General features: G+C 41.3%; 4 protein-coding genes across 12 annotated transcripts; 3 read left to right on the top strand and 1 right to left on the bottom strand.

Annotated features, from left to right (window-relative positions):
* The first annotated feature begins 4,870 nt into the window (after window positions 1-4,870).
* MED7 (mediator complex subunit 7) lies at window positions 4,871-6,996 on the top strand. Its single transcript, XM_051631601.1, has 2 exons — window positions 4,871-4,909; window positions 5,550-6,996. Exon 2 carries the CDS (start codon window positions 5,568-5,570, stop codon window positions 6,258-6,260), a length of 693 nt encoding a protein of 230 aa, XP_051487561.1. The 5' UTR covers window positions 4,871-4,909; window positions 5,550-5,567; the 3' UTR covers window positions 6,261-6,996.
* Window positions 6,997-8,342: 1,346 nt separating this feature from the next.
* On the top strand, window positions 8,343-18,136 carry HAVCR2 (hepatitis A virus cellular receptor 2). 2 transcript variants are annotated; one of them, XM_051631599.1, is made up of 8 exons: window positions 8,345-8,510; window positions 10,483-10,827; window positions 11,431-11,481; window positions 13,353-13,432; window positions 13,688-13,744; window positions 14,498-14,612; window positions 15,232-15,271; window positions 15,663-18,136. In XM_051631599.1, the coding sequence occupies exons 1-8, from the start codon at window positions 8,462-8,464 to the stop codon at window positions 15,754-15,756; spliced, it is 831 nt and encodes a 276-aa protein (XP_051487559.1). In that variant the 5' UTR covers window positions 8,345-8,461; the 3' UTR covers window positions 15,757-18,136. The 2 variants fall into 2 exon arrangements, with proteins under 2 accessions (XP_051487560.1, XP_051487559.1); XM_051631600.1 differs by lacking the exon at window positions 11,431-11,481 and having other exon boundaries at window positions 8,343-8,510.
* Window positions 18,137-19,960: 1,824 nt separating this feature from the next.
* Window positions 19,961-31,719, top strand: LOC127390269 (T-cell immunoglobulin and mucin domain-containing protein 4-like). Of its 5 annotated transcripts, none has more exons than XM_051631593.1 (10): window positions 19,962-20,109; window positions 23,338-23,682; window positions 24,752-25,105; window positions 25,623-25,712; window positions 27,188-27,247; window positions 28,739-28,794; window positions 29,428-29,509; window positions 30,003-30,033; window positions 30,693-30,800; window positions 31,072-31,719. In XM_051631593.1, exons 1-10 carry the CDS (start codon window positions 20,061-20,063, stop codon window positions 31,142-31,144), a joined length of 1,248 nt encoding a protein of 415 aa, XP_051487553.1. In that variant the 5' UTR covers window positions 19,962-20,060; the 3' UTR covers window positions 31,145-31,719. The 5 variants fall into 5 exon arrangements, with proteins under 5 accessions (XP_051487557.1, XP_051487553.1, XP_051487556.1 ...); XM_051631594.1 differs by having other exon boundaries at window positions 19,963-20,109; window positions 24,752-25,114; window positions 30,705-30,800; XM_051631597.1 differs by lacking the exon at window positions 30,693-30,800 and having other exon boundaries at window positions 19,961-20,109.
* Window positions 31,720-75,297: 43,578 nt separating this feature from the next.
* SGCD (sarcoglycan delta) lies at window positions 75,298-396,757 on the bottom strand. 4 transcript variants are annotated; one of them, XM_051631256.1, is made up of 9 exons: window positions 396,671-396,757; window positions 270,267-270,452; window positions 197,868-198,053; window positions 144,836-144,937; window positions 125,320-125,407; window positions 122,936-123,055; window positions 107,979-108,051; window positions 80,488-80,611; window positions 75,298-78,834 (listed from the first exon to the last, which is right to left on the bottom strand). In XM_051631256.1, exons 3-9 carry the CDS (start codon window positions 198,051-198,053, stop codon window positions 78,661-78,663), a joined length of 867 nt encoding a protein of 288 aa, XP_051487216.1. In that variant the 5' UTR covers window positions 270,267-270,452; window positions 396,671-396,757; the 3' UTR covers window positions 75,298-78,660. The 4 variants fall into 4 exon arrangements, with proteins under 4 accessions (XP_051487216.1, XP_051487215.1, XP_051487214.1 ...); XM_051631255.1 differs by lacking the exon at window positions 396,671-396,757 and adding an exon at window positions 396,027-396,055; XM_051631254.1 differs by lacking the exon at window positions 396,671-396,757 and adding an exon at window positions 390,004-390,148.
* Between the last annotated feature and the right edge of the window lie 133,149 nt (window positions 396,758-529,906).

The following is a 529,906-nucleotide window of genomic DNA, read 5'->3' as shown; positions in this document are numbered from 1 at the left end:
CTGCAGACTGTGGAAATCTCCCCACCCGCACATCCTGCTCTGATACCCATGCTTATGTCCTGAAGGTGGCAGAGAAATTTATAAAGTTAAATATAGCTAGTTTTTTGTTTTTGTAAAAAAACAGACCGGAAGGCTGCAACTGGAGCTTCACTCTCATAAAACGACCTGTGTACTAATATCATGTGTACTGTTTGAGCTAGGTTTGCTGCCTGGGTGCCAGCTCTTGCTTTTCACCAGCTGCTCAATATGATGATTATTGTTCAACTTCCAAGCTTCCAGAATTCAACCCATTTTGCTACTTGGCTTTTTTAGAGTGTGAGAAACTCTATTTAGGTTACTCAGCTGTCTTGCTTCTTTGACAGTTCATTATTGCCCCAATAAACATGTCTCCAGTAGACCCAAAGAACAAGACAGAAAGCTGCAGAAAAAGGGAAGAATTAGCCTGGTCTTCCTGAGCCAGATGCATCCAGCTTTCCTCTGGGTCTTACAACTGCACCTTTGAATCTGCTCACACTGCTCCCAGTGACCAAGGGAGCTGTTCTTGTAGAACCACAGCAAGATTCTCCTGTGAACTGTTTGGGAGCCCTGGGAAAGTAGATGCTTTGTTCTGAGCATCTGCTAGGGGGATGTAGTGAATTATCTATGATCTGAATGCCTGAAGTGAATCACTCTCAGGCTCACTGATGCTGGCAGTAACATAGAGGACATGTTTTATACTGGTGAACTTGCACAGGGTTAGGACAGGCTTTGCTGCGATGAAGGTACAAATAATCCTTGGCTCAGCTGTTCTCTGTAAGGCAAAAAGGCAGAAAGGAAAACCCAGTTTCATCAGCTCACACCCAAACCGGGAATTTGTTCCAGCTCCTTTTATTAGTGGCTGCCTATCAGGATTCCTGTCCGTTACTATTTCCTTCTGAGGACAAAGGCATGAATTACACTGCCGGAAAACAGCAGAGCTGCAAATCCTGCAGTTTATCCTGGCAACATGACATGTTTGCAGCTACCCAGGTTCTGATGGCTGGGAAGGGATTACTTCATGCCATGCAGACATGTTTTTTGAGACATGTTCATTTACAAGCTAGAATTAGGCAGTCACCAAAGGCACGTGACCAAGCAGAGACCCAGCATTACTGTCTGCCTTAACACTCAGGGGTGCTGCTTCCAGAAGTAACATTAAGACTAAGAGCATAGGGAAGACTGTGGGCTGATTCTATCAAAATGTGCCTTTTTGAGCCATGTCAATTTATTAACCAGCAGCGAGATATCTGTTTGCTTGCTAAATAACCATGCGGGCTCTGTGCTGGCATTTGAAGCTGTTTGAATCTGGTAATAGGCTGTATAGCAAGAAACACTTGTGTCATGTGCATTGAAGATTGGCATGCCCCAATTTTTACATGGTGGGAACATTAAACTTCTTTCCTGCATTACTGAATGCACCAATAGGCTGTAGCTGATATTTTAGTCTGAGGAGTCAGGAAGAAAAGGCAGCACAGCACCACACTGCAATTTCATTAATTCCCAAAGCCACAGCAGGAGACAGGGAGATGGGAATTAACCACAGCAGATGGAGACATAAAGCTTGCTTAAGTCCCCTTCACCCCCAACAGGCTTCCTTTTTCTTCCCCTCCTCCCTGGTATACCCTGCAACAAAGCCTATAACTATCACCAAAAAAGGAAATTCCTGAGCTTGTTGCTTAAGTAGGCTGTAAGATGTAACACTCAACCTAAACCTGACATTTGGCCTTATTGAAACTCATACAATTGGCCTCAGCCCAAGCCTGGGCTGATCCTGATCCTGATCAAGCCTGTCAGATCCCTCTGCAGAGCCTCTCTGCCCTCAAGCAGATCGACACTTCCACCCAGCTTAGTTTTATCTGCAAACTTACTGAGGGTGCCCTCTATCCCTTGATCCAAATCATCAATAAAGGTGTTAAACAGGAGCAGCCCCAGCACTGAGCCCTGGGGAACACCACTTGGGACTGGCCCCAAACTGGATTTAACTCCATGGAACACAACTCTTGACATGGCCATCTAACCCATTTTTTATCCAGCAAAGTGTGTGCACATCCAAGCCATGAGCAGCCAGCTTCTCTAGAATGCTGTGGGAAACCTTGTCTAAGGCCTTGCTAAAGTCAAGGTAGACATCATCCACAGGCTTCCCCTTGTCCAATAAGCAGGTCTCCCTGAAGAAGATTTCAGAGAAGAGCAGAAATATATCAGTAAGCAAATTGTGCTATGCATATCACTTAAAATCATTCTTAATTTCTCATTTGGAACCACTGCAAAGAGAAATATTAGCAGCTTCCCAAAGGCTGGAAAGGGTCACCTGTGGGTCTTCTGAGAATCAGCCACACTACCAAGAATGAGACTGAAACTCTTTTTTCTTCTTTCATTAGTTGACGTTATATCCCCTCTGTCTTGGCCACTACATACAGACCAGGAAAATGGCTCAAGAAGATCACAGATAGCATGGTAAAAAAAAGTCCTTGCTCTCACCCTGTTGTCTACTTTTTGAAGTCACAGCATTTTACATCCTTCCTGCACAGTTTGAGTGCAAGGCAGGAGAGAATCAAGCTCAGCTCTTGTTAAAAGAATGTGAAATTAAAGTCTGGAAAGTCCAATAAAACCAAAGTGTTAGTACCTCCTACCAGACAGGTTTTCTTGTGCATCTCTGGGGGCAGTCCTTTTATTCCTGTTTATAGAGTGATTTGGGTTGGAAGGGACCTCAAAGATCATCTAGGTCCAACCCCTCTGCCATGGGCAGGGACATCTTCCACTAGACCAGGCTGCTCAAAGCCCCACCCAACACTCCTTGAACACTTCCAGGGAGGGGGCATCCACAGCTTCTCTGGGCAACTTGTGCCACTGTCTCACCATCCTCACAGGAAATAATTTCTTCCTAATATCTAAGTTAAATCTACCTTCAGCTTAAATCTACCTTCAGCTTAAAACTGTTACCCCCCAACCTATCACTATATGCCCTTATAAAAAGTTGTTATAAAATTTTAAAAATTAAGTTTTAAAAGTCCTTTTAAGTCCTTGGACAGTCTAGATTGATGGGCCAAGATCACTTGCATGAACTTCAACAAAGCCAAGTGCCAAGTCCTGCACTTGGGCCACGACAACCTCCTGCAATGCTACAGGCTTGGGGAAGAGAGGCTGGAAAGCTGGCCAGCAGAAAGGGACCTGGGGGTTTGGATGGACAGGCAGCTGAATATGAGCCAGCAGTGTGCCCAGGTGGCCAAGAAGGCCAATGGCATCCTGGCCTGTATTAGAAATAGTGTGGCAAGCAGGACCAGGGAGGTGATTGTCCCTCTGTACTTGGCATTGAGGTGCTGGAGTGTGTCCAAAGAAGGGCAACAAAGCTGCTGAAGGGCCTTGAGAACAAGTCATATGAGGAGTGGCTGAGGGAACAGGGGTTGTTTAGTCTGAAGAAAAGGAGGCTGAGGGGAGACCTCATTGCCCTCTGCAACTACCTGAAAGGATGTTGTGAAGAGGCAGGTGCTGGACTCGTCTCACAAGTAACTGGTGATAAAACAAGAGGGAATGATCTCACGCTGTGCCAGGGGAGGTTTAGACTAGACCTTAAGAAGAACTTTTTCACTGAAAGGGTTGTCAGACACTGGAACAGGCTGCCCAGGGAGGTGGTTGTGTCACCATCCCTGGATGTGTTTAAAAGTTGTCTTGGGACACTTGGGAACATGCTTGGTTTGGAATATTTAAATATATATTCAGAGATTCAGTAAAATGTGAGCTGTACATTTTTTCAGGTTTTCTAGTCAAACAAACCTGACTATTCTGGACTTCCTTTGCATCGCTTTAGGAATAATTAACAAGATCCAAAGTCATTATTATTCAGTGAAAACTTTTTTTTTGGTGAACAGATCGATCTTGAGAAGTGACTGTATAAATGTCACTGCACGTGCACACAGCGGGTCCCTGTCAGACAAAGGCCATTGCTGCCACCTGCTGAGGAAGAGAGAAAACGGGACAAAAATGGCCAAGTGTCAAAAAATGTGTTCCTGTTGGCCATTTCAGGGAGAAACCCCTTCATTGGTGATGCCAGGAAACCCAGCTCCCCAGTATCCTCAAGGGGAAAAACTGAAATCCACGTTTTTTTTCTTCAACTGCTCCTAGAAGAAAACGCAAAGAAAGACAACGGAGCTCAGTGCTTCGTACAGTTTTCATGTGGTCAGGTTGAGTGTATTCGGCTGCGGGGACGATGCAAACACTTCCCAGGGCAACGCTTTCCCCTCACGCCCGGGGTAACGCCCGGCACCGTCACACTCCTCCCGCTCGCTGTGTAACTCGGTGGGAAACGTGTTAAGCGTCGCGTGGGCAGGTTCCATTCTAACCAGGTTCCTTCCAAGCAGCCTGTGTTTCCCGGCAGCACGGACACACCGGCTCCCAACGCTGCTTCACGGCAGCGGCGGCTCCGGCGGGGTCCCCAGGCCTGTAAACACGCCCGGCGGGTCCCTGCTGCTCACAGGCCCGCGGCCCTGGCCCCCGAGGAGCCGCTTCGGGGGAGGGAGCCCCGCAGCCCTGCGGGAGCCACAGCAGCGCTCGGGACGTGCCGCCCTCGCCCCGCCGGGGCTGCGCGGGGCTGCCGGGGCCGGGGCCAGAGCCAGGCCCGGGCCCGGGGCCGGGACAGGCCCGGGATCAGCGCCAGGCCCGGGGCCGGGACAGGCCCGGGGCCGCCCCTCCCCGGGCCCCCCCGCACCAACGCCCCGCCCCGCCGCGTTTGGCACCGCCCCCCCAGCGAGCCCCAGCGCTGAGTGGAGAGAGATTCTGACCGGCGTTCGGAAGGACCAATCAGAGCGTGCCTGCCGGGGCGGCGAGCCAATGAAAAGGAAGGGAAGCGGGCCGCTGGCCGGAAGCGGGGCAGCGGCGGCGGGAGCTGGGTCGGCAGGTGAGGATGGGGGCGGCCGTGGGCGCCGAGCGGGGCTGTTCCCCGCGCCGGGGCGCGGTTGGTGGTCCCTGGGGTCTTGCCATAGCGCGTCCCGGTCCCTCTCTCTTCAGCGGAGGCCTGGCGGTCCCCGCGGCGGGGCTTGGGCCTTCCCAGAGCTTGACCCGACCCAGCCCAGTCCGGCCCGGCCTGGTTGGGTCCGGCCCGGGGCACGTCGCCAGCGGCTGTGGGCCCGGGGTTTGGGCTGCATCCTGCCCGGCGGGTGCTGCTTGGCCGCCGCCGGGCTGCGCTGTTTCCCCTGTGGCTGCGCGTGTTCTTGCCTTGCCAGGCCCTTGCTGGGCACGGGGCCTCGCCCGCTTCTGTGCCTGCTGTCCCGACAGGCTGGCCTGTCGTGGTTCGAAGAGCGGACACTTAATGTGATTCCAGTTCAACTCATCTGCTAAAAGCATACCTGAGTAAAAAAAAAAACCAAACAAAACTTAGCATGGATTTGTTTGGGAGTTTCCTGTATTCTGCACATTGAGGTGATTTTCTTCTGGCTGGTTTTCTCAGGGCCAGCTCTCTTAGATTGCCCTTGCTTCTACTGATATGATGAGGTTGTCACACAAATAGATTCATGTATATTTCTTGGGACATTCCCTAGGTGTTTTTGTCTGGCAAAATGGGTGAGCCTCAACAAGTGAGTGCCCTTCCTCCGCCTCCAATGCAATATATAAAAGAATATACAGATGAAAACGTCCGTAAAGGCCTGGCTCCAAAGCCACCTCCACCTGTGAAAGACAGTTACATGATGTTTGGTAATCAGTTTCAATGTGATGATCTGATTATTCGACCCCTGGAGAGCCAGGGGATTGAGCGGTTACATCCTATGCAGTTTGATCACAAGAAGGAATTAAGAAAACTTAATATGTCTATCCTGGTCAACTTCTTGGACCTTTTGGATATCTTGATCAGGAGTCCAGGCAGTATAAAGCGAGAGGAGAAACTGGAAGACTTGAAACTGCTTTTTGTCCATGTCCATCATCTTATCAACGAGTATCGCCCTCACCAGGCGCGGGAGACTCTGAGGGTCATGATGGAGGTGCAGAAACGGCAGCGGCTGGAAACGGCAGAGCGGTTCCAGAAGCACTTGGAGCGAGTTGTAGAGATGATTCAGAACTGCCTGGCATCCTTGCCTGATGATCTGCCTCATTCAGAGGGAGGATTGAGAGTGAAAGTGGAAGCAATGGATACTGATGATGGCAGCAGCTGCATTGGGCAGAGCGAAAAGCAGAGAGAGCGTTCTGGTGGCAAGAGAGATCAAGTTTTGGACAAAGATGCAGCCATGTGTAGCATTATTGATGAAATGACATGAAAAAAACCACTTCTTACTAGCTGGCCGTAGTGAGAGACAGAATGAACTTTGAGGAAATACATTGTATTTTGTTTTGTTGTTATACACATAGACAAAGCATTTGTTGTACAGCTGTTGGGGGTTGTGAGTGACTGGGCAGATGAAAATGTTTACTGTTTGTCAGTTGTGTGTTTATTGGTGAAACAAAAAGATACTTTTTTGTTAAATGTATCACCTTAGATGGTAGCCATGGATTAAATGTAGCTGTTCTGTTTTCATTTGTCACTTTGCCTTTTTTTTTTTTTATTTTGTATGCTTTTTAAAAAAATGCTTTACAGTGTGGAAGCAAGTAAAGGATTTGTCTGACAGGAATTGCAGTTGACACTTCCTCCATTTCAGATAAGTTGTTTACAATTTCATTGGGTCCTTTCACAAATGTGTAATTCATTATTAACAATAAAATTAGTGTCAAGTCTGTAAAATCCATTCCTTCTAGTTTTGTAATAATATAACTGTACTAAAAAGAACCTAAACATTCCTTTATTACAGATGTAATGTGGTATAATTTGTCTTGGAGACAACACTGTCAGGAATGTCAACAATTAAATGAATTTAAATGGGTTTTAATTTTCTTGGGTGTAAGTCATAATCAGTCTTAAGCCTTATAAAAGCAGCATTTTTTAAATATTGTACACATAGATGCGTAAACTAACTTACATGTCCTGCATAGTTAATAAATGTGCATGAAGAGCATGAATTTGCAGTGCAGATGCTTCATGTTTGCCTTTTAGGTGGGCTTTGTGCCCAGCTGAACCATTTTCTCAGGAAGTGGAGTCTCACTGGATCATTAGCCTTTATGCTAGTTGAGTACTTCTAAGTTTAAGAGATCCTGCGACTCTTCCATCAAGTGGAAGACAGTATCAGCCATGTTTAAAAGAACACTTGAGTTGGATCAATCCCCCATAGCACGAGGGAAGAGAATGATTTGATAGTGAAAAAGTGGCTTCTTTACCCTGCCCCTCCTGTTAGTGCAATCCTACATCCATCTTTTTGCCATGTAACACCACTGTACTTATGTATTCTGAGAAGTATGTAGAGCAGCTGGAAGCCAAGAACATTTTAGGGGTGAGGGAACTCATACGTGTTTTCCCTTGTGGTTTAACAAGCTCTGTGTCTGTTTCATTTGATAATTCTGGTGTTCTCGGAAGTGCTACTTAAATAGACGGGCAAAAGCATTTAGCTCTTGGGTAGTGGGAGTTGAGCTCAGTGCAGAAAAAGAATAAATGAACTGAAGAAAAGAACATTTTTTGGCCCTACATCAAACACACTTAATCGCAGCTGCAGTTCTAGTACAAAAAATAGAAAAAGACAAGATGTCCTCAAGAAAAGTCAGGTAATCCAGGAACAGGGAGAGTGGCCAGGGATCACCATTTCTCAGAAGATGTATTTCAGCTTGTCTGTGAGCCTCAAGCCTGGGACAGTGTGTTTTCCACACTGCTTCTAAAGTGACCTGTATTTGTATTGCTTTATAAAGCCTGGATGTTGGCAGAATTTTTGCGTCAGAGGCTGCAACTCTATTAGGCTACAACTATGTAGCAGTGGGCAGCTTTCCAATACTACCAACTTATAACCCACAAAGAAAATAGCATTTACCTAAAGATGCTCCGAGTTGCTTTCGAGTATTAGAACCAGAAACTTACGATGAAATGCTTAAGTGATTATTCTAGGAATCTGTTATTTTTCCAAGTTGTCTCTGTTCACTACATTCCATTACATATCCTGTGTAATCTCTTATCAAAATTCTGTCTACTTTGGCAAAAAAAGGTGTGGGAAGCAGCATGGGGCTAGGGATTGTGGATTGCTGTGACAGCTCAGTGGTGCTGACAACAGTTCAATCTGTTGTAATCAAGCAAATCTGGAAAAAATGAGAAGTTAATTTCTGAAGATCTGCCAAGTATTTTATCAAAGTATTTGATTGTTAGTCAAACCACAGCCAGCAAGAGTTGGACTGTGTGCTACCAGCAACCCTTGGCTGTGCTGTTAGAGAGGAGCAGACTAACTGCAGGAAGAGCAGTCTGGGTTAGACCAGGGGGTGTTTCTTGTCTGTTTCTGAAGATGACGTAGTGAGGAGTAAAACCAGAAGTTTGTGAAGAAGAAAAGTTTTGTTGAATGTGGGTGTCCTGGAGGCTGAACGGCAGTGTTGCTCCCCATCTTCAGCAGCAATGTTGTCTTCCCTCTGCCTGAGCTGGATTCTTCTGCTCCTGTTTGCAGGTAACTAAGTGGGCCTAAAGGAATAGGTGCAGGTAGATGGAGATACCGCATCAATGTTTCCAAGAGTTGTGAAGAGAGACACTTTTATATTACGGGAAGAGTGTCACATGGCACAGAAATTGCACTTTCGTGTTATGAGTAGAACTTTATGACAGTGACTCAATAATTGTCTTGCAGCCTTATCCCTCTTTTAAAACAAAATCACATTCAGGGGATGATGGTTTTAAAGCTGCTGCCTCTGGGGCTGTCAGCTCGTTTAATTAGTGAGTGATCTTTTGCATTTTTTAGATAATAATCTGAGATGAGCAGAGAACTTTAAATCATTTTAGAAAAGATGTAAGAAGAGGATGTTTCACTTGAACAGGTCTTGTGAAGGTGGAAGATTGCAAAGGCAAGGGAAAGGTCAGCTGTAGCTTCTGGTGTTCTTTTGCCAATATGAAATTTTATTGGGACAAATGGGTAATTTTTCCTTTTATGTGCTGAGAAAGTAATCCTAGGAAAATATTGCTAAAGGCAATAACACTGGAAAGAACAGGTTACAGAGTGTACCATTATGGGCAGATAGACATTAACAATTTGGTGGTAGGATTTATTCAGCAGAAAGGTGGTATTTCAGATACAGTTTCTTGTATTTCTTCATAAAGCCTTTTATGATGAGATTCATTTTGAGCTTGCTTTTATATATATATATATAAAACTTCTAATATTCTATGGTGGCAAAATCTGCCTGCAGACTTACTTTGAGCTGTAATGACTTAGGTTAGGAAAATGAATGAGCTGAGCCAGGCAAACCAGCTTTTTCCCAAGAGGCAGCTGCCATCCAGGCAGGCAGTGCTCGGGATCCACTGGTGCGTGTTGGCAGACCCGCCTTAGGGAGCTCCCTTCCTAATTATAGACTGGGCTAAACTTTTAATAGAGATAATTTGTTACCTGTATTTGTTGCAGAGGATTCTATCCCTGAAATATTTACACAGGCAGATTAAAATACTTACACAAGTGCTCCCACGTTACTGAATTCAGTAAGAAATGTGTGGTGGGCACTATATGGCAGACAGTTTTCTTTGAAGTACAAACAGAATGTGCACCTCACGAGTCCCACTGTGTAACCTATTAGAAGGAAGTGGTTATGAATGGGTCCAGCTGGATTACCAGAGCACAAATTATTTTGGCTGGCACTTAACACAGCTTTTATTAAAACCTTCCTACAGGGAATATTCACCCAAATGGTCTAAAATGGCAAAAGAAACCATCTCGCTGTGATGAATGGGCTACTGACTGCTAGGTCGCAGTGTTTTGACTTGAGTAATGTGACACAGCCTTCTGGAAATGTGAAAAATTACCTTTAATAGGAACCAAACAAGTTAGAAACTGTATAAGACATTGCATAAGAATGAGGGAAGAAAATAAAGCAGTCGGAACGAGGGTATAAAATTTCCCAGAAAAGCTCTGAAAAATCTCTTCTGGTAGGGATGGGCAAAATCTGTCACTAGGCAATATAAATGTATGGAGTAGTGACCCTTCTGATGAAACCTTTTTAGTGGCTTTTCATTGGAAGGGAGGAAGAGTTTCCCACAATGGTTTTAATGAAAACCAATGTCTTGCTGTTGCCTCGTGTGTGAATCTGATTAAATCTGAGCTAAGGAAAAAAATAGAGTTAGCAGAGACTATGTGGCTAAAGAGAAGCCACGGAGTTGTGCAGATCTAATCTCTGTTCTCTTTTCACCTCTTTGCCTACCTGCACAGGCTGTAGAAATTGTATTTCTTCTTTTTCTTTCTAGAGACATATTCTGAATAAATCACTGGCCTGATCATTATCCCTCACTGTGTCAGTCCCGCTGGGATTCCCATCTATTCATGGAAAACCCAATCCATGTGGTTGTGAGATGGGAGTTATTGGGCCATGCAAGATGCATGAGAAGCTTCCACTTGTGTACACTGTGTTCAGCAACTATGTTTGGCTTCTTGTCCACAGGCCCCACAATATCAGAATCACTTGTGAAGGGAAAGGTTGGTCAGAATATCACCGTGCCCTGCTCTTACAGTGTGAAGGGGAAACAGGACCTCACATCAATGTGCTGGGGTCGTGGCAGCTGCCCTTCTTCAAAATGTGATCGGACCATTATCTGGACAGATGGTTGGAAGGTGACTCACCAGTACAACAGCAGGTATATGTTGAAAGGGAACCTGGAGAGGGGCAATGTGTCCCTCACAATCGTGAATGCTGAGGAAGGAGACAGCGGGATATATTGCTGCCGTGTGGAGATCCCGGGGCTGTTCAATGATCTGATGACAAATCACAAGGTTGTGATAGAGAAAGGTGAGTGCAGAGTTGCTCTTCTCTGTCAGTACTATTGTGGTAAATCTGCTGTTGAGGCTGGATTTCAAAGCTTGTGGTGGAAATGATTTCTATTATCATCCATAGGATTGATCTTTAGGACTTTGAGGATCAGCTGTTAATGCTATTTAAATCAGTCTGTATTTGGCACTGCTGCAACCCCAGGGCATGATGCTTTGCACTGAGGTGCATAGCACTACTGAGCTTTGCTAGAAAGACTATTTGTGGAATGTAAGAGAAAGGGCAACATAGGGTACTTAATTCATCCAAAGCATTGAACTTGCAGCTTTTTTGTAGAAAGCAGTGCTTCTTTTTCCTGCTTGGTTCTAGAGTAAAGCCTAGAGACATACAATTAGTATAGACTTTTTTTTTTTTTTAAATCAACTTCCTTTATCTTTTTTTGATTTTTGTTTTTTCTCATGTTTGTAAAAGCATAATAATACATGGAACAAGTGGCTGACCAATGTACTTTTGTAGCTGGTGCTAGCAAATTTTTATAGAAACACTTTCGATTTTTTCACTACATAAATGCACACTAAGGTTAATTATAACATGTGTTGGTTTTGTTTTATTTTTTAACATCAGCTAGAATCTCTACTGCAAGTCCTCACACTTACACCTCTGAACAGACCTCAGGTAACTCTTATCCAAGTATTAATCTCAATAATATATTTATGCTATACTGCAAGTGGGAATCTTAAGAAGGAAACAAAATGATAGATGGTGGAAATGTCTTGGCTAAAATTTACTAAACATGACCTTAGAACCAGAGATCAGAACTTGGGTTTAAATTCTGCCTGACATTATATAGAGAGTCCAACAGAAGGAACAGGTATATGTGGGAAGGTTTGCTTCCAGGCAGTATACTTACATAGATGTTTGATTGGTCCTGCAAGCATTGTTTTCTTGTGGCTGTTGTCCTGGTATGTTGTTTTCTTTGTGGTATAAAATCTCTCCTTATCTTCTGGAAGTGCATCCTTTGAGGAGCAAAACAAATTTTTAGGTGTTGGGTGTGCCCACTGTATAATAAATGTATTTGTTGCTCTATAACATAGAACAGTTCTATTGGGCTAGCTCAAAGGACATCTAGTTCAGGATCCTATCTCAGTAGCAGTCAACAGCAGATGACTAAGGAGGACGGTAGAAACAGGGCAGTAATTCTGTGTTTCAGCAGCAAAGGGTTCTTCTACCCTGGTATACTGTGTCTCAGAAGCTGCCCATGTCCTCTGTAGCGTATGCAAATATAATAGAGGGCAACCCCTCTTTGTAGTGGAAGAGACAGTGAATGGCTCTTCCTCCCTCTTGCTCTGTTCCACTCAAGAGTGTATAGACTTCTATCATCTACACACACAGCTGCATCTTTTTCAGTCTGAAAAAGACAACTTTTATTTCCAGTACCCAAGAGAGAGCTCATAGTGCAACAATAGCTTATTTTCTGGATTTCGAAAGAAAAATCAGGGATGTCATTTGTATTTCTCCCTCCATCTCAAGAGTTTCAAGCTAAGCAACTCTAAAATGTTATAACAGTTTTATTTCCTTTTTCAGAAGAAGAAGTGAAAACTTTCTCAGAGTGTCTCTGTTCTAGTTGCAAGTAATGTAGCTTCCAATCTTAGAACTCATGGGTTTTTTTAACCCTATGACATCTTCCTTAGCTGCTGGTGGAACAATTTTGTACGTTTTCAAAACACAAGCTCCTATGTGTAAATTTGCACAGAGGGAGACTGGAAAAGGCAGGTGCCTCTGATGTTGGAATACTCCAGAATCTCCAGTGGAATTGAACAATGAGGCAGATGATCCTGTCCTCTTCAAAATAAAACTTCTGGGATAAGGGTAGCAATTTAAAACACCAAAGGAAACAGCTCGGCTTGTCATAATGTGAACAGGAGATTTGTTTTCAGGAAGGTTATAGATCATATGGCAAGACGTGGAAGAACTGAGACTAATATGGAAGACAGAAGTTTGTAGCTCTGAATTTTAAATATTGCAAACAGCTTTACTCTGGAAAATTACCTCAAAATATGCTGCACGTTCTTATGCAAATTTATCACAATTTGGTCAGTCTGTTTATTGTATAGTTGTCAAGGCCTTTAGAAGTAGCACTTGCTTTCTCTAACTTTGCACCATTTGCTCATTCAAGGCCCTGAGCTAAACTTAATCAGTTTTCATCAGATAACCTAAGTTTGCTTTAGGCATCCACTGCCTCTTAGCTCCAAAAAGAGATGCCTACCTTGGGAAGTCCTTCCTTCTAGGCCCTGTGTTGAGATAACAGCAAGAGCTAAGTGTTTCCTGGAAGGAATTCAAAGATCTGAAAGGGGCAGCAGAGGGTCCAGTATTCACAGCTTTGTGCTGCCCTCTGAAGATGCCAACCTCTTTATGATACTCAGAGACAAGACTCCTGACAGTGTGATACTTAAGTTCAGTATTCCCAAGTCAGCAGTGCAAATACCTCTCTGTCAAGGCAGAGTGCTTCTCTGTGCAAGTGATGTGTCTGTCTTGCCTTTGCTCAGCTCCTGGGAGCACCAGCAAATCATCTTTTACCATCGCAAGAACATGGCCATCGGTTTCTGCCTCAGAAGTTCCTCAGACTGTAAGCATCTCTGTTGTGCTATGACATATTTAGACAAACTGGGTAGACATTAGAGGTTATTGGGTCATCCCTACAGTTCACTTGTACTGTTTTAGCTTGGTTGCAAAAGCAGGGGGTTTGTTGGTTATCTGCTTTTAGCACTTGTGAAAGAATGCTTGTGTGCTCATTATGAAAGGGGAAAAAACTGCTTTGCGTGCATAAAGTGCTTCCTGCTAATGCAGGAAGAGCTTTAGCAACATCTATATTGCCTTTCAGGCCTCTGGTCCCTGCTCAAGCACCTCAAGCTGCTGGGATGTAACCTCAAACCTGCAGGTATGGCAGGGTGTGGGGAAGAGTGGAAATGGGAGCAGCTGACAGCACAGCAGTGCCCCTGCATGCCCCATGCAGCAGGGCTCAAACAGCAGTGCTCTGCCTGTCCTGCTGAGTCCTCCAGCACACACTGCAGGGTGACAGGCAGTGGCATCATGCAAATTTCATGAGAAACAGAAGACAGCCAAGTGAGCCTTTGGGAGGAGCTGCTGTGACATACTGCAAGGCAGTATGTGCTATGGGCACTCATAGTGGTGCATGTGCAGGTTGAAAGTCAAGTGACACACTCCAGGATCTTCCCAGGCCTGAGTTCCTCATGAGAGATTAGATATCTAGCAGCTGGCTTCAGAAAGTTTTGCTTGAATAAAAAACAATGCAAAGAGAAGGCATATTTACTTAGAGGTATAAAGCCTTGAATAACTACTGAATAAACTGACAAATGATGTGTGTGACACCTGGAGATATTTTAATTATAATAATATTTGGCAAATATTTTGTTTATTTTTTAAACCTGAACAAATAGATTTTTAAATTTCTTCAGGTTCTTCCACTATCTCAAGAGTTAAGTGTTTAACTGCATGATTCACACAACTGCTGCAGGGATGCTGCCTGAAACTAGTCTTGTATCTCAAACTATACACTTGCTTTCAAGTGTACTTTTACTGCAGGGTTGCAAAACACACAAATGGCCTTTGGGTACTGTGTGGGCTTTTTGCTTTTACTGTCACTAATGCTCATCTGTTTTGTGTTTGGCAGAACACGTCTGTATCACTTACCAGTCAGCAATATTCAGAAAATGGGCTGTACATTGGGATTGGTTTGTGTGTGGTACTTCTAGCCATCCTTATTTTGATTCTGTTGCTCAGTAGAAGTAAGTATTTTTCACAGGTGGTTATTCAAGGATGGGTCAGGTACATCTGATCACAGCTGTGGCAGATGCCACATGTCTTCTGCTTCAGAGAAGTGAGCTAAGGATGGCGTGACTCTGTGCCCTCCTCTGTGGTTGCTGGCTCAGCTCTTCCCCTTAGTCCCTGGGGCACAGAATGACAAGGTGCAGGTACCAGCTTGGTCTTGCCATTTTATTTCTCAGACTCCTTAGCAGGCAGTCAACCCCAGGGTCTGCTGAAGATATGAGTGATACAAGCCCACTTCCCCTGCCCCACTCATTTCTTCCTACTCATTCCTCAGTTGCCATATTGTCCCAGTCCTTCCCAGTGGGAGGTTTCTTATAACTATATCTAATATTTTTCTACATGCCAGACCTTCCCTATAGAGGCTCTTGCTCAGACCAAGCCATATATATTGGATCTCATGGAAATAATGGGGATTTCCTACACTGAAAACATCTGCTTAAAGTTCCCTTATTTAGTTTCTTACACTGATTTTTTTAATTTGTATTTTTAACCTGCCACTTTACTTGCTTGTGATGGTTTAAAGAAAATTGGTTTCTTTCTATTTTTAATTTTTTTTTCATTCTGGATGTTCCTTAGAATATCTATACAACATGAAGAAGACAGGTAACTTTGCCAAGTAAGTATTCTGTTTCTGCTTTAGCTAATTGGACAAACTAGGTTGCAGAAAGAAAATGTTGTGTGTTTAATCCCTCCATTGCATACTTTGGCTTTCTTTTATAAATTTTAATAGGAAACACTGCAAAAATAAATCAATACATGCTGCTACTTATCATTAGTTAGTAAGCAAAAATGGGTCTAGCTGTCAGCTCATTGCATTAAGGAGCATTCAAACTTCAAGTGTGGGTTGTCTCATAAGTGGAAAAATGATTAATTATCCGTCATGTTTAAATAAGTGGTTTTGCATATTTTACATTTTTTCAGTGAGCTGCTTGATTTAGCTGTCTGCTCCTCTGTGTTTCTGTTGTCTGGTTTTTATTCAACAGCATGGTTTTTACTCTTTTGCACAGCTTCGTTGCGTTTTGGAGGCCAACAGGTGCAGGGAACCGTAGTGCCCTGGAAAATGAGATCCATGCAGAGGAAAACGTTTATATTGTACACTAAGGACTATATGCATGCTTGCCTTCGTCATCGCTGGGACATTAAATAGTTTGCAAAATGTTGGCTGCTCCCCCTGCTCAGCAGCTAAACGTGACTGGACTACTGAAGCATTATTCACTTTATACTAACAAATAAAAGATACACTTCTAATTAAAACTTTATCGGCCCATTCCAGAAATGGAAACCTTACTGGCTTGAATGAAAACTTCCAGAGCCCACTTATCAAACCCTAAGGAAAGCTATCATTATATTTATTATCTGCTTCAAATTCTCTATTACTTTTTTTTTTTTAAAAAAAGAGGAAGTGCCAGAATGTCTACTCAATCACAAGAGGAAAACCACACATTTTTAAAAAAAGTTGTCTTCACTGGGTATTGTATCTGTCAGATACAAAAGAGTTTGTGCCATCAGAGGGTAGAAGCAATCTCGTGGCTGCTGTGACAAAGATGACACATGGAAAAAATTTGGTGTTATTGGTATTTCAATACCCATTTAGTTGCATTTTCACTAACGTCAGGTATAACCCAAGCCTGGTAACAGCTCAGTAAGGCAATGTACTAATTCCTGTCCACCCACAGTTAAATCTGGAGGAGTTATTGATGCTCACCCCCTCATGGAATGTCCTTGGACCCTACAGGATCAGTACTTTCCTGTACAGAATAGTCACAGCTTGTTTTCCGGGAACTATGACTAAGTGTGTTTTCCTCTGCAAAATACGTAGCTTTTTCTGTGGCTTTCCTCTCAGGCCTGTCTATACCCTAGGAAGTCCTCAGGGTGAAAAGACTCACTTCCAGGTCTCTAAAACAACGGCACAAAAATAGCTATTTTGCAAAGTTAATTCAATTCTTACTTAGCTCATGGAGAAGTCAAGGGCATTACACAAATAGTGGCTGAATGTTAGCCCTACCTTTGCACCCTTTGAGATACACAACGACTCTGTTCTATGCTGGATTTCTTTGATGGCTTTTAGCTCATAAATGGGGTGTCTCTGCAGCCTAGTGCCTTTCCCCTGTTGCTCCTCAGCTGGACATGGCTCACTCCTTTTATTCTCTGAAGCACTGAACTTTGGTTTTACTTAAAATAAATAAATTAAGGCAGCCTCATGAGGATGAATCAACACTATTCATTGTTGAGAAATAGGCCTGACACACCCAAATCAGCTTTGAGTGGAAGATTAAATTTCCCTAATCTTTTTAAGAACATATTTTTAAACAGAGGCAGAGGAGTTCCTGAAAGAGCAGAAGAGCAGTATGAGCAGGAGGAAGACAAACCCTTGCCAAATATTTATCAGTACAAATTTTGCCCTGAAGCTCATCCCAAGCAGAAATGTGGAATACCTGAAGCAGACATTGCTGCCACAGGGAATACTTGCAGATTTACTGCAAACTTTCTGTCATTGAGTTCATAATTTTCAAGGGAGTCACGTGAAGAACAAAGCTGTATTATCCAATGAGGCACAGAGGAGCAAGAATAAAATCAGCAGCTATTTATGTTAACAGCTGAGACACTTGGGGCCATGCTCTGGTTGTTCTTTAAGGGGAGCGGGGTTCAGTAGAGCAGTTAGCCATTCCTCCCCCAGCTGGTGGAGATGGGAGGGCTTGAGCTGGCTGGGAGGGGAGCAATTTCCCCCAGGAGTCCTGGAGAGCCTGGCCAAGGTGAGATGCTGCAGGTGGACATGCTTGCAAAGACTCCTGATGGAGGGAAAACTTCCTCATCCTGTTGCAGAAGGAAGAAATGGAAATGAAGTTGGTCTAGGTGACCCTGGTGTGGTTTTTATTTTCACTTCTGCTTTATTCTGGGGCTGGCTGTTCCAGCAGGCTTAAAAGGTTGGAAACATGGAGGTGAATTTGCCATTGACTGAAAAGCTCAAGGTGGGAGCACAGACACTAGATGATTACTGATCCCTGGGCCGGGAGAAGTGATGGAGGAACCCAGCTCTGCCATTATGTGTCTTCATGTCACATGTTGCTTTGTGTAAGAAAGTACCAGAACTAGAAAGGACCTCCTGGTGTTGGAGTATATTTTTGTATTTAACTATGAGTAACAATTACTAAAGTAAAGTTGCTGACCTCTCTAGCCCAGGACTGGAGCTGAAGAAAGTCTGATCTGGTCTCTGAACTAGAGCTCAGAAAACATCTTCAGGAATTTCTGCTTTCTGCAACTTCTAACAAATCAAGCTCTAGTAGGATCAGAGATAGACAAGTGTGAGGTTTCCAAAATCATCTGATTCCAACTACTAATGCTCTTAAAGAGTTTGAGGACCATACTTAAGATTGCTAATCATGCAAACTGCTTGCCCATACCTATTTGTTTTTAGTATTACAGACTAATTCAAACTAATTCTTATATCAGTGAGTTTTCCACAGAAAATAAAGTTCAAGAATATCTGGTAACCAAAATCTTGATTAAAGTTTCCTTTCTGCTGTGCAGTTACTTGGTAAACAAGACTCTACAGAGGTTGTGCAGATCAAGAACTTTGCCTTGGATATGCAGCATAATGCATACAAATGCATGCAGGCAGAAGTTCCCAGTGCTATTTTCATTACTTCCACTAATTGCAGTGGATCTTGGAACAGACATCTCAAAATGAGCCCCAGAGTTGTGCAGGTGGCACTTGGAGCCTGTTCACCCATTAAGAGATTATCCAGCTGCACCCAAACTGGCAGCACATTGAGCGTGAGAAGGCTAATGAGCTGCAAGCTGATTCTGTTGAGAGAGCTCTGCCTTTTCTGCCTGCAAGAAGCCACTAGATAGCAGCACAGCAGCAGAAAGCAAAGCATGGATTTTTGTCTCTTCCCAGCACACTTGGATTTTGGGTGGCCTTTCTGAATGAATTCTGCTGCAGTTAGCCCAGTCTTGTTAAGGAAACAAAACTGACATGATGCTGCTGTTCACTGTCTTCCTTCCCCAGTCACCTGTGACATACCGACCTATTCCATTTTGACAAGCTTCTTGGGAATTGCTGGCCAAATAATAGGCCCAAATTTGTGCCTCAGGTGGGATTCAGATGCTCCCTGCCCTGACATCAATTGGACGTTGGCTTGCAGCCACTGCTTGATGGTGAGTGGTGGGAGATGAAAGAGAAACTGGGATCATTGGAAGGAAAAAGTCTCCAGGATATTGGACACATCAGGTTTCATTAGTTCTGCTCACAGAACAGCTCAGGCTGTGTGTACTTGGCATTATATGAACTGTACCTGGCAGAATAAAGCAATTTTTACTGATTGCTCATTAACCTGCCTTGTCTTGTTGACAATAGGACACTTCTGCACCCTTGTCTTCCCCCACTGATGGCTGTGTATGCTGCATGGAAGCATGTGATCAACATTGTGGCATCACTTTCATTCAGAATAAACTCAGAATAGTTCTCTGAGCTTCAAGCTGCTTGAATCTGCTGCTAAGCTGGCTACAGCAGCACCAGTTGGCTACATGCTGGTGAAAGAAACCAGACACCTTGGCTTTGCTGGAGCCTAGACCATTGGGGGTCTACTTGGTGCCACTGTGGTGGTGTGATGGATGAGGATGCTAATGAGAGGAAGCCTCCCACTTCAATGTCCTACCAGTCCAACAGGTCTGCAAGCATAAGAGCCCTTCTCTGTTGCTGTGTTGGGGAGGATATCAAATGGCTCATCCCTCTCAGCCTTTCTGTGCTACCCAAGATCTTGTAGACCTGTTGTTCATGGTGCCACTTAGGTTACCTCTTTTCCAGTCTGACACTGATTGGCTTGGAGCATTGACCACCCCTCTAGGAAGCCTATTGCAGTGTTTGACCACCCTCTTGGTAAATAATTGTTTACTAATGTCCAGTCCAAACCTTTTCTGGTGCAGCTTTGAACCATTCCCATGTCTCCTGGATGCCTAGGAGAAGAGCTCAGCACCTCCCTCTCCACCTCCCCTCCTCAGGAAGCTGCAGAGAGCCATGAGGTAGCCCCTTAGCCTCCTTTTCTCCAAGCTAGACAAACCTGAAGTCTTCAGCTGCTCCTTTTTGGATATGCCTTCCAGCCATTTAACCAGCTTTGTTGGCTTCCTCCAGATGCATTCAAGGACCTTAACATTTTTCCTCAATTGTGGGGCCCAGAACTGCACACAGTAATCAAAGTGAGGCCGCACAGCAATGCTGAGTACTGCAGGAGAATCACCTCTTTTGACCAGCCTCTGCCCGGAAGCGTTGGAGAGAAGCAGTTGCCGTACTTAAAATCTGGAAATGGAGAAACGAGACCAGTGGGGCTCACTCAGCATCTCTGGGAAGTATAAGATCTAGTTTTTCTCTCTGTCTGCTCTCTGCCCTGGAGTCTCCAGCAGCTAAAATGTCCCATTTTGTGCTGTTTCACTGGATTATGATGCAGATCTTTATAGGTGAGTCTTCACCTGCTGTTTGTGTGCTTGCTCAGAAAACAAAAGATCTGTAAACTTAAGAACAGAGACACTTGTTTTGTGAAAACAAAACAGGAAAGGGGGCACAGAACTTCAAAAGTTTTCTCAACATACTGAGTTATTACTGATTGAGAACTTTTTTTTTTTTTTTTTTTTAAGAATATTTGTAGCTTCCTCTGTGTATAGGCTTGGTTAGTTTCCCCATCCCCCCAAATTATCTGATTTATTTACTATTGTTAGATGTGTTCTGCTGGCTTTGCTTCTTCATCTGTCTCTCTACCTCGCTGCACTGCTGACACAGCCCAATCTTGGGAATTGAAATATTGGCAGAGTAATGGATGTATCTACATGATAAAGGATTTTCTGAAGCTCTGAGGGCTGCCTGCTGCTATGAACTGAGTATGGGAAAGCACACCTGGAGATTCTGCTCCTTTTAATCCCAAGTGTTCGGTTCACCCATTTAAAATCTGAACCCTAAAAATGACAGAAGTCAAAGAGTAGTTTGGGAGGCTGGGTCTTGCAAGGGTGGTTGGTATCGGTTGCATTTCTGCGTGGTTATTTAGGCATCAGCAATGCAGTTTCCAAATTGCCTGAGGTGGCTCAGGAATGTGAGTTCACCCACTGCCAGTGGGGCATGAGCTCCTAATGGGAGTTGTGCTTTTAAATCATTTAGGCATTTCAGGAAATTCTGTCTCAGATGGCTAAATACTTACTGGCTAAACTCTGCCAGGCTGAAACGTTATGTATAACATCTACAGCAACTGTGATGTTCTTAAATTGATCTGAAAAGTAGTGGAAAAGTTTGGTCAGTTGCAGGATACACTGAGGAGCAAGAGGTGATCCCTGTCCCATCCAGGCAAGGCAGCACAACCTCCTCCATGTCTGCTGCACAAGTGGAGCTCTGCTGGCTCTTTGCTGTATCCCAGGAAATGTCATAATATTTTTTGTCTTTTGTCAGTCTCAGCAGAAGAAACAGGAGGGCTTGTTCCTTGCCGTGTCTTCAGCCTAAAAATAAATTGGATGTACTTTCCCCCTTTGGTTTTACTTTCAAAAAGTTCTGCATATGCAGAGCTACAGAAGAATGAGAATGACTTTTTGTTAACTTCTCTCTAACTCAGCTCAGTGCTGGGGATGGGTAGTATTGTGAGACAGGAAACCAGCAGAGTGGAGTGTTAAATGCTTTTTCTCTGTGTATCAGTCAGTTTCTCTGCAATTTCATCAGTACAGAAACTTTGAGAAGCTTTGGAAAAAAACCTAAAATAATATGCTTGATGAGGAAAAGATGCCAAGTATCTTCTACAAAGACGGAAAGTTATTCCAGAAATACACCAAAAAAAAAAGTATTTTTCAACCAGTCGTCTTGTCTGGAGAATTTTATGTTATTGTCACAATATAATGGTCTCAGGAACCTCTTAATTTCAAAGACATGTTAATTCAGTTCTATTTACTATTTTTTTGGGAAAACGTGTCTGTGGAAGAGGCTGCAACTGAGAAGGAAATTATTTGGTCCTTGCAGAGGTTCATATTGTTGAATCAAGGCTGCTGTGGCATTGAAGCTTTCCATACCAACCTGCAGTGCAGGCAGATGTTAAGAACGTTAGCTCCACATAAATTAAAAGAGGATATGAATCTGCAAAACTTGTAAGTTTCTAGTATGAACAGTGGTGGGAAATAGCACTGGAGACACTCTGGTGCCTGGTGTCTTCCCTGTTCTTTTTTTATCTACCTGTCTATTTATTTATTTAATAACCTCAGGGCTCTGCTTCTTTCAAAGAACAGAGCAGGCAACTTTTCATTTGTTAATGGGTTGCTTAATGATGTGACTTTTGTGCTGTACAGGGCTGGGATGAAATAACAGAAGATAAGGCCATTTTTCTTCAAGCAGCCGTGACCTTAACTCCAGGAATAGTTCGAGCTAGTGCTGGTTTTACACATATCTTTGCTGGGGTGACTTGAAAATGTGTGCTAACCTGCTCGATGACTAACCTGCTGCTTCCCTAGGAATACTTTCAAGGTCAACTCTTTTGTTCTGTTGCCACAAAAGAGGCTGTTTACTCTGACTGCTTTGCTGTAACAAGGCAAATGAACCTACCCGTTCCAAGGACTAAAACAAGCAGCCATCTTGCAACGCCTTATCCTGTATTCAGGAATTAATTTTTTGGCACACCCTACTTTCATTTCACTGCAAAAGCTTCTGCCCTTCACACCAGATTGCCTGTGGTTTTGTCTGCCTCTCCTCTTCTAGCGTTTGGAGATGTGGAAACCTGAACAAGTTGGCTTATCTTGCCAATGGGATAAGCAATAAGGAAGCTGAAATGTCATCCCAATAACAAGCTGTGAGGCAGCCTGCCACAGACTAAAACCTCACCTGGGGAATAGTCCATTAAAGACAAAACAAGAGAGACATGGACACAGTTGGAAGCATCTGTTTGCTCTCTGGGAGTTGTGCCAAAAAGAAAAGGCATTCAAACAGCTGGCAAAATAGAAATTTTTGGCAAACCAGGGCCAAAGCTGGTGATAATAGCAGCAACTTCTGGAAGTCCTCTTTGAGGTAGGCAAGCTGGCCCTGAGACATCAGATCTGCAGGATGATCCTCTTGCTTCAGCAAGCTACCAGATCTGGATGCTTTCAAGGTCCCTCTGTTCCTGCTTCACCATATGTGAATGATAACACAGAGGAAAAAGAAAACAAGATAAAAGGGCGCTTTTCAGCATTTCCCAGTGACAGGACCCTGCTATGGAGACTGTCAGTGAAAGGCAACTATGACCACAGTTCCCTTTTTGAAGGAGATGACTGTGGGCTGAGAAAACCAGATGTGTTTTGCACCAGGTTTCTGAACAACTTTCAAACAGGCTCTTAGGAGATGAGATGGGAGCAGAGTCCCCAAATTCCGTTTGCAGGGGTCTAGGCTGCTCTCGGGCTCCTAGCAGCAGAGTTCAGCTTCGCTCACCACACATTTGACGTGAGTGATGTGCTTCATGAGCGGCTGGCTGGGGCTGGAGCAGCAGCAAGCCAACGCCTGCAAGCTCCCGGCTGTCACCCCTCCTGCCCTGGGCCGTGAGCTGCCACAGGCTGCTGGAGAAGGCTCAGGGGATCGGGGAATGTGGCCTGCCTGCAGTCAGGAGTGTTTGTTTCTTGCCACGTTGAGTTGCACAGGTGGAGTTGTGCATCAGAGATTGCCAACACTCATCTTTTCTTCTTCCTTGACAGCCCACACCACATCTGAAACTGTTGTTAGAGGAGTGATGGGGCAGCCTGTTCAGCTGCCTTGCTTCTACCAGATGGCTCAGTATAAGGACATCCCTGATATGTGCTGGGGCAGAGGCCCGTGCCCAAATTCAAAGTGCAATGGCAAAATTTTGCACACCACTGGCAGTAGGGTGACGTTCAGAATATCTCAGAGATACAGTCTCCAGGGCTATATTTCCTACGGAGATGTGTCCCTCACCATTGGGGCAGTGACAGCAGAAGATGAAGGTACATACTGCTGCCGTATTGAGATCCCGGGCTGGTTCAATGACATCAAACAGAACATGCGACTGGAGGTGGTCAGAGGTGAGTTTTGGGGCCCTTGTGATTCATCCAGCAGGGAGAAACCTCTTGCTGGGTATGAGTTAAAAATTGGAGTTTACTTGTTTTCCCATATTATGTAGTTTTCAAGGGAGGTCTGCAACCAGCTGCTGATTGGAACTGCATTCAGTGAGCAGTTTTGATGAGAAAATAGTAACCTTTATCCCCTTTTTTTTTTTTCCTTTCAAATTAAATATTTAATTTTTCACCGTGTAGATATATTTACATTTTTAAAAGATTATGGAATTAAAAAAGGAATTTATAATTGGAAAAGCTCTTGGAATTAAAATAAGTTTTTCATTTGGGGTTCACTCCAGCACCAAAAAGGCTTTTGTTTGGATCATGTCATCAGGACACCCATATATTTATAGATTTTGTCTTTGAGTCTGAAAGGACGTTTCCCCCTTCATATTATTTTGTTGAGCTGCAGGGTAGGATGTCTTACAAAGCCAAGAAGAGGCTGAAAAGTACTGCAAGACACAGAGAAAAAGGTGGTATCCACCTTCCACGCTGCAGAAAGATATTTTTTTTCTGACATTCACAGGGATACTACACAGGACTCTTGTGTCTGCTGTGATTTAACAGGAGAGTGGGGGAAAAATGCTGCAATCCCTGAATTTGAGATCAATGGAGTTCATAAAAAAGCACCAGTTGAAAATATTAGAAAGAAGCTTGTAGTTGAAAATTGAGCTAGTTTGTTTATTTTTATGAGGACATTGAAAATCAAAATCACAAATTTTGCAAGTTTTTAGGTTCTACCACACAAAGTTCTGGCCCTTCCATTTCTGTAAGAGTTCACCCTTTACCACAGGAGGTGTCTGAGACTTACCAAAAACAAACAAAAAAAAAGCAAATCTGTAAATCTGGGAATTACTTTGGCTGGGGCATATTTTCTCCTAATTAAACAACCATTTTAAATAGCAGTTATCCCACCTTCATTCTCAGTATTTTAGCAGCTACATCATTTTAATTCATTTCTGGGTTGGCTTTTCTCAGGGTTGGTTGTGGATCTTCTGATCTGGCTTTCTCTTGGTTGTGTTTTTTTTCCACACAGCCCCTCCAGTGATGACAACCACCACGAGAAAAGTTCCTGTTTCCCCCAAACGTTTTAGAAAAACAACTTTTGCTCCTGAACCAACCTCTGATCATCAAGCAACAACAGACACTGCTGTCTTCCTGACAACCACTGTGCCCCCAGAAACAACTGCAACTACTGCCTCTCCAGCAGAAATTACACTGGAGACCATTGCTCCCACAACATTTGCTGTGACAACAAATGAAGCTTTTCCAGAAACTATGATGACACCCAGTGCCCTCCCAGATTTTTCAACTGAGTTTCAAGCAGCTGACATGAGCACTGAAGATGACTATGTGTTCTACTCAGATGAGTCTGTCCCTCTTCCTGGAGGTACAAAGGGTAACCAGCACCAATCCTTTCTTTTTTTCTGTGCAGCAGAGAGATCTGTGTTACCCTGGCTCTGGTCTCATAATCTCCAGATGCTTATATTGGTAGCTGGGAAGTTTTCTCCGAGATGCCTATGGGTGTGTCTCTGTAGGTTTAAGGAAGCAGAAGTAAAATGTTGTGGATGGTGTCAAACCTGGGTGAATGGTCAAGAAAGCAGAGGGGTGGGCTTGCATTCAGAGGAGCTTTAACAGGCTTGATAAATAATGTAACAGAAGCACCATGAATTACAGCAGAAATAAAAGCAAAATCCTTCACCTGGATTGAAGCAGGAGAGATTCACTCAACTTTGCTTTATTTATTTATTTGGGAAAGAAATTAAAATGGTCTGCTGAGAAGGTTAATTTAGAGCACACTCTGCTTGAGCAATGAAATAAGTGAGAATTTGAAACATGGTTAAAACTGAGTACTTCCATTGTCATCCCATCCAACTTTATAAGTGTTACTTTTTACTTTCTTTCAGTGACTCCCCGATTCCCAAGTACACTTCCAACTGCAGAGGGAACTGGAAGTGCTGATACTACTCTCCTGATGGAAGACCTGCCAGCTGCAGGTGAGTAGGATAATGTGATAATGTTGCAAGGTCAGAAGTTGCATGTTCAGAGAAATGAAGAAGTTGTCATAAATGAAAGTCTTGACTGTTCTTAGAGCATACCAAACACATACTGATAGCTGCTCATTGCATCTGGAAGTAAGAGGTATCTGGGGTCAACACAAAAATTATTTGAAGTCAAGATATAACAGCTGCTGAGAAAAACATACTTTTAAGTCTTCAAAGGAAGTAGATTATTGAGTCACTCACTACTGTTGGGTATCTCAGGTCTAAGAGAAGTTAAGAACTGGTCTTTGTCACCATCCGGGCTGAATTCTCAGCTATCAGATCTGTCATTACTGTGAGTTCATTGAGCTTTCCATTTTAAATCCTCCTTGACTGTTGGGAGCTTTGACCCTCACCGGGTATATTCAGGCAGATGTGGCTGCAGACTCAGCTCTCCAGTGCTCACTATATGTCCTTCGTCATGATGGAAAGCAGCAGGCAATTACCACAACTATCAGTCATTCCTTCAAGAGAAAAGGAACTGGTACACAAAATCCCATTTGCATTTTCTGTCAGTCAAGTATAAAAGCAGAGTGGCTCAAGTTATTCAGGTGTGATAGTCTGCCCGCTAGCTGCCCTCAGATGAGGCCTTAAGAAAGGAAAGCTAAAATTCAAGGATGACATGTCATATTTGGCTGTTAAGAGAGTCCTTTTGGTTTCAACTAGTACCAAGAATCTCTTCATTCTTAAAAACACAATATTTACATTTTTGCAGGTCTTCTTTTGCTAGACCTAGAGAAACACAGTAGAAATAGAGCTGAGGAAACTGTTCCTTAGTTCCTTAGTGCCCCTGGGGGGGGCTCACAGAAGAGACTGAACTGGTCTCTTGAGCATTTGTGAGGGTTTCTCACCCTTGTCTCACTTTTCATCTTTCTGATGTAGCTCTGGATAGTGCCTGGATTCTGCCAGTGTGAATAGGACGCTTTGCAAAGGGCCTTACCTCCTGGAAGCAACTTAAGTTGTGATTGTGGGCTAGAAAGAGCCACCACAAAAGCAGTAACAGAAACAGCACCGAGCTGGTGTAAGTCATGTACGCTCCCACTCATGCAAAAACTTGAGTCATGCTGCTTCCAAGAGCCAAACTGTCATCATATGTGAAAATGCTGCAGTTTAACTGAGCACTGCCTAGTAATGAGCCATAAGCCAAGTTAAGTTCTTGATCAGTCTCCTTTTACTCCGTGAAATAATGCACTAAATTGACTGACTTCAGCCTTATTATGAAGGAAGCCTAAAAAATAAGGGAAGGTTAATGTGTTGCTGATCTCTGTACTGATATTAGCACAGTGGCTGGAGAAGCAGCCTGTGGTTGAGACAGTGCTCTATCTCCAAGCACAAGTCTTGCCAGATAAGCTGAGTTAGCTGGGGTGGTTGGTTCCTGCTGACCAGACTCTGATTTAGTTTCTCTTCTGTCTTTACCTGTTTTTCCCCAGCAACAACCCTGCCAGAGCCAACCATGCTTCAGACCCCAAGGAGAATCCCTGCTCCTTCAGGTATGGAAAATAAGCAGCAATTGTTACTCCCATCAACCAGGCTGCAGGATGCTGCCAGAAAGTTTAATTTTGACTTGTGGGGTGTGTCAGAGTGAAGAATGCACTTCTTGTATATCTGGAGGTAGTTCTGCTGAACTACAGTTCCCTTCTCTTCTGGAGAGGGAAAGAGGGGTGTCATAAAACAGGCATATGGCAAAATGCCGTGTTCACGTATCCTTGGGTTTTTCAGCACTCACAAGGGTTTTATTACCTGTATTTGTTTAGCTGTCATCCTTATTAGCCATAATTTCTTTTCTACTCCAGTGCAAATCTCTAGCTACAATTCCACACGTGTGAGCTACCTGTGCCCTGTCCATGTCTTTGATAAAATGCAGGTATATTATTTGGTATATGGAGATAAATCATCTTGGCTCTCACAGGGACCTTCTCAGAACTGGGAGGTCTGTTCCTCATGTGACAATCTGGGTACCTCGTGCATACAAAGTTTCCTTTGGCTGTGGTCTTGTGTGCTGCAAGTGTGTTGCATGTACACACCTTGACTACTGACTAATCTGGTCCCTGGTACATCTTGCTGTGGTGGGGTCACACCACTGAAAGCACTACTCATCAGTCTTTCAGTACAGTAGGGTGTGATCTAAGGCACAGGAGCTTTCCTGTCATATGATGTTAGACGAGGTTTTGATTCCCCAAGCTGAGTGACTCCTTGGTTTTTAACATGCTGCTAAACACTGGGTGCTTCTTGGGACAGATCAAGGGCTCCAAATACTTAAATACTTCAGTATTTCGTAGCCTGAGGTCATTATGAACTAAGAACCAAGCTTAGACTAACTTTTTGTGACTTTAAATTCACTAGCAAAAGTAAGAGAGTAGGATCATAGGAGCATTCATTTATTTCATCCCTATTTCCAAAGCTTAGAAAGCTAGAAGCAAAATATTCCTAATATCTCTAGACAGAAAAAAAAAAAGAAAAAAAAAAAAAGAAGGAAAATCATCATCTTCATAGAACTTTCTTAAATCTGTGGTAAGGTATCTGAATGCAGGGGAGTTCCTTGTGGTTTTCAGTACTAGTGCAGCTTTCAAAAATTGCAATCAACCTAAGTGACTACAGTTAAACTGAGGCAGTTCCTCTGCTTAGATTTGTACCTTATTTACTACCTCTGCTCTCTACAACATCTTGTCATGCTTACAGAAGTGAAAACTCCTTCATAGCAAACAAGTTTCTGCTGTCTTGCTTTATGGGCTATTACTGGGAAGCCTCCTTTTCCCTTGTTGAAGTCTGACATTTCCCAATGACTGACTGACGTGCCACTTGTTGTGGAAATAGATTATTCCACTTTGGTTGCAAGGTGCTTTATTTCTCCTACTCAGGGACAGATTTTTCCCTCCTCATTCCCTGAAGTTCCATTGCTCCTTGACTACAGAGTGACAACCACAGTAGCCCTCACTCCTGGTGACTGTGCCACTAAAAATTTAAATGTCTTGTATTTTCAGGGATTTCAACAAGTTCAGATGGCAAGGCCAAGAACCATGATGATAATGGAGACAAGGTAAAACTTTCTCTAAGTTTCAAGAGTGTTTAACTAGAAGCCAGAAGGACAGCAGGACATGCTAGTGATTTTCAGTGTATTCTTGCTAAAGGGACAGTATTTGCAAACAGTAGCTTGAACTTCTGTTTAGAAGCTCAGGAACTATCTATTAATCTTTCCAGTGGATAGAGCAAAAGCATGTGGCCATCCCATCTAGCTTGGACATTTCAGAAAAACCTCATCCCCCTGATGCCTCTGTAAGAGGCAGAGGTAACATCCTTGGAGTGTGACCAGGCAAAAGGCAGCTTAAGAGTTGCTACACTTCCCGGTCTCTAATTGAGAGAAGGATGAGGATGACTAAGCTCCTACTTTAGACACCTTATTAAGAAATTGATGTTAAGTGGGATGAATCTAGGCTCAAATGCTTCAGAAGATTTATTAAATACTTAGCAGGTAATCCATGTTGTTTATCAAGATCAGACTGATGTGTCTTCTCCATAATTTGTACAGACAAGCTCAGAAGAGCATTGCAAACTCCAGCCCAGCACTGATATTTCAGAGCTCTTAGCCAGTAGGGCAACCCACTGCTGCAAGAATAAGTCTGAAGTAAACATCCTTCTAAAGCCTTCTCTGTTTTTATCTTCTCCCTTCCAGTTTCCCAGCTATGCCACTCTCATTGCCTGTCCCACAGTGGTGTCCATTCTTTTCATATTGATGCTCGTGTTGTTTTGGAAACGTAAGTGTCCCTAAGCACATAATGGATTAATGTTTCTAATGCTGGGCTAGTGCAGGTGTCCTCCTGTGTCTCTGGCTGATCTTCTGCTAAACCTGCCATGGCTCCAGTGACAGAGCTCTGTTCATTTTATGGGGGTTGCTGTCCTTACCCCAGGACTGTGTCACCACGATGAGACCAGGGAGCATGAATTGGTGAGGATGCAGCAGGAGGAAGCCTGTGCAAAGAACCTGTTCAGTCACTTGTTGCAGGTTGGGCTCATCTTGTTGGCTCTTGCTTTATAGTACAGTCATCCCACAGACTCCTGGAATTGCTCGTAAGAGGCATTAGTGTATCTTAAATCAGAATAAGAATAAATCAGAATAAGATCCTTTCTTTCCTGCTTAACCCACAGGATTTCTGTGACTTGCTACCTTTGCTGCTAAACTCATTTGACTGATTCATTAGTTATGTGTTTCCTTTTGCCATTGTGACATGAATATTATTTTGCTTCTAGGTAAACACACAAATAAGTTTATAATAAAAAGGTAGGTAATGCATTTCGTAATTTCCTATTATAAGTTCCAAAGTAATTTTTCTTAGAAGCAGGAAGGTACTGGCCACTGATTGTGGGTGTAGTATTGGCTTGTGGCACTGACTACCAAAGTTTTATTATATGAAAGGTTCAAATCCATCCCAGAAAAGCGGTGGTTCCTGGATCCTGCTTCTGTGTAGCAACAAACACATAGCCAAAGCACTGGAGAACTTCAGCAACTGCTACTATTATGTAGTGACCCCAGCTTAAGGAAATACCAAATCTGCTTTATTCTTTGATCAACTACCAGGGAAAGACCCTGGTAGGGTTATTTGAAGGAAATGAAGAGAGAAATGGTTATGATGATCAACCAGCAAAATTATTTATGGACATTCCTCCATGGAGTGGCAATCCATGCCAATACACAAAGAATGTGCCATGAAAGGCACACTGCAGCAGTGTGACAAACCAAGCTTTCCACTACTAGATAAGCCTTGCAGCTCTCACTGGGGCCACTGGACTCTCTCACACACTTCCTATGTCACACTGAAGTTTCTGAGGGGATCATCGAGGTGATAATTTTGAGGCAGATGTGAAACATGAAAGCATGATGAGTCACCCTGTGCAGGTGTAACTGCTAAGTTCATGTCTTCTGGTTTATCTTGAAAAAAGAATTTTCTCTAGGCAAACCACAAGCAGTCCAGTGGAATGTCATCCCTTACCAAAGACCAATGATTTTTCAATGGTAGATGCTCCCCCACAGCACACCCCATCTACGAGGTAAGAACTGGGGCCAGGAAGGGACTCTTTTGAACCCTATGGTGATTGCCCTCCAGCTGTCATTATGATGAACAGCCTTTTCTATCCACTAGAATAATGCAAGCAAGGTAAACTCTTCTCCAGTGTAAAAAGCAGGCATTGCACCACTGAAGTAGGCAGCTTCTTGTCTCTGTTTCAACGGGGATTTGCAGACATAACAAATAAGAAAGGATGCTCTGAAGCAGCAATGTGCTTTTGCCCCATCCATAATGATCTGTGCTTCTCACTACAGCCATGGAGCAGCAGAAGACCTTGAAAAAGTTTTCAGCGGTGCTGAAGGAGAAAACACCATGTTTTCCCTGTGAAGAGCTCCTGCACCTTCTGTAGATGCCATGGAAAATAAAAAGGGCTTGTTCCATTCTGTATGGAGAGATGCTTATGAACCCTCAAAATGTCAGTTGGAGAAAACCAAAGACCAAAGCTTCAACTGTAAAAAATTTAAATCTTTGTGGAGATTTTGCCATGTTACCTTTAAAACTCCTTGCATAAAGAAGTGTCTTTGAGAAGGCACTTTCTGCAGTATTCATAGGTGTTTCTGGCATCTGCCCACTTGCTAGTACCATATTACAGGTTTTAAGTTGTTTTTCTTCATTTTTATTAATTCTTTTCCTTGAATACAACTTATACTGTGAGGAACAGGAGAGAGAAGAATTAACATGAATTTCTGCCTAACTTCACGTTGCCAAAAAAAATAATATAAAAAAATCACCAAATGCAGTACTTATTGCTTTTATATAATCAAGAGAAAAATTAAGCTACAAGAATGCTTTGAGTATAAATCAAAAATGCCAATTACATAAGAGACCAATGCTGCCTGTGATTCAGCATGGTTTGAATAACCCTTGGAGACTATGTTAATAAACTTTGCAATTCACAGCTAGCAATTGTATTTTTTTATGCCACATCCTGAGGCATTTGAACAGGAGTTAGTTATTCCCCAGGTGTTGAAATGACTGATGTGCTATCTCAGCTCTCCAAAGAAGTACTGCAGTGTTTCCAGAGGTGGGAAAATGCCCAGAACAACCTGCAGGGATATTTTTTCTAACCTGCCCCCCAGAATCCCCCCACCCCTCATTTGTAAATCCGTATCTCCCCATCAATGTGCATAGAGGATCCCCAGGCATTTGTTAGGAGCTGTCTTTTGATCATCATGACAACAACGTGCACCATGCAGCCCCAGGGTGCTTCATTTAGGGCCCCACCACCCAGTGACAGGGTACCATAGTGCTGTCTGCCTGGGTTTTGTATGGATGAGACTGGGGTGCCCAGTCCCGCCAGTGCTGCCCTTTTATCTTTCAGAGAAGTTGCAGGCAAGAAGCACAGAGCAGAGTCACATCTTGGAAACTTGGCCATCCCTTCAGGTGCCCTTGGGTGGGTGAAGCCGCCTCAGTGTTTCTAAGCAGCACAGGCAAAAATCCTGTGACCTCCATGAACACGCATTGGTAACAAAAAAAAGAGTGAAGAAGAAGAGATGAAGGGGAACATTCACCTTCTGCTCCTCTTAGTGGGACAGAAGAGCTGTTGGGGAGAACATTGCTGCTGCTGGGGAAGAATTTGTGTCTCTGAAGCAGCGAGCTGCCCACTTCCATTCTCAGGGCCACTGGCAGGACCTGCCATCCCTGTTCCCAGGACTTTGGCATGGCTGGCAAGTTTAGCTGCCCCTGTGTTGTGCTTAGAGCTGTCGCTGAGGATGGGGATGGTTTAGGCTCTGTGGGCTACATGGGCACGTGTGTGGTTAGCACAGGGGTTCAGGCCTGCTCCACAGTGTGGACCTTGGCTTGGCCTGTAGCGCCTGAGCCGGAGGCAGGGCTGCCAGCAGCACCCAGCATTCCAGGGATGTCCAAAATCCTCCCTGTTATCCTCAAGCCCTACAAATGCTGCCATAATGGTTGCTTTGCAGCACTAGCTTTGTCTTCTACTCAGCCAGGAAAACCGGAGCCTTCAGGTGGCTGTGGGGCAGGTCGGCACGCAGGGCAGAGCAAGGCCCATCACTTCACCACGCTGATCGTGCTCTTCCTGGGGGGGGTTTTGCTTGTGTTTCAGCTGGGTTGAGATTTAGGATTTAAAAACCAGGCTGAGCTGGTAACCAGCCTGGGGGTGTTAGTGAAGTGGGACTGGCCACAGAGGCTGGAGGGTCATCTGTTGGATACACTGCAGAGCTTTTGTGTATCTCAGGAGTTCTTCACCAGCTCTGCTGCAGTGACTATGGGAGCAGCAGGGCAGAAGGTTCAAATCCATGACACCATTTGTTATCTCCATGGCCTGGAGCTCACCAGTCCCCGCTACGGCAACTCCAGGCAATGACAACTTGAAGTAAAAGCCCATTGTGGGAAGAGCATTTGATCATAAGCAAACATTGGGTGGCAGCTCTGGGCTTCCCCGCTAGTCATGCTCAGGACTGTGGTGAGAATTTTTCACTCTACAGCATCTTCTCACAGGCTGTGAGTTAGGTGGAGGCAGAGGAGGTTCCTCCTTTGGGGTCCTTCTCAGTTTTTCCCCGGTTGAGCACCCTGCTGTGCACTCTGGTCTGGTGAAGAAAGCCACCAAAGAGAGGATGTGGGCTGCAGGCTCCCAGGTTGGCTTTGCTCAGCTGAGACCTATGTCTGTCCCATGCTGGTTAATGCGGCTGCCACCACCCCAGCACAGCCTGAGTGCTGAGCACAGGGGCCTTGCAACCAGCACTGCTTCAGGCATGAATTCCCCTCAAAGCTGGAAGGAACAAAAGGGAAAAAAAAACAACCAACAACAACAACAATAAAAGAAGCAACCACCACCACCAACAGAAAAGCTCCCAAAAAGCCCCCCAGTTTTGATGTACACCTTTAAAAGAAAAAAAAAAGGCAAAAAAAAGGACTTTTTTTTTTTTTTGTAGGGATGGGCCCATCCTTTTGCTCTTAATTAATTAGCTCTGTACTAATGACTTATTTAAAGCAGGGCTGACTCTTGCTGGGGAAGGTTCTAGCACTTTAGCTGGGATACTGGTGAGATGTGAAGGCCCTGCTTTGGAGAGATGCACAGAGTAGAAGAAATAGAAGCCAACAAAGTGAGTTTGATCTGATTGACCATGTGGAAACACAGCCCTGGAATGCTGTAGGGAAGCTGTAAGTGTAACATGTCACTGAGCATTTTTATTTGTCTTTTTATCCACCCCAATTATGGAGGCTGAGGTTTGGGTTTAGAGTGGCAACTGGAAGAAAAAAATCTGGGAGAGTTATACTTAAATGAAAATACATATAAGTAATTTCTGAGGAATTGACCCTGGCTTCCAGTATGTTCAGTGAAAGGTTAAAGGAAGCCTTTTAAAATGTAGGTGAAGGGAAAAATAAATGCTGTTTTCCAAAAGCAACAGAAGCCCCAGAACACACTTTCTGGGTCTAGTGAAGAAAATCTGTATGAAAGCAGCGAGTTTTTAGAAATGAAAGACTGTCAGAGAGTAGATCATTGGGATCTGGAAATGTTTGTCTTTAAAGACTATTTTTAAGACCTTGAAGGGCAAAGAAGAAGTGCACTTGAGTAAACATAAAGCACTGCAGCCAAGAAAACCCTCTTAAGCAGCTTAAAGCAATCCAGAGGGCACAAGGTGCAAAGCCCTGCAGGGGCCTGTGCTCCAGCCTGGGCGAGCTTTGGCACAGGGCAGCCTGGCCCTGGCAGTGCTGAGAGCCTTGGGCTCCTGTGTTGTGGGGAGCAGGTTTCCTCAAGAGTTGCTGTGCTGCAACTTGTTGCTGCCTGTTGAGCTCATTGAAGCAGGTCTCCCTGCAAAGTCTCCCCCGTGCAGCTTCACCCTGGCCTCCCATCCCTCCCAACCAACAAAGGTCTTTCCTTGAAAACTGCCGTGCACCTCCCAAAACTCCAGCTTCCCCCAGACCTTGCTTCCTGCCACCTCACACAAGCACTGAGAGCTGAAGTCACCCATGTTTAAGGTCTCTCCCCAGAGCCCTGAGCTGCTGAAATTATTTCAGTGTCTATGGGCTTACACTGGGAGCCTCTGGCTAAAGAGAAATGGGTTTTAATTTATTCAGAGTCCGTGTCGAGCCTAAATGATGTTATATCTGGGGAGTCCGGCTCTGCTCCATGGAACAAAGTGGTTAATTAATGAAGGAATTAGCTCTTGGTCTGAGTAATAATTTCCACTGGATCCCAGTACTTTGTGGACAATTGTCTGTATCAAAATGACCGATTAAATTGGGTAAAGGAGGTCTGACGTGAAGAGATAATGACTGAACTACCCACTTAGTATGGAGGAGGGGCAGAAAAGCAATTAAATAAGGGGATCTGAATATGTTGGGACATGGGATTGGCTAAAATGAAAACAGGAGAAAATACTGGAAAAAAAAACAGGCAAGCACTGAGTTAGGAATACAAATCCTTTAAAGAGAAACCAGAGGAATGAATTAACTATCATTTTGAGATTAATATGAGACCTTTCTTAATTGACTTTATTGGAGTTGACAGCTCTGATGGTCCCTTTCTATCTCAGCAGCACATTTCATTATGTCTCCAGGTTTGTTTCTCAGCCTTAATGTGCTTTTCTAGGCATTTTTTAAAGTTAGTATAAATAAATCTCCAGGTTCCAAAGGTAGACTCTAATTGGAGCTTAAGAAAGAGCAAGTGGAGGGAAGAACATGGCTGAGTACATAGGAAATTAGAAATAAGAATAAATAGCATCATGGGACTTGGGGAGAGAACAGAGATAACCACACAGTGTGAGATGAATGCATGAAAAAATGGAAAATTTTAGCCTGCTAGAAAGAGGAAATGGGGCATGTTGCTGCAGACACAACAGCAGATGGCAAAATTGAGCTACAGAGACAGGGCAGAGAAACAGCTGGAGAGATGAAAAGAGGCTGTGAAGGTGATGCAGATTTGCTGCCACCAAGCAGAGTAACTGCAGTCTCCTCCAGTCGCTATTTCTACTTATGTTAGTGAACCCTGAATCCTTGAAGGTAACCCCTTTTGGTGCCTAGATGTACATCTAATGAAAATTCATGGCTTCAAAGTTGCTCTCCAGCACCAAAGCTGGTGTCATTCTTTACTGAGCTATCCAGTAGCTAACACACACCACACAATCATCTGCATATTTGATGCAGGGCAGAGAACTGAGAAATCTATAGCTTTTAATCCAGTGATGAATCATTTATGGGATTTTGGATTATTCACTTTGCACTGAATTAAGTTGTCTCACAAAGTGAGACCCCCCTGGCACTGTGTGCGTCACAGACCAGGCTGCACAGTGATGTATGTTGCTGGGATGAATTATTTATTGGACCTTTTAGATCACTTGCCCAGCAGTGAACTAAGCCTGTTAATTTTAAATCTGTTCATATCCATTCCTAAGTACACAAAAAAGGATTTTATGTACATGAAATTAATCTCCTCTTCTTCCTCCCTTTCCTTCCAGTGCACTAGTGAATTATCCATGGAGTCTGGGTTGGGTTAGTTTTGGATGCAAACTTTCCCTTAGGGGATGCAGTGGCAGTGTCATGGTGTGAGGACACTTCTGTGTCTTGTTTTGGACTTGTTTGTCCAAGCCAATTTTGGACCTGGTGTGCAGAAGGTTTGTGTGACCCCTTCAGTTCTCAGTTGTGTCCAACTTTAAAAACTGTGGAACTGAAATTGTTGTGTTTTCTTAGCTTGTAATGCACATGGTATAGTCCTCTTGAGCCCCAGGGAGCTCTGGAGACAACTTATCAGTGGACCTTAGTATGAGGAGCTGGGGAACTCCTGTTGACTGTAATGATCAAACACTGATTCTTCTTCTTTTATTTCTGCCTGCAAACCTCAGCCCACGCCAAGTCAGAGCTTTTCCAGGGCTTTCCTGTGAGCTGTGCTTCAAGGACAAGGGGAAATCAAGCTCTCCGTGGAGTGGTGAGTCAATGCTGCTTTTGAATTCTGCTTGGTGTTTTATGTCCTTGGTCCATTATCTAATGGTGAATATGATGAGGTAATTATGGAAATACACAAATTGCAACCTCATGAATACCAAAGAAATTCATGATAATCCATGCTAAAAGAATGCATAAAAATGCAAATAATTTATAAATGGGGAGCAGTAGATCTTGTTAATATTAATAACTTAGAGCATTTAGTTACATCAAGTCTGGGTGAATTCTAACCCAAGCCCTCTGAAGAGCAGTTTTTAAGCCTCTGTCCTGTGAACTGTGTACCATGAGGTCAAGGGGAGCTCTAACTTGGATCCACTTGGTGTGTAGTTGCCTTTGGCTCCCTCCATACTCGAGGGAGGAGGATAGGACTGGTCCAGAAGGTGATCCAGCCCACCCAAGGGAAGGTGGGGGATACTCCTTTGTGGGAGAACTTCAGAACTGAGTTGGGCATTGCTCAGTGTGTGTGAGACCCTGGGCCCATTTCACAGGGACTCACAGTATGAGGCTTTGTTTCTGCTTGTGGCTTTGACCATACAATAGGTCAAATAGCATTGCTGGGGAAATATCCTGTGTCTATGAAGCCTCATTGCCTTGTTAGCTGGGGTGTGTGGCTGTGTCTGAAGTTAATTAGAGTGGATTGTCTGAGTTGGGATTAGGTCTCCATCTTCTTCTCTTGAACATGATACCTGTGTCATTCTAGTGTTTAAAAAGTTGTGGTTTTTTGTTTGTTTTTTTTTGCCAGTTGCGTCATTAATAGTTATGGGTATGGAGTAGATTACCAAGTGAAGTGCATCATGTTGTTTCTGCAAAAAGCTGGCTTATCAGCTATGGGCAAAGATGTCATCTCCATGTTGAGTTATGATGGTCTTCTCAGTCTAGCAGTGCATCTGACAAGCTTGTTCCAGACTGGGGCTCCAGAGACAATGGTCATGCTCTAGACACCATTGATCTGAGCATCTGTACAGGTTCTGTGGTGTCTGTGTCACAACACAGGGGAGATAGTAGAGAACTGGAGCCTGCAGAGGACTTGGAACTTGCAGAAAAAAATTAAATGAGTAAGTCATAAAACTGGAATGAAGAGGCCATTGACTGTGAGTTGCAATGAGCAAACTGATCCCTTCTTCTATCTCTAGGTTGCTTAGTTTACAGACTGGGGAATGTGTTCATCCTTCCTGAGTGGTTTACTAGTCCCATCACTGCATCTTAAGCATAGGAATGGGGAACACAAAGGCCACAGCTGAGTGAGCTGGGTAGGCGGACAGGTGATGATTAAGTGTGTCTGCTTTCCCCAGGAGCCTGCTCTGCTGGGGTTGATTCCTTCACTCAGACTTCATGGGGAACTAAACCCCTCCAGTGCTGAAGAGAAATGGAGCTGGTTTATCAAGCTTGTTGAGAGATGACCAGCATGGTTTACAAAGCCCAGGGAGGTCCAGTGACAGCACTGTCACCGGAATGGTTTAAATGAATATTAATACTGGAAGCAAGATGCTGGGAAGGTACAGGGCCTCCTTTTCTTCAGCATAAACACTGCTTGGCTGGTTCTTCTAGAGGTTAATGACAGGGCTGGGATTTTTCTTCAGATTTCTTTCTGGAGTTTGTCATACCACATCTTGTTTGGTTTTGTGGGAACTGCTCTCAGCAGTGTCCTGGGGACAAAAGGGAGAATAAATTCCATCTGTGTTCATATTTTTTCCTTTTTTCTGTTGTTGTTGTGATACCTCTCGCCAGGTGTGGGGGCTTTTGTTAGGAGTCTGCTGGTTTGAGATTCCTCCTAGATATCCACTCACTGAAGCTTTCTCAAGCTGTTAACAGACTCTTTGTTTGTTTCCTTTCCCTTAAACTTTGCCAGGCTTGTCAGTGTGACTGGGTGTTTGGGAGAGTTCTTATTTATCAGCTTGCTCTTCCCTCTTTAGTTCATTCATTTCTTGTGTATAGCTGAGTTCTTCTACAAAAGAAATTAATTTTATAACACAAAGATACTGGATGGCACTTTCAGACATGATGCCTGCAGCTTCATAAAACCTGATGATGGAAAGGAATATTCCAAGAGAAAACAAGAAAAGGTCTTGATTTATTGCTTATAAACAGCTCCCTGGATCTTATTATCTTTGCTGTGTAGAAGAGTGAAGATATAGATTGAGCTTTATAATTCGCATTGAAATTCATTGTATCACATGTCTCCTATAAAGCCAAAATTTTGAATGATGCAGCAAACCTTATTAAACAGGTACTCATTAAACTACACCACCTTATAAATTCTTCCTGAGTTTTGTTGACAGGACACATCAAACACAAACCATTAAGTGCTTTTCGTTTTCCTGGTAGGGTGCAATCATAATGCATTACATGACAAAATAATGTGTTTACATGACAGATTTAATGCTTGATCTGCTGCATGAAATGCTTCTGAGCACCAGAAGATAAGAGAAAAATGTAACATTATACTTCCAAGTGTCTATTAATTCTTAACTAATAATAAATTACAGTGGGATGCTGATAGAAATGGATGAGAGAGACACATGCACATGGGAGGAATTCATGAGGATCAGTGACATGGCAATGAATACTAAATGCAGATATCATAACTAGAGCTAAAAGGAAGTGTTTCTGTGTTGGCAAAAGAGCTCCTAGAGCCTGTGGACTTGCTGCTGCTCTATGGAGGTGTGTTTCTCCTTTTGTGTCCTAACAAGCTGCACTGGCTGCAGTGGAGGTTACGTTAGATTTGCTTTCACCTGTCCTTCCCTCCCAAAATGGTGCCAGGAAGGAGTCTTGTCTTAAGACCCCAGCTCGCCTTTTTCTGGGAATTGGCCAGGCACGTGGCTGGCATTGAAATGGGACACCAACTCTGGGGACATGAGGGTGCCCTGCACTGCCCTGCAGAACTTCCTACCAGTCCTTTGTGTTATGTTGGTGCTGAAAAGGTTTCCCACTTGACCCTTTTAAACCTTGTGAGCAGCAAGGTGTGCTACAGTGAGTTGTCTTTATCAGTTGTCAGCCTGTGACTATCCTGAAAACTGAGGGAGTGTCATGGGATGGCTCTGTGGGACAAGGAGCAGCTCTGGGGACCTTGCAGCTTCATAGCATGGATGTTGTGCAGGGATGACGGCTTCATTGAGGAACCAGGGCACTCACCAGTCCCCACGGAGTTGGGACAGACAACCGAAAGTCAACACATACTTACAAGGCTTTGCTTGCAAACTGTCTCCCACCAGCAAAACAAAGTAACCAAGTTTCTATTTTTCCGGCAATTTTTTTTAAAAAATCTTTTTCCATTCCTCAGCTCCTCTAGCTGGGAACTAGTCCATCCCTGCACTTCCTGTGCTGATCCATGCCACCTATGCATAGTGTTGGGCACGTGGCTTCCCACCCTTGTGCTGTATGTCCCAGCACTGCAGCTCATGCATCTCCAAGCCAAACCCCAAGGGAAGGTTTGCTGCCACATGAATGAGCTGTTTTCTTTGAGCAATGATTTCATGCTTTGGTTTGGGTGCTGATTTCTACATGTCTTCAAAATAGAGCACAGACAGATTTAGTCTCAAGGCATTCTGTGCCAAATTTCATTTTTATTTTCGAGAACTACTAAGGAAACTTATTTTACTCCTGTTGCTTGTTTTAATAAAAAATGGTTGCTATTTTTTAAATTTCCCTATGGGTAATTGTTCTTCCAAAGGTCTCATTTCTCCATAGTGCTACTAGTCCACCACCAACCTTTTCCCTCCATGAAACTCACCCATAACCCACAACTTAGTTAACTTCCAGCCCCAGCAGATAACTGTCAGGGCCTTGAATTTGGAATTTCAAGAGTGATACTTCACAAATTTAGAGTATGAGGGCAGCTGTGTCTATTAATCTTTAAAAAGAACCCAAATCTCTGTTTCTTATTGCAAGTGGGAGCTAAGAAGGAATTGGTATGTGGGAAAACAATGCTGTAATAATGACATACAATCAAAGGGAGGGTAATAAACCTGCTACTTCTCGGTATTTACTGGGGGAGTTTGCTGGAAAGCAGGAGCTGAGGCTTGTTTTAACTACAGACAGCTTTCTCCTTTCAGTTTTTATGGCTTTCTCAATCACTTTGCTCATCTGCTGCTGGAGGCTTTTATTTGCTGATAAGGGCTGTTAACCAGTTGGAAAGTGAGACCAATGAACTTCTGTGAAATGCAGCGAGCAGTGCTTGGCAGGGTAGAGCCATGGTGACTGAGGAGTGAGGGAGATGGGAGGGCTTCTGCCCCTCCTGTCAGGAGGGAAAATGTCCTTAGGAGAAGGCAAATTACAGTAAAGCATATATATATATAAAAATATATATATATGCTTTATATATATATATATATATAAATATATATATATATATAAACTGTTTTACTGCAGTTTGCCCCTTGCAGAGGGGAGTTAAATATCTATATGTATTAGTATGTAGATGTATTTATACACATACCTGTATGTGTCCCTGCTCCCCAGCATCTGCTGGTGCTGATGAGACAATGAGTTCCTCTTGCTTTTTCCGCTCCCTTTTTTTTCAGAGAAATTTCTAGAGTCTTATTTAACTTGGAGATGAATAAGAAATGTTGATTTGTAGGGAGGGAGATGCTCAGACTGTCTTGCCCCAGTGTGGTGAGCAGGAGAGGAAATGACTGGTTAAACTTGAAGAAGTCTTTGAGTTACATTAAAAGCAACTTCCAGAGTGACTTTGTAGTACCTTTCTTTACCTGGAAGCAAGCAATAATAGATATGGGGGAAATACCTGATTTTAACATTGCCATTTTCCTTTGAGCACTCTTCATGCTCATACCTCTGCAAGGATGCAGGAAATAGGGCTAAGGCTGCAGCATTTTCTCTTCTAGCAAAGGAGTTTCTAGGAGCGGAGCATCAAATATGTGCAGGCTTCCTTGTGTGTCTGTGAGTGCTTTGAAAAATCCCAGGCTTTGCTGAGAATTCAGATTTTCTTGTTTATAAGCTGTGTCTGGCAGTGTGATCTTATTTCATGACATTTTGCCCCCAAGACAGTATTTCCAACCTCTAGAGCTCTGCATATGATGCTGCTGCAAAATTCAAGAAGAGGCAACTGTTTGAGTTCTTAAAGGGATATTCAGCAAGGAAAGCTGGAGTGTAGGACATGGGTCTTTATGATTCATGGTGAACTTTTTTGATTTGGGACTGGAAGCTTATTCTAGATAGGATGTATTTATCCATCTATTTATTTATTTATTTATTTATTTATTTATTTATTTTATTTTATTTTTTTCAGAGGCAATAGAGATACTAGGTATGTTTTCTTTTGCTTCCTGGGCCATGGTTTGTTCTTATTTGTCCCTTTCTGAGATAATTAAAATTAATCTGGAGTGTCATGTCTGGAAGGGCATGTATTCTGTATATGTATGTATATATAAAACCTATGTAGTTTTTAAAGTTAAAACAAAAAAAACCAAACCCAAACAAAGAGACTTTTCTCAATACCCAGACCTATCTTTTAGGTCCCTCTTGCAAATTGCTAACATAATCCAGTCAATTTGAGTGCATTTTTGTTTCTCCTGTTTTATAATTTTTAAAGGTTTCTAGTTTGCTTTAGCTCATTTCATGCCCCCAGAGTCGTGGATTCTCTTTAAACCCTTCTTTCTCACTAAGTGTTTGGAGGTCACAATTACTGGAGTACAGCAACATCTAGTTTTTAAAAGAAATCCTGGAAAAGCAGGCATCCTTTTCACATCTCACCATCATTTGGTCATCACTTGAAAAATGAGGAGCAACAGATTTTACAAAAGCATTTCAGTTCCCCATCCCTCTTCCAGAATCTTTTTGCCCTGAAAAAAATTGGAAAAATTCTGTAGTATATTCTTGTAAAGTCTTGCTTCTCTCAGAATGCACATGACCACCTTCTGCTTTTAGTCTCGAGGGATTTCCACCTACCCACAAAGAAATATAGTCAAAACTGATGACTGTCTGGAAGAAGTCCACTGTAATGTGACAGATTCTTCTCTCCGGAGCAGAGCAGCAGTGCTGGTAGCCTGGGAGAAATACTGCAGACTGCAATAACCAGTTCACTCAGTTTCCCTTTTCCTCTCTAGAAACAGTTTTTTCAAAGCCTTCTGCAGTCAGGGAGCTTGAGAGAATAGTTTTAAAAGGCCTAGGAAAGGATTTACTCTTTGCATGAGTTGACAGACTGCACTCTTCAGTGCAGAGCAGTTACCTGAACACCAGGGAAGGAAAGGCTGTTAAAAGGCAAGTATCATGTGAATCTTGGCACAAGGCAGTAAAGCCCAGCTTCTCAGCTAGTTTCTTCTCTGTTTCCTCCTTGAAAGAGGCGCAAGTTCAAGGGATGGAGATCTGAGAGATTCTGGATGTTCATAAAGCAGTTTGGTGATGATGGAACATCTCCTGCTGGAGACGAGGGCGAATTCAAGGTGCTCACTGTGAAAGCCTCATAGGGCTTCAAACAAGGGCTTGCTGGAATAACCTGTTTCCTCTATTCTATAAACTTACCTGTATGAGCTTCTCAAACTGCGATTGCATCTGGTGTCTCTCCTCTAGCAGTCTGGATTTTGGGTCCAGTATAGTGTGACATGGTCACAGTGGAGCAGGTTGGTCCCCTGACCCTGTGCCTCTGCTGCCCCACAGGCAGCAGTTGTTGCCTTCACACCTGACAGGGCTTCCCAGCTGCATCCCACTTCGGAAGTTCTCTTAACTGTGTAATAGTGGCACTGAATGTGAACCTCATTTTTGGAAAAGCTGGTATGAATCCTTTTAGAAAGAGTACAGCCAGCGACTCTGCCTGTATGCATGGGTTCCCTTTTCTAACCTCTGCAGGAAGGATTTGAGATCTCCTCGGCTGATTTTGCATTTTCTGATGGAGATGCATTAAAAATTGATTACTTTTTTTTTTAGCAGGCTCCACTACTTTCCTGCTGGGACTATTTAGGGAGAACTAGATTTAAACATCTTCTGTTTACTCATAAATTGTATTGACCTGGTAAAATCTATGCCATTTTCAGCAAATGTTCCATTTGGAACTAAGAAATAAATCTGACTTCAGAAAGCTTTTCTAAAAGACCCTCATCTGATGCACTAGTAGAGCTCAAAGCAAGCTGGAAAATGTGGGTTAATAAAATCCACACTTTAAACAGACTCTGCTGCTTTCCCCCAGCTGCACCATCCTCAAACCCCTCCAAGACCCAGAAATGAGGCACACAGCTTGGCCATCACCCCCGAGGGGGCTCAGCCTGTGACTTGCTCTCAGGGTGATGCTGTGCCTCGATATGAAGTTTCCTATAAAATGTAATTGCTGCTTTCTTCTAAGTCATAACCAGAGGAAGGAACAGTGCTGAGGACAAAATCTCTTCTTGATAAAGTAACCTGTGGGTTACAATGTGTGCTCATGCACTGGAAATCAAGAATTCACTTCCACCCTTCCCCTGAGTGAGTCTAAACCCACTTCTCCCAAGGGAGTTGCCAGGCCAGTGGCTTCTCTGGAGTAGGGGTACCTTCCTCTATCACCTGGAGCTAAGACACTGAAAAAATCAAAACAACAAAACAAAACAACCCCTGGATCCCACTGGTGGCAAAGAGAGAGGAAATATTGTCAGAAAGGACCAGCATCCAGTGAAAGGGAGACCTGGGCTCTGTCTGGGCTCTGGACCCTACCCCACCATTGCCTTGCAATTTCCATTGAACACCCATTCAAGCAAGTATATAAGCTTTTGGACCAGGAACAAAGTCCTTTTCCCTCACTGTGAATATCTTACCAAACAGCTTTTACCCATGTAGATCCTGTGCTCTTTTTGCCTGTTAAGAAGCTTGCACGTGAATCATCCCTCCGGATGGTTCAGCTTTGGCTACATCTTTTCCAAGGCAGCTACTGACCCCTGTGCAATGCCCCTCTTCCAGGGCCTTCACTCCAGGATCTGGATCCACTCCAGTAGCCAAGCACCTTTACTCAATCCCAGAAGCTACCATGCCAAAATTTCTGCTGCAGAAGGTACTTTCATCCAGCCCCAAGTTACATACATGCAGGAATAAGTGAGCTCCTTGATGAAATGATTAAAGATTTATAGTTCTTAGAGCACATAGCTGTCTTTTGGGGAAAATCCTGGATCAGAAATCTATCTCTGTCCTGACTAATCCACTTATTATTCTCTCTCATTACTTTGTGTTGATTAATTTCTATTTCATGTTGCAGCATTGGGTCACCAGTGTATGTCTGATATTGCAATACATTATTTAGCTGCCTCATGACTCTCTTTGATATTTGGTGGCATCTGTCAACATGGTTTAGTCCTCTGTTTCTGTTTAATAATACCTTTATTTCTTGATGGTACCTTTATTTCTTTCCTAATACCAGCATCTTATTGGTCCATTAGCTGGTCACGTTCTGCCTGAATCCAAAGTTCATTCTTTTGCCTCCTCTTCTTTTCCAGTGATGCATTTAATTCTGCTTTGGAGATGCTGATCAAGGCTGCAGGAACTCCACCAGGATTAGTCCAAGACCTCTTCTTGTTTCATTTCTGGTTTGATTACATCCAAATCACAGCCATAGTTTCTTACTGTGCTTTTCTTCACCTAGCATCAAGATTTCTTCTCTACAAAAACACTAATTTCCAGTACTGACTGGCTTTGACTTTTTAAATAAACAAAGTTGACCTTTAAAATGCCCCATAGCCTCTTACTTTTCTAAACATTAAATAGTTTTGTGCTTCTCTTTTTCAGACAGTTCCGTTCTTTAATACGCTTTTTTAAAAAGCCATCGGCACCAGGGTTGAACCAACATCCTGGTTTGTCTCGCCAGGGGCACAGCCAGGAGAAAACCTCACCTCCTTTCTGCTTGCTCCTCTGTGGTTGAGCTGGATACGTCCCCAGACTTTCATTCAAGTACTTCCTGTGATAGAAAAATCTATCAGGTGCTGATGGAAGATGTTCTGATGGTTATTTACTGTCTTGGGTTTTTAAACAATAATAATTGGAAGATGATTGCCCATACTTAGCTTGGATTGATCTAGTTTCAGCTTTCAGCCATTGGGTCTTATTCTGCTGCTGTCTGCTAGATTAAAGAGCTCTTTCTTAATAGAAAAGCATGTGGATACTGTAGTGATCTCTTAACCTTCTCTTGGTGACATAAAATAAAGGGAAGCTCTTTGTTCTCTTACTGCAATGCCAGCTTTCCTGACAAGGGTCAGGGCAGGCCAGCAGGGTTGAGGTCAGAGAAAATATTTATGTTCTTGACCCACTTTCTGGAGACCCAAAATAGATGAACTGTGAGAAGGGATTAGACACAAATGCATTTCCTCTCTCCCCTCATGATTCAAATTAACAGAGAACTAATGGATAAAAGTACTCAGCTGCTGTTTCTTCTATCTACTTCATGAAAGGCAGGTAAACTACATTAAATGTTACTTTCTTATGTGCAAACTGAGATTCCATACAAATATAGTTAATTAAAGATTGAGGTGAACCAGTCATGTGAATATATGTAAGAGGGATTTGAATATGGGTGCTCTAAACCCACTTTTGAACAGCTTAGTGTTGCAGTTTGTATTTAGCTTAATAAAGGCATTTACTATTAATGAGATTATAAATGTGCTGGAAAACAGGACTAAGTGACTAAATTTGGAAGATCTTGAGGTGTAGCACTTGGTAAGGGTGGAAATGTGAAGGAGGTGGGTTACTGGGAGCATCTGATAGGAAGGGATGCACTGGGACCCAGCAGAGAGACAGGTAGGCACTCGAAGAGGAGTCTCATAGTCCTTTTCTAGGCCTCTTTGGCTTCCTGAACTTCCCTTTTTTTCCTCTCTCTTCCTGATGTTCCTAAATGTGTTGTTTGAGACTCCTGATTGTGCTATTGCTCTGTAGGTCTGCAAACGAATAAAAATGAACAGTCCCTGCCCAGCAATTTTTCCAACCTATGTGCATTTGCTTGTCCAAAACAACAGGTAATATCTAGGTTAATAAGAAGTTTGTCACAGAAACAGAGTCCTGTTGAGTAAAAATAGGGTAATTTAACCCTTAAATCATAGGAGATTTGGGAGATAAGTGAATTTTACTAGTATAGCTGGGTGAATTTCATGGTTTTAGTGACCTCCAAGCAAGGACAAAAAATACTGCATGCTGTCTAAAGCCACTTTCTGCAAAAACAAGATATAGTTTCTGGACACACTCAGAAGGGACTTACGTTTGCAAATTTTTCATTTGTTATAAAACATTGATGGGATGAATTCAGTGTCTCCATTCCCCTCTGGAACTGACCTTCTGGAGTGGGCTGCTGAAGCATTTAATATTTAGATTGCTGTGAAAACTACCTGCAGCAAGAACTGCACCAAGAAAATGGGAACTCATTATTAGGGTTTTGCTGCAGCATCACTTCATTGCCCTTTCAATTCAGGTTGAGGAACATGAGGTGAGGAAACCTCTTCAGATCTCACTGCAGTTGCAGAAGTAGTGATTCAGTGCAATTGCTGGAACAGCGAAGGTAGGTTTACCTCTGCTTTTCCTTTTTTTCTTTGCTGAAAGGATGAGGTCTTGCCTTTCTGGGCATAAATCACTTCTAGTTATGGGAAGTTAGGAGGAAACCTCTCTGGAACCAGCGACTGACTACTGAGGAGGTTTTGTACCTTTCTTTGGAACATCTGGCTGTTGCCACACCCTTGCCTGACAGCTGAGAGGATAAGAAGGCTGCTTTGGCTCATACAAATCAGAAGACATTGATGCAACAATATCCTCTAGTACATTAGAGGAGAGTACTCACAGGGAGTGGAGAAAAATCCACTGAGTAATCACAGGAGTGTCTTGTTTGTGCCATAAGCACTAAACCATACGGGCAAAAATGGGCTTGAAACTCTCTTCCTTGGAGAGTTTAGTCTTAGTCTCACGTGTCCCAGAGGTGGCACTACCAGCACACTGGTGATGCCACGCGGGTTGGGTCAGAGGAAAGCTGAGCTGTGGGCCATGCAAGTATTTAGACTTTGTCACAGGCAGGACAGAGGAGAAAATAAGATAATAGTTGTTTTTATTTCAGACTTGGAGGCACCGTCTCCGCCAGGGAAGAATAAAAAAAAAGAACTGGAGAAGGGAAAGGCAGTGGCTCTTGGTTTGTATCGTGCAGACCAGGAGCAGGGGTAACACGGGAATGCTAGGAATGATGACGAGGGAGAAAAGGAGAGACAGAGCAGCTCCTCTAAAGTTTTTGGCCATTAGGTGACACTCTTCTGCTACGTTTCCGACAGCCAACTATGCAGCTGGACAACACTAGGCAAAATCTTTTGTTTTGGGGAAGCCAACTATAGCTGTTTCTTCAGTCTTCAAATTTAATTCACATGGGAACTTTACAAGAAATTTTACTATCAAGAACTTTCCACTTCATCCAATTCCTGGTTGATTTGATTCTCCACTTTAAAATGATTGAAAATTCAAGAACTAGCTCCCTTGCATTCAGAATAATAACCACCAATATATTTTGGTTGGTTTAAATCTCTTTGGATAGATACTGTTAGATAATTCAGTCATCAGCTCCAGGCTGTAGCTGTTTGTGCAGAGGGTGGCATTTCAGCACTGTGGAAGGAAAAATACAAGAATAACAAGAAGAAAGAGAGGGAAGTCAGGGTGCTATTTTGCTGGTATTTCTGGCTCTGCCAGTGATCTGTCTGATGACTTTGGTCAAAACAAAGACTCTGAAAGCAGCATAGAATAACCCCAAAATCAAAGAGAGGACTTTGCCACTTTCTGCCATCAAAGTCTGCATAAGCAGGTCTGTTCCACCTACTTTTCCACTGTCTTCTGCTACTATAAAAAAAGATAAATGCATGCTTGGGCATCCCTCAAAAGAGCAGCATTGACTTCTCAGATGACATCCACATTGTAATGACTCAGTTGAGAATGATGGCTTACATGGAAAAAGCAGTAACATTCTTTTCCAGGAGCATTTGAGAGATTTATAGCAAACTCACATCTTAGTTCAAGGGAAGTAACTAGATTAGTACTAATTAAAGATGATATTTTAGATTTTAAAAACCAGTCACTTGCAGATTGCAAATATAAAGCTCCCTGGTTTTGGCTCCTCACTAACATTTTGTTTGTTGCTGCTGCAGTCAGCAAATGGAAAGCTCCAGTTTTCTGCAGTGTACCTTGCTGGGAGGAAAATTGTCAACATAAAAAGTGAAGGAGACTGGTGGGGAAGGCATTATAAATTCCTTTTTAATCTTTTTCATATCCATGTATAAGGGACACAGAGCCTGCAGTGGCCTCTCCCCAGGTGACAGAGTGCATCTGCTCAAGGTCACTTATTTATGCCTCTATTTGTTTGCTCTGGAGACCTCCTATCTTCTTGAATAATTCATGAGCACTCTTGGGCCCTGGAACCCTCTTTAATGAGTTCAGCAAGCAGCCAGGGCTCCGTGCTGCAACCAGCTCCAGACTGCTGAAGTGCAGAGCAGGGGCACCGTGTGCCAGCCCAGGGCTCCAAGTGTGTACCTCAACAATGTTGGTCTTCCAGCAATTCACACTCAGTGAGGACAAGTGGGGGAACAGGAACAGGAGGCTGCCAGACCCATCCCAGTGTTTCTTCCTCTTCATCCCTTCAAAACTATTAAGCTTTATACAAGGTGAGGGATTTAATTTCTGCTGGGAGGGCACTGTGGTGCATCTGTTCCTTTTTGGCTTGTTTTCCCTGTCTAGGGCCTAGATCCTGTCCATTTTGCAGGTTTAACTAAGTCTTCGATGCTGGAGTAAATTTGGAAGCCAAGGTCATCAAACTGGGCTTGGAGGAACCAGGGCAGATGGTTATATTCTATCTCTACAGGATTGGGAATACATCTGCTTGCTTATCTGCTGAGAGTTTCCCACTCGTGGTGCTGTTCATAAACACAAGAGCACTCCAGTCATATGCTTTCTTTTATGCCAGATTTCTGGCTGCCCAGCAGAGGGAATTGGGTGTCTCACAGGCTCCCATCACAGTACCTGTGTGTACAACTCAAGAGCAAGAAATACAAAAAGATCCACGAATGCACCTGCTGCAGTAGCCACCAGCCTTCATCCTCCTCCTGCCAAGCACCTCCTCCCTGGAGGAGCCAGTGTGGAACAAGCTTCACAGGCCTGCTCCAGCCTAGCTGGGATTCATAATCTTACAAGTTTTCAGAGAAAAATCAGCTTTGCACATATACTCCACTAATCTGCAGTGACTTTGGGGTTGGTTTTTCATTCCATTGGCACACCTGTATTTATGGGTTTTTTTGCAATGCTGTCTTCCTTTCTGCATCTCTGTGAAGCAGGCAAGGCAATTTTCTGTTTGAATTGCTTCTGGGGAAGGCACATTTAAATCCATACACATCCTTGAAAGGCATGTTAAAGACTTAGAGTCATCTTAGGGACTTAGCTAGTATGCCTTGAGTCCTCCAGTAGTTAAAAAAGTGCCATAATCTGGATGGGTTCTTCTGATCCTTTCAGGAAATTAAAGAAAAAAGATCAAATTTCATTTGCAGAAGTTTTTTGATTGGCTATTATGGAAAGCTTTCTGCCTACATATTCATTGGAACAAGGTGAAGGAGGCTTTTGACAGCAGGTTATGCCATCTCCCATCAAATGCTGGTGTATTAGATCCTGCAATAAAAGAAAAAGTTATTTCATGCCCTCTTGGATTCTCTGACCTGATCTCCAGATAAGGGTAAACAAGCATTGCATTATTGACCTCAGTGAGTTTGTAAAGGCTTTTGTCTGTTTGGCTCTTCTATGCACTTGAACTAAACTGATGGTTAAGACAAGATTTGTGTCCTCCCTTGCATAGTGATTCTGTCTTGCAGTAAGATGGTTTTGCCCCCCTTGTTAGTAGCATGTGATTGTGAAAACTGGGAAATTATATGTTTTTAGAATATTTGTTCCTATTGCAAAACGAGCTTTGAGGAGCAAGATCCGAGTCCCACAAAGCTGTATTTTTTATTATTTTCTTGGTTGGTCAGTTGAAACATTTGATCTTTTCCATAATGCAAAACAAATGCTGGAAAGAAGAGCCATAACACACTGCTGGGAAAGTGGTTGAAATGCTCTGTCTTGACATTTTCAGAAGAGAAGACAGATGTTACCAAGATGTTTATGGCATGGCCTGTGTTTTTCTTTAATGAAAAAATCATTAGCAAGCAAATGGCCACAGAAGGTCTGAACTTTAATGAAATGGGATTTCTCTGGTAGAATATGTTTTACAGAAACTTACTGTTGCTTTTTTTGTCTGTTGTCAAACCCTTTATGTTTATGTGCCCTTTATCCTGCCTGTGTGATTTGATCAGAGCGTCTTCCTCCTAGAGGACATTGCTCTGTCTACCACTCTGGGCTGTGTCCCCAGGGCTTGTCAGAGCTGCCCAGGCTTTCCCAAATAATGCAACAGGATTTGTGCATTTGTGCCTGTAAAGAAATTTAGCTGTGTCTTTAGAGAACAGCTGGCTGTAGCCTCAGCCCTAGTGGAAAACTGTCCCTGAGGACCAGAGCAGGAGGTGTGTGATCAGATGCTGGGGCTGGGGTGAACCCCATGGACCATTTCACAATGGCTGCTTGTGGAAATCTTGTGTAATGGCACGTGTGGATTCTTTCTGGGGTATGTTGGGCAGCTCAGAAGTGCTCTGCACTGTTATACTTAAGGAAAAAAAAAAAAAAAGAGAGAGGGAGAAAGCTATATTTGTGAGTATGTAAAATCTGGTCAAGCTGGTGCCTTTTCTCAGTGTGGCTGTGTTGTGCTTGTTCTGTGCTACCTAGGACTGCAGAGTATAATGGTGATTGTCCATTAATTGTCTTCTGATTGATTGAAAATATAACTAAAGGTGTTACTGTTAAGTCTATTTTCACTAAATTAGAATGATTAACATTAGCAAATTGATATTAGACAATGATTCAAGGCAGTAGCAGCTCCAAGTGCAATCACTGCTTATTATTCTGAAAGCCCTGGGCAGAAGTTACAGTCCTACAAGACACTACAAGCCAGTATGGGAGGAGCAGTGTTGAGTCTTAATCTTAGCCCTTCTCTGGTTGGGCAACAAGAAAACCTTGATGGAAAAAAGCTGCCTGAGACCTAAGGGGACAATGTGAAAAGATGATGTGATCAGTGAAGGTCCCCAGCGAGCAGGGTGCTGGCAAAGAAAAGTGTTGGTCTCTTCTCCCAAGTGACAAATGACAGAAAAAGAGAAAACAGCCTCAAGTTAGGGAAGCTAGGAAGGTTTAGAGGAAAATGTCCTCACTGAGAGGGTTGTCAGGCACTGGAACAGGCTGCCCAGGGAAGTAGTTGAGTCACCACCCCTGGAGGTATTTAAAAGATGTGTAGATGCGGTGCTGAGGGACATGGTTTAGTGATGGACTCATCAGTGCTGGGTCTTTTCCAACCAAAACAATACCTGATTTTATAAAGTTTGCTCATTGTCTTCCTCACTCTCAGTCCACTGAGAAATAGCTCAGAAGTGATGGTCTTAGCGCTATGACTGAGAGACCCCGTCGCTCCCCCGCGGGAAGGGATGAAGGGGATGCTCCAGCGGCAGGGACTGAAGCCGCTGGGACACAGTTCCCATGTGGAATGCCGGGACGGAGCTGCCTGCCCTGGGCTGCCTGTCCGAGCGCCGGGGGCACCGGCAAAGCCTCTGCGGGCTGGGCTGGCACGGTCCGGAAGGGGCACGCACGGGGAGGCTGGAGCTCGCTTGGAGTTTGCTGCAACATCAGAGCCCGCTTCACGCAGCCGGTGCTCCGGGAGCACAGCCACGCAGGGATGGCCCCATTTTTAAAGCACAGAGCTTGCTTTCTTTGCACGGGGTGGATTCCTGTATACGGACCAAATAGCAATTCCTACTTGATACTCAACCTGCAGCCCCAGCTCCCTGAGGCTGGAGGAGACCGACAGTCTTTCTGCTGCAGGTGGCACTACTGCTCCTTTCAACCGTCCCGAATCTGAAGTGATGAGTTATTCGCTATGGTCCAAAGGGCAGCAGAAAAGCCTGACCAAATTTAACTAAACCAGAAGGGCACAAAAAGGATTTTGAACAAAAAGTGAGTGACTTGCTTGCCCAGCCCATCCCTTCTCAATTACTGAGAGCAAATAACTTGCATGTAATGGCTATGGGGGGAGAGGCATGGAGAGGAATCAGAAAAGTCTTTTTGGCAAAACCAGTGAGCTTCAGGCAGAGAAAAGCAGATGAACTAATTCCACAGTGTTTGCACAAACACAGTGTGTGTTCAGCTGGCTTGGGACTTCCCAGCTGTCCTTGCAGGTGACACTGAGCAGCAGCAGCCTGGCACCTGGGGCTCTGCTGGGGACCCTTCAGATTTCATGTTCATCCTTTGTACCCTGGCTTGGAGAAGCATCTCTCCACAGTGCCAGTCCACCAGAGTATTGCCAGGAGGTTACTCCTAACTTCCCTAAGGACATAATGAGAATTAGCCCTCTGAGCACCAAGATGATGCTTCCTCTCCTCTAGCCTGATCTGTTGGGGACACGACACAGAAGATCCCTAGTACCCATCACATGGGTGATGTCTGCAGGATAGTCAAGGTCAGATTTCCCTGGCAGAATATGGGCAGCCAGCTTTCTTCCATTTCTTAAAATCCAGATGTAGCTTTGTCTTTTCTCATGAACTGTGTTGGGGTTGGTGGAGGAAATCAGTAGTAGTTAGTGCAGCAAATGCAATTATCAGATACTGCTCAGGTAGAAGGAGATGGTGGGGCCCCTTCCCACCATCCCAAGTAAGACAGAAAGGGAAAACAGTGTTTGGGCTGGTTCCACCTGCCCCAAACTATCCATCAAATCATAGAAGGTTTAAAAAAATACAACAAAACTTCAAGACATACACACACAGGGCTGAAGAAGCAAAGATATTCAGGGGTTTTATCCAAGGGAAGGTGAAGATGTGACCCAGTCCCAGCCTGTAAGTAACAACAGCAGGCAGAATATGGTTTTTAATTGAAGCTAAAGAGTGTAGGTAAATTTTAAAGGCTGTCAACAGAAGTCACATAAATCAAAATGGAAAATAATACATGTGAAGTGCCATTTAGTGGCAACCCAGAGCAGGTAACAGGAGGATACAAGCAAGAAATATTCCTTGCCTGTGTGCAGCACCATGTGCACTAGTCTAAAAATCCCATAAAATCTTCCTGGCAGTTTAGCTTGATTCCATGCAGTACAAGAAGAGTAAACAAAGAGGAAAAATACATGGATTGAGTTGATGGAAATTTACTTTCGACTGATTGAAACTGAGGTGACATAAAGCAGATGGAATTTTTTCTCACCACTGCTAGCTTAAGGAAACAAAGTCTTTCATGATGATCCAATTTTTAAAATTAATTTTCATATAAAGAACACAAAATATTGTGGCTGTGAAAGAGCTGAATATGAAGCAGAAATAAACCAGGATAACTGACAGCTTTAATACATTTTCAATTTATTTGTGAATATAGACACAATTCCTCCTTTCTTAAACCAAACACTTAGCTCACAGGGTATAACATGGGAAGCATAAAATCAAAGCAATGATGTGCAGCACTTGAGCTAAAAGAGTGATAGAGTGGTGGCAGAGGGCAGGTACTGCCTGTTGGCTTGATGGGATCATCCTCACCCTCCTTCCATGACCATCTCTAGCAGGCATTAGACTTGCTCAGGACCAGATAGCCACAAATCTTTGGTCTTCTTGTGCAGTATCTAACGCTTCATCAGCAACTCATATTCTGCTAGAATCAGAGAAATCATCAAGGTTAAGGAGTTGATTGTAATGGCCAGATGTGACAGAAGGCAATCCAGAGGCAGAGCTGGTGTGCCCAGACCAAAGCTGTTTCCTAACAGCTCCCAGGTGACCCATAGAGGCTACTTTGTGATTGAATTAAATTGCACCAGGTTCAAGTCAGATTCTGTGTGATTTCTAGTGCCATAGAGCCACTCTTCCACCTTCCCCAACCACCCCGTGATGACTGCACTTCACCCAACATTTTTGGCTCACTTAAAAAAAAAGAAGAAAAAAAAAAAAAAAGGAATTAAAGGAAAGGAACAGAATAAGGGACAGAAGAGATTAAAATTTTCTGCACCCACAGCAGTAATGTGTCTGATGCCCAGGGTGCCCAATGCTGCCTTTTTAATTATTGGCATAATCAGGTCATGCAGCTAATCAGCACCCTGGTGTGGGAGCTCGTGCTCACACGGAGCCTCCCCTCTGCCAAGGCTTTGTTTGGAATTTGTTTAGCTGCACAAAACAGTGAAACCTCATTAGGAATAAGACTGGCTCTCCATAAAGGATAAGTTCTGACAAGTGGATCTTTTATCTTCTGAGCTACTGTGAGGGCATCTTGATTTAATTTAATATAAGAAGCAACAAAAGCCTCTCAGACAGCTCTGCCCTCCCCATCCCCAAATGGCTACTCATAAGGATGCCAGTGTCCTGCCCTGTGTCTTTCAGCAGAAAATGTACAAATATTTAGCACGTAACACCAGGACCTACTGCAGCTGTTCTTCACTCCTCCAGAATGACTGTCCTAATGCAGCAAAGGAACCACATGCTCTGCCAGGGCTGCTTCCCTGCTGGAGTGGCTGTAGCACACTGGGAGAATAAGTTTATGTGTAAAGAAAAAACATCTCCAAAGAAAAGGGACTAGGGGTTTTCCATGGCTTTTGAGGAATATCCCAACCTGGACCCTCTCGTGGCTTTCCAGCAAAGCCTTAATCTAGATCTTTCCTAGGAATTTCCCACAGCTTTCCAGGAACCCAAGAACTTTCTAGGAAATCCCCAGGGTTTTCTAAGAATATAACAGCTGCTTTCCAGGAATCCTTGTGTTAGAAGGTTTGGGGCAATTTCACTGGTTTTCCAGGAATTCCTCATTCTGGAATCTTCTTAGGAATTGATGAGGTGCTTTCCAGAAATTCCTTATACTAGTCTCTGTCTGGAAAGTTCTTGGTCTTTTTAGCCAATTTCCTGCTACTTTGTAAGATTTTTTTTCCAGCTGTTTTCCAGATTTTTTTTCGGTGACTTTGTAGGCAGTTTTCCCACAGCCTTTCAACATGTGTTTTGTAGGAAAATTGGCATTGCTTTTTGTGATTTCTCCCCATGCGTTCTAGGAATTGCTCTTTGCTAGGAATTTTCCTGGTTTTATGAATGTGTACTGCTTTCTAGGAATTCACTCAGTGCTTTTCGACTTTGTTGTCTTTTAGAAAATTAAATTAATTAATTGAATTGGAAAATTAGTCTGTTTAGAAGTTTGACTTTTAATTTCTTGAAACTTTCCCACCACTTTCTAAGAATTTACATGGTACTTTTCAGGTCTTCAGACTTAGATTTCTAGGAGTTTACACCAAACCCTCTAAAAATTTCCCCACTGCTGTCTAGGAGTTTTCTGCTGTGTTCAAGGACTTGCTCAGTTGCTCTCTAGAAATCTGGGTTGTGTTTTGGAGGAATTGCCCCTGTGTTCTAGGAATCTTCCTGTTACTTCCTAGGCATTTTCCTACTACTTTCAAGAATTTCATCCACTGCTTTCTAGGCATTTCCCACTACTTTATAGGCATTTGGTCTGCTGCCTCAATTCATTTTTGAGGTGAAAACTCTGTAAGCCACTTGCTGCTTTGCTAGCGTTTCCTGGCTGTGTTTGTAGTGCTCAGATTAACAGCACATACCATCTGTGACCAGGTAAAACAGACCTGTGAGACAGGGAAATGGTGTGGAGAGAAAAATCTGGCATGACCTACACCACCCATGATTATTCCTTGATTCTGCTATTGCAGTTTCTGCCTGTGTTATGTCAAAGCCAAGATTTGAGGAGAAGTGTCTGTAAAAGTCTTTTTTTTTTTTTCTTTTCTTTTTTTTTTCCTTTCCAACAGAGTAACTCTTAAAGGAGTTTTACAATTAGACTTGCTAATGTTCAAGTGTGGTAAGAGCCAGGCACGATGCAGCCTTTCTGTTTGGCACAGCACTGATGCACTGTTAGGAAAAGGAACTGATTCACATCACTAAACTAGAACTAATGCCACAGGCACTATGAATGTGAACATCCATGTAATTATGCAAAATATTTGTACTTTTATCTACATGAGGTAGAGTACAAGTGTACAAGACAGAGGCTGTCAGAAAAACACCCACAACTTACCCAATAGAAAAGTTTCTTATCTCCTTCCAGAAAAAAAAAAAGGAAAAAAAGAAAAAAGAGAGAAAGGTGTAGTGACAGATTCCTTCTAAGTCTGCTTTCTGCAGACATAAAATAAAGCAGGATTCAGGGTCTGGGGTCTCCTGCTTGCTGATGAGAAGTGGTGGCTCTTTGTTGCAGTGTGACCTATGCAGCCCAGGGAAATCAGAAGCTCACTGCTTTGCCTCATGAGATAAGATGTGTAGGCAGCCACAGCATCTGCATAAGGACATGGAAAAATAAAGTAAAAATGATGCAGATAAATGATATAAGGAGAAGGCAGGCACAGCTAACAGTTCCTTTCCTCATACCGCTTGCTAAAGAGGAATTTTGGGGTTTGGATTTTTTTTTAAAGTCTTTCCAGGTAGTTATTATCCTTTCCTGCAGTGCCAGAGGGGGACTCACCCATCTGAAGTTGCTTTCAAGACCTCAAAGTAAAGCAAGGCACACGTAGCACTGTGGTGGCCATTGACTGACCTTTTCTGCTTGCCAGCTTGAACTTCTTGTCCCAGTGTTAGGGACTCAATGCAGGACAAGGCAGGTGAGAGTCTGAGGAGAGACACCAGCATGTTTCACCCTGACAGACACTCTCAGGCTGACCTAATTGAAAGGATATGCATGGTTAGAAGTGATACTGTACCTGTTCCACTTGTGTTCACATAGCTGTGGTGACAACTGAAATCTCTGCAGGTAATGCCATTGGATTCATGCTTCCCTGTAGTTGGGGAAAAAAGTTAATAGTTTAAACTCTAAATCATCCCACATATGCCTAACTGCCAGAGGAATAACCCAAAACATATTATTTTACTTTCAGCTGTTCAAAGGTTTAATCTGAATTGAATTACATTTGGGGAGAGGAGGTGTTGGTGGGGGGTGTTACTATAGAACACTAAAGCTTCTGCACTTGCCAATGTGAAGGTGACTTCTCAAAGGAGAGACTTTCCTAAGATGGGTTTCAAGGTCAGCTGCACTTTTTTTAACCAAAAAGAAGTATTTTGTCAGTCATGAAATCTGTTCGAAATCCCAGAGAACAGCTGTGAAAGAAGCAGTTTGTAAGTGATCACAAAACAGCAGTTTCTTCAGACTGGCTGTATATTTACAGCTCTCCTCCTCAGGAGTTTTCTTATTTCAATTAGGAGTCAGGATGCATAAGGAAAATGCTTTCTCTGTCTCCTCTGTGGATTTGAGTCAGCACGGGAGAAGCAGGGACAGTCAGCTGAGCAGTGGCTAATGTTCAGGGGAGGGATTTGATTTGTATTGACTCTCATAAGTAGCTTGAGCTCCAGTACGTGCCTCAGATGGGAGACTGCCAAAATTCTGTGTCAACATCGCAGCGGCAACAATACAAAGGAAAGGAGAAGAGCTGAGCACAGAGAGCAAGCTCTGGAAACAATCCTTCACAGTGTGACTTTCTGTGTTGTTAGACAAAGAGGGAGCAACTAATTGGAGTGTTGTTTTCCTAACAGAAGCTCACATTTTGCTCTCAGTTACGTGTCAGCAACTACACTAGAGTAATTGGAATAACACCTCCAGCAGCAGCACTTCAGATACCATGGTGATGAGTGCTAATGGAGAGGCTGGTTAGATAAAGCAGGATGAGCTGACAGATTGTTCAGTTAAATGTATTTCACAAGTCAGAAAGATTTTCACCTGTGGCTTTCTTTTGAACCAAACACTAAAACAGTTGGCTTTAGAAGTCTTCTTCTTAGAGAAGTGTTCATTTGCAGGTATTTTACATTTGGGGCACTAAATCTTCAGAGATCCACCTTCCGTTTTCTTTGAAGTCAACAGGAATCTTGCAGTTATAAATTGTGATCCTGGTTATGAAATCTTATTTGTTACTTAGAAGTGTAGACAATATACATTTCTACCTCATCTGCTATATGATTAGAAAGAAAGTTCTATGTCATGCTTTTAAAGATGTGCAGGTCGTGAGTTTCCAGAGTGGACTAATGACACTTGGATGTTAGTCCTGAGATGAAGTTGATTTTTAAAATTCCCTTTTATATTTTACCCAGCTAACACTCAATTAAGATTAACAAAACTGCTCTTGACTATGACTTTTACTTTCTGTTTTCACAACATCTGGAACCAGCTGTTAGGGAGTTTAAATGATTAAACTTGTGAGAATTCCATGATGGGCCAAAGTTGATGTGAATTTTATTCTCTGAACTGTGTCTCTGGTAAATTACTGTGTCTGGGAGGCAACAGGGCTTACATGGCCAGAGAAGGAATCAAACTGGTTTATATGCAGTAAAGACAGTCACTGTCTAGATAATCCCCGGAGAGCAGGATTTAGTATTCCCAAACAGTCTGTGGGAGTCTCTCTAGGCAGTTTAAAGGCAGCTGATTTGCACCTCAGACCTCATCTCACAAGATGCTTGTGAGAACATTTGCTTTCAGTTGCTTGTAAGTGCTAATTGAGTTGTTGAGCCATAAGAATACCACTTGCACTGAAATACAACATTCTGTCTTCAACCACTTTTGTTTAGGAAGCTCCAGAGGAAACAATGAAATGCTTTGTTTTCATATGGCTGGATAGTTTATCAAAGCTTCATTCAGTGCAGAAGTACTGGTGTTCATCCAGAAAATGGAAGCATCGACCTATACATAAAAGCAACATGAATGAATTTTTAGAAATCAAAGTTCAGCTTTAATAGAGAGATTATCCTTTTCTTTTTAGCAGTGTGTGGAAGATAAAGTCACTGCTTGATGGGTTGTAGCTGACAACTAGAATTCTATGTTCTGACAGCATTTCTGCTTAAAGTAGAAGGTCAACTTCCATGGTATCAGGAATAATTCCTTTTATAATTGTTCTGGGTAAATATAGATTTCTTTTCTAAGTTTCAGCCAGACTTCAGTATAAAAGCCTGTAGATCAGACATGGTGAGAAGCAGCTTCTGTCTTCATAGGTGTCTCAAAGCTCATTCAATGCAAGACTTCAATAAAAGGTAACTGCTACAGGTGTCTTCTAGTGATGTCACATGGGCTCTGTTTCATCTGTTCTCTTCCTCAACTTCTGCTTTTCCCAGATTTTGTCTCAGCCTTTTAAGCAAATAGCTTCTGCATTAGGTAGTGCTCAGGTATGCTGCAAATAGTAGAGTTCTGTGTCAACCCCTGCAAAAGGGCTGTAAGTAAATGTGCATTTCTCTTGACAGGACAGATACTGGAGTAAAACTAGGAGAGGATCTGTATTCGAGTTATCTAAAGCCTCTTAGTGCTAATTATTTCACTATGTGTTAGAGAAAAGTCTCCCAATAAATGTTTTATCCCAGAATAGAGCTGCAGAGATATTAAATGGCTGGAGGTCCCCAGCTCTCTTGTTTCTTGAGAAGAAATTGTTATTTCTGGGATGATACTATTGTTGAAGGCTCCTTGCTTGCTCACATCTCCTCAACACATAGGCACAGGAAGTGCTCCATTTGGGAGAAAAAGAAGAGGAATGAGAGCCAGAGATGGAGGCCCTTTAGGTTTGATACTGTGCCAACTTTGTGTTAGTCCCATATGTGTTTTGTCTCTGTTTAACTTTGACTCAGTTTAGTAAGGAAGTGAAGGAACTCTCTTTCCAGGACACCATTCCATACATTTTATCTTCCTGTGCATGAAAGAAGATGGACTAGTCATGCAAAAAAATACCTACGCTCATTACAGGGGTGATATTTGCTTGTCTTCTAACCTTGTTGTCCAGTTTTGACACTGTCCTCACATCTGGCATGCAGCAGCAGATGTCCAGGGCAGTAGAAACTTGGCTTCAGTGATGGATAATAAACAGTAATCAGAGCATTTCTTCCAAAGACTCAAAACTTCATTATCTACAAAGATAAAGGGTCTGCAGGGCTGGATCTCCCAGCACTGCCTGTAGCTTCTGCTGGTACAGGATTCAGCCATCATCTAATGTGTTTACAAAACACATTATTTAAGGCAATGAATACCACAAGGTGAGAGAGAACTTGTGTGAGGATGCAGTGTCCTGGTAGCAGCTTTAGCCAGACTCCAAGCCTGGGATTTGACTGAGGGCTGGAATTCTTTGCACGAGTAACTATTCCTGGTTCCCAGGAGTCTTGCTGCCTTCTGGGGGGACAGCAGATGCAAGCACATCAGTTTAGGCTGCATGCAGTTGGCTTTAAATGGAGCATATGCATAAGGGATGTTTCAGGCTGCTTTAGACTTTCACTTTGCACCTAATCAGCCCTCTCCTTTTGAGGGAAATAATAGCAGAGAGGTGTCAGGATATCAGAAGCTTTCTGTGCCAGCTCCCCCGCCCAGCCGAGCCAGAATCAGCTTCCCTCTCAGGCAGACTGGGACATAATCCATCCCATTTTCCACAATGACTGTAATCCTAGCACTGTTTATTCAAGCACAGCCATGCTACGATTAGAGCCAAGGGCTTTAAACATCCAAATGATGCCCCTGGCAGAGCTTGTGGTCCAAAGAACAAACTGCCAGCACCACCTCTAGGATTTCTGCAGCCTTTCCCCAAACAGTAACTGAAGTGCCTTAGTATGGGCTGGAACCTGAGTGGTAGAAAGGGCTTTTCCAGTCTCACCTCTGACTTCCATATGGTCCCCCCTAAGTCATTCAGCACGTCTTGTTTTTGGGCTTTTAAATGGCTGAACAACCCTTGCTCTTCTTCTGAAGCTTTTAAACTCCAGGCAGAACAATCTCCTATCTGAACACTGGGTGAAGGCCCAGACACCAGCTCCAGAGTCAGAAGAGAAAAAGCTTTAACTCCTCAGGAAATTCCTCTCTGTGCAACATGTGAAAAACCAACCCAAACCTCTTCAAATCTGTCTCCTGCTGATGAACAGAAACCTCTCCTCCTCATGCAGGGATGGCTGTGTCCACCCCCAGGAGGGAGCTACTTTGCACCCTGCCAGTGGCTGCTCTGGGAGCACATGCCTCTCCTCAGGTAGGTAAATATTCCCCCTGAAATTAGGCCTTGTCTTGGCATTCCTGGATCAGGAAACAGGATTTCATCACTAACTCTTTCACCTATCTTTTCACATGTGCATTCCTCCTTGAAGGGATTTTTGCTAAGGTTGACACCTTCCTAAAAAGCTTCAGCTGAAACAATATTCCCCAGAAAACAGCAGGTTAAAGCCAGTTGTGAGCAGTCTAATGTAGACAGGCCTTTTTACTGTCCCTAAAAACTTCTCTTGCCTGTTAGGTGACCTGTTATATTAAGGACTCTTAGTTCCCTGTTCTGGCTCTGAGTGCTGGTTGATCCCAGGGAGGAGCAGGGATGCTAGTGGGCTGCTGCTACCTGGTGCAGGGTGATGCTGGGGGATGGACACCCCCCCACTTCATAGCCTGGTTTGTGCTGAGCAAGAAGTTTGGCTGCTGTTGCTTTGGTGGAGGACAACATCATCTCCTGTGCCTTGTTTCCAGGTTTCTGTGCATTTAACACAAGCATGAGACTCGGAATCCTGTGTTCAACTTCATCCACTTTTTAAAAAAAATTATTTTAATTTTTTTTTCCCCAGATAAAACTGTTTTTACATCTTTTCCACTGCAAAAAAACTATGCCAGGGGACTCCACTTGGCTTCTGGGGCTGAGGGAAGCCAGAGTAAGTACCAATAGAGCAATGCACCATTTGATTTCTTGTGGATGTGACAAATTCCAATGGTGAGAAGTTTTGAGAGGCATAGAAAAATCTAAGGTGGGAAATCACAGCCTAATGATTCTGCAGCTCAGCAAGGATCATTTAGAATTGGCCATTTATCCAATTGCAACTAACTGAGTATTTTACAAGAACATTATATTTGACAATCTCAGCACAGGGCTGAGTTCCAGAGATGGTTCCAGTCTCACTCCATTGCAATACCTGGAGGAGTGTGTTTTCTAGGTCTGACTAAAGAGCAATTGCTTCTAGATTTGCCAGAGTGTTTCTGGATTTGCAGCCCAGGTGTTGTCATCATGGCTTTTAACCATTTTGTTCAGGTGCAGATGCCCATGTACCTTGGGCTCCTGCACAGCACCACAAGGCTGGCTGGTAGTTGGCTAATGGGTGTTTGGGTGATGAGGACTCAGTGACTGATAATTCTCTGTGTCTCTGGGATGGCAGAAGGTGAATTTAACATTTCTGGTCTCTCTTTGAGTCCTCCTAAAGCAAGAGTCAGGCATGTGCAGTGACGCTTGGTCTTTCCATTCTGTCACCAGTAAAATAACACTGTCCCCAAGTCCTAACTGCTCTCATGAATTAGGGGAGCAATTGCAGTCAGGTCAGATGGGATAGTTTTCTGGAGTCCATGTAACTTTACAATTGCCTAGCAGTTGTTTTCTGGTGCCCATGACACCAAAACCATTACAGCATAAGATCAGCCTTGCATCTGATGAAGGAACCCAGCTTCTCAGTGGTTCCAAGCATCCTGCATTTACTCCTGTGGCACCCAGATATCTGCTGCAGCCCCAAGCGCTCTACGTGGATCACAGCTTTCAGCCTGCTGCAGGATGGGCTGCTCTGGGCAATGTGCTCCTCACCTCATTCATTTTTATGTGGTGAGATGTAAAAATAAAAAGGTTGGTCCTTCTTTACTATTCTACTGGGGTCACTTTATATAGGCCATGCAATGTTAATAGAACTTAGCAGCTTAGAAATGTTGTGGGGTTTTTATTGTTTTGTTTGTTTGTTTTAATTGCAAAGATTTCATTGTCATGCATTGAATTAATTGTTTACCCTGAATTGCCTGCCATCTCCATTCCTGCACCTTCTAAGGCTTATCGTATAGTCCTCCTTGCAGTTGTTATACAAAGCAGGTATGAAAATATTCCGAGGCCAGTACCCCTTAGGGTTTTGGGTTTTTTGATGGGTTTTTGTTTAGATTTTGTTGGTTTGTTGTTTGGTTTTTTTGTGTGTTTGTTTTTGTTTCTGGGTGTTGGTTTTTTTTTTTAATTATTATTATTTTTAGCCTCCTGTTTTTGCCCTGATGGCTGCTTTAGGTTTGTATTTCTCAGGAACTGAGTGGCCCACACCAGCTGTCCTGAGCCAAATCAGCATACAGTTCAGATAAAGCTGGATCCAAACGCTGTCATTCATGTCATGCCAAACTTTGACCCTTTCTTTTTAAGCTGTCTGTTCCATCTCTTAAAAATGGGAGTGACATTCTATATGCAGACAGAGCACCTGCTGGTTTCAGCAGGAACTGCTTGAACTTGCTCTGGGGTTGCAGAGCTTTCAATATTTCTACTGTCAGCTTTGCTGTCACCCATCATCATCTTGAAGAATGAAAGAGCAAAGCAGCTGCTATGTCTTAAAACGGCATGGAGGGAGGGTTAGAGTGTCTTGTCTCTACTGGGCTCCTTACCAGTGGGCATCCAGAGAGAGCTTAAAATCATATCAGATTTTGCTTTCTTCCTCCTTTTATAATTACCCTAAAGACTTATGTATCAGAGTTGTTTGTTTGGGTTTTGGTTTGTTTGGGTTTTTTTTTTGTGAAACAAATGCCATGGAAAGTTAAACCTGTGTACGCTTTGCAGAGTCACAGGGCAGCCTTGGCTGATGGGGAGAGAGCTCTTGAATTAGTAACAAATGACATCTCCAAACCCCAGACAGATACTTGTTAGCTGTTACAAAGGTTGAGGGTAAAATATGACAAGATCCATCAGTCACTGTGGTAAGCTGGTGTCAGTGTCTACCCACCTTCCTCATCCCTGGGACACGTGGGCCCCATCAGCCTCTCTGTGCTCTTACCTCTTTGTGGTATGCGTTGTATGCACCATGTCCTTGTCCTGCAAAAAAACCCCAGGTCTCTCCTTGGCACACTGTGCTTATCAGTCTTGTTCTGCCCAAGCAGTTGATTTGATAGACACCAAGCACAGGTGGAAGAAAGTTCAGGTCCAGAAGGCAATGGAGACAGCAGAAAGGAAGGAAAAGAGTGCCAGGGGCCACCACAGGAGCTGCAGTTAGCCCAGTCTGGGCCAAACTGCCCACTCTGCTTTTGGCTTCCCCTAAGATTCTCCTGCCTGTATTCTCCTGCTGGCTCTGGCATCACCCCTGCCCCAGGAGCTCCTGTATGCAGTTTTCAACTCTGCCAGGAATCCAGCCAGGTTTATGCCTGTGATCCATGTTTGTGCTAGGGAAACCAGGAGTGCAAGCAACTGGGCTCAGCACTGTGACTTGGCTGCAGCCACACACTCAAACCAGGGATCCTAGCTGAGGAGGAGAGAAAAGACCCACAAAAGCATTAATTTAATGTCATGCTAAACGCCAAAGCTGGTGTAGAGCCCTCAGTGCCAAGCCCATTGCAGCGCTGGGCAGGGACAGCCCCTTTTTATAGTTTGGCTATAAAGAATTAATTTAAAAGCAGGATGTGGCCTTTATATCTCCTGATTTCTTTGTTCCCATCATTAGCCTTTAAGCAGCAGCTTGTTTTAGGTGAGCATAAAAACAGAGACAGGGGCAAGAGGTGCAAGATAGGGGGTGACTCATCCTGCCAGAGTGGTTCCAGCCACAGCTGGTGTTTGTCGACCAAAAAGTGCTCCTGCCCGTGTCACCTGGCACAGGATCAGTGTGCAAGGGAGGAGGTCACAGGGTATGTCAGGATATTAGTGCATTAGGCTGGTGTTTGCTGGGAACTGTGGTTTTGTCTTAAAGTGTTCTTTGTGTGCAACTCATCATATATACTGCTAAACACCTTCCTGCCATGGGAGCCTCACACTCGTGTCTCCTGCCTCCACCCTGGCTGCGCTGCCAGTTTGTTTCCTTTGACTGCTAAACTGTTCATTGCAAATTAATTCATAAATAATGCATTGGATGTTGCATTCTGTGCTTAAAAGTTCATCGTGTAGGTGGGGGGTTGCGGGCTTTTTTGGAAGTGACAGTGTTTTCTCTCCTTTCTTTTTTCTTTGTTAATTGTGTGTGTGTGCCTGTGCCTGGAGCTCCCACAACAGTCACAGCCTGATAGTTCCACTACAGGTGTCTTAATGTCTTTATAGCAGAAGATAATTTCAAATTTGTTTATTATGATTCAAGATGCTTGTGTTGCAAAAACTCTCTTTTGAGACTGGGGTTTATTGAAATACCCAAATGCTTTTGGGAGTTGCACGATGCTCTTATTGTGTCCTACTTGTAGGCTGTGGTGTTGTTTAAGATATTTCTCTTTCCTAGTCTGTCAGGTAGTGGCATGGGAATAGGGCTGTTGAAGAAGGTGAGGTGGGACCAGGAACCCCAGGGGGTATCCAGACCCAGCAGGAGCCTGAGCTGCCACAAACTGCAGCAGCGTGCAGCAGTGGGTGGAGCAGAAAACCAAGCCAAAAGAGGTTATTTCAGAGACTTAAAAAAAGATGTTTTGTGCTTCTTCCCCTCCCTACATGCCTCCACTGAATGGAGCAAAGCAGATGGGCACAAACATTCCTCAGCAAGGAGGCTGTGGGTTTGTGCTGCCAGCATTGCTGTGCTGCTTATGGGACTGAAAGCAAAGCCCACAAGTAGGGTAAAAAAAAATGTCCCTGTGGGTGTGAAAGGGAAAATACCACAGCTGATGATACACAAGCTTAGTTGTGTGATGGCCTGAAGCAGATTTTAACCCCGATTTTAAAAAGTGCAGATCATATCAGTAATGTATATTACAATAGCCTGATAGTGTGAATCAAATATTTAAAGATTACATACACTCTGCTTTTTATTCTGAAATTACTGCAGAAGAGTCAAGTTCTAGCTGCTGGCCAGATTCCTTGCTTTTTCTCTATTAAATGAGGCCATATAATTTTCCTCTGGGATACATTTGGCACTGGAGCTATTTAGGTCTGAACCTTCATCACTAAATTCAGGAGGATTTTTCTCTTAAGGAGAGAAGAATCAAGGTCACAGCACCAGAGAAAAACTGTTAAAACAGATACTTCTCATCAGTGATTTCTGGACACTTCATAAAAATGAAAATAATCACCCTGATTTAACAACTGAACTTCAGCAGCAGCAACTTGTCTGCACTAGACTTGGAGGAAAAGTACAAAAACCCATCTGCACACAAGATTTTAAAAGTTGAAGTTTTATAATTTTACAGAGTATGAAATAGACTCATTTAATTGTGAAGCGAGGCGGTGGAGTTGCTCTTTATGTGAGAGAGCAACTAGATTGTATTGAGCTCTGTCCAGGGGCTGATGAGGAGCAAGTGGAAAGTCTGTGGATATGAATTAAGGGGCAGGCTGGCATGGGTGATACAGTTGTGGGGGGTCTATTACAGACCTCCTGATCAGGACGAGGGAGTTGATGAGGCTTTCTACAGGCAGCTGAAAGCAGCCTCGCAACTACAGGCCTTAGTTCTCATGGGGGATTTTAACTGCCCAGATATTTGCTGGAAGGCCTCCACAGGCAGCTGTTCATAGTCCAGGAGGTTCCTCCAATGCCTTGATGATAACTTCTTGATACAAATGGTGGACAAACCAACTAGGAGATGAACGCTGCTGGATCTTGTGCTCACCAACAAGGAGGGTCTGGTTGAAGGGGTGACAGTCAATGGCTGCCTTGGCTTCAGTGATCATGAGATGGTGGAGTTCAGGATCCTGTGTGGGAGGAACTGAATGTCTAGCAGGACCAGAACCCTGCACTTCTGCAGGGCCAACTTTGGTCTCTTCAATCAATTATTAAGAGAAGTCCCATGGGACAGGGCACTAGGTGGTAAAGGGGCTCAAGATAGTTGGTCAACATCCAAGGACCACTTCTTGCAAGCTCAGGATCAGAGCATTCCAGTGGGAAGGAAATCAAGTAAGGGAGCCAGGAGACCCGCATGGTTAAACAAAAGGAACTGCTGGGCAAACTTGAGTGGAAAAAGAGAATTAATGGATTATGGAAGGAGGGGTTGGCCAGTTGGGCCAGTAATCGTACCAGTACATGTTGGGGGCTGACCTGCTGGAGAGCAGTGTAGGAGAAAGGGACCTGGCGGTCCTCATGGACAGGAGGATGATCATGAGCCAGCAATGTGCCTTTGTAGCCAAGAAGGCCAATGGCATCTTGGGGTGGATTAGAAAGGGTGTGGTTAGTAGGTCAAGGGAGGTTCTCCTCCCCCTCTCTTCTGACTTGGTGAGGCCACATCTGGAATATTGTGCCCAGTTCTTGGCCCCTCAGTTCAAGAAGGACAGGGAACTGCTTGAAAGAGTCCAGCACAGAGCCACAAAGATGATTAAGGGAGTGGAACATCTCCCTGATGAGGAAAGGCTGAGGGAGCTGGGTCTCTTTAGCTTGGAGAAAAGGAGACTGAGGGGTGATCTCATCAGTGTTTACAAATATGTTAAGTGTGAGTATCAGGAGGACAGAGCCAGGCTTTTTTCAGTGATGTCTAGTGACAGGACAAGGGGCAATGGGTACAAACTGGAGCATAGGAGGTTCCACGTAAACATCAGAAAAAACTTCTTTACTGTGAGAGTGACAGAGCCCTGGGACAGGCTGCCCAGAGAGGTTGTGGAGTCTCCTTGGCTGGAGACATTCAAAACCCACCTGCACACATTCCTGTGTGATGTGCTCTGGGTGATCCTGCTCTGGCAGGGGGGCTGGACTGGATGATCTTTCGAGGTCCCTTCCAACCCCTAAGATACTGTGATTCTGTGAATCTCAATTATTCTTTTCTGATTTTTTTTTTTTATTTTTTTTTTAATTGGGTCATCTTTTCTCTTTGCTATTTAGGAAAAAAAAAGAAAGAAACAAAGAATTACCTTTAGGAGTTGAAAGGAAAGAAAGCAAAAATTGGGAAGCATTTCTTAAAAAAAGACAAGATACTGGGGAAGAAATTACATGTTGGTAATTTTCCCCAGGAGTCAGTTTTGAAAGACAAATCCTGTTTTCAAGCACAGCTTCCAAGGCTTGAGTAACATGGTGTTGCTACTGAGTACAACACTTTGCACTTTTAGCATGGGGACCCAACAAATATGCTGCTGTTAAGGCTGAACTTCATAACTACTCATTGTTTAAATCACAACACATTTACAGGCAGCAGATGAGGAATTTGCTGGGACTGGGGAAGGACCCGACCATTGCCTGCCCTGGCACTGCCAGGTGCTGCCCCTGCAGCCACCTAGAGCTGCATCTCCTGCAGGTCCTGTAAAGTTCCTGCCAATATGCTGCTTAATGGGGGTTAATTCATGAATTATTTCATTGTCCGTTTGTTAGAAATTCCAAACTGATGCCAAGAACTGCAGCTGAAGTTCAGCTGAAAGATGTCTTTTTTTTTTTTTTTTTTTTTTTTTTTTAACAAATGTTCAAACAGTCCAAAACCCAGCAAGCAAGAGAGGCTGTGTGTGCCCACCCAACAGTGCTGAGTGGAATTATTTGAAGCCTGGTAAACAGTAGCCCCTGCAAACTGGTGAACAAGTCTCTCTACAGCCTGGGCTTTGGCAGTGTCTCAGCTGCAGGGACTGGGCTTGCATTCTTTGGGCACTTGGAAGGGACACACATCTTTTCAGCTGGATTGAATTCTTGTAATTCGTTCAGATAATGAGCCTCAATCACTGTCCTCATTTACTGACAAAATCCAGGGCGAACAAATTCATATTTAAAACCCAGCTCCTGAAAAATGCTCTCACAAGTGATTGCCTGGCATGTGCAGAGTCACCCAGGAACATCTGATTAGTTAGCCAATTAAAATAAAACTGATGGATTGTTAAAGCAACCAGAGGTTTCCAAGAGGCTTTCTGTGAGTTGGTCCAGGCTGCTGGTTTGGTTTGTCTTTTATTTTTTTTCTAATTATACTTTTTTTTTTTTTTTTTTTTTTTCAGGCAGACTTGTGCTCATGCTCCCCATGCTGTGCACAGGCAGGAGCTCGTTACTGGACACGTGCATCTGCCTCTGGCCCCCCCTGGAAAACCTTGAGTTCCTGTTGGCTTGGAGCACAAGCAATACCAGATGACCTCTACTGAGAGAAGCAGTGATCCTCTTGGAGGGCTGTGTGATGCTCAGGTAGGACCTCAATGGCTGCAACACTTCTTGCCTGTGGGACTCTAAAGCTAGGACAAGGGTTCAACAAAACTGTAAGCAAGGTGGTAACTCAACTTCCACCACAGAAACGATTTTTTTGGGGAGTTCCTTTTAGCAGGTTTTATTCCAGTAGCCATTTGCAGAGATTCTCATTTCATCCTCTACAGCATTTTTGGCATGAATATGTCCAGGGACTTGATGCTGTGAAATGGATCCCTAGTGTGATCCAGTTTAGCATATCCTACAGACATACAGATACATCCTACAGACATATCCTATCTCTATCCTACAGACACAAAAGTCTGTGCTCAATCAACCAAAGAAAAAAACACTCAACATCCCTTTCCTTCTTAACAATCATTATTTTATTAATATATTTTACAAGATTGCAATTGAAATCATTTAAATACAAATTTTTTTTTATACAGAAAGTGTAATAAAGTTAAAATAGTTCCTTGTGTAATTCATAGCATTATTGCAATGCTTACAAAAATTTGCATAGAGTGTGCAAGGATTGATGTTATTTGATACAAAAAAGCTTTCTATTTTCCCACACAACCACACACATACATAAATTAAAAAGAAAAAAGCCAAACAAATCTAAATTTCTTAATGAGAACTGTGATAAGACTTTAAATTAATTTTGCCCTGTTTACACAATCAAGGTCATTGGTGGTTATCAGAGCAGAGGTCAGACAAGGTATTTTACCATCACAGATGAAAACTGCTCTAACATATGGGTCATGCCTTTTATGCTACTGCTGTAGATGAACAGGGTTTTGCTTTGACTCACACTGAATGTTGTTTTGCTGTTGGGTTTACCTACAAGGAGTATTTGTTGTGTTAATATCTGCAACTCTAATGACATTCTTGCACAAGTAAACTAATTAAAATATGGGGTGAGAAATAACATCTGAACCACATCCAGCAAGTCCCTTTCCTGCTCCCAAACTACTGCTGCATAGAGCAGATCCAGACTGAAATCTGGGTGACAGCTCAGGAAAAACTCTGATCTAGGGAGAAATCCAGATGTGAATGCTGTCAACTGAGCTCTTCTTCAATAAACAGAGCATAGAATTCCTCAGATCTGCCCTTTATGAGCATGGTGGCATGCCCTCTGCTGAGAAAGGGCAGGATCTGTTCATGTTGACTTCTGTGCTCACTCTGATAACTCACAGAAGGGGAGAAGAAGGAATTCCTGCAGCAGCACCTGCTCTGTGAAAGCCCTTCTGCAAATAGAGCAGCCCTGCCCGAACACCAGTGCGACCAGCAGAGCCCTGGTGCCTGCCCAGTGACACCAGCAGAGCCCTGGTGCTGTCTCAGAGAGTCCTCCCTCTCCCTTCATTACCCACCAAATCAGCAGCTGAACTCCAGCATGGTTTGTGGTGATGACAAGGAGCCAAGCTGGATGAACATGCCCCATTTTCAGGCAGTGGTTTGAGCTCTTTATCTGCTCCTACATGGCAGGGAAAGCCCAGAGGCAGGAAGGGTCTGGTGTGCTGTGCAGCCCCCAGGAACATCTGGCTGGAGTTTAGACAGGGCAGCCAAACTCTTCCTTTTGATTTCAAAAAATGTGCTAATTTTTTAGGGCCAGATCCTCAGGTGGTGTAGGCTAATGGTGAGTTAAATGCAGCCAAGTCCTGATTTACACCAGGTACAGTCAAACCCCGGTGCCATGACTGATCCTGCTGCACTGCCCCAGCCCAGTCCCCCAAGGCAGGCATCGTGCCTTGCTGCTGGCTCCAGTGCAGAGGACCTGGCAATGAGATGGAGATAAACAAGGGCAAAGATTCCCACCAGCCTCCCCCAACCCACAGGCTTCCCAAGGAGGGGCAGTGCCCCAGGGCACCATCCCCTGGGATGCTGTGCAGGTGTTACCAGGACAAAGCAGCGGTGGCTTTAAGGGCTGCTCAGCTGCACTTGCTGGAGTTAGTGCCAATGCCTTCAAGGTGGCCCAAGGCTTGGTAGAACAGCAACCAGCACCTACCAGCATTATTTATGCCTCTTAGGCTGCAGATACATCACTATAAAATCATTAATGCTGCCAAAGGGTTTCTTCATCTGCTACATCAATAATAGAACTGATTCTGAGTGCTCAAACCCAGAGGAGGACACAGATGAAGACAAAATTATCAAATTGTCTTAGCAGAGGTGCTGACTCCCTGCTCTACAGACAGCTACCCTAGAGAAATCTAGCCGTACTGCTGGGAGTGGTGGTCTTTATAGCTAAGTATGTGTGGGAGAAACTCTTAACAGCAACATTATTTCATCTATATTCCAGCATTTGATAAAAATAGCACCACCCACAAATAATTCTTCTTTTGCTCTCCAGTGTGAGCCTGCCTCAAGATGTTTCAAGGACTGTCATGAGGAAATTAAAAAAAAACAACACAACAAACCACAAAGAAAGAAACTGCATTGCTTTAAAATGTGATAAAGCATTTAGCAGTAGCAGGCTTTGGAACGCTTTATCTGCTATCAGCAGTTAAGCCTTTTGAATGAGGCAAAAATGTGAGAGTACAATGCAATCTAAAATTCCTGCTACGTGCAAAGATGTACATGACCTGTGCTTTGCAATGGGCCTATTCCTGTAATGTCAACTATGTTAGAAATGGTGAGACTTTCCATTTGGGCAGGACCTGATGAAGGACTCCAAAAGTCCTTTTTAATCTTTGAAGAAAAGAGTCCTTAACCAAGGCTGCCTGTTTTTATCTGAAGCATTTGCTAGCAGGGCACAAGGTAAATGTAACACTTTTGCACACATTTCTCTTTCTGATATTTTCTCTTGCTGGCAGAAAGAATAAACCAGACATAACCTTCCTAGTTTTCAATACTGGTTAGAAACTAACAACTCAATCCACAGAGATGAGTTGCCTCAAAGAACAGGCAGCCTGTCCATACTGACTGGTGGCAGAAAAGCCCAGCCACAGCGTGGCTGCAAGCTGCAACAAGGTGAGACATTTCCTGGGAGTGCCAGCAGTCCTAACCTTCCCATGGGAATTCCACTTGTAGCAAAATAATTTTTAAGTGACTCACACCAATAGTTTAAAGTGACCTGGATGAGAAATTTCCATGGTGATAAATTATTATATTTTCTCCTTCAGTTTGGATAAAAATCCTGCAGCTTTAAATATCCATTTTTTCCTGTATAAAGAGAGGGTGTCACTTTTCACAAGGGCACAATACAATTCAAATGGCAGGACAAGAGAGTTTGAAATGATAAAGCCTCAGGGCAGTATGTGCATAACCATGGGCTTCTCAACCACAGCAGACTTAAAAGCTTCCTAAATACAAGCTATTCACTATAATTTCCATTCAAGCCCCCAGCCACTATGGTTACTGTGGATGGAAACAACACCCTAGCAATCTTGAACAGCCCAAGCTGTAAGTGGTTGCAGTGACAGTAATTCCACTGTGCTCCATGAAAGACCAAGCATAATTGGTATTGTATTTAGTAAAATGGATGTTATTAATCTAAAGTATAATAATGTAAACAGAGAAGTTTCCTGCATTACTGTGATTAGGGTGATGTCTCTTGCCATTTCTTCCCTCTCCCTCCTACCTGCCTTGCTTAATTCACTTCACTCTTGCTTGAATAATCTCATCAGCACCACGTCAGTGTTTAACCCATAAACTCACAGCCATAAACTCGGCTACATCAGCTGTGAAAACACTGCAATTGCAGCACAGAATTTTCCCAAAAGTCCCCAATTTCACCTTCATACCACTGCTAGATGTAAATTTTGGTTCTGGGGAGGGGTATGTGAGACTGAGAAGTGAGGCGCGGGGATTCATGTGCTGCTGGTCACCTGCACTCAGCCCCGTGTGTGGCAGGACTCTGGGCTACCCAAATATTACACAGCAATTTCAGAACTGAGGAAAAAGGTTAAAGTGGGGAAAAAGGCAATGTTGCCAGGATTGTGTTTCTCAAGCAGCAATGGCAATAAAAAAAGGCTGGTATTTTCACATTGAAAAAGCACCAATCCAGTGCTTGGCAAGGCTTTGCAGGAACGTGCCCTGCACTTGCTGGGGTGAATTCTGGATGATGATATTTCAAAATTTAAAATGTCAGCCTTAAAAAAAAAAAAAAACAAACAAAAAAAACTGAAAAAGAGCAAAACCTCTAATTTTTTTTTTTTAAACAAAATCATTGTGGCACAGTTGATCTTCTTCACTGAGCAGTTACTGGAGTTCTGTGGCTGCTAATGCTTGAGTGCAGGTAAGTGAACAGCCAGCAGCATTTACTCAGTTTATTTATACTTTCAGCCCAAGATGATGTCTTTCAGTGTTCTGAGTTATTTCTTCACATTTCAAATTTCAGGTAACCTTGCCCTCTGCTGACATTTAAAGATTTTTCACATTATTTCCTTTTCTCCCCATTAACTAAGCTAGAGTTTTCCTGCCACTTTACTCTCTCAAATGCATCTTTGTAATTTACCTGTATTTTTCCTGCCCCATTCAAAAAGCACCATTGAAGTTAATGCATTTCAGGCATAAGGGCAACTAGAGAAGGGATAAATTTATGTAAGTCTTTGGTCTTTGTCTTGCTGTCTTTTGCTGTATGAAAATTAAAGCCATAACAACAATAAAAAGAAAATTGGCTTTTGTTGGAAACAAGTGTATGTAAGTTTAGATATACGTATTTGTATGTGTGCATCTTACAACAACAAAAGCTAATTTTCTTTAGAACATCTGTATTTGCACACTAGGTATGATGTGAACTAATCTGATGTCTTCTCAAGTTCCTCAGGAATCTCTCTTTAAGCTTGGAGAAATTTCTAGGGACTTTATTTTTTTTTTAGACATCATTTTGCTGTACTGTATATTGCAGATGGTACTTCTAGGTTTATGCCTTAAACCTTTTTGTTTCTGCATATATGTGATATTTCTGATTACAGGAAAAAAAAAACCCAACAACAAACCCTTTCAAAATATAGCTGTTTGACAGCACATGACTGAGAGAACCAAATATAAATAATTCTTGTGTATGCTTAGTTTTTTAAAGAGTTTCTACTGAGAAGAGGCCTTATAAGTATTTAAGTAGTTATTATCTTCCCCTTTTGATGACTTCCTTTAGTATTAACATTTCTTTGTACTCTTAAGCTACCCATTTTGCTGACTACAGGGTAATATGCTTCAAAAAGTTTAAGTAAACAAACAAACCACAAAGAAACATGGAGAATGGATACAGTTGTATAATCAGTATTAAGATCTCTGCTTTTGCTAATGCCAAAGTATTTTTTTCCTTTAGAAAAACCATTCTAATTCACCTGTGCCAGCAGAAGGGCCATCCACTGTGGCTAAGGTACAGGGGTGAGCACTGCCAGTCAGCTTCTGGATTGAAGTGTTACTTTTAAAGCAAATTCAACAAGGTCTCAAAGCCCTATAAAGAGTTACAGTACATAAACACATTTATCTTTAACTGTAGTATTCATGGTTGCCTTAGGTATACTGACATTAGCTTCCCAGTCCCTTCATCAGTATTTCAGGTGCTGTTGCTGCTCCTGCTGCAACACAGACCTGCACACAGTGCCCAGCCAGAGTTTGGTCTCCCCAAGGGCTGGCAGTGTCAGGCCCTCAGTGGCCTGAATTGTCACCTGTCCAGCTCCTGGCTCAGCTCAGTCCACAAAGTCATCAGTATCTCTTCCACTGAGCTCAGTGGAAATAAATGCACAAATTAATTGAACTGAACTGCAGGCCCGATTCACAAAGCAACACACAAAGCCTTGCTTGGTTTTTGGCATTTTATCAATGGCAGGTAGAGCATAGGGATGAAACTCCAGCCAGGGATGCTCTAATTTAAATAGACTGAGGGAAAACCAACCCCTACAGGTACAGCAACTGTGAGGGACTTCTGGGCAAGGCAGAAGGAAAAGGGACTCCCATGCATTTGCGTTGTCCAGCAGGTGAGTCCGTCACTCCACAGCAGCCCCACAATAAACTCATAAACATGAGATACCTGGATGGGTTTGCATGCTTCTTTTTCAGCAAAATGTCTGTTTTCTCCTCCACCATCTCAGATATACAGTCCTGGCTGTTCTGGTTTGCCATTCACTGCACAGTGGGGGACTCATCCTGTGGCCAACACAAGTGCAGGCAGCATCATCATCATCTAAACTGCTGTCTTCAAACTCAGCTGTGACTCAAATGATTTACAAGTCTCTACACAGGTTCAGTCCTTCTAGCAACAATACCTTGTCTTTCAATGCAGCAAATAACTTTATGCTTTTTAAGATGGAAACATGATTGCAAAATACATTGAAGCAACTAGAATTCCTTTATGTAGACACAATTGATGTACCCTTGTCACCTTGGAGAAGCATCTGCTTGGGATGAGGACTGAGCCATCGGCCTCTCGGGAGTGGAGCTTGGCAAAGAGGACTCAGCACATCCTTGTTCGGTCAGCCCCTGCATCCAGCCCTGCCTTTCTCACCAGCATTAACACTCTGGATGACAGGTAAGTTCATGTGACTCATTTTCTGCACAGGGTAGTCTTCCTGTAGCATGTGTCTTCACAACTGCTCCCAGGGGATTTGTTTATGAATTGGGCCCTGCTTGCTGTAAGGTTTGTATTCAATGGTATTCAATGAAACAGGGAAGAAAACTCTACAATAAATGTAGGACTATGAATGGGACTTCATTTGTGGTCCCAGAGGTAACGTACACAGTATTTTGCTATATTTAACATGGTTAAAATAAAAGTCTGTATCACTCTAGGTGTCCCTACAGTCTTAATACATTTCATTAAGACCTGTTTTAAGTTGCACAACCAGTTCCCAAGACACCCTCCTGTCCCTCCCCCCAAATAAACGGGTTTTAATAACAAGATAAATATGATGTGCTTCTCCTTGCTGAGTGCATTGACTTAAGGCATAGGCACAATTCCCCTCTTTGAACAGAGATGGTATAGTCCTGTGTCCCAATACAATTGTTACCCTGGGTGACCCTTTGCATTCAAATATTGACTCAAGACATAATAATTACAGGAATCATTCATTAATAGATAGTTTGAATTCATTAATTAATCAGAAAATATTACTGGAATAAATGTAGATCATTCAATCCTCTTTCAGGAATAAATTTCATGGGAGTCCTGCCTTATTAGGCAGCAAGACATCTAATCTAAACTGCATAGATATCTTTCTTTGAATCCAGTCAATTTTGGATTAAGCCAGAATTGTCTATTGAAAAAAAAAAGCCCTGGTACACTCCAGACCACAAGAAAATACATAGAAATCTGTAGAAAAGGAATGAGCTAAATTATTTCTGAGTATTTCTGTCAGCTACATTTTCTCTTGAAGATTGCTTGAAGAATACCAGCTTTGCTTAGATATCACTAGGGCTGGGCACAGATCTATCATATTTGCACATGAGGTTAATATTTGCAAAAGCATCTCAGTGGCTTAGAAACCTTGCTGTCCTCATGAGATTTACTGTGACTTGGACATTTCTGCAGTAATCAGGACTGATTACTGCAAAAGTATCTAAAAATCAAGGATTTTTACATGCATGTGGATGCTATTATGGGTCAGAATTCAATTATCTAGGCTCCTCTTATTATTTTTCAAAACCTGAACTGTGGAAGCAATGTTACCAGATCAGATTTTACATTTTATCCTGCCCGTGACTCCTGGACTTAAATAAAGGAAAATGTACCCATGAAGAGATTCAACCACTGAGTTTTTGTAGTTTAAATTCTAGAGAAATTAGCAACCAAAGCCCTTTCTTTCCAGTAATCTGACTTTGTCACAATCTTTATAAATCCTTTAAAAAAAGTCTGTTTCATTGTCAGCATCTCTGATGTTTGCAGCTTCCACCAAATCTGAGTGACCTGAGACTGTATATCCTGAAAAGAAAGATGACAAAAATTCTGGCATAGCATCTACATTACACACCTAATTTGTATGCATGTCTCTGTTTCTGTGGGTAGAATAGGTAATTTTCTGTGTCTACAGGTAGTGACTACCTACCTATGGGTAGTATAGGCCAAATCTTCAATCTTCACACTTTGATACAAAATCTTTTAAAAATTAAAGGTGTTAAAGGTGAGTGTGTAGAGTGATCCAGGATGCTTGTTAACTAAGGAGGTTTAGGATTTTCTTCCTTAGTCCAGCTTTCACAATTTGCTTCCTTTCCAGAGCTAAATGCAACACCAGTTTTTGTTAGCACAGAGATGAATTTAGGTTAAGGTTAGAGCTGATGTGTCACATCTCAATAGCACAAGGCATCCTTGGCCAAGCACAGGCAAGTCTCAAAGCCCTGCAGACAAAGAAGTGATTATTCCAGCAAGAAGATCTGGACTTTTCTACTGTCCAAGAGCAACCCATGGCTTCCAACAGGTAGCCATGCTTCAGGTGAAAAGGTTCAGATGAAAATTAAAGAGAAACCTTGTAACCTTGGGTATCCTGGATCACTCAGGTGATGAGTACAGAACATCTGGCTATTTTGTTGTGTTTTGTTTATTTTTTCAAGTCACTGATTTAATGGTGCAAAAATAATCAGAGGTGCTTCTCTCCTCTTTGTGTGTTGGTGGGTCTACATCAGTTCCAGGGTCTCGACCAGCCAACAAGCCCATTGCTCTGAGATCATGATCAAAACCAAGCAGTGATCATTAGACTGTATTAATGTGGAAGGGGCCAGGGGAGCATCAAATCCAATTCAGCAGATTGTACCAGTAAATTTTGGTGTGGGAAAGAGAAATGCTACACAAATGTAACAGGGTCACCCTGGGATTCCTTGTACTGAAACATCATTTTACACAGAGGATATATATATATTATATATATATTTTTATATATATATTCACACACACGCGCGCGCACACAAAAAAAGTCTTTGATAGGCTTTCTGTGTTCTAGTAAAAATAGTTGGCAGCTGCAATCTGAGAGACCAGAACTGGCTTGTGCTGCCTGATGCCCCACTGCAAATTGTCTCTCAAAGGCAGACGCTTGTATTTATCTGGCAGGTGGAGCTGGTGCCTGCCTGAGACAGAAACAACCTCCCATTGGGACACACACAGAGCTCGTAGATTTTTTGCCTGGACCCTGCAGAAGAGGAAGATCCTTGAGGCAAGTTAGGTAGTTTGATTTTTGCAGAATTCAACATTATCTGAAGTCAGAGCAGGGGAGAGAGAGAGAAAAAAAGAGAGAGAATTAGTGAAGAGTTGTTATTTTTTATCTTGTTGTTAAAGTAGCTTCCTTTGGACAACTGGGCTGCTACAAAAACTGAGTAGGCACGTGCATTAACATGGGAAAGTCTGACACAAATCAGGGTAAGGAGATGATCTGCTTTAACCTGGAGCCACCAGTTTGTTTCTGCTGACCTACCCACTGTGGTTCCTTGGCTCATAGCTTCCTGCTTCTCCTCCTGTTTGGGTTAGCCCAGCCCAAGGTACCCACTGCCAGGCAGGGAGTGGGAACAGTTCACACCCACCTGACGACTTTGCTCCTTCACTGGGACTTCTGGTGCTCTGATCCCATTGCCAGTTAAGCTTTCAGGCTCACAGCACTGACTTTTATCTATGTTTTATGTATACGTGTAACGCTTTTATGTAATAACTTAAATGCCATAACAGACCTGAATTTCTCCTTATAAAATAGAACATAAAAATGAACATGCGGCAGCTCTTAGACACAAGGCAGCTACAGGGGAGTGCTCTAACAGCACTGAGAAAAGCACAGCAAGATAACCTGCATGCCAAAATATACAGGGTGACTGACAATATTTGTTCTTATCTTGCAATTACAGTAAGAGTCTCCAGTTTAAGTATCCAACCATCTAATATCCTCAAAGAGAGAATATGTGCATTTAAAATAAACTTAGCATTAAAAACGTTAGGGCAACTGCTTGCAGTCATGAAATGCTTTGGATTTCAATTATAGTATATAAGGTAGGGTGGTTTTTTTATAGCTGTGAAGTTTTTTTGTTAACATTTGTGGGCCGTGCTTGGAATGTCTTAAAAGGAAAATGTTTAGAAATAATAGGAATTGCAATAAAAATCCCATTCTATGTATTACATCTGACACTAAGATAGGAAAACATTGGCCTATGTACGAGCCCTATTGCTGGGAGGCTGGCATTCAGTGGGAAGTTCCTCCTGCCAAGGCTCTTGGTGGGCTCCCCAGCAGGAGCTCCTCAGCCACATCCTCTAGTGTCTACCACAATTATCATAGGAGGAGGGGATAAGAGTCATGTGCCCATTTATTTTTGAGACACCAGAAGAGGCTTAACTCAACACCTATTCTACTTTTGTTCTGTGTTACCAGTTTTAGTTATTCTTGCCTCCCCTTTGGAAGTTTCCCCAGTGCAACAACCTCTGTCTCCTAACATTGCCTTGCTTCCCAAAATATAAACATCAGCTACAAAAGCATTTCCAGCATACCAGTGAATTAAGCTCTTCTTATAGAAAAATGTATAATAAAAGATTTAATTACATTGGCCAAGTAAATCTTGTTTTAAACTCACAAAGAAACAGAATTTAGGAGCACCGTGTATTTTACAGCCACATAAATCTGCTTGAACAACAGATGCTATTATCCAACCACTTTAAAAATAATGAATCAGCCTTTGCCACAGAGCAAGTCTCATTTGCATACGATACCTTCAATCATTGCTAGCAGAAACTCAGCTAGGAGAGTGAGCTGCACCACTTTCACACCAGTGTTTCAAATGCAATGGCTCAGTGACTCAGAAGGCTACAGATCTGAAGGAGGTTTGTGGCTTGGTTTGTTTCTGCTGTAGGGCTTGATGTCCTTCGCTTACCTCTCCATCTTTGGATTCCAGCCTGAGCTCTGTCCTGCACGTGGCTTTCAAGCTGCCGGCCTCGGCGTTGATCTCGATGCCTTTTGGAGCCTCCATCACCAGTGCACGTGTAGGTGACTCCAGCCTGAAACAGAAAGGCAGTTACAGAGCACAGTGGCTTGAGTGTCCATGCTCAATCTCAGGCTGTCTTCTTGCACAGCCTGACTGCCCCTTGCATATGGCACCTTAGGAAATACTGACCTTCAGATCCGTACCTGGTTTAGTCAGTGGAAAGAATTCATGCAGAGTGTGGCAAAACAAATCACAGATCCAGTCTGCTGACAATTCCTATCAACTTTGCTATGCTGGGTGCAATGAAGCTCCCCAATGATCAGCTTGTTCATCTGCAAGGTCAGACTTTTAACTAATCAGTGCTAAAAGGAGATATTAGCAAAGCAGCATAACTACACAGAGAGTGCAGGCGCTTTTCTTCCTCAAACCACTGTTTAAGCAGGAACAAATTAGTTCTCTTGACTGCCTCTAATGTGAGGTTTGGAAGGATTTAAAGACATAAGGAAATTGATGAAGACCCCAAAATTCCTGGGCTCCAGTACTACCGCTCACAGTCATGTCCCCCCTCTGCAGTGCTTTGACCCCTCCTAACTGTGGATACACCACAGAGGTGTCTGAGAACCTTGTTACAGCCCTGTCTAACGCAGCCAGACCTTTCAGTTCAGGCAACTGGGGTTAATGCTCCAAGATGTAGAAGCACAAGGTTCAGCCCTCCTTGCTGATTACCCATTCATAGGTCTTTTATTATACTTGTCTCTTCTCTTCTTTATAATACAGTCTCTTGTTACTTCCTATATTGAAAATGATGATAATAAAAACCAATTCTCACTCTTCGGGAATATCCTCTTAGTTGATTTTATCACCATTTATTTATTGCACCATCACAAAATCTAGGCAATGATCTCCCCAGGTGAAGCAGGCAGGCAGACTGGAACAGAAGCTCCTGCTTTGAGTGCTCTGGGCAGGCACTGAGGAAGTTGAAGCACAGGGCAGCAGACAGCCATGCTTGGGCAGCTTTTGAGATTTGCTTGTCTTACTGCAGAGGCTCTTCAGCTGTTTCTCTACTCTTCATGTATAATAATTTGTGCAAGTAACTGTATTCTTAAACGGACTCCTGCTGGTATTGAGACAACATGGGAGGGTGAGGGAATTCAGCTGTATTTATTGCAGGCAACAGTTCAATAAGCAAAGGCACATTTCCCTGAATCTGGCACTTCTCAAGCTAAGGATTTCCCTCTTGTTAGTGTCTTCATATTGCTGCTTTTTGAACACCTTTCCCTCAAGACCCCAAACTCATCCATAATTTCCTGGCTGACTCAGCTAAACCTAAATTTCAGGGAAGAGCTGAGGCATGGGCAGCCCAAGGAATGAGCATGGACTCATGGTTAGCAGCCTCCGAACAATCTCTCTGAGCTGCTTTTTGTTTGCTCTCTGCAGGGAAGCTACATCTTACATAAACCTTCTTCTGATCCCTCCACTGGAAACACAGGCTGGTTCCTGTATGAGAAACCTAAGGTGAAGACTGCTGTGACTCACTTATTTTTTTTTCCTGATTGAATTGCAGATTGCATGGAGGAGAAAAAGCTTGCAAAGAATGATTGACATTAAACGGTGCTACCTGGGCTATGATTCCCTCTGACCTTCCAATTGCAGTAGCTGCCTTTCCAATATCTCTTAGAATTTCTTTATGGTAAAAACAGTCAGAGTGCACAGTCACAGGGCTTTGGCACACGCACTCTGGTAGCTTTCATTATGGTGCCTTAACACGCTGCCTGCCCCACACCTTCCCTGGAGATTTCTGCCCAGGGACACAGTATATTCTCATGCTTGGTGGTGCAGCTCACAAGCTGGTGTCTACCCTGAAAAATAAAGGATGGTTTACTTGCACTAAACGCCCAGGAGCTGAGATGCACTGGCTGGGATGCAGGCACACATTCCCTCCTGCTGCTTCTGCTCCAGAGGCTGGGTCCTCCAGAGGAGAAGCAGGCAGCTGAGGCCAGTAACATCTGAAGTCACTGCAGTTTAATTCACCAGAGGATGTGTCCAAACCCCAAGGCAGCTGAGCTACTCTGAGGATAAAATAATTCTGAGGAGCCATGGCCAGGTAACTCTTCAGCTCTCTGACATCTAAGTGACTCCAATTTCTTTGATGTCTTGGCTGTCTCAATGTATTTGTTCATCTGTTAATCTTGTAGCTCTTCTGACCACTGAGAAATAAATATTGTAAATCCAAGAGTGTTCAGACACCACAGTGCAAATGCACTCATGTGCAGCAGCAGGTCTCAATTCCTGGTCTGCATAGGAGCAGCTTCCCAGTCTCACAGTACTGCTATACTGGAGAGTGCAGAGGGCTGGAAAATTGGTCAATGTCTTCCCATGGTGGAGGGAGACCCCAGATAAGACCTTCTTGCCTATTTCCTGTTCACACAAGTTCCCTTAACATCAAAGCAAGTTAAATTCATGCTTTGAACAAGCTACCAAGTACCTGGGAGAAAACATTATCCCAAAGTATTATTCTCTTTCATATCTAAAAAAAAGAGTGAGTTGCTCTCCAACCTCCACCCATTGCAAACCTACAGGCAGAATAACAACGTCTCACAAACACTGATGAAAACCCATGCAATTTTAGACACATCCTAATCCCTCCAGAACTTCTCACATCATGGAGGCACAAATGACCCTCTCAAGCACCCCCCAACAGTCCATGATGTCATGCAGGACAAGTACACAATGCTGGGGTGCTGCTCCATAACCCACCCAGCAGCACCAAAGTCAGCTGAGCTGACCCCCTCTCTGTCACCCTAAATCACTAGCTCAGACAGCTGCAATCTTGCCAACATGCTGAATTAACCAAAACTCAGCCCTTTAATGTTAAAAATATAATTTTGAAGCCCAGGGGCATTAGAACCTTTAAACTATGGAAATGAGCGCAAATACTATAACAGCAAAGTGCAGCTCTTCCAGTGCTGAGAAATTTGGGCTTGCAGCCCACGTGGTTTTGTACTTGTGCCGTGGGTTTAGAGTCTGACTCTTCTCTCTCTTACATATGGGACTTTTGTCCCAATTTATGCTACTGCAAAGGAGGACAGAAAAGACTTAATAAAATTTTCCTTTGCATTTGAGGGGCATATGATTGTAAGGGATTTAAACTGATTACTTTCTGATATCCTGAATGAATCCCTGAAACACCTGTCTTTAAACCAGGAACTGAAAAATCTATGCAAAGCCTGAGAAAGCAGTTGAGGAGTTTATGCTCCAGGGGGTTTGAGTAATGTTTACTGAATACTTTGATTTGAACCAAGTGTTTAAGAGACACTCAGATTTTAAACCTAATTCTGTCTTCCAGAGCAGAACCAATTTGGAGACTAATAATAAAAGAAAATGATTTAGTGATGAATAGATAATTTGTTGAAAAGCAACATTTGTTTTCCAGTGTGATACTCTGGAGCTTTCAGTAGGATTCACATCTCCTGGTTAGGTGTAAGCCTGTACTTACAGCAGTAGGCTGGAAAGGTGGCTGCATGAATATAGATTGTTTCATTATTTGCTCCTGCTCTTGAATTTTCCATCCCAGCAATTGGCACATAAGCCCTTGTTATTGACCATGGGTGCTGCTTATTTTTGCTCTGGTATTTCCAAGACCAGATGCTGATCTTTCTTACAGAGCTGTTCAAGGGAGTAAATCCACTGCTAGCCACAGAGTTACAGCACGCTGAATTCAGGACAAGAGAAGCTTCTGCCTACCACTGCCATAAAGTTCCTCCTGTCCCACCTATGGTCTCACAATGTGGAAATGTTTTCTCCAGATCACAAGGTGTCATGTAAGCCCCAAATTTAAAAAGAAATGGCACAACTAACAGGATTTTCAGAACTATCAAAGTACTCAGGGGTTCCACTTATTACAACGGGTGTTGAGCACTTCTGAAAATCCCATTGAGCACCTAAATGCCATAACAAATCTGACCCTTAATCTCAGTTCTTAGTTCTGCAACAGAGGTAATAGCACTTCCCAACTCCACGGGGAGGATGAAAAGATAAATATATCAGTGGTTGTGAAGCGGTTACATACTGTAATAACTGAGGCCAGGTAAGTACCATAGCCAAAGATAGATGGCTGGCAGATGGTAACTGATCTTTCCAAAGCTGCAATATTAGGCTCTTACCTTCATCAAATATACTATTAGTCTTGTCCCTCCCACTGCACACACTCAGCCTGCATATCAATGTGCAGGATGATGTACGCAGGGGACGCCTTTCTCCAGCTCACCAAGCTTAATGGACAGTGCTAAATCTGCCTCTTAAGCCCTTTCCCTCAAACCTATCACTGAAGCATCTCACATTTTAAAGAGAGGTGATGGCATGTGTGCATCTCACAATGAACCCCTCTCCCGCTATTGCTGGAAATTCTGAGCTTAAGGGAATCAACAAGGGAGCCGAATTTTCAGTGCCATCCCTGCTCTGCTGTGAAAACTTCAGCAATAACTTAAAGGAGCTCAGCATATGAGTTTGTATTGTGGTTCCAGTGAAAGCCATTCTCTTGGAAAGATCATTACTTACCCAGATTTCTAGTTTTCATTTCCCTCACCATAAAGAGTCACATTAATCACTCCAGCAGCATGGATTATATTTCCTTCTTGTCCCTGTCCTCTCCTCACCCCCTCCTGGATAAGGCATCATTTTCTTTACTATTGTGAACAGCATTTTGAATTGGGGAGAAGAGAGGATTTTTCACATATGAAGCAGTACCACCAGCAGCTGCTCACTTGCTCCCACTAAAATGGACATTATTTCCTTTAAAAAAAAAATAAAATGATTTGGGGGAGAAATATTCACTTGGGCCCAGCATTGATGCAAACAGGACTTGCAATTTATGGCTGGTATCAAAGGCTGCAGCACAGCAGAGGGATGATCCTCCACATGTGAAAGGAGATAACATCAGCTAGGGACCTATTGCTGCCACTTTAATTTTTTTTTTTTTTTTTTTTTTTTTTTTCCCCTCCAAGGAATGGCCTCAAGCTTCAGAATTTCTTGTCCCCAACAAGGGATTTTTCTGCATGGGGCAACAAGCTTTGCTGGCAGTATGGAAATGGAAAGAAAAGTTTACTCACAGGATGTGAGGAGCATATGATGCAGCAGTGTGGTAACATGAGCTAATTTAATTTTGCTTAGAAACCTCTGGACTGAGAATAGAGCATGTATTACTGCAGCTGTAGCCCATTATTTGTAATGACTCTAATTATTTCTTATGGTATCCATCTGACCAGCTATAACATTTCACATTGAGCATAAAATTAGCCAATGTTACCACTGTGCCTGCTTACATCTCCTACAATTGGTAAATTATGCCAGCAAGTAAACGTAGAGCTCCATCAATTTGCTGGTAATGAACCAGTATCTCAGGTTGAAATTTGTTTTCAATTTTAGCTCCTTTGTTTCAATGAAATCAATGGGATCATCCACTTGCAGCGACACCTCCAACTCCATTATTAGTGTGTTATCTTACGTATATCTGCTCACAGAAGAAAACACAATACTTTTTTCTCTATTAACTGGAAGTTAATTAGCTTTTACTAAATTGCACAGAAAGCATCCTTAGTTTCTATATCTACAATGATTTTAAACTTTTTCTTAATGGCATCACCTTTGCTTGTAGTGGAACAGAAAAGGTTTGGAAGGAGGAATAAGGGGTTGGGTTTGAACCCACCTGGTGAAAACCTCAACTGATTGTAAGTTCCAGCAAAGTTCTGTCACCTCCCAAAGAGCAAAAGGCTCTGCCCTGAGCTCTACCCTTGGTGACTACATTTCCTTCCTACTGGAAGGCACTGCCATTTCATGAGAGGAAAACAAGCTAAAAAAATGGCAACAACAGGAAACCTAATACAAAACAGGAAAGAGAAAAGAAGGAAGCTGGCCTTGGTACATGACAGTGAGAAGCTGAAATCCAAAAGGAAAATGGACAATGTCTTTTTCCAAGATACCACAATTTTGACAAAATGTGATGTACATCACAGTACAAAAGCAGCAAGTACTCCAAAAGCTTAGAGAATAGATCATCACTAATAACAAAATATGTATCCCTATTATTTATTGCCTAGCATTGACACAAACCTTGTTTTCAATTACCTTTTAATGAAGCACACCAATTACTGGGGACATCTGATTACAGTCTCAATCAACTGAAATAAATTTTGTTTATGGAAGGTTTCCAGGGTATCTTCTTTAGAAGCATTAATTACAGAAGTAAACAAGGATATATTATCATCATGTCATCCAATTGTAAATCCTGCCTGTTGCTGTAAATACTGTTTAGTTTGAGAGCATGTATCACCATACAGCTTCAAGTGTTTATGCTGCAAATCTAGTGACAATTCCAGTGCAGCCACACTCTGAAACAGATTTTTATGACTGGTAGTCCAAAGCCTCATGTAATTCCTAACATGATCTAGCAGACAATGAATGAAAATTCTTTCAGCTATCATCCACAAACCATGGTTAATTCCTAAGGTAAATCCAGTTAAATCTGTCAGAGACCTCACAGGAGCAGAGGCTGAATGATGCTTTATTGGAAATTACAGTTTTCTAATTGAGCCAAAGACAAATCTTGTTCAAAATGCAAGGGGCACAACAATTCTGCTTCTCTGTATTTGGGCAACACTGATGCTAAAGAAATTTTTGTACAAAGCTGAGTCAAGAGAAAGAAGAATTAAGAAAACAGTAAGAATTATCCTTGCCCTTAACATTGTTCGTAAGCTTTAGTATCTCCTTGGGTAGGGAACCTAGTGAACAAGCTGGATGAATAGTCCTGCTTGGACTCTACAAGTGCTGCAGAGACTACAGCCGCAGGAGGAGGGCTAATGAGCAACAGGAACAGTGTGAAACCATCATGAAGCAGGTCAAAGCCAGTGCTAGGAAGATGCTCAGCTAATATTCAAGGAAGATTTGAGTGGGTCCAGACAAACAAGGAACAGAGGAATCTGTCAGCACGGTACTGGCTTGCAGCACTGAGCAGGCAACAAACAGCTTCCATTTTTCTCTGAAAAAAATGCCATCCTTCAGCAGGAGGAAAAGTCTAAGCATGTAGTTCCTTCTGCCATAGTGGGAATCCCCTGTTGTAGTCTTCCAGTACACTCTGCATTACCTGAAGCTTATTCAGAGCACTAAAAAGCAGAGAGACTAGAAAAACATGGACGAATCAAAATACAATAGTACATTCTCTGTGATCACCTACGATGCTACAGCCTGGGAATTGCTGAAGGAGATGTAATTATGCAAAGTTATCCTAAATGTTTCCAGGGCTTTAGGTGTTGTTTTGTTTTTACTTTCTAAGTAATTTCTGAGGTGGTTTACAAGAAGCCAAATATAGTATTTAGAAGACAAAACCAGAGATCAAACAGAAGTACCAAATTAATCTAGGGAGAAAAATGTACTGTGTATTACTATTGAGATCTAGTTTCATTATAAACTGGAGAAGTGGTGAAGCATAGAGATTGTAAAATAAAAAAGTATGAGATTAATGTTTAACAAAGTAGAGGTATGCCTCTGAAATTTAAAATAATCTGAATAATTAAAAAATTCTGTTGCTTATAAATCAGGGAAAGAAATTATCATAGAAATTGGGAGATAGTAAAAAACAATGTGTGATAAATACAGATATGGCCTAAGAAGATGATGTGTTTAAGTGGCCAGGGAAGGGATTTGGGGATGCAAAATGAATTATTCCTATTCTGAGTGTAGAGATGACTGCAACATCACTTTCCTCACCTGGTGAGTTATAAGCAGATTGGTCTTGCTCCCAGTCCCTACTGTGCCTGAGAGACCCAAGCAGAGAACTATCTGCAGGATCAACTCCATCCCACCGTCCTCAGTCTTTGAGCCTTAATTGATAAGCTGGAACATCCAGAGTCACTGGTGTGCACATGGTGGGAAACATCCACCTAGCAGGCCTAAGCTGTGGCCAGAAGAAGCTGCTGAGTGGCCAAGGGACACATCCTGAGCAGGCAGGGCCACTATGCACCACTTGCCAGAGCTAATGGAGAGCACGGATGGGATTAATATTTTTGTTAAAAAAACCCTCACCACCAAACATCTCCAGTCACAAGTCACATAGTCTGGGTCACAACAGGTCAGTTAATGGTCTGGAAATTCCTCTGTGGCTGCATGTGCTAACCAGAGGGCTGGGAAGTGCAGCAAGGCACTTGCAGCAGCAAGGAGCCTGTACTCCTGCTGACTACAGCTTCTCTGCAGCCCCAGTGTGGCAAAGTAACAGACTTGGTAGTTAGATATGCCCCATTTACTACCTAAATCACCTTTTTTTTTTTTTTTTTGCTTCTGTGATATACCTTGTTATGGAACTTATTGCAATAAAATAAAACAAATTGAAACAAAAGAAAATCCTCTGCCTGTTGGGTGCATCAATGAGCACACTCATTTCTCACATGGAGAAAAATAATTATTCTTTATGTCACCATAATTGCCTAAACCACAAATGCATTTTTCAGAAACAAAGGTTGGGCTGGTGCAAGTTTCTAATTACAGGTTGAAAGCTTCTAATTAAAAGGCATAAATTGGAAGAAACCCCTTCAACCAGAATTAAAGAAGAGACTGCAAAGATTGGGTATTATCTTAACATACTGTCACCAAGCCAGACAGGAGAAAAGGAAATAGAAATGAAGTGTTGCAGCTCTTGATCAGGGTCACTGACACCACTTGCTGCCTAATGTCTAACAAAGTTCTGCCATCAGGAACATGGAGATGAACACACTGCAAGGTAGGTCTATGGGGCCACTGAATTTCAGAGTAACACTGAGCCATTGCAGGGGGAACAGCTCTAGTGTAGTCTGCAGGGAACAGCTGAGGCTTAAATGAGCTTTTCCTTGAAGTTTATACTGGCTTCTGGGTGTTGACAGGAGGACAAAAGCCACCTGAGTTGGCCTAAAATTATAAAACCTCATGGAAAGATGGTACTTCATTCTGCTAAAACTTGCTTGATTAACCAATAAAATATTTGTCAATATAGACATTATACAGCACTCTACTTTGGGGTGACTTTCATGTGTGGTCAGTGGTTGACCACCGGGGCAATTTGGGCCAACCCACCACTACTTTCACAGTTTGCTCATCTGCTCTGCTTTGGATGAATGTGGCACAATGCAATTTTCTTTAAAAATCTTATTCTTCTCTTTTTCAGGGTGCTAAATAACCCTCCTGAGCCAACCAGCATGTCATCACTGACAGAGAAATCACTTTCTCTTGATAACCCAACGTACTCAAAAGAGAGGATTAAGGGTGGGGGTGCAGTGCTATGCAAATGTTGCAGTCATCACCATTGGTACTTTGCATGCAGTCTTCTACATCAGAACTGCTTCATAAAGAGAAGAAATGTTGATCTAGATTTCCATTTTTGAATTCTTTTTGAAGTCTTTCCGTCATGGGATTTTTGCCTGCAGCTTGGTCAGACATAAAGGAAAAGGGTCAGGTAGATTAAAATCTCATGTGGATAGTGCACGGGTCCAGCCTACAGGGCTTTCTGCAGGGCAATGATTTACTTTTCCTCTTCTCCAATGATTTCTTCTATTCTTTCTAAAAAGATTTGGCTTAACAGAAAATGACTTAAAATGAGAAATACAGAGATAAGAAAACTCAACATTATTTGAAATGGTAGAATAAAAAACCTGCTGGGAAAAAAAGTTGTGTCTGTATGCATTATGCCCTCGGTGGTGACATCCTCTGCAAACATGTACACACTTGTCTAAGTGGATTTGAAGAATTTATTTAGCCTGAAAATTTGGTGACAACCTGCTAGCTATTTCTGAAAAGCCATTTATAGACTTTCAGACACTCATACTCCTCCTGTGGCATATCCATACAATGCACAGTCAATTTATAATGATTCCACCAAATTAAATCTTTATTAACAAACTTATTGACTCTGGCTTTGACTTTTTGTCCCCTCTTTTAATTAACTGCAGTAATGAGACAGGCAACATCCAATATAACAACTGACCAAACATTTTGTTTAAAACCTGCAGTTTTCAAGCAGCTTCACAAAAAATATAGGCTGAGTTGCTATTTGCTAAATGTCACTTTTCACACTCTGTTGAACCTTTTCTGAAGCTTGTCAAGCTCAAATCTGTAGTCATTTTCCCCCCCTCTGATCAGACCTATATAGAGCATATAACAGCTTTTCAGTTACTTTTCATTTCCATGCAGAAGATGTACCATTTGCTGTCCCCAGTATACTTCACAAAATGGTAAAGATGCATAATTTGTAAATCTAAAGGGATGCATATGCCAAAGTTGTGGCCTCTTTCACAGTCACAATTTACACCAGCAATACAGTTGTACATCTGCATGTTTAAGGTCACAGAAATTACCCAAACTCCTCAAATCCAACCTATAATTATGCAGCAATACTGCACCATCCTATTTTCAAATGTGCTGGGCTCCTGCTCAGAGTTAGGGAGGTGTTTCACTCTCCAGACCATTTGCTCACAGCCTTGCTCCCTTATTAGAGGCCCATTTCCTGTTTCCAGCCGCAATTCCCTGCCCTGCTGCCTGGCAGACACAAAGCAGCCTCCCTAACTCACAAGTGCACATACACCTCCTTCTACAAAGCAACTATGACCATGCACAGAGAGGCAGGACTTGTCTCCAGGGAGAACAAATACCTTTACAGGGTCAAAAGCACTGGTAACCACTAACTTATACCTAATTTCCCCACACTTATTTACTACTTGCTAAAGCTGGGATAGCAAAGAGGGATGACAAAAGATGCTACCTAAGTCAGGATACTACTACTGAAGAGCATAATAACCACTGTCTAGTCTGATTTTTGGCATAAACCAGCCTGGAAGTCAGCTCATTCCTGTATTAAACCTAGCTGAACTGAAACCTGCCTTTTCGGAAGACAGACAAGCTTTAATAAGTACCCACTGATGGAAGGTTCCTCTACATCCCCCTTTATAGCACTGCTCTGTAGCCTATTCTGACAATATGGAAAATTCTCCTGTCTACAACTTCCAACATGCAAAAGACAACGCAAGTTAGCGAAAAATGAACACATCTTCTCTGGAGGAATGCCAAGACAAAGCCAAGGGACAGGCAAGACCACTGAGGACAGACCAGTTGTCATTTTGGCAGCAAGGAGTTTGGCAGGGCAAAGGGAGGGATGAGGGGTATTTGAAGAAGTTAGTCTCAAAGCTCTTTGATAGTCTAGAACCAAAAGTCTTAAAGCTATTTGAGATTTCCAACTAATTTATTTATTTCAAATACATAAAGGAAATAGGTTGGGAAATGGTGCAGAGAGGAAAATAAAGGGATTGTGTAGGTAGGTGGAGGTAGGAATGGAGCAGAGACAGAAAGAGACTGGGAAACAAAAAAAAAAACAACTGGCTGAAACACTGAGTGCAGAGATGTCTCCAAAAGGACTATTTTAATCCTGGGAATAGGATATTTTGCAAATTCTTAGCATCATTGTATCTTCACATAAAAATGAAACTGTTTTCTGTTTATCTTTTGCATATAATCTCTCCTGAGTAAAACATACATTTTAAAGTAAGGTTTGGTAGTCTTTAAAGAGAGATACACTGGATGATATTTTTCTTAACTAAGAGACTGAGCCTAGTGGTGACAGTCCTGCTGCAGCTGGAACTGGTGGGAACTGGGAACTAAGCAGCACTGCTACTCACAGGTGCTTGTCTCAAGAAGCTGTGACCCTTCTCTTGGCTCTGCCTCTTTGACATGTGCCACTGTGCTATCACTGGCATCCATGCTGTAGGTTGTTTACCTTGTTTAAGGTATAGAAATCTGTTCTCCAGCTCCTTGGGTCAATCACAGTAAAATAAGAAAAAGTACAGCATTCCTTGACTTCCATGAGATTCTTCCATCTTTCCCTGGACAAGTCTGCATTTTGACTGTAATAACCTCTCTTATATGACTTCTCAGCAGATAACAAAGAGCCAATTACAGCTGCTGATGGAAGAGGTCAAGTGGAGATGAAATGAAATGGACTAAAAAAAAAAAAAAAAAAAAAGAACTGAAAAGCCTCCATGCTACTCAGTGGCATCACCACTTCCTAGAACAGGTTTTAGATGGGAATTTAATTTCATTTTACTCTATTTTATTTTGATTTTTAAAAGAGAGGTAGGCAGCTAGGAGGACTGGCTTTGTGGTTGAAGCACTGGAATTCAATTTCTAGCCCTGTGATGAGCTGCCTTTACAGCAGCAGTGGGGATGGCTTGGCACAGCCCAGGAGGAAGAATTCTCAGCACAGCAATGTGATACAGGCAGCTCTTTCCTGCCAATTTCTCCTAGTACCCAAACCAACCCATCTGAAAACTCTCATAGCAGACTGTTACCTCCACTGCAGAGCATGGCCCTGTGCCATTAACTCCGCAAGGAACCTTCCAGTCCCAACCAGCACCACTAACCACTTGCTAACATTACCCAGCATCAATGCTGGGATGAAACACTGGAATGAGTCAACTTAACAGATCACTTATTTTGACACTGAATATCAAGCTTGTCATATAGAGCTCAGAGAAATCCTCATATCTATATCACAGATAGACAGTAGACAATTTCCTTCAGAGCAGTTTCCTCAGTGGGGAGGAGATGCTTGAAGCGGTGTGGGTTCTGTCCCTCCTTTCCAAGACATGTAAATAATATTCTCAAAATTAAATGTTTCCTTTCATTTTTCACAATCAGACTTCAAGGTTTCCCAGATACCAAACCACAGCTTTTCAAGCTGGATCCAAACATTGACTAAGACTTGGCTGCAACTTGGAAAGGTAAAGAACCAACAACCCCAAACTCATGGCAGCATGTTTCGTGTACATCATGGTATATCAACGTGCCAGGGAAGTGTTTAATACTACAAGTCCAAAGCTCCAAACTGGAAACTTTGGTGCAAGGATGATCTCTTTCACTGTCTACACAGCATTATGCACAGTAAGATCTCATTTCATCTACAGCACTTAGGAACTAATCCTATGTAAGAAAATATTTGTCAACCGTGCCCTGGTTAATCAAACTCAATTAGCTGTGAATTGAAAGGAAAAATACTTAAAACAACAAGCCCATTAGAAAAGCCTGGAGATTTGTAAACTCTTTTACATGCTTGCTGGCCTGTTTTTAAAATTCTGGTGTTGCAACTTCCTGTGTCCATTGCATGTGAAGGAGGTAACTGCATCTTATCTTCATGCAGCATCTGCTGCTGAATCTTCTGGTCTAAACGATTTTCATTCTTACATAGAACACCACATTAACACCCGAGGGAAGGAACCTATTTCATCCCCAGACTCAATAAAACACAGACAATTGGATCATGAGTCCCATCACACAGAACTCGTAATAGAACCTGACTCTGGCATAAACAGGAGGGGAGAGAGAGACAGCTGCCTCTTACAAAACTTGGAAATTGCAAAAGAATTACTTTTCTGTCCCTCAGACATTATTAAGTTCACTGCAGTTCTTCCCTACATCTTACTCCAATGATTCCCACAGTCTTCTTTTTTTCCTGAGTACTGCTATAGAGCAAGTCACCAGGTATAAGCAACATTTGCTGTTATCCTAGAAATGAACATTAACAATTTTTAGTTTATAGGTGATGACAGTAATGGAGTACCCAGGGCAAAACCACTGAAACCACACAACCCCCCCAAACCAGTATAAACACACTCTGCCACTTCAAAAGAGTTCAAACAACTCCATCCCAGCAGCATTCATGATGGATGAGGTGTGACCTACCTTCCTGCAGCCTGCCAAGAGCCAGGCTCCTCCAGTGGGAATGCCTGCCTGGCAGGAATGCCTGCCCGGGCTGCTGGGCATGGCTGGGTCTGGCAGGGGGCAGCTCTGGCAGAGGGGGTGTGGAGTTCAACCCAGGGGAATTTTTATCCAGTGATGCTGACTGCACTCCTAGTATGTTTCTACAGATGACAGTGCACAGAGTATCTTTATCTTCTCTAAAGCATATCTTTCATAAAGCAGTCACATCCTGACAGTCACGCTGCTTTAACTTTACTGCTCTAGTTAGAAGTATAATGTGGGGAGAGCTTAAAGAGATCTAACTGGACAGGTCTGTGCTAATTGTTCCCACTAGACCTGTGCTCTGTGACCTTGGACATCTACGGAGCCACAAATATGAGCTTTGATTGCTGTTCCCATAGTGACTGGCAGGAAGAACACACTGGAGGGAGGACTAGAACAGCTTCATGTAGGCAAGTAGCAACTGGAAATGAATAAATTCAGAAGCTCTGGGGACACTAATGTCACTGCAGACCAGCCAACCTGGAATATAAACATTGCTGGGCACTGTGAAAATGATTTTTCTTTTTGCTTTCTACTGAGAGAGTGAACTAGGCTACACCATAGGCACTGGGCTTGGCAAATGAGACCGTGAACTCTTCTGAGGCAAATTTATCAGTCCTTTTTGCTGCTGGACTTGTCAAAGCTACTAGTGGGGCCTGTGTGCTGTACACACTCCCTGTTGAGGAAAAGGAACACCAGCCCTTGAGCCCAGTTAGACCCACAGAGCAGGCACAGCTGATGCACCAAGAATGTTTCTACATGGAGCAACACACAATGTGGGAGGCTAAATTAATCTCATGCAAAGCTGCCAGATACCTGGGCCATCCCTCTTCCAACGCCAAAACTAGCTGTATTATTTCTGTAGTGCTCTGCATTGTGCACCAAGGGCTGCCACAGGTTTTGGTGTGGAAATGGGAGACCCTTGGCATCCCATTCCAAAAAGGTAAGGATCTGGTGGATGCACCTGGGGAGAGGAATGCAGGTTGTCCTGTGACTGTGACTCCCAGCTCTCACTGTGCTCTGTGCACAGAATTCAAATAGGTCTAAACTCTCCTCTTTCAATAAAAGAAATGGAAAGGTCTCAGGAAAAAAAGTACAGACACATGCTGGTGGCCTGAGCATGTATAAAAGCAGTTCAGGAAGATTTCTATTACCAGAATGCACAGCAGGACAAGCTGAGCTGTGCTAAAGGTAGAGCTGCCAGAGAGTTTCTGAGTGACTTGCTCAGTAGCTTGGCATGGTGTGCTCATCCACACACAGCTCCATTAACTCCCTGGCAATCAGAGCCTTACACATCACAGAAGAATGGAATTTACACATGGTCAAATCTAGCATCTCCCACAGATCACTCCAAGTTACAACCCTCAAAACCACAACAGCATCGCCATCTCCATGAGTATAGGAAAGTCTGGAATAGAAAATAGTTGTTCAACCATCCAGGATAAGTCAGTAATCATCCTGATGGAAAGTAACACTGAACCTGTCTATACACTTTGCACACTATCCAACTCACATATATTTAACTCTTCAGACTTTGGTGTTGTGGTACCTTTAATGCCAAAATAAAACAGATAAGCCCATAAAAGAACAAGGCATCACTTCTCCCTGATGACATACAGCACCTTCAGGTATACATATAGCTCTGTTAAAAACCCGTGGTAACACTGATATGTTTTGAAGTCAAGATTACAAGGCCTTTTAACAGAAGTTTAGTGGCATGCCACTGGACTACTTTCATGCAATAACTGATCATCCCAGTCTCTTCTCTATGCCTCTAACCTTTCACTGAAAAGTAGATCCCATCATTCTTCAAGTAGTTGAGTCAGATCTGTAAAGTCTGAGCATTCTTACAGTGACCACAGGCACTTACAACATCAGCTATTTTTCATCTAAGTTTGGTTATTTTTTATTTTTTTTTTAATCAAGTAGAAAGTGCCAGAATTATCCAACATTCTTCTTTAAAATGACCAGCTTGTGGCCCCCTGATCTGGGGCCATCCCCTGAGTATGGACCACCATACTCTGAAAAATCAAGCATTATAAAAAATTAATCTCTCAGGTGCTCCAATGTCTTAAGTTACTTTTGGAAGTATTGCCTAACAATAATTATTGCTCTGCTTCGCTGTTAATCTCTCCTGCAGCAAGTGCACTTCTTGAACTGTAGCAAATGATGCTTTTAAGAAGAATTTTGCATTTTTGTGACTGCAGCAAACCATATGGAGAGTGGCTGATGGGTCCTGATGGATAACACATATACTAGCAGCTTCCCAGAATACTTATCTCTGACAAGATGGAAGCTCTGCAGAAGTAGCCTAGATAGCTCCATAAATCAATGCCACACTGTTAATTCCTGACATCTACTAAAAATTAAGGGATGGTCAATTTTAAGGCTTGGTCCTACAAAAGTCTGCAATTGTTCTCTCAGGAGAGCCATAATCTCTACTTGGGGAGCAAGAGAACTATTATCTGTAAGTATTCAGTGGCTCTGACAAGATTTCAGCCTAGTTTTTGAAGGTTAATTTGGCTATTAATCATTTTAAGTAAAAGAGGAGCCAAAAATGTGGCTTTTGTTTATATAAAAGTGGGGGTTTTTTGTTTGTTTGTTTTTGTTTATTTCGATTTTGTTTTGGTTTGGGTTTTATTGTTTGTTTGTTTTTTTTTCCCCCCCCTGGAAAATTCAAATAAAAAAAAGCATTTCATTTGTTTTAGAACTGTTCAGTTCTACTAGCAAGTTAGCCAGTGCTGTAACCTACTGTAGTCTGCAGTAAGAAGGCCAGACACTAAGGAATTTGTACGTGCTCTGCTTCACTTAGAGAACTGGCATTCAGAGATGATTATGAAACCACCACTCGCTTTGCTATTGCACAGACATTTGACATACTGTGTGAGCCAGAGAAACCCCTTCTATACGTGTCTGAGCACCTTTGCCTGCAGAACTGTCATCGCATTGACACCAGTTCCCCTTTCAAGTCCCATCAGTTCACAAGGTATGATGCAACATCATGGCAAATGTGCATGTACATTTTAGAGGTTATGGCATAAAATATGCAGGCACCTTGAAATATATTTCAGACTGTGAGAGCAGGCAGAATGACTGAATATATGTCAGAGGTTTATGACGAACTCTAAAGTGTCTTCATTTAAGAGGCAGCATCCTTTTTATAGGCATCCTTTATTGCTTGATTTATTCTTTCTATCTGTAGCTAACCTCTAGACTCATAGATTTAGACTCCTGGTGTGATATTGCCTGAATGCCATGCCCCTCAAAGCTCTGCAAAATGTTCTGACAAAGTCATTGCTTGGTCCTGTCTCCCTTTCAGAACAATGCCAATGGATGGAGAGTTGAAATTCTCACTGCTCAACTGAGAACCCATAAAATCAACATATTTAGTGGGTGGTTTAGAAAATTTGTCACACGCTAAGCAGGAAAGAGCAGGAAAGGACTAGGAGAGACTTAGAGTTCCACTTTCTACTCTCTTTAGCTGTATTGCCCCTGATGTTTTCAGTACAAATTATACAGAAGCAATCAAGGGGCATAAAGTGCTGTGTAAGGCCATCATTACCTTGTGACTTCATGGAAACTTGTTTTTGAATCAAGGGAAAGCATTGCCTATAGGATTTAGCCTATTAATGCAAACACCAGAATGGCATTGTTAATCCCACATTACCAAAGTGTCTGTACTTCAAAAAGTATTAGTGGATTAAACCATACAGTATGATCTACACCTGAAGATCTGGATTTGGTGAGGAGCAGAAATGCATTGCCCAAATCTCCTGGCACCGTACGGTTAGGACTGGCTTTTTCCACTGTGCTCTCAGCACAATTCCTTCTGCCCCAAGGGAACAAGAATTGATTACCTGGTACTGAGAGGGTTGGAGGCGTTAGCTAGAAATGAACAGCAATTACAAAGGCCTTAATTTTTGTACCCTAAAAGGCTCTGTCAGAAATGTCATTTGTAGTTAATTAGAAGCGTGTAAACCAGATAAAAGCCTGTTAAAGTCAGGTAGTTTTTAACCTAGGACATTCTGGGCTTCAAGGGCTGGCTGATAACTCAGGACGTTTTCACAGTTTTTTCTGTGCTTTCCAGGGGATCCTTCTGGCAGCATTTGAGTTTCCAAAATAAAATTCTTCAGGTTTATAAAAGACCTTCCATCTTTAGACAGAGCACCTCCGCTGATTTTTGTGAAATATCCTGTTTTTCTAAAGAGACTTTTACTGCAATTTGAATTTATTTCAAGCCATTTCACATGCACACATTTTCAATCATACCTTGTGGGTCATAAGAGAGAAAATTTAATTTCAGAAACCTTAGGAAGCAATAATACTCTTTAACCTCTGGCATTGCATGAGAAGATACTGAATATTTTCTATCAAAATGAACAGTTCTAATAACGTGCCATTAATATCCATTTATATTTATTACTCTTACATTAAAGTGAAGACACCAAATCCCTAATAAAAAAAAATTAAATTGACATATTACTTCTTTCTCTGTCTTTAAAAATGTTAATACTTAAGAAAGCGGACAGGACATGACATTTTTATCACTGCCACACAGTTCAGTACTAGCAGCATAAACCCTTTGTGTCTTGCTTTTTGCCCTTATTATATCAAATATAAGCAGATTTTCAGTGAGTTCACTGACAGGGAACATCTTACAGTAGCACATCCCCTCATTATCCAGCCCTCTCAGCTGTTCTCAAACTCACCAGGAGGCCATTTCCCCTCCACTTTACAACCTCTTTTGTGATCCTTGATGGCCTAAGTTTGGGGCTTTTTCGGTTTACTTTCTTGCTGTGTCAATTTATAACATATTCTCAGCCAGCTTCCCACAACCATCCTTAATGACATGAAACCAGGCATAGAGGGAGAGAAGGTGTTTTTGTATTGTGAAAAGCAAGATGTAACTCATGAACTGAGGTCAAACTCAAGAAGAGAAATAGAGAATTGCAGCTGAGCTTCAGCTGGTGAAGCAACTACCAGGAGGGTCCCAAGAGCCCTACACCCATTCCTGTTAGCCTAACTCAGGAAGCTCCTCTCATTCTGCAGCTATTGCCCACAAGATTTGCTTTTCCTCTCTGGAGGACCAAGCTGTATTTCTGTGCATAGCCCCAAAGCCACAAGACACCATGTGAAACACATGCTTATAAGTTTGGCTCCTATCCATGGACAAAATGTCCTTCTGCAGTTGAAGTCAAACACAGCATTATTTTACTTGCCAGCAAAGCCAAACATACGTATTTATAGCAGCCGTCTCTGCTGGTGGATGAAATGGCAGCTGCCACTTTACCTTTCAAACCAGCAATGCTCCACCTTTCATACACCTTCACTTGTCTGACCTCAAAAAAAGCTGTTTTTTTTCAGTGAGTCACTCCAATGCCAACTCAGCTGGCAGTCAGAGCAGGGGAGTGCCAGCTTCAGAATGTCAGCAGAATCTGGAAATAAGTTGGTGAAGTCCACAGGTTTTCAACTTAACTAAGATGGAGAAGAGAAAGAGGAACCAACCTGCCACTTTGGCCTGTGCTGCTGGCACATGTAGCTTCTGCATTTCTGGACATGAGCATGCACAAGGTGCAAGATGGGTCACTGACCATCCCCAGTCCTGAGCTAACTCAACTCGTTGCTGAGCCCAGACAGCACAGGACAGCACAGAGCTAATGCTCAAACACTAAGAACACATTATTATCATTCTAGATGAGGCAGAGAGCAGGGGAACAACTACAGGTTGCAGAGGGGTCCCCAAAGAGGGACACGAGTTTGACTGCCAAGTCACATTTAGAAAGCGGCTCTCAGTAGTCACATTCTGCCTCCACATAGAGAGGCAGAGCTGATTCCAAACACCATTCCAGAGCCAGAAGTGACATTCCTTCAGTATAAACTCAGCAACAATATTTGGTTGGAAATTATGACTATTCAAAACAGCCAGAGGTGCCACAATAACCCACAGGATATATCCATGCCGCAAAATACACACAAGTAGGGCAGCAGCAGTCACTGCACATTGAAAAGATAAAATCAATACAAATCAGGAGGAAACAACATATCTACTCCTGTTTCGCCTAGAGAAAACAACTGTATTCCACATGAGACTGGTGGAAACACAGTGGAAACATTCTGTAAGTTCAGGATAAAGATTCTGTAGGCACAGTGAATATTTATGTTCTCTTAATAAGTGTACAAAATACTGCTTTCAAAAGAAAGGATCCCATTATAGTAATGGGCACTTAAATAGGGTTATGCAACAGCTATTGATTACTGACTACAGTCTGAAGTACAATTAGTGCATTTGTAGAAGTGTCCTACTTAATCACAGCAGACTTGTACAGCCCAAAGTTCTTCACTCACACTAAGTATTATTGCCTCGATACAGTCAAACCCTCTGGCATCAGCAGCCAGCAGCAGGAAACAAAACCCCAAGGAACTCCTCACTTGGGCAGGAAAGTGTCTCACCTGTCCTTCCCTATTTTGTACCAGGTTAATGGGAGTCTGTGTTAAACACTGGTGCGTTAACTGCTGCCGCTCAGCAGGCGAGACCCCAGCTGTGGTTCCTGTGCCAGGCTCTGCAGGGCAGGGGCAGCCCCAGAGGGCTCTCAGCTCACCTGTAAAGTCTCAGTGGGGGAGACAGTCCTTCCTTAAAAGCAGAGCTGGGTAAGGCAAAGATTTTTATTTTACCTGCTTTGCTTTTCACTTCAGGTTTTAGAAATGTGAGATACACAGCTGGAGAAGAGTGTAAAAGGATTGAGAGACGTATTAAAGAAAACGACATATTTTTCTACCCAAAAGCAAACAGGGTGCTCAGTGGATTACATTCCTCTCCTTTCTTTAAGATAAGAACAGTGTTCAAAGGAAATTCTCCTTCACTTCTGAGCTATTCAGTCATTTTGAACACGATTACATCCTGAATACACAGTATTTGCAAAAGATTGGGATCTCAGTGATAGGTGCTTTCCTTGCCATCTTGTATTTACTTCTGTATTTCATGCTCAATGTCCTTGGTACAATTAGCTCTATCTCAAGCCCAAATGTTATCTTAAAACAATAGTTTCTGAGCGTCTTGCATTACAAATCCCACATCCCAGTCGAGCACAGCAACTGAGTCTGCAGCATCTCCCAACTAACTTCTGTAACAGCAGCACCAGCCAGACTCTGCTGCAAGACTAACGTGTTGTTTAACTTGCATTCAAACAAACACTGCCTGTCCCCTCTCTGGGTACTTGTCTCATGGTTGCTTTTAGGACACTCAGGGCTGCAGTTAGTTAATAACCTGCAGATGCTATTACAATTGGCATCCCAAAAATGGACCTCAGAGCGTGCAGAGCAGGTATTCATCCCAGGGCACAAGCAGTAAGGTATGTCATTCTGGACCGTGGTAGCTCTTCTTAATCATTATCAAAAGTAAATGAAAAGCAATAGTTCCTATAAATAGCTGCATTCTAGAGGCTAAAGGGTATTTCCATTATTTTCTGTAAGACATTCCAGAAAATACCACCTTAGGGAGCAGACTAACCTACTAGACAGATACATCATGATAGATGTGTCACCACATCCTTTTAATCAGCGCATAGTCAATATTCTGTATTATATGAATAACTAATTAGTTTCACAACTTATTTCCACAGATGTCATTGCAAAATGTATCTGAGGAATGTCATCTACACTTAAGAGAAGGACAAGCATTGTAATTATGTATTAAGCCATTTCACCAGTGTGAGTCTGCCATGGAGTGTGAAATGGCTATAATTCACATTTTTAAGACCTTGCATTTATTAGCATCTATTTTCTACTCAAGGTTAGCAGGTTGCTGCACGGAGAGTTAAAAAAAAAGAAGAAAAAACCCTCACATTTTCGTTATTCAAATGGATACGTATGCATGTCTGACTGTAGAGATTGGTCACACTGACAGGGTTTTCACTCAAGTCCCAGAGGATTTCTGGCTCTTACACCTTTGTGAATGGCACTTGAAGGTTAGATGAATGCTCTGATTATGGAGCAAGTGACATTCTGCTGTTGAAAGCTAATGACAATCCTGGATTCAACGCACCTGGGCAGGATACAGATCTTGTATACAAGGAAGATATTCAATCTGAGATAATAGTCAGGATTGATGATTAATATCTCCCAGGAAAGGGCTTTGTTTGCATTAGAAAACCCCTGCAGAATAAATGCCGAGAGAGAATAATAAACCAGGCTGTTGTATTTTATTCAGGGCCCAGGGAAAGTTAAACTTGGCTCTGTCTGGAATCATTACTCCAGTGCTGATTATGCTGCATAATTATATGCAGAAGAAGAGTCTTGTGCATCCTCCCACCAACCACCAAATAACAGGGATATTTCCTCTGCTCTCTAACCCATAAGCTATGGCATTCAGCAGTGATTTTATTTAGGAATCTGCCCCCTTACCTCACTATTCCCGCTCCTCTGGTCTCAACTGGAAGTGCCCATAGCTCTGATGCAATATGCAAACTCTAGCACCCACAAATTCCTGCAGCACAAGGGACATGAGTGTGTCTGGAAAGATCCACGGACCCCACCACAGGCTGCTCGACCTCCAATTCCTATGGCTTTGTCTATTTTCCCTAGCTTAAGCCTATCTAGTTTTTTACTTCAGCAATATAGTGTGTTCAAAACACCTTCATGCCAAGCTGCCCTTCCTGCCAAGTCTGCTTTCACCATCCATTAGCCCTCTTTTAAGAGGATCTGCCTGTCTATGGACAGAACCTATTAGCAGCTCTGTGAACAGGGCAGGGCCATGATTTATCCAGCCTGGATAAATCAGCAAAGCTCTGCCAACACCTCTGCCATTTCCCAGGCATGTGTCTCCTGAGCATTCGATCATATCTAGGCTTCACCTGCTAAAAACAGGGGAAAAAAGGACACCAAGAGTAGAATCCCCCCTTTCTGGTACTGGGCATGAAAGAGGTGAAGGCCATTAAGAGAAGATTTGCTGGGGTAAGGAAAGGGAACATTCAACCCCCCTCTTCTCTACTTTGCAATAGAAAAATTTTAACAAAATCGAATGCCTCAGCAGTCAACTGCCTCCTTAACCCCAAGCCTTGTATCCAAGAGATCTTAATCCACTGCCCACAAGAAGCCTGGAAAATACTGCCTTTGATCTGGGAGGGCTGTGGCTTGTCTTCTATAACATATAAACAGGCAGCAGCTTTGAAGGGATGTCAAAGGGAGTAAAAGCTAAAGCAAAGTGTCCATGGCTATGAAATCAGCATGAGTTCTGCTCTGAGAAAGTCTCATCCAACAAGAAGCATTCCAGGAAGTCTTAGGTGTCACAGGAAAATGGTTAGCTCAGATGTGGTTTCCTAGATTAGAAAATGGAGAGTGGTGAGAACCTCTGCCATTCCAAAGAAACTCATTGGAGTCCACTTAAGTTAGCTTGAGGTGTAGAAACCAGGAACCTGTTCTCTCATTTTAGTTGTCTGCTAATAGATATGTGTTGCCTTTAGTGGAGACAATCATACAAATCCAGCCCATCCATGTCATATGAAAACAGGTATATTTGTTAGAATGTGGAAAGTAAAGATCAGGTCAAGGCAAAAGTGTATTGTCTTTTAAGCTGGTAGGACTGCCAACATTATTAGGATTGCGCTAGAAGGACAGAGAAAAGAATTGCATCCTTTCTGGTAAATCAATCAGAAAATAACATCAGCTAGATGCAAGGCTACACTGGTTATTTTTCCCTTGCTGACACCTCACAGGAATCCCCAAGTGTTTGTTGTAAACTAAACAGTGTTTCAGTATCACACACTAGTCTTTATAAACACTTTCCATTTCTCACCAATTACTTCCTTTTTCATCCCTCTATTTTTTTTTTCCTCTTAATCTTTATTAATGTAATGGGCTTTAGACAGAAAAGTTATTTGTGTTTGTACTTATTGAAAACATCTCTGCTGCCTTGCGAAACACAGCTGAGAGAAACCTTAATTTGGGAAGAATTATTGTTTTGGAAAATGAGTATTGTTACATTAGCTGAGCACTGCATTTAAATTGCTTTTTGTTACAATAGGTCTCGCTTGGACTATTTGGGTAGTTCAGTGCTATACATGGTAAGGTAGAATTGCACTAATAAAACCAAGCTGCAAGTACATTTCATTTGCCATTTGGTACTTTCAGTGCTTCATAATTAACTTTGGTCAAAAATTACCCCTTGAATCCCAAGGGATTAATTCTCCCTTAACTATATTTGTGCATTACAGGAAAAACAGTCATCCCTTGTTTTCCTGGCCTTGGATGAGCAGTTTACTGTGTTTTTAACCTACAATAACTGTGGATGAATTCCAGGTATGTACTCGCCCCTCATGGAGTGAATTTCATGCCGTCTGATTTCTTTTTATTTAACTCTGGGACCAGAAATGCCCTAAACCAGGTGCCCTGCCCAGCATGAACTGGACATTGGGGATGTACTCAGGCTGGTTCAGAGGCCAGGGATGGGGATGGATGCTGTAACACAGCACCCATCTGGCATACACCTTTCCCAGCTTCCAGCACTTAGTTTCACAACATCCTCCTATTTTTTCTTATACTGGATCACTGACTTTTTAATCCCTTCCCCTCCAATTATTTCCCTTCTTCCCTACACATCAGCTAGTCTAGCCTTTATCCCTCACCTGGGGAGAACCTCCTGAGAAGACTCAGCAGCAAAGTCCTGAGCTGGTTTGAACAAGCACCAAACCAATTGCCACCTGAATTTTCTCCACCTAAACCATTGCAGACAAAAGTGTTTCAAAGAGGGCACTCAGAAAAGATGGCCACACCTTGTCTGCTCTCCAAGATGGTGACCACCTTGTAGAGTAGCTGGTTACTGATAAATGAATTAGGCTGGATGAACTGAACACCCTTTGTCAGCTAAATGGGGACAGCAAGTCTGTTGAGAACTTGAAGCGTGTAACTCTTCAAGACACACGGGTGTGACTGGAAGCCTTTGGGAGATGGGAGGAAAGGAGGAAAGAAACAGATGACTGGCATGATGGTGTACGGCCTATCTTGCAGGGGAAATCAGTCAGCTGTTAAAGAGAGGAGGAAGAGGAAGAAGATATACAGATGGTCTGACTCCCAGTGGTGACAGGAGCAGTTGGTCTTCTCTCTTTCTGATAGTGACAGTGGCTGTCACCTTATTTTGAAATCTCCTAACAAAACAGTGGGAGTCAGGATGGGGCTGAAAAGAGCAAACGGATAAATCACATAACTGATCCTAACCATTTGGTCTAGGAGGAGTGATGGAGGTTGGTGGCATCTGGTGACAGCCTGCAATAACTGAATGTGCACTTTCCTACCCTGAGAACTCCAGACTAAGGAGAAAAGAAAGTTTGCACTATTTATTACAGAAAAGGGTCTTTTAGAGCTCAGGCAGCTCGTGAGTGGATGTTTACAATGCTGCTTTCCTAGCAATGTTTGACAGCTTGGGACCCATACTCTGCCATCTCATTCAGTCCCATTTCACAGCAGCATCTTTTTAAATAGGCCAAAAGGACACCTCATGCACACACACTGCTATCAAAATAGGAAGGTGCCAAAAAATGTCTCCCCAGAGTCAGATTATTTCCTTAATGAACTCTGTGCTGTACCCAAAAGGCACTATTTTACCTAAGAACCAGTCAGTGCTCCAACATGTAGTGAAGGAGATGGATGGTTCTTGGTTTGGGGAGAAACAGCATTTGTTCTTGGGAAACCTTGCTTTATCAATACTGTGCTATCATTGGCTCTTTTCTTCTCTTTGTGGTGGAAAAAACATTTATTTTTGCCAAGATAAAATTTTCAGATGTACACACAATGTTTTAGGACCCTGTGGGGCTTTCTTTTTCAAAGTAAATCCTATTCAATGATTTTGCCTTAAAAAAAGCAACAACTCACAAAATTTTTACAGGATTTTTTTCACCCAGTCCACTAATTAAAAAAAAAAAAGTCAGTTATCTAACAGCTCTCCATATGAAAGAATGAAGTAACAACATGAATTTAAAGCAGATCAAATATACTGAATCAACCCCTTGCATAGATACTGCCATTAATTCATTTCAATTTCATTTAGTGTAATTGCCTTTGGAACAGAAGCATGCTTAATCAGATTAAGGCCATTTTAATTCACATTTGTCCCCTCTGATACGACACTCTACACTTCTTTGGATTAAATTCACCTCCCATGTTTAGAAAGGACTAAGTAACCACAAGCTTGGATCTAAATCTTGCATCTGTTTGCATTACTGAAAACAGGACCTGGTTTTGCAAGTTACTTAGATGCTACTGGATATTTTAACCATGATCTTGCTGCCTTTTTTTTTCCCCCTTCCTGAAAATGTCAGCAAACGTGGGCTGTACCAAGAAGCCTTTGTCATCTGATCCTTACCTACAAACCCCATCACTCACTGATGGTTTTGTTTGCTTGCTCTGCCCAGAGAAATGGAGGGTTTGTGTGCTCTGCACCACCACACCTTGCCCTCCTTGGGCTCTTTCCACCACAGCAGACCCTAGAGCTGCCCTGGTAGCTGCACGTCAGGCTGAGCAAAGACCCATTTGTTCTTTTTTTAAAGGAACTACACCAAGATTAGGACAACCACAAGGCAGGGTTAAAGCCACTGAATGGATAAAAACAACAATCTTCCATAACGAACTCAATCACACCATTTGTTGTCTGACATAGGATCCCCAGAGTGTGATATGGGAACAATTAGAGGGTTTCCAAACAAAGTGAAAAAGACCCAAGGAATCTTCATCTTCCATGGTGATCTAGGTGGGCCATAACTATCCCTGGTAGCAGAGCAGAGAGAGCAAATGAGGGAGAGGTCCTCTCCCACCTCAGTGCCTGCACAGTAAATCTGCAGAACTCACGCACAACTTCAGCTGTCTGAAGATTCTGACATTCCCAGCAGTTTCCAGGAAAGGAGAGTTTGCAACTCAAGATCTAAGGACAAGATGTCCTTCTGGGGATTTTTTCACCTTTTTTCTCTCTCTCTCTTTCTAAGGAAGGACAATCAGAGCACTGATGGCAAGCCCCCTCAGCCCTATTAGGTTATATGAGGCCTAATTTATTAGGCCACTCTTTTCAGAGACTAGTCATCCAAACTAAACTGTAGTGTCACACTTGTTTTGTTGGGTTTTTTTTCAAGTAAATATAATTCCCAGCCTTAGCTTGAGGGCAAAGCAGATTCTCAGGAGATGTGCTGTTTATTCCTTCTGAATATATTGCTGTCAGCAAGCAGCATCTCTGCAAGTGTCAGCAGTCACATGCATGCACAGCTAGACTCTGTGTAGGTCAGGGAGGATTTACATTTCTGCAGGACAGATAATGCTGGAGACCATTCCCCTTTTGCCTGCTGCTATCCCAGCACAGATTCCAGTACCTCCCTGCACAACCAGGAAAAGATATTTTTTTTTTTTTCTTTCTTTTCAAATGATGAGTCCAGGGAACACAGAGTATGTTGCAGAGGAGAAATGATGCTCTCATGCCTTTAGCTTTGTCATATTACATGTAAACAAGGTAGGTCCCTTCTCTCCCATGGCATCCTACACTGATGCCTTCCAAAGTGAATTCCCAAGCTCTAATGCAAAAGCAGAAATGATGCCCAGCAGTATGTACAACCCCAACAAGCTGCCACTGAGTTACCATTAAACCATATTCCAAAGTTTACCTTAGTTCCTTGAAGGGGTCTGCCCTGACATTGGGAGTTTCTATAGATTTAGGGAACACTGTGCCTTCTGCTCCTGAAATCACAAAACAAAACAGAAGACAAATTGTAAACATTATAAGCTGTTATCAGGGGAGTGATTGTCACATCATATCTAGGTGTGATTTAACCCATTGCTTGGCCCCGTTTCTCTCTTTTACACATCCCTTCTAGTCCCCAGGAGAAGCCAGACCTTGATCATCTGAAAATGGTTGCCTTGATTACAACTGGGCTTTGCCTGCACGTGGCGCTTCTGGCTGTAAAAGCAGCTGCTTTCACCCCGACTGTGAGAAGTGTTTGCCAACCCAACTGGCAGCTTGGAACAGATCCTCCCCTGGTAACCAGGCATCAAATCCAGCTGTGTCCCTCATTAGTGAACCTGGATGCATGTCATGGCATTATTTCTTTTGCTGGGATCTGAGTGATACTCAAAGGAGAACACCAAATTGTGGCTTGCTCACTGCAAATGTCTCTTGGATCAAGCTGGGGAATGATCAAATGTCTCTTGGATCTCCTGCCTGGGGAAAAGGAGGGAGGTGTTCACCTGGTGAAATGCACAAGCAGGCAGCAGACTCTGCTCTAGTCCCAGCCTGGCTACCAGCTGGGTGACCCCCAAATCATAGAATTATTTTGGTTGGAAAAGACCTTTAAGATCACCAAGTCCAACTGTTAGGATATTTGACTTGTGCGCATTTTCCTCTTTTCTCAGAGACTATGGCAAAGGCAGCACTATCCCAGTTTACTGACTGTTCTTAGATTACGAGCTGTGAACTGCTAGGCAATATGAACAGCTTTCGTATGTTTCAGGCCAGCTAATTCTCTTCTGTGGCCACCTGCACAGCCCAGGTTTGGCCATTTCACCCGGCCATCCCTGTATCCGGTCCGTATTTTGTGACCAAGCCATGGTGTCTCTCTCTAGAAATATGTGCTCTCCTTATATAACTGTTTTAAGCCAAAGGCAGCCCCTGCCATCCTCCGGTAAGCCTTTCCACTAATTGTTCTAATTTTAGAATGTGCATCTAATCTGAATTAGTCTCACTTCAGCTTGCAGCCACTAAGTCTTCTTGTGTCCTCGTGCTCCAGCCAATTGGACCTGCACGAGCAGATTCTCCGCCTCCTGTAGATACTGTTGGTGATCCAACCACCCGAACCTTCTCTGATTCTCTGCAAAGTTATGCTTTTCTGATTCATTCACTGTGAAGCAGATTTTCCTGCTCTTTCATTGCTCTTTTCAGAACCTGTTTTATTTTTAAAATACTCTGTGAAACACGGGAGTCCCCAAGAGCTGTCACTGATGCTCTGTGCTGCAGAATGTCACGTTCTTGCTCCCACTGAAACTTCCAATTAAAACACAGCTCGGAATGGTACTAATTGCTTCACACACAGCAGTGGACTAGAAATTAATATTTATGTTCTCTAATATATAGCTGCCTACCCAGTGAGCAAGTATGACCTCAATTCCTAAATTTAGGCTTGTGGTCTTGTGTTCAGATGCACTGTAAACAATTAGTCACTCATTATTGGTAGTTATCACAGCCATTTCAGTTTCAGTATGCAAACAGCACCAGTGGCATTTCTGTATTTCCTTATTTTTTTCTTTGATATAGATATTGGTGCAAACTACAGGTCCTGATGAGACTTTTAATATAAACTCTTGGAGATCTCTCTTAACACATGGTATTCTAGTTGCTACCTATGTCTGGAAGTCACCACTGATAGAATAAAAAAGATGTTCTGACATGATACAAAACACATGAATACAACATTCTTCTGTAACTTCTGCTGAAGTGAGAAACAAATGTGGCTTCAGTGAGACTACACTTTCTTTGCACTGAAGTAAATTAACTAAGCTGTCCCACTGTGTCAAAGAAAAAAAAAACAAACAGAATGAAAATAAGCACTCTAACATTTGTTAGAATAAAAACCAAAAACAACAACTAATTTTTAAACTAGAGAAAAAACAAAATAATCTCAAAGATGTTAAAAGCAGGCTAAAGTTTGAAGCTTTATCCTTGGGAATTGAAATTGATCCTATGGCACAATACAGACATTTAGCTCTTAACTTCACTATAAGCCTTCATCGTTAGGAGCTGTCAAAAGTGGCTGTAACTTGCCAGCCATGAAGGTTATTATCACCAGATCTGTCCTCTCGACAGTTTCCAAATGATTTAAGTCTCTGTTTATCCACACAATTGCCTTGGCTATTAGCTTTGCAATGAAACTTAACAGAACCAGCCTGCACATATCTGCTTAATATACCAGTGATTTTTGAGGGGAGGAAGATGAGGAAGAGCAGCTGGAGGGGTGCACATTGGTATGCTTGTACCCTTTGCACCCACATTGCTCAAATGGTGACTTTTTACAGACTTTAAGTCAGCTGCTTAAGTTATGCAAAGCCCAAAATACTGATCTGCATGTAACGAGGAATGCCTTCAGAATATGGAGAAACTTTAGCATATTTCTAATGGCTTAGGGTTTTCCAGGTTTTCATTATTGAATTTGAATGCAGGAAGCAACTTTGGAAGCAAAGCCAGTGAAGACTCCAATGCAGTCATTTCATCAAGGCTGAAAACAAAAAAACCTGCTATTCCTTCCCTCCATCTCCTTGTTCTCCTTTCCCTACTCACAGTTCTTAAACCCTTTCCTCCTGTCTTCATTCTCAGCTCCATGGAAGAGCCCTTCTGCACTGAGAACTGGAATGAGAGTTCCAAATCCTTTTGCTTCTCTCCTTCGATACAAATTAGAAGCAAACACCAGCTGCCTTGATAAGGTTTCCTCCCTTGACAATATAATTTCTTATTATTCTAGTTTAAGAACATAAGATCTCCCAAAGGGCCACCTGTCCCTGTCACAGAGTAGGACATCAACCATGAAGGAATGCCTAGGGACCAGGACTGAGACATCCCTTCCTTGACTCTGGCTGTCAGAAGCTGAGGGACTCTTTGAGCTGGCTGTGTCATCCAGTCACTGGAGACACTGATAAGCTTTCCTCACCTCACCTAATTATCAATTAAGTGTCCCCATTTCTGTAGCATGGAACTCACAGATGAATTTTTCTTTAGGTTTCAACCTGCTGCCTGGTGATTTCACTGGATACTTGTTCTGCCTTGGACTGTGAAAAACATCCTCTTTTTTCTGTGCTACTGGAAATTTTTTAGACCTCAAACGTGCCCACTCCCACCAGCCCTCTCTCTGCTACACTGAAGAGTTTCAGTCTCTGTCTGAGGGACTGGCAGATCCCTCAGTGCCTCCCAAGGGAAACAATTGCCTTGGACAGATTCAACTATACAGCACACTTGTGTCAAAGTCTGGCTCTTGGCCACCATGGAAGCCCCCATCCAGGCTGTGAGAGCATCACTGTTGGATGGTGTTGAAAGCGAAGGCACTAGGCTGGAGAAAGTGACCTCATTTTATGGTTTTACTAATGGCTTTGGCAAAAATAGAAGGAAAGTTTGAGGGAAATGTGCTGTTGACACTGAATCGGGCTATTCTGCTCTGCAGAGGAGAACTGGGATGTCACAGAGAAATAAATTTACCCGGAGAAAATTCGACTTCAGGGAGCAGAAGAAGAGAGCGGGGGTGGAATTTAAAAATATGAAGTCCAAGGTCATGTGCTTAGAAAGTAGTACAAATGTCTCCTTCATACTGGATGCTTCCAGGATGGGAATATCTCTGGATAAAGGCTGAATACTACTCATGATTCCTGGCAGTGGGACAGGGCCAAAGGGAAGGCAAACATGACACTAAACTGAAAGGCAAGAGGCAGGTCTAACAGGAAAAAAAACCCCACACATTCTTTTAAGAATCATCAGTGAATCCCTGAACTATTACGTAGCTCCCAGCTCCTCCCCAGTGAGGAAAGCATACAGAGAGTAAATACTGTCATGCCTGCTCAAACAGAAAAAGTCTATCCTACTAAGAAAGACTGCAAGGACTTGGCTTTTTAGCTTAGTATCAGGATGACTCAGGAACAATACAAATGCTGTGTATAAATAGATTAGGAGGATAAATAACACAAAGGAAAAAGAACTATTGGCTCTAGGCCAACTTTGGCATAAGAGCAAGTGGCAATAAACTAGTCCCAAATATATTCATGAAGAAAAGGTAAATGTTTTCTAGCCAAAACAGGAGCAAAAATGGGGGCATCTTTTCAGTTAGATGGGACAGACTATCTATCAGATTTGACAAATTCATGATTCTAAGATGTGGTGTCTCAAAATCAGGGGACAAGATTTGCAGGATCAAATAGTGCCTTCTACTCTTGCTTGCATTCCCTTTATCTTATTTTCAGTGCCCTCTACCTAAGGAATGACAGATTGTTGCAAATGGTACAAATGCACAACTCCAACAGTTCAAAAATTAGGAGCTACAATATCGCTTCTCAATCAGAGCTACTATACCCCTGTTCTCCCTTTACTAAGTACAAAGCAAATGTAAATCAACTTTATTATGGTAAAACACAGCTTCTGCTTCCTGAATGACCTGTTATTAAAATATCTGCTATCTACCATGAAAAACACATAACACAAAATTTCTATTTCATTGCAAAATACTGAAAATATTTTTTTTCACCTTATGAGACGCTGGTGCTGCTAAAAGTAACTTACCTGCAAACAAAGACAGTTAGCAGTAAACAAACATATAATTTGTATTTAAACATACTATACTGTACGTCCCTAGGCAAGAATTTATTCTTTCTCACAGTATTATATCACAGCAATTTCTATTAAAAGCCATACCTACTGATTCCCTCTTCTGACACTGTGTAATTTACCACCGATAAATGTTCATAAACAGTTGGACTGAAAAATCCATAAAGCCATTTCAGCTTTATTTTAAGTTCCATTTAATGTCCCTCAAAAATTATTTCAATGTGTTTCCATTAGCTGGTTCTCTGCCCAATAACTTAATTCCACACAATCAGTCAGGAACTTACAAAGCATATGACAGGATCTACCTAAAGTGTTTTGAATCACCATAAGGATTCACTCAAAGAGTGTTTGGGGATTTTTCTCCCCCTTCTGGTGCAAAAAGTTGTGGGGGCACAAATATCAAAGAGCCCCATACATGCTCACTTCATGCAAGAACAAAAATCACATGTCCTATGGCATGGGAATATTTAGGGTTTAATTTCAGGGTTTGGTCATTATTTTCATTCTTTCTTTCTCTTCTTTCATTTGAGACTCAGAAGAAAGACTGCACAAGAACAGGGCTGCCAAATAAGAGTTTGCATTTTGTCTGGCACTAGTTTCTTAGAAGCCTACTGCCACATCCAGGAGACAAGCCTGACTGCAGTTTGGACCACTGCAAGTGAGTTGCTGAAGCAACTGCCACCTTCTCAACCTCTTCTCACCTCCCATTTCCCTTTCCTCACCCATCAGAGAAGCCTCCAGTGCCACTGGTCTCTTGCACCCTCTGAACAGCTCTAGCTCTTGCACAGGAAGGCTCTGTCCTTCCTTGCTGCAAAGCACATGCCTGGCACAGCCCTCTTGCCTCACTGCTTCCAACATGGAAGCAACAAAAAAGAGCTAGTGGGTTGGGCTTTTGCCAATCATCTTGCTTTATGACTTGAATCCAAGACAAAGCAAAACCAAGGTGCCTTTTTATCCCCATTTTGCATTGAAACAAAGCAGAAGCATCATGTTTTGTGTGTGCACGTTGTTTTGCTGGAGATGTCTTTTGAAGCACTAATTCTCTTCATCCAAATGTGGTGATCAATCTCATGAGCTTTGTGAGGAAAGAAAAGGAGATTACTAACACCCCACCAAGGCAACGGCTCTGGTGTGAGCTCAACACTGGTTCAATGCCAGCAACTCCATAGGGGAGAGAAGAGGTTCAAGCATCCCAAGAAAGGAGCAAATCTCAGCTGGAACGTGCATCCTCTTGACCAGCAACAAATCCAACCAGAACAAAGTGGGCATCAACAGTTCAGCTTTCCAAGCTACCTCTTGCTTTTCCTGTGTGCTGAAAAAGTACCTGAGCTGTATGACACTGTCCTGTCACCTTCCCTGATCCAAAGTCAAAGGCCATCCCTGCTTCCCCTGCCCAGAACCAGGCTCCAGCCATCATGGCAAGATACCAACCACATACTGCTCCCTCTGCACAAAACCTGCTCTAAGCTTCTACTGGTATCAGCTGGAAGGGAGAGAAGAGGAGCTCAAAAGCAACGAGAGGTATTTTTAGAGTAATGATTGATGCTCCTGAAGTCAAAGGTAGGTGGCATTCAGCTGAATAGCACTTGGGGGTGAACAAAACAACCAAAAAGAGAAATCAGGTTTCCACTCAGGTACAGATGCACCTGGTTAGCTATTCCTCCCTTACCTTTTTCTTTTCTTTCTAGACAACACATTTCTTTCCCACTCCCTGTATTCCTTTAGTAATAATTCCAGACACACAGCACACCTTTAGCATTGTATATCAGTGCTTTATAATGAAATTGGCATCTCAGAGCCCTGTCACAGACTTGGTGATTAAGTTGGCTTAAGTGTATTTTCTCTTTAGCACTCTGCCTTAATGCAGCACTGTGCAAATGAGGGGAGAAGGGGAAGGATTTGCTATTTCTTCTATCTAAAGTCAAGACACAATGTGTAGCAGGCTGGTGATCTCCATAAACTACCTCTACTCCTGCTATTATTGATCGGGACACATTCAGCAATTTGTTCATGAAAACAGCTGTCTGACGAGGTTCTCTCCTCTGTAGGTCTCATCAGGGTATTACGTGACAGTCTCAGAAAGGTGTCTGTGCAAATAGATGTCCAGGAAGTAAATCCAATACAATATAGGTAGAAATGATTTGTGTGCGTTCCTTTTAATTCCTAGCTTTAAAAGCCTTATTCATCCTTAATTTATGTTTTTAAATGGATGAACATAGTAATTGCTGTTACTCCCCTTGAATCCCATCAAATCTGAAATCAATAAGAGCTCCATTTCAGGGCCCAACAATAATAGCCTGGCTAGGTTAAGTCAGTGCACTGAACAAAAGCCATAAAGCTTCATTCATGTTTCTTTCTAGGATACCACAAAAATAGTTCACTGCAAAGGTCTGTCTGTCTGCCTTCGTTGTCAAAGTCTTAAGGAGTTTTTAGTTTAAGGGCAATCTATCTAATGATATAATGGGCCACATGACCAAAGGTGTTTATATTAATAATGTAATATAATTTATTTAGAAGCTTTTAGATATTTGTCTTAGCACTGTATGCACACAGGGAGTGAATCAACCCTTAGGCTGTGGTTGAGCTAGATTAGCCAGGAGCTCCTTGTGCCTCCAGCCCCTCCAGCTCTGTAGGGTGGAGAAGCAGTCATGTGACTCACAATCCCAAGAAATAAATGGAACCAGGTTTTAAACTTATTGCAAACAGTAAGATGAGCTGCAAGCCCTGAGATGAGTGTGTGGATCATTAGTGATGTGTGTCTGTAGACACACACTGATCTTCAGCTGCCTAGCTCCAGCAGTTGAATGTCTGAGAAACATAAAGGGAATAACAGGAAAGAACAGAAGGGCTTGCATCCAAACTGTGAAAAGACATACAAAGAAAGGTTGCTGCGACTTATGCTGACCTCTAGATATTTCCTTCTTGACTAATTTTGGGATCCTTCAAAACTTTTTCTGCAGTTCAAGAATAGCAATGTCATCACTGAATTCCTTTCAATCTCTTCTTGGCATTCCTGTGCAAAGTTGCAAAGAAACTCAGGAGAGCCCCTGAAGTAGGAATACACAGCGGAAATTTATCAAGGAGAATATTATGTGAGCTTCAGACAGATCAGGTTGTGAGGGCTGTGGAAGACACTTAGGAAATAAAATATAAATCTGCCACACTTTTAAACTTGATTTCAGTGTTTGGCAAGTGTACAGTATGTTTCTTTCATAATCCTTGTGACATTTAGTCAATATTAATCTGATGGTGGATGATTCTTCCTTCTCCTTAAACAGGATTAAGGTAATGCAATCTGAACACACATTTCAGCCTGGACTAGAAGCCTATACACTTTACATAAATGCTGTCCTTTTTGTCCAAAATGTACTTTGAAGCAAAAGCAAACATGAGGAAAACTTCCAGTATATCTCCCTCCCAACACACATTGTTTCCTCCAACAAAAGATAAATTTACAATCTGGGTGAGTGGATTTTGAAAAAGGAGGACAACGTTATTTGAATTAGTCATTAAAAGGAACGGACAACAGCATCTACACCTATTGCCCTCAAGGCAGCAAAGGAATCAGAAGTGTTCATTCAAGTATTGTATATTTGCTCAAGATCTGGTCATTGTAATTTTTTCCCTTATACAATGGGAAAAAAAAAACAAAGCAACAAAACTATTTGGAAGAAAGCATTCAGAAATCCCCCCACAGCCTCTGGGGAAAAAAAAACAACAAACAACAACCATCCAATTAAACCAAATCATATTTTTATATGTAGTTTTAAAATTTTTTTGTCAGTTGATAAAAATCTTTTGCCATGCCTGAATGCTACCAGCAGTGGAGGCTGTTTCCAGCCTTGCTAGTGCCACTGCTAAAACCTGGTATCTTCATTTGTCAATGTATTTCCTTCCTTTCCTAACTTCATTCTCTGTCCCTTTTCCACAGGACCAATGACTACACGACACCTTGGCAATGGCTCTGGGTCTGCATTAGTATTACTGCTGAATTACCTATAAGCAATGCATAGCGAACATGTGTAGCTACTTCCTAAAGAAGTTCATACATCTCCAGCAAAAGGTCAAGTGCTTGTCCAAGCCTTGTGAGTAGCACAGTCGTGGCACGCTCTTTTCGCTTGCTGAGAGCACAGAAGGGAGCTCTGGAGCAACCCAGGTGCCTTTGAAGCAGCCTGAGCAAGCAGGAGCTCATTAGCAAGTGGATGAACTGGGAAAGGCCTCTGACCCCAGGCTGAGGGCACAGCACTTGCTTTCAGAAGAACAGCAAGATACCCCAGCAAGGTACCACGGCTGCACTGTGGTGGCACCGAGACATCTTTGAGTCAAAGGTAACTCCCCCTCTGCTGCCTTTGTCAAGGAAAAGGATCAAAGAAGGAAAATGTTTCCTTTTGCTAAGAAATCAGTCATGTAGCATCATTTCTCCTTTGAAAAAGCTACTTACAGACCTGTAGTAAAGACATGTTTTTCAGGAAAATGTACGAAAAGCACAACACAAAGATTCAAGCTTGGCATTTATCCTCAGGCACGAGGTCACAGCAGACTCACTGGTGAGGCCAGAAAGCTCTTTTTCCTCTCTGGATCCAGCCTGATTTCAACACTTGGCTACCAAAGTTGTTCCCTCTGCCACAAACAAATCAGCAAAATGCCACTTTGAAATCATAATGGTTGCTGTAAAGGGCAACCTTGCATGTCCTGACCCAAAAATAATCACTTATGAAGGGTACATGCAGCAAAAATGGGAGGTAATTCCTAGAAGTTTCTAACTTACACCACCCTCTGAAATGACTAGTACCAGTCAAATAGCTTTGTGGATTATTTTAATGAAATATAACTACCCTTGCACTGATTAAAGTTACTCTGCTGTAAATACTGCAGCAAACATAAGGTAGAAAGGACAAGCCAAGAAGATACTAAGCTTGTAAGCTTGAGGGAACGTGAGCCGAGTCCCTTAACCAGGCTGGCTTTGCAGCCACAGTTCTGCAGGGCTCCTCCCAGAACAAGCTTCTACGAGCTCCCTGAAAATGCTTGTAGATGTGAAGCTTTAGAGACAGCTGGGCCAGCTTACACAGACATATTAGTTCACCACATTTGTTTTAAATCGTGTTCTCCTCTTGTCCAAAGTGAAGGACACTGTGACTGCTTTTTCAACCCTTCCATGAGTACCAAACCCAGGACTTCATATCCTGTAAATACAGAGCAGGTTACTCCCTCTGCCCCAGCAAGAGAAGACCCCAACTCAAACCCTCCCACTTGAAAAAGCTTTCTATGAGTCAATCAAGCTGTGATCTCACTGACTGTAAGCTTGAGCTATGCTGCTTTTATCATTGGTGGTTTTCCACTAAAACCTCTGAAGTCCTTAATAAACAGCTCATAAATAAAATGCTGGAAATCTGCCTTGGAATTAATTACTTCAAAGTTGTTAATAAATTTGCAGGAACATTTCAGCAGCTGACTCCTCATTTCAGGTGCATTTCCAGGCACCTGAAGAGAAACTGGAAAGCTCCCAGACTAACAGTCCTGAAAGTTTAACCTGTGGTCAGCATTTGTGTGCTCCACATGCTTCATCACCCAGAGGGAACATGTGGAAAAACTTCTACAAGATAGAAACAGAGCTCCTAGATAATTATTTGAAGGGAGGGGCTGCAAGGGGTGGGCGAGAACAAAGGTACATTTTAGCCATCACTGTGCTGGGGAGATCTGCAGTGCATGGGGGTGGGTCATATCTCCTGCAGAGAAGTTCCAGAAGTCTTTATACTGGAAGATGAAAGGAATCCTACTCCACTCTAAATACAGCTATTTTAGTTAGGGTTTGCTACAGGGAAAGGTTTTAGTCACTTTTTTGTCATGGGACTACATTAAAAGAAAAGCTTATGCTTTGGTAGTATAAATGTCTAAGTGAGGGCCACATTTTTCAGAGACTGAGAGTGGGAGCAATCTGGGAGCAATCCCTGTATTCTTCCATTACAGAAAAGGGACTTTGTGGTTTTATGAGTAATGCTATCATTGCAAAGCAAAATGGTAATCTTAAGAGTGGTTAAAAAGCGTGGTTGATTTGCAACTGGACAGCATCCAGCCCATGCCACCCTACCTCCCACACAAACCTTCCTCCACCACTCAAAAGCAGGGACTGCAAAAGCCCGTGAGCTGCAGGAACGTGTCTTTGGTGGTTTTATCCCAGCTCAATGCAATATATGTGGATTCCCATCAATATCTAGACTTAAAAAAAATTAAAAATTGGTTAAATCCATCATAAATATTAAACACCAGAGTATACTGGCAAGTTTCTCTGAAAACAAACTTTGAAAAATAATCTCCAAAAAAGACGTCAAGGCCCTCTGGAGAAGTGACACTGGCATGTCATCAGACGTTGTCTTCTAAGGCTAAATTAAGCATCTGACCAGATTTAAATTTCTGTAAGAACGCATGCTAATTGAAATTGCTTTAGATTTAATTAAAAATGCTTTTCTATAAAGATAATAATGTAACTCTATCAATTAGTATCAAGTGGCATCTAGAGGGCATATTTAAAAACTAATCTGGAGAATAAATAGAGCTAATTAACAGTCAGAATAATGCTTTATGACTGTCTTTTGTTTATAAATGCTATAATAGTCACTTTGCTATTAAATGAAATTGGTAATTAATATATATCAAAGTTATTTTTTAATGCTCTTTTAACTAAAGAGTATTTCTTACACACCATTTTTCAGACGATCCAAACATAATCCATTCCTGGAGGGAGGGAGGAGGGGGAAAGAAGACCTGCTGTAAGATGGAGTCCATACGCATTCAATCAGGACCTGCTCATTCATCTCCTGTCACACAGACCAAATGTGCTTATGAGCCCGTGAGGGACACGTAGCCAGGGTTGCCAAAGTGCTCTGCCAACCACGACCATGGCCAGCACAGGGAAGGTTCACACTTCACCCCAGGAGCAGCACTAGGGAGCCATTCAGCAGGCAGAGATGTGGTAGATTTTACCTTCAAAAACTAAGCCTTGCAAAAGCCAAGTCACAGTTCTGAGGAATGAGGACGACTCTGAGGTTTACTCTAGTACCTTTCAAAAGACCATGAGATGCTCAAATACTACATGAGTGAAGCTTGTAAAAGAAAGCTGTGCTAACAGTGAGGATGTGCTGCCATCTGACCCCACCGCAAGAGTGGAGAAGATGGCTGGGCAATTGCAGGCACTGACAGATGAGCTTGGAAGAAAAAGGTCAGACCAGATTTGGCATGAGGCTCAGTTTCTACATGACTTTTTGTAAGCAAACATGAGCTCCTTCTGAGACATCTGGGCCAATGCAGCTGCTGAGCTCCTGGATGGCTCTGAGTGAGGCAGAGGGAACTCATGCTTGTGTCTGGAAAAGGTTGTGTAGATGCTACCAGAGCTGACCATGGCCAAAGGCTCAGAGGGCTGCCCTTGTCCTCAAACAGAAGTTCCTGTTATCCTCCAATCTCTCCTGTGACAACAGGTCTGACTGGATTCACTAAAGCAAATAAAATCACTGAAGTACTCTAAATTACATCATGCATTAAAAGCAGAAGGGACCAAATCTTTCTGTGTCCTTTTATGGTTAAAAATCAGAAATAACCCCCCAAAATACAACTGAGAAGCATTTTCATTTTGTAATCTGCACAACCCATACTGTGCAATTTTTGAAGCACCATCACACACAGCACGTCTTTCTTGTATTATTTTAGCCACAATTCTGTGTATTCACCCTTTTTTAATGCCTTGCTAATGTTGAAAAACCCTTTTGCTACCAGAGCAGCGTTCATTTTAAAAAAGGAAAGCACCTCTTTTCTCATGACAAGGCTTCAGCATTACTTTATAGAACAAACTTTCAGAATCAGCTTTGAAGAGTGTACAAAAAAAAAAAAAAAAAGTAATTATCATTAGCAAGATTAAAAGCAAGCCACAAACCCAAGAACTGCTGCTCTAACCTCTGCGAGACGACTTTCATGCCAGACTGCAGACATACATGTCCTTCTATAATGAGTTTGTCTTCAGCAACAACAAGAACAAGTTGAGATTATTTAGGCAGCGTAGACAGGTGTCAGCAGACACCTGCCCACAGTACCTGAGATCCCAAACACCAGAAAAATGATCAAAGGAATTTGTCTGTGTACTACAACTTGGACTAGCCTCAAGTGCAGACAAAAACACTGGAAGAAATATGAACATATGGTATAACACTTCCCAGCATGGCAAACAGCCACGACAACCACTTTTGGAGATAAAATTAGATTGGGGAAGCAAAGCTGGAGAAAAACAAAGCCAAGCATGAACTCTGAAAGCATTTCAGCTCAAGGTCATTTAAATACTCGCCATATAACATCACCAGCAGTATCATTCTACCTTGTTGTTGTTGTTTTGTTGTTTTGGTTTTTTTTCCTGATAGATCTGAACAAGCCAATCAAACCCCAAGAAACACTTAATTGCAGATAAAAATGAAAGTGCACCACAGCAGTTAGCAGTATTTTTTATGTTACTTATTCTGGAGACTAAAACAAGGCAGAAACCCAAAATAACTATCAAAGCTAACTGCTGATTTCTCCAAACTACAAAGTTACAAAAAGCAATGTTTTTGTAAGTATGTAATCTGAAAAAAAGTATTTGCAACTTGTGAAGTTTTAAGGTTGTTTTTTTTTTTTTTTTTAAGAACCAGTGACAGAAATCTCTCATTTTAAGGTCTTCAAGAAAACATTTAAAAACTGTTGCTGCCTGACTTCACCTACCCTGCACAAAAAAACCTGTACAATTAATTACCTCTAAAGGGAGATTTAAGGTAGAACATGGACTGTGACAAATGCTCCCCAGCTCTGTAACACTGCAAGAATTTTGAATGGTCCTTTTCGAAGCTTTAAGCTAAAAAAGATACTGTTAGTTTTGTGAAGTTCAATATTTATCCCACAGATCTCACCTAACTTTGTAGAGCTGGTGACTGAACTATTTGAGTATGCACCAACAGTGACTTGCACAGAGCTACACTCGGCCTTTCTACAAACAGGAAACACCTAGAATAGCACAACATCAGGTAATGAAAGATGTAAATGGTTGGATACAAAGACCAAATCATGATGGTTAGACTAAAAGGGTCTAATTTTAAGCTCCTTTAGATTATATGTAATAAACTAATTAAACACTATATATTATGTAGTAAATAGTAAGAAATAAAAATACATCATTCTAAGCTCCTTCATTGATCTCTGTGTTTAGGAGCTTGCTAGAGAAGTAAGGAACAGTTGGAGCAAACAGATGCATCCAAATGAAGCCACTAAAAAGAGGTATCAGCGCATCCCCGGACAGCAGTGGCACTTATGTGACTCATGGCTAGAAATATCGAGCTACCCGTCTGCTCCTACAAGAAGACATTTACGAGCAAGCCTAGCAAAACTGCAGAGCAAGAGAACCCAAGTTGCTACGAGGTAACTTCATATAACTATCAAATACATTTCAAAATTTTACTATTACTATAAATGTTTCTTAACAATTAAAAAAACCCACAACAAAACAAACAACAAACAACCCCCAAGCCCCAAGTGTATCCCCCATTTTTGTTAGGACCTATTGATGTAAAGCCTAGCAAGCAGGACAGCTGAGGGGGCAGATCCTGCACAGGCAAAAGAAGAGCTCAAGCTGCCCCTCTGTCTCGAAAGGCAGACAGGAATGAGGTGGCATTGGTGGGGTTGGCTTCTCAACCCACCCACAGCATAGCTGAAGATGGCTTAGAGATGCACAACGTGCTCTCTCATGTGGCTAAGGAAAGATAATTAATGTAACAGGAATTAATATGCAGTCCTAACTCAAGCTGAGTTTTTCACTGCAGGTCTCCTCGGTATTCATTTCAGAATGAAGGAGGAGCTGGTGAAAGGGGTGCAATCAAAACCATGAAGCCTGAGGTTTCCCTACACACAGTGTCTATGGCACAGAAGCATCCTTACAACGATCCCTCACTGTCCTTCACCCAAAACTTACAAGATACAGTTGTTCAGCTTCCAAAGCAGGTTTTAAATCTACTTCATTCAGCTAGACAAGCACTTCCAGGGAAGTTTTTATGGAGGGGAAATAACGTATTGTGCAAGTTAAGAAACTCCTCAGATAGAAACTCCTGGCCATTATCTGCTTAGGGAAGATTCAATGCAATAAAGGCACTGACTTTATCTCCAAAAGAAGCTTTCTGCAAACATGAAGGAAAGTCAGGCAAAACTATTCCAAAATGTGAAGTCGCAAATATTAAAATAGTGATGTAGTGAATAATCTTTTACCTAAAACTCTCAATCTCTCTGCTCCAACCACCACTTCGTTGTCATCTGCTGAAAACAGCAATTTTCCAGAGAGGGTTTTCACCTCAAATTTTTGGCTGTGTGCTTCCACTGCTTGGGGACCTAGAGGAAAGTAGAGATTTAGCACAACCTTTTAGTGAAAAGTATAATAAAATAACACAGTAGTTTCATACATTTAATAAATCCATCTGCTGAGATTATCCTGATAGCCCTGCTGATCCAACCTGCATCTGCCACATCAAACACGAAGGTCTGTGCTTTTCAGAGGGTACCTTTCATTAGAAAAGGGCACTGTTTTCTACCCAAATAACAACCCTCAACTATTACTTATGTTTTTGTTAATACTTATGTATGTCATAAAATCACCATTAAGCTTGGCATAGGTGGGAAATATTTATAAGACAGACCTGCATGTGAAATAGCAATGAATACACCCAGCCATGCTTTGAGGGTGTTGCTGCTAAGAGGCACCAAGAGCCAAGAGTTTCTGAGTAGATTTTGCTTGGACTGCTGGTGTGTGTAACAGATTCCTAGCTTTCTGCCTATTAAATATACCTGGATTAAAATAATATCAGTATCATGCACAGTCCAATTTAAAAAAAAAAAAAAAAAAAAAGTAAGAAAAAACCAACACCACCATCAGAGCAAATGTTTTCTTTTAGACCATTTCAACCCTGCACAGGCCAAGACAGTGGCAGGGTCTTCTACATTTCAAAAAGTTTTTAGATGAGTAAAACTTTCCTTTGTAGCTCTTATTTTAACTTTACTGCTTCTCCTCCAGGCTGCTGTGCATGGCAGTGCTGGAAAGCCTCTGACAATGAATTTTTTTGTGTGTGGAGCCTGATAAACATCAGCTGCCTGAATAGCAATTCTGTGCAAGTCTGTAGCTCAACATCTACAAGGAGCAGACCCCTTGGTTAACAACGTAGACTAAACTTCGGACAAATCACCATCTGACAGCTCTGCACAACTGAGTCCAAGCCACATCTACCCTGGAATATGCTACTACATGAGGCAGGTGATCAGGCTTTGCATTGATCCTGGCTATCTTCATGACTAGTCTAATTTCCCCAAAGACAAGAGAAATAAAACCAGAATATTCTTCTAGGCAGTTTCTAACTCCATTTATATGCACGTTTTTCTGCTCAGGTCATGTGTATTGGCAGAGGGTGCACAAAGAATCACACACATGGTTCACAAAACTAAAGTGAGGCTATGCTGAGATCTCTGGAAACACTTAAAAATCTTCAGCCATTCTGATAAAATGCAATACTTTTGAGCTTTAAGTCTATTTCTATCTTGATAATTATCTGCCTCCCTGCTCATCAGTGCAGCATGGACTATGAGGGATCATCTCTTCACTCTCCTCTGAAACCCAAGTTGGTTCTGCTGAACACAGAAACAACCTCAATAACCTGAACATTGTGGCAGGAGAAGTCACTGACTGTCTCCCCAAGCTCTTGTGAAATGGAGGTGCTTTGGTGAAAATATACAGAGAACCAACAAACAAATCATGTTTATTCTGAATATGAGAATCAGAGAGCATGGGCTTGAATTTATTTACTTCCTCCAGGCAACTTTCATGTGTGCTGCTTAAACCATTGCTGACTGAAGCTGCGTATTTAATTATTTAATATTGTGACTAGAGGCCAATGATGTTATATAAGAAAACTAAACAATCCAGTCTCATGTAGAAACAACATTTTTTTGGATTACTGGCTCTGCCACACAGCAATACTTTCCTTGGTCCCTAGATAACTCTCAATAAACAAAAATATATCCTATATCATATTTATATATTCTATATTACCATATATAATGCATTAAGTTCTTTCAACCCAAATTACACATGCATTCATTCAAAGGCTGCTGTGCACTAGGGATTTATGAAAAATCCCATTTTCCCATCACACAAACTCTTGCTTGGGAGCATGAGAGAATTCTTCATCAGCAGAAGGGCACAGAGAGCTCTAAACTGTAAAGCGTCCCAGTCCAGCATTCCTAAGATCTCAGTCAGGTTAGAAGTGTCTCAGGAAAATCCTGTGCCTGTTACCACAGAAATGTTGTCCTGTGTATGCCCTTCTTGACCCTGAAGTTGTACAACTAACCTTTCTGTCTCTGGATTGGCTTTCAAATGAAAACGATGATCTGTTTCATTACCAGAAAGCACCAGCCTGCTGCCACTCCAGCACGGCTTTCTTGTCTCCAGATTTGTTTCTACAAAGTGGAGTGAAGTTTTCATTTGTACTTTGTAAGACACCTGGGCTCCCCTCCTGCATGCTGTCCAAAGCCAGCAAAGCATTCCACAACACACTCGCTTTCATCCCTCCTTAAAACCTTTCCACACAGCCTTCCCCCCTCCTTACCTGTTACAAGGCGAGTGAGGACTTTAGTCTTCTCATTGAGGATGTTCACTGTCACATTTCTGGCAGACTGGAAGTACAGTGGGTTGCCCTGGAATGAGAACCAGCAGAGCAAGCACATGAGATGGGGGTGGCAGCCCAAGATCAACCAGCTCCGGACACCTGGAGCTTTACCTAATGACTCTGGGCTGCTGTTCATGGCTCCAGGGTTGGCATGTGGCTGAGGTGCAGGTTACCCTGCATTCATTTTTATCATCCAGGATAAAACCAGACTTCACAGCTCTGATCCAGACAGTGTCCTGGAAACTAGCCTTGCTTTAGGGATAGGTAGCTTTATTGCCCATACAAGCCACTCAATCTGTTATTTTAAAATGGGCAGGTGATCTGGGACCTGACCTAAACTTCCTGAAGGTGATGGTGCTTTGGAGGTGGCTGAATGCAGCAGTGCACTTCAGAGCCAAATCTGCAATATTACACACAGCTTCAGATGACTCCAATGAGTGACTGTGTCTGCCTACATGTGTGTGAGCTGTGCCTGAGGGCTGTGAGCAAGAAAACCTCACAAACATGTATAAAGTGCCTTTGATCTCAAAGCACTTATGAACCATCCAGCACATGCCACCATCACATTCCAGTTTGGGATGCCAGCCTGGGACCAGACCCACCCCATCAGGTCTGGATACACAAGACAAAATCTCCCCCACTCGACTGCACAGATTTCTGCCCATTTTTCATTTTTATGCTTTAAATGTACCTCTGAGAGAAGAGCTTGAGCAGCTGCTAACACAAAGGAGCCACACAGCAACCTGGCAGCATTCATCTCAGGTATTTCTCCCGCAGAGTGAAGCCAAAGAAAACCCACAGAGAAAACCATCTGGCTCCTTCTGTGTGCAAAAGCATCCAAGACAGCCAGGAACCTGTGTTTTCTACAGGCAGCCCCACTCCACACAGTTGGTTCTGCAGGGGCTATTAGCCACTTACAGCACTAGCACAGGGTGACCCCAACTTAAATCAGCCAAAAATCTTAGGTGAGACGTGGAAATTCACTGCCAGTATCTCTTCATACTGTCTAAAACAGGCAGCTAATTAAATTGATCAACTGACTAAGCCATAGGATTGGTAGAGGAGAAAAAATACCAAGAAAAAAACAAACAGGAAGGAGTTGAAAATTTTATTTCCATGTGATACTCCCTACCAAACTAGTTTTCCAGTCTTTAGAAGTATTTCCATTAGGAATGAATAATCAGGGTGGGGACAGAGGATTGTGTAGGTCAGGCATGTTCTCCTTGCCTCCTGAATGTATAAGGAACATAACTAATACTCGCATAGATGCCATTTTTCTGGATCATGGCAGAAGGACTATGTTGTCTGCATGTAAAACATAACAGAAGCACAGGAATGTACTCATGGGAGTCCTGTGATGGACTGGAGCTTGGGGGAACACTTCTACTGACGGGTAAATGATTCCCAGCAGTGTTTGCAGAAAACAAACCACAAAAACGAAAACAAAACCAATCCCACACGTGACCAAATATTCACAATAATTATATTTGTTGCCTTAACAATGCACACATGGGAGCAGCCCTTCAGCAAAATCAGGGGAAATGGGATTTATTTGATCAGTTCTAACTAGACTGATACGGATACATTCACACATTTACAATTAAATAAAAATAATATAAAGAAAGATTTTCACTTAATCATTTTCAGACCTTGGACAAGTCTCAGAAGCCCGTGGTTTCTTCTGTCTCCTCGTACACTATGTGAGGACAAATCATCCTTATACATCTCTGTGATGTGTTTGACAGGTTAAGTAATACAATATATGAAACTGAAATATGATTAATATACTAGCAGTAAGGAGTAGGGGTAATGACTAGTAATGATTTTGCTCTTTTTTATTAATTTTTGTGACCTTCTAGAACCTAGAAATTAATGTTGATCACTATTTTATTGCTAGTAGCACAGAAGAAAAGCTGGCTTCACTTGAATACCCACTTGCTCTCGTATTAATTCTCCACAGCCCTGATCAGGAACTTAATTTGAACATCCCCAGCAACGGCAGTTTACTGCTACATTTTTAATTTCACAGTTACAGATGAAAGGTTTTTTTAAAGGCAGATAGCTACAATCTGCATAATCTATAGTTACAGGTGAGGTTGTAACCACCATAAACACGCTGTATGAAGCACAGAAAGGTCACATTTTTGACTTGCACTATTCAACTTTTGTTTCTGCAGTTATGCAAGTAGCTAGAGTGTTTGGAAAAGGCCAGGAAACCTTCTAGTCCAAACTCAGGTAGGTAAAAACATTCAGTCCCCATGGCTTTGAAACTCTGTTACTGATCTGCATAACAGGAGATTGCACTACAGAAGTACTACAAGATAAGCCAAGTGCTTAATATAAAAAGAGTCAGAGAAGAAGTTGTTCTGAAGCAGTTTGACAAGACAAACTAAGAGCTGGTATCCATATACAAAAGACTTAAAATACATAATCAGACCTTAAAACTCTTATCCCAGCACAGTCATTTCATTCACTGATTCAGAGGTCAGATTCAGGTAGCCTTCAAAAAACTAAATTTCCCTAATGGAAGGGTTATGTTTTTATTGGTCTGCAGGGAAGGAACATATCAAGCACTTAATGCCATGCCTGCTCTCATTTTCATAATTCTTCTTCCATTAAGAAATGGAAAAGATGTGAAAAAATTACTCCCTTTTGCTGAAAATTCTGCACATTTTCTGCCCATCATCTTCTGTTTACAAAGAACACTGACAACTTCTACACACTGAAGATTTAAAAAAATGTTTCTTCTATTGCAGGCTTGGTGATGGTGCCAGCTTCCTTCAATCACACACACACAAAATAATTATATAAAGTATCAAAAAGTCTTAAACCATGTCATCATGAGACAAAATGAGGTATTCTGAGGCACATGAGGAAGTAGAAATTTAAATTTATACCGCATCATCAGCACAATAAAAGTAATAATGTAGGGAAGTAACATTCTCACAAACTGTCCTAACACTTGATAGACCTAGAGTTAGAATATCAGCATGCAATAAGTAAGCACGTCTGACTAATTGTAAGAGTATAAGTATGAGACATCACATTTCTGAAATATAATAGGCAACAATCCTGTTCTGAATCTTTCCAGACAGATAATATTAAAGAAATAAATGTATTTTACTCTTGGGATTGATACACAGGAAACAGAAGTGAATGGAAAACAGGATTAAATATTCTTGTGGCTTCAAAAAAGTAGGCAAAACAATCCTTTTCTCTTTGTCTACCTGTTTCTCTCCAAAAGGTTCAACCCACTTCTTCAGAAAAGCAGATTTGAGATAAAATACATCTGATATCACCAATCACACAATAACCCAACATATCTCACTGCCTGCATTCTATCTTACGTACTGAGAAAGCTCTTTCTCTGGGATTTTTTATTCTCCCTCTCATCACAAATATGACAAGGTTTCCCAGCCCCCCTCTTTGCAAGAGCAGATGCTGCTCCCAGCCCTCATGCTGCCACTGACTTGCTCTTTAAGCCCAGACTTGGCTGTTACAACTTCAGCCTCCTTACAACGACCCTCTGTTAACCTTGTTGCTGTGCTGTGGCAGCAGAGTCACAGCTCTCATCTGTCTTAGCCCTCCCATTGCACTGCACTAAACTACAGCCCTTGATTTAACTTCCAATGAAACTTTGCAAATTACATCAGAGGGCACCTCCTTTCTGACACTATTTTTGGTTATTGTGTCTTTCCAGTCGTTCCTCTGATCATCAGTGGAAGCAGGATGTATTTTCCCCTCTCTTGCTTGTTTTCCTGTTTGCTCCTGACTTACGTTCAGCAGTGCACACTGCCCCAGACACAGCATTTCCTGCAAGCTCATTTTTGCTGTTGTCAGGCATGTCCCAAGACCTACTGAGACAGCTGAGTTTATAACCCTTACTCTGTCATTTTTGGTTGGTTGACAAAGAAGTGCTTCAGTTAGTCTCCCTGACCCAGTTTTCCATGTTCCCATATGACTTGCTCATCCTTCAACGGGACGCACCAGTAATACTCTCACTGCACAACACTAAATGGAGGGTTTTCTAGCCATGAAGATCTCCAGAACACGCTGTGAGGACACAGTCCCTGAGCACACACTTCATTGCCCCAATCCTGCCTTCAGAACAGAAAATCCTTTGGAGAGCTGTCCCCATAAAACAGATCTGGGAGGAAACAATTGGGTCAAAAAAAAACTTCAGAATTGTTAACATCTGCTGGAGACATCAAGCAACTGGCACCACTGTGAATAGCAGCAAACCTCACTAGAACATTGTGCAGACATCATGCATCTCCTGAAAAACAAACAGACAAAACACTGGATAAGATCTATCTTTGCTTGTAAAGAAGATAAACTCTGGGATAACTAATGAACCCCATCCCTAAGATCCAGCTTGGAACAGCAGCCTGGCATTCATCTACATCAACAGAAAATCTAGACTCCAGGCCAGACTTGAAAGCCAACCATTACTGTTTCTGTTTCAAAAGAAAAAACAATAGCTCTTCCTCCTGTTCCTGATCTAGCTCCTCACAGCAAAAACAGGATTTTGCCCAGAAGCCTTCTGGCACCAAAAGTTAAATCATGTAGCTAAATCCCTAGGTGCTAGATTGAAAACATCCCTTAATATGATTTAAATTTACTTTTTGTCATTTAATCACTGAGTCTCTCTTGATCTTGACTTTGTCCTTCAAACAGCTGAATATGATGTTCATGTAACTAAATCCCTTTTTTAGTAAAACTTCTGGTTTGACAGTGTAAGCTTTTCACAGCAGAATGAAAGCAAATCGTGAATGGAATTGGTAAGAAACAGATTAAACCAAATGCTACAAAACGCTCCAGCATGTGCTATATTTGTGTCTAAAGATGACTGCTTTCAGGAAGGAGGCAACAGATCCAGTGCAGAGATAACAAAATGTAGTCTGCATCCTCTTCATCCTGTAAACAAACTCTTTTCACAAGTGTAATGTGCCCAGGTTGTGTAACCTGGATAAGCAAAAGAGCTGATGCATCCCTGACCTGCAACTGGCACTCAAAGGCATAAATGCAACATCATGAGCTGAACTGATGCACTGTGTTCCAACTTCTGACATTTTATTGAGTATTCAAATGCTTAAATGAAACAAAAAAAAATTAAAAAATCAAGTCCCTTCTTCTATGCAAACAAGGTACAGTCACCTTTGCAGAAAGATACCATGTAGCTCAGAAATACTGTGGTCCCACCCGCTGGCACTGGGTATTCTAATAACACAGATAGTCCACATATTGGAGTTTTATGTCCAATACCACAAACCTCTCTTTTTTTATGGCATTTCTTGAAGTTCATTTTAATAACAATAGAAACAAAAGATAAATTTCCCACTGCTGCATTGAAGCAATTATATCTTTGACTTTTTGAAGTGCAAAGAAGGCAGGTCTGTGATGTGATATCTAAATGACTGGGTTCTGCTTTTGGATGGCTACCCAAGCGGGTTTGTATCCTTCAAAGTGATTTATTTATGGCAAACTAGGGGTTCCCTCTCTTTAGAAGGAAACCTGTCATAACCTCATGAGCACAGTGCTTTGACAGAGCGGCTCCTTCTTCAAGATGCCTAACCAGCTGCTTTGCAGCTGAGATTCTTCTGACAATTAAATTATACCATCTCTGCTGACATTAAAAACAACACAGAAAAACCTCCAAGACACCACATCTGCCTCAATTTCTCCTTTTTTTTTTTTTTTACTTCTTTGACTTATGAGGAAACCCAGAGATGGCACAGTGAAACTGACAGACATACAAATAAAAATAAAATGCAACCATGCATGTTGGAGCTCTACTCAGTATCCACAGAGGTGGGAAATCTGGATCTGTAATGTCTGAAGGCTGCTGCACATTCACAAAACTTTCTGTACTGGCAAACTGAAGTGAGCATTACTGGCAGTGCAAAAACTCCGATGCGTTAAGCGTGCTCAGCTCCAGCAGTCCTCTGGCAAGACAGCCTCAGACAACAACTGAAATGAAGAGAACAGCACAACTTGTAAAATGACCAAATAATTCTGGAAATGCTTCACTGCACTTAGAGTTCACCCAAGGTGTTATACCAGAGTCGATCAGCTGTGCTCTGATGATTAACTTTGCATCACCGGGGAACGGCTCTTCCTTGTACCAGCTAAGCAGGACTTGGGAAACTAATGCTCTTAAACAGGAGAGCAGAGAGCCTGGGTTCTCAGCACATTGACCACCAGTGAAAATCAACCAAGTATTCATTAACCATTTCCATTTACTTGAATTCTTCTGCAGAAACACCAAACTGCAGTTGTTGCAGCTCACAACGCTCTGGTTCTTGTCTACAGGAGGTGGTGTAGCAGCAGGACTAGGGATATGGGCAAGCTCATTTGTTGCCTCGGGCTACCCTAATTATGGTCAGACTCCAGCAGTGACAGATCTCCTGCTGAAGCAAACACACTGGAGATAGGCACAGGGCCATAGGACAGAGGGAGAGAAAAGGAGCAAGCTCTGCTGAGGGTTAAAATATTCTAAATCATCCAACTATATAGTTACTCCACTGCTCTTCACTTCTAGTCCAGACAAGTGTGCAGACCTCTAGTCATGTTTTTTTTCATTTTTATGGCCTTTCTGTTATGCTTACTGCCTCCCTTAAACATCTTTTAAAACTGCTAGCAAATCATACCTCACCATCTGCATTTGAAGACAGTATTAAAATTATACAGAACTAGTTATTTTTGAGTTACTTTCTCTTACTATCAGTGTTACTTGGACCAGAAATAATTAGGATCTCACTCAGTTAAGCAGGTGAATATATATTAAAGAGTATATATGGTTAATGCTAAGAAAGGCACAGTGATATTTTTAAAAGTCTGATTCAGCAGAGGCACTTGGGTTCTGTAATGCTCACAGCACCTTTTAGGTGTTTTGTTACTGCATTGATTAATTACAAGTTATACATCCAGGTATTTTTCTCCAAGAAGGCTAATAACATGGCTATCCCCAAATATTGCTCTGAAATTATAAATTTCTTTTGCTGCATGTCATGGATTGCTTGCTTCTTGTATTAGATGATAAATGGCCACACCAACCTACATATGCATGTACAGCACAAAACACAGGCAAGATCCTAGCAGAGGCCCCTGGTGTTACTGAAATTCAGCTGCTGCTAATAAGAAGAAAGGAAAACATTTCCATCTGTCTGGATTGGGAAAAAGAATTCATGAGTCTCTGATTCATTTGCATCCATATGCTGATATGTAGACAATACTTATGGACACACAGACATTGGCAAGGTAGCCAGCAACAGAAATCAAATCAATCACAGATCACAGCATGTGATTTGCCTAATTATGAGTAACACCTCACATTTTTTATCTACGCAAAAAGCACTTTGTGAAGGAGCAGATGGAATTGCTATGGGAAGGCACCGTCCTCGACAGTTGCAGATGCAGAGCATTTACACAGCACACTGAAAAAATGACACAACACAAGCTGCTTCCTGGGAAAAAAGATTCAAATTGAACAAGTGTCACCAAACAAAACACACGTATTTATTGATGTTCTGAACTTATCTGATCCAGCCTCTCTCCTCAAATCAAATGCATACGTGCATGCCAGGGTGTGATGCTATCTAGACACCATTAAAGTCTCTTAGATAGAAGTGTCACGTGAGCTGCCTAGCACAGAAAAGCAGAGATGCAGACCAACTTGAGTCTAGTTCCAACCCGCAAACAATTTAAATCCACACAAGCAGAATCAATAGGAAGAAGCCCTGCAGAGAAAGCAATTACACTGCAAAAGCAACTATATTACAGCACGGTTACAGCTGGGAGGCAGGACGCAGAAGGCCATCCTAACTTCTGTGATTACCCAGTGGAGCTCTGGCCTGTGAAATGACAAGGTTCAGCCTCGACATGTTCCGGCAATCACAGTGTTTCTGTTTCTGGGCTTCCATTACAATTATAAAGCTCTTCTTTACAAGACCTGTCCTTCAGGTTTGCTGTGCTCCATAGACAATGCAGGTCTGTGCATCAGGGAAGAGGTTTGAAGGGCTCCGTGAGCTCTCCTTTTCAATAGCTTCATGGAAGTGATAATCTCATTTCCTGGATATGCAATGATTAATTCATTGGAGACTGTGCACTTGCCATGCGGGAAAGTGGGAAGGACAGAAAAGAGTGGCTGGGCTCACAACTATACCTCTGATACCAAAGTAATTTGCTCTGCTTTAATTATACAGGGTTATGGGAGTCACAGAAACATTTGCACAGACGGTTTTTGAATTGCTTTTATCTAATCACTTTGTTTCTTCTGCTAAAATGATCAATACTTGGCTTTAAGAAGGATGCTCTATTGGTCTACATGACTAGACAGAGGCTTCCCCACAGGAATAAACACAGGGGCCAGACTCTGACCTGCAGTGCCATAACAGTCCATGTGTGAGTCAGTGTCAGACAGGAAGAGTCTCTGAGAGGGAGACCTGCAAACCTCCATCTGTCTTGGAGAGGCAGGACGTATAACACCCAAGGCAGTGGTACACTTGAAAAGGTAAAATGACAGATGCAGCTAAGCATGTAACATGAATTTGGACTGATCTGGAGGAAAGATGCTCAATCCTGCTGGATGTTGCTACACACCACACATGTACCTAGAGACAGCACAACAGCAAATATCTGACCAGTGGGACGATTGCATGAGTGGGAATTAGGTGTCCTGTGTTGGGATCTGACTGCATCTTCCAGCTGCCATTCAGTAGACACTTCTGTGCATCTGCTTCAGAGTGAAGAGAAGAGAGGAATGCAGGGTATTGACACAGTACAGGGCTGATGAGCAAAAATACATCCCTGACTAACACCACCAGGGAGCTGGGGAGTGGTATTTCAAGAGATGTCAGGCTGGCAGAAAGAGCAGCAGATGCTTTTTCCATGCCTGAAAGAAGACAGGAATGTTGTTTGGGGAAATGGTGAGTAATGACAAAAGCAGCCAAAGATATTAGGAAATATGAAGGTAAAAGAGAGCACAGGGAGGCATATAACAGTCAAGGACCCCAAATCACTGGGCTCAGCCTCTCTAGTTATCTCCACTTTTAATCACAAGGCATTTGCCTCCTATGTTTTTATTCCTGAAGTTCTTTCAAAACTCTGGAGGAATAAAACTGATCAATGAGGACACCCAATCAGAGGCTATTACCAGGTAAGAGGGCAGGAATGGTCCTGCCTGCATGTTCCTGTTTCTTCTAATTCAGCTAAGCTACACTTCCCAAAATGCTGTATAATAGATAGTTGCATACAAAACAAGAAGGCTGCTGCTCTCCCAGCTGTGTACCAACATCAGTGTTCACCAGTTATAAATAATAGTTGAGACCTTAAGGAAACATATATAGCACAAGTCAGTTTGCAGTAGGTGATGGGTACCTTCAAGAGGGAAGCAGCAATACAGGTAAAATATTTTGTCTTGAAGCAACAGTGAACATGCACTAAAAGGTGCTTCTCAGCCTAGCAGCACTGATCACACATGTACCATTGTCCTCTCTGGCCTTTACTTCATTTAAACAGTGAAGGATGTGCTGCAAAAAAAAAAAATGGACACACATGCTCTGAACACTCAAACAGGAAGCATCAGAGGAAACGTGTTTAGGTTCATCCCATCAATACACTGCCTTCAAACCATGGCTCTCTGGGAACCAAGTCACTAAATCAGCTCAGGCTGATCACTTGCTCTTCACCTTTTGCAGCAATTATTGTGCATTTTATTATGGGTTATTTGGCAATTCACAATGTGGCTTCACCTATATGTACAACACAACATTCAATCTGCTTACAGAGAAATATCAGCTGCTCTAAGGTGATGAACAGCTATGCCCACTTTGTGAGCCCACTTTGTATGCAAAATATAACTAAAAAAATTATGAATTTATGAAAAAGAACCAGCTTACAGTCTTCCAGATCAACCTAATCAAAAGAAAGAAAACAGCTTTTGGCTAAAGAACTGAAATCCCTGCTGAGAGAGATGCTTCTTCTGTCAGATAAATGACCTCTCTTCTCCCCTCAATCAACCCACTTGTCTGTAATTTTATTTATTTCTCTGATTTTAAATATTGATGTCTTACAAAGCTTCTCATTGGAAAGAACACATCTTACTCTTCAACTGTGCTGCCTTGGGCTGCAGTCTTGTCAGATCACATCCAAGAGGATGGCTCAGCTTGCATTAGTAGTTGGAAAGGAAGACTTTCCAAGCACTGTGAAGAGTGATATGAATGATTCAGTGAACAGCACATTTCTCCCAGATCAGTAGCCACCCATTCATCGTACCACAGGCAATCTTTTGCATCTGCCACCAGTTTCTTAGCAGAGAAGCAGAACTCAGATGTTAACCACTTTTATTCATTAAATGCCCCATGACAAATCCATCCCTTGTCTAAATCAAGACAGAGACAATGGAGCGATATAATGTTTTGCTCAAGGAGAAGAGGAACTAGAAGCAGAGTATCAAGCTGTAGCTGGAAAGAAAGACAAAGGGAAAAGCTGAACTCATAAAAGCAATTTTCATTGCATAGATTTAGACTACAAATTAAGAATCCAAAAAAGTATCCTGCACTGACTAAGATAGTGTGCAAATCCTGGCAAACATTTACTCACCACTTTCATAAACAGGTAGTGATTTGCAAATGAAATTTTAGCACCACTACATTTGAAATAAACTTTTTAAAAAATTTCCCTCATAGACCCTAAAGAAGGACTTTCCAAAGGAAGATCTGTTTGTAGAAGGGTTGTTGTTTCTGAGGAAAGCTGGATGACAGCAGCACTGTAGAGTTGACGCTATCTGGGGCACCTCAGCAGTGAGAAGACAAAAGCCACAGATGCTTCTGCTCCATCTCTGCTCAGGGAAAATTGAAGGTTTGAAAGTGAGGAATCTCCTGCTCTTCCATAAAAGGATGGTAAGCAAGGATCATGCCCTGATGGCTGAAAAAGAAAGCAATACTGTGAGCTAAACCACTTTGAATCAAGAGGAAATCAATGGACATGTGACATTTTATGCTGAAATCCTGCAGTAAAAAAAATGAAAAAAGAAACACATAAAAAAAGAGCATCATGAAAACTGCTTTCCTTTACCTCCTTAAGAAAGAAGTTTTTTTTACCTTATCAGTGTTTATTTGAAAATATCTGCCAGCTCTGTCTTCCTACCCCTTAAGACTTGGGGCATGGCTTCTACAATAAGCATGCACATGGACACAGGACACCTCACACCAATCCTCAGCTGATGGAGGAGCAGATGAGCAAGCTGCTTTGCTCACTCTCATCCCATCTTCTGTCCCACTCTCTGTCTACCTATTGACAATGTAAAAACTTTTGGAGAAAAGGGCTGTGTCTGTCCCTGTGTTTGTAGAGAGGCCAGCAGGGTGGCTGCTGCTGGTGGCTTTGCTCCACCACAGACATGCAGTATAGGTAGAAATGTCACTGCTTGATCCAGCCAAGAACACCATGTACGCCCGACTTTATGCATGGGGAGAGCCTTGCTGGTTCAATTAAATTACTTATGCCTGTAAATCACGCACATTATTAAATATCTGGTTGGACTGAAGCCTAAAGGAATGATTCACTGACAGGTCAGAAAGCCAATCTCTGACTAGATTTATAGCCATTTATATCACACGCATAGAGCAGTGTCCCGCACTCCAACACTGTGCCACTAATACTCGTGTGGGACTGTCCCTTCCTGAAAGACACTGACATCCATGAGAGTAGATAGCCAGGTATGGCCTCAGACAAACAGAGATAAAAAACAGAGATATTTGAGCCAGGAAAATGTTAACAACCAAAGAAATCTTACTTTTTCTTTCAAAGGAATCAAGTAAATTTTCTCAAGAGCCTCAACCAATTTGTCGTGAAAGAACGACAGAGAAACTCTTATGCTATTGGCACAGCAACTCGTAAATGAAACCTGGAAGGTCTGGCTTTCCTTTCCTGTTGCAAATCAAAGCACACACAAACCAAACTCTCTGTAAAACCAGTTGTGTGTGCCTGCACTTCCTAATGACAGCACAGCTTGTCTTGTCAAGTAAAGCTTGCCTTACAAAATACCGAACTTTGCTGCCACAACAGTTTTGATCAGCAGAAGAGTTGGAGCCGGAGAAGTTTTTGCTGTCCTGTGGTAAAACAGCACAAAGCTCTGCTCTTGAGGCTTCTTGGAAGTATCAGAAAAACATTCTTTTTTCTAATATAATTGCATCCTGGTTTTTGTCTTTTAGTGTTTCCTTTGTCTATTTGCCTCTATCTTCTCTCTATCCATGCTGCTGAAAGTTTTACTCCTTTTTCATTTTTAGTATTAAGTGGTGGTTTTTATATTTCAGCCTTTCTAAAATGGACAGAATCCTGATTGTCAGCAGCAATGTCTAGACACAGTAAATCCTTAAACCCAAGTCCTTTGTCCTTGAGAAAGAGAAATGCAGCAGTACACAACTGCACATGCTTTTCTCTGAGCAGTTTCTGGTGCTTTGTAAGGCTTAATTCTTTCTGAGACTACAGCTTGTTAAGACGAAATGTAGATCAAGTCTCGGACTGAGAATTCAAGGCTATTCTACAAACGTGTTCAGTCTCAGGGGTTGGTTCAGGTCAGCTGTAGTCAACTGCCAGCAGAGTTTCTCCTTTAACGGTAATACCTGTCCAGCAATACAAGTCAGCAACAGAAATCCAATACTCAGTGGGTGTGACAGCTGTGTCCTGAGTCCCCCAGTAAACCCCCTGTGCCTTTTAAAAGTTTGTTAGTGTAAAATTAAACATAGAAAATGAAGGACAATGTACATTTTCAGAAGGTTTGCAAACCTACAGCAATACTGAGAGGGTGTAATAAGTGGCTAATGAGGAAAAAAGCTTCAAAAGCAGCCTCCCAGTTAACTCACAGAGGTAGCATGCAAATTTGAGATGCCAGACTGAAGCTGGAATAAAAGACACTGAAAGCATGGTGCATGGCCAAGGAAGGCAAGAAAAATTCATTTAGTTCAGCCATTTTTCTTTCAACTTCAGAATAATTAATTCCATGTCTTTCCTTTTCCCTTTTGGGGCAATTAACTAAATCAAATGTTTATTCTAGTCTTTTAGGTTTTAATGCCTACATTCCTATCTCAAGGCTTGTGACCCAGCTGAAAAGACCATGTTAGCTGATTTGCTACATTTTTGTGCAAATACAGCCCCATCTGACAACTCAGTCCCACTGCCCTCTTCTTCACAGCTGACCTGCAAGCAATTTCTGGGATCACGGCAAAAAAGCAATGCAAAAGCTTAGAGACCACAGAGCACCCAGCCTTAACGTAGCAGCTCACTTTGAGCTGTGATGCACATCCCTTGTTTTTATGACCACAGAGCCCAGCTGCAAACACGTAAACAAGAGAAGGGACTGGGATCAGAATAGCAAAACAAACACATGATCTGAACACAACCCTCCTCACACAACCAGCACAAGCAGAGCAAATTCACCTGTCAGAGGGAAAAAGTCAAACACATTGGGAGATTGTTTGGGAAATTCTCCATCTCCTTCATGTTTGGCTTCAGAGTTAACTTGTCTGCATCAACTTCATGGCCCAAACTCTCTACCTAGAAGACAAAAACCACTGACCATAAAGTGCTCATTCTGCTCATGGGTTCAGATACTTTTGCAATGACCATGCCAGGTTTGCTGGACACACAACCTCTACTGATGTTAGGATAAGAACACCGTGTTCCTGGAGTAAGTTCAGAGGTGTGCCCATGATGAAAACATAGACAAAAGCCGAGGTGGGTAGCCCACTTAGCACAGCTGATTGACTCTTAATAGGTGTTGATTACACTGCTCATATTGCATGAAATTAAAAAGCTTACAAATGTTATGAGCCATTACCCTTCCATTTAAGAAAGCTTATGACAAGTTAGCAACATTTAATGAAATCCTTTTCAAAATGCCATAGGCAGCCTCCACAGGATTTTCCTTTGAAATGCAACTTGTGGAGATATTTCAAAAATGTTGTTTACTTCAGAGCTTCCTCTCTTGCTCTTCTTTGGGATACTTAGATTTTGCAGCTGCCAGGATACTCCAGTTCCCTGCTTTGCTCTCAGTGTGTGGCATATAAACCAGCTTGTTAGACAAACAACAGGGAATGGACAAAGCAATTTGATTCTGGTGTTACTGGAAGTACCTCTTTAGCCAGCGTACAAAACTTCCTTCAAAATTCAAAGCTGAGAGACTTCTGGCCAATTTTACTGTGAAGGTAAAGGGAAATGTTTTCATAGGTGCTGTAAAATTGGCTTAAACTTCCACCTTTTCAGCACACTGAAAATCTCACAGAGACTCTAACTGCCCCCAAAGCGCTGGAGCAACTAGGGTTCAGTCTGAAGTAGGCTTTCTGGATTTTACTGCTAAAGAATGACATTTATTAAGAGGAGAGCATATAAATTTTGTAAAGCCCACTGGACACTCACAGCCAACTGCTGTATGTGGCCTCAGATGGGCTTTGGATGGCAACAGCAACAACCTCTGTGCGTCAGGTGATGGTGCTTCTGCCAAAATTACTCCTTTTGCAACTTGCTTGGCTGCTTCTGTTTATTGTTTGCCCTGCTGACTGCCAGCTTTCCTCTCGGTTAATAGCTGTTGGGCAAGCAAGTCTCAAACTGACCAAACTGGGAGAGACATTTACAGCAAAAGCAGAGTGGCACAGAAACTAATGACAAGGTATCTGGAGTGGTGCCACAGCAAATGCTTAACAAACCCTAGAGGGAGAACACGAGGTAGCCAGACATGGCTGCAAGAAGCTTTCTTTTGTTGGCTCTGTCGTCACTAGGAAACTTGTTCTTTCTTTAAATTATTAGGGCTTTTAAACAGTATTGTAATATCTGCTGCTAAAAATCAACCAAGAAGCAGTAAGCTCTGAAGATGCAGTTAGAGGAAGCATCATGCTTCAGAAGCTGACCTCGGAGAGTATGAGGTTTTTTTATCTGAAGCCACAGCAGCATCTGAGCTGCTCCAGAGGCAGGAGATCAATGCCCTCATGAACTGCCAGGTGCTCCTACAGGCTCATTCACGTCCTAATTACGAAAAAGATTCTTCTCTTCTTAGAAGTGAACTGATCACTAAGGGAACAGCTAAATGCTGGGAGGAGTAATGGCCAAAGAGGCAGTGGGAGAGCGCAGGGACTGTAAAGCAACAGCTACATGGTGAGACAAACTTCATTTCCACCCTGTGATGGTTTCAGTGAGCATGCTGAAATCCTTAAGCACTTTGCTAGACCAAATAATCAGGAACTAATTAAATATCCTTTTATTGCTCTGTAAACTCTGACAAAGGAAGTAAAGGAATTATTCTCTCTTTCCCCCCAAAATAGCAGCCTTCTTTCATGTTACCTATCTGAGCCTTTACTGAAAGTAAGATTTCTAGTGCACAGTTTGAATATCATACAAAGTTGCAATTATCTTGCCTTTCCTCAGTGGTGAATGTTGCCTTTTAATCCAAATGAGTGTGTTGCATTGTGTATAAATATATTTATACGGCTATGAGGCGGGTTTGCCCCACTGCAGGCAAATGTCATTGCTTAATCCAAATACATGGTTTATTGTTTTCCAGTGCATATTTTTAGCTTTGAGGCAGGTAAACCTACAGAGCAAATAATACAAGAGAATGTCTTTTACAGAACTGCCTCTGTGCTTTAAAAATTATAGCACTCTTCTTCCACATCTGAACATAGTGAGTCAAGTATATTGGCAAAATAATTATTTATCACCCTTAAAAGCTTCCTTTAACATTTCTAGCATTCAAACACTGGCTGGGGAAAATGTAAAGTACAGACAAGCATATTTTATGCACTTGGTAGTCTAGGTTTTATGCTGATGAGAACTTACTAAACACCAGTAAAGGGAATAGCAGTTATCAGCCCTAATTCACAACTGTGAATTTTTTAGGCCAAACAGGTGCCCTTGCAGAATTACAGCCAAGTGTTAATGACAGGCTCAATCTTTCTTCCACTGTAGTCACTAGTTATTTCATACTGCTTCAAACGAGACCGGGTTTACTTCAACACTCTGAGCAAGCACGCTGCTCTCAGTGAGACACTCACTGCTACAGGGAGCAGGATAGGGACCTCTAGCATCACCCAAAGAAAGGAAAACAACAACAAAAAAAAGACACTGTACTTTGCCTCAGACTTTTCTATTTGATGGGTTCTTCTTTTATATAATTTTTTCATTTGTTTAAAAACAATGGGAAGCAGACCTTCACTAAGAGATCTCTTTTTTTTTTTTTTTAAAAAAGACATTTAAAAGTCCTCAGAATCTGTTCAGTAAAATTTATCATCACTTATACTTGTAGAACAACAGAATAGCTTGGGAACCCCCTTGGTAGCAGAGGACTGACAAGAAGGGTTCTTGCCCATGTCCAGATTTGTGTTCCCAGACTCCTCCATCAGTAGGAGAGTCCACAAGGGCTGAACAGGTAGGACCCTGGCCAAGACCTTTATACTGCAAAAAAATTCTTTGTCAGACAGATCCATACTCTTGTCTTTAAAAGGATTCAGGGTAAGAAAATTTCAGCCCAGGCATAAACATTTGCAAACTGAGGTTTATTTTTTCTATCTATGCACTTGAACACTGAAAGGGCAAAGCCATTCTAAGTCTATCAAGGCAATGTCTTTCTCTGCTTCCTAAAACTGAGATTATAATCTCGTTGGTTGTCACCCAGCTCCTGAGAAAAGTAATTTACTCAATGTTCCTGTATAAGCACAGCACAGGATTTTATTTCTGTTGTTATTGGAATGGATAAAGCACATAGTCTGTTCTTTGTCTTGCCCCTGTAAGTTACTTACAGACCTGGATGTGGCAAGCTTCAAAACTCACCAACTGCAGTACGAAAGCTAAATCTGTGCTTACTTTAGGTTTCAAGCAATCTTGTTAGCAGCTCTTCTCAACAAAAGCAGGAAAAAACCCAGTTTTGCATTTCTATTCAAATTAAGGCAATGAAGACTGAAGACCACAAAACTGTTGCCGTTCCTTTCCAGCACATAAAATTAACAATTTGTGCTGCTGCATGCAACTTTCAGTCAAAGTTTGTCTGATTTATAAGCAGACAGATGGTTCACACGATAGTCCACAATAAATTACAACAGTTAGAAAGACAGCTACATTTTGAGAGTGACAGTGCAGCTGAGCTACAGATGGGTTTATAGATGACCCTTCCAATTGTTAATAATCTCTGTAATCTATGTGCAAGTAAAGAAATGCAAAGATTCCTAATGCACCTTCCTGACTAAGTACAAATCACTTTTATTTACACAGCCAATACTTCATGGTCCAGTTAACTTCTTAATTAAAGGCAGCAAGATGCTCATGTTCCATGCAAGCAGCATGGAAAATACTGTTTAGTGTGCAATATGTTCAGCTGGGAGTTTAAGATGCTCTGATCACTCCTGGAAAAGGGAATGCATCTATCTCATTTCTTTAAAACAAGCCTACAAGGGTGCAAGCATTGCTACCACCAGTCACTACTCATTAACCTCCAGATAAACTTTAGGCTCATGCAGTAACAAGGTTATGTGTATTTGCGAGCTCTGATGCTTGGAAATAGGCTCCTAATCTAGGAGTATTACTAAACCAGGACTAGGATGGGGAAACAAACTAGGAACAGAGATCCTCATGGTATGAAGAGAGATGGATTTGGGAGGTCACTCTCGAATGGGTGTGGGACAAGGAGCTTTGAGGGTGTTGTTCCTGAGACTGAAGGCATGCTGAATTTTTAATAACATTTCAAAATATTCCACAACTATCATCCTCTGATTGACTGCAATTCTCTCATTTTCTTGCAAGAGGCCAGATTCACCCATAGCACAGGCAAGCAGAAGTTGATTGCAACCTATAGGACTGTCTCTGTTGCCCCCAGCCCAACAGAAATTCCAGCATCACTGTGAGCAGCCTGAAAGCTAGAACAGGCTAGTCCAGTTTAAATGCATTGAGATATCAGAGAAACTACACACACAGTTTATGTAAATATATAGTTAATACAGTTTCCAAGACTCATCTACTGAAGCCAGCAGGGATGCTCCAACTCACTAGGCTTCAGGTCAGACCTGGCTTGCAACTAGATTCTTCTCTAACTGCAAAAAAAAACATCCTGGAGGAGAGGTAATGCAAGGAACACACACAAAGGCCTTACTTTATATTTCTTGTTCCTTGCATTCATTACACTGTCAAGGGTGTGGAAACTAGTTTCATAACCTCAAGAAGGTGACACCTTTTGTCCCCACTGCCATATTAAAGTGTAGATCAATATAATAATATGTAAACAGTAAACTCCCCACTAGCAAGAAGTGGTTCTCAGTTCTCTTAGCAATCAAGTATTATTCCCAGCATTCTAACTAGAGAAGAAGAAACGTAAGTAGCAATTTGTCAGTCTATTTATCAAACCAAGTGCTGCACCTTTTCCACACATTTTATATTACAAAGTGTATGACATATAAGGTTCTGCAGTTCTTTTTTAATTCAGGGATGAAAACATTCATAGATAAGAATGTTTTCTCATTAACTTTTCTTCCTAAATGATTATGCCTGTTTAAATCAATTCCTAGCCATTTTACAGAGGTTACAACCTTCAATATTTAAATCGGACATTGTATTGAATGTTGTGTTGATTATGCTACCAGTTCCACTTTCTATGAGATCACTGAAATACTGAGATAAAGGGATGTTAACTTTATTTAATTAGCTATTTGCCATTGTTATCACAATGGAAGGTTGGTATCAAATTAACACTTTGGATCAGGAAACAAGATAGATGACATCTTCTGAGAAAGAGTCTGGAAAGTCACTATAATAATTTCAGTTATTTCAAAGCTGCTCAGGACAAACAGGGTTGATTTAGAAAGAGCCAAAGTCACTGACAGTCAATGAAGAGCTGCTATAAACATGCTATTTCAATCACACTTGCCTTCTTTCTCATTTTCAGTTTTAAACATCCTTGCCACTTTTGTCAAGTAGTCTCTTGTAGGAGCATTGAATTTTAACTGCACATAATTTTAAAAGACAATATGAAATAGGATGGAGCACATAATAAGGGTTTATTGTGCCAGTAACAACGGACCAGGCTTCGGTGCCAAGGCATCACCTCTCTGCTCTCTGCAGAAAAGAAGTAACTAGTTAAATATGAGCTGGATTTCACAACTGCCTGCCACTCCTCTACCTCACAAACATTAGGTCTCAAAGTCGAGGGCTTCTCATGATTTATCTCAAGAGGAGACAAAAAGACAATGTGCAATCTCAGAGGTCCTGGAAGCTTTTAAATACAAACTGAACCCTTGTGTATCAACCTTGCAGCTGCCAGAGGATACAGTACCCAGATGAGGTACCCAAAGGACACCCACTGTCTCATTCCTCAAATTCCATTTGTACAGAGTGGCCAAAGTAATTTGACCACACCCCCCTGCCACTTCATAGTTTCTGACAGAGCAACAGAAACATGCTTATTCCTTTCCCAACAACTTACTGGTCTTGACCGGATTTCTTTGGCGTAGAGAGGTTTCAAGAATTCTGAATCTCCTTCAAGCTTTAGACCCTTTTCTGTGATTCTCAGGTTTCCCATTCCATCCTAGAACACAGACAAAAAGAAACAACCCCATTAGTTACAATTACTAAATTCACCAGGCTGCCAATAACTGATTTTTTTATTTTTTTTTCCCCATAGAGAACATGTAAAGCATGGGGAGGCACCAGAGAATGCAATTACTTGTGTTAGCCTTTTAGCTCTGCTTCTGTGAAAAAAAATTCTATTCAGTGCACTCTGCAAGGCCCTTCTGTAAACCATTTACACAGATGAAAAATGATCATTTGAGCTAGTCATCTCTACTCAAAGAGATACAGCAACGCTCTGTGTTAACAGGAAACTATTCACTGTAATATTCATTGGCTGCTTGTATATTAATATGCCTTCTCATTCATAGCAAATCCATATAAAGACTATGTGATTAATTCTACTGAACTCCATACAGAGAAGATGTGATTAATTCCACTGAACCGGCAAAAGAAGGTTTGACTATGTAGGAGTATTTCAGTAAAATCTGGTGGGGAACTTGACCCCAGTTATTTGGGGAACTGCAAAACATGGACTCTTTGGTGGGGTTTCTTTAGTGCTATTGGCCCTTACAGCAAAAAGATGTGGAAACCTATCAATTAGTTTCAAGTCTCAGAGTCTTTCCTGTGTTTCTGATATTGTTAAGATGCTACACAACTTTACTGGAATATACATTTATGCAAATGTTTTCTCGGTGAGAAGCAACTACAGCACAGGAACATCTTTCCAACAGCCTGCCCTCCTGCTTCTGGCTACCTCCTGACTTTTCTCTCCCACAAAGATCAATTCAGGATTGGTGCCTTCACCCTGCTCCTTGCACAGCCCCAGCACATCCCAGCAATCTGAACCTACATTTCCAAATGTCTGGGTCTCCTGAGTCATTCATTCCCCTGCGCTTCAACTAACCATTCCAAAGTCCATTGGCCAGGCATGAAGTGATTAATGTAACATGCATTTCTGTTCTCTCCTCACTTGCATTTCTTAGCTGTAGCCATCAGACCTCTCCCTCTCCCCAGCCCTGCACCAGGCTTCCCCAGATCCCACTGCTCCCTGTGCTTCCACAGCAAAAAACTTTGACACATGATGTGAGGTGTTGGCTGCAGACCTCCAGCAGATGACTGTAAATAGTCCATTTTCTTTAGAAATTGTTTAGTCATGTGCGGTCAAGATGTAATGAAACATCTGACAAGCCATAATAGCAAACAAAATAGATGTCAAATTTTTATACAAGTTTTTCTTACAGTTTTTATCCACTTAGACAGGTATAGGGACACACTGGCACAGAGCAGAATTGGACCAAACTACATTTCACCTTTAACTTGTGAAAGTCATAACTTTTACTAAGATGAGGGATTTAGGCTTGATTAAGTTATAAAAGCTTAGAAAAGTGTGTGTGTAAGAAATACTGTGTGGGGAGAGAACTGCAAAAGAAATGTATAATCAAAACCATGTCAAATGCGAGGTATTATTTCTATGATTCAGGATGAGTGTCAAAGTCTATAAGGATTGAGGTAAACTGGGGTTTTTTCCTGAGAAAAAGATAGTCTGAAGAATACCTTCTAGCATAAATTTGACTGACATCACCAGGATTTGAAACTGGCACTAGCAAAAGCTGGTTCTCCATATATATAAATTGAGATTGGGAAAAGACCAAGACTTGGGTAGTCAAGAACAGGCATGACAATCCTCAAACATACCCCTCAAGGAATCTTCCCACCAAATTTCTTTTCCCCATTTCTCCAGGTTACAGAAGCAAGAGGGTGATACTATATGATGCCTCAGACCTCCAAGATAAGGCATTAATTGCAAAACCTACAATAGGTGGAGCTCGTATGCAATGCTCACATTGCATTTCTGTCTACTTTCTCTTCCTCCAATTGCCTGTGCACCTCCTGCACCACAAGAGGAGTCACTGTCCTTAAAGATGTCCAGCAAACCAAATCAGATCTGAAAGAACTCATGCCAAATAGCATGGATTTGGAGGGATAAAAATAAAAAACGTAGCACGGCTCAGCAATGACACCACTCACTTGCCAGAGGTTCTCCTCTTCCAAGAAGTATCACTCCCAGAACTGCCAAGTGAAGATTGTTCTTGCCAGAGCATGGTGTCTTATGAACAAATGCAGGCTTAGGAGTGCTGGGCAATAAAATAACTGCTGTCATCTTGTTTTGAAATGAAAGCTGTAAGTAAGCTTTAAATAGAGACATATACTGAAAACGCTACTGATGAAGGGAAGGGAATGAGAGATGGGTCATAAACTGCTACTTGCTCCACTCCTTGTCCCAGGTGTAAAATACTGGCTTATGAATTCTGGGTTGGTGGTGGCACAAAAGGGGTTCATTTATCTCAAGCAAAAGAGTGAAGGAAAATGAATGAAATATGATTACGCTCCAAAGAGCTCAGATTAAATTCTGATACTGGTTTGCTTTGCAATTTGAGAGAGAAGGAGTTATCACAGCTATCTGCAGACCCTCCCACATTTTGTGCTGCTAAAAAAAACCTTTACAAATTTTTTTCTTTTTTTTCTCAAAATAGATATTTCAGTAAAGTTACAAGCTCCGAGGGCTTTCACATTGCAGGTTCTTCTTTGGTTTCATTAAGAAAAACTGCAGGTTATGCAAGCTGGTACCTGCAGACACAGCTGCAAGAATGACCCCTTCTGTGGTTATACCAACCTGACCACTACTGGGGTTCACTCCTGAGCTGAAGTGGGATGATACTTCAACAGTAACATTGACCAATGGATAAAGGGACTTGTTAAGTCAACACTGAAGCTATGGCAAGCCAGCAATTTCAATTTCACAACTATATTCCATCCTGAGTAGCAATACAGATCCAGCATTTCACTCTGCTCTTCTCGTGTGTTTCTTTTCCTTTCTCTCCTTCACTCTCTGCCTCACAAGTGGTCCCCACAGGATTTTTATATATGAAAAACACACATATGGGATGCTTAGCTCACAGCTAGCAGGACCTATACATCCCAAAACAGGTAGCAGGCCTATGGCACAATGTACTACAACCAAAACATCAAGAACACATTTGATTTATAGCATACAAGCAGGCGTATTCTCTTACAAAACCAGTGGGCTGCAGAAAAAGAGGCACGTCCCCATGCTGTTCTTCTCAACCTTTGATCCTTCTCAACCTCTGGTCCCCACTCATCTTTCTCTCCTCCTGCAGCTGCCAAACCTAATAAAAGCTGCACCCACCAGCCACTATCTCTTGACTTTCCTAGTGCTTGGGATCAGGATGCAGTCCTCAGCACTGGCTCTTACCATGACTATCTCTCTGCTGCTCATGTTTCTCATGATTAAAGATGACAGCTCTTCTAGTGACAGGCTGGGTCAGCAGGTCAAAAAACAAGCAAAGGTTGTAATCCAAGTTTAAAGCTAACAAGTATCACAGCCTCTTATAGTACAATCATTATTAAATCATGTCCATTTATTATTTCACATTAGAAAAAAATAAGAATCTTGCAGAATTATATAGAGATCCCAAAACACAGATACATTAGAGAGCAATCGTTGGATGAAAGACTAACATCTTGTTTTGGGTAAAGCATCTTTATCCTCATTTAAATATGGTTTAGTAATAAACAAATGCCATACCCTACTATAGCAAATTCATAGAGAGTTCCTAAGAAATTTCATGGACTGTGAGCTACAAAATGTAGCAAAATGCTGGCCAGAGTGACAAAGACCATGCAATTTTATTAAATGCTGTGTCTATGAATGTTATAACCCCCTATCTGCCTCTCTATTGCTTGTAAATATGGGTGAAAAAAATAACTATTGATTATTGATCCAATCCTTTTTTCTCCCCTTTTAATTAGTAGACTCCTGAGCACAGAGTGAACGTTTTAAATGTGCAGGCACAAGTGAGCTTTCTGGGAGGTTCCAGGAGGCAAGCCCCAAACAGGAGGCACAGGTCAGGAACCTTCCATTACCACCTGCTTTAAATTATTCAGCTTTTTGGTAGGGCATGGTAAAAACTTTCACATAAATTTTATCACCTAGGCCACCTCTCTTTTTATGCAATGCCTTGTAATGTGCAGGCATAAAACTTTATGTGCTGTTGCTGACTGCTCTGTGTTGAAAGGGAAGAGCAACGGGAAAATCCTGAATAACATAAATTTCATTTTGCTGGTGCTGAATGAAAAAGGATGTTTTTTCCCTTTTAATTAGTTTGAGAAGCAACTCAGTTTAACAACCAATTAGATGATGATGGTGTGTTAGAGGAAGAGCCCAGCATTGCTGTTATGTGACCACCAAGGCACCTCTCTTTCTTGTGGTTAGCACCCTTTTCAATTTCATTTATTTTTTTTATTTTTTATTTTTTTTTAAATTGCTTATCTGGTAGCAGGGATATTCATCTAATAGAATAAGAAAAAACAGCCAGCCTAACCAGAGACATGTAATTGCTGTGGTAAATATCTGACAGTGGTATTGGCCAGACCAATCTGGATAGCTCATACCCAGGGACAGGGGTACTTTTCAGTGGTGGCTGCCAGCCCTGGGCAGCTTTATCAGATCAGGCTGGGCTCCTGCCACAGCTTAACCTAGCTGATAACCAAGACAGTGGTAACACATATTTACTGTGGCCATTCATGCCAGGATGCTTTGTTCTTTACAAACAATAAATTCAGCCTCATGCTCCTCTGTGCCTCCTGAAGGTATATTTGCTGTTTATTGAGGTTTTTCTAAGGATTTTAGGGTCACCAGTGATGGGGAACATGGAGAGCTCCAGCTGTCCTCTGGCCACCATCAGCAGTTGTGTGTGTTTCCCCATGCTTCTTCCTGCACCTCCCAATCCCTTTTCAGTTTTCAGGAGAAAAAATGTTGGAAAGGTTTGGCTCTGCGTGGCGGGTAAGCCTTTATTTTTTTTTTTTTACTAGGAATAAACTGAAGTTATGTTTGGCAATGTCCTGTGGGAGAGAATTATCTTTGGAGACTGCTCATGTCAGATGGCTGAAACACCTGATTATTGTTGCTTGTATTATTGATTGCTGTGCTCTGCATTGCTTCCAGACTTCTGCATGTTATTGCACAGCTCAATACATTCAAAGTTAGGGAAAAAAAATAGCAAATGCTATTCTTCTATCTCTGACTTGACATTAAATGTTTCCACATTCCACAGCTTTAAAGGAAAGCCTGTACAGATACACACTGTTGTCAGTTCTTCCCAGCCTCAAACACCTACTTGCTCTAATAGGATCTGCCCTCCCTCCTTCTAATTTTCATCAGTTATTTAATAATCTCAATAAAGATCCCAGTATCCAGCTGTGGATCAACAGCAGTATTTTCCTATGGAAGCTAGGAGAGCCTAAACACCCACCAGCAGTACCAGTCTATAAAGCTAAAGCTGGTTACACAGCACGGTTCACAACAACATACACTCCGAGGTAAGGAACAACATGTGACAGCTTCTGCCTCTGGTGCAAGACCCTGTTTTGAGACCTCACCTGCAGAGTCAGGTTTGCTGGGACAGTAGAGAATACCAAGCCAGCCTATCGTTACACAGCACATATGATCATATCCCTGTGCATATGGACACATGCTTATGCTTTGAATCCCACTGCAAGGTCTCGTGCCCACAATTGGCATCCATCTCCCTCTTCTTCTGCCTGCTTGTTGACCTCAGGCATCCCTGTCAGGTCTCTTACTGGTTGTGTTTTCATTTGAAGGTGATGGGCACATTGTGGGATAGCTGCACTGAGACATCAGGGGGTGAAAGAAAGTGAAACCAAGCACTTGCATCACTGAGAGACAGCATTCTGCCCTCTCCAGGGCGGGAGGGAGACACAGATGAAGAACAGCTAAAATCTTTGCAGCAAATTGCTGCACTAAAGCAACATTACAAATTACAACACTACCAAGCAGCTAACTTGCAGAGGTTCCCTCCAGATGCTTGTGACAGTCTGTGGGAATACACCTCTATATAATCTCTGACACAGCAGTCATCAGTCACAGAGGGACATGGAGTTGAATGAGCAAAGAACAGCTGTGGGAGTCACCCACTGGAAAATGACCTTTAGAAGATGCTGTTACAGTTGTAGACACTTCTACTTCCTCCCACAGGTGTGAAGTCACTTGTGATAGCTACAGGAAAGTCAGGTGGCTGCTAACTTACCAAGGAATTATGTACAAATGGAGGAACCTGTCTGCAGACCATTATGGTTAATGTAGAATTCAGCCTAAACCAAGCCTATGCAAAGTTCAGAGCCTTCCTTTCCCACAAGGAACTCCTGTTTTTTAGAGTTCCTCTACGTTCCTTCAGAAAGAGAGGTAAATAAGAAGAAGAGGGGATACAACAAGGAGAGCACAAAACCCAAGGGGATATCTCTCAGTTACACCAATAAGCTGCAATGCAGAAAATTGTTACTTCATTCCCACCAGACTCACAGGTCACGGTGCTGTTCAGGATGTCTCACATGTGCATTTTCCACCAGCACCTTTCCCCTCCATCAGTTCCTTCCACGCTGACGGAGTGCTCACTGGAGCCAACACCATTTATTCTGGTGCTACTCAGAGAGCCCCACACAGCTGTCATCAAGAGCAAAATAATCATGCATTGACTTCAGTGAAAGTCAGGAGACAGGTCCTAAGATGCAGGAAGAACAGGATCAAATGTGGTTTTCCAGTTACTGTTTCAACTAAGTTACAACTGACCAAAGCAATGAAATCCCACCCCTTGAAGCAGTACCAAACTAGTGCTGGAACGATTTCTAAACAAATCGTTCAGCCAGAGCTTGAAGAAAGCTCAGCTCAGCATTTTCTGCCTCTTTGCTGGAACTGCTTTGAGTAGGAGGTACTTCTTGCAAAGCAAACTGCTAGTGAGTTTACTCAAGGCACGATCACACGTGGCTCAACAAACCCAGGCCTTCTATGAAATAAGCCACCCCATTTGATAGCACATATTTGCAGGGAAAAAGATTAGCAGACCTTCTGGGGAAACGATTATGAACCCCAAGTTGTTACTACAACACAATCATTTCATGCAAAATTCCTCTCTAGAGGAATAATTTCCCTTTCCATTGGTACAGCAGGAGGGAGGAGATAAAAATTTCCCTTTCACGCCTCCCAGCTCCCTGTTACAGAGCATGTTGGCACTGAAGCATTACAAAATGTGCCACGTTCTTTTGAGCATTTTTCTGCTTTTTTGCTCCAACACAAATAGGTTCCACATCTTATCATCAACATGTATTCCAAATGTGTCCCTTGAATTCTCCATCTTTTTTATTCTAGCTCATTGCCATAATGATGCTCACTGGAAGGGAAAAGTCCTATCCTGCAGAAATTTGTGGTCCCTCAGAAGTAGAAAATAAAAGATTCTTATACTCGTAGGAACAAGAACTCTTCTAATACAACAATCTATTAATAAAATCAGCACATAAATTCACTGTCCATTTTAAGAAGTTGCAGAAATAAGTTTTATAAATTATGGCCTAATAGTCCTGAATTATGACACTCTGTCAATCACTGAATGAAGGACAGAGTTAGCACTTTTTAAAAAAAACTATAAAGATCTTGGCCACACCATCCTCCTCTGAGTCACACCAAGGTGGAATTGGACTCACTCATCTTTAAATTGTTTGAAGTTTTCAGGGAGAAGAATTTTGTTCTGGACTTACACTCTGATGTAAGACTTTTCTGACTAATCCAGTATTTAGCAGTTCCCCCCGACCAGCAATGAAGCTGGCAGATTAAGACCTGACAGTGTGAAAAGGAAAGTACTGGGTCTCGTGTAGCATTTCTGAAGGTGAGCTCTCGAAAATGGAGCCAATTATTGGGTCATTTTTGCCTGATGTGAACATGCCAAAACAACTCAAAGGCGCTAGTTAGAGCATAATACCAGATCTGTTCAAAGAAATAAGTCTTCTGCAAACACACTCTGGCTTCAAACCCCTGTTCAAGATCCACACCAACGCTCAAGATACCAAAAAAATAAGCACAGGTGGAGGGAGACCGAGCAGGGGCTGCGGCCACTCTCACAGGTCCTGGCCACAGAGTATATTTGAGGATTCCATCTCAGCAGGCTGATTTACAGGCCACAGGAATCCTCACAGGAGATACCTGTTGCACTGACCTCCAAAACCACCACACCTACATTATATACTGGCTGCTATGGCAACATCAGCCTCTGAAGGTAGGATAATCACGATGCAAACCCGTATTTTCAGTTGCTTCATTTACTCTCCTCTACTATTATCTCCTCTGTTTCCAAAAGCCAGGAGAGAATAGGGTGGACGGGGAGGAATATATTCAATGTACCTCAATTAATCATTTCTGAGCCTGGGTTCAGTTAATATTAGTCATTTAACCGATGAGCCTGCATTTGGAAGATAATAACCCCATGCTACCTCTGCAGTCAGAGGAGAGAAAATGGCAACAGAGTCCACCTAGCATCAAAATCACTCCCTGGAAGTGTTTCTTCCAAGCTGCTGTGGAGCTCCTCCAACGTGACTTAGGCATCTTTTCTGGATGCCTATAGATAACTGAAACAAACTTAGTCCTCAGTAGTGTGAAATAGGATTCAACCAGAAAATAAATAGGTTGCCAGGAAAAACAATAAACATATATCATGAAATAAAATATACTTCAAAAATGAGATTCAACTATACTGATGCAGAGTGGCTTCAGGGATTATTTTAATGATTTCTTTTTTTTTTTTTTTTTTTTAATCAAGACTCATATTTCAATAAGAGATAGAAGATTTGGCACATTCAATTTATTTGCAAAGGTAGGTAAAAAGACATTTGCTTTGAAATAAAATTCTCTATGTTAAGAGGAATCCACAGTTCCCTTGTTAAGAAGCTGCCCTCATGGCTAAGGAACCACCACAGAATTTTTATAGCTGCATTTGTCACAAAAATATATGATTTTGGACTTTCACTATCAGAATATACTGAAAAATAATTTAAACTGCCTTCCAGACTTATCTACAGTGTGTATATGACAATTGTTGTTAGCAAGGGAGGCTCTGGGGACAGCAAAGAAATGAGAGAACTGAAAGTGCTGCTCCCAAAGAGGCTGAAATAAGTACATAGCTTCTATTGCTTTTTGAACAATTGCCAGCAAATCATTATTCATAGTGGAAAATATATGGGTAGGCCTAGGGTCCCTTGCCAGGGCAGAGTGGGCTCAGGTCTGTGGAGTGCATCTACTGATTGCAAACAGCTCCACCAACACACACACACCTGGTAACTGGCCCTGGAGCACAGGGGTAGGGAATGGAGACTGTCTGAGAACTCCTGTGGCTGTTGGGTTGTGGCAGCAGTCCCTCCAGCAGAGCAGGCAGGGAAACCCATGCCTTGCTGGGGAGGGTGGCTGCACAGCCAAAAGCAGCCAAGCCCAGGAGCAGCTATGGGGGACCAGAGCACAAGCAGCAGTTTCATCACTTGGCACATTTTACTCCTCCTCAAACTCCCAGCCTCAAAGTATTCAGCATCAGGACTAACACAGAGTCATCAAACACCACTTGTGCAGCCCTCACACCTGTGCATGGCCTGTGTGCTCACACACACAAACACCCTCTTGGGGGAAACTGAGGCACAGCCAGGCATCCACCGAGAAAGCTGTGTTAAAGGAAGAGCTCCTCAGGCTTCTCTTCAGCACCTTGTTGTGTCACAGCACTGCAGCTAAGAAACTATATAAAACCTGCTCCTAAGAAACAACAGGTTAATTTTAGCAACTTTCAAATGCCAACAATTCAGACTTCAAACACTCTCTCCTCTCCCTGTGGTTTGCATTCTTCTGCCTCCTTGCCAGCAGATGCATTATGCTTAATGCCCCCTCTCTTCTTCTCAACTGTTTAGTGTACATTCAAGAGTGCTTTCCGGAATAAAAACAATGATCACTACACAGCAAAGAAGCTAGGAGCAACACAAATTCAGAAGCATCCTGCAAGACAGCACTTCCTGATATAATTTCCAAAATTATAATCATGGTAGTTTCTATTTCTTGAGCTGCAAAGTAACTGGAAAACATTGATATAACTTTCCTACTGTTTACTTTTTAAGGAAAATAAAGGCAAAATGCCATTTTTTCATATCTAGAACTCAAGTGTGGGGTGTTTTTTACTTTCAAATTATTTTCTGAGTGGGTGCTTACTGAGTCATAGGCAACTCTGGCCAGATGACAAGAGATTCTCTTGGAAGTAAGAAGTACAATATTACGTGTGTGAAATTCAGGTGGCTATGTGAAATAGTCAAGAATCAGCTGCAAAAATATACAACTGGCATCAGCAAACTACAACAGAGCAAGACAGTATCTTTTTCGTTAAAAAACCACTTTTAAACAGAGACTTAAAGTCACAGGGAAGTGATTGCTGCTACTGTTCTTGGCCTTCAGAGAACATAGCTCTGCTTGTCACTTCATTACAGAAATATGCTTTACTGGGGGATATCAGCATTTTTTCCTACTGCTCCTTTTTAAAACATGACACCAGCAGGAAGAAATTAAGTGACAAAATCTTCATGGTTACTTCTTTATTTATTTATCCACTGTAACTTCACCTCAGCTTTTTTTTTTTTTTTTTTTTTTTTTCACCTAAACAATGAAAACTTTCAAAATAAACACTAAGTGTCTCAGATATGGATTTATAGTGAAACACTTTTGAACTTTCCACCAGGGCAAATGCATTTTGGACCTGAACTGCTCTTGGATACTGTTTTGCAGCAAAACCAGCATGGTCAGAAGTGATGCCCAGCCTGGCAGAAGGAGCAAGGGTGATCAGAGGATGGGGTGCCACCAATTTAAACATGTTATATTCTCCAGGGTCTGCAGAGTTTGGCAGAAGCTCCCTAGGAACTTCTCAAAGAAAATAAGTTGCAGGAGGAGGATGCAGCCCTCACCCATAGGGGAAGCCCTGTCCCATGGAGGTGGGAGACAGGATCAGGCTGCATTAAAATAATGCTAAAATAATGAACCCAGGGAAACGTTTTTGGTCAGCCAGCACTGATGGTTGGAAGTGCACCAACATGCTCCTTCACGTGGCCTTATGCAGCCAGTCAGGCTGGCTCAGAGGCAGCAAGAGTAAACTCAGTTCTCCATCACAGACCAGACAAGGCTCTGAGGGCAACTGAGACTTTTCTTACAGCTTTTTGGCCATTTTGGCAGCCTGTGTTTATTACTGCCTGGATAAGACTTTTCATTCCAAAAGAAGAATTGCCAGGGGATAATGACACATAATGGCCAACTGCTGCACTTGATTAAGGACCGAATGTTTATCCCTTAAAAGAACACAAAGCATAGAGCAAAAAAAACCACCAAGGCTAACATCTGTATTTCCTTTTGGCTGTCCTTTTGCTGAGCATCCAGTCTGTTTTCAGACTGCCTGAAGCCATGAGATCTTTCCCTCTCTGCACATCAGCAGCTTTGCCTGGGACATGGCTGTGACAAGGGGATAGGAGCTCTGCGTTGCTGTTACCTCCTTTCCTTCCCATCCACCTAAATCCTAAACAAGATTTCTCTCTCTTGTTTTGGCTTTCATCACTGACCTACTTGACAACTAGAGAATTTAATCTCAAAACATGCAGGGATATAGGGCAAAAAATATTTTTCCCAGGCTACAGATAAAGAATGTACTTTCAGGGAGCTTAAATGCCTCAACAGGACATTTTGGTGACCAGAGGAAATTTAGAACCTTATGATAAATTTGGGCTATTAATCTAAGAATAAAGTCACACTGCTAGAAGCAATATCTTATTGACAAAACTGTTAGAAAGTTGCAGAGGTAATAAACAAGAAATTGAGATGGATTACCAGTGATATGCTTTTGAACATGTTATTCAATGCTAGTGGTGAAGTCCTTAAATATCTGTAAATACTTTATTGAATGGGACTATTAATGAGAGTATCTAGTGTGAGTGTGGTCAGTGATCCTATTATTAAGGAAGAGGTATTCATACAAGTATTATAGTTTATTATTCTAATTGTTTTTTTCAAGTCTGTCTTTGTTGGTGCTGTAAGAAACATATAGCTACATTCCACATCCTGGCTGTCTTCTCAGGCTTCTCAAGGCTTAGTAAAAACCAAACTAAAACCAAACAAAAAAAAACAAACAAAAAATAATTGGTTTTCCTTTCATTTACTCATGGAGTAAAGACTTTAGCAGTCTTGGCAATCAATGCAATACTGCACATTCTAGGAAATCCTTAAAAGATATCTGAAGTTCCTAACGTGGGAAACGGGACCAGCTCACAAGAAGACACTCCATGGGACGTTTACTGCTTAATCCAACTTTTTCTGTATTATGAAATGTCTGACAAAAATTTCTTACTTTAGTGTTCCAAGCTTCTGTAGGCTGCAGGAGATGTTCCTTAGAAAACCATGTTTATTGCTCACATACTTAAAGATTATGTCATAATGTTTATTTACAACATTTGTTACCAAATGCTGCAGATTAAAACATTGCAAGACTTTGTAGGAAGTCCTAGAATGTTGTAAAATACAAGACATTGTCTAAATACAGGATATTTCTATTAAATTAAAAACTATTAAAATGTTTGCTAGCAGTCAATGACACCCATTCCAAAATAAAAAAAGAAAAACCCCACAGTTCTTAAGAAGTGGCATTGGAAGTATTTGCAATTTTAAAGACCTTATTTAAGACTAAGCTTGACAAGATCTGTTTGGGAGTTGAAAATCCTTTGTAACTTAAGGACAGTTTGAGTCATTTTAGGCAGAATTTTAATTTATGTGAAATGATGAAATAACTACAAAAATATCTCAACAGGCAGACTCAACTGAAGAAAAACAAATATTAAAACACTAATTATATAGATACAGGGAGTATTCCTGCTACTCAAAAAAAATAAACAGAAAGAAAATTTGGATTCAGCTGCAAACTTCTTAACAACCTGTATCTTCAAAGCTTGCTGATAGTCATGGGCCAGTATTTCAACAGAAATATTGACATTTACAGTAAAGCTATGGAAAGCCAAAAATTAATTCTCTCTGACTCAAACCCATCCCTCAGTCAGCATTTCTCTGCTCTCAACATTTTTATTCTGTCTCATCTTGGTCACCTCTTTCGGCTTCTCAGCAGCTCTGCACTGCTTGTACAATGCAGGTATATCACACATCTACTATGAAACTGCAATGAGTTTGTTAAAGGTCTGTGGTTTGGGGTTTTTTTCCTCTTTTCAGTCACTATCATGGGGGAAGAAAATCTTACATAAGTTAATATAATAATAGCTTCACTTGTTAAACATCAAACTAAGTATTACTGGAGAAGCAATGGAAAGTAACATCCGTAAATAGAGAAAATAGCAGGGTATAAAATTCTTAATAGTCATGAATTCATCTCTTTCAAGACAGCTCCCTGAATGATGTGCAGGTAACTGAAATGAAACACATTAACAGTGTTCACAGAATTTAGATCAGTGCCTCCCTTTGCCCATTTTTAACAGTTTAAAGTACCAAGGATTTGCCAAAGAGGACCTAAGTCACCTTTAGCAAGACTTTTCCACCTATGAACTGTGACATGAAAGAGGACCCTTTGCTAATACTTCTTTTTTCCCTCATCATAATTAATGGCTCAGGATTAGTAGAGTCCAAACTCTTTTGGCTGGAATTTGCCATAGAAGCTCTTGCAGAGGTTTTGAGTGGTGGATGCACAAGCTGGTCATCTTACAGACCATAGGCACACCTGCCCCATGGCCACACAGCGCTCTCAGGCTCTCCAGGATGATTTTAGAGGACACATGCCAAGGGCCTGGACAAAGGCCACTGGAAGGAGGGTTGAGACCAGGGGATGGGTAGGGTGATGCTGCTGCTCCAAAGCACACACCAAGCTCTGCAGTGCTCAGCATCTCCAAACACTCCATCTTTCTCTAGACCTCACCTACAGAACACTCCAACCCTTGCCAAGGGAGTGTGCTCCTCCAAATCCAGTCTGGGCACATCTGCACAGCCCTGCTCAGCACCACACAGAGATACCTCAGGTGGAGGACCTGACAGCAGCAACACTAAATCTCTGTTACTGCAACACTTCACTGAGCTCTAAATAAGTGACCTTGTGGCTCCCTACACAACATTGCATCGTACTGAACAAATTTACTCATATGAGCCTTCAGCTATTTCATTTTACACAGGTCTCTTGTCATCATTTCATTACACGCCGTCCTCTTCCAGTGAAACTACATTTTACTTGAAAAGGGCTATGAAGAATAAATGCAGCCATAGTTGAGCAAACAAGTCAGGTCTGTGGGTGTACCAAACTTTTACAGGAATCTTGCAGCAGTTTTTCATTTACACTGAATGAACTGAACTCCATTTGCTATATTGTTAAAAGTAATTGCTCTGCCTGCATAGCACCTAATTTTTAATGATTCCTTTTACTGCTGAATCTTATGCTGTCTTTGTTCTAAAGGATTTCTTGAGTGTTAGACTAAGGCAGAGATTCTTAAATCACTGAAAAATACAATTTTGTTTACTTAAGTTTTGGATAATGCAAACAACTTTCTTGTACATTTACTTTTTAAACTCTCCTCTGGCTATTGACTTTGTACATTATTGGTGTCTTGTTAAGCTCATTATAAATCTTTCAGAAGGAGTCATTTAAATCAGCAAGCTCTCCATGTTTTGGCTCCTAGCTGTATTTGGGACTGTGATCAAGTATTTGTGTTCTTCAAGTTCCAAGAAACATCTTATCTGTCCCTGCAATCACTCAAGGAATTTTGGCATAAGACTGCCTTTTATTTTCTGAACAAGCAGAACCTACTTGACAAGCAGGTTCCCTTTCAGCTGATAAATGCAGACCCTGACTCACTGGTTAGTGGCTGCACGTGTTCCAGAATTCCCCTCTACAACAAGCTGACACCATGCAAAGGGGGAGCATGTGCTGAAATGGGATTTCTGCTCTGCATTGTCTGAAAATTTAATGAAAGTCAGTATCCACATCAGTTCAATTAGCTTTCTAACGTAACATGGATTCCACTTCATAGACTTCAAACTCCTATTTATTGCTCACATTGTTTTAAAGGCCCGTAGTTACCAAAAGCTTGTGCCATGGTTAATAGAGGTAATATCTTTAATTGCCTTAGCCATGAAACATCACCAGCCATCCTAGGATTATCTACAGAGTGTCTTTGGTTGGAATGGGAGTAGAGATGAATGCTTATTAATTCCAGTTAATTAACAGCCTTCTATACTGGAGTGTGGACATTCAGTAGATGCTTATTCAGCAAAACAAATGGGTGCGTGAGCCACTGTGGTTCATTCCAGACTGATCTTATAACCCTTGTGTCTTCCCAAGAATGCACATTCATTAACTCAAGTTAATTGCTATTCAATTACCTGGAGTTACAGTATGTCCCTAAACACTAGTGCAGACAGACCCCCTTAGAGATTTCATGTACTTCAACTGTTAATTAAGCAATATCATGTATCGTTGGTAACTGATTACATCTACATTTGAAGTAACAACTTGACAGTTACGCTTAATTGTTTCCTATTAGGATTTTTTGAAATCTCCTATAGGTAATTGGAGCGGTAAAACTTCTTCCTTGCACTAAAGCACACTTGCATTAATACAGTTATTACTGCTCTTGGCCAAAGAAGTCTCTTGACATCTTTTTTTTTTTTGCTTGTAACTCATCTGTGGGATGGAAAGAACAGATTATATTTGACCTGATTATCTCATAATGACATTCATATGATGGTAAATTTTAGGGTAGTCTTAATTTTCAAATGTTTTAAACTGTAGAAATGTAGAAATTTCAAAAAGATATCTTAATAGATTTTTATTTTTTTGGTTCCTGCTAACAGAAAGACAGCATGGCCAAAGCCTTTCTTTTCACCAACTACAGTAGTTATGATTAAAAGTAGCCAGGAACAACTGACAAAGATCTCAGACAGGCATCACAGCAAGAAACTAAAGCTTTCTAATGGTAAAACACACCAGTGAACAAGTAATACACTGGCATCTCTCTGTAACATTGGAATTTATTTAAAAGAATTAAAGTAAGAATACATGCACAGTATCTAAAAAAAGAAGACAGAAGTCAAGGCAGTGATCCTAGGGTGCAACTTTTTTTTAAAAAAAGAACAACTGTATTTTTATTATTATTTTTTTAATTTTACATAATCCCCACCTTAAATGTAAAAAAAAAAAAAAAAAAAAAAATTAGTCAGAGCTAAGACCAAAGACAAAGTCTAAGCAAGATATGTTTTTAAAACTGGTGAATGCCATTATGAATATATTTCTACTCAGTATGTCCTCCTGAAACTAATGGAGCCCCTCCTGGGCACTGTTTATCAGATAAACAAAGAATAGCTGGGAACTCTTAAGGTTTTTATACCCAACCAGCACTCAAAAGCTTCTCCTGATGTGAGCTGGGAGTGTGAGGACAGAATCCCATCCTGTCAGCTCCCTGTCAAACAACCACCTCATGAAAAGCCATTTGCTCCAGAGGAGCATTTCATCATATCATCAACACAGCAAAGGTATCAGAAACACCTGCTAAGGCTCTTCAGTCCGTGCCAAGAGGAAAGCTTTGCACATTTTACAAACTTGTTCAAGTTCTAAACTTCTAAAAAGATTAAACTGGTTTTTGGATGTGAATGTGTGTTAGACTACCTGACTTCTGACAGAGCAACTTGAATGGCTCCTAGATACAGTACTTGTCAATCCACCCTGGTTTTGGTTGCCTCTGCATTACTGGGAAACAGGCAGAGGCAGCACTACAGGCTCTGAGTGCACCTCAGCATTGCAATGGCTCCCTGATGGGCAAGGGGAATGGAAGAAACAGAAGGAAAAGTAGTGAAGGATAAAGGAAGCGTTAGAATAGGCAGTTTTTCTAGGAATATATGTTTAAAATAAAACATATATAACAGCAGTGGCAAATTTGTTTCTGAAGATCGTTGGCTCTGTTAATCCTCATTAAACCACACAAAAATTAACTAGCTGCTTAGACGCATTGAAGTGACAGAATCACAAGCAATACTCACTTGTTCCCTTCCTTTGGTCGCATTGCAGAAAGCTATGGAGAAGAGGGGTAGTGCTACACCAATGGGCTGGAGACATGATCCTGTGCCCTGCTGAATGGACACCAGGCCCTGCTACTCAGCCTCCCTCATAGGCATCACAACACAGCAAGCACGCAGAGCTGCTGCACTGAGCTCCAGGGCCCAGAGAAGTCCTGGTTCAGAGAGCTGGGATGAGCATCAGTCATCAAGGCCATAATTTATCACTTACACTCACTGACTTCCTGATGCCCTAGCACTCCCTATGTGGCAACATTCTTTCTCCCCCCCTTCCTCCTCCTCTCTGGTACAGTAATGAATTATGGCACCTCCAGTGCCAGGTGGAAAAGCCAAGCCAAAGCGAGGCCACAAAGGGGCTGTGCTGAGCTGCACAGCATATGGTTAGCACTCTTAAAGCAGCCAAAAAGCAACAGCAACTCGCAATGAATTTCACACAAGACTCCCATCAGGAGCAGCTCTTGCCAATCTCTAATATCAGCATAATAGAAAGGAAAAATGCCTAAGCAGTACATGGCCACTGACCATCCTCTCTGCTCCATAGCAGCACCTTGGGAAGTATGTGCTAAATAACACTTGGCACGTGAAAATCTTTTCAATGTCTCCAATCCCCTAAAAAAGTCAGAAAAAACGATCCCTTCTGTCAGAGCCCAAAAGCCATGCAGTACACATCTTTTCCACTGCGCAGTTCCACAATTTCCATTAAGTTCCCCCAGGGGAGGCACTGGGGGTTGTCCCAGTACCACAAACACATGCAACATATGGCATGTAGATCAAATGGGAAAGCATCAGGAGCTACAGCCAAATTTAAAAAATTATTTAAGTGCCTTTAGCTAGACCTCAAGCAATTAGTTAAGTATTTCCTTTCTCAAAACAATAGTCTTCTTAGTTTGAAAAGATTTTCAAAGGTAACTAGGACTTGGCACTTCTAGCTCAAAAAATTCAGAGGATCTGGAATTTTTAGAACACACTAACAACCACCCTCTGAAAACATTCATATAACAGCTGAGCTTGATCGGGCAAAAGCAGAAGGACTTCATACCATGGTCAGTTCAGAAAATCTATGCATTTCACTATAGGAAGCAAGAAGTCAGTGTGGATTCCTTCAGACATCTCTCCAGGACTGCTGTGCCCACATGTCCCAGTCACATGGGCTCTGTTAACACCTCATGGTACAGCTGCAGGAAGATTTATTCATAAGCATTAAAATAAATAAATAAATCCACTTTTCCAAACAAAGAGACACATGCTGCCAATTCATTTACCCCAGATTAAAAAGCTTCATCTTAATCTCTCCCAAATTTAAATTTAGCATTTTAATTATTTCTTCCTTCATGGTTAGATCAGTATCAATCATCATTTTCAGTTACCAGAACTTGCATCTTCCGTAAAATTATGTTAAATTTAGATGCTAATGAAAACTGTTTACATTGTTTAAGCACAGAAATGAAACCTCTATTACAAACCATAAAAACTGTTAGTTATAACAAGAAACCTTAATTTCTACCTCAATCTCCTTGCTACCATCTGCTGCCCTACAAGACTCATCCCAGAATCCATGGACTTAACAAACAATAAACAATGAAAAGGATAATTGTTAACTTTGCCTCACAACACAACAAACAATACAAGAACCAAAATAGTCCCATTAACCATTACACGGAAAATTATGTTGTAAAGCAAACTAATCCAAGTATGCTGGACATGCTAATATTCCTTCTCTCCAGACATCTTCCTAAACAACCAAGCAGACGACCTATATAGAAATACATAATTGTCCCGTTACACTCACTGAACACTCTCCGTCCTCCCAGAAGAATAAGATAAAAAGCTCCCAGTCATTGAAAGAAATACCACAAACATACTCCACCATAGTAATAGGTGATAGATATTCTTTCATCTAAAGCACTGTACAGTTACTTAGATATAATTTTTAAAAATATGTATGATTTAAACATGTAAATAATATTTGCTCTGGCCAAAACCTCAGAACTGGCTCTATGAAACACTGAGACTGCACCTATGTCTGTTGTTCCCAGATGTCTTTCTCATGGGTCACCATGTGTCTCTGTACAATTACAGACACTATCATGTTCTGGGAAATGCTGCATCAATCAGCATCAGCTTCTCTGCGTGGTGAGATGGAGAGAGCTGAAGGCAGGCAGTGGGTCTCAGGCCATGTTCAGAATCTGCCAAAAAGGTCCAAACCCCCTAACATAAACTGTGACTCACAAAAAAAAGACAACTTGGTTTCTTGTACAAATCCAAAATACTAGACTGTCCATGATGTGGGGAGGGACAGAGGGGAAGGATAAAATTATTACAAAACAATTATTACAAAACTATTATTTTCAATTATTTTCTGTGCTGCAGGAGCCAAGTAATTTAGAGAGACATTCTTTGTTTTATCAGGTTTAGACAAGATACACTCAGATGAGGCAAGACACTCCTCACTGTATTTTACTTCTTGACAGTTGAAAAATCTTTATTTCCTGCTTTTTCCTGATTTTCCCCCACATAACATGCAGCACATCTCCACCAGTGTTATAGTATGAAAAACGTTCTTCCATTTGTAACTTGCACATTAGTCACAACCCAAGGAAAACCAAGCAAAATCAGACAAACACAACCATGCTACACGGCTGCTAAATAAAGTCCCATGAAGTAAGAAGCTAATGAGCTCCTTTGAGCAATAATGTGCTAATGTGGTTTATACCATCTGGAATGCAGAACGAAAATCTTCACTCTCTGCTTTCTCTGAGTCCTAAAACCCCCCAGCTAACATACGTGACTACAGCGAGACAGTTTTGACTCTTGATATAAGTCCACTGACTACCAGACACAGAAGCATGGATCTCTACTGCCCACCTCTGTTCCCTCCCCACCAAAAAAACCCAAAAAACCCCAAAAACACAACCCACAAAAACACCAAAAACACCAAGAAAAAAGTAAGAAGTCGTAGATAAATACATCATTCTTTTTATAATCCGGACAATTTAGTCAGGAGCTACAGCCTACCTCTTGACTGAGCTAATTCTCTACTTCAGTTATCTTACACACCTTTTTTAATGAATACATGTTCCTTTGATTAAATTAACATTTTTGTCTACCTAATTAGCCTGAAAAACTTGTGCTGAACTGATCTAAAAGTGACTTAATTACTGCTTATTGGTGCATGTTTGCTACCCATCACTGTCAACTCCACAGGAAAAGGATTAGGAGAACATTGACTCTGCCCTGCATGGCTTTCCATGGCAATCACCACACCCGGAGTGGGCAGCCAATCCCAGCCTTCTATCAGCCTGGTAGGACAGTGGCAGATATTTTAATCATGTGGCTTCTTTCATTAGGGCTCATTTGTCTGGTTGGCTAGGTTTGTAGTTCAGAGAGACAGTTGAAACAAAAAATAATTAAATCTAACCAGCTTAATTACGTTTTTACATTCATCTTTCAGCTGGTGCAGTTCACAAGTAATGACAAATTTAAAATATAAATAAAACCCAGTTTATCCAGACCAATGAGCTAGCAAGTACGCTCACCAGAAGACGCATCATTGCTTGTCTAGGAACATAAGCACAAGTTGCTTAACAGGCACTTAGTGCACACTGGTTAATGAAATCATACCAGAGCTAATGAATATATATAATTGGGTCGGCATCTGCCACTAAAAAAAATAAATTAGTGAAACCATCTTGCTAATTCAGTTTGCACAGACAATTAAAGAAGGCCCTTGAAGACAATTGAATAGACCCTGCTGAAACTGTGACTACCATTGATTATTTGCACAGTGATGATATGTCGCTTCTTCCCTGACTGACTTCTCAAACAAACAACCTCCATCCACCCTGAAAATACTAATAAATAAATTCAAATACATTTCAAAAGAAAATGAAGTAATTTTAAAATGCATTACATTAAAACCCATCTAAAATAGCAACTGAATGTTGACAACTCAAGGAACCTGCCAGGATTTTCTCCTCAGTCAACAGTTCATATTGCACCTAATGCGGAGGTAAAAATGTGACTAAATATAATTTTTTACCAGTAAACTCAGCTCAAATCTGTGATGATAATTACTGAAGTCTGGACTGTAAATGGTTACATGAGGCCCTGAAAAACCTATGCCAGTGAAGCTGCTATGGAACAATATTTATCACAAATTCTCCAGCTGTTTTGGCTTTTTGCTTTCACTCGCTCTGTTCTTTCAGTATCAGAGACCCTGAAGTCTTGCGCCATTAAATGTCATTCTTCAATTAAAGAACTCTTCTTCTATATCCTCTTCTAGTAACCCTTCAAAATATTAAGGAATATTCCTGTTATTTTATGTATGGCATCATGGGAAATTCAGCAACTGCATGGTGAGAGTGCCTCTGAGGATTTTAGTAAACATCCATTTGATTCTTTTCAGCTTCAGCACAGACTGTTTTTTTCCCCAGTTCCCAGTAGCTGAATCAATAAGAGAGAGAACTGAGGCAGAAAGGTTAGAGAATCTTTTTTCAAGATCATCCTTGAATATATCAAGATGGGGTACTCCAGCAAGCAGGGATGGTCCCCCTGGCTCAGCCAAGAGCCCCTGCAAGTGAGGGCCAGGAAGGTGATGCAGAGGCAGACTGAGGGACACCCCTCCACCCAGACATCACCCACTCACAGCAGATGGGAACCCCAACCCAATGTGCAAGAAGTCTGAAGATGGGAAAGCACCATGGCACAGTCTGCCCTCACACCATTTATCCTCCTGACTACTGAAGAACCTAAACTAAAAAGCAAGACTTCTGCAGTGCAATTTAGCAAACCTTAAGTACTTTTTTTCTATTAATGATTTCCTAGAAAGCTCTGGATAAATAATAAGTATTGCTACCTGCATTTCATCCCAGTCATAGTTTGTTCTTATCTTTTCAAAGAGATTTTTCTCCCAAAATATCCTGTGGAAACCATTTGGAGCTTGTTTTCATTTTCAGGCGCTGCTGAACTAAGCATTTGATTCAGAGAAAATAACACGTTTCAAAGAAAGGCTCTGGGAAACTTAAACATAACAGATGCTTATTTGCAGACATCTGATTTAACTGAACTGGAAACCCAGTCTAAATCCTGAAAACCATAAATGTCAGCCAGCTGGAACAGAATAATAACCACTTATCGATATGGATGCACCTAGTAGATAACAGAGTTCCTGATCATAATATTCATATAACTGCTCTCAGTTTGCTTCTCCCAGACTCTCAAATTACAACTGGCAATACTGTATCTCATTTTGCAGTGCTGAGCATTGATGGTCCACAGAGAAGGGACTCCTTTGTTACAAGCTGTAGTTTTCTTCCAGTATCAGGTGTGAACTGTTTAGTCTAGAATTAATATCCGAGGCAGCTCACACAGGATATTCCCAGCAGCACAAATGGCCAACAGTAGCTACCTCTGCAATTTTCAAAAGAGCCTGTTGAATACAAGCTGACAGCTTGCACCTCATAAATCTAAATATCTTAAATCTTTGAAATCACAGTATCTGTGTGATCAAAGTAAAGTCACAGGCAAAACCACTCTGAAACTTCAAAGCAGCCTGGGTCATGATTTGGCTTTTCTGCATGTCCATAATGAGGTAAAACCAAAACACTCAAACAGCACTGAAGGTTGCAAAAATTTGTTGAAGATAATGATCTGAAAATTTAGGACCATTTGAAACAAAAAACCTTAGCACCATAAATCAACCCAAACACACGGAGCAGAGAGGACAACAGAATCTTAATGACAACTGTGAAATTTCAGCTCAGAAATCACCACCAGGTCAGGTTGTTTAATATTTTTTTATACTCTTCTCTTTACCTGGGTAAGGAATAAGACACAGTCCAAATAATTTGGATGGCATTTTGCCCTTGGTCAGGAAGTTACATTTTGTTCCCTGTGCTCTTGCCCTTTCAAAATCAGAACCAGATTGCCTCCGTAAAACATGAGTCACCTAAGCATTAGGTGCACCATCTCAGAGTGGTGCTCAGGTTAGCCCTGTAGCCAACAGAAATAGAAAGCAGTCACCAGAGAGTGATTCATCCTGCCCAAGTCAGACGCCTATTGTGGGATGTGCTAAAACAACTTTCAGTCTGGATACCTGAAATTTGACAAAGGAAATTTCACATCGGATGTGTAATATTTTTGATTCCTTAAGCCAATGGTCTAGCTCAGCAGTGTTAACACCACTGGATTTTCTGTTTGTACTTCTAATTACTTTTAATTAAATTCCCAAACTTGTCTGAGACATACTTTGAGAAATTTTGGCAGATTGATTCCCCCATGATTTCTTAAAATCATGGCTAAAAGCCCAATGCAACATTAATAGTTTTTAATTAGATTAATTATGCCTTTAATTTAAAGTGATCTGAGGTAATCTAGGACTTTGTTGATGATCCCAGTGGGAACTGGGCTGAAAGTTTTCTGGACAGCACATTTTCTGGACAGAGGAGCTGACAGACAAGGGGGTGTCTGGGTGAGGCTGGCTGGAGATACAGTTTATGGGCTATGGGCTGCATTTTGAGGCAGTAATATCCCAGAACTACTCTATAATGCACCACATCTATTTTGTTGGGCAATGAAGTGTTCTCAAAAATTTAATGAAAGTATGTACATGATAGCTTCAGTGAGATTTTATGCAAATCTCTAAGGAGGAAATATGGATGCTACATCTCTTAAAATATTCATTGAAAATGGGGAAAAACCTTTTTTATTAAATGCTCCCCGATGTACATGTAAGTTTTAAAACTGGGAAAAGATGCATCAGTCACCATAAAGAGAAAAATAAATTTTGTATAAGAAGCAGCTGATTTGAGTTAGTTGTGAAACAGAAGAAATTAATTACATCACTACATATTGCAAAAGGGTTGTTCTATCATTTTGTATTTGGCAAGTCAGGCCACCAGGATGAGAGAGAGTTATTGACTTAGACAACAGTAAGAGAAAAAAGGAAGGACAGCAACATGAAAGGAAAATAAAAGGGAGAAAAGGAGGTAATAATGATGTGCTCTGCTCACAGTCAGGGAAGCAAGAGAAGACAAATCACTACACGGTCAGAGAAGTCAAGAAAAGAGATCAATATAATATATAACATGGGGCATAAGTCAAGAAGAAATGCAATGTATAACAAAGAGAAGCATCATTAACAGCTGGATCAGGATTTGCTGGGTGCTGTATGCTCTGGGCCCTGTTCAGGGAGTCCAGAGGGATTTAAGCCAGCACAGCCAAATCTTGTCCTGGGGCAGTCTGTCCCTGAAAGTCACTCTGGGGCTGCCCATGGCTGCTGAATGCAGCTCAAACCAATGTCACTGCTGCTCCAGGCCAGCCTGGCCAAAGGGTATTTAACTGTAAGAGGTAAAGTAAAGGAGAGAAGGGAGCAGCTACACAAAAGGGCCTTGGGCAGCCCAGCTCAGCTGTAAATGGTGCAAGAGGTGCAGGATTTCTCCATGCTCTTGATGGGTCTCAGTGTTACCTTCAATAATGTTTGTGAAGAGCATAAGGCAAAAAAGGTCACATGAACACATTTAATATTAAAGAATACAAATATAGGAATGTCACTGCATGTAATACAGCTCTCCCTCGCATCCATTCTCCTTCCAGGCACACAAAAATCATTACTCTTCCTTCTCCAATGGTCTTCAGCAGAATATTCCTTACATTCCCAATAGAGATGAGCACTCCAGCACCCCCCTTTTCTGGCAGTGTCACCCCACCGGGCAGAAAGCCTTACTCTGTGTTCACAGCTCATCAACAACTACGCTTCAGATCAACATGGCACGACCCTGTGTGCACAGCTGAAGTGCTGGTTTCCTTGTATCAAAATGTGGATCAGAAATGTAGTGCTAAGAAAGCACTTCAATATTATTTTGGCTGTTCTGTGACACTGATATTCATTTTTCCCCACGATATAGTCTCACTTCTGAAGTTAGAGTAGTAAAAGTAATATCCCATTGCCACAGGGCAAAAACTTTCATTCCACACTTATGTAATGTGTGTTTCTACAGCAAGGAGAGTCAGTGAAAAATGAGCTGGTAGAAGTAACTCTTCTTAAAGTTAATGTTCCAAACTTTTTTTAATATGATGTGAGTCAAGTTTTACAAGCAGAATTTATTATGTAAGAGGAGTTGGGCCTTAAAGATGCTAACAAAACCCTGAGGACACTGCAAGAATATAGTCTTGCTTTTTAAATGAGATACTAATTTTTTTCTCCCTTTCTTATTCATGGGCTGCTTAAGCTGAACGGCTACATCGAAAAGAAAAAGGACAGTCTGACAGATATCACTGAAAATCACATCCAAATATTTCACCACCCATATTGAGACAGGGAAGAACTGTATCTCATGTCATCTGGAGAGGCCATTTAGTCTGCCAAAACCCCATTAGTAATTATACTCATTATTACCTCTGTTCCAAAAAGGCTATTATCTTTAGCAAGTAAATTATCATTTTAGCTGTCCCCTTTCAAAGGTTGCAGTCTAAAATTTTTTCAGAGAAAATAAGACTGGATACCTGGAGTGCTGGGTATTTGCAGTCAGATAAACCCATGTCTAAAGCTGTACAATGAAGTCTGAGACACACAGACAAGTCAGCACAGACAAACACTGTGGTGAGGGTCTGTGGAGACATTTTATCATGCCTCTTCATAATTGTAACTTGTTGTAAAAGTTGGGTAACTATAAAGAGTACGCTGCAGTTAAACAGGGTTAAGCTAACATGAATTATCTTGCATTCATGGTGGACAAGCAGTATTCAGCTTATTTCAAAACTCACCAAATGTGAAAGCACAAGCAAATGCTTTGGCTTTTCATATATTGTGAAATTTGTATTTATTATAAAAATGGATCCATGTTTCTGCTCAACATATTTTACAGTTCAAAATTTTGAGATCTTGCTCAGTTCAGCCATAAACAGATTCATTCAGAATAAGGTTTTGCCGAGTTGGGTTTTGGCTCACATCAAATGAAAGAAGATTTCCTAGGCCACAGAAAGGGCAGAGTTTGCTCACTACACTGCAGTTTCTGCTTTTAGGCAACTTTACAAAGCAGTTCCCCTTTCTTCCTTCCTGGAAAAAAAACAAACATCCCTACACTTCTATAGTTTTCATAAAGAAGTTTAGAGTATTTAACAATTACCCCCAAAAGACATGTGTAACTTCCCTCATTTTTAGAGCTGCTGGATGATATTTACATGTTCTCAGCTCACACTGAGCTCTCCTCCTGAACTCTCCTTTCCTACTAACACTGCTTCTAAGTCCCACACTTTTAACAGTAAATATTTGTGCTTTCTTTCTTTATAAGCGCATTGGTGTCATTAATCCTTTTAGAATTTAGTGTACTCATTTCTCTGGGCATAAAAGATCTCCTCTTCAGCTGTAGAGAATATTTTCCATTTACTCTAAATTGCAGGAAGGCTCAAAGCCTGTTGAAGACATTCAGCACTAGAGCACACCCGACCCTCGCCTTGCAGCTCGCCTATTCCTCCTGGCTGCAATTCAAGTTTTTCACTTTTGTCCTCCCCACAATAGAGAGATGAAGCATTTAAACAATTCCTCAACATGATGCTGGGCTGTGTAATAAAGTCAGATATGTTTTTGCAATCTGATAATGAACCCTTTTGTAATTCATACTGAGAGATGAGCACTTAAACGTAGCAACCACGGATAAAAAAGGAGAAGGATCCATATCCAGGCCCATATCACACATTTTAACAAACATTTAAAAAGAAAAGATGGTTAATATTGAAAAGAAAAAAAACAAAACCTGGAAAGGGGCACAACACGAAAAAAAGTGTGATTTTTTTTTCTCCTGTTTCTACTTGAGGTATTTAAGATTATACTAAAAGATGTGGAATAATCAAGTAATACAAATTCTTGTCTGGTTTTTAATTTTGTATGCTGATTCAACCTGGCAGAACATTTCCTAAAGGCAGCCAAAATCTGAAAACAATTTGCAGAAGAAACAATAATCAGTCATTAATTGATTTCTGATTCCCTAGTCATCCCAATCAAATTCATCTCTATGTTCTCACATAAATCCATTATTGCTTATCAGTCACTTTATCACATCTTCCCTTTCCTGCAGGACAGGGCACAAAAGCCTGTCAAGGAGAAGTCACTGTCCTGCTATGGGATGCCACCAGGCAGGTACTACACTGACCAACACCACATCAGGTTTCCCTTTATTTTTGCATGAAGTTTCTTTCAAGGATTTAACGACAAAAATGTATGTTTCTGTACACAGCTGCATCTGTAACTGGAGCTGTCACATTTTCACATTTGCATACGCGGCTGTAGGGGAGGGAAACTTAACCTCCCTCCTTCAAAGTCCCAGTTCAAGATCTAAGGAACAAGTAAAACTCAGTGTTGGCTTTAATGGGACTAGAACACACACAACAGCCTGCACACAGATTAATTTTACCTTCTTTCTTAGCAATTTCTGTCAGGTAAATTTTCATGCTGTGGCTGCAGTATAAAAAAAGAAAGTCTCTCCATGAAAGTCTGGACTGAGCCTTCATTCAAGCATTTTTCAGATACAAATTAATCAGACTTCATCTCCCTTTAACTCACTGAAGACCTGAACTCATATATCTTTTTCCCACTTGATGTTTGACTTGCTCAGTTTTCAAAATATACAAGTAAAGAAAGAAATGCGTTTCAGAGGCAGCAGAAGGGCAGGCAGAATTCATTCAGTGACAAGATTCACCTTTACAGCTCAGGTGTGAGCATGAACCAGGCTCTCTGGGAAGCCAGCCCTGTGATTCCGCTGTGCTCTGGTGGACAACAACCCACAGCCCCAACCACAGCCCAGCTTGTCTCAGCTCTGTGTGTGCTGGGATTTCAAACACCAAAACACATTCAGCAACATGCTGGGTACAGGGCAGATGGGACAAACTCGCTTCTAGAAATAGAAGAACAAGTTGCTCTTTTTTTTTTTTTTTAAATAAAAATATTTTATTAGGCATTGCTAATAGTTTGACAAGATTTTCTGCAAACACCCCATGGGCTGCTCATGAGACCACCTCTGGTCAGCATTCAAAGAAGTATTTTTGAATGTCACTTGGGAGCATTTCTGCAGAGCCACTTTATGCTCATTAGACTGATGTGAGCTGCTGCCATGGTTGCAGGGGAAGCTCATTCAAAGTCATTCAAATAACTGAAACTAGCTGAAATATAAACTTCTCAAGCAGTGCTTAGCCTGTGGGCAGCACAACCCCCAGTACTACCATGAAAAAGAAAAAAAATCCTATTTGAAACCCTTCAACTACATTATATTATTTTCCCTATCTCATCACAAACTATTACATTTCCTTTCTTTCTGCCCTGGAAGGCACTTGGAGTTTATGCAAATAAAAAAACTACTTTTATAAAGAAATATTATGCATCGAGTTCTAATTCTTCATGTGCTTAAAAAGAGTTAGTAAAGAGCTTTCACAGCTTCAGCAGGGCTACATCTATATTTCAGGGCTGCTCTGAGAGGCAATACATCATGATGGCGGGCCCTTTGGCACCCTGTAACCTCCCATGCATATATAACTTGAATTAGAAAGGCAATGACATATTTATACTACAATTAAAAACATGTTTAGCATTCCCCCAAGGAACCACCTTTTCCAATTAGTTTCTGCTAAAGGTGCATTAACCTGTAGCAGCAACCCACCACGATGAAGACAACAGTTGTTTCCATTGCTGAAGTTTAAATACTGAGTGTGAAAACCAATTCCGGATTTCCACAACCTTGAAATGTCACCACGCATGGATTATACTTATGCTTAAACACAGCCTGCTCTCTTAAACAGAACCTTTAGAAGTCCTCACACACAAACACAGCTTCGTGCTCTTTGGCAGTAACATATTTCACCGAGAAGTGTGAGACTCCATTTGCTGTGGGAATGCAATAAACAAAAGGTGAAGGTGCAATCATGCAGCTTGGAAAGAAAGTAATACACAGGCAAGGAAACAGAAAAAAGCAGGGACAAGAAGGAAAGAGCAAGACAAAACAGACAGACAAAGTAGTTTGACGCTAACCTTTTCATTAGTCTAAATGAAGTTACATAAAATACATTTTGCTGCACTGCAGCAAGGCCATTTCAACTCACATTTGCCCTGGACAACTCTCCTCAAACCACTGCTGAGGCACCCTGCCTTCCCACAGTGAGCAGCCAGCTGCTCAAGTACCCACTAAGTCTCCCCAGAGCAGGGACTAAATATCCCTGACATATTCTGGAATCCGCAGCATCTATCAATCATGCTTTTGCAGAAAGAAGATGAACCTCGACTTTTGCAGCTTTTCTTCATTGATTGCCTAACAATTTCCAAAGATGTAAGACTGTTCCAGACCAAGGCATGATGATAGTTTGCTACATCACTTTGAAGTTGGTTTCTGTGAGCAGCTACTGCTATTATCTTGTACTGAACTACAATAGCTCAGCCAATATTTGAGAGTGAACAGAAGCTGCACAATGACAACTTGGCTAGTGATCTGCTCTGCAAATCACTCAGACTAGCTTGAGCTTATCGAAATCCATCTTTTCCAGAACAACCTCCAAAACATTACTAATAGGCTGATTCTCCTCCAACAATATCTATCTTGGTTCCTGCTGTGAAATAATCAATTACACTAAATGGAATTGTTTATACAGAATACGAAAGCATGTTTGGCTTTTAAGTAATATACTTATCAGATGGATTAGAATCTAATAGGCTTTTCTCCCCAAAAGTATAGCTGTTCCTGATAGTCTATCAACCTCTTATGTAAATTACTTTGCTCTTGACAACATAAATTAGATAAAAGAACGATATTTTGTTTAGAGACCTCAAGTAACAAGATTTTAAATACATTTTAAAGCCATGCCAATAGAATAAAAAACTGTGTTTATGAACTGAAATTGCTTAGCTTATTTCAACTAATGAAACCAAAGTGAACTCTCCATACTTCTTGTTAATAAGCTGTCTCCATGAAAATAAATTATTTATGTCTTTGGTCTAGACAATTAATATACAATTTCTCTATCACAGGAAAAAGAAAGCAATGTCTTCTTTAATGGGGGTCTTAATGGAGTATCTTATTTCTCCAGGCTCAGCTCAGTAGAGCTGAGAGCTGCACATGGGTTCATGGCAATGGTTAGCGGGACAGGAGCAGCAAGAGTCAACGACCAAAGCCAGCTTGGTGACCACCAGCAGCCCACAGGGTTGTCAAATGCTGCCTCTTCATGGAGACTGCACAGTTACTTGAGCCTCCATGAAAACTTACTCAGAAACATACAGAATAAATTTACTTAGATTTCTAGGGGCTGTGCTTTTGACTTCTCATCTTACTCCTTTCCTTCAGGAAGATGGGAGAGGAGCCCTTGTACAGCAGCTGGAATAAGAGGAAATGTGTTTCTCCTGTCTTTGGAGACACATTATAAGTCCTAAAAGCATTCTGTGTAATACCTTTATTATACACACATGTAAAAAACATCTCTTAAAATGTATGCACTAACTTGAGGCAGCGTCTGGCTTAGGAATATATTTAGTATCTTTAGAATTAAGGAAACAACTTCTTACAAAGCAAAACTTTGGACTTGTATTGATCTGAAGTATAGGATGAGAGAGAGAGATATGGGGATTTGTAGATTCATTTTTGAAACTGTGTAATACAGCACAAAAGCAGTTTGGCTCTGTATGCCCATTTCACAGCTCTGGACTAATTAATTACACCTGGCCTAGAACAATTTTTTTTTTTTTTTTAACAACACAAGTGAAATCAAGTCTTAAATAGTTTTTCAAAAGCCCAGATGAGCTGGAGATTTATTATGAGATGCAAATAAGCATTTTTGCCAAAAGAGAACAAATAATTTATGATGCCATTTAAAAGCTGGTAACTGCTTCTCTTACCTGAAAAAATAACAAAAAAAAAACAAATCCAAAAACGAGTCCCTGACTTGATTATGATTCAGTGTGTGTATCAGTCCTCTGCATCATGGGACTAGAGTATCCTTTTATCTGTGTTATTCGTCAGGACAGATTGAATAATGACAAGTGGAGTGCCGAGCTGGAGTTTACTCACAGATTGGTTAACATCATTTTATCCCCAGAACAAGTCTCATCGGCCCTTATCAGGAGTCTCTCAGAACTGTTTGAAAGTTACAGGCAGAACACCAAGAAAATTAATTGCCCTGTCTCCCTCCTAGTGTTGTCCAAATCTTGTTACCCTTATTCACACAAAGTAATTCAACGATCTTAGCACAAAGTGATGCTGCATTTTTGCTTAGTGCTACAAAAACAAGGAAACTATCATTTCTAGGGACCTGTGGAGGGCTCATTTTCCATTGGCTTGCACATGACATTTTCTTTTCCATCTACAGATCCAATTGCTGTTTACTCTAAATTTACTTGCAGCAATTATGAACTTTGCTCATCAACAACCTACAATATTAGGAGGGTTTTAAGAGAACCACGGTCCATCCTGCAACCACTCCTTGGACCCAAGAAGGCAGAGGCTGCTCCAGCAGTGAAGGAGCCACGCTGGCGCAGGGATGCCACTTCTGGTTTATGACTAGGGATGTTTTTATTCCTTGGGAAATTTAACACTGTATTTTCAAAGAGTGCAGACTTTCCGAGCTCAAGACCAGAATCTGGAAAAATATATGTGGATCAGGCTATGTTTTATTCTTTCAAGTCTACCCTGAGATTTCAGCTTTATGAATGAATCAAACAGGAATGATACAATGGGAAACAGTTTGTACAACAGATTGACCTGAGGGATGAATTCAGGGAGAAAGTTTCTGGTTAAAAAGAATTGCACCAACAACTTTGAATGCAAACAAGGATGGATGCAACTTTAAATGCTGGTTTCCTACAACAAATATAGGCTGTATAATCACACCCTACATGGCAGCATGAGCAACTGTGGGTCTATGCCATGAATTCTTAAACACATATTTCATCAAATTCAGCAGATATTACCTTGATTATTTCATTTACCTTCAGTTTTAGTGGAGACTTCACACACAGAAACGCACTAAAGAAAATAAATCTATGGTTTGAGCTTTACACTTGTTCTCAAATTAATTTCTAGCATTTTACCTCATACCAGCATCTGTGGAAGCTGCCCAAAACTACTCACAGCAGCACAGCCTCAAGTGAAAAGTGCTTTCCACCAATCTGAGTACTCCTAGTCCTGGGACTTATTTAGAGATCCTCCCTGTGGCTGTTTTCAGTCATCCTAATTCTCAGGCAAGCTTTGCCTTGAAGGTTTTTAATATCAAGTGACTTTGTTCTCATTCAGATACACAGGTGAGAGTGCAAGTGCTGACTCACGGGGCAATCGCTGGATTGGGCTCCTGTTTCAAAAGCTGCAAAACTAAAGATATTCCTCCGAACAGATGCTGTGGTCAGATGGGCTGTTCTGCACAGAGATGAGTGACAGCAAAGTGCCACCTTACACCTACGCTCAGCCACTCCTCCATCTACCCCCACATGCAGGGCACAGCACACCCACCCATCCCTCCACCCAGTCCTGTCAAACCAGTCAGCATTTCTAAAACCTACGCCTGAAAGTTTTCAAGGCAGTTTGGATCTTTGTGACAGAACTGAGAGAAGGAACCACTTATGCATTTATGCCCATAGACCTGAGACAAGCTAGAAATCTTCAACAGATGAACCTCTCCTAAACAAGCTCAGCATTCTGACCACTGCGTAACCCTCCTTGGGACCAGTCACCTTGTTGATCCAAGCTACACTTCAGCCCACAGACTGGAATGCATCCAAGTTGGGCAACAGTAAAGAAGGTTTATAAACTAATTCAACACACATTTTTTACCTTCACCAGGTTTGAAGACCTGTTTTTTTTTTCTTTCTTTAATTTTAATTTATAGGCTAGAGGCAGTCATATTAAAGAAAATTTACAGTACTTCATTGACAACAAGTTAAAAACACTGAGTCTGTAGACCTCTCCAACACGGATGCTGAACAGATGTTTTCAATATCTATTTGCATTTTGAATTGAAATTAAAGGGCACAAATCTCAATGGCTTTAAGTTCTCTGCAAACAACTTGTGAATAATAACAAATGGAACCTAACGATCCATCAAAATGGATGATTTTTCTAATTCTTCTTTTTGGGAAGTAAAGATTTAACTACCTAAACAACATGAAAGAGAGAAGTGAAAAAAATATCAAATAATAAAATCAAGAACTTAAAACTGGATCTTAAAGCCTCAGCTAAAGCCTGACAGCCATGCAAAAGTCTGACAGCAGAGATAGGGTTTAGTATTCTCTTATTTGAGGGAGCTTTGAATCTCATTTAATTTTATCAGATTTAGAATCATTTGCTAAGGGCCAGACAGACAACTAGTGTAAATCAGTTGAGCTCCATTAACTTCCACAGCATTACAGTTTCCAATTTACATCAGCTGAGAACCTTGCTGTTACGCTACTATTATTAGCTGCTATTTATAGTGCAATAATACCTAGAGCAGTCATCTCAAACATGTGGCTCAACAGGCTTTCTGTCAGTGTCTGCAGACACTGTAAGACTCCGCTCCTCTAGCCCACATTGCCCAGAGCAGCTAAATTGTCTGTATTGTACTATTTGCTCCATATTCAATTATGTGCACTAGTTTCTTACTATTGAAGTCTGAGTGTAGGTTTTGTTATGATATATACAGATAAATATATAAATTATAAACCAAATAATAATAATGCACATTATCATACAAAAGCTGTCTCCAAAAAAATTCATAGGGGCAATCTGCAAGGGATTAGGAAGGAGAAAACAGAGCCAGAGAAACGATGTGGGTTTGCACAGAAGGCCAGCTGCAGAGCTGCTTGGAGAAGAGGAAGCCCAGCACAATCCAGTGTGATGGCTGTGCCACTTGCTTCTCAGGGTGTAAAAAATCATCCAAATTCAGAGCTGTATAGGGACACAACAGAGATTTGCATCCCTCAACTCTAACAGTGAAAAGAGATAGTCTTAAGCTTAGAATTCCCCAATTTTAAAAAGAAGTTTCTGAAGCTGATGTGTTGGGAATACTCACATAAACTAAACTGAAGACTGAACTTGCGTGCTTAGCTTAGGTGGCTAGAGACATTCCTCCACTGCCATTCAGTGCAGAAGCATAACTTGGATGCCCTGAATTATTTTCTGAAGGATTTTCATTCTCCCTGTTGGCTATTCAGAAGACACTAAGGAACACCCCTTCTTGCAATTCGACAGCAAAACAGATTGATAACAGGAACAATTCTCCACACCCATCCTGGGGACAAAGGTTTTGATACCTTCTCATCTCTCTGCTCAGGGTTCATTTATTAGGACTATACACCCTACTCTGGCACTGTGCAAAGAACAAACCATTTGTGCCCAGAAAGCCCAGCCAGTCACAGTTTTTCATGTTACCTAGGGGATGTTTTCTCCCTGACAGTACAGCAGACAGAAACATCAGAGGTCGTGCCATATTTTTTGGTCCACTTCCTCTATTTGCTACTTGACCTTCACACAGAATCAGGGAGATCTTTCCCTCACACCCACTACACTACCTGCAGATCATGTTTCTTGCTCAGACTTGCCTGCTTTTCTGCAACACGTAGTGAAGGGAGACCCTGACCAGAAACTTGAAATCTCCTTTGGAGATGAACCAGACTTTTCTCTGAGGTTTGGCATTGTCCTGTTCTCACACCCAGGCAATGTGGGAAGATGGAGACTAGAGATGCACAGATTTGCTGGGACAAGGAGGAGATAAACAGAGAAGAGACACCAAAGAAACAAACATTCCCAGTAACAAATGCAGCATGAGGCCTATATCTCATGGCAGGATCAAAACTTTGCAGCATTTCTAATCAAAGCAGCCTGTGTTCATTCCCTGGTCGGCTCCCTGTTTTGAAGCTGAACTTCTGTTCTGTTCAGCTCAGGGAGAGAAATCTAATGCAGAGCTTTCTCTTTTTATTATGAACTCCTACTCAGTAGACTTCAATCTTGCAAAGTGCTTAAGCTTATGCAAAGTCGCTCTGCAGCAAATGGGACAGTTCACATGCCAGATGTGCAGCCCTTTGCTGGATCGGGGTGGCCGTCAGTTCTTGTCAGGCTTTCTGAGCTCTATACATTCTGCTCAAACATTTTCTAAGGCACACGGGTTAGTGATAAATATAAAAAGCCCTCTCTTCAGTTTTTTTTTCCCTCCAAGACTGTGACACACTGCTGAGTTCTACAGTACTGCGCAGAGATCTGCAGAGCTGATCTGCTACCACTGCTTGTCCACCATGAGGCAGTGAGTGCTTGCACAGGCATAAGACAGACCATCTCTGAACTTACAAATATTAAGGAAAAAAATTCCATTAGGACTCAGTAACTGTTACTTGTTTACAGCAAATACCACATGAGAGCATCTTAGTTTGACTCTGTCAATAATTCGGCCGAGTACAAATCCTGAGCCATTTGCTGGGTTTGTGCTGCTCTCTAGAAGACGACTGATCAAGCAACCCATTAATATTTCACAGCTGGGCTCAGGTTGACTAGCAGTAATTATTCCACAGATTACTTTTTCATTTCAAGTGCAGCTGGTCATCCATTACTTTCTCTACGGCTTTGAAGGTCCAATAATTCCAATTATTTTTATCAACAGGAGACAGGTAAACTGGCTCTATGGAAATCTTCCCTGACATGGGCACAGAGCAGGTGACTGGAAGCCCACCTCCCTTACAAATCCACTCGAGAGCTGTTTGTGTACAGTGGCAAACTCCCTAATTTTCCAAACTAAGACTTAATATGCATTACTGCTGTAAGAGCCTGTAGCTTTGGCCTGTGCTTAAAACTGGCAGTCACTAAGCTTTCCCTGTGTGCTCAATTACCTTGGACAGGACTGGACCATCAACTGTCCATTAATGAAGACACTGGCCAAATCTGTAAGTGGCATACTTAAAAAAAATAAAGCCTTGAAGTACCATGGGCAACAATGGCCTATTTGGTCCCTGAAGGCCATGTAGGATCTTCTTTATTAATCTGCTGCCCCACCAGTCATGTAACATAGTCCAGGCAGGACCACTGGTTTGAGCTCCTGGAGAACTGTCTGTGACTGAAGGGACACAAGGGCGACTGTCTCACACCAAGGGCATCTGCTGAATCCTGATACTGAAATAAAGGATGGCTTTCAGAGGACACTGTAGCAGGAATTGCCTGCATTGTTCAGAGTAAAGGAAGACTTTCAAGCTCTTCCAGACTCCTTGCCAGCTATCCCTTTGCATACAGCACCATGACTTTAGGAAGGGAGCTCAAAACCTACAGTGGCCTGAACACTGAAAATGATAATGACAGAAAGGGTTCACTGTGAAACTGACAGTTGGATCCGGTCTGCAAGTATGCATTTAATCTTGGAAATATTAGCTGGATTGAACCTGACTGCTGATGAGTTATTCTCCCTTGCTTGACTGGAAGGTCATAAACATCCCTGATATTAATGGCCTGGCAGAAGTCAAGGCTCCATGCAGATGGACTCTTCTCTTCCCATTCCTCATTCACTGAGAACTTTCTGCTCCACTTGTTCAGCAAGTGGGCACTTTGAATAATGTGGGAAAATGCCACTTATCTATTCATAGGGTTTCTCCATCTCACTGCTGCATTACTGCCAAGTTTGCTTCAGGACAGAATTTTATTCTTCACCTATTTTTTGTAATCTAAAGGTCCGTTTAAGAGATCTGTTCCACAAAATGATAATTCTGGTACTCACTGCTCTGCTCTAACAGCAGCTACATTTATTTCATCCATTCAGTGGGAGTAAGATTGCTTCTCTGACTCAGTGGGAGGGAAAATTCTGTGATTTTTTTCATGCCACTGCTTGAGTGTGTGCATTGCAGCAGCTTCTCCTACATTAGGACTGGGCTAATAAGATTAACAAAATAAGACCGTAGGGCTCTTCCTTTCCCCACTATTCTGTTCCAAGCTTTTCTTCTCAGTGCCACTCACAAGCAAAGTGACTCAACATGTGTGCACTTGCCACTCTTAGCACAACTCCATGCACCACTAGAAATGCAGAAGCAGTGAGACTTCAGAGGAATACAAAGCCCAGAGGCAGAGGGGTACACTGGGGATAGTCTCCCCACAGACTGTATTTCAGCTATTGCCTCAAACCTACATTGCTGACCATCCTTGGGATGTTCCTGCTTTGCTGAGATGCAGGAGTCTGCACGTTCCTACAAAGCACCAGATGGAGACATACCTCCCCAAAGTGTGGAAACAATTATCACCAGCAAGTCCCAGCTTTCTACAGGCAAGTATTACATGTCTGTGAATGCTGAACTGAACTTCTCCTTTCAGGAAGCTGCTCGTAAAGCTGAAGATCCAACTCTGCCCCGTGGCAGTGCCAATAACAGCCTCATCTGGAAGCCAGGCTGTCTTATACCAGACACAAAAGATTGTCCCTACACAATGCATGCATTTAGAATACTTGGAAAGAGCTACAAAAAGTGCCCTTATTCCAGCTCACTGAGCTTTATGCATGCATAATAGTCAGGAAAGTTACAAGAAGATAATTTTATTGGCTATAATAACCCATCTTACTGAATCCCTGAAGGCCCACTCCACAATCCACCAAGCACAGGAGCATCCCAGTGGGTATGTCTACATTGCTTCATTTTAAAATGAGCAGAAAGTTACTCTGGGAGCAGCTGAGAGCAGAACACACTGCCACGCTCACCTCCTGGCCATGCAGGGACCTCAGAGATGACTTGCAGACTCTCCCACAGCAAGTCTCCCTAAGCATGGCAGCTACTATCCAAAATTCCTTCCAGCAGCCTAAGCCAGCTGGCCTGCCTAGCTCCCACAGCACCCTCCAGGCTCCAGGTGACAGGTCCCAGACACAGCCTCAGGCTGAGCTCTTCCTGTCTAAAGGGCAGCAGGTTTTTTTATCAGGAATTCCTACATCCCAATGTGTGCCCTGCTCTATCTGGAAAGCTGGGGCAATTAAATATTTAACATACTGAATGAGAGCACTCCCAGCTAAGAGGAACAGCAATTAAAGACCTGCTGACTTATTCGATACCAAAGAGGAAGTGACACAGTGGGGAACTGAAATATTCTGAAAGAGCCAGAACTTTGCAGTGCATTGGGCCAGAAATTCATATTACCAGTATCCCAAACAAGCTGGGAACAATATTTGCTTAACATCCCCAGTGGGGAGCTGCATCATCAAGAGGAAAAAACCCAAAAGAAAATGGGTATTTCCAAATTTATAAAGAATACATCCTTTATACTGCAATAAAAAAGATGGAAGATGGCAGTGTGACGATCTTAGATGCCTGCAGCCTTACTGTAGGCCACAAGGAGCAACTTAGGTATTTTGAAAAACATGGTCTTTCACCTTTCTCTGCAAGCTTACCCACTTCTATGTGAATAAATCAGGCATGCACATAAATTTTATTATAGGGAAAATCCTGACATGTCTGCTCATGTGTGTGCTACTTGCTGGCCCTGAATCAATGCCCTGACTGGAGGAAGATGTGTCTGAGTCTGATCACAGAGATTGGAACTTAAGGTCACACCTGATTTTGCTTGAGCAGAAGACTGTGTGTGTAATTGCTGAACCAGCATACTGGTGAGACTCATGAGAAAGGATTAGAAGGCAAACCTCAAGTCCAATTAACTCTTCCATGAACCTAAGGAAAACAAAACTGCACCTGCAGACATTAATATCCACATGAGCACAACTGCAATGAGTACACAGGTTCTGGAAGTGCCAATACTACGTGTAGTGACTTGCATTTTTCTGTGATTTGCTATCAGGAGAAATTAGGTTTCCAGCTGGACTTGATGATCTTAAAGGTCTTTTCCAAAGTAAATTATTCTATGACTAAAAATCTAAGAAATTCAGAAGTTCCTGTAGCTGGTGATGCTGAACTCACTGCTACAGATGAGTGTGTGGCATCGCTCTGTGCTCAGCAGCCAGGCAGGCAGCAGCACAGAACTGGACAGGAGTCCAAATCTGGTTGCTAGACAGATTTAGCACCTTCATTACTGCAAATCATGCTGAAAAACATAAGTCACTACAGGACCAGTGACTTATAACTTAACAGCCGTTCCTCTGGGAAAATGTCCTTTATGTCACCATATGGCTTAGGTCTCCAAATGTTAGAATGCAAGACAAATAAACTTCTCACTGCAGTATCAGAAGTCTGATTTACAAACCACAAAGATGAGTCAAAGCTGCTGTTTCTCTCTCCTCCAAAACTGTTCCTCCACTTACCTTCCCATAAACCTTCCTGGTGTCCTGCAATTATCCCCACAAAATTACCCATCCATAGAGACAGTATCCTGATTCCACCATCATCAGAAGATCACCTGAGTGATCCTGTACACCTCAGTTCAGGTGCTCATTTTTAAGTTTGGCTAACCTTAAAGCAAAGTGCCCTTTAAATACATAACACTTTAGCCCTAAAATACTTAATCATTAATGATTCAAAGCAGAAAGGAATTTAAGTGAGTTAGACATCCTGTAATAGGCCTTTTGACTAGGGCCATTAGGAACATTTTGGTTCAGTTCAGACATAATTTATCATCCTGAGTGGAATTCACCTGAAAGGTAGGCAGTGGCTTTTCTAGCTGTTCTCTTAAAAAAAAAAAAAAAAAGGAGAGGGGGGGAAATTCATTCAGCTTTTCTTATTTCCTAATAGCTTAAGGTTGTGAATCCCAGATAGATTCCAGCTAGGCATTTACTGCTGTCTTTAATAGCCAAAACCTATCAGAAACCTCTCAAGGCTAAATACAGAGGAGAAAGCAGAAAGTAATCATTCTATATTGCAATCCCTGGTCGAAGACACCTGCTGAAAGAAGGTTAAAGCACTGTAGACTGGTCTCCTTACCATTTCTAACTCAACAGTTAATAGTTGCTGCTTGGCCAGTTCCTTAGCCAGATCTCTGCAGAAGCATCCCCTAAAACTAATACAATTTTGGATAGTGACAGTAAATTAAAAAAAGGGCACAGCTTAGCTATTAAATAGCAAGAGGGCCATAAAATAAGACATTTCAGCATCTATGTGTGATTTTTAGGCTGGTGTCAACTTTCAGTGATGTGCCAGTTATTCTGTGAAAGTCTGACAGCCTTTGTAAGCATGGCTCATTTTTATATGGGAAACATATAAAAATGCTGATGCATTATACTGTTGTATATAAACATGAAAAATAGCAAAGGTAAGCCAGAAAAGGTTTGAGTCCTTCAGAATGTAATAGAAAAAATATCCAGCCATCTTCCTGAGTGATTACAGAAAATTACATCCCTATCAAAGAACTGTGAAAGATAACAAAAAGCTGCTAGGATGGACATGTTCTCTGCTTAATTTAGTAGATTTTGAATGTCATTTCTACCAAGCCATAATGATTTCATTGCTCCTAAGTTTTAAAGATATTTTTCCTATACAGAGAAGCACAGAAAGGGAATGAAATACCTAAACACCATATTCTCACATTACATTGCAAAGAGCTATGTGTATTACCTTTCTCCCCTCTCCATAATTTAAAAATCCATGTCACAATATTTCTTTAGGCATGGACTATCCTAGCACTGTGCAGAAATCTGGGTGCATCTGGGCTGGCAGGTGACAGCACAGGAAAAATATCATATTGAAGTAGGAAGGTACATTCCTTTGATTATAACAAGATGATGTTGAATGCCTGACTTGGCAGGGCTGTGAATGATCTTTAACAGAACTAAGGTCAAGAAAGACTGGAACTTATTAAAAATAAATACATTAGGTTGCCTGTACCTTTTGCTAGCAAATGTGGATGGACAGTAAGGAAAGTAAAGTGCACTCTCTGACACTACCATCAACAGCAAATTTTAAAAAACTCTTCATTTACTCATTAAAACTCAATGGAGACACCTCTGATCAAACTCCTTATACATAGGACAAAAAAGGAGGTGCAGAAAAATGGTGATCAAGCAACAGGCCATGATAATGAAGAGCACACCACATCCATCAAGGTCATCCCTCACTCAACCCCACTGCACAGACACAAGGCCAGGTTGCTGCCATGTGACTGCAGCCTGGGAGCACAGGCAACTGCTTTGCTTCCACTTGTTATCATTTTAAAGGATTTTCACATGGGGCTGGCAGCTTTGGTAACCGATTAGTGTATATTACTAAGACAATTCACAGGGCTTCTGTAAGCCAGAAGGAGTCACGCTGGGAGATCTGCTTTCTGCTCTAAATATAGCAGCACAAGCAATGAAATCCAAGTGCCAGATTTCAGTGGGATTTCCCAGGGTGAAATGCATTGCACACATGGCTCATTAGAGACCTGTAAAACAAAAACGAGAGCTACAGATTGCACCAGTGTATTCCCTTCCTGGTGCTGTTACTGAAAACATTTTGGATGAATGGTGGTCATTTCCCCAGCATGAATCTCATCATCTCTCTTCACTTGTTTTCAGCCAGCATTCCAGCCATCTCACCCAACATCACTGATCATTGTGACTTAGCAGTGAATTTAGCCATTTAACTTCACATTTCTTATTGGATGCATTGATTTTAAGGATAGGAGCACATGAAATGAGGAAAAATAAATAAATAAGAACAATAGGTTACCCTTATCTACTGGAGTTCATGTATAATTGTCCACCATATCCAGGTTCCTGTGCCATGTCTCCAAAGCTGGGAACCTGCTCCGTAAGACTTCAGAGCATGGATCTGCAGTTGTTTCCAGCTATTTCTATACACAGAGTTCTCTTGAGCTTGTTTTGTGCTGCATAAATTCTCACAACTTGTTTCAAACTGACTAACTTAACAGGTAAGTGAAATCCATCTAACATGTCACCCTATAGATTATTACCAACCCAATGCAACAGTCTCTTTTGTTTCCTATGGGGAAAAAAAACAAACCAGCAAACCCAAACACCAAAAAGCCACCAAACCAGGACAAACTTCTTTCCAATTACCTAGTTATTGTTTATATTTCAGAGTTTAAATCCTTTGCAGCCTGTCCTCTGGAGCTGTGGGTTGCCAGCCTGTTCTACTCACATTTACACCTGTGTGACCTGAAGCTGTGCCATGGATTTACATCCCACTAAGAGGAGAAACAAGTCACCCATCAAACAACTGGCTACTCCATGTTATTTAACATACTCCACAGAGAAAAGGGAATGAACTACCTGCCGAGCTCCAGGCTCTGACCCCACCTGAGGAACAGATATCTCCCCCTCATGCAGACCACTCCAGTACAGGAGTATTTTAATGCCTTCCATTTTGGTGAGTGCAAATTTCTTAGGAATTACAGTGAATTGTCCCTATTGGTACCTGGGCGGATGGGAAACAGCCATGGTGCTGCTCCCACGGGCAAAAGAGCACAGGATGCCCCAGCTCCTGCTGCCTAACAGGGCTCCTGACATCACATGACAATGGTGACACTGGGGTCTTTACTGACCTCAGTCTCCCCATACAGAGAATTGTCATTTTAGCCCTGAATGTATGAAAGCTCATTTTCAGCTCAAAGGAAAAGGAACAACAAGGCAGGAAAACTTCCTGTTAGAAGAAAGGTGTAATGGCAATAAAAGTAGCTCCACTGCAGAAAGGAACCAAACACCTCTGTCTCCTAACACACAGCGTTGTCTTGGGGAGTGCACAAGACCAAATCCTGTATAACCCTGACAAAGGCTATTGTCTTTAGTCAATAGGTCTTGACATGTAACTTCAAATAAAGATGAAATTTGCCTTATAATCTATACCTGCTGGTGAACTGAATCATTCTCCCTTCTAGACAATGTATTTTTCTGTAAAACCACAGCAGAATTGCTGGGATCCACCCAGTCTTCCTATAACCCAGTTATCACGTGCTCAGGCTAAAGTTCCTCCCATTCACAAGATCCAAGATTTTCCTGCAAAGCTTCTATCAGTCTGTGTTGATGACCTTCCTCTGTAAAGAAATGCTTGATTCAGAAGCAGTTTGTGTACACAAATACATAATTAGCAGGAATTCCCACTCTAGCATGCAGGAGAAGTAAAGACTGTAAAAGGCATTTGATTTCCTAGTTTCCCAGAACAAGACTTCTTAATATCTTGTTTTGAAAGATTAAATATTTGTTGTCAGAAACAATACCACCCTACTAAATAATCTGATTCAAAATCAGCACCTACACACGTCTGTATGACTTGCACCTACACAAAGTGCATGTGTTTCAGGGCTCTGCATACATAACTACAGGTAATTTTTTCTTTCCATAAAATTAAGAGGTGCACTTTGCCAACCATGTTTGCTTGCTAAGAAATAACAGAGGTAGGTCACACATGTTTCCATGTATTTAACTGTAGCTGCAACCTCAAAAAGTATGACAAATTGACTGCTGACAAACACTGACATTTCCATTTCTGACTTACCTGTAGCCCTCTAAGAGGTCACTCTGAAAGACTTCAGTCCATCTAGACATTTTATGTGTTTCAGCAGGTATTAAAGAGAACCTTCAAGATGACAAAAAGCAGAAATCAGACTCATCATTCTGCTGACTTGTGCGATATAAGGCGTTAATGCACAATGCATGAACAGGAAAGCAGAAGCTTCTCATGTTTTTCAATATCAGTATCTTCAGAAGAGAGAATAAACAGTAGAAAATGGCCACATCTGCTGCTACAACATAGACACTTATTTTTGTCATGCCTGTTTTCAGATCTGTAATACCAGGAGCGATTTTAATTCAGCCAAAGGGTGCAATCCCAGGGACTGTGCTGCCAGAAGTGGCTCAAAAACCCTAACAGTTGTAATTAAGCAGAATGTGTAATTGAAGCGCCACACGCTGGAGTCTGAGGTGGTGGCTTGAACGTGCGGTGCTGTGTTCCTCCCCAGACATGGCACCCACAGACCTCATCAGACCCTTCCAGCCACAGCTCATCTCTCTGCACCAGCCAGAGCAGCACCTCAGTGAGAGGAGCACAACAGGTTCCCAACAGCTGTGCCACAGATGATGGGCTATAAAATGCTGTGCCTGCCTTAGGGGCACACTCCACCTACCAGGATTACTGGGGCAAGGTGCTGGCAAGCATCCTAGAAAAAGTTGCCCAAGCCATATTCCCATGTCAACAACTGCCAAACTATAAATGGTTTGTCATGAGAAAGATTCACTTCCAGTGGCAACAAAGACAGTCCTGGTGGACTTGGAGCCCTGAAAGGGGGAGGATCATGGAGATATTTGAGATATTCCCAACCACAGAGGTAGTGCCTGTGTGCAGCTCCACTCACGTCAGGCCAGCAGAGCCCTCTCCCGAGCTTCCTAGGACACATCAATTTGAAAAGCTTGTAATTTTCTTTTAGAATAACCAAAATACCATTGGAAGTCAACAAGAACCATACAGAACTAGAAGCCTGTGATGGAAATGAAACCTTCAGGAAGACTTAGGCAAGACACGTGCATCTGCACCCCCTACAGCCACGGCACAGCAAATTTGGCAGGCTGGACTTCGCTCTTAGACTTCTCATAAATGCACCACAAACCAGGCTTTTGAGTAATTAAACTTTAATTTTAGCTGGCTAACCAACACTGAAGATTGATTTACAAGGACCCTTGTTCACCTTAAATGTGTAAGGATAAAATAATTTTCAGGGATCCTATGCGTGGGAGCAAACTTTTCAGATTTGAGGGTTTATTTTCCTTTTCCTGTGGTGGGGTGGAAACTTTAAAGACTTCAATTAGAAACAATTACTGGAGATGCAGAGGCTTCTCTGAGGTTAAGCTGCCCTTCACTTTCTCAAGAGAAACCTTTAATTAAATGCAAATAATCACAAATTTCATATAGCAGATTACTGTAATTTCACTATTAGTTACTGGACTCATTTAAAAAGGAAAGAGGTGGGCAGTAGTGCTGGGCGGACACAAACTAATGAGAATTCAAGAGGTCAAGGCTGAATTACCTGTGTAAATCTATTCTTCTTCTATAAATCTGCCTGCAACCACATCATTTCAGGGTTAAGAGGTTGTCCTTCATGCGAGTGCACTGCAGTGTAGTCCCATAGAAACTTGGGCCTCAATACAAATAATTACCTCAGTCCATCTTACTGTTGACCATGGCAGCGAAGGCAGGATGGGTAATGGGGAAGATGTAATTGAAGTGGAAATGACCATAACTAAAATGCAAGCTATGATGAATTCAAATGGTATATTCAAGCTCATCTCCATGGCAGAGCTCTGGAAGAACATGCACATGAAACGGCAGAAAGTATTTAAAATACATCTATCAAATCAGGTATGGTAGCGTGTAAGTGGAGAAGAGATAATACAGCTCTGCGGGAGAGGAGGGGAAAGGCAGAATCCGCACAACCACAGGTCTGTAGTTCTGTCCTCAAAACCGTCTGTAAAGCAGGTTTGGACAATTACAGAAGAAATTAAATGCATAAAATTGCTGAGAGAATAACACCCTTTGTTTAGTCAAACACAAGCTTATCATAGCTAAGGGGCAGCAGTCAGCCCACGAGCTGAGGCTTCACCCACAGAAGGTGGAGGGTTCTGCTGCTCCATACTTTGCATAGTCATTTACAGCAACAGAAAGAGCTGCCTCTGTTCCCTTACCATGGATTACAACACAACTCAAGATGTAAACAAGCAGGGACTTGGGACTAAATGCCAAGAAATGTTTTAAGAAGCAGCTTTCTGAAAAGCTTATGGTTTTGCAGTTCCAGGACAAGTTGAAGGAAGCATGGAGACTACTCCATGCAGCACCTCAGCCTTAAGGCAGCTTCACAGAAGAGGTCCTTCAGAAGAATTATATTACTGCTACAGCAATGGCTGCTAACTTTTCAGAGCTGAGAAGGTCACTGTTCTCTGCCATGCAGAGAGTTCAGGAGGGATGTCAGGAAGCTCAGAAGGAAAAAGAAAAAGCCCAAGAAACAGAGAAGCAGCAGTGGAAAACTTACTCTATAGCTCAGGTTGCCATGTCATTTCTGTGTGGATTCCCAAATTAAATCATTTCTCCTAGTGTACTCTGAGAATATGGGGAGGGATCAGCTTGCAAGTTATTCAAAGGACTAATTGATTATTGGCATTTTAGCAGCAAGCTTGGTTTTGTTCTTTCGCACATTTATAATAATACCTTTTACTTGTTCTCTAAGAGACAAATCTCTCCCTGCTTCAGAACTGCTAGTCTGAAGCTCTTTTGTTGGCACCGAGATGAATGCTAATATGAAATATCTTATTTCTTCAGATGAAAGAGAAGCTGAGAACAATCTCCTCTGGAGGGAGGGGGCAGAAGCTGGGATCTGGGATCAAGAGTTTATGACTCACCCCCATGCACAGCCCACCCATCCATGCCCTCCTCACTCTTTGCCGGGTCCTGCTCCCATTGCGCTGTGAAGCAGCTGCTCCTGGCCTGATAAAGCTTCTCACCCTGCTCCCCACAGAACAGCAGGGATGTGGGGCACCAGCATATGGGACCCTCTCTGTTAACGGGCAGAAATGCCTGGAAAGGAAGCATTATGCCAGAAACCAAATGCTCAACTTTACATCCACAAACCAGCCAAATCTCTGCTACTTTTCTCCCTTCTCCATCTATTTTGGTCTCTCTCTTCTTGGAGGAGCCAGGCAAAGCCATAATGTATTTTTAATGCAGCAGTATGTTTTCCTGCTGTGGATATATATGTAGGAGATTGGCTACTGAGGCTCGACAGTGTGGCCCATACAGCAAATGTGCCAGAAAATATTTTGCCTGTGTGCATGCATGGACCTGCAAGCATGAGGAGAGGGGTGTTGCTGAGTTTCCAACAGCTTCCTGCAAATCAGTAGTAGAACTAACCAAGAGATGCTGGGTATCTAGATTTAAGGGCTAAATTCTTAGGTGTTCAGTAGGAAAACAGCAACAATAAAAGCTTTTTCTGGTAGGAGGACATTTATAATATCTCTTACTCCTGGTGAGTAATAACTACAGAGCTTATGCAGCAGCTTCTTCCACAGTAGGGGATACTAATAAATAAGATCATTTTCTCTGCCTCTGAAAAACAGAGAAACTAAATATGTCTGAGATATATGGCTTGAGTACGATCAGTGGCCTAGAAACAACTGAGAAGTGAGAGCTGGAAGCCTTTCCATTGAGATGGAAGCACAGTCACGCGAGACTCTGCTCTTCATGAAACCCAACCAAAAGTACTTGAGGGAAAAGGCCCCTTTGCTGTTCTAACACTCTGCATGCCACAGGTTACCTTGTGCAATAGTCAAAGAAAAACCTAAATGACCGCAGTGAAGCATATCGAGCTTGGTTTAGGGGTGCTACTGGAAGACTTACTATTTCACAACTTCCTTTGCTCCCCTGACATACCCAATGCCATGGCAGGCCTCTGAAAAACTCAGTGGTTCAGCAGAGAGTAGAGGCAGGGAAGTAAAAGCACAGGGTCCTTTCATCACTTTTTGGTCACAAGGAAGACAAATCCTTATGTGCTTATGCAGGCTGAGAAATTGTGGTATTAGAATAATAAAAAATGAAATATTATCAGAGACTGAGTTTTCAAAGGTGTAGCACTAGAAGAAATTGATGCATATACCAAATGCTTGACACTCTGGAGGATGCAACAATGAAGGGGTAAAACTTGTAATAACATCATACTGTATCTTATTAAAAATTACTGTATTATTCTGGGCTCCAAAGGAGTGAAGGCAAAAAAGTACTATTATGTATCTGTAAAAAAGATAATGTTCCCAACTGCTTTTCATATAGATACAGAAACTCTCCAGGAATGAAATTCAGATCTCTAAAAAGAGTAAAAGAAAAGCATAAAGTTTTGTGGTTTTTTTTTTCCCCTCAATCCAGGAAGAAGGAAATTGAAATTTACTGTAAAGAACTGCAAACAAAAAGCAATACTGATGTCAATGCCAAGATTTTTACTAAATTCCAGGGTAAGGATTTCACCCATAGAAGCTTCTTCATTAATAGTAAGGTCACTCACAGTATTGCTGGTATTGTCACACCTCTACAAGATTAACATCTTTATATCAGAAGACACAGTCCATGTGAATGAAGAAAGAAGGAAATACACAAAGCTCTTGGGTCATGCAGTCTCAAAACAATTACCTGTTTTATAAGTGGAGCAACACGAATTAGAATGGAAAAGTGCACAAATTTGTCTGCATGTGTGAAGGAGAGAGAGAGAGAAAAAACTTCACTCTTTCCTCAGTGATGATATAGTAATATTAAACCTAACTCTGAAAGATTTTAACTTCCACAAAGTAGAAGCTGAAAAGCAAATGAAGTTTCTTTCCCATGTTGGCATTACCATTGCACCTAAAGAGACCCCAGAGAACTAATAAAAAAGGAATATAAACTGCAGTCATTTTCTTCTGAGGCAATCTTTAATAACAAAATTAAAAAAAAACAAACAACACAAAAAAACCCCAAAGTCTATTCCTTTAAATCATTAATACAAGAATCCTGCCTGTTAAGGCAATGAGCTTTTCTAACTAATCCATCTTTACTGCTGTGTTATTACCCTTCTGTTTTCCTATAATTAAAATGTGGCAGGTAGTTTACACACAAGAGGGAGTAATTGTATTTGAAATAACTGTTCAGAACCAAAAGTTTAAAAGATATTTTTTCTTATCAACCTTTAATAAAGAAAGCAAGATAATAATGATGTTTAGCATTTGTGCCACCTAAAGCAGCATTTTGTCTCTCTAAATTGCTAACATTTCAATGATGTTAAAATATACCCTTCAGCTACGAACACAGCCTGCAGTAAAAAAAAACACCCAGAAATCTGAATAATCACAGGCACTTGTTTCTGTTCAATTGAAATAATAAAATATGGTTGAATCCCACGCTGAAGGACCCAAACCTTCAAAAACCCAAGAGTAGTTCTGGAAAGAGAACAGAGTTTGCATGTGCTGTGGTTAGGGAGCACCCCAACCTCAACCTGATCAGGCCAGGAGAAGATCCCTCTGTTCTGCATCCTAAGGAAGCCAGAATGAGGCAGGTCAGTGCCTGCCTATTTCTACACTGTATTTCCTCACACGTGAACACATAGAAGGCACCAGCAGCCCAGATGGATTTGCAGAGAGCTGGAAGCAGGACATACTCTCCTGGCTTGGAGGAAGACCTTAACTTTGCTTCAGGAAGGGCCTCCTAAAGATCAAAGATGCAGAATATTTTCTTTACAAAGACTATTTTGAAGCCTTCATTTTTAATGATTCTTAGAAGACAGTCCTCTGGGAATTTTAAGCCTTGCAAGCTGACTGACTAGGGGAAAAGTATTGTTATTTCTCACAGTCTGGTAGTACGTGCCAATATATAGGACTACAGGATGCCATGCAAACAGCCTCTGTCCCTAAAAGCATACAATCCAAAACACACTGCTACGGATAGAAACATAAAGGAAGGGCAAAGGAAAAACAAAGGATCCTCAGTGGTTTAATAGGCAGACCAGTTGGTGAACGTTTGCAGCCACAACAGGACACAGTTTCTGTCTCTCCTGTTTAGAGGTCTTCCTGCTGCCTAAGAGGCAATAAAAGGGTAATAATGGATAATGCTTTAGACTCCTAACACTGCTTAAAATATAAGGCATTGTATGTTAACCTTGTGGAAAGAGGTCAATACACTGTCATTGCCCATTACCTGAGCCTTCTGAGCCTTGTACTGTTTAAATAAGGATATTGGTTTGCTGTGTTTATGTAAGCACATCTTTCGTTGTAATACTCAGAAACTAATGCAAAGGAAGCATTCAAAAAATGGTTTAAGCTCACTAGTAATAGCTGAAATAGAGATCCTCAGCACATCATAGACATACAACATAAAAGATGCATGTGCTTATTTACAGAGTCATGGGCAAATCTACTGCTAAAGAGCTGCATCACTGGATGCTAATGCAGGCAGGCCATAAAGAGGAAGGTCGTTAAGAGCTCTGGTTCCAGCCCTGTAATTAGATTGGCAAGTACAAACCCTTGCGGGCGCTGTGCCAGCCCCAGCAGAGATCTGCACAGCTGGAGGTTGAGCCCTCCACCAGGCAGGCAAGACAGCAGGATACAGCCCAAGCCTGTGCTGGACCTGCATGAGATTTTTTTTTTCCTCCCCAGACCAAATATGTGCAAATCCCACACTTCTACCAGGCTCATCCAAAATCTGAGTTAAATGGAGTAAAGTTGGGAGTGCTGGATGGTGGTTTCTATCTCAATTAGGTTAGGCCACCTTCAGGGTGCATTTGGGTTTCAACCCAAATCGGTGGCTTTGGTTCAGATTCATTCTGTGGTTTGGCTAGAAAAGCAAAATAAGGTTTAGAGTTAGCAACCTTCACAGAGCTTCCTGCAGTCCCAGAGCCATACAGCCCTGATGAAAATGAACTCAGTAAATCGACCTGGCTATGGGGACCAGATGTGGAACAGACAGGTGACATTTGAGGTCACCTCGTGTTTTTCATACAGGCTGTGTCTAGTGAAGGCATTTAAATCAAAACAAGGAAGTTGTTTTTATATTTTTCCTGAGATTGCCTTGCTTCATCTCTTCCTCCCTTCTCCACTCCCCACTATTAGCATTTAAAACACCCCCGAGTTTTCTTAAGCAGGTTTGCTCTGCTCATTAAAATACTGTGAGAACTTATTGGCTGTAATAAGCACTCATTAAATTCTGCTAAGTGCCAGGACTGTCCTGTGGAGTTAACAGACTCATGTTTTGGGAGGGAAGCTCAGAGGTGGGAAGATACTGGAAATACTACATTTTCCACAGGAACAGAACTACAAGGTTTCCTCTCCTCATTTGCTCTGTAAGAACTGGGGTAACTCAGACCTGCTAAGCAGCAGATATTGCTTACTGAGTACTCAAATAATTTCTCCACCCCAGAAGGACTCTCGGCTCCTCTTATCAGAACAAGAACAAATTAAAAGATTTTTCCGTATTTGCATCTCCTCATTTGAGAATTTTCTTACATTTGTTATTTAGAGATAAAAGTCTGCCTCTAAAAATTCACTTAGCAAAGTGGTTTTCGCAGCCTCAGGGAATGGTGCAGGAGGGATTGCAGAGCAGGATCCAAAGCAGATGGTGAGGCTGCAGGAGCGACAGGAGATCAGGTGATGAATGGGTGCATACTGGGGCAAGGATCACATTTTACATGCCCTGTTCTTCTATTTATTTCCAATTGGCAATGTCAGAGGCATACACCCTGACTAGTATGGCCATGCTTATAACCATAAAGCAGCTCCCACTGAAGAATTCCATGCTAGGTAGCCTGTTTTTCTAACCAAAAGCTGTTCCTCGACTACTAACATTAGAAGATATGAATTAACTAAAACCATACACAGATATATTTTACCATGGACTAATCCCCAGTGAGCCACAGAGGGTTAGTGACTATTTAAGGAAACCAAATGAGAAAAGAGTGTGAGGATGAGCACATCCACCCAGAAACCAATGTATATCCTAATAGGGTGGAGAGAGATGCTGGAAGGTCAAGATTTCTGTAAGTATCCCTAGGAGATGACTCTTCTGCAGATGGCCTGCAAAATACAATGCAGTGGGAACGAGCTGTGAGGGTGAAAGGAGCAGAGAAGTTCACTTGGTTTCATAAGGCAGGACCCAAGATCACCACCAAATAACAGAAAGCATAGCACTGACATACAGAGGTTATGTTAGTCTAAGCAAATAAAGTTGCATTCCTGAAAAGTAGGAATCTGAAACCATATTATTTTGTACTTGGGCTGATACCCATTTCACTGCCTGTATGATCAGCATATGATCAAGTTTTCCATTATATCAGAAATACCTGCTTTTCAACTACATTTATCTAAAGACCACAGTTCAGCAGAAAATAAGTATCAAAATGGCATCAATTTCCTAAGATTAAATAACTGGTCTGGTTAAGCTTTAATTTCTCTGGTTTTGCTCACTCTTCAGCCACTCACAGGAGCTTTTTGTGGATTACTGCTTTCTAATTGCTTGCTCCCTAAGCACACATGCACTGTAATCTTCTGCACACCTTGACAGCATCCTGGTTAGAGAAAATGAATGTCATGTGTTCCCCTGACACAGCATTTTGTCTGCTGGAAATAGTAAGTCAGAGATTGTTTACTCAACTTCTCATGGCCCATTAATGACATAATGTTGGACACAGCTGTTCAGGGCTTCACAAGACCAAAGCAGAGAAAGAAATGCCTGGAGACTTCAAACACACTGCTTACATCAGAGCCTGGCTGGAAGAGTCCTTGAAAGTGGTCGAGTGGAATTCAGCCTTACAGCTCTGTGTAACGAAGTAAATCCACGATTAAGCCTCAAACTTAGTTGCTCCTGAAGAATCAAATGATCCTAAAATAACTCCATCTGACCGAGGTGCTGATAACTGCTTTGAAGAATAGGAGACCAGTCATTTCATTCTCACTCTGCTTGGCCAAATCATCTACTGAAAAACTAGAACCTACCATACATAAAGGCTCCCTAGCCCTGGAAGAGAGGTGTGCCTGTGTAGCAAGGGAGTGCTGCTGGCAGGACTGATGTGCACCAACCATGGCACGATGAGGACTCCCCCTAAATACCACACCCAGAAAGCCACTCTGGAAACGTTATTTTTCTTCATGACGCTTCTGGAACCAAATCATTATGGAACCAAATCATTATGGAACACCACAAATTTTCCCTAAGAAAAAGGTAAATCAAGTTTCTCAACTTCCCAGCTATGGAGAAAAGCAGAAAAAGTCTAGGAGAAAAGCTCAAACTCATTCCTACACCCCAGTTCAAAATAACCTCTTTCATTAATTTTAAAACACTCTATAAATGAAAGCTGGAGGAGGGTGGTATATGTATTATTTACTTACAAGTATATATACAGACAGCAGGTAGTACAAACATGATTTGCAACACTGAACTGATTCCTCAGTTTGGCAATACTGCAGACATCTCCAGCAGAAAAAGAGGATCACTGGTTGAATTTGCTCCTCCCTGTAATAGCAGCTATCCATGGCAACTAAAACATCTTGATATTGAAGCTGTATCTGAATTCACGCTCAGAGACCACCACCCTCCCTCCTCTTCCCCAGACCTTTCACAGTGACCCCTACTTACGATTGTGAAGTTCATAACCTTCAGAATCCAGATGGTCATAGCAAGGTTCACCAGGATTAAAATCATTAGGAGCAGCACAAAGAAATAGAGGCATCTCTTCCTCCAGCCATAAATCCCCACTTTGTATACCTGGGGTCCTTCCGAGGTCTGCATGGCGCTCCGGTGCCCGTACTGTTCCTGAGGCATCTGAAATGATCACAAAGAAATAACCACGTGTATTAAGCAGCAAGAGAATGCCGGTGATAAAACCTGCTGGTGTCTGTGCCTCTGAGAGGTTGTTTTTTTTAATTATTCTTTTTCAGAGTTTACCAGCTGGGCAGTATCTCTTTCAATATCTTGGTTCTGCATTATTTTTCTTTCCAGTCACTGAATGCAGTAACATACCAAAAGAGAATTTTAGCTGTTAAACTTATAGGGATTAATAAATACATGTAAGCACGCTGGCTGAAGGTATCCTGTGGAGATCACTCTCCAGTGACTCTGTTCACCACCCCAGGTTTTGCAAGGCAGGCACTCCAGGGCCTCTTACAGATCCTGAGGGGAAAATTTTGCATGCATTTGGTAAAAGCAGTTGAGTTCAGCAGTTTGTCTGGAAGATGCAATATTACTTCTCAGCAGCTTTAATTAAAAAAAAAAAGAAGGTTAAAAATCATCTCAAATAAAATAATTCCTTCCAGCCAAAGAAAAAAGACCAAAAGTTTGTCTTTTCCTGCACACCTCCAATCTTTCTTAGCCAAATAAACCTGAAGCACAAGGTTCTCCACCTGCCACATCCCTAGCAAATCATCCCCAAGTGTCTATGCTGGTTTCACGAGGACTCTGATACCATGGGCGGGCATGACATGCTAGGACAACACTGGGGGCCAAAACTAAGGAAAGAAGGAAGGAAGGAAAAACCTGGCACCAAGGAAAGTAGTGCAACAGCATCCTCAGGAAGAATTTGCTTTACAATCCTGTGGCAAGCACCATCCCCCTGCCTACACCCTGGTACCCAGCTGGCTTTGGGCAGTCAGGGATCTGGCTACCCCCCCTGTGGCTGGATAGAGATGGGGGCTTTTAGACAGCAACGCAGCCAGCTGGGCTGGGGGTCCAGAGCAACACGGGGTTGTGATCCTGAAGGTATTTTGTGCCATGTGAATGAGAGTATTCATGTTCTTGCCCTTCACATTCAGGGTGCAGAAACCCACTTCCACAGGCTTCCCCCAGGGATCAATTTCTTATGTTTTCAGACTTTCTTGATGCACAGATTGATACTGCATCATCTCTAATAACACATAGTTTGCTGAATGATTGCATTTTAGACTCTAGACAGATAAGAATCCACCAAACACATACTTGCACTACTGATTCAACACCACGGGCTTCTTCCTCAGGGTATCTGGCATCAACATTTGTATGCAATGAATTACAAAATTCACATAACAGGAGCAAACAACGCGAGTTCCTCTGTGGGAGTGGGAGCCACGAGGGCAGAATGAGACAATGGTAGAAATTAGATGCTTATTGATAGGAGCTTATGTTTGTTTACTGGTTTTCCTTACTTTTTTTCTAAGAGCTTCATATTCTAGCATCTAATGAAATACAGCGTGCAGTCGGCAGTGGTGCAGAGCCCATTGCAGACTGATGCAAGGCGAGTTTCTTCATGGCATAACTTTTATTCCAGTAGCATTGCACCAGGGATGAAGTTAATACTTTATCTCTGCTGCTGCAACACTAAAGCCCACACATTTGAGGCAAGGGCTGCCTGAAGAACGATTTACCTTTTTTTTCCTCCGTTTCACTTCTCTGAAAGTTGCTGAGACCAGTGTTTTCTAACACAATCTGGTGTTGTCACCTGCACCATAGGGGATCAGCCACCTCTCCCTTCTTCCATGAGCCTTCAGCCCTCACCCAGGCTGAAAAAGGGTCTCAAGTACTAAATAAATCCAGTCAGGCACTGAATTATTTTCAGATCAGAGGCGTGGACACCTCTCTTGATCTTGATCTGGACCTATAAAGCAAAGCTGACTTAGCAGCATATTCAGGAAGGCTGTGTTTAGCCTGGGGAGGTTGGTGTGCTTGCACCCCTGCCCTCAACCCAACTGCTATGCTCCTATGGAGGGTGGAAGTGCCCATCTCTGCCTCCTTTAATGTCAGCAGCTACATTAACCCCCCCACACTCAAAATCCACAACAGTGGTTGAAACCAGAAGATTTTAAAAAATATGAACAAATGAGGTGATCCTATAATTTTCCTCTGAAGTTTCTGAACAACTGTATTCTTAAGAATTCTTTTTCCCTCTGTGCCTGAGGGCTACAGTCCACCCAGGAGAAAAAGCAAGTCATACTTGTGCATCAGTGGAGTGCTGCAAAGGACATCCACGAGAGGAGACCCCGGGCACCAGCACTGCCCATCTGGCAGCTGCCAGGCTGAGCCCCCTCCTTTCCAATGAAGGTGCTGCCCATGCTCGCTAAACTTAAAAGGCAAACCTCAGCCAGCCCGTCCACGCCTCCAAGGCCACTTGCTTTTTCCAGCTTCTCAGTTGGTCTAAAAAAAGGATCTCACATCCCCCTCCAAACTATGTCTCATTTACAACCTCAGACTAACCCAGGCCAAGCTAATGCCATGAAGATCTGCAATGTCAATCACTGCAAATGGTTGTATCATATTGACAGAGGCTGGCGGCTCATGGCAAATAAGTCTGCTCTTAATATGGGTTGGCTCAGCCAGTTTAGCCAATGTGCATTAAAAGTACATCACTGAAGAAGGTCTGTCTGTGTTGTGCAAGTGGGCTCCCCAGAAATCACTTCTGCTGTACAGACCAGCTGGGATGCCTATCTCTATACTGCAAAACCACGCGAAGCACAGGCAGACCCTTTTCACAGAATCATAGAATGATTTGGGTTAAAAGGGACATTAAAGATCACTTAGATCCAACCCCCCTGCCATGGCTGCTCAGAGCCCCATCCAATCTGGCCTTGAAAAATTCCAGGGATGGGGCACCCACAGATTCCCTGGGAAACCTGTCCCACTGTCACACCACCCTCCCAGTAAAGCATTTCCTCCTAATGTGTAATCTAAATCTCCCCTCTTCCAGTTTTAATCCATTACCCCTTGTGGTCTCTCTATAAGCCTTTGTGAAGAGTCTCTCCCCAGCTTTCCCACAGGCCCCCTTCAGGTACTGGAAGGCAGATATGAGGTCTCTCCAGAGCCTTCTCTTCTCAACAGCCAGAAAAGCAAGTTGGTTACAATGCATCCAACCCAGTCTGCACCAGTGCTCACAGATGCCCACTCAGCAACTGTGGAGGGCTTTTCAGCACAGAGCTCATCAGAGAGGAGCTGGGTCACCAACAAATACACACATTTTGAGAAAAAGCAGGACTTTCTACACTGCTACAACCATTCCAATCTGTGCAAAGGGAAAACTTAAACAATAAATTACAGAGTATCCACTACCTGGGGGAAAGTATAACCACAACTACTGTACAGTGAAAGATTTTATTGCCTAATATTTTAACAGTAGAACCTGGAGAGCATGTATTAGATGCAGCTTGTCCCTTGGAGAAAATGAATAAATTGCATTGTTAAACCTCTCAAATCATGGAAGAGGTTGGACCAATAAGAAACAGTGTGAAATACCCAGCTCAAAATACCTCTTTATTGCAAAACTTGTTTATTCTTTGTATCTCTTTCCTGCTTTTTTTCTCTCTCTCTCTTTTTTTTTTTTATTTCTTTCTTTTATCTTTACTTGCAGTCTCTAGAATAGAGAAAATAGCATATCCAGCTGGGGCAACACTTTGCAGATATTGAAAGAGTTCATAGGAACAGAACAATCACAAAGACAAACTTGTGTCCACACAGCAGCCTGATTTTGAAAATTTCCCTGGCTCCGATAAAATATTTAGCTCACCCACCCTAATGAGATAGACCAACTAAAGTACCACATTATGCATGATGAGCATGACTTAGTCATACAGCAAAAATTTATAATAAGAAAATAACATGGAAATTATAGGTTGCATGTTCTTTTTATACAAACTCTCATCCAGCTGCATTTACAGCTATATATGGCTTCCAGCTAGCCTTTGCCCCTGAATTGTGAATACCAAAATAAAATACTTGTGTCTGTTGTTCTGCAGGAAGAGAAGACAGCACAATGGACAGAGAGTGCTGAGGTGTATTAAACAAACAAGTAGAATAAGGTGGCGTGCAAGGCAACCACACAAGGGAACCAGCTATATCTGCTAGCAATAATCTGCTCTCTGTGGGAGGGAAAAGTATCCTAGTCATAAGTTACATTCTGGAAACTTCTCCTGACTCAAAAAATTAAAGAACTACGGGATCAGAAAAAAAAAAAAAAAAAAAAATTGTGGTGAAGGACATCCAGTGGTTGCATTTGCAAGGCACCTCCTCCCCTGCCCCTTTAAATTACCAAGCTAAGGAGAAAGGCTGCTAGTTGCTTAATAGAACACTTTTTCCTTATTCAGGGAAATATCAGAACAACCAGCTAACTTCATAATAGTTGTGAAGACATAATACTGCAACAACCCTAGATACTGGGAAGAGGAGCACTTCTCCCAAAAGTCAAATCTGAAAGACATGAGAGAGCTTAAGGTCACATGTCCACAGGTCTGGACCACCATCAGCACATGTACTATCCCACGGACAACACAAAAATGCAGCATGCCAAATCTTTGCAGTTCAGCCACAGACAACACCACTGTAACTACAAAAGTATAGCCTGGAAGTTGGGTAATTCTCCAAGGACTTCTTGCTGCTGCTGCAAAAAAGTGTAGTAAGTATTTGCACAAGAGCTGTACAATCTTTATATGTGAATGCTGAAACTGGGACTGATACAAAACCCAGTTCATATGGAAAAGCTATTAATTCTTCCACTTTAGCACGTCTTAGAGATATGGTCCATGACAAGAAAGATGGAAGTCATGTCACTACGTCCTCTGCTCTGCACAGACTCCTCACCAAGCACTTTTGGCAAAGAAGCTTCAGCACTTCTCTTTGGTAAACCTGAAACCAGGTCTGGCTGAACAGCACCACAAAGCAGAACTGGAACTGAGCTTCCAAAACCTGCATCAGACCCCACCAGTCATGGCAAATCTCTATTGCATGCCTCTCTCCCTGTCACCACATCCTGTCCTGACAGAAAGCTCCTCACTCGGGGCACGCAACCCAGATTAATGATTCATCAGGCAAGAAGAAGTGTTTTATGAGCACAAGGATGGATAAACACCTTTCCCTTGCAAACAGTGGAGCTGTAACATCCCCTGGCCATGCCAGCTTTGTAGGCTCAATGAGGGCTATGAACAGGGTGAGACATAACAAGAGGAATCAATAATGTTTCCATGCCACGGGGGTTTCTTTGATCAGCACTTAAACGGTGTATGTTTAGTAACGATTTTAAACTGAAAGGGGATGTGATCTGGAAAGGCGGCTTCTCTCTTATGAGCCCACTTGACATTTGCTGCCAAAAACGCCCTACAGCTCCTCGAAACTGCTCACTACAGCACAGACCAAAAGCCCCCAAGCCCTGTGCAGCTGACACAGCATTTCTCCTCCCTGCCTGCTTGCATATAACTGAGGTGTAACAACTGCATCTGAAAAACAGAGCATCCGACCCCAGGCTAACCTGTACTGTGGCGATGGGAAAGTTTCTAGAGATAAAAGAGGGCTTCACATTCCCTTGGGCCTTGGATCTACATCTCCCACATCTGCCTTTTCTTTGTGTGTGTATCACTGACATCTTCTTTCTCTTTGTTTTTTGAAACAGAAACCTTTTCCTTTGGGCTAAAATAAGAAAAAAAAAACCAACACCTAAAACCCCTTCAGAAGCCTCCTGTGCCATATCACTGGAAGGCAATGTACTTGTATTCACTAGCTGTAAATGCTCTACAGATTCATCCTCTTTAGTTTCTCTGTCTTTTAAGTGCACACTATCCACCACATTCAAAAGAACAGACATTTCTGGAGTGTGACTGAGAACAAAACTTGGCATGAAGAAGAATGTTTTGAGCCACCTATCAACAAGGCTTTTTGTCTCTCCACTCCCCATAAAACTCTCCTCAAGCTTGATACCCCCAGGCCCATTAATCCACCGGTGTCACGACCCAAAATTTATTTATGGCCCTGCACATGGGTCAGAACACAGTTCTCCATAAAAAGATTAGGCTCTGGAAAATGAATTCTCACTTGCAGCTTGGCCAACAAGGGCTAAGGACAGTGGAACAGCTTGTAGCATGAAATACTTGCTGGAGTAGATATATCTCAGAACACTTTTCTCCAGTACCATCTAAGTCATGAACTCAGACTCTTCTATCCCAATGGCTGTGCTAGCACAGCCTCTGTCACAATCACTGGTGTCCCCAAAGCTGAAGTCATCCCTCTCTGCTTGCCCCTCTGCTTCTGTCAACAGTTTCCACCCCTGCACATGGTGAACAGCTCTTCCACAAGCTGGAAAGACCCTTATGACTCAATCCCTACTTCTTGTGTATCACCAGAATGTCATACATGACCAGAGACACAAAAAGTGGAAGAAAACATCTTAAGGAATGTTGTTTTCTTTTCTGACTAATTTCTATCAGTGGGGTACACCACACTTAGGGTTCTTCAAATATCTGGCCTGATTCTGACAAACAAAAATACATCAACAAGCTTCCTTGGTCTGCTCAGTCCATTGGTGCCTATTCTACTAGGAAATACCTCTTTTGCCATCTCCACCTCTTGTAACTTGAGGAAGCTGGACTTACCCATAACAGGCAGCTGGGGAGACCTTGGGGATTCATCTCCTCTTAAAGCACCTCTAATCCAGATCCCTCAATGCTCCAGGCTACCCTCTACATCTAATATCTTGAGAACTCATGTAATTTCCCCAGTTGCTAGGGCTGGCAGTATTTTGACAACAAACATGCTTGAAGATAAGGACACTGCAAAAGCCTCGGTTTTAAACCAGTATCTTCTAGCAGAATGAAAAGCTGAATATGGGACTTGTGTTGTGCTATGTCACTGCACTGCACTCAAGGAGCACTTACATTAAAATTCTAAACATATTAGAGTTTGCCAGAACAAAACCAAGTAACAGGCAGCTCCATCTCTGAACATCTCCTAAATGAAAAGTAGTATTTTATAATGATGCTTCAGGAGTCTGTGAGCAATGTGATGTTACTATTGCTTCTCTTCTCTGAGAAGAAGAGAAACATTTCTGTTTTCTTATTTATGAGTGTTTCTTCTAATTTTCAGACATTTTTCTTGACAGTTACCTTGTCTCAGTATTTGTCTTTTTCAGAATTAAGGAGAAAATGGAAAGTTAACAAGGAAGGAAAAATGTATGTAGAGAGTTTTCATATGTATAGAGCTAGCGAACAAACAATGTCTTTCACAAAATGCCCCACAATGTGTCGTGGTACATTCACTCTGCATGCAAACATCTCACCGGCTTTGCTGCATTCACATGCTGGTTCCTTTGCACCACTCAGATGATGTGAAGCAATCATAAGCCTATGTCCATCTGTTCCAAGTTTATAAAGGCTCTTTCCCACTGGAGTGTCTCAAAGCAGGATGAACAAATCTGAGAAACCACACTAAAATAGCCAGGAGCAGGTGTGACTGCAGGGGGCTATGGGAATAGCAAGAGGGATGTAATCAACTGAGCTCGAATGGGAAAGCAGGCTACAGGAGGTGATATTTGGCAGACTTCTGCCCCAACACACTCTCACCTCACAGTACCAAGAAAAGAGATATGGCTTGTAGGAATGTGCAAAGCAGGATCGTAATATAGATTTATGGGGCTGGAATCCAACTGGCATGGCACAAAGTGAGAACTGTGGGCTTGAGAACGTGCCAGGATCCTGAGTTTGGTCTCTACAGTGATCCTTCTCTCACAAGTTAAAACTTGTTCTGATGCATTTTCCCTCCACCATCTTCCCACCACATGATATGCCTACAGTGCTTCTCCATTTGTTTGTTTGCTCAGAGTCACTGGTATTCTCGTTTACTTTTGGGAAGGACCAGGAGAAGGAATACATGTATTAGGGTGTGCTAGTGGCTCTCTTCTCTCTACGCTTCCAAGATCAAGAGACCCTCCCATTTCCCTTAAGATGCACAAAATGCTATCCACACATGAATGCACTCTTTAGCGGTTTTGGATACAAAGCAAAGCTTGAACACTTGACCTGGGTGGAGCTTCAGAAAGGTCATGCTGGCAGGGAGAGGCTCAGGAGCAGCTGCCACAGTCAGAGAGGAAACCACCACCTCCCTCCATCAAATCTAGCCCAGCCTGTTGCAAAGAGCCTGCCCTGTCTGGACTCGCACCCACATGCCAGCATGTCCACTGTGACCCTGTCAAGTGTGGGTATGGCAAACACCCCATCTGGGCTCGTGGGATGTCCCATGATCCAGACTGATCCTATAGCTAATGAAAAAACTGCTCTGCTCGTCTCACCCAGATGTGGGGCAGGAACATCCCTTAAGCCATGTATGGCAGTGCAGCCCTGGCTGCAAAGACAGACATATTCCCTCCCCTCTCTTTGTCTCTCTGGCTCTTCAGTGTTGATGATCAGATTTTGGAGGTAGGATGCTGCATGATCAGAGGCAGGAACTCGATTTTTAAATTTTTTTAAGTAAGTTTATAACTGGCAGCAAAGAACATAATAGGCTGACTGGGTGCCTAAATTAACAGCTGCTGAGAAAAAAGCAATAGACCTCCAAGTCCGCAGGGTAAGATGGCAGCCTGTGAAGGCTCAAGCAGTCCAGATCACAAGACACCTTCATTTAACACAGCATTTTCATGGCGGGTGTATTTTCTGCAAAGCAAACTTTGAGCTTATCAAGCCTCTTCAGTTTCAACAATCACCAGATAATATTCCCACTAAAGATCCAAATCCACTGAATCCCACTCTTTCCAGGTGGGTTTGCTGACTGCCTAAGCCTGTCGTTATCCTTTGGAGTTGCCTGTGGACATGCTTCACCAGCATTCCTGGGAGAAAGCTCTGGCGCTGTCACATCCTAGATCTGATGCACTCTGGTGCTGAACCTCACCTGGCCACAAAACTTTTTGGATTGCCAAGATGAATGACTGCTTGAACCCTGTTCATGCAGTCCTGCAGGATGCAGGGAAAGCAAACTGCAGGTCTACTCCCATGAACAAGTCAGAAATGCTTAGTGTTGTCCCACTGTATAATTTAATATCCTTAATTCATTCCTTGTTGAAAAAAAAAAAAACAAAAAACACCAAAAAAACAACAACCAAATCCAACACCACCATAAAACATGGCTAAAAAGCATTTTCAACACATCAAATAACATTGCTGTGAAATTGTGAGGAAGAAGCACTGGCAGAGGCAGGAAAGTTTCTGAAGCTACACGAGATGGGCTCCTCCCAACACCTCCACCCCCCCTGAGGAAGGCGCCGTAGCCTCACTCCCCAGCACAGCTGCCATATAAGGTGCTGATAGCTCTGCAAAAGCAAGACAAGCTTTAATGCTGCAACTTCAAGGATGAGAGAGCATTGCCTAAATCTGGCAGGCTCCTAAAGACAGCACAAGCTTTTTATCATAAATGTTTCTTAAGTTATTTGGGGAAAGAAACACAAATCAGAAGAGAAGTTGCAGATAGAACAGTCCTGAAATTAATGTTTTTCCTTCTAATCCCCTCTACGTGGTTTCTGACTGTGCTGTCTGTTGCAGTTTGCTAGTGCTTCATAAATACAGAAAAAAAACCCACAACACCACAGAGAAATCACAAGGTAATGATTATTACTGAATTACTGCCTGTCTTCACAAGCTAGCTGTACCAGGAATTGCCAAATATCCCCCAGACAAACATGCTTTCAATCCACTACACAACTATAGTACAATGTACATATAAATGCATTTATCGTGACTGTACCGCATTTTTCATCAAAATCTGGAAGTGGCACATGCTACAGAGCCAACCTTTTAGTGGCTTCAGGATGTATCCAGACACATTCCCCAAAACAAAATAGTTGGGAATCATTTGGTGGCAGCATTCACACAGCCAGAGACACTGCTCAGGAGCTTCAGAATTACTACCGAAGCAAAGTTAGCCAGAAGCTACCACCCAGCCTCAAACTACTCCCCATCCCTTCACAAATATGCCACAAATTCCCATTCTCGACTTTTTTTTCCTCTAAACAATCGTCCAAAAGCGAGAAACCTCTTTGCACGAGCACAAAAGAACAGCACATGACCCTGGCAGCAGCAGGAAGGAGCAACGCAGCTCTTACCTCTCCCTCGGCAGGCAGAAGAGCCCCTGGTGGGTGCTGAAGGCTGGGGGGAAGATGCAGAACGGCTTTTGGAGCAGCACGAGGCCTGGCCTGTGCTCAGGAGCTGCCCCTGTCAGATTTTCCAACAGCAGAATTGCAGCCAAGTCCCTGCCCATGCCTGAAGAATTTCCTGAACAGCATTCCCGTTCTTTTTCTAACTGCTTTGAAACCACACTGTCTGTACTTCAATAGGGCTTTGTCAGGCCAAGTTACAGCTACTAGGCTGGCTCCAGATAGAGACTGAAAACACATGTGTTTTGCATTAAAAGCCCCCTTCTCCATGCATACACTCAGACACCCCCGCCTGCTCTCAGCCCTAGAGCCTGCATGTCTTGCCTTTGCAGCTATGAAGCTAGCCATTGCTGTTAAAAAGAATAAAAGGATTACGCTGGTGAGGATTTTCTTTGGGAAGAGGTTAAAAGGGGTGCTAGAGAATCCATTCCACAGATAACACCTTGCCCTGCCTCGTTATGTTTTGCTAGTCTCAGTGGTCATGCATGCCCAGGTGAACAGACAGCTTTGCCAGATCCCAACAAGCAAGGAAACACAGGAATTAAAATTTCAGCCCATCACTATTCTCTTCTTACCTTTGCCTCTGTCTCTTCTAAAAATTGTGAGAGAACAAAGCTCATTTTTAGCATCTCCAGAATCAGTTCAGCACATCAGAACTGTATCCTAATCTTGACAAAAACTCCTGTATCTGCTTATACTAAAAATAAGACAACTATTTTTGAGTACTTTCATCCCTCTCTGCTTTTCAGCTGTCCTAATCCTTAAAAACATTTTAAGCACCTTGCATGTGCTTTTAAAGTGTATTAGCATTGCTCCAGTGTTGGCTTAAGGAAAAGAAATAAAAGATAGAATGTTATACCTTTCATCAGAATGGGTCCCAGTTCTTAATATCTGTAATCATTTCCAGACAGCACCATGGGTCAAGGCAGCGAACATGGGCTCTGTGCCCGGCATGTGCTTGTGAAGCAAAGCTGGAGTATATGTGGAAACACACATGGATGTTCCCCTTATTCCACCACGGCTAAGTCCCACCAAAGATGAAACACAGCAGCAGAGTTGTCAAGGTAACAATATAGAAAAAGACAGTTTAAAGAGAGAGAGTTATATTTTCCCCTCTTAATATTCCTTTTCAAAACCATGCACTCCACCGCCATCGGGTTATTCTGTTCTGTGATTTACAGAGGTGCAGCAGCCAGATGAAGTGTTTACAAGAGACAAATGCAGCTGGAGATGGGAAATAACTGAGTGCCTTCTGTATGTTCTGATCCAGAGCTCCTTGAAGGCAGTAGGAAGCCTGTTGCCTTCCATGGTCTGTGGTTTAGGTCCATAGCAAGGACTCCTTTATCTGCGGGAAGGTGAGCTCTGCCTTGCACACACCGGCACCGAGATCTTACCTGCCCTGCTACCAAAATGCCCTTTTCTTACCTCCCACAGAGACCAGCACCTTGGTCAGCAATACTGCCCACACACCTTGGCAACACGCTCAGGCCACATTCTGGCAGCCTGTACCAGCACCCCAACTGTATGGACTTCAGTGGGGATGTACGTGGAATATACAGAAATTAAAACAATACAAAACCACCCAGTCATTCTGCCTCAGTTTTCAAGACTATAAGCCAAGCACAAGGCACGCACGCTAGCTGCACACATACAAACACTGGTGATAGCATTTCAGATTTATTTGGACAGCTTGTGAGGACTCCGTTTATGCCAGAACAGAAACCACAGACTTTTGGACAGCAAATCAGGACAGCAGCTAGAAGAGAGTCTCCCAAACTAGCTGTAACAGCAATAACTCCTTGGGTTAGCAACCAGCAATGGCTGAAACCAACAGCACCAAAAACCTCTGGAATCTCTTAGTATCAACAAAGTGAACAGAAAAAAAAACACATGAACTACAGATTCACATTATTAGATTCCCAGTCATACAAGATTTTTAGACATCTGCAGGATGTCAGTAGGCCTTGCCTTCCTCATGGTCTTTATTCAGCAAACCAGTTACGTATGGTGAGTGGCAGTAACTTCAATGGATCCATGTGTGTTTTGAGTTAAGCACACGATCAGTGCTTGTGAGCCAGGACTTCTTTTGGCAGCCTGGCTGCTGCAGGACCACTGGTCAAATAATTTACTACGTCGCAGTACAGTACTTTGAAATTATTCCAATCTTTATATAAATATGGTAAATCAGCAGTTTTCAATTTTTTCTTGGTGTGTGGACACCTAAATATTTGCCAAAGGAGGTGCATACCCCTTTAATAGTTTAACAGAAAGAGATGTCTTTGTACCCTGCACAAAACTCTCTTTTTTCTGTAATTTTTCACAGTTCCCTTGAGAATAGTCCACAGGCATCACTTGTGCCTGTGGACCGCAGGCTGGAAACTACTGCTGGAGATAGTCTATAAATATTTACATTAAACCTGTTGCGCATCACATCAGCCTCAGTGATAACTTAAGGGTGTCTTAGAGTAAACTGCATTAATGCCTAACTATTTTGTCATCAAGTAACACATAAAATGCTCCTCCAAGCTAAGCCACCTTGACTAGGTTGTTTTTATCTCTTTCTCATTTGGGTACAGTTTTTAAAGCTGCTTCAAGCATCAGAACTGTGGCTCAGGGACTGCTCTATTTTTCTGTTTTTGAGCTATCATTTATATTACTGCCAGTGCTACCAAAAATACATGAACCTTGCAAGCGTAAAACTTAAGTTGATGTCGACATAACTACCGGTGTAACTGCTCTTATTTCTCAGTATTGGCAGGGTTATGAGGATTAAAAAAAACTCTACTAGAGCTCTTTTGGAAGATAAAAACAAATTAACCTTTCCCCAAAGTTCTAATACCTTTGTAGCTGGAAATTTCAACATGTAGGGACTTTCATTTTGTGCATGAGATCCACTCCACCTGGATCCATTAATTTCTACAGCAGGAAATACATGAGACCTACAAAAGGTAGGAAGGAAAGTTCCTTTTCTACCATTTATACCTGTCCTAGATTATGGCATCCAGCATTTTCTAGAAGGAGCTGAAAATTATTTAGTAATATTCATACCTGATTTTGTTTAACTATCTATTTGCATAAAAAAAATGAAACTCCTGGGACTTCCATGCCATGCAGATTTCCAGGGACTTGCTCAAACATTCCCAAAACCTTCCTAAGAAAATCAGAGCAAAACAAATACGCAGAAAGAATCAGCATGGAAACACAGGTGTGTGTGCACCTGGAGTGGAGGAAGAAGTCATAATGAAATGTTTAATATCTGAATGAGATAATTACTGAGTCCTTTGTTTGAGCTTTCTCTCCAAATGGCTGTCTTCTAATCCATTTAATCTCTTGAAATATCACAACAGAATAAATATAAACGATCAAATATTTTTGAACTCTCCTTTGAAAGAAATACTCTGCCTAATTACTACTATTTTAAAACACCCTCAGCCTTAGACTCTTGTAACATCCCTTGCATACGCATGTGTGAAGGGAGAAACAAAGACTCAATTGAGCTCCATCTGAAGTGCAGAATTAAGGTAGCTGATGGATAAGAAAGTTAACTATTTTGGGTCAGGAACTGCAAAGCATGGGAACGCAGCTACTGGCATTCCTGACAGATTTGCCCAGATCTGAGCATCCAGAGACAATGGAGGGCAATTTAGTGAGAAAGGAAAGGGAGGAGGGAGTTCCTAAAATTTGTTTAGCTAATGGCAGTAGCTGTAGGAATGCTTCACTGGAAGAAGGAAACCCACCCCTCTGTGTGTGTGTGCATGCATGTGTGCAGGGATTTTGATTTGACAGTAGGGAGCAAAATCCTATTTAACCATCAGGTAATCACACAGGGCTGAGATGGGCTTGTTGGACAAGTGAAAAGGAAATGTGAGAAAACAGAAAAGTACTGGGATGTGTGTGTGTTCAGCTCTAAGGAGCATGTTGAGACTGTGCCTGGAGAGCAACTGACCGTCTGTGCGTGCAACTGTGTGCCGGGAGCAGCCAGACCTGCAGCATCTGCATCCTCACCCACTGCTCTACTTTCTTCAGAGGAGATAAATATGGCTACATTTTAGTAAGAAGCTATAAATATAGGACTAGTTGTGTTCTAATTCTTAGAAACTAAAGACAAAGAAGGGCAGAGCTAACGTGGCTGTGACGCTTCTCACAGCCAGGTGTTCAAGGATGCTCTGAGAAACTGAGTAAGAGCAGAGGTGACCCGGAAGTGGAGACCTTGCTTCACATGGCACTGAGTTATTTAGATATGACTACTAAATTTTGCCATTTCCATTTATGTGGAATCAGCAAACAGTATGACAGCATAAATGAACCAAGGGAAACAACAAAAAGTCCCAGCTTTACAGTAATTTTACAGGGAAGCCAGGGAATAGGAGGTCAGGACAGCAGTCAATGTCACTTGCACAAGGCTGAAAACACAGCATGAGTTCAGGTGAAGGGCTCAAGGAAGCAAAGCACTGAGTTTTTATGAGAGGCCAGACCCAGACAGCTGCTGGTCAGGGTCTGGAGTTAAGAAACATTATCTTCGTAGCTGTTGCAGACTAGACATCAAAGTGGCAAGAAGTCACCACCAAAGGCAGAGATCTTCTACCGAACAGGCTCAGGAGAGGTGTAGAAAAGGGGGTGGGGGGCAGAGGATAGAAATTCAAGTATCTGGCATACCAGAACAACAGCAGGTTAATGCTTTACATTGCACAGGTTGATGTCTAACATCAGCACTGAGAGCAATCTACTCCTAATGGCTCTTTTCTCCTTGGGGTCCAAAGATTCCCAGAGCTCATTTGCAGACTGTAGTGTTCCCAGTCATAAAGCTCTGTGCCGTGTTCCTTCTTCTGCAAAAGCAGCAACAGTGTTTACCCCTTGGCCAACAAGCCACAGGCAAGACCTCATTCAGCCTTCCCCCCCCCAGCCCCAACCACTGCTTTGTAATTATTCTGATTATTTCAGCCATTTGCAGGCTCTTCTCAGAAATAATTTAAGGCCAGTAGAGCTTGTTAATAGGTAAAATGGAAAGTGTTCCTTCTCTTTTCTCCAGCAACATTAATATAATTATCCTGAATCATTCCCAAACTACGTGGGCCGTAATTTCGAGGTAATATTATTGTTAGAGAGCCCTGTCCTTCCAGCCAGAATGTGTCATACTCCTGACCCAGAAATGATTTATTAATAATAAGAAAGGTCATAATTTACAAACAATAGACCCTCTTCATTTGCAGCATGACAAAGAAGCAGGATGTGTGTCACCACGTAAAAGGCGCCACTTCCCTGGCTTCTCCCTCTCTGGCTTAAGAAATGCAAGAAAGAAAAAATAACCATGAAGATTAATTTTATACAGCTATAAGAACACATATTCAGTTGACCAGGCTAATAATTGTTCTTCTATTGAAACTGTAACAGTATCCAAATTTATTACTATTTATCTGAGCAGCATCGCCCTTCATTCTTTCAGCAATTAGGTTCAAGGCACATGGCTGCTCTCAGCTTTGGTTAGGTATATGCCCCAATGCAGACACATTTTCACCTCAGCCTGCAATAATAATCATCTGGGGGAAAATCTGTGGTTTCTCTGCTACGTCTGTTCTGGTGGGGATATCTGGAGTATGGATATGCACTTAATGCAGAGCACAGTGGAGGGTCACTCAGAGCTGTTGGCAGTCTGCGCATATCACTGTTCTTCCCTTTGCACTCCCAGCTATTTTTATTCTGTCAAGAAAGAAGCTTTGCTTGTTCTTACACTGAGCTATCCTATTACATCACAAAGTTTACCACCACCTGATGCACCCAAATCTGTCTCTACAGAACAATTTTCATAGGCAGTATAGCTGTATTTTTACAAAGTAATTATAAGGGCTCTTGCCAAACACAAACAAGTCAGACTGTCAGTCCATGAGCAGCCTGGACATTGTCACAGCTTTTAATGAGCTGTGGGGTGTCATTCTGAACACTAAGACTTTTTCACGATCGTGTGAGACTCCCTAGATGAGCAGCAGTGACCTTCATACATAACACCTGATCCAAAGGAGAGCTCATGCCCTCCTTTTACCATGACAACATTTGCCACTCACCATCTGGCTAAAACCTGATGTAAAACATCCTCTCTGAGATAAGATACAAGGAGGCAACAGTTCTGGTAATCAAAATGACAAGCAATCTTCGGTCAAATTTTGCTCATTTCTTCTCTCTGCTTATATTCCATGAGAGGTGATAAGATACATAGTGTTCATAAAGCAGTTCACGACAGCATGCAGATACTTGGAGATGCAGCAGAGTAAAGAATGATTATGCTTATGCATCAGTAAATGCACGCATGCACATCTACTCACTTATTTTGAGTTTAAACAGAAAATGAGAGGGAAGGTTTAAAAAAAAATTGATAGAAACATTAAGCTGAGATGCACTGAGATGGTGCAGAATACATGAGCCAGAGGGAAAGATGCAATAGCCTAAGAAATAAATACATGTTTGTACGTTGGTAATCACGCCTGACCTTTACCAGAGAACTCAATATGGTAGAGGCATATCTGTGAGGATATTTACTCCAAGGACCGTGAAAAGGCCGTTGTGCAAAAAAGTTCCAGGCTCAGATTTATCTACAGAGATCTACCTGATGGCCTCTCAACCTCAGCATCTCTGCTTCAGTTGCTGGCAGGGTGCTGCAAAGGGTAAGAAGCCATTTAACTAGGAAAGCCCTTTATTGCTGTACCTGTTAGCTCTCAATTGCTGATAGAAATTCCTTGTGCTTTCCCATACCTAACCAGTTTCTCAGAGCCTGGGCTAGGGATTTTTCTTGTGTCCAGCAGCAGCCACAAGGGCTGCAATGTCCAAGAAAGTTGATGAGACCATTTGCACTTGGTCTGCTGTCCTCTTGCAAACATCTTACTCAGCAGCTGGTAAGGCTTAGAGGGGTCAGAGAGGGCTGCTGCTGCTTCCAAATCTCTCTGTGAGCCAAAAGACTCACAATGAGTGTAAAAATGTTTGGTCCCATATAAGACTATGGAAGAGAGAAACAAATGTCCTGTCCCTTCATCTGCAGAGTTGAGAGCCAACATACAACTCAGTTCTTGGCCCTATTTTTTTCTCCTATAACCTTCTAATTACAATCCGGGATTACCCCTGAGCCCAGTGACCCTACACTTTGGCAGCAATGGGATCTTTTTTTCTTTACTAGGACATGGGGAAAATCTTGTCTCATTTGTATATTTTGGAGTGAAATTTCATCACTGCTGTGATTAATGTTAACACCATTTCTGTCCCAAGTTCTCTTTTCTTTCAGGCTAAAAATACCTCCTGGATTTCTTCATATTGTCCAATAAGAATTACAAAGGGAGGAAAAGACCATGTATCTTGCATCCAAACTTACTTTTGGGGCAAAGTAGCTCTCAGGAAGGTATGAGACCTGTTCTCTTCTCAGAAGTGAGAGATTTTACCTGCTCACTTTTCTCCCAAAACAACAGAAGTTTACACAGATGCTTCTCTCAAAGAGTAGCACAGTTTTCTTGCTATCCGTCACTCAGAGACATATTTACAAGTATATGAAACTATACACTACAATTATTCAAATTATATATTTACAATTAAACAACTGGTAATTTTAAAAAAGCTGATTTGAATTTGTCTGTTTTCCAAGTGCCCATGTGGCTTATTCTCGCTGTTCAGAAAGGCCCTGCTTTCTCACTTTTGGCAGATTAGGGACATACTCAAGCTGGAGTAAATCCACTACATCAGGAAACATTCAAAGTGAAAAAATTAATTCCCTTTCCCACAAAGCCTGTTTCTAAATAAAAAGACATCCTAATAAAAAGTTTAGTGTTTTTGTAACTCCCTGCTCACAGAAGATCAGCATGAGATAAATCAACCCAGAGCATGTCCTCCCGACAGTGTTTGAAAATGTATACACATATTTAAGTAGAAGGATAGTTAAGTATCAAGTAATGTATTGTTACAGTGGGGTTAGATATGAATTCTGCAGCAACAGCTCCTGTTTGAGGAGGCCAGAGGTTAAGTGTTCCTCAACACAATGCTCCAGCAAGCGAGCATCTGCCCCCTGGTATGAAGCAGCACTGTCCTGCATTCCCATTAGGTCTGCTCAGCAAAGCCTCCTCCTTTCACCCCTGCAGCTATTTATCATCATTACAGAAAATCAGGAGCAACTTAGCAGGGCGTTACACAAGTCTCCATCCCTGCTGCCACACAGAGGTTAAACCAATGTCCCTGCAACGCAGCAGCAAAGCTGGTGTGTTTCTTTTAACCTAAATCACCCAGGTAGTTAGGCTTTAAAGGCGAGCAGGTGGGGGAATGTGTGTGTTTGCAGGGGATGCTGCTTGGAGCACAGTCTGGAACAGTCCCAGAGTTTTATGGGTTTATCATCCCAACACATAAGCTTCCTCCCAGCAGGGCTTCTTTTCACTTACCTGTTTTTATTATTCTAAAGCTGGAACTTCATGGCAAATCTCTCAAAGGTTAACAGGCCTGTCCGGAGAGCACAAGAAACAACCTGACTACAGTCTATGAATTTTAATGCTCTACATTACAACAACATGCTATTTTTATCCTAGGTAGCAGCCCACAATCAGCACTATTTCAGTAACTGTGTAAGATATGACAGAGGCCAAGGAAAGGTGCAGTACCAGTTGTAAAACAGCCTGCCTGCAAAGAATAAGAGAGGATCACCATAAAGATGGAAGGAGAGAGAGAGGAAGTAGCAAACTGAGGAGATTTAGAGAAACTCCAGCAAGGGCACCTCCATCTGCTAGCCTTAGAAACCAAGTCAATGTTGTTGTGCTGCAGCAGGTAGGCACACATTTCAGACAGATGGTGATCCCCATGTGATATTAGTCAATCTTTCTTTGATAGGCTTCAGAAAGCCCCGCTGCTGTCTTCCTAAGAGAAATGGCACCTTTATGCTGAAAGTTATGGGTTGTTGCAGGCAAAAGGACAGAAATACACCCACACACTCTCCTCATCTGCTGTACACTCAAGCTGTCCATGTTATTTTGCAACAAGGAATGTTTGCAGGCACTGAGACACCTCTCAGATGCATGCTCTCTAAACCAACATGTTTTAGAAGCTATTAAAAAAATTTAAAATGCTGGTTACCAGAATGCACATTGCATTTCTTCATCCACTGCAACGCAGCAAACAGCAAATCCTTAAGTGATGCAGGTCTCACACACCTCAGCAAAGGATTTAAGCACCTTATAATAAGAGATTGTCACCAGGCCTAAATCAGGCCCCATCAGTTCTTTGGTGATGCAAAGAACCCCAAACTTGCTTCAGTACTGGGGAAAAGGCATTTGCCACACTGGTCTTAAAGGCTGAGTAATCCTTGACTCTTGCCAAGGAGCAGATGACCACAGCAGCCTGTGCAATATCAGTGCAGCTCTGGTTGGGATCCATGGCTGCACTGCTGAAGGTGTAACCAGAGGCTCTTTGGTCAGTGGGTGTGCCCAGCAGGCTGCAGCCTCAGTGCAAGCAAAGCACTTGGGCACAAGACATATTTTAAGTACTTTCTGTAATAGATGCTCATGTTAACATTTGATGTAACTCAAATTACATGCAATTCTATCCACTGACAACTGGAGTAACCCATGAATAAAATCTTTTAATAAAAACCTGCTTCAGTGACTTCTTTAAATGGGCACCAGGAGCCAGTCAGCCTTCTCCATCTTTTTATCTACTTTCAAAACTAAGCCAGGTTGCCCATTTGATCTCCTTCCAGCCTTAAAAGCATGAGAGTAAGGGCCAAACTCTTCAGCTGGAGGGCACTGCACAAGATGTGGTCAGCCCAGGCATGAAAGCTGGGACTGCACTTGGAGAGGAACAGCTGGCAGGTCTGCATCATGATAAACCCTCTCACACCAGGGCCCAGAGAGAGTTTAGCCCAGTCTATCCTAAATTATTTGCATTTCTACGTAAAGACAAACCCAAGGATTCCTTAAAAAAAAAAAAAAAATCTATCACAATTATGTGCTGGCATTTTGTTCTGATTATCTTAAATACTTCACTCTCAAGAAAATGTGGCTGAAAGCACAGGAAAATTATGTTGATCATTTGTTCATAATTAGACAGATTCAATAAAACCTGGTGCTTAGCATGTTTTGCATCTGTCTACTCTTTATACAAAATTGATCTCAAAGATATCTCTATCATTTTTTAGTCCTTTGCTACCAAGCACATTTGATCTGGCAAGGTTGGTCTTCATAAACAGATACCTCTTGAGGATTATTATTTAAAATAATTACTTTACTCACAAAACAGTTCCCTAGCACTCCAGTTTTCCCTTCTGCAACTGTTATGCAAAGCTTGGAAAATTATGGGCTTTGGCTTTTTCTGAGAAGAAACCTGTTATGGAACTGTTGATTTTTTATTGGAAGCCTGGTTATTTATGAAGAAAATAAGTAGTAATCTTGTATCCCATGGCTCCAAATTTATTTCAACAGCATTTAACCAAAATGTTGGCTCAAAATGTGAGCTGCTTCTTGAAGCTAAAAGCAAGGATAAATATGTGCATCTCAGCACAGATGTCCCACCTAGAGAGCACTGATGAAGCTAAAGCTTCAAGAGTATGTAGACTCATACACTCTATTGCTAAAGTTTACCTGTGGATGAAACTTTCACCACCTGGTCCATATAAAGAAAGTCCCTAGGAAGTGATCAACAATTGCCTGTTTTCCTCTGCAAAATTGGCCTTTGTGTCTTGGAAGTCCTATTAATTATCCTGGGAGTGCACAAAATTAGATAAAAATCCTTATGTATGCTAAAAAAAGATAACAGATATTTATGGAGCTCCTTTCTGTTGTTTCTCCAGAGCAGTTCAATATCTCCTCAACCTCATACAAGACCACATCTATTGACTACTCTGAGTATCTGATCTTTCTTTCTGAGACATTTTTCTTCTTCCTGCAAATACTGTCCCCACTTCTAAGCCTGAAGAGTATGAAATAAATATGGTACTGCAGATAAACAATGCACAATATAACTGAGCTTCTAAATTCAAAGTTAGCCAAAGATACCAAGTTTGTTTTCTCAGTGATTGATGCCCTCTAAAAGAAATAATAGTTATATGGCACAAGGAGGAGGAAGAAAGGCATGTTGAATGACAGAAACTTTTAGCTAAAACATTACTGAAATACTGAGGAAAAAAACCAAAAAGCTTCAAAATTGCTTAGCCTGAATATGACAATATCATTGTCTGTATAATGTATGAAAAATAAAACCCCTCCAATAAGAAAATGACTTAAGAAATTTGCTATACACTAATGCCACCTACCAGACATCAGTGGGAGTAGCAGGAAAAAAAAAAGTCAAAGGCAACAGTGAATACACAAAGATTAAGTAAGAACATACATGAAATTCTATTTGTGCTGTATCTTGGGCATAACAAAGGCCAAAATACACAGAAAATGTAGGTATAATTTTACAGCAGAAAACTATAAGCAGCACAGGACCCTAAAACACTGAGACAAGAAACAGTGACCATGACCCTGTCTTTGGCCAGCTGACTTTTCAAAACCTGAAGCTAGTTGTTTCTGGTATCCTTCAACTTTCCTTTTGGATTTTCTACAGAAACAAAAAGTAGATCAATGTTCCATCTCAAGACAGGAAGACATATAATCTACCACTGCTGTGCTATGGACATGGTCTCCATCTGCTGATGCAGACACACGTATACACAGAAAGCAGGAGATGGACAAACCAGTATCTGAAGCAGAAAAACTTAATTTTGAGAGAACAGATAACATTTCCAATTCAAAAAGAATATAATTTATCTACCTGCCCGTTACTTCAGACACAACCTCATTTCTTCCAGTACATAAACTCACCCAAACTATGTTAGACGTTTAGTTCCTACTGTCTCCTTAGGAAAATCTTCTAGAAACTGATAGTAAAAAAGAAATATATTCAGATCAATGACACCTCTTAGCATCAACTTTACTTGTTTTTGTTCTTACAAAGGAAAAAAAAAAAGAAAAAAGCACTTTAAGGCAGCATTCCAGAAATATTTACACAAACCAGCTAACAAAGGCACTATCCAGACATCCTGCCAGTATTTGTCTCTATCTGATCTTTCAGAAGGACAGCAACAAGAGCTATTTAGCTGCCACACTTAGATTGTCTCTGTAATGGAAAGGTTGAAATGATGAAGCTGTACTGAACAGCCACCGATTAGGAAATTGCAGCAGGGCTGGGAGATGCCGTTGATACAAGGTGAGAGGGACTGCACTGAGCTAGAGTTAGTTGGCAATGCACAAAGAGGAATTTCCATGTTGTCAAAAATCTTCCACTGTGTCTGATTCTGGCATTGTTTCCTAGTGGCTTGCTAAGAAAAAATGAACCTTCATCAGACTCTGGTGCTTCTTTTGCTCCTTCGATGAATATTCTGCAAGTGCAAATAAAATGTTCAACAGTAGCAATTTATTTTCTGTCTCTTACAAAAAGGACTGCAGGCAGCCAGGTTTTTGTTCTGGGATCTGGAAGCAAGAGTGTACAGCAAAGATGCCCCGCCAGATCTGAGATCCTCTCCTTCTATCCTTTGCTGCCTGTGAGATAACAGCCTTAAGGCACCAGAAGGACCATATTAATATGGTGCTGGTTCCCTGTATTTTGTCTCATCTCTACAGCTGTAAGTGTCTGCATGGCACTACCAGGATGTAACCACTCACAGAATTTAGTTGTGAAGATCCAAATCCATGTTCCTGAACTGCAAAGAGAGGATGCATAGGCAGTCCCAAACTAGGCAGAGAATCAGTACTGGAAAGGAGTATCTCATTATTGTTGCAATGTAAGTCTAGGATTTAAATAGCCCATGTCAGAAGAGCTAAGACATGCCATCCCAAAATTTTTATTTCCTTTCTGTTCAGTTTTTAAGCTTCCAGCTCCTCAGAGTAACACTCATGCCTGACACTGTAAACTTTTTTTTTTCCCTGCCTCCAAAATTGCAATCATACCTTGCAACCATGCTTAAGTCTGTTTGCTCTCCTCTCTCTTCCAGAACAAAATTCACTGGCTATATTTTCTTTCCCAGGATGCTGGCAGCACATGGGTTAATGAAACAATTAGTTGAAGAAAAGACATTTCCAAATAAATCAGCAGATAGCAAAAGAGAAAAAGCACTAGAGTAATTTTTTCTCCTCACAATTTCATTACAGTCTTGGCTTTCAGCCATTAACAGGTAAATCACCGAAGTCATGTTACACAGACATTTCTGAAAGGCCTGTTATTTAAAACACTTTGTAAGCTGCACACCTTGTTTTGAATGGAGAATCCTGCTTATTTTGTAGGACACTTTATGCCCATTTAAAAGTTTTGAAAACGAGAGCTGCAGTCAAGGCTAGGGCTGTAATCTGGCTGCAAACAGCACATCATGGCACTGGTCTCAATGATGTCCCCATAGCTCACATTCCCCTTTTGCTCCTGCACCAGACTTGACAGCAGCACCTCAGGCAAATGGACGTACACCTCCTCTTCTGTTCCCTTTTGGCAACAAACCCGAGTTATGCTGCCCAAAGAAGGGACAGTTACTTGTATGACCTTTCCCTCGTCAAGCCTGCTGAGCTGGTGATGTTCACTAACCCTCTCCCCAAGTTTTCACATCCATCAGCCTCTGGTATTCACTCACCAGTCACTCGCTCGTGGCTCCTCGGTAAACATAAGAAACTGCAGAAATGTCCTGCTTTCACCACAGAGAAGACTCTCTTAGGATGAAAACCCCAGAGCAATGAAATAGCAACTGATGTCAAAAAGATTATAATTTTGAGTCTTTTCATTCTCTTTCTCCCCCACAACACTAGTGTGATCAAGAGGAGACAGAGCAGGAACAATGACACAATAGCAGAACATCATGGACAAAGATGATGGGGGATGAAGAAAAAGCAAATATCATGGTGCTGCTGGGGGCCTTGAGAGCACCAGCTTGTGTCTGCACAAACTGTCTTGAAGCCATTTTTAATGGCTTCTAACTTTGCACATTGTCATTAATGTTCAATATTTTTCTTTTTACACTCAGAGCTTTCAAGTTAATGTGTTCATTGTTACTTTTTTTTCCCTTCAGAAGTCACTGAAAGTGCCTTTACCTTCTTGATTTGGAGTTTCACACAATTTACTGAAATACTGAGCATCAATTATAAAAAACACACATAAAAGCCAAATGCACTACAAGAATCTTGAGAAGACACAATAAAAGCATTCTTACACAGACTCTGGCAGACAGGAATCCCAATTAATGCCTTACACAGAAACACAAGCTCTTCATGCTTAACCCGCAAATTTGGAATGGGAGCCCAGTGTTTGCTGGAAGCAGCCATGGCACCTTTTAGGTGTTTCATTTCTGACTGTTCAAAACAGGATGAAGGCTGCTTTGCTTTTACCCTCCATCCAGCTACCAGCCTCTCATTTGGGCAGGTTCAGCACAGCAGGCAGCTACTGCAGGAGAGAGAGATTCCTCACCAGTTTCTAAACCATCTGACAGACATTTCGAGCTGCTTTTCAATGCACGTTCCATTGTCAATCAAAATTGCACAGTATAATTAGCAGCCAACAGCTAAGCAATGTCTGACTTCTACCTGAGAACCCAATGAACAGATTAATTTACCAGTGAAATAGAGTAAGATGAGTTTCTCTGAAAAAAACCTGGCAGAATCAAGGCACTGTCAATTTTTTCCTATCTAGCAGCAGGTTAAATATTGTTTTTTTCTGCAAATCAGAGTTTCAAAAGTTGCCAAGAACTGAAAAGCTTTTTCCCATATTAATATTGGTCATCTTAGTTCAACCTGCAAACTCAGCTCATGACAGCTTTACAATGTATCATTCAGCCTCATGACCAGGATAACACTACTTTCTACCAGGCAAGATCCAGTTTGGTGTCCCACAAAAATGGCATTTTCTACCCTGCACTGGGAACATGCTGGTGCTGGTTGTGCTGGACACAGAGCAGTTCTCCAACCCACTACCCAGCATTGGCTCCCAGAACCCAGAACCAGAATTGTCCCCATGAAATGTCCCAGAAAGTTTCAATCAGGTTCAGCTCCCTCTTCCTCTCCTAGTGCTTTCCTGTCCCTCCAGCATATTCTCAGTGTGCACCTTCACATGGACCTGCAGAAGTATCTTGGGGACTGCAAATCTCACCAAGACACTCACTGTGCTATCTTCCAGCTATTAAAAAATGGCCTCAGATATCAGAAGGATGATGAGATGATACATGAACCATTGTGGGAATGACAGAAACTGCCACAAGCTGTTGTAAGCTGAAGAGATCTAAATACCTTGTTCTTCTGTACATTTCTTTGTGGAATATCCAGTATCTTCACACTTTGCACCGTTGAACTTTAATTAGTTTAACAACTTGCAGGGGACTTTTAAAATAATATTTTATTTAATCAACAGGTTTTTAATTGTAATGTTCAGTTGCAGCAAGAGGTCATGCTAAGATAATGAAAAGTATTGGAGCAGCTGAAAACTTAATTAAAACACATAAAAATTAATTATACTGCTCATCATTGATTTTTGTCTGAAATTGCTGATGTTGCAAATAGGAAATCAACAGCAAGGAGGTCATGTAGAGAATTGCTGATGTGAAATTGAAGTATTACAGAAAAAAATATGCTCATGCTGAGAGGAACTATTCACTCCAGGTCCATGATCCAATACTGTGGTGAATTCCATCCCACAACACAAAATTGCCAATCAAGCATCAATAAGGGGGCTGATTAAGGTGAAGCCAGAAGAACAGAGCACACATAATACGACAATTACATAGACAATTTTGTGTGAGATTAGAATCACAGGATTAATAAAGCCAGCCTTTTAAGGATCTTCTCCTGCCTCTGTGTGAAAAAAAGAGTTTAGCAGCGTAACCATGAAATGTCATTCTTCAGCCTCTTAAAAAATGTCCAAGATTGACTATGCCGCTTGGTGTTGCAAATGGGGATGATAAGACCCCTTAATGGTCACCAGTTGTCAATTGGCTGCTGCTCACCCCTTCATTCAGTCCACAGTGTCAGGGTGGCAAAGGGAGCAGCTGAGCTGTCTAACCCCTTCTGCTTGGTCCTGGAAAAAAGTGATGTACTCTTCTCTAACTTCAATTATAATTCTCTCGCTTGTCAGTTTCTGAGCTTGCTTATAAAGAATAATTATATCTTATTTCAACTTGGAATCAGTAGAACCAGTTAATGAAGTCTTTTAATAAATACCACAGTACAGAAGGCCAACTCTGTAGTGGCACAAATTTTATCCAGGGCTATAACATAGACTGCTCTGGGCAAGTTACTCAGCTTCTCCAAGTCTGAAGTACAGAATGAAGAGAATACTGCTTTACCAAACTCAGCAGAGAGATTATCTAATACTATCTAGTATTTATAAAGCACTTTCAGATCTGCAAGTAAAAGCCAGAGACATGTAAAAAATACTGACCCAGATAAAGGTTAAGAGCAAAATCTTTTTTCCCAGTGACAGCTTTCAAATGACCTTGTAATGTTAGGATTTATTTTCCATGCAAAGGAGAATCTGTCAGGTCTAGGAGCCATGTTTTGGTCTAACCGCAGATGACTTGCTATCAACAGGAAAACAAGTTTAGTCACTGATCCAACTGTCAAGAGCTGCCAAATCAGCACTTTGATGAAATGTTAGGAATACTAACGTGGTTGCAGTTCTGCACCAATTTAATGTTGCACAGCCAAAATGGAATCTGGTCACACTGTTGTTTTCCCCAGGAAAATAACAAGTAACCAGCCATATTTAGATTATATACACCTCTCCACTTTCTTTGAAGTGAAGCTGAATAAGATAAAAGAACACTTAAACATATAAATATTTCCACTTCTGTGTTTTGAAGGAGTCTCATCTCCACATGCTGCAGCTTCAGGAATACAAATAACCCATTTAATGAGACAACTGAAGTTTTCAGGGATTTTTTTCCACACCTGCCTCTATGCCTTGTGAAGGAAGATATACTAGAAAGGGAGCCTTCCAGACATAAGGTTGCTCAGAGGAATCAAAACATAATGCTTTACATAATCAAATGTTAAAAGTACAGAAAGCATAGAGCTGGCACATTAAGAAAAAATGACTGTATATTTTAAGACTATTTTCTTAGTCAGAAAAAAAAAAAAAAGAATTAAAATGTTATTTAAATTAATCAAAAGAATCCCATTGTCTCTTATTTGGCTAAAATAGCCAGATGTTTCCAAATAAAATATTTGAAATATCCTCAGGATGTTGTCCATAAAACTGTGGGAAAGGGATGGCAACCAAACCCTTGTCATAGCAAAAATAGTGCTGATTAATTTCAATGCTGGGAGAAACTGTAGATGTCTAATATGTTGGGGAACTGTAACAAACTCTGCCTCATCAATTAAACACAGTCTTAAAATAACACAGGTAAAAACAACTTGCCATATTCTTAATTCCATACTAATTTGACAATATCCTTGCTCACCTCATTGACCACACAGAAAGTATAACTAAACAGACAAAAAACATCTCCTCCAAGAAAGAAGTGTGCTGTATATATTCCCTTTCTGCACCCAACAAGTGGAAAGGAAATATCTGCAGCAGCAGGGTGCTTCCCAAATGCATGTGAACAGCAGAGTGGTTTGCTGCTGAGAAGCAGGGATGATATTTCACATGGGAAGCACGTTGGCAAAAGCTGGCTGAGTAGTTGCAAAAATACAACTCTTACAACTGACACTGCCACCCATAAACTCTAGATTATATCCTGCAATAATCTATATGTGTTATCCTGTGTTGACACATACAGGAGCCTTTCTGTGCAAAGCATAATTCTAGTCACAACCTTCAGCACACACTTTAAGCTAATTATCTATCCAGTACTACACACTGGGGAAGTCACACTGTGGTACTTGAAAACCCAAATAACATCCCATTGCCAGCATGGCAATGATTCATTTTATAATTCAACCTGGACAGCACTTCCACAGGAGGGAATATAAAAGTATGTCCTGCCAGGAGAGTACTGCCAGGTCTTTTATAAATACTACAGAAGTTTCCTGAGCAGGTGGCCCATCAAACTCAGATAATTGATCCATGTCAGTTAGATCTGGAAGCTCAATAGTACAGCACATCATTACAGCAGTCAACATAAGAAGAAAGTCCATGTGGTTTCCCCTACAGCAAGCAGTTGAAAGGAAACAAAAAAAGCTCTGCTATCCTTTCAGCTTTGCACATACTCCCCTTGAAGTCTTCAGGGGAATGGCAAACACTAACAAGCACTGCACCAGGCCCCTCCTCTAAGACTCGCCTACTTCTCTGAAAACCAGCAGCATTACAATTTTCTCTGCTTCTTTATTGGAAACTGTTCAATGTGGATTAAAAAAAAAATAAAATAAAATAAAAAGGATACTTGACAGGTCTAAGTGGTACCATTAAATGGCCCATTCTCTGATGTAACGTGTGGTTTTAATGGGCGACTTTCCTCATGGCTGACACCAGCACGTCTCTTGGCACCACTGGGATGGCTGTGATGGCATCAGCTATAATGAAGGCCATGGATTCATCATCACAGGTAGATGAAGAAGCTGCAGCTGAAATCACTAGTGCCTCAAAGCCCCCCACCAGAAGGGACGGATACCCTGGCGGGGACATCTTGGTGGATGAGTTGACAACCGCTCACAGCCTGACTCCTCCATGCCAAGGGATGTGCTCCCATTTATAGTGGTTCTCCCTGGCCACGCGTAGACATGACTCTCCAGATCTTCTGCACTGCACTTTCTTGGATCAGCCTGATTTAGTAGGTTATAATTTTTGCTTAAGCACCCCAGCCTTAAATTCCCAGTGCTATGGTATCCAATGAACAAGTGAAGTCACTCACTAACTATGCATTAGGACTTAGAGAAGATAAAAGTGATGTCTGAATCATTGCAAGCACAGAAGAAAGTTCTATCAGCCACAATCACTTAATGAATTATTTATTGTATTTCCACAGGAAAGTCAGGGAACATAGCTATCAAAGCAGTAGCCCACAACCCATACTTTGCTGCTGTAAGATCTTCCAGTGCTACCCGTAGCCACAGGAAATCAAGAAGTTTACACCAAATCAGTAAGAAAGGCAAAGGCTGGCACTGCCCGTGGTGTGCTGCTCCTTCTGTGCCATGGCTGTGGCCCAGGAAAGGTTAAACTGCTCCATTAAAGAGACATCACTATAAACTATCATCTATAAAACATTTCTAATGTTAAGCATCTCTGTTCTTGAGGTTTTTTTCACTCATTTAGAAACTTCATCAGTGACTGTGCATATAACACTTTCACAGATGCTTACACAAGCTGTTTCAAAACACTGCAAACAGTGCAGCAAGCGAGCTAGGGTGGAGGCTGCTTGCCAGGCAGGATGAGGAAGCTTCGAGATACTTCTCCCTGCCAAATTCCATGCCTCCAAACACAAACCATAGAATTGCCTGAGATACTGAGAATTAGCTCCACATGTGCTGAAGACAGCCTAGGGACTGCCCTATGGCCCCTGTAGAGATCCTTTGCTGCTCACAGCCAGATCCCTGCTGACAGGCATGGAAATTTAGGCACACGTGAAAGCAAAGAGCAAGAGAGTCCTCTCTTGCCATCCCCTCCTGTCTCTACACACAAGTACTCCAGATGCAGTCCCACAACGTGGCAGGTAAACGTGGAACTCTGCCACCAGTGCTCCCATGAGCCCTTCCCAGGGCTGCTCTCTGCAGCAGTCAGGCAGAGCTCAGGTTCAGGTGGGTTCGACCACCATCCAGAGTCCTGGTTTCTGCTACCTGAAGGGGAATTTTGATTGCCTGTGCTCACACCGAAACCCTCCAGCAAGATGTGCTGCATTAGATGAAGTGACATCAAGGCTTTATTTTTCAGTTTCCACCTCCACAGAATAGGTATAATAATCCTTACTTACTTTCAAAGAGAATTGTAAGGCTTAATTAGATAATTAACATGAAAGTGCCTTTTAAAAGGGTATGTACACAAAAAGCACTACTGTATTATTAGTGTAGGCAGGCATGGGGAGCTCTTAGAGATTTTTGTAGCAGGTTATTTGTTATTCTGGAAGAAGTCTTTAGCTGCATACAGCAGTAGTATAATTATTATCATAATCAGATTCACTTCCTAAAGTTATTTATGAAACACTACAGGAAGAAAAAAAAGCATCAAGTTAAGTGACACTGAGCTGAGTTTCTGTTTTGTTGTATATGCTGATTAGGAATGCTGTTAAAATGTTGCTTTGCTGTAGTGAAAATGCAGGTGTTAGAAATTTAGTTATATATTTGTTACTATAATCATTGTTATTTAGAGGTAAGTGGTAGGTATCAACAACGTCCACACTTTGTTTTTATTTGCATTTCTTTGCAATGGGATATTTTCTGGGGCCTACTGGAATATTACAAGAACATGGAAAAACTTGTAAACCTAAATTGCACTGTTGCACAACTGATTTTGACTGCACCATACAACCAGGAATTTCTCTCTTCTGTGCATTACATAAATATTATATATATATATATATGTCATATATATATATATAAAGCATTGAATTATGACCATGAGCAGGGAAAGCAGGGATTTCCATCAAGCAATAACAATCCTATTCTACTTCCATTAAAAGATACAAATGACAAGTACTCCAGCTCAATGGTGGTAGTTGGTATAGGAATAAGCAGGCCAAATTTACTCACTTAAGTCATATAAATATTTCTGTAGCCCATAAAATTTCTCTCATGAGCCAAGTGAGGAGGATTTCAACCTACAACCCTATTTCTCTGGTTATTTTTCAACCAAATGTCATGGTAAACTGTACTGTGATCAGGCTCAGATGAGTTTCACACCTCTACCCTCAGCAAATTTCTCTTGATTGACTCCCATACAAAGTAAAATCAGGTATTATCTTATTGGAACTATGTCTGCAAAGCTCAGGACTGGGCCCTGAAACACTGCACGAACCATGCTTCTTCAGAAGTTTAAGGACAGGCAGGCTACTGGACCCAGGAAGGCTGCTCTTCAGTATCTAAGAATCAGGCAAACCCAAGATTGCTTTTCCTTTTAAAAAAATTATCTAGAGAGTATTTTATATTGTTTATACTGTTACAGTGTAAGGAATGAAGAGGTCAGCTCTCGGCCATCCGTGTGTAGAGGCTTTCATGTTCACTTCTTATCAGCAAAACCAAGAATTAGCTGAACCAATTCCTTTCAGAGTGATAGAATAACAACATTGCCAGGAATTACATTCACCACCTTAGAGCTTCTAACAGTCCATATCAGTATTTTTTATTTTGAAGAAATCAATAAAGCAACATATTCCTCAAAGATAAAATATCTATAAACCTCATTCTCAATAACAAATTTAATTTAAAAATCTGTTCGTTTTGATAATTTCCACAATTCTGGTACAAAACTGGGCAGAAAATGTGCTTCCACCCAACTTTTAATTGAGCAGAAAACCCTCCATAAAAGAACAGGAAAGAAATCTAAACAACATCAAATATTTATGTCATGGGAAAACATCAAGAGATCTTTTTTGTGGCTTGTACTGTATATACTTTACATGTAAATTAATCTGAGTGGTTCCTCTTCATAGCTTCAAGCTTCTGCTAATGCTTCATAGATTTTTCAGGCAGACAAATATTGGTGAAAAGAGTTTTATAACCTTCATACCTAAGATTTATGACTATACGTGAACTACAAGTCTAATGCACTGCCATGTGGCCTTGGCTTAGTCTCATTATAGAGTAATTTGTACCCCTAGTTTAATTGCTGTTGTTTGAATGTAAATCACCCTCTCCTTTCACGCAGCTCTGCCACACTTGATGTTAGAATGGAATGTACCAGATCTGCAGGAGGTTGCACAGCTTGCACTACAACTACTGTTTGCTTGCACTAAAACTGTTGCAAGTTTGGAATAAAGTTTTACAAGCCCTGTTCTGCTCCCTTTCCCAATGCAGATGGACACTGCTTCTTCCCACCCTTGCTCCACTTGTAAAAATAACCCATTTGCTATTTTTAAATGCTTAGACACACTGCTGTGGTTCAGCCTTTGTACTGCTCCTACTCCAACAACCAAGTCACAGTGGGATGTGACACAAGCGAGCAGCAGCACCTCCAGCAGCTGGCAGAGGGCAGAGCTTCTGTCAGTGATTCATGGGGATTTCCAAACAGTTCTACAATAAATTAATGCTTGTGAGGGAAATCGGCCAATACAATTAGAACATGGTACTTACACTATGACATCTTCTATTAGCAACAAAAGTGTGCCAGTACTGCCAGGTATTGTGCCTACAACGTGAGACAGTTAATGCACCTGACTGCCACTTACTAAAAACAATGGGCTTCAGTATGAGCAGACGGCAAATTCCTGCATTTTTCCTACCTGCTTTCAGCCTCAAATCTCTGGCTGGCTACGAAAGCAGTGTCAGTATAAATTACATAACCAGCAGCTATTGTAATTAGCAAAACCATCATCCCAGTGGATATTTTCCAAGCTTGTGAACTTCTGAAAAGTTAAAATGTTTTTCAAAAGCAGTTAAACACATTCTTAGAGGGCAGGCCCATGGTGGTCTAAATACATTTGCTGGCTCAGAAAGTCCTTGCGAACTGCAAACTGCCAGGAACTAGAAGCATATGGTCTGGGATGGATCACTTCATCCATCCTGTTTACTGCTCCTATTTCAGCACCCACTACAGATGAAGAAGAATATTTTGTACTTTATCCAGACTGGCATGATCGTTTTTATGCAATTCATAACCCAGGACCTCCAGGAATAACCTTCCGTGGGTAGAGCGAGTTATTGGATGCTCTGCAGAGGTAAATGGCAGCCAGATTAGGGACAGAGCTGCAACCCAGCACATCTGTGTCAAGTGTTTGAGAAGGCAGTTGTTTCTGAGCCATTTTGTACCATCCTGCTGGGAGAAGAGGAAGGAGACCCTTTAACCGAGCCCCATAAATCCACATCTGCTTTATGAGATGCATGCTTAAGGCTCATTAATGGGCCTGTTGGCAAGTTTGTGCTTAAGTGCCTTACTGAATTCACATGGATTTATCAAAGCAACTCTATTATTTATGAAACTGATACCTAAAAGTGGGAGTTTCTCTTGTTTAATCTAAAGGCATCATCTTTTTGGATAACAGCTATAGAAGGCTTGCCACCATTTTTAGCTCAGCCACCAGGGAAGGAAAAAGATGCATTCTCATTGTGTTATACCTGATAGGTGCACACAATTTCTTTCCTTACAGCCTGACCTTCACCTGTGTTTGATACAGATAAGTCTGTGAAAAGCTATAAATCTGGAGAGGACAGTCTTTGTAACAGCCAGCTACACTGTCTTCAGCTGGGTTTTGTTTCCCTCTTGAGGATTCTTGGTCCAGTTGCATCTCTCCTTGGTTTTCTCTGCAGAAACCTGTCTCAAACCAAGACTGGGATTGCTGAGTTTCCTCTGGAAGATGCTGCACTGGGATGGACCATGCCATCAATGCAGGACTATCATCTTTGTAGTGTTAAGTTCTGTTTCTAGGTAGGGAAGGCCGGACAAATGCATTCAACTATGTAATACAAGACAGAAAAAAGAGTAACAGATCCAGCTGAGCTGAATCCTCAGTTTGGGGTTCAATAGGGCTACAGTGATTTGTATTAAATGAAGAGCAAACCCATGGTTTTCTCACCTTATTAGTACTCAAACTCATTAAAGAAGCAAATCACTTTTTATCACAACAGCCTCGTAACTATACACAATAATTTTAAATGGACTATTTATTTACTGTGGAATATATATACACACATACTCAAAAGCTATGATGAATGGAAATATATTTGAAACTCTTTGGACTATGATAATTTCTTTACCTCCAGCACTTCTCTCTTACATGTGAATAATGCATTTGCAGGATACCTTTTATTTTAAAAGTGGGGTAAGTGGGAGGAAAAGTGAGCTTTGCTTCTGTATGAGTTAGAGCAGGGATTGCACCTCATTGGTCCCCAGAGAGTAAATCACTGTTCTGATGTTAAATCCAGCAGATGGGAAGACCAAAACAACCACACAATTTCATATCACCTACAGTCATTTTCCTGAAGAGACCACCATTCTCTCTAAGGTGCTGCCTACACTGAATGTAGGGTAACAGAGCAAGTTAGACATGTCCAATTGGACACAAGAGGTACATTTTTCACCATGAGGACAGACAAACATTGGAATAGTTTCCCCAGGAGAAGTGGCAGATTCTCCCGCATTGGACAGTTTAAAGTCTCAGCTTCACAGGGTGCTGTGCCACCTCATATAAACTATAGTATTACCTAAAAAGGTCGGACCAGATGATCCTTGAGGTCCCTTTCAAGCTGGCATTCTATGATTCTATGCTAGGTAACTGGGAAGCTTTAGGAGAGTGGCGACACTGTGAATGTTTCACCGTCTTCTTTCTAGCATCAACACTATCCCTTCAGCAGCATTTCCAACCCTGGGCACGTCATCCCAAGTACAATCAATGCTTAAAACATTTGAAAACTGGACTGTCACTGCCCATGAAATGGAGAGGATTTAATGTCTGCAGAAGCACAAAAGCACTGTCTCCAGAGCACTTGCCATATTGAGAAGCTGTGTGAAAAGGGAATGTTTTTCTCCAAGTTGCTAGTTATTTTGGTTCCTCCAAGGAAAGCATCTCTATTGCAATATCACACACAGATGGGGCCCCTCGCTGCCTCTATAGCCCCAGATGCTGCAAGTCCTTGACCCTCATTGCATTTTATACCAGAATAATCATACCAATTAATCTAAACTGCGTAGGGAAATTTAAACTGTAGGCAGGGAAGTCTGTCAAATGCCTCAGAACATTTTCCAAGGAAGGGTTTATACACAGCAAAGGATTTCACTTCCAAGCTTTTGTTTTAATAATTTGAAAATGGCAAAAGCAATCATGCAACCAAGTGGCACTCTCCTTAATTAAGGAAGTCAATTCAGAATCAATAAAAGGGCAATTAATCTGTGGGTGCAGGCAGCTCTGAATTATGCTGATAGCCCCAAAGAGGTCACCCTGCGACCTCCAACACTTCTCCCAAGGTCTGAAGGTTTCTATGCATGGATCCATTTTTTAATGACAGACACACTGTTAGAAAATACCCTCATTAATGTCAGGAAACACTGAGGGAGAACTGAACTGAGAAGCGTATGTCTTTTTTATTGTTGTTGTAGTTAAACTTGTTCTTGCTTTGGATCCTCTTAAAGGCACAGAAGCTCACTGAAGGGAAAAAGGGGACTCAGTGGAGGAGCACGTATGCTTTCCTGGGGACTGAGGACCCCGCTGGTCATCCAGGATAAGCACTGGAACTAAAAACACCCTGTGATTTCTATATTTCCTAACCCCAGCCACTCCGAGCTGCTTTGTCCCTTCCCCAGCCTGCCCTGCAGCCCAGGGCCAGGTGACATTTGCCCAGGACCCACACCACTGGCAGAGCCCTGTGGGAAGGACACCCAGGCAGCCAGCTGCACAAGTCTGCATTGCTTTGAGCAGCCTTCTCTTCCTAAGAGAAGGCTTCCAACAAGTCTCTGGCAGGTTTTGGAGAGAAGAAGCACACAATTTAGCACAGTCCCTCTGTCCAAGACAGCTTCCTCCTTTCCATTCTCTGTGGAAATGGAGCACTGCAGGTTTTTCAAGGGGAAAAAAGGAGAGTATGAAACAGTATAAATATCTTGGCTTGTCCCCTCACAGACCTGGGCACAGATCCCTGTGGCACATACAGATTTATGTTATCGGTGATACACACAGATTGGCACAAAGAGAAATTACTTGGCTTGTTTAGGGCCAGAGTTTAGCAGCTTGTGAGACATCTCAGTGCTCAGGAAGGTAAATGCAATGACATTCAACATAAGGGAAGGGCTGGTTTTGTGGAGCAACTCCCTCCTCAAAAGACAATTCCTCTGATTTCACTGGCACTTCATTACTTACAAAGTATGGGGCTACTGGAGCGTGTTAAAGTACCGCAATCTGAGCCCTTGTGAAAGTATTATATTAAAGAATATGTAAAAGCCAGACCCAGGGTAAGCGGAGGTGCAACTAAGCTGCCATCCAGGGGTGAGTTAAGAAGCTTATCTGCATTATTCTGTAGCACTCTCCACTGACAACTTTAACAGTTACTCTAAGAGACATCTTACTTTATTGTGTCGCATGCATCTGTAGCAACACCACATCCAACAGAGACTTCATTACAGACATTTTATTCTAGTCCACACCCCAGGAAATGCAGCTTTGACTGTTCTAGCCCCATATCTGTGAACTCTGACTTGATCTGTCTCTTCATTTCTATTCTTTTCCTGGTTCAGGGCTATGACTCGTCTCTTGGTGTCTCCCTCTCCTTCTTCCTTATTACCAATCCCATCTCATGAATTTTGAGCTAGACGTTTCACCTCCTCTGGCAGGAGTTCTCCAGTGTGAGATGAATAACAGACATTAGATTGTTAGCCTTATGTTCTCTCTAAAATGTGCTCAGAGCAAATGCTAATAGCAGCACATCTCAAAAGACTCCTACCAGCATTTGTCTTGATCTTTCATTATCCATCTGTCAAAACCCAGGTGACAGTTATGAGTTTAAATCAAAGTTCAGAGGCACCTGTTAGTTTCAAAACTTTTGCCTCTAATGGCCACATTTTCAGAAGCTGGGTGTGCTTGCCAAGTCCCATCATTGGAGCAGGAGACAAAGTACAGGGGTGTTGTGCATGGTGAGAAGAGCTAGCCAATTTTCCCGGTGATTTCCATTTCTGTTTTCCTGTTTTGCAGAAAACTACTAGCTAGACAAAACTAAATAATTCATGGTCATCATATCTCAGCTGTATGCTGAGAGGGGTATGGAAAGTGGTGTACAACACAGCCAAACAGTGTATTTCTGTGAAGAAATCATTTTGTATCTCCATTATTTGCAATCAGCTAACAATGCTATGCTGCAAGGCTTGATTTTGATACCCTGAATAAAAATGCTGTTTCCACTTCTCTGCCTTGTTACAAGAGACTTGGCAGCTCAGTGTGTGCCTTGCTACTAATCCTATGGTTTCATTCATAGTACTTGGAGGTCACATCAGAGGTGAAGCTGCCAAGCTCAGTGAAATGTGCATATCCAGGTCCCCATCAACCCTTCCTCAGCTCAACCTTCATCTTGTCTGCACACTCCAATCAGATTTAAAAAACAACCTGGGCGATGCTTCTAAACTACTCGAAGCATATTAAAGAGCACATGAATCTTAAACATTCCACCGTGTATATGCAACAGGTCCTTTGGGAATCTGACTCACTTTTTGTGCCAGTCTCTGAAACTAGAACTAATAAATCAAGATAAGGTCATAAGCAAAGCAATGTCTCTTTTTCAGTGGATAGCAGAATACAAATACAATAATTCATTCTGATTATGGTGTTTGATTACTGACTTTTAGGAAAGGCTCAAACAGAAAGCAACTTCTAATTATGTCATTTCATGGCAGTTCATTACAAAGCCAGAAGTGTTTTCAGGGCCATGCAAATGTTTGCCTCATTCCTGATAAAGCCTGAATATGTCTTGGTGCCTTCCACAGCCTCTCAGCATAGCCTGTATTCCTTCTTGCAGATCTCACTGTTGATTTGCTGCATTTTGCTACTGCTACCCTGGCAACCCTATGAAACACAAAGAGCTTATTTCTGTGCCTCTCTTTTATATGAAAAAATGTATTAGATACTTCTAAACAAACAACACCTGGTATCCAACAGGAACATGCAAGAGTGTAGTATGGTTGTCATTATGCAAATTATGGTTGAGTAAGAGCTGCAAATAAATGCAGCCCAGCAGCACTGCATTCCCTCTGCATACATTACACTGAGCACCACTGCATATTTCTGTCTGGGAAATTCTTGACATAAATATGGTGGCCTAAGGCCAAAGGAATAAGGTGGGATTTGAATATGTCACAGCTATTTGAATTTACCTTTTATGTGTAACTAAGGGCAGAAATACTCCTAGCCGATTTTTTTTTTTTTACTTAAATATCTAAAAGATCAATTGATTATTTACACAAACCTTTTGAGCCACCCTAGCAGGCAGCAACATCTATTTGTGAAGTTCAGACTAAACAAGACCAACTCACGTTTCACTATCTCCTACATTCTGCTAAAAAAACAAAACAAAACAATTTAGCAGCAAGTATCACTGAAGTGAAACAAAATCATGAAGAACCCCAGAATTCTCATGTTTGGATTAATATAAAAGCTTGTGTTCCTCTGAACATAACAACAAGAGTACTGTGATTCTCTGAAGTGAAAATCAGTTCCCTATTTCCTTACTGGTCATTTCTCCCCCCACCCAACACCAGTCCATGGTGAATGCTGGTGTGGACAAAAGTGTGGGAACGGGAGTGAAATATAGGTTGTAGTAGATCCTCCTGAGTTTATATATGGAAAGAAGCTGCAAAAAGTCAGAAAAGCCACAGAGTTAGAGGCTATAGTTAGTGTCAATGGTAAAAATGAAGGAGAGAAGTGACACCCGAGAGAGGCTGCACAGAAAAACAGAAGTCTTTTATAAAACTTCAGAGATGGGGGAAGAGTGAGAAGTGATACCACTGTTGTGAGTCTGTGGGACACGGGGCAACAGTGGAGCTGTCAATATTAACAGGAAGAGAAGAAGGCTGGGAGGATTCTGAAGGATAGATCAAGAGATCGGGGCTTGAGCTGTCGGGCTTGAGTTGTCAACAGGACAGCCATGATCTGCCGAGAAAAGGGACTGGAAAAACAGAAGTCTATGAATCATCAGCTCTGGATGGCAATTAAAAACTCCATGCCATGAGCTGCTCTGTCAGCAAGCCCCTCTCCCGCAGCATAGGTGGAAGCTGCTCAACACTTTTCATTTTCTACCCTATTTCCTAGAGGAATTAATACAATCATGTTTGCCTGCTCATGGCAGGGGATTTGGAACTTTAAGGTCCCTTCCAGCCTTAATGATTCTATGATTGTTTGACTTCACCTTCTAATTATGCTCACGAGGAAACTAAGCATACCTAGGTGAGAGGTTTGCTTGGGCTGTCCCAAAGAGCCAACCCTGCCTCAAGGGTTTAGTCCATTAGCCCCCAGAGACCAGTTGCCAAAATAGATAGATACATACTTAAGAAGCATTTTTTAGACAGTCAGTCCTTGCATGATAGTTAGAAAGAGCCAGCTGATAAGACTCATGGTTAAATCAGCCAGCCTGTCTTTGAGGCTTGCTGGGGCAGCTCTCCTCCTGGAGCAGTCAGTTTGAAGCTTATCCCTTTATTTAGTGTTAATTGGTCAGGACCATACTATGTTATAATCACTTCCAGTATCTGCTTTGATAATTTTCTTGCTTTCTCATTTCCGAATGGCCATAGACTTACAAAACTTCAGTGCTCAAGCCAAAGAGGAAAAAAGCAAGATTATATACAAATATATACACACACACAACTTCCCGTTTGACACAGATGTGCTTCATGTGATCACTCCAGGGAAGCTTTCTAGATACAAACACATCCATTCAGGCTGAACCCCCTCATCAGGTTCAGTCTGCCCACACAGCTTCATCCAAAGTATTCATATCTGTTGCAGGGTTTTGAAGCAGATGTTGTCCCCACTTCTCTGCATTTCTGACTGCCAGAAGCCCCAAGGCAACCATCACCCATTGTCCATACTAAGTTCTCAATCTGTTTGTGCCTCATGTTCTCGGGGCCACTGCAATACAGCAGGACCATGTGTAGCCTTTATCAGAGCTGCCAGTGAATATATTGCTTTGGGCTGGTTTTGCAGAGCACAGCAGGGGCAGGAGAAGAAAGCCACAGAGCCTTGAATCAAATGTCTAGTCACTATTTCAGCAATTGCAGGACCTTTATTTTAATGTATGATTTGCCCTTACATCTTAAGGGATTCATAGGCAATTTCACATATCTCTAATTCCAATTTTTTAAAAAAAAGATTGAAGTGCAAACATTCTATCTTCAGAGCCTGTGAGTGGAAATGTGAATCAAGCACCACTAATGCAGTAAAAAATTAGGCATTTATGTCCCCTCCGACCAGTCAAGTGCTACTACCTTAAGGTGTAATGTAATGTGCAACCCAAATCCCTACATTTGGCATCTATGATGTCCTCATCCCTAGAGAAGTCTCTCTGCTCCACTCTCCAGCATCCAGAGGAGAAGGCTACAACCAGTTCCCACTGTATTTGCCCTGCATAGGCTGACCTGGGTGGGTAAAGGCATACCCTATCTCTAAGATGTCTTTGTGCCTGTCAAGGTGATATAGACTCTGAGAAAGACCTTCTGAAGGAAACCCCCAGGAAGAACTGTACACAGGGCTTCTAAAATCCTTGAGAAAGCCCCACTGCTAAGCTTTCCTGCAGAAATCCTCACTATAATCACTTCACAACCACACTTGTCATAGGAAAGCTGGGCTTGAGAAGGACCTCAAACTGCTTCAAGCCTTTCTGCTTGTGAAAATGTCACCCTCCTGTTGGCAGTCATACAAAATGAGCCATCATCCCTCTCCTGTCCTTTTCTCCCAGGGAGAGGAATGCCCCTGGGACAGAGCTGGCCATGTTTTTCACATTATTTCTCACGGGATTCTCAGAAACATCTTCCTGTAGCCTGGCCATGGAATTCCTCCAGGGAGAACTGTATCTGGACTAGTACATAAAGTTAAATCAGTTTCTCTGAAGTACAAAAGAAGCAAACAGTCCCCCAACATGACTGTGGGTGATGGGTACAGGTTTGAGATGGATATCAGAATTCAAAGCAAAGCTTAATAGCATTTACTGTTCAGAAACAATCCTGTCTTATTATTTTTAGTACATTTCTCAGAGTTGTCATTGTGTACTTCTGATTTACAGTATTGATGCCAGGCAACAGTGTTACCTTTATTCTTCCCTGCAGGATTACGTGAGAATATTCTTTAGAGAGAATATCACACTGGGCTAAGGTTAAAAAACAATCAAAACATGTAGCAAGCTCCAAGGTGCCTTCCCGTATCTCTGAAATATAAATGATGCCCTGACATAAAAGATTCTGAAATACGCAGCCTTAAAGTCAAAGATTTGCTAAGCAAATAACAAACAGAAGTAGCAACTCTCCTTCCAAAGGCTCTGAATCACGCTGACAGCTGCGCTATGCATGAAGCTAAAATATTTCTGAAAAAGCCAAAAGTTGTCAACAGAAAGTAGCAAAGCACTGGCCAGGTCCTAGACTTCTGTTCTAATTCACACAGAAATATACACTGGGATGATGGATCTATAGCTCAGAAAGAGTGGAGTATGTGTTTCTTGGAGACTTATATCCAGGTGTTATAGACTGAGGATCTTGCATTCTTCTGCCAATGACACTCAGTAACTAAATACCAGCTAAACAGCTAAATACCAACCACTACCAGAATATTAAATGCTTTGGGAATTTTCTCCTGCCTCCTGAGAGCAAATACCACTGCTGGATCTAATAAGTGAAAACACACAACCTCACTTTGTTTTAGAAAATTCTGTCCATTAACAACTGTCAACACACAACCGAGAAACAAAACAAAAACATTTATTTTACAAGAAAACAGTTTTTTTTTAAAGCCCAGCTGGGCAAATCATCTCCTAAAGATTCATGTAACCTTCTCCCGCTGTTATGTCAACATACCTAAATGTAACAGGTTCTGGCATTTTCTGTTTCCATCCATAAAGTTAATGAGCTGTCCCAGTCACAACAAGCACAGGAACCCAGCACCTGGGTGTGCACACAACAGGCAAATATCCCAGCTTGGCACCCGGGAAATCCACTGAAAAACAGCAATATTGATCCAACTGGCCATGGTCCAGGTAACAGGCCCTAGCACATGGGAAGTCTAGAAGTGGAAATACACTTCCACACCTTCTCTAAACCACAGCCTCCATTAGTACAACCTGTGTCACAGAAATTGTTGGTTTTTTTTCTTGTTCTCTCTTCCCCCCCCCCCCCCCCCCCCCCCAGGCATATTATCCTTCTTGAATGTGAAATACTTGCAGGAAACATATAGGAATAATGTCAGAGGCCTGACATATAGCATGAAAGATAATGAGCCAGGCTTCTCCTAAATTCTGAAATACAGCCTACAAGGTATGTCCAACAATATTTCTTCTTCTTCCAGATTCCAAAAGGAGTTATTGAATTTTTTATCACCGTGAATTTAACTTCTTTTCAAAAGAGACTGAGAACACCGAGAGAGTTATATATTGAGCAACTCAAGCTAAAGGTGTATAGTTGTGTCTCTGCTAAAGGAATATATATGAGATTATGCAGATCATTAGTCAGCTAACTTCAAGCACTGTAAAATGCTACATGCTGAAATACCCAGTAATCTGTTCTGCAAAAGTAGTTCTGGTCAGTCCTGATCAACCTGATTTGCCTGACAGAATCCTACAAAATTTCCAAAGACAGTGCAGGCCACAGGATTGTATTTAGAAGTCCTGACAGAAGCCTTTTTTCACTACTTCCTTGCTGTAACCCCCTATAAGTGAGCATAAGGTCCAGGTGCAGGAGGCTGAGAGGCACTTTCAACACCAAACACAGAAACACGGCACGCTGCCTGTTCACATCCCATTGGTAACCATTTATCAAGCCCAGGAGAAAAATCTGGCAAGTCTCATATTGCAAGTGCCAGCATGAAAAGAAGTAATATCCTGAATGCCTATGCAACTGTTTCAGTGCAAAGCAAGTAAAACAAAACCCAACAAGGCAAGACCCTGTCTGCAGGACTAGCCCTTGTAATCATGTGCAGCCTGAACAGAATAAGCAAGAACAAGTAGGCATCAGCATCAATTTGTCCCCAGCAGGTTTAGTAGCTCTTGCTTATGCTGCAAAGAAAATGAAAGTTATAAATAACTCTTAGTTCAAGTTTGCTTTATTATCTCCTATTTGTGACCAAAAAAAAGAGTTTTGAGAAGCAAAGATAAAAATATCCTTTAAAAGCAGGATCCCAGTTCAGCAGAGCACTAGAGCACTGAGGCACTTAAGTTTGCCTGGCACTGCTCAGACACCCAAACTGCGAGTGTGAACTGACAGAATCTTCAGAATGCAAGAGCAGCTTTCTCTAAACAAGTAATCTTACCATAGATGGATCTTTTCAATTCAATTTCCAAGCAGAGCAATGTTTTGTGATTTAGTCTCACTAAACCTTAACAAATCAGCAGGAAGAATGCATCTTTATCTCAACTGTTGATATGGTCTATCAATATTAAAATAAAGTGGTATGGACTGGCTTGCTAATATGCCAGCATTTCAGAGATGCTGAAAAACAAAACTCTCTTAAATGTATGATTTGGGGGTATATAAAACATAAAACCTACGAAGAAAAAAAATGCTGTCATTGGCATAGTTTAAAAAAACCAACAAACAGAACATGATTACAAGGCTGAGCACATTAAACTCTGTGCAGTCACTCCTGACAAAATTCCTACTGTCAGTAATTGCACATATATGGACTTGTAGTTGTTAAAAATATCATACTGCAAGTGTTTGATGCATCTGAGATTCTGCTTCTGAAAAGCCATGCAAAATTCCCAATAGAAATCTCAGCTTTTGTTTTAACATGAGGTCCTGTAATATTTGATTCTTTGCTGTCTGCTCTTTTACTGTTTATTGACTTGAGATCAAAGATCCATTTTGTAGTGAAAATAAATTCCAAGTCATTGTTTGCATGCTCCTTTACCATGAAAGATACAAGAGCCGAAGTGACTGAATCCCATTCATCTCCCCAAATTCCTGGTCCTCTAGGCATTTCAGAACAGCATTGTCAGGCTGTGATGATTTAATACAGCTGCTTTGTCTCACTATCATGGCTTTCATTTCCAATCATGAAAACATAAACTCAACAAATTTGACCTGTGAAGACCAGCAGACAAGTTCCCAGATGATGGCTGAATTCTCTCTCAGCAGATATTACGCTAAATTACACTTAAAATGGATCTGGTGTTAAAGTGCTCCAAATCAACTGTCATGAAATGACAACAAAACCACCATGTAATTAATCAATGAGCCAGAAACTCAACTTTACAAAATAAAACAGTATCTATAAAGTCTTTCTTATGTATTTCAGATCAAGCTAAACTTCCTGAACTAAGAGAGTTCACATTAAGCAGGACAGGGTAAAGTAAGAGGGGGCTGCCTAATTATTTAGTTATTAAAAATATTCTTGCTATTTTATATGCAGTTCACTTGTATTTATACCTTCTTGTCTTGCAGTGTGTTCTGCAAACATTTTAATGGTTCTACCAAAAACTTACATGGCTGCTGACATGTCCACAAGCTCATGCTTGTGAGACACAAAACCATTTGTGTTGCCATTCCTCAGAGCAAAACTCCTGTCTAAAACACTCCTTCACTTACACAGCAAGCACTTTGGAAAGTTCTGTTTTCTCCTGCAGAAACACAGTTTGGTAACAGAGTTTTCTACTATACCATCTATACAGTTTCTGTTTGACATGTGCCATTGTCAAAAACCCCGAGGAACATGAGCACCCAATTTCTTGGCAGGAAAAGTGTCATTCTGGGTGTGTTAGAGAAGCCATATCTGAATTGCCCTATTGTAGGTCCCTTTATTCTCCCTTCAAGCACAGGCTTTTTCTTCTGAGCTTCTCAAGATCAATAGAGACAGACGTTGGCAGACGAACCAAAGTAACAGTTTGGGTAGCACCCTGTCTGCATGACATTGGTATCATCATTGATCACAACTCAATTCAAAACGTTTACAGCAGATGAATTAAAGCATGTGTGAAGTTTTCTTGAACTCAGGGAAATTATTCATCTCCTGTGTGCTGTTGAACCAGGATGCTGCTTGTCACTTTCAAAGTTGTAGGTTGGAAGGAAGAAACTAGTCATCAATAAACGTCTATGGTACATGAGAAAAAAGTTACTATTCTAGCTCAATAACTTCAACAAAATAGTTTTGTCAGACTCCCATACAAATTAGTTATTCAGGCATGTAAATGATAACTGCTGGGAGCTCCTGTAACAACTCTCCTGCTCTTCTTAAATACACAGTGAAAATTCTTAATTGCTGTGGAAAAAAAAAAAAGACCACACTCCTCAGGGAGCATTTAAAAAGTTGCACATTTATGAAGCTTCAAAAACGTTGTCCAGAAAAATATACTGTGACTCCACTGAACTTTAGACACTTGACCTTTCTGATATCTGTTGATATGAGATGATCCCCACATATCACTGCTTGCTTGGCTTCTCTTGGATTAAAAACCTTCACAAAGCTAACAAAACTTTTGCCACAGCTGAAATCCCCATGTTGCCCTACCAGATGCCTTGCTCTGATGAGGTCTGGATGCACCAACACATGGGCCTTACTCCAACAAGTCCTCAACATGTATGCCCCACCCCCTGAGATTCAGGTGCTACACACCACAAAAATCCCCACTGCATAAAAATTCTCAAGTATGACAGAAAAGCAAAAACTTGGTGGTATTTAAGACAATTTGTTTGCCTTTACACTCAGGTGCCTCCTCCCATTCTGAAAGGCACACTGGAGCAGGGGGCTCACTGAGGCAGGGCCACCACACAGGCTGCTTGGCTGCCTGCTGTCCTGTGGCCTCGTTAGCTGAGCCCTCACCAGCGAAGCAGCTGAGCAGCGTCTCAGGTTTTCATGCACCAACTCTGACATTTATGAAGCACTTTCAGTCATGACAAGTTCAAAAACTCAGCATTCTTTCAAATCCCATAAAAATTCTCCAACACCCCCAGCACACACACAAAAAAACCCCACAACTGAAAATGATAAAACTCTTATTAGATAAAACTGTAGGAATTATATGATTTCCCCCACCCTGTCTCCCATCTCCACCTCACTCCAGGCTTCAATTTCTGCAACATACTTTGCTCTTAGAAAACACTAATCACATTACCTCCTGAACAGGCCTCATTTGCAATCACTGCAGGCCTTCCTGTCAGCTCCTCTGCCAGAAACTTACTCGGCTGCTTGTGGCTCTCATCTCATTTTGGGCTCCCAACCATCTACCCCTTTGATTATATTTAAATGTCAACATGGGACAACTCTACTTTGCAAGCTCGAGCATCATCTTCCAGCCAATCTTAAACACAAGTTGTGTCAGGGCTAGTTGTCTAAATTACTTGTTCTGAGTTGTATAAAAGCATTGCTTTGTTTTATAGATTTTGCTATAAAACCTATTGATCAAAACAATGTTTTCCATGCGCTTGCACTTAATAGCTAAAAGTGACTGGGGCAGAGGAGAGGGGGGAAGTTCGAGAATACAGTATAACTGAGTCTCCCTTGGTCACAGTAAACTGTGTAAAAGACACCAGTATAGAGAGATATGTCAGCTGTCATATATTCATATACATAAAATTCCTAAACTGTCCTTCATTCATAACCATTTATAAGAGACATAATGACACATGGTACTCTCCCTCCCTTGAACCACACATTCCTGTTATCTATGGCATGTTTGGACCCTCCTTGCTGCCTCACATCATGGGATAGACCTTGAGGAGCTACAACTGTGCAACCAGCATCAGTAACGAGGGCACCTTGTGCTCTCACATTATTAATCCAGAAGGACATCACTGAGCTTAATCTATTTTTTCTCTGACTTTAGAGCCAAGAACCTGGCCAACACATGTTTCAACAAAATGAGATTGCATGCTGAAAGCTGTAGCTGTACTTGACCAAACAAAAGCATCTCAGCTGACAATGTCAGCCGTGTGGCACAGAAGATGGAGAACTAAATGCTGAAGGCATCAGGTAACCAGTTTCCTGGGAAAGCCTCTTCCTAACATCCAGTGTCAGAGACTATGTAATTCTCTAGAAAGGGAATATTTCTATCCTTTTCCATTTTCTTTTCCATTGGTTGCTATACAAAAGTTATTAAGTCATTGCTTCTGCAACCCTAGATGTTCTTTTAATATAGACTACTACCCAACTCTGGATAACTTCATGCACCCAAGTAATGTGTTAGAAAAATTAAGGTTGGAAGGGACCTTAAAGATCAGGTACAACCTCCCTGCTATGAGCTGGCACACCCTATTTGCAATACTGAAAGAAAAAAGTTGAACACTTGAGACAGGCTGTGCTGCTTCTGTCTTGCTGCAGTTGCTCTATTGATAGTTCCTATTGAGAGTAAACATGACAGAGTCCCTGAAGTACACATGAATCAAAGCAAAATAATAACAGGAGCAAACACATGGACAAAAGGAGTGACAAATTTTCTGGATTAGAAAGTATACAGTTTTGTTACTTATTTCTCTAAGGACCCTGTTTTTATTTTCCTTTTGTTGATTCATAGCCCTTTATTTGTGTTGGTTTGGGTTTTTTTACTTGTTTATTCCAAACATAAAACAGCTATTAAATCCAAGCTGTTAAAAAATAAAAAAACCCAAAAACCAAAAAAAACAATTGCAAACATTTCAACTATAAACAATATTTTCAGATTTACTCTATGAAAACCATAACTGAAAAGCAAAGAGTGACTCTTCAGTGCAATGAAATCACACACAAAATAGCCAGGAAACAATTAAAAAACTCCAATAAACCACACACCACCATTCCAGACCTGCTTAATAGCATTCCAGGGCTTTATAAAAAGCAATGATCATCAACCATGAGAGCAGACTTTTAATTAGCAACCGATGTATTCTATAGAATGAAGTCACATTGCACTGTTTTCAGAGTCTCAGGTGTGCTTATACGACTTACTAACATGAAATCTTTCATTCAGCCTAAGCTGGGCAACTGTATGCAGCACAAAAGGCAAGTTCTTGTTTACATAACTAAATTGTGATAAATGTGCACCACATGGAAGCACAGGCCAGCCCCAGCCAACAGTTGTGTCTGTACAGAAACTTGTAATTGGTTTGTAATACAGATGACCTGGCACTTGCTAGGGAATGGCAAAAAGAATTAAACCAGAATGTCCAGCAATGTGTCAGCAACTTTTAAAATCACAGCGCTGGCAATTAGAATAAATACAAAATAAGCACTTTAATTCTGCTAGTAGTCCTTTTGACTGCAGTAGGTAATCAGGACAGGTACTCAGGACCCAGGGATTATGTGTGGGTTTCCATTAATAGAAAGAATGCAAGGGATATTTCATCTAGCAAATTTCATAGCCAAACTGAAATATTAAGCGAGCATGTTAATCTGAATCAGAAATGCAAAGGAATGTATAATGAACATATTGATCAAGCAGCTCCTGGCATGACCCAGAATGCCACTAAGCAGCTCACCAGGCAATATAACTCAGCACAGCTCCAGGCAGCTACAATCACCCACAGCAGCTGAAAATTATCTCCCCACTGCCCCAAATTAAGGCATCTTCCACGTTAACACACTCTTACTGTATATCTTGCCATACAGTTGGTATGGTTAACAAAAAAGTGGAGTAAAGGTATTCCCTGAAGGCACAAATGTCATTGAACCAATACAATCCAGAGACTTAGCAGTCCTTGTGTTTATGCTCCATTTTTGGCCCTGATGCAGGAGCAGATGCGGATGCCTGGACCCCTGCTAAGTCTCATTGAGTTGAAATAAATGATGTATAAGCATGATTGAAACAGCAGAGCCACAAACCATAAAATCTTTACCTATGGCGTATATCAGAAAGGAGACCAACTCCAGCCTAACAGCTCAAGAAGACTTTTTTTTTTTTTAATTAGCATTTTTACATTGACAAGAGACCCCAAAGGTGCCACTTGCCAGAAAAATGGAAGCTGTCCTGCCTAACATCGCCATGCAAGTCTGCCCTGTAACCCTTCTATACAATGCAATCACAGTTTGCAGGTGCTGACTCTAAGACGGAACATATCTTACTGTTTTAGAAGCCTAAAGCAACAATTTTTGTGGGGTTTTGTTAATTTGGTGGTTTGGTTTTGTTTTGTTTTGTTTTATAATAAGATATATGAAATAAAAGAAAAGGACACAGAACTAAATATTAAATAACTTTTATAGCACTTCACAAGCAAAAAAGTATATTAATCCCTAAAGCAGGGGAAAGTCTGTGGCCTGTAATCCTGAAAAACTGATAAGGTTTGTAAGAGTCCAGCCTCAAGGGCTGTAACTGAACTGAGTTGGGCCAAACTTGACTTTTTGTAAAACTATTGAAGTTTTGACTTTCCTGTCTCTTTTAAAGCACTAATCACAGTGCAGAGCTGCTAAGAAGCTGGATGAAAACCACAGCCACAATACTTGATACAAGATCACTCAGCTTTTGGAGCTTTAAGCCCTACTTGACCTGTGACTGAACAGCCACTTGTCCTGCAGAGCATTCAATTTCTGCCAACTTTGCCAGTTGAAAGGGTGTTACAAACAAATGCACCATTAACAGTTTACAAAATACAACACTTAAAAAACTACCCCAAAACCATCAAGAACAAGCAGCAAGCTCTAACGGATATGCTTGAACAGCTGACATGCCTCTTTAATGAATTTGCTTCTGCTTATAAGTCTCTATAAAACCTTCAAAACAGACTAAATCTCTAGAAACTGAAACAGCCCAGTGGAGTGATGCCCCTGCTTTTCTGGACTACCAAAAGGCTTATTTTTTAAGTACTGGTACCTACTGAGTGGGGGTAACCCAAGGTGTGAGTGCACACCTGGGGAGCACTGACGTCCCCTGTCCCTATTTGTGATGCACACAGCTGAACTGTCATGCCCCAGTCCCTGTTCCAGGTCTGATCACCAGTCAGATGCTCTTTCAAGGGGCCTGACCTGAGCTGATACCTGAGCCTGGTTTACACCAACCGTTCTCCTGCAGAACTTGGGTTTGAATTACTCCTCCTGCACAAAAGCAAGAAGATCCTCAGGATATGAGCTCTGTGCAAAGGGACTGCTGGCAGTTTCTGCTGTGGGCTACTCTTTGCCAGTTAGCTGTAAAGAAATAAGTCCAAAAGGGCTCTGGAAATGGAAGTGACCTGGCAGTTAACACAGGAGACACTTATCTGAAGCAGAGGGGAAGAAGGGGCTTGTAAAAGCCCTTCAGTGATACAAGTCAGCAACTGTATCAACAGCCATCTGAATTGTATCAATAACAAACAACTCCCACATTTTGTAACAATTTCCTATTTCAAACTACTCTGCAGGAATTTTTTATGCCACTGTAAACTACTAGAGCAAGAAACCAAAGCTCTCTTTCTCTAAACACTAGTATTTGGCCAGAAGCTGAACTTCAGCAATCAATGTCCTGAGAGCCCTGTGGAAAAAACACCCGTGGGGTGTGGGGTAGGTCCCATGTTACTCAAACACATTACTTCAGTACAGAGAGGAAGTATCTTGGACAGAGGAATTACCCCAAGCAAAAGCAGTATTTTCTCATCTGCATTCAGGTCTCTACATAAGGAAATGGAGGCTGATCTTTCAGGGCATGTCACAGTGACTGGATTTTGGGGGAGCTATGGGAGAGACTGCTGTATTTTTGAGCCTCTGCAAATGGTTTCACTCTGCGAACTATGGATCTGAGCGCAACCCTGAGCTCAGAGCAGAGCAAACTGCTCACTCCACTGCTGCTGCCTCCTCCACAGCCCTTTGGAAAGCAGGCAGGGAACAAGTACATCCAATGTGATTCACCTTTTAGCTGCTGAACCACCTTCTGCCCAGTCCCACAGCTGCTTTCAGGTTCTGCTGCTGAGCAGATTTACCTGATATGGTGCTTGCAGGACTGTACAATAATGAGAGCAAAACAGGCTCTTCATTTCAGGGATGTTTGTATGCTAAGATGGGCATGAAAGCATAAATCAGGCCAATGGACCTGCAAAAGCCTGCTCTGCATTCCTTCAGTTCTTCTTACCTCATTTTCTTCTCTCACATTTTTTTTCCTTCTCTGCCCTGCTCTGTTTGGAAACTCATCTAATTGTCACTTGAGATGACAAAAGTCCTTTGCCTCAATGCCCCTTCCTTGGTAACGGATTTTTCCTTTCTCTATCACTTTGCTTGTAGAATTCATTTTCTTAATTAAATGATACCTGCATTTATAATTTCCTAATTTTTATTTTACATCTTTCTAGCTACTTTTTCTTGGCAAATATGATTAAAAACCACTGCTCTTGCTCATTATTTTATAAACTGTAGTTTAAGAATCCTTCCCTTATAAAAGTACCAACTTCCAATTCTATGGTTACCTTGCACCCTAACCTGATCTGCTATTTCCCACAAAATATAAAAATGCACTTGGTTCAGCTCTGGAAAGTAAACCCAGCATAGTCCATTGATCAAAAAGGCTTCAGGCCAAAAATGCTATTCTGATCATTAATTTGGCAGCCCATACAACACCAAACATTTGTCCCTGGGATTCCTGCACATGATAATTCCATGTAAAAGCTACCTGCTTGCTTTCAGGTATGGAAGTTCAGTCTACTGACCTGAAGTTTTCCATCTCAGAATTAAAAGAAATCACCAAATATTACATTATTCACTGTCTTTTTATCTGTTTGTTCTTTTCATTATCACTGCACTACTGTAATACTTTAGAGTTAACCAAGAAAAACACCTAGTCTTCTCCCTTTCCTTTCCTCCTCCAATTTTCATCCATCAATAGAGCAATGGGAGCAAAGCAGGAGAAAGGAAATGTGTTTCTGTGGCCTGATATTTAGTACAGGGTGAGCAAAATGTTGTTTGTATTGATGGTACCTGGGATTTCTTGGCAATCTCCCACATAAAAGCCAGCTGGGGTCAACACTACTTAACCTACAAACTCAAATGAAATGGAACACGCTCAATCTATTCGATATACAGACCTTGTAATATCTGACATCACCCATGCTAAAAAGGGTGTCTAATTAAATTAAGACAGTGATTGTTATTACTTGTCTGAAGAATTAGCAATTTTTATTTTGGGAAAATGGCAACAAAAGGAGAAGAATGAGTGTTTGCCCCACATCGAGAGGACCCCTGAAGTTTACACTTCTGTGTTTCACAGCACTCAGCTGGGGGGTCCCCTGGAGCTCCTCCAGATCCAGGAGGGTGGGACCATGCACAGCTCACTCGTTGGTTTCCCACACCACACTACGATGGGGCAAGAATGGACAGCCATCCCATGGATGTGGCAACAGCTTACAACCCATCATGCAGTTCATCACACTCTACATCTATAATGAAAACACCTCTATTTGGACATGTTATTTAAATATCCTTTCTGGTCAATGGAGACAGAGAAGCCCTTTTAGGATATAAGTCATCTGATCCACTGAGATGTATATCTTAAAGTAGTAGTACTGGGCCTAAAGGAAGGATATGTTTCCATCCCTTTATTACAAAGGGGATCTCTGTTGAGTAGGTTAAAAGTTAAGATCCCCCATTTCATGAGGTATCTAAATTAATACAATTAATCCAATTTGGTGTCCAGGTTGGTCACATATATTAGAAACAATTCAAACTGCTAAATAGCCTCAGAACATGAAACAGTCTAGACATTGGTTTAGTTGTTCTACTCACTTGGCTCCCAGCTTTACAGTATTTGCTGGAGAAAAAAATACGTCCTGGTAAAATATGATTCAATACATACTCCTGTAGCCTCAGTGTCTGGTGAACCTCAGTGCTAACAGGGTAGGTCACAGTATACCCAAAATGTCACAGCAAATGATCTCATGAGAGAATTACATAGGTCACAGAAGAAAAGTGCCAAGAAAAGAATTTTATACCTGTCACTCCCTGTATAAAAACTTCAGACAGTCATACCACACACTCTGCTACAGAGCCAGGGAAGACAAGGAAATGAAAGGGAAAGGAGGGAAGAGAAAGCAAAGGGAGATTGTTAGTCTTCTATGAAATACAAGATGATTAAATACTGTCAGGCTTTAATCCCTGCTGACAAGCAGAGCTGCATGAGGGATATGGGTTGATTAATTATAAGGAAAAAAGGCTGTGACACAGGCATATGAGGCAGAAACACCAAAATAAGGGATTTGATATTTATTTATTTATTAATAGTTAAATAAAAGGCATTCACTAATGAAAGGACAGCCACTCATCTGGATCTAAAACTTTCAGCCTTACTTCTACTAAATCCTAATGCAGGCTCCCAGCACTTACTGGGGGAAAAAAAATAATAGCTCATGGTTGAATTTGCTTTTCATTATAGGATTAAATTTAGGTCTTGTATAAGCCTCTCTGGTCAATACACTGGGATTTATTACTAGTGGTGGTAAAGGACAACCCTGGAAAGGCTGGTTCAATGTAGTGGACCAACAGCCAAAGGGCCTGATGTAGGACATTCCTCAGAGGGAGCAGATGAAAGATTTCAGAGAGGTGCAAAGCAAGGTTTTGAGAAGACAAAGTGTTATGAGAGATGCAGTTCAGCCAGCAGAGAAAAAACATCTGCGACTGTTTCTTCTCTTCTTTCATGTGACTAGTCAATATTCAGAGCTTTTCTGGGTTATTTGCTGTACTAAGAGAATTTGATCACTGCTTTGTATTTTTTGGTGTAGGCCCCGTTCCTCCGCAAATATGAAGAACAGTGTACTTCTTTTTGTCCCCTAAAAATGGGGGGGGGGGAGGTGGAATTAATCAGAAACTTGTTGCTTTGCTCAGAATCCTAATCCATGTTCTCTGGACACAGCTCTGCCAAGAAAAGTCTCCTGTGGGGCTTTCTCACAGGGTTGTGCTCTGAGAGAGCTTGTCTCTGACCTTGTCAGAGATGTGATTCTTATTTCCCCCAAACCCCGACAAAACTCAATTTCTTGTTCTAACATCTACAATTGATCTGGCATTTGGAAAGCAGTTTCTGTTGTTTTAGCAGTTGCGAAAGACATGGAGATTTAATTCTGTGCTGCCTGGAAACTAGTCAGCCTAGGTCTAGTATGGCAGTGCTAAGGTGAGCTTTTGGCTTGTGATTTTGGAAAGACATGAGAGAATATCCAAAATAAAAAGAAGCAGCTTCATTCAATGGTACATTTCCGAGATAATCTAGCAATTGGGACAGCTCATTTGAAATAATTCATGTTAAAGCTGAAAAGATGTAGGAGACATTCCCACAGTCTGGGGTGAGGGAGACCTGACCTAGACTAGATCTGCTACCAGTCCATTGGCTCAGCACTGTTGTCCCAGGGATTTGAACAGATCCCAGCACTCCCTCTCCTCCTGTAACAGCAGGATCAGAGGACCACCCCCTCACATTCTTGGGCAGTGCTTTTATTAAGTGCCCTACTCTACTGAGGATTTACATTTATGTTTAGCTTATTTTTTTGGTTTTTGTTTTGTTTTGGCAAGATGCTTGCTTCAACCTAATTTAGCCAGCAGAGATGACCAGGGCACCAGGAGGTGAAGAGTTAAAGAAATCCAGGTTTTCCTTAATCACAGTTTCAGTTTTTCTCACTAAACCACCAGAACTTTTCAGATAACAATTCCAAGAGCAAGAAATAAGAGAAAGAAAACCAAAGAGAAAGAAGATATAAAGAGAAGGAAGAGAGAGGGGAAACCAGAGACAATCCTTTATAGCCCCATAATTTCATCCTGCAAAGTTTCAGTCTGCATGCACCACTGATTCAATTACTGTATACAGCTTTACCCTTCAGCAGAACAAGAATTAGAGAAAAACTCATTTTTAAAGTTTAGTGAGAGAATTTTTCACTGACAATGACCTGCTTCAATAGCAGCACACAATGTAGGATAGGAATTGTATTTGCCTTACTCCTCCAAAACAGGTATTTAAACCAGTTTGGGGCTGTGAGTGAAATACGTCTGGTGATCTTAATCTACTCCTCATAGAGACCAAACTCAACGAACAAACTCACTTGATTACCAGGTTCTGTACAAAATACTGAACCTGGCATTATGAAGCACATTCTCCTTGACAGAGGAGCTGATCCCTAGGGCATGTTTAGGTGTAGATAAAAAGTTAGGAATGACAGCTACAGGGCTGGCAGATCAGAAGGGGCAAGGTTTAATGCTTCTAGCCTCAGGAACTTCACTCATTGTCTCACACAGTCATGCTGGTGCTCTCTGAACTATTTCTCCCAGGACTTATTCATTGTTATTTGGGCAAACTGCATAAACTTAAAGGCAGGTGTTCTGGCCTATGTGGGGCACACTTAATGCTGGATGCCAGAGGAGACTGGGCACCAAAGCTGCAGCTCCTCAGTGTTTTCTGAAGTGTAATTTAAAGCATTTCCCTAAAGTTGCACTAACTTACTCAAGAACATAAGGCCAAAAGTACTTTTTTGATAAGAAATAGGTGGGGTTACTGTGTAAACATTGCTAAGTGTCTTGCCAGTATTTGTGAGACAAGATAGAAGCATATTCTAATACTTTTTTTTCCTCTCAAAACAGTGTATTTTTCCAACATGTATAACAACACCTGATGAAATAGTCTCCTTTACATCCAGGAAAAGTGTGCCTATGCCTTGCTAGAGAAGAGCACTCCAAGGGGAGCAGGAAAAGCATGTATGGTAAGTCAGAGGCTGCACAGCTTCATCGAGCATGGAGAAGGGCTGAGCTCACAGGACACCACTGATGCTGAAAAATAATGGCATTATTAAAACTATTTACATAATCAGCAACACTAAGACAAGCTACAGTCAAAGCATCAAAAGCACTACTAATTATACTATCCTAATTTTAGTGTTCTCAACACATGTTCTCCCAGGGAATTTTCTTGCTTATTTCTTTTAATCAGCTAAATTATAGCCTTCAAAAATACTCTGGTCAAATGACAACACATTCTTCAAGAAGACTACTATACAATTGGACTGGTGAAATATCAAGATAATTTCCGTGGAATAAACTCCCATTTCCCATCCTAATTGCTGATGGATTAGTTAGTGTCACTGGAATTACAATAATTTGCCCAAGTAGCAGGTTTTAAAATAAAGATGGAAATTGCATTCAGAATCTACTCTTCCACACATTATTTATACATACTATGTGCCTATTTACTCTCCATGCATGAGTGGCTATGTTGTCCCTTAAGATTCCAGATAACATGATAATCCTACAAGCATATACAGGCTTTCATCTTTTCTTACTTGCAAGCCTTGCCATGCACAGGATGATCACCCCGCCGATGCCCACCTGTCAGCTGCCTCCCTGCTGCATTCCCACTGCCAGCACCGCCTCCCTCTCCTCCTGCCCTGGCACCTGCACTGCACGTGCAGGGGGTTGCTAGTCCATGCCAGCAGTGGCTAATTCCCCTTCACCTTCAGAAAGAGATAATAAAACTTCCTTTCATCTGGTTGGTTGAAGACCTCGTGCCCTCTCATGCCAGCTGTGATGTCCAAGCAAACCTGTCTCTTGCACAGAGCTCATGGCTCCATGCTGATCTCCTGGCTGCAACTGATTCCCCCCAGGGTGATACCAAGTGTTGTTTCAGCCATTTTTGGGTATTTTCCTCCTTTCCTCTTTGGCTGTTTCAGTCTCAGCATGGCTTCCCAAAGACTATGAGCTTTTTTCTTTTTTAGTAATTTATTTGCACAAAAAACCAAAACCAGTTGATACTACGATCAACAAAGCCTTCTGGAACAGGCAAGGCATCACTAACTTGTCATCGCTGTGTTGGTTTTAGCTGGCTGATTGCTTTTTCAGCATCAAAAACAACTGTAAAGCATTTGGAGGACAGAGGAGGACCTGTTTTCAAACTAAAACAATCTCTCAAAATCTTTCCCATCTGTAATCTCCCTCTGCACTCAGGAAAGACAGCTATGCTAAGGTCATGCCCAGCAGGTTCCAGAAACCAGGTGAGTATACATCCTGGCAAGAAAGAATCCTCGGTCTCTCTGTCCATCCCTTCATCTCCACCAGCCCTGGACTATAAGCCCTAAGTCCTGCAACAACACTAACCCCAACCCTGCCCTGAACTCACTCCCAACAGCCATACCTCCTAGATGCTAATCAGCAAGACTGTCCAGAAAGCATGTGACTGAATAAATAGCCTTTTGAAGCTTTTCCAAAGTTCTGATGTGTTGTTTCTCTTTCACACCCATTTTGGCCATTGCAAAAATTTATTTTTTAACCTTCACAGGAGTGTAGAATGATAATTGCAACCTAAAATTGAGCCATTTTCCCTCCTGAGCCACTATAAAAAGCTCAAGTGTTATGCTCCTGCTTAGCCCAGCATGGTTCATTGTGTCTTAAAATCATGTTGGTGCCATGGCTGGGGCTACACAGGAGCTCACATGGCCACCACACTGGAAACAGGTGGGTCTGCATGTGTAGCACATATATCTGCTTGGGAGATTAACAGTAAAGCCACAAAGAGAAATCAGCTGCTAAACTCCTACCAAAAGCTGCAGGAAACTGGGTGATTACTGTTTTGAAAATCCTGCTTATCAATCAGAAACTATTCTAAGGAACAATATAGGTTAGAAATATCTCCAATTAAAGGGAAAACTATATTCAGTTATTTGGGAAGAGAGTTCATACTTGTTAGAAGCTTAGAAAATGAGCTATTTTCACTATTCTTACATTACTTTTCCCTTTTTCGGGGAAAATGGGCCTATTTTGAACAGTGGAAATGCACTGTTCCAGGATAAAGCACCCAGTGCACACAATCTGAAAAGGACAGCATTAGCACTCCCTTTTCACAAGGGGCACAAGAGGAGGCAACACCTTTGCTGCAGTGAAAGAGAGGATTACACCCTGGGAACACAGAGCCCCTATTCCAGCTGCAACTATTAAATAATAATCTTATATATATAGGCAACAAGTACAAAATACTGGCAAGAGCCCTAGACTGGAACTGTCTGAGTGTGACTGATAACCCAAGTAATCTCTTATCTTGTGATATAGAAGGAAGAGGGGCCCATTCAGCAAAATAATCCCACAAGTTTGGTAAACATACCAGAAACTGCTCAATTATAATTTTGCCTCTTTCCAGTCAAGGAAAAATAAATAAATAAATAAATAAGAAGGAAACTTTTTGGAATTTGTGCATGTGATGTCAGTTCATTTTTTTTCAAGGGGGCAATATGACAGCTGTGTATGAAATAATCAAGAAACCCAGGGGCAATTAGGTTTTAATGCTGTGATAGTGGGGAACTGTATCAGTTGTTACAATCACAAGTTTCTCAGTAAAATTTTCTGTAATATGGCCATGGGATATCATAGTTTCTTTGCAGAATATTTTTTTTATTATTATTACTTTTTGATGAAACCATGCAAGGAATTACTTGCAGGTGCCAATCACAGCTGCAGCACCCTGTTTCACTTGAAGTAAACATTATGACAGTCATAATCTACATGAGGTAGTGGAAAGGAAGTTTTGCAGAAATTGCTGCCTTATACTAGCTGAAGAACAAGCATAAGAGCAGGCAGTGCTACAGAGGGCACTTTGGTTTCTCTGGTACATCTAGCATCTTCTCCTGATGCAAAGATTGTAGCTCAGGCTGCTGCAACATCAAGTGGACTTCATTACACCATAGAAATCTCATCTGCAAGTTTCTACCTGAGCCTAAACACCCATCTAATAATAGATCATTAAAAAAACCCAAAAACTCCCACTCTGCCACAATCTCCCTGACATATTTTGTGCTATTTGAATACTTGATCATTTCTCATAGTGGCCCTGCAGAAAAAGAAAATGGGAGGAGACATGAGCTGTGGTCAGGAGGATTATACCTAAGTGATATGCTGAGGGAGAGGGAGGAGAGAACATCCCATCCCTTCCCCACCCTGACACCCTTTCCACCCCAAGCTCTTCCAATTGTGTGAGTTCAAAATCAATCAAAATTCCAAGTCTACGCTGTGGAATATAAAGCAGAGCGGTATCAGCTTCAGTCAAAAGGTGTAAAGCACCCAGCAAAGGACCCAATGCATGGCTTCCCAGACAGCATGTCTCACCTGGGATCCTAACGGGCCATGATGCTCAACCAACCATCTGACTCCCAGATCCAGAACCCTGGCCAGCTCCGACAGCTTCCAGCTTGTAGGCACCCACAGCGGCACCAAACGCAAGTTCCAGCCAGTACTGTTTTACATTCCATTTGCACAGGTGTAAATTGACTACTCAAGACAAAGGCGAATCAGCTTTCTTTAGCAGCCAAAGGTGAAGTGATGCTCTGTTTTCAACCGTAAAACCTCCTTTTCTCAAAGCTTCCTACGTTGTACGAGCCTGCTGCCCTTTGCCTTCCCTTGGTATGAAGGAAAACACAGATTCCCACCTCACAACCTGCACTGTTGCAACACGGAAAGCACCCGATTTCTAGCAAGAGAGGAGAGCAAAATAATGAATTAATGACAAAAAAGCTACCTGTTCTCAATCTTTTCTCTCCCAGTTCTATGCTCAGACTTCATGCCCAACATAGTTTGGTTTTATAGGCAAGTCACTCTGTCATTCTTCTCACATGTACATCAGGCGCTGCTGGAAAATGTGGCCATTATCCATCAAGTCCTTTGCTTTAGTCAGCTCCCAGCAGAAGAGTAACAGATGCACTTGTGTTCTCACATCATTGTCCAAAATGTCAGGGAAAAAAGCCCTGAGCATTAACAACTCCCTAAGGAAATCAGTTCTTAAAATAATAGAACCGGGTGGAGGGGTGGGGGGAAGTGAAAGGGACAGAAAGATGCAGAGAATCCCCATCTATCAGGGATGAGGTCTGCAGAAAAGTGCCCTGACTAGCTGCATGCCATGCAAGACAAGAGTACCCACACCATGGTTTTATTTCCACTAAAGTTTACACTGTGTCTGGATAAAGCAACATGTGCACATGTTGGTTTTAATTTTCAGGGTCCAGACTTAGAAGTAGTCTTCTCTTTGGACATCGTACATCAAGAGAGACGTATCAGTTTGAAGTGTGAGCGTAATCTCTTCCCAGGGTACTTGCATTAAGATTCAAACAGCACAGTGTGGTGATAGTTTCAGGCAGCACAAATCTTCATAGACAGTAAAGGAAAACTGGGAAAACAACAGACAAGAAAAAGATGAAATCAAAGATGACAAGAAGCAGTAGTCAAAGTCAGGAGAAAGAGGAGGTCAGGCACACACACTAATCAAGGTGGCAGGGTGGTATTTTCTTGGTGCAGTCAACCTCTATGATCTGATTTTAAAGGATTTGCTAAAGTTAAGGAAGAACTAAGCAAAGCTTCAAACCTTTTAAAGCTGGGTAAAAATGCAGACATGGATAAACATATTTCTTTGAAGGGACACAAGGACGAAAAGCAAAGGGGAATGGGAGGGAAAGAATAGCCTGTTCAGAACAGCCTGAAGGTGAATTTTGGTGACCTCTACTCACTAATTCTTAAATAAACCCTGACATAGGACTACAAACCCTGCAAAGGAGCTGTTGCCAGCCCTGGCAGACTTATAATATTGGCGCATATTTTTACAGTTGCAGCTACAAGTACACAACATCAAAACCTCAAATGAGAAAGATAAGGTGCAATTAATTTGATAGCACTTCGTTCACCATGGTTTTGCCAAGTGCACCTTTCACACAATCCCTCCTTGAAGCACAGTGCATACGTGAAAGAAAAGCACTCATAAAAAAATAGGAGATGAAGGCCAAGTTAGACTAGACTGCGGGAGTTTGGCTCAGAGATGCGTAACATCATCAGTTCAGTCACCTACATCAGATACATTCTTTGCTTCTCCAAACTCAAATGTGTGCAGCCTCACCCATGTAAACTCTGAAAAGGGACCTCTCAAGTCCTCTCCCAGTAGTTTTCTCCTTTGAACAGGGCAGGCACAGCCACACACTCAGCACTGCAACCTCCCTCCAGTTCCTTAATTGGGCTTGTGTATTACTGATAAGTAATTGATACACAGGAAATGAATGTGAAGCCACTGCAGAGTGGGCTTCTGCATACAGATATGGGCAGCTGAATACCAATCAGCAGCAAATGCTACAGCCATGCCATTCCTATGGCATTTCCAGTATGGACATGCTAAAATATCTCAACATAAAGCATTTCACTTTGTACAAATGAGGTTGGCATGACTGCTAGATGTTTTTTCAGAGAGGGAAGTGCAGAAGGCTTAGGGGGTCAGATAAAAAAAAAGTTAACGTGCTATGCAGACAGTACTCTGGATAAATATCTAGAGAAGAGAGAGACTTGAAGGGGCAACACAGTATGAAATCAAGATAAAGAGGGAAGGCACACAAAGGCAAGCATACAGCTCTCCACACATTCAGCCTTTAGGGACAATCTTCCTATTTTTAATTCCCTGGGAGCCAAAAAAAAGGTCCCAAAATTAATCTTTGTGCACAGCCTAAATTTGTACTTAATGCCAACTTTGTGTCTGCATCAAATTCCTCCAGTGTTAGATGCAGCACCGTGAATAGGCTCATTTTCGTTATTTTATCGAATTGTGTTAACTTTCTCTCTGCAGCATTCCCTGAGGCTGGCAACACCAAGACGTGCAGGAAATGTAAATCACTCCCCTTTTGATACGATAACCGTAGCAGTGAATCGCATCCCAGAAACCAGCTCAGGATTATAGCCGAGAACCCACTGAAAGGCACTTAAGCTGTGGCCCTGTGCCAGGAGGGGAAACTTCAGCTGGCAGGTCAGTGCAGAGTGGGCTCAGGTCTTGGGAAAGAAGAAGAATTCATAACATCCAGCAATCTGTGGCTGCACACACCCTAAAACCAACAGCCTCTGAGTCAAGATATAATAAAAAGAAGCCAACAGGTGTTAAAAACAAATGAGTATTTATGTATGCAAATATATGGAAGAGCTATATTAAATAAGCACCAAGGAAAGCAACAGCCAACAGGCTGTAGGATAAAATCTATTTGCCAGACAAATAAAGATATATATAAAGAATTGCATTTAAAAAAGTAGTTCCTGCATTGAACTATTTGTGGTAGAGAACATTACAATAATAATTTTACTCGTGTATCTATTATTTAAATAATTTTTCAAAGATTCAGTGGATGTTGGAATGCAAATAAGGATAATCAGAACATGAAAATAATTGTTTTCCCAAAATCTTATTTTCATGTATAAATGCCAGTGCTAACAGCTACTAGCATTAATCCTGGGCCAGAACTCCACTGAATTTAGTACTGCACAAACACAAAACCAAAAAGCTGTTTGAACCCTAAGGAATTTGCAGCTCTAACAGAAAAGAGGCAGCAGATGGATATAGACAGAAATAATCAAGAAGTTGTAGTTAACAAGGCAGGAGTTAGTCTCCGCAAACCAAATCCCTGATTACCGTGAGCCTCATACAGGCACCACAACAAAGAGGAGTTTTGATCATTGATGCCCCCCCCACACGGAGCTCTGCACATCCTCCATCTCTGCCGCTGTGCTCCAGCTGTCGCCTCCGCGCTCCCTGGCAATCCTGCCTCATTCGCTCACTGCACTTCAACATGAAAGCTCTTTGGGCCAAGGATTGCTATGTATGGCCTTGGTCTCCAGCACCGAGCATAGTAGGGCTCAAACTGGTCATAGCGACAGATAAAACCACTTATTAACAAAATGGTTCATTAATAATGTTTATTTATAGCTACCCTACCAAGCACAAGTACGCATGCACACAAGCCTAAAGTGGAAATTAACACACAAACCCCATGTAACACAACTGAGGCATCATCCATATTTGAGTAATAGTGCCTTCTGATGACTTTTATTCAGTCCAGACACCTCTTGCCCTAAATCTGCATCATGCAGAGGAGAGGAAGAGTGGCTTGGCACACCATTGTCTCGTGAAACTGAGACACACCATCACTAAAGGCATGTACTGTGCCCCTCCGGAAGCACCACACTGCAGACCTCAGCAATAAAATCCAGCCTGACTGGTAGCTGGACAGTTATGACAAACAAGCACCACAAAAACATTTAAAATATCCTAAAACAGTTTTTCATATCTGAGATAAGGTCTGAAGGATACAACATTCCTGCTGGAAGGATTTATTTCAGCCTGTTTACCTCAATGACCTACTTACTACTACACCTTTCAAACTAAGTTTAAGCAATAAAGTGTTTAATTTGTATAATGAAACCTGCCTTGTGACACAAGACCATTCCACATAGCTTTCAGGTTCTTAAATTAAATGCTTAAAAGTCATGAGATGGGAAAAGACAAGACTGCTGTGCAGCAACAAAGCATCCTTTCCTCATGGCCAGCTAGACCTGCACTGTGGAGGAGAGCTGCCCTCCCAGCCTTCACTGCCACACTATCATCAAAGGGCTAAATAACATGCTTAGCAGAAAATGGTCAAAGGGTTACTTTTGCAGCACACCTCAGTGCAGTGTGGACAGACAGGTGGGACAGGCAGCTTGGAGAAATCACAGCACTGAGCTCCCCTCTGAAGCTACTCCCAGTGGCAGTGGAGATCCAGCCAGCTAAGGAGTTGGGTGCTGTGAAAATATGTCTTCCTTTCAAAAGACAAGCTAAACAATTTTTAATATACTAGCATTTTCAGTAAAGTCTATATGGAATAAATCTTCAAAACAACTTCATCTGAATAACACAAAAATAAAAATAAAAAAATCTGTCGTTGAGCATTTTATATCTTTGTGCCAAGGACATCATGAACATGTACCTTTACAGCTAGGATTCAGTTCTCAACCAACATATTTGGATTTTTTATTATTATTATATTATAGGGTTTTTTTCAATGGTACATTCTTTTTTTCTCCTTGGACATCTCCCAAAAAAACAAAAGCAACTGACAGAAAATACTGCTCAAAGTTCATGGAGACTTAACTCTGCAACGTTAGGCATGTTCCATATCTAATTATTGCATTACTTTTTCAGTAAGATACAGTGAACTGCGAGGTAAGGCAGCTTCTACATAATGGCATGCTCAATAAAGTGTGAGCTGCAACTTCCATGCTCAAACATGCAATGCGACAGATTTTCCAATGCAATTCAAACCTCAAAAGTGAAAAAGAAATAGCATGTAAATGGGCCTCACTTGCTCTTAAATCACTGTTAGCCAATCTGAATCTCTTTTAAGTCGGGTAATTCCAAATCAGGCCTATTTAACTTGCAAAGGTAGGTCAGGTTTTATTGATCACCTCTAATGTTTATAAATGCACTCCTTAAAAAAAGAGCAGTGAGACACACAGCTCAGTTGCCAAAGGCTGACTGGAAAAATACGTGATAATATTTACAGCCTTCAAGCTATGCTGTTGTCAGTGTAATTTCTATACACAGTAGAATTCAGATGACAGGTTTGCCAGTTCAAATTGGAAAGGGGAAAAAAGAGCCCTACCAGGGCAGAGGTGGATTAGTATTTGTATTTTCTAAAAGCACAACTATTAACTTCCAGAATACATTCACAGCAGCACAAGTCCATTTACTTCTCAGTTATCATTCCTCAACCTTTTTTCAATGCAGTATTTTGTGCCTGAATTTCCTACTCAGAGTCCATGCTATGCACTGAATTTTGAACTACTAACAACTTGTGGCATTATTCCAGTTGCTATAGAAATAAGGCAGGCTTATTGCTCTTTATATTATGGCATCACCTAGAGGTGCTTTTAATTAATCAGAGTTCCTTCTTCCACACCTTTCAGAGAAGGCCCAGAGAAGAAGCACGTTTATAATACTAATGAGGTTTTTTTAACACACAAGTGCTGACTTTTTGAAGAACCTAGACTTTAAAGGAATAAGATGACAAATAAAGAAAATAAATATGTGATCTGACTAAAGGCCAGTGATCCACTTCATAGCAGAGAAGCAAGGAATGTCAAATAAAAAGAAGTGCAGCACTTTCTACCAATGTACAAGCACAGAGTGAACACTCTGCAAGATCTAGATACAGTCTTAGTTGATACAGCTTTTTGCTTCCCTTCCCTAGCTGTATGTAAAGGATTTCACTTATGAACCACCTTCTCAGAGAAATTAAAATTATTTTTCCATGTAAAACTAAACATGATTTTCACTTTGTTATTTTTCATGTCCTGCTAAAATGAAACCACAATGGGTTTTCAATAGCTATCTGATCTATCACTTCCATTCTAACTATTAAATACTCACTTTTGTGGCCTGACAGAGATTCTAGATACAATATTTACAGACACATAAAGACATAAACAAAACACTGAGGTTAACATACTAGAACAGTGACAGGATTTCTGAGTTTTATTCTACTGCAGAATTCTTATGCAACTTAGACAAGTTCCTTAATCATCCCTTACACCCAGCCTTCCTCCTCCATCTAATGAACAGGTGAGCTGCATGAATGGATCACTGCCTAGAGTGTGCTCTGGAGTGATGCTGTCAAATAGTTAGAAAAGCCTGTAATAAATAGTATAAATCCACATCATCAACTTCAGGCAATTATCAAAAGTTTATTAGCCTCCAAAGTGAATGCTAACAAACCTGCTTCTTTTAGCAGATAAAGTCAAATTACCTTGATTGGAGTTGGTAAGTGTTTAAAGATTAACAGCTATGGCCTCATTTGCTTTTAGTTATTTTTGATGAAATGTCAGCTCAAAAAACTGAAACATGCTTCCTAGTTATTTCAGCAATGTGAAACTTGGGCAGTTATTTTCCAGGAAACATTGCCTGCCTGACAGGTTCTAAATGAATAAAAGTGATATTATTACAATTATCATTAGAAGAAGATGTCCCTCATCAAAATGTGTCTGGATTTTAATTGACAAGGTCTGGGTTAATGCTGTGAAAATGCCAATGAAAGCAAAGCCTGTGGCTCAAATTAATTGTCAGCACTGAGCAACCTCAACCTCTAACCCACCACAGATTTATCACTCTGTGCACACTGTATTCATGACAAGAAATGTTTGAATTAATCATTAACAACTAGAAATTCCTCCCAGACAAAGTGAGCAGAGTGCAGGGTTGCCCACCCCCCTTTGCGGTGCTCACGAGCCAAGCAAAGGTGCCTACAAGCCGCCCTAATGAGACAGACTTGTTTTGCAGTTGTTCCACAGCCTTTTCTCTCAAGAGCATTGCAGGGCAAATTTCAGTGGTCCTAAAAGGAGAAAAGACACATTAGTCTAAGCAAACTTCAGTGCAAGTATGGGAACTGAGCACCCACCACTTGGGCCACTGTGGTATGGAGACCAAGAGGCAGTCAAAACCCCAGTAAGAAGCCAGCAAAGGCTGGGATGTGAGCACAGGCCTAGCATGGCAGTCCTCCATGTTTTGCTGGCTCCTCTGCTGCAGCACCACTGTTCAGAAAAGGACTTACAACCTCCTTACTTCATTCAGAAATTCAGTAATGCTTTGGAAGGTCCCCTCAGCTGCAGTGGCAGTTGGCACCACTTCTCCCACCCAGTTTCACAAATAAAACACAAAGGGGTCTGTAAAAAACTTCCTGAATTCTATGTTATTTATATCTTCTGTACCCTGGCATTCTGGCACAGATCCTCCAGAATATCAGTGCTCAGAAGGAGAGCCTCCAGTACATGACAGAGACACAAGGTCTGCCAAGGTAAGGGCATTTTCCTAAGCCTCACATTGCTTTTTAGTCTTTACTCTGAATGCTTTGGCTCTACCAGCTTCTCCATCTGTGTGGGTTATGGCACCATCACAACACAGCTTTGTGTACAACAACTGATTGGTCCCCCAGCCCAAGTCTTTATATGACATCTGATGCAAAACTAAACAGTTCCTTCTCAGACAACATTAAGACTGGAAAGCACAACAGCATTGGGAAGAAAAGAAGAGGAGCGTCTCTAAAAAGATCAGGGGCCAGCTCCTGAGGTGGGGGAAAAGGCATGTGGCCACTACTGCCAAAAGGCATCAAGCTTATCTGGTGAGGTAAAAATGAAGCTACCTCAACCCCAGTAAAGAGAAAAAAAAAATAAATGTAAAAAATCTCTCTGTTATCAACGGTGTAGTCAGGAGAAAAAAACAGACAGCATTTGCTGAGGCGAAGGAGTAAGATGCTACTTTGCTTAGAGGGTGCCAGTGCCAGCAGGTTCTGCTTGCCTCTTCCTGGTCACTGGGAAGCAGAGACTGCCCCAGGCATTAGCCCATCAATAGAAATGCTGCTCTCCCAGACACAAAAGGCAGCTGTTTCTCCTCCCATTCACCTCCAGATACCCTGCCTTTCTAGTTTTTTTGCCGTTTTTCTCTAGAAGCCACAAGTTGGAAAGCTCCCATTAAACGATGCCAATGAGAACTCTCCATTCATAGCTAACGTTTGGCTTCACACATTCTTTCATATTTCCAAATGTTTTCAGTATGTTTCAGCTTCCCTTCATTAAACATATCCAATAATTATTTGCAGCACATCTAAAGAACTTATGTAACAGGTTTGTGCTTCCAAATACAAGCTCCTGGCTGCAAAAACTCAGCATGACAGCACTAGAAAGAGGTTTGTGTCTATCAGTAGGTAAAGCTCAGGAAGAGAAAACTGGAAGCCTCAATATCATGATTTGACTCTGACTTCCATGAGGCAGCAATTTGGCCCTTCACAAAATCCCTGGTATTTCTTAGAGCACCACCACTCAGTTAACCATCAAATTAATCAGGAGCTGTGAACATTTTTCATTATAAAAATGTGGAAAGTGAAGACTTCTGGCACCTTAACTGAAAACCTGAACCACCTTTAAGATTTTTCTGGTGTAATGTGACACCTTTAATATAGCGAAGTATCTCTGTGACATTTCACACCAGTTCCTGTTGAGGCTTTGCCAGACTGTTTCCACTGCACACTTCAACATCCTTTAGACTAAGCAAAGGCTTAATTGAGGAAAGTTACAACAAATGCTCATTTCTTTAGTTAAGCCCCAAATCATCACTTACAAAATTGTTAGGGCTTTCCAAAATCCTAACACTTTCAGGCTTTTTCATGTATTCTACGGAACTATCTAAGGGTATCTTTGGCACTTAGATTGTGCTGTTCTGGTTCTGCAATGCTCAACTCAAGCTAGGAGGACCCAGCATGCAATTATGAGACCAGAACAGCTCCTGAAGTACACGCAGTGCCAGGCTTCCAGCAATTATTTCCGTGATCCTTAAGACAGAGGTTGTGCAGGGACAGAATTGCTCCTTTAGGTAATTACATTTCCAGGGTTACATGGTGCTTGTCAAACTCTCCCCCCTCTACCTTGCAGGCCAGTTTTTGTGGATCATTATGAAATAAATGTCATCCTGAAGGATGAAAATATAACAAGCTGTAGCTCATCTGAACATGAACATAATCAAGTCACAACTGTAAAGAAACACAAAACTTTGCTCCCTGAGAGCATATGGGACATGGATGAGTTCCATCACATACACAGGCCTTTATCAACTAGGACACACAACTAAGCTACCATTTGTTCAAGGAAAGGTAAAAATTACTATGTGGGTGGTGTCACAGTTGCAGACAGAGCAGTAGAGGCTCTAGACCATCCTGAGTGATCAGTCCCAACAGTGACATTCTCTACTAAGCTTTGTTCTGACAACATTCCCACTACTGGAGAAAGGAAATGAAGTATTCTCCTCCTTTTTTTTCTGTGATGCTGGATGTAAAGTTTGGAAAGCACAACTGCCTTAACCATGTGGTAGGAGGATGGTAGTTTGTAATTAATTTTTTACATCAACTGTTGACCACCCACCTCTTCCTCTCTGCTAGGCTGCAAACTGTCAGTGGATACTTACCCAAAGAGCAGACATGCCACAGAAAAAACCCCCGTTATTATTAATAGCTAATACTTCATATTGTGTGCTAGCCAAAAATAAGAGATAAGCAAGCCTGGGAGCAGTGAGAGCAGTGCCAGTGCAAAGGCAGCCCTGCCTGAAGCTGCTTATCATCTAAGAAATGCAAAAATGAAGGAGATAGAAAAGCAGGATGCTGAGAATGAGTCAGACAGAAGGCTGCAAGCAGATACAGAAAGGTGTTCTCAGAAGAAGGCTTTGAGCCAGGTACTTTCAAAACTTCTGCAGCCCAAAGAGACACATGCCTTTCTCCACACCAACTGGTCTCTGCCCAAGACATGGCTCACAGGCTGCCAAGCAGCAGCTCTGCAGAGGACAAAGGGCTCCAAACTGCTTCATATTCTGAAAGAAAGCAGCTGTACTCCATTCAGACCTTGGTTAGCATTTTCCAAACCTCAGTATCCAAATTTCTCACAGATTAGAGCGCAAAGTAATTACAGCGAGGTCACTGGTCCTCACACGAGAAAGCTCTCCAGAAGAAATAAACCACCAGTTCATGATCTCTGAAGTAACACTACAAACATCAGAGACCAGAAGGCAGAGCCACAGGCTGACAGCCCAGGAGCAAGCCCATTTGTATAACTTTGGGCAGACTCATTAACTTCTCAGTACTTCAAGAATACAGGCAAAGGACTATTATATTACTGCTCTGTGACTGATATCTTAAGAATCTCATGTTAGTTTTGGAGTTTCTGTTTGGTTTGGGTTTTTTGGTTTTATTTTTGTTTTGGTATTGGGTTTTTTTGTTTGTTTTGTTGGTTTTTTTTTTCTTTTTTCCCCAGGAATTCAACTCAGTTCTGCTGCTGCTATCAGCTTTTTAATTCATTGTACACCAAGATATTTGTTATCAGAAACTGTGCTATGTGTCAGGTTGATGGATTCAATAAAAGCCCTGTCAAGAGAATTTGAGTGAGTATGGTTGCAGAAGTGGTGTCATCAAGGAAATTGATATATTAACAGTCAGTCTGCTGATCTTGCAACATAATAGCCGTTTTATTTCCTCACCCTGGAAAAACAGTTCAAAGAAACACTAGAAAATATTTGCATAAATATTACTTATACAAACAAGCTCAGCACACTCACTGATTGAAAACTTAAGTATAAAGTGATCCCGTGTGCTGCCCTGTTTTCCTGTTTGTTGTGCAAAATTCAGTCAAAAAGAACAAAGAGTTTATTCAATGTAAAGTTTTGAATTTAACTTTGGGAATTCAGTCAACCTGTGGTGCCTCAACAGAAGTTTCCCTTCAGTAATGGAGGAGGACAATTTTACTGAGACATTTTCACCTGCAGCCAGTAGACCTGCATCCCTCATCAAGCCCTTGGAGAGTTGGATCAAGCTCTTATTTGGACATCCAAACCCACAGGCACATAAAATCAGTGTTTGATTCTGATTTCATAAATTAAATCACATATAAAGCAGGACAGATTTGAAGAGAGAACTTTTTATCAGATCATATAATATAGGGAGTGAGGGAAGGACACCTGCCAACTGCTCTGCTATCAGTCAATCAAGGTGTGAATATGTCAGCTCTCTGCTTCACTTGCATCAGACCATCAGAGCTGTAACCCTATTTCTGCACTGTCCTGGAAAGAAAGGAGATTTTGGCAGCTTGAACAGATTCACAGAACTTTTGGGAATGGTAAAAAAATGTTGAGATTCAACTTTTTTAAAAGACAAACAACATTACAGCCTAAACAAAACAAAAGGAAAGGTTCCAAAGCAATTCATCTGAAAAAGGTGAATTGCATTGAGGATTTATGTCCATGTAATGAAGACAATTAATTGCTACCAGATCCATAAAACACATTAAAAGAACAGGTTTTTTTACAATTCTATTTGCAAGATAAAATTTATTAACTATGTTTAATGGCTACTTAAAATTTTTCTCTTGCATATTTATTAAATTAAATGTGCTTTTTCAGCAGAGAGAGCATTTTACTAACCAGATTCTACTAATCTAATAAATGAGCAATTTAAGAAAAATTTATTACTCTGCATGTTATCTACAGGTCTGTTTAAAATAATCCCTTACACAAGATTGCCATCACCACATTTGTGCAAATGCTGCTAAAAGGAAATCTGCTTGTCTCGCAAGAGCAAACAATATTCTGCTCCAAAGAGGAACGAGTTCAGATAACAATATTTGGATTTAAGTTGCCATTTCCAGCAGAGATATGGAGCAAATGTGGATGTCATTTGGTGTTACTGTCATCACTTAACTAAAAACCTTTTTACTTGGGAAAGCCAGACACATGGAGGAAACTGGCTTAGATTGGAGCAGTGATCCAGCTGATCACACATCAAACTTTTCCATATCCAAATCTCATGCTTTGCCCTACAGACTCAGCTGCTCAGCCATAACAGAAGCATCAGCATTGTTTAACAACCTCCTTTTCTAGAAACCAGGTGCTCCTGGAGCAGACAAACACAGCAAGTGCAGCCACAGTGTTAATGATGGGCACCTTTCCTCTTTGATACCAGTGTTGTTTTCTTGAAATGCCTGTACAAATTAACAGTATATGCTGTGGTCAGAACAGACCTTTCTTGACTTGCAATATTTAAAAGTTAAGCACCTAACTTAGCTTTTTCGAACAATCTTTTCTGCAGTTGCTGGAGACAGGCAGGCTCTGGACCAGCAGAGCCCTGCTGAAGCCTGAGAGTTTGAGTCTACAGTTTCCAGAGATAACACTCTGCAACCATATCAAAAGCAGAATAATCAATACACACTCACCTAAATGCCTCTTGTTTTCTTAGAGACCTTGTTAAAAGTCTTGACTTCTTTTTATATATATATATTTTTTTTCTCCCCTTCACTAACACCAAGTACAGGTATTATATTGCTGCTGTAGTTTTATCAACAAGACTATACTGCAGGTTCAGTCATATAAGAGAAGTCAATAGGCATGTGTTAAATGAAAAAGGATACCATCATCTGATACCATTCTATTGGGATCTGGGAAATAATACTTGAAATTTTGGGAGTTTTTTTATCAGCAAACTTGGCCATCACAGAAAAAACTTGGCCTAGATAAAAGAAGCCACAGCATCAGAGGCTGTATTACCCTAAATGCTTCTACAGCACATGCTTTGTCCGCAACATATTCCCTCAAGTCCTGGCACTCAATTTCTTGTTAAAATAGATGTTGCTCATCACCTTGCTACAGTCACAGCACAAGCAAGACAATATTTGTGGGGATATCAGAACCTCTGTGCTACACAACAAAGCAGGGACACACTTGCAAGAAACTGGTATTATTTCCATCCCTGCCAAACAACAAGAATATACGAAGCACGAAGGAAGGCACAGGGCTGTATTACAAATTGGTTCTTTTTTTTCCCATCTCTGACCCTCTGAACTGCAGACATCAGTGAAACACAAGTGGGGCTTTCAAAATGTGGATGCCTATTACCAAGCGTACATCAACAAGAGCAAAACACAACCATCAGCGAGCATTTTGTTCAACAAAGCACTTGATATAAACAAGTGCCCCCTCAAGCCCAAGACTTGAAAACACTTCACTCTTGATGAGCAATCTCCAAATTTTGGGAGAGCAAGGGTTATTTACAGAGGCAGCTACATATGCAGCAAGAAACATGAAGGCTGTTAATTATTCAAATTTCTCCATATGTAGATACTGAGAAAAGAGCAAAAATACACAAGCAGGGGGAAAATAACATACCTTACCAAACCTGAATGTTGGACGTAACTCGTTTCAGAGCAACATTGGTGTGAAGGTAAGTTCCTCAGGCGACCACTGACCGCAATTCCTTTCCGAGCTCCCCAGAGGCTCCAGCTCCCCTTTGTCTGTGTCCCTGAGGAAGATGCCGTGTTCTCCAGTATTTCAGAGCCTCAGCTGCAAAAGATGCTGTTCAGAGAAAGAAAAGATAAGAAGGTGTGGCATTAAATTCTAGGTTCAGTTGTTTGGCAGATTCAGAACACAGCATAAGACAACACTGGATAGGAAAGAAATGTCAAGGCAGGACAAATAGTCTGTGACAATCTGTCATGCGTGGCACCTTTGGAGGGCAAGCTTTGAATTCAAGAACTGTGGTGCAAAGCTATTCCTGCTTTATAGTACTTTAATAGTGTCCCTACACCAGGAAATGAATGCCAGTCTAGCAGCTTTTTGTTCCAGTCTGATAGTGTAATAAGTAATACACTTCTCTATAGGGAATATTTTAATTTATTATGACATTTCTGCAGAATAACAGGACTTTCATATTAAAAGCAGAGACAGTCTCAGTCTTAATACTTCATACTACTAAAATGGTTCTCATTCAAGGAATTCAATGGGAAGCAATGATTGTCAGCCCAACACATAGCAATGGGTTTCTGAAGTTCAGTCTGCAAAGCAATTATCAGAGACAGGCAAATGGTCTGTGGTTTTCTGAGAGACTGGGGCTTGGTAACACTATGTTTTCTAGCTCACTGTCACTGCTGGTGTTTCTGAGAGTGCAGACCCCAGCACTGAGCGTGGAAGTGGGAGCGTCCCTGTGGACACTCAGGTGAGAAGAAAGTAATGGAGGCAACAGATTGGCAGCAACCAAAAACCGTAAAGAAGCACCAAGAAGTCCAAACATTCATCACTGTCAGTGCATGAATCATTCCTAATCTCCAGAATATGGAAAAACACTCAAAGGACCACCCTTCTTCCATCTGGCCAACACAGCCTGCAAAGAGCAACCTGGCAGAGTAGACCAAAGCAGGTGAGGACCAAGCAAAGACCAGGACCTGATGTCCCTAGGTTGGATACACAGACATCACGTGGTTTGTGGCCTTAAACCAGGCTCAGAGACACTTTCCTAACATTAACCCAACACAGCAGCCACAAATGTATTCCAACTTTGCCTAGCGTGCAAGAAGAGCAAAGACAAAAAATAAGTAAAACCAGACATATTTATTCCTTAGATGTTTCCTACACAAGAGAAAGCCTGTGGCAGCTTGAAATACCACAAAATCCCATTACATCTTCACAAAACCAATCCTGAACTCATTTACAGGTTCTCATTAGCTCTTGGGCTTGCAAGAAGGAAGATTTCAGTAATCATTGTGCAAAACTGTCCATACTGCAACTTAGCACCATACTGTGGTTTTTTTTATTATTCTTATTATTTTGGGGGTTTGTTAATAGATTTTATTTTTAACAAAAGTCCACATAGCAAGCATGGCCACATAGATCACAACAACCAAATATATTCACTTGATTTAGCACTAATTACTCCACTGGGCTTTGTTTAAATGGTTTCTGTTACATATCACACATAAAGGCTCCACAAGTGGAACAGCTTATGAGATACCCACAACAGGAGTCAGGGTGGCAAAGCCCAGCCCAGCATTTCTTGGTACTTGTTTTTAGACCTTCTGCCTTTCTTGAACTCAGACATGAAGGACAAAAATGGACCTTCACAGTTCCTGTCCTCTTCCAGGCTAACCATGAAAAATCAGACTGCCAACTGAAATGGCTGCTGAATGACTTATGGGTATAGAAATGGCTGATGCTGCAGTAGTTTGTTCTGCAGGTAGCAGCAAGATCTAATTCTACTGCTTTTAAGGGATTTCTATCTCCTGAGACCACAGTTACAATTACTTTTTCATTTCTGCTCATAAACTGTAACGCAAAACAGCCACCAAGAAAATCAGTATTTTTGTGCATTAACTATTGCATCAGCTGGGTTGAGAAGTAGAAGTAACAACAGTAGGACCAGGTCATCACTGCAAGCTGAGTGCAGAAGCCTGACCTCAGTTTGGAAGAGATGCATTTTTGAAAGCTCCTATTTAGAATTGCTTGCCAATGTTCATCAGAGGCAAAACTCTTTGATAAGAAGTTAACACATTGCCTTAGTATTCTGCACAGAGAACTCCTGTACTGTCTGAATTCCTGCACTGCTGAGTGGATCACAAATTATAGTACAGGAATGCGCCTCCAGCTCTTGGCAAAGACAAAAAAAAAACTCACAACAACTTCACTCCAAAACGCTGCCATCATGGGAACGAGAGCACAGCAGCAGAGAGCTGGACAACCTTGCTGCTGAGCAGTTGACTGATCCAGACCAAAAGTGTAGAGCACTACAAGGATGTGGTAATGTGGGAGAATGGGAAGTAGCAGGAGGTCTGGACATGGATGCAGAGAGGAAAACAGCTTTAGCCATGACAAAATGCAATGACTGTGTTTCGTTCCCTTGTATCTCTCTGATACAAGCACTTGTTGCAAACATCCCTAACCCCTATGCTGCAACAAAACAGAATGAAACCTGTGGCCAGGACTCTGGTGAGCAGCACAGTGCAGATGCTCCAGCCAGAATGCAGGGTACCTCCTCCATGCTTTGATGATGAGCATCACACAAATACAGAGGGGCAGAGGCAAACTAGAGACCATACCAAGTCAGCAATATAGTAAGGTAAAAGGCCACTAACAAAATGCAAGGAAATCCTCCCTCATGAGCTACAATTTGTGTTGGCTCAGAACTTCCCTCAGGACAAAAAAAAACAAAACAAAACCAACCAAACAAAGATGCATGCCGGTCCTCTTGCCCAAACCTGCCCAATATTGCAGAAAACCCTTTCACATTCAGTAAGCCACTATTGACCTTTCGGTCAGTGTCCTAGCAGGCAACTGTTTTCCCTCTCACAGTCAAGGAACCTGGAGAGCCTATTACACATACTCCTCAGAGCTCTTTGACTTTGGGCAGCTCTGGAGAGCAAGAGAGGGGGAAGAAGAACTTGAGAAACCTGGGCTCTTGGTGGTCTGTCAGAGCCAATTCCCAAACCCAGAGCTCCAGGACTGTCCCACAGCTGCAGCGAGACAGACAACAGCATCCCTGATGAAAAAAAAACAACACATCAATTTCAGTCTGCAGCTGATGTAGGAGCTGGCACTGCTCCTATCTGAAACAAAACCAAGTCTGAACTTCCAGAAATGCCCACATACTACAAATCCCAGTTGCAATTAGTTTCAACTAATTTCAGTTAGTTTTGGTTGTAAAATTGTGTACCCCCAGTCTCCTTTGACCACATGTGTGGAGGTAAGTGCCAACAAATCACAAATTACTTTCATTATTCCACCACTTCAGATTTTTACATTCTGTTTCTAGAGTCCTGGATTAAAATATTCAGGTGCATTCCTAAATTAACACAGTTAAGTGGTATCAGATCAGTCTTCAAGACACAAAAACAGGCATATAGATGTTCTCATTAATCAGAAAAGGCAGACAAGACATTTTTCCAGTAAAAAGAGAGTATTTCCCTTGGAGGAGCCTCAGTCCTTTACCGATAGAAAGCATGAATTATACAAATAACTATACACTTCAGTGTAACAAATCAGATCAAATATTAAATTTGAAGATACCACTTCATCTTGAGATGTTCCCAGACCACAGATCAATGGAGGCTGGGTGACTCTCTCACAGGAAGCCTTGCTATACACCTCTGCCTTGTTATTATACATTTTAGGCATTAGCTATTGATCACTGTCTGTGGGAGGACAGGAGCCAGCTGAACCCTCATCTGACTCAGAATGGTCATCCTTGTATTTGGGTGTCTTACAGCTTAAGGTGCAGCTTGGGCCTTGTGGCTAGATATGCCAACATTGGTCAGCATTCACAACTTTAGATAGGGCAAAAAAGTATCTAGAAGCTGAATGATATATTTGCAAGGTAGTGTTATGGTAGAGTAGATATTCAAATCAGTAGTTTGTCATAAAAAATTAATTACAACCTACCTAATTGCAATTGAAGAAGTTAGTTGGGCATAGAAATTATAAAGTATTTAAAGAGTCTGATGACTAAAAAATAATTGAAACTGTCTCCTTATTTAAATATTACATTTCTCTATTTTTACTGGTAGCGTGACCAATAAAGAATCAGAACTCCACGTGTGTGTGCAAAACATTCAGGTATATCTAATGTGGTCATGTGTAGCCCCATTACTTTCCTCTTTCCCTATTAACTAAACTTGCATAAACATGTTTGACTAATACAGAGGAGCTCTACTGGTAGAGCCAGAAGAAAGGCTGTGAAACAGGCAAGGGAAAACATTTTTATTGCTAAGTATTTAACAAGGTCAAACTCTGTAAGCACAAGAAAAAAGATCCCACAGCAACCTCTGAACACAGCAGGGGATTATATCAATTCATTAGCAGGTATATCTTCTAATTGCAGCCTTGGACATTAGTCCCTATACAGCTGAGTAGGCAACAGCTGCTGCATGTTGCCACATCCTTAGGATTGAGCTCACTGTTTTCTACTGAGCTTCAGGACAGCAGGGCTTAATGCAATGCCACCATTCCAGCTTCAGATGACACCAAAGGCATTCAGTTTTCTCAAAGGATGTTCCTGACTCCTCACTGCTCAAATCCAAAGAGCAGCCCACTTCTACAGTTCATGGGATTTGTTCTTCTGTTCCTGCTGCATCAAGGAGCTGTAGGACTAACAACTCATCCTGTCAGCTCCAACTCTGGTAAAGATCTCACATTAATTTAGTGTAAAGGTGACACTGGTGAAGAAGTGAATAAAATGAGGCTTTGAGTTCCTCCTTCCAGAGGGCTAACGGTAAAAAATTGGTAGCAATGCAATCTTGGCACCTTTCCAGCTAGAACACTTAGAGCATTGCCCATGACTGTGTCCCAGACATAGTTTGTCATTCACGATTGCTTAGTACAAAACATAAATAAAACAGTAGTCGCCAGCACTCCTGGCACTCAGCTGTTTTGAGGCTTTTTTTCATTCCCTGCCAACAAAACAAATAGTGAAACAGCAGAACTACAATTCAAGTGATAACATCCGCAAGTAGGAAATTTGTTGGAGACTGGTGGTGTGATGGAGTTCCTCAGGAAATTAACTCGATTAAAGAATGCAGACAATACTAAAATAAAGAATATATTGACTGAGATGAATATAATGGAACACTGTGATGTTGCTCAACATTAGCACTGTTTTTTGTCATCCAAGTACAAACTAAGGGTATCCAGGGAAAAAAAACAAAACAAAACACAAAACTAAGAGCAGTGCTTAACCATGCTTGTTGTATGAACTATTCCCATCACAATAAAATTAATGTTACATTATGAGATTCAAAAGTATTATTAATATCTTGCTGGGTTAGAAAACACTAAGACATTGCACAGGTCTTGCTGCTGCTGCATGTGAGTGAATAATTTCTGAAAGTGGAATCAAAAGAACGCAGTGGAAATACTTCCAATCTGAAATAAAACACGCACACTGAAGAAAGGTACTTAGATTAATGAAGGGTGCTTCTCAAGTTCAAAAATATTAAGTTGTGGGCTAGTATCTAATTGTCTAGCTGCTAACACTGCATTATACTATTAAGTTTTGTTGTTTTTTTTATTATTATTATTACTTCTACTATTACTATGTCTGCTTAGACTATAAAGTAAGATCTCTCAGGCTCCTTAGATTTAGACATTTACATTTGCTCTTATACTGAAGCTCTTCCATGAGATTATAGTTTTGCCTGTAAATTCAGTTGAAAGCAATGATAAAGTTACAGCAAAGCCTGTGGCCTTGTCAAAGGGCCTTAAGCACATTTATGGAAAAAAAAATACACCACACAACAATGCTTAACTGAGTTTCTGCATTTAGGAGAGAATGAGTATCAAGCAGCTTGCACTTATCTGGTCAGATCTTCAAAATAATTCAGTAATGAAATAAACCCAGTTTTTCCAACAAGAGCTGTACAGTTAATATCAGAGGCATCTGCGTGATCCATTGCTGGTATCACAGTATGTAACTGGATTCCCTCTTACTCTATCTTAAAATGGGAAAATAATTAGGAAACAATCATTTCAGTCATCGTCAGTTAAAATGCAAGCCTTAAATTTGTCAATGCATGCTAGAATGAAGAATATTTTATGTTAAGTGGGGAAAAACAACTTTTTGATCCATTCCAAGATAAACTGCTACACATGGAAAGTTACTGCACTAAGATTCTTTTTGGGAAATATTTTCTATATTATCTAATTCAGGTATATTTCAGGATAAAGGAAGATGTTTATTACTAGAAGGTTCAAATCCGTTTGGATCTCCTTACCTCAGCTGATAACACGTAAGTGGATTGTATTACAGGATCAGGACACAAAAGAATAAGCTTTTAAAAAACATACTATACTTCTCTTTCTCTGTATCAAAGGCATTAGCTTGACTACTATTAACTTTAATCTCAGTTGAAGTCAGTGCATTTGTATTTTGCCACCCAAAATTGACTTCTCTCTATCTGCTTCAGACACTCTTGCACCTTTTTTTGGCCTCTTTTTTCCTTTATTTTTCTTTAAAAAAAAAGTAATAATTATTTTATTTTATTTTGGTTCAAGGACTTTCTATTTTGAAAACTTCAGTTGAAATTTCCTAACAGTTCTGGTACTGGCCTCCCTTTGTTGTCACTGAAACTGGTGAGATTTCTTACTGACTTGCATTAAGGTTGGTCATAAGAAACAACTGTCTTTGCTGCCCTAATCTGTCACTCTTCACAGACACTGCTTTGTGTTACTGCCATTTCTAACCCACTTTCTGTTAGAAAATGATTAAGTAAATGCACATCTCCATCTACTGTTAAATGTCATTGCTAAGCAAACCTTTTGCCCTTTGCTAAGGTTGTTTATCTCTAAAGTCTTTTATTTAACTCTAACTTTATTGTTTATCTCTGTGGAACATATTGGGATAAGCTGGTATACTAAATGTTAGAGAAAATACAAGTATATTGGATTCTGCAGCATCTGGAGGCCGTTTGGCTGTCAGTCATTTGTCAACCCAGAATCTAAGCAGCGTTTTCCACTACAAATTCAGATTGTTATTCTGTTTTGATGTTAAAAGGTACACACAGTGTCAAACTCTCATGCACTTCCTGGGAGTCTAAAATGTGATCTCCTTTCAGTGCTTGAAGCCAAGTTTAGTCATATTTGTAAAAACAATTGTTTCTAACCACTTTCCAAACCTTGAAAAGTTTTTGGCAGATACATTAGTGGTATCCTATGTGTTGTCAGTCTGAAATCTCACCCATTGGTGTAGTTTTACACAATTACAACTCAGGAGAAATGTAAGAGTGAACCGAGTTCATAAATGACACACAAAGGCAGACCTGATAAGTTAGCCTGAAAAGTATATAACATACACTGACACTTGAAAAGCACCAGCCTAACTTCTGAAATGTAGCTTTTCCTGGGTGGATTGTATATTTGAAGAAAAATAACCCCAACTTGAGCTGGATGTGAGCATACAAGCCTGGTAAATCTCTACAGCCTTTAAATGTTTTAATTTCAGCCACTGGTACAAAAGGGCAGAGCCAGGAGAATAGAGAAGAGGGGACGCAGAGGTCTGGCAGAGCATCAGGGAGGACACAAAAGTGAATGGATTCCTGCAGCTACTTATGAGAACCCTGAAGGCTGGGTGAATGCACTTGGAGAGCCAGGAAGCAGCCTGAGCAGATATGGGGTTGCAGGAGGATGCCAGATGTTTCTAGGTGTCAGGAGTCTGGAGAAAGCTGATGAAAAGTTTAAAAGGACCACAAGAAAACACAGAAGTGCTCACAAGCCCCAGAAGTTGGCCCTTTGATACACAGAGATCAATTGCAATTTGTGATTGCAAATCCAAACTCCCTTCAAGTCCTCACCCCTTTCCAAGCACAGACACTGCTCCAGTCTATGTTTTCTGGACCAGGTCAGCCTTACATGCTGAGTTACAGAAATCCATCAATAGTGAGTGCTAAGCAATGAACAATCCAGGATCCACGCAGAAGGCAGCTCTGCCACCGACAGATCTTGAGCTCATCCATGTAAACACCTCCCACTGTCTGCTCCGAGTAAGAAGATGGACTTTTCCAACAAGTCACCAAACTATCTGAAACACTCTCATCCACCCATAAAATAAGGCAGTGTCACACTGCTTCAGTCTGTAAAGGCTGGCTTCCTCGGCACGCTGCAAACTCTAACAAATGGAGAAGAAACACAGCACCCAGCAGGCTCCATGGCAGAGCCAGGCTGAACAGCAAGTACCTGAACTGCCTTCAATCCCACTTGGTGCTCAGCAGCCTCAGAGCAACCGTCTGATTTGTGCTGGAAACCAAAGCAGCTAAAAGTAGACTATCAGATGTAAGGGTCTTAGAATAACCTTGTTACAAAATAGGCTGAATTCTCTTCAGAAACAGCTCAAGACCCCTGACTCTGTTGGAAGTCCATGATTAGGAGAGCCCAGCCAGAAACATGTCACTGAGTCCAGACAGAGCTTTGCATGAGATGAAAAGACTTAATTCAGCCACTGTCCTCAAAAGAAGCCACACAACCTGAACCCCATCGAAATTTAGACATGGCCAAAGTATAATAATGAAATGTAGATTCAAACTATTCATAACAGGGCAGCATTTGAAACTGGCCTTACCACTGGTAAACATTTTCATCTTCTAGAGACATATATTGACATCTAGAGTTAGCAGTGCTTACCAGAACATTGCCTGTGCCATCAGGTGGTTGGATCCCCCCTCTTCCACCCACAGTTCATCACACCAGCAAGTGACTGTGTTCCATTAAAATTTCTTTGGAAATATAGAAACCATGCATGGGAGTTTAGTGTGCTTTGCCTCTTTTTAAAGTCCTTCTAAACCCCCAAATATCAATATCATCAAGAGTCCTGCAGTTCTGCATGTATATAAATCAATTAGCACAAATTCATCTCAAGGGTAATTTTTTTTCTGTCCACTCACCCTTAAACAATTGGATAATACAAAAAGGCCTCCAGCTATCTATCTGCATAGCACTGCAAACGTTTTGAACACCACTAAAATCAAGTTCATTGACCTGAATTTATCTCTTGTGTAACTTCAGTGACTTCAGTTGGCTTTTGCCAGTGATAAATGTGCCCACTGGGTTCTGAGACATGGAATGACTATGAAATCTTGTAGAAATTTGGATGTGGGCAAGCCTGTGCATCAAGAAACTCTTCTCATTACAAACCTTTGGCAGTTTGCAAAATGCTGCGCTTAGAAACATTTTTAACAGTTATAGACAAACTGCTCAGCCCATGATAAATGGTAATCTCTGAAGGCTTCAAGACTTGAAGTGTCTGTAGCTTTGGGTTTTCAGTGGGGGCTTTCACAACTTCGCTGACTAGAGACCAGTTTTCAGACTTCAAGTTTTCACGTGTGTGAGTATCTATACATGCACATTAGAGTCACTTCTACATTCTTCCCCTTTCCAATGAAAAGTAGTATTTTGAAAAGTCACCAACTGACACCATTCGAAGAAACCAAATTGCTCTTTGAAATTCCCAATTAAAAAAAAAAAAAAAAAAAAAAGACTTGAGAAAGGCCTAAATTCATACTGATGTCTGATGTCCCTGAAGCTTCTAAGTTTCAGAAGCCATGTGGTTTCTGACACTCCTTAAGTCTGTCTCACAAGCAACTTCAGAAACCTTGATGCAACCTCCTGAACTCTTGAGCCAACCTGAAGTTACAGCCATATGATCTGCTCTTCTGGAACTGAAAGCTCAGGCTGAATTTCACCAACTCTGACCTGCATTCAGAATAGAAATAGCTACATATTCCTACTAACTCATCTGTTCTTCCCAAGAAAAGCATTACTGCTCTGATTGCTCACTAAGCTTGAAGAATGGCACAGGAAGATAGCTCATGAACCTCACAAAAAATTGATGCACGAAGTAGGAGGCTGAAAAAACATGATCAAATTCTCAGCTAGTGTAAGTCAGCCTGGAGTTTTTTAAGTTGATGACTACAGAGCAATTTGTATCTTTTCAGATCCATACCACATTGTGGTTTTACAATCAAACCCACAAAGAGGTGTGACAATCACTATCCAGCAATAACTATTTTACAGGGGTCATTGCAACTACACACAGGCAATTATCCCAGTGCCAGAGGCTGATGAGAAGTATGCTTTTCTCTTTCTATTTCACTGTGGAAGGAGGACAAAAAGTAGTTAAAGTATATATTAATGGTTATTCAAATAATATACTTGATTACATCTATTGTAGAGTAGTTTCTTTCATGTTTTTGTAATTAATCCAGCCATGAAAAACAAATTTATGTCTACAGTTTGTATCATTATAAACTCAGCTCATTTGATGTGGAAAACCTACAGTTTAATTGCTTGATTTAGATTTGGCTGGTAAAATGTGCACTGAAACATTACTCTTTTAATTATGTTAATTTATAACTGAAAAGCTGAATTTACAAAGGCAATAACATTAATTATTTACTTGCCCATTAAGCTGAATGTTTATTTCCAAGCTAATTTGCTTCGTAAGCCTGTCAAAAAATCAAAAATGAGTTTATGAACTGATTTATACAGGAATGATATTGCTGTATCTCTCAGCAGGTTGTATGTGTTTAATGGATTGTTTTGATGTTCATTTCTTTATTTATAGTCTGTTACATATAGTATTTTCACAAGATTTTATTGATCCTTTGTAAAGATGTCAGTTATGATGCAGATCAAGCTCCTTTACTGTTTTGTACCCAAAACCCTTTAGGAAGTGTGATGGACTTTCACTGGTCTGTAATAATTTCTGAAGATTGCACCTCACTTGGTCATTTGAATGCTGACTGAATGGAGGGCTACGCTAGGTTAAATCAGCCAAAAAGGGAATCACACTAGCTCAGAATAATCTAACTCACAGCCAGAATAAAAAGGCTGTTAGGAAACAATACCTAGTAGCAAGGAGTCTCCATCACCACTAGTATTTTAGCTTCATTTCCATATGCAAGATCACAAATATATTCAATATTTATTTATGCTTATACTAATGCTTACAGAAGAATTTGAGTGTTACCTAATGTTTGATGAAAGACTAATTTTGATTGCTGTCTAGACAGAAACTCTAATTCCATTTGGAAATCCCTTTCAACTCCAACACAAAGCAGATACCTTCTCTTCCTGCTTATGTGCTTAAAGTATGTGACTTTCCCAGAGGGTGATCGTATTACTAAAAAGCTGCAGCAGCATGGCTATCAGCATGAGGCAGAACAGACTGACATGATCTTCATTTTTGCTTGTGCTTCTATTAAAGTCCTCTTTCAGAGCTACTAATAACTGGTCTGCAGAGCACACAAGGCAAACAGAATAAAAGGGCCAGTCCTGAGCCAGCACTCTCAGAGACTGTAACTAGTATGTTACATATTTATTTTTACAGGTGTCCTCAAACAGGATGTTTAGGTCTAAATTACAGCCTAAACTCCCAACTATGGTGTAATTGCATAGCAAGGGAAGGACAGAAGTGTTCAAGAAAGATAGGCAATAGGTCAGTGGACTTGGCACCTTACCTTACATGAGAATCACAGTTTAAAGCTTTGCTGCCCTTAATCTTTCCCTGCATCTCCTCTGCTGCTGTCTGCAGCCTGGCAGCAAAGCCAGTGAGGTGAAACGTGCAAACCTCTATCTCAGGGAAAAATCATCTGTCTTAAACTATCAACATCTCACACTGCCCGAAAGGCTGGATTCAAGACATGCAGCTGATTTTTTGATAACAAAACTGATAAAGGAAAAAACCCAACATCTGTACTTCTAATTAAGAATCTGAGGTTTGTTTGTCCATGCATTAGCTCCCACCACAGTGAAACAGACCTGAGTAAGGACCACAAGTTCATCCAACATTTGCCTTTTACAAAAGGATGCAGGACATTAATCCTTACACCACCAGAGTAGCCATGCTCATACCTCTCAGCACCACTGTCTTCTGAATACAAAAGAAACACAGCTTGGTGCTACACAGCATTGCAGTGGAACGAGACAGAAGTGGTGAGAGCCAGAACCCAAATCTCACCTGTGATACATTTTTTGACAGTTTAATTCGACCCTCCCAAAAATGACAAGGGGTGATATTTTGGGTGAACATGTTAAATCAGGTTGAAACTCAGGCTGTTGTAGCCAGCCCCGTGCCCACAAGCCGGACACGATGGGGGTGAAGGCTGTTGTAACCCCATCTCCATGTGCAGATTTTCACATGGCCACTTGCACAGAGTTTCTCTTCATCCTCCTGCAAGGTCACATACTTTGCATCCTTTCCAGTAAAACCTGATCCAAAGGCTGCTGTCATCACTGCAAGACTCCTTGTTTTATATATATATAAATATACATTAAAAATATGTATATAAATTAATAAATCAGCATTGCAAGCATTGCAAAGTTCATCCTACTGCCTCATTGTGCTCCTGGCTACATCAAATTTACAATAAACAGTCATGGAAACAACCATGTATTGCTTTGCATTATTGCGTATCTAGGACTTTGGTGCAACCCACTTCTCTCTGGGCATTTACTGACAGCCTGAACAGATTGGAAAGCCATCTATGTGGCCACAAATACAATGACATCCCTTCTACAGCTTTGCCTCAGAAATCTTTGACTTGTCTGAATTCCATTTGGAGCTTCTTCCTCCCAACAAAGTCCAGCCCAACAAGATAATAGCAAGGAACCTCTAAGTAGGGCAGAGGAGATTATTCTATGTGTAAAAATTTCTTAGTTAAAAAAATAAAATATAATTAGACCAAAAGCCAAAGTCTCAGAGATATTAATTATTCAGAAAGATATTGAATTAGTCAATACAAAACTCACTTGTGTAATGCTTCATTGAAAATTCAAAATTTTTTTTAAACTGTAACATAAGATATATCTCTTAGAAAAAACTTATTTCAAACTAAAAGCCAAGCCTTTTGTCAAAAAAAACCCAAAAACAAACAACCACAAAGAACCAATCAAACATAAAAAGAAAAACCACAACACAACAAACAAACCACTATTTAAAAGAAAGAAATTTTAATATAATCCAGAAGTTTTGTGTTTTTAGTTTCAGCCCAGAGTTTGCTGAACCTGGCCTCTCCCACACTATTATTAAGGTATTAATGATTTGGCACCAACCAGTGCCAACACATCAGCCTGCAAAACTCAGATCAGGTCTGGCATGAAGCAGCAAACCTTGCAGATAAAGACCTGGTATGAGGCAGTCCTGGTAAACAAGGATAATACTGCACGACAGACAACTAGCATGTGGTATTTTTAGTAACAATCAATGAAAATGCCTTAGACATAAATTTCAAGCCATTTAATCCTCTTAATTATATGCCATGGCATTTGTTTATGATTAGGGTTTCACTTTGTTTTCTATAGAAAATTCCCCATGGACTCTTACACTCAATGTGCTTTATAAATAGTTCTGTGAATACACTGAGTGTTAGGTTAGAGTTTAGTTATCACAATGCTAAATTATTCCAGCTGGGTCATTACTAATTCTCCTAATTTTACTATCATTCACTTATTACAGCAACGCAGTACCCTATGGATACCTTTATTACAGAGCATAAATCCAATGCTCATATAAAATGCTGGAATGTCTATTTTGCCATCTTTATGTAAAAGCTCAAGCAATGTTTAAAAATAATTATCTTTGAGACAACTTTTTAAAGGCTTACCTCTAGATTTCTGCCCTCTGTCCACATACTACACTTGAGGATGATGTTAGAGAAGTTTTCTGTATATGATAACACCACTGCACTGCAGACTATTGCCCAAGGCAAAACCCTTTCATAGTAAATACACTGGGGAAAGGGATGGTGGAGAGAAAGCAAAGAAGAGTACACTGCTGTACACAGCAATCTCCATTAAGAGAAAGCATTTACAAAAATAGACATTTAAAAATATCTTAACACATGTTCCCCTCCCCCTTCAGAGAATGTGTGCCACTGCATACATTTATTTTTTTTCTAACACAAGGATATGCTTGATTGGGTCTGGATTCAGAAAGCAATTTGTTCAGGAGAGAGCTTTTAGCACCTGCTTATAACCTGTCAGAGAAAAAGTTAAGCAGAACCTTCAGTATCTTCCTAAATCAGGACCACAACTGGTTTTATGAGTTCATAAATCCCTCCACATCATGCACCTGTGCATACAGATTTTGAAATGTTAGTTCCAATACCAAGGGAACTCTCTACCCGTCTGGACACCTTTAAGCCTGGGTGCAAGAGGTCATAACCCTGTTGGAAGCAGCTGCTCTGAAACAGTCCTAAATGTGCCAGTACTGTTCCCTCCAGATTCTCCAGGTTACCTCCCTTCTTCAGTAAAGCTGCAGTGTTTACCGAGTACAGGGGATCACAGACTAATACTAGTAGTACTAGTTTTGTTGTTTCCCTCTGGGGTTGCCTACATCCTCCATCAACACCATCTCACAGCAACTTGTTGGCCAGTCATTAGTTTGGGGGTCCACAGTGACATGCTCTGAGCTCTCCTGAAGCAGTGGTCCCTATACAGCAGTCCCTTATTTTGCCTGCAAGCAATTGTTGTTTGTTGTTGTTTTTTTTTTCCTTAATGACTGGGGCTTAACCACATTGGGAAACGTACTTTCTGGTCTACCATCCAAGCAACTAATGAAAATTATTAAGGCAGATCCTTCTCATATCCCATAGCCAAAATGTCCAAGGATGTTTGAGCTAAAAATTAATAAATTGCTCTTAAGGATTTTGTTAAAGTCAGGTATGTAGCCATTAGTAGTCAGTTTTTGGCCAGTGAATTCCTTAGTACCTGGGAATGTGCACCTCTGCTAACAAGCTTCTACTGATCCACTAATCAAAAAGCTTGAAAACTACCAATTTGAGCTCAGCTCACAAAGACTTTGCATCAGACTTCTGACTAAAAACAAAGTGCTTCTTCTTCTCTCTCTTTTGGATTAAGCACCCAATCAGAGAAGGAAATTAGATTATTCTGGGCTTAATACAGCATATTAGATAATATTTGATGCTTATAGGTATGTGCAATTTCACTAACGTGCTCTGTATCTTTTTGGGTATTTACCAAGCTCTGTTTCCCTTGCACTGTCCTCTGTGATGACAGGTACTATGTTTGCCTTCCTCCACACTTCTGACAACTGCCCTCTCCTCTGTAAGCTTCTGAGAGTCATTGTAAATAATTCAGTGGGTACATTTCGAAGGCCATACTGACCCAAATATATCACACTTATCTAAATATTCCTTATCTTGTTCTTGCCTTTGCTCGTAATGCCTTGTTACAGGGAACACTGTTATGGATCTGACACAATTATTAACCTTTCTGTGAAGAGCAGTGCAAAATAATGGCATTTGGTATTTCTGTCTTCTCTGTCTAGTCCGTTTATTTGCTTCCCCTTCTTGTTGATGGACTTTTGTCTTGCTTTTACTTCCAATGCTTCTGTAGGTAATTTCATAACCCTTTATAGCTGCAACTGACTTTGCCTCTTAGTCCTGATGTTAGCCTAGATGGTTGCATAAAAGGTGGTGTTCTTAGCCACACACCTCCTGCTTCCCAGGTTTGTTCCTTTCACATTAATGAAGAACTGCTGCTAGTGTAGCCATGCTAGTTCCTTATATTTATTTAGTAAGACTGCTACAAGGTTTAGATGTACTGACTTCAGGAGGGGCTTGGCTACAAACTTTGGATGCTTGAAGCCACAATATGCATCCCATGTGTGCTGCTCCAGCAGAGAACACATGCCCTACTACGCCAACATCTGTCTTCCCACAAAGCGATGCACAGCAGGATTGAATATCACAGGGGAAAGGGTTGAACAAAATGTCTCTCAGTTTTTTACTTCTTACTCCTCCTCTCCATATGCAGCAATTAGAAGGGATGTAGCAAACCTCCACATTTCCAGGCAAATACCCACTGTGTGAACAATCAGAAAATAGGATGGAGGTCTTCTAGACCCACAGCCCCCATTATCCTCTGCACACTGCCACAATCTACCCCCACACATCACTGAAGACTAAACTCTTCAGCTACACCAGATTTATACCTAACTCTAGGCTGAACCTCAAGAAGCAGTATGAGGTTGGTAGGATATTGCCAGCTTCCTTACTCTTAGTTAATGTATTTTCTCAAATTATTACTGCAAATTCCATCACAGAAGACATTCAAATTCAACAAAAATATCTAAAAATAACTGCTTTCTCTTCTTGGACTCTAGTCACTTAACAGAGCCAGGAACTAGCAATACATTTCATGTTCAGCTAAACGGATTGAAATGCTGTAAGTTGCATTGATTAGCAAAGCTTTGGCTTTGGATCTTGAATGGAATTCTGAGGAAACATATAGAGATCACTTAAGAAAATACATTTGAGAAGGAGACTGTATGCAGACAAAAATATACAGACATTAGTGCAGCATGACTGAGTAAAAGGATTGAGTGTGCCCCATTTTTGTTTTTTTTCATTCCTCAAGCAAGTTTTAAATAAATGGGTCATAAACTGGCCAGACTAAACATCTTCTAGATCATTCCTGGATTTCAGTGGCCAATCTACCCCTGCCCTACACTTGAGGTAGCCATACACGTTGCGCAAAATACAGTACCCAATAGGCATTGAGAATCTTGAGTTTAACCCTATTAAGGGCTACAGAAGAAAGAGGCTGAGAGATGGGACCTTCATGTGGAAGAACACATAGAGAGGCTGGCCCTGTCCTGGCAGTGGAAAACAGGGCCACACAGGCGAAAAACTACTTTTTAGTTTTCATGTCTTTGCTGTGGTACTCTCCTAAAATTACCTAGCCTTTGTGCAGTAGAGCCCCCAGATACCTCAGCTGTGTGGGATTTCCCCCCTCCCAACATTTTACATCCCAGCTTAAGTTCCAAAGAAGCTCAAAAGCTCACTGTCTTTTTTAATTCACTACCCTCTGCTCAGACACTTGAAAAAGAAGCTACGTGACATACCCTGTACTTCTGGTCACCAAAGTATCTGAGTCCTAAGGTTTCTTTCTATAGCCCACTTATCAGCACAAGTTGTTTTCCTCACTGAGAGCAAATACCCTTGTAAAAATGTCACACAACCAATTCCAATCAAAATGCCACCTGCCCTCCACCTACCTTGTCTTCACAGTTTCTCTCTTGAATATTGGATTTTGTACACCTTGGTCACAATCACTCTTAATCCTTTCTATTCTAATGAATAGAAACATGATTTTCTTAACCTCTCCTCCTAGTTTATAACCCCTGAGGCCTTTTATTATCCTCGTTAGGACTGCATCCATTATTAGTATGTGTAAGAAGACCAAAAGGACTGAACAATAAAGTGCCTGCTTAATACAAATTGTTACATGAATAACCAACACCTCCCTGCCCCCCTCCCATTCCAGCCCAAGGTTCGGCGTGGAAGGGCAAGTTGGCTGCTGATTTCTGCACATCACACAGTTTGACCAGGGCAGCCTTTGAAGCTGCAGGATGCATCACTCCTCCCAGGTGCACACTGCAATATTCATCTTTCTGGTATTTGTGCTAACTCATTACAGACACACATACAGACACGTGCATTTATATTCAGCACAGATAACTGAAAATTCACACCTGCCCATGTTCCGTATCAGACAAACTGCCCTCTGTCTGTCCATACACAGGCACAAGTACAAGTTCATATGCACACACACAGATGACAGACTGTTCCCTGCTTGTACACATAGAAATGCATCCACACAGCTGTAAGGACATGTTTAATACTGCTCTTACCAAGGAAAGAGAACACTGACCATAACCACTTTTAATATCAGAATTACAGATTAAGGCGACACACCAGCCGACCTCCAGTGCTCATGGGGGCTGACATTTGTTAGTTGTACAGATCTTTGAACACTCCACTGATAAGAAGTGTAGAAGTCTCTAAAGGATGAAGGTAAAGTCACAAAAATGCCCAGGGCATGGAAGATAAACACCTGGCAGGGTGTTTTTACGGATTATGCTGTATGATATTTAGAATTTGGAATCTGTCATAGCAGATCAGACAAGTGGTCTGTTTAGACCAGAAACCCAAATCAGACAGCAGTAAAGCAGATGCTTCAGGGAAGGGCTAGAGAAAGTCATGCAAATAGTTACAGGACAACTAAACCACCTGGGGTATTTCCTTCCTCATCTTGATTGACCAGAGAGTTGGCAGATAACCTGAAAAGGAAGAATTTCCTCTACCTCTCTCAAGCATCTCCCTTTCAATCCTTACCACTGTACCTTGAATGATCTCACCGCTGTGAAGTGAGGTCCAACCCTGTGGACTTCAGCTCTTGAGCTTTTGTCCTTGGTGGCACCTTGTTGCAGTTTGTCCTTCAGTCTCAGCAACTCCACAGCTCCCCCCACATCCGCAAAATATGAAATCACAAGCTCACAACCAACGTGCTGCTCTTGTAATAATTTGTTCACACATTAGTGAATCACTTTTAACCTGTTTGCATAAGCAAATATGAGGTATTTCATTATGGAAATGTATGCCAAAGCATCTTCCCACAGAGCTTCACACTGTCACAGTATGACATAGTTGTGTAGGGTCAAGACTGCAGTAGGTTTTACAGAACACAAGACTGCAACCTGTTTGTAATGGGTAACGATCTGTGCAAGTATGAAAGGTCAAAATGCATTTATTTGTACCTGACATGTTTTCTAACTATGTATCTGTTACTCAGCAGGTATAGCCAGTAGTAACAACCTGCAGAAGGAAATGATACTAAAACTGTAGCCCACGCCAAAGTTATGACTTTTTCTTTGCCATTTTTACCTATCAGATGATGGTTACTATGAAACATTATCTGCATATTTTATCATGCCTACATTTATGCTACAGAAGCAGATCAGCAGCTGAAAATAGCTTTGTATTCCTCTAAGAAATCTCGCTGTCCTTAAAGATCTTAAGCTGGTAGCTCTTTATCAGCATCTTATTTATCCAGGCAATTCCTGTGGTGCTCAGCTTCATTGGTGCTATGGGTGGGTGACACAGGCAGCTGTTTAACACTACTGGCCTTTGCAAAGAAACTGCAGCTCCAGCTTTGAAGAGCGAGGACACTCAGCTGCTTGACTGGGTTAGTGCTGAGGCATGAAATGAACATCTACAAGAATGCTATTTAGTGCCAAAATAGCAACTCAACAGCACAAGCAAGGCCAAACTTGCAGCTTCCTTCCTCACAGGCAGACCTCCAGCCTCCGAGCAGCACCTGGTACATGAAGGAGAAGATGAACCAAAACCCATGATTCTTCAAGCCTTTGACACCAAACACTGGTTATTTCTTTCCTCAATAAGTTCACTGTTACCAAGCTATTCCTCGGGCTGTTTTCTGCAGCTCTAAGTGCTCTCGCTAAACAGCCTGGCAAGGAAGACAAGAAGCCCCAGGACTCAGAGGCTTTTTGGAGCATACAGGTCACAACTGCCCTCTTCCAAAGCAACATGCCTGAAGATCCATCTTATGCTGCAGCCCTCATAGCTCTCCTGCTCAGTGCCACAGCAACAAAGCCCAGCAGCTCAGCAGCCCTGGTACAGAGACCAAAGAGCTGGGATTTCCAGGACATGGATTTCCAGGGCTTCTGATCTCTGCTTGAGCTGCCCATCAGCTGGATCACTGGTGCCTGGAGCTGCAGGGCAGAGGCAACAGCTCAACCAGGAATCTCCAAAGCTTGGGTTCAGCTACACTTCAAAACCCTAACAAAATATTTCAATTACATCTGTTTTGTGGTATGTTTTTTTCACTCAGTAAAAGAACAACTTTCCTTCCCCTCCCACCAACTAACCACAATTTTTACTTTAAATCAACTCTCTGAGGATGACTTTGAGTATATGCAACATAGCTACTTCTCATTACAACACTCTGGATGAGATTTCATACTGTTAGGAACTTAAAATAATGAAGAAGCTTCTTTCTTCTTGAGATACATGTTTGCATGCTAGCATAAGAGTTCTGCTACTCTCCCTTCTGTAGATGTAAGCCAAAGCAGCTCATACATGCTCCACATCTGCTATCTAGGCAACAGCAGAGATAAAGCTCAGACTAGAGGGGGCTATTATTAGGGCACATCCAACATTTTTTTGGCTGTAAACTAAGCAAATAATTTCATGAGCACTCTCCTAGTTCCTGAGCCACAAAAAATGGGGAAAAAGAATTCACAGAATTCCTGGCTGAAACAAGGTAATAATATTCAGTAATGATCAACATATGCTCTAATTCTTGCCTTTAGGATATAACTGGTATGGGAGAGTGAACATACAGGTGTAACTGGGCTATCACATAACCACGAAGATATATGAATATTTTTAAAAGTCTAGTTGACAGAAGCAAATGGCAAAGTACAGGCTTCTGAACGCAAAGGCATAAAAAAAAAAAAAGGTAAAAGCTTCTTTTAGACTTGGCTGCTGGTAAAAAAGGAAAACTTGACAGCCCTGAAGAGTGATCTATTTATTCAAAGTAATGCTGGCAGCAATGGTGCACATTTCTTCCATTGTGCTCAACCCTGTATCTATTTTCAGTTCCATCAGTAAGCTAAAGGTTAAAGCTATTTATTTAAACCCACACCCACATGTCATTTAAATTGACCCAAATTATTGTCTGAGTTGTAACCTCTCTGTATTAAAGTCCCCTCAGGGGCTGCTTCTTCATTTCAGGCTCAGAAAATTCCTCCCTCACAGGATAAAAGTGGGATAAGGAGCATCTCCAAATAGAAATGGAGAAGGAAAGTGGGTAGGAGGAGTTCACATTCAAAGAAGGCCTCTTGGTGCTGTGGATACTGCAGAAAATTTAATTTTATTAGACAAATTAGAGCATATATGTCAAAAAGCATATCAGTGATAAAAGATCTCATTGGCATTCCCTAAAAAAAAATATCAAAACCAAACCAAAACAAACAAAAAAACCCACCACACTACATGTTCTGCCTGCCTTTGTGCTGCAGCTGGAACAGAACACATCAAAACAGCCCAAAACGGAAAAGGAAAAGTGGTCTCACACAATCAGCCCACTATGGAAATAATTCTCTGCAAAGAGTCCTCTCAGTGCCAGAGGACTGGCAAGACTGAGGAGGAATAGGAGCTTCTTGCAGTCATGCACCAGTTAACACGAGCAAAGTGTCATCCCAGGAGTAAAATTACTCTCTAGGCTGATAGAAGGCAACGCAGCATCTGGCCTACAATATTTAGCCTTTTCTACACAGTTTAATGCTGTGTGAAGCATGGTAAAAGCAAAGCTTCCTTAGCCCCAGGAAGACAGCTGGCGATGAAACGCAGCAGGGACGCCATATGATGGAAGGCTCCTAATTACAAAATCTCTGTCTTGCCTGTCAGAGCAATCGAGCAGTAGCACAGGGTACCCGACAGGAGTCGGGGAGGATCAGAGATAAGACTTGAAATCCAACTCCAGATGCAAACTTCCCAGGCCTTTGAGTACAGCTGGCCCTTGGATCTAGCTCCAGCTTCAAAAGCTGTGGTTCAGCAAGGCTGGGATACCCCAGTGTTTAGAGCTTGTTCAACTTTGGCTTCTGATGGGGAGATATTCGGTGGAGAATTTCAGCACCAACAGACCAGACACCCAGTTCCATCAGCATGAACAGTAATCCCCAGACACGAAGATTCACTCACACCAACACAAAACACAAGGATGGAAAAAAACCCAAACAACTAAACAGTAACCCAAGATGTTTGAATTTCATTTGATGTTCGCCGGACACAAAAGAGGAAAAGGACTTTCACTTTCAACGCATATAGTTGTACTTCATTACGTACTGATATAGTTAATTGCTATTCAAGTACCCAGAGGCAAAGACACATTAGACTTTTTACAAGCTAAAAAATATTGTTAAATAAATCAGTATTATAGAGAGGAACACAAACCCCACCAACACTGTGAAAGCAAGTCCGCAGAGACCTGAGGGAGGTGACTCCATGGTGACAGACAGACCAGCACTGGTATCTGCTAGAGCTGATTAAAACTCACTACCTTTATGCTACACTTCAGTCACCACTGTGACTACAGAAACCCTCTGAGTCTCCTAATAGCAGCATCTCACTGAGATCATTGCAGTGACATGAAGGGCCACATGTCAATGAACTTCTAATTCTGCAATTTCCCTCCTCCCCTCTTAGCTGGTCACTGAAGCTCGGCTATATCAGTGCACTGGCATCATCAGAATAAGGGCCCTACCGTCTGCTGGGAGGGAATCGAGCTGTGGTATTTTCAGCTGTACTGCCAGCATGTTTCTGCAGTACCATGGGGAGGGGGGGGAAACCCAACAACAACCTGGAAGAGCTAGCTGAACTCTTAAATATAATTAAGCTCCTGCTAAACCGTATGACTTTTGCTAAATTTGAAGCTCAAACGACAAAACTATTTTATCAGCTTTATGCTGAGTAAGAAAGGGAGAAAGAATTAGATTTTCACAATTCAGTAGGAAGCAACCCCAGCCCTGCAGAATCAGCATTATCCAGACTGTGCATGGGTGTCAGAGCTGGATACCTACTCTTTCAGACAACAGTAGATGGATATTTGAAGCTACTGCTCAATGGGCTTAAGTAATGAGCAGTAAATTAATTCATTAACATTTGCGGCACAGCTGATGAAAAACAAGTTGGATCTCTTATACTGTACAAGTTTTGGTGAAATTTGACAAGTGATGCTTTTGGTCAAGAGACAGAAGCACCTAATGTCAGAGACTTCATTTATGACCACTTCAATTCCAACCAACGTTTGTTTCCTGCGAGAGTAAAGTTTTCATGAATTAGGGCTAAATTTGATTAATCTTGATTAAAGTTACAAAGTTAACAAGTATGTGCCTAGAAGAAAGCCTGACAAAACCTTCTGGTCAGGAACTTTAATATATGTGTTTCTTAATTATGCTAGAGCATTATAACACCCAAACAGCTCTAACTAAAATTAGTGCTGCTGTTTTTAGAAGAATAAACAATAATAAAGAAGAACTGTTAAAAATAGTAATGTAACGTAGTACTAAGCACAAAATAAGTCAGTCATAGACTTGTATTTCAAAGAAGAAAAATAGTCACAGAAACTCTCAAATAGTAAAACACAGCTGATAAGCCTTAACTCTCCACAAAATTAAATTACATTAAAAAAAAGAAAATTAAAAAGCAGGAGCAATGAGCTCTGATAGGGAAAAATATTAGGGAAAATTATTGAATTAGCATATCAAAGGAAGGAGACAGAAGAGAAATCCAGAGGGTAATACAAAAGAAAAGTTTAAGGGACACCTTGGGATAAGTTTTCTTTGAACTATTGCACTTCCTAAAATAATAGGAGGGCTATCTAAACACATTCATCAGACATCACATTTATTGTACTACACTTTTACTTACAGAAAATTCATTACATAAGTGGAGAGTAAGCACTTCTGGGGAACAGGCCTAATTAAGCAACTCCTGTTGTGTGTGGAATTAGCATTAGGGACGTAGAAGGCCAAGTCTATATCTCAGACCCTGGGTTTGAACCCTGGCCTCACACAATCCTTCAAAGCAGAGCAACCTGGTGATGACTGCAATCTTTACAACTAGTGTATCTTATTAAGCTAACAATAGTGTCAGTGTCCTACATGTCATCTCTTCCCCCTTCTTTCCCATTTCCATAGACTGTGTCTTCCTGTAACATCAGATGAAGCAGCTCCAAGATCACCAAAAATTGTTACATTACATGCAACTAGCAATATTTCATTTTCTATATGTCCTGGGACAAAAAGCTTTGCTGGGCCATTAAAAAAGCATAAGCAAACCTTGAACTTGAGGACAATTAATCAACCATCATTTTGCAATCATTTCTACAGTATGCTGCAGGTGCATTTCCTTTGTGGGGACATCACATTTGTATGTCACAGAGATGAACCTGACTTTTTCAGCAATTCACATCACAGTAAATGTTTAAGGAATAATTATTGGGAAGACTAGAACAAGTGGCACCAGCTGAAGAGATGTCCAGTTTCTACAAAGCTAGATACTACTCAGGGCTGTTCAATAACAAAATTTGCCCATGATACGCACAACAAAACTGTACCAAAGAGGCTCCTTTGTTCCTTTTTTTTTTTTTGACTGTGCTGGAAAGGTTGGGATTTTGTAGTTGACAAGGAAATCCATACATAGCGTAATGCCTGAGGGACTGCTTAGGCAAGGTCTCTGAGAAGGATAATCCTGCTTCCTTTCCTAAAACCATCCATGTATTATCACAATGCAGTATGACTTTGGCACATGCTTACATTTTTAGAGATTCGAGATCTGGAAGTATTTTATCCTGTTTCATTTTTTTGAACTTTAACTGAGTTAATTTTACCCCAAGCTGCTCTCCTTTCCCAGCCCAGCTCTGGGATCACCTTGCAGGTGCAGTGGTGCATCCCAGGAGGGTCTGCTCACCTGAGCTCTTCTCTATCCAAAAAGGGTAACTCCAAATGAGTAGCAGTAGATACTAATTTCTGAACTTCATTCTCTAGTGTATGAGATGATACAGGCATCTGCAGATGACTGATCTACACCCAATAATCAAATACATGGCAGATACGATCTTTAGATTAAATTCAGTCTGAAAGTTTAAATAGAAGAGGAAATCAGATAATTAAAGCCGTGCCCTTAGTAACACATTTTTTAAAGTGACAAAATCTATAAAAACTTCAAGCAGAAACAAAGTGCAGCTGAAAGAGATTCATTGAAAACCAAATTAATACTTTAATTCTGTCAACATGGAAAAAAAGTCTCCCAATGAGATGAAGTTCAGAATGAGTACCAAGCACAGTGATTTATTGCCTTTTCTCCATAATTTAAATTACTGTTTCTTTAACATTCTAAATTCCTTACATAGAGTTTCAGTCTGTTTCTCAAAAAGGCAGCAGCTGCTTGTACCTTCAGTGCTCTCTCTAGCGCTTCAGGAAAAGAAACATTCCACTGAAAAAAAGCCAGTGTTTTTCCAATAGTTATGTCAAAAATCAATTAGGCTGAAGCACTAGAGGTGGGATTAATAAAGCTTTCTGTGCCTCTGTAGCTCTGCACTTACTCTCTAAGCAGCATGAGTGGGCTCGTTTGCCATGCAGTCCCTCTAGGAATAACAACTTTCAAACAGTGCAACTAAAGATACATCTGTATTTGTAAGACAGCAGAAGGCTTCCCAAGCTAGATCAGCTGGTCAGGGCAGTATTTTAGCTACACATGTTTTTTACAGCCTCTTACCTTATAAAATGCTTCCCCTTAAGCATATCCTCTCAAAAAGCAGTAAAAAGAAAATAAATAAATCTCAGGCATTTGCCTTGATTGCTTCAGAGTCCACAGCAATCACTATATGGGAGGTTGCCAAAATCGCAGTCTTAAGTGAGTGAAGATTAATTTTTAAATTAACATTAATTTATAATGATTGAGTGATTTATCATGTTCATATGAATTGCTCAAAATCAAAGTTAGCAGCCATAGACAGATCCACGTGTCAAAATACAATTGTAATATTTACACCAGCAGATAAGGTATCCTAAAAGCAACATTTCATGGCAAGGGGATAAGAGAGAGTCAACACAAACCAGCCATTGTCCCAAGGTACCACAGAATACATAACCAACAAAATGGCAATTCCAGTAGGCACTAAAAGGCCTCCAGAGTCTTAATGGCCAGTTATGAGCTCGATTCAGTTCAGAGTCAGATATCTTATTACACAGACAGGTCAAAATCCTCCACCCTCAACATCAACTGTAGCCTGTTAACATATCCCTTTTTACACTATGATATTTATCCCAATCTTTAAAATAATATACAAAAATACGGGTCTTAATGGGCTTGCCTTTAGAAATTCAGAAGCTTTTCTGAACGTCATGCTAGAGATAAAATTTAGGTTCTTTCTGGTGAAAAAAGTCAGTGCAAGATAACGAACCATTCCCATACAAAGGAGCATTACTTCCGGCGACTTCAGCAAGGGTTTCACTGAACAGGAGCATTTCAGAGACTCATGTTGTTCTTCTATGTAAAAATAATCTCTATTCCATCTGCAAATCTCTAGTCTTAGCCTCAGTGTAACAACTGCATCTCCCACTCTATTAAATTGATTCTGAGATGCAGTGTATTTAGAAAACTACTTAATAATTCAGTATTTTCTTATAGCCAACTTAGAGCATCCCTTTCCAGAAACAATCAACATTGTGGGATTCACTCTGGTATACTTACTCAGGCACAACTAGACTACGGGAATATGGGAATAAAGCAAACAAAACTGGCACTTCTTAAATCAGAATTATAATTTTATGTAATTGGCTCAAAAGTTATACCCCAAATGAGTCAAATATTTTAAGAATCTCCCCTTAAATGCTGGATCTGAGCTCCTGACAGTTATGTCACCTCACTGAAGGTAACAAATCCATATGGATTTCTACACTGCTTAGGAAATGCAGAAGTAGGAACTTCAGCAAGAAGTCACATATGTGTAACTGAAGGTAGCACTTAAATCTTGTAAGGAAACAAAGCAACTTTCATGTCCAAGTCTCAGAAGAGCACTACTGGAGCTGTTTGCTCTGCTCAAGCTACGTGAGAAGAATCAACTACACATACATGCTCCTGCCCCTCAGAGACCAGAGATCTGCTGAGTGTGCAAAACTATCGCTGGCTCCACTTAACTAAAAACAAGCTCAGAACTGGTCAAAACATGGGGTCTTTAAATAACAAACCGCAAAACAAAGAAAAAATGAACTTAGGACTTCATTGAAATCTTCACATGTCCCATCCCAAAGCCGCTTGATGACCTTTTGTCCATTCCTAATCACATTTTAGTCATATCTACATTCAGATGCTTTTCTTTGTTTTGCTCATTTAAATGTTCTCCAAACAGCTAATTTGTTTGGATATTCAGGCAAATTGTTTCCATACCTCAAACAGATGCATTATGATGCCAGGCACTAGGATTTGAGAAGAAATATGCAGCATCCTGAGACTCACTAACTCAACAATAACCCACTTCATTTGCAACCAGCCCACGAGAGCTGCACGTCCCCAAGTGTGTCCTGCTGGGTCTACCACTCGTTTTCACAGCCACCCGCCACAGTCAGCAGCTCCTCTGCCCAGACACTACTGGGCTTTGATCTACCAACCAGCCCAGGCTCACACTTCATTTTCAGGATGTGAATTCAAAGCTTCTATTACAGATGTGATTTTCAGTATTAACAGTTGTTCTTTAATATGAATTAAAGAAAAAAAAAAAAAAAAAAAAAGCTTGGTTTAGAGTAGGAGAAACATCCTGACAACTGGATTCTGCATGTGGGAGATACTCTGCTGTGCCTCTCTGGAACAGCACTATGGGTCTGCCTGGCAGGGGTCCCTACCACCTGTATTCAGTGGCAGCAGCAGCAGGAAAAGCTATTGGCATTCAGATCATACCCTAGTTAAGACTGCCACCATATGCTGACAAAACATCTCATATTAGATCTTAGGACAGCTGTTTTGCTGCCACTTTATAGGCATAAGGTGAGAGGAAATCACAGGGAGGAGAAGAATTAAAAAAGCCAAACAACTCCATCCAGGCATCAATCGTATTATCCTACTTGGGCATAGGGAAACTGTGAAGGAAGTTGCATAACTGCTTCAAAAATGCCTCTGAAGCACAGATTTACTTCTACAGCCTTTAAGGAAAAAATATTTCTAATTTAAGTCATTAACAATGGTTTTCAGAACTGCCAGGGAAAATAAGAAGCTCCTACCACCTCATATTAATAACACAGTAAACTCGAAATCTTACAGCAATGTGTCACTTGCACTTCTGTTCTAAATAAAAAGAGGGAAGTAAAAATTAAGTATCATTCTAGATTTCCAAAGGGCATCCATTTTAGAGTACAGTGCATCTAGACATCTCATTATTTAAAAAATAAATTAGCTGTGAAAGAATATTAATTTACTTAGTGAAATCTGATCTCACTTTACAGCTTTTCTAACTTTATTTAAAACCTCTTAGTGAAGTGTGAATTCTCAACACTGTCCTTCTGAAAACTGGAGAATAATTTCAATCACCGATGCATTAAAGAGAGAAAGGGAAGACAGGAACAGTGTCACTAGCAAAATACCTTTGAGGGTTTAAATTCTTGTTTTCATGTAGTGAGAACTGCTGACAGTTTCCTCTGCCATTGTCACCTTGTACGAATACAGTGCTGTGCAAATAAAATTACAATGTGAATTTACTGCTAAACTGGTAGGTGAAAACTATTACATGTACAATCTCTGTACAATCTACACTCCTCAGTTATTTGTTTAAAAGGACTAATCATATATAAATATTTACACAGCATTTTACAGCACTTTGTAGATCTCTCCTTGCTTGGAATACATTATATTCTAAAAATAAAACAATTCTACTGCTTTGAACAATTTTCAATAATATCCATTAGCAAAACATAAAGACTAAAAGACATTGGGTATTCACATCCTAGTTATGAAACACAATGGAGGTCTAAAGCATAAACCTTTGGAAATAGTTGGTCTAGAAAAACTACACTGGTATTGAAAATATTCTTATGGTTACACATTTTCATAAGCCTAAATTAAGCAGCTTTGAATTACCTTGGGCAGTTACTGTGGATTAACTTGGACACTTACCTCAAACCCCACACATACATGTTTACCTCAGATTAGCTTGGACTTAAGAAGGGAATCAATAGGTAGACCTCTAAGATCTCTTAAGGAACAGGAAAAAGTCTTCCTAGATTCAAGCAATACATTTAATAATATTTTCAGGGCACAAACACTTAATTTCTCACATATTTCATGTCCACAAGGGAAAAAACATCCTGCTGGGAATCAGGTAAGTTCCAGTAATAAAAGTGATACCAAGTTATAAACCACCCATTTTTTTTCTAAACAGAAAATATCAAAGAAATGCTGGAATTTTTAGCCTACCTTGCTTTTCCTTTCCCCTGTGACTTTAAAATAAAACAGTACTGAAAACACTGTCATCATTTTTCCTTTATCATAACTCACTTTTTTCCCCAGTCAACTCAATTTCTAAAATCCATTTGCAAAACAGCTTAAAAATGTTGTAGAGAAAAACGATAGTTAAAAATACTGAGGGTGAAGGGAGAAGGTCCCATTTCAAATATAACTAATAAAAAATAAGTTACTAGGCTTACATTAAGCAAACAAATATGCTCAATATGCCCAGTTGAATACACCCAGCCTATACTTCACATCCATCTAGTAACATTAGGGGACCAGACACCCCATCATGAGGCACAATTAAGGCTGGTTATATTTACCACCTTCATTCCTTTAAAAACAAAACAAAACAAAAACACAACAACAACAAAACCAACAACAAACAAAACACAACCAAAAGCCACAACCCAAGGGGTATTCTCACAGGAATAAGCAGCTGCCTCTGCTGGAGGCATTTCCAGGGGAAAGCAGCCATGTGAAATGGATCTGCCCTAGTTTGCCTCACTGCCCCAGGAGGCTGCAGAGAGGTGAGGAATTCAAACATGAATGAAGTGTTTTCCTTGCACTGTCCAGTGCAACTCCTCAACACGCCTGGCTGGTGTTACAAAATTGTCTGCTTCAGCACAACACTTGCCAGAAATTATTAACACTCAGATTTCTCATGGAGAGAGATTGGCTGCTCTGCACTGCTGAGATGGCTGGTGAGGGAATGAGCAGTTGCATGAGGCTGTCAGCATACTTCAGTGCTTTATTTTACCCTGAGATAGAGAAACAAGGTAGAGCTGAAGAAGGTATTTTCTTCTGCTTCCCCTGCCGGAAAGGCAGGGGAAATGGGCAACAGTTTTGACCTCACTGTGTGGGTACAACTTCCAATGGAAATTTTGGTCACCTAAAAAATCCACCTTGCACCCCTCCTCCCACCACTTTACCAAAGCCTTTAGTATCCCTAGTATTAACAGATTCATTCTCATAAACCCTTGGGAGGCAGAGAATCAGGGTTTTGTCATTTTTTGCAGATACTTTTCTGTGTCACTTTTTCCCACATAACACACCAACACCAGGCAGGGCCAGGGGAGAAAACGAGGTGTCTCCACCCCACTGAGGCATAGCTATGCTCTCACCAACCACTCTGTCCTCAACAATAATAACCCTTAATTCCTCCTGCAGCTTTTCAGGATCTTAAGTATTATCTAAAATACCAGACAATATTATCTACCTACATTTCATTAAACATTTTGGAGTTTAATTGAACTTCTGAAAACATCAGATCAGATCAGCTCTGCAGACAGAAATCAGGGTTGCTGTTGGCCTTACACTGATAACCAAGTGGTAAAAGCTACACACCAGCTCTTCAGTCAACATATCAGCAAGTCAAATAAAAGCTCAAAACGAGTTTCCTAGAAGTGCCTTTGTTCCCTACCCTGCTCAGAACAGGTGTACAGGGAAAGGATGATCTTTAATTCCCTTTCTGTGGCAATTCAGCTCATGCTACGATGTTATGAGCCGTGTTTTACCTGTCTCCTCCAGTAAAATGGTTACCATGTTATTTGACAAAGCTTTGTCAAATATTAACTACTGTTCTTATGGAAGATACTATTTAAATCCAGTAATTTCAACCCAGAATACCCACACTTAAAAAATTCTTCTACAGAAAGTGTGTTCATTTTTCTTACAAAAAACTTCATGACTATTGTGCTCCAGAAAAAATACTACTGCACAGATCATTCCAAAGAGGATGTGAAAACCATCAAGAGCCGTTAGGGACCATCACACTAATTTGGCTGCCACTCATTCACTCTCAGGGCTAAAAGATAAAAAATATTTAAAAAAATAAAGACATGTTCCAAACTGCATAAACCTGCAGAAGTAGATCCCTCTGAACTCTGGCAGAAGCTGGAGTTTCGCGTTGCTCTAGTTCATTTTACTTATAACACCAGATTTCAGTGTCCTATATTACAGAATCAGATAATAGCTTTTAAGTACATAGCCAAGTGCTTAATCTGCTCATGAGACTTTACCCCACATTACCTGAAGTCAACTTGTACATCTCAGGATGTTCAGAGGCGGAAAATGGGTTATACTAATTTATTTAATCCTTAAATAGATTTGTTTAGGGATTACAATAAATTATTTGATACAGGGGTATGTGGCAATAAAGGAGGAGGAGGAAATCCAGTTGTTTGAGGCTGGTAGACCACAAATGCCAATACAATTTTAGAAGTATGTGCTGGTAATGGTTGAGGCAGGCAGTAATGCTGCATCCGGAAATGTTTTGGCTTGAATGGTAAGTTTGCACAAAGGAAGAGACCAGGGGTAGATGGATGCAGCTTTCTTCCATGCTCACACAGAGCTTCTCCCAGTGCTGGGCACTGCTGCATTTGGGGAAGCAAATGCACATATCCCTGGGATACAGGAATTCCCTAGTACTATAACTGCAGGATATACAACAGAAAGCTGATTGAGAACACCAGAATAGCCTGGAAAAGTCTGGCTCTGGACCCAACAGGAAAAAAATAAAAAGAAAGAAAGAAAGTGTACATTTCAGAAAATGTTGAATGAAGGCGCAGGAATATGTTTAGCTTTCTCTTGAGTCTACTGGAAGTAGCAGCCAACTTGGGCTAAAGATGCAAAATGAGTGTTTAGCTGATTTGGTCCTAAAGAGGACTGAAAAGGAAAATAACTACTACAGACCTGGATTTGTGCCACTGCTTGTTTTGTTTCACACTTCTGAGGAAGAACTTAACACAAGCAACACTTTTTTTTTTTTCCCCTCAAAATTTGTCCCTATTTTAAAATCTATTTTCAAATCTGTCAAAGCACTTTTAAACTAATCTTCATATTTTACAGCATGACTTATTTTTCAGCAAATCAGAGCAACATGTAGAGCTTCGCATCCCCCAAGAGAATAAACATAGGCTGAAAAGTACTCCACCACTCTCCATGCTTGGGAGCCACCCCTCCCCTCCTTTTCCTCTCCATTTGTGTCCCAGGCTCTTACCCAGCCTCCTGCCAGTGTCTCAGTGGATCCTGGAATCATCAACTCGCTGTCAAAGCTACCTTGAAGCAACACAGTCAAACATCCAAAACATCCTTGTATAGCTTGCTCTGAATGAAAATGCTCCAAATTACAGCTCCCAACTCCACCATTATGTCACCAAAAAACAGCAATGAGAAACAGTTATTTGAAGAAAATTGGGAACAGAGATGATACAATAAGCACCCAGTATTATTTGAAATGCAGGAAGCTCATATTTTTCTACAAGTTCAAGTTTTTTTATATTTTTTTTGCATGTTTTCACATGTATAAAACACGTTCAACTCACATGCCCAACAGGACCTAATGTTAACTCAGAGCCCAATCCTGATGTAATTTACACCTTCCAAAAGCAGACACAACAGAACACTGAAACTCTAATTAATAATCTTCAATTTTCAGGCTAGAAGAACAAGGGCTAGGTAAAAAAATAAAATAAAATAAAATAAAAAATAATGCCACGACACTCAAAAGATGCCTGAAATTAGGAGGGTCAGTCACCATGCTGCAAGGGAAGGAAGATATGCTGACCCAGCACACCTCTGCCAGGTTGTGGGTATTAAAAAAAAAAAAAAAACAAAACAGATTTTTTGGGTGGTTTGTTTGTTGTGGTTTTTTGGTGGGAGATTGAAGAGAAATGGAAAGCTCACATTCATAATATGAATGCAGATGTTTCAGAACAGAGCACCTGTCTCTTATTCTAGTCATAACTGGGTAAAACTTTGGCATTGTTTCTGGCCAACTCTGAATATGCAGAATATCACATGTGCAAAACATCCCACTGCTGTTGGGCCACAACATGCTGTGTTTTGGCCAGGTGCCAAGTAATGAGGAAGGGAAACAAAGACCAACTGCAGTACTTCTCCTTTAGGAAAGGATAAGCTAATTATAGATTTTGTCTGGAATGAAGAGAAATTTAAACCACATTTCACATTTACTTCCTCACAGCTAATATTTATGTAAACAAAGGAGAATAGCTACAAGGATATACCTTGAACTGAAGAGCAAAACATTATATACCTTTTGATGGATTACAGCAGTACTGAACACAGTAAAAAACAAGTGTGGATGCTACCAGTAAAGACATGCTTTCAACAAGACTCCACATTGTTTTTTTCACAATACAATGTTTTAACCAATTAATCATCCTGCTCTCACATGTTTTTCCTCCTTTTTTGCCCCTAGGTAGGTCACCAGATAGTGATGCTAATTTGTCAAAGTTCTCATGCAATTCTAGCTTATTAAAAAGTGAGGAGTCAAACTGCAATTTCAAAATCTATACCATGTAAAGCAACTCCAGTGCTGGGGTCTCAGAATGACCTCTTTGTCTTGAGAGAGGGAAAAATAAGTCGCCTTCATTTATACTAGAGATTGAAGTCTTTATCCCTGGCTGCATCAGACACTGCAGCTTCCTCTCCAGGGGTATTTTGTTCAGGGTTTTGGTTTGTTTTTTTAAATATCTAAAAGGAAGAAAAGAGAAAATAAAATGCCAGGTTCTTTATTCCCATCTGATTTCCTTCTGACTTCATACAATTTAATCGCACAAAGATGAAATTTCAGTTTTATTGTAAAATAGCATTCAAATGCTTTCTGAAAACAAAATTCTGTATTTTCCAGGAAAGGATGGAAATTATCACTCAAAGGCATATGTCAAATGTGGAGAATTAGAAAAGAAAGTGCAATTATTTGCTGTGAAGGATTCTGTCACAAGGGAGAGAGAAAAGGAAACAGTCTAGTCCTTCTAATACTTGTTGAAAAAATAATGACAGAAAATATAAATGCTCTAATTTAATATATTCTTTTCAGCAAGTGACATTTCAGGAAGCTAAAAAAAAAAAAAAAAGTTCAACATTTTTACCACTGCAAGCTCCCTTAGGAATATGTTTCAGTTGCTAAAAAAAGATCTTGGACTTGGATGCTTACATGTGCAGTGAAGTCAGCTGGACCACCACTCAACAGCATGTTTCAGCACTTACTAAATCTATCCATAAATCTTCACATGCTCCAAGAGAGAGGATTCAGACAGAGGCAACTGGACATGAACCCTGCAATAATTCACTTCTATAAAATAATTTTCTACCACTCGTGTGGAGCCAGTCACATGTCTGGTCTTCAAAATAAGAGGGGCAAATGCATTGGGAGGTAGGGGGCTGCAGCCAGTCCAGAGCCTGACGCCCACAACCCCCCCGTTCCTCCACAAATTCTGGCCAACACAGGTAGGAGTCTATAAAATAAAAATAAAATAAATAAATTAAAAAATCAGCAATGTAAGAGCCAAGTCATGCTTTGACTAAAGTGGCTTTTGAAAAGAAAACGCCTGCAGTGCGTAAAATGGTTTTAAAAACAAACCTCCTAAACAGATGAGAGAATTAGCAGGGTGAGCCTGCACAGCTCCAGGGGCTGCTGCTGCCCTGGTCTCCTTCCAAACACCTACACAGCATGCTGGAAAAGGCCTTCTCCTGCAGAAGCCACCTGCTATCACCCACTCTTCACATGCACCAGTCTGCAAAACCAAAATCATGTGTAGTGGGATACATCTTGTCCTCTGCTGTATATAGCAAGGAGTGTAATCCTTCTGAGATTAAATCATCAGAGGGACAGCTTTTAGTCCCTGGGGGAGATGCTCTATTATGTAGAGAAACTTCTTACAGAAACTTTCCAATACATTTCATTCAGTTCCTCTGTCTGTGCCTCTGACATAAATAAATAACATTTAAAAACAGTGATATTTTTTTTGCTAGAAGAAAGGCAAAGGAGGAGGTCTCATACTGGTGGAGGCCAGGAGTGGATTTGGAGGAAAAGTGGAGAACTGAGAAACAACACCCATGGTCAGCTCCAGGTTGCATATTTCCAGAACAGAAACCCTAAATGCAAGAGTCTAAAATTATCAAAATACTACATTTCAGTGGGTCACTTTTCAGCTCACAGTGTGCCTTGGGGAGAATTCAGAAGGCAGAAACACAAGCCTGCTCAAGGCAGACCAGGTTAAATGGAGCTTGCTAAGAACAGATAAGAAGGTCCTGTCAAGAAGATTAAAATAAAGTAGACACTTGCCATGGAAGAATGGAAGGAAGATCAGAAACCAAGCAGTGTGAAATGGGAGAAAAACAGGAGGAAAGCACAAAACACAAGGGACAGTCTGAAAGGCAAGTCCACCCAAAAGACAGTGACTGTGATGGAAAACTGCTGCCCTCGTTTATGCTCATGACATCAATTCAAGGCAAAACCTCAACATGCAAATAAAAAGGTGAAAGCCTCAGGACTTGACATAGGCTTTATTGTTTAAATTAATGGAGTTGTTTAGGGGGGGTTGCTATTTAATTTTTTAAAAATAAAGATCATTTGCCCAGCCAAGAGAAGAAGTTGCCCTTAAACACAGATATACTAAATTTTTCAGTCTTCACAATGCTAAAGTGCATTCGGTATCATAGCATGCTAAATATTAAAAATGTTCAAACTGACAGTAACAGTTTATATAGATACTGGATTGTATTTCTGTTCTTTTAAATCATTAGCCAGTAGTTTGAACAGTTTTGAACCAAGAGCTCAGATCCAAGACACACCAAACTTACAAACAGTTCAAAAATGTATTTAAAATATAATTCTTATCCTTAATGCAACTGAAATCCAAATCCTAATGTGATCTGAGAGGGTGAATCACAGCTTCAAGTCATTGTACTACCCAGTATTTCACCATGCCTCTCACATGACAGGAATACTAAGTGGTTCCCCAAACCAGAAGCCATCACATCTTCAAAGGCAGAAGAAACTAAACTAGAAACAAACTGAGCTCTTAATTGCAGCTGTGATTAAACCGACTATCTAATGCTAGGACAAATATTGTACTTCACTGGATTTAACTGCATTTTACCCTGACCAAGCTGATTATAAAAGCCTGAGATGATTTGTAATCATGCCCTAGAAACATTACAGCTTTCAAATGGCATACAAATTTAAGTGTCTGTACACTGACACAAAACACACATCATCTAAGAATTTTAGGTTTTACCCCAGTGAGTCCAATGACTGAACCTATGAACCGTATCATCTACATTAAGAATGTCAAAGGTTTTCCAACTCTTCTTTCTCCTTCTTTCTCCCTCTCCAAACTTGCAAAGTTGAAAGCTTCAAGCTTGGCAGTGAAACACTGGGCTCTGCAACCCATGTTTGTGGGACTCTGTTCACATGCTGCTTCCAATAAAATACACAGAAGCAGGAGGCCTCCAACATTCCCCCAAAACTCCACCACACTCCAATTTGCAGGAAATTCAAAAGTACCATCACATTCATATACAAATTCACCCATACAGTTTCTGAGACATATGGGAGAAAGAAGCACCTACTTAATTTTGAACTTTTGATAGATTCATCAGTAATTTAGAACCATACAGAAAAATAACCTTCTCATTGAGGTTTATGTTATACTTGAGCTTAGATCTGACCTCCTTGGCTTGGCAATATTTCTTTTGGTAAAATTACTACACGGCTGTAAAGCCATGGGAAGGCTGGGAAAAGCTGCACATAAAAGACACTCTCAGATTGAGTGTGGATGAGCTCAGGGTATTTTCTGGAGAGAGTATAAGAATAGCCACAGCTTCTCTGAAGGCTAAGTCTGCTTTTCACTGTGTCACTACAGAAAATAAGAAGTCAGAAAGAACAATGAAGAGACAAAGCAGGATGATTTGCTGAGTCCAGAAGGACACAGGTCCAGCAGGATGCACCTTGCTGGCCAATTCAGCTGCTTCCCATGTGTCCTTGTCCACAATCCCACATCAGCACAAAGAGATTCACAGTGAAGCTGCAGTTTTATTGCTGCACTGTGTTTTGCATCTTTCCAGATTTGCATCTTGAACTCTCTCCCTCTCTCTCTCCCAAATTTCTCTCTCTCCTGTTATTTTCCATCACTGAAGATGTCACCAAGTTTTCTCATCAGCATGAAACATTCACTGGAAAGAGTCAAGTTTATTTTGTTCAATGTGTTTTTGCTAGATAAGCACTGGGAAACTGCTATTTGTCTTGTGAAAGTCCTGTTTCCTCTTGATACAGACTGGTAGCCTGCAAGCCTATTTCTGCAGCGTTCTACTTAATTGTGAGTCTTGTTTCTTCTAGTCAGTCTTTATGATTACAGTCAAATACTGTCCTGTCCTGATATGCATGCAGTTACACTTGTGGCAAATGTATTTATATTCAAATAGTAGAGGCCTTTGTTGAGACTTTTTTTATATTTTCCTCCAGAAGAGCTGGGATGTATTGCATTGCTGGTTGGTGCACAGCAGCTCCCCCAGAGTGCAGAAAAACTCCCCAAATGTATTTTCCTCAGGAAAGGAAAGCACCAGCCAGTGATGGGCATTGCTCCAGATGGACAGATTGCAGCAAAAAAAAACATCAGCTCACCAACGTGTGTCACAACTAATTTGTCAAGTGTCTCCCAACAACGTCAGGACTTTGAAACACATTACAACAGGATAAAAAGGAAGTTAACTTGCTCACAGCACCCAGGTGAGGGCAAGGCCATCCCCTGTCTATAAGAATCTCTTGGTGCTTCAGGGTAGTCAAGAAAATCCCCATTTATTTAAATTAGTCTTCTGATAAACGTATGTCAGAAAACAAGACAGAGCTTTCAGTGCTGTAGAACCACCCTCCTAATGTAACTATTTTTTCTGAACCATAGAGTTGGAAGGATGAAAACCCAAAGACTTTGCACCAAAGAGCAGAGCAGACCAGCATCACCCAGCACAACCCTACAGGCACCACACATGGGTGCTGCACCTCAGTGCCTTTGGGGAACACAAACACAGGGCAGATGAATTTCCTGCAAAGACTACAAGACAGAAATTAAAGGAAAAGAAACAAAAATATGTTTACAGGCTACAGACAACCCTCTCCCTTCAGGACTACAGTTTTTGTTGAGTCAGACCTGTCATGTGCCCTGCAACAAACTTATCTTCACTGTCCATTTTACAAGTAAGATTCAATCAGGGCTCCCCAGCTCCTCAGGGAACCAGCACTTTAGCACGAACTGCTTCCACTCAAATGTAATGGACTGAGATTGTTCAAGCCATTATTTTAAATGGTTTGAGGCCACAGGGTCCCCAAATTCATTAGCTGTATTTATAAACAGACCTTACACTTAATACTGTGGAACGCAGAGACGTTTATACACGCTGTGTCATCTTCTCATCACAAAAAGAGTAAAAAAACCAAAGAAATTAAAGCACAGTCTGACAGCAGCAAATGATCAGCATAAACGCGAGTGTCAGTTTAAGTGTCTCCACTTGATACATCATCTATGTGGGGAGGATATTTCTGCACACACATATAAATATACACTTCAATGAGCTATTTGCAATTGAAGACAAAATTAGTCTCCTCTTATTCTGCTTTACAAATTAGAGAAATTACTATTGGTCAGGAGCCCCAAAATTTACCTACACTCAGCAGTTCTAAATTCACATGTTTTATTTATGTTAATTAGATAAATCAAGAGAATTGTAGAACATACTGGGTTGGAAGGAACCTCTAAAGGTCATCTACTCCAGCCCTCCTACAATATCTATGAGTCTATGATAATAAGCAAGGAGGGACATCTCAAACTAGAAGATACTGCTCAATGCCCCATCAAGCCTGACCTGGAATGTCTCCAGGGATGGGGCCTCCGTCACTTTTCTAGGCAGCCTGTTCCAGTGCTCCACCACCTTCATATTAAAGAACTTTTTCCTAAATTATGGACAAACACTGTGTGGGCACTTAAGAGACTAGTTAGATCCACGTGCTTGCATCTAGGCCTGTACACAGCAGGGCAAGTGGCTGGGTATGTATGAGGAGCTGCCTCAGCCATTTAAGCCAAGCCTAGGCTGGTTTGCAACAAGTTAAAACAGATTTAAAACTAAACTCAGGGGCTGATATGATACTGCACCATAATAACTCAAAGAGCATACATCTGCATATTGGCCAGTACCTCTGGATGTCTCTAGCAACATGTGAAAGAGAAATATGAAAAATAATACATAGATTTGAAACTTAACAGCATGACAGGAGATATGAAGCACTCTTGAATACAAAACCATGAGCAACTAAAATTCACGTTGCTGAACAGGTGTGAGTCTAATCAATGCTCATATACATTTTTCCTGGAAGTGTTACAATTTTATATCAATTCATTTAGTTTAAGAAAAATTGCACATCTCTGATAGACTTCACAGAGGTTTATAAGCTTATATAGCTCTCTATTCACTTATTATTAGTGTCATTTTGTACTTTTGTGAAACCCACTTGAAAGAATAATAAAGTAATATCATGAAAAAAGAAATAAAATTAATGGAGTTGAATGCTGATATGTTTCTATGGTTTGTTGTTAATTGCAACATGGTTACAGTTAAACAACAGATGCTGTGAGTACTTTTTAGCTACCAGTAAATTTTGTTTTGTTCTGTTTTTCTTACAAAACAGATTTTTCATTAAACAGCTGCTGGGTGATTTTCAGTATGGAAAATTAAAACTTTCCTTTCACCCTACAAAGAAACAGTAATTTGCTTTTAATCCAAAGAAGAAAAAAGAGCATTTTTATCCAAACACAAGGTATTAGGAAAAGAAGGGAAGTAATCAGCTGGAATGTAGTTACCCTGCAAACAATGTCACAGGCAAAACCTATTGCAATAAACGGGCCAAGCATGACAAGACAAATCTGGCTCATCCGCCTCAGTAACTGCTTTATGGAGGCAAATTGCTTTACATTCTTCCCTTCTTCACCCCAGCACCTCCCCACACCACAACAAGGATACTCTAACACTGCACCGAGCAACACTATGAGAATATTCAGTGTTTTGGTGTTTTGCTCCAAGGTGAAATTTTGGTTGAAATTTAATCTGTATTTCACACCGTATTTTGTGTTGGGGAAGGTGAAACCAAGTAAATACTTCTTCACATGGCAGGGGAGGGTAGGGACACCTTGGCGTTGGAGTTGTTTTCTCCAGGGGCTCAGCCCAGCCGTGGTGAAGCCAGGTTTCACTCCCACATGCCTGTAGCTCACCACAGCCATTTGACACCCGGGCATTAGTCCCAAGCCACTGCTGTGGAAGCCCCACAGCCCTGAGGTACCAACCTCTCCTTTCCAAGGAAGCACTGCTGGGCTTTCACATCATATAACTCTGAAGACCTGAGCCAAATAGACAGAAAAGGGCAATATTTGGTTTTCACAACAAGGGCTCTAGCCCTTTAGATTTGCCACAGTGAAAAGGTCTTCATTACCCATACGTCTGAGGCCATTCAAGTCAGGTGGATAAAAATACTCCAACTCTTCACAAACCTTAAACAAAAACCATACTGCAACCAGTACATTAGTCCTACCATAAAAAAAAAAAAAAGCGAGGAGAGAGACAGTGCTCAACATAGTCAGCATCCATAACCATCTCTAGCCAGTCACTGTATGGGACAGCTAGACAAGTAGTTTGGGCTAGACTTTAAGTCATTCACAAGTGAAACCAGAGAAGATGAATCCCAACAAACAAGTGAGCAGCACTTAGCTGCCAAAAAGTCAAGCACTGCCTAAGATGGCAGGACCCAAATGTCTCTGGACCTCCTAAGGGGACCAGCTCCAGGTGTTTGTGGAAGGGCACTGGGAAGCATGAACAGCATTTTAGAGAAAAGTGAAAACCATCAGGGTACCAGGAATGCATAAAACCACCAGAGGGGACAAAGTAGCAGCTTTTGGGGGGCTTTAAAAGTTGCCATACAATGATAATTGTACTATGCTGGCATACAAGTACTATAAACAATGAAAAAACTGAGGACACAACCACCTAGACAGGTCCAAAACAACAGTGATATGAGACAGGAAGTGCAGGCACCAAGGGCATAAATTTATACAATAAGAAGCCTCCTACATACAAGATTTACTACCTACTCAGTATTCTTTTTATTTTCTTATGTTTGCTTGGCCTTGGACACTCCCTCTTTGGTATTCTCTGCGCAGTGCAGAGCTCTCTTTCAGAACCCAACAAGTGTCAGCCCTTCTAGCTCACAGGTGAATGCATTTTGTCCTGCCTAACATCAGACACCAAAAGCAGGAGCCACCTTCTCTCCCTCATGCATAAGATAAGGCTGTAATGAGAGGCAATGAAGCCCTCCACATAAAGACAACTGATGAATATTCATTAGAAGTCAACACATAACATTTCTATCATTCCAGCCACACAGAGAGGATGAAGTACCTCCCCTCAGGTAGCAACACCTCACTCGATTCACAACCGATCACTTTGTAGCATGTGAGAAAACCTGCAGCCACATGCATGCTTTGCATTTCAACCCAGTTTTTCCCCCTCATGCACAGCATTCAGAAAGGAGACCGAGGGACGCAGAGTGACCCTGCCAGCGCTAGAGAATGCACTCACCTTTTCCACACGCATACCCAAAGGTATTTTCCATGAGATAATACTTTTCAGGCTCTTTTGGACTTGGAGATAAACGGCTTGAGTGGAATAAGAACACCTCTTAAGGCAATTGTTAGTTTAAGGAAACAACTGAGCAGCAACTGTGTCCTGGGTATGTACATTGTTTTGTATGAAGGCACTCCTTGAAATATTATCCTAGGAGTCCAATTAGATTGTGAGTATCCACCTCCCACGGACCCCTCCTAACACCATGAGCATACATCCCAGGCTGTTTTCTTGCTTTCCAGGACTGCATCTGGGCTAGAAATACCAGATAATTATTTTTAACATAGCAACTGTGAGCATTCCCAGCCTTTCTGGACTTCTACACATTCATCATATTCAACAAGGAGAGCCTTCCAGATTAATACAGAGATACTGAAGTGGCGATGGAGAGATAAATGGCATGGATTGGACACACTGTAGATTAGGTGGCTTGTAAGCACATTCCTGCTTTCTGCTTACATACTGCCCACATCACCTCAACATTAATTTGTACTTAATCATCTGCTGTACACTGCAAAGATAAAGTCATGTGGTCAGATCCTCAACCTTAGTTATACTGAACTGTGCTGACTTATAACAGCTGAGAATCAAGCCCTGAAGCTTTGGAGAGACTCCATTTGCTTTAGTTCACACCCTGAAGACCAAATTCTGCAGTCATCAGTATGATTCATTCTCTACTTTGCTCCATTCACACTGGATGCATGGTAGCTTCTTCCCAGCATGTTCTAGGGTGGAACAACCTCTTTCCAGAAAACTCTGTTGCTGTGACAATATTTGTCTGAAACAGACCCTGCAGCAGGCCATGGGGAATACTAGGGAGGAATAAAGACCACTGCTACCCATAGAGGGCCTGAACTCTCATGACATCCAACACTTGCCTTTCAGCTCCTGGTACAAAAAGTACCACCATGATGGACTGTGACAGCTCCCTCATTGCTTCAGGCAATTTGACTTGAAAATGTTAAGTGATACAATCTCAGGTCTGCTTTATCAGGTTCAAAGTAGACCTGAACAAAGATCAGCACAAATGTGCTGAAGCTACTGCAGAGAGCACAAGTGTCAAGAAATTCTGGTGAAACCCAGCCTGTATGCAGTGACCCAGGAGGTAAGGTCTGTGCAACCCATACCAGACAACAATGGCACAGCCAGACCCTGCCAGCTGCCAGGGAATGGGCAGGGAGGCTCTCCCTGCAGAGCACAGTGGGTCCAGGGAATGGGCAACAGGCATCCAGGACAGTGGCTATGATTGCACTTGTATCTCCTGTGCATGCAGAAGACTACAATGCTCTCTAGAGCCCATGAAGAAAACGTGCTCTCCTCCTGTCTCCCCTGATCCTTCCTCTAACCCCACAGATAGAAGCTAGCCACAGAGGTTGAGCCTGGGGCTCCTGACAGACAGAGAAACACATTTCACAGGTATTCACACTCTGAGCTCTGAAGTGTCAGCTGTAATCAGAACACATAAACATATTACAATTAAAATGTACACATTCAAGTATTTTCAAAGGTGATCAGACATCCTGATCTGACTCTCTGAAACCTAGTTTTTATGATCCCAATTGCTAGGCAGCTTGAACCAAGGTGCTCATTTGTCATATGTCTCCTCACTCAGTGATTCTTGAATTGTTAAACATGAAAGAGAGCAGTAACTCAGCACTGTTCTACTGCTATGAAAGCCATGCAGGAAAAAAAACATGAAAAATAATCTAGGGCAGTTCATTTGAATTAACTTATGCATGCAATACGAAATGCAACAAGTGCCTTTCAAGTCATCTCATTTATGATAACATAAAAGTTGCTGATGGAATGAGAATTCCCAGGTAGTTATCAGGGAATTTAGCATATCATCTGTACTTCATACTGCATTAGCAACTCTCGCATCATGTCAGCAGCTCAAAAAAAAAAAAAAAAAAAAAAAAGCAATGAATTACATCTCTCCCAGTTTTTATTCTGCTTTGACTGAGTAATCTCATCCATTTTCAAAAATGATTTTGCGTTCAATGCAAAATGCTCAATTCATTTCTAAAGGAAAAAGAAACCTAAGCCTTCCTGGAATTATCCCAGTTTACTAAGAGTCAGCCATCACCAGAAGAAATATCTGGTTACTCCATCTCCAAGATACACAAGTTGGACCAGACTATCAGGTATCTCACTATTAGTAAAATGGATGGAACTAAAGCTAAGGCTGCTAATTTCATCCTTGACCTGTACAGGTCAAAGGAGGAACAATAACCAACTTCTCAAAGACAGACATGCTTGGATGGATGGATTTTAGGAGCAGGAATTGATGCCAGTGAAAAAACATTATTTTTACAGTTTGGCTTTAATTCTTGGTGAAAGCCAAGGAAAAAGACAAACATTTCTCAAAATTCTTGCAAGATTTTGTTGTAGTTCATTGCTCTGGCTAGAGCTGTGTTAACACTTAATAGACTTAACAATGCAGGTGCCAGATTCTATGGGTGAGGAAGAGCAGGCAATGAGAAGGTAAAGTAGAACGTGTATTTCTGAACACTCCTTTGTAAAACTGCCTTTTAAACTTTCTATTAACTCCAACCCCACGCTCTGATTTTTCTACCCCATCAAATACTGCTTTACCCAGGCTGGGACACTTACCCTTGCAGCACAGCAGCTGCTGCAAACACTTCCCCTGGCTGCAAGCAGAAGCCCAGACAGCATCTCCCTGATGCACCAGGGAAGCCGAAACTGTCTCATCACTAATGCATCAGTTTGCCTCCACTGACAGACAAGCCAGGGTGCACTAGGCAGGGGAACCTGTACCTGTGGCATTACCACACAACATCAGATCTTTCTCCAATATCCCACAAGTTTATTCCCTAGCTTGTCACACAGCAACTTAATCCAGCAGCACAATTCAGAGTCTGAAAAGATTTTGGTATCAGCATGTGGCACCAGCTCCTTGTGTGTCAGCACTGGCTGGAGTCAGGCAGAGGCTTTGCAGATGCTGTGACTGGCAACAGCCACATGACACATGCAGCACATCCGAGTCCTGACACTGCAGCTTTGGAGCTGCCCTGAGAGTGCTAAAAGCAGGTCTAGATGCAAAGGACAGTGATTTGTAATTTGTGCAATCTGCAATTTTGCATCATTAGGCTTATGCACCCTCATTAGGCTGTGTAGTCTATGCCCCTTGTTTCTCCTCTTCTTTCCTTTAGCATCAGCAGTACTTAATGGAATTTCTGAAATAGTCCTTACTAGGTATTTGGTTTCTCTTAAAATAGAATTTGCAGAAAACAAAAACATAACATTTAAATGCCCTTCAGCAATGCATCTTCTAAATTACAGTACACATTAATTTTTCACAGAACTTTGCGAAGCAGTTTTATCTTCTCACATCTCACTTCAAGTGACAAGAGGAAAGGATTTAATAGAAGTACCTACATAAAGGTTTATCTGCAAAAATATGCATTCAAAAGAAATCACTCCAAAACCTGCCCCCTCCTTTTTGTTTTTTTACCCTTTTTAAAGATTAACATGAAACTGCAAATTTGAAGTATAACAGAACTTGCACACTAGCTCCAATCAAGTAGGCAGAGGCCTGAAAAAACCTGGCTAAAAGCAGACACTGAAAACATGCACTTCAAACCAGGAGAGGAAAAAAAAAAAAAATAAAGTCATACAACTATTGCTAATCCAAAAAGTCACAAATAAAAAGCCTGCACACAAAAAACCTGAACCAAAAAAGACAACTGGTAACGGAATTGCTAACAGAACGCGGGCAAAGTAAGAACATTCAAGCAGATTGAATTGCCTTTCCACAAATGACATGTCAAGTAAGTAAGCCAATCTGTGTCACTGAGGAATTTTAAGACCAAGTTAGACAGCCATCTGTTGAGAATAAAACAGGACCTGGAGGAATGGGTCCTGCCTACAGACAAGAGGATGGACAACCTGACCTCTTGCTATCCTTCCTAGCGTAATTTTTTCTGTGAACTCCATGCCAACTGGAGGAAATGCACATATGTAACACCCTATCAAATCTTCAAACTAGTAACAGGTTGGAATACAGGATACTAATGAATCTTGTTCTGAGCACAGGTTCAACAGGTTCTCTTTCTGAATTTCAGCACATAGTGTCTTTCATAGAATAATACAGACCTGGGTAGGTAACAGGTGAAGCAAGGTTAATTTTCAAGGCCAAGTTTTTTGCAAGCATCTTTTCTTGGGGGGAATTGCACTGTTTCCAAGCCAACTGCAGCAATTTACATACATTAAGCTCCAGGGTAAACTGCTAAAGATGTCAGGGGAAAGACTACTCCTTGAGAAGGGCAGGAGTGGGACGGGGAAAACAGAGCATGGGGTGGTCACACACAGAGCAACTATTAGGAATCTAAACCCAGACAAAATAGCTTTGAATTCTGGCCTAAAGCAATAACTGTTTTCAGCAGAGTTATTTTTTAATACTTCCTGAAGGATCTTAAAAACTTATTCTATAAAAACCTGGAAGTTTTAGGTTGAATAATCATCTATTTAATTCCAGCAAATCGAAAGTGAAATAAAATACTCAAGTACAGCCAGTGCCATAAATTGATGCATTGGAGCTGTGTCACAGTTAAATATTAATTACTGTGTTGCTCTAACTAGTCTAAAAACCTATAGGGGATTGTTTCACATACTGAAAATAATGAAAACAAAACTAGGAAAACGATGTCATGAGGAAAGTTTTCCTTTTCCACTCACTGCACATGCATTTTGACAAAGACAACACACTCTAGATGGATAAGAACAATTTTCCATCATTAGGGAAGCCTTAAACAATCCCTGCTTATAGCATCATCTCTTAGGCTCCTACTAAACTGCAGTTATTTGTTCAAAACAAAACGATGAGGCCTGTGATATAATAGAGCAATTTAAACAGTGAAGAATACAACACCTGTAATTCAATTTCATGGCAGCTGGTTTCACAACATTTCTATAACACTGTTATGACACAGAAAACTTCTCAGAGAGTGTAAGCAATTCTTCTTTAAGTAAGCCAGGCTCTCAGCAGAAGTGGGCTTTAACTAGACAAATACTATAAACAGTACACAATTTATATCTCCATGCCAGTCCATTCTGTTCTATTTCCAGTTAGTTGCCACTCTTCTTAGTTTATATTTCATAGTGAGAGGGTGTTGTCAAAATAGGTAACAATAAAAGTCACCTGAGATCTCTAAACTTGAGTTAGTTTCCAGGTAGAAGAACATACAAGAGCTTCCTTTCCCATTCATCTTTGCTACAACAGTCACCATATACAAAAAAAACTGTAAATCCCAAGCAAATGACCCTCTCAAAAAGTCAAGGAGGGAGCAGGAGCAAGATGGAGATATCAATAACTGCTTGTCAATGCAGCAAGTACAGCACAAACATACTCCCAAAAGGAGAAATCTAGTACTATCTCAGAACACTGCAGCTGAACTGCATCCAACAGCGAATCTTTCTCACCCTAAATGGCAAATGATGACGCCACTCGCTATCTTGGTGGGAAGTCCTTTAGAGTACAAGGTGGATGTTGAAACTGATGTTTGTAAAAAGAACCCCATTTGAGAATGGGTCTTCTTTTTTTCTTACTTTGTTTTGCTAGGCATCACAACAAGCTGACACGCTTAAAACACAAGTTCCCAGTCTGCTTGCCCACTTGATAAAAACCTTGAATGAGCCAATGAAAGTTGCTATACCGACCTGTACAATTAGTGAGCAAAAATTAAGCACCTCTGTATTTAGATTAGCTACCCACCAGGTAATAATAATTTCTAAAAGTGTATACATAGAAAATAAGCGTCAGCTGAACTAATTTCATTCCCCACTAACCCTTGATTTGGTCGCTTCTACATGCTGCATCTGGTCGTGCATCAAAGCTTCAGCAGAGCTGTTTTTTAAACTCAACAGGAAAGTCGTAGTGTTTTCATCTCAAGATATTTAATCTGTGCTCATCAGTAACTTCTTCCCCTAGCCCGTTAATTAGCTCGGCATGTTACCCACTATTAGAAATCATTAGAAGAAAACTACAAATGAAGAGAACTGTGCACTGCTTCTAACAAAATGAGTCTGACACAATGGCACCTCCCTACACTGCAGATAGGAAATACTAAGGAGGGCTAAAAATGTGTGCTTTGGGGAGCGAAATATGACTTCAGAGTGGTAAAGCTTTGGAAGTTCCAACACTAACCCTAGTGGTTGAACAATTTTGGTAGTAAAATCTGTACATTGTTACTTTGCAAGAGCACAGAAAAGGAGCATGGTGCTCACCAGGAACTCTGAATAAAACTGGGGTCACTCATTTCTGCCTGAGATGGGGCTCATCTCCCTCACCCACCTACAGCAAAGTCATCTATCCAAAGTGATTATTCAGGCTCCTTTTGCAGTGAGTGGAGAAAGACCTCCCCATCTAGTGTGCATTCACTAACATAAAAGAATTCAGTTGCAACTGGAGGTGTCCTTCTATTTCCAACATCTACAAAGAGAATATATATTTAAAAAAATGTCTAGGCAGCTTTTATTGGCTAAAGCTAAGTTTGGTTTTAATACAAATACGTCAGTGAACCTAAGCTGACCATGGATTTCTCTGCATCTCAAATCTGCAGGTAGAAGCAAGGATGCCACATGTCCTGTCAGGATTCACAATGACCACAGTCAGCTTGGAGTGAACTATGCAAAAAGGACAGTCTTCAACAGTGTGTGACATATAAAAGATTTCATTTCCATTGAAGCTTCATGATTTCAAAACAATAACAATGCTCTAGAACTCCTGATGTTGTTTGTGGAAACCAAGTCCATCAATGCAAGCAGCATGATTTAAATAAAGTCACCATGCAACTCCATCATTACTAAGCACCACGACAAAAGCATATCAAAAAGCTAGAACAGAACAAGGCATTTCTGATCTTCATTGAGAAAAGGGAGTGAAGCCACAGCTTCAAAAACTGATGCAGCATTACGCAAAATATGACATTTACTGAATATTTTACCTTTTCAGGCCTCTAAATCACCCAGCTGGTTGCAGTGTTAGTTCACTGTCAGGCCTGATACTGATTAAAAAATAAAATCCCTAGCCCAACCCAATTCCCCTCATTACATTCCTATGAGATATTTTTATTTTATAGCAGACGTTGTCAACAGTTAATAGAGTTTATCCCTTCATCAAGCAGAGTGAAGGATCTGACCTGAATGAGGCAGGAGAATGGTTACCTTTTATCTCCACACCACTGGTTCAGCTGAAAGTGGATTTACAGGGGGTAAAAACCATCTCAGGCACCCTACATTTTTAAGCTTTTAAAAGGTCCTCTCAGGGTTTGTGGTCCTTCTGTTGTCACATCAGACAGGTGTGAGACAGAACTCCCTCCAAAGCCCTGCAGAGCTCTGCCAGCATTGCCAGAAGGAGGTGGGCAAATAGCAGCATCTCACAATTAATTTAGGAGAAAAAGAAAAATATTTTAAACTGCTGTCTTTGCTGAAGAAAACACAGGAAGAATTCTGATCCTACTAAACAAGAGATGGGTCAGGCTCCTACTACACAAGCAGGGATTTCAAATTATAAGCTTAGTTACTTTTTTGTTCACCTAAAGCGACCCCCCAATTTATAAATCACAAAAGAGATTACTCCTCATGCAAACCTATCTCGGTGTTAACCCCATCCTTGACTAAGATTAAAAAATGGGGGGAAGCTGTGTGTGCTTTTTGGGCTTGGAGGGGTTAAAGTTGTAAGGAAGATAACGCGGTTTATTTAGACTGTTAACAACAGGGCAGAGACTTTTCTAGTGTGCGTTTACACAGCATTTGCCTTAGCTGGCCTTTCTTTATAAAGTCAACACTTCTCTAGCTATAACAGTAAGACACAAAATAGAGAAAAAAGAGTAGGAAAGGTTTAGCACAGCCATTTTATGGATTTGGAGCTGAGGGCAGGGATGTTAAAACACCTGTCCACAGCTATCTGGTAAGTACATGCTGGAGGTGTACACCAAAAACAGCCATCCAGAGACCTGCTCCAGTGTGCAGCTCACAAAGCTATCTTTCTTCTTCAAGGTAAGTTCCCAATTCTCTCATATATTAGGAAAATAGATTGAAAATTAACTATTTGGATTCTCATATTGAAAGAAAGCTCATGTAATATTTACTTTTCAATTTTCAATTCAGTTTTAATTCAGGGAATTTCCTCCCCCTACACTACTGGGGTTACTTACACACAAAAAAAATTATACCTATTGCCTTGATAACTTCTGCAAATGCTTCATTGTTATGAACTAACCATGGCCAGAGAAACTGTGCTCTGGTTCAGGCAGGTCCTCTATTACATACTCAAATTCATAAGCTCTACCAGCCTTCTCAACCTCTTACGTTTGATTAAATCTAATCTCCTAAATACTGATTAAATCTAGTTGGTGTCTTTAAATTATAATTTCTCATTGGTCCAGTGCTGCTAAATGTTTCTAAATGTGACAGTAATCTAGTTTTAAACAAACCAGCTGCAGAGTCCATAAAATCATCTTTAGCAAGCTAGTGATCTCCTTGATAGATTCACCAGCAGTGGCAAGTGCAATGCAGGGCATGTACATTAATGCTTGCACCAGCAACAGATGGGCCACCTAGGTCTACAGGAGCCTGCAAACTGCTCAGGCTGTGAACAAGAGCATATCCACGAGTGTTTCAACAAATTTTGTTCTGTACCCACAAAAGCCCAGAAGGCAAGGCCTAAAGCCAAATGTTAAAAGGAAGGCAGCACATCAGAAATCAAGCAATTCATGATAAGCTACAAAACCTGCCACTTAGGGGCTGCTGCTCCAGCAGCAACCAGAACTTCCTGTATGCTTGTCTCAGTTTAAGCTGTACTACTAGTAGATGCACGCATCTAAAAATGGGATTTTTTTTAAAAACTAACAACCTCTTTCTTCAAAGAGTATGCAAGATCCTAGTTGTCTCTTTAACACAAAAAATATTATTCCCTCCATTATCACTGGCATGGCAGTGGGAAGAACCTAACACCACTGCTGCCTGCAATGGATAAAAGACACTAAAATCTGATGTTATCTAAGGACCTCAGACCCCACATTCATTTTTAGAAACAGAATTATTCTTTGGCAAGTGAGTTTGCATCCACTTGCACCGAGCTGTTAGCATCAATGGATGAGCCCCTGCCTTTACTTTATCTACATGCAGCACAGTCTCTCTTAGAAAATGTTCTGATCATTTCAGCAAATTAATGAAACAAGATGGCACTTTTTTTTTTTTCATTTTGAACCATTGCTCTCCAACTTATACAGGGCCACACATACTTCTAAGTAGTCCCATAACAACCATCAGAAATACAGAGAAAGCTTTCGTTACTAGGTAAAGCTGGGAAATTAACACTGGTGAAGCCTCTTGAAAAACAAATGCCTTCCACTGGTCAAATTAAACATCACTTCACAGCACAGCAAACTCCTCATATAAAAGTGTTCTTCTGCAAATCTAGCCCCAAACACCATTCTTCTGGTTTGACCTATTTGTAACAGATAGAGAACCAAGCATATGCACAAAGTTGTTTTTTGTTTTGTTTTGTTTTTTCCAGGGGTTTATGCTCCTCAGCAATTTGGAAGTCTTTTGGAAAATTATTATTAGCAGGTCACAGGAGATTGCTCTGTGTGTTGCTTAGCCGAGCTTTCTGTCTTCCAAAGGCAAACAACCTTTTCAGGCACAGCAGCAATACGATGCAATCACCAGTCATGTCAAATTGCCATCAAACCACTGATGTTTAGTAAATGAAAGGCCCTGTGCCATCAGCTGTGCTCAGGGCCTGTTTCAACCTGGGGATATTCCATTACACTTTTTCCAAGGAGCATAATTTTTTCAACCTGGAAAATTGCAGATGATTGCATTCAGCAAGGAAATAAAAGATAACTCATACAGGCTGGAGAATAAGAATGAGCAGTCTAGAAAGCATCAAGTGAGGACAAGGATCTAGTGATGATAACAACAGTGAAAAACTTTATAGACATATGAGGACAACCTGCTGCACTCAGAACTACTGAAACCCAGAAGAGCAGTAGACCCTCCCTATGAAAACAGTTAAATTAATAAATATTAATAAGGATTTTAATTAATAAAATTAACTTTAACAGTTTCTATTACCTAGTCTGTATCAGTCTGGGAGCTACAGCAATAGAAGAAACTTTCTTGCTTTGAAATACAAGTTTCCACTGTTAAAACCTGACTGCTCATATCTTTCCCCTGCCCAAGCCTATTGTACCTGCAAGGTCCTCACCTGACATGCTCAAGTTCTGCAGCTTTGGAGTTTTCAGGACTCAAGGATGCAGAAGTGTCCATGCTTAAGGATCTGAAAACAACTGGTTCACCCTACGTAGTGGATCTCTCATACATGGAGGCTTTCAGGGGGTGCAGCAGCATCAGAACCTCAGCTAGGACTCACGAACAAACTCTCAGTATCTACATACTGTGCATTTATCTTTCATGTTGGAAATGACCAAGGAAAAGCACGTTTGTTTATGGAACACTCTAATGAACATGTTCAAAACATATTTTCTTGTAAAATTAAGTCTTCCTCTTCTTGACCTCTTTGGCACACCCAACACACAGTAACAGAAGTGATGTAAAATTTCAATAGGTTGCAGGATCCGTGATTTTTAGACTTCACTATCACTTTACAAGTTTTGGTCAAACCAAGTACAAGTCAACTGCATTCTCAGCAACATCTCCTGCTGTCACAGACACTTACGGTGATGCCTCACAACAGGTCTACAATAGACAAGCACAAAACCCCAGGCTTGGATTCCTTGTTATAGAAGTGCTGCTTTGTTTATTAGCTTATAATTTGTTTATTCTCCTTTCCTAACTGAAACCCAAAAGGAACTGTCAAGACAGAAAATTCAATTTAAACAGGTTCCCTAAACACACTCACCCTGGGGCAGGTCCAGTGGTTATTTGAGGATGGCAGCTGGCACCTGCAGCCTTCAGCACGGCACTTTCAGATGCTGATGGAAGAGGACAGCTGGCTGGGCTGGCACAAGGTGCCACATTTGATTGATTGAGTGATACAAGTGTCACAGACTTGTAGGCTGTCACTAATGGTCTGTGCTCCCTCCAAGCAGGAGGCACACGCCATGCAGAAAAGCATCAGTACTTGTATCAATCGGGGTCGCTCCAAGAGCAGGATCTGTCTGTGTGCTCTTCTCCTTCCCAAAGACACACAGCTTTTATTAAAGTTGTTATGTATATGTGTGTGTATATTTACAGACAGGAGGTGTAGGGCATTGCAGTACACAACTACTGGAAAGTTATTCTTTTTTGTGTGAAAAAGTCTGCAATTTTTATGGATAAAGGGTCGTAAAACATTTTCTTCAGGCTATTTAATTCATTAACTAGCTGGATAGCAAATATGTTAGGATGTTAATTTAACAGAATTATTCCCCTCTCAATAAGGTAAATGTTAGATGAAGATCATTAGGCAGGCTGGCAACCCTGTCATCTTCCTTCTGCCAGATAAACCCACAATGCAAAGTAGCTGCTAAAGAGGCTCTGGCAATTTCAAGGATTATAATCTTCCCTGAGCGGCCACTTCTGCTGCCACATTTCCTGTATTTTTGGAGCTGATTTGGGTTTGTTCTTTTATCCTACAATTTCATTTCTTTTATAATGTTCTTTTAGAATACCAAAGGTATGATTTCAAAAGTCAAACATCCACATGAAAAGCCATTGACACAAGAAAAACTAAGCCTTCTGCCTAAATGCTGCTGCATGTGGTACAGCACAGCCAGGTACCCTACTCTTGATGCACTATCGAGTCTATTTGACCATCAAGTAAAATAACTTTCACAAATTGTGTATTTTTCCCCACTGGAAGTGCTATTATTTATAAGTAGATCTTGACCTTACAAATAAACTTCAACCTGCCTTGGATAGTTTGAAAATGGGCCAGGGTTTCTGGCAGTCATGTGATTGAAGGGTGCACTCCCCTTTAGAGGAAAAAAAAAAAAAAAAACAAAGAAAAAAAATCAAAGCAATGCTGTAACTAGTTCAGATCTTTAAACTGAAAAACCTTTATGATAAGAATTTGTTGTTGTTGTTGTTGTTCTCAACTCACTGCAATGACACAAGGCAAACAAAAGCTTAAATTGAGGAGAACACACACTCCAAATTGTAATAAGGAAAGTGTAAGGAGACTCTTGCATGGAGCCTTTCTATATAGTTATTTGTCCTACTCTTGACTGCAGAAAAATACAAACACATTTTTGAAAATAAAAGTACACAAATGTTGAGGTTTTTCTTCCAGAAACTATAAAACAAAGCAAAATTGTTAATGAACTTATGGTAATATAACAGTGCAATATTGGTCTGTTGCTCCTCGTTAGTAACAGAAGGTGATAGGAGTTGAAAAGTACCTTTGGTTTTCAGGTTGAAAATATGGTAATTCAACTGTATTGGATCTCATTTCTTATGTCTCAGTCCCTTATTTCTAGATGTTTCTTTGTCTTCTCTTTTCAATTTTGATAAATTCCTACAGCAGACCTTACAGCTTCCCGGGTGTTTGTATAGCACCAGCACAGCCTCCAGTACCAAAACATCCAGTTAGCGTGAGGAAAGGGGGTGAAAGGATAGAGGATAAGTTAAATTTACTTCCTTTTCCTAACATCTTTTCCTCATTCAAATCTCTGTAGGTTCTCAACTCAGTCTCATCACTGTCAGATGCATTTCTAAATGCACATAAAACCACATGACTAACATCAGGATTGTTATTCATCTATATTCTTCCCGAACATTAAGAATTCTTCTATCTAATGTAGCAGAGCTGAAGCCAGTATAGCTCCCTTGTGTTTACTTATCTTCATGAAGAAGCTATTGAAGCATCTCAGAACTCCCACCTCTCCCTGTTCCTAAACAGGCTGACATGCACATCTCCCATTTCTATTACATTTTTGTTCAATTGGGCCTGCATGATGTTGTTGTTGTTTCCCTTCTGAGCCCACGGCTGTTCAAAGCCTGCCTCTTCCATGTGGATGTTGCTTTTGTAGAAAAGATAATAAAATTTATTCAGCAGTTCTTAAAAGTTTCCTCACATATAAAGGCATGTGGGGAAAACAGTCTTTCAGAGCTTCAAAGCTATACACCAAAACATCTGTTTGGGTTTCAAGGAGTTTACAGGCCAGTTCCCAGAGCTCGTATCAATAGGTTGAAAAATCCTTCAGAGCTCCCATACAGCTATTTTCAAATGTCTTCCTGCAATCAAACAGAGGCTTGAGCTTAAATTCAAAATGTCATTCTACTTCCCCTCTCCACATTTTCAGGGCTCTTTATCTAACTCTTTCAGCAGTTTTTCCCATAAAACATATTATGACTTCACAGCACGAGAGGTTTGGATTTCTTCAGTATTAAAGATTCCAGTTATAAAGCTGAGGGACAGCTTATATGTTAGGCAACATATCACATAGCAGCATTCGCATGGATATATTAATCATCAACATAATCACCCTAATCTTTATCACTTGCAAAGCTGAAAATTTCACAAGACATAAAAGAACATACAACAGGTACAAATTCACAAGAACAGCTGGACATAACGAGCCCAAAGGTTCACTGAATTAAACATTTTGGACGTCACAAATACTGTTTGACCTGGGACAAATATAACAAGATACAGATACCATATTACTTTCCCAAAATTATCTCAACTTGCACCCCAAGGTCTTCCTGAGCCAGGAGAGGTTGTTTTCACATGTAAGAATGACCAGTGCATTTTCCTGCATCAATGTCTTGAACCCACAGAAACTTTCAGCAATTAGATTATCCTGCATGGAGATGTCCACAACCATGTTCTCTGTGAATTATCTCCCTTTGTGTATTTTTGAAGTCACCTGAATTTTTTATATGATGCTTCCTGACTCTTCTATTACAAAAGACCATAAACAAAATCCACTATTATTTTTTTCCATCTCACAATAAGCAGATCTTCACCATTATCCCCACACTCTATCATCTCTTTTCCAGCTGGTTTTCTGTGTCCTAGATTGTTCAGTCATTTCATCCTTTTCTTTAAACTTAAATCTCTTATCACTTGCCTGCCAAAGTGCGGTCTGAAATTTGACTTCTCATTGACCAGAACAAAAAAAGTATGCAGCTACAGCATATATTCAGGACAGCTTCCTTCTTTAAAGTGATAAATTCCTGAATAGAGGTGGCAAAGAGACAGCACATATTCTTCCAGAACACACCAAAATACTAAAACCCCAATTCACGAAGACTGCCACAAGGACTACAATGATGTCTCGCACCAGCATATCCAGCAGTATTTTCCAAGATACCCTCTACAAATTACTTATACTACATGAGAAATATATTTCAATTTTTTTTCTCCAACTTTTTAAATTCAAAAGGATTCTCAGTTCTTAAAATCTAAATCTTAAATCTAGCTTTTTCTCTTTAGAGCATTGGCTACCGCTGAGAAGAATTTCTCATGCAAGAAATTTCAGTTTTATCTCTGGAGTGAGTGGAAAGGACTAAAAGGATGATCATTGCTGGCCTGACCAAAGAAGCAAGGGAAGGCTGGGAAGGGGTTTAACTTCTGCTGATGGATACACCGAATAAACAAACACTTGGGAGGTAAAAGTCTGTTTACCCCAAATGACACTGTTGGCATAAAAACAAGGGAGTGCAAACCAGCTGTGAATAAATACATGCTAGAAACCAGATGATGAAGCTCTATGCGCCAGTTTTCCAGTGGGAGTAGTGGGGGCAAAAAATCTTCAAACTTCTAAAATGGAGTTTGACCAGTTAATGAAAGGACTCGTATGATGTGATTGCTTATGATGGCAAGAAAATGGACCAAATGACCCAGGACGTCCCTTCCTGGACATACATTCTCCTGGTGAGGGGTCTGCCTGCACAATGAGTAAGAGGCACAGGTAATAGTAGACCCCGTGTGAAATTATGGTCTGCTAAAGAAAGTGACTTTTACCCAGAACTGTAGGAGAGCCAGATTTCCAATCCATGTGTACAAGCAGTGCTGCTACAGCTTTAGTAAAAAAACCCAACAAAACACATCAAAACAAAACACACAGAAAAACACGCAAAAAAAACCGCACCAAGATACTCTTTTCTACACCATAAGCAACTCAGCACCATTGAAAAGCACACAAATACCAAAAAACCCAACTTGAGTTAATGGCTTCATATTCAGGAAACAAAGCTCCCTTCAAAATCTGGTTTCCTAGTGAAGTGGGAGAAAGAGAGCACAGTCTTCAGCACTCACCATCTATAAACATAGTTTTGCCCCTTTAAGCTTCTACTAATCCTCCTGGGGCCAGGTGCTCAGCAGCTGATCAGGGACATTTTGTTACTGAGTTGTCTGGAGTAAAGTTTAGAATACACCCAGAAACAAACCAATAGCAAGTATAGATTAATTACGCATACATGGAGCACACACCCTGCAATGCCTCCAGTCGCCTGCAGAACCGTTTGTCACTGGCCCTTCTGGCCATCTTGAATAACCATCAGCTACAGCACAGAATATAAATTCACCCACATCAGAGGAGGAAGATGTCAACACAACTCTCTCAGGCCTTCAGTAGTCTGCATCCAGAGATGGAGCAAGACACTGGGACACAGCTCACCATCACATACATATTAAACCAGCTCTAATTTGTTTTTGTAAACGAGGTAGTTTCTCAGTCATACTTTTCCCTTAAACTGTTTTGTGATGAGTTTACCAAATCTCATCTGTTGAAATTTGCTGAGCAATCACTCAGAAGAGGCCTCATGTTGCTGCCAGAGGATGCTTTACTTTTGTATTTTCCACCCATCACACAAAAAAGGCTTTAATGAATAAACATCAATTTAGCTTTAATACCAACACTGCATCATTTTCACAAACCCCAGTTTTCCCTTATAATGTAGAATTACATTTTTAAAGGACTGCATAAACCATCTCAAACATATTCCCCTCACTACTTTTCAAAGGGATTAGAATATTGTACCATCAGCAACAAGGTAACTAGCTCTGGATACCAGATTTTTAGGACCAGAATAAACCATCAACTCATTTAGTCTGATGATGTCACATAAGACAGTTTTCCATAGTTACCTCTGTATGAAGCTCATAGCTTCAGCCCAACCAATAGTCTCCCAAAAAGGCATTGTCATGATCAGAAAACATCAAAAGAAAGGAATGTACCATCGACCCAGTAGTTTCATCTTATGTTACATCGTCTTTCACTATCCAGCAAAATGTCTAACTTTTAATTTTAATTTGTCTTGCCTTAATTTTGAGCTGCTGGTTATTCATATGTCTTTCTCCACTAAATTAAAGGCCTGTTATCGGTCACAGCGTTGTGCAGAGAAGAGCAAAGCACAGTTCTGCAAGTGAGACTGACAAAGAGAGATAACTTTTCCTTGTTGAGCTGCAGCAGTTTCCAAGGCTGGAGGAAAATCATCATGCTTTTAATTCAGCTATGTCAATTTATACCAATAGGAAATATAACCCCCATAGCCTCATCAGCAGTTTACAATAAGGTAAAATTAATTTCCAAGAGTACTGACTAATAAAATGTAAATTAAAATGAAGCAGATATGTAGCACTTACCTAACATTCCTTTTCCTCACCTACCTAGACTATGTTTACAGGAATGAAACAAGTGTTAATTCTCCTATTTATGCTCTGTTCAAAATGTTGGCACTTTCCTACACCTGCAGTCAGTATTTGAATGATGGCAACCAGATTATATTATTATAGAATAAATCAAAACAGTACAGAAATGTTTGCTTGGGCTTTGTTAGTCTCCAGAATGACAGTCTCATCCCTTTGCTTCCTCTCCAGTCATCAAAGTTTACAAACCGTGCTCTCTCATAAGCAAAGGGAGTTTTCTCGGTAGAGAAAGCAAAGCATTTCTTCTTTAAAGAGAAAATATCCTCATGGCTCCTGGGACTCCTCACATCAGTTTCCTATTTAGAAATCTCCCACATACACACCCCACCAGGCTGTGTTGGTGGAATGGCTTAAAATACAGAGGAGCTCTATCTCTATACAGGCCTTCCCTATCCCTTGCACTCTTTTTAGAGACAAAAGAAATCATGATGGTTATTTAAATTAAACAGCACATAAAATGTTCCCTAGATTATTTTTTTTTTAAAGCCAGCCTTCCCATCAGATACTCTCAATATTGGAGAAAACCTGTGAACTTGAGCTTCCAGGAGGTGATACAGATTTCCCATAAAGATGTGAGGTTTAACTAACTGTGGGTGGAAAAGGGAGAACACACATAAGTCTATGTTTTGGCACTTCAGAAAAAATCCACAATACTGTAATATGAATTTGAAATCAAACGGTAGCCTGAGGAAAGTCATCCTCATGGCAGGGAAACCAGAATTGTACCCTAGAAACATTAGGTCAATTCAACACATGGAATCTGGCTCCTACCTTCTGGCCAGTGAGGTCAGTTTTCATTGCTGTAAGAATATTTAGCCCTCAGCTGAAGTCAATGTTTGCAGCAACAGCTAAAACTTATCATTAGGAACTCCTAATAACTGTAGGCTTTGGAGACTGTACTGCAGCATCTCAGGTTGGATGCCTGGGCGTGTGGAGCTGAGTATAAAACCTCTCTCATGACTTATGGGATAGCAACATTAAGCTGCAGTGCAGAAAACATCAGGGTATTAACACTGCCTGCTGCAACAAAAATGAACAGTTGCAGAGTCTTTGTCCAGCCAGGTGAAGAACTTTATAATGCTCTCTGTGTGTGCACAAGCTGACCTGTTTGCATTCCAATGGGAGTTTTGAGCTGACTTTAAGTCACCTGTAAGAGTTAAGAGAATGAAGAACTGCACTGGAGTTGTTTCATAAAGGCAGCCACAGCGAGGCCATCCTTTGTTATACAGTCATTGCAGGAAAAAGATGTCAAATGCTAGCTTTTCTGCCAGCTGAAACTTCATCTTGGGGAAAATGCTTTTTGAATGTTGCAATCACTCTGGCTGCGTTGAAACCAAGCATTTAGACCAGAAGAAGCATTTATGTTTCTTCCTCACCTCACTCCTTCACAAAAAGCCCAAATGCTTGCTACAGTACAAGGTTTCCACCCTTTCGTTTGTCAGCAGATGTCCAGCCCACCTAGTGCACACAGTTACCAGACACCCAGACCAGTACTTCAACTTCCATCCAAACCCACTATCATAGAATCATAGAACTATTCAGGTTGGAAAAGATCCTTGGGATCCCCAAGTCCAACCATCATCCCTACTCTACAAAATTCTCCCCTAAGCCATATCCACCAACACCACATCCAAACGGCTCTTAAACACATCCAGGGATGGTGACTCAACCAACTCCCTAGGCAGCCTGTTCCAGTGTCTAACCACTCTTTCTGTGAAATAAATTTTCCTAATGTCTAGTCTAAACCTCCCCTGTTGCAGCTTGAAGCCATTCCTTCTTGTTCTATTGCTAATTACCTGTGAGAAGAGACCAACACCAACCTCTCTACAGTGACCTTTTAGGTAGTTGTAGAGACTGATGAGGTCTCCCCTCAGCCTCCTCTTCCTCAAACTAAACATTCCTAGCTCCTAGGTTTTTTCTGCCAGACAGCTTTCCAGCCACGCTTTTCCCAGCCTCTAATGTTGCATGGGGTTGCTGTGACCCAAGTGCAGGACCTTCCCTGCCAGACTCCCAGGCAATAATTTCCAGTCCACCACCCAGTTACCAAGCCATCTCCTCACATTTTCCAAACCACACCTCCTCTCCAGCTCCCACTAAGGTTACTGCCTCAGAAATCACTCCCCTAGACCAGTCTTACACAGAGACCTTTTAAGTCCAAACTAAACTAAAATGTTTTGATAATAGAAAAACATCTAGGTGTGGATTATTTTATACCCAAGTAAAATGCATGGAGAGATAGGGCCAGACTACCCCAAGTATACCTTATCTGTAGGACAGTGTGACAATCAGAAGCAACAGTACAATCAGAATCCTCTGTGGTTCCTCCATTAATAACACTTTGCCTACAGTGCCTACAGCAGCCGTGGAAAATTGCATCGAGGTTTGTATGGCATTTCATATTAGCTGTGGGAGCAATCCTGAAGGTCAGAGCAAGAGCACTGCATCTGTCTAAAGTTTTTTCCCCATAGCAGCAGAAGATTAAGCCAAGAAACTAGTCCAGAAAAGTGTAAAGCTAGCTGCAAGAGATGGAAGAGATCTCCAGAGACACTGGAGTAGACTTTAAGCAAGGTGAGGTGTATTCAGCAATAAACCTACAGTTCAAATATCACTCACAGGCATAAGCACTCGGCTCTTCTTTCCTCCCCATTAAATCACACTTCCTCCCACAGATCAGAGTTGCTGGGAGAGCTCTGCACCAGCCAAGAATGAGTGGGGAGAGATTAATTGAAAACTGAGAAAGAGAAGGATGCCCAAGATAGCAAGCAGCTCTGCAGGGCAAACAGGGAAGAGAAACTGTTCAAAAAGCAGATTCAGGAAACTGGGTGGCAAAAGTCTGAAGTCACTGAGGCTTTGAACTGCAAACAAATTTCCTAATGAAGGAAGCAACAAAACTCATTTTTAGCTATGCTAGTCTTGCTTCTGGGAAGTGAGGTTCTTTCCCTGGTGTCTCTGGGCTTCATTTCTCATCCATAAAATTAGGATAATAATGCCATGCTTAATTCATGTAGTCTTTGTGCAAGTACCACCTTAAAAGTTGTGACAAACTATGTGAATATTATTCACATAAGGACAGAGGATACCAACAAGACTTCTAGGAGGTAGTTCTGGTTTTAGGATCTCCAGAAGAAATTAAGTCTCCCAGTATTGAGAATGGAGCACAACTTCCTTCTTCTGACTAAGAAAGTCAAATTACTTCAAAACTGCACCAACTGAAAGGTTTCCATAGGTTAGGAAGAAAATACTTAAAATGTCTTTAACCAACAAAATTTTCACCCTAACCCTCTAGTATCTTGTTTTCCAGCATAGGTCATGAGAGACATCAGCTGTGTCAGGTCATGTACCAGGAGATGGGCAATAGTGGTAGATTACAGCAAACCAGGGCAGTCCTGCAGACACTCTCCTGTGCAGCAGCCAGAGCAAGCTCTGAGTCAGGCTGAAGCTCCCAGAGAGGTTACTGAGCCAGAAATTCCTGCACCTCCTGCTGTGAGCCCCTGTTCTGCCTCCTCTCACTCGTGCATTGGGTCTAGCCCAGACAGAACCTGGTCCTGCTTGCTCTGTCCAGCGAGATGCAATCTACAGGGACTGCAAGTCAGTGCTGCTCCACACAGTGTGACCAGGAACTTTGTCCTTCTATCCATGTGATGAACTGCAGCAGCAAGATCATGGCTTGCACCTGAAACATCTTGCTTGCTAACCTCAACCTCACCTGTCTTCCATGAACTTTACAAATTATTCCCATCTAGGTTTTGCTGAGTTTGTTTTTTCACTTTGACAGATGTTGATAAAATATTGTGGTGATATCAATTACTTTCAGAGACTGCAGCGCCACGTGAAATCAGAGCCTTAGGGGAAAGGCCTAAAGCAAATGCTTCCTGATGCTGGAATCAATTTTATCTGCAACCAGTACCTTAACTAATGATATTCAACTTAAAACTGGTCTCCTCTACAATCACTGAAAATAGAGGGGTGCTCTTTAAAATACACACAGCACTAGAAACTCTACTCTGGAGGCAGTGTTACAATGTCTTCCACCTACTAGCGTTTAAAAGTGCTCATCCCGCCCAAATTCTGGTTTTGCAACAGAGGTGCATGTATAGTATTGATAGTTTTGGAAATAGAAGTCACCTAGTTACTTAGTAGTTTTATTTTCTTCCTTTAATTAAAAAACAAACAAACAAAAAATCACCAAAACAAAAACACCAAACTTGTTTGTGGGTAGCATACATGAAGAGACAGGAATATGCAACTCACACAGTGCCTGACTTCTTTAAAATGCTTCCTCCAGCTTAACCCAGAAGGGTCCTCACATACCATTTGAATCAACTCAAAAGAGCCTCTACAGGAGATAATTCTCCTCTTTTAAAGTGGGAAGTGAATTAAACTCTGAACTCCAATCACGTTAATAGCCCCGCCTGATGCTATAAATCACTGATGTAGCATTTTGTTCATGCCCATAAATTACTGATACAATATCCTTCTGTAGAAGGTTCCCTCCCCTTAAAAACATATTTAATATATTTGCACCCAATCCTCTTTTTAAATGCACTGGCTCACACTGTCAGCTTTGCCAATGCTCTAGGCACTGATTTCAAGTTTCATAATCAATTATATCATTTTGCTTCATGGCAGTAATTTGATTACTGCTTTCGGGGTGTGACAGACATTTATGCACATTTCTGCCTGTCTTCATCTGAAATAGCTAATCTTCCCTCCTCCCTCCTCCCTGCAAAACCTGTGCAAAATTGATAAAATAACATCAATAAATCAAGGCACTTGCATTTCTCCTGAAGTGACTATACTTCAGATTTCTCCTCCGAAACACAAACAAGGACATAGTTCATCTAGCTCAACAGCATGACCAAAAGTGGTATAAAATGATTATGATGTTTTGTGGCATTTATTGCCAGTTTGGTTAATATGACTGACTGTTGTTCCTCTGCAAGTTGTCTCTTCTAGATCACCCTATCTTTGAAATAATCACCACTAACACCTAACATTTAGTAATAATATACTACACAGCAATTAGTATGACAGAGCCCACATCAGCAGAAAAAAAACTGTAAAAGAAAAAAAAATATATATTTAATTCACATTTTTTTCTTGCAAGTTCAGAGTCCTTGTTGACCCACCTGTATGTTACACTGTGTTGCTCAGACATAATAAATTTAAAACTGTTCATATGCATCAAAGGAACAAAGTTCAAACAAAACTTGCCACTTCCTTCCCAGCAATTGCAGAATATTTAAGAAGAGAAAATGCAGGAGGCAAGAAAACTGTGTATTAATCAAGTTCTAAAACAGTCTGTAGAAGAACGCATGCCCATCCCTGAATCTAGTTGATTTCATTAGCCACGTTTCTTAAGGATGCTTAAATCCACTTACATTTCTAGAAACATCTGGAGATACTATAAGTGGAATGCTGCATCTATTGAGTTTTCTTTCAGGGCAAGTGTTTTTTCCAAGGTTAAGTCATTGGCTCCTCTTTTCTTCAAATCCATATTTAACACAAAGCCTTGCTAAAGCAGCCTGGGGAATCGTGCAAGGATTCTCTCACCCAGAGCTGAATAAACGAGATATATTTCTTTGATTCTCTGCCCCACCCATAATTTTGTGGGAGGTAAAACACTACATATGTATTACACATATTAAGACCATGGAATCTTAGAGCAGGTTATTCAAAATAAATATTTCTGTAAAATGGGTTATGCAGTTCAGTTTTTTCTTCTGTTTGTTTGGGAATTTTTTTTTATGTACCTAATTCAAGATATTTAAAAGTAACTTGCAATCCCAGGTTCCATAAAGTCTTCTCTCCCTTGAGCTATCTCAGAGTAATCAACTTTTTTTTTTTCTGTTGGACAACCACACTGACATAAGAATTTTCATTACAATTTTACCTGCAAACAGAATGCAATGTGCTAATTTACAGCTGCACAATGGAGAGACCATAACTGAGACAAAAGCTAATAGACCAGAACAAAGAAAGCATTTTCAACCTTGAGTCAGCTTTTTAATTTAAGCAAAAGCAATAGGCCAATAGTCATATTTAACCTTTTTGAATAATTTAACCCATGATTGAAACAAACAAACAAAAAAACCCAAACAAACATACATGTCAAGAGCATGTTTAGTAGAAGGAACCACTACCATGAGAAAATGCCATCAGTCAAATGCATTTTCTATTAAGAAGAGTCATTAGCCTCTTCTAGGAGCTCAAGCCCAAATGTTCATACAGGGATTTTGAAAACTGTGATACAGCAGAACATAACTCACCCAAAAATTTCTTTGAAAAGATCAAAGCACATTCCTGGAATGAAGAATTCCTTCCTGGCAATTTTATTAATTCCTTCTCCTTGATATTCATATTTCTGTCAAAAATTAGCTGCAATTTTCTCCCAAGATGAAACCTGTGCTAGCAAACAAGTTCAGTCACTGTGAATTATTGAATCATGCATGTAATTTATTTTTTTCTTGCAAGCTATTTTCACATAGTTCCTTTTAACGGAGTTCGGAAAAAGAAGTTCTTTTGTGATACTGCAGCAGCAATCTGCTCTGCTCTTGCATGTTCCATGCACTGAGCTAATAAAGACATTAATAAATTAAACACTAAAAAATATTATGTAGATAAAACTCACATTCTGACTTAAAGCTACATATATGAAACTTACATGTTGCTTTTGCTCCCAGATGGATATTTATCACTGAGAAGAAATAGCAGATTTCACCTGTGTTACATAGCTGCTGTTACAAGTGCACGGGACAGAACTGTAGCAGTAGAGTCACATCACATTTTGCTGCTAATACCATCCATTTGCTCATAGTACCTTTCAAACTGAAAAGATTTTACCATTTCTCCTAAGGCTCAAGAGCAAGGAACTAAAAAGTCTCTCAAACAGTGGTTGAAAGATGCTACTGCAAAAATCTATATCCCCACATCCCTACAGCCAGTGCTTGTGAAACTGAACAATACAGTGTTTCCAAGGAAAATGACAACCATCACAAGAGCTCCTATGGGCAACATAATCTGCAGCTTCCAGGGGAGAAAGGAGACTACAAGAAAAAAATGTTTCCATAAGTAAGGGACTTAAAAGCCAAAAGTTCTGGGTAAGCATCAACATTTAGACACTTCTGTCCTACAATCCCAGTTATCCCTTTCTACCCTTCAAAGCTGGGGAATGCTTCTTCAAGGCCAATGGAAGCTGGACACTTTGAAAAATGTAGTTTTGGGGAGTGTGACAGCAGAAGGGGGAAGGAGCTCCTTCATGTCTGCATCAGGCTCCCTGCAGCTCTGTGAAAACAGCTGCAATAACACATTACACCTTCCAGAGTGTGTTTCCCTCAACACACCTAACGTGTGACTTCATCCCTGCAAGAAATGTTAAGCAGTTTATTATCCCTCATCCTCCTCTTTCATAATTTTATAGCTTTCGGTGGTAACAGACTGCTGAAGAGAGTTAGCAACAATGCAGAGAGTATCTGCTACAGGAGATACACTGAGCACAAAGACATGCAAGGGGATTTCCAAGGGAGGAGAAGCCAAAGGAATTGCACACATTTCATCCTGCAAGGATCAACAAATCCCACTAACAGACTTTACTGAAATTCCATGTATTTAGACAAAATTGTTTTGCCATAGAAAAGATCAGAAGGTGTCACATTTTGACTCAAGATTTACAACAATGCTCTACCAACTGAGAACAGCCATGCAGCACCACCCCCGGAATTGAGAATTGTATCATTCTCACTGAAACAAAACCTACATTCTTGGGAGAGTGAGGAAAAAGGACATGATTTATGTTGGTTTGGAGGACGCAAGCAAAGCAAGAGGGGATGGAAGGAGGATTCTCTTTTGCCAGTTTTGAGACGAGGGAAGTAGCTTTGCTAAATGAACCAGATCTTCACAAGTATACAGACAGTAATTTAAAACTTTATATGCTAAATCTGCATTCCAGTAGCAGACCAGTAAAGCTCACCTGGAGACTACATGCGATGTTCTAATTGCACTGGCTCACCAGAGCTGACCCATAAGGCAAAGGCAATGACTGACAGATGTGCTAAAAGTTTCTGACTAGGTTTCTGGGGAACAAGCCACTCATTTTTATTTGGAAGTGATCTGAAACTGTTCTGAGAGTTAAGTAGAATAAGGAGCCTTTTGCTCAGCTGCCAACAGATCAGCTCGAAAGCTCGACGAGGTGACTTCAAACAGAAACAAAAAGACTGTGTTTCTACCTACTACATCTTGCACCAATAATTCCCCCTTCTGACACAGATCTCAGCACCAAGGAACAACAACTATTTCACAGGGACAAAGGCTCACTGCTCCTGCTTTGCTTTGAAGTCCTTCCTCAATTTTATAGACTAAACGCAAAGGAAAACAGAGCCCAGCACCACGTATGGGACCCCACTAACGACACTGTGGGCAGGCAGCACAAGCCTAGAGATCAGCATCACTCAACGACTTCAGGTTTTAAAGTGCTGCATCCAGTACAGGATACATGGCAGAGTCAAGCACTGCGTCTCAAGAAATCTCTCTTGTTGGTCCACGTCTGCTGGAATACAAGGGTTTAAGGTGCCTACAAATGTTATGCAGGAAATCAGAAAGATGGATCCTTCCACAATCCATAAACATGGTGCTTTTCTTATTGGAAAGGAGATTAAAAGACAAAAACATTTCCTGTGGAAGCCTGTCCAGCAGCTCCTGGCAGAAAATTTTGCAGCTATGGTCATAGCTTCAGAGAACCAAGCTCCAACCTTTACAATTGAGAGCCCATCCTTCCCCACAGCACTCTTCAGGAGGTACCTCTGAAGTTTAACCCCAAATTTTAAGGTCCTGCCTCAGCATCCAGAATTCAGGATCACAAAACCTTTTTTAGCAAATAAAATGCTATCTGTGAACTAACACAAACTGCCTATAAGCTGTGGTAGAAAAACAGATACAAGGAAATTCTTGTCTTATTCACATATCCTAGTCTGACTGCAGTGATTTCAAACACTTGCCTGCTTTTCTCTGCATGCATGCATGCCATATCATTACCCCCAGAGAAACCGCTTTACACTTTGCTCTCCTGCCTCCTTGCTCTAGCTTTGTTGTATAAAGTTACACCAAAAGTAATACCTAAGTGGTTCCACATCCTGCAGGGAAGTTGCTTAAAACTTAAAAAAATTCATACCAACACAAACAAACAAAAGTCTGTCGCTACCTAAAACTTGACAGGTTTTTCAGCATGAAAATTATACATTAAGTAAAAAATATTTATTTATTCAAATGCATGGGTTCACTTACCACCATAACACTTCTGACAGCTGCAAAAATGACAGTATCCTGTGATACCTGCTCTGCATCATCCCTGTAGTTGTCTTGTTATTTCAGGAAACCCAAGGGTTTCCTCAAAAAATCAAACCATTCTGTCTTAATTAGAAGCTTCTGAAGACAAACTTCAATTGGGATGTACACTTCCAACACATTAAATACTAATTCAGAAAGCTGGAAGCCCTTCTCGCCATGTCCTTCAGATGAGAGGCTGCAGACTTAAAAACATCAGGCTTAAAACCCAAGCTGAAAACTCTGTTGCTTAATAATGGAACATAGCAGTTGTATTTGAAATGCTAGACTTCATCTACTAAAATAAATAAAACCCTGAAAAGCAGCAAGACAGGCTTTTAGAAGGTCTCACAGTCAGTGTCTTACAGAACAGGATTTTGCTCTCTTGATGCAAACACAGAGGTCGTAAAAACTGCTATTACAGGAATGGGGTGTAAGTCCATTAAAGGATCACATTACCTTTCCAGGAATGATTCTGTCTTCTAGTCCAGTGATCAAGCACAGTTTCTGCGCAATCAGGTCAAGTACCTCAGGTACCACATGTTCCCCACACTTATCTTTGTTGCTACGATAATATTAACTGGACTTATTTAGCCTTTCTGCAGCAAAGTCACAGCACTTGAAAATATCTCACAGCCAAGATCCTTCCAAATAACACAAGTGGCACCTCTGGACAAGCAGAACTGTATGGAAGGGAAATGAGCCCTACAGAGCCCGTTCCTCCCATCTGATCATTTAATGCTGATCATAATACTAATCTGATCTTTTATCATGGATGTAAAATAGTCTAATGTGCAAGTCTTGCCAGGTAAGGCAGGGACTACCAGCAATATGTAAATATGAGAAACATTAAAAACTGTTTCCAAGGGCAGTTAGTATTTTCCTTGGTGGTGAAAACTTAGTTTCTTTGTATACTTTTCTGCCAAAACAGAACAAGCTTGTCTCTAGAAGGCTAAGAATTAGATACAACCCCATTCATGCTTCTAAATTACTGATGTGACCTTTGCAGGGCAGATAGCCAAAATCAACAATCAGGAATAATTTCTGCCTATATCCTACCAAAAGCCAAAAAACACTTTGGGACTTTCTGACAGCATGTGTTATTTAGGCAGCAAAAGCTTTGTGCCCTGAAATCAACACTCTACCTGTCAAATCATGTAAGCATTCAGTTTCCTAGAAAACACTTGAACTCTCAATTTTCACCTACTTAAAGGCTTGTCACCTCCCTTTAAGTCTCACAATGAATGTACTGCTTCATCCCATGAGGACAATTTATTTTTTACCTTCTATATAAGTGCATAATAAGCCAAAGCTGACATGTACTTTTATTTAAACTTATTATATTAATAACAAAACATAAGACATCCTTAAAACAATGTGTGTTGCTCTAGCAGCATGCAGTTGCAGTAATAAGACTTACTGCATCATCTCTAGCTACTTTCTGATGTGATGTAAATTGGCATATTTCTGCTGAAGCCCTGTTGATTTACACCAACAGGTTTTGCGGCTGGCTGATCCCTGTTATTTCAAGCCTTCAAAATGAAACAAAAAATTCTTTGCCTGCATTTAACAGTATGTACAGACACAAGAAAGATAATTCTTTCTTTCCTGGAGCTGATACCCACAACATCAGCTCTCTACAGAATGAGGTGACAAAAAATACTGCAACCCTGAACACACAAAAAGGGGAGCAGGTCCACAATTTGAACTGTCTACATGGCACTGATACAACATTTGCTGTAACACTGTACTCCAGATTTTACAGCTATGCTTCTTCAAGGTAGATTTCATATGCCAGGGTGTCCAAAGACCAACCCCAGAGGTTTTAGATTCCCAAAGCTGTTTGGATTAGCAATTTGAAGGCTACAAGGTGGTTTAATCATTTTCCATAGCTATTTATGAATGGAGGTTCTGGCAGCCAGGAGTTTTTTGGCCATGCTGACAAAATAAGATCTAGTTCTTGAAAAGCAAAGTTACAGGTATGCAACCTTCAAATAAGATGCAAACTTCTGAATTGTTTAAATTTTGAGAGGCTTGGATGGGTTATTAGAGAACATGATAAGCTTCTCCTTATTTGGCACCCTTAAAACCAGACTGGACAACATTTTAAAAACAGATTTGATCCCCCCTCTGCAGCAAGTCCCAGGCTTCTGCACACACTGGTCGATCAGCTGGCTGGGCTGCTACCCTGCAGACAGCCAAACTCATTGCCAGGCCAGAGCTCACAGTTTCATGAACTACATTAACCTCCTACACACCTAAAGTAAAAGAGGGATAATTTGACTTAATTTATTGAGTGCTCATGTAGTTGTACACTCTCATATTTGCTGCAGAATAAGCACACACATGTTAACAGCTAGCAGGGCATGCAATCCTGTAGCAATCATCTGCTCACGTTTCACCCAATTAATTTTCCTGCCTTTGCTAAGCAACAGGGCTTTGGTGGCATCTTGGTCTCTGTGCTTTCCTGCCTCAGGCAAGTCGTGTAAATTCCCATTAAAAAGTCTAAGACAAAAAGCATAGTCTGTACTTCTGCTGTGAACCAAAATGTGCTTTCTTCAACTCATTAGAGCATTTCATCCAAAGATGGGAGCAAGCCAAAAGAATGTATCATAACTGGAATCAAGGATCTGTGGCTTCCATTTGTACAGAAGAGACTTACAAGATCAGCAGTGAGATGTCAAATACATTATCCTTTGCTTTTAAGAGCTAATACAAAATGCTTCTTAAGAAAGCATTTAAAAATCCCATGCTGGACAATGGTGGAACAACTGCCCTTTGGACAAAGTTCTTTCTAAACTCTATCAGTTAACTGTGTGGTTCATGTCTGGAAGGATGAGGGCTTATAGAAGAAACCTGCTGCCACACACTGCACTTCACACTGGGAGGGCTTTGGATTCATTTAGGTTTATGCCACTCTTCTGGAAACTTCCAGCAGTATCCTAGCAGCTTCAGGGGAAGTTTTTTTGACACATTTGTGCATGTAACAGAAAAATGCTTCAGGAGCAACTTCTGCATACAGAGAGAGAAGTGCAACAGCAAATCCCTAGGAACTGCTTTTTTTTTTTTTTTTTTTCATTTAAAAGATAAGGGCATCATCATAACCAGGAGTTACTTCCAACACAGTTAGGCTGTCCTGAATATAGAGGCTTTCAACCTCATTTGAATTGCCTTGGTACATTAATTGGCACTAAAACTGCAAGCTGCCAAAATAGTGTCACGTTGAGATGAGCAAAAGATGAAGACTAAATGTGTCTCTTTCAACATCCATCAAACAATCATGGTGCTTCAGGCTAGCATGGCTGCTATGGGAGATGTATTGATTTTGCACTGTCTGGATCAGGAGGGAGGTGCCAGGATGACAATCCAACCTGGACTAAATTACAGAAAACCACCATCTTGCAATGGACACTGTGGAACAGTGCTGCAAGTAGGACTTCATGCATTTCTCCATATAAGCCTTAACTTTTACTGGATTAGTGAAATAGAAATTGTAAGGGTTTTCTCACTATTTTTCTTTAGCCTTTCTTCTGATCAAGAAGCCTCAGAGTATTCTAGCTGAATGACTGTTGTTTACTCTTTAACTTCTGAGAGGTATGGCCCTGAAATATAATCAATGCTCACTTTTGAAACTCTACAATTTTAATTACCATTTCCAGACACCCTCTATCACATGCTTTATGTACAATCAATGCTGACCCCATAAAAGGAAAGCATTCTCACATTTTGGAATACAAGAAGTTTGCTCTTTAAGAAGAAAACAATCAATTACTGATCGTCTAACCACCTCTGTGTGTGTATTTATCACTCTTGTTATTGCAGATTAGAGAAATTATGTCCCAAGAAAGCACAATTGCTATAGAATTTTTCTTCTGATACATTTTGTATAGCAATTTATTTAAGGATCTTACTTATGGTTACAAATGTGTTTTTGTTGTTTGTTTGGGGTTTTTTTAACCTATTCAAAGCATTGCTTCTTATAAAGCAGCTTAGGGGGAAAAAAGTTAAATCTTCAATCACCAAAATCTCATCAATATGGCTTGATACTGTTTACTTCTAAATCAATCTTAATATGCTGAGATCTGAATGCATGTTAACACATCAAGATACCATTGTGCGAGAATTGTCACATATTGAAAGAGAACTGGTTCAGGTATATATTCTGGTTTTAATATGTTGTAGCAGATCATGTCATAAGTAAATGGCCATTTTCAGATTTTGGGTTGGGTCTTTCTTTTTGTTTGGCCAGGGGTGGGGCCTGACCTGTAATCTTTTCAAAGATACATTACCACAGGTCAGCTACATCAGACAATTACTGGCTTTAAACAACCAAGGACAATGCTCTGATGGCCTGCTGAAGAACACCAGTTCTTTAATTGCATGCACACTAGAGATTTGCACAAATATGGGCAGCTGAACTTAGAAGGGATGTATAAGTATATACATCATATGGAACACTAAATTGAGCACAAAAGTTGCACAGATCTTATTACTTATAAAAAATCAGGCCACAAAGATCAGCATATTTTTGGAAACAAATCTAGAGCACTGAATAAGCTGATAAGCAATTCAGGGTTACAAAAGATGGGAGAGCATGTTCTGCTTATGCTAAAATCTTTTTACTTAGCTTGGTCAAACAAAATAAATTTCTATAGTTAGTGAAGCCTCAGGAACCCAAGTTACTCCAATCTTCACAACTGAAGTTATACATACAGCCACCAATACCCCCACAGCTAAACGGTTTAGGAATTTACAACTTCTGCCTGAGGGTCAACAATGCAGGCAAAAGTCATCTCACTTCTCCTGCTGAAGCTATTCAGCATGGCACCTTCAGCTTTTACTAAACTCATTTATTTGCTCATTTAAAGGAAAATTGTCATTTCACGCAGGTCAGAAGTAATGCTGCAAAGTGCAAAGTCCTGTACCACACTCCAAGCTGCACATCCTCTCAAATAAATTGTTTCTTGAACCAGGCCAGTCCATGTAATATCAGTGTAAGGAAACACATCTGCAAGAAGCCAACACCATGAATCTGAAAGAGGATTTGCATGCAAATTTAGATGATCACAGATGGCACTAGACATTAAGGCTCAAGAAAAGCTGAACACATAATTTGCTGATATGAATGCTGAAAAGATTCAAGAACAGCAACCAAAAAGAAAATTTCAAATCTTTGTTTTACTTAATAAGCATTCATCTAGGGTGCAATGGATCATCTCCTCTTCAACAATATGGAAGGCTAGTCCTACCTCAAAGGACAATTTTTAAAAGAGAACAACATTCTACTATTATAATTTAATGGGCAGTTACTCAAGCAATACTTTTAAATGAGAGTTTCCATTTGTAAGGCACTTATAAACACCAGAAACTCTCACATCTTATCACCAGCTGGGACCTGAAGGTTTTAAGGGTTTGTGTGGCACCCCCAAAGCATGTTTCATAATAAATCTTTGTCTAAATCATAGTAAGTCTTTGAAGCTCAAGTGGTATCCACCTGTGTTTGAAGTCCCATCACTCCCTATCCCTAGGAGCTGAAGTGCAGTTCAACTGAAGGTGGAGAAAACAGTAATTTCTGTTCAAAGGACAAAGAAGAAAAAACAAGAATACACAAGCAAGTTTCCTCCCTTGATGGAAGTTTAAGAGTGAAGAAGACATCAGCAGCGTGCTGGGCTGCCTGATCAGCAGGCCGTCACCAGCTCCTACTATAAAAGCTATAATCCCCAGCACCCTGTCTGGGCTGTGCAGCAATGTTCCACTCTTACCTTCTCCTCCTGCTACAGCAGCAAACCTTGCATGTTAATCCCTAGAATCCTCCTTATTTAATAAATGCATTAAAGTCTATTGATTTTTAGTGACTATGAAAGGTCAAGTCAAAACAAAGCAGGAACATTTTGTAATGCATGGGTCTGTAAACTGGGGGGGAGGAAATCCTAATGAGAGTAAGCAGTTACTGTGCAGACTGAAGAGAAGCCTCAGCCAGTCAAGTTCATCTCTCAGTTGCATAGATGTAAGCAGAGAGTAGCTCCCCTCAGCCCAAAACTTCAAACAATACTCTCTGTGGCCTTAACCTGAATTTATATCTGCACACCAGTGAGACAAATTTTAATCTCAAAATCTCAGAGATTATTAGAATTTGTTTAAAGGCCAGAAGGGGCTTATCTAAGCTTTCTGTATGATCGTCTGGTCAATATAGACTAAGAGGCAGCAGCCACAAACTTCACCAGCAGCTGGCAACGGAGATGAGAACCAACATCCTGCCACACTTGTGTACACCAAGCCCAAAGGTAACACAACAGGAAATGGGCAGACAAATGAGAACAATCACATGCTTCATTTTAAATATCTGGAACTTGATATCTTTTATGAAGGTCTTTTGCTCAATAGTTACATTTTCTTTCTCAAACTTTCCCATCTAATCCAAACCTATCCACAGTGAAAAATGATGCTGTAATTACAGTCATGTTTAATTACTGTTCAGCAATAAAATTTTATGAACTAACATTTTATCCTGGCCTGTGTATTGTCTTGTTTATTTTTATATATTCATAAATATGCAAAGCCATTAAGATTATTATTAATTGCAGCAGAATACAATTAGGTGGCTTTCAGCACAAACTATAATGTGTATTCACTGTTTTTCCAGCACCTGTCTTCAATTTTTTAGCTTTTAGAGGATCTCTGTTATCGTGATGTAATGAATGTTCTACTTAAATTGCATTGCTGCCTAGAAGGAAGGACACTGATCTATTACTAAATTAAGCTCAACCATGTAGTGAGCTGTGTCATTTTATAAAACCTTCACAAAACCTATAAACTGTACAAGCCTCAGTCTCTGTTCCATAGTATTAGCAAGTCACATACTCTTTTGGACATAAAGTGTATTATCTTTTCCCTTCCCCAAATAATGCCTATGTAAACTTCTTCACAGACTTTTTATGTCATTGATACCTTAATTTCCAAACTAATCTATTTTAAAACATTCCACACCACATACCTCACTACACTGCAGGAAAAGAAAAATTTGGCTGTGCCTGCATTAAGAGAGAGATCGCTCATAAAACTATGGACACTGCACACTCTAAAACACCAAAAAACAAGTTAGGAGTCTGCCTTTTCAGAATATACTCCTTCAGAAGGGAAGACTCTTTGCAAAGGTCAGCAGCCTGGCCTCACTGATGTTTACTGCACTGACTTCACTAGCAGCCACTTACAGGATGGTTGAAGCATCTTGCATCAGTAAATGGAGGAAGTCTTCATAATGGGCAGGATATCATTACAGCTTGCAAGAACTGACATTAATTTTTGGTCTAAGTCCTACATTTTACCTCTGAAATTATAATTTACTTTTGATTGTATGCCCTTAAATGATTTTAGCCTAACCTGACCTTACTTCCATACTGTGTTCCTCTCTACTAGACACTACTGCAGGTGTTGGTGCCTGCTCTTCCCTTACAAGCCTATTACAAGAACAGCAACGCTATTTCAGAAACTTTTTTGTCCAATTATAGTCTTACCCTCTTCATTCAACATGCTAATAGGCAGCTCAAGGTGACCTTACCCTCTTCATTCAACTTGCTAATAGGCAGCTCAAGGTGACCTTACCCTCTTCATTCAACTTGCTAATAGGCAGCTCAAGGTGACAAAGAAAGCAAAAACACAGTTATAGGGCAATGCTGAGGCTGCTGAAGTTAACACTAGACAAGTCAGCACACAGGAGGTGCAAGCAGCGCAGCTGCCAGCCATGCATCAAAGCAGGAGCAGCGATACTTGTGCCATGAGCCTGCATCATTCAGCCACCAGGAGTGAACGGGAGATATGAAATGTGGCAAGCGTTCCTAGAAATCTCCTCTGGTCTCCCGTGGGATTTGACACAGTTTTAATAGTTTCTACTTTGATAACAATAAAACAAACTGAAGGCACATCTGAGCAGTGGTAAGCACTGGGCTTCAAAATTTTACATTAGGGACGGTTCTGCTGCTCCTTGCATGTGAGGCCCTGCCATGCAAACCTCCTTCCACCACTGTATTTCATAGATCCAGTAGCACTCAGATCCCTACTTGCTTCCAGCCATTATCACAAGAAGCTGATTTGACCCAGCCAAAATGCACGAGATAAATAAAAACAGTGAATGTGTATTAGCAGACCACATTCCTACTGCAACAACTTATTTTTGGTGCATAGTATCAATACCAGATTTACTTACCAATTTTATTTATAACTCCAAAATTACCACAGCAATTAACTACAAAACTGTCAAGTACATTTTACTAGCAATCAAGATTTTAATAAAAACATAAACCCACCAAACTCTCAAAATACTTTGAGAAATAAGGATCTATTAGATAAGAGGCTAATATTGCTAAAACTTTTCAAATTGTCATATGAAAATTCAACACATAAGGAAAGAATTAGGCTGAAAATGCATGCTTTAATTAAATCCTAGTGACACAACTCTTGCTGAATCAATTTGGAAAATCAGAAAGATTAAAGCTGAGATCCATTAGTAAGATGGCAAGTGAATATAAACACAATTTGTGCAGTTTCTGCTGATTCAATTTGAAAAACATATAAGATTAAAATTAAGACCCACTTATAAGATGGGAAGTGAATATGAACTTATTACACTTCGGATCACAGGGATTTAATATGAAAACAATCAACAAGAAATCACATTGAAGCTGCTTTTCACGTTCATCAGATTATTCAGTAAAGAAGCCAAAGAAATTAAATCCCTCCTCATAGGATATTATGAAACAAATGCAATATTTTTCAGAACACAAGAAGCTGCATTTCAAGATACCAGTCAAAACACAGAATCCAAGTTGCATTGAAAATCAACAAAGTATTATTAAATTAGACCCAACTAGGGAACAAGAGACTGTCCTGTACACTAGCTCCTCTGTATCTCAGCAGGTCTAGATGCTTCTGGGAAATTAGCCAGACTGATTACTGTTACAAGAAATCTTTCCTTTGGCTCTTCAAACCACTGATGTCAGCTCCTTCCAATTTTGAAAGAACTCATGATTACAAATAAGTGCACAAACTGAAGGATTATAGGAGAGTAGGAATAAAGTAAAGGAGAAATAAGGCTTCTATTACTCTAGTAGGAATCCACACAAATCACAAAGTTTTTCACTGGGGCAATTAAACATCTCAGAAGATACAGAGCAAGAGTAAGTTGGGTACCTTTCTTTGGGGCCATTGGCAGAGGATGAGAAGGAGCCATGGAGAAATCAAGTTCAGCTTCTCCCCTTGCCCACCTACCATAGTCAACAGTACAATAAACCCTAATCCAGACCCAAAACATCCCACACAACTTCTGCTTCCTTTTTGCCCACCTGCACAGCAAAGGCCCAAACATGACAGATGTAGGGAGCCTAAACAACCAGACACAGCTCACCTTGGAGAGGTACAGCACCTAAAAGCTAAGATAAATTAAGGAATATCATTCTGACATCTGCTAACAAAGAAAAGCAGCTTCTCTAGGTCCCAGAAAAGCAACCAGATCTCTTCTGGTGGAGCCCAAATATTACAGCAGAGCTCACTAGTGCAGGGGCACATCTGCTTGTTTCAGACTTCAGAAGCAGTTTATTATGAGAACATACTTTGCAGTTTATAATGTAATACTTCCTTCACTACCCTCCAGCCCAAGATTGGGGACTTTATTTTTCTGTGATTCTAATAGCATCAAATTAGACACAGGTTCTGGCTGGCAGCCTTGACTGACCTTTTTAAAGGCCTGAAATAGATTTAAACTCAGTCCCTGGCAAAGGAAGCCTGGCACACTTCTTTCACACTGACAAACAGGGTTCAGACCCAGCAACACTCCCCTACAGAACAGATAGGATGAAAAGGGCAAGTCTCTTAAAATGTGGCTCTCACTTTGAAACACAGATGACAGGGCTTCTGGACACATGGTATTTGACAGCTCTGTAACACAGCACCTCTGGTCACCCCTTGAAAAATTAATCAAAGTTTCCATAAAGACATGCTTTCCCAATTCTGCCTTAATAACCTTGCTGAAGGGGTCTGTGGACTCCAGCAACCAGACCCTTTAGAGAGAGTGGATAGATTGAAACAGACATGGCAACTCCTGCAGCCTGGAACCATCAAAGTGAGTTTCCTTCTTTTCTTTTTTCTTTTAAACTGCATAATTAAATAGTGAATGTGAAATTTATCCACAGAGGAAGCAGCACTCAATGTATAGCTGAGCACTTATGCAGAATAATTGGCTACAAAAAGTCATTTCCTCTGAAAAATAACATAAAGGGGTTAATCAGCTTTTTAAAATAGTCTGGAGGAGGAAGTGTTGATAATTGCTTGATTTAGATATCATTAATCAAGTTAAACTTGGAAACCCTGCAAATACTTTGGCCAGTGTATCACAGATGAGCAGTGACCAGTACCAGGTCCACAGGGCAATACTGTGCCCACTGGACCCCCCCATGGCACTCCACCTCTGCTCAACTGCTGCAAATGTGCAGTCATTTACTGAGCACAAAATATTCAGGGGAACATAAAACATTTAAATGAATCGCTACATTGTACAGCCCTATGCAAAATATCGCCAGGGATTTTTCACCTTCCACCTGTTAAACCACAGAGGAAAAGGAAAGTAGCTAACAAAGTCTTGGACAGTTGTTGAAATGAGCATGATGTCCCCAGCACGACATTCCTCTCCAAGACTGCAGAAGTGGGGCCATTACCACAGCAAGGATTGCTCCAAGCACCTTCCTCTCTACAACTGTAGTGATCATGCTCAGACATGTGAAGAATTAATACAGCAGTTTCACAGACCAAGGTAACCTGGAGCTGAACTGGAAAACTGCAATAAAGCAGGACGTTTGTTTACCTCAAGCCTGACACTTTACTTTTATTGTACAATCTTCCACTTTACTAACTCAAATAGAGAGTTGGGGAAGCCCCAAAGTGAACCTGCAAGGAAACCACTTAAAAACCATCACATACCACTAACAGAACAAATTAAATTCCATTTCAGGAAGAGATGAAAAGAGGCAAATATATCGGGAAGGAAACGTTTCATACCAGCTTGTGAAACATCCAGCTGTGCCAGGGAGAGAGGACTGTGCAGCTGTGTGGGTACCTATTGCCATTATGATACCTGAATGAAAACACATCACTTGCAGGATCACACTGTTTTGGTTATCTTTTAATTTACTGTGTTTTTAAAATTACCCTTAAAGCATCACATTATCACTTTAGAGCACAAACCTTAGTTCTTTTATACCTTAAACCATGCCACATGCAGACTGCACAGACGCATCTGGTATCTCATGTGCTTCCCAGCATAAGTGAAGTTAACAGAGCAGCCCGCACTCAAGGCTGAGTGACACACTGAAACAAGAGTTGTACAAACCAGGAAAACAGGCTCTGCCCTGGGCAGATCCTCTGCTCCTGTCTACATAAATCTTACTTCAACAAGGCAAAACCAGTTCCTATTCCTGTATCTGCTTCAGTACTAAACATGACACTGGTGCTTAACAGCTCCTCTAACTCATTTTGTCTAATTTGACATTTCAAATACACAAAGTAGAACTAAGCTTTGAGCAAGGTTTGCTTTCAGAAAGTTTGGAATTAATAGGATCCATTTAAAAATCAGAGAGAAAAGATCTAGAGGGGATGGACTGAAAAAAAAAATAAATAGCAGCTATAAGAAAGGAGAATCATATAACAAATGTAATTCAAGCCAGTCTCTCAGAATGAGTAAAAACCATCCAGCAGAAAAGACTGCATAAGGGTAAAAATGAAGTGTGATAGTCCTGTCACCTTCTGGGTCTTCTGGGAATGAGTAATGAAAAGTCCTGGATTACAGATCATGGAAAACAGGGCCAGAAGGGACGTCACGAGGTCATCTAGTCCATCTCTACGCCCCAAGGCAGGAGCAGCTCTACAGATATCACTCCTGACAGATGTTTTTCTAACCTATTCTTAAAGACCCACAATGATGGAGGTGCCACAGTCCCCATAAGAAATCTAATGAAGTATTTCATCCTAGAAAGCTCTTGTCACTTAAGTAAATCTCACTTGCTGCAATTGAAGACCATTATTTCTCATCTCTTTCCTCACAGACAAGGAGAAGGGTGTATCCCTCCCCTGCACAGCTGGAGAATAATGCAGCCATGTCCTGCATGACCTAACCTCAGCATTGTTTTATTTCTTGCCTCTGCTGCTAATATTACTTTATTTAGTTTGTCATACTGATTTTTTGGAAGCAATACTGACGGTAACACCGCGGTAACAGGACAGACATTTTAACTGATCTGTCCAGTCTAGTAAAAGTCAATCTCAAAGAAGATCCTCTCTTTTCCCTAAAGATGAATCTCAGGTCTTACTCCCATTACCAAAGTGCTTGCATTTCTGTAAGGGTATTAGGGCTGATGTGTCCATCAATTCTTATCTCTCTGAACGTTTCCCTTTCAAGCCACAGGCTCTTTCTAGCAGAAAACATTCAAACATGGAGGAAAAAAGGAAGTGGTTGTCCACCATGATTTCAAGTCACAAGTGTCTAAGCAATGACAAGAAAAAAGCCAAGTAATTCAGTCAACAGAAAGATATTAAATTGATTCAGATACTGCTAGGAAAATTACTATGGATTGTATTAAATGGAATCCCTTCTTTAACACGTAATGTTGTGGCATTAAGAATGGGTCAAACAGGCTTTTGAGAGCAAGGAAGCAGGAGCTGGTGAAAGATGCATTATCTTAATAAACATTAAATCATAAACCAGTTCTTTCTGCACATTTATTCAAGACAGCAACATCATGAGAACAAAAGCTGCAGGGGCTTCATATTTGTTCAGTGGGGGATTTTTGTGCATTCAAATCCAAAGCTGTCACATCTTCAAACTGTTCTCCCCAATACATGGACAAGCCTCTTCTCTATGATGAGAACTCAGATTTTTGCTCTATCACATCACTTTGAGAGCTAATGTAGTTCTAAAAACCACTAACTCTCTTGGAATTCATAGCTTCAGAGCAAACACTACCATCAGGAGACTTCCTAGGAGTATTGCTGGCTCAAACAGTCTTTTTTATTTTTTGCTGATGAATTCAATGACCTACTCTGTTTCCTAGTGCCAATTAAACACCCAAGAAAAGCGAGGAAAGAGGGACGTCAAAGTTGTTACACTTCTCTTATGCCTTTCAGCCAAAAGCTTGTCCCCTTTTCTGAGCCTTTTATAGTCTAGGCAGATTGCAAGAGCATTACCAGCTGAGGGAGAGCACTTGCTCAAGGAGCTGTCTGCCTCAACTCCTCAATTTATTACAGGCTACTGACATCAGGGAGCAAATGGGTGCAGCCAGTGTGGATGAGTTGCAGAAGAAAGAAAACAAAAAAGTCCCATTATTCATACAAGCCTTGACTGCAAAATTCAAAAATATGTAAAATAAAGCACCCTCATTAATCATGAATTATCCCATGTATCTCTTAAAAGCTGTACATTCACTTTAGAAATCTGAAGGTCACATCCAAGATGATACAGTCACGCAATCCCACAGCTTCAAAGCACACAGTACCAAGTATCCTCCCTTCTGGATCAGTTGCCTCCTCTGATCCCTTTACATACACAGATTTAGTGCAATTAGGAATACATATTTAGCAGGATCAAAATTAATGGACCTATATAAGTGAAGTGTCTGCCTCTATAAGCAAGCTCAATGCCAAACTCCTTAGTAAGGAAAAACTCCCATTCAAAGTAATGGGAAGTCTTGGCCCTTTGGAACAGATTTTTAGAAGAAAGCTGTTTCTATTTCAGTACCAAAGCAAGTAGCCAGATTTTCTAAGCAGTAAATCCACTTACATACTCACTAGCTGCTAAGGTCTTATGAAAAGTGTAAAAGGGGTTTTAAAATGTGCTGCCATGCCTATGGTATTTAAAACTGAATTTGAGTCTTCTAGGGAAAAAAGAAAACAAAGGAAAAAAAAACAAAACAACACACAATTGCGCTTGTAAGTCTGGTTTCCTTGTTTCAAAGTGGATTTCTTTCACTGGTTCAAAAATTAGATTTGCCCTAGTGTTTCACTGTTTCCAGCTAAGAAAAACAGAGAGGAAATGCAGTTTCCATGAAGATATCTACTGAACCTTGCACCCCACTCTACTTGAGCATCAAATTTTAAACTGAACTCAAACATTCACAAGAATTAGGCATTAAAAAATAAAAAAACAAACCAACAACCAAAAAACCCACAACCAACCAAAAAAAACCACACCACAACAAACAAAAAACAAATCACAAGACTCCTGTTATGTTCTTCAAGCTCTTTTCAGTCAAAACTCAAATATGAGTCAATTATGTATCTTAATTAACAAGTAACCTTTCAAAAATTAACAAAGTAAAGCAATATTAAGGCATTACTAAAGGCTATGGATGTTACAAAAAGAAGCAAGAATAATGCTGCTGGGTTTTTGCTATGTTGGATGAGACATTAGTGTGCCAGAGGCACAAGTAATGGAAATGTACTTTTATATAAATCTCCTTTCCTTGCTTGGATTATTTTAAAATGACTCCACGACAGTGTATATTAACCCAGCCTTCAACCTTCCTGCAGTCAGCTTTCTTTTTACAGTTTATTAGGAACACAACCACCGCGGAATCACCAAATGATGGTTAATATTGTTGCACTCTCCCATTGTTTATTAAACACACAAAGTTCATTCTAGAAATGGAACAAAATCAAATTCTGGGAAGCAAATCTTCTGTCCTTACCATCATATATTCAAACCTTCACTCTGGATAGGATGGATGAGCAGAATTCATTTGATTTCTGAGTGGCAGCACCTTCATTTGCCTTGGCCAGAGGTTATTCCACCAAATGGTGGACAACCACCTGTGAACTGGAGCTCCTTTCTCCTCCTTTCCTTGCTGAAATAACTTTAAACACATTTTTTCAAAAGCTTGAGTCCACACTGTCACTCGTTAAGCTCCAGCAGGTCAGGTGTCAGGTAAAGAACACCTATTACTATTCCTTCCTTGTTTAACCTATTTGTTCCTGCGTTATCACAAAGCTCAATACTGACCAAAGGTGCAACTATGCTGCTACAGCTGTAAATATTGCACTTTACTTTGGCACACTGAATGTACATGTTGCAACTAGAAAATATTCCTCTCTCTCAGAAAAGTATGATTGCATGAATACATAATGATAATCAAAACCAACAACTAAAAGTCTTACCCATTTGTCTTCCAAACAGTATGTTGCATTCAACATGTTTCTATCCTACAGCACAGACAGCAGGATCCTGCTTACTTTGCGAGTGTACAGGCAAAGTTCAGCATTTAGCAGCAGTGAGAAAATTGTTTTAGATCCCTGAGGGAAGGTGCTACAGAAAAGCATCCAGCATAGTTACAATTCAATCCAGTTTGCTGTAGCTGAAAAAAACCACAAAGTGCTCTCAAAGCAAAAGTGAAAGCCAAGATATTTATTTTTTTTAAGTGTGTTGTGTATATACATAGACAGACATATATACATATATATACAAACACAACCTTAAAAACTTTAGGAAGTGAAATCTCTAAGAACACTGGCCTATAAGGACAATGTCAGCATAAGGCAAATTGTGCAAGGTATACTGAAGCTGCTACATAGAAAATAATTATTAAAGGAACTTGTTTGTACTATGATTTTTTTTCCTGGGATGAACAAACCAAAAATCAAAGCAATGCAATAATTATCCTGAAAAATAAATTAATTAGTTTAATTGTGCATAATCCTCTGAGTTGTAACAACAAACATACCTACTTTTCTTTGACCAAGAGAAAACATACTTATTTTTTTCCTCCAACACATGCACTTGAACAAAAATGCTGCTAAAGTTAGCATCCAAGGAAACAAAGCTGCCTCACATATTACTTTCCTATCTCCCAAGGGAAGTGATAGATTCTCCCACACTGGACAGTTTCAAGTCTCAGCTTTACAGGGTGCTGAGCCAGCTCATATAAATTATAGTACTACCTAAAATACTTGGAACAGATGATCCTTGAGGTCCCTTTCAACCTGGTATTCTATGATTCTATGATACTTCCCTTAAAAAAAATTAAATAAATAACCCCATGCTATGTAATTATATAAAAGTAAACAACTAGTAAAGCTCATTATGAATTGTACTGTATGCCAGGTGATTTGTCATTCTGATGATCTTCCAAAGAAGAGGGCCTGCAACATGTGCTCCCACCTGTTTTATCTCAGACTTCTGCATAAGGCAAATTGCAGAGCAAGGAGCAAGTTCTCCCATTTACATTCTGCATTATTGATATTTTGTCTCTAAGTTTGGCATGCAGTGTGAAAACTTGTTAGCTATACAAAAGGAGGCAAAAGAACTAGTTCAGACAAGCAAATTAATGTATCTGCTCCCCTCTGACCTCCAGTATCTCGGAAAGCTGGGATGGAAGAAAGAGCCCCCCTTGCCGTTGCCAGCAGATCTCCCTGAGTGCCTCAGCCTTGGCAGTTAGAGAGGGAAACTTCACACATGGATGAACTGTTCCTGAACAATCTTTCTAATGCAGTAGATAAAAACCGGCTTCCCTCCAATACTAGGAAAGCATGACCCACATGTTTGTTTCTTTTAAGTAATGTTCCTGTGAGCAACCCAGCGACATTTCTGGAAGGGAGTTTCTCTTTAACAGCAGTGGAGGGGTCAGTTAAGTCTTGGGAAAGGATGGGTGGGTACGCTGAAGCACCAATTTCCAGACCAGATTCTCTCAGATGTAATCCTACAGAAATGCAAGTGTGTTTCTATGGGGTCCCAAAGAGCTGAGGGAACAACAGACTCTCTTGTTTCTGGGTCAGAGGTTAAAACTCAGAGGAGACAAATAGTGGCGTTAACCACAGACAAAAGGGATCACTCATAAAAATGTGATTACTTGACTGAAGGAACTTTTGGGCATCTTCATCTGCAAAAAACATACCAAGGATGGCACTGTGTTGTGATGCCACAGCTGCAAAAGGCGAGAAAATGAGTATGGTAACTCTGTTCCCATAGGAAACTCCATCACCCATAGGAACGATTTTCAAAGTTGTTTGTCTGTGACTGTCATGCAGGAATGCATCTGCTCTTGCTGTGTCTGTTAACAGCATAGGAAAAGCAAAACAAATGTCAGCAGTGGCCAGCCTGACACATTGACACTGCTGTTCTTGTGTGGAGATGTACAGCATGAAGAATAGTACCAGCCCGGGGATGACTAATTGTCCTACCTTAAAAAACTTGCCCCAAAACAACCGAAGGATGATGCAAGACCTCAAAGTTTGCTGAGAGGTCTTCCAGACTTCTTGGTTTAAACATTTCAGTGCTTACAGTGATGCACATTTCCTCAGTGGGAGAAACACAGATAAGCATCTTCACCCCTTTTTTACGTGTACCAAATAAACACAAATATTCTCTGGTTTCAGAATAAAATTGCATCAGTCTTTATCCCAGGAATTCAGGAAAGGACAGAACAGATGAAAAGAGCACAGACTGTCAAATGTTAACCTCTGAGCTCAGAAGGACTGGTGCCATAGGGAGAGTCTCTGCTCAGTCCCTGAAATCTCAGCACTTTGCATAGAGATTTAGTGCCATATGTACTCAGCAGTACATACAGTGTTGACAAAGTTTTTATTTTAAATAAAGTCCAGAAATACAGATTTCCTTAATTCTCCAGTGGCTTCAATTATGCAGTACTGCATCCACCATGTAAGCAGTATTTCCAGAGCTTTAGCATTTGACATTTTGAGACGAAATGTCGTGAATTGATTTTGTGAATCTCTCTTTGCCCCCTTCTTTGAATTTAAATTCTTAAAGGCATCAGACCACTGCTTCAAACTATCCCCTTTCTCCTTCTTCCTTAAATTCAGCATTGAACACCTGACAGACTTTGATGGTATCTTTGCAAATAGTTTGCTGTAAGTCTTATTTCAAGAGCATTTCTTCTCCAGTGTTGCCCACTACTAGGCTAAACAACAGTTTTTCTGCTCATCAGGTCCTGCAGGTGGAATTGCTCTTGCCCATCAGCAGAACCCTTCTGGCTGCTTGCTTTCCCTTCCTTCCTTCTTTGCAACCCCAGGACCACAAAAGTTTCTTTGAAAGAAATAATGTCTCCTGCTTAGGTCAGAACACTTTTTCTTCTAAATCATGTCAAATCTCAAAGCCCTTAAATTAGTCACTCTAACTTTTGGCTTCCTTCACTCTTACTCTTACCTCCTTATGCTCATTCTCCTCAAATCTATCCTCATTTCCTCTTATGCCCCCAGCAAGACATGACAGGAAAACAGAAGGCACAAAAATAAAAAACTGTCAGTGCTATGAACTTCCAGACTTCCTTGAAAGTGAAGCAGGGACATATGAAATTATTTTGTCATATTAAGCTAATTAGTATAGCGAGGTTAATGGTGTCATTTAGGCCCTGCCGTCAACAAAGAATTCAGCGGCCACTCACTCGCTTCTCCCCTCACAGACGGATGAGGAGGAGAAAATAATGAGAAGCTCGTGAGTTGAGACAAGTACAGGGAGAGTTTACTCACAGATTATGGTCATGGGCAAAACAGACTTGACTCAGGGGAAAAAAAAAATCAATTTAATTTGTCACCAATCAAATCAGCAGGACGACAAAGAAAACCAGATCTTTAAAAGGCGTTCCCTCACCCCATCCCTCATTCCCAGGCCCAAATCACTTTCCCGCCCATTTCTCTACCTCATTCCACAGTGGTGCACAGGGTGGGAAATGGGGGTTGCCGTCAGTTCCTTGCAGGTTGTTTCTGCTGCTCCTTCCTCCTCAGGGGGAGGACTCCTCACACTCTTCCCCTGATCCAGAGTTGGGTCCCTCTCACAGGAGAGAGTCCCTCAGAAACCCCTCCGACACGAGTCCCTCCTGCCAGGTGCAGCACCTCAGGAACAGACTGCTCCAGCGCAACCTTCCCACAGAGTCAGGGCCTGCTTCGGGCACAGCCACCTCCCCGGGCGCAGGGTCCTCCATGGCTCCAGGTCCCCATCCACTCCACCACAGCCCTTCAGGTGCTGGCAGGGTCTAAATCTGCTCCCCGTGGCCCTTCACAGGCTGCTCCACCACGGGCCACAGGGGACAGCTTCTGCTTCACCAGAGCTGCAGAGGATTCTCTGCCCCTGCACCTCCTCCCTTCCTTCCTCACCGACCTCAGTATCTCTGCTCAGGCATTGCTCTAACCTCTCTGTCTCCTCTCCCCTGCAGGTCTTTTAGCTATTTCCTTTCCCCTTCTGAAATAGGATAATCACAGAGGTGTTATCACTGTTGGTGACAGGCTCAGCCTTGGCCAGTATCAGGTCCAGCCTTAGGAGTCAGGGGAGCTTCCAGCAGCTCCTCACAAGTGCCACCGCTCTGGCCCTCCCACACTGCCAAAGCCCCCACACACTGGCCCAACACAAATGGTATGATTTGCGAGACTGAATTTTTGATTGTCACACGGATTTATGAAGAACAGCCATTAATTCTACTACACTCATGAAAAGGCAGCTGTGGGGTACCCACCTCCTGAAAAGTAGATTTGTGATGCATTTTCTCTGCCTGAAGATGGAAAGATCCTTAGTCCCAGCATCCTCTTCCTCCTACATAATGCAAACACTTGGCTTTTCAATTCCACTCTAACTTCTCTGCTACCTTATTTAGGTTCTCTCTAATTGTATAGCTTTTCCTGAATGGCCAATTGTTCCTCATCTGGCTGATAGCCTCCTGATGGAGTCTGAACTGACTGTTACCCCCTGCTACTTAGAGAAGCTATGGTCAAGACACTGTTTGGCATTATTAAGATGTGATGTCCTGTCAAGGATGCCCTCACAACTGGAAGAGCTAGTGTGACAGCTCCGAGCTGGGAGAAAAAAAAAAAAATTGCTTTTCTTCTTCTCCAGTATTTGCCCTGTGCTGTCACGCAGTGTGAGGGGTCCTCACTGGCACCTGTTAGCCGTTTCCCTGAAGGAGTCCTTCACAAGAGCGACTCTGCCTGCAAAGAAAATGGGAGGATTTTGGAGATGGCATGTGGAAAGTTGTCACAGGTCTTCCAGAAATCTTTTTCTGTAAATCTCCTAAGAGCTGACCTGGGGCATATGAAACCACAGCACTTGAGAAATACAAAGTCATCACACTGAACTCTATTTCAGCCATTTGCATTTTCAACAATTTCTCTTCAGAGAGATGAACTGTGCCTAGGGGAATCTCTGCCTCTATTCACAGCTGACTCCTAATCTAAGTGGGAATCTCATGGCTCTTCTTTTATAGTTGACAGTGGAGTTGTGGCTCTGTTAAGATAAATGTTCTTTTTGTTGCCTCTTGTATAACATTCCTGGAAGATGTGCCCTCGAACAAATCTCCCAGAATACCAGGGCAGAAATAAAGTAGCATCGCTATTACTGAAAGTGCTCAGCAAATCCCACACAGCCCAGAAGAATCTGATGATAGATGTTGAATAAAGATGCTCAGTGTGGCCAGATAAAAGTACCAAACAAGTTGAATTATAAAGTCTGAAATCATGAAACACCTATTAATCCTTTAGATTTCTTATCCTGATGTCTAGGGTTATTAATTTTTTTGTCACAATTTGTAAACTTTCCTAAACTAATAAATTTTAAATAGAAAAATGATCCAAAGGCAAGCGTATGCTGTTTTGTTTTTTTTTCACTGAGGGTTCATAGCATTTTTATTTGAGCTTCTTCTAAGTATTTGAGCTCATTAATACTGTTAAAAATATTAGCAACCTCAAAGCTGCTGGCCCACAGAACTGATTTAATTAACCACCAAAAGTATTCACAATGCTCTTACAAATTAAATTAGATTATCTCAAACAGAGTTCACAGACAATGAAGCCAAACCCCAAAAAAGCCAATATATCCTCTGTAACTGAGGTGTAACTGAGCACTTGTTTTAATACGAAGATGTTGTTTACAAAAGATTTAAAGTCCTTTGCTTCATTGAAAGAAATACCTTCAGCCCACAAGAACAGAGAAATTCTCTCCTTGCTTTTATGTTCAGCTGAAGAGCATCCTATACACACCAAGAAGCACAAGCAAGAGATCAGCTAAAGACAACTCTTTGTATGGAAGAACAGGAAGCATAAATAAGCAGCAGAAATTCCCACAGAGATGGTATAAATCAGAGAGAAACCTTTGCTAATCCTAAGGGACCACTAGCTAGGTATGAAAAATGGAACACTGGATAAAGTATTAGGCTCTCACATCAAGCAATGGCTCTTCACATTTCACACAGCCTTAGGAACATTGCCTAAAAGCCTTCCATCTTATCACTACTCCAGTTGCTACAGCCAAATATTTTTCAAGCATCTCAGCAGATGAAGATTAAATACAGATGAAGTGATTACACCAGTCTGGAAGAGAGTTGGTAATAACATCATTTTTTCATAATAGGGCAGTTTTCACCAAAATGGGAGTTAGGGGGAAGATAGCTACCCTAGAAAGTACTGGGATCTGTAAAAGTCTCCCTACATCGTCTGTGTCAGAGAAGCAGCACATTTCAGTGAATTCTAAAAAACAGATTGTTAAGCACAAGTGTAACATTTTCAATTACTCTTCCCACTTCTGGGCTGCAGGATCAGTACATCAGAAGTATGTGTAAACAACACGTAAGCCCAGAACCTCCTGAAGTAGCATCTGCTACGAGCATGGTGAGAGCTGACAAGTCTCTTCACTAATGTTCACGCCCAGCAGAAAACATCCTGCATTTGAAGGAAGCTCCTCAAGAGCAAAAGAGAATTTCAAAATCAAAAAAAGCTAATTATAAGGAGAATTGGGGTAGCCTGCAATGTAACAGTAACTCATGTGAAGGAAATGACACCAAGTAACAGCTGGAAAGCCAGCGTAAATTCTGCTTTTAGGAAGAAAATAATCCTGCTTGCTACTTCCCAGTACCGGGATGTCCAACCACAAACAGGATGAGCAAAAGCAGTCTGGACTCATCCATTCCTGCTGACAGGGCTTGGGAAAATTCAATATGTCAAACAGATACATTGAAAACTGTTCAGTTATTCAAAGAGTAAAGTGCGAGATCCAAGTCAAGAAAACAGGATTAAGAGCCAGGTCTCAGTGCCCTGTTTAACAGAGCACGGAATAGCTGCAAACATAGCTACACCTGCAAAAATAGCTGCACCTGAGGTGCAGGCACTGGGCAAGACCAGAAACCTAGGCAGAGCATTTCAAGAGAAACAAATGGCTTTAGGAACCCAATTCCCAGTGAATGAATTGCATTTCTAAACCTAGCAATGACTTATTTGCAAATCTTTCATCTCTGCCCCTGCTATTATAAATTTTACCCAAATCTCTACTGTCTTTGCTAAAGCTGTGATCAACTGTATTTCTTTCTCCAGAATATACTAACACAATAAGAAAAATAAAAAACAGTCAATGCAATTTGTTTAATTAGTTGGAGATATTCTAACTGAGGTGATATTTTAAACATTGTGCAAGAAGAGTTCTTAAAACTACAGCATTTGGAGCATGTAGGTATTAGCAAGAATGTGTCTTTCCTTAGTAGTCTCCCAGTCAGGAAAGTCTGCCTGACTCAAATTATGACTTAGTGTCATGGAAATCATATTTCTTTTTGCTGTTTTATAGCCGTTCATCTTGAACTGACGTTGTACAACACTCTTCACTGCCAGTGTCAGATGGAGTATCAGCATCCAGAGCAGGCTCAGTATCTTCTGGATGAAAAGTTTCTATGATTAACTTTAAAAATGTCAATCGTTTGCCACGTTCAGTGTTCAGGCTTGTTCATCAGTTAATAATAACATTCCTAGCTGAACTGAAAATGTGTTCTGAATAAGTGCTGGGATAAGGAAAGCTTAAATATTTGACAGCAGCTAGAGATGAAGCAGACTAGACTTCTCATTTCTGAAATGAGGATGCTGTGATTTCAGTAGGCTTCTGCAACAGAAGCACCTACAAGATTACAGAAACAGGCCTTTTCTTCTAGTTTTTATGACAACTGCAATTCATTTCTCAGCTCTGCCCTACAATTAAAAGGGGAAAATACCAAAAATAACTGAAGAAGCAAGAGACAAGAAAGGAAAAATAAGTTGATTCCAGCTAGTCCTCTCTTTTCCATGTGCACCATACACATTTCATTATTAGATTAGAAGATTCTTCCAGTACCACCTCCATAGGCTTTGAAATTGCCACCATTAAAGTACGTCACAAAAGTTATTTTTAAATTGTGGATTATGTTAGAGGGAATCTCATTTTTTAAAACATAATGAAGGAAAGGCATTCACTAGAGGACTATGACAGCTGAGGATAAAAATATTCATCAGATTCAGAGAATATAGAAAAGAATCTGGGAATGTGTTTTTGCTCTCTCAGCCTGAATCCCTTTCTCTTCCCTGACTAGTGTCAAATATGATCAATCAAATTCATTCTGCACGTACAAAACTCGAGCTTCTCCAACCCATTCAGCTCTAAAGTCACAGTGTCTCTTCCTTCGCACCAAAGTCAAACTGCCATCTGCATGAAGAGGGGCTGGTTCCACACACTGGAACATAGGTGGATCTCCCAACAAGCTACTTAAACTGATTTTCAGAAGCCCACCAGTCAGTGTTTGCAACATTCATTGCTTATGAGGCCAAAAAAAACTAGTAAGATCTATGACCTTTGCAGTAGCTGTGTCTGTAGCCATAGCCCTTTCCCATGGCCCTCTGATCTGCTTTTGCTGGTTATATGGTCTTCAACCATTTCCATTCCCCAGTGGAGACTGCCACCAGAGGACATCTGTTTTGCTTGTGCTGCTCAACATCACTGCAGTGTTTCATCACTCTCAACAGCAGTTTAAAATGAGAAAATGGGTATCAAGCCAAACTCAGAGGTGAGTGAAATGCTGAACTTGAAAAATCCCCATGACTGGAAAAGGCAAGTGAATTCATGTCCTGCTCAGATGCTCAAAAGAAACACAGAAGAGAGGAAAAAAGTTCACATTTAAGAGAAAGGACAAGACCAGTGTTAACATGAAGCGAAGATTTCTCCCACGCACAAATTCCTTATGCACTATTCGTGGGTTTTGCAGCTGGGGACTGGTACCCCTCCTCTAGAAAGGAAAAACACATTTCACATCTTTATAGCTTCAAAACTGCAGAATCACCCTAGGGAAAAGCTTCAGGGAAGAGGCAAGTTTACAAGTTTAACAGCACAAGAGAGTTTTGAGGGTTGATTTTTTTTTTTTTTTTTTCCATTTTAGATGTTGGATACTTATCCAAGGAGATGTCAGACTGAACTGGTTCAAGTTTGAAAACTGCTCAGTACCTATAATAAACAGAGAAGGGGTGAGGGGAAGAGTAATTCTTAGCACAAGTTACCACAGCCACATTTAAAAGAAAGCACACCCACAGTTCAAGCAGATGCAGCATTATTGCACTCTCAACGCTGTCCTGATAAACTGAACCTTTGCAGGACTATCTCTGACCACAGTTTATTAATCCCCACCTGCCCCCACAAAGGGCACTCTGCAGCTTCTCCACACACAACCCAAGTGACATCAATAAGAACCTGTGTCGGGAGAAAGCCCTGAGCGAGAGCTCTGGCAGAAATCCAAGCTGGAAGAGACACTGACTATGCACAACTGCAAGTGAAGACAGACAGTTTTTCCCCAAAGTGATATTTTAATTCAGAAAGGAACCTTCACTAACCTCAGGAAGAGTTTATTATTATCCGTGTAGCAAATGGGACTGCAGTTGGTCTACATAAGCATTAGTTTCCTACGGGGCATTTTAGACTTTAAATGATGAAGGACCAGACCTAAACCAGGAGTCTGCTGGAGCTCTGCTCTTAACTTTAATTTGATTTAAGCATGGCAAAAGGCAGGGAATGAAAGTGCAGCAATAACAAAAGGACCTCAGTGGAACACAGGGCATGGGAGGGATCTCCTGAGGCTGCAATCTACATGGAAACATCTATCTGCACAAGATCATTCTCCCTCTCTGGGATAGAACCCTGCAGTGAGCTGCTGAACATAGTCCTCCCTGACCAGTGGCTGGGACACACAGCAGTTGCACCCTCTCCAAGGAGAAAACACAATATATTGTCAGTGGAGTCGTCTAGCTGAATGACAACTGCCATGGCAACACATCTCACGGGAAATAAGTTACCTCATTCACTAAAGGCACTCTGCTCTTTGGCCATGACATTTTTCAGTGTGTCTCCACAGTCACCAGCGTGACTGAACTCTCCCTGAAGTGAGTTTTGCTTGCCAACAACCAGCTTTGAGCAAGACCTCCTCTCCACAACTCCTTCCATGTACTTTATACAAGGAGAGAGCATCTCTCAGTGTGCACCAGGATGAGACTTAGCACAAGGGAAGCAAAATCTTTGTTGTGGGTGCTAACACAACAGAAAGAGCAGTAACTGGATTGGAAAAAGAAGTTCCACCATGGAACACAGGAAAGTCAAACCAGCAATGGTCTTCCAGTGCAAAATTACTAACCTCTCCTAGGCTGTGTCATTAAACACAAGGATGAAGTCTATGTGCATTGACTTCTGAAATGCAGTAGCTCACAGGGTTAAAAAGGACTGCAAAATTGTTATAAAACCAGAGGTGAAACACCAACCTGCCACATATCCCAGATCACTTCCCTCCCAACCCCTTGCTTGAAGATCTACATTACAAAGGAGATTTCCTCGAAAGCTCTTCCTATAATGAGCTTTATTGAAGAAAGGAGGGGAATCTAAAAGAAAGATAAATGCACTGGGATGTGGGTAAGAACAGGTCAAAAAAGCCACCATGTACTGTTACTTGGTTCACAGGAATGTTTCATTATTAAGTATTTTTCTTCTCTTCCCCATCCTGCACTATAGACAAATTCTTTTTCCAGAATGCTCAAAGGTACCACTAATCAATTTAAAACATATGAAGAATAGTTAAAATGCCTTTTTTTTTTTTTCTGGTTTTTGTTGTGGGGGGTTTTTTTGAGCCCTGTGCATTTTGAGAGAGAAAGCAGAGTGCTGGAGAATAAGCATCATAGGAAAGTGGTCTGCTTAAAGAAATTTTCTCACATAGGAAGAGAACTGTGAAGCCTTTAAGAGTCTAAAAATATTTTTATAGAACTTGTCAGGTAGGAAGAGCTAGGTGGGGTTTTCACAAAACCTGCTCTTTTAACCCAAAATGAGTGAGCTGTACCTATAGGCTCTTTAGTTATCTAATGTTCATCAACTGACTAAAATTAAATCCACACACTGATATCTACTGGCTGAAGTGGGGGCAAACAGCAAAAAATGCTCCCCCCTGGGCTAACATTCTAAAGTTCATTATCTTTCCTAAAGATGGCTGCTCTGCCTCCAGGGTGTGCAGTTCACCTTTCTTTAGGACCCTGCAGTAGTTCTGTTTGGGATTCCAGTCCACAAGCAGATTCCTCCTATTTCTGATCATCCCTTTCCATGATAGGCCAGAACTACAGCAAACTCACTGGCTATTCAACCCTCTTCCAGTGAAGCTGAGGGAAACTTCACTAGGATTCAGCCCTCTCTGCTCTGGAGAAGGTCCAACCAGGTGTCTCATCCTCATGCAGTCTGCTCAGCTCCACAAACTCTTGGAGCATGCTCATTAAAAATATTGCCAGAGAATACACCCAGAGAAAGTTGTGGGATCCAAAGCTTCCCAGAATCATTGTGAATTTGGAAATGGAGTCAAGCTTTCAGCTTGTGACATGTTGTGACTGGAATGCCTTCCAGTTAATCATGGACCTGCGTTCCTCAGCCAATGTACAGGTGCTCTCCACAGAAACATCTCCTAACACCATAGACATGAAGTTCGCCATCAGCAACAGGTCTTGGCAAGCCCAAGGGTATTCACCTGGACAGCACAGAGAACATGCCACCAACCCCTCTTTACTTCTCACTGTGTAGATGCACATTAACCATAATCAACTGTAAATTATTGAGAAAACATAAGACTAAAAACCTAACAACATGACTCCAGTATTTGATAAACAAACTAATAAACAAAGGCTGCCAGTCAATCTGACACATGCAGACATTCTTCCTTTAAAAGAAAATAAAATTCACAGCTTTCTACTACTTGTGTCAGAAACCAGACCAGCAAGCTCCAGAATGATCTGAGGCACGGACATAGTAATACAGTGACTTTCAGTCCAGGCAGGAAGTTAGTCATTAAAATGACAACTCTAAGCACTGAATGAGGACCAAGCTAAGCACCACAGCTCTGTCTGCTGTCTAACACACAGCAGATCCTATGTATTGTCTCCTGTTTTTATCACCAAACAACTTCATTACTCCAGGAAGTGGATGTGATTGATCCAACAGGAATTATGCCTCCCTCTTATTCAGATGATAGTTAATCAAACTAAGCTGTTTGAAGCCTATTGCAAAATTAAGGTAAATATGATCTGGTAAGCAACACTGAATCTGAAGTCACTAATCTAATCTCACAGATTTTCCTACTGAGTCAATGCCAGAGCAACCACATCTATAGCCACAAGATGGTGGCACGACGGGCCATCCAGGCATCGCAACTCAGTTCTGCTCATCACTGCCTGGGCTTCCTCTGTTCATCCAATAACAAAAATAGGATCATTACCAAAAAAACCCACTAATCCTGCAAAAAATAAACAGTAGGAACATACTCGAACACATTAGAATTTGTGCTGCAGTTTAACAGATTGAAAAAAACTCTAACCAGCAAGTTTTCTCAGCTGGGGAGGATTCAGATCAGCATCAAGTCCCAAAAATTGCAATATACACTAAGAAAAAACTTTTTATGATTCAGATTATATCAGTCCATATGAATATGCTCTTGGAAGCAGCAAGACATTAGAGGAAAAAAAAAGGAAACTATAGTTGAGGAAATAAGGTTGGAAAGGGAGTTGCTTTAGTCACTGAGGAATCTATTACCAATTACAGCATCTACACAAGTTGAAATATCAATGCAAATGGAAATTTAAAAAACAAACAAACAAACAACAAAAAACTCAAAACAACTAGCAAGAACTTAGATAAAATGGTTTTTACCATTTCAGACTCAACATCATCTCTTATTTCTATTGTATTTCTCTTTGCCATTTTGATGTCTCACATTCATGCTGGTTTTAGATGTAGCAACATAACTGCATGGGTTATTCTTTCATTTTGCAGCTAATAATTTTGTAGACTCAGGAATGGCATAGCAAAAACATTTTCTTTTAATTTGAAGAATCATAATGAGGAACGTTTCCACTTGAAACATTTAACCAGCAGTTCATAAACTAATTCATGTTTTCATTTGTGGAGAATGATACACAGGAAGACAATATCAGCACATATAATTTATGCCAGATACATTTTCTGAAAGATAAAAAAAACTGATGGACACTAAAGAGTTAACATTCAAATTACACAAATTATGAAGAGCAGTGCAATGTACTTACTGAAATTAAATGTACCTGCTCTCTGGGTATAAATCCAACACTAGCTATTCCAGCTCCCTATATTAAATTTTATTCATGAAGTTCAAACTAAGATTATCCTGATAAAGTGCCAGACTGCATCTGCACTCCCCAGCAACAATACCAATGATAATTCCTGTTGCTTCTTTGCTAAATTCAGTATCCTTATGTTTTATTGCAGCCACACCAGACCCTTAACCTAGCCAAGTCTGTGCTGCCAGTTGGCATTACAATCCTTCCAAAAATAAACATACTTGTAGTTCTGCTATTTTGGCTCAAAAATGTCCCTTTCTCTTCAGTTTATGATCTGTCTAGTTGCTAACACACTGCCAGTTGTCCTAAGAGACCACAAAGGGTACAGACCAGCACAGAATAACTGTCACAATTGGGGTGCCTCCCCCTTCTCTTTTTAAAATGTTCTTTTTGGAGATGTTTCTTCATTGCACAGATTTAACCAGAGAGTCGATGTATTTTGGAAAGCCACGTTCTGGCTCAACCAGCAATTACGAACCCTGTAGGAGAACTGCCTGGTCCATATTGAGTAGAAAACAGGGGTTCTTAGATTAAAAGGCATGCTGACTTCCCTCCTGATACTTAGTTTTCTGTATACCCTCTCCTACCTACAGGGTATGCAATTTTGTGCCTCTGCACTACTGCAGGTCAAATTCTTAAGAGTGCTTAGAAGCGCATTTTTGAAGTGCTGCTACCACAAACACTGTATAGTAGCCATCTAAGACAAGTTTCATGTCAAAAAATTTTTATCTCCCAAGCAATGAGGCAGACAATGATCAGTTCTATATAGTGCTCATTAAACTGATAAAGTCAAATGAGGGAGAGCACAGCAGAAAGCACTTCAAATGCACCAACATGTTAAATGAAACATCCATGTTAAATGAAACAAATAACCAAACAAGTGGTGTATAGAAGAGAAGACCAGGAAAGCACACAAGAGCCATTATCAAATGTGTAAAATTATTATGAGGATGAAGAACAGCTGGTCCTCATGTGCACCAAGGATAAAACAAGAACAACTAGCTTAATTTATAGCAAAGGAGGTACAAGTTCACTGATAAAGAAAAGAAGGAATGGTTTGGTCTACTTGATTTGGCATTAAGTACAGACATGCTAAGGGATTTGCTAGCCTGACTCTTACGAGTTTTCAACACATTCAAGGAGAGATTTATTTATTTTTTTAAGCAAACTTTACTTCTCAGAAGTGTTGGCCACTCAGTCTAAGTTCAATGATGATGATGATACTAATAGATAGCCATCTATTTTGAACAAACTAGTTGCAGTTTTACTTCATGTTTCAGCTGAAGATTACAAAATATGCTTCTATATAGGAAATGTGTGGTTTGAAGACAAAGTGGATAATCTGCTGCACTCTTATCTCCTGCTTCTCCAGGCACGAAATCCAGCAACTGCAGGCATCCAGATCTCTAAGGCTTGTAATATTGGTCCTATGCTAGGGGCTCACTCTTGATTGCACAGTAAAACCTCTGCCTGCACACACAATGCACGCCCATACAATGCCTGCTCAGCCATATGCCTCTTCAGACAGATGCAACAAGAGGTGCAAGTACATGAAGGGATTTGTTTTTTCAGGTTTTGTGGTATCAGTGTAAATTCCAAAATAATTTTCCCTTGTCTTATCTTTATTTCAATACCCCTAGTGCCTCTTCTGTCCTCTCATGTTCTAATGTTCTTCTGAGATGAGATATATGTTAATTTCTTCCCCCCCAAATCTTCTTGCCCAGACATAGCAGTGTAAATATGTTAAAATGTAAGGAGCTATGAGATGCTAATGCTTAGCTTGCATGCAGCAGGGGATTTTTTTTCAGAAAAGACAGCACGAAATACTGGGTCAAACACTTCTCCAAACCTACTGCTGTTTATTTTCAATCTAAGATGAAAGCTATTTAAAGGGGACCTCATTTGAATCATAGACATGAGCATAATTATCTGACAACAATGAAGTTCACAATTTGTTCATTACAGATTCCAAAGCAATAATCATTTTGTTCTGAAATGATACATAATACCTAATGTTAATAAAATCCAAGGGACCCAAATGTGCCAAATCATTTGTCTTAGTTGTTGGATTGCTTTTTGGGCTTTTAATGACCTGTGTTTCCAAACACCGCTTCTTCAAAACAGATTACGGAACAGCAACATCATTTTAATTTGCAGCAGTAGGTAGGTAATATATGATAATATCATCATACTGCAACTCACATATTTTACTTATTTAATAAGAAAAAGAAAACATAGTAAGAATGCAAATATCCCACATATTTGCACCTCTCTTCCTTCCTCCAGTCCATCACAGCAGTATCTAGCCCTGAAGAGAACTTCTAGTAACATATTTTGTTGCCATTGTTCTTCCCAGAAAGAGATAATGTGTTATTATATGATTACAGAATTCAGCCTTAGCGAGGCCCTCAAGTAGCAAAGCACACCTTCATGTGAACTGATTTACTGGCAGCTCCTGGGGACTTGCAACCTAGTACTGAATAGAGGTTTTTATCACTGAAATACAGACAAAAAAGGAAATTACTCAGAGCAAACTTCCTCTTCCATATCACATGATACTTAAAAAAAACCAACAAGAACAAAACACCAAATGTTTTTATCTGGATTGGTGAGGGGCAGGAAGGTTTAATGCAGAAGCTTTTAAGCATGGACCTCAAAATGGAAGAACATTTTTCCGTAAGTTCATATTCTGACTTTCTTTTGTTTCCTGTACTTACTTATCTAACCCATTAATCAACTATTAACCAATCTAAATAAACTATTCAAGCTTTAATGGTATACATTATTTAATGCAGAAAGATCTCAAAAGATAAAACTCTGCAAAAATGTACAGTATTACAGAGAGACACCAAAAATTATTTGTATGAGACAAGTCCAGCTCACAACTACAAATCACATGAGCTTTTGACTTTGCAGCCAAAAAAGATCTGAGCCACCAGAAGTCTTGGTCTTAATCCTCTTAAATTTTTTAAATAATTTAAGAGCTGTGCTTGCTCTAAGTTAATTAAGTCTTTATTTAAGCAATAAACCCTGACAAATCATTGCTATATGTAAAGGAATGACCAGTGTGCTAGACAATTTGACACTGGCATTTTTGAGAACTGTAACTTCCCCATCACTTACTAAGCCTTTCTGCAAGAAACAGACCAGCTTCAAGATCAGCCATAAAATCTTTGAAAGGGGCTTTGGGACAGAGGGAAAAGAGTTATTTGGGGTGAATTCACATTAGTATTGTGTATTTTTAGTAACTCAGTCACTCGGAACAAGTCAGAAGCTCTTTTGACTCGGCAACATAGGATAAGCAATATGGTACCTCCTCATAAAGCCTGGATGACACGGGAGAACCCCAGCTGCATCTAGCTCTTTAGCCCAAGCAGGAGTCACAGCCAGAGCACCAACATTTCCCAGTAGTATTGGAATGTATTCATGAATACAGATGCACTCACATGCTTAATAGGAAAAGCTGAAAATAACCATTTGAATTGCTCAATTAATAAGTCTATTTTCCCCACATATGAGCAGAGGATTTACTTAACTCCCATTAATGTTAACAGAGTTGGACTCACAAATCCCTACCCAAGGTGGAATACTGACATTCCTACTGCTGCACCTTTTGCTAAAGTTAAAGCAGAGCAATTCACTTCATTTTAACCTCTGCTCATTTTGCTCATTCTCAGGAGCTTTAACTGTAAACTTAAAAAATGATGAGCATTACCTTCAGAAAAAAAAAAAAAAATTAAAATTGTCTTTTTTTTTGTTTTTAATCAACAAGCACAACCATCCCAATAGACTAATTATAAACCCAGTAAGAAAACAAATCTTAATACCAAAGTATACAGATAAATCAAATGCAGCTTATAGGTCAAATTTTTTAGATGAAGCTTTTTCATCCCAAAGACAACAAATATTCCAGTGGTTTCTGTGCTTACTGTCTCTAATGCAAAAAATAAAGCTGATACTTGTAAAAGGTAGTTTATGCAACAACAAGAGATACCACTAAAACCTAGGGGAAAACAAAAAAAGAGGAAAAAATGAAGTACTAAAGGATTATGATCCCAAACACATCAGAGCAGGCAACTCTCCTGTTGCGGTTTCAGTTGTAGTCCAAGTCACCACGAAGTTCACTACGGGCTGGGTGCCTCTCTGGCACAGACTAGGAGCACTTACATAGATGGGACCAGCAGAGACAAAACCCCAAAGTCCAATTCAACCTTACCAAAACAAGACAGAAGTTGTCTAATGAAAGACTTGGGGCTCAGTACACTCAAATGAAAAAAAAACAAAACAAAACAAACAAAGAACAGTGGACACACACAGATGGGCAAAAATTTGTATCAATGTCATTACATGGAGAAAAACTTTCCCTGAGCATCAACACAAGCTGTAAACTCAGTTACTGGGAAAATTAAGAGTCCAAGACACAAGCAGGTACAGTGTGCATCAAAATCCAATTTGAAGTTCATCAGGGCTCTGCCTGAAGCAGACATGGTGTAATGTCTTCCCATCAACATCAGGAGTGACATGCTGTTTGCTGACAGCTTGTCGTAACGTTGTCTCGAATACTTGGGACTTCCATTTTTAAAAACCTCTTCTATGTTAATCACTTATTACAGATGTTTTGAAATATTTTAACTCGTCTGGTTGGATTCAGTGAGCCAATGATGTTGTGATTTGAGGTAAACACAGAGTTGCAGCAGTGAACCCATCCAGGAACTTCCTATGTGTCCAGTAGCAACAGGAGATAAAGAGGCAAATTTCCATCCGCCCTGGGAGAGCAGGGTGCAATGAAAGATGGGAACAATGTACAGGTAGGACAGGAGTGTCTGTTCTGTGAGTACCTGCATCTCACAGAACAGGGAATTTCCATTCTGCACAAAACCTCGCCATTTTCAGCTGACTTTTCAAACCAACCAGGAAGAAAAGGTCAACATTTCTATATACCAGAACTTTTTTAATGTTGATTCTGAAGTATCAACATCTCCCTAACAATATCCAAACAATCTCAAACATAAATATGGCACCAAATAATAAACCCAAAACTCGAAAGGAAGTCAAGCGTAACAGCAAGGCACAATGTGTAAACAGCCCCTATCAAAACACGGGTTGAGCATGGCATGTGCCCACAAAATGGTTTAGCTGTCAGTGCAACTGCAATTCACCAGAGGGTCCCACTTTTTCCTTCTCCATTTCCACCCTTGCTCTGCTGTTTGTCAGTGGCTTGGCACCAGACTTTGTTCATAAGGCAGTGCCTGCTCAGCATTTAAACCCCAATGGCCCTATTACACCTCCAAGTGCTGCTGATGAAGATGCTCAGACGCATTCAAAGCACAGCAGAAACCAAACACTGTCAGGTACCACAGAAGATAACATTGTAGACTTTTCACACAAAGCAGTATTTTTGTTTTCCATTAAAAACTTCCAATGTGTCCTATTAATTATTCAAAATAAGGTAAGGATTTTTTTTTTTTTCCTTTGCAAATACACCTAATCTGAAGCTGGGGAAGAAACCAATCACAAGCTTGACTGCAAGTGTTTCAGTACAGATGATCTTCCACACTACGTTTATGCTATTGCTTTCTTTATAGGGACTTCACTGCTGTCTGACTTTCTACCTTCTCTCCACACCTCCAGTGGTTAATGAATCATTCACATGGTAAGACTTTCTGGAAAAGTAAAGTAAGAAATCTTCTGGGTAGAGGAAATAAGTTGTTACAATAACAAGCAATTTACTATTTGAATGCTACACATACTGTATCATCTTATTTGTATTTCACAGTTAATCTCCCAGCTCACAAAAGTTTTATCGGCTTGGAGGCATGTGCTGTATTCCCCTTTATAAAATTTTACAGTCCCTTGCTATTCTCAGGGCTTGTTTTATAGGCACAATTTGCTGCTTTAATCTCACCCAATTGTCATGTTCTAAATCACAGTGTATAAAAATGTCTTAAAAGGAGAGATGCGCTGAAGGGTAGTACTTAATTACACTTACTGCCTGATTTAAATGTTATCTGTGCTTTGCCAAGTGCCAGGCACAGAGTAACCCAGCAGTGCAAATCTGCATAAACTGATACTAGTCATTATTGGGCTTTTAATAGTAACCCTGTTCTGTGCAGCATTCTGATGAAGGTGTGTTGTTCCTCCTCCTCCCCCATTAGGCTGTGAGAAAATTAAGAAAGAAGGCTGGTGAAGCTGGTAATTAGTAGGGTCTTTCCAGTCACTCTTCCCTACTTATTTTTTTATCTGCTTGCAGAGATATTTGTCAAGACAATTTCACTGGTCATCTTCATGAGACTAATGTGTCCTAACGAAAAAGCAGAGTGCACTGAGCAAACAGAAAATCCTTTTGTTTGATGCTTTCTTATTCATTTTGTAGTAATGCCACTCCAGAAGAGCTTCTCTTTGCACCCCTCTCCTCCTGATTCCACCCCCTGAAAAGAAAATTAAAACTACTACCAACTTTTCAGGCAATTAATCTTTTGGTTTCTGAATTCCTCCTCCCTTACCCAAGGAGCATATATTTGCCTCTGCACTAACTACACTAGACATGCAGTTAAAATCTCTTGCTCAGGAAAGCAGAAACACAGCTTAGAGTACAACACATCCAAAGACTTTCTACTTCATGCTCCAATCCCTGCACTGGCTGCACACAAGACTGATCATCACAGCATCACTTTAGTCAGATCAGGCTGAACTGAGGGGATAGCAACAGAGTAACCTTTTTTGTTTTGGTTCATCATATTTAATGAGCCTGTGAAGCCAGGGTAAGTATTACAACTCTCAGTTATCCATCCAGAAGCTTTATTTCTGGTCCATACCACCAGCACAAATTCAATTCAGGCTGCTGGGTTTTTTGTTCCCTTGACTGTGCTCATGGTTCAGCACTGCCAAAGTCTAGAGGGTACTAAACCACACAGTTTTGTGCCAGTCTCCCTGCAAGTCAAAGAACATCACTGAGTCAATCCCAGATACTCAGCAGCTTTCTATTCACATGAAATTTCTAACTTCACATACAGCTCAAAGAAATGTCAGAGCAGCCACAGTTACACACTCCTGAGCCACTCATGTAGCAAGGTTCTGCTCATGAGACTTTAGCATTGTTGCATGCAAGATCAACTACAACACGGTCTGTTGTGGGTATATGAAACGTGTGTGCTGCTGTCACTAGTCACACGGTGCTTACACTACCTTATTTCAGCCTTTGCAAATAAGCAATTGTTTTAAGCAGCCTTCTGGCTAAAGCCTTGTGCAGAGGGTGGGATAAAAAGGGAGGGAAGAAACCCAGCTCTGAACGCTTAGATACTTTGTCAACTAATTTTAAGCATTTTCAAAGTCCAATGGTGCAAAATCCTAACCAGACCTCAGCTTCACAGAGATCTGAAACAATGTAACACCTCGATGGCAGAAGCTGAACCCCTTCCCCACTCTGGCTCTAAGAGCCCCCTGAAAGTTCTCTGAGGAGAGATGTGCACAGCAACAGTTTTTCCAACTCAAGATCTGTGTAATCCTAGCAAGACCCTGGTAGGATGATTATGCTGTAAGCATTTCCCGAAGTCCAGCTGATGGATCCCTGGAAACGTGCTTTCCTCTGGGCAAAACAAGAGGAAGGATATGAGGTAGCAGAAAAGCTATGGTATTGGGAAAATGCTGCTACCAAGAACCTCATTCACTCATTTTCTCTTAAAATGAAGAGCAATATTTTCCAGACTGCTGGTCTCTGAAGCCAAGTGAAGAAGTTCACATGTGTCTCAGGGGATCCAATCACACCTCAGCAGCGATTTTAATTAAAATTTTGATGACAAAAGCTTGCAGTCCTTGGCAAGTAATTGAGAGAGTTAAAAATGACACATAACTCCAAAGTGCCCAAGACCCACTGGGTTACAAAACTATAGGCTTAGAAATAATGAGTTGCTGGCTTGGATTATGACTATAAAACATTCCCCCATGTAAAGGCCCACTGCTGTGGCCACAGACTCAAATTTCTCTGGAGGCAGATCAACCTTGGCACTTCCAGGAGCAGCCACTCTTTCAGAGGGAGAAGCACACTACAGGAATTGTGCAGTAAAACGCTACACTTTTTACAGTGGTCAATCAGACTTCTCCTGGGAAGACTGGCTCCTCTGACAGGTCTCACCACACTCCTCTTTCCAATACACCTACCAAGTTTGACAACTTTGGGGCTTTTTCTCATCTCTAACAAATCCTCTTCTTTTATTTTTCTTTTCCTAAAGTAATAATATTACAGGATTAATTATTTAGCAAGGTCTCTGTACATTCACCTGCCTTTGAAACATCTACAAAACGCAAGTGAAATTCCAGAGATAAACAAACACAAACTCCCTTTTAATTAAGAGCTGTGCCTCTCTGTAGGGGGTGTCAGAGTGAGCAGATGTGGGGGGATTGCCAATTAAGATACAGCTTCTTTGATAGGAAGGGTACAACCATACACAGGAGGAAAAAGGAGAGGAACTTGCCATCCAAGTCATTATTTTAATTAGCTGCTCAGAAAGATTACACATTCCCCAGATCTGATGTTGCCAAAAATACTATTACTGATCCAAAATACTAAAAAGCCATCAAAACATGTTCTAAGCTGCTTGTACCGTGTTAGCACTAATACTACCTATGCTCCTCACTCATCCCATTTGTGAAAGCTGTAACACAGGGAAAAAATTCTCAGGGCTAACTAGACAAAGAAACAGAGAACTCTTTGATTTAATTTCCTGTTATTGTTTGTTATTTGTTATTATTCACTGAACATCAAACATTCTTCTCAAAAACTTCTGGAAAGGAATGCACAGTGTTTCTAGCCTCACTCAGTTTAAAAAATGAAAACAAAAACCAAAAACATTTGCATAGCTACAATAAATTCTGAGAAATCACATGACTGGGGATGCACTCAGAAAGCAAACCTGAAGATGACTGGTCATCTTCTGGAATCAGACCTGACATCAAAATATTTTCTGTGTGTTCACCTTTATTTTCTGTGATCCTAATGGTGATGCTGTCATTCTCTCAGCTTCATTACAGAGCTGCATATTAACTTTCACTTCTGTTTTTATCTGGTTTTAATGGAAATGCAAATCAGTTTTTGCATGGCTTGTTCCATGCCATTATATCTTTTGGGGAGGAAAAACAAGGCAGGAAACTAAGAAATGGTTTGTTTAATTTGCAGCCTGCTCAGGAATCTTGATTTTGCCTCCTTATACATTGTGCCACAACCACAGAGGCCAGAGCACTGTGCAGGGGAGAATTCTGGCATGGGAACCCAGACCTGCTTTATCTGAGCCTCCTTCACCTGAACAAGATGGCTGTATCATCCAGTCCTCTCCAAACACAGTAGCAAATTGGGATTTCACTGTCTTCACTCAAAATAAATGGATGTGACAGAAGACAACCTGTCTTTGTGAACAGAAGAGCAGCTCAGTTCTTGTAGGGGAATGGGATAACCAGAAATGCATTTCCCGCCTTGGGAAGAGCCTGGGCTGCAGAGGTAACCTGGGGCAGAGAAGCTGCTCCCATCTGGTTCTCTCCAGCTGGCAAGTCGAAAACAGCATCATGACTAAACCTCACAGTTGTACACAGCAAAACTATTCTGGTCTTTGTGGCTGGACAAAAAATGCTGGTGAAGGTAAACAATGTAATCTCAAAGTACTGCAGGCTGTGAACTGTTGTTTTTTGGGGTTGGGTTTTTTTTTTAAGGAAAAATACATAATTTGAGAATGGAAAGTGGAAAAGCCACCAACTTGCTGGTTGGCAGAGATGTCAACAAACATTATTTAGAATTATCAAAACCTTCCAAGGGTATGGCACTCCCAAGGGCCATCATCTCTCTTAACCACCCCACGAGCTATACCCTATTACCCACTCTTCGAAGCATGTTGCTCTGCTAATTATAGTCCTCCTTCTCACTTCTGGTCCAACCTGGCTCATAGCCAAAGTGCATTTTTTATTCTTGCTCCAGTACTTTGATTTAAGTTGGTTTTCCTCATTTCTATTCCCCTCCAGTACATTTTTTAATTAGTGATCCGGTTTCTTCTCAGCTTTCATTTTCCTTTACTCGTCTCCTATGAGGGCTCCTTTCCAGGGCTTTCATCATGTCACCAACTTTCCCGTGGTCCTATCCCACTTCAGGTTTATTTTTCTCAAGAGAGAGAGACTATAAACACCAGCACTATTCCAGTGGAGACACCACCAGAAAAGCTTGACCTGATCCATTATCTACCTCTGACCTTCCACAGATTGATTTTAGCAAGTGCTCACAGACCAGCTGACACATCTTGTTGCTTTTAACTGCAGAGCTCCCAGCCTACAGGACAAATCCTTACATGTTCTTCAGCACACGACCTTACCCTCTGTCTTTAATTACCAAGAGGTCACTTTTTCAAAGCACAAGCAACTGCACAAACCATTGTCATTACAGATAAAAAAACCCCAAACAACAAAACAAAAAACCTTAAGAACAAAAGCCCTTATGTCCCATTAAAAAAAAAAAAAAAAAAAAAAAAAAGAGAGAGATCACCCCACCTCTGCTTTTCTAGCTACACCACCAGTGCACAACACTGGTACCATACTTATAAAATACACTACAGCTGGAACAGCTTCACAGTATTACCATACTCAGCTATTAATCCTGATCTGAATAAAATACACAAAAAAGTAAAGGAATTAAGCATATTTAGTTTATGAATGAAAAGGTGAAGAAGGAACCTAATTACAGTTAATTAATTCCTGCACATAGAAAGTACATCTACTACTACAGGGCTCCCTCATCTAGCAGAGTTCCAGTGTCTGGAAATCAAAGTCAGATGCACTAAGGTTCAAAATGGCAACAAGACAATTTTTCAATAAAGAGGAAAATGCTTCTATCTTTGGTTTCCTTCGGCAGATTTTCCATCACTTGAAACAACTATCCATATCCATTGTCATTAACTAATCTTGGATAATTCTCAAAAATAAAAAATAGATGGAGGAGGTGGGAAAATGTTTTCAAAGATGCAAAGGATAGAGAAGAGGTGAAGAATCAATCCAATCTAGGCAGCTAATTCAAGCATCTAACTAAGGAACCTCAACTCCTCACATACTCACATGAGAGAATCAGGATCTATACTGAGAGCTTTGAATCACCCTGTGGAGGCTCTAGTGGCTGTATGTGGCCTTGAGGATCCCAAATTAGATCCTGAACTTGGATGTGAATATATCTATTGGCCATCTTATTTTCTGTTAAAGCTACAGGAATGTGGACACTTCATATTGCTTTTAATTTTTTAATTTTTTTTTTTTTTCTTAACAACTATGTGACATGATTGACACAGGAATTTAAAAAAGAATTATCATTTCTCCTTCAAAATTTATAACAGTAGTGACAATAATCTCAAAAGTTCTCTCTCTTTTTAGGAGAAAGAGGTACTGCAACTAAAGTACCAGGTACTGTGAACGTCTACAAGCTACTGTCAAAATTTACTATCTGCAACACACTATACTCATACACTTGATATTTCAGCCTCTAAAATTTATATAGATACAGAAATAAACACATCTTTGCCATAAACATGGACAAAGCAAACTTCATGGCACCACCAAAGTTGTTTTAAAAATATTATTGATGCAAATACATTGATGACTGGTTTGTTTTTCTTCAACAGACAGATTTCATAATTCCTTGTTTCTCTCCTTGGCACATTTATCCTTTGAAACAATGCATACATTACTGTGTAGCTTCAAAAACAAGCAAAAACCAAACTCTTGCCTCTTTCCTGCTAAGAAAAACTCTCTTAAACACAGCAGTTCTTGAAAAACAGTATTAAAGTGACTGAACTTGCACATAACTCTCACTGGACTTTATCTGGCACAGTATATTGTCAGAAAGCAAAAAAAAAAAAAAAAAAGCAGGTTGGTCTCACATTATCTGTAATAAGACAGACAGTCCTTCATTTTAACAAGGTACCACTGCCAATATCAGCCCTGCTGTGTAAAACCTGATGCAATGATTTTGTTATTTATACAAGTGCAATGAAACCCAGCAAGATCGGATGCAATCGAAGGCAGCTTCCAGCAGCTGGCACACGGCATATATTCACGCAACATCTCTGAGAAATCCACACACTGCACCAAGGTGGCTACCAGGGCTCTGCCCCTGCCCTGCAAGAGCTGGGCAGTGCTGCCCAGGAACAAGCACGCACAAGGCTGCCCAGCCCTGCAAACCCATTTCTGAGCAGGAAATCAAGACCTTTCAACAATGGGAATAAGAGTTCAGTGATTTCTTCCCAGGGAAATGTTTACATTTTTCTATCTGCCATCACATGACTGATGCAGTGAAGCTGGATCACTTCTTCATACAAAGAGGCCAGTGCTCCTGGGACCTATCCCTCTCCCAAGTCACTGCAGCAGCAGCAAAGGTTAAGCACCATGAATTGACTCAACAAGCAACCAGACAAACCAGAAGTGAACTCTCAGTCTCCATGAACAGAGCAAGACGTCAGTTCTCTTTGCTCTCAGCTTCCAGGCAGCTCTAGACCTCCTTGATAGCAGGTGAGTTGCTTACCAATGTTTCCCTGAAACGTGTTTCTAACCAACCTCACTGAAGAATGTGTCACACACTTCAGGCCTTATTTCCGTCTCCAATTAGTATTTCCACCTCTTACTACAAAAGACCAATCAAACTAGTGGTCATCTGTACTGGGGATTGGGAATTACAGCATGAGGACAAGTGATCAGCTCTGGAACGAAATGGAGCAAACACTGGCTAGCCAGAGGGATAAAAACTGTGCTGACAATTGCATCTGTATCTTGATGTGATCCATGATGGATTCATGTTAACTTTCTTCCCAGCTGGCTGTCTCTGGGAGTTCATTGAAAACAAATCCATGACTCCCTCTAAGGCGCTGAGGAAAAGCAGGAGTGCAAACATGAGAAAGCTCAAGCAACTTAGTCAGAGATGTATAGAGGAAAAAAGAAATTATCTATTGTTGCCATCAGATTAAGGCATCTGTGATTGGAAAGATGTTCCATGGAGCAGCAACCCATTTTGGATAAAACCAGGCTTGAATTTCAGGTGCTGTAAGACATGATGAGCAATGCCACTAGGCTGCTTGAGCTGCAACAACAGTGTGACCTGCTACAGTGAGGGGTGACCAGAGCAATGTCTCAGTTTCGGGGGACAAGGACACAACATGGACAGTTCTTTTTGGGAAACCCTAGTCCTGCCATCAAGACCAACATCACAGAACATGTTGAGTTACTGACATAATCAGGGCTCTGCCTTCTTGAGACCAAGTAACTGTGGAAATTTTATTTCTTTCAGCTGCTATCCTCCCAAGACAGCTCACAACTCAGATGACAGCTGCTCCATGAAAGACAAAAGCTGGTTCACTTCTAACTGCAGGTGTGCAACTGAGGCACAGCAAATCCCAGAAATAAGGGAAGAAAGAATAAAAAAATTAAGTGGCACCATCATCTAACTTTAATTGAAGCCATCCACTGAGACTAGCTGTTTCAAATTTACCACAAGATTTTGAAGCTGTTATGTGAGACTCTCAAAAAATTTGCTAACTGCCAAAAGAGGTAACCCAGGTCTCTTTAAGAGGAGGGCATGTTAAGCTTTTTTCAGTGATGACCAGTGATAGGACAAGGAGTAATGTATACAAATTGGAGCATAGGAGGTTTAAGGTGAATATCAGAAAAATTTTTTTTACTGTGAGAGTGACAGAGCACTGGAACAGGCTGCCCAGAGAGGCTGTGGAGTCTTCTTCTCTGGAGACATTCAAAACCCGCCTGGACGCCTTCCTGTGTGATGTACTCTAGGTGACCCTGCTCTGGCAGGGGGGTTGGACTAGATGATCTTTCGAGGTCCCTTCCAACCCCTAGGATTCTATGATTCTATGTTTCTATGTACTTTCACAGCAAACGTCCCTTTTTAATGCAATGTCATCATTGTGGACCAGTGAGAAAATTATTGATGAGACAAAATCTGGAGTCTGTGCTGATTTACAGATGGTCCTGATGGTCCTGTAACCTGTGGACAAGACTTTCCCCACCCTTCAGTGAACACCATCACAATTTAGTGACTAAATGCTTTCTGCTGCTACAGCAGAGATGTTTGATAGCTCTATCAGCCTTGGCACATAAGGTCACAAGGAACATGTACCCATCACAACCTGCTGCTTCAGAAGAGACTACCAGCCAAAAGGAAGGAGTCAGGAATGTCAGCCAGCCCTTTTCAAGGTGAGTATTTATGAAAACCGTAGTTTTTCCCCCCCTGCTTTTCATTGTAAGACTTGACACATATATATATATATCTCTGATTCTCCTGCTGAGAACATAGATAAGCTTCTAACATCAAATTTTCCATAAAACAGAGTTACAATACAAGGCTAGTGACAAATGCTGGCATCAGAAGTCTGCAGTACTAGTATTCTGTTAGAGTTTTGTAGAGTAATGAACAAAGATGTAGAGAGTAAATTAAAAGTATCTTCTCCTCCCAACTTGTAAGTTTTATTTCTGGAACCTTAAAAACACGAAACATTCATTAAAAGTTCCTTTGCTGGGCATGCAAATAGGCCTGTGCCTCAATACTTCCATATACAAGAATAGCTTTAAATTGTAATACGTTTGGTTTCAGTCAATATGAGTTCTAGTGCTCAATTTGTTCCTCACAATAAATATATGAAAGCTTATTACCATTGATGAATTCTCATCTTGTACACCTCAGGGCACAGCGCTGAAAATTTTCATGGTGAAATTCAGCAGTGTCATGCAGTGCAAAACAACAAAACTGGTGACATGTCAGTGATAAGCCACACATCTTCATCACTTCTGATTCTGACCCCACCACTCTGAACAAAGCTGTAACACTGCAGTTCAGAGTAGGACAAAAAATAAATACCCTACAATACCCACAAAATCTTATGTAAAACATATCCTGCTTCTTCCATTGCTTTTCCACAGTTGAGCATTTCATTAGCAAGTCAAATGTTCCAACATCTAGACCACTGAGTTTAACATCAATACAGGAAAAAAATATATAAAATATAATAAAGAATAGAATCAGCAGGGGCACTCAGGAAGAGCTGAGGTTTTGCTGACAGCAGTCATGCACAACAGATCTGCTAGTCTTCCATGAAGGAGTTAAAAAGCACATTAATAAATGGACATGCTCTTAGCTGCTTCAGGATATGTGGCTTTTCTCAAACCCTTCAGAGAATCTCAAAGAATTTTAAAGAGAGCCTTAAAAAAAAGTATGCTATGGTGGGATAGAAGGGAAGGGCCTCTTAAGGATTAACAACTAAACAAATACAGAGAAATAAAGGGAAGAGTGAAGAATCATTTGTCCCAATGGTGGGAGGCTGTTAACACGTCATCTCAGCATCTGAGACCTGTACTAGTCCATAGACACATCACTGGTCAAAGGCAGCTGGAAGGAGGTAATGAAGTGCCAAACTTCACTGACAAAACAGAATGATTAAGAGTAGGCAGAATTATAACGGGCATGAAAGCTGCAGAAGAGTCTCAAGACACTGTGACTGGACAGCAAAGTGACAGAGTAAATTAAATGTTAATAAAGGCAAAATATTGCACTGAAAAAAAAGGACTGCAACTGTCCACAGACTGACAGGCTCCAAATTAACCATTCTAATGCAGAAAAGAGACAGAGTCATTACAGACAGTTTTCAGGAAACTTTAGCTCAGCAACAACCAAAAAACCTGCAACTTAAAATTGCTTATTTTTCTGGTTATCTCATCTTTAAAAGAAAATGTACAAAGACATGCAACTGTCTTGCCTCCCTCCTCCAAGCTCTTAAAGGCAACATTTTTCTATTTCCGACTCAACTATAACATTTTCCATGTTAGTAATAAGATGACTGTTAAATATGATACTTAAAATTGTTGACCTCTGACTTCACAAAGCTCTTACAGGAAACACCTCTAAGCTGAAAACATCATTACTGTAACACCCAGGAATTTGTGTGTAGGTGCTTTTTGTCTAAACCAGCAAATAAAATGCTCACCTTCAACACTATTTTCAAAGCATTAAATGATAGGATGTAACAGCACATGACATCACAATGCACAAGGTTTCATGCCACATGTCCAAGAGATATCAACTTGGGAAGAGGAATTTAGAAATCCCTGTTGCTCAGCAGCTGAAAAGCTCTGCTGCCAAAGTTAGAAAGAAGGAGAACAAAGAAAACAGGATAAAAAAATTACATCTAACAGATTTGTTTTACAGACAATTCAACCAATACAGCAAATCTTTCCTTCACACCTACAAAAATCATCATCTGTTGGTAATTAATTATTGCATGCTTGACTCCATTCCCAGTATTTTCACTGACACCAGTGGCAGTAGGGATTGGCCTCTTCCCTGTTAGCTAACTCAAACCTATAATGTACTCTTGAATATCTCATTCAGATCCAATATCTCCTTTTCTGGCACAGTGTAAAATAATCGACCTATCATCAAAGCCCTGCAGTTTCACCATTACCCCCCCAAATGAATCATGCTTCAGTACGTGCAAGGCAAGCCTTTTGAGGCACACACTGTTAAGAAGGAACAGATAAAAGTGGATTTCCCATTGTCCATTCTGAAACAGTAATATAGCTATGACTTTCTACAAAATGCTAGTGCAAGCTCTGTGAGCCAAACTGTAAAATAATTCAGCTATTCGGGACCAACATGTAAGCAGAAAACTGAGCTATATTCTGTAAGGGCTATCAATCTTCTTTGGTCTTACTGAAAGAAAATAAAAAGTAGTCAGCTAAATAAGGTGTAATTCTTGCTTTGAAGTTTAGTTTGAATTTACTTCTTTGAGAAGTCATGTACGTTAAAAGATTAAATTTGGAAGTTGGAATATCTGTAAACTTGGTAACATAAAAGTGCTAAAATTCAAGGTTAACATTTCCCTTAGCATGCCAGTAACAACAGTGAATCCTTTCCTCCTTCAGACAGACAGCATAAGGTAGAGAATCCATTTACATCCCATTTATATCCATAAAATAAGTTGCAAGAGGAGCAAGGCTGCTCATGCTGACACTACCAAAAAAAGTTTATGCTTCCTGCATAAACAATTTTTCAAGCAATAATTCAAACATATAAACAGAGATTTACAGGCTATTTTTTAAGTCATGGAAAGGCTCTCACACCCCAGGCCATGGCTATGAATCTTGTACCTATACATGGACAACTCTCAGTGTAGCTCAAGCTGCACATCCCAACCCTGCTCTTTGAATCTCACACTTGCAACAGCATAAAATTCAGAACAAAATCTGCTGCAATGCACAGGTTTGAAAGACTTCAAAAAGTTACTGGAGCAAGACAAACTGCACAAGATTCTTCTTTAAGAAGGCAGGCTAGTAGCAGGCCAATAGCTCGAACGAGCTCTCATTTAATTAGCTATTTGCTATGCATAGGAGAGGCTGTAGGAAGTGCCCCGTGCTGCATCCTCATTCATGCTCTGCTGCCGTCCATACACAGGCAATTCAGCCCTGAGTACAACAGAGCTCATTACCCAGTAGAGAGAAACGCTCTTCAGGTGAGAGGTGTTTCTCTCCTGTTGTGAACAGCACCAGCTCAATCACCCCCACTGCCTGCTCCTAGCAGAACCAGCTGGTACCTGAAGGAGGTAAGGGCAGCTTGTGTGCCCAGAAGGACCTGGCAGGGCAGGGCTGGATGCAAGGATGGAGATTGGTCTCTAATAGGGATGGAAATGCAGACTCTTCATAACTCGTTTGCAGGGCAGATAAGGCTTTGAAAGCAAATTCAGGGCTGTCTCTGGTTTGAATTAGCTTTTACAAGCCAGTGCAGAAGATGGGAGAACCTTCCTGGGAGGCTGACTCTTATCCCTGGCTCACAGGTACCTCTAGACAATTCTCTTTTTGCTTTCCGAGTAGCACATTCCATATTTGCCAACTGGGCACAATTCCTTGTCTAAAAGGGGGTTAAGACCCTTACAGTCAATCCTGTGCAGACTCTTGGCTCTTGCTTTAAAAGAACACTTCCATTTATTTAGAAAATGTCCAGTGCAGAGTTGGGCTGTGCCTTGAATCAAGCAGGGGGGAGCGTTTGTAGCCCCACTCCACCTGAAGTGCCTTACGCTACCAAGGAGAGTAGCTTGATCTGCTCTACCTACTGAAAGCCTCAGTAAATGGCACCTCATTGATTTAAGTGCTGTAAGAGCACTAATATTCCCTGCTCTGAAAAACACAGCCCTGAAGCCAACCACATCACCTACAGGTGGCAGATGGGGAACGAGCCAGGTCTCCAAAACACTGCCTTGTTCAATCCAATTGCCAGAACTTCCCGTCATATTTTTCCCTTCATGCTTCTAATCTTGCTTTTATCTGGCAGCATCTTAACAGCTGTTTTCTTATCACATTAACCTGACATCCTTGACAAAAAACCAAATGTCTTATTCTCCTGGATTTCTGCACAGTATGCTACAGGGGAGCAAATCTCTACTGAATCATATTGTCTATTTGCCTGAGCACAGGTTTTGCACTTTAACCAAATACTTTTTCTGTCTTCAAAAGAATATCTACTGAGAAGAAATGTCAGTGACAATCTTCTGCTCAAACTTTGTCCTCAAAAAATAGCAGGCCAGCCCTCCAGCTAGAGGCACAGTGCCAGGAAAGTCAATGGAGCTGTGACGATTTACTGCAGCTAAAGATCTGGCCTGGAGATGAGTCATATGGATTATTTGCTGCTTGAATTTCAACTAATTCAAGGGGTTTGGTTTTGGTTTTGTTTTGTTTTGTCTATCTCTGGATATACAGTAAAGCTTCAGGCACTAAAGGCCATTTCCAACACGTCTTCCTAAATATTTAGGAAAGCTCGTGAATATTTAGGAAACACTTGGATCTATGAGATTTTTCAGGTGTGCTGCTTCTTGGACACATCTTTTCCATCACAGCCACCTACTCTGCCATTTGAAATAGTCCATTAAGCTACAGATTGAGGCAGCTATTTTTGATGAAGAGGTGAAAAATCACAGCTTAGCTCTGAACTTTAAAAAAAGAAGGGAAGAGGGGAAAAAAATTCAAGCAGGGAGAGAGGCTTTGGGAGTCCTCTCCACCGTCAGTCAGAGCTCTGGCTGCTGGTGGGCTTGGGTGCCTTGTGCGATACGGTCTGTTCTCCCTCTACTGAGCAATCCAAGCACTACAGAGAATAAGAGAGCTGCCTTGCAGCAAGAGGTCCTTGAGTCGTGTCAGTATTGCAAGGGAACAAACTTGGATTCCCAGGCTAACACCAGAAAAAAAGGGGAAAACAGCCACGGAAATCTGCTCGGCTCCACGCTCCCACCTCACCCGCTGGGATGTGCACCAAGCAGGGCTGTAGCTGCCAACTACCCCAGCTTAATTCCTGCTGAGCACAGGTCTGCAGAACAGTAACAGGGCTGATGCCAATCCCCACAGTGCTAGTATCTGCTCACGTGGCAAAACCAGTATATCAGCTGGTGGCAGTCTCCAATGTCAGCTATAAACCAGGTAAACTTCCAGAGAAGTCTAAGTGATCCTAGCAGATCCTGGCTCATCCCAGCAGTGGACAACATCTCCCTGGATGTGGTCCCAGCATCACTCTTCTGCACTCACAACAGTTATCCAGCACCCAACCTGGCCAATCCTACTGTTCTCCTGGCAATAAGAGGGCAAAGAATGGGAATATTACCATAACCCAATACTACCAGCTTACCACTTCACAACTCCAGGAGCTTTCTGTGCAGCACCAGGTTCTTGAAACAATCATTACATTGCAAACAAAAACAATGAAACCCCAGTGTCCCTATCAGATTCTCTGACTAAACTGAATGGTGATGCTGAGATTTTACAGTTTTCACTTCCATGAGGAACCATTATTGTCCCTTGCTAAGCAGAGGACCAGATAATCACCCTGGTGCTCCATTGTTAGTGAAAAGCAAAATCTCTCATTTTTAAAAAGCTAAAAAAGCCCAAACCAACCACACACCCATTTTCACTAGCTGTACTCACATTCAACAGCTAAAAATATGTCAGAAATCAAGAGGCAAGGGGGGTAGGGGGGGAATAGAAGGAAAAAAAGAAGAGGCCTGAGACTAGGATGGAATGGAATCCTTTAGAACCATTTCACAAGGAGCCAGATACAACCCACATCAAGGTGAGTTGTTATTGAGCACAGCTGATGGAGGAAGAGGGGAAGAATGTGCAAAATTCACAGGGAAGATGCACAGATACATAAGTCATACCAGCTCTTGATCAGGGGGCTGGGAAAAGAATTCTTTTGTTTCTTTTCAGCATTTAGCCCCAAAGTGAAAAAAAAATTAAAAAATTAAAAAATAGCTTTCCACAGAATCTATCTTAAACCTGGGGATGGGGGGGCATGGAGAGGGAATATAGTTAGAATCTGAGATTTTTCAAGGTTATTTCAAAAGATATTGCAAAATCTTCACCTACTGCCCCCCAAAAAGTTAACAATGTGTTTTCAAACTACTCCAGGCATATTCAGCAAAAATCTCTTATTAAAATCAATGAGAGACAAGCTGTTTGCTGCAGGTAGTGCTGAAAGCTGCAGATGCAATGCAGAAAGTTGTTAAGCTTTCACTCCAGATACAAAATTTCAAACATTTGCAGTTACCTCATAAACCAAAGCTTTTGATGAAGCCACACCTAAGGTGCTATCCTGCCAAAACCTCTGGAAAAGCATGGAGATAGTTGTTAATTATTTTTCTGACAATCATTCAGAAAATATTTCCTGGGTGGGGAACTATGGGCTGGCACAAAACCTTCCCCTGTTAGGGTTCTGGGGATAGATGGTACTGAGGAGTATCTGCAGGTGGTCAGAGACAAATGGACTCTGAGGTGCTAGCATGTGAGCTTTCAGACTGAGATACTTTCCACTTCAAGCACACCTAAGGGACACTCAATGTAAACCAATAACAGAGGCTGGGATTCTCACAAACAAAATAAAAGGAGTAGACAATGGAGAAAGTTAATTTTTCACCCAGAGAGCTGCAGTGTTAGAAGATTGCCCTGGAGGCTCTAATCAATGCAAGTGAATCTTTTATATATTTCTCCAGCATTCCCAAAATAAGTCAATAAGACAGCAGCACTTTCTCAGCACAGAGTGACCATTTCCCAGCAAGCGCAAGTTCAAGTCTTTATCAAAAGAACTAAAGAAATGCATTATGATTTCAAAGAAAAATAGCAAGCAAGGAGACAGAAGCAGCAGGATAACTTTACAAGGCATGGTAGGATTTCAGAATTTTTTTTTTTTACTTCTTCTATTCTTGAGGATGACTAGGAGCAAATTAAGACTAGCCTACCCTGACATGGCTGCTGCACAGAAATACCTGCAGTTCCTCTGGTCCTTAAAAACAGCAAAACATTTGAAAAGTGCCCATCACCATCAGACACTATCTCAAGGCATTTCCAGATCCAGAACCTCCTCTCCGGTACGGAAAACACACCTACTTGTTCATTTGCTTCATCACAGAGAAAAAAAGTTCTCTGTGTATTCAAGCAACTTCAATTGCTCCCGCCTAATAATCACCTGGAGGATCCGTGCATGCAGATCACCTCACATGTCACCTTAAATAAAGGGCAACAGACCACATTAGGTGACACTCTTCTATAGCATTATGAACACCTGAATAAATGGCCCTGTCTGGGCGTTTGCAAACAGACTCTCTCAACCAAACAAAATGCAGACAATGAACTTTCACAAGTTATGAGTCAATTTACAAACCCACCTTCAGCTGGAGCCTGGATAACCTGTTTCTCTGAGCATTAAAAAAAAAAAAAAAAAAAAAAAAAAAAAAAAAAAAAAAGTCCCCCGTCTTTGTAATACAGAAAACAAAAGAGATGCCACTTAACCACTTAATTTTACAAGGTGTAGGCAAAATTAGCTATTCTAAGTTACCTGCAAAAGCAAAACGTCAGGGGCACGTCATCCATAATTCTTCAAACTAAGTGTTAGAAGTTTCCAGAAGACATAGTATGGACATAATCAAGATCCTCAGTGAACTTCAACACAGGAGTTTCAAGAACTTCAAGGGGCAAAGTCAACAGTCATTTTTCAGTGGCAACCAGAATACTGCAACAGCTGTACTTAATGCTAATTAAAGGGTTTAGAAGCAAAGTTCATGCACTGTATTACTGAGAGGTGATGCTCTCAAAAGAGCTTTTGCTATTAGGAATCTTGCTTGGCTTGTTTCAAAATGATAACCCTTATTTTTCCATTTATTTGTATAATTTTTTTTCCTGAGACTGACATTCAAACGTAGTACTCAGGATAAAGAAAAAAAAAAATAGTCTGAAGCAGAGGAGTGGATTTTCAACAGATGCACATCAACATGAGAAGTCAGTGGAATTATGTTAACTCACACCAAATGAAACATAATCAAGATTTCCCTCCTTCTAGATGAAGTTGGGACAATTATGGTCATTTATAGCAGATGCTACTCCTCAAAGCACAGGGCACAAAGCTTGTTCCCATACCTGTGGAATGTCACAGAGCAAATAGATGTGTTAGCAGAAGGAGGACACAGCCCAGCACACTAATGTAGTACCATCACTGGCTGACCTGTTCTGCCCAGCACACAACTGAGAGTTGTTCATTTTTCTTTTCAAGGAGACACCGTGCAAGTGTTGATTTAATGGTTCATTTATCAACCCCCTCTGAATATTAAGCAATTCATTTTTACTTAATTTGGACAATTCAATTACACCCACCCTCTCGCCCCTTGAAAAACATGAATTACTGTCTGGGGAGAGGCTGTGTTAGAAGTTGACTCAACAGTAAGCACTTGGATCCATGGACTTTATACCCTGTTGTAGTCTGATGCTTATTCCTATCTGACTTGGGGTTTTTTTGCCTTTTACATATTATCCCTGAAATTTACAAATACTAAAGCAAAGACAGTTTAAAAACATTCTTAATGCTATAGACCGAAACACATCTTCTGCAGTATTAGCTACTCCCTAAGACCACCAGAAAATTAAGTGTGTTGTCAATACAACCAGCAAGCCTATGCAATTCTGCAACACCTGGGGACAGGCGCTTCTCATTGAAAATCCATTATTTTCTTAGAAAGTTTTTGTTACTGGATACGTTTTCCCAAGAGGAAAATAATAATAATCAATGCAGGAAGCACTGAAGCTCTAGCCTCTCCTATAAGCAGTACCTCATACCCAGAAGTTTGCATCTCCAAGAGCTCCGTCGGTGAAGCGCAAACCCCGCTGTGGAGCGGGGGTTCAGCTCGCCGCGGTCCAGGACCTGCCGGCTGCACCGACCCGGGGTGGGGGCTCCGAAGGACAGACCTGGGGTGGGGACAGACCCCCATACACACCCCGCAGCAGCCGCGGCACCTGTTGGCTCCCACCCTCCACTACCCGCCAGGGCAATCCAGTCACATCCCTTTGCCAGACCGGGCGTTCCCACATCTTTTTTTGATTAAGCCAAATTTCTGCTTGTTTTCACCTGCTGCTCCCGAACGCCCCTCTCCCCAGCACGCACACATACACGCTTTTAACCCTCGGCCCTCTAGCTCCGTCCCGCCGTGTATCCCCGCCAGCGGCAGCCCCCGCGGAGCCCGAGCCCCGGCGGGTCACTTCCAAAAGTGCCTTCTCCACGGCAGCGACTGCGCGGCCACGGGAGCCTCGCACCCACCGAACACAGCACATTCCCCCTCCGTAAAGCTTGACCGAGCCTTCCGGAGAGCCAGGCAGCATCCTCCTGCTGCAAAGACCCACTTTTCCGTCCGCGAACGCAAATACGGAGCCAGCGCGCGCTGCGAAGAGAGGGATGCGCGGAGGCACGGAGACCCGTACCGGGGCGACCGGGGGTACCCGAAGGGCCGCGTCTCCCCGCGAAGAGCAGCTCCGGCCAGACCTCGAAACTCTACCAAGTCCAAGAGCGGAACCGAGCAGGGCAGAGCATCCCGGGCATCCCCGCGGCACTCACCTGGGCAGCGGGGCGGGCTCGGGCGGGCTCGGCCCCTCAGGAGATCATGCCGCCGGGGCCGCCGGGGGCGGGAGCGCGGGGCCGGCGGCGGAGCGGCTCCTCCGGCAGCGGGGGCGCGGCGCTGCCTCACGCCGCGGCGCTGAGCCGCGCCGCCTCCCACACGCGGCCGCGGCGCCCCGGCCCCGGCGGGGGAAGGGAGGGGAAGGGTGGGGGCGGGCCCGGACACGGCAGAGCCCGCCCCTCCCGCGCCGGCACCCGCCACCCGGCCCCGCACCCTCGGTACCGGCTGCGCACGGCGGGAGCGCCCCTGCTCGCCTCAAATGTCTTGTTTTCTTTTTCCTTCCTCTCCCTACCACTCCTCCCCCTTTTTCCTTTCACCGCACTTTTCTCCTTTTGCCCCATTTTCACCCCACTTTTTTTCCCCGTTTCCAGATTGCTCCCCTTCTTTTCCTTTTCGCCATTCCCTCCTATTTTCCCGCTTTTCCCCTCCCTTTTTCCTTTCCCCCACATTTCTTCTCTCTCCTTTCAATTTTTTTCTTCCCTCCTCTTCCCCATCCTTCTCCCTGCCAAAGCCTTTTAGCAAAGGAGACTGTGGCCGGCAGCCAGGCAGCCTCTTTCTCCCAGGAGATGTCCAGGGGCTGGGGGAAGCGGATGGGCTGGGAGACAACAGGCTGTAGCAGCAGCCGCCGTGTGGAGCACACACACCCCACTTTCCACTCCTTCCACCCCGACACCTGTCCAGACCCGACCCGGGCATGGCTGGCACAGGAGGGCACTTCCAGGGCCATCATTCCCTGCCGACTAGAAACGGTTAAAATAAACCAATGCAGTTTTTCCAGAGGATCCTGGAAAAGTCGGGGAAGCACGGTTTACTGCTCATTTAATCCTGAGCAGCCCACTCTGCTTCTGAGATTAAATGAGCACCCTCAACAGCCCAGCACTTAGGTCTAGGTGGTCCCTGAAAGCCCAGCCAGGCACTCAGCTGCCCAGCATGTTGTGCAAAGGCTTCAGTAGCAACACGGCCCGTTTTCCCTTTGAGTTCCACATGTTGGAGATCAGTGGAAATGTTTTTTTTCTACTTTAAAAAGTTGGTTGTTTTGTCACTACTTGCAAATGCTTTGGTTTTACCAGATATCAGTGAATGCTTCTGCATTCTATTCTGGAGCTAAGGATCAAGGTAGAAAACTGAAAGAGTTTGCAATAAGCCCAGTAGCTATTGAGTGCCAGGACAGGTTATACTTATATTCATGGAGAACTCGTTCATCGCACGCCTGCTTGTTGCTCTTCTATCCTCACTGTGAGCCCTGGCCCCTTAAAATTCCAATAATATGCCAGGTTTTAGTTCATCAGAGGTCTGTAAAATCAGTACCTAACTAAATTACACTAAGCAAGGGGTACAGTCAAAAAATAACTCCTAAACTGAAAATATTATCCTGTTTCAGATGTCCTCCCCTCTCTCCAGGTTATGGACTTTGGGATTTTTCTTTTCTGAAGAAGAGGAATGATTACTGATGAACCCTAGAACAACTTAACCAGATGTATGGACACACAAATCAGAAATCACACAAAACAGTCTCTGGAAATTTAGTTGAGTTGTTACTACCAGACAATAAAACTAATCACTGGCAGAATATAAATTGGATTCAAGAGTTTGTTGGGTTTTTTTACTTTGTGATTCACTAGTTGCTACTGTGCCACTGAACCTCACTGTGACTATAGCAGCATAGATAAAACTAAATGAAATATGAAAAAAAAACCCAGATTTAATAGCAAGAATTTTCTTTTTTCCATCTCAGTACCACAGTTTGAAGGCCTAATGAAGTAGTTTTCTTTCTCATCTAAAAAGCTTTCAAATTACGACAAATGCTTTTGACCAGTGCATGGGAAGCATGAAGGTCCTTCCTTATACACACACCTCTATACCTCTCATCAGTTATATAGGAAATTTCAGTGTTCATCTCATCTCCTACTACAAACAAAGTGCAAGTACTGAAGAAATTTGACACACCAAAAGAAAACAAAAGCATGTCAGCAAAACTGGGAAGCATCAAATACAATACATTTCATCAAGTCAGGTCAGCAAAAATGTAACCTATTGCTCTTCATTTTCTGATATTATTTTGATTTTTAATTCTTCCCTCCTGCAAATCCATGAGAGTTTTTGTCCCTCTTTTCCACTGATTTACACTGTGTACTCAATCCAGTTGGCTAGCAGTGGCAGGGATTGCTAATTTCATTTAGTTACTGGAAAAAGCAATAAAAGCAAGTATGTTTCCCTAAGGCCCCAGCCCAGAGTGATTAAAAACCATGACTAACAAATGTATTTTGTTAAAATCAGTCTTAAGTTTCATCTCTTTTCCCACAGAAAAATAAAAGTAAAAAAAGGGTATACCAGGCAAGCTCAAATATAAATGATGGAGTTTCCCAGTCATCTCAAAGCTATCCTCAAGCTGGGGTAAGAGTGACAGGCTCCACACCAGGAGTGGGCAAACCCTAATGACATTTCAGACGTGCCACAAACACAGGAATGCTGTATGGTCATAGCTGAGATTGTTTGAAGTTATGGGGTCAGTGACAGCAGCAGCTGCTGCTCCTGACCTCAAGGGAATCACAGTTCTGGTTAACACAAACTCTTGACCTCCCATTTCTCACTGGGACTTACTGGGATGTGAGCTGCTCTTCAAGCTGCTGCAATGGGTTCCAGGGCTGTACTAACCAGAGGCAGGAGTGTGCTGCTGAGACAGAGGGAAAGGCAGCACAAAGACTAAGTAACTTTTCCTTTTAGGAGTGTCTCTACTTTTTTTCTTGCCTTTAGAAATGAACAGCTGCTGCTCAGGTTTGCCAGCACTCAGCACTCAAAAACTGTGAATGAGAGATTCAGAAATAGCATGATTGTCTGTAAAACTGTAAACCAGTCTGATGCTGGGGATATAAAGAAAAAAAAAAAAAAAAGGACTCTTTTTATTTGGCTTGTGATTACTAAGTCTGCAGGGATCCATTTTTTCCAAGCTTTTCCTTAGTTTGTGAGGAGCAGAAAAGCAGAGATCCACTCTCTCTTTTTTTTTTTTTTTCTTTTTTTTTTTTAAATGAATGCTGGGATTCTAAAATAATCACAAATTCCAGGAGCTGAAGCTTCAAGATAAAAAATAAAAAAAGTATACCATGTTGCAAAGCTCACAATGCAATCTCATTTCATTGCCATTGGCAGTGGTTCACTTGGCTCTGGAAATAATAAAGTGAGAGACTGAAATGACAAACAAACTGGAGATCCAAACCCAAGTACCACCAGGGAATGCAAAGCAGATGGCCAGCTAAAGATGACTCGCCCAAAGAATTGCTGTAGTCTTTGGAGGAAGATTATTGACAGCATCCAGTGTAGTGGCCTCCTTCCTAGGAGCTTGTCTGGCCTGGTTTGCATTTGATGCCCCTGTCATGAATTACTTTTAAGAGGAGCAAACAAACTAGAGAGACCTCTCAATTTCAAATAATTTGTGCACCCTCTCAAAGTAAATAGGGAGATTCCAGAAGAGTGGAGACCTCACTCAAGGGTCAGGAACAACTTTACATTTCTATGTAATCTTGGGCTTACATTGCTTACTTTAACTGATCATTCAGCTATTACAAATCTAACACTCATGTGTGCTTTCAAGAAGAACTGATTATTCAGCATGCTTCTGTTAAAATGTCTCTTTTGCTTCAATATCCCATAACATTATTTTGTCAGGAGAATTTATTTAAAAGTTGCAAAATTAAGTCTGTGATAAACAGGAGCTGCCACGATGGAAATTAGATTTTGGGACTCTCCATAAATATGCAAGTGTGAGCGTATGAAATCACATGTAGCAATTCATTTTCAGAAAGAGGAAAAAAACCCTAAATTGCATTGTTTTCTGCCATATCCAGTTTGCTTAGCAGGGGAAGTATCAACTGTGACCACGTGAACTAAGCAGTGTGGTAATACGCCCTGCAGAGCTCCATAGGGACAGATCCTTTCTTCTTACCCTAATCAATACATTGGTTTATTGGAGAAAAAAGAATCATCAGGCAGCAGGTTTCAGCCTGCCAACCCCAGCAGATTCTCTTTTGCTGCCAAATAGGATTTCTCTTCAGTTTATGTTCATCCCTACCACTTAGCAAAGCTGCCCTTTCTTCATGTGCTTCTAAGGACATAGCCTTTTTCTTAAATTTTTGCTCTTTTTATCAGTCTAGAAATGCGATGTTTAACACTGCTTCAGACATACATGCTTTCCTCCGTGGCTGTTCACAGGGACTGGGATTTTGAACTTTGGACTCCATAGGAAAAGTTTTTCCACAAGCATCTGGTGCTAAATCCTACCCACCATATTTGTGGGTGTTATCCCATTACCTGTTGGTTTGAAAAGAGCAGGATTTCATCATTTGGGGATGACAGTGAATCACAGCCCATTATGAACAGACACAGTGCTCCCGTCCTGCTCTCCCAGCCCGTCTGCTCACAGGCTGGTGCATCACTGGAGCACAGCCAAGCAGCCATAGAAATGCATTGACTAAGGTCTTCCTTCCCTATCAGCCAATAAAGGTAATTACACAGGCCAGCGTATATTAATCTGGGTTCAGTCCTTTTCCCACTCAAATTAATGTCGGTTTTGCCATTGACACTGATGCTAGCAGAAGCTGGCCCGACATCAGGGAGCTAAAATTAGATTGCTGCTGCAGGTCTCCCTCCCCTCCCTGTATTTCCCAGCTGAGGGAGGTACTGGCCCAAATGGGAACAGATATTAATTCCAGCAACAGCCCAGGTATCCACAACATGCTGATGAGGCGATTTCAACACTGACTGCAGAAGCTCAGGCAGTGGGAGCCACAATGATCACAGTCCCACCATCTCTGCCCCCACAGAAGCACAGTTGGGCCTCTGGAGTGCGCTTGCCCCTTGGGAACTTATTTGCCAAACCAGCCTTCAAGCATAGAAAATCCTCATCCGCTGGGGCTCAGAGGCTGGGGAGGTTTCAAAGACAAGACAGCAGGGTGCCCACACATGCTCATGTTGGTGCACCATGCACACCACAGCCCTCAGAGATGCCCCTTGTTGGGAAATCAGATTTTTATCTGATCTCCACAGGCAGAAGTTGCTTGTTATCGGTACCAGTGATGCCACTCTAAAAATCAGAGGAAATCCATCACAGCCTGTGAGGTTATTCTGGTGTAATGAGCAGCCCTTGTGTCTCTTTTTCAGAAGAGACACTCAGTCCTTACATCTCCGTTTCTGCATTGCACAAAGCCACACAGGTGGTGGCTCAGCACAAGCCTTGTGGGGCCTTCTGCAGGCCAGCAGCTTGTGATCTCCCTGTGTACATGCAGATGTGGATGCACACAGATGCACATACATACACATATAATTATTCTTCTACAGTTTTCCTCTGAAACAGTATGTTTTCTTTCAGGCAGTAGTCTACCTATTACTGTATCTGAATATATAGATACACAGACATTTACCAGTGAAGCCTCCTCAGCCACACTTCATGGAGCGCATGTAACACCCTGATTTGCATGTATCTCGGAAACACAAACAGTTCCTCTCTTCTCATATTCTGCTGCTAAAATAACTTTGCAGACAACTTTGCTTACTGGACTTGTATCATGGTGGGTATAACAGCCAGCAATAGCTTGCCTGCTACTCAGAGCAGTCACATGCTGTGATTGCTCATACGCCATTCAGATTCTCTAACAACTGAGAGAGAGGGGGGAAAAGAATTAAAAATAAAGCAACTGTTTCTGTTGTCTCTGCCCAGGCTGCAAATGTTCTCTGTTACACTGTTTCCCTTTAACCCCTCAATGCTCACCCTGTTTCCACAAACACAGAAAGCAACTGTTTATAATTCCAAAGTCCCAGCCTAGTGCCAGGTAACATTTGCAAATCAACTGCCAAGGCAAGCTTCACACAGAAGGGAAAAAAAAAAAAAAAGAAAAAAGAAAGAAAAAAAAATAAAAAAAAAAAAAAGAAGAAAGAATGGCAGATAAAGCAGATCAGCTCCAGTTCCTACCTTCAGAAGCAACTTCACTCCAAGCCCACAAATATTTTTACTTTGCTGGAAGTCTCTGAACTATTTTTAGCTTGCCTCAGGGATGCCATATAGGGAGAGCAGCCCCCTCCCTATCATTACTAGTCTGCCTCACATAACAGCAGAACACCTGCTGCTGGTGAGTCACGTTCTGTGTGAAGCTAATGGTGTATATATAGGCAAAACGTAAAGACAATGGCTTATTTTCTTCCATGCAGGTTTGCGTCTTCTTGTTGCTCTAAGCAAATCAAATCAGTGCAAAGAAGACAGCACAAGGAAGAAAAATACCCTGGAAAATTCATGATCTCTTCAGACCAGAAGCCCTAGAGTGGTATAGTAGAAGTATGCTCATTTATATCTGTGGCACATATACCTGTGTGTATACATATATTTACACTTTTACACACGCACATAATGATTGTGGCCATGAAAGCTCCTGGTCTGGTACACACAAAATATGTTTGCACTCAAAACATGAATGAAAATGCAATTCATATAAATCTGAAGCTCTATCCTGAACCCATCTTTCCTACTCACACACAGTAACAAAGAACAAGCATGGAAAAGGGGCATACCTAGGGGAAACTCAGGTTTGCAACCTGCTAGCGTAGAGAAGAGAAACTTACCACTTGTTCCCCATATAAGCTTCCAGCCCAGAGACAGAAGTAGCTCAGTAGTTGTACAGTGGCTGTTAAACATCAGTTGTGTTTCCCTCTGATGGCTTCACAGCCCTAACTTGCAGTGGAAAGCATAAATATAGAACAACCCTTTGGTCTGTCCTAGGAGTCTGATTTAGCTCTTCCCCCAAGCCATGCATTTCGTCGTTATGGGCTGCACTTCTAAATTTTTAGAGCTGCTGTAAAGAGCTGTTAGATTTGGCATTGTGATCTCTGGAAGATCTCTCTTTTATTCCTGTCATGTCTGTCTTTCCTTCCCCCACTAAAAGAAAAGAAAGAAAAAAAAAAAAAAGGTGAAATTTTGGTTATTTCTGTCTTTGAAGAAAGGCATTATCCTGATTTTCTGTCTTGGGCAATACTGTGTACTTGCACTTGTGGTGGATACTGGTACTAAACCTTCACAACCTTAGCTCACCCTACTGTCCTTAAATTCTACAATTTAAGCATTCTTATTAGACAATGGTAAAATGTCCACTAAGAACCACAAAAATATAAAACTATCATATTGAATATATGGCAGGATAATTATTTTTAAATAGATATAAGAAAGATATCTCTGATATCCAGAGGACTCTGTCGATTTTCAAATATATTTCCTTAGAACTTTAGAGCTTTGATTATTTTTTAACTTTTTCCCCTTCTCAGCCCTCCATCTTCTCCTCTTGAACTGGACAAAGCATGGTAAAAACTCTAAGAAAGTCTCTTGGCCTGTGTGATTCCCCTTCGTCAGGATCAGCTGAACTTGGCAGCAGCAAATGGTCAAATTTTTCTTCTTGGAGCAGCTTTGAGGGACTTGTGGGGCATAAAACCTCTCTCTCAAAAAAAATGAAGCTCCTAAAAAATTGTACTTACGCGTGTTCTAGGCTCTCTGAACAGAGTTCAGAAATGTATTTCAAGCTCAGTAATTCAAAATAACCTGTGTCAAATCAACATCCTCCCACTTAGCATGACCATCTGCCAAGTCATGAATGCATGGGAGAAGGGAAGTACTGCAACATGCCCCAAATATCAGCTCTGGGTCTTCTGCAGCAAATAAAAGTATAGAAAAATAAAGCCATGGGTCCTTTCCTGTCTGTATCCAGCTGCTTCTCCAGCTTCTGCTGTAGCAGAAGCAGCGGGATTTCAGGCAGACAGACCCTGAAGCCTTCGCAGTTTTCATACGGAGCGTGTGAATGACCCACACGCTCTGCAGTCCTCGATTCCCCCCTAGTGACCAGAGCACTGAGGGTATTGAATCAGCCGCAGCCTTCGAGCTCAACGGAGCCGCTGCGTCTCCTAAGCGTGAGCAGCACAAGCTCTGGCTTTGTGCTTCAGGAGTCCTGCTGTCCTCTCCAGTGCCAAAAACCCACCCAAACCCCCCGCTTCACACCTGCCTTCATCTCAGAAGCAGCCAACTGCAACAGGGGAAGTTACAAACTGAGCTGAGGGTCCGTTCTCCTCTGCCATTCCTCCAGTGACAGCCTGAGTCTGCCACTAACACACTAACCAACACAGCGCCTTTACGTGTCTGCTAAACAAAACAGTAAAAGCAGAACAGAGGAAAAAACCCAGGCCCCTCGGCCTGTCTGCTTTGAATCCAAATTAGAAAAGAATTGTTTGCCTTAATTCTAAATGTATTTAGAATATGGCATATGTATTTCCAAAGGATGTTTTGTATTTACAGCGTGTTTGTCTGGTTACACTGTTGCAATGTAATTGTTTTCCTGCTGAGAATTATAGCAGTGAAGTTACTCTGGGTACGATTACAGCTAATTATAGTTTCACTTTGGAATTTAAAAGCTCCCCTGCAACACTCCCTGCTTCCCATTTAGGGGCACTGGCCTTGGAGCATGTTGTGGCTGCTGCCCATAATTGTAGTCACTGAGATCCCTAATGTCACTGCCAGCTATGCGACATGGGGATGCATTTGAGGTTTACTAGCTAGAAACTGGTAAGTCTTTATAGTATGAGGGGAAATCTATAAAGAACACCCAACACTGAAGCTGTAGCTGAGACAATCTCCCAATTTTGCTAGGCCTGCATGTGGGGGGAGCTCAACCATAAGAAGGAGCAATCCCTGCCTGGCAAGGCTTTGGGAGCAAGAGCTCTGCAGAATTGGTATCCAAATTGTTGGGGCTGACAAAGAGCAGTTATGTTCAGGGTGGTTAACAGCTGAAGAGCGGAGTGACATTCATTCCTGTGCACTGGCTCAGCACTAGGTGACTGCTTTAACATCAGAAACAGAGCTCTACAGCACAGGTAAACGGCAGACACAGCTGGGCTAAGCTGTGGTTGGTTCATCCACTGCTCCCTAGTGGGAAACACTTCTTGACATTTTTAAAGCTTGATGCTGGAAACAGGTTTGCATCATAAATCTCTTCCTTCTATCATAGCTTTGCCTGTTGCCACTGATACTCCTGAGCAGATTGCTGAGCCTTGGCTGTGCTGGAGCAGCCCAAGACATCAGTTCAGCACAAACCACGTTGATGGCAGTGGAGCAATTCAGGGACCTGATGAAAGCTGCCAAGCCTCTGCAGTCAGATGGGGCAGAGCACACCTGGGTATCCCTGACACTCTCCCTGCCCCAGATGGTGCAGCAACAGGAACAAACGTACTTCATTGCTGAGCAGCACTGTGTGTTTCAAAACAAAATGTCAATGAGCTTCATAGATTAAAACATTAAAAATGTATGAGCAACGACTGTCACACACGAGGGATCTAATAACATTAGTAGGGTTTTTCCTTTCAAAATCAGGTAAGATCATTTTTAATATCAGTGTGTTCATATGCAGTTATGGTTTCATCAAGCTGAAGGTCCATATAACCTTATAATAAAGCATCGTACTTTACCCAGCTATTTCTGACTGAACACAGCTATAAGTCTCAAGAAAGTCAAGAGTGGAGAAAAGTCTTACTCTTGAGCCATCAAAAAGCAGAGAATCTTTTTTTTTTTCTCTTGGCACTTTGCTCCAATAACTAAAATCACCTCCCAGTTAAAAAAAAAAAAAGGCAAAACAAAAACCAAACCAAAACAACGACAACAACAAAGCAAAACAAAAACCACTGAAAAACTCCCAGAAAAACAGAATTATGGAATTGTCATGGTTGGAAGAGACCTCTAAGATTACGAAGTCGAAACATCCCTCCAGGGGGAAAAAAACCAACAAAACCAAATACCAAAAAAAACCCAAAACAAACAAAACGAAGCAAAAGTAAAACCCAAACAACAACAACAAAAAGCTTAAACAAACCACTACCACACCTTATTTAATATCTGGTTCATCTTTCAGATACGGGCTCTTGTTTCTCTCCAGAAACACTCATACATAAAAAAAGTCACCTCAGACCTTTTTTTTTGGTCAATGAAACACACTGAGCCTTTCAGTTGTAAAACAATTCCGCAGAGCCTCAAATAATTTTAGCCATTCTTTCCTATCCATTCTCCAACTTTTCCATATCCTTTCAAAGCTTCAACCCAATACTTTGCTATTTGAAACCTGTTTTTAGCAATGTTACACACAAAAGTAAAATAACTTCTTTTCCTATTGTTCCCTACTCCTTTGTTTATATATTTAAAGGTCACAGAAATTCCTTTTGTCAGGTCTTCACAGTGGGATGGATACACAGAGGTTTTCGGAGAACAGATCCCTTCATCCCACGGACACTACCTGAGCCCTTGCCTGCTGGGCTGTGCCCTTGCACACAGCAACATGCAGGGTTTGGTTTTTTTGATTCCTTGTTCTCTTAACTGAAAGATTTGGCTTCCCCAGTGCCAGTACCCTTTTCTCTTCACTGCATACCACTCTCTTGATCTTTATACTTTGCAAACATTTTTCACCTTGTGTTTTGCTAGACCATTGATAGAAACCGTGGTGACTTTTGGTACTTACGCTGAACCCTAATATACCCCAGAAACTACAGGTACATTCAGTCCTGATTCTCCATCCACAACAACTTGTTAAGCTCTGTCAGGCACTTTCTAATCCATTTAATGTATACTCAAAGGTTACTGAATAGTGCTGATGTTTAATCAGCACGCTATTCAGTGCTAAGTCAAACACCTTACTAAAGTCTAAATGCACTAAATTTATACAATCGCTTTTGTCAAGCAGACGTAATATGATCAGAGTGAAAACTAGGTTTCTTTGATAAAGTTTTTCATAAAAGCATGTCGTTTAGACTTACTAATTCACTTCTGCATCAGCTTTTGAATTATTTAACCCCCAAATGATTACAAGTTAACTAGCTTGCTCAAGTCTTAGAAAATACTTCCCTGTAATAACATTCTCTCTAAAACTGATAGAGACACATTTCATATGACCAGGTGAGTGTTAGCTCATTCACATGGCAGCTCTTTACTTTCAGGGTGACTGGACTGGATTTGCTTCCTTTTGGAAGGTTTCACAGGTAAACTGGGCTTTGATGGGATCAGGTGCATAATGCAGGGGTGCAGGATCCTGTTCCTCTCAGTACCCCTTCACATCTGCCCTGCTTACAATGTCTCACTAGCACTCACAAGGTAAATGGACAAAAAAAACCCAAAATCTTCAGTATCATTTTCTTTGCACAAGTTTAGAAACAACTATATCAAAGAGGAAAAAACTGGAGGCATTTCTGCATGCATCCAGCAGCACACAGCTGTTGCTGTACTTTATTTAAGGCCCCAGATATATTTGCTCTTTAAATATATTGGTACAAAACTAGTCATAATTTCACAGGCTGAAGGAAGGACGTTTTTAGGAAGGGATCCAGCTGCCAAGAGGATTTCTATGCCTGGTTTCTACATAAGGTCCATCTACAACAACAAAATTTCTTTGTACCAAAATCCACCTCTTTTTGTTCAGACCAAGTTAGTTAAAGGAATCTAAAGATATCTGGGAACCTAATTTTCTTCGCACATTCCCCACCGTACTCCTTTACATAAGTTCATCTTGTCCTGCCAGAACCACGGTTGCCTACCTCATCAAATAATAACGAAGCCTTAAGGAATGCAGCAGAGAGCTGTGTGTTTTGCACATACAGACACAATGGCTTCTCAGTGCTCCTGCTGTTATTCAGAAATCATGCAAAATGAAGCAGGGAGCAAAGCAAGGTACAAAACTGAAGCCTTCATCCTTTATGAGCACACCTCATTTGCTCTGCTGTCAGTATCTCAAAACCCCAATGAAAAGGGGGAGGAGGGAAAGAAGAAGAAATAAAAGGAGTAAATTATATGCAAAACACTAGACTTACCACTTAGCTTTTGGCAAAATATTAGCTCCTGAATGATCTTTGTCAAATCTTGTAAAAAAGCAGACTCCAGCTGAAGAATCTATGAATCTTGCCACAGGCATTAAATAGGGTGCTGCTGGAAAAGGAATGGAAGGGAAATGGAAAAGACTGGTGAATTTTAATTAAGTACACTACTTAAATCTGCATTTGGTCATGGCTCTCATGATTTGGAAAAGTGTGATTTTTGCTTATGTCAAACATTTATGAAGATTTCAGTGCTGAGCTGGGTGGACCTGATGGTAAACGGCTGAACCAGCTCTGGCAGTGCCCGCAGTGAGCAGCCTTTACAGCAGTGTGGACAGCTCCTGAGGACATGGCCAAAACCAAAGACTGGAGCAGAAAAGTTTCATGGAAGGCTCTGCTGGGACCCCCCGTACGGGGAGCTGAGTGCACTTATTGATTTCAGGATGAAATGTGCAGCACGTCTGTATCAGCAATCCAGACATTTTGGACTGCTTTTGTGTGCTGACATTTCACTATGACCTGGGTTTTTGCACAGGCTTTAACTCAACTACTTAAGTTAGGAAGGACAGTACTATGAACAAGGAGTAAACAGTGGGGAGAAAGAAGAAGAAAGTATTTATTATCTAGAGCAATAATTTATCATTTCCAGACAGTACAGCAGGATAAAGAATAGTCTCATGGATAAAGAATTGATTTGAGACTGGGAGAAACAGGTCTGTCCCAGCCTCAGCTGCAGGCTTTCTGGCAGATCTTGGACCTGCCAAATAGAGACATAAGATGGATAAAATGCTACCTGCCCCAGATATGGTCTGAATAGTGGTCTATGCCATACTGACAAACTCTACTGCAAAGCCCCACTTAAAATTATAAAGAAAAAACTGATGTTACATAAAGTAACCTGGAATTTTCATCATTACAATAGCTCCAGAAGTGATGCTGAGGTATTCCACACACAGCCTGCCATTTCCAGTTTCACTCTAATTACTAATCAACATTAATTCAACATTAACTTAGGACTTCATTTTTTTCACCTGATTCATGTTGGTATCAGCCAATCCACCCAACAGTCTCTCCCTCAGACTCCTTTTTTTGGAAGTGAATTTTAAAAATCACACTAAATGATTTAAGAATACTCCTAAATGTCAGCTGCAGGCAGGAGAAGATAGTTATTGGTCTGTTTTTAGAGAGATTTTTTTGGCTCAGTTTCTTCTTCCTACCCTGTTCATCACTGATGTATTTTTAAATGAATCCTAAAATACACACCAGGAAACTCTATTAAATAAAAATCATGAATGGCATGCAGACTGTGCTATTACTGTGCATAAGAAGGTAACAAGACTCAAGAGACTGCCCTTTACATTCTGCTGCTCTCGCTAATGACAGATCTGGCCCAGCAAACGTACACGTTCCACGAAGAAGGGAGAGTGTCACCAGCCCTAAACAATATGCCTGGAAAGAGGCTGGAGGATTGAGAGATCAGGGAGATGATTGGGATGCCATGAGCTACTTCCCTCTGTGTTCTCAATTAACTAAGTGATTGGACATACACAATCAGAGATTCCGAATGCATTGTCTGTGGGTTATCAGTGATATCAGACATTAGATGGAGTGGCAATGGACTCCCCCTGCCAACAAACTGGAGGAAAGAATTACAATTCTGAAAGCTGTTTAAAACCAGACCCTCACCTCAAGATACAATAAAAGAAAAGCTTTTAGATCATTCCTGGCAGAGGAGTTGGAAAGCTGCCATGCTCACACAGAGTAACTATGGTAATCCATATCAGGTTACAGGAATCATCTTTAGCATACAGTCTCTTAAACCCTCCAAGAAGGTTTCTTCTTAATCCACTTAAAAATAAAGGGTGCTTCAAGGCCAACCACTACCAATAATGGGATCAAAGACACTGAATGGTAAACAGGTCGAAGGTACGTGTTCCCATACCCTGTCTCTGCAAGGCAGGAGAGGTCTGATGCAAGAGGCCGTAGTAGCTGGGAGGGGACAGACATCCCTGTCTTGTGCTCTGCATTGCCATGTGAGCTTGATCATCTATCATCTGTGATGAAGACTGCACAATTAAGATGCAGTGCAGAAAACCTATGCTTAATTGCGTTGATGCTTAGGTGATTGAGAGCTGAATACATGAGTGTGTCACAATTATCAAACACAAAGGCCTTGATTCTGTTCTCATCTGTGCTGGGGTAAGTGACGCCCAGAGTTCGCCTTCATGGGCATCTGTGGATTGCTGGAGCTTATGTGCGTAGGCAGGCTCAGCCCTCAGTGACACTCCAACTCTGTTTAAATATTTGGGGTTGCACTGTGCCTGATCTAAAAGAATTTGATTCTATTGTTCACTTAGGCAGAATTAGGAGCATAGAAAATCAAATTCCCTTCTTCTAAAATTACTTCAAAATTCAACTGTGCTACTTAAATCCCCATGCTACCTGTAGGCCAAATTTCTGCCCTGCTTCACCCAGTTGTGTGTGCACAGCAGCCTGCACTGTCATCTGTTGACCTTCATGAGTATTCCTCAAGTGTTTGAGGGATCCCTGCACCTCTCAGAACACACTTGAAATTAAAGGCAAGTGAGTATACTTTGGAGCTGGAACCAAAAATGATCAAGAAGAGCAAATGTAGCAGAGGCATTTGAGAGAAAAGGCAATGTATGACCAATAAAAAGTCATACATTTAAGTTCCAAATGGCTGCACTGTAAGAAAGAAATATCAGACTACCTCAAGCCTCTGCTGCTTCACTTCACTGCTTGCTGAGCCAGACACCAGCTTTCCCTCCTTGCAAAGACAGAAACATCTCTGATGAGTCCAACAGAATGTCAAAACTGAAAACTGTTCCACATCAATCTTACACTGAAGGGCCAAAATCTCAGAGATCAGGCATCTATCACTGCATGCATGTTCACACACATTCTTCTTTTTGAGATACTTCAACTAACATTTTCCTCATTTACGGGACTGCTTTTTCCTTTCCTTGGTGCAAAATGATTGCACTTGCATACACAAAGCAGCTGAATGTTTATCTGGCTGGTCTGCTCATTTGAATACAATACAGGACAAACATCTGTGATTTGAGGGAAAAAAATAAACAGATGTCCAAAAAAAAGCATGCAAGCAAAAAGCCTCAATAATGACAGTCATTCAGCTTTGGAGATATTTTGAAAATCAGGGCTAAAATACCAATTTCACTTGTTCTGTCTTGCAGTGATTAGATGCTGAATTGTTATGATTTCAGCCGTCCATAACTTAATTTTACTATGTTTGATCTAACAGTGCTAAGCATATTTCTTGGTTATGTGTTAACCATTATCCCCATTGTACATTAAGGTGATTTTAGGTTTTGCCACTTGTTTGTAATTTGATATTAGTATCTAGATCAGTCTCCTCAATTCTCAGGTGCAGTACCTAGTGGAATCCCTTACCTGGATTTTAGAAGAAAAAAAAAAAATATGATGTACAATTAAAGTCACCAAGAAGAGGCTCTTATTATGGGACTGCATAGTTACAGGTGAAGGATACTCAGTTATGTCCTCCAAACAGGTCTGAAAAAGTTACTGGCAGCACCCAGGATACAGCAGGAGCCACTAATGTGAAGCTCAAGACATGCACAATGTCATTCTTGCCTGCTCTTTTTCACTTCATCTACAAACTCACACCATTTTTAGGAGCACCATTAACACTGGGGTTCCTGTGTTGGGTAGCGCCACCATGAGGGAGGCAGCAGGAGACTGGGATGAAGAACATCATTCATGGCAGAGAGCAATGCCAAGCTCAGCTGGCTGTGCCTGTCCTTGGAGGGGGGTTTTACTCCCAACTGCTGTGCCCACTTTGGTTTCTTTTCTTCCAGAACCAGCTGGTACTGGGTACAAAGGAGCAAGTAGAACCAGTTTAAAACTGATATTTGCAAATATTTAATATGCACACACAAAATGGTGCTAGGCTTTGGGTCATCTGCCCTTGATTTTTTGTGTTCTCCTTGGACACAGCTATTGACACAGGAAAAAGCAAGATATACAGTAATTCATTCAACTAAAAAGAAAACTAATAAATCTTGCTCATAAATTAAGACTGAAATGAAGGCAGATAGTTGCTCTTCAGCTATTTGCATGGCAACCTGTTGGCCTGTCTGGCTGGGTTTTAGTTAGGGAGAATATTCACAACTGGTCACCAGGTGTGTGTATGTTCATTTTAAGACACTGAATTATATCTTTAAAGAAGGTGCTGGCATTTATATATCTCCTATAAATATTCCAGAAGATAATTGATCAGATTAAAACCTTTTTTTTTTTTTTTTTTCCCCAGAGAGAAACCATCTAAACAGATCATAGTGAACTTCAAGATTTGTGGATACAAAAAAAGAAAACTTCTAGATCTCCTTTGGCAGGTAAAACCAGCCATGATGAATGGTAAGTCCTCCCATTGGTATGATGAGTGCCATTTCATCGAGAAAAGCCTAACAAGGCATTTCCATTCTCCTCAACAGCTTTTTTTCAGAGCACCTCACCCCTGCTTGCACTTGAAATGGCCACACAGACCCTACTGAGCAGCAGGGCAACCCAAAGTAGGTTTAGCCTCTCCTTCTGTCTACAGAAGCAACTCTGGAACTACAAGAACTACAAGAAACTTCATTTATCAATGAGGTACCATGGTCAACTGGCCACAGGCAGCAACAGGTTTGCTCAGGAGAGAAGCAAACCAGTATGTGATCAAAAGGCCACATCTGCTATTGCTTTCCCCAGCTGCAAGGTTCAGAGGTGGCAGGTTTCTTATCATCTCTGTTCAGCAGAGGGGGAGATGCCAGGTCTGAAAGCTGCTGTGAGCTGTGCCAGACAGCAGGCAAGAGTAAAAATAAAGATGGTGATTGCACCTGCAAAGGTAGGTCAGGGCTGCCATGCGTTACAGCCGTGAACTCTGCTGCAGCAACAAAGCAGCAGGATGTCTGCCCAGTATCTCTTGGCAGGAAGCTACTTTTCCCAGGGGAGGGATGAAGAACAACAGCTTTCCTGTAAATGCACTTTTCTTAGTTGAATTATATAGGCATTCTTTAGCACACACATTGGTGGGATGTGCTTGCTGGGGCAGCTCTGCTGGTGGCTGCCGAGCGGACTTTACTAGCAGGAGGACCTGTGCATCCTCTCCATCTATAGATTTCTAGGTCTGTGACCACTTTGGGGCAGAGCTGCACATGGCTGTGCAGTGCCTGGCTGCCCATATCTTCCTACTGCTTTCCCCAGCCCAGACTCTACACAGGTGTCTGAGGAAGTACAGGCACTTTTACTCTCCCTCAAGCAGTCCCATGTACACAAACCCACAAAAAAAAAAAAAAAGGCAATCATGGAGTGGTAATGAGTATTTAATTAATAAGTTCCAGAACCACTCTGCTAAACTGAGCATCCTTGGAGAAAATTACATCTAGGGAGTAAAAGCATGAATGAGACTCCAACTGCCAGCTTTATGGATGTCTGCTGTTGGGATATGGCTTCTTCAGCTGTGATGGAAGGAACTTATGCTTTGGGAAAGAGATAGAGGAGGTGATGCACACGCTTTTTGTATGCACATTTTCCACCCAGAAAATGTCTGTGAAGTTACGGTCTGCTACACTGTGTCTCTGGCACAGGAGGGAGAAACAGATGGAGAGATTGTCTAAAACCTTTTGTTCTCCATAGTTAATAACCTGGAGCTCTTCTAATATCTAACATGTGTAGGTTGGCTTCATCTCCATGTGCACGCTATTCAGAGTAAAACCAACTACAGTGACTGCTTGGCTAACACAAAAACGTGTGACTGCTTTAGGAAGAGAGCAGGATAAGCTCTGAAAAAGCACTGTGTCCTTTACAGAGTGCTGTTTGCAGCAGATCTGTCACCAACATCAGTAACTCCCCCAGCTGTCTTAGTGCAACATGACATTTTAGTGCCAGCAAAATTGGGAATGAAACCAGCCACACTTTGACATAAGTTTAGAAATTAGGAAAACCTTTCTTTTCTTTTTTTAAAAACAAACACATTGATCTGCTCTAGTGGAAGACTGCAGTACTTCTGAAAAAAGACTTTTCAGCACATCATCTCATGCTCAAGTTTTAACACTGGTCTTTTTCTGTAATGAAACAAAATTTGGAAATATCTTATTTTTCCCATGAAAGAAACGTCCAGTCCAGTTTGACCTAAGCAACAATAAAATGTTGCTGGTAGAAGAACTTTCCTTCCCAACCCCTGCTGCTTGTTGTCTGAAATAAATTATTTTATTTTCCTTAATTTACCATTCAAAGCTACAAATAACAATAGCCATAAAATGATCCATCATCCATAAAAAATCACTTAAATGCAGCTGGAATACACACCCTCCTTCAATAGCGAATTCCAGAAGAGGTCACACTATGTGAAGAATTACAGCCTTACTTCCATCCAGGAAGACCAGCTAATGCAAACTGACAGGAGGCATCAGAGCACCATTCTAGCTCTTGCCAATCTGTGCCCTTCTACAATTGAAACAAAAGTCCTTGGCTCCTACAAAGTCTTTATCTGACTTTGGAGCCCATGGCTCATGGCAGTGAGAATTTGACTCCCATATGGAACTAAAATTCTTTACCTTTCACCATTAGGAGTGGCCATGGGAAGCCAATGTTGTTCATTCAGTCTGCAGCTCACAATTTCCTGTTCATAAGTCATCTGCTTCCCTAGGACTTAGAGGGAATACAGATTTTTCTTGGGACACTAGGACTCAAGGGAATTACCTGTAGTTAAACATCTGATTAATGGCTCATTAGGAATCAGCAGCAGTGTTTATTCAATCCCTGTCTGAGTGTGGTTTTGCAATTATGTGCTTTCACGACTGCAGGTGTGTGAAATATTCATAACCCAAAAGGAAATATGATGGAAGTGCAGTTTGCACTTACTCAAGGGCTAGATGTTCTGGATTATAAATACAAAACAAAAAAGCAAAAGTGCAATTATTACTCTGCCCAGGGAGTACCTAGACACTCACTAGACTCTTTACAAACATATTAAACACTAAATTTCTGTCCCAAATTATTTATTCTAAATGGCAGAGCCTCCTATCCCCCTCACGGGACCTCTGGTACAGGCTACCACTAGATGCAAGGCTTACTTGTAAAAGCAACATTCATCATCAAATTACTCATGTAGTAACCACTGCACCCCAAAGGGTCTGTGCTTCTCTGGGGGCATAGCAGGGAAAGAGAGGCCAGAAAGAGAGAGACTGATGGTGCTTAGCTGGATCTGTCTGCTAGGTTTCTGGCCATATATTAAAAGCAGTGTTGGAGCTTTAATTCTGTCTAATGGTGAATCATTCATTACCCTCAACCTTTAGCTGACCCCAGAAGGACACAGGGCTTGGCCACTCTCTTGCATGAGATGTGCTTTTGCTGTTTGTTCTTTCAGCTCAAGAGCTGCCACGTACATCAGCAGCTGCAACTTCTGACCACCTGCTCAATCAGCAAGCAACACGTTACCAATAATTTTAAGATATGCAAACATAACACCCTAGTTTTGAAGATGAAACAAGAGCATGCAGAGGGATGGGAGGGTGGTTCCTGAGCAAACGCTGTGACCAAAGAGTTTTCCCATCAACTTCAAGCGGGGTACAGGACGTTCTGAAGCAGTTAACTATTTTTCTCTGTGGCTGCTGCTCTAAGCATCAAGCCGTCCTGAAAAGTGACTTCCTTTTTCTAATTTATTTTATGCTCTTGTTTTTTAAAAGGGTTGTTTCTGAATTCCTCTGGGTCTCATCTGTGCCACAGCACAACCTTCCAGGGGCTCTCAGTGATATCTTACAACTAAATATTAGTCACAAGAGAATGGAAATGGATAGCCAGACAGATACAAATCTAAAAGCAGTGAACCATTGAATGTGAGGAGCACAGGAGGCAGCTGACAGATCAAGGACTGTGTAGAGTCCCTAAATCCAAAGCACATTTCTGAAAGAGCACTTTTTTCCAAGAGGAGTATTTCTAATAGTCTCTCTCCACCACAAAAGGGAAGGACTTATGTATTTGCCATCACTGATTGGCTACTGTAAAGTGCTTGATATTAGCCTAAAAGAAAACACTCACACAAGTGCTTCCAGGTGGCAGGAGGCAGCAGGTGGGACAGCCACAGCCAGGTGATGAACAAACTCAGAAATGTTTGGTGCTTCCTTCTGTTGGCTTGTCGTCAGGAGTAGACTGAGAGAGATACTATGGATGGGCATCTACAGCATGAGCCAACAGCTCCAGCTGTTCAGAGGGGAACAGAGAAACCCCCAGGGAGTGACTGTATTGAAGACCCCACAACTTTGGGATAAATGTTACTATGATCTTTACAAAGGTGCCAAAACCCACTAAAAATATATATATATATATGTTTAGTGTTGGGAGTTCTGTGTAGATTACTAAAAGCAACTCAAATTGCTCACCTTGGATCATGTTGGGACACCCTCCATGACACCCAAGGATCCTCTGCTGCCAGAAATCTTCCTCAGTGTTAGCACTTGCAAGATTTTTCCCAACTCCTCTTGGAGAAGCTAATGAGATGGAGCCATTTTTAGGCTACAAACCAGAAATTACAGAACACAAACCATTCTTGTGGGGTTTTTTTTCAGAAGCATTTCTAAAATAGCATTAAAAAAATGGTCTGTCTTTATTTCTCTGCATAGTGGTAATATCTGCATGAACTCTTTCATCCCCAGTTTGCATGCTCAAGGTTCCTATTTAATTTCTCAGTCACTGCAGCCAGCTCACATTGAGGTGTTTATCATGTCAAAAATACAGTCACCTCAGCCAGTAAGCATGACCTATTTTCTTGGTTCCTGGACCTCATATTTTCTGTGTCATTCAAATCAGTCTCATTGTTCAGCGGATCCAGATCACTCTGAAAAAGATTTATTCTTTATTAACCTGCTCCTTTTTCTGTAATCTGTAATTTTTTGCATTATTATTTGGATATTTTCTTCTAGATCATTTGTAATGATGCTGTGTGGCACAAAACCAAAAATAGATACCTGGACAACTGGAGAGAAGCAACCTCACTGAATGTTGGTTCCCTGCTCCCAATTACTGTGATGTAGCTAAAATATCTGTAAAAGTGAAGGCCATTTTGAAGGCCCATTTAAAAAAAATCTGGAAAGCCTCCAAAATAGAAAAAGGGAGACTTCTGCACTATTGCCAAAAAACCAAAGCTTACATCTGTGTGTTTTTTCAAATAGCCTTTTTTTTCGTGAGAAAATACCTTTTAACTATGTGAGGCATTTAAGTCCTGAAGGCTAAAGACATAACAGAGGAGATGTCCCACACTTGTCTTGTTAACTCTTTCCTATCACTGACACACACACAAAAGTCTGCGAGAAAATTTTCCTTGTTAAAGTGTCTCTTATCCTTTCAGATTTGAAGAAAGCCATTGTTTATCCTTAGCTGTCATTTCTAACAAACCAAAGGAGAAAGTCTGGGGAAAAAAATCCCCTCCTAACTTTTCATCTTATCTTCTTTTTGAAGCTATATGTTGGGTAAATTCTAGCAACATGAAGTTTTGAAAAGCCAGCTGTTTCCTTTAAGTTTGAACTATAGTTCAAGAGTTTCCTATTGTAAATTGAATCCTGGTCAGACTTTTCAAACTACTACAGTAAGCTATTCAAGGATGTGATGAATGTTAGAAGTTTACATTATTGTAGTATTGTCAATGCTATCCTGCTATTTTCTTTTTGGTAAAATAAATTAATACACAATGGTAACCCCCAACCCACAGAGCTTCCACCAAACAGCAAGCGAAGAAGTGTGTTTAGGGCACTGAGTTAGTGACAAAAATAGCAAACAACCTGCAATTCTTAACCAGTCTTGCACTATGAATGTCTTCTGCCACCTGGCCAGGATATTTGTGATGTACTTCTAGGAAAGATAAGCTTTGAAGCAGCTTCAGAAGAAGATAAGGCGGAGAGAATTATGTGTTCATGCATTCACTTGCAAGTATTTTATCTTTGCAGGGCCCAAAAGCAAGAACAGAGAACCAAGTTGTGAGCAGTCTCAGAGAAACCACACAATTTAACTGTAGGTGTGTACCTGCACCCAGATAAATCAGGGCTCCAGTAGCTTGTCTTTCTAACTCTTATTTTTGCCACAGGGACTTGTCAAGTTGCTTGGCTATTTACAGTTCTCTTCTTGGCAGACAGGTTCTCAGTACATGAGACCTTTCTAAGATTGATACAGAGAAGGTCATATGCTTCTCCTCAGCTGTGTGGTGAGTGCTATTTCGGGGTTCAAAAACTATGTAGTCTAAGATAACAATTTTCAAGGCTTAGGAGTATGTCTAGTGAATTCATTGTAACCTTTAGGAGACAATTTACCACACTTCTGATGGAGTAAGACAGTTTTATAAACAAAAGAAACTGTAATTAATCTAACATGCAAAGAATGAGGCTTTTGTCCCCATTGTCACATAAAATATTTCCTTCTGCTCCTGACACAGGAATACTTATCAATACTGTGTTTGAATCCTACCTATTAAGTAGCAAAAAACAGAATAATTTTGCAGAACTAAAGCCTGTTTCTAAAAGAGGGAGAGGCTCAATCTGAGATTTCACTAACAGCATAATTAAAAATAGAGTGATTTCCAGGCTCCAGCCTGCAGTCCCACAGGGACTGTCCCAAGGGCAACACTGTGCTCAGTCTCATCCCGAGCTGGTGAAGGCTCATCTGTGCCATGGCCAGTGGAACTTGTCCCCAGGAAGCCCTTCTTCCTTTCTTTAATCTAAAAGCCTAAGCAAGGAATCTGAAGTCTCTTCATTTTCACAATGTACAGAGCAGACCTGCCCTTCATTTCAGGGTTTCAAACCAAAAAATCCCAACCAAGGCTCTAATTAGCAGCTCTGCCAACTTATTCTGGACTGCGAAGGATTGAGCAGTCACAGGCAACTTTTCATTTCAAATCAAGAGGGTTACAGTCTGGCCTTCCTTTGAGAAACAGTGATTTTTGCTCTCTGGTACTCATTAGGAAGGAAGCTTTTACCACCATATATATGCTGTATTAAAAGGCTGAACTTTTTAATAGACAAGAAGTTACACTCAGATGTTCAATTCCACCCCTTCTTTCTCAGTGCCCACTAGAGATCTGTCGGGACAGGGCAGCATTATCTCTGCTGCACCATTCCCCCAGCTCATTGTGGGGAAGTTCTATGCAGAGAAAACCCAATGCAGAGATGAAGGTTACTTTGCTGGTTACATAAGGGCTTGGGTTTGTTGGTGTTGTTTTTGTTTTGTTTTTATCTCCCCTGTTACCAAGGCTTTCAAAAAATCCACAATATGCCCAGTTTAGCCAGACCCTACATCAATTGCCTTGCAGTGTCTGTGAGAGCAATTAAGCAGAACCATTCCTCCAGCTGTCTTCTCCTCAATTATGTCATCAAATAAAGAAGAGTGACTGTGTAAGACCCTCTCTAATAAACAAACCAGGCCTACTTATTTTAGCTTTGATCAGGGGAATGAAGTCAGCAGGGAAAAAGGAATGCAAAGCAGCACGTGTGCTCTTGGACTTCTGAAGTTTACAAACAAAAAAGAAAGATAATAATGATGATGTGCAACTTGAAACTAAACTCATCCTTTCTTCCGAGCACCAGGTACACCAAGGACCACGCAGGACAGTGGGACCTCGAGTTCCTGGATTGGAAACTAGGCAGACATTATAGCTAATGTAACAAAAACAAGAGAGAAATTTCCATTGAAAATTTATCTCTTAAAATCCGTCCTTTCTCAGAGGAGTTCATAAAAGGATGATTTATTTTTTGTATCCCTTTCTGTCTTAGATGTGGCAAGAGATACTACTATTTTCTGTGCCTCTGCCTTGTCACTTGAGAAAGTAAATAAAAGCCAAGGAATTATGATACCTGGAATGAAACTATTCTTTTTATTGGTGTAAATGTATATATAGTCTGCTAACTACAAAATAACAATATATTCCAAAAACTAACAGTATATGCTTTTCTTTCCTTCAGATTTCAGTTATTGCCACTTTGGGTTAGTTGTTGGGGGGGGGGAGGTTTGGGCTTGTTTGGGCTAAGATTTTTTGGCTGAGCTTTTGTACTGACACAGAATAAATATCGTGCCACATCACAGACCCCCACTCACTTCTGCAGTCTCTGCTGGAAAAGCCAATTTTGTTTTTCTCAGCTAATGAAACATTCAGCAGTGTCTGGGCACGGAGGGTTACTATCAAACTCTCCCTACTGGGAGGTAAAGTATATCACAGTGTTTCTAAAATCAGAAACACAGCATCTGTATTAACTATTTTGAAGTCACTATTAAATCATACTTGGTCTTGCATGTAACAGCCTGTGCTAGCTCCGTAGGGTCCGTAGGAAGGAGTCTCAGGAGTAGCAGTAGCTCCAGCAAAGCTGCATCACATAGAAAACCTGCATGTGTCAGTTGGCCAACTTCTCAGCAATGTCTCCAGGATGAATGAACACGGGGCTTGTTCAGGGGATTCTTTTTAAAACACAGATGTAATGTTTGAAAAAGAGGTGGATGTGTAACAATGGAAACAGAAGCTGCTTCCTGATTTGCAGACCTATGTCTTGGTGCACACAGAGGTACTGACAGCAGGGGAGGCAGGAAGCTGAGATGATAGCTCTTTATGTAAAAAACTTGCCCAACCATGACTTCTTTTTAATCTCCTATTTATTATTGGTTGCATCTGCTTATCAATTAAGACAGTAAGTTGTCTGGAGCTTTTAACGGCACATTTGACTGCTGCTTAGAAAGATCATCTGTACAGTCAACAAAATAATATTAATGGGTCATTACTCCAGTAAAGCAAACCAAAGAATGATAACAGCAGTAACATTTCAGGACAGTGATAATGAACTCCTGGAACTTCTCTAGTGCCTGATGTTGAAATGCTTTCCAAAGGAGACCAGTATCTTTTACCCCATTTTACACTTGGGGAAGCTGAGAAAAGGATCAATCAATACCTGGATTGTCAAATAGTAACACCAGCAGATTTCTGAGGCTTATACAGTTAAACTGCTATTTGTCACAGGTCATGTTCTAGAGTTTTTGGTTTACCATGACCTTCTCTTTTTGAGTCTAAGCCTCTGCCAGCTCATGGGGAAGCTTCTCCAAAGGAGAGGGAAAGGCTGAAGTTGCCAATTGCCACCCTCATGTCACCCCCATCTGCTAGTTAATGCCAACAGACTTTCAGCTCCCTAGAAGTATCCTTCATCCCTAGATGAGCTCATTTCCTAAAGGCATGCTGTGATTGCTGATGATCTTTTTTAGGGCTTTCCTGGATGGTAATATGTAGGAAATTTAATCCAAAAAACCTTCTGTGAACTTGCTCAGAAGTGAAGTAGCCTCAAGTGATTTAAGCTAAGCTAATGAAGGTCTGACTGAGCATAACTGCACAAAGCTCTTGGTGCCATTTGAATCATCCACTGTATCATATCCTTAAGTTTAGATCAACAGCATTACAGACAAACCCTCTCAAAATAAAAGAGGAACACCAGAAGGACAATGGATATGGGTAATAGTCAATAACTATTTTCACAGCAACTACTCCACAAAAGCCAAATCCTATAATCCTGATCAGGGCAGACAAGAGGTCTGCATCAGTCTTGTGAATAATGAAATCAGGATTTTGGCAGTTCAGAAACATGTCAGAAGCTGCTCTGGGTCCTTACTTTTCAGTAAGAACAGAAGAGGGAGTGACCCAATGCACTGGGACAGAGTGCTGAGGAGAGAGAAGATGCAGATGTGGGAAAATGCACAGCAGTGAGAAAATTAGACTCCCAACAGAGTCACCTACCACTCTCATGGTTCAAGTGCAAACTTTGTGATGTTTGGTTGAGTTCCTAAAACTCCAGCATCACCAAGATGCAGTGTGAAAATACATTACACATACTTTCAACTGTGACTGCCATTAATTTGAGGAGGCTGCACTTGCAAACATCTGTTTGAGAACTTCCTTTTGAGCAATTATTTGGGTTCCTCACCTTTCACTGAAAGACATGTCTGACAGTTGTGGCTGGAGAGGATCACCTGAAAACATAACTCCCTAAGGACCAAGATTAAAAAGCTAAAGAACCCTTTTCTTTTGATGTTTTTTTTCAGTTTCTCATTAATTTCAGACCAGTCTCAGCATGGTTATTCGGGACCCAGTTCCACCATCCCAGTGCCAGAGCCCAGCTTCCTGGGGGCCTTCCACTCCCAGAAGAGGACTGAGCCTGCAGCAGTACCTCAAATACTCTAAAAGTTAGTTTTTTCTGCTAATCTGCTGCATTTGAACAGAATCAGCACAGTCAGTGCTGGAAGCAGACCAGTGCCTTGGAGAAATACTTCGTTTCTCCCAGGTTTGGAACCTAGGCATCATTTTTTATCTGCCCTCTATGCTCTCACTAGATCAGTGTATCATCACACCAGTTCCCTCTGCTGAAACAGGGCCATCCTTCTCCCCACACAGCTAAACGTCTCACCCAGGCTCCCACCATCATATACCACAGATCAACTCAAATTTTCTTTAACAGAAAGCTGCCATTGTGCCCTGTTTGTATCCTCTGAGAACACCACTGTAAAGACAATTTTCTTAGCTTAACTTCAGACTATGCCCTACCTTTCTACAGAGTCCTCCTCTCACCACCCCCACATCAAACCTAAGCTGCTTGGTCTGTATTTTCAAGATGCTTCACAACTTGTATCTGTCTTATCCATCGTTTTTCACGGAATTTCAAGACATCAGCTCTCACCTTCAATCAGCCCTGGTGCCAGATGGAAGCAGTCCCAAATCCTTCACCCGGTCTTCTCAATACAGCTAACTAACATGAAACAGCAATTCCTCCCTTCTGTGCCAGAGACTGTGGCAGATGGCACCACCCTGTTTATTACAGGATAATCCTTTTTTTTTAAAGCAAGATAAGGAAAAGGAAATACACAGAAAGTGCCATGAGGACACTGAAATGGAGTTTGTGCATCTTTACACAGACTGGAAGTCATCCCTAGGGTCACAGAGTGCAGTCCCTGCTATCATATGCTCTGCATCATATTATCTCTACATAAACTTACTGAGCCGTGGCTTGAAAGTAGTTGGGGTTTTGTTTGTTGCCATTGCTACCAAAAAATCTGTTCCAGCCTCCCTGTTCTAATGGCTAGAAAACTTATTTCCATTTCCAATGTGATTGTATTCTTGTCCCTTTGTTCTTACAATAACACTGTTCTCCGGTACAAACAGTCCTTTTTCCTCCCTGAAGTTTTTACAGACAGTGTTCATAACCCTGCTAAGCCTTCATTTTGTTATGATCAACAAGCCATGCTCCTTTAGCCTTCTCTTGTAAATCAGACTCTCCATGCTCCTGATCTCTGTAATCCCTCCATCTGCATGTGTTCCTGCTTTAATTCACATTTTTAGAGCACAGATATTCCATAAATGGCTGTATCATGCTTGGATGTTTCCTGACATAACCTGTGTCCTTTTCACAACTCATTACAGCAGTGGGCATAAAAATGTTGGAAAAAAGTTTTGATTCTATAGAGCTGATATTAGACTAAAATGCCTGTACACTCTGGTCATCCTATTTCTCTCCCTGCCTTAAATAGGGAGTGTTTGCTATTCTTCAGTCACACAGTGCCACCCTTGAGTTGATAGATTTATTAAAAATTCTTACTACCAGATTTGCAATTTCACACACCAATTATTCCAGAACTTCAGGACCAAAAGTTTCTACTCCACAGCCCCCCCACTCTCCCCAGCTTGTGGTACAGAAACCTTTAAGCTTTAATTCCACTCATGGTGAGGCATCTCTTCCCACTCACTCCCTCCCATTAGCCACTGGACTTTTACCCCCATGCAAACTGGCTACATGGAATTTCTGTGTACACACGCCGAGATACAGTCCCCAATACAATGAGTGATGATTCTATTCTTACAGTGAAAGTATGATATTGGATTTGTGCTGAAATGTTAAGAAACACATAGGATATATTGAACATTTCAGAAACTTAGCAGGGTTATTAAGATGAGCAAGTATGTTTTAAAAACCTCTGTGTAATGCTTGAGGTGGAATAAACACCATATATCGACCGGACCATTAAAACAAAATCTATCTCAGGATTTGAGTGTGTTTTTGCAATAAAGTGTAGAGAACAAAGCTTGTGGCAACCACAGCCCCAATAATTGCCTGGGGATCTTGTGAGAAACTGATGCCCAAAAAATTATAGAAAGAGGGAACACCACAAAAGAGGTGAAAACAAATACTGCAAGACACCTGAACAGCTATGCCACTGCTACAGAAAAAAAATGTGCTTCCTTTAGAACAGCATCCTAATGCTTTTGCTTTTACTGAAATCAATGGAGAGCACTAGAAGAGCCTATTAGCATCACAGTCAGCTGCTGTGCTATGGATCTGCCCTCTGATACCCATGGGAGACCTCAAATTCTCCTACTACAGCCCTTTTAAAGTCTGTCTGACACGGAAATGGGCCCCACAACGGAAACACTTCAGACCCTCTCCAGATAAAGCTTAACTCAAAGCTGTGTGGCTGGTGAAATTGCTCAGCAGTGGGACTCATGAGTGGGACGTCTGCTGTATGTCTTGGTGAAAGTCCTGAGAAGCAGCTGGAGTTCAGGGGAGCACAAGCAGACACAAGAAAGGGGCAGCGGAGAATAAAATGTTTAAAATGCAAGAGACATGAGCATGTGGGGTGCCCAGAGAATTAATTTCTCTTCTGTTTCCTCTTTCACCATGGGCAAATCACTCCATAAGCTAACACCCAGCTGGTCTAGGTGCAAAACACAGATTACATGTCTTCCCTGCCTCTCCCTTGAAGCATAAATACACGAAGCTGGAGCCACAGGGGTCAAACAAGTTCAAGTGCCAGGCAGAAGGAGCAAGCCAGCCGGCCCTGGCCCAGGGCTGCCATGCTGCTGCTAAGCAACGTGCGGGCACAACCTGCAGCCCTGCCTCAGAAAACTTATCAAGGCGGCATCTCCCTCCTCTTACACGAAATGTCAGTTTACAAAGGGAAGAGACAGATCACAAACCATTCCCCTCCGTAGCTGTGTGGTCTCATCCTGAACCCATCTCTCTGCACGCAGCTCATGTGAGCTGATTCTGCGTGCCCTGGCAGCATACCCCTGCTAAATCACTCCCTAAGTCTCCTAAGTACAATTTTGTTTTATAGTCGCTGTCAAACCAAAATGTTTCATGTTAATTTCTTACAACCTACTCTGCTGTCTGCTTGACTCCTGTGTGATATTTATTCCCCTGTCAAATGTGCATTTATTTGTTGACATTTTTATTAAATCAGACTGCAATAAATCTGTCTGCATTTATGTTTATATCCCTTCATGCTCAAGTATGCAGAGGACCTCGAAGTAACTGCATGCATTAAAGGCACGGCCAAATGTTCATAAGCATTTCACAGTGGGTAGATAAAGTCAAAGTACTAGTAATCAAAAATGATAATGACCCAACCTGGCCAGGCTGCAAGGGGACGACTGGAAGCAGTGTTTTTGTTGGAATGGGCAATATTCTCTCTCCTGAGTAGAAGGGAAGATTCTGGGAACCACCCCTCTTTCAGATTGTAAAAATTTACATTTTTTATTTCCTTGTACACAGGACAGAGAATTTCTTGAGCCTTAGTGTCAGCAGATTACTTTTTTCAGAGTAGAAAAATAGCTTTTAAATGGTTGCACATTACAAAACATTGTTGAAAGATAGAGTATTAAAGAAATTCCAGCATGCAGTTAGTGGTCACATTCTACCCAGTTCTTAACAGAGAATTAAAAAACATCCTTAGCTCACCCAGCACTGGGTAAATAAAATTGTGTGCAGGAAAAGTGAGGCATAGAGGGACATAATTGGCCTGATGTCACCAGTAAGGAATAAAGATCAGACCAGCTAAATGTTGTCTGAGAAAAAGCCGAGGGACCAGATCAGCTGTCTGCACACCCGTGTCACTAGAAGCTTCTTCCTGAAAAGTCAATGCAAAATAATATTTTTGCATAGTATCTTTTTATCACAGCTGCAGTAGGATTAAGAGGAAGTTAAAAATCCACAATGGCAAAGTCATTCAAGGTTGAGGCTCTTCCTTGGCTCTCTTGTGCTGTCCCTTGTATCACTCATGCCAGATAGTATGCAGTACACATGCCCTGCAAGTCATAGGCATACTGGTGGCATGCTAAAGAGGGTCCTCGTGCCTTATTTCTCCCTCCATGCCATTCACACCAAACTTGATAAAAGGAATGCAGAGAAATTCAGAGCAGCTCCTCCAACTTCAGAGGACTCTGAACACAGGAAATTTTTTGCTAAATTACAATGTCTCGAAATTGGAAACAGCACACTGATTATGTCTCGTTGTGACTCTGATGTCCTTCCTTGGTGATGGAGCTGGGAGACCGCAAAGTGAATATAATGCTCCTATATGTGACTCTAATGACTGCTGATGCTCTGCTGTGGGTAGCAATTTTGAAATAACTGAGAATCAGGACAAAGAATATTGCCTTTATCTTTTTGCTTCAGAAGAACTTCATGTGTAACTAAGGAGTACAACACAGTATTGCCAGCTACATAATAGAGAAATTTGTAGCCCCATCAAGTAGTTTGTGCTAATCTGCCTTATATCTGCAAGGTAGGCTGAATGCACAAAGGGCAGAAAGGCGAGTGCTCACTCCTGGACAGGATGTTCTCACATGCAAGATGAAATCCCAGGACATGTGAACAGCCAACAAGTTCTGCAGACCACACAAGCATTGTAATGAATTAAATTAAATGTAGCAGTTTTAAAATTGGGCGCCAGATGCTTTCCTCACTCTGGTTGCTCCCTGTGATTCTGACAGCTCAAAGCAACCATCACACTGAAGTACTGATCCCACAGAGGGCTGATCTGAAAACTCTGGTGACATGCAGCAAGTGCAGTTATGCTGTCTTTGAGACCTAACCTAGCATTGCTGTTTGCCAACTCCTTGTCCCATGGAGAATTGCCAACGTGCTCAGGAGTATCTTGTGTTTTGTGACGCAGAGTCAGTATATACACAGGAGACACACATTAGACAAGGATGATGGGGTTTCACTTCTTCCTCCACTACCATCTGACCGAGCATGAAGGACTTTGGTACAGATAAATGCCACTGTCAGTTGAATGGAAAACACCATGTGTCAGCAATCATCATGTGGATGGGAGAGGTGAAGAACAACTCACAGAGGAAAACAAACAGGGAGGTTAAATGCAGATTCCCCCACCAATGTCATCTGCGGGAAGCTCCAGGTCTGCTCTGAGCTTCACACTCCTATGCTCACCCCAACCCACCACTAGGAGACCTGCAGAACTGATCCCTAGCAAGAGCAGGCTACAGATCCATCCTGGCTGTGTGACCACTGAGCACACTGACCTTTACACATGAGCTGACTGTTTTGATTTTTACACACAGTCTGAACAAGCTAATTTAAATGTGTGCAGATCAGTCTCCAGACATCTTAGAATGACATAACAGGGGCACAGAAACCTATTTCTGATCCACCAGAACAGCAGATCCTGAGAAGTCCAAGCACTGCACTGGCAGGATGTTGGTGTTTGCCTTTGAGGGATAGGAACATCAGAAAAGAGGAAATTGGTTACCTTCAAGATAACACAGCTCATTTGGAGAAGTGCCACCACTTTGGTGGTTACTCAGTCTCCTAAAGATACTGAACTGAGAAAATTTTGTTTTAATCCATCCTGAAGGGTTTCAAAGCCAATATGTTGTTCTGAGAATGAGCTCCTTGCTCAAATCCCCATACAGACTCGATTACCATGGTGGCCTTTCTCTTCTGGTAGTCATGGTTTATTAATCTTCCCCCCTCCGATTACAGAAGAAGCCATTGGAAAACAGAAATGTAATGACAGACCTGAGTAAATCCTTCTGAAACTCCTTCCCTGTGAAGATAGCAAGTCAGTTCCCACAGAATTTAATCTCCTCCCAATCACGCACTCACAGAGAAAAATGAGTCAGAGAAGCAAATTTAGAAGAGGTGCAGAAATCTGTGTCCGGTTCCACCCAGAAACAAGCCAGAGGGTCTTTTTGAGCCAGAAGAGACAGATCACACCTAAAGGCTGTTCCAACAAGCTACCAAGAAAGCAAACAAATTATTTTCTGTGCACCACAAGCCTGCCTTTTTGCTCCTGCCTTACATTGTTCCTTCTAAACAGAAACCTCTGAAGCTCAGTTTGTGTTCCCTTAACACATTTCATAGTATTGCAGCTTTCTGGTTAAAATTAATTCCTCACATGGGGTGAAGGCCAAGCCCAAGACCTGTTTTCACCTCAGTCTAGAGGGCCAGGCTTTTCACAACTTTAAATGGTGATGACAGCTCCAGCCACCGAACTCTGAGGAATCTAGCAGAGGCAATTTAAAAAGTTAGTGCTCCCAGTGGTCTGCTTTCCCCAGAACAATTAGAGGCAAACATGTGCCTGCATTTCAATGGCTTCAGTGTAGAGGTTGGTATAATAATGTGATCCCATCGTCATCCACAGCTACAGCTGAAGGACTGGACTTTGTGCTGAGGGGGCTGTGTGGCTCTGGCTCCTGGGCAGCTGCCAAGGGAACAGATCTCTGCCAGCCCCATGACTCAAGCCCACCTCCCGCTGCCCTCAGACTCCTGCCACCCTCTCAGCACACTGACAAGTTGCATTCATGGTGTTACTTCTGCAGGATTTCTTGGCCAGGCTACTCGGAGAGAGAGGTTTGGTGGGAGTCCAGCAGCAATACTGAGACAAGCACTGTTGTAACTCCAGGGGCTCCAGGTGCTCCCCAACCAGCAGCTGCAACTTCCCCTCTGCAGAAAAGGAGCCAGGACACAGTAGCACGTGACCAGTGAGTGTTTGTGTGCACCCATGTGTGCAAAGATCACACAAGAAAGCCCAGCCATAGGGATGACTTTTTTGCATGGAAATTTGCATCTACCAAAGTGAACGGCTGTCCTAGCTTCTCCTTCCTTTCCCACAGCTGAACACTGCATTTCCTCAGGAACACTGGAGAACAATTACAACAATGAGAAAATGGTAAAAATAACACAAACCCAGATATTCCTAATGGCATTGACAACCAGAATGCTGTTTAGCATGGCAGAGAGCAGAAACGTTACCATGTTTAATAACCAAACAGGTGAGCACAGTCTGTACTTTCAGCCACTAGCAACCACGCACTCTTTGCTAGAAATATTTCAGAAAGGCAGAATCCCTCCAAAGCCTGTGAACACACTTAACAGTGCTCAGTAATTTGGCACTTGGGATGACAATCACTGCAGTTTTTATAGTGTGTCATTTGTGGCAGCACTGCATTCAAACACTGCTAGGTTGAAGTATGTGTTTTCCTGGGGGTAATTAGTACAAGAAAATGAGGCTAAACATATTAGTTTGAGTTGGCTTTTTTGTTCTCTTCCTGCACTTCTACACTTCACAGTCACAATAATTGTAGCCCTTATGAACAATTATGTAAAATTATGTAAAATGCAATATGATCAAGGCATTAGACTATTACTATCCCAGCTGCAAGTGCATGAATCATTACTATTACTAGAGTACCTAAAAATGCTAGAATATTCTGTCAGTTTGAGTTTATAGGACTTTTTTCATCTTCTGGGTGTTCATGACAATTAAATCATACCTTGATAAATATGAAATTAAAAAACCCAGAACATTTATTATAAGTCATCTTTAGGAAGCAAAAGAATAGTTTTCATGAGTTGTTCTTGTTTTGTCACTTATTTGATTGACTGGCTTCTTAATTAGATTGAGAGTCCTTTCTGCAACAAGTATCTAGGCAGAGCTGGGATGGATGCATGGGGTATCTTTGGGGATCTACCAGGTAGGAAGAAAAGATCTGGTAGACTGGAATAGGGCTTGGCTTGATAATGAGTGTTTATGGAGTTACCTGTTGAATGCCTTACAATTATGGATAGCTCACAAATGCTAGAAGAATGTTTTAGATCTGAATCAAGACAGGAATTTCCCTCTGCTTGAGTCTGTTGCTTTGCTGCCTAGGGTTCAGTGATGCATGTTTTCTCTTTGAAATGAAAAATATAATTTAAAAAAAAAATATGTATTTGTGCATGTGTATTTTTAAAATGGGTCTCCTTTTCTGGCAAGGTCAACAAATGTCATATTAATGCAAAGGTCCTGCAACCAGACCTTAAAAATCAATGGGACTGAAGAAGAGTCCCAACATCAGCAGTGAGATCCGAGGACATGTATTAATTTTCCTCCATGCTGAAGGACACTATTCCCACTGTATTCCCACTAGTATACTGGGAGAAAGAACACTGTGACCTGTTTCTTTCCTCTCTGTTTTCTATGGATGTGCATGGTGACTTGAATGTAAAAAAAAACTCTGGAAATTGCTTGGGAAATTCTCATGTAATCCGATCCTAAATCTTATAAGAGCAATGAAATTCACGTTACAGTGTTACAAAAAATAATAGGGCCTTGAAATCAGGGGAAAAATAATAAAGTGTGGCTGAGCCAGGTCTTATGAAAATTACAAACTGTTGGGGTAAACAGAGCAGAGATAAAACACTAACAGTTACACAGAAAAAAGTCTAGTGTACTGAAAATTGAATAACCACCACAAATAGGTGAAAATAATAAGACAATTATTTATATACAGAATAGATTCATTATTGCCTTGGATTTGTCTTCTACCCCATCACTCCTATATCCCACCTCTCTTCCTCCTCCTGATCCCTACAGGCAGTAAAACATACAGATTTGCTGACACCACTCTTTGCCACCCAACACTCATGTCACAAAACCTGGGCAATTACTTTATTTAAGAAAAAGAAACCAGACCCGAGATAACAGCAGATTAAGTGGCAAAGAGAGAAATGAGACAACTATTCAGTAAGGAAAGGACACCACAAATGTTCATTTTCTCTAATTCAAAATACAACAGTCACTCCCTAAGAGGTCATTACAGAGAGCATGGGCTTTTAAGGAAATTCCAGTGAACTACTATTGTCTCTCCCTTCCATTTGCCCAGAATCAGGTGCTGCTGCCGAGTCCTTCAATGACAAACACAAGCAGTGTGACAGCAGGACCCAAATAATTATTTAGTCTAGAGAGAGAGCACTCAATACGTATGCTCATTTGGAGCAGAAAGCCATGTCCTGTTTTAGGTTATTGCCTACAGGGAACAGTGATAGGGCTGCTTTGTACCTAGAAACTGGCTGCGGATGCCCAACTTTGCAGTAATTATGTACCTGGCAAAGCCAAGCCTGTTAAACTTTAGATCAGATTAATAAATGCAAGAGAAAGCTATCTACCTAATAGTCTGGAAAAAAACTATGCTCCCATTTGCAAGAATGAGACAATATTAATTGTCACTCAATAGTAATAAGATGTTGTTTGGGAACCTTGTTGTGCCTTATTTTTATCCTTAAAAAGGAGGAAAAAAGAACAAACCCAAATACAAAAATAAAGAAATGCATGCAGGGGGAAGAAGCTAATATAATTAGAAGTGAAATGCTAATGTTATTTCATTAAATGATTTGTGGAGAATAAGAGATCGACATTCCCAAAGAATAATTTCTTTAAATACATTGTGTTCAAGTTTCCCCTCCAGACAACTTTTCATCTTTCTTCATTAAAAAAAAAATACCCTTAAATTTTATTAAAGAGTCCCAATTAAGCTGGTTACTTGCTTCAAAGAGCATCCAGGCTTAGGGGGATATGTTAGATGTTAACAGCGATGGGAAGATTCACCCATAAAGATGATTTCAAAAACAGCATCCTTCTGACTGGTACAATTTGGCTTGCACACCCTTCAGGCATTCTCGCAGACCTAACTGATGCTTATTTTGGGAACCAAAACATAAGTGCTTGGATTTAAGGTCAAGTAGATGGCAAAGTTGGCTGTAACAAATGCAAAGTTTTCTTGATAGCTTTGGCAGGCCGTAAAGGACAATTTCAGTTTTCTAAAATGGGCATTTTTCTTGGATCCCAAATTGATCTGATTTGAGGGTGGCATCAGATGCACCTGAAGCAAACTCTGTGAATTTAGTTTTAATGTTATCTACCCTGACAATCTGCATGCCTTGCCTTTTAGTTTAAATATCATTGGCAATAAGCACATCAGCTCAAAAATATACACTCAGTCTTGAACAGATAGAGGTTAGAGGATGCAAAATGTCAGTCTCACCAGCCTAAATTCTCACAGACAAAACCAATAGGAAAAAATGGAAGGTGAAAAACTCAGAGAAAATCACTTGTTATCAATCTTGTACAGTGACAACAGATAAACAGAACAAGGAAAAAAAATCTGCGCTGCTGCTCCCATGTCCCTGTTTATCCTAGGGAAAACAAGGATAGGTCTTTCACTTGAGAAAACCGCCTTAAATCCAGACTTCTCCTAATCTATGGAAAATGACACTTTGCTTTTCCTGTGGCAGACCTTCTTCTAAGCTATGCTGAACAAGGAGACTATTTATGCAGCCATACAAATGTCACATTCATATTTAGACTTTGATATAGTCGTCTGCTTTACATTCATATCCTGCATTTCCTTCACTTCTAATCAAATGCTAATTTCACATTCATTCTTCATAGCTAGATCTAGACAAGGCACCCAGTGGTGCATACTTAGGGGGGTTGTTATTAGTATTATTTATTTTTTATCAGACTATGTCATTCCCAGGTAAAGGATGTGCTGCCTGCAATGTAATTATGTATGCTGGATAATGGTTGCATTGACTGGGAGGCATATAAGTCAATTGCATATTGTATTGTGTATTATTTTATATTTATTATTTGCTGTCAAGTGTTTTCGAAAACCAACGTTTACAAGCTGCGTACTTTACTATAGATATGGGCTTTCCTGAAGAAGGTTTAAGGGTGAGGATAAATTTAATTTGACAGTTCTGTCAGAGGTAACCTCCACTTCTTCCCATCTGCCACTTGCAACAAACAAGCCAAATGGTACCGAATGCAGAGGAGAAGAACTGGGGGGACTCAGTAGTAAAAATTACAGTGGGAAGATACAGAAAAGCTTTTTTCATAAGGCCAGTGACGTGCACAGACAGACTACATTTTCCTACAAAAATTATGAATAGCACCCCTGAGATAATGCCTACACTTTTTTGGGCTCTTTTTTTCTGTTTAATTCATCCTACAGCACTCAGGTTTAAAATTACACCTCTCTTCCTCTTTCAACGAGACTACACATCTCACAAGGAAAAATACATTCTGAGTAGGATTGATGTATGTTGCAACATTTATATATAATAATCGTCCTCTCTTCTCCATTGTACACAGGTCCATCAGTGATAATTAATGGAGCCAATTTGCAGTGGGGGGAAAGTGACAGCAGCTCCCCCTATTCCTCCCCAAAGCTGGCAGAAAAATTTTACCCTGTTGCAGACAAGAGAAGGTTGCTGGTAAGTTTTTACCAGTCCAGTACATACAGGGGGCTTAGAATGGAAGGGGAGCCAGACAAGTTTCCCTGGAAGTTATTTAAAATGTTTTACTACTGCAGTTAGGATTGATGTCATGGCTTTTCACACTAAGTTACTGCTTTTCCCTGTGGTTCCCTTCTCATTACCCTCACTGGGAGCTGGTGCTGCCATCCAAGTGACTCTGGGCTTTGTGAGAGCCTCTGTGTGGAGTCTGATGGATCTGACCTGATTGGTAACCATGGAAGACTTGCTTCTTCCAATTTTCTAATGTGTGTTTCCTGTACTGTAATTTTATTTTGCGGTCTGCACAGTGATGAAAACACAAGTTCAGATTTGGGTTATCTGTGTTTTTAAAGTTGTACTTCTATAATTGATTTCTGGAGCACAACAGTGTTCACTGAGTGAATTGATTTAAAATTGCTGTAATAATACTGCAAAATTCCTTTATTAGTGCTGAAGTACATCAAGGAGAATCATTTAGATTGCCATCTAGGATAATAAATACTTAAAGACAAGTGCAAGCAGCCCACAAAAAGCAACAATGTTACAACTGCTTTCTCTTTCCTTCTTTTTCTCCAACAGCCCCTAGCCCATCATCAGCATAAATAAGATGCTGCCTGTAGGAGCCATCTGAAGGGATCTGTTTTTACATCTATTGTATATGAAGTACACGAGGGAGAGAAAAGATGAGTCAAAATAGTAACTACAATACCAGTAAAGTGAACTCCACTGATAATTCCTCATTATGTGCTAATGTTGGGAAGAAGGGACTAATTTTCCTTCTCTTTATATCCGTGTAAATTCAGAATCACTCCAGTGACTCAGGGAGCAAGCTTGGATTCAGAGAAGAATGGCCAAGCCTTCAATCTTATTCACAGGACGAAATTCAAGAGATCCTTCCAAGGGATTCCACAACATCTTTGCACTGACTTCAATAGGATTTGGACCAGACCCATTTTCTCACAAAGCAGGAAAAAAGGATTAGCAACTTCACTTGGTGTGTTTGCAGGCAGTCCTGCCTGGCTGATCTGCTGAGATCAGCCCACAGACTATTTAAAAACAAAACGTTCATTCCCAGAAGACTGCATGCCAAATTGCTATATGAACCAAAAAACAAAGGTGACAGCAGGAAGAAGCTGTTATTATAGCTTTTCTTATGCTTTAATTTTTCTCATCTAGATCCAGTATTTCAAGGATATTTGACTGAATCTTCTCCATAAGAAGTAAGGTGGGGTTCAGCTGCCCCAGTTGGTCCAGCCTGTTCATAGAGCTATCCCAGAGGCTTTCTGAGCCTCTGCATTTCTTGGAACTTCCAAATTAAAATGCAACGTATCACCACACCTAAATTACACATCCCATAGTCAGATCGTACACAACTGAAAAAAATCACTCATTAGTATAATTAATGTGATTATAGTCAGCAAATTTCAGATTCACTGGTAACTCAAACCTCAAACAAAGATTTACAGAAATATATAAATCCCATGGGATCCATTTTCTCCTAGAATTCAGGGTTTATCAATAGCTATCACATCTCTGGGAAGCAAACTGTGTCAGATACCTACATTGCAGTGATAATTGGTGGGACTAAGCTGGTCGGGGGGAGGGGGGCAGCTACCCTGCCTCATTCACTAAAAGAGGCTTATTACTATAGCAACAACTGCATCCTATGATTTGCTTGCTATAGACACCTGCAGAAAATATTCTGAAACTATCCATGCACAAAACAACTGTTACTTTGACCTGGTGCAATTAATGTCTTCAAATCTGAATTATTTCTGCCGCAGGTTAAACATTCTGAGTTGAGATGTCTTGTGCAAAAGGAAGAAGTGCCAGTGTGCTTTGAATTAAGGAGGGAAACACTTTATTTTGAGCTTATGCCCAAACTTCCCCAGAGAAAGAAATAGGAAACAGAGTGACAGCTTGGTCTGGCAGCTGGGAGACACCACTCAGACAGTGAAAGGAGAAAGATTTTTCCACTCAGGACTTGATCATGGAGCACAGCCATCCCTTCCTAACATCACTCCTGCTTTAAGATTTCCTTGCCCAGCGCTTAGCAGTCTCAGTGACAAGATGTAACCCTTCTGTTTGGAAGGGATGGGTGAGTTTATAGAATAATTTGTTGCTGTCCTACCCAAAATTAAAAAAAAAGAAAAAAGAGAGGGTGACACTGTCCAAATTATCAGGAGCCTGCTGCCACCATGGAAGGTGACCCTGAGCAGAGTGGCTCAGCATAAGCTCTGCGTTTCCCAGTTTTGCTATCTGTGTTATCATGCAGAAGGTAGCCAAAGAGAAAAGCAGCCAGTGTCATGAGCTGATGCTGTCACAGTGGCTACCAGCTGTCAGGATGCTTCCGTGACTTCCCACCAACCCCCCAGTTTGGAGGGGTTTTTAAATGAACCCAAGGGCACACATGGCCTTGGGTATTAAAATACTAAGATTCTAAGATATTACCATAAAAAGTGTTTGTCATGGGATCTGAAGAAGAAAAATGAAAAGATATAACTCATCCTTCAGCCTCTTCCCTCTCCCCTGTATGGTGTCCCAGTGCAAGAAATGCAAAAGTAAAGCTTGGAAGAGGAGATGGGGCAGGACTGGGCATTCCAGTTTGGGATAGCATATTCCCTTCCTCCCCTCCCAGGAAGGAGGGAATAGACCCCTAACAATGCAAAGTAATAAAATTTCATGGGAGGGAGGGAGGGAGGGAGGGAGGGAGGGAGGGAGGGAGGGAGGGAGGGAGGAAGGAAGGAAGGAAGGAAGGAAGGAAGGAAGGAAGGAAGGAAGGAAGGAAGGAAGGAAGGAAGGAAGGAAGGAAGGAAGGAAGGAAGGAAGGAAGGAAGGAAGGAAGGAAGGAAGGAAGGAAGGAAGGAAGGAAGGAAGGAAGGAAGGAAGGAAGGAAGGCAGGCAGGCAGGCAGGCAGGCAGGCAGGCAGGCAGAGTAGCTTTTGGGGAGCAAAGCTGAGAAGAAATATCTGTGCTACAGAAGACTTTGGATCTTTTCGTAATTTTCTCTTGATCTTGCAGATCTCTCTTTTTAAGTACTTCCTTTTCACGTCTTCTCATGTCTACTGACAACTGATATGAATAAACCAACAACAATTTATTTTACTGCTAAAGGACTGATGATAATGAAATTCAAAGAGCAAAAGACACAGCACTGCCAATTCTGGCCTAAGTGGAAGAAGCATCTTCCAGTGACCAGGAAAGATCTTTTAAAAGCAGCATGTAATACAGAATATGGCAGTAGCCTGCTGATCCCATGGAAATGTCCTATGTATTCCCTCTTACATGTCTAGCATCAGAGCAGTCGAGTAATATTGTCCCTGTCTCAGTTGAGAAACTCAGTGTGTGTTTCCCAATTAGAGCTTCGATATTTCTGAGAATTTATACTTGAAGCAACTACCAAGAGTGAGGATAAAAGCAATGACAGTCTCTATGGAGGGATTCACAACCAAACTGTACAAACTGCTTCTGAATTAAGAACTGTCCTTACCCTCCCACTAAAAGGCTTTTTACTAACTGAGCATCTTTCAAACTCTGTTTAAAAACAGAGTTGTAATTTCAGCACAGAAGCTAAAAATGTCTCACAGACTTGATTTCCTTCCACACAAACATTTAGCAAGAGAAGCAACTTCACGTATCGAAGTCTGAAAGTTGTCAACTGCTGCAAGGAATTCCTCTTTGCAGCATTGCTATTTAAAACAGCATGGCACCAATTTGTAATATGAATGATCTATTGTGGTGAAGCTGGTTCAGTGCCTCTTAAAGGCAAATGCATCACTCTGACCCATCTGTTCTATGGACATAATCTTAATTGCAAACATAGGGTCATATCCCAATAAATCAGCAATGCTGCAGTGAAGGTGCCTACTTTTACACCAGCTGAACATTTACCCACTACTGTCTACAGTCATTCCTCGATAGAATTTAGGGACAAGAACAAGGAGATTGCTATCAACCCCTTCTTTCCTACAGTGACTCATATTTATTGCAACTAAAACTCCACATGGGCAAAATCCAGTTCCTACTCCTATAAACCCCAAAATTCTCATGAACCACAGCTTCACTCCCTATGTATGATACAACAAAACAGAGACGTCTGGGGTGAATAGCAGGTCATAGAATCACAGAGGAGAAATATGTATCAAGTCAGAGAAAAAATGCCACAGGATCTGTTCCAGGCTTGGAAAGCTGAGTGTGCAGAATCTGAGCATCGTTAGTTTCAAAATAAAGGTAAATTATTAGAAAGGATAGAAAGGAGAAAGCATCTCCATATTTTCCTCTTCCCTAAATGGCACAGACACAGATGATCTCATTAGCTCATCTGTGTAATTTATACTTCTAAATGACTGGGGAATAAAACAAATATTTAGAAACAAGCAACAGGATGGGGATAGAAGAGGGGGAAACCTCAGAGTCCTCTCTCATCTAAGCTCCTTCTTTCCTTGCCAAATGTTATATTCCCTTCCTGGGAACCCCTCCAAGTTTGCGTCTCCAGATGCTACATTCCAGGAGGCCGCCTGGAATCCCTCCTACCCACCTCTACATCACTCACTGTGAGCAGGCAGGGCAAACACAGGGTAGAGAGAGTGTTTTATCCTTATTTCCAGATAGAAAATCAAGCCATGGAAATAGCCAACTGAGAAAAACAAAACAAACAAAAAAACACCAAAAAACCAACAAAACCAAAGCAAAACAAATAAAACCCAAGACGACAACAAGCAAAATCTTTATCAAAACAGATTCTTCTTTGGGAAAAAAGTGAAACATCAAATCACAAATTGCAATTTGGAAGTACTGACACTGGAGCTGTGTTTTCTGCTGTCAACCTAGGACTCTGGTAGGTGACTTACAATCAAGTGAGATGATCACTATGGCCATAAGGGAAACTGTCATTACAAGCAAATATAAACACAATGGTCAAAAGCATGTCCATTGGGGTTCCCTCTTAATGGACTATTTGGGCATAGGTTCATCCTGGCTGTCAGCATTCATTTGAATCACAACCGTGTAACTGTAGGCTGCTATAAGGGCACTTATCCTAAACACATCACTTTGGGTAAAGGAATTTCCTACTGGAAGTACTGGTCAGTCCATGGAAGAAGCTTAAGCGGAGATCTAGGAGCTGGTGCCTAATGTATGAGTGGGTAAAGTTAAAGGAGATGAACCCCTGCCCTCTCCAGGGACAAGAGCTGATTTGTCAGTATGTCACTCTCCACCTCTCTCTTTCCTCTAATCAATGGAGGAAACCTAGAGTGACTCTCACTGAGTTTGGGGTCTGAACTTAGTAGGCTAGAGCTGAGCTTAGGAGCTGGCAGCTTGCTGGAAGCAAAGTAATGGGATTCACGGTTACCAAGGAAACATGTTGATCTTTAGTATTTTTGACACTTTAAAAATGCACCTGATTTAAATACAGATAAATCCAGTTGAAGAAATAAATGCAACCAGACCTAATTAGAGAACTGAAGTGGTGTAACATGATGCTTTCTCAATTCACAGCCTCCTTTCATCCTCTTCCTACGTATCTCCAAAGACCAATGCTATCCTGTCTATGTCTCAGTACCTAATTTCATTTTAAAATGTGCTTTAATGACTGCAACTAGGTCTGCAGTCCAGAAATAGAAGTCTCAAAGCACAGAGGGCATTACGTTCCCATCCACCTCACAGGGCAGGCTAGAGCAGAGTCCAGACCCATATTACCTGTGTATTAGAAGGGACCTCTCTGCAGTTTTTCATCATGGTCCCCTTTTGAATGCTGTTTTACAAGACCCAGCTGACCTTCAGTCCCAGTAAGAAAAATTCTTATGCCTGATTGTCTCCATCCCTCTCTATTTTCCTCTTGCTTCTCCTTCCCTTGCACAAAGAACGGCTGGTAAAAATTTATTGTGGGTGGGATTTTGAGGCAGGCATCCCATTAAATTTAATGGGAACTGAGCATCTAAATCCCTTAGGCAGCTTGAAAATTTCAGCCTCTATTAGTAATGCTCTTCTCATTATAACAAGATTTGTACATGACAGCTCGAGAGCCCTGACTCTGCTATTAGTGCTGTGGTTCTGTATCCTGCCACTCCCAGTACCCGGTGTTGGCTGCTTTGCTCACAGCTCATCTTCTCACAAGCACTGCAGCTGACACGAGACCAGAAAGCAGCCTGCCATTTCATTAGGATTGGTAAACTTCCTCATAGGGGGTTTTCCACAAAAGACCATGCCGAGTAAATCCGCCTGTGCTGTGATTATTTGAGAACCATTTTATTTTAACTGTAAAACTCAGCTTCTGATGTGCAGGGGGCCGTTGGGTGGATGTGGCTGTGTTGCGCAGCTGCATCGTGATATAGAAAGGGAGAGTTTTTCAAGGGTAGTTGTAGACTTTGCCAGCCTGTCCAAATTGCCAGATCACACCACACTAAATTTTTCATCAGCATTCTGCCTAATTTACTGAAATTATAATTTACAAAGAGGACACGAGTAGAATGAGAACAGCTTTTTTAAAATTTCATGCACATCTTGCAGGCCTCTGTTGGTAAGGTGTTCAGCCTCACTGGTGTTAATCACTCCTGACAGGGCAACATTCTCATTCTCATCAGAGATTTTCCCATCCCTTTTTACGTCACTCTGGCCAGACTCTGCTATGGAATAAAAGGGACTAGAAAACATCTACGAAACCTGGGAAAGCAAAAAAAGGTTGGACTGTCAAGATAAAATCTTGCCATCTTGTACTTGCAGTGGAGAGGTAGAATTTCTCCATAATAAACTAGGGTCACTCAGCACCTTTTTTTTTTGCTGTCATTGCTCTTTTAGGGTGTCATATGTACCTATCTCCTCCTCACACGATGCTATGTGTGACTGAACTCTGGACTCCAAACATCAGATCTGTAAGGATATGCAGGGGCCTTCTCTTACTTGAAGACTGAAATTCTCAGAAGGCAGTGGAAGCTTAGATACTTAAAAACCTTGGGATATCTGAGCCTGTATTCACAGTGTGAAGGACAGATATTATGATTTCTGTTTTTTTTTCCTTCACACTTTTCTGCTCCACAGCAGTGCAGTCTCCTGCTATTTCCTCCATGAACATCTTTCAAGAAAGATCTAAGCAAGCTGTGCTGGGTTTAGCAGGCATTGAGCACTGGAGCCAAATGCAACCATCCTGCATGAGAATGGAAAACGTTTAAGGACTTGGCATTGTGGCTGCATGGACTCTGAATAAACAAGGTGCTTAACACTTAGGTTTAGGGAAGTGATACATTCAGATAGGAATCCTATTTATAACAAATAATTTTTTATAACTGAATCAACATGATCTTATTTTCTAAAAATTAAAAGCAAATTTAATAAAAAAGTCTGTAAGTACTGTTTTTCCAAAAGGGAACATTGAAAATTTAAGAGTACTGTTGAGTGCAATTATCCGAGATTGAGAGTTTAGTGATCAAACTGAGGAAGTACTGAATATCTTTAAGTCACAGATTCAGCCATGATCTGGAAATGACACATGAAATAATTATATTCTTATTCCCACCGCAGAGGGCAACACTGACAGATTTAGCCCGAGCATATGATGAAAGTTTACAGACCAATGAGAAAAAAGTCCAACAGAGAACCCAGAGAATAACCAAAGTTCTCAAAAAGAGTGATAAAAGCATGAGAGTAAGTCTCAAGGGGCTTAAATAAAAGCAAAGGAGATTTTAGTAAGAGATTAATGAAAATTCTATAGCATGAAACTAGTGAAATGCTGGGCTAAACTATTAGATGATGGAAATCCCCATGCAGCAAGTTTTGAAGAACAGATCAGACAGACAGCCACTAGGAGCAGTTAATTACATGTTCATCTCCTTTGAGGAAAAGAGATAGATTAAATGATCTTTTCAAGGTCCCTTCCACTCTCATAATGTCTATTTCGTCTATGAAGCATCTCTCGCTTTTTCACTTCAACGAAGCAGAGGAGGGAGACTGTGCAAGGGAGTATTTCAGATGCTCAGCCAACAGGATGAAGGACACAGCAAGCAGAGCCAATTGAAGACTGAGGTTCAGAGGAAAATTAACTTATGACTGACATCTCAGACAGGAAAAGAGAGAATATGCACTACATCCTGCCCTGACTATCCTTAATGTTTCCCCTGAGCTGATCACTCTTGACCCATCTTTTGAGGAAAAGAGTCCACAGCCTACAGGCAACTTTGAACTGGTTTGAACAAATAAAACACCCCTATGTTTAAGTTTTTTCTATCCTACTGCTTTTTATGTTTTTCCCTGATCCTTAAAGCCTGATATTTTCTCTGCTGTATCCCATGCAAGTGCCAGTCCTCATGAAAACAGGAAGAAAAAATATAGGGCAGTTGGTATAATCTACTTTTTTAACATTAATAATTACTGTGGCAAGTATAGTGCATTTCCGAGGCAGTCTCTGGTGTTACTAGATTAATTCATTCATGTCATGCTATTATAGGGCCTTAAATCTCTCTTTCTCAGGCTGTTTGTTAAAAATAAAGTGCTTCAGCATAAAAGGGAGTCAAATAACTGGGATGATTCAGCCCGCTCAGGGTGTTGTATATTTCTTCTCTGCTCCATTAGTACCTCTGAATTGTGGTTCCCAAAGCAACCAAACCTGTCTTCAACCACAATTTTACATCTGCCAGGGAAAGGGATAAGAAGGGCTTTACACTGATTTGTGTACTCAGTAATCCTTATTCCACAGCTGCTTGTTTCCACAAGAGGGCAGGGGATGAAGTTTGTGGTGTGTTGACTCTCACGGTGTTATATATGACTGCACAGCAACTGTTTGCCAGAAAGTGGTGTCAGCCATGTATTGCCCTATATCAACATAGTGTGCTTTACCTACAGTGTTACGCTGATACACAGCATGTTGGGTCACTTCTCTGGCTGATGTGCTGTATATTGCAGCCCACAGCTTAGCGCTTGCAACACCTGCTCTGTGCAATTTTACTCTCGGCAGCCTAAACTGAGGTCTAGACTGCCCAGAATGGAAGTATGAGACAGTGAAATAATTGCTAGAGTTTTGTGAAGTCATCATTTCCCCTTTCTCCACCCCACAGCTACTAGTACATGCATTAAGATATGACCTAACACTTATATTTTACAATGAAATGCTTCCTTAGTTGTTACCCTAAAATAAATGAAAATAAAATGTAAGCAATCCTAAGAACAAAAGCTGCTGTCATGCTGGTACAGTGTATAATGGAATACAGTAGCACTATATTTCATTAGCATTCAGTGTATTTTTCATGTTAATTGTCAAGGATTCAATGGCTTAAACGTGAATTCTAAAATAAGATTAGTATTCCAAATAAAATACTTTTGAAATACGTGTATTTCCCATTTCATTCTAATGAGCTTCAGTAAATGCATAGTATGGCTTGTGGGTGTAATTTGAATTCAGGAGGGACACAGCAAAATACAACCAGCTGGGACCAGTGTCCTATCTGGGCACATGAAAGTAAGATGGACAGACGTTCTGGTCAGCGTGTCTGCTTTGCAATGTGCTCCACAGCCATCAGAGCCAAAGCACAGGAGAGCTGGCTGAAAAAAGACAGCACAGACACATGTTTCTCACCAGCCTTCAGCTTTCACGAAACTCTCCAGGATAAAAGTTTGCTTATGATGCTCCATCTGACACAAGAAGTGGTGTAAATTGAGGTAGTGGGCCCCCATAACCTGCTCAGGTAACATGGAGTAGAAGGGAAACATGCATCCAAATTTCACTGTAACCACTCCATCTAACAGGATTTTAGTAGTCTTTAAAAAATTTGATGGATTCTTCTCCTACACTCTGGAGCAGTGACCAGTCCAGCATCCAAACATCACCAGCAGTTCCAACACTGTTCATACTTCATTTATCTGAATTACTGCAGCAACTAATCAGGTTCACACACTTTGCCTTTTCTACCTTGAGATTTATCTTACTGGTCAATCATCCTCTTGGGTCAGTAAGACTGGAATCAGGCAAGAAACTAGGCTAAGACACAAATGAAAAACCAGTATCCAATAAAGCAAGTTTCTCTCATTCCTCATTGCAATTTGATATAATATAAATTAATAAAATACTTGCATGATATTTTGACAATGCAGATGAGAAAATATTACAGCACAAACCCACTTCTAAGAAAATAACTACAAAAAAGGAGGAATAAATTGTATAACAACTTTTATTTCTGGTCCCAGCTTAAAGCTACATCTGCCTCTGGACTGCAGATGGGTAAGGAGAGATGAACCAGCATCCTTGCAGGCAGGCTGCAGCAGAACAGCCCAGGAGGGAGCCTCACGGATCCTGCTGGATAGCAGGTGCATTCCTGGATGAGCTTCTCAGAAGAAGAAACTGCTCTCCCCCAGGAAGCCACACGCTGCTGCATCCTGCCTGTGAGGTACCTGCTAACAGCTGAACCCTGTCACCTCCCCAAGGGAGACAGAGACAGCTGGTCCAGGTGGGAATCACCCCCCGCATCACATAACCACCCACACTAGCACTTCCTCAAACCTGTTCTCTGATCATCTCTATAGCTTTGCTGGTATTCTTCATTTTGGGACTACACTGGAGGTGAGGCATGGCAATGAGAGCAGCCATTTGGAGCAGCCAGGGAAAGGGTCAAACTTCTCAGTTGCCCCTGCTCCAAGCCCAGCTACAATGTTCTCCTCTTGACAGGGTCAGGGCTTCCCAGAAAACACCAAAGCAACCACAAGAGCAAGCAGGCTCTACAGTGCATGAGAAAGAGTCATCCCCTGTACAGCATGGCTGTACTAGCACCTGTGGGTCTCACCTCTCCTCCAGCACTCTGCAATGTCACATCTTTGCTGAACAGTAAGAAAAGCCTTTCAAAATTCAGCTGATAGTGGGACCACCCATGGTAAGAAAAATGACTAATGCCCAGAGTTATGAAGTAGCTGTTGACTTTCTGACAACCTTACTCCCAGGAGACCCTTTTTATATTCCTCTGCTGTTTTCTTTTTCTCTGCTCATTTATTAAGACTGCATAAAATGCTTACTGAGTGGACTTCAGGTCCAAAGCTGAAGGATGATGTATTTCTAGCTAAAGGCCTTTTTAAAGAACCAGCTAGAAGAGAAGTGCTACCATTAAGCAGCAAGATAGTTCTATAATTACTGGGAGTCATATGGGAATAGAAGACTGATATACTGGGGCCAGGAAAGTGCTGGAAAGAATGCATCATTACAATATATAAAGAAAAACAAGAAGCAGCATGGAGGCTTGTGGGTGAAGAAAAAGGATCTGGAGAGGCTACAGTGATGGGCAATATTCAGGAAGCAGAAGGAAGGATGAGGGTTCGTGCTGCCTGTGATGACATGATGCCTGTGTCTCGTGAGGGAGAGGAGAATGGGCCAGACAAGCTGTGACTTCAGGAAATGGGGCACACCCATACACCAACTGGCATCTCTAGTGCCCTCCTGTAATTCAGGTAGTCATTTGATCCCCCTCATTTCAAGAGGGGACAATAAATTCTAGTGCCTCGTCACTGAGCTTATGCTAGGGCAGAAAATATTGCAACATTAACTCCATTACCTGCTTCCACCACTGGAATGAGAAATGCAAGAAATGCTTCCCTGCTGGTTCATGGTTCCTGGACCATGATAAACTCAGGTGTTAACTTGAGAAGGCTTCAGTGGAGGACTTAGAAGCAGCTATTACATAGATAAGAAAATGCAAATTCACAGGTCTAAGTCCTGGTATAAATAAAAGCAGGATTTTGACCTGTGATTTTAGACAGAAAGACAGTACCCGTGACATCTCCATGGCTCTCCATGCTCACTGACAGTCCTCTGGCCAAAGAGCATTTTCCTAAGCTTCACAAAATAATATCTGCCACAAACATTACTGCACATTTGTAACCATACTTGACCTATATAGGGTAAGAAAAACAGCCTGGCTGCAGTCAGGAATTATGGCAAACTATGATTGCATTTGATTCTCTGGCCACATTATGCAATGGACAATGTTTAATTAGAATTAAGTTGACTCATCTAACAGTACTGAAAAACAAATTAGAAACTTGTCTAAATTACTGTAGAAATGCACCCAGACATGAGATAATTAAGCTGCTGAAAGGCACCCTGCTGCACATTGCAAACAGTTCTGCCACTCGTCCCTCATCACTTGAGGATACACAGACATAAATGCTGGGATTTGCATCCCCTTTAAAATGGCCTGATGCAAGATGGCATACACACAGTGCTGGAAAAAGCAGGTGCACACAAGTTCTTGGTATGAGAAGTTATTAAAATAAAAGCTGAAAGAGAAAATAAATGTGTTTTGTAAGAAGGAATTGTATTTTAACACAGCCATTTATTAACTGAGCCTACAGAACAGATCTGATTGATCCAATGACAAGGTGTCAATACTCTGTTATTTTGTGTGGTAATAATTATGTTTCCTTCTGCTTTAGCCTACCTTGCACTTAAAGGAAGCTTACAGATTCTGGGGAAAAGTGAGTTCAGATTACTCTGATTTCTGCTTTCTGGTCATTTAAAAATGTTTTCCTACAGAGAGTTTGCTGTTGAAAAACACTTGAATAGCTAAAAATATTTTCTCAAAACAAGCTCCTTTCAGAAACTGAAATAGTTTGTTGTTATAAATTGGCATCTAAAGTCTTCAGGGTGTTTAAAACTACAAAGCCTAGACCTAATCTGTCTTTTGACAGATTTTTTCCAAGTTAAGCATGTAAAAGAATTAACTAGAAACTTGAGAGTAATTATCGGTTTTCACTTTCTTTTTTTCTGGGAAGCTGTCACAAAAATAAAACATTTTCATTTGTGCTGTTTTTCTCATTAATATTTAAAAAAGGAAAATCCCTGAAATAAACTGCAAAGGCTTTATCTTTTTAGTTTGGTGGAAAAGAGAACTTTTGGTGGCTTCTGGGGAAGCCAACTCTCTTGCTTAATGTAAAGCATGGACAGGAGGAAAAAGATGAGCAGGAAAGGTTTTATCATATGGTGAGCTCTACCTGTCCATTCATTAGTCTCCCACATTATCCACAGAGTTCTTGAACTAATTAATCAATAACATCATTCATCCTTGGTATAACTTTACTGGCATTACAACAGAGATTGTATTTAGCTCAACTGCGCAACACCAAAATGTGCATTAACTTCCTTAGGTTTGGTATAAGATACTCTTATTACACTGATAAATACATTCTTTTTATACTGACATACACACAAACTCATTTTGTTTTCAGAAAAACTATAGTGTAACCACTCATTCCAAAGCTCCAACAGGGAATTCAGAGAGGTGTGTTCACACAGCATTGCATTTCTATGGTCATCAAAATGAAAGGGTATTTTTTAAGTTGACTATGGCAGAATTTGAGGCACAAATGCCAACTGGGACATGGCCAGGATGTCATTCCTCCTTCTTCTGTTTACTCATGGCTCCTTTGCTGTTTTAAGGTGAATGTGGCATTTTCCCTCTCTTCTGCTAAACAATGATGTATGACAGCATGAAAATGCTGAAATACTGCACACTAAAAGTGGCTGCTGGAAATACTCTTTAAAATGTTTTGAGATTTAATGTATTATTCAAGCAAAAGGCACTTCAGTATTGTGCTTGATACGGAAACATTTTAACCAGAACAAAAACCTCTAGTTTCTATTATCATGTAGGACATTACCAAGATTCAGCCCTGGAGCATAATTACCATGATATGAGCTTTGGTGCCCGTAATTTTGCAGATGTAGACCAGCCCCTCCCAGATTTTATGAGTTGTTTTTCTAAATCAAAACCCAGGGACACATGAAGACTGAAAGCCTCTAGATCCATCCTGAGTTTAAAAAGGAGTCTGAGTGTTCAACATTAGAACATGCATTCACCTGCTGCTATAATACCAAGTTTGCAAAGCTCTGTGGAGACTTTAACCAAACCCTTTAGGATCTTGTACTCATGGTTCTGGCAGCAGCTGATGCCAGAGCAGGAATGGTATTTGCTGGGCAAGTCAGAACTGTGGTTGAAAGTGCTTTGTCCTCAGCTGGTCCTAAAGCATGAGGAGTGCTCTCAAAGCCAGAACAGTTACTCCAACGTAACTACTTTGGCCATTGTGCTCAAACTCTAACCTTGAGAAACAGCATAAACAGCATCTGTGCTGCCCTGTCTTCAGCTGTGGTTAAGAATAATTCCAGAATAATTCCTGGAACTGGAGAAGATTCACTGCTTTTCTTCTTTGCATTCACTCCAAAAAGAGTGATAGAGAGTGTCCAATTCTGGCTTGGTTTATTGCTCAGCTGTGGTCCAGAGAGGTGCTTTTAAAACAATGCTGCTTCCACCTTCTCCTTAGACCCTCCTTGCATGAGTCCTCTGAAGACTGTGTCTGTGCTGCTTTTTCCTCTTAGCTTTCTCTATATATTGGTCTATGCATTTGCTGCTAAGGTCTCTCTTGCTCTTTTTGTGGAGAATCCTTAACTCTGAAGGGTAAAAATAACATCCCTGCTATGAAGGACACTGAAGAAATACACAGTGCTTTTTTGGTGCTTTAGTAGGTAAAATTGACCTAGATATCACAAACGGCAGGAGAAGAAAAATGCAAATACCTCTCCCTCAATATAAAATTATTCAGCACAACAGAAAACTAAAGGATCCAAGAGGTGAGGGATGATTTATAAGGGCAGATGTGGGAATATTCTATCCACTTCCCCAGCTGTGGATTTCTGATGTGCACAGCTGTGTCCTCTTTTTCACTGTTTGAACTGCTGTCTCTACAGCACTAGTCTCCTGACTTCTTTTTCCTCCTAAAATCTTTGCTTCAGCTAGCTGATTCTTATTAAGCTTCCCCCAGAGATATATGTATTTTTAAGATATTAAAGTAAAGAAATGAAACCTAAAAGAGGCCATATGTTTGTGCAAAGGCATGTGTGTGGCAAAGCCTGTCTTAAAAATAGTCCTTCCTTTTACCTTTTGGTTTTTTTTGTGTGTTTGCATAGAAAAAAAAAAAACAACCACAACTTTCTTTTTTCAGAAAACTATAGCTCTGAACAAATGTTGCAATTATGCTTCTCAAAAGCAGAGAAGTGACAGGTGGAAAAAATGAAACTCACTTAGGCAAGGCAAGTTTAGAATATCTGTCATGAACTGCAGTTACTTCAGTGAGTCTCCCTTTAGGTTTGAAAGCCCAGAAAATCATGATCATTTGAGCTTTTCCTGCATTTTTCCAATGCATTTTAATTAAGCTCCAATTTTCAATGTCTCTCAAGTCAGTTAGATTTTGAGCTTATTTTTCTGCTAAAAGGATGCAGCCAGTGTTGTACAGGTCAACAGGACAGCTTTTTCATACCTTTGCATTACTGGCACTGTTGAGCTAGAAACAGAAAAAATCATCATGAATATTTGGGATACTCTGATTCCCTCACCAAAGGCCAGCACCAGTAGATCAGATCTAGCACAAGATCAGATCTTTGCAATGCAATTAAGCGGCTCAGCTTCATGCACAGAAGTAGTGTTTCAGGGCCACTGCTGAGACAACTGCAGCAGCAAGTACTTTGATCATCCCATTCACACGAACTCTACAGGAACCATTCTGAGTCTGTACAGAGTGTGTAACCAGCCAGGTTTCACAGCATGACACTACTCTGCCCCAAGCAGTAGTGTTGAGGATGCAGAGAAGGTCCCTCCACCTTTCCTGTGACTCCCTTCAAAAGCAACCCCAGCGGCATCAAGACGTTACTGTGCAAAACCTGTGAGACCTTTAAACACAAGGTGCTGCATGAAGGCAAAGTATGTATTGCTGCCTAAGCATCAGCCAGAGGGTGGATTTTGCTCTGGTAAAGGGAAAAAAGCAGTTTCTGGTGAACTTGTACCAGCTCCCTCTCCTGCTCCTTCTTACTGCAAATCACTGAGAATAAACATGGTGAAGCAGTTTAAAATAGACTTTAATTATCTCTCAAGCAATTCCATTCTCTCAGTTTGGCCAAGGCACTCTCATTCTGCCCATTTTGCTTTCCCACAGTGTATTATCCATGAGCCCAGAGAGCTTTTCTTTCAGCATCCCCTCTATTTCTTCTCCCTCCACCCTCTTATTTCCTCTAGAATGAAAATTTCCATAGGACTCTGATTATGACCTCTGGAAGCTGCACTCCCAGGAGCTCAAGGCAACACTGCATCCAGCAGCAACCAGCACTGGTGAATTTTAAGCCCTATTAATAGGTCAAGTGACTGATAAGTTCACTTTATCATCACAGCAGACAGGTTTGTGCCCCAAGCTACCATCACAGGCAAAGCCAAAATTCAACTCCCAGCCTCTGCCTCCACCTCTGAACTGAGATACAGTCATAGTTGTTCTTACACAAAAAAATTGACATGGAGGGCTGACATCAATAAAAGTTTTAACAACCTTCATATAAAATATTTAGTATTTCAAACAGAACTATATATCTATAAACTTTGTCTACAACAGCATTCCAAAGCATCAACTTGTAAAAATTTTAAAGTTAACTACAGATGATACATATTTGATGCCAACAGTTGCAACTTGATAATAATAATATTAGTTATAGAGCTATAAAAACATTATGTCTGTTTTTTACAGCTGATCATTAATATATTAAATTGTTGTTATGGTTTTATGCTTTGTTGGCTGACAAAAACAACCAGAACCTGAAGGAGGCCCTGAACTTATTTTAATAGAGGTCTGAAATTGACCCATTCAGAGAAACATCTTCTTAAAGGCTATAAAATACTCCTGCAGTCTACAGCCCTTCTTGTAAATAGGTTCGTAATCAGCAGAGACCTCAAAGTCAAAATGCACTCTGTCTGTTGGGTATGTAATTGTTATGGTTCAAAAGAAAATAAGATCTGACATCAAGAACAAAAGAACTATCTGTTCTTCATTTGTTGTAATAAATTTAGAATGGTCTTCAACAGTCAGAAGTAAAAACCACCAAGCTCACTGGTGGAAGTGTGCACTGGTGTGGGGGATGGAGAGGTGAGTTCAACATTTCCCAAACAGCAGCAGGAAATCTGAACAGACAGGAAATAACTGAAAATCATGACTTTGTAAAGGTTGTGTGGACATACAGATGGGCATCAGGATTTGCCCACAGAGGAGCCCTCAGGAAAGCAAATCCAGATTAACTTTTGCAATAAATCCTTTTAATGTGTTAACCAGAATGGTGGCCAATTTAAGTCCTGATTAGGAATGACCATACTGGAATTCATCTTACTCTCTTTGGAGGTGAATTTCACCAAACGTGTTTGAAGCCACTCACTACTGGACAACCCATATGGGGCTTTACTGGTTTTAGTTAATTCACAGGTGCAACAATTTTGGACAAAGCCTGAATATCTCAGTGTAGCCAAGGGCCCATCAGCATGTCACATTGCTTCCCGTGGTGCCCACACTGGCCTCTCCTCCCTTTTGCTACAGACTATCTAACTCATATCTTACTTTTCCTGGAGTATCCATAAGAAACATATGGATGCCCCAAGCCTACAATCTGCTTTTTTGGTGCATTATTAATAGCAGTGTGCTGAAGCAATGAAAGACCTATTGATGCCCTGATGGATTGTGAGGAAAAAAAAAGTGATTTTTTTTTAAAGCTGCATTTTAAATCAGCTCATTACACATATTGTTTTATTTTTCACTGCATGACATCAGCATTCTCTATTTGCTATTCACTGGAGGTTAAAACATCCAAATGGATCCTGCTTCCAGGCTTATGGTCCAAGCTGTGATTTGGTTAAGCAAGATTGGCCAGAGTTTCTCTTGGAAAAAATCCATTCAAAATTAGGAAAATTATCCCAACAGATAACTTGGCTTGGAAATGGTGTCTTCTTTAAAAGTAATTTCACAGAGGCCTGTGCAAATCCAAAAAAAAATTCCATTGACTATGAGAGTTTTAATATAAAATCAAATCTGTATTTTTCCCAAGGGGCTTCACATTTTCAAACCCCAAAAGATATTTGTTATATGTAACCTAGTTGATGGGTATTCTCCCATTCTTTTCCTTTGCAGAGCTTGGGATTTTTTCTCCCCTGAAGAAGGCTAAGACTGGAAAGTGGTCAGAGGCAGGCCTGTGCAAAAGACATTTTCTTCATTACTTTCCTTGTTATGTCCTGTCCAGCTTAAAATGAAGATCCTGGAAGTCAGGGAACACCTGTTTAAAGGTTGGGAGCCTGCATCCAGTGTGCACCTGGGATAGGGTGAAGAAGTGATGGGTTGAGGACAGCACCAACATGGGCAGACTCACTGGAAGGCATGAACTGGTGCCAGCGTCCAGCAACAGTGTATCTGCAGAGCTCTCAGAGAGGAGGAGGAGGGGAAGTACAGAATTTAATAACTGGGAGTCTTTGTATTAAGCAGGGATAGGAGCAGGGCATAGTGGAATCAAATCCCAAAGTGGTGCCAGGAAGTTGTTATACTCAGAGAAAATCCTTCCAATCTCTTAAGTCAGAAGATCCTGTGTTTTATTTTACCCCATAATTTTGAGCTAGTTCAAGACTTCAGAAACAAGAAATTGTGAGGACTGAATGCTTGCCGTTTCCTCTTAAACCATGAGCATCAGATGGTCAAAATATGAATGTTTTCTAGCCAGAGCTCTCTGCAGGTTTGAAATACTAATAATTGGTGAGTCTAAACTGTTGATAACAAATAAACTTCTACTTTGAATGGAAAGGTATGAAGCCTTTATCTCGAGGAATCCAGGAGTAGACCTAGAACCACATAGCTTAATAGATTTCACAAGTCAGCTGCATCAGGGGACAAGAAATTATTATACCTGAATTATCACACTAAGAGATCCTGCTGCAATCTCTACTAGAAAACCTCACCAAACCAGAGGACAGTTAATACATATTCTGTACTGGGGAGCACAAATATCTACCTCTGAGTGTGTTAACATCCAACAGAAGACCAGCCTGCAATTAATGTCACAGAAGAAAAAATCTCCTTTGCATATTCACCATCGTGTCACATGCATCCTAAGCACTCAACATGAGAGGACTCAAATACGCCATTCCTGCTGCCACCATCAGCTGGAATTTGTCATAGATAAGATTTGAAGAGAGAAGATCCAAAATGCAAGTGGGTCCCAGAGGACCGCAACCATCAGGAAGACATGGTCACAAAATAAGAATGAATCCATGATGCACAGATAAATGCCAAGACTGACCATACACATGCCAGGAGCATCACATATGGGAACACAAAAACCTGCTGTCATTTTTTTTAAAAAAATCGGTAAACTTAAGCTTATACGCTGCTTTTTCTGCCTTTACTGTTAGGGACGTGTGATATAAACACAACTGAAACACAACAAGAGAAAAACTGCAACATATATGACTTCGAACAATTATTTGTCATTCCACAAAACAAAACCTAATGGCACTTGTAAGATCACTTTATGCCTTCTCCTGATGCCTACACCAGTCTGTCTGCAGTAGATCTCCACCTGAGGCTAAGGGGGTCATCCAGAATAACACACCCAAACTAGAGTCTTAAATATTTCCATTTCTCATACGGCTACACTTAAGAGAAAAGCTCTGATAGTCCATATTTAATGTCCTTGATGCCTTTTCTCTTTTCTAGCTTTCATGTCTCTTGAGATAATTATTTTTTGTCATTCTCCTTAGAATGAACTACATGTGGTATATACAGCCAGTGTGCTCAAATCTTGGCTTGAAGAAAGCTTCCTGGTCTGCTTAAAAAGAAAACTTTTTAATGCTTACACTTTAAGATTTAAGGTGAATATAAACAGCAGGCTGGCTCCTAGTCTTGAGTTTTATTGCAGTTGCAGATGTGGCCGAAATTATCCTTAGTAATGAGATTTTGGTTCCTGAGCTCTTTTAACAAAAGTTTAGGTCCTTGTCTGTGCAGTCTATCTGCTACAGTGATGGAGATATCTTAAATCTATGTGAAATAATGGAAGCTGAGGCTGGGCTGCTTCATTTTTGGGGTGTCCAGGTTTGAGCCAGGATGAAGCAATTTTTCCTTTTACTGATTTTTTTTTTTTCTTTTTCCCCTTCAGTAAGCTTTCTTTTAACTAGTAGCAAAGTGTCCCAGCTTGGGCTGATAACAGCTGGAATGTTTTTGTAACTGCTGGGTCTTCAAGGTTGCACCTTTACTCTGCCCACTCAGGCACCACAGGGAGATCTAAGACCCCCCTGAATTAGACAGACAGGAAAATTGGCCAGAGATATTCCATTCCATATATCTACATAAGCTCAGAGGAAGGTCAGAGATCACAGAAAACGACTTCCTTCCTGCTTTTTCTTCTCTTCTCTTCCATCCATGGCCGGTGTCCAGGGAGGACTCTGTCCATCTGTTACTGTTGACCCCCAGGTTCAAACTCTCCTGACCCTCATCACTCTGCTCTCTCCAGCAGCTCTGGGATTTTTTAGGACTGTTCACAGCTAAGGAGATGTTGTGGGAGTTGCTGGGGGTGGAGTAAGGCAACAGGGTTTCTGTACATTTCCTGAACATATTTGTATATAATTCTATATATTTTCTTTTATCATTGGTGTTTAATTAAAGCTTGCTGTGTGGCTCTCTGAAGATAGAAGTGGCTCCTTTTAGACTTTGCTTCACACTGTTATTTCTACCTCTTGGACTCACAAAGCTGCTCTCTGCAGCTTCTTTTAAAGCTGCATCTTAATTCTACTTTCAGCTGAAGGTAGCTGGGTTTTCAGAGAGAAAACCAGCTCTTCTAGGAGCCCTGAGAGGTGCTGTACAGAGCATGTGGGAGAAACCTGCTGAAAATGAGCCAAGTTTCTTGTTCAAATATTAAATGTAATTCCAGAGTCTTCATTGCAATTCATAGGCCTGTATTAAAAGCATAGGCTTGAGTTTGCAAATTGCCTGTGATTTTTGTGGTTTCAGCAAATTCCCCTTTTTCCTTTCCAAACTTCAACCAGGACCACATTCTCCAGACATCGGGTGGAAACTGCAGTGGGACTTTACAACGTCCTAAAATTGTGATTGATCTTCCCTCTCATTGTCCATGAGGTTCCTGCAAGGATTCAGGATGTTACAGGCTGAGGCGTTAACAGCTGTAAGTGTTCATTAAAAGCTGTGGGCCTCATGCTGGAAACAACATAAGGGAACAGCGTGTAGCACCACATCAACACCTATTTAGTTTTACAGTCCTCTCAGACCCACCCGGTACAACAGTGCATCTCAGCAGAATGAACTGAAATGTCTCATTGACTTAATACTTATCTCTATGCTCTGAGATCACCTTTCAAGAAAGCACTATTCAACCAATAGAGCCAGGCTGTTCTGCACACAAACACACTCTCTTATTCAACATGTCACTTTAGAGAGGCTGCACACAGCTGGTGGCATGGAGGCAGCTGCCAGGAAAACTTTGCTGGTGAAGAGGGGGATTTGTAGAAGCTCCAGAACTGGGGGCAGAAGGAGCATAAAGTGCCCTGGGCATCCCTTGCAAAGGGATGGGGAGCTCTTCCAGCTCCAAGGCAGCAAGGTTTTGAAGACGTAGACATAGACAGAGACATCCCTGCATTTTGCAGTTTGTAAGCACTAAGAGATTACAATGATTAACAAGCATGTTGGAGCTGTTCATAAGGTGAACTCACAACCCTGGACAGCAAGAAATTATCATGATTAGCTAGCCAGAATGATTAAAATTTCACAGGGCAAACTAAGATCCATGGAGAGGGAGATGGAATGATGAAGTGGGTCATGTCCACCACCTCATCAGGGGGAGTCTCAAATTCATGGACAGCAAGACAGTTGTTAACATGGCAACATCAACAGTTATTAACCTGGCTGCATCACCGTTGTTCACAGAATGAACTTGGCTTCACGGGGGGAGACAGGGAGAAAATGATTAACAAAAGAACTTAGCAGTGCTCTGAGGGTGCATTAGGATGTATGGACAGCAAGAGGATTAATGCAGACACATCAGGTTTGACAGCAATGTGGCCAGACTCGCAGGCAGAAGACTCAGATTAACGCAGTCCTGTCATGTCCACGTGCTAGATGGCTCCTCGTTAGGAGGGTCCAGGTGGTGACTGTGCCTCCAGAATTCAAGGTTAAATGTTACCCAACTTGGCAACCGACTAAATCAAGCCAAAAGGAGAAGCAATTATCTAGTCTAGACAGACCCTCACATCTGTACAAATGTTTTGATGTCTCTTGGCTGGTGCCAAATACATCAATTAATTTGCAGAGAAGCAACATTAGAAGCCATGCCATATGCTTGGTCTCCAATGCAAGAAGCTTAGGGGTTTCACAAAGGGTTAATGAACTCAAGATTCAAGACAAGTTTCAGTACTTTGCAAATTTCTTATGTTATCATAGAGGCAATAAGTAAGAGCCAAATATACAGTCTTTACACTCTATATGGTACAGTATGGTACAAAATATCCAGTATCTACCAAGGCAGTGCCAGGCACACAAAACCCACATGCAGCTACTGATAAAACTGATTAAATGGATAACATTTCAGGCTAAACCTCACTTTTCACAGGACAGGCTCAGCAACATAACTGATTACCACCTATCTGGGGTTCAAAGACAGTGGCTCAGATGGGATTTTGGGGGAGGAGTGGGGGAAACCTTCTCTCTGTGACTGCAATACTTCCCTTTCTGAGGGAACCTTGGGTCAGTGTCCCAGTTTTTGAAAAGCTGGGGTCCAGTTTGAACAAGGCAATACCAATATGTCACAACTGTCCAGTCTACGTGGAACTTCTCTGAGCTCTTGGGCATACTTAAGAAATTTGAGATGCAGAAACAGGAAGGCTGAGAGTGAGAGCTGCTACTAAATACCCAGAAAGATTTTCCTGGACAATGTCATTTGGCCACAGTGAAAACTAGTCAAATACTTCAGCCAGTTGTATACCAAATTGCTTCCTAAGGCCTTCAAATGACCTACCCAACCTTAGTTAAGAACAGAGGGCAATGATCTCAGAGGTGGAAAACTGTTCTATGCTCCTATTTTGAAACCAGAAGGAAAGCTAAGAAAACAAAGTCAGCAGGGGATTGAAGTGTCAGGAAAAGCTGTCTCCTGTGGGTTGGGTACAATGCAATTCAGCGTACAAACAGCTAGCTAATTATTTCTTACTGCATATCAGCTAAGGCTGACCTGATTAAAATCATAAATCAGCCAATGCCTCTGTTTTTTATGCTGTGAGAATCCATGTCTGTGTTTGCATATTAATTAAGATATGCTAAGTAATAAAAAATGTTTGCTAGGAAAAAGAAAATAGATTGTAACTTGAGAGAAGCAAACACAGGAGTGTGGTACACCAACTTTTAGAAAACTTCTGTTTACACTGAACCCTTTGAAATTCCAACCATCTCTGATTTCATTCCATCAGGTTTTAAGGGAAAATGTCTGTGTCATTTGTGTCCCATGACTTGTTTCCACTTGGTGGGAAAATAGCATGAAAGCTGCTGTTAGGCTAGAAAGCTGCATAACTGCATGAGCTCCAGCATATTTTTTGGCTGTTCTTCCCCATGTGCTATGCAATATCAGATTAATGTCACTGTTCAGCAAATCTTGGAGTATTGATGTTGAAACATTAAAGCTATTTCATCAATACCAGGTTTGAAGAGAGGTCATTTATGGTCATTAGAATAGAAGAGCATTTATTCTGGACATCAGAAAAACCCCCATGGGTCCTAGAGATCATGCTGCAGTCCCCATAATGCCATTAGTATAATGGCCTCTTTCTTCTTTATTAGAATTTTACGGCTAAGTAGGATGTAAGGAAAACTATCAAGTCAGTGGAGTCCAGCACCCTACAGTCATTCTTGTCACAGAGTCCATATGCTGTTCTCTGTTGGTTTTGCTGTGTGAGAAACAACATTCATTAACTGATATCACTGAGACTTTTCTCTTAGCAACTACAGGATGCTACAGGGCTAATATCTCCAGCAGGATGCCAAACTACCCTGCCCCAGTTACAGTGTACAAAGCAGCTGCAAATGCTCCACTTTATTTTACCCTCATGCTGTGCTAATTCAATGAGGTTTGGGGAATTATTTCCCCATATTTTTCCGAGGCAAAGTTCAGAGGGCTAAAGCCAGGACTGTGTCTCCATCAGAGCAGTGCCTGCAGCCCTGCTGCAAGGCGTGGAAATGTCTCTCACCAGGAATTCAGAAGATTCTTTTACCAGCCCAAAGGGATGGGATGAAAGATCTGCTGCCTCCCGCACTCTGAATGTGGATACTGGTGTCTCTTTTTTTTTTTTTTTTTTGCCCTTTTTTTACATCAACTCAGAAACATCACTAGACCTGCAACCTCTTGGCCTCTTTCTCTTTGCTGCCTCCCACAGCAACAGGTGAAGTTACAGTGTCAACTGAGCCATAGAAAACTTCCTGTCACCTGGTTGTGCTCCAGGGCCCGCTCCCAGTAATATGCTCAGACGAGATTTATGCAAAATGTTCTGCTAATTTAGGCAGGAGGCATATATGCTGCATCTGTCTGTCTGCAAGCAAGCAAGAGGATTTACTACATTCAGATGCTGCTGCTGTAACAGCAACACCACAAAGACAGATGGGTTGAACCAGCAGTGAGTATCTACCCCCAAAAAGTGATGATTTCCCAAGTTAAAGACAAACACTCCCCCTCTCAATGGAATAACCTGCTGAGACTCGGCTGGCTGTCCTCACAGCACACAGTTGCTGTGATAACACTGTCCTGCAGGGCAATTTTGGACTGACTAATGACACTGCTTCTGCACAGGGTGAGGCTCTTTGTTTAGCAATGGCCTTGACTCAGCCAGGAGATTTCAGACAGAAAAAGGCCCATAAAGATCAAAAGGAATACATTTCAGGTTGGAATACAGCCATTTAACTTCCTACACAACGCCCAACAGCATTGCAATCAAGTTTCTTAGAAGGTAAGAGCAAACCAAAGGACTTCACCAAAGGAAATACCGTTGTCTACGATGTACAGACATAAGATTAGCACCTTGAAGAGAGCTTTACCCATAAAATAAAAGTGTTTAAATCTTGTAAATTCCTTAATGCTTCCCCCCCTAGCATGGGTCCTTAAATTGCCCTGCAGAGAGCACTATTTCTATTTTTCAATTCCTGCCTTTAAAAGTTTTACTAAGCCAAGCAGGGAACAGACCTGTTCCAAACAACCCAATAAAAAAGGCAGATAAAATACCAGACACACTCCTGTAGCAAGTTAAAAAAGCTGCAATCTGTTCAAGGACATTTTCTGCACAGGAAAAAAAAAAAAAAGAGAAAGAAAAAGAGACAGGCTAAATTCATCAGTTAATTATTCACTGTGAATTATTTACTCAGATGCAGTTAATTAAGAAACACTTTTAACATGAATATTGTTCTGTTCCTTACTTACCTCTGAGAATTAATCTTCCCAAAGGCACAATTCTGAAATGGGTGCTGGAGGCCCTAAGCCCCACAGCTGGTGTTTTGATCTGGCCAGATGTGAGCCAGCTCCAGAATAAAAACAACAGTGCAGCCATGGGGCTGAGTGAACATGTTTACACTCAAATACAGGCACAAGCCTCAGTGGAGTCCTGCCCAGTTGAATTTTGCCATGTGCAAGGTTAGAACTGGCTTATACCTGATCAGGTCAGACCTTAGGCAGGGAGATACAGTTACACCTGAATCTGCTGGATTAAACATAGACAAGTTTTCTTAGATGAGGAGATGCCTTGTTGTGCCTGATGCAGAAGACCTCGGGCAGCTATTCCTTACTAGAGCTGTGAACAGCTCTTGCAGTACAAATTAACTGCAGCTGCAGTGATTGACAACCTAGACTAAAGGCAATTGTACCAAATTTTTGTATGCTTTAATGAGAAGCCTCTACTTAGTTCACACCCATAGTCTATATCACTTTTCCTACTCTATTCCTTGAAAACATTTTGCATTGCCTCTTGCTTAATTTGAAGCAGCTGCCTGACCTTAGCATCTTTTCTCACTGGGAAGACAAAGCAAGAAAAATCTTTGAGCCAGAATAATTCTGCATGGGAAAAGATCAGGTTTTCCTGGGGTGCTTTTCACACAGTGAGAGATGGGGAACACCCATGTGCCCTGGTACACATACAAGCTTTGCAGTAGTACAGGGACTGTGCTCACAGGCACTAATCCTGCTGTGCACACAGCCAGGGGAGTGCACCCACACAGACATGTGAGAGCAAGACCTCTTCTGGGTCATAATTTTGCTCTCTTTGCCTACACTTTCAATGTGCAGCAATTTCACTTCCAGATAGGAATGATAGTGGTAGAATGTGATAAGATGGCTTCATTTCTAAATTATGGATTATTGCTTCTTCCAAGTTTTCTCTTCCTCATACTTCTCCACCATGTGTTTCTTACACAGTGACTGTACTTTATCAGTTGGAAAACAACATTACAAGATTTCTTTAAAAGCTTCCCCACAGAAAGGAAAATACATTGTTTTATTAAGTGATCCTGAACATATTATTCTAAGCTGAGCATGTCTCATGGCTGCAGTGTGCAACCTATTGATCTCCATCTTTCCCAAATAGATAACACACACTGTGGACTTCCCATGCATAAAAAAGAGAATAGTTTTAAACCTTGGAGCAGGATCCAAAAGTCTCTGTCTCTCTATTAAAAAGAGAACAACAGTTTTTTCTGATTTGGCCAGGGAGTGGAAACATTTGGTTTTATTCAGCAGCTCACTGCAAATGTGGTGGATGGTAAGCTGTGTGGCCTGTGTTGTACATCTGGTGAGAACAGACAAACATCAAAGGTCCTTCGGGGGGGAAATGATGAAAAGTTGCATTTTGTGATAACATTTTGCATTTTGGTTTCAACCTTCACTGAAGAAAGTTGTATAGACAGTATTTCAACTAGCTTTAAGACCTCCAAAATGACAGCTTTTCTTGAAACTTTCTCCTTGATGGTCATCTAGTATGTCACTTTGGTACATCTGCCTGTGTCTGTCAGCAGCAAATAATCTTGGTTGACAGATCAGTTGAATAATGTATATTGCAATCAATTTTTCATAATTTCATATTTATGCTAGAATTTATAGAAGTGTTTTATGACTCCCTGGGACTTGCAACATAGATTTTGGATTTTTGGATTGCAAGGGCCACGAGAGTACAAACTGACAATGTCAAAATTATTATGGATTTATTATGGATTTCACAATCTGATTTTGGTGACTGTTTTAGAGAAATACTTACTTCCTGAGTGTTATTTCCTTAGTAAAGCTTGAGCACAGAAACATTTACAGGAAATAAACACACAGGAATGACATTGACAGCTGAACCGAAATCGACCACTGATGTCAAACAAGTGTGAAACAGTGTTTTCTACTCTCACGGCATATGCTCCTCTAATACGAATTGTGGCTCTTTGTAGCTGTGTTACAGAGATTAACACAGGGTCAAGCTGGTAGTCAAAGTCCTAACATAATGTGTATTAATGCATAATCTTTACAAAATATTTGCTTTTCTCATGTGTTTTGTAAGACAAGAGGATGGAAGAAATTACTTGAGTCTGGTAAAAACAGTTTATCTCAGTGGGTAAGATGTTAATCATAGCTTCCAAATTAAATATTAAGCATTTCTAACAACATTTTGGCTCTTTTGTCACAACCACCCTACTGTAGGTCATAGTAGGGCATCTGTCTTCAAAAATTGCATGCTTTTTTTATTGCTGATCATCCTCTAAAAGACTGATTACTGTGCTAAACTTCAACATAAAACTACTGATATTGCTTTACAATCTACACAGCTGGATAAATTAATCTATTCTGGCTTATGATGAAGGGAAACTAAGCTGTACAGTAGAGCCATAAAGAGATTTTGTGCTGGACAAGGTGAAAAAACCAGCATTTTTCTGGTTTGCTTTTGCTTCCACCTAGTTTCACTGTTCTGTCTTTTGTCCGAAGATTCCCCTCATGGCATGTAAAATACTCAGGAAAGCTGAGCTGTCTTTTTTCGTAGGTGGCACCAAGGAGAAGGTGCCAAACAGCTTATTGTGCTTGTTTGCTATTCCCTTGCAGATCTTATTTTGTCCCTATCATTTTACTGTCTAAGCACCAAACAAAACACAAAATACAAGAAGTTTGATCACACACAGCTATTGCACACTGTCACAGTGCTAACAGCCCAATGCAAAGATGAACAAACTTCTTGTAAAACTATTCATGCAAAGGTCTAGGATTTATTATTGCAACAGGTACTATCTATTCAACATTCTATTTTCCTGCAGGCTCCCCTTTAAGGAATGAAATCCTGACGCAGAGACTGTACGTTTCAAGTCTGATGCAACTGCCAAACCTAATTTTTGAAGTGATGGACCATGTCTGATATGCAGCTTTCTTCTACTTAAAACCTCCCTCATTTCAGGAAAACACCTAAATATTCATATGCTCACATACTACTTGATTCTCTTGTTTGCAAGATATTATTGATTTGCATCTACTGCATTTTCTTACACCATCACTGCACTAATGGTACTTTCTCCTTGAAATCATAGAATAGTTTAGGTTGGGAGGGATCATCTAGATCCAACCCCACTGCATTGGCAGGGACACCTCCCACTAGCCCAGGTTGCTCAGAGCCCCATCCAAACTGGCCATGAACGCTTTCAGGGCTGGAGCCTCCACAATTTCTGTGGGCAACCTGGGCCAGTGTCCCACCACCCTCACAGTGAAGAATATCTTCCTAATGTATAAGGGAAACAAAGGGCAAGAAGGGGGCAAGGAAGAGGAAACCCATTTCACAGGTGCAGAAGCAGGGATTATAGAACCACAGAACTATTCAGGTTGGAAAAGACCCTTGGAATCGCCGAGTCCAACCATCATCCCTACTCTACGAAGTTCTCCCCTCAGCCATATCCACCAACACCACATCCAAACGACCCTTAACACATCCAGGGATGGTGACTCAACCAACTCCCTAGGCAGCCTGTTCCAGTGTCTAACAAATGATGACTGAAGGGACCTGAGCAGTGCCACGAGGCTACAGGGGCAGGAAAAGGGACACAAGCAGCAACATCTATGACTTTGGTCTCTCAACAAGCAACACTAACATTGGACAGGGGTAACACGCTGAGACAAATTATTTGAGAAGTCAGCCTTGCAAATGCCAACATACAAATCCAGAGTGAGGGTTTGGTCCTGAATATTATTCCCCCTGGATGCACAGGAACAACCTGAAGCAGACTGCCCTTCATTTTAGGCCAGGGCCATAGGTGCAACAGTTGATAGACCAGGTAATGAAGGATTCCTTCTTTTGTAGCAAACCGTGACAGTTAGGCCTGAGAGTGCTGACAGTCTGGTTCTCTTATGCTGGACAGTTTCCTTTCTGGCCTTTGGCTGTGACCTCCTGAATGACATAAATGCTAAATTAGTGACATCTACTATACTGGACTCAAACTCTATTCTGGTCTAAGCTCTAGGACCAGAGTATAAACAACACATAATTTCTCCATACTTTCTACATATTTGTACCTGAGGTGATATATGAACTCTATATATTACAAAGAGCTACCCTGATGGCCTTTAAAACCATCCTGAATTTAAGCAACAGATCATGTCAGTAAGTATCATGCACATCAAACACTCTTGGGGCAAAATAAAAATAAAATATTCTTTCCCAGCCTCATGCCTGTATTCCACAACTGTGACACAAGAAAGCATAAATCTACCAGAGCCACAGGAGATCTTGCTCAAGTTTCTTTTATTTAGATTTACTAAAGATAACATTAAGTAGGCAAATTACTCTGATTCCCCTAAGAAATTGTTATAACTAATGTGTATAAGAAATAAAAACACTAACCACCAGAATTTACTGAGACATTTCTGTGGGAATAAATGGCCATTTTATTGCCTTAAAAATAAATGCAAGAACTGTTAAAATCTGAGTTTTTGTGGCATGATGTCTAATAGTAAAGAAGAATGAAAAATTATTTCTCTCTGCTGGCTATGCACTAGACACAAATCTAAGAAACTATGTTTATGTTTCCAAGGAATGTTGAAGATAATATTTTCTTTTGCTCATGCTTACAGAATGCTTAAATGCTTGCAGAAGCAGACAGAAAGTATTGTCCAGTACAAAAAGGGAATATGCAAATTTATCTGCATCTTAATACCTTGCAGAACTTCAGTCCTGAACACTGCCAGTCTTTTCTATTTCAATCCCATCAACATGCTTTTTTAAGAACACACCTCAGGTCTGCCTGGAACAAATCAATGTAACCTGAATTTAGCTTTCTGCTTCCTTCTGTTTGACTGTGAAGTCTGAGGGCTGCTGGTGCTCAGGGTTAATCACTGGAAAGAGAGATGGCCTAGAAGTCGGACCTGAGCAGGGTTTGCACCCAGAATTTGCAGTGAGGAGTCTGGTGGAGAAGGTTCTTGAAGGACACTCCACAAAGGACACTTTGGAAACTCATTCACGCTCCTCCCTCCTGCCAGGCAAACTACCACCTGCAGCCCAACAGCTTGGGCAAGCTCACAGTACCTTTTCCATCAGCCAGATTTCATGAGCTGGAGGTGGTTATGGCCAGTTGGCGACTAATTTGAAACAGATCCTGTAAATCTGTTGTCTGGAAGTTTGGTAGTTAGCTTACATCCAGAGGCTATAATATCCCTGATCACAGTATTGTGACAGTTTCCTCTTAAAATCCCTGAAGCTTTAATTGAAAATAATCAGCAGTGGAAGTTGTTCTAACAGTCCACATTCACTGACGTAAACAAACACAAGACTTGAAAGCTGTGAATGATTCTGTTTGCATCTGCGGCTTTCTCACCAAAAGGCATGTTGTTGATTTCATTTATTCCAAGCACAGCATAAATGAATGCTTAATTTGGAAGCCTATAAATAATGAGCATGCTCAATTACAGCAGCAGCATCTAGAAGCAGGCTTGAAATTATGTTTCTGAGTCACTAATACTATTAAGACTTTCCATATGCTAAGCTCCAGACATGCACCCTCAGAAGTTCACAGGGAGGTGTGTTCCACCCACTTTGGGACAGCCCCTGCTGCAGTTCAGGCACTAATAGCTCTCAACAGCACAAAGCCTCTTTATGAATTATCCTCATTACTACAATAATCCTTCATTGGTTCACAGGGTGAATTTAGTGCAGCGGGAAGTGGCAAAGGAAGAGTGATGCCTTTATCAATTGTCTTATTGTCCCCTGCCAGAACTCGGTAAAGATCTTGGGGATATTTGGCTAATTAAAAATTATTTGCATGATCAATAACAGTGAAAGATGCATAGCTTGCTACCACTGCCCTGAGTGACAGGCACCTGAAGCACACTCTTTTCATGACATCTTTCTCAGCTCAAGACAAGTGGTTCTGGCAAACTGTCTGAGGCAAGCAGGCACAGAGCTGAAACTCACACCATTTTCTCTTTGAAATCTCTCTGGACCCATGGGATGACAGGATGCCATGCACAGAAACCAAGAAGCCTTGGCAGTACCAATGCATACCTCTCAGCTCATAGTCTCTTTGATTTCCACCAGATTCACCTTCATTGTGAAACTGCAAAATGAGATACAACTCCTCAGCAGAGACAAATGTACCACCAGCCCGTTGTCCTATGTTCTGGTATCTACCAAAACTCTTGGAAGTTGACCTTGTGCTACTGAGCCTGACTGAACAAATCTTCACTCAAGCCAGTAGCTGACAACAGCTCACCATATGGAGACTGACACCGGGGAGAGGAATGGGATATATTCCCAGCAAGCTGCAACAGGCATCAACTGCTTTCAAGTTCAAATGCATTTGGACAATTATGTCCTCAAAGAATACTTCCTGGCTATTCAGTCATGTTGAGGAGGGACCGAGTGCAGGGAATGGGACCACAGGAGAGTGCAGCACAGTCTCCTGTCATAGACACACCTCAGAGGGTATTTCTTGAAATATGCAAATTCCCCCATCACTGATAATTGCTTGGTGCTCTAAGAAGCTTCTGCTGAGAAGCCTCAGGGATTTTAAGAGGAAACTGGTACAGTGCTGTGAACAGGGGTGTTATCGATGCATACCCAAGGTAAGAGATGAAGGACAAAGGAATCCTGTGCTCCAATGGGTCCCTTTCTCCTGCAGGTGTAATTTCTACAACACCATGAACGGTTTCTAAATTTAATCTACAAACACACTTCCGTTTAATAGGCCAGCAGTGTTTTTTCCCTCCTCTTGCCACAAGCCCAGCCTTAGGCCAGCTACTGCAGACACAGCAGCTGTCACATTTCAGCCAAGTGTCTGGCTATTTTCACTTCCAAGAGATTGGCTATAGCATGGGAGAAACACTATTAAGATTGTCCCCTTTTCTTCCCTCCGCCCTTACTTCCAAAACAGGCCAGCAAGCATGTGTGCCAAAGATTTAATTGTGTTTTCTCAGGACTGGATTAATTTCAGACCTGCCAGTATCTCCATCACTTGCCACACTGATTAATGCTAAACACAAATCCTTGATTTCTTAGTTGCCTTACCCTTATCCCTTGACCTCTCTCTATTTTCCATTCTTGTAATGAGGCAGTTAACAACTATTTACTAGCATTCCTGATTTTTAAGGTTACCCAACCCACTTTTTAGCACACAGATCATCAGCAGCTTAGAAATATTTTAGGAAGGACATAAAAATGCTTCAGTTTTCTTCTGTGGACACACACAACCACTTCCTGCTGCTCAGAACTCACCTGCTGCCCAGAGACCCACAGCACAGCAGATGCCAGACAGGACCCAAGGCCTTGAACTAAAGCCACCAAGTTCTTTTAATGAGATAAAGACTAAAGACGTCCTCTTGGCATGCAAGAGGAGAGAGAGAAAGCTACAAAGCACAGCACTGTGATGTACCGTAGCATATATAAATATATAAAAACCCCTAGAAGGGATTTCATCCTCCAGCCTGCTACATCTTACATACACTTTCATGAGCTGAAGGCTGGAGATGAAAATCATACTTCTCCCCAGTACCTTATAATTTTTGGATGAGCATCTTTACATTTCAAGACATAGTGGGTGAAGATAGGCAAAAGTCATATTTTTAACTGAGGGAGACGGGAAGTCAGAGAAATAAAAGGAAGGAGAGGTAAGACTAAGTTGTTGAATGATTGCCCGAGGGTGGGCAGTCAATGGGGATGAAGTATGGAAGGCTCAACTCTCAAAGCCAAAGGAAATGGCTGGAAATGGATGATGACCCTGAAGAGCTGAAATGATCACGGTAGACAGGGCTGTCAAATTTTATCTGTACAGAAACTTTTAATTTTGGAGAATCTCTTTTAAAGGCATTCCAAAACAGCACTGCACTGACCTTGGAGCTCACTTACAAAGCACCTCTAGAGTAAACCAAAACTTCATTGTTTTGCAGATTTGTGATATTGCCATATCAGAAAGGCAAGTCTGGGGTAGTATTTAATGGCCACATTTTCAAGAAGTCTTTCAATTAAATTTTAATAGGACATTTATAGTCTATAAAACCAAACTAATGAAATGGCTTTAAATGTAAATTCTGGATGGTAAAAATTCCTCAACATTTACGTCTCTGGTTCTGCTAGCCAGAATGCAGTGAAAATATTTTTAATCATCTGCACAGCTTGCTGTTTATCTAAGAAATAAAGACTAATTTAAAAAAAAATCAGTGCATTTATAACAAATTTACAGAGCTGCAACAGGCAATTTCTCCACTTTTAAGGAAGAGTGTAAATTGTGGTTCCACCAGTTTTCCAAATTTCTTAGACTAAGTTCTGACACTAGACTTCCTTTATGTAGCAAGGATCAATCATTGACCTCAACAGTTCTAGTCTGCCCACAAGGAAGCTCATAAAAGACTTGGAAAATTGCTACACAGTCCCAGCAACCTGAGAACAACCCACTTGAGAAAGAGTTTTGCAATCCTGAGGGCAGGAGGGGTGGAGTGGCCAGGGAGGAAAGCCATGCATACAGGCTTTATGTACAAGCCTCAGGGTAAAAGGGTGTTCCTGCATGTGTATCCAGGATGCACAGATAAATGAGACAAAAAGATGAACATGGATCTTGGAAATTCCTGGATAGGCAGGGTTGCACTGGATCCAGTAAGCTGAATGCTAGGCCTGATATCCTGGCAGCATTAAAAAGAGTAACAAATTTCCTCTTCATTGGTTTTCCTTTGGCATGCAAAGCATGCAAGCAGGACCCAACTTACTTATCAGTATTTATATAAAAAAACCAAAACAAAACAAAAAAAACAATGTTAAATCGTTATCCCAGGAGGAAATTTTGTGATGCCATTTGTCAGCTGTGAGCTGCACTCTCATAACTTTCATTGCCAACAATCCATAAAACTTGCTGTCAAGCACTCAGTGTCCAGAAGGCCTAAGAAGTGTCAAGAAATACTTTATGCTGTTGCTAACACACTAAAAAGGCTTGATCACAAGATTAAACTATTGGCTGGCATTTTCTGGAAAGAAATTTGGATGAGACTGTAACAGTAGTAAGAAGATGGGCTTTGATTTGTGTAAAATGGGGTGAATTAAAAAGGGCCTCTGCAGACTGTGGTTCTGACAATCAAGGCACCCAGACAGACAGGTGGACTGAGGAGGAGCAGCCAAGGATTTCTTCCAGCTAGTTGCCTGATGGAGGGGTTCTGGTTGTCAAAAATAGAGAAAGGATAAAGGTGGTGTTTCCCAGCACATCTTGGAATTACAGGAACGGCCTTCAAAGATCTGCAATGCAATGGAGACTAAATCCTCCAGCTGAGGAGGACCTGTCACTGGGTAAGTCAAGTAGGATGGAGAACATTTGCTGGGGAGGATTTTAAGGGAAGTGGTAAAATGACGAAAGAATAACTGGGACAATGTCAGCAACATTTTAGTACTTTGCAAAAGCTTCAGGAAGAAATAAGAGATTCCTTCTGATGACACAAGAACCTGAGACATTAACAAAACAAAATTACCCATCTTTGTAGGCTATAAACATCTTTAGTTTCTCAAATCTGGTTAGCACAAAAGGACATCAAGACATCAGAGAGGACCAAGCCACACCAAGACCCAGAAAATGTTGCCCGTCTTTCAGAAAATATTACCTTGATATATCCAGAACAGATTAAAGAAACCAAATTAAACCTGAAAAATCCAAAACGCTCAGATAAAATATTTTTGAATGCTAAATGGAATTTGTGAAGCTTCATTGCCTTAACCTCTGCTAATAAGCTGATCAATAAACTTCATGAAAACATGGTTTATGTACTGATAGCATCTCAAAGTATGGAAGGTTTTGCAGTTGTTCAGCAATCATTTACCAGCAGTATTATGGTCCACTAACACTGTTAGATTTCTGCAAGACAGAAGGCAGCTTTTCAATCATTTGTTATTTTAATGATGAGAAATCTCACCATAAGCATTGTTAAAACTTCGTTTAATTCATTACAAAAGAAACAAAGACATTTAGAAGTGAACATAAAAAAAATTAATCTATCAGAGATGAAATTATAGGGTCTAGGGAAGCTTTTACAGAGCATCCATGGAATAAAATGGCCCTGCTAATTAAAGAACTGTATCTTTTCAGGTTTGACATTTAGGGGCTGTCTTCAAGAAGGACTGAACAACTCTGTGTGATAGCACTTGTAATGACAAAGAGGAAAAGGGAGAACCTCTACAAAGTCACAACCTAATCAATTCATCTGTTCCAAATATCACCCAAACATTTGCAAGGGTGTTTCTTACTGACTTTCTTCCAAAAATGTCTCAGAGAGAAGAGAGGATTCAACTTCCCTGCCCTAAGATCATGGGGAAATTTGTCCTTGCACAGATGACTTCTTTGGTTCAGTAGCAGTCCTAGGAGAGAGCCCAGAGAGAGGTAAAAGTACTTCAGACATTTGACTGTCCTGCTAGGAGAGGTGGGATGTGAAACCAATTTGATTTCATCCTGTATAACCCTTGAAACTACAACTATGTAAATATGGCTAAGTCTAGAAATATGACATCTGAGTAACACAAGTGATAGCTGTTCTCCTTTGCCACTGTGCCCTAAATCTGCAAAGTACTCTTGCAGATCTGGAAGAGGCATTTTCATGGGGTCCTCTAAAGAGAAGTAATCATCCCCTGGACTCCCTGGTCCTTCTCTAGCATGTTCTCTTCCAGATCTGCCACAGTGCCTTATATACACCAACTGAGAAAAAACACCCAGTGGCTAGAGGAGTCTCTATTTATATTCTCTAGAAAGTGTCCAATGCAATATATTATCTGAATGAATGTTTATGGCTAATATATTAAAGTTAAAAAATGTCTGTTTCTGAGTGCACAAAAAATGCATTTTCCAAGGGATTGAACACTAACTTCAGAGCTTCAATTACCCTTACAATACTATACCTGCAGAGCAACACGTCAAAAATTTGCAATCAGTAGTTCAGTAAACAAGTCTAGGTTTGCTTTTATAGGTGCAGGTGAAAGGTTTATCCTCAAAAAGTGAGGGTGCTTATTGAAAAACTCACTGAAATGCTCAACTCACAATTCTCCAGGATTTCTGGAAGTATCAATATCATCTACAGCATAGCTTTTTTATTCCTGAGAGAAGGACACACTATTTCAACTCCTGCCATTACTATCTCCTTTGCCAGCTCAAATGAAGTTTGTAATTTCAATTGTATGGGTTAGGTGAAGCTACTCTTAAGATGTCTGGTTGTTTTTCCTTCAAGGGTCTTCCTAGAATTGAGCTTATTGGCCAAACCACCCACTAAACTGGGAGGAAGTTCAGGACTGTCTGTCAGATCTTGATTCCGTTTCAATTAATGTTGAGGAAGAGGGCATGATCTATCCCATCTATCTGCTTTCTTCTCTTTGTTAGAAGGAGAGGGAAAATACCATCTAAAGTTACATCTATCTCAAAAGCCCGAGTAGGAAGAAACTATAAATAAATATTCTTTTCAATTTGAATGCCACAGATCAAATGTTAAATACTCCAATTCTATGTATAAAAAGAAATCGTGCTGCTTTTTGTCCTTCTGAAATGTTCGATGTAAAAATATCCTCCAGCTGCCACACTTCCCTACCAAATCAGAAGTCTACCAGCTGTCCAGCTGTTTTGAGACCTTCTGTCTTCAGCCCAGTTTCCTAAAGAAAGAAGGCTTGTGCAAATATGCTGATTATCTGACTCCTTCCAGTAACTTTTGAAACAAGCTTCACAATTTTTTTCTCAAGTAATTATTTTTCAAAACTCTCTTCCCCCCAAGCTTGTAAGATATTAACATTTGAAATCATTTTACAGAATATTGGTCTTGCAAGAAACTGCTGAAATGGTAAATTAAGTGCCATCTAGACAGGCTAAGGAGTTTTTGATAAGAGCGTGATTTCAATGAAAAGATGGATACATAATTCAAAGTCAATTAAAAATGGAATTATAAAGTATCTAGATGAGAATCACATAATGGATATCAGCACTAAGTTTATAAAGGAAAACCAAGCCTAAAATTCTTCCAAAAGGTCAGCAAAGTCTTGAAAACCCACTTCACTGAAAACTTTGACTTTTGTAAAACCCTTCCTGAAGCTTTGCATAAGACTTGATTAATGAAACTAAGCAGTCATGGACTCAGAAACAGGAATGAGTTTTGAATCTTAACTAAGATTCTAGCTTCTTAACTAAGGCGACAGGACTGAAGAAATGTCCATTTTCCATTGTAGCATGATAGAAGTTGTCCCAAACCTCTAAAAGATTGGCTGGATATAATTTCTAGAATGCATGATTTTACAGATTAACATCTGCTCTTTGTTTATGAAAATAAGGGGAAATAATTTTTAAGGAACTGAATCTACTTACTGCCCAACTAATAAAGAATAAAGTGTAACTCAGAGAGTTCAGCATAAGATCAAACAATAGAGGTTGAAAGTTAGAAGCTCTTGAGAAGCCATATTACTTCAGTATGACAGAGCACTCAGAGTGATTGCAGAATAATGTGTGCACATATGTATATATTTTCTTTAAAACCATTAAAATCCATCTCAAAAAGCAATTAAGTTTAGTAATAACTGACCATTTTCCTTTCCCTAAAATTGCATAGTATATTTTTAAAGAATTCCATCATTCCAGTCAAATAGGCATGTCCAAAGCTGTCCACCAGCACAGACCACCTGCTCAGAACTGGAGAAGGATAAAACCACACAAGCCCCTGTTCTTCCAGCTGATGGAAAGAAAAATGGTCTAAAATAATTTTTATTTAAATTTCCTAATGCACTACACCAGTTTTTTGTCACATCCTGACATGCTGTCATGATGATTTATAACATGATGTATTGTAACATGACATGAAGTGAACATACTTCCTTCAGAGAAATGCACTAATGCCTTTAGACTCTTGAGTAGGCAGTTGCATGATTTCTTAGCACCTGATCTAGATTTATTAGAACAGGTGGAAACATAGTGCAAACTAACTACATTGGAAAGCATGGCTATGTCCACCTAATGCACTCTAGAGGTGCAGGATGCTCCTACCCATCCCACCACATGCGGAAAGCTTTAAACTATGCCAGGCAGGGCATCAGCTCTTTGCAATGTGAAGTCAAAAAACTTCTGTTTAAAAGAATCAAAAACCAAACTCTTCTGAAGACTTGGTAAATTTTCTAACTCTGCTTACTTCCTGGAACACAAGGTTTATTTTACTTGCACAAGTCCTCTTATGCAAATGTAGAAGAAGTAGTTACTTGTATTTATTATGAGAGCAGTATATTATACTACAAAATTAGCACACTTTCATTAAAAGAAACTTCAACAGAAGCATCTTAGCTTCAGAGGAAGAAGCCCATATTTTCCCAAGAATCCCCAGATAAAACCTTGAAGTCCAGGTGAAACTTTATAGAGTTGATCTATTTACAATCCATATGATGACCAGAAGAGGCTGCCCTGCCTCTGTCCCTGCTCACTCTCAGTAACAGCTCCTGTCCTTCAGTTCCCCAGGGTTAGCTGCACACTGCATCTATCAGTTTGCTGCTCTGAGTAAAGCTAAACTTTTTTTGCAGGGCTCATACTTAGACCAACGGACAGATAAAGTTCTCAGTGAGATGACACAAATGTTAAAGCTATGCAAAAAGGAGGAGAAAATACATGGTTGGCAGCATAGGAAGGAAGAAAGATCACTCTTTGCTATCTGCTGCAGAAAGTGAAATTCACAAGCACAAGACTGACATCACATATGCTTTAACCCCAAGTATTACAAAGAGAAAATACATGCATTGTGTGCATTGCCTTCAGCTTTAAAGAGTGCGTTTGTGAACGATAGATCAAATTTCAGTCAATCATTATTTTAGTCTTTTCCTGTTTGTGTGATTCAGTAACTGGACTCATCTCTCAGTGCTTGTCAGGCAGAAAGCTGACAGGCATTGAAAGAACATTATTTTATTCTTGCCACATACGATATTTAAGACTCGAAAACAGGAAAATAGGATTTTTTTTAAATACCCACTGAGCTTTGATTGTAGTCTGAGGAGAGCCATAGTATAAACAACACTCCTCAAGTTGCACAGCCCAGAACAGGGCTTCCCACTTGATCTGGGAAGATTAGTTATACAATAGTTAATTGATTAACTAGATCAGTTACATGTGGTCCAGGGGATCTCTGGATCTTTAACATTCATGGTTTCACTAGAGTAGGCCACAACTTGCAGCTAGATATCAAACAGACGTGCTTTAGCAACCTCCCTCAGCTCTGCTAATAGCAACATTTATGAAGATAACCAGTCAGTGGAAACTTCTTGAAGTACTAGATAAAACACCCCATCTCTCTCCTGTTCCTAAGACTATTACAATATAGTCCAAAAATAGTGGATTAATTGTGCTGATCGATATGAAACTATAACTTTCCATCTTGGAAACAATTTCAAGCAATACTGAAAGATACACCCCATGACTAATGAGCTACTGTCTAATCAGTGCACCCTGTTGGGTAGGAGATCAGCAGGAAGTGCTAAAGAAAGACCTCCAAAGGGAAGAGGAGAAGCCTTCTAAATTAATTCACAGAGAAGCTAAAGAAGTAAGACCCAGGAGGTCCCATTGCAAGAAGAGAGAATATCAGCTAAGGCTTGCATGAGTGCAGCAGGGTAAAAGAGGTGAAACACGGAAAAATCTCACCAACACAGCACATTTACCTTTCATTCACACAAATAATGCTAGGGGTGGGCTCTGGAGAGATCCCAAAGTAATGTCACGCCCCAAGCAAATCTTCTAAACTCTCTGTGCATTAGCACTCGGTTGGCCTCACACCCACCACGTGCTTACTAAGCTATTGGAAGTCAAGCCTACACCTTGACCTTTCAGACCAGTGTCTTACTGGGGCTATCTGAAAAAGCATAACAGCATAACCAGAAAACTTAACTGCATCTCTGAGATACAAAAAAAAAAGAATAACTGTCTCCACCTCCACACAGTTTTCCCTTCCAATCCAAAAAAGCAGATTTATTCAGGTGAGAGCACTTGACAGAGCTGCCAGCCACATCGACTGTAGAGACGACTAGTTTGGTGACATATTCTTGCCATCACCTGCAGAAATGCTCTGCTTCCCCAGCAGTGGCTGCAGGATTTTACTGTACCTGACAATAGACTGTAACATCTAATGGACTTGTGCAGAGCACCTGAACACTTAAAGACTCCTGTCATGTGTCAGTGCTGCTCATGTTAAGAGATCCATTAGGAGTGCAGTGATCTAAAGAAAGGTCAGCTGTCACAACTAATGCTAGAAGTGTCACCTATGCTTAAAACGATATGGCACCAAACTCCCTAGCTAAGTAGATGGCGCTGATACCCTTGTCTTAAAGCCAAAGGCATGTCTGACCAGGTTGGCACACATGTATGGATGTCGTTTGCAGTAGCAACACGACTGCTAAGCCTTTTTTTAATAGGTCTTATCAAGGTCTGATAGCAGTGTCATCATCCCTGACACTTCTCCTGGGAAATGCTTAGGCTTCTGTGGTCTTGCACCAGAGCTGGGTGTCACCAGAGAGCTCTGCACCTGAACCAGCAAAGCACCACAAGCAGTATTTTGCACATTTCTAGACAGAATACAAGAAATGGTACTTTTCTCTGGCTCCCACGGCTAAGTGTCCCATAATACACAACAACAGCTCTGCCCACACTCAGGACAGAGAAACAAGATGCAATAAACATAGCAAATTAAATCAGAAATAACTGCAAAAAATGTTAGCTGAGTTACAATATGGAAAAGAGGATTAGGGGCAAGGCAGAATCACCACAGTAGAATTGCTGTTCTGGTGGATGGACTCACATGCGTAAGGTAATCTGATTCAGCCAGGAGCTTCCTTCTCTGGGACTACAACTCCACTGACAACTGTTCTGAGGTTTGGAAAGCACTAATGCAGAATTGATTCATTCTCAGCTGACTGATCCAAGGTGTTAATGAAAAAACATGACTACTGTGTTTAACTTGCAGGGTCAAATTCCAGCTTGACTGCTCTATCTAAGAGAAAAACCTGCAGCTGACCTCAGTGTGGCAGCCAGGACTTGATCATTAACTGTTATACTCTTTTATATTATGTGTGTTATAAAAAGGCTCATGTTCCATAGTCACCACGAAACTACCTGCTACTCTAAAATCCTGATATTTTTTAATACCTGGCATACACCAAAATAATTAGCTTCAGGAGAGGTGAATTTTTTGTTTGTGCCTAGTTACTGCTTTGGATTATTTAGTCAGTAACACTTGCATAATAGCTAACATTGCTCATATGTTTGAGCAAAATGAAGACTTAAATAAGCTGTTTTAAACCACAATAGAGGATTGTTACATAGCCAGGGAATGCTGACATATCATTTTTATAATTTCAGTTCTTTTAACTAATTCTGTAAATAATGAAAATAAATTCAAAACCTGGGTGCCTTGTCAGAACAGTGTCTGTATCAAACTGTGCTTTTGGTAATAGGGACTGGTTTAATCTCCTCGAAGTAGGTTTTATTATGGTGTGCTCTAGACAAGTGACCTTGATACACTTAATAGAGGGATGGCATAAATGTGATCTTCATCCAGTTGCTGGCTAAATGACAGCAGAATGCAAATTTTCTTTACAGGACTGTTGAAGTGGGAAGCTGAACTATAGATTACGAGCAATGCACATAGCAAAATTTTGTTAAAAAAAATAAAATAAAATTTTGTGATTTCCAGGCACAAAGAACAACACACCCTGCACCAAAACAGAAAGCCTGGTTAGAAGAAGGGTACAGAAACAAAAGTCAATGAAGAGAGCACAAGAGAAGGACACTTATTATTTTGCAGAGATCTGGATAATTCCACGCTGATTTTCATGACTGTTCCACAGGCACCTCTAGCCTGGATATTTTACTTTTGTTACCCATGATGAAAATAAATTGCAATTCAGTGTGATTACATCTAGTCATAAACATATGTAAGTAATGAAGAAGTTTGGGCCTTAAGCCCTAATTTGGTGGCTCTGAGACTGTGAAAGCTGTAGTCTCTTGTCCCTGGATATCAGAAAAGATGTCTTGGTGCACACTAAGAAGGAAAATGATCACATACTCCCTAGAAGCAATGAGCTCAGGTGTAGGAAAAGAAACTCCAAACAACCTTATCCCTAAGGAAATTACTGTTTTGGCTGGCAAATTTGTACCTTGTGCTCAAAACTATACATTTAGAGAGCATGTTTTAGCAAACTGAACAGCTCAGTTAAACCAGATTGCTTGTTTCTGCTAAGCTTAGGGGCAGAACTTTCCCTGCTGTGAGAGAGTACAAGCATGTCAACATGAATGTAAAAAAAAAAAAAATCCCTCAAAACTAAAGAAAATAAACGCACAGGCAGAAAGTTTTGTGATTATAATTTTTTTGCCTGTTTTCCTGCCACCAGGAGAGAAAAGTTTAAAAAAAACCCAAACAAGCCCAAACAAACCAAAAAACTCTGTCTACACTTTTATTCACCACTGAACTCATTCAATATCAATTTCTGCCACACATTTCGTTCTTCTCTATCAAAAAAATTAAAGTGCAGTTGCTCCGAAGTGGTCATATTTGATGATTGTTTTGCTTCTGAAAATACATGTTTGATGGAACAGCCCTGAAAGCATTCTGTGAAAGTTGGGAATTCTCATTGAATTCTGTAATGCTTTCTCGAAAGGCAAATTTTGCTGGCAGAAATCAATGTTTCTGAAGGTGGATCATTAAGGACTATAAAATATACACCTCTATTCATAAATGATCCAGAAAAAGAGATGAATAATGAAAAGACAAAGTTTGCAAGTGATACAAAATCATTCAGGATAATCAAATCTAAAGTAGACCATGAACTATTGCATAAGGAACTTGCAGTACTCAGCAACTGGATGATAAAAAGGTAGATGAAATCCAGGTTTGCTGAAGAAAGCATTGCATACTGGGAAAAATAACTATAAATGCAAATCAATTTGCTCTACAGCAGTTATTGCCAGTTAGTGTATGGATGCTGCAGCCTTTGGTTAGTTCCCAGTGAAAATCAGGTCAATCCTCAACAATAATCAAAATGGCTAGTGCAATCTCAAGAATTATTAGGAAAGGTTAAAAGGAAAAAATGTAAGCCAACACTAATGCATCTGGTTGAGGCAAAAGAGGACATGAGACAAAAAAGGAGCATGCACCATTATGGAGGAGAGGTCTAGGAGAACCAATAAGCACAATGAACCAAAAGCACCAAGCTTGGGTCCTAGGCAGCACAACATGCAGAAGAGGATTGCTCTACACATGCCCTGCCACCTATATCCCTTTCCTAAAGCAACCATTCTCATTCTCTTCACTGCTGGGGAGATGACCTGGGACACTTGCTTCCCAGTTATTGTTAATGTCACAGAATGAGAGAAACCTCAATGTGTGTCAACAAAATTTGGGAAGTAGAAAGCTGTTACTTGTTTATAGTTTAAAACTATCAAAGAAGCTTGTTCTGAATTGAGTGGAAGATGCTGGTGCTTGGCACTTCTGAAATGAAACCACCACTTCTCCACTGCTACCGAAACGTGTTTTGTTGGAGGGGTGGAAGAGGAGCCATTTGTCTTTTCAGCTTTTCAGAGATAGACATTCAAATATACTTGAGGTTACTGGAAGTGGAAAACCAAATTTCATTCTTCATTGATTTTTTCAGTAGATGGAAATGCTAATTTAATTGTTTTTTAGTATTAGACTTTTCTATTTCTTTTGGTTAATCTTCATGATGATGAAATAGCATTCATTATATTCACATAGGGTGACTGTTGAAGGCTAGAGCATGAATGCTGATTTTCCTACAATGTTCTGCTGCTGTAGACACCCAAAGAATGAAATCAGATAGAAAAAGAGCCTCAGCTTTCAGTGCTTCTGATTAGATTTAGTTTCCTTGCAGTTCATGATTAGTCAGGGAACAGAGGGTATCTGTACAGGACATCTATGGAAATCCATCTTTTCAACCATACCAGAGCTGCTGAAGCTGAACACAAAAGGAAAACCTCTTAAGATAATAATTTCCTTGGCAAATGTTAACAAATCTTTCAAGTTATATGATGATCAGCAACTCTCCCAACAGTGTGACAGTTTCATGAACATCCTTGTGGGACAGGGTGTGAAGGGCAGCTCACCTTCAGTGCTGGTAGTGATGGGGCTGCAGCCAGGTCCTCCACACTCTGCCCAAGAGCTTACGGTGGCGTTTTTCCCTGGTCTCACATTGACTTCACACATGTGGCTGAACACTCTGTCTGTCTTTGCCAACTGCCTGAGTTTCCAGGACATTCTAGGTACCTCTGGAGGATAAAGGAAACATCCTATTTCAAACCTGGGAAGATTTCAGTCTGCCAACTGGCAAATGTTTTGCTTTACATGAAAAAACTCCTACTCTGTAATGGGAAGCATTTGAGAAGAATCACATGTATTAAGAGAGACATAACTTTAAAAAACTAATTTGCAACAGATGCAGACTCTCACAAAGAAGTCCTCCATTTTGCAGGCAGCAGCATCCATCAAAAATCTGTTATTAGTAGGCAGTTACACAGCACTGAGGAAAGCCATCATCCCATCTGGCTCTGTGGGTCTGCATGTCCCCAATGTGACCCCAGCTTGTCTCATGGTCTAAATACTTTCTTCATGACAATAAGTTTTAAAGACCTCATATCAAACACATATTTGGCCTGAGTAGTAGAAGTCATCAGCTTGAAAAGAAAAAGGCAAAACACCAGCCACTCCAGTCTGGTTTGTGCTAAGAGCTTCCTCATTGCTTATCTGATATCTCCTGGTATCCCACAGCTATGGGGTACCCCACAGTCCTAAAGATCTTGTGGGTTTTTAGGTTTTCCTGCAGCCTTTTGTGAAGAAAAGCTTGATTTCAGAGGAACCAATCCTCTGTGCCTCTGCCCACAGAGAGGACAAAAAACAGGTCGCAGTCATTTGGCCCCGTCACTGTCCCTTTGTGCAAAAGGTCAAAAATGCTGCAGAAATATCAGTTGCCTGAGATGGCACTCGAAACCACCTTGCTGGGCTAAATAGCACTCCTGATCAAGCAACATCAAGTGCAGTGCCCAGATCTCCATACAACCTCTCAGATCAGTTAGGGTGTATAGTCATCTCCTGATCCTGTTGCTCACTCACAGTAATGCAACAGGGTGGAGGTCCCACCTTAAGCTCATGCCACAGTGAGATGAAGCCCTCCCACACACCTTTGTATTTTGGAATAGAAAATCTCTGGGATTTGTTAACCAAACCTGCAGAGTGGTTTAGCCCCATTATGTACGGAGGAGATATAGGAAAAAAATAAAAGAGGGAGAGATAGAGTTCCTCAGGGATCAACATGTTCAATGATCCCTTCAAACCACCACAAAGCTCATTTACTAAGCCCCATAGGCTCTCATTAAATTTCTTTGTCAAAATATTTGCCTTTATAAATTTACCCAGGAGTATGTAATTCTGCATTTCAGCCAGCCAGAATGCTAGTGGGGCATTGAGCAACTGCTGAGATTTTATTGGCACCCACTTTTAAGCACCTTTCAGTCAGTAGCTCTGCTCTGTCCCTGTGAATATTTGCCATATAGTTACTAATTTAACCTACTAAAGGTTAAATGTCCCCAGTTCCTTTTTTCTCAACTACTTAGCAAATCAATTCTTTTTTGAGAGACCTCAGTTCATACACAAGAGGACGATAATTATGTGCCACTGTAGTTTGGCAGAATGGAGTCAGGCACAGCTGGGGTAGAAAATTACCCTACACTTTCAAACACTGGAAAGAAATAAGAGACAGAAATGCAGCAGAAAGTGATATTTTATATAGATACACACACCTATCAACAACTCCTGTTTTGTATCATCTATAAACTTGCTGAGGGTGCACTCTGTCCATCATCCAGATCACTAATGGAGATTTTAAAGAGCACTGGCCCCAGTGTCTGCCCCTGGGGTACACAGCTAGTGACTGGCCTCCAGCTGGACTTTGTGCTGCTGTTTGAACTGGGGCTGTTCAGCCAGTTTTCCATCCACTCCACTGTTCACACTTCATCAGCTTGTCAATTAGGATTGTCACGGGAAACAGTGTTGAAAGCCTTGTCAAGGTCTAGACAAACAACACCCACTGAGCTGGTAGTTTAATTGCAGAAGGCTATCAGGTCCACCAGACATTATTTCCCCTGTGTAAATCCACAGTGACTACTTACAATCATCGTTTGCTTAAGTGCACCCTAACCTCATCTTCCTCTGGCAAGGATATGTCTTCCTTGCTCCAAACTTTCTCACTGGTCTCAGGGGTCTGAGGGTAAAACCTATGAGCAAAGATCAAGCTGAAGACAGCACTGAGAATCTCAGCCTTTCCCATGTGCTTTGTAACCAGATCCCTAAATGGATTTATCTCTCTTTGACTAAGAAGCAGCAGCAAAATATTCCTGCGGTGGTTCAGCAATGTATTTATCTTCGTGCAACCTCAGTGTTGCTATGAACATTGTGCACAGACCACTGCAAACTCAGCCCCTCTGTGCATTTCTTACTGTGATGAAGAAAATATTGAGGAAAGACTGTGGCTTTGAAACTTGATAAGGACATGCTAACAGCTTGGGCTGGTTACATCTACCCTTGTCTAATCCAACTGGAATAGACAAGAAGGGCACCTGAACTGCATGCTTCCCTTCTTTGAGAAATTAATTATATTGACAGGGGAAAAGTACACCAAAAGGCATTTGCTCTTCTCTTCATTTTCTACTCATTTTGTCCTGAAATATTGTGGAGACTGCACAGGGAGAGAAATAAAGGGACCAGAAAGGCTTTACTTTCAGCTACTTCTCCTTTATTGAAGTAGCAGCTCCACAGTTTTTAGCAGAACCACTCTCAATTTACGGCAGAGTAATAGAGCAGTGTGGGAAGCTCTTTGGATAAAAGTTACTTCTGGGTCTGTTGAAAACAGCTCCCCTGAGCAGAAGCAGATGTAGTGCATGATGCACCATGCCGAGCCCTCAGATTTCCCCTGGAGGCATCAGCATCTCTGACACTTGGAACAGCTGAGAGAGAAGGCAGTGAAATGCAGCTGCAACAGAGGAGTAGCCAGGGATTTCCTCAGCCTGAGGGGAGTACAATACCAGCTGAAAGGTTAGGTAGTTCCCTTGCCATACACAAGTGACATTATCCAACACTGATAGGAAGCATGGCACTGGCACACAGTGCTCCAATGTCTCCAGCTCTGGAGCTGCTCTAACATCGCTGTCTCTCCTTGAGCAACAAGGATCTCACAATGAGCCTTTAGCCCTGCTTTCCCCAAATTTGGCAGACGTGCAGAAATCTCATAGGTATTACTTTCCTTCAACTTTTGTGGAAAAAAAGGCATCTTGCTACTGGAATGAGATGAAGAGGCTAAGGAGAAAGAAGAGGCTGGCATCAGTGTTGCAGCCCCCAGGCACCCTGTTGCTCAAAGCATCCTTTTCTGTGTTTATTCACACAATACCAGAAATTAAATTCTAAGGGGTGGAAGGCATGTTTTATCTGTATCTACTTTACTAGAGAAACATTTAATTAAGTTTATAAGTACCAAAAAAAAAAATATTTTAAAAAAATCACCTCTTCCCAGCACACTTATCTAATCAATCCAGCTCTGGCAGTCTGGTACATGGAATTTTGTCTTCAGGGTGCATTCCTATCAGTAAAGCATCAAAGGTCATACGTATAGAAAACAAACTGATAGATGTTGTGTGTTTCAAAAACCATCCCCTCACACACTTCTTCAAAAGCCCAAGATACTAAAATACACAATGAATTGGTAGAACACAAAAAAAAAAAAAATCAGCTCTAATATGTTTGACTCATCTGTGGATTTTAATTGAATGGTTTGTATCTTCAGGCAAGTTCATTATTCTCCCAAAAGCTGGGAAGCTAAATGAAAGACAAACCTCGTTAACCTCTGACCATGAAAATCAATAATTTTCAATAAAATTTAAGCTAATTTGTTTCCAAAGGATCTCACATCTTGACTCTAGTATCATGTGCTGCAGTTATAGGATATTATAATTTTCCAGAGCATTTTTGCCAACTTAGCTACAAAGCCTTTAATTTTACTTAAAACTAGAGGAATTCTTGCACGTACATGAAAGACAGCTAATTTCAAGATCCTGTGGTGGTATGAGCAAACAGTATCCAACTTGCCCTGTATTCAGAGATACTCTAGAATGACAGTGCAGACACTTCAAAGACCACTGCTCTTATTTTTAGTTCCGTTTAGTTCACTTTACACACTTTATCTCTCTGAATTCTGCAACTGCTAAATGCAAAAGTACATTCCCATTTTAAATAAAGACGCCAATCTTTCCTTCACAACACCGGAAAAAGCTGAATATGGGCTTCTTTCTGCTGATGCACCAAAAGCAAAGGGTTAAACAAATGCTTAGTATTTCTTCTAGCTCACCTTCTGCCAAAAGAAACAGCAGCAACTGTGGTACTCTGCTAATGAAGTGCTTAAACTGTCAGATTCCTCTGAGTGGCAGGGAAAGGGTATCTGTATAGATCCCTGCTATACAACAAGAGGAAAGCCATTCCTTAACTCACTGGAGCATGAAATACATAAATTTCAGACCAGAAGTTGGTTTTCTGCAGAAAGAGCAAATACAACTGCTGGAGCATGGCAAATATTGATAAGAAAAGCAGATCAGTGAAGGGAACAATCCAGATCAGTGAAGGGAACAATCAAGAAGTCGTCTCAAATACAATGCACAAATCCCCACTAGAATTCTACCAAAGTTGCAAGAGCAACAACAGCTTAAAACAGAGCTATGACCACAAATACAAAAATTGATCATTCCAATTCCTGGGCTAGGTTGGACACAAGATTATAAGGTTTCAGAAACAATGTTCATGAAGGAAATATTAGAAATAAAAACATTTCCAGATCATTTTGGGAGAACACCACTGAATGACTCTTTTTGAGAAGCGAACCCCTGTAAATTTGTCAGCCACATCAAGAAAAGGGAATAATCGAGGGGTGGGGTGGAGGGGGAAGGCACGGTGGAACATAATAGGAGCTCTCAGAGAACACAATGTGCATAAGGAGTCTGGGAGACTGGATAAGAGTATTCAAAGTCCAGCCTCAAGATTTGCAGACACTGGCAGGTCTGAAAGCAGCCAGCCCAAGATGCTTGACATGGGATTCCTCGACACCACACAGTCAGACTTGGAGCCACAGAATCCCCAAAGCAATGCCTTCTCTGGGCATGCTAAAATCTTAGCACAGGGACCTGAGCTGATAAAGAAGCAAATACAAAATATAGTTCCACAGAAGAAATTTTAATGGAACTGACAGCATTGATAGCACTTAGATTTTGCTCCTCACTTAACAAAAACTCCCAGCTCCATTCAGACATGCTCTTGCAGGCTGGGCCTGGTGGCCTTCACCTTTCCCCTCTTAAAGGTCCGCTCTGGATAGAGACCAGTCCTTCTTGACCACTTCAGCCTTAGCTGCTCCGTGCAGAGGTCAGGGGGAGCTCTGTCACTCTGTCACTGGATGTGATAATGTTGCAAAGATGACATCTTGCCATGGCAGCTGGACCAAAATACCTATTTCCACTAAAATTCATTTCAAACCAGACAGTCTTTCCCACACAACTGCTTTATCTCCATTTAATTCCTTCTGCAGGAAAAATCCCTCACCTAACTTATGCCTTTAAGTAAGACACTTCCTCAGGTTAATCAGCCCAGTAAGAATATTTCTTTTGCTGACTTCAAGAACCTTGGTGGAAGAAAAACAAATAAATTAAATTAAAGGTCAGGGAAAGTTGCAGCCACCTTACAGCAAATTCCTCCCAACACTGCTAAGGATTTTGCAGAACCTTAATGAGAAACAATCTGCTCTCTGCTCTGACAGCTCAGTTTAGGGAGTAAAACACTGGCTATCATGTAGCCTGGTAATGTAGACAGCAAAAGCTACATGATGAGATCCTGCTTTTGGTGATTCAGCACAAGAGACTTGAGAAAGTGCACAGCTTGCAGAACACCAAGGAAACCACGCCCCAGCTCAACTTTCTAAAAGTCACAAAAGCAGCTGACAATAGAACACTTTTCTCACTGCTTTCAAGTGAAAGTTGTCAAAAAAGTTCGGTTACAAGCACTAAAAATTATGATGAAGTGTTATCCTGCAGGGAAGGATCACGGATCTTTCATAGCAAAGAGTAAATATTTGTCATTAGGCAGAAGAAAGCAATGAGCTCTCAGAACTAAAATTAAATACAATTGGCCACTGCTCAATATTAGATAAGGAAAATCAAATACCTTACACATTGGATTTAGATTTCATGTAAGATTATTCTACTGCTAGATGAAAAATTCAAAGAAAAGTTCAGCTGGATTTGCCATAAGGAATCTAATTTCCACAAATGAGAAGGCTTCATCTCAAGAAAATGATAAGAATATTTACAAAAAATATGCTTAAGTACCAAGAAAAAAAAAAAAGGCCAGTATTTTGATCCTGGATTTTTTTTGCTTTTCCAAAAGAGCACAACACATGGAGTCACCTAAAGGACAAAAGGTTCATGATTCTTTCTGGATACCATGAACACCAGTAATTGCATTCCAGCTTCCTACTAATTTTTCATTTGAGAGGTTTCCCACTTTTCAGATCTGAAATGAAAACAGTCTCAACACCAGGCAGTGCAGCATATTGAATACCCACATCCAGTCAAATCAAACCAAGTGACCTCCCATCATTTTTCCAAACGCTTGTGATGTTTTCATTGCATCATCCCCAATAGGATTTTTACTGCAAGATTCATAACAACTGACTGAAATCTTTGGCAGTGGAGCAGTGATTGCATGGCAATTACTCTACAAATATTATCCATAAATGCTCCATATTACAGGAAGCACTTCACTTGTGCTGTGGTTGAGAAACTCAGGCAATACAAAATAATTTTTCCCACTGACAGCTATGTCTGCTGCTTAGCAGAAAACAGTTTACAGTCTGGAAAGTAGAGGCACTTGTCTACCTGATTACTGTAAATCAAGCAGATCTTGTTTTTTCTTCCAAAACTTTTGCTCAAGGGACCCTATGGGCAAAGTGAATTATTGAGAAGAAGTCAGTCTAGAGATTACAGCAGATACACTATTGCCTGAATACCTGGGATCTATGTTCAACTGTATACCAAGTGATACAAAAGTTAGCACAATATATTAATGCCTGCAAAACCATCTGACAAGCTATATCCATCTAAGCAGTGGTGTTGTTACACTCAATTTTGCAAAAGTCAGGTCAAACTACAATGTTGAGTAGCAATAAAAGCAATCATGTTGGTTTAACCTGATCTAGCACTGTGAATGGCCAGTGTGCATAGCCAAGGTTTTCAGTAGTGAGCAATAACTTTGGAGCCTTCTTTATTTGGTAGCTAGTGCCACATGCTTGCATGAGAACACTTTTCAAAGGTTGGTTTGTATCATTTGCTTTTAAAAAAATCTCAAAATTAATTTGCATTCTGCACATGCTTATACACTTTGTGGTTATGTATAGGAAAAAAGCCTCAAATATAATCCTTCGTATTTCACCAATCTCTAAAATGCAATAGAGCTGTTTTTGCAACAGGGGAGCAACTCAAGAAAGCACTAAACAAGTGCTCAAAGTGTAATTCCTTCTGGTATAGTAATTAAGGTGTTTAAGTGATTTGTTCAATGGGAGTGGACATCCAATTAGAGCACAAGTGTACAAATCATGGCAGTTGTGATTTTCAATTGAAAATCAAATCAACAACTAGGGATTTTTCCTTCTAAACTTCACATAAAAGTACAAATTTATTAGATCTCGTTTAAAGTTATTGAAGACTATCAAAAGAACATTATTCCAGCATTGATTCAAAACCATGGGGTGCACTATCAGCATAATTAAAATGAAAATGTCTTGAGCTATTTTCCTTTCCTCCTTCCATATTACTCTCTAACTGTTCAGAATGTCTGTTTGTTACAGAGGCAAAGTAATTAAGCACAGCACGTTGCAACAAGGGGGATCCATAAAGCCAGAGTTGGCTACTTTACCGACACAGATATCAGCACAGGAAAACATTAAGGAAAGAATCAGAATTGTAATTGAAAATAATTGGATGATCCAGTTCATTTCTCTGACATCCAGTCCATTTGCACACTTCAGAGCTCTTCAGCCCTGGATGCTTCCCACTCACCTGTACTCTTAAAATGGACCTTTTCAAGGGAAATTCTGGAGCAATGTTCATAGAATCACAGAATGGTTTGGGTTGAAAGAGACTTTGAAGATCATCTAGCACTAATCCTCCTGCATGGGCAGGGACATCTTCCACTAGGCCAGGTTACTCAAAGCCCTGTCTAACCTGGCCTTGAACACTTCCAGGGAGGAGAGAACCACGGCTGCCCTGGGCGATCTGTTCCAGTGTCTGACCACACTAAGAATAAACAATTTCTTCCTCACATCCAACCTAAACCTGCCCTCTTTAAACCCATTACCATGTTAAAGATCTGCTTGCAGTATCTATAGCTTGTCAGAAGGCCTGAGCATTACACTATTCAGTGTGAATGGTGAGTGATCTGATATTTACATTGCTACCTACAAAAGAACAGATCAGTCAAAGAGTATATAAAATACAAAAGATTCCTATGAAGCTGGTTTCAGCATCCTTTGAAATCAATGCAGGTATTTCCTTTCCCATTAGCAGATGGGCACAGAGATATCTCCAGGGAAAGCTAGTCTACTTAGAACGTTTAGGACAGTTACCTATTTAAAAGAAAGAACACATAGTTCCATAGATGTTTTGTTAACACAATAATTATGCTGAGGCACGTGTAGGAAGCAAGTTTAAGAGCTTAAACAGAAACTTCTTTATCACTGTCTCTCAGAAAGCAGAAAGCAACTCAGATACCTTCAGGTCTCAGCAAATTGTCACTGCACAACTCTAATTTTGTAGGTCACAAGCTGGCAAAATCCCAACTTACCACTCAGCTAAACTCAAATTTGCAAGTCAGCAACATGGAAACAGCCAAGTCACGACTTCCAGAATTACCGAGTCATACAGCCTGCAAATGAGCCTATCACTTCCTAACAATCATCTCACAAAATTGATAGCTTAAACATGGAGAAACATACCTGATTGCAGAAAACTCTTTACAATGCTGAAAAAATGGAGCTCCATCACTCCCAAACCAGTGACAACAGCCAAGAGCCCTGGGAAATGTGCAACCAAAATGCAAATTTAAAGAATTGTTCCCATGGGAGATATAGAGAGCCACGCAAGTCTCTTCAACAGTGCAAATAATTGTGTCTATAATTTGCATTTTTGGTCAAAATACAACAAGAGGCCAGTGAGACAACAGCAGGTGTGAAATTACCAGTCTGAGGCTAAATCAGGATGACAGCATTAACTCAGGAAGTACCCAGGGAAAGTGTAAAATAGGAAGGGAAGAAAAGAAAAGGCATAGAGAGCTTCCAAATGAGTTTTCTTTACAGCTTGGACTTGTGCTCCACAGGACCTGCCCAAGAGTTGTTTGAGAGTCTTTTAGATTCAGATAACAATTTGAGGGTGGTTGGGTGACCAAGTTCGAAAACCGAACCTGGAATGACTTGCTCTAACAGCATCAACATGCCTGCACCCGAGAGATGCTGCTCCTGCCCCTCACCAGCCCCGCTGGCGCAGGCGCACTCCCTGCCCGCACTCGTCCCGCAGCACAGGGAGCACAGGAGAGATCACTACTGGGGGCCCCTGAGCAATTAAGTCATGGCTGCTGACCTTTCCAAAGTCAGCTTATCAATCTGCAGTGCTCTCCTGAAATCACAAGTACCATTCATTTCTAAATAATTTACATGGTTTCTGAGCTAACCGTCTGCACAGTTTATATTTATAAGCTGAGCTCTCTCCCCCATGGACAGTTTTAACACCCCTTTGGGATCTCTCCAAACCAGCAGCTTCCTATAGTCATGCAGAGGTTAAAATAAGGTTAAGCCAGAGCATTTACATTCAATGAAATACTACACTGAGTGAAATGTCCTTGCCTGAAACTGTGTGGCAGCCATGAGAGTGGCAGCCTTCTCTGATGGCTGTAGAAGCAGGCTGGGACCAGCAAGTTCCTGGCTTTAAATCTGTGCTCCATCAAACCTCAGTCCTTGTTTACCTTGAAAGAATTTGGAGATGTTCCCTTGAGTGAGACAACATTAAGCTCCCTCTGTCTTGGGTGGGAAAAGCAAATCCTGGTCCATCTTAACAATCCTGAAGGCAGGACTTACCCATCAAGAGCCAGAGTTGCTGAGACCTGCTGTCATGGCTGGTCTCCAGCTACAAGGTGAGCCACATTGCGCCACATTCTGGACATTAAGACCTATTTACCACTGACCTCCAGGTTCAGCAGACTCCTTTCCACTAGATCAGAGTCCAACCACAAAAGTAAGTATTCAAAGTAGGGTTTATACCCTGCCCATGCTGTAAACTCAATTCAACCTTGAACAGGTCATTTGAGTTTCTCAATGTCATGAGCCATAGCACCAAACAAGTCCTATTTCAGCAGGGAATGGTGGGAAAAAAAAAAAAAACAACAAAAACAAAAACAAAAGCTGAAGACTTCACTTAGCAGTTTCCTAAGAAATCACTTACTCAGATATCCAGAAGACTGACAGGTTACTATACTTCATTGTTCTCCATTTCCTCACTAAAGTATTTCAGATACCACAGCTAACACACACAGACACTCCCAACTCTGGACCTCTAAGATCAGAACTCAGGCTGGCTAGCAGGTACCAGCTCAGAGCTGAGGATGAGAGACTTCAGCTCTGATGAGATGATGCTCAGCACCACCTCCACAGAGATAACTGCCTTGAAAACCTGTGAAAGTATTAAATGTTTCTTTGCCTCCTGGTAAATCAAGAGTTTGCTTTACAAGAGTGCCCGAGTGTCCACCCTGGAGATTAACATACACTTCTGGAGTTTTTTTTATTAGCTCTAATCTCTTCAGAAATTTATCTAATTATCTCCAGATAATAGTGTGTCATTAATAGAGAGCAGTAAAACTTAAAAAACAGTAAGAATTCAGAAAAAAAAAAAAAGGAGTTCTAAGGAATTTATTTTTAACATAATAAGACAGTGAGCTTTTTATTAGAAGACATTGATTCCAGGTTTCTTGGGGATGTATCAGTTTAAACAAGTCCTTAAGTAAGAATACATACATACATCCCACATGGAATCTGTGGTCAAATCAGACATTTACCATCCCAAAGTGGCCAAAAACCTGAGCTTCCATATTTAAGAAACTCCACTGAAATTAGATATGACACACCACTTCAGCAAAAAAGACACTTCTATCTTCTAACTGGATTTTTTATTTATTGATAAAAGTAAAACTTCCTTGATCCAGCAGACGAATGTAACCTAGCCTAACACACTGCCCAGCCAAAGGGTATTTGAATTAATTTCTCTATTCTGGATCAAACAGATTCACAGCCTGGACTGAACTGTCAAATATCCATCTTCATTAAATGGACTCTTGGCTAGCCTGGGGTGAGATTTGGTACATAACAAAAAGGTGTAAGTTAACATCAATGAGACTGAGCACAAAACTCCAGCATCAGAGGAAGCCCCAACCATTTGGGGCTGCCTGTGCCCGGAGTTGTGTGAGTAATGACATGGGGACACATTGCTCCTAAAGCAGAAGTTAATAGATTGCTACTTGAAATAGCCTGTAGTGCTGCTTTCTCCTCAAAAGCTGTTGGAATTAACATAGGATTTCAAGACATTTTTTATAACAACATCAGCAAATTCTTCCTGAGGGCTTTTTTTCTGTTAGATTGAACCACCACAAGACATGAGTGTTTCCTTAAAAGGAAACCTGCAATCAGGGCCGGGGGGGGGGAAGGAATTAACCCAAATCCCTTATTTATTTGTTGTTCATTTTTAGCTGACCAAGGTGCAGAAGTGATAACATACGCCTTTAGAGACTAATTGTCAAAAATAGAAGGCAAGCTAAGTATTTAAGAACACTCTATAAGCCTTTGGCAAATACTTTCAGATAATAAACCTTGAAAAGCCAGAAATAGATTGGGTTGAGTTGCCCCCTCCTCAAGAAAAATTGCTGAAATGTCTACTAATAATTCAGCAATGTCTATTTTAAATCCTATTGGTTGCAAAATTGTGCACTTTACAAAGAACTTTGCTTTATTTTTTTTTCACCCTCTTGACTTCAGGTCACAAAATCACAGCTACTTTAGCTACATTAGCTTGCTCATGTCACGTCACCCCCTGTTAGTACCAGGCAGTGATATAAAACCAAAACATGACACGATGTAATACTACATGGTCCCTCTGAATGCAATGTAAGTTGTCAGAGGATTATAGTACTAGGCTTTAAAGAGAAGAAGGAAGATCTATTTGTGAATGTAGTTAGTGAGAAACATGCCTTAAATGTCTCAGAAGTTTATCCTTTAATAGTCCCCAAGAAACCATACTCTTCATCTTCTAAGTGAAACTTTTACGGTCTTTGTTCTATCTTTCACACTTCTCTTTTACTTTGGCCAAACAAAGCACTTTTTTCCTACTTTCACCCATCATCATCTCACAAGGAATTCTGGTCCCTAGCATAAGAGGTTCAAATGGGGCACTGCCATAAAGCCTCCTATCTAGAGCACTTAATAACCATCCCTCACAAGGGAGGTTTATAAGATAGAGCCTCAGTCACTGGCTGCTCTTCACAAGACCTATTTCACCCTGTAGCAAGCTACAGATCAGGAAACAAAATGAAAGCAATCAAAGGAGCAGCTCCTCTGCCTCTCTGCATGGGATTACTTTTGCTCCAGTGAGACCTCATTTGGAGTAAGGTACTACCCAACAAGGGAAATGGCCAAGTGTCATTGTGTCCTAATTGGAGGTCATACGTTGTGCTGATCACCTGTAGAAAGGTGTTTATTCCGTGATGAGGAAACACGACAGAGTGTAGACCACAGAAGAGAGAGGAAGATGTTTTAATAAACTGGAGACCCCTAACAGCTAATGAACACCTAGTAAGTGCACTGTTATGTTAATGAGATGAACTGGGCTGATAGTTCTATTAAATGTTGGGTGAAGTCTCTTAACAGGGAGTGTAACATTACTCTTCATACCATGGTCAGTCTATTACGAGTAATGAAAACATTTCACCTGCTTCCCATTCCAAGACCTTGGAATCAGAATAGCAGCAGATAAATAGATAAATTGGAGTAAAAATTTAAAAAAAATTAAAATGGAAAAAATAAATTAAAAACCATTCATGAAAACAAACTCAGAAAATGTTTGAATGATAGGCTTAGTTGTGTATTTGCAGACCTTGTTAAAACCTGATGCCAAATAAATAAGCTATGAGTGAGAACCTTCATCTGTCACTTTTGCAGAGAACATGGGGTATATGCCTGATGTGCTCTGCTACCCCATGCAAACCCAGAGAAGTCACCTGGCAGTCACCAGCAGCAATTAAAGCACATACCTTTCAATTTCACTTGAAAGTACTTCATTCTTCATCTTGAGACAGTCCCAAGTTCACAATTCAGGCTCAGACTTCTGACACCAATCCCCTGGGTCATCTGACAAATGGTCACGTTTTGTGCTGATCTGCAGAACTGTAAAGCAGAAATGGGAAAGATTAAACAACTGCTCAGTTCTGAAATGGCTTAGCTTCAGAAAAGCATTCTGGAGAGATAATGATAATCAAATACTTTCTATTTTCTTCTCCCAGATTTCACAATCTGTAGGATAATGGGCAAATAAGTTTATTTGCTGTAGCCCAAGAGATCTTTTCACTGCCAAAGGGCTTTATATACATATAAAAGCTTCAGGAGCTACCTCCTGCTAAATAGCCTGTTAGTCTGATGGGTATTTTGTTCCATGATCATCAGGCCATAATGACACCTCCTTTTTTATAGGGACAAAGCTGTAACTGAATGCTGGGTAATGTTTTTGAGTGAAGATAGCATAACATTTAAGACCAGTTGATATAGTTGGCAGCTACACACACAGACACTCTTTTTTCAGAGTAAGCAAGTAAAAAAAAAAATGGTCTTACTGGAGATACTGATCAGACCAAGAGAGAGAAGGGAGATGGGTAACTGAGGAGTAGGGGCATGGGAAAAGATGTCAATGACAAGGAGTGATAGGTAATTTATCCTCTATGGAACATGGAGAGATTAGTGGAGAGGAGGAGAGAAGTTGCAACTGGTGGGTGTTCGCTTCCCTCCTTTCTAAGTGTTTTGGCTTTCATGCAAAAGCTTCATCCTGACACTTGACCATGTTCATCTTCTTGCCAACCACAACTAGAAAAGTTCATCTGTATAACTAAAAACTGAACAGAAAATAGAAGTAGTGACCACTCCAACTAATGATGACAGACTGGCTGGTACCTAGTCCTACTGCACACAATCAAGGGTTTAAATTAAATAGCTCTCTCATCACTGATGAAGGCAACAGTAAAGGAAATGCTACTTTTATAGGTCTTTTGCATTCTCATTTCATAACCCAGTTGCTGAGGTCAGATGTTATCTAGTGATAATACCAGCTTTGTCAGAATGAAGCCAAATGTTCATTTTTCCAGTACAAGGACTCCAGCTCCCAGTTTGGACAGAAAAAGGTTTGTTGGCTAAAATATACAGCAGAGGTCCCTGCCTTTGCTTGCACTCGTGTGCATCTCATATTCATTTTCAAGTGTTATTCCAGGTCACTGGCAGTCACACCAGCTTGTGAGCAGCTGCTGCCTCAGGGTTGTGTCATGCAGGTATTTGCAAGACTTCTGCAGACTGCAGGCTGGACCAGGAAGCCCTCAGACTGCAGAATGCTGCCTCATGCAACAACATCAATCTGAAACAGTAAGCACACTCTACTGTATGAGTCAAAGTTGAACCATTCAAATGCTTGTACTATATTACAAATGCAGAAATACCCACCAATACCTCATAAAAGTTTACTTGTTGAGTATGCAACTTACTATGGTTACAAACAGAGCAGCAGACATCTTGCAAGATTTCAAATATTATATATATTTTTTTTAAATTGTAGATTAACACCCCCCCCCCTACATTTTTATAGCTAATCCAGAATTCCTATGTTAAATATCTCTGCACTGATGATGTTAGAAGTGGCTAAGATTCCTGGAGACAAATGGTGAATTTGGGTGCCTGACAGAAGCCCCTGAGAAAGAGCACTTTTCTCCTCTCTGCATTTGTCTATTAAACAAAGCATTTTGGGTCACCAATCACCCTTCAAAATCCTGGCTGTTATCACCACAGCACCTATTTCCATAAAGGGAGGAAAAGCTTTAGCCTTAAAAATATGTAAATAGTCCCAACAAATTTGATCCTAGGAATTGTCTCTTAAAGTTAAAAATAAAATAAAATAAATAAAAACACCAACAAAAAAAAAACCAAAAACAATTACTGCCAGCCTCTTTGCAGGGGCCGTAGGAGATAATTTTCTCTCATAATGGTTCTGACATAATGTGTATCAAAAACTGCATACTCTTCACATCCATCCAGCTGTGTTGAGCAATAAATATGATAATTATGCAGATAAGGCTTAAATAAATTCCTATACCTAAGGCCAAATGAATGCTTTTTTAAGCAAAACAATAATTAACCCTCCACAGGGCTGAACAGGCAAAGACCTTTGCTGCTTCCCAAGGCAGCAACCTGCATCTTGGCACCTCCTAAGCATCTGTCAGAGATACAAATGGGTCAGTGTACTTCACAGGAAATGGCTCCAGGGATGTTGCTTATGAGGGTCCAAAAAAGGTCAAGAACAACAACATCCACTAGTTTCTGTATTTTGACAATGTGGTTTCATTGGTATGTTTCAATCAAATGTCAAAGGAATCACAGATAAAGGGAGAGAATAGTATAAAACATCAGTGGAATTGCTCTCTGAAAAACAAAGAGATATGAGCTTGGCAGCAAATGAAGATTCTCAGTAAACTGAAAAGCTCAAGGGCTCAGAAGTATGATCAAGCTATTGCAGTGTAATGAGCAACCACACATTGGCTGATCTGCAGTAAATGCTTGTGCACACTCTTTACTCACAAAAAAAGATGATGAAGATGTGTTTATCTTAACCTCTTTCATTGGGTTGAGGCTAATACATTTTACTTTGGATCTGTGACAAGCCAAACATCTACCTGAACTGCTACTACTTGAAGAAGCCTGCAGACCGTGCTGGTAATGACTCTGATCTGACGGGATAAGCAGGGCCAGCTTCCCACCTTCTTACACGGCCACTCATCAGGCTATTGCGAAGTCTTTGTGGCTGTCCTCACCACTCTATGCAGCTGCTTTGGTTATAAAACCTTTCAATATAGAGACTGCATGGTCATACAGATGTTACTTTACAAACAGACTGCTGAATTAAATAGTTTGCCAGACTGTTCCATAAATTCCAAAATAAATTCTACATGCATGTACTTGTCCTCCTTTCTTCATCCTTCTTTGCCGTTTTTGGGCCCAAGACTAAATGTCAAAAGGAGTCCAAAATCATCTCAATCCACATGGCTTCTTGTTTTAAAGCCAGCATAGAAATCACAGGAACTGTCATACTAGTTGCAGTTCAGGTCCAGCCAACAACAAGGACCCATGCGGCTGCTCTCTCATTCCTCCCCTCACACTGGGATGAGGAGAAGAAAATATAACTAAAAGCTCATGAACTGAGACAAGGACAGGGCTCACTCACCAGCTATGGTCACAGGCAAAACAGACTTGACTTGAGGAAAAAACCAATTTAATTGGTCACCAATCAAATCAGCAGGACGACAAAGAAAACCAGATCTTTAAAAGGCCTTCCTTCACCCCATCCCTCATTCCCAGGCCCAAATCACTTTCCTGCTCATTTCTCTACCTCATTTCACAGCGGTGCAGGGGGCGGGAAACGGGGGTTGCCGTCAGTTCCTCACAGGTTTTTTCTGCTGCTCCTTCCTCCTCAGGGGGAGGACTCCTCACAATCTTCCCCTGATCCAGCATCAGGTCCTTCCCACGGGAGAGAGTCCCTCACAAACCCCTCCGAAACGAGTCCCTCCCGCCAGGTGCAGCACCTCAGGAGCAGACTGCTTCAGCGCAACCTTCCCACAGAGTCAGGGCCTGCTTCGGGCACAGCCACCTCCCCAGGAGCAGGGTCCTCCATGGCTGCAGGTCCCCATCTGCTCCACAGTGGTCCTTCACAAACTACAGATTCACATTTGTTTCCCTTGACACTTCATGCTCCACCATGCTCCTCCATGGGCTGCAGGGCACAGCTGCCACCTTGCCACAGCTGCAGGGGAACCTCCTCTCCCTCCTTCTTCACTGACCTTGGTATCTCTGCCCAGGCATCGCTCTCGCCTTGCTCGCTCCTCTACCCTGCAGGTCTTTCAGCTGTTTCCTTTTCCCTTTCTGAAACACATTAATCCTAGAGGCATTATCACCCTTTCTGATGAACTCAGCCTTGGCCAGAGGCAGGTCCAGCCTTTGGAGCTGGGGAAGCTTCCTGCAGCTCCTTACAGGAGCCACCCCTGTGAGCCTCCTGCCCTACCAGAGCTTGGCCACACATCAGACCCGGCACAAATGGTATCATCTCATGGTATCACGTCAGACCTTACATACTGGTTTCTGTGTACTTGAGGGCTAATCCAGAACCTGTCAGTCACTGGCTGCAGGTGTGTAGAGAAAGATCTGAAGTCATCCTTCCATGGTGAGAAACTGGGAGAAGTCACCAGTCTCAGATTTTTCTGCATCACTGGGTTTACCGCTCAGTGCATTTTCCCCTTCATAAATGTTTCCCAATGGCTTTTAGAAGTCATCCAGACTTTTGTTTCCCACCAAATCACATGGTAACAAACTGCACAGTTCAGTTATGCACTATGTGGAAGTAATGCTTCTTTTGAGTTTTTAACCCAGATGCTCCCTAACACCCTTATTGTGAAAACCAGTGAATAATCATCCTCTTGCCTTGCTGTTCCACTCGCAGCTCTGCAGCTGGCTGCTGCAACACTGCCCCACTCCAGCTTTGCCTGGAGGGACAGTGCTGGTGACAACTGACAGATGGTAGGAGCTCTAAGCTGGGTCTGCTCTTAAATCACTGAGAACAAGGATCTGTGGTTCACATTTAGCAAATCTCCATGATCAGTCCTGTGGGAGGTGCAAGAATTTCTCTTTTCTGATTAGAAAAAGGGAAACAAAACAAAACAGGCTCTGGCTACTGGGTCTCCCCATGGTTCACCCATGGCAGCTCTGCTGCAAGCTGCTGCTCTCATTTTTGTGTGTAATACCTGTCACTGAGCAGAGAAAGACAAGGGCTTGATCAGCCCCTCTCTGCATGTTGGAGGCTTGCCTAGGAAGTTTGACCACAGGCACAATTATCTGAGACTTCAGAGGAGCAGGTTTAAAACCATACAGAAATTTTCCTGCTCCCATTACATTCACCAACTCTTTTTCAAAAGCCTGTTTCTGCAGACCTCCTGTTGACTTTATCTTCTGTAAGAGGAAAGAATGTTTCTAAAGCCATGTCACTGCATAAGAAGCCCAGACCCCAGGGGAGGCTGGAAACCCAGCATTCCACTCCTTTGAGAAAGGTAGGCACAATTATGATGATTTCTGCAGAGGGCCAGCTGTCCTGAAGAGTGCCATGTTGAGACAAGGAGTTAAATCCCTTGAAATCCATTTTTCAGAGCCTGATAGTTCTGTCTCAGCCCACAGGGATCAATCAGACATCCCAGTGGTCTCCGGGGGGCATGAAGGAAGAAGTACTTCAGGTAGTCCATGTGTGAGTCAGTCTATAACTGTAACTGTCTGCAAAAGAAATGCTTAGTGCTAGTGTCATCTTTTCAGCTGTTCTGGCTTTTTCCTGAGACAGGTGTCCTGGGGCTTGCCTCTTCTGCCCAGCTGGATATCTGGAAGTTCACATACTTTCTTCTCCTACATATAAGAGTCTAGAATTTAGACAGTTCAGCCCGAGAGAAAACTGGAGTAACTGGAATATCAAACAAAAAATAAAACAAAACAAAAATGAGAATAACATGGACAAGAATACTCCCTACAACCCTATAGAAATAACTTCAGTGGGAACAAGACACCTATGGACTTCATCAGAAGCAAAGCTCAGAAAACTCTATGAACTCAAAAAAAAAAACACAAAACCAAAACAAAACCCTTCCTCCAGGACCCATTTCTGCAGGAAAAGGAAAGACTGGATGAAAGAAGAACTTGAGGTAGAAGTACTCAAACCAGAGAAAATACTACTGAGGTCTCACTTTCCATAGCATTGGGATCTACCAACAATACCTCACTCTGAGAAGCCACACATTGAATTAATCTCCCCACCTGGAAAATGTTGACTGATATAAACCAGAAGCTTTGCTGAAGGCCAGAAAAATCCTTTTTTTTTCTGTAGAACCACTGGTTTCCTGCATCTCTCCCTGGGCTTCAATCTTCTGCCACAAGACATCCCTTCCCCTCTCACTGCCCTGTACAATTTCATGGCACTTGGACAGAAAACTTACTGTCAAAGCATATTACTTAGCAATCTTATGTATTAAGGTACCCTGTGCTCATCTCCCTGGACTCAGGCCATCCCTCCAATGTCTCCCAGCAGCTTTGAGTCATATGCTCCTACGATCTGACCCTCCCAGTCTCCTCCTCTAGAGAGGCAAGTTAAGACTGAAGCCAGGTGGAGCTGAACTCTAGCCCTTTCAGAGGGTTTACATTGTTAATCAACAGATGGTATAGTGTGACTGCTAACCAGCAAAGAAACCATCTTTTCCCCTCACCAACTGGAATATCAGTAAAAATCTGCATATATTTTCCAATGCCAGTATGAAAGTTGATTCCATTTTTCATTTCAAAGCTTCAGCCTTTGCAAACAGCCACTGAACCCTAAGTAACACCACACGGTTTCCCTTCTGGTATCTCAGAAGAAGGAATAGCAAGGACCATGCTGGGTGACTTTGCAGCAAGTTCAAAATCCCTACGTAGGAAGGTAGGAGTTACTGCTTATTATCTCCACAGTGGTAACAATGAAATCACTGTGGCAATATGAGGAATAAAAACTTTTGACTTGTGATACAAAGAACTAAGTCTTCAGTAAGGAAAGAGAATCTACGCTGAAAATATTCTCTTCAGGGATGTTAATTTGGAATTTTACATCTAGTCATGATCATTCTTACATTCTCAGAAAAATAACCATATTCTGTGAGACACAGGTGGTACCATCCACTCCAGTACTTAATTATTGCTGTTTGTTATTTTTAAGGCTTTCTCTAAAAAAAATAAATAATGTGCACACCCTTGTAATTGTAATGCGATGGTAGGGCTGGCATTGCGTCAGACCAGTGTTTTGCAGTGTTGTCCTTCAGACCTCACTGACAATCCCTCCTGTATTACAGCCACCTCCAGAACAGCTCTGTGAGTCCCAGGAACTGTGTTCATTATACATTTAAAAATAACTTCTACTCCTTAAAGCAGAAGCCAGAAGCTACTGTAACTTAGCAACATGATGAAGTGCCAACAGTGGCAAAAGAAACCCCTAAGACCCACCTGCTTCCTTGTTGCTCTCACTTATTTGCCAAAAGTTTATTTACTGATAAGCAAAGAAAACAGCGCATTACTGTGACACATATGTTCCACATTTACCCACCGATTTTATTGTTGACAAAGAAGTTCATAAGCAAACAAGAAATTAATAAAGCCCTGTATACACAAGTGAAGGTTGATAAGATCAGTAATAACGTCTGTCAGCTGAGTTAATATAACCAACTTGCTAATTGCATGAGAAATACTGAGAAGTAAAAGAAAGCCATTTGCTTTGAAGAAACTTAATTCCCTATAAACAAATTTGAGTGTGGTTATAGCAGTCTAAACTTTTCCTTTTTTGTGGTATCTATCAAAATATATGACCTGTTTTCTTCTGATTATTTGATCTGCAAAAATATAAGATGGCTTGTTCAGAGCTGCATCTACAGGCCAGAAGAAGAGGAAGAGTGATAAAAATGAGAAAAAGCCAGAGATTTTTGCATACCACAATTTTTTTGCACATTAATTAACAATTTTTTCCAGTGAGCTATTTCTCCTGCTGACTCTTGCATTTTAGGCTATTGCAAGCTGCATCTTCATTCTCAAGGGTAATATTTTTAAAAAATATGAACCCAAAGATAGACTTCTTAAATGAGATTTTATGTTTCTTCATGTCTAAATGAGAATTAGTATAAGCTTACATTAAAAAAAAATAATAAATACAATAGCCAGGCATTAAAGCACAGAATTTGAAGTTGAATTTGTGTCCTAAATTTATTTTTTTTCTAGTAAAGTTTTCCCTTAAAAAAAAAAAAAAGAAAAAAAAGCCATTCTTGTACAAAATTCCACCTACCAACCAAGAGGCCATACAAGGCTAAAAAAAACAATCAAAGCTTTGGTAAGTGAAAAGTTGTCTTTTACACTGGTAATTAAATTGAAGACAAAACTGACTTATTTCTCAAAAGACCACAACAAATGACCAGTAAATGGCAGAGCCTTCCATAGAAAGACTTCTGCTTAGGAAGTGGAAGGCTCTTCCACCTTGAGCTTTCTTTAATGAATCTGAGTGCCATAATCACACACAATGATGGTTATGACCTGGCACACATTTTTCAGAGCCTTTCAGGTAAAGGGTCACATTTCTTGGCACTGGGCTGCTCCATTTGGATGTCATCAGCACAGCAAGGAGTCTGGGAGGCAGAGCTACAGACCCCTCCAGCATGTGGGACCCCTGTCTGGCACAGACCAAATGGATTTGGCTGCCAGCCTGTTCTTCTTGCTCTGAATATCCCAAAGCAGGGGAAAGATTAATTAGATCAGGGCACAGCCAGAAAGCAGAACTGTCCATTTTCCATTTAGGTCTTGGGCTTAGTAATAGTAAAGTATCTGTCTTAGGTCTGGAAATCAAATCCATCTTGCATGCACTTGGAGATGACACCTTTCAGAAACTGTTTGCTTTGTTGAATAAAGCACAGTAACTCTACACAAGTTCATTCTGGTATCATAGGATCTCAATCAAGTTCTGTGGCACATTCAGCCTCCTCCTGAAGCCAAAAAGGAGGTGCTGAGTCTATCTGCTGCCTGTCACAAAGCAGGACCAGACACCTGTTAAGATCAGCTCCTACACAATGAACACTGCAAGGTACAACGAGTTCTTTATCTCCAACCTAACAGGCATCTTTATCTGAGCTGTGCTGACAATGGTCTCAAGGCAGGCATTTAGAAAAATCTCACCTTTATCTTTCAGTCATTCACTCCGTTTTGGCACAAGCAAGTCCAGCTGCTTCTGAAAGACAGAAGGAAGAGGCAGCAGCAGCATCTGTGGCTCAGTCTTCTCACTGGGAACCAGAAGGCCCTCTGCTGCCTCCCATCAGTTTGCATCCCTTTCATTTGATCTCAGCCAAGTCATTCAGATTTCCTTGTTCCTGAGCTGGTGCCCTCATTAGAAAACTAGAAAATTGTGTGGAAATGAGCTGTAGCCCTGTGAGAACTGCACATGCAGCACCTTCCTTGTCCCCCTGACATTCCTCCAGCAACAACAAACCTTGTTGATCCCCAAATGCAGCAACCTCCACAACCTTTCAAAAAGAGCGAATCACAGAATCATCATGGTTGGAAAGGACCTCCAAAGATCACCAAGTCCAAAATGCTACAACAGCTAGGAAAAGTGCTTTACAGCAGAACATCTTACATCAGACTTTTCCATGCATGGCTTTGTCTTTTTTCTGTCTTACTCCTCCCAAGAAGCAATTGGGAACCCTTGCTCCCAGCAAAAGTGACCAGATTGATGAAGACTCAAAAAAAATTATTGCCTCTACAAATCATTTATAATCTCCTGCCTCAAAACATACCCCTTCTGTACCATAAGAGTTCTCATATATATGCTGTGTAACCACAGGCTACTCATGCAGCCTCTCAAAAGAGGTTAAAATAACTCAAGTTTAAAAACAAAACAAAAAAAACCCAAACCAAAACCAAACAACAACAACAACAAAAACCCACAGAAAACAAAAAAAAGCCAAACACCACCCCGGCAACTCAAGAATTTAAATGACTAGTACATGGCAAAGGAGAGTACCAGAGATGTATCTTCTACCAGAAGCTTGATAACAAAGAAAAGTGTTTTTTAATAATTAAAACATGTAAATATGCTTCATGAATCCACTAGTTGATAACCAGGAAATACAATCAACTCACTTCTGTGACCAGCCATTGAAATAACAATGTTTTTCCTCTGCAGAGAAAAATACAGTCTTATACACAGACTGTGCTGCAGTTTTCTTTTTCTAGTTTTGCTTTTTTTTCCCCTCCTATATAGGACATTGTAATGAATGTGCAGCAAAAAGGACCTTAAACTTCCAGCCAAGAAGACACCTTTATCTTGCCTTCATTTGTCCTGCTTGTATCAGAACAGCTTTTCTAAGATTTAGACAAGGAGATATAAATGTAATCTCTCTGGAGTGAAACTAAGCTACCTGTGGGCCTGATGTTCTCATAGTTTGCCGGAGAAAAACAACTCTTTCATCCTTATCTATGTATTTCTCTGCTAATTAAAACACATGGACACTTTAAACACTATGTACCCAAGGGGCCTTCAGCAGTGCTCTCTCACCATTAAAAAAATTAAAAATACCAGCAGTGGAAGATGGCACATACAGAAGCCACTCATTAATATTCCTGAAGAGCAGTATCATCAAAGCAGGATATTAACACTACAGGTCTATCTATACAAAACAATTGCCAATCTAAACACATGACAACAAGTGAAATCAGAAGCAGAGAGAGACACAGAGAACGTACTTAGATCTTGTCGGCTGTTGCGGAGAGCTCAGTAATTCCATGTCACAATTTGCATTTGTCCCTGGTATTCCCAATAGGATGCAGAAAACCCTGCAGCAGCAAGACAAGATTATCCAAAGCAAATCGGGAAAGTTTGCAGTGCTGCTAGTGATGATTCTGTTACATTCTAAATTCAATTAGAAGGGTAGGCAGCTATAATAGCAACACCTTGCTGATGAGGCAAATCTTTCCCAGGCTGAAGGATAAAACAGTATTTCTGAAGTCAGTTCATGCAAGAGATTTTACAAACCCTGACAACAACAAACTAAAGTACAACGAGTTCTGCTAATATCCTTTGCTTCTGAAGGCTTCAGATCAGCCCAGAGTCATTAACGATGGGTGTCAACCTGCGATTACAAAAACAAATGAGCAATCAAATATTTCTGTTTTTCCGGCTATCTGCCAGCATGGCTTCACAGTGTTTTGAGAGAATACATTTTACTCTGTGTTTGCAATAGATTAGGGCCATACATGTGGTTAGTTAATTCAGTACCACTAATAAGCAGGAAATTAAGAAGCACAGGAACTCACATGCTTGCAGTATCTGCAGCTCTGTAAAATGATGAGTGCCATGAAAAAGTCCGTTTTTTGCCACAGGTTGCCCTTCGTTATTCTTACTTTTACCCTTGCACTAATTTTACGGATGGGCAGAATGAGACAGCAACAGGTTACTCTGAATCAAGACTATGTAGCACACCAGCAGAGAGGCACAGACTAGAAAGCTGCATTCCTGCTGTTTTCTCCTGGACTTTTCCCATAAACAGAAGCACTCCCACTTCTTTTAGCAGACAACACTTTCAACAGACTTGCTTTACAGACAACCAACTAGGAACTCGTCCATGTTAAGCAGCCTTGAGACATGAATAAACTTTAAAATACAATGGTTGACTCTGAAGAGTTTAGATATAAGTCAGAAGAACAGAGTATAATTATTTCTGAAGACGAGATTCATCTGGGATAGATATTCACTACACATGTGGCTCTAAAATGAGTGAAATAAACTTCATTGTGACATATTCTTATTATGAGAGATCATCCTTATTACACTGCAGCGTCCTTGTGCCTAGCACTCACATACCCTTTCTCTCAGACTCTGAACAAACCCACCTCAAAGCCAAGCTCTGCCCCCAGACTTTCTGTTCAGGGATGTTACACAAACTCAGGCAACACATCTGTATTTTAATATCTACCTTCATCTTGTGTCATGCTGTCCTTCTGAAAAGAAAGAAACCTTGGACAAATTTGGGATCCTGCAAACTGACAGCAGACCAGCCAGCAATCGAAAACTTCTACATGGACAGGGGGGATTTTAAAAGGCTAGAATCAAAATAATTTTCTCTGCAAGTAGCAGAAGAACAAATATCTGATAGGGTTGAGTTTTAAAAGATGGAATCCATTTTTGCAGACAGAATTAACTGACAGCATATGTGCAACCACTCCAGCTGTTTACCAAGTGACTGGTGCATGTAAATCAAGAGTGTTCAATGTCTAAATGCCAATGTCTTCATAGATTATGCAAGCACAAATTTGCACCTACAGGAACCGGAGGCAAGTTCCTTTAAAGTTTAACAAATATGGCTGAGAGAAAGGAAAGAGAGAAAGGCAACATGAATATTTCAGGGTGTGCGTCTTGAAAGCTCTGGTGCAGCTGCACAGCTCCAATTAAATTCAATAGGAGCCTCACATCTGAAACCCTGAGCAATGCTTTGAAAAGTCTAAGGTCTTGTTGATTTTATACAGCAGAAGTCTCCATAGAAGAATGAAGTACAGTCACTACTCTTACAGAAAGACAAGACTGAAGAGAGCAGGAAAGGAAGATGAAGTACAGAGTAGATACAGGCATAAAGATGTGTCCAGCAGAGTGTCTAAGAGGCCACATTGACATTATTTGTATTGGAAATTATTTTAAAAGGTCAGGCTTTGGCTTTTCCGTTACCCAACGTCAGAGATGGTACAAAAATATTTTCCATTTTCTTTGAACCAGCAAAGCCCAATCAGATGAAGGAAGCTCCTGGATAAAAGGATCATCCACTGATCCAATTCTGATCAGCACAATGGTAATTCTCTTACCTCCAACAGGATTAATATAATTGTCTGAATGAACAATTTGGTTCATCTTTTGGAAGCACTCAGCCCAGATGTCTTTGGACATGCATGTATTAGTGCTTCACTGTGGATAAAGGGTTTGCTTTTGAAGATCCTCATTATCTTCACTTGCTGGTTTTGATTCCCATCACAGCCTGTGCTTGGAGCATCCCATTTTAATTTGGGATAAAATTAGACCGAAAGATGCATTTCAGGAGCTCACCTACTGCCTTCCAGTAAACAATGGGTAGCAGACCAGTAAATCCTTTGAAATGTGTGTAGAGTGTGGCCTGGACCTTCAGCACCATTTTGCTGTACAGATGTGTTCCTGTTGAGATGTATTCCTTGTCCATGTGGCCATAGCTTTCATGGCCTCTTGACCATGGTCACATACACGTGTCCATAGTCAGAAAGGGTTTGCTACAAAGCATTGCAGATGCTAGAAAATCATCTTACTTCTGTATATGACAAGTTAGAGTCTCCTGATGACTGTGTTGATTTTTAAAAATACAATTAAAAAAGATAATTTAAACTAAACTGTTTTGAGTAGGAATCACACAAACTGGCATATTCCTCTCAACCTCAGATGTGATAAGCGACAACTTGTCTCAGTATTTTTGCTCTGAAAATGTTTTCTCTTCCTATAATTTTTAGTAATTTATGTTATTTCATGACATGTCTGTGGCATTGCATCTACATATCTTTATTTCAAGTTGTCATGTCACATTCCACAAGACTACTGCTGCCATGTCAAATCACTGCAGAGCAGTCACTTTTCTTTATCATTAAGGGCAGCTGCTTCTCTGTAGAAATTGAAATATCAATACACTGCGGAAGAGTTCTGGGCTACTGAAAAGTAGCTCATGAAATTAGTGCACCAAAAGCTTATTTCTTTTCATGTTGCAAGTGTTAACTTGTATCACTTCAACACAGAGAGACATTTTGTCCAAACTAACAAAACCATTTATCCTGGCACAACAATGAACTGGATGAAGAAAAAAAAGAGGAAAAGAGAAATCAGTAAGATTCTACACACTGCAGCAGCTGGTTGTATTTCCATTTTTTCCCTGTCAATTGCTCAAGTGGAGTTAAGGAAAAGAGGATTGAGAAAATAAATATCTTCTTGGATATTGTCAAATGGGTCATAAATTCCTATTGTCTTAAAAACCTTAGTCTAGGAGCCTTAACTCAGATGAAAATACAGATGAGATTGATGCTTGTGAAAAGAAAAAAGGATTCCTGCTGAGAAGAGATGCCCACATGCATGCAGGCACTTTCTAGATCTTTTCTTTTTTGAAGTTAGAAGTGGCAAGATATAAAGTCTTCCCCTCCCTGATACAATTGCTTATGTTGTCTGTCAGTGCATAAGAGAATTTGCAGACACCAAACATTGTAGATTATTCGCCTTTCACCTTTTGAGTGAATAGAGATATCAGAAGAGGTCTAATACATTATATTATGCTGTGGAGGTAACACAATAGCAAAGCGAGCAGTGCAGGACTGGGTGAAGGACCACGTGCTGAGTATAACTCCCATGCAACAGGAACATGCTTTAGTGTACACACAACCTCCCCCCCAAAGTATTACAGACTTCAGTGTCTCTAACACCCTCTCTCCACATCCCATTCAAAAGCTAAGCAATAGCAGCTTCTGTGATTGGAACACAAGACATACCAAAAGCCGCAGACAGAAAGAAAAAAAAAATAATAGGAAAAACATGAAGTTTTTTTGTTTACAGGAGTAAACAGGTTAGGACTACTAGAATGGAGGATGGGGAAAATCAAGTACTTTGATCAGAAGTTCACAAGGGCGTGGAGGTATTTTGCAATAAACAAGCAAACAAAGCAGAAGGAAAGTCAGGAAAAGATTTTCAAAACAACAACAAAAGGCAGCATATTCAAACAGTGGAAAAGTAGATTTCACAAACAGCTTGACCTCTTCCTTTTGCTTTTCTCATTCAAAGTTCAAACTGTGAGTCAAACATCATCAGAGTAACAGATTTGGTAAGACATTCCTCTTAAGGACTTGATATATAGAGAAAAAACAACAACAAAAAAAAAGACCTGCACCTTCCCTCTCCAAAAAGAACCCAAACTCAGCACTCCAAAGCAACAGTCACCCAGAGCAGGAATCTACTCCCCATCAGGGCTCTCTGGGTACCAGCTCTCCTTTGCCAGGCTGGGACATCCCAGTGGCACACATCACAGCTGCTACTGTTCTCAAATGGGGACACATGCCCACCTGTTTGAGCCCTAAAGCTACTGGAAGATATTTTAGAAACATCAGCAACATTCCCAGGAGCTTCCTCCGCTAGCTGCCTGGTCTGGGTAGCAAGAGAGATGACCCTGCTTCAGCCTTTTTTTTCAGTTGGATTAGAAAAACACTGGTTAAAAGTCAGCCTTATACATCAGCTTCAGGTAACCTGCTTTTGCACTTTCCTTCTCAGCAAACAGCAACTCTACCTTTGATGATAACCAGTCATGCATAAAATTACTAACAGAGACCATCTATCTGACAAACATCTATTCCTTAATAATTTATATGACTTGATCTCTTTCCAAAGGTTAGCCTTACATTAAAATTACAGTTCTGAATAGGTCAGCCTGTTACTTAAAGATAAATTACTCCACCTCTTCCTGTTATAGTGTTGTGTTTTGATAATAACAGGCTTTTTATTCCCTGCTTTCCTCTCCCTTCTCAGGAGCAGCACAGCCAAGTATTAGCACAACCTACCTTGACCATGCCTCCCTGTACTCTCAGTTAGATTCTTTTTGACTAGGCAGTATAAATATCTCCAGCTCTACAATCTTTGACCTGCTTTTAGCAGAGACTTGGGAAAGACTCAGCACTCTAGGATGAGAAGATGAATCAATAATGCATGATAGGACCGTGCTAAACTCTAAGCTTTGTCATGCTGTGTGTGAACTAAAATGCTGCATAACCAATACCATTAGATTCATTGTAATTAAAGGATAATCTCTGCACTCCTCCAGATAGATAAAAGCAATAAAATGACAATGTTTAAAGAGGAAATACCAGTGTAATGTTCATGCATTTAACAACTACCCAGGAGATATGCATTGTAAATATAACAGAGAAGTTCCTGCTGTTTTATGTATGGAAGCATTTTGTGGGAGTAATTTCATATAACAGAAGTAGTCTGCAAAGTTGCTGGGCCACAGAAGACTTTTTTTCTTTTCTTTTTTAGTAAATATCTGGTATAGGTGTTTTCCTATGATTGTGAAAAATTGTCAAGTTCTAACAGTTTGTTACCTATCTTATTACAAATGCATCTCTGAATTACTTAGAGTGAAAAGCTCTTCTCAGGCAACACAGACACCTGCACCCCAGATTAGTGCACCAGACTATTAGCTCTGTAGTAAGCAGGATGAGAGGAAAGCACACTGTTTAGATTCTGTGGACCTTCTGTATTAGCTTCAGGAGCACATGGCTCCAGGAGCAGCATCTTCCCATACTGAGAGCACCAGGAGCACAGCAACATACCTCCCAAGCACAGAGCTGCTTTGTCTTGTCTGGTATTATCTGAGAAAAGGACAGAGTCCCACCCTCCACAGAGACCACGTGGACAGGAAAACTGAGATGGAAAGCAGTCATTCTGAGGAACTATCGGGTCTTATGCAGCATGCAGCAATCGTGAGGGATTTCCCTAAGTTATGCTCCTGACACAAAAGCTCAATGGGAACAACTAGCCTTGCTTTGCAGATAAAAGTGAAATAAGAATCCACACGATCTCTTGGAAACAGACTCAGATGTCCACTGTGTCTCTCCTGCAGCAAATGCATTAATGAAATTGTCTCTATTGTTCCTGGCATGTGTACCACATTGTCCCCAGAGCTAATCAGGACAAGCTTAGAAATAATACATGTACTTCAAATACATTTTCCTGAGAGCCCTTCTAAAGTAAATGCATGCATGGATAAAATATATGGAAATGAAGAGTAAGAAGCCAGCAACTCCAACACAGCTAATACACATACAAGCATCCCCACCATCAGGCTTCAGGTGTAATTATCAGCAGTTATCCAGAGGCAAAGTATTCACAATGATTGGTGATGAACAAATCAGTTATACATAAAGAGACCAACCAACTGCAGCTACAAGGGTTCAAAATCCCTTTTGTAAATGCTAGCTAGTAGAGAAGAACCTGGTCCACACAACTGAGCAGCTATCAGAGTCTTGGGACGCTAGAACTTTTGTCAGCATAGTCTGAAAGAATTGGCTGACATAGCTGCCAAGCTACTCTCCATGACATTTGAAAAGTCATGGCAGTCAGGTGAAGTCCCTAGTGACTGGAAGAAGGGAAATGTGAGATGGGACAACCAGAGATATAAATACAGGCTGGGGGAAGACATGTTAGAGAGCAGCCCTGTGGAAAAAGACCTGCGGGTACTAGTGGATCAAAAGCTGGACATGAGCCACCAATGTGCAATTGCAGCCCAGAAGGCAAATGCATCCTAGGCTGCATCAAAAGAAGTGTGGCCAGCAGACCAAGAGAGGTCATTCAAGCTAGCCCTAGGGAAACTACTAAAGGTAGAACAAGAGAAATAATGAAGGAAAATGTGATCTTTATTTATTCATTCCTTTTTAGCTAACTAGATACGAAAGGCTGCAAAAACAGGCACGTCCCATTGCCAGTCAGGACATCAGCTCTTCCATGTATTGACAAAGACAAAAATGGAGGAACCCAGACTTCCATGTAAGTGTCATTATTATTTCTGTGTAGATGGTTGTAACACCAACTTCTTTCAGGGCTTGTAAATTATTAAAAACCCTACATGTCTTCACCACAAGCCAGGTTGAGACAAAAGAGGAAAATGTTTTCAAATGATGTGAATTACCCCAGACCACCTTCCCCAGCAGTAAACTGATTCAGACTTCCTTTTAATTTGAGCCTTTCAGCAAACTGTGACCGACACCTCCACCCTCCCTACTCCAGCATTTAGTCCCTTTCTTGCCACCAAAAGGTACAGCAGCTACAGTTTAAAAAACAAAGCACCCAACTAAACCAAATTTAAAAAATTAAACAAAACCAACATACCATAAAGACATCTCTAGCACTTGCTCTAGCTTCTCCTTGCTAATCTATTCTAGCAAAAGCTGAACAAGACAAAGCCTGATGCCTGCAACCCTCCCAGCCCAGGTAGAGTCCCATTTTTCAGCCAGTAATCCCGTATTTCCTGGACCTAGAGCCTGTTCCAATTCTCCCAGCTTGGGGCCTCGTTGGCCTTTCTTTTGCCATGCCTCTTGCTGTGTGATTATCTGCATTTGCTCGCTTGTTCTGTGATCATCTGGAGGCTGCACAGTAGGATCATTGTTGCTTTAACATGCACCAAATCCAATCAGTTCTAGTGCTGTAGTTGGCAGGACAGGCTCCTATTTCTTTGTTGCCCTCTCAAATGCCAAGGCACCGAGATGCCAGTGCTGTTTGACTGCACCCAGAGCCAATTACATTAGCCTTCTGCCAACCTGGGGCCTTATCTGCTCCCAGGAATTAATTCTTGTTTTGCTGCAATGCACAAAGTTTTAAGTTTCTTGGCCAATTTATTACAATTAGTCTTTCTGTGATGCATTTGGTCTTCTTTATAATTATCCCTCAGAGCCTGCAGAGCTGGGAACTGCTCCTCACTCCTCTGCTTCTCCACCTTCCTCCCTTAGATGCAGAGGCAAATACCAACTTTTCCACCCCATCCCCTCCTGTACACAAAAATTGAAGAAATCACTGTGGTGCTCAGTGCTTGGATAGTCTGGCACAGAGGATGGGAGATAAATTGACAGGCTGACAAACACACATCTAAGTTAGTTTCTTCACTTTGGGAAGTTTATTGACAATAGCTTTCATTTGATGGAAGCACCTTTACTTGGTTTATCTGTTTTCTGTTCATCATCTCAAGTAACTGAGCAGCCCAGTACTATCCTGCTCTGCAGAACAATTAGGAAAACAACCATACGAGGTATTTTCCCACAGAGCTTGACAGGTTGCTGGCCAAGTGCCCCTCCATGGGTAATCCTCTCTGAGATGTGGGGCCCCATCTGGAGGATGGCCAGATGCCACCATCAGAGGAAGCAATTCACTAAAGTCTTCCATTCAGATCTACTAGCATCTAGATCTTTCTATGGAAAGTGGTGGGAACAGTGTTAGGACATCACTCCCATGGGAGACATGTAGAAAGGATGAATTTACAGTTTAAAGAAGGAAAGGAAAATATTTCATGAGGATCCTCTTGAAGTGACAGTTGGGGTAGGCTGCCTCAGGGCTGCAAGTTAAGGAATTGTGAGGACCAAGCTCCTGTTAGTTCATAGGTTAGCAATCCCTGTTTCTTTCTCTGCAAAAGACAAAAATCTTGATGACTTCTGAGGGGAACCTCAGGAGGACCTCCCTGGTAGACAGCAAGTCCAGCACAGGCCAACTGACCTGGAGACAAGTTTGTGAAAACTAGTTTCCCTAAAGTTTCACCAAGAGCTGATGGGCTGAACCGTGCAAACCCCTGATGTTGACCCAGTTTTACCAAGAACAGATTTCACTGCCTGAGGTAGAGAAGTATTGTTGCCTACATTACTTAAGTGAAGATACACAGAGTACAAAAAATGCTCTGAGGCACTGCCAAATGTTGAATTTAATTAAGCATAAATTACAGATGTGCAGGGTATTTTGGCTTTACCTGTTCCTCTTCCTGATCCTTTTCTCAACCTTTGAACAAAACTCTTAGCTATCAGCCACCTCCTGAAATTATGCTGCAAGCTCATCCATCATAAGAATTATTTCCTCTGTAGCATGTGGAGTTGCACATCTAACTCTGTTAAATCAGTATTTACCCCAAGCAGTGTCACAGAGAATTATATGGCCTTGATAAGCAGGTGATGATCAAAGCCCTCAAAACCAACAGCATGTATCATACCACATGGCTTTTATTTCCTGGTACACTTCATTTAATGGCTGCACGTCACATGCAAGATGTTGGGGAAAGGGCCATGTTCACATTAGGGATCTAATTGTTTCTAAAAGGATGTTTCGATGCAGCTGTCTCAGCCATTTCACCTTCAACTGGTCCCCTTTCCACAGATGATCAGTCATCCAAAACACCAGAGAGATTTTAAGCCTCCTTGATCTAAGGGAGGCGGATGAAAAAAGACATGATGAAGGCAAATGTCACATTTTTGTCACTGCCTGAAACATTGCTGCCAGGATACATTATTCAGTATCTAACAGACCTACTGATACAACAGTGAGCAGAACTCCATGGCTTTCCTACAGCAGGTGGGACATCTTACGGTACCACCCTAGGGTGTGTGAAAGGAACACCTGCCCCTGTGTGCCCACACAGCCCATGGAAGTGCACAGTATTACAAGCAACACGTCCACTTCTTGGTCCATAGTGATTCTCTGCAGAGCTGTAGCTGTATCAATAAAGGACTCCTGATTCCAGGCACTAAAACAGATTCAGATGTCATCCTACTCTACCTGAAAGTCTTTGACAATGGAAAACATTTGACCATATGGTTATTCCTGGTAAAATACTCATTACTAACAAGGAGAGAGCAGAAGCAACACTACCAGTTCACACCTTCAATCCTGTTCTTACTTCATGTCATCACATGGAGTTGGAGAGAGCACCAGGGCAGCATCTGTTCCCTGAGCAGACCTTCCGTGTGCTCCAAATCAGGAAGTACAGATATAATGGGAATCATCTCATGGCACCTGCACAGCCCTACCTCCCATCTGATGGAGAGAAAAGATACTGGCAGGTTCTGGTCAGGTTTTGCCCTCCTTATTCCTCTTGACTGACTTTGTGCTAGAATCCATTTTGGGGGTAATGGGATGGAAAATTGAGTTAGACCTTTTTAAAGGGTTTGCTAATGAATTTATTCATGAAAAACCTCAAGGCCCGAGTTTTCCATCAAGCACCAGCACAGGCTTCGTTAACCAACACTCACCTCTGACTTTTACTAGAAAAGCCAAGATGCTACTTCTCTGTTGCCTCAGTGCCTTTTTACAGGTAAGCCATGTACTGCGCCTAGGAAGAATTGAACTGTCTCCCCATTAATTAGATTAACAACAGTGAAGACCCTAGCAGAGCTTACATATATCCTAAACTTCCTACAATTCAAGGCTTCTGCTTTCAACTGCAAGACACAATACACCAAAAGTCCAAGATCTCCATTTCACTATGGTTTTCAAGAAGCTGAAACTCCAACTGCACAAAAAGCTGTGTCACCAGATCCTCAGCCCAAATGCAACTGGCTCTGCTCTGGTCATAATGTGCAAGGGAAGGTAATTTTATTTTTGGTTGTGTTGCTTCTGTTCCATTACATAGAAAATGTATGGGTCGGGCACTGCCCAGAAATGCTTATGTTCCCAGCTCAGACTTTAAGACATTAAGAGCATGAGAGATATACCATAAAGCCCACCATTTAAGCAATAAGAGTGTAAAACAAAAAAACAAATAAAAGAAAATCAAACCAGACTTCTGCAGCTGAGGGATTAGTATTGAGATGTCTGCAGAAGAAGAGTCTCCTAAAGAGGAATTTGTCTTAGCCAGAGTGTCCTGTGCCTTACTGGAAATGAAGGTGCCAGCAAAACAGTGCTCAGCACTGCCCAGCTCAGCACAATACTCTTCCTCTACTGAGGCTTCATACAAGCATATACTTATTTTTAAGCCCATAAAGTTGTTCTTGGGAGTTGGAAGACATGATCTCTGATATCATAATAACAAGAGGATGTGAGAATCAGAGAGAAGTTCTATCTCGTCTTGTTTAAGGGAAGCAAGAAATGAGGTGTCCTCCTCCCAACACTCCTCAGCAAAACCCTGAGAGTACTGGTAACACTGGTATGCTCAATCTGTCTGCCTGCCTGCACAGGACAGATGAGCAGGGCAAGCAGCAGCTGCAGCAGACAGAAGCACTTAGAGGAGAGTCCCACATGAGCTCTCCACCATCTAAAACTGCGTTCTGAGATCTGGGGGTTTCAGATCCTGTCACCTGGAGGAGATCCAGAACAAAGGGTGCCCCAGCAGCTCTGAGTGCCAGGAAAACCAGAGGCAAAACATTAAGTGGAAACTCATCTTCCCCTTGCACAAACCTAAAGGTTACAGAGGCAGCAGGAGGTTATGTCTGCAATTCTGATCAGCAGAGCTGTCTGCTGATCAAAACACAGAGCCAGACACAGCCCTTCTCAGTCACCTTTCCTGCTGTCCTAGTTACCCGTTGTGTGATAAGAACAGATCGTGTGTCACATGCAGTTGACTAATGGTGGCAGTAATTAAGAAGGTGGCTGATTTTCACATGGGAAGTCCTTGCTGTTCCACTCTGGACCTCAGCTTCTCCGTGGTCAGGTAACTCCTTCCCATCCCTGCAGCAGTGATTTATCTTTCTATCAATGAATTCATCAGATGCCTCAAATCTTGTTGCCTGGAGATTGGAATTCTCACTCAAAATCAGATATGGTGCTCAGATTTAATGTCCTAAACTCTTCAATTGTTGGGGAAAAAAAAGTTTGGTACAGCAGGTAGAAGAGTCAGGGCAGACTGAAGTGAGATGAACTTTCTAAAGACTTTTGTTTAAGAGTTGGAGAGAATATTCTAAATAACTAAGGTTTTGGCTGATGCAGGTGGGTCTTTTTTGGTTTGGTTTTTTGTTTGAGGTTTTTTTGGTTGTTTTTTTTTAGGGGGAATGTTGTTATAAACTTTTTGTATAATCTTTTAATATGGTACTTCAAGAAGTACCCAAGATATGCACAACGCTTGGTAGAAATAAAGCAATTTCAAAAAGTTGTGGAAACTGACAGCAAAGTCACAGAATAGTCCAGGTGGCTGTGAAGTTCAGAAGAATAGGGCAAGCAGCTAGGAATGGTAGCAGGTCCACGGAGAGTAAGGATAACACTTGCTGCCAAAGAGCCCTTCAGGTGCATCCTACTGGACTGTCCCTACACTGTTCCAAGGGACTTGTCCATGGCCAATGGCAGAACCAAACCTGGGATGAGGCACCAAGCAATGAGCTAATGCCTCAAAGTCATCCAAGACTGAGAAAAGTCTGGATGGGACACAAGATCTCATGGCACATAGGACACAGCCATAACAACAGGACATGAAAGATGCAGAAAGACAAATCTGAAAGCTTTGGCAATCTTTCCTCCATCAGGCAAGCTAACAGGTATTGGCATCTATGTCTGCTCAGGCTTTACCTGGTGAATAATTGATGCATTTCCCTGTGTTTTTATTCAAAAGTGACTTTGAAGTTTCAACCTTCAATACTTCCTGTTATTCTTAAGGATTAGAAGCTGATAATAGCGACTTTCAATCAACAAAGGGTCCACATTAACAGAGAGTTGGTGGGAAAAAAAGTGAGCAAGAAAAAGGAGAGTGAAAGGAAAAACAAAAGGCAAGTCTAATAACCATTGTAGGAACTAGACAGACATTTCCTTCACACTGAGCTGTCAGTAAGTAAAAGCACATTGTGGCAGGCTGTAGTTTACCTATGCTTGTGTGCAGGCATTGGAGTCTCAGTGGGACTAATTATGAAATTATTATTATAATGGATTAGTAATTCTGTCAATCAGAGACATACAGCTGGTAACAAAAAAGCAATGGGTAGAAATGCCACAGGACAGGAGAATTTAATGCTGTGGGTTAGTACCAAATGCATGTCTCATGGGAGAAAAATTGCTTGAGTGATGGTGGGGGAGAATTGCTGGGATTGTATATTAATAAGAAAACATGTATCAGATCTGTGGCTCAGAAAAACATTAAAAACAGCTGTAAAGTAATTTTTACCCTTCCTCTCAAGATGGCTTTGACTGACCTGGAAAGGATACCATTTCAAGCTGCAATAAAAGTTTGCAGACAGACTCAGCAAACATCAGCATTAGATGGGCCTGCTCAATCAAGGGAAAGAGTGACATCTCAGCCACCCAGGACATTTATCTTTGAAATCATATTCTAGAATCAAACAACAAGAAAACCTGGGGAAGACATCGCAATTTGGGATAAAGAACATGGTTCCAAAACTGAAGAAAAAAAGGGTCTTTGAATGTGTTTACTTACTGGGGGTCTTTCCCTTTCCTCCGTTACCCATGTCCAGTTTGCTATTTAGGACCTTGCAGAAGAGCTGGACTATTGTCAGGATGTCTCCAGGAAGGCAGCTGTCCTGTCTTTTTTTCTAGATAAAAACACCATAAAGTAATTTATTCTGTAAAACAATGTGAAGCTTGTAAATAACTGCAAGCATTTTGAACTTCATTCTCTGCTTTACAGCTCTGCCAACATGCACCCTAATAACTTGGCCAACTCTGGGCATATTAATATGGTTTATTACAATTTTTGTTCCTTGTTTGCTTGGGGGGGCTGAGGCAGCTTTTGTGTTTGTGGGCCAGACTGAGAGAAGCCTCTTCCTCCAGAGGAAGCAGACATCTCCTGGCTCAGCCTCCCCAAGCTAAAGGGAGCCAAACACAGCTGGGATCAGATCAGTCTGCAGCTCTCGGGGAGGCTGGGAAGTACTGTCATCTGGAAAATTAGGATGCTGCAGCTTCCCTGGCTTTCTGTGTCACAGCAGGGAGGATGGGGACAGAGGGGGCCGGGGATCTAAGCAGGACCAGTTTGTCAGTCTACAGTGCTACATAACTGCCAAAGCATTGCTGCTGGCCTGAGGATAAAAATACCACCTCTTTCTTGTAGTTGATACAAAACCAGCCAATTAAAGTTCTTCTCCTAATCCCAGATGGCTGCCTCAAGTACTGCCACCAAATTTGAAGGCTGAAGAATTTTTACAGAAAAATGAATTGGAAATATTGGCCATAGTGTAGGGCTGTGGCAAGACACTTAAAACAGATCAAAAGACAAAAATATCTGTGTTTTCTCAGCCTTTGACCTGTCATGGTTGCCACTTCTTTGCAGGTCCTTCCTGATAAATCTTGGAGGCACTGTACCACTAACAGATGGAATAGTAAGCACAAACACTAAACTGAAACACAAAGAAGAGTTCAGAATAGTTTTGCACTCAGGGGAAAGATAAAAGAGGATATATCCATGCCCTCTCTTCTGCTGTCACTTTTGGAATTGCTCTGAAATTATTCTGGTCTAAGACTAGATTCAGGTGCTGGGTATGAGCCTCTAGAAACACCTCTGCTAGGGTGGAGCAGAAAAGAGAGGAAAGAGAGGAAGTGAGCTACTGTGAAGTCATCAGCTAAAAACATCATGAAAAGTGTATATTCAAATGGCAGACCACATGGATTTTTAATATAATTTCTATCCTACAGCCTAGAATATGGAACCACAGACTTTATACTGGTAAAAGGCATAGTACAAAAGCAAGTAAAATTGGACAGTAGGTCTGACCCACAAAGATGTGCTCCTGACCCATCCTGGAGTTTACCAGGCACAATGATGTACCTGAGAACAATGGAGCTTGTCCAGTAAGCACCAGACTTTTAAAGGGCTCTTCTACATCAGGAACGTTGTTGTTCATAACTACACTGTTGGTTCCCCAATACCGGCTCGCGACACCTGCATTTTAGGAAGCAACAGTCTTCAGAAAATTTGATCTTTGAATTTCTTAAAAGCAAACAGCAGTAACAAAAAATAAATAGCATAATACAGAAAAAACTTTGGAAATCAAGAACTAATCCCTAACCTCTCAGCATGTCTGGTTTTGTTTTCTAGAAGCACGTCACCATGCTTAGACTATTTTCTCATGTATCACATTTCTCTATCTCAGCAAACTGGAGCTTTGCTGGCATTTCATTACTCCTGTGAATCCAGCTACTGCTATACAAATAACAATAATACTGTTTCTCAAGGACAAATAAATGTATTTTGATCATATCCGAAAGGAAAAGAGGGAGAAATTATCTTTGCTCTGAGATAAAGCAGAGAGAATAGTGGAAAAGGGAGGTGCATAATCAGCTAACATACAAGCAAAAGAAAAAGGTTTTACTACAGAGAGCATTTTCCTTTCCTAAAGGGTTTGTGTGCCCAAATCAGTCTGTTTTCCAGAGCTACACAGGCTACACAGGCTAGAGGAACATATCCCTTCCTCAATAACCTCTCCTGGCACCCACCAAATTTAGAGGGTTGTTAACATTTACCTCCCTACTGTCTTGTTTTTAGATTGCAGCATTCTCTTTTAAAATGCAAGATTTCCAATTGCTTATATTCATGAGACTCATTTTCATTAGATAGTATCTTTCATATCCTCTCTCTACCTGTTTCCTGTGTAACTAATTCCTATGAAGCTTATGGGGACAATTTAGTTCAAGCACCTACTCTGCCAAGGTCAGAGACCTCCAATGTTCAGCAGTGCTGGATGCTGATTCTTTTTCATTCCCTCCCACTAGAAATAAGAGACAGGAAAAAAACAAAAAACAACACACTATTCTCTCTCTCTCATTTTTAAACAATTTCATTCAGCTAGAGCTCTGCTACCACCTTTCAAATTACTGCAACTGTTGGTAATTAAAAAAAATAAAAATAAAAATGTGGAAGTTTATTACTCCAGTTGAGAGAAATAACTTCTTATTTACAAGGCTGCAGATTCTGCTATATCCCTATATACAGTAAGAAGTACTACATGCTTCCCTTTTTCCTAGGAAAATGGGACCACTCACAGACTAAAGGAGAACCCATCATAAGATGCATGGCAGACTTTGCCTGCAGTTTGTCAAGGCAAAGCAAGCAAAAGATTTTATTGGTATCATTTTATTTCCAGTTAAGTTCCATAAAATCAATCTCTGGGAAGTTCCAGTAGCTGATGTCTGCATTTACAGGCTAATGCAGTCAGTGGGCATAGCTTGAAACAGATAGCTGTAAAAAGAGATAGCAGCAATGCAAATTGGACTGAATAAGAAAATTATACCCCAAATCGTACAACTGTAAAAACAGCAAAGGCAGAGTGAGTAAAAGTGAGACAGGTTTGTGAATGTCATGGAACCAGGTAGAGTGAGACTTCAGCATTGGAGAAGCAGCAGCCTTCCTTCTAGGAGCTTGTTACATGCTTTTTAAACTTCATTTGTATCCAGAGACAACTTAAGACCCAAACTATACAAAAATGCTTATGTATGCAAAGCTCTGTAGCTGCATGTAAAAATTCTAAACTTAAATTTTTATAGGTGAGTCTGGGTTTTTGAAGTCATGTTAAAAAAATAATAAAGATCAGGTCTTTTCAAGTCTCCAGGTATAATTTACTATGCATTCCACAAATTCACTTGTTCAGTTCAAACTGGACCTCAATCCTTTTGCTTTCTTTGTGGATACAGAACAGGATTCAAACCTGCTGCAAGTTTCTATGTACCATCCCTGCTGAGTAGGCACCACTACAAAACATTTATAAGCCAACCTTTCCCTTTAAACATGAAACTGAGTTTTGAGTCAGAACCTGTGGGCTTTTTAATAGTTTAGATCCCATTTTAGCTGATGCCTAAAGCATAATGCCTGAAGCACATATGCAATGGCAAAAATGGAAGTCAGAGGTATTCTGCTAACTCTAATTGTATTTATATTTCAACTAACCCAAATCAAAACACAGGGAATTTGAAATAAAAGCCATGATTCCCAGGACACTCCATGGCTCAAAAAGGAGATGCAGGAAGCAGACTGTGCCTGCTGCTGCTGTGGGGCTGAGGGGGATCATGGGAAAGGCTGCACACAAGACATGCATGTGTTTGACCTTTGAAGTAATTATTTTCTCAAAAAAGCCTAAATCTGGCATAATACCCACAAAAAAAGTGTTCGTCAAAAATCAATTTCAGGAGCACAACCAGGAAACAGCCATGTAACTTACAGCAGGGACAGCTGGGATGAGTCAGGAATTAAGAAAATTCCCCATAAAAATCAACTGTTGTTTCCCTTTCCTTTTCCTCGAGCCCTCTCCCATCCAAGAACACCTGGTGGTTTAATATTGGAAACACCATTTGATTTTTTTGCTGTTTGTTTAATTTTGGTTTTATGGTAACAGGTTAGCAAGCAGCAACTCTTGCTGCATTAAGATGTTTTTACTCCTCAGCTAAATGTTGAAAGGGCATGTTTAAAAGGAGATTGTGAAGGCTTCTACTCAAACCATAAAATGTGAGATGCTAAATAAGGTGCCATCAAGCTCTCAGAACTGAGGAGTCCATCAGTATTGCATCTGAAGCAGACACAACCTACAGGGATATGTTTCTGCACAGCCCAGGATTGCTCAGGTAAGTGTTCATAAACATCTGGACACTGGATGAAAAGTGCTGTTAGTCTGTTCAACCTGTGAAAGACTGAACAGCCATAGAAGATAACATTGAATGTCACTCCATTATGAAAATTAATTTCAGTAGTTCTCTGTCAAAATGGATTTTTATTGCATAAAGCTCAGTGTACTCTGCCTACCCCTAGAAAGAAGAGCATGGGATAATGTTTGGTAGAACAACCATTAATCTACATTTCTGGCACTGCTCTGGAGGTCTGCACAGTGAAGATCACAGTCACATATACACAAGAGTTTCACAAAGCCTCCAGCAGAGCCAGTTGTATTTGGTTCTGTGTGTTTTGGCTGGGTTGACCCATATATGCTGTCCCTACTGTTCACTTTCCTGGCTTCTAAAACTGCTGTTGTAAGCAAGCAAAGAAGCAGCAGGGTCCAAATGATAACCAGCTTTCATCCGCTACCTTATCTCTGCAACAGCATTACATGGTAAAGCCTCAGGCACTGCTAAGGCAGAAACACTCCTTCCTTGGCTGTAAGCAAGGATTACCAAATCTCAGATGGAAGGATCAGACTTTGCTTCTTAGTCATGAGAGACAAATAGAGGTATGAACTAATGAAGAAGCAAACCAACTGGCATGATGTTGGGCAGGTGACTCATCCAACCCACAGCCCTTTAGCAAGGCAGAAGATCTCTCTGTAAAATGAATTCCCTTCTGGATTATTGCCTCCCAAAGCAATAACATACATCCACCTAACATTTAAGCCAAGGGTTATTGGATTTGACAGATCAACAATGATCATGTTTGTCTACAGTTATAAGGTCACTGCTGAAGATCTAGCTGAGAAAAGAGGTGCATGTGGAAAGGAGCCAGATATCACAGAGTAGCTAACAGAGATTAACCTTTGAAGAAAACAGAAGATATTAAGAAATCATTGAGGAGGAAAAAGTCCCACAGGAAGCAGCAGCTGGTTCACTTTTCATTGCTAATAGGAGACACATTAAAAGCCTACATTGCTACACAGTTGCGTGTTGGGACTTCATTTTGTGGATTTTTTTATAAAGATCAACTGACAGATCACACAATCCAAACACCTTGAAGCAGAAAGCATATAGAATAAACCTTCCTTTGAAGCAGAAATCAAACTGTCCAGGTCCAAAGACCTTTAAACTTCACTCTACAATCCCACCAAGCACTTCCAGACATGTCCATTACAACTTCCTGAGGCGACACTGACATCTGGAGACATGTGACTGAGACAGAGCCCAAAAGGCAAATTTCCAGAGAAAACCCATCCTGTGAGATAAATTACAACATAACCCACAAAAATTCAATTCTAGGTATCCACTGCAAAGGGGTAGCATCTGTCTTTGGATGGTGTCTTGTGCTGCCATGTTCATGTGATGAGGGCTGGGGTGTACTACAGTTCCCTGTGCCTAGTATTCTCCCACCAGAAGACTTTTTTCTTTCTAGATGTAATCAAACCAAAGGAAACATTTTATTTCAGAAAACAGAACAGAAACTAACCTGCTAAATTATTTTTTATTCAACTCAGCTTACTTTGTTTGTACAAGTCTTTATGGGTCAAGATTAACGTACCACACATGCCGCGTGAGCATTTACTGATATGACAAAATTGAAGCTAATAAAGCTACATCTCTCACTGCTGCACAGAATGCCTCAGCCACTTCAAGCAAAGAGCAGCTCATCTTTAGAGCTTGCCTCTGGGAAAGTGCCAAATCAAGCATCCCAACAGGGGGGAGTTGTCGAGACTTCTCTCCTGACTCACTCCAGCCTTGCTCCCCAGCCACTCAACTTTCGAGCTTCCCCAGCCGGTGGAGGGACCAGCCCACCCAAAATGCTCACAGGGGGTCACAATGCAGTTTGGATGTGGATGCCTTTACACTTAAGAGCACCTCAGTGTGGACTGCTAGCACTAGTGTGCTTCCAACAACAGAAAGGAAAAACATGCAACCTGAGCCCAAATGTCTCCCTGTCCCCCCACAGTGTTTCCTATGCCCTGATGTCCAGCACACTGCTCTGCTTTTTAGAGGCAAGAGATATGGGCAAAGTTTAAAGTACTGTGAATGCTATGAACACAATAAAATGGCCCAATTCCTCTGCTTTTTTCACTTACAGTCCCCCAGGTTTGAAGGAGACCATCCTCCAAGCTGCAGCTGTGCCACCACAGTGGTCATGCTGGAGTGGCTAATCCCAGACTAACTCTGTTAACCTAACAAACGTGGTACAAACATTGCTTCAGTTTCTCAGAGACAGGTAACTGCAGAACCTCTGGCACTAAGCTGAAAAAATGAATTATCTAGGACTGTGCAGACCCAGGAGTAAAGCTCAGGAAATTCCTGCATCACTGACTGCCATTCAGACTCTCTTATTCCTCCTCCAGCCTGGAAGGACTGAATTAAGAGCTGCAACAACAGCCACAGCTCTCTCAAAAGGTGCTCTACAAAAACCCAGGAGAAGACAGTAAGTAGGTGAGCAAGGATTAGTTATGCTTATCTGGGGAGACTCAATCCTGAGACGAAGTAGCAGAGCTGCACAAAAAAGGAGACAAAAGAACCAAAATGCAATTTTAACAGATAAAGAGCACCTCGCACCTGCAAACTCAGTCCATTCCAACATGATCCCACTGAACTATTTTCCACTCAAATCTTGCTTTTCCTTTCTCTTCAGTCATGTTCCATTTACACTGCGCTGGCTGCCTTGTGGGTGTTTTTTTTTGTACTTCACCCTCATTATGATTTTTCTTGGCAAACTTTTTAGGAGATTGCAGCAATCCCACATCTCTTCTGATCTGCTTCTAGGAACTGATGGACAACAGTGCTCATTATTGTTCAGGTGCCCTCCACTTGAAGTACAGGAGAGACATGGTGGCAGCAAAGAAATTTTTCTCAGTCAAAACCTATTGCTAAAGTTTTCAATATTTAATCCACACAATCTATGTAAGAAGGTCAGGAACAATCTCCTTATATGCATGCCCACCTCCCTGCAAAAAATATTAGACCGTAGTATCTGTTAGTGAGGAGATGCAGGTCCCTCATGCTCATTCATGATTTCTGCTCCAGAATAATCTCTAAGCCTAGGAGCCACTGCCACAGGGTTACAGCAGTGGTGAATTTAAGTCCACAGTTTTACACCTGGGATGCATCTTGCCCAATTGGCTGCACTTCCAAAGAGGTTTTGAGCCAGTTTCTAAAGCTCTGAGATTTATTCTGTACATCTGTAGATATTTGCTTGTGCCACTGTATTTTATGCCTCCATTTCTGCAAAAACCTGCTCTACAGAACAGGGAGCACTGCCACCAGCACAGAGCCTGGCAGGGCAGGAACCTGGGAACAAATCACAACAAAAAGGACCAGGGAGGCATGCAGCACCAGGATAACATTGTTCCCACAATACTATAAGGATTTCAAAAACAAATTTGGCGCATTTTAGAGCTGGAAGCAAATCACCAATGAAAAGACCAGACTTGTTTTACCAGGAGCCTGGCATCCACCACAGAGGACAGCAACAAACGTAAAGAAAAAAAGAGAGGAAGATCCTCAGGGATCTGGAAGACTAAAGGAAATAATGAGGCATTTGGTTTGGAAAGTTGCATGACACAATATTTGTTTAAATGAGCAGGCTGCAAGTAAAACACAACATGGTACCTTGATTCATCAATTGCAGGGGCTTTTGGAAAACTCCTGTCTGCCTTCAGACAGTCACAAGTAAAAGGAGCATTGGCAAATAAGTTTAGAACAAAAAGGAGAATTAAGAGTCCAGCTGCACTGTAAAAGGGAACCCAGTAAGACACTCATTAGAGGCCGTGGTTCCCTGCTTAGAAGTGAAACATATCTCATGTGCTAACATTTGAGAACTAGTTCCTACTAACCACATAGTTAGGGTATTAAATATAGATCTCTGTGTCACCACAGAAATGAGTAGGAGTGTTGTAGTACTTCACTAAGATGTCCCAGGCTTAAAAGTCACCTACAGTACAATGAAACCCATTTGATATTTATCTTCCACAGGTACAAGTCACCAGTCCTAAGCAGATGGCTGCCTTTAGCATAAAATGAGCACCTGAGGAGGGACGTGGAAGGAAGTAACTCCAACAGACCATCTGTTTCTTAATTCTAAAGCAAAGGGCATAAAGAACTTTGAGGCACTACCAACTATATCCATGCTGTGCCATATACTCCCAATTACTCAATTGTCAGCATCAGTTAATTCCCTTCTGGTTGGGATGTGATGCTTTCCCACACAATGCTTGAAAGCCATAAATTATTATGCCACGTGTCTCCACCAGTTTCTCCGGAGAACAACATGTTCTCCCAAGCCAAAATACTTCATTTGAAAATCACACCTGAGCAGGAGTTGATAGGGAAAGTTGTCTCCCTCTGTAGATACAGTATCTCTTTGGACATAAACACTTCAATGCTTCACAAACCAGCCCCATGGAGCAGCATTTACACTTCTTTCAAACAAATACATGTATTAACCTTGCTCCAGACAGTAAATGTTTATGCATTACCAGTTATTTATGAAAGTTTTTCATTGCATAGTTGACAAAGGATAAAACTGCCTGCTTCCAAGCCACAGACACTAGCTCTTCCTTTTAGAATACTGATGTCTCCTTTGGCAGGGAATCATGCAAGACTTCATATACAGGTGCTCTGTCCTCCAGCACCCACAGCCTAAAATTGCCGTTTTAGAAAGACCAAGAGATTTGGCAGGTTTCGTGCATTAGCATTTGTTTCTTGAAAAGAAATACATGACCACAGGGAAATGCCAGACTCCCAGTTGGTTTCTTGGTTTCCGCTGCACTCAAGCTGACCAGTTTTGCTGAAAAATTTTGGCAGTTTACTGACCATACAAATTCCAATTACAACACCAAAGAGGTAAGACTGTGAAGAACCTAGACTGAGAATTTGACTCTTCTTTTGACTCTTCTAACATCGTAACACTGTCTTTTAGGGAGGTTTAAGTGGCCTATAACTTGCCCAGAGACCTGCATGTTACTCTTACACAATTTTACTTAAACAATTACATCTCTTGCAAATGCACCAGCTTGAAATGAGGTGTCCACCTTCTCCAAAGACCTCTGCTACTGAAGTTGTACAGGGCAACCTGGCCTCCAACATCTGAAGGTTTGCCTATGGAACAGGTTGTCCTGCTCTAAATCTTTCAGCAGAATTACACCTGCTTTCTGATATAATTACACCAGCTTAGCAACCTAAATGTGAATGCAATTTTACTAGTATAAAGGTGCTTTATGTTGGTATAAATATCCCCATAGAGGAATAGGAATTAATAAGCCTTGTGAAAATTCCTTTTTACCTATCTAATTGCCTCCACTTTACAAGGCAGTATCAGTGTAGCTTGTTTGGTTTTAGAAAATTTGTTTATAAATACTAGGCCTAAATATAGACACAACATGGATTTATCCATGCCAGACAATTTTGTGTGGCTTCAACAGAAGCAAAAGGTCTGTCAATATATGTAAATAAGACATACAATCTGCTCACAAGAAGTCTTAAGAAAACAGCAAAACTCGATTGACAAGAAATTAAAACGTTGAATGAGGCTAATGAAAGAACAAGGAAATGGAGCAATTTTTAATTTTCTTAAGTAAATAAACCACTAAGAATAAAAACCTTACAACTCAAAAAGTAAAAACAAACCCATAAATTTCAATTCTTTAAGGAAGAGACTATCCCAGGCAACCTGAAAAATACCATGCGCTAATTTTTAACAAGTGGGGACACACATTGTGAATGTGAAATTCATGTAAATCTGACAGCAGGGATCAAGCATGTAACAATTTGAATGACAGAGATTCCCTTGTTCAACCCTCCACAGTCCCATTGTCATTGCCTATCTGACAAGATCAGAAATTAAGACAATGGTGACCTAAGGGGGCTTTTTTTTCTCCTCCTGTCAAGGTAAATGATCCTCAGAGAATCCATCAAAACATTAATTTTTAATCTCCTGGAAAAAAAAAAAAATTGGCAAGAAGTAGAACAAACAAACAACTTAAAATTTAACTAAGTCATTTCTCCTCTTCTCCAGCAAACACCCTGTTGACCATGGATTATTGAAGTTAACTGACAGATAGTTTTATCAAAGCCTTGTCTACAGGAAAAGAAAAGAATAATGCAACTTTAAATTCTGCTAACTGTAAGAAGGTCATAAAGATTTATTGTTTACCCTTCTGTAAATACCGGTCTTTATAACTGATCCTCAGGAGATTTACTGAATGCTCAATAACCTTTCTCTGGTGGATGCAAGCAAAATCATCAGCACCATCTCAAAACCCAGTTTATTCAGCAAACCAAGAGCACTGTGCCTGCAAATTGACCTCAACACCATTCCTTCTCTCCCCCCTTCTGCAGGTTGGTAGTAATGAAGATGCTGTTGTGATGGAGAATCCTCCCAGTCAAGGCTGAACTTTAAATGTATTCTCCGAGCCAAATGTCACTGAGCTGGCCTTCTGGGCCCCACATGGGGGATGAAGTGTGTACACTGGACTCTGCAGGATTACTGCTGGAGAGACTCTTTCACCTTCAGATAAAAGAAAAACTAGATGTTTGCACTGAACTAGGCAGTGACTTGGCAAACAGAAACAGGAACTGCATCTGTTATTAAATCATTCGTAGTTTTCTCAACTTCTGTGTTACCAGGGATCCTGTTACTAGAAAAAAATGAATAAGCAAATGGGAAAATAGTTTAGAGGTCAGACAGATTTCTGGATATGTTAGCAGAAGCCTGCTTAAAAATGTCTGACAAACCACTCCCTAATTCCATGTGCAGTAGATGTTAAAACATTAGAACACACAAGAGAGATGATCATTATATCTTTGTGCAGTCTCAGCCACTAGCACAGCTGCCCCATCCCAGAACCCCAGTAATGGCAAATCTCTGTCTCTAGAGATGGATCCTGGTATCTTTATCAAACTACGTGTGGTGCAGACAGTCTCAGGCAAATAGGGAATTATTTTCAATGATATTTTGGAAAAGTCCCCACCCACACCATTCACACACCTCCAGCCATTCACAGCGGTTTTGAGCAGAAATTTGGGAGCAGTCCCCTAGGCCTGGACTTCAACTGTCCCAATGTTGAAGATGACTCTAATCTGGGGTTACAGCTGTTGCCCACTTTATGCAAGTTTTATGCCTCACAAAGTTCCCAAGACAGATGTAAATAGATCCACAGCTTTAGGGGGCTAAAATCTGATGTTCTGGTTTGTAACCCATTGCTAACTTAGAACAAAATTAACTCCCGCCTGTAAGCATCCATCTGTTATATCCAATCACCCAGCACCAAACAGAATACTTAAGGGGTGATTTATGATTCTATTTATTTTACATACCTCAAAACAAAGCATGCAAATAGCTAAATATTTTAAACTAACCAGTGAACAGTTCCCAAGTCTCTGAAAACATCTGCATCTCCCTCCCCGACACAAGAGACTCCAAGTTTTTAAGTAAGAAAATTAAGTTTTAAATTATTATATTTTCTGAGAAATTGTGTCATGAAGGAGGTAACTTGGCCTTTGCAAAAAGCCCAGCTGCCCTGGGTGGCTCTTGGAAAGGCTGGGAGAAGAATTCTTCTTCCACTCACCCTTTAAAATACATTAAATTGCACAGATAAGAAAATAATAAAAAGATCAAAGTGTTTTTTGAAGTTTACCCAAATATAAATACTATCTCTGATAAGCAGCAGCCCTGGGGAGTGGGGATACCACCGACCTTTTTCCACAAAGGAGTCAATAAATAGCATCTAATGCCAGGGGAGATATTACAGAGGTCTCCAAGCATAGAAATATGTGTATACACTAATCAGCCTGTGCATTCGCTCACCCTTGTTTATTATTTCCACTGATCTCACCAGCACAGGATGAAGAGAAATCCCCAGTGTTGTTATTGATCTTGTTCATGTGCTGAATAAGTCAATCTGGATCAGCACAGTAAAGATTAATGGAGTCTTTGCTGTGGGAGTTTTGCTTCTGTTCACAGGAGGAACTGAAACTTTCTCAACAGTGACTTCACATAAACAGAAATTCTTCCTATCATCCTGAGCTGAGACGGTAAAAACAATTCCTTGTTTGAGTCACACCCATGACAAAGGAAGCAAGCAGCCTACAAAACCTCTTTCTTTGCCAATTATGAGTACTTAGAGTGGATCTTTTAATGATAGAAAAATGTTTCCTCCTTTCAGGTTCCTCAGGGATTCTTTTATTATTTCTACCTTCCCAAGAAAGAGTACACTGGAAGGTCAGTGGAGAACAAGAGGATCTGTGTTCTTTCATCTGGCAGAAAAGGTCAGAGCAGTACATAAACGTCTACCCAGATGGACTCCAAGCAGTAATAAGGAAGGCCTTAAGAAAGCCTATAAATAACCAGTATGTTTGCCCTTTCTTGGCATATTTCCTGGAACAAAGTGCAGAAAGCACTCCCAAAGCCTTGATGGAAACAAGTGCATCAGAGCAGCAAGCAGTGCTGCTCCCCTCCTGCAGCATCACACACAGAGGACACTTCAGCTGCCCCAAACTCCTAAAGTCTTAGTTTTCATGCTGTAACCATGTAAACCAGACCCCCTGGGTCCTGTGAATCCAGCTAGTCCTGGAGCTCACCAGGATCTTTTGTACAACCCAACACCCAAGCTTTGAGGAGCCCTACCTTCTTATGGCTTTGACCAGATTTCACATCCTCCAAGCAATTGCTGAACCCTCTTGCTGGGTCCCAGGACAGAGTGATGAAACAACATCATGGCTGAAGGCTTTTGAAAGCATCAGACTTTCATGCTTCTTTTGGCTGCAGTTTCCTAGGTTTATTAATAACCAGAAATATGAATAATGTCAGAGTAGCCTTTTGCTTGAGAGGCTTTGTTAGGAGGACTGCTTCAAAAAGTTTTACTTCACCCAGAATGGACCAGTAGAGACTCTCCTAAGTCCAGCAGCACTACCTCCAGATACTGTAATCACATGTAGTAACCTGCTAGGTCAGCAACAAACCCCTACAGCAAAGGCTGCTGGGTCTCTCCAGGCTTCACTCTTTTCTCGTGATCCGCACTGTATTCTGGTGACACAGCAGAGATGTTCTCTTGCAGAGGAGTCACGTTATGCCCTGAGATTACTTGATCTCAAGTCAAGAGCACTGACACTGAAATGCAGTGACCTGATGTGCTTGGTTTTCCCTAGTGTCACATCTCCAGGGAGATGATTTGAGAGGAGGATGCTCAGCCTAGCTCTGCTGTGTACTCTGAGATGATCAATGGAACATTAAGAAAAAATATTGACTTCATGTTAAAAAAAATAATACAAAATTACAAGTTTTGTTAGGAAGCAGGCAGGGCTAGAGCAGTGAGCACAGAGAGAGAGAACGACTTGATTTTTTTTCCTCTTGTTGCAGCTTTCCTAAATTCCAGAGAAACAAGAGGAGCTGCTTTGCATTCTACTATGGTCAAGACTTGACAAAGCTAAATTATATCACTCAGCTACATTGGTTGTTACTAAAGAGGATGATAAGCAAATAACATCCTGAGAGAGCTCAGGAATAAAGAAGCCAATGTTATTGTTCAGAGAGATGGAGCAGAAAACACTAGGGAGGCAAAAAGGGGGGAAGCTATTATTCTGTACCAGCCCAGTGAATGCTTAAAAAAACCCCAGCATTCATGTTTGCTCAGTTTGTCCAGTGCCAACACACCAGGCTTCAGAGGGGCAGTTCTGATCTTCATGAAATGCAGACCAGTCCATGGCCATTTGTATAGACTGTGACAGGCTTTAGGAGAAGCAGTTAGTGCCCTCATCTTAAATGCTACCAGGGAGTCTGCCACAGACACGATACAGCTTTCCATGGGCTGTGCTTGGCTCACACCACCCTATGGATGCAACCAGTTAGGAAGGAGGAAAGTACAGTAGAAGACAGTGTTTCAGTTCAAATTAAGCCTGTCAGTATTAAATAGGAAATCTGGGGCTGGGGTGGATTCTTAGGATTGCCATCTGGAGCACACATCTGGAGAGAAGTTAACCAGTGGCTGATTGCCACTATAATCATTCCTCCCTCAAGTACTGCAAATGGAGCATCAAAGCAGAAAGCAGGTGGTTCTTCCAGGAGGTAAATGAACCACAGAGAAGGGTCAGAAAGTGCGACACACGTTTGATTAGGGTTTGTTTTTTTTTCCCTGCTCATAAAAACTGTCAGAACAAATTACCCATTGGATGTTATACTAGGTGATTGCATGCCCAACATGTCTTTGCTTGTTGCTTTGCAGAGAGTGGAAGTTCAGTGAAAAGTTCTTCAGTCAGGCAGTAACTTAGAGAGTATAAACCAGCATTGTATTTCTTACATGAGTACAGATCTATTGTACTCCAATACTGAGACACTTCATCTCATGCTCTGGGCATAAATGCTAATTTGGGGACAATAAATTCAGGATCTTGTGAAATCTCTCAAGAATTTCAGAAGTTCTCTCATTCTTCATCAAGGTAATCCTAAAACCCCCAATATGAAAGGAGAACACCTGCATGGGGTACAAGCAATGTGAGTTAAGCTCCTGCTCTGAGCTTCTTTAAGGCCCATGAGTGGCACAGAAAATGTTTTGTCACAAATTTGCAGGTGGAGCCTCAATAATTGAAGAGGGTCTTCACTCGTTAACCTCAAAATATTTGAACCTCACCTACACCTGAAGGCAACCAGTGCCTATTTCAACATCATACACATGGTGAAGTTGGAGCAGAAGTGCAGACTCAGGTGACAAATCCCAAAGAGCACCTTCCTGGCCAGAAGACCAACTACACACCTATAAACAACTCTAAGACAGCACAGATATTTCTTCAGGGCTTCCCGACCTCCTTGACCTGGTGTCTTGCCCTTGTCTCAGGCCTCCTCAGAGGAGGTGACAGCCCTACCTGTCCTGGCAAGCAATCCAAAGGAAAGGGCTCCTCCTTTCATCTTCTGCCCCAGAATATTAAACTTTCAGAGCTTCACTCATATTACTCTTGTTCTTGTGCCTGGGTCCAAGACACAGGAAGAAGGAAAGACCAGAATTGTTATTTAGGAACTATGAAAAGACTGAATCTGTCTAGAGTTCATCCTGTTATGAACAATGAGTTGAAAAATCAGTGCTGTGAAGATCTGGACAGGTTAGTGACCTTTCAGTTATACTATAAATGATTTCAGGTGGGGAAGTTTGCTCCTCACAAGAGCTCCCGTCCTTCTGTATTCAAGATAACTGGTAGCTATAAATGCAGTTTACAGAAACTGTTACTGACATGAACAGAACATATGAACCAAAGTGGTAGCTGGGACCTCTGAATTTTTAGAAGGAACATTTCCTTGAAGGCACATGGGAATCAGAAAAGGCTGGTCCATCATCATTTATTTATTTATTTATTGTAGTAGATATTAAAGATGCAACTGTGGGATTTTGAGGATTCACAATGAGAGAGGAAGTGTTTTTCCTTATCTATTCAGCTCTGGCTTCAGCCGAGAGCTCAGAAAGTTGCTATTATTTCATGCTCAACACAGAAGAAGGTAAAACCTTCACATGATTCTCAGGAGACAGTCTCCACCCAACTTCAGAAATAAAACCAACAAGTTTGCACCCAATAGCAACATCAGGAATATTCACAACCAAACAGAGGAGCCACAGAGGACCTTCTCTATCTGCTCCCCTACAGAAGCAACACTAATGCACTTTCTTGGCAGTTACATGGTGACTCCTTATCTAGTCACTGACGATGCTGAGTTTTGTGTTTGGCCAAGGGTAGACAAGACTGGCTCTTTTCTGTGCTCTACTGGCACTGCCTGAGCAGTTTAGGCAGAACTTGCTGTAAATACTGCATTTCAGGTCAACTTTTACCCTAGTACCAACTACTTGAGTATTTCTAGAGACTCTTTCATATAGCCTGCTGTGAGAATCAAAGCTTTTATTAAAGGAGTACTCATTGTCCAGCTAATAAAATTAACAACAAAAGATAAAGAGAGGGTGGCAGCTCAAATCTCTCACTTGCAATGAGATCTGCTGTACTGTAGCAGGGTACCTAGGTTAATTTAAGTCATACTGAGTCATTCATCAACCTAGGTTAAGCATAATGCTTATGACTGGGCTTTCAGGTCTTTGAATTTGGGGTTTAATAAAATTTCTTTTCTCTTTTTTTTTTTTTTAGGTCCCCTGGGGGCTGGAGGGAGGAGAAGCAGAAGAGAGATTATTGTTCAGAAACTGATTTTAAGAATTGAAGTGTAAAAGGCTTAAGAGAGGCAAGTCTCTTGCCCACACTGCAATTCACCAAGCCCACACAAACAGAGATATAGAATTACTCTGGAGCTACCAGACACACTGGCCAGGCAGAGCCCCTAGAAAGGGCCTGACCACACATCTGTAGAACCCAGCAGAGGTAGAAAAGAGTTCCTGGTGCAGTTCCTCCAATGTCTTTAAATAGAAACTCTTCTGTTCAAGCTTTTTTATGTATTACTCCTCTCAAAAGACAAAAGCACCAGGGGAACATTCACAGTTACTAGATGCAGATCATCCAGTCTCTAAACCACCAGCCTTCTCAGGCAGCAATGTCATTTGATGCTTGAGTATGACTGCAACCCTCCCAGTCCAGAAACAGGATGCCTGAATCCCACCTGCCATGTCCTTTCCTACATAGCCATCTTTTAGCTCAAATAAGACTGAGAAATTCTAGTTACATCACTGCACAACCAGGCCTACAGCACACATCAGAGCCAACATTTCTTGCTATAAAACATAAAGCATCCTGACAAACACAATTTAATTCATATTAATGGTAATGGAAGTTCAATAATAGATATTGCCCACAGTATTTGCACAACTGTAAGTTCTGCCACATTACTAAAAGTAAAAAAAAATATATGAAGTCCTGCTTTTCTTACATAGAAGAGATGGAGAGTTGGCTCTTTAAAACAAAAGCCTCTCTTCATTATCTGGAGACCAAGTCATCTGTTGACATTTACCTAGTGCAACTCTCTCAAGCAGAGGAACAACTGCACCAGAACTGCTGCTTATGCCCAGCCATGTACCCACGAGGGCCCAGCAGACCCAGGGCATGATGGCCACTGTCACAGGCAGCTCTGCCAGCAGCTCCCAGGGCCAGAGGAAGGCAGCCTTCCTTCTCCTGCCAAGCAACACCACCAGACTTCATCACACCTCTGTGTTTTATGATAACCTCCCTCTGCACACTACCCTGGCAGGCCAGAGAAAGCCAGTACAAAACGTTCCCTGCCCTGAGCAGATGGCAAGGCTGGCAGTGGTGCAGGCAGGACCAGCCAACACCACACTGGGCATCTTGCTGCACATCCACGGCACGGAGGTTCTCTGGGGAGGACTGAGGCGTCATGATAGGGCTAATACCAATACCAAGGTTCATCAGGCACCTCAAAACCTGGTGGCACAGCCTAGAAAACAGGTCACGTCCGGAGCTGGTTGCTGGATTTGAGAGAAGGGGCCAGCCCTTGGGAAAGACGTGCTGAGTCTGTGCTCCCCTCCAGCAGCAGCTCCTCAGCAGAGAGCAAAACCTCACAGCCTGACCCATTCTTTCCCTTGTTTGCTCTTGGATTTCAGGCTGTGGTAGGTGGTTACCTGGACAGACATGGTATTAAGACCACAGAGCTGCACAAGGCACTTCCCACTTTGCAGAGGGTGGCCAGTGAGTGAAGCTCCAAGGCCAATTCATCACTGCAGAGTCACTCAAATCCTCTCCTTTTGGCTGCCAGCTGGGGCTGAGCGCTCTGGATAAAATGCCAGCAGTCGAAAGGTTAATAGCAATGGGACTGCAATTCAAGCTTGCTGAGATAAATGAAGGTAGAGTGCAAGGAAAAAGGGGGGAGAGGATCCTTGTTGTGATTTCATGGCAGTCTTTTTCTTTTATCATCATCATCTGAAAAACACACTTATCGAATTTGCTCTCCAGCCAGCCCATCAGAGAGAGCAGAAGACAAAATGTCCCTGAAACTTACCCAGTCTGGCAAAAGCAGCACCATGTCTGTTGCTGTAACACATCAGCAGCCCCAAATACATCCTTAGCTGAGCCTCGCAGCACTGACTTGGCTTTGCAGGAAAAACTTCACAACTCATTGCATGCCAGAGACCACATACATCATCTCAGTGCAGGGTACAGGAAAACACACTACTGTGGAGTCAATACAGATATAACTGACTGGCTGGCAGAGCTGCAGAGCTACAGCTTACTGCTCCAGCACACAGAGGGCTCAGCCTGCATCCAGAGACTCCAAAATCCCCAAACCAGGCTTGATGATTCCCACACCTAATGTGGACAAGAGTTATCCTGAGTTACCTCAGAGCTGCCAGCACAAAGGAGATCATGCCGGACTTGCTCATAACAGCTATTTATGATATTTGAATAGAAACTCAACAGGCAATTTAAAATCCACACACAAAAACATCCCAACCCTCACTCTAGTTGCTGGTGTTTGAGGAGCTATTTTTCACTCCTCTTTCCATTTAATCACTTCACAGCCGATATTCAAACTTATCTAAATCAAAACATTTTTTATTTTGATAAACTCCTGTGGCTGAGCTAAGCAGTCAAACCTGGCAATGAAAAATAAAAGAGAAGTAGGAGAAAAATGCAATGCCAAAAAGAAGAAGGATGATCTTTTAAATGTAATACTTGAAAATTCAGAAAGCTGTTAACATATGTATTTGTCTGAAAAAAAATATTTTATTGAAACTTCTCATGTAATGAAGAATTATGATCAATTGTATCAGTTATTAGAGAATAAAGCAAGAAAGAATGTATTTGAGCCTCCATCACTCAAGGTCTTACTATTTGAGCTGCAATTCAACAAAATATTTAAGAGAATAATATTAACCACATGACCGATGCTATTTCAGGCCAGAGTCGTGTTTTTTTTTTGTCAGCTACCTTCAGGTCATCTCTTCATTTCTTTTTTTCAAAAGCAGCAGCAATTTTTTTTCTGGGGGGACACGGATAGAGCCCAAACCTTGCCAAGAAATTATACAGCAGATCTGACTCTCCACGTACATACGGTTAAGGATGCAGTTTTTAGATACTGGCAGTAAGGTTTTTAGAAGAAATACATGAGACTTACTTATTTTTATTTGTAAGTAATGATAAATTGCAACACTAATTATTTATGATATCCTAAGTATAAAAAAAAATAAATCAAACTTTGTTGCTTCACTGATTTCAAAACCAGTCCTTCACTCTATATCCTCAAGAAAACTTTTTTTTCCTGTGGTCCCTGAAAAAGATTTATACAGCAAGTTTCTCATTTTCCTGAAGCAAACAAATTCTGAAGTGTTTTGGTTTTTTTTTTCTTTTTAAAGCATATTTCTCATTTCTAACAGGGAAGTTGAGGTAACACTAGAATGTCATTTTGGAATATAAGCAGTTTCTAAGACAAAAGATTTGAGGGAAAGAAAAAGCAATGAGTCTATAAAAAAAGTTCTGCTCAGTCACAAATGTTATTGCCTACCACAAGCCCTCCAAAGAGCTACTTTTCCTCCCTTTTTCCCATTGTTTCTTCTCAAAAAAATTGTCATATACCACCTCACAGCCATCCAATTGCATTATTCATAATAGCAACTTGCAACCACAAATGAGGGCACATAATTCATTTATATTTTGCATCATTAAGAGGAGTATTATAACTGTGAACAGCAAATAGGAAATACAACAGCATTCAGCTTTTTCATGCACTCGGAACTAACAAGTATTGAAACTTCCTGAAAGTCTAAATAAATGAGAAAATTTTTGTTTGTTTCATTGGATTGTGTTGGGGTTTTTTTTGGTTAGGACTGATTTGAAGCATAAGGAAAACATCAGCTACACAAAACAAGAACTGGACAAGGATGCAGGCACTGAGCACAATTCAATTGAAATAGACTCCCATGTATGTATTTAAGCACAGTACGACAGTGAAATAAAAAAAAAATACCAGGAGGACACTAAAGAGTCATGAAGAATTACTCCAAAAGTCATCCCATCCAGCTTGGCACACATGGTTTTCCTGGGATTAAAGACTGTCGGACCACAAGCCAAGTTTTATCATAAATGGTAACTAGAAGTGGAGAAGCACATCCTGGGCTCTGCAGAAAATCAGCTGTTTCTGGTTTCCACAAGATAGTCAAAGCAGCTAGGACAAAGCAGCAGAAATCTATACCACTGCTAGGAAATGCAGCAAAAGCATCTCCCAAACTGAGTTTTGCAACACTGCAAATTCCAGCACATCTCCTAGGATGTGGGTGCCTAATTCCCAGCTGTCACTTCAAAAGGCTCAGCCTGAGCTTGACTGCATTTGCAAACATCAAGGACAAAACAATGTAAGATCACACCAGCAGCAAATCACCTGAGTATGTTGGGACACGCAGCAGAAAGAGCAGTTAGGGTACAGAATTGCCTCTGCTCCATCAGAGACACCACAGGCCACTGCTGGGACACAAAGCCAGCCCAGGAAAGGGACAGGACCCCTGCCCTTCAGAAGCTCAGCAGCCTTCCCTTCAACATGGGCAAAGAAAAACAGGGTTGATGAAGAACATGGGAGCACATTTACACACAAGCACGGCAGCAGGGCTCACTCCAAGAACTAAGTCACTCTTCTCCCTGGCCTTGGCATTTAGAACTGGCCATTTAAATTCTTTACGTCTCAGTTTACCTATTGCATTGGTTACCATCAGCACCATAGCAGAAACGGGGTCAGTCTCTGGCAGTCCTAATCCCAAGATCAGTCCCACCTCAAGGTTCTTCTTATCTCCATGCAAATAGGCTCTTGCCTACTTGTGTTGCTAGAAACCAAGCAAAGAAAATATTCACAATAGTGCTCTGAAGATCTCAGTACCAAGAAAGAACAGCTCACATAATTTCAGAGCCATTTTTGAGTAGATGCTTTTTCTGATTTGCTTCTGAAACACAGACCTTGAATTCAGCATCCCTACTGCAGGGGAAGCATAAAGCAACTGCAGAAAGACAAACTGTAAGTAAATAAATAAAGTTAATTAATAATTAAATCTACTCTAAAGCACAACTACACTGCAGGAAGAGATCAGAGGAAGTGCATGTAATGCTGCAATGTTAACCCAGCAACAACTCCTGAAATCTAAGTCCCAGCAAAAATACTCATTCCTTTAAACATGTATTGAATGAGTAAAAAATTCATTGCACTTCTT

The sequence above is a fragment of the Apus apus genome, chromosome 13 (assembly GCF_020740795.1).
Source record: "Apus apus isolate bApuApu2 chromosome 13, bApuApu2.pri.cur, whole genome shotgun sequence".
Lineage (NCBI taxonomy): Eukaryota > Metazoa > Chordata > Aves > Apodiformes > Apodidae > Apus > Apus apus.
This window is presented reverse-complemented; position numbering and strand designations above follow the sequence as displayed.

What these genes read in the sequence shown, in the direction of transcription:
- LOC127390269 (XM_051631593.1), top strand. Translation starts at nt 20,061, where the DNA reads ATGTCCCATTTTGTGCTGTTTCACTGGATTATGATGCAGATCTTTATA. An exon ending in GGAAGACCTGCCAGCTGCAG is followed by an intron (nt 25,713 to 27,187) that starts GTGAGTAGGATA and finishes GTTTTTCCCCAG; the next exon opens with CAACAACCCTGCCAGAGCCA. An exon ending in GCTCGTGTTGTTTTGGAAAC is followed by an intron (nt 29,510 to 30,002) that starts GTAAGTGTCCCT and finishes TTTTGCTTCTAG; the next exon opens with GTAAACACACAAATAAGTTT.
- SGCD (XM_051631256.1), bottom strand. Translation starts at nt 198,053, where the DNA reads ATGCCTCAGGAACAGTACGGGCACCGGAGCGCCATGCAGACCTCGGAA. An exon ending in CCTCACTCGCCTTGTAACAG is followed by an intron (nt 123,056 to 125,319) that starts GTAAGGAGGGGG and finishes ACTTTCCTCTAG; the next exon opens with GTCCCCAAGCAGTGGAAGCA. An exon ending in TGGAATCCAAAGATGGAGAG is followed by an intron (nt 78,835 to 80,487) that starts GTAAGCGAAGGA and finishes CTCTGACTTCAG; the next exon opens with ATAATGTTGAATTCTGCAAA.
- HAVCR2 (XM_051631599.1), top strand. Translation starts at nt 8,462, where the DNA reads ATGTTGTCTTCCCTCTGCCTGAGCTGGATTCTTCTGCTCCTGTTTGCA. An exon ending in CAAGGTTGTGATAGAGAAAG is followed by an intron (nt 10,828 to 11,430) that starts GTGAGTGCAGAG and finishes TTTTAACATCAG; the next exon opens with CTAGAATCTCTACTGCAAGT. An exon ending in AAGACAGGTAACTTTGCCAA is followed by an intron (nt 15,272 to 15,662) that starts GTAAGTATTCTG and finishes TCTTTTGCACAG; the next exon opens with CTTCGTTGCGTTTTGGAGGC.
- MED7 (XM_051631601.1), top strand. Translation starts at nt 5,568, where the DNA reads ATGGGTGAGCCTCAACAAGTGAGTGCCCTTCCTCCGCCTCCAATGCAA.